Below are 463,900 nucleotides of genomic sequence, written 5' to 3'. Positions count from 1 at the left end.
CCCATATGTTGATGAACGCAGCATAAAAATATTACCTGTTCAAACAGGAGGAAAAAAAAGATAAAAGTTTTCTTTTATTCACTGTTCCATGCAAACCAGAGATGCTGATCCTATTCCTTTCACCATGACAGCGCCCACCATGTTTAACAGTAAATATTGCAAGATTTGCAGAACACCCATCAATCTGGTTTAACTGCACTGTATTATAATGTCCCTTTACAATCTCTTTATACAGTGGCAGTTATTTTAATCACACTGCAGTACTTCAGTCATTGGGAAAGAATCAGCTGTCCTATCTAATGTACACGCTCTCCAGTCACATGGCACCAGTCCGGCAGAGCAGCACGCTGCTAATGCAGTTTGCTCTGTTTGGATAGTTAAAGATACGTCTCCAGGCCAATTTGTACCTGTGTATTGTTGATAGACAGTGTGCCGCAGGCAAAGAGATACTGCAGGAAATGGATTCTCATTTAACCGTGTTTAATTTTGTTCTCTGGATCTCCATCATACATCTTTCCATTTCTCTGCCCACCCAAATTGCTAATATGAAACAAAGCTACTTCCGTCACTACGGCTCCTAAACTGATGTGTGATGATGCAATGATTGATTTGCCACTCCAGGAAAAGTGGGTCATTGTACACGCTGTACCACAGCGTGCTGAACCGAGCTGCCTGTGCCGACATCGGGGTTTTACAGATTTGTTTTTAGGAGTTCAGACCTGAGGGGACTACTGTGAATATCCAGCCTGCACACTTCTGTGTTTTGATGGGAGCACTGCTGTTCTAAAATCTTCCATAGCAGCTTATAGGGGCCTGAAGTAATCTGTGCTCCTCAGGAGACAGCATTCTCCTTATGTATTTTATATCTTGCTTGCATATTTGCTCTGAGGATGGAAAATGTAGAATTCCTCCAATTCCAGGATATGGGGGCAGTTTCAGATATGTCATTTGCCAGGACAGGAAGCTCTGATCTAATGTAAAAATAGATTTTAAATACAAAATGGTGTCATTAACAGCTTTTGCAAAGGATTTTGAATCAGTGAGAAAAATACTGCGCAAACTGCTCTTTGAAAAAACCCATCACTTTTGTTCTTTTTTTGTGATATTGCAATAGTGTTTAATAACTTTTCTCATGTAATGAGACCTGTTGAAACTCACTTTAAGATTGCCTCTTACAATACCAGGGAGCCATCATTTGAAGAGGCAAGTCTCAGTACTGGAGGAGAACCTGCCGACCTATCTGTTGCGTTAGATCAGTAACGTTAGAAATCGACTGCTGAAAGGGGAATATTTTGCAGGTTTGTCTGAAGCAGCCCAATAAGTAACTGAGCACAGATGTCACTGCAGAATGCAAAAGGTCAAGGCAGGTGGGGATTTGTTTTTTGTTTTTCATAGGAACAAAAAATTCAGGGAAATTTAGCTCATAAAATTTTATCTCTGATTTTATGAGAGTTGAAACCAACCTCCAAACCCCACCTGTTTTGGGAAATGATTTAATGAACAATAAGTTGGATAAGAACTTTCTCCAGGGCCTATAAATTTTTTGCTTTGTTTTAGATAAAACCTTATGCAAGCACCTTCTCTTTGCACAGCCCAAAGGGTGGTGCCCTCGAGGGCAGAGAACATCTAATCAGGTCCTTAAATCCTTACACGGGTAAAATCCCTATTGGGATAAACAGTTTTGCCTAGTAAGGACTGCACTTTTAACTTCCAACTGTAATTTTTGGCAGGCGCAACCTGGGATGTGGAGAGAAAGTCAAAGGAAAGCCTATGAAAACGCAATGCCTCCTTAATTAGGGGCCCTTTGGCTGCAGCATAATCCACTGATTTGGCACCCTGTGTGGATGGACACAAAGCCACAGCCTCTTACAGAAAAGTCAAAGAGCAGCAGTGGTAAGTACCCAAGCCCCGGGGGCTCTGCTCTAGTGATTCCCAAGTTGAGGCAGGGGGCAGAGAAAATCACTGCCATTCCACGGAATAAATATGACTTCTGGATTTTCCTACTCTGTTTCTCCTCCTGCCGCCCATCTCCTCTCCCCTGGAAACACCACAGATGTGGAAGGTTTGCAGGTAAGCAGAGAGGAGACGGTCACAGCAAATGACAGAGCCAGCGCTGAGCGCAGCACGCACTGATAAACCCTCGCCAAACCCTTTCCCTTCTGAAACAGAATCTCCGTAATGGAAATAATTACCAGCGAAACAGACAAAAACTACTTCTGAATGAAATTTAAGCTTCAGCAGACCACAGCACCGCCAGGAAATGCCAAGTACAAGCAACCATCCCTTCATCCTGAATTCACACCATTTTCTGTTTCTGTTTCCTGTGCAAAGTTATCAGTTGCTCAGAAACTACTGGAGGGGGGTGGGCTGTGGATGCAGATTTGGATGCGGAGTGCCTTGGGACAGGCTTCACCTGACTCTGTAAAAAAATCAGACAACTACCTCATTTTGAGGGGTCTCTCTGGAAATACGTAGTATAATGCACAATACTGGGGGGAAAACTAGCAGTTTTGGGGGGACTTTGGCAATATCCATATTACTGGGGCGAAAAAAAAATATGTGATGGGGGGGTGAGGGGCAGACGGGGTCTCTGGCAATACCCAATGGAATTGGGGGGTAAAAAAAGCTGTACGATTTTGTGGGGGATCTCTGTCAATCCCCAAAATGATACCTAGTATTGGGGGGGGGCAGAAATAAGCCGCACGACTTTGGTCAGAATTTCTGGCGATACCCAGCACAGCATTAGGCAAAAAAAAAAAAGAAAAAGAAAAAGAAAAAAAAAAAGCGATATGATTTTGTGGGGGGGCTTCGGCACCAGCCAGCGCGACACACGAGGCGCAGGGGGACAGAGAACTACGTGATTTGGGGCGGGGGGGGGGGGGGGGCGACACACGGACGGACGGACACACTGATGCACCCAAGCGTGGGGGACACACGGACACCCAACGCCGAGCCCCGGCCCCCTGCAGCGCGCGCCGGGGGCGGCACAACGCCGCCGAGTAACTTCGAGCAGACACGACGCGGGGAAGGGGGCGAGATCCGGCACCACGAGTCGCCCCGGCTCCGTGACGCGCTGCCCCCCGACCCCGCCGGTGCCGGCACCACCACCGCCCCCCCCCCCAAAAAAAACCAACAACCCCCCACACACCGCAGGCAAAGGGGCGGAGAGAGCGCGGTGGGGGCCCAGGGCAGCGGTGCGGGGGCGCGCTCGTGTGCGCGCCCCCGCCCCGCCGCCGCGGCCGCTTTAAGGGCGGCGGGGGCGCGCCGCCGAGGCGCCCCGGCGGCGCGCCCCCGCCTCGCCTCGCCTCCTCGCCTCGCCGCCGCGCCGCGCTCCCTCTTCCCTCGCCCCGCTTTAAAGTCTCCGCCAGGATCCGGGCTCGCCCGCCACTTCCTGTACGGCAGGATGGAGCGCGCCGGGGCCCCGGCTGACCGCCGCCCGCCCGCCCGTGCGCGGAGGCGGCTCTGAGCGCCCCGTCCGCGGCATGCCGCCCGCCGCGCCGCCGCTGCCCGCCTGAGCCCCGCCGCAGCCCCGCCGCGCCGCGCCGCGCGGGGGTCCCCGCCTGAGCCCCGCCGCCTCCGTCCTCCCCTGCCCCGCGCTCGGGGGATCCCCCGCCCCCCACCCCCCGTTGCGGAGGCGAGCAGGAGCCCCCCGCTTTCTCCCGCAGGAAGAGGGGTGCGGGGAGAAACTTATTTTCAACAAGTTTGGGTTTTTTTCTTTTTTTCCCTCCCCCCACCCCCAGCGCGTTAATCATTTCAGCCCCTCTCCCCTTTCGATGTGCGGCTCTGGACATGCGGAGGCTACTGCAACCGTGTTGGTGGATCTTTTTCTTGAAAATCACCAGCTCCGTGCTCCATGATGTGGTGTGCTTCCCCGGTGAGTGCGTGCGCGCGGCGGGCTGGGGAAGGGGGGGGGGGGGGGGCTTCCCCCGGTGCCTCCGCCACACGTGTCCGCGACCCCCCGGCGGGTCACCCCCGCGAGTGCGGAGGATACGCCAGGGATCGGGGGGTGGGGGGTGTCACTTTGCACGGGTGACCCCAACGGTGGGTTTTCCCCGGCCCCCGCAGCACCCTCCCGGCTGCGGGCAGCGCTGCCCGCGAGTGGGGCCGTGCGTGGGCTCGGCTCCGCGCTCCCGGCGCGGTGTCCCCTCTCCCCGGTGCGGGCGGCGGGGGGGTGGGTGTCCCTCTCTGCTGCCCTTCCGTCGCGGGGCTGCGTGGGGGCCCCCTTTGTGCTGCGGGACCGCCGCCCCGCAGGGAGCGGGACTCCGCGCCCCGATCCCTTGTTGCAACCCCCGACTAAAACTTAGTTGCGCGCGGGTCCCTGCCCTTCCCGCCCCACTCGTGTCCGCGGTGGGTGTCTCGCCCTGTCGGCGCGCTGACCTTGGCAGGGCGGAGGAGGGGGGTGGGGGGCCGCGGGGCTGCGCGCCCGTTCCGCACCCGGCTCTGTGCAACTACCACCCCGCACCCGTGGGAGCGGGGCTGCGCGGGCGAGGGGCGCCCCGCGCCTACCGTGCTTTCCACCCCGCGCACCCTCCCCCCCCGCCCCCCCCCCCCCCGCACCCCACGGCTTGTGTCTTTGCACCGCCCCTCGCCCCCCCACCGAAATGCAGCGGCCGGGTGGTCGCTCGCCCCGCTCCGCGCCCCGCTCCGCGCCCCGCGTGTCCCCCCAACCCCACGCGGGAGCGCCCCCGGCCCGGGGGGAACTTGCAGAGCCCGCGCGGGGCTCCGGCTCCCGCCGCCTCCGCAGTGCCCCCGGCCCGCCGCCAGTGGCGCTGTGGCGCCGCCGGCGCCCCCGCGGGGCCGCGCGCCCCCCCTCCGCCCCCCGCCGCGCGCCCCTCCGCGGGCGCGCAGCGCGGCCCCGCCCCGCCCGCGCGCAGCCCCCCCGGCCAGCCCTGACCGTTCTTTTTGCCCAGTTGCCGCGCCCGCGCCGCAGCTGCGGCCGGGGGATCCTCCCGGAAACGGCTGCGCGGCCCCGCGCGCCCCAGAAGTGCGCCGTTTGTTTGTTTCCCCGCTGGGCTTCCCCCCCCTCCTGGCAGTGATGGGGCGTGCGGGGGGGTGACTCGGGGGTGAGTGTGTGGTGTGAGGGGCCGTGGGCAGGGCGAGACCCCCCACGTACGATCCTCTGCCCTGCGAGTCCTCCGGTCCCTTCTGTGGGCTCCTGATGCGGCCCGGGTCGTCGGCCGCGTCCAGGTGTGCAAGTGAGAAAAGACAGCAGCAAAATCTGGAACTTGTGTTTCGTGGTTTTGGGGTTTTTTTGGGGGGGGGGTTAATTTTTTTTTTCCTAAAATACACTTTTTTTCTAACCCCCAACACAGAGATAAGCGGATAGACCCATCATATCCCAGTCCTTCCAGCAGCTTCTCACATGGTAAAATGATTTGAAGCAAAAAGAAAATAAGTTGGAGAGAGGGTTAATGCCTCTGCAGCTCTTGAAGAAACATTTATCTTCTTTATATTGATTTCTTCTCAATTTCAGCCCTCAGAGTGAAGCCTTTCTCTCTGGTTCTGATATATATTGTGCAGTAATTACATCTAGAAGGCAGGCTCCAGGAATGCTTCAGGAAAACAAGCTGTGATGTAGGTTTAATATGACAGGATTGTACGACTTGCTGATTTAGATCAGTGGTGTTTGAACCAGATAATATTTGCGTTATCGTTTGAATATAAAGATGAATGCGAGCAGAGAGTGGTAGTAGGTCTATGGACATTTGCTGTGCGTAGGTAAACTCTTTAAGGCTAGAAGCGGTAAAACAGCTGTGTAATACTTAGGAATGTTTCAGGGCTGTTCATTGCTAAAGGTTTGCTTGGAAAGCAAACTATTTTCCAGAAGGGCTTTTATGCATTCAGTTTTCATACAGAGCTACCATGTTAGACCTCAGCGACTTGCTTACTCTTTTATGCCTTCTTCTGAAAAGCAGTAATATCTGGCGTGCGTGCGTGCAAGGGGGTGGTAAGCGAAACATCGTGATAAACAGGGACGCTCCAGACTCTGATCCGGTACATCAGAGATGCCCGAGGCAGGAAAGCTGCAGGGAGGATCTCAGTGGACTATAACAGGACATTGGTGCTGAAAACATCCAATGGCAAATCATCGGAATTTGTGTTGGCGGGGAATCCCAGCCAGATATTAACCGTTTAGTATCTACCACAAACGTTTCAGTGTCTTTTTATAGCATTTCCTAGAGAGGGGATTAGAGAATTAAGGTATCTATTTTATGTGTTCATTTACAAGCGTATTTGTTCACCCCGCTTCATATCTAACTCTCTTTAAATGAGAGGTCACTATTTGTTCTCCCCTGCAAATCGCTTTACTTTGTGAGGAAAAATAAAGGCTATTTTTTTTTCTTTGTTCAGCAACGATAAATGAACCATGTAGAAAATAAGTCTTTGCAGTATTCCTTTGTTAGGAGGATTATAATAGGTTTTCACCTATTTTTGTTGCTGTTCCTTTGGTTGCAATAAGAGGAGGGAGTCATTCTTGCACAAAAAATATGTGGGTAAGGTTTTGCTCTTTCTGAAGTGTTAAGTTTAGTGCATTTCTCTGTGGGCTTGTCACTGGTAATTCCATTGCTTAATAAATCAAACTAAGACAAGGTAAGAGAGGTTGTTTCCATGGGGTCTGTTTGCTCATTAATCTAAATTCACAGTACCAAAAATCAGTAAGGCATAAATGTTAACATTACTGTGATATCCTTACTATGTAGTTTCTCAGTGCTTTGCCGAGAGAGGATAAGTGATGGTGGTGGTTTTTTTTTTTGGTAAAGGAAAAAAGTACACATTTGTGTAGTCCTTAGCTGTTGCTGTGACAATCCTGTCATCTAAGGAGTGACAATTGTTAGCATTTTCTTAGGCTAGATGCATAAATGAAAGTAATTTTCTTAAATCTAGATTGGCTCTGGTAATGGATGAAATTGTTGCTGACCTGGTAACTGTCTGTAAATGGGCTTCGGATTTTGAGTCTTCATAGTTCGGAGTTGAGAGTTAATTTTGCATGTAACTGTCTTCTGCTTGGAGGAAAAAATATACTAGGAGCTTTTCCGTATGAACTAATCAAGTGCTACTTCAGATATTTTTAAAGGTACAGCGGAGACTGGCTTTGTTTATTGAAGGTTTTAGAGGAAGGTGCGTTGTGCACATAGAGAAATACGGAATGTACAGGAGAGGGCCCTCCAAGACTTTATTTAGTCCTGTGGCTTTTGTGAAGATGACACTTCCTACATTTTAATTATCCCTTATTTTCAGTGCCTTTTTAAAATATGCTTTACGTTATGGGAAGTTGCTAATGGAGTCCTTGCAGATAAAGAATGTCAAGTGAGCCTTCCCAGGCTGTAAGAGCTGAGCTTGCTGGTGTGCTTCTAGGGGGGAAGCTCGAGGGAGAGCTTTGCTGTCCATTAGCAGGTTTACATGAGCTGATTTGCGGTTAACAGATCCAGGACACAGCTTTCAAAAGTCTTCAAGTGGTCACAGGAGCTGTCGGCACTAGCAGCCAGAGTAAGAGGCTTCCTAAGTTGGGGAGGGAGGAGGAAGCATCACAGAAGGAAGGGTATATCCAAAAAAGAAAGGAACACAGTCTGAGGGTAGCTGGAATTCCCTCAGTCATACTGGGGTGTTTGCAACATCTAAGAAGCCTGTAGTCAGGCTGGGGACATTGATCTGCTTGGAAGAGTGGGGAGGATTTTTGTCTGTGTATGTGAGTTAGGGTTTCTATTACTGCTCTCTCATCCCCCATGTCCTCTCCGTTCTGTCTAGGAAATGGGAATGAAAGGGGTTTTGATCCTGTTCAGAAAATGGATGTCTTGGTCAGAGCAACGAGGAACTTGGAGTCTAGCACAGAGATGTTGTGGTGTTCACCTGTCCCTCCCGCATCCGTGCTGGGAACCTCTAAGGAACAAATAGGTCCTGCTTGGTACCATAAAAATCACTGTAAAACACCTCTTGAGTTCAGGAGGGTGATGGTTTCGCTCCCAGTTTCTGGGTCTTAGCAGGGACAAGTGATGTCTGAAATTAGGTACATGCACCCAGTTAAAGCTCTACTCTTGTCACGTTGTGCAAGTTTAATAGTTGGGGTTTGTTTCCAATGGCAGAAAAGACAGATAACAGTGAGGACTCTATCCATCTTATGATCAGTGCTCAAGGACTTAACATACTCAGAATTTTCTGAAATAAAATATTTTTAACATTGACTCTAATTTCGATGTTCAAGTTTCCTGGTTAAATTAAAGAAACGACTTCAAACTATTAATCTCAACTGTCCTTGGAAAAAATGCTAATCATTTGGTTGCTGCTTTTTAGCAGCCAAATGAACGTGTGGCGTGATGTGCTCTGAAGCCTAAGGATATAGTAATAACACTGTACTTCAGCTAATATATAACTTTAATCTGAGAAATTACAGAAAAAATTAGGCTAATTTCTGTTTTCCTAGGTTACTGCACTCCCATTTTTAAAGATCAGAGTTGCTCCTGTGCGTTGACAAAATTGTAATTACTTGTATTTACATGCCATACTACTTAGAGTTTAATTCTAAAAAAACCCGATTTTTAAGTATTTTGGAAAGTGGAATCTCATCAGTAGAGACAAGTGTTCCTAGAAGATGTGGAGTCATCTAAGGATGCAGATATGCACCAAACGGGTTAATTCATGGTTTTATATATCACTTCTGGGGACTGCTCGCTGTGTTAGGTCCCTAAATATCGTTACAATTTTTTCCCTTCTTCATGAGGTAAACTTCTGACAATGTTTTTTCCAAGTGAAAATTATGGACCTGCATCTTCTTGTACCAGGTTGATGGGAATGTGACTCTCTCAATTGCCAGAGTTCCTCCCAGGAAGAACTGGCCTGTATCAGCTTTGTAGAGACACGCAGGGGTTGGAAGCAAAGCAGAGAAGGAAGATGTAAATTAATGCACACTCCTTATACTAAGCAGAGGAGCCTGGGGCATGGCCAACTGGAGATGCCTGACTAGAGAATAACTTTTGATGAAAGCAGCTAGTTTTTACATTTAAGTGTAAATAATCCTTTAGAGAGAAAAAAAATCACAGAAAAATGATCCTTGGTTGCTGTTTACTTTTCCATTACTCAGTATCCTGTGGTAGTGCTGATGATCATGTTATCCATGCTGCAGGCTACAGATACCCATCCACATTACTTACCCCAGGGCAAGTCAAACTGGTTTCTTTCGTTTAATGCTGCAAACACGTGGTACAGATCTCTGAAGTGATGTTGCCCTGCTTCAGTGAGGACAGGCGTGCTCTTAGATGAATCAGGGCTACTATGATCCTGTCTTCAAATGATTGCCTTTCAGTGTACCGTCATCTTGTCGAGGTACAGCTGCCGGGACGCAGTGGATTCCTGGTTTATGCCTTGAGCTGTCACACATTTGTAGCCTAAGCAGAGGCCCTTCCCGCCTAGGAAGTGAACAGATGAATGAGGGTGCAGATTGCAAGCACAGCAGCGAAGATACTGTGATACTCCATGGGTGTTGCTGTTCTTGTTTCATTTTAACTTTTCTCTGATTGCTAGCAGTATTAATGAGAAGCTGAAGGAGACAGTAGTGGCGATTAAACTCCCCAGCTGACTGGAAGAGGAGGGAGGACACAGGGCAGCAAGGAAACTAAGACATTCGTGATATCACTGTATGATACGCTTTTATTACACTGAACAGGTTCACCTTATGGCAGTTTGAATTAGTCTTCCAGTGAACTATGGTTAAAGTAAAATCAGTTAGTACATGGCCTTGTTTTTTAATGTGGTTTTATTATGCATCTCTAAGTTAGCTTGGGAGTTGAAGTACTAGCATTCTTAATTATCAAGTCATTTGAATAATGATGAACCATTTTCTAGAACTTAAAACTTGACCGCATCGTCCACCTGCCAGCGGTACTGACACATAAAATCTGAATTGACGTGGGTGTTGCAGTTTTCCTATGCATAAATGCTGCAATGATGCCTGAATATGTTTATCCTGTGCCAGTGCCTGCTTTGAGGGACTCTGCATTCATAGCGTGGAGGCCTTTCTAAAGAAAATCTAGGTGTTTTGAGACTTGGATGCTTAGCTTAGGAAAGCTGTTTTGAAAAATCCTTTTCTCTGCTTGCAGATAGGTAATGAATGAGACCTTGAGCCCTGAAGAGCTGCATTGGTATTTAGGAGCAAAATGTGGGATGTTATTTGGTCTTGTGGCAGCTGTTCTGTTCTCTTTTTTTTTTTTTTTTGAAATAAAATGTGCCTGTCTCCCTGACAGAGTGCTGTTAAAGTTCTTCTGTTGGGAGTCTGTTTATTCTGCTGACAGTAAAGGAAAGCTATCTGATAACTCCTTGCAGGCAAAGCGGGCAGTTGCTCAGTTTCCCACACTTCACTCTTTCCATCTTCTGTCCTTACAGGAGGCTTGTAAGAGACACATAAAACGCTATAGTACTTGCTTTAATCAAAGCAGTGCCATGCCCTTTCCTTACTCCTATAAAAGCATCACGGTTTGGATTATTGTTTTTTAGCTGTCTGAAGTCTTAGACCCAGAGTTCAGTCCAGTTTGTCAGACTGGTTGAAAAGCAGTGTTAGTGGTCCCAGGGTGGAAGAGGGCTTTACTGTAACAAGTGGTGAACACTGAATAAGCAGGATATGAAGGTGGAATCGCTTGTGCCAGTGTACTGGATAAGCCATTTTTCTACTGCAGAGGTAAACAGAAACAGGTCTGTCCTGACCCTTGCTGATCAGTAAGTTCTTGTTTCATTTTTCCTTTTCTCTGATTGCTAGCAGTATTAACAGTAAGCAAGTTACTTTCTTTGGGCCTCATTCCATGTCTTTAAAACAAGGATGTCTGAAGTAACCCCTGCATCACTGTGGACCAGTGCCTGCCTTTGTGCCTTTGTGTCAGTTTGGTGTGCTTAGAAATGATGTTAAATATCTTTTTTCTAACTTCTCCCTCCCCTTCTGGATTTTAAAATAACTAATTTTATTTCTTAGGAAGTAGTGAAGTTAGTGATACATATTTCAAAATAATTAAATCTTGGCTAAGAGTTTTTTAGAGCAAGTGTAGTGATTCCCCTCCATGGATGTATGTCTATATAAGCCTCAGTTTGGTGGGCCTCAGTATAAGGCTGTTGTGTCTGTCTGTCCCCCCCTACATCCCCAGAAACTCCAAGTTGAGACAATAAAGATACCTCGTAGCTTTCAAATAATTAAGTACAGATCTACGTTGCTATCACAAGTGAGTTTAGGGATTAAATTTTCAATAGACTTTCATTGGTATTTTGATTCCTAAGGTGCTTTCAGGCTTCTGGAGATTATGGTATAGATTTACTGCAGTCAAAGTAGAAATGAGTGTTTGTGCAGCATGACTGTCTCTAAAATATTGCATCCATTTGGTAGGTAGGCAGAGAGGACCAGTTGGATGTTTCTTCTTGTTGGCCTTCATGCTACTTGTAACTTGTTTACTTATTATTCTGTAGTGCAGTAGCTTGTGTATTTTGTATTTAAATCATACTTAAAATACAACTAAAATTTGCCTGTTGACAGTAGTTGCATCATATTTTAATTGGTGAGAATTGCTAATGGAGTGTTCAGGTTCTAAAATTAGTTGTTTATTTTTCCTTTCTTCTTTGCCCAAGGGTTTTGCATCAGATTATATGGCTTCGGTATAACGGTTTGTGTTCCAAAGTGACACCTTTGTGCAGTTTTAGATATTTAAGTAAGCGTTAAAAGTATGGGCTCAGTCACAACAGTTTCAGAAACTGTGACTTTTAAAATTTCTTACTACATTGTTTATGCATTGCAAAGTGATTCTCTTCTGTTTACTGTGAATTAATTCATTGTTACCTTTGTAAACCTGGGGTGCAAAATGTAAAGTTTACAATGTTTTATCTTGGTATAATGGCAGGCCCTCAGCTGCTAGGAATTGTCATGGCACGACTGATGCTACTGTTTCTGTGGCAGCTTTCATCAGGTGAGGTTTTGAACCATACCCCTCATCATGACATCATTCTGAAAAATGACTGTGCATTTTCTCTTCACTATTTCCATAGGCTGGCTTTGTGTCAAAGGTGCACAGTTTTGATACTGCCTTTATGCTTCTTGGAGGGTTTTTAATTTGCTGTGTGGTGAAATGTAAAACCACCTCATTGTATGACTCTGCTTGCTGTGAAGCAGAGGTGTCCAGTCTTTCTGTTAAAATTCTGGCTTTCTGGAGGGACACTTGTCATGTGTGTTGGTCCTTGGAATTGTTGTGTTGGGTTGTACCTGTTTTTTTGACTAAAGCTGTGGCAAAGAAATTTGTGAGGCTTTCTGTCCACAGCTGCTGTTTTTTTAAAATCAGTTATTTGTTTGATGCCCGTTTTGAAGTGATTCCCAACTTCTTACTTGAGTAAAGTAGTTACCAAAATAAAGCACAAAAAAAGTGCTTGTTTGCAGTTTGAGCTTCACAGCTACAGTGAATAATTCAAATATATAGCCAGTTTATCATCTTGTATCTGTTTCACTTTTCTCTACTAGTTTAGAGCCCTCTGATATTTTGTTACCATGAAAGTAGTTACACATGACAATAAAACCATGTCACAATGTCCTGATTAACTCAGTGACCTGAACTCTGCAAGCCTTTTGCTATCATTTTATCCAGTCCTTGAATATTTTTGTAGTAATCTTTTTTGTCTCTTTTCCAGTTTTTTTTCAACCTGCTTTTAGAAAGGTGCACACCAGATCTGAAAACTGATCTTGTTCGTATCATATATGTGCAATGCTATTGCTCTTTCTATTTGTCCAAGGATTTTCAGTGGCCTATTTTTCTGCCACAGCAAGAAAGCTCGTGTTGATTGTTTGCTTAGTATGACTTCTAGATCATTATTGGAGTCAGTGCTGAACAAAATAGTCGTCTGCTCAGTGGATGTAGCCTGGATCACTAATTCTCAGGGTTTTAAACTTTATTAAAATAAACTCTGAGTGGAGTTTTTTTGATGTGACTTGAATACAGCTATAATGGCAATTTTAGCAACAGGAAGAAAGGCAGGCCTCTTTGACTTAAGTCCTCTGCAATCTTAGTGTTTTTGATGCATCCTTTGTTCTGTTTTTGTTTGTTTACTTTTGTAGCCCAACAGTTTTTAAGGGAGTAGCAGTCAGTACATCCCGTAAGCGACCAGGTGCCTGTTGTAAAGTTACTTAAAATGGGTATCTTAGGGTTTGGCTTCTGTTCAGCATCGTAAACTGAAAGGTTCACACAGCTTCAGGACATGACTGTGACCTTCTGGTCACCCTTGTGTGGTAACACTGATGTGGCTAACAGTTGAGCTTCATCGAAAACTTTTGGAGTGGGGATTACGATTTGGATGTAACCCCAAGGAGGTAACAGATTTTTTAGGAAGGTGTTTTTTTTTCTCCATCCATTCCCTCACCCTGTTGCTGTTACTCATGCTGCTGGTTTTGGTAGGAAGTGTTTCTTGTAGTGCCCTCCGTTTCTTCTGGTGCTGGATGCAGGTGGGGGACTAGATGCTGAGCTAGTTGCAAGAATTTAGATCTGCTCTGTTACTGTGGCCCTGTTGCCATTAAGATGGTCTCCCTTGGATGCTTTTAGCTTTCCACCTTGATTGTGTTTGTTTTGGGCAAACTTGTACCGTGCATCAAATGAGAAAAAACAATCCCTCCTCCCCAGCTAATATTATCCTGTCAGGGAAGAGACTGGTGTCTGTGAAGGTAGATGAGAAGGTGGAGACTAAACTACAGTGTCCAGTCTTCCAAGTGTGAGAGCCTTCACCAAAAGTCACTGAGAAGACCTGATCAGCTAATATTGGCTCAAATTCTGGCATGCTGAAAGGATCACAAACTTAATCGTGCTTGATCGATACTGATACTTTCCATGTGCTTTGGGAGAACAGAGTGCAGTATGAGCCAGGCAGGCCCTGGCAGCGCGTGCTGCCTGGAGAGCTGGCAGGAGTGACTGGGCAGCCTGCCAGGGAGGTTTTAACAAGCCTTTAAAATGATGGACTAGATGGCCACCACCAAAAGTCCCTTCCAGCATTGTTCTTTGCTGCACATACTCTTACCGTGCACCCCAAGCCCCTGGTTGTCCCCGCTCTGTGTCCGTGCTTGCCCTGGAGACTGGATGAGTAAAACATTTATATGCAGCTGCTGCAGCTGTTGAGAGGCTCGTGGTCAAAGAGCCTCTGCTGCGCACAGAAGGGGAGCGTGGTGCCCAATGTTATTACTTGCTAGAATGTGAAGCCTGCAGGTAATGGTAATACAAATGTATTTCAATTTGTAACCTGGCCTTCTGTATCAAGATTGGACTAGTTCTATTCTGTTGCACATGTGCATCACTTGGGGAAACATGCTGATAGTACTTAACATTTAATTGCTTCTCTTGATTTTATTTGTAAATTAGAATCTAGAGGACCTGTAAGGAAAAAAAAAACCACAACAGTAGAGCTTAATTGGACAACATTTAAGAGTAACTAAAAAAAAGGACATGTATCTTTCTAGCTCTTGGAGCTGAGACAAATGCAAACTTACTTATTGATCCATAGATATGATATCATATTTTAACTACTGTCTTAACTGGAGGTCATCTCTACGCTAGATTGCTTAAGAATCTGTCTATCTTATCACATCTTGTACTCATTTATAGTTGTTTCCATTTCTGGCTTTGTTGGAGAGACAGCTAGTGTTTCAACCTAAATTAAAATCAATAAGAAGCAATTTCATTTGTTTTTTAACTACTAGAGCAGGCTTTTTTTTGGTAAACCTCTGTATGTTCAACTAAGTCCCTTGGTTCTTTCCATCAAGATAATTGCCAGGCCTCATTAATTCCTTACTTTTGCATATGTTGAAATGGGTTTGTTTTCCAGTGTACCTAACAAAATGTCAAATATGATTTAAAAATAAACATTTATTTTAAATCATCACTGCAAAATAAATGCAGTAAAGAATACTTGGCAGTTACAAGTATTTTAAAAACATCTTGAGGGGAAGCATATGCTTAGGGGCCTTGGTGAATGCTGTTGACCCTGGAGTCTTGCACTGGCAGGGTAGCACAGGCTTCCCCTGGCACATTTGGGCACTGTTCTGCAGTGATGACTTCCAGTGGAAAAAGCAGAGTCTGGGTCTCTATGCTTTCAGTCCTTGGCTTGGATATATCTGTATCACACCAATTCACGTAAGAAGCTGTTGTCATGTTGTCAGCTGGCTTTTGCCACACAGCCAGCAGATTGCCAGCAATAAAATTTAACCTGGGTCAAATTCAACATGTAATTCAGTCTGAAGCAACATTGGTCCTACCTAGATAAGGCAATGGTGAACCGTAACATAATCTTAGAGTGAATATCAAGGTGATGCTCTGATCAAGTGTTCAAAATAAGATGTGTTGCTGCTCTGGCGAGTTGATCACAGGGTGTAGGAAACCCTCTTTAGTTTGCAGTATGGGCTGCCCAAATGGACAGAGATGGACATATTACTGTGTAATGGTTGTCCTTTATGTTTACAAAGCTTATGAAGGTTCAGTTTTTCCCTGGCAAGGCTTCCTGTCACTGATGTACGTATCCAGTTGGAAGAATTATTTTGTGTCTTAAGAAACAGCACTTCCGTAAAGAGTAGACAGGATGCTGTGGTGGAGAACCTGGCTTTTGTGTGGGGGCTTCTGGTAAAGTGTTTGCTCTACTGCTTCTGGGCAAAGTGAAGGTCGGCATCTAGCAATGTCAGGCCAGTGTGTATATGAGCATTTATATTCTGCATCTTGTTTTAAATTGTGCAAGGTGAAATTTCAGTCCCTGGAAAAGTAAATGCCAGTATTTTTTTTTTGTCAGGTGGTTCTTTGGGTTGCCCAATGCTTCTCATAATGACAGAAATGTTTGAATGCCAGAAGTCTTAATTCTGAATACAAGAACCTCTTGGATGGTCTAAATCTCATTTAGTGTTTAACTTTTCTTTGAAGGTCCTGAGTATTATGAACTTCCTGTTACTTTAATCTCTGCGGTTCAGTTTTCTCTCACCTTTTCTTTTGCTTCTACTTGCTTTGATTCAGGTATGTTAATGAGTCAAGGAAGAGGGCAAACCAAGGGCAAAAAGAGGCAGATCTGGCTACCCTGGTAATCAAAGCAAGAGTCTGTTCCCTTAAGTAAACTGGTAAAACAGTGTTTTGTAGGAACAGAACGTAATTAGTAAATTGATGACACTGATGAAGAATACATTTCCTTCATCCTTGAAGGCAACTTGAGTTGTGCATGAATTGCTTCAATGTGATATCAAAACAGCAAACTGTTTCTTTTTAACTAATCACTTAAAACAACACAGGAACTTATGTTTATGTGCCAAGAAGCCAGCTGTGCTTAAAAATATATGAGCTGACCTGGTACACAGTGTTCCAGGAATGTAAGGTAAAAGTGACTTGTCCACATGCTAGTGACACCTACTGTAAGTGAATCCCAAGCCATGGTTCAATAAAAGGAGCAATACATTACAGCACAAACATATTCCCTGTCAAAAAGGTAATTAATACCTCATGTCAAACGTTCTCTGCGTGTACTGCTTTCTCTATTTCATGTTATTAAGCAGTGTGACCTTTTCTCTTTCAACAATTAGCTTTCAAGGTAAAAGCCAACTTAGGAAGAAAATTAACTTTTTTTCCATTGCATCTGAGGAGTCTTATAGTTTTGCAGTAGTCTTGGTTACACCTTCACAGTTTACAGTTCTGATTGCTATCTTAAGAATAGAATAGAATCCTTTAGATTGGAAAAGACTTCTAAGATCATCGTGTCCAACCATTAACCCAGCACTGCCAAATCCACCATGAATCCATGTCCCTCAGCACTTCATCTACACATTTTAAATACCTCCAGGGATGGTGACTCTACCAGCTCTCTGGGCAGCCTGTTCCAATGCTTGACAAACCTTTTGGTGAGGAAATTTTTCCTAATATCTGATCTAAACCTTCCCTGATGCAGCTTGAAGCCATTTCTTCTTGTCCTATTGCTAGTAACTTGGGAGAAGAGACCAACACCCACCTCACCTCAACATTTCAGGTAGTTGTGGAGAGTGAGAAGGTCTCCCCTCAGCCTCCTCTTCTCCAGACTAAACAACCCCAGCTCCCTCAGCTGCTCCTCATAAGACTTGTTCTCCAGACCCTCCCCCAGCTTTGCTGCCCTTCTCCGGACATGCTCCAGCACCTCAAAGTTGTCCTTGTAGTGAGGGGCCCAAAACTGAACACAATATTCAAGGTAGGTGTGGTCTCACTAGTTCTGAGTATAGGGGCATGATCACCTCCCTGCTCCTGCTGGCCACACTATTCCTGATACAAGCCAGGATGCCATTGGCCTTCTTGGCCACCTGGGCACACTGCTGGATCATGTTCAGCTGGCTGTCGACCAGGACCCCCAGTCCTTCTCTGCCGGGCACTCTTCCCCAAGCCTGTAGGATTGCATGGGGTTGTTGTGACCCAAGTGCAGGACTCGGCACTTGGCCTTGTTAAACCTCATACAGCTGGCCTTGGCCCATCGATCCAGCCTGTCCAGATCCCTCTGCAGAGCCTTCCTGCCCTCGAGCAGATAGATGCTCCTACCCAACTTGGTGTCATATGCAAACTTTTACTGAGGGTGTGCTCAGTCTCGATCGGTGACTCTTCAGTTCTGTAGCCTGAGATTGGATTCCCCTATCTGCTTCTGTATTTGGGAGACATCATCGGGCATTTTGGGTGCAGACTGTGTCTGCAGAGCCAGATGAGGCTTGTAAGATACATGCTGTCAACAGGTAACAACTCTAGCTTGTCTCATTTGCACTCTATTAGTAACAAGTTCACTTGCTAAATAAATCTGTTCTGATCTTCAGTTTTTAATTTACCTGACAGCTGTGCTTTCTGTTGAACTGAGACTATGAGCACCCACTGTAATAATGCAGTGCTGTCTTTCTTTGCAAAACCAAATGTTTCTAAACTACATATGTGAAGTATGAGGAAACAGGCCTTTCTGCTTCTATTTGTGAAATAGAGGCCATCCTGGAGTTTGCTACGTTTAGTTGCATTCCTTGGAAAGAATATTGAAGCACATGGGCCTTACTGAGAGTATTCTTTCTTGAAGAGCTGGAAAGAAGATACACTGTTGTGGTGTACACCATTTTATTCTCACTGACTGTCTGGGCCATACAATACTGAGTGAAATAAAGGATCAAATCCAGTAGCACTATCCTGTGCCCTGGAAAGCTGATGAATTGTTTAGTTCTTCCCTTGGTGGCTTTCAGTGACTTCTGCTGTGATCGATACAAGCAGCATCAACAGAAATTGGACCCTTCTGCTAGCTCTCATGCTTGCAAGTAAAGTGGAAAAAGCTCGATTTGTTTTACCACTTAGGCCCTTGCTGTCCTCGCACGTGTGCTATATGAGAGGCCTGCTCACCTATTTGTTTTATTATGTGACTTTGCTGTCCTACCTTCCAGGATGACGCTTCAGTGGTGCCAAGCTGGTTGTGAAGGAGCTAGTGCTGTGGTTTTGTATATCTTCCCCCCCACCCCTCAAAAAAAAAACCCTAAACCCTCTAGAGATCTTTCAGCTGGACTGTAAGGATAAGGCACTGTTAATGTCTTTAATATTTGCAGCCTCTCTCAGAAACAGCTTAGACTGAAGAATTGCCTATTATTCAGAACTATCAATACCTTTAGAAAGCTGCTTTGCCATTCCTTTGCTCTTTCATCTTGACTGCCTTCCACTGATGAATTGTTCTGATGGCCACTGGCCTCTGCAGTTATTCTCGAAGTCTTTGCTATGTGGGTTCCTGAACCATCCTCCTTGCTGCAAAACCAAAATCCAGCAAGAGGTGCAGCGCTGCCTTCCTGAGCACTGTATTGTCTTTGCTGTGGGTGTTTGCCACTCATCTACATGAAGACTCCCATTTGGACTGGGGACTCCTTTCTTCTCCCCATCCCTCTGGTGTAGCTGGGTCCTTACACGTATGCAGTGTTTGTTATCCAGGCCTTATGTGGGCTTCAGGCAGGAATCACCAGTGCCTGAATGCATAAGCTGAGGCTAGCTCTGTCATTCATCCCTTATTGCTGATGGGCTGGATCAGTCTTTCAGACATCGGGACCTGATTTCTCAGACATTATCTCACCTGCACTGGTAAGGAGGATGTTCTGATGCTCCAGGATCACTCTTCTGAATGCAGTTATTGGCCCTAGCTAGCATGGGTTCACGAGGGGAAAGTCCTGCTTAGCAAACTTAATATCCTTCTATGACAAGGTTACCCACCTAGTTGACTGAGGAAAGCTAGTCGATGGATCTTTTTGAATTTCATTAAAGCTTTTGATACTATCTCACAGTATCCTCCTGGACAAAATGTCCAGCATAAAGCTGGATAAACACATAATGCAGTGGGTGAGCAATTGGCTGATGGGTCAGGCTCAAAGGGTTACAGTAAATGAGGTTACATCAGGCTGGTGGCTGGTCACTAGCAGGGTTCCACAGGGCTGCATCTTGGGGCCAGTACTCTTTAATGTCTTTATAAATAACTTGGATGCAGAACTTGAAGGAACACTAATTAAGTTTGCTGATGGCAGAGGATTGGGAGGAGCTGTTGACACTCTGAAGGGCAGAGAGGCCCTGCAGAGAGACCTGGACAGACTGGAGAGCTGGGCAATCACCAACTGTATGAAGTTTAACAAGGGCAAGTGCTGGATTTGGCACCTGGGGCACAGCAGCCCTGGATGTACAGACAGACTGGGGATCGAGAGGCTGGAGAGCAGCTCTGCAGATGGGACCTGGGGGTGCTGGTCAATGGCAAGCTGAATGTGAGACAACAGTGTGCCCTGGAAGCCACGAGGGCCAACCATGCCCTGGGGTGCATCAAGCCCTGCATTGCAGCCAGTCGAGGGAGGGGATTGTCCCGCTCTTCCTTGTGCTAGTGCGGCCTCACCTCGAGTGCTGGGTGCAGTTTTGGGGGCCACGCTACAGTAAGGATATAAAGCTACTGGAGAGTGTCCAGAGGAGGGCCACAAAGTTGGTGAAGGGTTTAGAGGAGAAACCATATAAGGAGTGGCTAAAGTCACTTGATTTCCTCAGCCTGGAGGAGAGGGGGCTGAGGGTAGCCCTCATCGTGGTCTGCAGCTTCCTCACAAGGGGAGGAGGAAGGTCAGGCACTGATCTCTTCTCTCTGGTGACCGATGACAGGACCCGAGGGAATGGCAGAAGGATGTGCCAGGGGAGGGTTAGGTTTGGTATTAGGAATAGGTCCTTCCCCCAGAGGGTGGTGGAGCACTGGAACAGGCTCCCCAGGGAGGCAGTCGACCACGGCACCAAGACTGACGGTATTCAAGAAGCACGTGGACAATGCCCTCAGACACATGGTGTGAATTTTGGCTTGTCCTGTGCAGGGACAGGAGTTGGACTTGATGATTCTTGTGGGTCTCTTCCAGCTCAGGACATTCTGTGATTCTGCTCTGTCTCATCTGTTGAGCACTTCTGAGGTGCTATTTTGCATTCAAGTTGCTATGTGTTGCTATATATCTATTTATGTATGAATACTGCTGCTTTTAAAACCTCGCATAATAATAATTAAGCTTAGAAATTATATACCTGAATAGGTTTCTTCCGTTAGTAAAGCAGTTAGTAGGTGAATTAGAACAAATATGCAGCAGATGTTGTAGTTGTAGAGTAGAACTGACTTCACACTGGGGATTCATAATGTATGTCTGAATCCATGCTTATAGACAAAATTGCGAAATGAGATTTTTTGGAAGAACAGCCTTGTCCAAAGAACAGATAAGGCTACTTTATATGGTAGGAAACTTCTTTGGTAGGTGATACTGAAGTCAGATAGCCTTGTGATGCCACAACACACTGTTGTTCTGACTTGGCTAAAGTGGGCTTAGCTAATGCTTTTTTGTAAACTTTGAAGCCAGAGGTGTATGTATGCATATAAAAAAACCTGATAGCACCTGTTAATTTTGTGCCAGAGTTGAAGTGATACGGAGGAAGGCTGTATTATATAGTAACAGGTGATTAGTTATACAGGACTGTTGGTCTCGGTCTGGAAAAAAAATCTCCCTGTTCAGTGGAGATTTCCACCTTGAGTGTGATGGTGCAATGTCGGATGAAATCCGATTAGTGAGTGATTTATTGCAATGTTGACAAGAAAAAACTATCTACTACAGGATATGTTGATAGAGGACAATGGTACTTCATTGCAGTTTCTTTCCTGAAAAGTTACAGTGGCATTGATGGTTTATTCTTTACGTGTTGCTTCATCGGTTTGGGCAGTTTGTGTCATGGAGGGGAAATGTGTGGAGATTGCTTGTTTTCAAACAGTAATGACTATAGACACACTTTTTTTTTGATGAGTAAAACCAATGAAGAAACAAGCTATTTGTACAATCATGTTCACAGTCAGATTGCTCCCTTTTCCTGTCTATGCTCCATTTTACCAACTATATATTTTCTTCAGTGTTTCAAGAAAAAGACTGAAAAAGGAGTAGAAACTGTGGCAACAGAGTCTGTGTAAAATACGTATTGGTGTTCTAAAAATCAGTTTAATTTTAGCATGTATTTTAACATAAGCTTCAGCTATATTTTTCTTTGCCACTTCTTCCCCAGTTCAGCTGTTTCCAGTTCCATGCCAGGAGTGTTTGTGAAACCCAGGATTCTCACCATGCAACACGTGAGAATTCTGGAAGTGACAATTATAAGGAAACTTCATGGTATAATATGCTAGAGCATAGGTGATTTGCCCAAGGCATAAAATAATTGAAGGGATCCTGATGAAGATTTTTTTGGGGGTGGGTAATAAACCCCAACTGATTCTGGGGGACTGTGTATTGTGGAATCTTAAACTTGATAGTTTCTAGTGTCCTGGTTTGAACCTTACGTTGAAGAAATGTAAGCTTTTAAGAGCTATAGGGAGTGTTGCCCCTAAAGACCTCTATGTCGCTTGATGTTCCAGTATGCCAGAGAAGGGCACCAATGGACTGGGCTGTAGCTATTTTTGAAATGACGAAGCTGGACAAACATGCTAAAAATACCTTCTTAAGTTGGCTTGTGTTTAACTAGCACTTCTCAGATGACAGTCTGCATTTTCATCACTTCCAGGGTGCTGAACCAGGTTGAATTGCTGTAGCTTTTGTTACTCGAGTTGGATCCAACAGCTACAGAGAAGATGAGTCTGATATGCTGCCTTCCTTGCAATGAAGGCCAGTGTGAACACATCACACCTGGGACTGGCAAACTGAACTCCTTTTTTTCTCCTTAGACCAAAGTCACTCCTGATTGAGAAGCCTTTAAATTTAATTAGACTTGAACAGTTTGGACCATATACCCATACACACAGTCCGTCCAGGCTCCTTAAGTTCTTGTATCTTGTGAGGTGCTTAAAATATTGCAGTGAAATGAGATGCTAAGGAAGGCATCTGGTTGTTTCCTTGCGTTCAGAGACGTGGATTGTTTCAGAGAAACATAGTGAGATTCCTCATTCCAGTGTTCTGGTTTGGTTAATGTGGGATCTTGGATAACTGAAGATTTGTGTTTGGATGAGAACCTCTGAGGAGGTGGCTATGCTTTCTCCCTCCTAGACTCTGGCTCAGCAGGGTGCTGGCAAAGTTATTGATGGTGATTTCGAGACTTGCTGCACAAGGATGAGCAGTTGTATTCCCAGGCATATGCAATCAAGGCTGATTGAACCAGCTTGCTGAAGCCAGGGTGGCTGCTCTCACTGTTGTGGCAAAGCAGAAGGTGCACTTTGCTGGGCTTAGCCAAATTTAGGTATCAAATGGCAAGACTTCCTCCTGCTTTAATCCCTGTGGAGACAAAGAATGAGAGAGCAGCCAGGATACTGTGGAGCTCTAGCTCTTTGCATCTTGGGAGAGGGAAGCACCTTTCTGGTGGGGAATTCAGGATCTTGGTGCATTGCCATGCCATCAGTGAAGTCAGGCTGTTCTTGGCTTGGGAGTTATGCAGGTATCAGCCTAACTGATTTCTCTCCTTGGGAATGAAGGCAAGAAGTATATGTTGCACACCAAAAGACTGATCTGTTTGAGTGGATCCAAGATGCTTGTGAGGACTCTGTGGTATCTGTAGGCACTGTTTATCAGGCTAGGAGACATCCTTAAGGGTCCTAATGTCTGACAGTGCTGAGTATGAGTACCTTGACAATGAGGAAGGGACGGTGATTATTCCCCAGAGAAATTTTTTTCCTTTAATGACTTGAATTCCTTTTGGATGCCCCTGTCTATCAGATGACCCTATACTTCAGGAAAAAGAAGCCTTTCCTCAGTGTTATCTGAGTTTCTCTGACCTAGAGGACATTACAGCTACACCTTCAACCTTTGAGCTTCTGTAAGGCTGACTTCAGGATATATCTGGTTTGCTCTTCAACTTCATAATCATGAAGTCAGCATTGATACTGAGCTGGTAGAATTTTTCAAAGAGGACAAATAGCAATAGTCTTTCCGTTTCTTTTTAATCACATAGCTCTCCTCTGAGAGGCTGGGAGCTGGTAAACTGATGTGCAGTTGGCTGGAGCAGATCAGAAATGATATATCCACTAATTACTGAATGGTTTCTGAAAAAGCAATTCTTTTTGGCATGTAAAATAAATTGTCTCTGGGTGATGGTATTGGTATGCTGTTGACTGTGCAACAACCACCTTTGCAAGCCTGAGTTTTCATTTTAAAAAGGCATCATTGTCAAATATTTGGGCATTCATACTCCCCCTGGGTTGATCAACTATTTGAAATGAATTATCTCACAGTGCTGTCACAATTAAAGAATGGCATGCTCAGGTGAAAGGGTTTGTCTGTTTCATAGATTGGAGAGATATGCTCAGTCAAAATGAACATCCTCCCAAGGTTAAATTATCTATTTAAAGCTCCTCCAATTACAATGTTGGGTAGAAGGATTTTTTTTTTGAGTGTGGAAGAGCAGAGGACAAATGACATAATTGGCGGGGGAGAGAGAGACTTCATACGTGCTTGCTTCTAAAAGAGCGAAAGGGATAAGGAGAAAATAATGCCAGGGAACTGCTTTCAGACATCTTAGTCCTTTTTGGTTGTCTTGATCTCAAGCAGTCTTTGCAGGTTGGGAAAGAAAGAAGAAAGAGTTATTTGTGTAAAAGCTTCCTGTGACTCCTCCCAGGTGTGCTATTTGGGGCTTGATGCCATCTGGCCTTTTTGTAAGAAAAAGTAAAAAAACCAACCCTCATATTGGGATGTATAAATAGTCTACTTGCTGTCATATAGCACAGAAGAATGTATTAGTTGGTGAGTAGAATTGACATATTCCTTTGTGCACAAGTTATAGCAACTTAAATGAAAATTACACTCATAGCAAGAGAATGCACTCTGTTTAAATTAGATAAGGAGATTATGACAGGAAAAGATCATTGAATAAAGGGGTTTTTAAACTAGCCAGTGAAATAAATGTATGACTTCAAACTTTGTCTTGCCAGAATTCATTAAGAAAACACAATGAGCTTTTTGGAATACAATGAAGACCTCTTCCTTTGAAGGTTACAGTGTAATTTGTGTAATTGTATTTGTGTAACTTGACTTCAAGATATGTCCTTGTAATTTGGTAAACTGCAGATCTTGCTCAGATCTATTGTGTGTTTCTTGTGTCTCATATTGACACATCTAATTACCTCATAAGTATATATTCAGTTTAAAGCTGTGCACTGCCCTCTGGACCTTGAGAAATTCACCTTGTGGTCTGTAATGATAATCTCTGTATGGATCTTATCTGTGAAGCAGCTGGCCACCTTTGCTTGCTTCCTTACTAAGTACATACAGCTAATTGCTGTTCTGAATAACCTCATTTTGCTATCATACAGCTGAGGAAAACTTACTGTATGATGCCTTAATTTTTCCCAGCTGCAGGATGCCCTCTTTTGGCAGGGAAGCCAGAACACAGCAGTCATATGTATCCTCTTGTCAGGAGCTGGCTGATCCTCACTGAGAAAATCCCCTAGCATTGTACGTGTACGGCAGTGTTTCAGCTGGTCCTTTACTGAAAGTGTGTTTCCTGCTGGAACGGGATAGAAGAGTAGCTTTGGGCAAGGCAGTGATCAGTGTTGGTAGGATGTGTATGTAATTATGAGTATATTATCCTAATGACACTCTCCTATTCAATGGGTTTAAAAGCGAGAATAGAGGGTTATCTACGGATTATATTCGCTGGGCCATGCATCAGGCACGGAGAGAAAGCAAGGGAAAGGAAAGAGGTGATATGAGCACACGAGAGGGAGAAGTGAGAAGACTCACAAAGAGCAGCACAAGTATACAGCTGGAGAGCGCAGCAGTGCTTCGCTGATCCTGCATGACAGCATGCTCCCTGCCATCGCTCACCGCCCCACAGCTCCCCTTAGCTTCAGAGGGAGCTGTTCTCTCAATGCCAGGCTATTGCAGCACTGTGGATGGGTCACCTGGACACATCAGCACCAGTCCTGCCATGGTGAGGCAAAAGGCTAGCTGAATTCACCATTCAGTAGTCCTCTAATGCTCCTCCATAGTTGTCCAGATCTGTAGTTTTTCTGACCTTTCTGCCCTCTCCTGTTCGCTACCCTCTTATGCACCAACCCACAATTAACCACTTATTCCAGATGACCTGCTCCATGCCTCCCGTGATCAGTGTCACCCAGCCAAAAGCAAGGCTACCTGCAGCCCAGAGCAGTGCAGGAGGGCTGTGCCTACTGCTGGAGAAAGGGGGAGGAGGCTCACCCTGGACTGAGCACCTGGCCTGAGTTTTGTACTGAGTTATTTGGGTACAAAATGGGTGCTGAAACATCTAGGCAGACTTGGAAAGAAGTTTGTTTTTTTTAGTGCTACTTTGTTGCCTACTGCTTTGAAATCTACAGAAAACATGGGCAACTAATTAATGTTGTAAGGCATTAGTACTATGTGTTGAGTTTGTTCACCTCAGAATTCTGAGATGAGACTGCTCTTGGTTGATGAAGCAGAGATAAATTTTAAATCTAGGATGAAAGCTCAAACCACTGCAGAGGGAGGTAAAACCAAGCTGGGTAAGAGATGCCTAGGGGAGGGCTGAGGGCAGAGAGTCATGTTGAGGAGCTGAGTCACTGGAACTTTAGGTGTTAGACAATGCTGGTTTAAAGATGGGGTTTTATTGTGTTGCAGTAATTTCTCCATTGGCTTTACACAGCAGGGCCTGAAGAAATGGCTGTTGTTAAAACCACTGGAAATGTAAAGTGTCTTTAAATCTTAAAATTGCACAGGAAAGACACCTCTTCGTATATGTATTGATTCTTAAATGAATGGTATGAGACTTGAAAAGAAATCGCACCATTTACAACTTATTTCTATGTCCTTGGATTGAAAGAGTATGTATAGAGTTCAGAGCAGAAGGCATTGAGTGAAGTTATACAAGCTTAATAAAAATAAACCTACACATGACTTTGCATAAAGGGGGTGAAAAAAATCAAAGGACTAACAAATTTGCATAGATAACATTTGAATTGTTAATTCATATTGCACTTCATTGCAAGGATGTCATTTTTAATTAAGAATAAAATGTGGTAGATATTTTAAATGGGAAATGATTATAATTGCAGATGGAAATTGAGGTAATGAGAACTGGTTTAATTAATTGTTAAAACTTAACATTTTTTTGGGTTTTTTGTTTATAAGCTTGTAGTCTCTGGACACTGACACTTGCGTTGTAGATGTGTATATTGAAACATACAATGATTAAGGCATGAAATGTTGGCAGCAAACACAGTCTGAGTGGTATCAGTTATTTGAAAGGGTCTGTTTGCATGGGTGGACTTTTGAGCATCTTTGGTAGACAGACTTTGCTGTTTGCAGGATTGGGGTGAAATTGTGGTGTAAAAACTCTATTCCCAAAAATGTCCTTTTTAAACTGTATGTGTCTTTCACTGTGGGTTTCACAGACGGTGGAGGTACATCACTGGAAGAAAATGAGGCCTTTTTTGTACCAAATGACTGTTGCCTTTAAAGTCCTCCATTGATGAATATGACAATACTGTATTGACCTGAATTTAACTCTGCAAGATTTTGTTGATCTGTTGTGTTCTGTGGTTGACTGATGTGGCTTCAGGGAGCTATGGGTGGCTCTTCATACAGCTGAGCAGATCCATGCCTGCAGAGGAGGGAAGGAGAAACCAGGGTGTGCAGCTCCTGTCATCAACCCCACTATGTACATCTGGGGGAGGTTCCTATAGCTCCACGGGGCAGCGTGTCCAGCAAAAGTCTGCCAGGGAACAAGATGGTGATACTGGAGGGAAAGAAACTCCAGGTCTGCAGAAGCAGCCCTGGTGTCTCTCTATGTCCCAAGGGTATTTTGGACACAGCCTGTTCTGAGTGGTGTTGGATGCTGCCACTGTTGGAGAAGGTCCTTTGGCCCTGAGTACAGAACCTATGGGGGCTGTGTACAGGGTTTGGGGGTGGGGAGCTGTAGGGTGGCATGTGTCTTCTCAGTATGCACTTTATTTTCCTTGTTGAAACTTTGTCAAGGTATCTTTAAGATTTACAGCCTTGTGTTTAGGGACATGCAGCATGAAAACCTGCAAAACAACCACTTTCTAGTCAGATAGCTATGATACCTGAGGTACAGGAAAATATTTGTGTAGAATTCTTAGAAATAGAGAGTACTTCTGCCATCTGAAAGCTTGGTAAACTTATTTACCAAGCTTAGAGCTTTGCATCCAGAAAGGATTTTGAAGTGAACAAAATTAATGTTGCCACTTATGTTAAGAACCATGTATGAAGTCTCTGTCATCTCTGGCTGCAGAGGGACTTGGAGAGAGCTACAATTAGCACTAATTGGAGTTGCGTCTGAATCTTCTGTCTGTTGGTGTGAGAATGGACCCTCGAAGTGATTGGCAGGAACTGCCTGCCTGCTCTAATTCCCTAAAGAGCTGCTCTGCTGCGTTGCAGCACATCACAAATGGAATGAGTGTTTACCAGAAGCGACTGGCTAGCATGCCCAAATTATCCAAGCAGCACAGATGCTGAAATCTAGTGCAAGTTATGCAGTGTGTTGCATGCTCGTGGCTGTAATAACGATGCACTACAGTTTTGGTTTTTTTTTTATTTTTCTGAGAGGTCTGGAGTTTTGATTCCTGCAGGTTTCATTGCTCTCTGCTGCACTGCTGAATGGGTGGAAAAGAGAGCTTGGCATACCAAGGAGTTGTGTAACCTTTTCAATACGTGTGATGATTTTTTTTTTTGTTTGCTTGTTCTGTGGTGTGTTTTTTTAATTTTTGTCTTGTCATGTGGAAAGCAGTGCTTCAGTTGAAATCTAGCTTGTGTTACCCATGTTGGTCATGAGAAAAAGCCAAAGAAGATAAAAACTATATATGCAGAAAGATGCATCTGCTTGGTTTTGTTGCTCCTGAGTAAGTAAAATAGAAACCTAAGAAGTAAACCAATATTCAGTAAAATGATAATTCACTTAAATGACAACGCAGTGGTGGTTTGGTTTGGTTTTTTTTTTCCCTCCGAAGTGTGCAACCAGAGATATGAAGTATGGTAATGTCACTAGGGTAGTATACAGCTGATAGCAGTGCATTCATTTGCATTTCTTCCCCTTACCTTGTGTTTCTTTTTCTCCCTGAAGCACATGTGTTGGGAATTGAAAATGCAGTTTGCCTATTATACACTGGCAGTAACATTTCAATTTTTTTAATGTAAAAAATGAGGCCACAAACATGAACAGCCACTGATGTATGGGGCTATTGATGGGAATTGAATTTGCAAAGGGAAAATGGGATTTGGTTGTAGTCTGAAATGATAATGATGTAGCCCAAATGGATTTGTAATGGTCATTCATTCTTTTTTTTTTTCTGCAATTTTGTGGTTTGACAAAACATTTATGCAGGTGACTATGAAAGTAGCGTAGGTTCACTCTGAGTGGGAGTTAATAGCTAATGGCAAATAAAAAGTATGCGAAGTCTGAGCTTGAGCCTGTTCCCGCAGACTTCATTAGGTGAAGGAAGGGATGCTGTGATGTATTTTCCTAAGACAGGAAAAAATGGTTGGGTTAGTGCTTCTTTGAGATTTAAGAAATAATAAAAAGAAAATGTACTTTGACATGAATTCTTAAACATATGGATTTGTGGTATCAACCTGGTGAATGCTTTATGCAGCACAACAACTGTAAGAGACGCTTTGCACAATGTCTAGATAAGCAAAGTCTTGCCCTGAAGAGTTTCCAGTCTACCTATGATCAAACTGAAGTGTGTTACATTGAGGTGCTCTGTTAGATGCTTGCGTTTCTGTAAGCTGTAGCTGTACCTGCGAGACAATCCCCAGCCTGCAGTCTGAATTTGTAATTTGGGCTGTCAGGGCACTACAGAATTTTCTGTATATTCTGGGTGCAGTTTTATGTGCCTTATGGTAACTTTCATGTTGGTCTGATTTCAGTCGAGCTCTGTCTTCTCTTTTGTGAAACTGAGGGGAGAATGACATGTCAGTGTTCATATGGTCAGAACAAACTGGTGGTGACAGGAAGATGATAATTTAATGGTGTGGATGGATTTTTGGCTTTGTTTTCCTCTTGTTTCTATTTTTTTCCTTCTTTTTTTGGACCAGTGAATGTCACACTTGTGAACTGCCTTCCATTTTAACTGGAGTATAGTCCTTGTTAAATGCCATGTAATTTAAAAGTATGAATAGAAGTAATTATGGAGTATAGGAAAAGTACTTCTGGTTTTATAAATATTCCTTATTATAAATTTTTCCATTTAAAATCAATACAGCCAGTGGTTCAGATGCAATGGCTGATACACGTGCCCATGTAAAGGAGGCTGCTCTCAAGCTGTGGAAGACAAAAAGGGAGCACGTCAGGGAAAAAACGGTGCTGATTTACCTGTAGTTAATACTGCCCCTGTTTTCCTCTTGCTGCTGGTTAAAGCCTGAGCTTTCTGAAAAAGAGCTTGGCTTAATGCTTTGAAGCCAAGCTGTGATACAGTCCTTATGGGGCCTTCCAGGGGGAGAGCAGGCACCTACAGGATTGCTGGTGCGCGGCAGGAAACCGCCTATTGTGAGCAGAATCGCTGAAGTATTTCCCTCAATGTAACTTCAGCTATTTTGGCTACAGGCCTTAATGCTGGTTTTTTTGTAAGCATTCCATGAATGGTCCCGATGCAGAAGGGCTGTGAGCGTTGTAAGTCTGCTTATTTTAATCGGCTTTGCTATCCTGATAAGCTAAAGGCAGAAAGAGCCAGGCAGCTCAAAGGGCTGTGGGTGGGGTTTCGTTTGTTTAAATATTGGCATTTGGAAACAGCTGGCTTGTTTTATAACTGAGCAAGACTAATGTGGGCTGGTCCGACATCCCATTTGTGTGAACCGTTCGGGGCAGAGACTGCTTCCCTGTCCGTGCGGTCTTCAACACGCTGCAGGCCCCTTCAGAGCTTTCCAGGGCTGCAGCAGTATAAATAGCATTAAGGGACGGTACTTGTCTGTCTCCTTCCTTTGTGAAGGATGGCAGTTTCCTCTCCTGGTGCATTGTTTTGGTCTGTTTTGCACAATGATAAAGAAAAAGCTGCAAATAGCAAGACATGCCTGTCACTCTTTAATAGTCACATTTGAATCCAGGAAACCTGTGCTGGGTCTGTCCTTACGAGAGCGCTTAAAGGATCAAATAGTTTTGTTTTGACTATGAAATTGTGAAACATTTCCCCTCTGATTTTTCAAATATTGAAGTAAAACTAGATTTGCCAATGGTTACTTTAAAAATACTCTTGTACTTTTTTTACTGTCTTGCATTGGTTCAAATGGAGTATATTGTCTGTGAGATTTAATCTTATTTTTTGTCTATTTAAGACTGGCTGCTAAACAAGCCAACTCCTCCTTATTATACCGTAACTCAACATTTGTGAAGTAGTGGTCTAGAACTATCTGGACTGTGATATAATTTGCATTTTTTATGAACACAATCATGAACACAGGGGAGGTGGATCCCTAAAGTTATTTTGCAGTTTCACCCCGCTGCAGTGTGTGGTGTGAAAGGTCAGATGCCAGCAGCTGTACAGCTTGGCTGACACGGGGTTTGTGGGTGTCTCTTCAGGACTAGCTGAATAGTTGCAGGCATTGATGGAAGCCATGAGAGCTCACAGGTAGTAACAGAAGCCTACAGATAGCCTATGTGACATTTTGACTTTGTGCTCAAGGCACAGCCAGACAAAGGTGGATGGAACCATTATGTTGTTAACTGTTGGAGCAGGACCTCTTAGCTAATGTAGGAGAGACTAATACTTCACAATAATAAGTTTCATACTGTGTGTGTGCCCAGCTAGCTGTGTTATTTTGCAACCATCAGTACCTTTGGTTTAATGCTGTGTTCCTTCTACATGGACTCAACAGGCCATTTTCACCTCTTGGCTTTAACTCAGGACCATACTTAAACATGAATTTAACTCTTGAATTCTTTAAGTGTGTGTTGAATTGGAGCCAAAATGGTAAAAGTGAGAAACTTCTCACTAAACATGTAAATTACTGTTCTTTTAATTCTTTTCTTTTTACAAAAACCATAAGTAAATTCTTTCTGAAGCCGTGCGAATGATTGCACTGGTCAGTGTATCCCTTCTGTTTTGGCAAAATAAGTATTTGTTTCTCTAATAATTTGATGCACATATGCCCCAAACACCCTTTCACACACTGCAAAGGGAAGAAAATTGAGCCATTGCAACTAAATTTGCTCGTAAAGAACTCTTGTGAACTCTGATTTGTTCTGAGGTGGGTTGTCTTCTACCTTCTGTCTCCTGCAATTCAGTAGAGGTTCACACTGCTACAGCTCCATTATTAAGTATTTTGGTGATACTGCATTAATAAGATGGAATTGTCAAGTGTAACCCAGTAACGTTCTGGTTGATCATTGAAAGTATTTTTAGAGTGTATCTATGTATGTGCAGACATTTGTTCTGAATATTTTTATTCAGTGGCTCAGGGTTCAGTTGTTTTACTGGAAGTAGCAAGTATTTTTTGTCTTTTCCTTACTTAGCACCCGCATAAAACATTATGCTCATGAAACATTTATGGTAGCAATCCATTAACAGGAAGACAAAGGTTTTTCTCTAAAGAGAATCGCCAAAATGTCTTGCTGAAATGAAACCTGTTCTCCAGCTGTTTTGTATGCATTATTGCTGCCTCTTACTGAAAGTTTAAAAGGTCCATGTGATGTAATGCAATGATACCTTTGTGTGCAAAGCTGCTTGGAAGCAATCTGAGTCAACAAGAAAGCAATATCTGCTTAAAGCTTGTGACTTGTATTAGTTTTGTGATCTCAGGTATGAAGGAGATAAAAAGGGCAAGGGTTTACTGTAGATTCTCTTGAAGACATGTAGAGTTCTTGAAGCAGTAATAAATGGCAGATTAAAATTGATCTCAGTGAGACTTCCAATGTTAACCAGTGTTATGGAAGTAAATGACTTCAGCTTTTTGGCCGCTCCATCATATGGATCATGTTGTATTGTGCTGTCAAGAAACTGCTTTACCTGAAAATTTCAGCTGTGGAAAGAGCCTTTCTGGAGTATCTCTAGAATAGGAAGCTTAAAACTATAATGAATGATTGGATGACTATTTGCGTGTATATATACACACATCATTTTAATGGAAGAGATAATGTTCTTGAAGACAAGATTAAGGATTCAGAGGAGCATTAAAAGCAGAAATATTATTTCGAAGTGAAGGGAAGATGAGAATTTATTATTAAAATGTTAAAATAATAATTAATACTGCTAGGAAATGGTAGAAGAAAAACAGTGTGGTTCAGCTGGTATAGATGAGCGGTTTTAAAACCACAATATGTCATGAATCACTTCCTCAAAGTGACAGGATCACTTGGTGTGTGCTGTTACCAGTGATCATTCTGTTGGCTTGGGTGCTTTTTCAGTGAAAGAAGGGGAGAAATGTGTCTGTATGTGTTCTTTTACAGTGGAGGGCAACTGACTTAGCAACTGCTAGATGAACATGGTGATAGGCTGTTTGAATACAGAGCCTGTACACAGAGCCTTGATCAAATTTACCATCAGCCAAAATGAGTGCCTTTCTGCTGAAGTCAGTGGAGTTGTGCTGATTTTCACTACTTCAGAAACTGGCAGATGGTTTGCTTTTCATGCTCAGGTATGAACTGTACCAAGAGGCTGGGGCTGTATGGGGGGACATTCTTGGTGTTCTCTGCTGCTGAAATACCACTTAATTACGCCGTGGGTTTCCATGAACCCATATACACCAAAATAGTTACATGGACAGGGGAAGTTTTTAAGAAACAAACATGGAGGATTTTTATAAACAGGGTTTTTTTAGTCTGTTTTTGTTTTAGTTTCTTATGGATGTGTGGAGCATAGGAGATAGTCCAATAGTCATCCCTGGCACTATTATTACCTCAAGATCTGTTTCCAGTGCTTCTGTCCTTCACAGGACCACTCAAAGGTTTAATCTTGTTGTCCTGGCAATTGCTCAGAGAGCCCTGAAGGAAAGTTGTTTTTCTTTTTTTATAAAAAGCATGATGTACTAAGTAGGTTATATGTTTTGCTAGGCTTTATAGTTTCCAGAGGAAAGAATCACAGTTTTGTAAGCTCCCAAGCGCTTAAAATGTCCAAAATCTGATAGAGAAGTGATTGGTTTTCTAGTGAAGGCTAGAACTTAGTATAGCATCTTCCATGGATGAATAAAGCTATTCTGTTTTTGTTCTGCCACACTAGTGTTAAATTAATGAAATGCAAATCTGAAGTGTACGTACTGTGCATATTTGCCTTAACCCTGGAAAGGAACAGAAGTTTATTACTAAGAACAGAGCAATTTTTCAAGGTGTTGGTTTACATTCCTTTTGCCTACTAATGAACTATGGAAATTGCTTACTAATGAGCTATAGAAATGGAGATTCTGCCTTCTCCCAAGTACAAAAGTGTTCTCTACGCGGTAAGTAAAAGGGCTTGTTATGGGCTGTGGAGAATACCACTGTGCAGTGTATTGCTCTTGCGTTCTATGGGGCCAAAGCTTCACCAGGTCCCAACTTTGCTATCACTGCCTGCAATTTTCTTCTAATAGTTATGAAAATAAGTCTGTCATCAACACATGCAAATCTGCAGCACTCCAGTAAGCAGATTCTTGCATATGGAAATAATAAGCCAAGAAATAGTAAATAATCTGAATTTTGGTGATTTAGGTTTGCCTGGAAATGCTGCATTTCTATACTTTGAATGCTGTATATTGATCCTTATGTACTGTACGGCATTCGAGAAACAGCTGAGGTACTCTAATGTCTGGTTTCTTTTTTTAGTGCTTGAGCACAAAAACTAGGGAGACAAGATCTGTGAAATCTGTAGAAGGAGATAGAATGCAGATTTTTCCAGCGATTTGCAAATCTGCTGGAGGTACAGAAGACCTTTCAAAAGAAATTAGGTAAGAGCACCTCCAGTTCTGTATATGAATTGCAAGTCTCGTGAGCTTGAATCCAGTAGGTTTATGTGCAAATAAAATGTTAACCCAAGTTAGAGATGTTGAGTGTGTGTTTGTATACACACATACACAACGGCTTTAAAGTATTGTTATTTCTATACTTAATAAGAACCATGAAGAATTTACTGATTAGGAAGAAAATGTATGTAAAGAGAAGTGGTTGGAAACCACATAAAATGCTTTGTTATACACCCTTCAAAACCAAACATTGTTTTCAGAGAAACAGTTATGTGTTTTCAAAATAAAAGTTGTGGTTAGGACTAGAAAGTATAAATAATAAAGGGAAACTTACAAGGGGGGAAAAATATAAACAAGGCAATAGCAATAAAAGCAGCTGATAAAGGAAGGTAAGCATCAAGGAAGAATTACTGGTCAACTGATACATGTTTAATGAGAAGAAATTTTGAATGAAGTGAGACAAACCAAATGTGAAATGTTGTGAATGAGGATGGTAAATTTGCCAATACCCACTTGCCTATATTGTACTAAATGAATGCCTGTTTTGTAGTAAGAGGGGAACTGGATGCTGTGTTCCCATATTGCAAGAATAATATAACTTTTCTCCAGTAAGTAAAGAGAATGTTGAGCAATCGCTATTAAGGATAAACATTTTTAAATAGCAGTTTACACCCCCAAAATATTAGACTTCTAGCACACCTTAGGATGCTGAGAAGCATGAGGAGATTAGAGAACAACCATTATTTTCAGGTGGCTAAAACATGGGTGAACCAGGGACAGCGTGTTGGCCTGAGATCCATTCCAGGCAAAATAAAGAAAAACAGATGTGGGAAGCAATGATGAGTGTGAATAAAAGATAGTAATGTAATTCATGCTGCCCATCACTGTTTTATGGGAACCAGTCAGGCTTTCTGCAATGGAGCTTCAAGTCTGACTGAAACACAATGATATGATATACTTTTATTTCTGTAAGACGTTTGATTTAGTTCTGTGTGACAGCTTAACTGGAAAAAGAGGATGAGGTAGAAGAGGAGCAATAGCTAAAATTGGGTGAATAAAGCAAAAACGCTTATTCTGTGTATTCCCTCTGAGTTGTAACTGAGTTTGGGTGCCGGGCCAACAGCACTCTGTTGTAGTATTCCTGTGATAGTAGGAGCAAATTCTTTCTCTAGAAGTGACAACTAACAGGTGCTTTTTTCCCCTTACGGGAGTAGAAAGAGCTAGTGCAACAGGAAGCAATGTCCGATGCGAATACCATCGGTTTGTTTGTTTTGCCAGTGTAATACTGTCAAAGCTTTATTGAATGAGCTGACTTCAAGCTGTTGATACAGTTCAGACCTTGGCAGCTCTCTAATCTCCTTGAAGCTTTAGTGTTTGATTGCATTCGTTTGCCCTGCAAATAGTCAACTGTGTAAGTTATCTCAGAGTGAGAATATATCTAAAGCCTGTATTTATAATGGACAAGGTTCACAGGAGTGCAGAGACCTTGTAAAACACATGGGCTCCTTTTTGAATATGCAGTGAAAACTCTTGAGTTCTGCATCCTCAAACTTGTCAAACCCCATGGTTACAAGAATCCTTTGGACACTTAGCTTTAATTATTTAATGGTACGTGAAATCACTTCTGCCTGTTGTTGTCAGCTCACTGCTTAGTTTTATGTTGATATTACATGGTGCTGCCCCACCTGCTGTATATATGTAAACTGATGTTTTTGTCATTATTGGAGGAGGAAGTTGAGATACATGAAGTGATTTTTTTTCTTTCATTTTTTATTAGATGATCAAATTTTGTTGTGCTTTTCATGTTTTGTCATCTATATCTGACAAGCATTGCTTCACAGGTTTTGGTAGGGTAATGAGTTCAGGGAAACAAATGCATGTAGTCTGTTTTTCATTGATTAAACTGTTTGCTTTCGAAGACATGATAGCCCAGGTACAATGTGACTACTGCAGTTGAGGTTCTGTAAGTAGTTTCATTCTAAATGGCCCCTCCTAGGGCATTATATCTTCTTTTGGGTACCAATTTGACAAATCTGTGCTTAGTGCAGAATAACATTGCTGAGAATTTGTGTGAAAATATATTGGCTTCTTTTTGAGACTATGGAAAAAGAGAGTGTATGTTTTAAGAAATGCAAGCTTTTTTGCATTCTTTTTCCATGAATGTGTTAGCTTCTTAGTGTTTTTTTTTTTTAATAAAAGCTGCTTTGGAGAGAAGAGAAAATTATAGGAAGGACTCTTTTCTACTTCATGGGAAGGTATTTAAGCAAGGGTGTTTGTCTTCCCTTTCCTAGCCACAGTTTCTTTTGCGGGTGGTGTTGTTTTTAACTGTTGTCATTCTGGAGGTAGTGGGTGAACACTGCACACTTGAACGGTTTCTGTTCTTGAACCAGTGACAGGCAGCAGCAGTCTATGAGAGGAAAATAATGTGTCCATTAATTCTCTGCTTATGCCTTCTTAGGACTATTAGGAAACAAGAAAACAATCAACCAAACAAAATCTCATGTATGTCCAGGAGTCTTGAAGCTAATTACTCTTTATCTGATCAGCACAGACTCCAGTAGTTGTTACTGTAAACTGACTGTTTAGTGTCTTGAAGGACAGGAGTGGATGGACAGTCTGTCTTGAGTGTCTGTCAGCCTGTAGTTCTGTGCAGTTCTTGCAGAGGCTTTGCCAGTCTGACTAGTGCTGGCTACTCACCCTTAGCTCTCTGGAGTTTTCCACGTTGTGTTGGCACAAGTATTCTGTGACAGGGCAGTGATCAGATTTTGAGAGGAAACAGCAAAACCTCTAGAAATACATGCTTTTCCAGATGGATCTGTTTCTATCTGGTGCATTGCGCAGCTGTTCAAACTGCTGTGCTAAAACAGTGGGGGAACTAAGTACTGGGAAGGCGTGGGAGGATGTCTGCTTCCAAAAGTCTAAATGTAGCGTGCTGTTAAGTTTCTGGGGTTGTTTCTTATTCAGATGTAGTAGGTCATAAAAGCTGCTGATCGATAGTACAAGCAGGTGATTAGCAGTTTTTCTGAACACTTCTTTCAATTTGGTTGATGCAGTATGCTGAAAATTGAAGGATGCAGTAAAAAGCTAGTGATAGAATGCATGAGGGAAGGAAAGCAGAATTTGGGGTAGTTTTGTGAACTGAAGGTAATGCCAAGGGCTTGTAAGCTGTCAAATTGGAACTTGTTGCATGTGTTAAAACCAAAAGAAAATCACTTGGTTCCTCAGGATCACTGGATCTGCCAAGATCACTCACTGTGCCACTGAAGGAAATATTCAGTGTTTGAAGAGAGCAGTTCACTGTATCAAATATTACAAAGGAACTGTTTTTCCATTGATGACACTTTCATCAAACACTGAGGATTTAAGTTACTCCTTCACGCTTCCTGATAGCACCTTTAGAAATTTATTCTTTTCAAGCTATATGTAAGTATGTCAAAATGCAACTGATAAGGCCATAAAACTAATTGAAAAGAAGCAGAAACGTGAGGTCTGTCAAGAATGAGCTTTGTAAAACGCAGCACAACTTGAAACAGCATTGGAATGCTCTGCTACAATATTTTGTTTGTACAGGTATAAAACTTGTCGGTAGTTTGGGGTGTGGTGGTGTATTCTTCAGTGCTCCCATTCCACTTGTGTGGTGATCGTGGGGTGAGTCTTTTCAAAATATACCATTTGATAATTCCTCTAAAGACTGCAGCGTCATGCAAATATAGCAGGCTAAAAAATCCCTTTTGTCCAAAATGCTTTAGTGTTGCCACTTGAACATTTCAATCTGCAGCCTTAAAATAGCTTTCAAATATAGCTTTCTGAATGGAATATATAAATAAATGCACTCTTCCTTTCCCAGAGAGGCAGGAAGGGTGTGTATGAGTTTAACTATTTCATAATTCTTTCTCAGATGAGTTACTAAGACAAAACAACACTCCCCCCCACCCTGTGCCTCGTACCAGGTTTGAAGGAAACACATTTCTTGGTGGAACATGTGGTTGTATCTTGATGTGATTCAAGACTTATTTCAGAAATTCATGTTTTCCACCTAAGCAAGCAGAAGTTCAAATTAACACTTAGTTTGAAATGGCAAGTGTAGAAATGCAGAAAGCCTTCAGGAGAGTTGTTACATATATTAACCTAGTTCAGAATTGCAGTCCCATTCTTGCCTCTAAGAGACACCCTCAGTCAGCACCTTGAGGTGCCTGACTCTTCCCTCATTGCATTTTCAATCCTGAATGTATGGAAGTAAATTGGGTTTAGACCATGTGAATTTCTACCACTTAAAAATAAACTAAGCAAAATGAAACCTTTATTTCAGCTTTGCAGCCCCAGTTTATCTGGTAACTTTCTCCTTCCTTTCTCTTTTCTTTCTGAATGTTTGAGGTTTGTTATTACGGACAATTTAAATTCCTTTGCCTCCTAATAGTCTCTTGCTTGTGCATACAAGATAACAGTCATGTATATGGTTTTGCTGGATTACTAAATTGACAAAGCACCAGAATAAACAGCAATGTGTTGCAAGTAGAATTAGCTGATGTTTAACCTCCTTTTTAATTTATCCAGGTTCTATAACTGCTTGGCTCCAGTAAAAGGAGCCCAATTGCTTGCTTCAGATCATTCTGTGCACACAAACCGATTACACTAACCTATCAAGATGAATGCTGGGTGTAACCAGGAGAGCCTAGAGCCAGAACACTTGCAGGATTTTTTCGGCAGACATCCAGGAAGAACCTGCTCCGTAATCTGTAAACATGTAATCCCTTTAATGCATTAACTTTGTTAGAACACATTAGTGTCAAATGTTAAGTGTAATATATTAGTCTGTGAAGCATATTGTTGAAACAAAATTAAACTGGAAATGTGATGTGGTGATGGTGGGGGGAAAAAAAAACCCTGTGAAATCTTTTGGAGATGAATCTGGATTAGCTTCATTAGGTGTTCTCCATTGGCCTCCAAATGCTGGTGGCATTACATTTGCCTGTGCCTGGGTTGAAGGTGTTTGACCTTGAACCTAATGGTGGCCCCAGGAGAGCTCATCTGGTTTGAACTAACTTAAGATGAGACTGTGTTGCCATCTAAATTACTGTATGGGATTTTCTTGTTAATCTGTTAATCTATATTTGCAGTGTATCCTGATATATTTCTAGTGGAAATTTCACTAGTTTATGGAGGTGCTTTGTTGCTAAAGGCTTCAGTTAAAGGAACGTCCCTTTCCAGTGGGGTTTAAGGAAGCCTGTGGTGTTCAAGCTGTTATGGAACTTCTGAACTGTATACTTTCAGCTTTGTGTGTTTTTTGGAAGGGGTGGGAAATGTTCTTCTTGGTCTGCAGACCTTTCCTTCCTCTGTAATTTTGAACCCATTTCCTCCTCTTTTCTCCATGAACAATCCAATGTACAGACCTCTTTTTTCCTAGTTACGGGGTGGGGGGTGGGGGGAAGGCTGTGATAAGCGTCAGTGCAAGACTGATGCAGCCAGGGTCAGAGCCATCTGTGTAATCATTGCTCTGTACTTCTGTTGTACTTGTTTCTTTCTTCCCCTTTGATTTGATAGTACCCAACCTTTATCTGGGCTGGATTATTATTGACAGGTTTCCCAAGGTTTATGTAGGTTGAGGATAACTGTCCCCACCATGACATCCTCCCAGTTTGTAGTGTTTTCCTGGTGAGTTAGCCAGTTAGTGTACTGACAGGTATTAGATGGGCACAGAACCTTTAAAATCGGAAGAAGTTAATGTCAAACAAAGCTTGTTTGGTTTTAAGCAGCACATTGGATTGAGCATCTTTACCCTTAATGCTACATCACCCAGCTCTGGCCAGACACTGTAAATCTGCAACTTGTTCCAATTGCCCTATGAAATCCTGAAACATTCCAACCTTTTCTCTTAAATTTATCAGTGCCTTGACATTAAATATTTCAAGTGGGTTTTGTTGAACAGAGTGTAGCTTTTTTTTGTGTGTGTGTTCTTAAAGGTTACTTCTTGTTGGAATGAAATCGAAGGTTGGGAGTTCTTAGCAGATGTTATGATTAAATCTGACTGGTTGTAGGCTTCTTCCTCCCCCAGCTCCCAAATGTAACATTTGAGATGATGAATAGCAGAATTTATAAGTGATGTCAGTAGCTCTAATTGTTCAGGTTTTTGTGTATGTGTGTATGCGCATGAATAAACTTTTTTCTGTGAGCAAAAGCTGTGCTGTAAAACTGATGGTTCTTATCTGGCTTTAGCTGTATTTAATATGTCAGCAAGTCCCCTTCATATGGGAGCATCCTGATAATTGTGAGTGAATGGTTTGATGCATGACTTCAGTAGCCTCAGCTGGAGATAAATCACATAAAGGATTTGATGTGTGTGAAGTCTTTTCTATATGTTCGGTGGACAAACTTTATGTGCTTACACATTGCAGATGGGTTTTGTTCTTTTTAAGTGCTGGAACCAGATGTTACTAAATCTTACCTCCAAAACAGTTCTTTTTTATTACTTTTTCTTCTTACAGTGAAATTGCCCACCATCATGCTAGCGTTGACCCAGTCGTCTAATAGGTGCCTTTTTTGCCTCTGGCTCTTCAGTCTTCAATTTGTAAAAGCATTGTTAAATCGAGCTCACGCTGTTCATTCAGTTTCTCTCATGGTGCAGTTTGTCAGTTCTGTGCTCACTGCCCTCATGTAAGGACCTTTCTCAGCTTACCCCGAGGGAGGCTGTATGCTTTCCACAGGTGCCTTTTGGGAATCATGTTGGGATTGTCACGCAGCGAGAGGCCAGGCAGAGGAGTCTCTCACCCGGTGCACCAGAACTGGGAGTGCTGTGGCAGAGCACCTTGAGTACTAAGCCCGTGTTTTTCATGGAGGGTGTGTTATTCAGTAGCTGAATGGCAGCTCTTCTGAGCATCTGAGCTGACAGAGAGGCTGCTTTACTAGAGTTATCCTGCTGCATGAGCAGCGAAGAATAAACCATGCATGGTAAATAAAAAACATTAAGTAATTGGTAGCCAACAGAAATTGTTCTATCTTTAATATTGTTATTCCCCAGTAAAAACACTGTAGTGAATTCAAACGGTTGCTTTATTTCCATAGCAAAGAGACCTACCTGGTAACTGAGCAAAATCCCATCCCACTTGAATTTTAATTTCGCCACTCAATCTGTATCGTGCTAGCACTGGGACAAAGGCAATGGAAGTGGATTATTGTGATAGTGCTGGTATGGAGGAATCTGTGTTTAACACCCTCTGGATGTTAAACCAGGATTTAGCTACTGGGAATGTGAATACTGGAGATGTACTGAGGAGGAGTAATTAAGAACAGCCCAAGGGCCCAACTGTTCCTCAGCTTGCTGCTGACAATAATTCAGGTTTCTGCTAGACAATTAACAGTTAAGAAATGGGTGTTTGAGGAGCTGACTTACTTGTTCTTTGCACCATAATTTGTAGGTGTTTCATGAAAGCCTGAGTAGTCCACCAACTGCTAATAAATTTAATCATCTTCTGTATACATAGGTATGTCTAAAGTCTGCAGGATATTGTGGAAAAATATTTTTTCCCCCTCTGACAGAATATTTAACTTTAGGTTTTAGTGGCAGTGTTCTGTAATGAAAATGAAATGAATGCTCCTGTGTCTAAGCCCTAGAAATAAACATTATTAATATACTTAAAAACAAGACTTCATAAAAGCTTATACGTTCAGATCAGGTGAAAACTGGGCTCTTCTTCCACGGAAAGCTCAGAACTTCCAAATCCAAATTCTCAAAATTAAGTCACTCTGCCATGTGCATCCCTAATATCTAAGACTATGTAGGCTTATTTGTCTCGACTATTTTGTGCTTTTTTAGTTCTTAGACTTTTAAGATTTGTTTTCCATGATAATCACACTTTTTCTCATGTAACATGAGATCCTACTGTATCATCCATGTGAGTGTAGTGTTCTGAGTGATATGAAGCGATTACAGAACATAGTGAACAAAGTGCTTCCTCCTTCGTGAGGTGCCCGACCTCTTCCTGCCATACGCATCAGGGAGGTGAGCAAGGTGACAAGTATAATTATTGCACCTCATCACATTTTTTATTGGTTTTGTTTTATGAAGAACCAGATAAGCTGTTTGCAGCTCCTGCAATGAGTTTCTTGTGCCAGCAGAGGTTTCTTGAGTGATCTCTGTGGAGTAGAAACCCTTAGTTATGCTATATATACAGTACTCTATCCTCACTGTGAAAGGAATGATTTGGGGCAGAAGCCCATTGTTTCTGGAATGGCTTCATTTAAAGTTACTGGTTCACCTTTGAACTGCTGTTCATTGTCTGGTGGCTTTACAAAGGAGCAGCTAAGACTTATTGAAACTTAAAAAAAATCAATTAAAAAAAAAAATCCTCCATCTTTATATATCCACTTGTGACCTGAAAGTGGAAAAGGCACACAGATGCCTGATTGATTCCTTTTTCATCTTGGATAAATATTGATACTGAAGTATGTTTTACAAAGATCTGCTGAAAATCCTGGAAATAATATCTACCTACAAGAGATTGTTAGTGCTCTGACCTAGCTGAAGATAAAGTGTATTAAAATATTATTAACATAGAAGAAAATAAACTGGCTGAGTATAGTGGGTTCCAGTGTCATCTTTTTGTCTGGAGGAGCAATGAGAAGGCTGCTAATGTGACTTAAATACTGCTGCTGGTACAGTTCTGGGTCTGGCAGTCCAAACTAAGCAGGATGTTTTCAGTTGTCAGAATGACAGTAGACTCCACATCTCTTTGACTCTGTTGATACAGCAACAGTCTATATTTAGTAACCTTGAATCCTAGTTAAGAAGCAATACTACTTGAAGAGAAGAAAAAAAGGGGAGAGAAAGCTCTGTGATGGACATAGTCCCCTAGTGCCTTACTGGACTCTACGATGAGGCAGGTACAGCCGGAGCAGGGGCAGACCTGGTAATCAGTGCTCTGTCTCAGGTAGAGATGAAATTGCAAACAAAAGACCCTGAATTATAAAGCAGGATTCCCAGCTAGGATTGATAATGCTGTTACTTTTACTTATTGCTCAAGTATTTGTCTAGCTTCTAATTTTAATGGTTCTAGGAAAGTAATATTACTTTTAATCATAAAGTATTTATTAAATGGAAAATATAATATAAAAAGGAATTTTCGTTATTGCCTTCAGTGAATCCAGAATTTCATTTGTTTCTTGGTGCTGACGAAAGCTACTTACTCTCTGTCTCTACTGACAGACATGAATCTCCCCTGTATTGCTGCACATGCAGCCTCAAAGCAAGCTGCCATTTTGGTGAGAAAAAACCCCATAGGATTCCTGGTAAAAGTATGGACAGAACTTTTCTATGTTAATGTTTCAGTGGGTGTTGTATGAAATGGTTCTGTTCTTTAGGATGCGAAGGACATGTGTTTCTGGGAACATCTGGCTGGCTGTTTAGAAGATGCCAGTGATCTAAGAGTTTGAATGAGATGTCCTTTTGGGTAAATCTGTACTCATTATTTCTTTAATACTAATAGAATGAGACAATGCATAAAATCCTGGCTCCAGCAAACTGGATGGCAGAACTCCCACTGATTGCAATATGCCTGGGCTTTCTCCTTCTGTGTCTTGGTTGCTATGACTTTTTTTCCTCTTATCAATGTTGCAATGAACTGTTCAAGGAAAGGAGAAGAGCAAGCAAACTCCACATAATTTAAACTGTCACTCGGCAATTGTGCTGCACAGCAGCTGAAGGAATATGACACTATGGTGGTCATACTCCTTGACGGTGAACTTGGACCCATAGAGACCTCTCCAAGAGTATGCTTAATCAGTGTTCCTCCAGAGAGTTGTCATTCCTGCTTGCCTCTTGCTTTTGCCACGGCAAATTAGAAGCTATTCTACTGAAGTTGAAGTAACTAAATCAGCATTAAGTGAGAAGAGAATTAGACTTGTGCCTCAATTTTTAAACAAATAAAAATAACAAAACCTTAGGGTTTTTTAATGCAGCTATTTGAAAAATAGCAGATCTGGTAATTTGCAACTGAGAAGAGGCATTTTCCTGTTAAACTGAATGACAGTCTTAAATTCGCCTCCTTCAGACTATGAAGTATTGACTAAACTGAAGGTCAAAGACCAATGACATTTACTGGCATGGGGTTTTGGGTGTTGTTTGGGGTTTTTTATTGTTACTCTGAGCTTCCTGGCGAAACTGTTTGGGGGGGAAAAAAATCGTCTGCATTCAGTCAGGACAGGGTCGTCTTCAGGAAGAGACCTTTTTAGTGAGTATCTTTACTCCACCCGTGACCTTGTTAAACATACTGCAAGCGGATGTTGATCTGCTGTCTCTCTGAGACCTTACCTTCAGGGAACTTAAGTTTTCCAATATGTGTCAATAGAGAGTGATAGAGGCTGTATTAGTGACAAAATATGCTAAATGCTTTTTTTGCAGTGGCCACATGTGAAGTATCTGGCCGCACTTGAGAATTACTGCCGTGGATGCAAAGCTAAATAGTTTGAGGTCTTTGGGTTTCATCTGTTGTGCCATTGAGTTAATGCATTCTTGGCCAGAACTGCTGGGTTTTCTACTGTTTGTGCTCTTTTTGGAATTGCTTATTGCTGCAAATAAATGTAAGCTGGCTGGAAGAAAAAAATACATTAACTTAACACTGTTGAAAATAATGCAAGGTTCAAGGCTAATTTGACCTCTGATTTTCCCTTGGAGTGTAAATTCAGGAACCTGTACTGTCTGCTCCTGCGTTCTTTGTTTGTGTAGGAACTTTGCACATCTAAGCTTCTAATCCTTGCTGTAAACTATATTAAAATACCAGTACAAAAGTTTTAAAAACTCATTAACATAAGAACAGTGATTCAGCAGTCTAAAGTTTCTTTTTGTGTGTATGTGGGGAACATGGTGGCAATCACTCAGTGATGCTAACGCTTACTCTAATGATGCAGATAAATTGTGCTTGCTCTTCTCTCTGTATATACATTTGTGCACAATTTTAGTGCCTGATTTATCAACCTCAATTACAGGGGTAGAGCTTGATCTCTTTTCCTACATCACTTCTATATGCAGCCAGATGGGTGCATTGGCTGCCATGTTTTTTAAAAACCAAAAACACTCAGCAGCCCATCTGGAATCTTGGTTGGCATTGGCTAAAGCCAGCATCAAGCAGAGATTCCAGATAAGTGCCAACAGCAACACATTTCTCACTTTAAAAAAATATATGTCATTTTCTTTCAGTTCTTGAGTTGAAACTTAAGATGGAATAAAAAAAAAGTGTTACTTCCAAAAATACAAAAGCATTGCAATGCTAATACAGATGCTTTCCAAAATATTCAGGGACTGTTCTGCAAATGTGCTGAGAATCCTGAAGCTACTTAAAGAGACTGTGGTTATGCTGCACTTGAACGCTGGATTGCAGTATATGCAGGCATTGGTGGTGTAGCTCTAACGTAGCTAGCACACCTACCACCAAGCATGAACTTTGGTAGTATGGTCTTCCACATGGAATATATCAGCCCAGCAGGGAATCCAATTACAACTTTGGGTAGCTTTCCCAGAGTAAAAATGATATTTTCACTTGAGGTGGAGTGTGTTTGAACAACTACTTGTATAGCTAAATAGGAAGGTCAGATTTTTCGATGTGAAGCTAGAATATCTTTGTGTTCCCCAAGTTACTGATAGCACATGCACAAACTTTTAAGCTGATATAATAAGCGGTGTGTGCATGGGAAGTGATAATCACAGAATCACAGAATGGTGGGGGTTGGAAGGCACGTCTGGAGGTCATCTCATCCAACCCCCCTGCTTGAGCAGGCACACCCAGAGCAGGGGGCACAAAACCGCATCCAGGTGGGGTTTGAATGTCTCCAAGGAAGGGACTCCACAGCCTCCCTGGGCAGCCCGTGCCACTGCTCTAATGTATAGGAAAACCAAAAAATCCTTCCCAGTATCTTGCATTTAGAGTAGATAACACATGTTTATCTTGGACTCTGCCCGTGTGAATGAAAAAAAAACAACCAACCATACCTAGACTTTTGAATTTTTTTTTAAAGGAACACTGTTTGATTTTGCAGCAGTTAACCATAAAGACATGTGGCAAGAGTGGGAAACACTCCACGATCTAGTTTCAAATTTTTTTAATGCAGGTTTTACTCTTAATGTTGAGGAAAATGAGAAGCTTTATTTTGTGACTCAGTGGAGCAAAGCTGACCCATCTGAGAAGGAACTCTGATTAGCAGTAGAACGAATGCAAGGAAATTCTGTCCCATCCAAAGCGTAATTACTGCTGCAATTACTGTTGTTATTGTAATTCAGCTTTTGGACATCAACAGGCTACAGATGATTTTTTGGGGAAAGAGCGTTACAGGTTAGTAAATAGCTCTATTAATATGAATTCAGATTTAGTATAGTTCTACCTTTAAAAAAGTTTTCATTCTTCTGAACTTAAGCTTTGCTTTTAGACACATACTTGGGTTTTTTTTAAAAAAAAAAAACCTCAACCCAAAACCAAACAAAAACCCCAAACAAGAATGAGTTTTCTTTCCTCTGTGAAACTTGATGCTTAATTCTAAGTTGTTCCAGCTTTATATTCAAATTTTCAACAAGGAGTTTAAATCTGTGAATATGTATTCTTTGAGTACATTGCAAAGCCTTATTATGTGCATGGGATTTTTAAGTTGTTTCCATTTTCATCCATGATGAAGTATTCAGAGACTGTATGCTAACACAAGAGCCATAATAAAGTTAGCTTTATTTACATGCAAGTTGTAGGGTATAAAATCCAAGTTAATTCATACTGGCTTACTGCATTAACTTCTCTCCATCCTCTTCAGAATGCAAGAGTATTTTTGTTTCTTTAGACTGGAGATTTAATTCTTTCAGATGGTACAGAATAGATGGAACTAGAGACAAGCGCTTAATCCGCTTCATCTGTGCGTGTGGAAGAATGCTGAAACCAGTGCTATACACCTCTCTGATTACGTTAACAATTTTGAATTTTTTTTAGCAATGACTCCCAATATGTCAACTCTCAATTCTCCCCAGGCTGTCCTTTTACATAATTTTCACTGGAACTGCATGCATCGAGGTGAAATACAACAGCAAATACCGTGTAACTTGGTTCTGTAGACTAGGCTGCTGTATTTAGTGGAGTGGCTGGTGGACATGAACTGAGGAAGCCCTTCTGTTGTAGGACTCACTGGCCTCATATTGGGAAGCAGTGGGTGTCCTTGGTAGGGCAAGGAATAATACCTCCCATGAGCAGCTTTCTCACTTACCTCTTTCCTCTCCCATCCCCCTGTGAAGTGGGCACATTTTCATTGACTGCTTAAGGGAGGCATTGGCGAAGGGTGGAGGGGATTGATTTTTGTATGGAAAGGGGGATTTGATACATGGGAAGCTTAGATGTTGTGGACAGACTTGGGTCTTGTTGTCTTCAGTCCCTGACTGCTTTTGGAAGTGCTGTACTTCGGCAGGCTGATGTGAGATGCGATACTGAAAGGTTCTGGTGTCCTGTGATCTGTGAAATAGGCTGGGCTGCTGGGTCAATTTGTAGTACAAGTGGTTGCTGCCTGGTTATTGCAAACAAAGTAAGCTCGGAGGATTATGGGCTGAGCTTTTGAAACCTGTCTGGCTTGCTGCTGACATTAGGTGGCTCCTTAGCCATAAAATTTTTTATTGTAATTGTCAATATTATAGTTTAAAACAGTACTACAAAATGTGAGAGTCTGATATCTATTTACAGTTTAGGTATTCTTTTTCATTTAATGCTCTTTGTAGTCCATCTATTTAGAGTGGTATTTATGTCTTGTGGATGAAGACATTTGAAATTAGTGACATAACTATGAACCATGAGAACTGGCTGGGGCTGTGGGAGTACAAATAGCGCCCGAATCTTCCAACTCGTATTTTGAATTTTCCAGGTTATGTTTCTTTAAAACTGGAATGACTGAGCAGCCAGAAAATGCTAAAGCTTTAGCATAATGATGTGTGGGTGTGGTGTCAGGAACTGTTATTTCCCTTGAGAATATTTGTCATCCTTTGAATAAGATCAGAAATAGATTTGAGTGCTCACTACTATGAATTTTTCTTTTTGGTATTTATTTTATTATTTTGTTAGATCCTGTTCACCTTATTGTTTCCTCCTCCTCCCAATACCTCTTACCCCTTCTGCATGTTTAGTCTCCAGCTTGTCCTGTCTGCCTTGTGGGTTATGACCTGTCTTGGCCAGGAACCAGTGAATTCCTGGAAGGGAAGTGGTGGTGTTTGTTGTTCCTCCTGCACCTTGCACAGCAGGGCTCTGAGCGTGTGAGTGCACTCTGAGGCATTGCTCTAATGCAATGCTAAATATTCCTGCCTACTCTCCTAGTGTATTTCTCATCTTCTACAAATCGTTCTAGCTTAAAAGAAAAAGAAAATCAAACACCGAAAGTAGGAAATATTCTCCCCCGCCGCCCTGCCCCCGGGTGAACACTGATCGAGCCAGTTCAGTTGAGAAACTTCCTGAAGAGTGATGCTGTAATTAACGCTGGCTTCAGCCTCCAAAGAGATGCGGAGGGTGCAGTCTCAGCTGGGAGTCTGTGTTGTAACCTCTGAAACCTTCTCATCACCTGGGTTTTCATAGGTGCTGTTACCAGAGGGGGGAATTTGGCTCTCAAGTTCTTTTGGCTGGAAGGAAAAAGGAGAGGGGTTGTACTCAAATTTATTTTAATCTGGTCTGGAAAGGTAGTCTTAAACCATGTGTACACTGTTTAATCAGTAGTTTGGGCACAATTCTGCCGCATAAGCATAGATACACATATAATAACTTTTGAAATCCTGTAGGGTATGAGACAACGCCTCAGGGTCAGCAAATCTGACACAGGACCTATGGGATACCCAGGTCCTTCTGAAGCAGCCTCGAGAGCCCTGGTGAATTATCTTAGAGCATCTCGTATGGTGTGTGAATGAGAAACTGTAGTTCCATGTGTTTTCAGCCCACATTAGACATGGAGTTTCTGGATTGTGTGCTGATGGAGACAGGAAGTATCTTCATCTGTATACTAGAACAAACCTGACACTGCTTGGTTACCACATAAGCAAAACTGGATCTCATCATCCATAGCTCATTTTTAACAACTGTGGTACCAATATCAGCATTTCATAAATGAGAACAGCATCTTGTATCAAGCCAGCTTTCTTTTCTGCAGCTCAGTTGATGGGATCTGGGTGGCAACGGGCCACTAACTCAAGGCGTAATTTTGGTTAATATTCCAGCTTTATTTTTCCCTGTTCAGGAAGTGCTGTCAAAATACATATGTTTTTACTGGCCTTTTCTGTTTATATGGGCACTTGTTTCTTGCCCATGGCAGGTTGCTCTGAGAACTTTCTCAAGTGTCTGTACTTTCAGTGTTTCTTTCAACTTTTGTTGTTTGCTTGTTTGTGTTATTATGGGGAAAGAATATTTCTGGCAGGATTGTTAAAATGGGGCTGTGAGCTTAATTCTTTGCTGGTAGGGAGCTTCTTGCTCTCTGCCAAGGTAGATTTCCTTGTTCTTATATATATATACATATACACACACACCTTGTTTTCCAGTGTCTCCAAGGAATTTAGAATATGCAGCAGTTAATCATGTCCTATTTTTCTATGCAGTTGCAACTTTGCAACTTGTCAATTTTTTGTGCATGTAGACTCACAGTACACTTTTGTGTTGGCATTTTGAGAGAGGGAATATGTGTGGTTTTGTATCTGGCAGTAGGAATTTACAAGACCTGTAAGAGGCTATTTTGCATATCTGGAATTGGCCTGATTCTGTGCACTAGTATGATTCTTTGCCTGTAGAAAACCTGGAGCAGTGGTAACAGCTGTTCTCCTGTGTGGACAGGATAATGTGTCTTTGCTTAGAATTGTTCTCTGTCTGCTCAATAATTATTAGATGGAAGAACACTTCTAAACTGTTTATTTAAATGTAAAACTTGCAACAAGAGGTAGACACACTTCAGCACAGAAGTCGATCTGCAGTACACAGCAGATGTAGCCATCTCCCAAGTAGCATGATGATGCCTAATAATTAAGCGCAAATCTCTGACAAAATTATGCTGTGTTTGAGGGAATATGTGTTATCTCCTTTTATCAGCCTCGGAGCAGCTGCTGTTGTGCTCTCTACATGGGATTAGTAATATACTATAACGAGGCAATGGGAAGGGAGACACCACATTATAAAGCTGCGTAGTGCCTCCAGAACGAAGGGCGATTTGCGTGTTTAGGGATCAGCTGTTTATGCTATGTTTGCTGTGGGGATTTTTTTGAGGGCAGAAAGGACAGCTGTAGTCATATGTCCTGTTGCTGTTACTAGGCATCTAACTTTTCTGGGTAAATATGATGTAATAAAAACCATAATAGGCTTACTTTGAATGGCCAAGTATTTGGTCCTTGACACTTTCTCTTCTATGAGATGCTGCTATTTTCAGTTGCTACTTTCCCCAATGATTTTGGGAGGGAAGAAGTTGTTCCTTAAGGCTTTGTTCTTGGCCCCTTTGCTCTTCACCTTGATCGTCAGGTAATTTCTTCAATTCATAGCTGAATCAATGATAGCTGAGGCTAACATATCTCTGTGCAGATGATTTGTAAAAGTGTCTGTCCTCTGCTAAGCTGCTGCTTTTTGATCTTGTGTATTGGCTTCCTTCTGTAAAATGCCTTACAAATGTCTTCTCGGAGCAAATAGTGTTACAGAAGCCTCAATATCTCCTTTGGCCCACGATCACACCAGGCAGGTTATTCTGAATTTCCTCCGTCTCTCCAGGGTATTTTCTTGTTCAGACATTTCTCTGCTAACCTGTTTTGATTAACATATATTAAGTAAATCTGTCTTCTCAGTCATAGTCATTACTTCTGTTGATCCAGCCAAAACACTAACCTGTTTGTCCATGAAATTCCCTTCTTAAAAATCCCTTGTAAACTTCTCATCCAGTTATTGTATCTGATGGATACTTTTTGTCAGTCTTGAAAGCTATACATAACTGTGACCCTCTCCACTTAGCTTCACTTGCTAGGCTTTCCAAGGTCTCTTGTCACTTCTGCTCTGCTACTTGCTTGTCAGATGTTTCATGATCCATCTTTGTGCCGCTTTCTCTGTGGCTCGCTCTTTGTTAATTTGTGACCTCCCTGCATTCAACTGCACAGGTCCCTAGCCTGTCTGCATTATAAGTCCCTCTTGAAGACCTATGTGTACCGTGCTGCTCAGTGAACCGAGCTGACAGATGTACAAATTGCTGACTGTTCCCTGAATCAAGGTTTAGAGAAGTGTTTGGAAAATGCTTCGCATCTATATTTGCTGGCAGCACCCACAAAGCAATAATGCTTGAAGTGGAAATCCGTCTGACTTCTTGGTACAACTTCTCCACTTGTAACTCCTGGCATGGATGGCTGAATCATCTTAGTCTAAATAGACAGTACTGTGAACAGATGGTAAATAATTTACAAAAAGTGAAGCTATGAGCAGGCCTAAGATTGAACTTTGTGTCATATCTTTCTTACTGTCATAGATGGAGACTTGCAGCTCTGAATCACAGCTGACTATACTCCATTTATAAGATGAATTCTAAATCATTTAAGAGTAAATGAGACAAAGCTGAATTTCTTGAATTAGGCTAGTAACAGGCAATGATCCCCCAGAACAAAAGGCTGTGAAGGGACTGAAAAGTATTGCCAGAAATTCATCTTCTGCCTCTACCCAGAAGCCCTGGTCCAAAGTACTGCCAAAGCCACTTGTCATTTTCATTTCAGCTGTTCCACTGACATGTTCCAACCCAGCACTAGATGCTGTGTCAGAAAGTTTCTTGATGTTTGAAGAAACAGTATTAACTGTGAATTCAGGAAGATGCTGCAGGAGGAATAAATTCAATTTTTTAGAAGTAAGGGGCTATACTGGTAACTGTGCTTGAGGAATGTTTGCCAACAGTGATACCTCTGTAAACTTGGGGTGACTTTGATAGTGGTCCCCACTGCCCACGATCACAGCATCTGCTAGCATTCAAGAGAGAAATGGAGGGGTCTGCAGTCCCTGGGTAAATTAGAAACCCATTCCTGGTTGTAATACAGGAGAGTATGAAATTGTTATTCCTCAATTTTTTACAGTTAACTTTGTAGACATGTGTTAGTCTTGGTGTATCCCCCACCCCCACCCCCCGTAGTTTACAGAACTGTAGTTCCCCCTAAAACGTTTTAGGGGAAACGCAGAGTATTAGCACTCATCTGGTGCCACACTCCAGTATACAGAGCACTAACTTGCTTTCAGTCTTCATGCAATGTTCTTTGAAAACAGAACCAATACAAAAATGAAGTGATGCTTTGACAGTCAGCAACGCAGGTTTGCAAATAATCAACTCAGGGCTGCATTGTCTTAGTGCTGTATTTTCAACAGGCAAAACTGGTACTAGCTCTTGCAGGGAAAAGGTGATCTGGGCCAGCATAACAGATCTTGGAGAAAAAGAAAGGAAAATGAAGAGATACAGTATGTCTTCTCCTGTCTTTTTGATCAGTCAAGTCTGTCCAGATGTTTTGCATCTCCCATAGCAGTTAAAGTATTGGCTGGGAATAGCCAGTTGCTCCCTGCAGCAACTGTCTGTCAAAGGCTGTCTTGGCTGAGGACTGCCTGATCTCTCTTCATGTAAAAATGGGTGTATTTTTGCTGAAATAGGCAGGCTGAATATTGACTTTTATAGCTTGAAGTTGTTGCTGTTCTTTTGAATAATTCCATTCTAGAAGAGACTATTATTGACCTTTGGAGGATTCTGCGACTGCTTTTCTCCTGATGTAGGTACTTTCTCCAGCTAAGATCTCATTTTTGGCAATGCCTGTGGATCTGTTGACAACACTTAGTGGAGCCATTGCTTAATTCAGTGGCTTGTAGTGCAGCCTGCCCTCACTAGCCATGATGCTTCTTGATACCTGCAGTTGCTCTGAGTAACTTCAGTATTGCTGGCCTTTGCATATATGTGCAATAGGGACTGTGTAACCCCTTGAACAAGTGCTTTCTTAAAGAGCCACAACACTTCAGTGAAAAAATAGTTGATAATGTTTGCTAGAAGCAAACTTAGTCCAAATGGTATCTGACATATTGTAGTCAGTGTTTAGCTCTAAGATGTAATACAGAAGGGAGTTTCATGGTGATTGATGTGTGAAAAGTCTTAGATTCAGTTGTGGATTATATGCGTTTTCTCTGAAGGATTCTTTTATAAGTATTCTTTGAACTTACACCCTTTAATCAAAAAAGTCACTGTTCTGCGGTAGTAACAACAGTACTCCTCATTAGTCATGAAAGCAGACTTCGGTGTCAGTCAGTGATGAGTAGAAACTTTGTTTAGAATATCAAAGTAGTGATAATGTAGAAAACTTTATCACAATAATGGGTAATTTTTTTTCCTTCCCCTCTTTAGTCAGCCTTGTGGCTAATGGTACAACTTAAATGATGATTCCTGCACAAAGAGAAAAAGGGTGTAATTCTGCCAAATGAAAAGTTACATGATTCATTACAAGGACCCTTAATTTGCCTTATTAATTTTTTAGGAGTAATTTGTGAAATCTATTAAGCATGGTAGTCTTGCTGAAAACCTAGTGTGATCTCAAAATCGCTAAAATTCTCAGAATTATTTTGAGATGAGTGCTATCCTGTGCTAAAAATATGTTGCAATCATTTCGTAGCTGGATTCACTCCATCTCACAAGCTCTTTATCTGAAATTGCTATAAGCCATAACATAAAGCTTTTTACTTGCACACATCTAATTGAGGGAATATTTATTTGGTGCATATTAAATTCAAACTGGCCTACTTCTGAAGGAATATTTATTACTTTAAATCCCAGTCTTTGAAGAGAGAAGTTTTAGAACAACTCTCATTCATATGACAAAGTTAATTAGAAACTTGTATTTTAGTTCCTGTAATATTTGAAAGGGACTGGTATAGTGTTTGACAGATAGATATAGTAAATCATGATTTGTTGACAAAATTAAACTGTAAATGAAATGTTAACTTTTATTGGGCACACTTTGAACTGGTTTACAGGATACACATGGAAATTCACAAACAAATCTGGTGTTCTAGCTTAGAGCTTATAATGCAGTAAGGTCTATTCTGGCTTTTACAGCTTGATCATACATTATGGATCCATTATAAAATGGGTGCCTGTTCCCTGCTGTTGGCTTGGGGAAGCAGTGTGGCTAGCAACCGAATGTCTTTCTGTAAAGTCTTTTTTTTAATGCATACAGAACAATGCCAAGACCAAACTGTCAAGAACCAAATCTATGTCTCAAATATTTATTAAATACAAACCAACCTGTTAGCTCTTACTATGGCCATAAAGCTGTGCTTGTGACTTTTTGAGTAGATCCTGTAGCACAAGACCAGGCTCCTTTCACTGGGGACTTGGCAGCTTACTGCAATCACAACCCCTGTCTCCCTACCACAAACCCCTCTGAAGCAGTACCATGTGTGTATTTTGAGAGGAAGCTGCCTTCCAGTAAACTGTGCTCTCTTGCTGATGATAAAGATTAAACTTATGTGCTAGAAATCAGCAGTAATGAACAGCAATTATTGGGCTGAGGCAGTTGTAGTTATGTGCAGCACATGTTTAAAAATAGGTGAGAGAAGTAATTCATTGATCATTACATAATATGGCAAAAACTTTGATGTTGCACATCTTTTGCATCTGTGTAGTGGTGTTGTAGTGAGCTATTTCTGCATTAGGCAGGGTTATGCTTAAAGAGCTATTTGCTCTATGATTACAGCTCCTCTCCATCCAACATCAGCTTTTACCCTGAAGTGTACCAAATCCCAAACGGTGCACTTGGGACGTTACACACTCATGGCAGGAGGGGCTTGGATGAAGGTGTGGTGCAGCTCATGTGAGGCGCTGTTTCAGATAGTTCACTTGTTAGCATTTTCCCTGATTTACTTATTCTGCTTGTGATGTCCCTAAAATTGGCTAAAGTCTAAAATACATTCTTTGCTTTTCTTGGAGGTGCTAAAGAAAAATTTTTTTCTACTGATCTGGACAGAACTCAGGTGTCAGTGTGAACACCCAATGGATTCTACTTTATCTAGGCACATATAGGCATATATGTGCAACTGTATGTATTGTTTTCAAGAAAACTCTGTACTTTGCATTTCTATAAGGCATGCATAATGTCTGAGGTGTTGTGTAAAGTCCAAGCAGTTACAGGTACACAGTATGAGCTAACAACTTGAAATTGGATGTTATGTCTTTCAGTCTGCCCAGGTGCAGCTGAGAAAATAACAATACTCTCGGCTCCTTTTGTTGAAAATTATATGAAAGCTATTTCTTATTTTTTAAAAGTACAAAATGAAAGGCAAATCTTGATGTACTTATGAATTAACATAGACCAAGGAAAAGGCATTGAGACAGTATCTGCTTAGACCATCCAAAGTCTTGACCTTCTGTCCGAGAATTCTGGAGTATCTGGTAGAGGCGCACCTTATGCTCTGAATGCCTCCTAAATTATTAAGAGATCATTAATATATGTTGGAAATACTTGAGACTGATTTTAAATATAAATGCAACAATTCAAAATGTAATGGGAAATAGGACATGAAACCAAAGTGAAGGTTATAGTATATGAAGGGCAGTTTGAGGAAGAAGGGGTGCAACAAAAACACTAGGAAACTGGGCACGTATGAGAGTCTGTAGCAGTCTTTGTGCCAGTCTGTTTAGACGTTTTGTTCCTGGGATTTCTTGTATATTTTTCTTCTGGCTTGGTGTTCTTAAATCGCACAGCATAGTTGTGCATCTTATAGGCTACCAATGCATAGATTCCAGTCTTGTGACACACCATCAAGAATAGTTTTCTAAAATGGTAAAAACCATATGCTTAGGGAAATAGCCTATCACAAAGTAACTGGAAGGCAAATGCCATACAGTATGTTGTGCATCTTAAACTATGTAATCATAGCAGAAATGGATCTGCTGGTGAAATGGATAATCCAACCACAAATTCAAGGTGCCATTGGCTTTTGGCTACCTGTCATAATGTCATATCTGAATTCCACCTCAGAATATTATGGAAAAGGAGGAGTAATATGGCTCAGTGATCTCTGCAGGTAGAGAGAATAACTGAAGGCAGCCAGAGAAATGCTAGTGAATCAGCCTAACTTACTGAGTAAGTGAATCAAGAATAACTCTCTGAGTGTTGCTAATATCAGATTTTTGGTACAGGTTTTTATATAGTTTGCCAGAGCAGGGGATGGATATCTCTTCTCTGAGTAAACATTGGCCATTAGCTAGATGGGAAGCAAACACAGTAAGAATAGACCTACTGTGAAAGTGTAGAAATGACATCTGATTGCCAGGCTTAAGCAAAAAACCCCACTGATATTCCTGAGAAAGTCAGAGGCTTAAGATGCTGAATGCATGGAGTTCACTGACCTTGTAGTTTAACTACTTATCTTTAGCCCCATCCATAGTTACAACCTACTGCCCTTCAGGTGCTTATTTTTCAAGCAAGAAATTGTCCTCAGCTTTTGTTGCATCGTGCCTGTTAAGGAATCTTGTTTTCACTTTGTTGGAACGCGACCAGCTTTTTGTATGACTGGGTCCTTAGAGTTAACTGTGAAATCAGAAGTTTCATTAAAAGAAATATATAGTGAAAACACTTCTCTTGATTCCAAATAAACATCTGTCACTACTGGAGACAGTGTGGGACATACAAATGTGGATGTGTTCCTGGACTACTGTGAAATGTAATGTGATTGGGAATCTGAAGTTGTTTGTGTGGGAACTGTTGAATGTTCTGCCAACAGTGGCTTGTTGGGGTTTCTTTGATTTTTCTTTGTGGGTGTGGTGGGGTGTTTTTTTTGTTTGTGGTTTTTTTTTTTTAACATAGTGTCAATTACAGAGAAGTTTCTTCTCTACTGAGTTATGGTAGGTATTTGAGGTCATAACACATGATTTTAAGCTGCTTTTCTTCTTCCCCCCCCCCCCCCCCCCCCCCCTTCTCCACTAGCAGACCTGCTCTGGGCATGGTTCAGTCATCCCCTTGAGAAAATTGGGAGATTAAAAAAAAACCCTGAGTACAATGGCTTGCTTCTCATGGAGCAGCTCTGTTTCTCAGAATGACTTCAGGCAGGGACTGAGAATGCATTTGCAGGCAGATGTGAATTCATGGTCTGTTTCAAATAGATGTGGCTACACTCTGAGCTCTAACAGGTAGCTGTGATCATGCGGTTAACACAGTGGATTATTGGCCAAAGTAAGTCCAGTTTGGCCAACGTGCCTGCAGATTCTGGTCCGGGCAAGCTTGTATCTGCCTGCAAAAGACTATGAACAACCTGTGGGGAAGAACAGACCTCCCTGCTGCTTCTTCATCTCCCTTTCTGAGAACTATTGCCTGTACAGAGTGTAGCATGATGAAATCCAGCAACAACACAGCAGGTCTTCCCAGGACTGCACACTTGTTTGCACAAAGAGAAAAAGAGCTCGGAAGGCTGCGTGCTGGTACCACTCAAGATTCAGAGGCAGGCTGCACTAGTGACAGGCACACTGTGAGATCTCGACCCTCCTAGGAGTATATGGTACTGTGTTCAGTGGGATTATTTGGGATGTAAGGTAGTATCTAACACAAGGAAGGGACATCACAATCTGTCTCTCTAAATTAGCAATCTGTTACAAAGATCAAATTAAAATTAAGGTCAGATTTCCATTCTCCCATGCACGTATTTGGCTGACATGCAAGTCAACAAGAGTTCTGTGTGTGACTCAAGATGCAATTTGGCCCTAAATTAATTTCATTAGTAAAACTGAAACTCAAACATGGTGTGAATGAGACATCTGTTAGTCTGCTGATTCATGTCTAAAGAGAAATGTCATAAGGATTTTTAGAATGCGATGCTGCATATGAGGCAGCTGCACTGACGCTGTGGATCAGTCTGTTTCAAACGAAGCCTTAAACAATAAATCCTTCTGTGATTCTTTTTATTGTGCATGTATGTCTTTGAAAATGCAGAAAAATTAATGTGTAACAGTGAAAATGAGATAGGAATGTAATGAAAGAAGCGTGGAAGCTTCCCATTACTGCCGACACATCAAACTTAGGTAAATTGTTACTGTCCTTGTAATTTAACTCCCCTTAAATCCTCCTGGTGCTTTCCTTCTCCCCTCCCCACCCCCATGAAGAGGAGGACTTCAGTTAGGTGTGGCAGCACACAGCCATAAAGAAATCGTGTACCTGGGAAATACTAGCTTGAAATGACAGTCTGTTACCCTCTTGTCTGAGCTGGTATTGCACCTGCCTTTTCCATTTAATTTCATTGGATGTATTTTGGGTTGGTGCTTTTTTCTTGTTGGAAGCGTATTTGCTCCTATTGAATACTCACATAATCACAAACCTTCACTAATGGTGACAAAATGTTATTTATTTATGTTTATTTGTTTTTTATTGGCTTTAACAGCATCTGTTTCCTTTGGCATGTGAGCTTCCCTGCTACTAAAACTGGGATTTGAGGTACATGAGCTGAAACTGCAGTGGGATTGCACTTAAAACTCCCTTTAATTTTTTTTTTTTTGGTGGTGGGATCGTGGGTATGCAGGGATGGTGGGGTAGGTAGCATGCCTCTTCGGGTGAGAAATTAGCACAAGAATGTCAGAGCAATAACAATCCTGTTTTCATGCAAATTTCCCAGGAGTAGGAGAGGCATATTGTAGATGACACATTAACAGGCTTGTCTGTAAATAGAATGTTTTTTCAAAGTCTTCCTTGGGGCACCAATGACTGTTCGATGTAACATTAATGGATGCATTCTTCTGATAGAATAACAAGAATTTGGAGACTTAAAATGATACTAAACTTGCCTCCTGCCAGATTCTGCATATCTTTGTTTTTCCTCTAAATATGTACTTGGGTTGAGGGCTTGCTGTCTCATAGCAAGGGGAAATCCAGCCTCATGTCTGCAGTGCCGGTGACCTCTTTTAGAAGAGTCTTCTACTGTATAAGTTTGAGAGACTGAGTAACCAGAGCAGTAAGTGCAGCTGCTCCCAATGATTTGAATACAGGAGATGTACGCTGCAGCAGCTGGAGTGCTGTGGGGATGCGGATTGTCTTCCGAACACGGCTCTGGTGATGGAAAGATAATAAAGAGCCTGTATATTAATGCGGTTCCTAGTAGCCACAAGTACTGACCATTGGATCAGTTCTGCTTCCTCATGCAGAAGCCTCACAGCTGCTTGCAAGTTCATGGGGCAGTGAACAGATGCACCACAAGCAGTGACAGAAATGAAAAGTGAACGCAAAATACAATTTGGCCTTACTTTGAAAAGTGAAGTATATTTCCTCCCTTCCTTGGGCCCAAAGGAAGTTGCCCTCCTCCCCGATATGATTTGGTAAGTGAAATAACTTCGCTCTGTTTTTCAAAATATTTGACTAGTCATCTTTCTTATTCTCTTTGTCCTTGCTCTCTTTTTATACCTTTTGTCAAAATCTGCAGCTTTGAAGGGTGTCTCTTTTCTTATTCAAGAGAGCACTGCAAATCAGTTTTGGGCACTAAAACTCACCCTTTTGCTCATCTCTTATTCCTTCTCTGTTACTGTTGCATCACCCCATTATACGTACGGTCTCTGATCAGCTTGTGGAAAGGCTGTATAGAATAGCGTTCTAGCTTCAGCAGATTTCACTGGCTGTGATGATTTCGTGTAGTTTCTATCTGCGTTATGCATGATTTCCAGGTCTCTTTATGTCAGAGGGACAAGAAATAGTTTGTATTTTGACAGGTATCTGTTGTTTGTTTTTTAATTTACTTATTGGGATGAAGCAATCAACTTGTCTGGATGAACAAGTGGCATGAGTTAGCGCATCCATAGAAAACCTGGATTGCTACAGTAGAGTTCCAGAGATGTGAAGTATTTCAAGCCTACCAAATGTGTCTTCTGTTCTTCCAGGTTAGGTCTTCTGTTAGTTACTTTCCACCGAAGCTGTTTTACTCTGCTTAATTTAAATACTAATTTTAGCAGAACCTGGAACTTCAGTTCTTTCTTCTTCCTCTTTTTCTGCCCCTGGCAATTCTCTAAGTACCAGGCAATTGAGCCTTTTTCTGATCCAATGAATATTTAAATATTTTATACAAATATTTGCTATATATTAATAGAGGAAAAGTGAGCAAACAAGAATAACTCCATATGCTAATGCTTACTATAGTTCACTGGTAGTAGGGAAACAAGATGATGCTAGAGCTCCAGCACATGCTTCTGCAAGCACTTGTTAGGCAGAGCGAGTAGCTTTGTGACAGTCTGCCTTTAGAATATTCTGCATCTCAGTAGTGTAAGGGCGCTCTGTGAGTAGGACATCCAGATCTGCCAGAAAGGAAGTTTAAACCTGCTAGTCTCCAGGTGAATGTTATAACTGCTTATTCAAATTTGAGTTAAGTTAAGGCACTATTTTTGTTCCTTAAAACTGCGTTTTTGTCTCTCTAATTCTTGGGAGGAGGACGAAGAGTGACTTTCTTACTGAAAAGGACCATTTTGGACCTCATCAGCTTATGTTACAAGAGTCATCTGTACTTGTGAGGCCTTCCTTACTTCTACATGAGACTGGAAGAGCACTTCTTTTTAAGAATATGAAAATAAGAATGCACCATATATGATAATTTTAAATTATATTTCTTAATTCATGACTTGGCATCTCTGATAAGCTGGAAGAACCTGTACAGAGTCAAATGCCATTGTAGCCAATTTCTTTGCCATAGCCCCTTTCTTTCTGAAGTATAAGTAGTAAGAGGGAAATAAAGAAACTAGATTGAAAAGGAGCGGCTAATCTTCTGTTGTTTTATATTCTTAGCTGATGCAAAAAGAATAACTATTGTTATTTCTTTATTTTCTAGTATGTAGGTGTGTTTAAGTGTCTTGTCAAGCAACCGTGTCTGGCTAATACTGAACTATTACAGAGTGAACAAAGAGACTTCTGAGGACAAAGTAATAGAGCAAAGTTCTTGTTTGTATGGGATTTTGTTTTAATTGGTTCTTGGTATGCTTTGGTTTACTTGGTTTATAAAGCCCCAAGATACGTGATGAAAGAGAGTGCATGGCAGAGCACACTGCAATAGGCCACAGGGCTCTTTATCTTGGAAAATATCTTGGTTATATAAGAAAATTGCTTGTCTTTGTTGCCAATCATAATTATTCTTCCTTGGATGATAGGGTAGAGTCTTCTAATAATCTTCACTCTAGTCTTGGACTATCAGGATTGAAACCTGTTATCTTAATGTCAGTTATTCCTGTTAATGGTGGTGAATATAGATGTTTCTCAGCAAATAAACACATACTTCCATGAAGAAGCAACTCCGGCAATCATCTCCCTAGCAGTGCTGCAGGAAACAATAAAACGTACCAGTAAGCATATTATTCTTTGTGCATACCCTTGAATGGAAATCAGTGGCTCAGACTCATCAATCACTTGAAGGTGCTGATACAATGTGTATATTTTCTGTTAGATCAAAAAGACTTGAAGAAAACTTTTTTTTTTGATCATCTATTTATCTTGGCTGAAACTAACAGTAATTCTGAATTGTTTTGCCAAGGTGGGGGTGGGAAACAACGGACACAAAAACTCCTCCCAAAACAGATCTCTAATTCGGTAGGCTTGGTTGAACTGGTAGAGATGTCAGAAGTGGCAAGTTTTGAAGCATTGTATTTTTAAGCTTAACTAAGCATTTTCTTTTAAAGCTAATTATTCCCCAGTCCCAAGTTAAACCTTGCCGTCAGCCAAAACCAGAATTCCAATGACACACTTGTGCAGAGCCAAAGCAGCTGCTGTGATAAAGGAGTGGGGATTTGGTCTCATTTTCTCCTCTGACCATGCTCCAGACAAGTAACCCAGAACAGTAATTTCTTATCACTTTAGCTCGCCTGTTAAGAACCAAGACTATCCAATAAGTCAGTTGTGTGTTGATTGAACCATGATGGGTCTCCAGAGGATAATCAGCAGGGCTCCCCCATGGAAGCGGGAAGCATTGGATTTCTGTCCTCAATTCTTTCTATGGATACCTAGTAGAGTTGCTTGGTGATAATGAGTTTGTTATTGGGAGCTTAGTCAAGAACTTTTGAGCATCTGTAAAGGTGGAGCAAGTTAAATTCATGCAGTAGGGCTTCTTCATTTGAATAAAAAATAATGAAAAACTGCTTCTTCTATTAGATCAACAAAAGTCTGAAGAATTTTTAGGTAAATGCTTGTAGGAAACCTTGTTTGACATGGTACTAGTCAGTGTTAAGAACAGTTCACTGAGACTGCTTTTGAATGCCTTTAGCACTCTTGTACAACCGATGATAGTATTACAGAAACAGTTTTGAGGTATTATGTTAATATTCAGCAGTAAATGATGTAATACCACAAATCAATTGATAAAATGGCTCTGTGAATAAGAAAGTTTAACTTTCTCATATCTGGTAAAGCCTTGAAGCTATTGGCTCAAACTCATGTCAGTGTGGGAATTGGGCTATGAAAGATCTAGTGATACAGAGCAAGAATGAGGTATTTCACACTGCAGTTCAGTTTTGTCCCAGTTCTGTATTAACATTTGATAGTCTGGTACATCAGAAACAGCTTTCTAGAGCCAGCAGTGAGTTCTGATGCTCCCAGGTTTGCTTCATTGCTTTTTTTAATTCATGCCTTACTGTTTTGAGAGATCTCTGTCAGACAGCAGAAAGCATATGGTTTTGTCCATTTAATGCTTTGGAGATTAGTATGCTTAAACTAATGGGAAAGGTAGTTGCCAAGAAGCTCAGGTCATCAGAAGATCTTGCCTGGTCCACAAACTTGGCACTTCAGACTGGAGGCTTTGCATGTCCTGTGGCACAGACAGCTTGAGTACAGGGCTGCTTCCAGTTGCTAATTTCTCCCTGAGCCAGAAGCTCTAGTGGGTGTGTGCCGCTGGTTGCTAGTGCTCCGTGCTGCTGGTTAGAATTAGCCCAGAAAACCATGACACTGAGGGGGCTTTTTGAAGGGAATTTAAACTTAATTTTGAGTTTGACTAAGCCAAGTGTTTGCTGGAGCAATAACATAGCATATACTGGGCAGATAGTCTTTCTACAGCTTATGGCTCATCTTTTCACCAAACCGAGGGAAAGCAGCAGCGTCTGTGTACAGCAGTAGAGCATAGTTTATTACCCAGTAGGTGCAATTTAAAAAGATCTGAAGGAGATGACAGATGGAAAGAGAACTTATGTCCGAGTAGGGTCAGTTATATTTAGATGCCCTGGTATATTTTTGTTTTGAAATGGCTTTTTGAGAAATAGCAGTCTTAAAAGGAAGACCAAAGCCTAGCCAAACAACATGCTGTTTGATTTCACATCAGACCTTTAAGCAAGGATAATATTCACTCCAGGGAGAAAGTATGGCTGAATAAACGTGTAGAAACCTAAAGGTACTGAGGTTTTGAGTAATCAGTGTCCAGTGACGTCTACTGAAATTTTATAAAATAGCTCTGTAAACTTAGAGTGGAATTTAACCTACACTGTAATTATGGAGCTGGGTTTTTTTTCAGAGGTGGTTGCCTCTGACAGGTTTGTAACAAAGTTTGAGCCTTGTTGTTTGGGGTTTTTTTTGTTGGCTGGTTTTTAAAAGTTTAAAATTTTTTTTTGTGACTCATGACTCTGTCCTTTCTAATTTTTTGACTGTTGAATCTTAACCTTCAGCCAATTATTGCCAAATGTTTTCAGCAAGTCCTTCAAGACCTTACCTTCTCACCTGCTTTGGTGACCTAAACAGAGCACTGCATGATGTGTTCCTCTCTTCTTGCTCCCCTCTGGCATCCTCACTGATTACCTTTCCTTTTAAAGTAGAGTAATATCTGAGTAATATCTCCTTGGGAGGGCACCTGAGTGTCTCTGTGGCCGTCCAAAACTGAGCCTGGTGGATTTCTGGTCGGGCCTGCAAGCTTTGATGATGATATTTTTTTTAAAAGAATGTGTTTTATTCACTAATGAAATAACTAGTAGGAAGAAAACTGATGGAACAAAAGCTAGTGGCAAAGTATTAAAAAAAAAATGCTACTGGGAGAGAAAACTGATGATCCTTCTGTGTTTTTCCTTGCCAATTTAATATTTCAATATAGATAGTTATGGTTTTTTCCCCCATAATGAGGAATTCTTGGTAGTTGTATAATGAAATGTTATTTTTTGATGGTATTTGCTCATTTTAATGTAGGGTTAGCCTGCTTTGGGTGGTGTGTGTGTGTGTTTGGTTTTTTTCCTTTTAATTTCATGTGTGACCTAAGTTAGGCTGTGTGGGACTCAGATTTAAAGAACCTTCCCGTCCCCTTTCACTGCTCTGGTGCATCCTTATTTGCTGCCTTAGGTCTCTGCCTTAGTAAAAGCCAAGCCATTACTGTTGGTTTTGTTTCTGTCATTTTCATCCGATCAGTACTCCCACAACTGCCTCTCTGAGAAGAGGCCTGGTGTGGAAGAGGCCAGCTGTGTGCAGCACTAAGCAAAGCTTTCCGCCTTCTCTAGTATAAGCTACCAGTAGGGATTCAACACACTTCTGTTCTCCCTCCACCCCTCTATGTCCAACTAATTTTCTGCTGGTTCTGTGTTCGGTTTTATTCACCACATGTTGCTGCTACAGCTTCTTTATAAGTCATGGAGATAAGTCTGGGCCACCCTTGGTGCTAAAATTTTTGCATGTTCTCCTGGGAGGTCCTTGGTGTGGTGTTTGTGATGCTACACAGCACTTTTCCCCTGTGTTAGTACAGAAGGATTCATTGTAGATGAACAGGACAGAGGGATGTGCAGGAAGCTGTTCCAGGGTTTAATGACCTGCTGTGGTTTGACTCCTTTGTATTGGTTATGCCAATTCTTGTGATATTTAATCAGAAGCCCACAGTACTGCTTCCCTGAAAGCCCTAGTTCCTGGAGAGATGGGATTATAAAAGAATCCTGTATCAGTTTTTTTGTATTTGTCTGCGAGTTGTTTGCCTTTTAGTAGGAATAGATCCCTTGGTCCTTGGAGCTTTAGAGAAAAGCTTAAAAAATGTCACCTAGTTCAAAACCTGAAGGGAAAATTAGAAAAGAATTTATTATTTCTGCATTAAAAACACACAACAAGAAAAAAATCCTCTTGTGACTGTTTTAAGCTGTGTTTGTGAAAGGTCTGGGCTATAGTGTACGCTGGGAAGTAAGCGTGGAGCAGACCCTGCAGATATGTATCTTTCTGTATTGATTTACCACGTTTCCAAACAGAAAAAGGAGGGGGGAGAAATAACAAAGAAACCTTTGAGGTGAAGTGTTGTCGAGGGGGGTACTGTGCACATCTTAAAAACATGGTCTGCAAACACCTGCTACTCCTCCTCTTACTTTTAAGTAGCTGTAACATTATGAGCTAGACAGTGAAGGGGGTGGAATCTTTGCCTGCTTCTAGCTCAGAAATGAATATTTAGTCATGTAGAAAGGGTTTATGAAAGCAGATTCCCTTTTCAAAGATGATTGTCACAGTAGCTTAAATTGTCTGCCAAGCATCATAATAGAGTTTTACTACTGTAGGAAAACAAAAGCAAAAGATAAGCTTAACTCACTGAAACAAAAAGAGAACAAAGGGGAAAAAACATCAGAACAGCAGAGAGTCTCATTGATGACAAGGGAGCACAGTGATCTCCATGCAAGTAACAACTTGAAAGGGGCCCCTAAAATAAGGTTAATACACTGAGCAGATTCAGTGGTGTTTCCCTTCTGCAACAGGGCTCAGATACTGTGGTAATAAGCACGGGGGAACAGGTTTGTGGGTTCTGGAGCAAAGCTACCCACCTTTTTGTTCTCCAAGTAGGGGCTCTGAAGGCAGCATGTGGGGCCATACACCCAGCTGAAAGTCTTGTTGGGCAGAGAAGGAAAGAGATTCCTTAGTGGGAGGAATCACCGAGTGATGCAGAAATGGTCCAAATGACCACTTTATTTCTTGCCATTTTTGTTCCTCTGCTGGAAACTGGATCAAATGGCTAATCCTGCTCTTTCCCTGGTTTTAGTTAGTACTAAAGGCATGGCATAGGCCAAAAGATAACACGAGAGAAGATGTCTAGGTAAAGCAATGGTATTAGAAACTATTTTCCTTTCAAGGAGGAAGGAGACGTTTGCCTTTGAGATAGGCAGTTACGAGGCACTAGCACTGTCAGGAAGCCAGAGCTCACTACTAGCCTTAAAATGTCATATACAGTTTCTGTCTAGCCCTTGCAGTCTCTAAGGATTCCTATTTTTGTTTTCATTTCTTAAACTGTTTATAAATACACCGTACTGGGTATGAAATGAAAGAGTAAATATCAACCAGGTGAATAGTTCCTAGGACTGTAAGATATACTGTCTATTGGGATGTAGCAAGCTATCTCAATTTCCAGAAATTCAGTCCTGATCCTGCATACATGTAGACATTTAGGCTTCCTGTGGTGCATAGTTGTGTGTCTAGACTTGAACATAGGATATGAGCTTTCATTTTACAGTACTACAGTGAAGTATGGAAAGTCTTGCCAGGACCTCGCTGCAGTGCCCCATGAAACACCCTGTGAGTTCCACTTTCCCCATGAAAATGGAAAAGAACATATTGTTCAAAGCTTTGAAAGTAGCTTGACCACACTACTTTTCCTCTTCAAATGTGGTGTGTGTGGTGGGGTTTTTGTTGGTTTATTTTTAAGTTTGCAAGCTAAGCGTAGAATGAAATGACAAGCAGAATGACAAATGTAGGACTGAGGCTCGCACCAAGCTTTTCTGCCTGCACTGCCCCTTGGAGTCAGTGGTGGTGCTGCAGGTAGGGGGACTGGATGGTTGAATTTCATGTTTAGACTTGTATAATTAATTAATCCCTTTCCTTGTAAAGGGATCCTCAACATATACTTCTGAGCAATGATATTAAGCCTGGTGATACTGCCCTTTTCCACTGGCTGCATGAAGGGCAGAGATAAAAGGGTCGACGAGGTGGCACCTCCATACAGCCACGCAGTGGGGTAAGCTGGTGCACCTGGCTGCCCCACGCTGCTTGTTGGGAGTCGTCTGCGACCTGCCTTACTTTGGCCATTTGTCTGCCTTCTAAATTTTCAGCATAACTACATTCATCATGGCTTGCTAATATGGATGACTGTTAAGCCAATCTAACTTTTTTTTTACAGCAGGGTAAAACCCTTTGCAGATAAAGGAGAAGCGGCTGTTATACATCTTGACTTCAGTGTCTTGTTGTGGAACTACTGGGGGGTGTTGGATGCAAACCTGGTTAGATGATGGTGATGGGATTTTACTTATTGGCATTTTATTTTCAGAAATGTATGGGATAATGTACTGAGCATGACTTGGGAAAGGTCCGTACTGGTACCAGTTCTGTTCAGTATTTCTGTTTTCATAATGATTTGGATGATGCAGAAGGGAGTGTACTTACTGAGCTTGCAGATGATGTGAAGCTGGGGTGGGCTATAAATACATCGCATAATAATCTTTAAAAAAACTTAGATGTGTTTCATTGAAGGCAAATGTAGGAACAATCACTTGAGTATGTGCAGAAGGCTTGGAAAAAAAAGAGATTGGGAGCTGTGGTATGTCACAAGCTGAACATGAGTCAGCCATTGCTGCGAGAACACTTTTCACAGAAATCAAAACCCCTTGTTGTGAGAAAAACAGCAGTTGCGTTGGCTGCGCTGTCTGCAGGTCACCTGGCATCATCCTTCCGCTTTCCACTCTTTCTGAGACCCGTGCTAAGTTATTGTGGCTTGTTTGGGGTACTGAGATTCAAGGGAAAAGGTGGGGTGACTGAGCTGACTTGACTTGAGAGTGCTTACCCTGGAGAAGATTGCCAGGAGGTGTGACAATAGGCTTCAAGAGAGAAATCTTGTTCTCTGTATTCCTGGTGCAAGAAGCTTGAATTTAATGAAGTGTCAGGTACAAGGAAAAGCCAAAGTCTGGAAAGATTTGTGCTAGATAGTTTGTGAGGCCATGGGGTCTGTCTGACAGCCTTTAACAACAGGCAGGTGAGGTCTGTTAGGTTTATGGTAAGCTTGGTGCCTTTTGACTGTTTCCTGTGAATTACTGTTGATGTGACAGCCCTACTGAATCACTGCCTGTCTGTGAATGAAAGCTACCCGTTAGCAGTGCTTGCGGTGTCATATGCCTCCTAGACAAGCGCTCACAAAGCCTACTCCCTTGGGAGCTCAAGGAGTGATGTTGTGAACATTGGGCAAATTGAGATGAGGAGGCATATGTTTTATTTACCAATATCCATAGTTTTGTCCAATCCCAATACAAACAGTTGTGTTGAAAGACTGTATAAAATTTGTGTGTCCGCTTGCTCCCGCTGTTGCATGCATCCAGGGATGTCAAGGTGAGTCTGTACCTATGTGCTGAATGACTGAGAAAGGTGTGCTTGTGTCTGTGCGGTTTCTGTGAGGACCAGCTCTTGTGCTGGGAACTCGTCGTGGCTGAGGTTGGTGCTATGAAAGTGTAAGAGGGAACTCTTGTTGGCTGCAAGAAAGTATGCCAAAGGAAAATGCAGGAGTCTATTATCTACCTGCTCAGGGCATGGTTTGCCTCTGAAATGGTGGCAGTGCATCCTCACTTCTACTGCTGCCTCCTCTTCAGTTGTGTTGGCACCACTTTAGGCACTATGTGATGTTTATAGGCCCACATAGTGACCTGAGTCATTGAAGTGAGCTAAACAAGACATAACCCTTAAAGAAAACTGTTATTTTGCTGAAGGCTTTTTTTGGCTTAAGTGTGGCTCCCCAGTTGAACCCACACACAGTTGTACCAGCCCAAGTAGGTTTTTGAGCAGGGAGAGGAATGAATGGAATGGGAGGGCTTGGAGGATGCCTGAACTTTTACTTGTGCCAGAAAAAAAATGCCTCGCTACAGCCCAGAGGCTCCCACACCCAGAGCAAATGTCTAAAATACAACAGCTTTGGAAGCTGTTAACTTCAGGTGTGCCACAGAAGCTGTATGTAGCATGCAGGTATATTGTCTGTCAAGTAGCAAACATGTAATTTGTATTCTGTTGCCTGTGTAAGCATTAAATTACATGCTGTTATAGTTTTGAAGGAAGATATTTAAAGCCACCTAAACTTTAATGGAAACAAGATTTCAATTATTCTTGTAATGATAAGGATGAAAGTTTTCTAGTTTATCTAGAAAAAGCCCTGTTCTTTAATGAACCTCAGTAATTAGAAATGCACTAGTCTATAACTGAATTTCTAATGAATAATCTATAGATTTAGCAGCTTCTGTTTTCCTTCCCCTTGTCCTTTATAAAAAGTTCCCAGTAAGCTACATATTTCCCACTGTGCACTCATAGAGCACACTACTGTCTTGCCATATGGTTGCCTTCCTCTAGCAATTAATAGGATTGTATGCAAAGGCCCCTGAATCTTTGGGGACTATATATTTGCTTGTGGTCTTGTCAGAACATGCAGCGTTTCGATAGGCAATTTCTCATGTTTATGTCCACTGAATAACAAGTTGCCCAAAAGACAGCATAGTAATGTAATTGTGCAGAACTTAAACAGAGCAATTTGTTTTATACAATTTAAAAAAAAATAATTTAGAGTCGATATATCTTTTCAAGCTGCTTGGGTCATTTTCTAGAACTAGTTTTTATGGCTGGATGCATGTTTCATGGATGCATGTAATCAGTTTCTCGGCAAATGTATTTACAAGGACATTATTTACAGTCATTTTTCCTCTGCGTTATTTAAAAGTTAATATGACCCCAAATAAGTAAACTTGAAGGAATCAACTAACATTGACAGAGATGTAATAAGGGAATGAGGAGAAAGATTATGGAAACAGTAGCCAAAGGTCCCTATTTAAAAAAGGGAAAAAATTATTAAATAGCAGTGTAATGATGTTGCGAAGCAGTATACCTTTACCCGATTTACACGAGCACTGAAGCATTTGAAGAGTATTTTAGATAATTTCTACACAGGTTTTTCTTCAGAGATGAGAACTATAGGCACCTTTTTAAAACAAGTTTTGTATGAACTATCTCCTCTTTGTGCTGCTGGAGCCTACTTGCATGACATTTGAAAGTGGCTATGCATGATTTCCCCTTCCCCAATTTCTCATTATGTGCCAGAGCAGAGGCAGGTCTGCACTGAGACCCCACAGCATTCAGGGGTTTGAGCTGCGATGCTCCAACAGAACTTCTGCGGGGTTGGTGCTACTGCGATAGCTGTTTCACTGAGCTTCCACCCTTTGTAGGGCTATCCAGGGAGTGAGTGATAGGTGATTCTGACCTAGGCTCAGAGAGAGTAATGTTGTGTTCTTGTGCCTGTGGAGCATGGGGTGCTCTTGAGGAAGGAGGATTTTCAGGGGTGAAGATATGGCTCAATTGCTTAATGGAAATCACACAATGGTAGGGATTGGAAGGGACCTCTGGAGATCATCCAACCCCCCTGCTTGAGCAGGCACACCCAGAGCAGGGGGCACAGGACCATGTCCAGGCGGGGGGTGAATGTCTCCAGGGAAGGGACTCCACAGCCTCCCTGGGCGGCCCGTGCCCCTGCTCTGGCACCCGCACAGGGAAGGGGTTTTTCCTCTCATTGAGGTAGAACTTCCTGTGTTCTAACTTGTGCCCATTGCCCCTTGTCCTGTCATTGGGCACCACTGAAAAGAGTCTGGCCCTATAAACTGAACTGTCTGGGTCAATTCCTGGGTGTGGAAGGTGGAGCATGTCCCCTTCTGCATATACTATCATGTCTAGTAAAAAAGGAGCTTTTGCTGCATGTCTCCACGATAATATTAAGGGTATCTTCCTGGGTGAGGTTTAGTCCTGCTAAAAGAAATGGGTGCAGGAAAGATGTACTGCATCTTCTGCACAGAAATCTTAACAGCATTGGGGTCATAGTGAGTTAACAATGCTGGAACTGGGGAAGTCAGGAGGTATTTTAGTGCACCAATATTACGGTGACTTGAAGGCTTGCTTCCCTGTCAAGGAATGCAGGAGGGTGTTCAAACCTTATTTTCTTTCAGTATATTTGTGAGGGTGCCAGAGCAATGGCACAGGCTGCCCAGGGAGGCTGTGGAGTCCCTTCCCTGGAGACATTCAAAACCCGCTTGGATGCGTTCCTGTGCCCCCTGCTCTGGGTGTGCCTGCTCAAGCAGGGGGGCTGGATGAGATGATCTCCAGAGGTTCCTTCCAACCCCCACTGTTCTGTGATTCTGTGATCAGGAAGGGGAGGGATTTTACTAGATCTGTTAAGTTTCTGTGGGTGTGCCTGGGAACTGTCTTAGGGCAAGGGATTACAGAGTTTGTGATAACTATCAGATGCACAGTTGCAGTGGACTGCCACTGGGTTCTTGCCTTAGCTTCTTCTGAGGTCGTGTCAGTACACCTCTGCTTTATGTGCATACCTTGATCCCAAGATACCTCCTAAGTATCTTGCAGAAGAGTTCTCCCCACACTTCCAGTTTAACTCTGAAAGGCCAGTGTCTTATTTTTTCTCTTCTCTTCCGTCCCCATTTCACCCCAGAATGGAAGTATGAGTATGTCACGCTCAGCTATGCCCTGTGAGCATCAGATAGTTTTGAGCAGAAACCAAGGACGCTAGGTTCATTTCTGTCTACAAACCTGCTGAATCTACATCACAAAATTTGGCTGGGGGTTTTAGTAGAGAAAATGCAGCTGTCATTCTGTTGGTGCTGTTAAAGATGCTTATGTGATCTGACACTGTTAATGAGTGGGTAACATCAGCTAAGTCTACAAAGCTATCGCACCCAAAGAATTCCTTAAATTTCATGGTCATGGAAACATTTTGCCTTTTTAGCTACCCTTATGTGGAAACTTATTGTCGAGTAACCCAAATAAACTTGGATCAATTGATGAGCTTGGGTCCCTTTCCCCAAGTTCATTTAGGTAAAATGAACAGTGACTGCACCTGGACTGGAAGTAACTGGAATGCTGTAGTGCTCCAAGAAAGGATGATGTGTTTATAAATATGTCTGGTACAGGAATATCAAACAGTAAATGAGTGAATGGGAGCTGTATTAATAAATTTCGGCTTTTCTGTTCGGCATGTGAGTAGGTGGAGAGGTGTCAGCCCCCCTTCTGTAGTGGTTAATTACATTTCCCACATGACATTTCTCTCTCCTTGACATATCCCATCATTCGCATCAGTGATGATTGTCACCAGCTCCCCCGGCATCTCCTGGGCTTGTTTGAAAGATGAAGCCATTTGTTTAGGGGAAAAAACTCCCAGTGTTTTTTTTCCTGCTGTCCTAATTTTCTCGCCAACTTAGCTGAGATACTCTGTGAGGTTTTTATTCTCATAAACAAGCTTATTCTCCAGACAGGCTTTTCCCACATGTCCCAGCCCTATTAGATACCTTGGTTTCCATGTGTTTGTTACCTGCGAGAGGAGTGTGTTTGACACGGTATTTTCCTAACTAGAAAAACATATTTATATTCCATACTTAACAGAATACAGCTGTTCTGTGTATTGGGTTTGAGCTGGTGAAGCTTTTTTTCAAGTAAGCATTCTCTACATGTCTGTGTCCAAACAGAAATATTCTGTCTATTAAAAAAAGACACCAGCTTCTTGTCTTCTGGAGGACAAGAAGGCTTTTGTCATTTTAAAAGGCTCTCAAGAAGTGAAACAATACAATTGTACGGGTTTATTTGTTGCTGTTGTATTGGTATCCCATTTAAATGGTTTTATTCCGGTGTAAGGATCCACATTGAGGTAACAACGGTCCTGGTAACTATTCCAGGAGCTGTTCCAACATAAACAAATGAACTGCAGCTTCCTGGGAAGATGCTGACCTTTCGGTCTGCTACAAGGTAGCCCTTCTGCCTCACCTTCCTCTGTGTGAGGTCCCATAGGAATGGGGTGGACACTGTGACTTACAGGAAAGCGCTGCCTGCTTTCTGTGGCTTCAACATGAGCATTGCTGAAAGCTGTCCAGGTGTAACGTCTCTGACTTTGTTTTTATTAATGAAGATACTTTTCCCCATGATGTTGTCAAACTATGTTGAAAAGTTGTTTCACCTTTACTTAGGCACGGCTGTGCCAGCAGATGTCTGCTTACTGCTTCTCTAATCTCCTTTAAACTCTTCCCCAATAACTAACTCCCGCCTTGTTAAATATTCCAGGAGATTTGAAGCTTCATAGTGTTTTTACCTGGCAGCTCAGGACTGAAACCTAGCTGAGAAACAGAAAATTAGATTTAGATCTGGGAAAAGGTTAATGGTGGGGATCCCTGTGCTCCTTATGACAGCACATTAAATTCATATGCGTGAGCTGAAAAAGGAGACAGGAAATGACGCAGAATTATGTAGGATAGTTGAGTTTGAGGAGCAGTGGAAGGAGTGTCAGGGAGACCTGGGAGGAAGGGCACCAGGATGGTGGGTACAGTATGGGGCACTCAGCGTAGGAGGAATTCGACCTATGGCTGAACCTGGCTGACTTCTGAGGTAGCTAGCAGTAGTCTCATAGGGTCAGAAGACTTGGGCACTAAGGTGAGCTACTCAGTGCAATGTGGTGGTGAATGCTTGATGGCAATTATTGATTCCGGTCTCAAACTGGCATATATATTGGATTTCAGAGGTGATGTGTTGGGCTGTTGGAGAGGAGCAGACAGTTTTGGCTCTTCCCCTGACAAGTGGATTCAGTCATAAGACCAGCAATTGCAAGACACTAAGCTTGAATGGATCTAACTGCCTGGGGGAGTTAGACGGGTGCTCTTCTAGAGGGTCTGTTTCTCTGAGGAGGGAGAAACTTTTCTGAGGTTAAAAGAGCAAAACAAAGAAGAACTTGAATGGTTTTAAGTTTTTGTTCTTTGCCAAAGGCACTGCTGAAAAGTACAGTAAAAGAAGATGAGGGAATGTCATATATATGTCTGTGTCTCTGTATGTATATGTATATATAAAAATATACAAATATATTTGTGGGGCATGGCGGAGGGGATTTTGAACAGGTTGCTACTCTTGGGATCACGTAAGATCTGTTACCAGCTCCCATCTCTTGCATAGGTAAACTGATACCAGGTGAGCTCTCGGCATATTACTGAAGAACATACTCCTGAAAGTCTGTCAACCTTCTCTTGTACTGAAGTGTAAGATACATGAGATGCTGCATATCCATCTTCATTTTTTTTATTCTTAAACAGAAATGTTCCAAGAGTCCTTATAGTCTGTCTGACCTTGGACTCAGGTTCCCAAAGGATCTGTGCATCTAGTCAAAACCATGTTGGACTGACATGGTGGTAAGTGGCTGATACTGTATCGGGGTAGTATACATGAACGTGTTCTAAAAATGAGTCACAGTTAACCTGGAACTTTGCAAGCAGGTACCAGGGTAGCAGGGTTGCCCTTGGCTGTAATATATTGGTGGCCTCAGGGACTCAAGATTTAGTTAATGAAGAACTCTGATGTTGCCCTCCCTCGTTTCCTCAAGCATTGAATGCAAAATCCTCCAAGATTTTTTAAAAGAAAACTGCAAAGCATGGTAGATGCAAAGGCAGAGGGGCCGGAGGTATGAAAGGAGCCCCCAGCTACACTTGCAGTCGATGACATTTTACATAATAAGAAGGCACAGCAGGGAAATATCATTCAACTGTAATGCAATAAACTTTAACTGAGGTATAACAGTGGTTTGGGGAATTCTACTCGTATTGGTATAAATCTGTAGATTTCAGTGGGGTTATTCTGATTCAAAACTGCATTTTAGAAAAGCGATGGTCCTCTATTTCTTTAGAGCTCTGCCTATCAGAGCATTTAGGACAAAATCACATCCATGTTGAAGTCAATGGCAAAGCTCCCACTTACTTCGGTGGTGTCAGATTTCATCCATTGCAAATTGCTGAACATCATAGAATTCAGTCAGATGTAATCAAAATATAAATGCAAATTGGTATCATCTCATAATGTAGCAAATACAGGGGGAGTACCTTGCTAGTAGTGGTGTGAAAGACACATCTGCGCATATTTTTAATGCACCTATGCTGTGATGAACAGATTTAGATACTATGTCATTATGATCACAGGGGAGATACATTTGCACTGTCATTGACTGATTGCTTCTGCTTATTCCTTGTTCTTTCATAGTAAGAAATCTGGGGGTTATGATGGACAAGGCAGAAGAAATAATCTAGCTAGTTTCAGATGCAAGTGACCTTCCCTCCACTGCTTGGATGTCAATGCACTGCTAAACAGTGAGAGGCAGTGGAGCTTCATTCTTAGAGGAAACCAAGGGAGGGGAGAAGTACCTATCCATTGTTGGGGAGTTACAGTGATGGTAAAATTACTGAGTGCTGATTAAGTACTGGCGGCTTCAGAGTCCTGTGTAGATCTTCTCAAATCAGTGCTATATTGGATAGTGTTTTGAGGTAATTTCTTAAAATACAGGAAATGCTTCCCAGAGCTTTTGAAGACTCAATCTGATTTTCGCAATGCTTTCCTGAGAAAAACTTCTCAGGACAGTGAGAGTACTGATGGGATTTAGGTGATTTACTTGGTACAATCAGGCATTTCACTGATTAGACTGTTCTTGAACCTTTAAGATAATCATAAGTTAAAAACCAGAACTGCTATTTTAAAACTCAGCTTTTAAAAACATTGAGGGGGAAGACTACCTCTTCCAAGTTATCTGAGTCAGCCTGGGAACCTTTGTTATCCAACATGATTCATTTTAGGGAATGCAGCTTGTGAATCAGAATGGGGCTAGGGTGTTGAGGAGGGGCAAAAGTATCCAAATTTATCTTCCAAACAACAATTTTAGCTTCAAAGCTAGTTCTTTCCTCTCCTTCCCTGCTAATATAATGGAATATAGCGGTGGATGAAATGTACAAATAAGCTAGTTGGCAGAGTTGAAGACACGTTGGACAGTGATGGGATAGCTTTGGAAACTGTTGCGTGGACTTGCGTAACTGTCAAGTATTGTAAGAAAATGGGATCAGCATGTTTCTTCAGGGTGAACCAGGAGGCCTGTATGGGTTATGAGGAGGAGCACAGGTGGGGTTTGCAGCAGTTCTGGATAAAGGGAGCTAAATATTGTGGTCTGTTATTTAGGAAGCTTTGATTAACAGCTCTCTATGAGGTTTCAGAGTCTATTCAGCATTTCTGTTCACCAGGTATCATGGGAATGAGGAGAATATTCCTGCTGTTAAGGCAGCCATAAAAGCATATGAAAAGTACGTATTTCTTGTAGCATGGTGAATCTCCTCCCCTAGGGTTTTGAATTAAAATTTCTCCATGAATGTGTACTGTGGTCAAAGGAGAAAAGCCTGTAAGACTTTCTCAAAAGAGCTAGTACATCATGCTGATGCCTGTTATAGTGTGACATGAGATTCCTTTTATGCTTTATCACCATGACTAGAGGTGTTCTGTCCTTTGTAGGGGTGGTTGGAAGCTAACCAGGAGATACGAGATTATGTCTCATTTCTGTAATGTAAGTCCTAAGTGCTGCTGTGGGGCTTTTAATAGTTAACTGCTTCGATGTCAACATATTAAGCTGCAGGGTGTCCCCTAGGTATTGTGAATTACCCTAATGATAAATTTAAAAATATTTCATAGGAGTGTACCTACACCAGCAGGATGGAGAGTGGGGAGGAGGAGGGAAAGGCAGGCAGTGGGTTTTTGCCTGGGCTTCTAATAAAACTTGTATAATTGAATATGTACTAAATGAGAGCAGCTTCTAACGAGAGTAGATGAGCAGAATGACAATTGAGGCTATGCACTTCAAGCAGAAAACCAAGAAGGAGGGCAGTAAACATACCTGGTATTAGGTAACCAGATAACAGAAGGTTTAAGGCTTAATAAAAATGAGCAATGTTTGTTCTTTGGGAACACAAAAAAAGAACATTCCTGATTCCTGTAGCATTGTATCATGTCCTTTCTTTGTCCTTAATCAGCTGCAGCAGTGGCTTGGAGTTCAATATGTATTGACTTAGAGCATATGCTGAAGTCTGGACTACTTGGGTTTCAAAACTTCAGTTGTCAGGAGCAGCATACAAATCTGGGTTAAACTATCTGTTCTTTTAAAGTTACTTCTGCAGCGTAGTCACATTTTTAATTTTAGCATATTAAACTTTGAGGTGTTTAAAAATCCATGCATCTGTACAGTTGTGCAGCTTGTTGGAAGAGCAAGTGTATAACTTATTACAGAACTCTGCCTTTAGAATGGCATTGCCTGTGTCCATTAATCTCAGTTACATTATATACACATAATATATTGATAAAATGTTAATGACCTAACTTAATGCCAATAAAAACAGGAAATGAGGGTGTAGGAGTTCAAAGTGTAGTACCCCTTAGTCTTCAGTCTTTCTGGTTTGTTTATTTGTTTGATTACTGATATTTTTTTTTTTTAAACACACCCCACAACTCCTCCCCCCCCCCCCCCCCCCATTTGACCAGACTGTACGCAAAAGCAGACGTTTTGCCCAGATTCTAAACTGGCTATTCACACATCAGAGGATGAGAAATGTCCTTGGACTGGCCAGTGCACAAATGCTTTGATACTCTGATCACTCTTGCCAATTTGTGCTGTTCTTTGGGCACCTTCTGTGCTTGTTGCTTGCTGCACCACTGCTTCAGCCAACAGTCAGTGCCTGCCCTGCCCCTATTGGCAATCAGTGATTGAGTTGTCTCATAGCATGCCAATCACTTATTCCTTTATTTAAAAGGCAGCTGGTAGTTTAACAGGTTTTCCACTGGGAGTAATAGCACTCCAAGTTGAATGGTCTTATTTGGAGCCTCTCAGAATATCTATACTTATGATCAGTAAGACCAACAGCACACACTTTAAAATTGCTGCTGAGCCAAATTTTGTGGCTGCTGCTGGTACCAACACAGCACTGTGAAACCCAATGGATTTCTCTAGCTGGAACTCAGAAGAATGCAGCCTGGTCAGGTGTTTCAATTAAAAGAAATCTGAACTCTGCAACGCATCGAATGGACAGAGGAGAAACAGAGCAGCAAAAATCAATATAAAAAATAGTTCTTGCTAATGACATTTAACAGTCCTGCCCTGCGGTGTGTTCTCATTTGGGAAGGAGGCAAGTGTATTGGCTATTGAAATCTTACATAACATGTGAAATGAGGAATGTGTGCTGGAGGGCATCAATATAAGTCTTGTAATATATTTTAAATTTTTTCCCCACCTAATTAAACCAAACAAAGCTTATGGTGGTCCTCATGGGACTTTTTCTTTAGAAGAGGGGAAAAATGAACTGAATCTAGATTCTGTATGTAGAAGGCTACTTCTAATAAATCAGAAAGCAAAGATTGTGTAGCGGGAAAGTATTTTCTGCACTCACCCAATTAAATGTTAGAAGCTGGATAATGGAATAATTTTAGTTAGTGAATTGCTACAATGTCATAATAGCTGGAGTACAACTAAGACTCCAAGGCAGTAAAATGCCGGTGGTAAAATAATAAAACGATTATTTCAATAATAATCTCAAGTTAATTAGAATAAGGCAATGCAGCATATTTTTAATATCAGACAAAAACAATTAGCATAATACTTAGTAACAACAATGTCCTTATTATCTGAAAGACAAAATAGGATTAATGCAGCACTAAAACATTGAAACCATATGTCAACAAAAGAACACAGAGGAAAAATAACTTTGTCAATAGCCTAGGCCCCAGCCCAAGCGATGGAAACTTCCACCTCCAAGGAAAGGAAAACTGGGTTATAGCAGATGTATGGTTGAGTTTCTTAAAAGAAATGTGGTCTTTTCCCTGTGCCAAATGTTTATTTGTGTGGATTCATTCTTCACAAAATGTCTTGAGTTTGTTCTGATTATTCCACCCTCTATTTTTTTTTTTTTCCCCCTTGGCAAGATTGAGACATGATATATACCCACATGCCTGCTTGGGTACAAAATAACTAAGAATTAAGGCTAGAGAGATTATTTAAATTGTGGTCTGACCTCCTGCAAAGCACAGACCAGAGAATCCTGCCCTGTTACTCCCGTATTATCAGGCTGACATTTGAAGCAGATGTGTTGTAGATGCCTAGAGTTTCAGGACTGCTTTACAGCATGCAGCAGCCAGTATTCTGACCCCATCACTTCTTAATGACAGGGTGAAAAACTGCAGTATATTTTGTTGCAGTTGCTCTGACAGAGATCTGGAAGGTTGCAAATACATTTAGTGTTTGAACCAAGCCTCAACCTACAGCTAAAGCAAGTTTTCTGTGGGGACGTGTAAACATGGTCTTCACCCGCAGAGAACAGTCAAGAGCAAAATACTGATCTTTTTGTTTTGTTTTGTTGTAAAAGTCTTCATAGTTGCTTTCAGGATGATCCTCTGAATATTACGGCATTTTCATTTTGTGCTTTTATCCCCCGTGGGCTCTTGGGTAGTTGTTAATGTTTTCAGGGTTTGAGGGTGGAGTAATCAATCTCCTGCTCACCCCTACCTGCACAGTTACTCATGAGGAAAATGAGATACTCTTCTCTATGAGGGAAAACAGCAACTAGCAGTAGTTTTTGTATTAGTTCAAGTCCTCTAAGCTTCACTGTCTCACTGCCTCTGGCTTGCATATAGTTTCAGGCTAATCTGAGACCAAGAGGCTGGTCAGCTTGTCTCCTTACCTTCCTTCTGAAATTTTTGGAAGGATCCAAAGTGTGTGCTTAATTATGTCTAGGTCCTATCCTTGCAGGATTAGGAAAGTTTGCAATGCACTTCCTTTTCTGCTTTTCTGCTGAAATCTGTTACTTGGTTATTCTGGAATACGAGAGGCTTTTGGCTGGTGCGGCCTGGCCCTGTGCTCAGCAAAGGCAGCAGCTTTTGTCAGCACAAAGGGGTGGAAGGTGAGCTTGGTTTCCCTGCTGAGACACCCAGCCAGTGGTTACCATCACTGTCCATTACCAAATGGTGTAATGCAGCCATCTCATGGTAAAGGCTGTCAGCTGGGTGGACCTGGGCTGAGCTGGAAATGGTGACCTAAATGGGAAAAGCCCTGAAGAGTTGTGGAGTAGAGAGGGGATGGGGAAGGGACAGGGCGAAACAGAACATGTGCATCTTGTAACTTGCAAGCTGCTACTCATCGTAGTATAAAACAGGAGAGCTGGATGTCTGTGAGCTATCTACAATTCTTTTGAAAATCAGTTCTTCCTTTAAAATATTGGTCTTTTTGCTTTCTTTGTGTGTTTTACAGAGGAATACACATGCTCGCCTTCTGGCAGATTTGCTCATTAATATTGGTGAAAGAAAGGCAGTGGTTTTGGAGAAACTTGGCTGTTCAGAGAAATACCAAGCATTCCTGCATAGCTACCGATATCTGGATTATAATATCTGCCACGTTGCAATAATATTGTGCAATTTAAGCTCCAAGACATAAATTCAGGTGCAGCATAGTCGATAAACTAAAAAAATTGCTTGGTGTGGATAATTATGGCACTGATCTTGCATTACATTTTAACCTACATGAGACCCTGCTGACTTGACAATGTTAGTTATTTCCTTTTCTTGTAATGCATGTTACACTGCTTTGGTCTAGCACACTGGCCAAAAAAAAAAAAAAGGCCATGGATCTGTTCCACTATGTCTATTCCCATTTTACAGTACAGCTATTTGATAACCACTGAGTAGTTTGTATTCTGAAAAATCTAGGAAATCGAGGACATGCTTTAAAAGTGTAACTTCAGTTCATTAGAGTGGGATCTTAGCATTTTATTCCTTTTTATTATGACTTCTGCTGTGAGCTGTGCATTCCTCTTGGGGTTTCTCACTGGGAATAATGGCTGACATTTGGTTGGGGAGTGTGGGGTAATGGAGAAGGTTAGGAAACTTCCCCATTCTCTGTCATGACAGTTTTCTATTTAATCTAGATTAAAAAAAAAATCCTAATGAGATGTGTCCTATGATTAATTTGTAGCATTTTGCCTCCTGTTAATTATATCCTACTGCCTGGGGAATTGGTAAGAGAGGGCAAAGCCTTGCACACAATCAAGTATTTGAAAGAATCAAAACATATAAGCTGGTTCCCACAAACCTATCTCGAAGAGCGAGGCATCTCCCAAAGGCCCTTTACACGACAGGGAGGCTCTTATTTTCAGCAACATCCTAATGTCTCTGTGTTGCTTGATTTTCATGATTCTGTCAGCCACTGCAGACATATGGCTCCAATTGATTTGTCCTGACAATAACAGTTACCAGCACTCATTTCTCCACACTCAAAATGAGGCACATCTGTTATGAATTTGTTGACCGTCAAGGACCAGTAAAGACCTATCTGAAAAACATCCTTTTTTGTCTCATACTTCCCCCACCCTTCCTGCCCCCTCTTAAGCATGTTTGTGGCCTGCTGTCCAAGACCATGCCTCTTGAAAGGTCATTTCCATGGTATAGTGTGTATCATGGGCATTGATATACCTCACCCCACACGTGCCCCTTCTACCCCGCCGCCAAATGTATTGCTGTGACTGATTCCTGAGTACACTTGCTCATTTTTGTCTGGGAATTCTCAATTTTCAGAAGGGGTCTTGGGGGGGTGGTTTGGTCCCTACTTGGAGACCTTAATTCTGCCCCGTAGTCTCATTTCAGGCTGTAGGTGATTTTTTCAGTGTCCTTTTGACTTTGAATGGCTAACAAAGGTTTATTTTATTTTGAATCTGGGCTAGAAGATTCCTGGAAGCTATAGTGGGACCTTACAGAAGTAAAAAACTGCATGATCTCTTACAGTATGGCAAATATACAAAGAAACACTTCTCCTGCTTGTAGGCAAGTGTTACACAAGCACACACAGCATAAGGCTATCCCTCTGCCACCCAGCCCCACTTTGTTTCATGTATATCTTCTATCAGTTTCTTCTGTGGCTGGGTAACTGGATGCGCTTTCTGAACTAGTGCAGTCTTTGAACTTCTGTTGGCGCTCTGTGTTTAACTTTTGAAGGACAAGTCAGTGCCATTGCCTGGATGGAGTATTCCACTGGCGTTCAGGTCAGATCCTGCATTTTAATCCTGATTTGGCTGATAGCCACCAGATGATACGGAGTACTGATTTCCCTGCATCTGTTTTTCCAATGCTATGCAAAATGCTATGGTATCTAACAGTGTACAGGACTATACAAGAGCAGTTTTATCTATCTGTGATAGAAAATCTCCATGACGTGGTGGGAGCAACGGAATGAGACTTCCCACTTTGAGAAGTGTGAGCGTGTGGAATACAGTGACACTTAAGTATTTCAGCAGAAGTGTGGGCCAGGTCTTGATGTGCTGCAGGGGACTGCTTTGGGTTCTGCTTTGCTGACCAAGCAGTAGAGTAAAACACACTCTGTGGCCTTCTGCTGCTAGTTACCAGTCTGTGAACTCCAGTGTGTTCCACCAGAGTCAGAAAATGTGAATATCTAAGAGATATGGGAAGTTTACCTCTGGTGCTGCAGGCAAGACCATGTCCACCTTCCAGGTGGAAGAGAAAGTAGGATGGACAGGCACTGCAGGTATTTTCCTTCTCCTTTGGCTTGACTCATTTGAGGATGACTTCTGTTCCCTTGCTCTGCACTTCACCTGGCATAAGGATGGCTATAATAATGCAGAGGAATAGGCTCTGCCTGTCATCCTCTACTTCAGCAGGAGGCATGTCCATCTTGGTTTAGGACATTTGCCCTTAAACTGTGCAAATAGGCAAGTTTGGGCTTTTTGGTATCTATGAGGCTTAATGAAGTTTTAGTTTTGTGTTTTCTTTGAGTTTGCTTAGAAGCAGTAAAGTTTCCTACTTCTCATTCAGTAGCTGAAGATAGGTTTCATAACACTGCAAGGGAAATACTAATTTAAAAGAAAAATCCTTTTTCTCCACTTTAAATTAAATTTAAAATGAAGGAAGACATCTCTGTTCCTCCCATGGTAATCTTTCTTTTGTTTTTAATACAATGTATTATAACATCATAAATAGAAATGTAATCTTATTAAAAGACATGCGGCAAGCGCTACTTTATTAGAAACTTTTTTAAAAGAAAAATTTACCAAGTTGAAATATTAATGCAGCTGACTGGAAATTGCAGATTTTTACTAAGGCATAGTCATTTTTTAAAAAAGCAAATTAAAGTATATATTTTCAAGTAGTCCAATTTCTGATAGCACCAAGCTTTTACTACCATATTATGGCACCACTATATATTTTTAATTTTTTTTGAAAGCTCTCTAAAACTTATTCAAATGTAAATAAAAATTTAAAAATTCTTTTTTTTCCTGTCCCCTTTTCCCCCGTAATTGTAATGTGCATTGTTTATAAGTGTGGAATAGGAATAAAATGATCTTAAAGTCTCAATTTGATTGTCACTTAACTTTATTTGTACCATATAAAATCACACCAACCCAAGGCCCTTGCGTGAGAATGATGTAGTGTAGGTATAACACCCTCTCAATTTATCTAATTCTAAGGAGCATGAATGCAGAGCGTGCCGAGTATCTCCACTGAGTTAGACCTCAGTGGCAAGTAAGAATTTGCAGCACTTTCTAGGATTTCTTTCCTCCTGACTTGACATATTCCTTACTGTGACCTGAGAAGCACCTTTTTCCTTTCCTTACCCATACAGAAAATAACGAATAGTTATTGATTACATATTGCTTAATGGGCTCTAATAAATTTACACTTACAATAAAATTTTCAAATGAAGTGTTTCCAGATTAATCAGGGCTTGGTTCATTTGCAGTTAACACTGCTCTGCTGCAGTGGTGTGGCTAAAAATTGCAAAAGCAGCCTTCTGCTCTGTGTCTTTTTTGTTATTATAATATTTAGACTTACATGAGTGGGTTACTGATAAAGTAATCAGTGCCATCAGAAATTCATGAAGGGTACTCAGCAATAACTTTGGCAGTCCCTGGCCCTAAGTGGAATACCAGTCTATGTGATGTTTCTGTTACTATTTCATTTGTCCTGTGTTTGGGCTCTCTTCCTTCCTCTGTCTCCAATTTGCCATGGCAGTGCTTCTCTGCAGTCTTGGCTTCATGTTGCCTGCCCTTCTGCTCCTGCTACCTGGGGCAAGAGGAGGCTATTGTCTTCCTGTCCCAAAACATTTTATTTTTTAGAATGCTGTGAGCAGTGCTTTTGTCCTGCTGACCTGCCAGACCTGCCACCTGAACGTGTTCTTCAAGCCAGACCTTTCTCAGCATAGCTGTGCTGTGCCTGAGCACTTCAGGCTCTTTCTGCACAGCATCTCTAAGAAACAGTCCTCATTCTCCATCCACCCAGCTGCATACTTTCCCAGGGTTTTGTCCCTGAGCAGTTTGAATGATCTTCAATGGTCTTGTGTCTATTTAGAAAGCTGCTGGGAAGACTGGTTTTCAAGCCTGCCTCTTTGAGTCTGGGACCTTTTTGTCTGATGCACTGACCTCCTTCACATTCCCTATGGCTCAGTCTTGTCCCACATGTCCTGATGCCAGTTCAAGCTGACTCTGGTCCGTTGCTGCTGTTCAGTTTTGAAGCCTCAGCCTCTGTGCCCATTTTCTGCCCATTCTGTAGGTTTTTGGGGTGAAAATGAGGATTATTTGCTGGGTTTTTTGTGGGTGTTGGGTGGTTGTGTTTGGACTTCCAAAATCCTGGCAAGTTCTGGTATCCATCTTAATAGGATAATGGCTAGAGCCAGCTCTCCCAGAAGCTAAGCTTCTTGCAGTTTCTTGGTATTTCAGGAGATCTGCTTAAACTAACTTCTTATCTTATGTTTGTATCTTCTAGTTCCTTTCAGAGCAGCGTGGTAATGAGAGGGGTATACTCCATATGGGCAAAGATGGTCTTTGTATACACTGTGTTAACACAGATAATATTGGTTGCTAAATGTGGTCTACATTAGTCTTTATTTTCCTGCAGCTTTAAATCTAATCATATACAGTAGATGATATTTTGCTAATAATTTTTAACTTTTGTATAGCTATATCAAGTCCTGTGTTCAGATCAGATTTGGTTGTCAGTTGGCAAGTAGTTTGAGTATAGAGATGCCGCTTTGTAATACATCAATTTGTTCATTGGGGAAAACTGCGAAGTCCAGAGTCGTCCTTCCCACCCCCGCCCCAAAATTTTGATGCATGTTTTTTTAAGAAGTCATGAAAGGATTTAAATCCAAAGCTGAAGAGCCTGACTGGAACTGATTGCTTTGAGCTTCTTGTTTACAAAATATGAATTGGGTCTTAAAAAAAGACAGACAACATCATGAGGTTTTCTTATGAATAGTCTTACTTTTCATTTCTCTAGCAAAGACCATGGTGTATATGGAGAATGTAAAAAACAGAATAACAATAAAAGCATATTTAATGATGAACAACGTTTTGAGGAAAAATAATTTTTGATAGCCTGTGCAGTATTGATGGAATTTCTTTATAGTTCTGAGATGCAGCTTTGCAGATCCCTGTCACGGATAGGATGAATGCTGTCACAGAAGACGCACTGATATGCTGTCAATGTTTAATGTGTTTGTTATTTAAAAAGTAATTTCCTTATTATAATGTATTTTAAAATTGTTTAGAGTAAGAGAAGATATCTGTTGTGATATATTAATGTAACTCCTTTTGGTGGACAAACTAGAGCATAGGATATTGCCATGAAGAAATCTTTTAAGCATTACATAAAAGGATGACTCTGTTTTTTAACACTGACACTGGCTACATGGGAGACAAAATATTGCTACAGTTCACAGTGAAAGCATAAAAGAAGAAGCATAAAATATGGAAATAGCAACTGTGGAACACATGCACACACTTTGGAATTAACTCGCCTAGGGGGAGTTATTTTCTTGAGTAATTAAACTTTCTGTGGGTATTGAGGACCATTCTGGGGCTTTCTGAGTCAAGTGGGGACTAAGTGCAAAGCTGTTTTGTAATTAAATAGCCAAGCCAATCTGCTTGGGAAGTGAGAAACCTGCAGCAGTCAACAGCCTTGCTTTCTGCAGGTGGGCTGAAGTCTTTGTGAGGATTCTTACGATCTTTGAGAGCAATTACATTTGTCAGGCTGTGGGCTGTACACTAGATCAGTGTTCCACTGCACAGTGCTTTTGTTGTGTTTTTTAGTAATTTACGTGTTTGTACTAGCTGTACCATTAGTAACACTGGAAACTGGGGAATGTTGGTTGAGACTGGAATAGGAAGGGAGTGAGCTTCTGCGCCCAAGCCTTCCCGAGAAGAGGTGCTCTGAGGGAAGCGAAAGCTTGGACACTGAGTGTGCAGCTCTCCAGCTGCCTTCCACCCCTCCCAGAGCTGACTTCTCTCTTCTTGGCCAGGCATTGTGGAACCTGTTCAAATCGGTCGGGAAAGCTCCTTGCCTCTGCTGATGATCACTTATGCTATGGTCTCTGTTCTCCACCAGAGCTGATCTGCAGCAGCACTTAAGCAAAGCATGTGCTGTTCCCAGCACTTGTGTGCACTGAGCACCTCCTCTCAAACTTGCCCCTTGCTTAAAAGATGGTGTGCATTTGAGCTCCCACCGTGCCTGCTGCAAGGTGAAAGCATCCCTTTGTTCCTTATGGAGCTCTTCATCTCCTCCTCTTTCACTCTTGTGCTGTGAGAGCACTTCTTGTCTGAAGATCAACACTTCTGAGGGCTCTAAAATCTAATTCTTTGAGGCTTGTTATGAAAATTGATGTATGAAACAAGGAGGTAGAGAGTGGAGTGGAGCATTTGAGACTTGAGAGGGTACGAGCATGAGCACCCAAGACAAGACCAGGCTGGGCTGTACAGGCCAGTGCAGAGTAGGGCACACGGTTGGTGTTCAAGATGCTTTGATTCATTCCACATGTTGTGTGTCATCCCCCATTGTCCTTCCCTCCCCTTAGATTTTTGGTTAAAAATAATTTTTTTTTTGAGTAATGGACCTCAAACAGCATGTGGCACTGCAGTGACAGTCTTGCCAAAGACTGTCTAAAACTTGAGTTATTGCTCCCAGTATCTCTGTGCATGTGCCCCAGGATAGCAATTGCCTTTTTCTGCAGTGGTATTGCAGCATGAACTTTCATCTAATTCATTATCCACCCTAATGCTCCAGTCTTTCTGCATTACTGCTTTCTAAACAGCAGTCTCTCACTTCATTCCTGCACTGATTATTATTTCTCCCCAACTGCTTTGCCTTACATCTATCTTCAGTGGAATGTCTCACTTACATCAGCCCATTTCGCTGAGCTTGCCAGACAGCTGAATATTTTTGAGGCATTCTTGCTTGCTTCTCCTCCTCTTGGTTTAGCATCATTTACATTTACTGAGTGTGGTTAAATTGGTTGTATAGGAAGGAACAGTGACCCCGTGCTTTTTCAGACTGTGCTGCATACCATCACTGTATGATTACAAAGTGTGCACCGTTGCTGGCGATTTTTATCTATTTATTTCATCGGAGCTCAATTACTGCTTTTTTGTTCTTGCTGCCAAAGGCCTTAGTGCTTTTGCTCTTAGTAGTATGGGGTTTTGTGTCGAGATCTTTATTGCATTCTCTAGAGACAAATGACTGAGGAACCAAGTATTAGTTTCGGACCCTAAACAGCACCAGACCCTCCTGCTGAGAAATTTCCAGAAAAATTCTTGCCTGGGTGAAAAACTAATGGTGAATTACAAAGCAAAGATGGAAGTTTGAGTCATTTTATACATCAGCTCTGTAGTATTTATAGGTCTTTTCCCTTTGAACAATGCGACTTACTTGGTACAAAAGGAGAGAGTTCTCAAAATGGTAGGTCATGTTTTTGGGGCATATATCCCTGACTAACAACTTTTTCAGTCAACACAGAAAAATCTCTGTTTATCTCAGTTTCCGCTTTAGATTTATATTTTGGGAAATAAATGTGGCTGAAACCCTTTGCTACAAAATCTGTGTGTAATGCAAGCTGTCAGCATAAAAAAAGATTAAAAAACCCTGTTTTGTAGATCATAAGCCAAATTAAATATAGTTTTACACAAATAAAAATGAATGCTTGTTTGCTTGGTTCTACTCAGCTTTTAAGTTGGATCCTAAAATAATTTTTGTGGATCTGGCTGCAATTGCTGTCACATGCTGGAGGCACTAAATCTGGCTACCTGAGTACCACTGGTCTCTTTCCGTGCAGAGTGATACAAATCTCAAGTTATTTCTGCTCAATCCAGGGGACCATGCTGGTTTATGCCCTTCCATCTTTCTTCCAGGAGACTGCAGCTATAGATGGCGAGACCTGACTGCAAACTGAGAGGAAGATATCTCACAGTGGGACTAGAGCATTTCTCCTTTCTCTTCTTAGAGAGTTCTTTACTGAGCTTTCCACCTTCTGCATTAATTTGAAAGCCTGAACCAAATAACAGGAAGAGATTGATGTGGCCTCACTTTTATTTCCCACAGTCAATAAATTGTTAAATGGGCCAAAGGACACGGGTTAAAAAAAATAATTTTGTATAAAGAATGAGAGATTTTTATTAGCTGACAGAGCCCCTGTCTCTGAAGACTTTATAATGGGACAAGTTTGATCTCATGCCATGCAGTGGGAGCAGCTCTGTTGGCTTCATAAAGTGCCTCGCCGTTTTCCATGATATTGAAATCAGCACTGTGCTCTGCATTTTCTGCTGAATGAATGCTGGGCTTGCTGCTCCTTCGGTGTTAGAGGCAGGTGAGTTTGAAGAGATGCTTTAGAGTGAGGACTCCATGCAATGTCAAAACTGAATTCTTCCCCAGGAGAGATCTGGCATGCTCTTATACAAGAAGAGTCTCCCTCAGGGGACTCTGCATAAGCTTAGAAGAAAAGGCCCTGGTTTGTAGATATATGCTTGTCTGTACTGTTGTAATGCAAAGATGGCTTTAATGAGATGATGACATGAGTAAGTGAAATTGTAGGCTACCTACGGGGAAGCATGAATGTGTCTGGCAAGACAGCGACTCAGGTGGACAGAAGTCATGCACAGAGCAGGTGTGCATCACAAGGTCTTTGCTATGTTTATTTGGATGAGTCTAGTAAATACTTCTTTTAACCAAGATACTTCTTATGTGACTTGGGAATCTGTTTTGAAAATGTAATATGGCTGTACTACCATGAATGCTGGCAGTGGATAAAAGCAAATCATTTCCAGAGCAGAGAGGTGAAACTAGTGATTTTGCAGGAGTTTGTGTGTTTTTGTGAGTATTACTGGATTTAGTGAAATGAAAATGGTATGATTCTGCATTAAACAAGGATTTGAAGGTACAAAATACTCCATTAAGGTCACACTTATTTGCTATTCAGAGGCTGCTCTTTTAACTCCATGCATGCTGCAGTGCCTGATTATGTGAGAATGAGACAGGTGGTTTGAACCATGGTGTTTCCTGTTGCAAAACCCTTAAGGTTTAGGTACTTGCAATAAGGCAAGAAGTGAAATAAAGCCCCCTTTTGCCATTGCTAATTAACCATACAAGCAAGCCTCTGTCATACATGTGTGGCTTATACATTTCCTGGATAAACCATGCTGTGACTGAAGAGACCAAGATGGCCCCTTCTCAGAGTGCCTGTGCTGATGGATTCAAGTTCCTTCTGCACAAATACACTGTGCTGCCTCTGGAGTCCAGCTTGTTCTAAGCTTGACTTCAAGCTTGCCCTTGGGGAAATGGTGCAAAGGCATTGGAGCGGGCTATGTGAGTGGTCATTTTGCCCAGTTACCAGAGTTTTCATTGCCTTGATTAACTCTTAACTAGGCTGCCCTACACGTTGGAGAATTGAGATTATCTGTTTTCTCACAAATATCTGCTGTGATTCAGTCAGCACTGGCTGAGAGAGCATCAGCTTTCCTGTGGAGGTCAGCCTTGCTTATGAACTGCTGCTCTGAAGCTTTATTTCTGTGTTTGTATCACACATTGTTATGAATAAAATTCTGAGGTGACATGACTGTTCTGAAGTACAGCATGGAGAGGTGATAAACAAGGATGAGGATTCTTCCTTTTAAAAGATGCCGATAATGATGGTTAACAGAAGTCTGAGGGACTATGAAGGATGCATGGACCAGGGGTTTTCAAGGTTAGAGTTTTCAGGTGCTCCCAATTACTTTTCTGTCTGACTACCCAAATCAGAAGTGTCTAAACTGAGTCTGATTTTTAGGATGTAATACGCATTAGTCTTCATTAAGGCATCTCAACTTAGAAGCCTAGAATACCAGTCTGTTTGAAAACTTTGTCTTAAAGGTAAATGGAGTGTATTTCTGCATGCAGGGAAGTGTAGGGAACAGTTCAGTGGGATAAAGGTTTGACTCTGGCTTTGGATCAAACACAGATGATTTTGATGTGTTTGCAATTCCCAGTGATGGGGGATGAGTGCTTCTAGAGCTGGGGTCCTCAGACTTTGTTTCCACAGCTATTGCCATTGCACGCTGTTTGCAGTGCGACACCAACAGCAGCCCCTCCATGCTGGAGGAGGAGTGAAGTTGTCTGGGCTATTTTTTTTTTTCTGCTCAGGATTTCTGCATTTTCTCAGGGGAAAGGATAACAGACTCAGGTTTTCTATGATACATTTCTCACACATGGGTAGATTTGAGCTCACGTACTGCAGCCTGAGAGCCCTTAGTCTAAGGGTATTCCCCAAGTTCTCTGGCAGAAGCTTTGCTGCAGGGTACCATCCTCCTGGAAGGGGTGATGCTGTAGTTGGTTTAATTTGTGTGTTTTTATCTTGAGATGGAAACAGTTGGCACTGTTGGTTGTCTGGCTGACTTTGCTTATTCCTAGCAGAAGTGCTGCAGGTGATGCCAGTTGACATCAGTGGTCCAAATTAACCAGCTATGTCATATCTTGTACAGCTGATGCCAGCAGAGTGTAAGCCATGAAAATACAAAATCAAGCCCTTTCTCATCATCCGGCAGCATCTGTCTCTTCCTGGCCTCCCAAGCTTCCTTTACTGAGTCCCCGTAATGGGGCATCATTAATGCAACTTGAAGTTGCCTTACTGTCTTGCTAATGAGCTTTGCTTATCTTGCTTATAAAGCCAGGCAGGCTGAGAGAAGGATCCCTGGGAATTCGTGACTGCGGAGTCTGGTTTGCTTTTCTTTGGGAGGGCATGTGCTCTGCTGGAGAGTGGCCGTTAGCACTGGGTGTTGCGGTATGCTTGTGTGTCCTTGTTCTGGTTTGGCATAAGGCTTGCTCTGAAGTAGGAGACTTCTCTGTCACCCTTAAGCCTCATCCCTTGTAAAATAAGGAGAAGACTGCACTGAAAACCTGTTTTCTGCTGCTTGTCTGCACTGCCTCTTATGCTTTGGGACTTGCATTGTGTTCATACATTGGAGTAATACAAAATTGCATTACAGTTAACTCTCTGGCTTTGAACTCAACAGGTTGCCAAGGGTTAATGCACCTAGTGACTGCTGTGTTCATGTTTGGGATAAGGGCTTTTAATTCTGCTAGTTAATTTAATCCTCACAGTTTGACAGCTTGTTCCCTGGACTATTTTTCATCTTCAAATTGCAGTCCACTGGTTAGTTCCCGTAAAGGCCTGCTGTGCTCTGCATTTGTGTTCTTGTTCTTAGGATTTGTGCTGTTACCACATCATCTATCAGACACATGAACAACAGAGAATGAATGGTGTGAAAAGTCCCCATGTCATTTATAGGAACAGCCTGTGGATTGTGCTCATACAGGAATTAAGGGCCTGCCTGGGCAACTGTCATCTGGGAAAGGGATATACATCCCTTGGCAAATGTAGCAGCCGGGTGTCTGTTATTTCACTTCGTCATGAGAAACTTGTGATTTGTAACTCCCATATTTCATTAATGGAAAGCTGTGAAAATAGCGTGTGCATTCATAGGAGAATATATTTTGTCTTTTATCTGATAATCAGAAGAAATCTCTGCAGCATAATCAAAGGAAGAAGTCTTATTCAGAATATAATTTGTGGATGCTGTCTGACCACCATATGTTGTTTTAACTTTCATCCTTCTTTGGCAAGATATAAAATAATGTGCAAAATATGGGAATCCATGGCTGAAGAGTCTGTTTAAAAGTAATATATTATCAAAACGGATTATCTGTGCCTGAAATATTTCTAGATTTACTTGCTGTCAAAGGGTGGCAAAATATTTAAGGCAAATAGCCTAGTTTTGTTTAGGAAGTTGTCTTTGAAAGAGCCTAGAGAGATGAGTTTAACCATTATTTATTATAATTGTACAAAACTATTAATTGTTTAATATTATATTTTTTTTCCTATCAGTTTTTTCTCCTCTTTTTCTTGTGGCCCATTTGACAAGATTTATTCTAAGAAATTGCCTGGAAGCCTAAATTCTTTCTAGCAGAGTATGTGTTACAGTGCATAGCATTCAGTGCCTTCAGCTTACCTGCTTCTTTTTAGCATAGTCCAATTAAAAATACAGTAAATACACCTAGATAAAGATGCTGCTTTTTTTTTTTTTTTTGTGAGGCTTGCTTTAAGCTTTAGGCTTGCAGATGGCTAAGGGTTTTGGCTCACTGATCTCTTAAACTCCATTTAAGAGATGATACAAAAGCCCTTCAGGTAATGTTTCTGTGCCCTCTCCCCCTTTTAAAATGCAGTGTTGTGCAGTCTTCAAGAAAATAGTGGTTTCTTGTTTTTGACATGTTTCCTTTCTGCAGGCATTGGTTTGATACAGGATTAATTACTAGCATTCCTCATGATTTAGTGCTTTTTTTGCTACACACAAACAAGACGTTATTTTTACCCCCCCTGCTTTAAGTGTTTTTTAGTGTGACACTACTCCAGATTCCAATAGCGAAGCCTCTTGTCTCCACAGGCTGGTGTGTTTTCCAGCAGTAGCACCAGGTTGAACTATGTCAGTTAAGAGGTGTGTAGGGAGTAGGACTAAAACTGCTAGTATAGTCCACAGTGGCAAGTCACAGAATGATTATGAAGTGGGCAATGAGTGTACTTTTGACTTCGTACCGTTTTAATCGGAACAGCTGAAAACAGTTCTGTGTGCAACCCTTGTCTTCAAAGGAGGCTTGAAAGAATCTGAGTTTGGCACAGTCTAGTTAATCTACCATCATAACTAATGATTTCACCATTCAGACATAAAGTATCGACCTTAAAGGTTTTTTCTTACGTAGCTGATGCCTTGATACCTTTTAAACACTTAATGTCGAGGGTATAATCTCTCTGAACAGTATAATAGCTTTACATTTAAGGTAGATTGGGGATAAAATTCTGTGTTTTCATGTGAACTATGAATACCAGTAAGGTATTCAGGCAGGAATTACCTTATCGTACCTTTGAGGGCACTTATCAAATAATTTTTATGGGAAAGTTAATACATTGAGACAGAGTGAATGGAAAGCTGATCAGAATGCTAAGGCATATCCCAGCGTTGCATTGCTTTTGCTGTCTGCAGATATGCGGCATGGGTTGATTCATTTAGCACATCATCTAAAATCATGTAGCGTTCAGTACCGATTAAAATTATATGAAATTGTGTGTAAGAGATTTCTCCATGTTAGCTTTGAAGGATCCTCTATTCCTTGCAGAAGTAGTTCGGATAGGCACAGCACAACTGACTGCAGGTGTTACGCTTCATAGACGCCAATGCTGCACCAGCAGCCAGAGGAGTTGCTCAGGATTTAATTTCACGCTTGTGTATCTGAGTGTAAGATTGGTCCCCTTCTCTTTTAATCGTGTATCTGCAAGTCTCAGACCATATATTATGGCATTCATTACTCCTCTGCCACCAGCACTGGCATGATGTATCAAATGAAACCTTGCAGGGCAAAGGCTTCTGCTGTCCCCTCTCTTCCTCTCTGCCTCCTGCCATGTGTGGGTGCCTGTGTTCCACCCCACCCCTTTATCTTGGCTGCTTTGTTTTGAGCCTTCCTGGAGCATGTTCCTGTCCCTCCTATTGTCCTGATTTCCACTTCCCCAACTTTTCCAGGGTTCCCAGAAGGAAGGAGCCTCCCCGTGTTTGCTCTGTGCCAGACCAGCCTGTCTAATTGCTCGCTCTTCTCCAGCATCCAGTTCTGCGGGAGTGGAGCAGCTCTCTGTTCTTGAGCTGTTAACTGTCTCCCAGCTGAAAAAGACATGTGGAAACTGGTAGTGATTGGTGCTAATATAGCTTAACTTTCTCAAATATTTTCTCCAAAACTTGTTTGGATGTTAGAAACACTGGAAGGTGTCACTTGAGTTTGAGCCACTTAGTATGTGCATTAGCTTCTGAACCTGTAGAACTGGAGCATTTCACAAAAATGAATAAATGTACTCTAATGGCTGGAGCTGAACAAAATATTTTAGCTGTATGTATTTTCAGCGAAAGAAGCAGATTCAGCAACACTGAGATGCCTGATGATTTTCACTGGTGGTGTGAAGTTGTTTTGGTCAGAAGGTACATCCCCAGCCTGCCCCACCCCCCCATCTGGAAAAAGTAATGATTCTGCCTGAAACATAACGTGGCTTTGATATATGAAGCACTTTCTTTTTTGAAATAACTTGACTTGAATACTTTAGCTCTTTCAAAATCTTATCTGTAAAGCCACTCTATGCTCTGTTCCGTACCTTGCACCTCTTCAGTATGGGAGGGTCCATTGACCCCACCCAGTTGACACCACAGAACAAAAGCACCATGAGATTGAGTGTGTGGTTTCCTGATGACATTACCAGTGTAAGATATTGCCAACAATAGCGATTTGTTCCCACAGTGTTTTCTTGGAGTGTTTGTGTGGTCCCATGCAGAAATGCGTGGCCGTACTGTGAACAGGCTGCGGAACTGAGCCAGCTTAGGGAGGAAGGTGGTGTCATGATTTTTGATGGAGACAGACCATTACATTTCCAATTCACAGCATGGCCAGAGACCTATCATCCTTTTCCCAGAGTTTCTGCAGCTATCCAGTAAACATATATCTTTTCTAAATTGCTAATGACTACTGAATTATTGCACATTTATAAGAGGATTATTGACATTAATGTTGGGCTGCCTAACAGTGATGCAGGATTTTATTTAGGACAGGATGTTCCAATTTGTTTCTTTTTCAGCCTACAGAAGATATTTAGCAGTATAACCAGCAAGTTCCTTCCCGCAGTTCTCTTGACAAACACTTGAGCTTCCCTCTTGGTTTGTAACATCCTTTTTGGTGGAAATGTATTTGTGTACGGCATGCCTCTTCACCATTTATAAGTATAGATAAATGTACAAATCTATTGAGTGTCTATACAGAAAACTAAAACTGCATATTTTCACAAGAATGTCAGGTTTTTAATTGCATAAATAAGATGCTGACTGAAGCAAATGTTCAATTTCACATTAAAGTTAGGCATTCATAAAGGCTTGGATTTGCATAATTTAATTTTCTGCACAGAGGATACTGAAAATCAATGGTATGATTCATAGCCACACTGTGGTTGCCATGTGGCTTTTTGACGGTTCAAGCTAGGAGTACAAAGGGGTTTACAACTTCAGATCTTTCTCACTGACTCAGAGCCTTTTTTCTTCAAAAATAGTGATTATTTAGACAGTTTCTTTCTTCTGATGGTAAGGCACACAGAAGGGCTCACTGCGCAAATACCCTCAGGAGTACCTTATTCCTTGGAGGACGCAGGGTGAAATCTTCCTTCTGCCTGCAGGAATCAATTTTTCTGGGTGACAAAAACCTGACAGTTATTTGCCTCCTCTTATGTAGAGGGTGCTCGGAAAAAAGCTGCTGTTGTCTTTCATTTTGTAATAAGGAGGGACTTTAGGTATATTTCTTAGCATGTGTGATTAAGTGAATAATTGGGCCATTTTTTTTCTGATAGCCTTTCCAGCCATTCACCTAGGTTATTTCTATGTTCTCTTCCTTGAGATTTTCATGATCTCTGATCTTAGCTCAGTTTTCTTTTTTTTTGCCAACAGGGTTTAGGTTTCCACATCCCTTACCCGTTCTTCCCTTTTGAAATGAGTGCCTGTTGCCCCCCGACCAGATAAACGTATTAGGGTAAATCAGACGAGGAGAATAAGGTATGATATAGTGTTGCCTACAAATTCTGGTAGCATGATGTGTTCCAGCATTTCTAGTTTGCATCCTGGAGTGAATTAGCATTTAGAAAGTTGCCAAGGAATCTGGAAAACTCATTCAAAACAGAAGCTCATAATAAATTGCACAATTAGTACCTTTGCTTACACAAGAGAATTTGGCAGGGGCAAACCTATAATGCCTTTCCTGAGATTGTGTGACTTTGCCTACCACTTCAGGATTCCAAAATCTGCATAAATCAATGATTTGTCTTGCAGAGTGAAGGTTGTCTATAGAGCTGTTTAGCAGACATGGATAGCCCTTAGACACAGCATGGTCTCTGCTACTGTGGTACAAAGGGGGTATCACCCAGAAGCCTTTCCAAAGGGAAGTTACAAGCTTCGTTTCAGCCCAGATCTAGTTGGCCAGGGAATAGACGAGAATACAGTGCCTGGTGACTGCATATGGGTAGCAGTGCTTTACATGGTTTCCTAAAGTTTTCTGAAGTTTTGAGACTTTCAGTAGCCTTCAATAATCAAAGAATAATTTGAATTATTCAGCTAGTTTCCTACTGATCAAATAAGTGGTTTGGGATCAGCTGGGCTTAAGTTTCCATAGAGCCAGTTGGTGCATACTTGTTCTTCACATTCCACGTCTGCAGATCTAAGGGGTTTTTTGTTTGTATGCATTTGTTATAGCACAAAAGTTTTTGGACGTGGTGCTCTGAGAAAGGTAGTTGAATTTATTACAGAGTTTTAACTGACATTTGTGAATTCACACACCTCCAATTTGGTTCAGTCAGATGCATAGAAACAGAAGCAAAATGTGCACATAAAAACCCCAAACAATGTATGGCCTTATGGAAGCTATGCATTCCTTTACAAGAACAAAAACCGTTGATTAACATATAAAAGAAGGATGAGTTCCTTTCTGTTTCCGTTGAGGAATTTAATGCCTTCCAGTTGGTGAAGTTTTACAAAGATTTCTTTATTACTGTCCTCTCCCTTTCATGTCGTATGGTGTCGGTATTGCATGCTGGGTATTTTGCCTGCCATATGCAACCTTCCTCTGGCTAGAAGGCAGTGCTACATGTCTGCCTTGCTTTGAGTGAATCGTATGAGGCGATGCTACCTGAGCCTTGCTCATGTCGAGACTGATACCCAGTGTGCTGTTGGCTCAGGTCTGTGGGCTGTATGTGGAGGAGATTCTTTCAGTCCCCAGTTAAACTGTTCTACGTGGGATTTTCAGACGTGGTTTAAAATAGGTGCAGTTATGATAACCAGGATAACACTGTATTGGCATATTCCACTCTTGCGTCTATATTGTATTAAGGATTTTGATAATTTTTGTGTTGAACTACAGTTAGTAGTTTGGTAGTCACTAGCGAAGTAAGGTCTTTTGGATCTAGACAGAGGAAGTTTGGTTGTATGTCACGACTCCTAGTTGTTTGCTTGGGTATATCAGAATTTCCATATGGAAATTACTAGAGTAATGCAGGCATGTGCCAGATTGGAATAATGGCATCAGTGAGTCGTGGCGTCTGTGAATCATCTTCAGATGGTGGGTTTCCATGGGTGAGGAACATGCTTGTTAATTTTTTTTTTAAGCAATGCCAAGTTTGTAGTCTCTGCTCAGCAAAGATATAAGCTTCACAGTAGAAACTCCAGGGAGTAAATACCACTTTCCTAACAATTCCTGCTTCATCTCTTCCCAGCTCTGACTGAAGGTTATGTTGGCTCTCTGCATGAAAACAGACATGGTAGTTCTGTGCAGATACGAAGGCGAAAGGCTTCGGGGGATCCTTACTGGGCATACTCGGGTGAGTTGACTTCTTCAGAGGACTGAAACATGAAAAAGCTCCAAAATCAAATTGTTTACTTGCTTTTTGTTACTACTAAATAGTTTAAGCTAGGTTTAGAGTGCATTTTCTTTTGCTGACTTCCTTGCAAACTCCCTCTACACACATCCTCTCCTCTCCTGCATTCCTGCCATTTACCTGCAGGATTTGCAATATTACACTGCTCCTTCTCTGTCTTCTAGTTTAACTCGCCCTTAAAAAAGCATACTCCCACAAACTCATCTTTACTCTGTCCAATCAATACATTCCCAAACTCACCATTTGCTTACCCTGTGGAACCTTCTAGGAAGACTGTAAGCATCCATATATACATCCAGGTTTTTTTTTTTTTTTTAAAAAAAACAAACCCAAAACCAGCCAAACAAAAAAAGCCTCATCACCCTGGAAATTTTAGTTATTTCTTTGTGTCCATGTATTTTTGCGGTAGTGTAAAATGACAACAATGAGAACTGTCACGGGGGCACCACACCAATATGCATGATGCTGAGAAGGTAGGATATTTGGAGGGTATTTTATTGTTTGCCCTACTGCTCTTGTAAGTCTTACAGAAAACCTGATGTATCTGCACAATTTTGAAATGCCACAAATCAAAATATATTTCAGGATGATGTCTTTGATGTATGGTTTGATGGTTGGTTCAAGTCTAGAAAATTCCAGGTCTGTATTTGAAGTTTTTAAAAAACCTAAAACTTGGAATCATGGTAATAGCTATGTTGACTCTCAAAAAATGTCTAATATCTAGAAGGTTTTTATGAAGATTTCAAGCATCATAATGAACTTGTGCATGCTTTTTTGGAAGATCTGAGACGCATGTCAAACACTTGGTGCTTGTCCAAGAGGAGTGTTGTGCAGGCCTAGTTTTAGCTTGAAGGAAAAATATTACTTTCTAAGAAGTCTGAATACTGATACCAGATAAACAGGCAAATGTTAATTTTTGACTGCCAACTCCTCTCTTTTATACAGACTGTAAATTTAATTGGAAATGAATGATTACAGGTAAGCTTAGTTTTTTTCCATTAATACACCAAATAGTAGATGTCACAAGTTTTCTGTATTAGATCTCAAAATTCAAGCTATTTCATTTGCAAATGAGGTCACGCAAGTGAAATAAATCTAAACATTTTAGTAATGCAGGACAAATGATCGCTTTTTGTTGAACTTTGAGATTATCAGATGGACAAATATTGCCACAGGATATGCTTCCATATTGCAGCTCAAAATAACTTTTTTTTTAGATTTTAAGCCCCCAAACTCATAAAGAGTAGAAAATAAGCAAACAGAGGAAAAATTTATATGTTGGAATGAATGGCCTGTTCCTATCTTCTGTCTTGTGTAAAATATTACCAGTTAAGTGCTACTTGGCAGGTTTTATTTTGTTTCTGTTACTGAAAAATGTATTTGGATTATTCATTGCAGGTAGTTAAATGAAAATTTTTTTTTAAAAAAGGGGAAACACTAGTGGAGTTATTCTGTTGTCATACGCATCAAAACTCTGCTTGCATTACTGGACTTTATTTTTTTTAATTAGTCCTGGTTTAAAAAAAGAAAAGGGGCGGGGAGGACCCCCCAACAAGAAAAAAAAACCAAACAAAGCAACAAAAAATCACAAACCCACCATACAGCAGTTCATGCATAGTCAGTTTACCTAATTCTATTTTTTGATGGTGGTGTTCTTCCTTTTATGACTTCCTTGTATCACTTGTTCACCCCTCCAAAAAAGCTTTACCTCCCACGAATCCTTTTAGATTTCTGTCAAAATAAAGTGTATAGTCCTCATGTGTAATTATACCTTACCTTTTGGGGTTTTGCATCCTTTTGTCTATTGATAAATCTGCTTCTATGAGGAAAATAGCCAATCTGTTTTTCACATAACAGGTAGTGAGTTCTCAGCTGTCAATCACGTGCCATTTTAGCTGATTAGCACTATCTAATTAGACCTTTTTGTCATTGTTGCTAATAAAAAGAGTAAATTAGGAGATGGAAAAGGTTGAAATGATGTATCTACTGGCACTTGTCAGGAAACCAGAAGAGGATATAATATAGTTTTCTCAGGATGTTTTGTCAGGCTACTGTTTGAACAGAGTGAGTTGAAATGCTATTCCAGGGAAATGTGGTTTGGGACCAAGTATTCCAGCTGCAGAACATGAGTCTTCACCAAAGGTTTTATGACATGAAATAGGGGTGTGAGCAAACAGCCTAGGTACTGCGTGTCCCAGCTGTATGGGACATCCATATGCTGCATCTGAGCAAGCCCATCCTGGAAGTGGATGGAGATCTTGGTGTCCCCCTGAGCCACGCTGTGGGCTCTGCCTGCAGGGAGAAGCAGCTCTGCCCTCCTGAGCCCTGCAGCGAGCACCTGGCAGTCTGCATGAGAGCAGGAGGGGCAGGGCCATGTGCGAAGTGTCAAGGTGAAGAGGCAGGCAAGGATTTGGCTTGTGTCTGAGAGGGAAAAGGCAAACGCAAGTAGAGACTTGGGAAAGACATGGTTAGTTCTAAAGGATTTCTCCGGGGTTGACAGTGTGTCCTGCAGGAGGCTCAGTGTTGCCAACATCTCCCTGAGAAAGGGAGGAAATTAAGGTGAGTGATTAGGTGGGGAAAGGAGCCCGTCCTCTGTTAGAAATTGGCTGTTACTACAGGCTGCTGCTTTATCATGGTTTTTCATATGTGGGAGTTCTCTCTTTCCTCACCTGAATTGGTTCCTTCCAGCTCCATGTGGGATTTTCAGCCAGTTCAGCTTCCTTACCTGATGTCTTTTGTCCATATTTGCTCACTGAGGGGGCCAGAGGTAACAAAAATGCTTAGCTTCTGTGTTTAGGTTGAAGATGGGAATAAATGGCGGGTGGCAGAGCCCAGATGCCAGGCAGATGTTTGTTTCTAGCTGAGCACAGTGAGGAGGATGATGTTACCTGTTTGTTTCTCCTTGCTTTTCCATTCCCCAGAATATTTCCCAGGAACCCTGAGCAGGGCTTGGCTAAGCAGTTTATGTATTAACAATGTTTGTTCTGCGGGAAGGGTTTTGGACACGACTAGGAAGTTTACATCAAATGAGCCTACAGAGAGTGGAGACTTTACTCTGCAGTAAGCAATTAGTCTGTGTCAGTGGTTTCCAAGCTCTTTTTACAGACACTATCTGGTAGGCTTCTTCCCTTCCCTATCCTCAGATGGTTAGGCCAGCTCCCCTCCAGTTAGTTGTACAACATCTGCTGGCCCAGCCCCAGCAATTATGGGCAGGGAAGAAAGTTATGCTAGGCTGTGCGCTGGTGAACTTGAAGTTTCTTCTAAGGGAATTTGCCAACTGGAGTAAATAAGACCAGGTCAGCTTCTGCCAGCTGTCAGTGGACAGCATTCTGTTGAACCTCAATATTGACCAATGTGCCCATGTCTCTGCTGGGCCTACATTAGGCTGGACTGTGGCTTTATATTGATTTCAGTTGAGCTGCACTGATTTATAGCAGCAGAGGCTTCTCTGCATTTATGGCTGTGCCTGCCTGCTTGCAGAGCTTTTGTATTTTGGGCTTAAGTGTTCTGTAATAAGTCTGGCGGTGGGGTGGAGAAGTCTGAAAGTAGTCAGGCAGTTGCAGTTTTCCTGCCTGGGGGTGAAAAAAGGGCACAGCCATACTGCAGAGAACCCTCAAGTCTTTATCTTCCACGGATATACCTGCCCTATACTGGGCTTATAGAGTAATTCCTCTGAAGGAAACACTACTGCTGCTCCATGCTGATGTGGAGGATGAACAGTCCAGGAGCTGGTTTAAACTCTGGAGATAAGGAATTTTCCTGGTTTCATGAGCTATCTGTGGCATCACCATGTACTGCCTGGTAATATTGCTCCTCTCAGGCACAAGAGTTTACAGAGGATAAACTTCAGTTATTGATCAGGAGTCAGACAACCCTTGGGTCTGTAACACTTGTACTCATACCTAAACGCCCCTGCGACAAGGCCCTGTGAACCTCAGTGCCCTGTGCTCACGCTACATGTGCCCTGGACAAAGCCGCAGAGCCTGCACCACAGGACTCTTGCTTCACTGTCTGATTGTAAAGGAAAGGATTTTTAAGCCTTATAAAATGAGCCTGTTGTCTACAGACACAATTCTGGCTGTAACATTTATTCCAGTTCAGAAATAAAACTCGCAAAAATAAAGACTAGATAATTAAATGAAGAAGGCCCATTTTAAATGGATTCTGTCAAAAAGACAGAAGGAAACACAATCAGCCTTTCAGAAGAAACTTCGTTAAGTCTACGCTAGCAGCTCTTTAAACCAAATTCAGAAGTGAGCAAACACTGGAAACAGAAGACTAACTTGTCTTTAAATAGGAGCTGCAGAACTGAACAGAGACTGAGATCTCCTAGATGTTCTTATTAGGATTTTTCGGGAAGCTCAAACTACATTTCTAGGGGGATTTCTCTGTGCCTGTGTATTCGTGTATGTTTTGGCAAAGTATTTATTCCGTGATCGTGTCTTAGGGTTTGCCAAAGGCTTCCTAATTGCGACTGGCCGCATTACTTGCAGTGTAACAGGATTGTGGAATAGGCACAGCACAGTCAAAGCAAGAAGTTAGCGTGGATCCTGAACGTGCTTCAGTGCAGTGTTTTCTTTTCACAATAATCTTTTTTGTTGGACTAACCACTGACATGGGAAAGTTTGAAATTATTTTTAGCACATCCTTATAATTGCCACAGAACTTGGGATGTTTCTAATACCCGTAATAGTGACAGATAGCAGTTCAGGTGCCTTGTCATCAGTGTGGAAGCATTTTTGTAAATATATAAGCTGTTTTTAAAAAAAAAAAAATCCTGTAGAAATAGGGAATTGAAATGTCTACCAGATCCAGGGCTTTCTGACTAGCCCTCCCCTGTGTAATGTATGCTACTTCACAGAGCATAATATTCCAGACATTTAAAGATGTCTGTCAGTGTCAAGTGTTGCATCTGTCAGTGCTGAGAACACTTTGCTGGTGATCTGAGCAGACCCTATTTTGCCTTGCAGTAGCCCAGAAAATGGGTAGTGAGAGGGTCAGGACTTTGGGAGGAGATTATAGTATGAGATGCTGACACAGATGCTTGTATCTTAAGTGATAGTAGCTCTAAAGGGCCTATACCTACCTCTGTATGTTTTTCTGAAAAACTATTACGTAAAATTAATGTGACAATCGTTGCATGGGATTGTGGAAAACCAGAAGTGGCTACGGGGAAATAATGCTCCTTACTCTGTTACTGAAATCGGGGAAACTCCTTTGGAGTCTTCAGATATAAGATGTTATGTCTAATTGTTCCTAGTATTAGTATGTGTGATCGGGGGTGTGGAATGGGAGGCTGCACTGTCCTGGGGCAGGAGGATTGTAGGCAATGGTGCCTTTGTCACTGGAGTTTTTCCCAGATGAGCTGTGGTGCTGGCACTGGCGGGGCTGGTGTACTCTGCTCTATTGATGGCAGTTCTGCTGATCAGCCTCAGTGTTGCAAGCTGACTCATTCAAGGAATACTCTCTTAAGTAATCAAAACCATTTGGGCTGCTCAGAGAACAAAAAAGCAGACACTGGCCAAGGACATACACGAGTTCTTTTTTACTTGTTTATTTAACCATGGCTTTGTAAAGAGAACCCTATGTAGAAAATGCATACAGTTGGTTTTTCCCTTTAATCTTACGGTGCATTCAAGGCATCTCTCTCCTTTTTGTACTCTTGATCTCTCGTTTTCTTTGTGAGATTATTAGCACTACTTATGATGCTTTTGTTCTTTATGTGTGTCCTGTCCTAACTGATGTTTTTTTCTGTATAAAATGTTGGATCCTTTCTTTCCAAAATTCTGTGCAACTACCAGGAACATTAGTAGAAGTTAAAAGAAGAAAAATAGGGTTCCCAAGAGCAGGGATGACCCTGTGAGTAGGGAAAAGTGTCCATTAACAATAGGAACTGTGGCCATGCTGTCATGCTAGTGGACATATCAGAATGCTTTGTCCTACAACATTTGGGCAGTTATTGCTGTCCTTTAAGCTGCTATTATTTAAAATATAACAGGTGGTGTATATAAGAAATGAGTGTTCTTCTCAAAAGCAATTGCTGGCATTAAAACAGGAAAGATCAGTAAAGGTTATTTCCTGAAAGAATAGCAAATGGTGTTAACTGTGATGAAATGTAACTTGGTGATGTCCTTTGTAAATGTGTGAATTTCTCTCCCTTTGCTTAGATTATTCTCATTAAATAAGCTGCTAATGTGAATTGGACAGGAAATAATCAGCACACAGTAAGGAAAGCATCAAGACTTATTGAACTGAGAGGTAACTAATGGCCTATTTGCCGTGGTCAGTATTTCACTCTTTCTGTCCCTCGGAATAATAAATCTTGATATTGACCAAAACTCTGGCATACTGCATGCACTGTTATCGTTCCACTCTAGCAGTACTCATCTCTGTTAAATGCAGGATGGTCAAAATGAGCAGGTTCTGGCACTCTCCCTTCCTCACTCTTTAAAGCTGACTTTCTAAAGAAGAACTAATCTGAGAGAACTACGGAAAATATTCCCATTAATATCTGATCAGTAAACCGAGCTTTGAATATTTTATCTGTGTTCATCAGAGATGAGTGGTATTCTTCACTGAACCCTGCTGAAACCAGCTGTGATGCATTCGTTTCCATGTGCAGTCTTATTAGAGTAACAGTTGTTCCAGAAATCAGTACTACACTCTTTCATGAGAGAAACATGGAAAACCATAGCTTGAGAGTTTGCTGTTGCTGTCTAAGCATGAACCCTGACTTTTAATGTGCACAGCTCAAGCAAGTGGTATACTGCTGTGTATTTTGTCAAATAAACAGGAAATAACATCGGTATATTTTGATTGTTTGTATTCTGACAGTACTGGGCCATGAGGCTTCATGTCCATGAGCTAGGCCATGCGCAAATGTGTCCTAGACACGTACTTGTCCGCAGAATCTGTATCAAAATATGTGCTTACTAGGAGGATGTCAAGGAGAATGCATTTTCTTTCTTTAGCTATTCTGCGTTGTGAAGTAATAAATACAAAATACCGTCTTTTGGTTTTGTTACGTGAATGAAGAAATAAGTTTTCAAGTTCTTATCCCTGAGAACAGGATATATCTTCCGAACCATAAGCTAGCATGAATAAGGAATTCACGATCACATGTTTGTGCTGAGTATTTAACATTAGCAGTCCCCCAAGGAGAGCCAGCCTTGCCAGAAGCAGTCCACGTAGTCTGTATCATTTTTACTAAGCCATATTGCTGGGGAGCACAGCTCTGATTGAGAGTCTTGTCATTTACTTTGTTTGTTTATTGGCAAGTTTCTAAATAATCTGCTAAGAAAACCTCAGATAGTAATTTAGTTTCTACTTAGACACAGACATGATTTCCTTATTGAATACCATTAATACTGTTTTCTCACCCTTCTTGCCACCTTCTCTTGTGTGCCACGCTTACAGTTTATTCCAAGTACTGTCGTAGTCAATCCTGGTATCCAGTCTATAATGAAATGGTTGACTGAATTTTCAAATGTTGGACACGGTTATGGTGAAATTGCCTTTTTTCTTTTTTTGGCAAGGTTCTTCCTGCAAGTTGATTGTTTTTCATGACTTTAAAACATTAAAGCAAATCTCTGATTTTTGAATGTCTGAATTTTTTTCTTTACTGTTTTTGAGTAGATAGGCTACTGGCAGATGAACAGCTTTAAGAAGCCTAAACGTAAGAGGTGCAAATAACCAGATGTTCCCTCCACTTTCATTCTTTCATGAAGTTTTTCCCTACCACAGCACAAAAGTGTAAAATAACTACAACAGATGCTAGATGAAATCTTCAGACCTTCAGATACAGTTGTTTTAATACTACATCAAAGTATTTTTACTTTGCACTGCTGCAATCACAGCTCTGGCTATCTGTGCTGAAATGAGGAAGCACAAAGAGCTGCTTTTGCTGAGGAGGGGGGGACCTCTCACTTCTTTAAACGTACTGTGCTTTTTGTTGCATTTTCTTTCAGTGTGAACACTGGGACATTTGTAGAAAACCTCTGGAATGACAACAACCAGTGCACTGTTTCATAAAACTGGAAGCATGCTGAAGTGCAGTAAAAAGTTGTCAATTTAGTTGATTTCTAGGCATTGAAATAGGAAACAGTGTAAAATATTTTAAGGTTTTTAGGCATAAAAACATGTGAAGTACCTATATTAAAACATAAAAAAGAAAAACGGAGTGTTTGGGTAGCAGCTGTGATACAAGCTCAGCAAATGGACTGGAGAATACACAGAAGGTTGGAGTCAGCTGTTGCCTTGAGGTTCTTGAATGACTGCAGCAATACATTGAACTTCCAATCTTGATTTCATATGTAACTGAACGCATGTAAGAGAATAACAATGGGGAAAAAAAGTATGCGAACAGCAAGGGTACTGCAGTGAGAAACAAAAGCAAGCAGGGAAGCTCTGAATAGCCTCGTAGTGTGTGGATAAAAAAAGAGTAGCTTGGCACAAACATTATTGCAATAGTCCAGGCATGAAATAATCAAGGAATGATTCAGAATTCTAGTTGCAGGATATAAGTGGAGTCTTTGTATGAGATGGCTGAGCAAGGCCAGTACTGCAGTTGATGCTGTAGTTGTAGAATTATTTCTGTAATTTCTGCCATGTCAGGTGGTTGCTTTGTGTCATTCCAGTCACTGTTCAGAAGATAATCTCCTTTCAGTATCTCTGCCCCAGGAATTGCCCCATGTCTCCCCTTTCCCAGAAAGCGTCTCCATCTTGCAGAACGTGGCATTGAAGACTTGCAGTTTTTAATCGTTGTGATACCTGAAAAAGCAGCCCATGCCTGTGAGAGGAGTACATCTGCCTTGCTGGTTCCCTTGCAAAGGGAGGAGTGGAGTGAGCAGCAGCAGTGCTGCGGTGGGCTGCAGGCAGGGCGTTCCCACCCAGAGCCATGCCAGCTGCCAGGTGGGCACTGCCTGCCGTAGGTAGGTAGAGGTGCCATGCATTTCTTCTGTGTTGAATGTCACAAGGCTATTGGAGAAAAGTAAAATTGAGTCTCATCTATGTATGTTTTCAGGTGCCCTTTGGTACTGCAGTATGAGTGCTTAGCAGTTGAGGGAGTTCTAATTCTTGTAAAATCTGAGGTAGATGTGTTTACATGGTGGGAATGAAGGACAGGACAATTTAACTTCTTCAATACACCCCAGCAGATTTACAAATTCAGCCCGAGTCCCAGTGCTGTGCACTGTTTCTTAGGCCGTGCATCCAACCTTATCAAATGCTAATTGAAGAGATCTTGGTTGCCTTGGAGACTGCCTCTTCTTGGGGGAGACCATGGCAATAGCACAGGTGGTGTGAAGCTCCTGAGCTAACAGGAGGCCTTCCTGGAGGTGATCCAGCTATGGAGAGAGCTTAATTCTTCCTTCAGCAGCAAACCAAACTTCTCCCTGTGCTGGCTGCTTTGTTGAAGCTCTTGCCCTGTTTAGTGTTCTCAGTTTTTTCCAGTGGGGTTGGGACAGTGTTGGACTTGAGTAAGAAGACATTCTTTTCCTATTCAATACACTGAACATTTCACTCTAAATTACAAAGTTCTTTAGTAAAGACTGCATGTGCCCAAAGAGTTGGATGGGCACACTTTTAACCATCAAATTAAATAAATATGAAATCCTGCAATGGTGTGCAGAGCTGTGCATATAAATTACATCTTTAAACAGCACTTGAATGATTTTCTGGAAATGTTTTTAACTCTCCTGAACTCTGAAGGGTCATCTCTGTAGCCTTCCTATCTGAGGGAGGCTATTGGCACTGGAATGATTTATTGAAGAGGTATGTTGCTCTGCGGTATAAAAGTAGGCTTGACCCTTACTGAGAACCTGAGCATCAAGCTTCTATTTTTGTAGAGCTGGGAAAGCAAGTGGGTTTAATTCAATTGAACCCCGAATGAACATTTCCTAAGTATGTGTTTTCACCCACTCCCATCTCTTAACACTGCCCAGTTGTGAGGTAAGTGGGACTGTGGGTTGATAATACTTTCAGGACAGTTAGTGAGATGACTGATTTCATTAATGAAGAATTAGGAGCCCTATGTCCCTGTTGCAGAGACAGGAAAATTGCAACTTGAGCTCACATAGTAAGGGCTGGTGGGCATCTCTGACTCAGAGTCCTTATGGGTGAACCCTCAGTAGGGTGAGATAGCTTTGAGACATGTAACTGCTTTAAAATTACTTAAGTGGACTGACTTGACCAGCAAGCAACTCTTCCACCAAAGGAGTCTTTGCTGCCATGAGTATTAGGCCTTCTATTTTTCTCCATCTCAAAGAAAATCCTGCCTGTTGTCTTCCTCCCCTACATTTCTCTCTGAATGCAGTCTTACTTCATGCATGTTTGCTCCACACTGCTATAGGATTACAGCCTGCAGGCATGCAGAGATACACATCTATCCTAGGATAGCTGCTCTAAGGTAAGGTCATGTTGTGATCACAGCTGTGAAGACCAGGAGGGCACAGAGAGGCTGGGTGCCATGTCTCAGATTACCCAAGTGTGGCTTGGCAGAGGGGCTGAACTGAGCTCTCTGAAGCTGGTCCATACTGCTTTTTTTACCTTGCTGTAATTAGAGCATTCAGGCCAACATCTAAGTTGTCCAGCTGCCAGAAAGCTCAGGAGGAGCTGTTTCACATGGAGTTCTTTATTTCTGACTCACATCCGAGACTTTCTTAAATGTCTTGGTGTATAAATTTCCTCAGAAGTGAACAAAAGAGGAAATGTCCCTGCAGTTGAATGCCTGAAGGTGATGAGTATTGGCATGTGGACTGCAGTTTTTGTTGCTTTTCCTATGTGGAATAGTGAAAAAAATGTCTCCTGTCTCCTTCCCAACTCGCCCCTAATATACTGACAGCTAGAGCTGAGGTGACGAAGGTCCCTTAAATGCTGATCATGTGCTTTTGCACTGTGCTGGATCAGGATCTCACAGGACTTCTTTGCTCTGTTTCATATCATCTGGTCCTCGAGCACTGGGGTTGATCTCATGTGCTGAGCTCCTCTATGAACAAACTGGTAAGTGGATGTTCTCAGAATGAAGAATTGAACGTTATGTGATTTGCTTTGCATTTGTGTGAACACAATTCTGAAGTACAGGAATAAGATTGACCCTGAGGTAATGACAGCAGCGAAGTCATGGAGAGTTTAGATCACTTCACATTTGGTTTTACATGCTGTCTTTTGCTCTTGAGGTGTGGTGGTATGTCTTAGGCTGCTGCTGAAGCCTTCTGGCCCCTTGGGGTATGAAAAGCCATTTTACATGCCAGATGCTAGTCTCCTCCTAACCAGAGGTGACGTGAACTTTTCAGATAGATTCCAACTTGGAAGCTTCTGTGGCACTTCAGATCATGTCTTTATATTTCTGTTGCTGGAAACTTGAAATTGAGACACTTATTTGCATGATACAGTATTATCATATGCTGATCTCGGAGAAAAGGATTTGCTGTGTGAAGAAAGTTTGCAGAGAGAATTGGATGTGACTTCTTCATAAAGAAAGGTTTGGTGTGTGTAGTTCAGTTACTGTTTATATTGCACAAGGGCTCCTCAGATGTCTGCGGGACTTAATTGCCTTCAGTGCAAACACAGAAAAGTTACCTCTACCTTAAATTTGTACAAGCCATCTGAGAGATGCCGTGGTGTTAAACGCATGAATAGCTGAAGCAGGGTATAATGAGGTGAAGACTGAGCTGGAGAAGGTAGTAAGAGCCTTCCCTTTCTCTGCGGTTAAAAAAACCAGAACAGTGTAGCTCTATGAGCAGCTCCGCATTCCTGTGAAAAGTCTCCAATGCCTAAGAAGCTTTGAGCTTCTTTTGTGGCTTTCAGTAGTGCTCCCTGCCACTGTTCCCCATGTTGATGCTTGTGCTTCACAAAACTGGTTGCTACGCTGTATCTGTAAGATCACCCAGGTCTCTCAGATTTGGTCAGAGTTAGCCAGCAGGTTCGAAAGTGTTGGGGAAGGAAAGGGAATTGGTAGACCAGATGCAATAGAAGGCTCAAATGCATAAGCCTGTTTGCTTAGGAAATCAGGCTAATCAATTATGGGCCCCTGTTTGAAACGGCAAGCTCTCATGAGTAGCTTTTCAGAGTATGTGCCAGTTAAGTCCCGATTCTGCAAGGAAGTCCCTGTCATTTCAGCAGATGAGTTCTTAAGACTGAAGAACATCTGGTTAGTTCTAGTGGTCGAAATATTAGTCACAATTCTGTGCCGTTGTGCTAAGTGAATTATAACTGTTCAGAGGAAACAGTCCCAAGTCCCTGCAACCTTTCCGTTTGAGGCCATCCATGGTCTTGGTCATATGTGCCAGTGAAGGTTGTCTGCAAAGAAGCCCTTGGAAGAGCACGTAATCGACAACCATCTATCTGTTTGGCATCGACAAAAGACCTTAAATTAGGGAAGGTGGCTGTGGTATGGTGCCTGGACACATGATTCAGCATTGCATTTTAGGATTTCTGTATGAACTGGAATGCAGACTATGGTAAACATTTTCAGCTTTTTTCCCCCAAAGTAATGTTGGACACTGTAATAAAAAGTAACTGCTGGGAAAGTAGTTTTGCTGAGTTATGCTATTTTTGAAAATGTGTAATGCTCAATAGTCTTTTAAGTGATACTGGGCATATTTAACATTCTTTGATGTTAATTTCCTGGCGTATGGACATCTCGACTTATTAAAATAAATAAGTACTTTCAAATTTAATGAAATGACGGAGGAAATGGCCTTTTTTCACATTCACGTCCGCTTCGCTGGATAATTTAATGTTTTAAAATGTAAGTTCATATTAAAGTTTAAAATTCAAGTATTGGTTTTTGAAATTCTGTAATAAAAAGGTTTTGCTGTAGGAGAGATGTATGAATTAGCACACATGATAACACGATTAACAAAGTCTAGCTGGTGATTTCTTCAGTTCAACATTCTAGCTGTAAATCCTCCCACCAGGACCTACAGCAGCAGCCTGGTGGTAGGATTTTCTGGTACTAGTAACTGTTCCTTTTCTGGGGCATTAATTTTTACCCTGTCAGACTTGCCAGTTGCCTGTATTCCAGAGTGCAGGTACATCTGTGGATCCTATGTCGTTCGCCTTTTTCTCTTGTCCGTCCGTCCCCCCCCCCCCCCCCCCAATTTTACTGCCTCCTGGAGCTTACACTGCAAGCTCCTTGGGGCAGAGATAGTCCTTTGTTGATGTTGGCTAGCGACAAGATCTTAATCTTCTTTTATACTAGATGTGTATGTTTGCTTCTGAGGTCTTTGCATTTAGTGGGAAGGATTTATTTATAGCTGTAGGTGTTACTGTGCTTTTAGTAAGTATAGGAAATGCACTTTGGTTCTCTCTTCTGTGCTGAGGGAGGGTGAGAATTCCCTGGAGGATAACTAATGCTCAATTTAATTGACTGGATATAAATATTTGAGTCCTAAATATTTAATGGGAAATCATTGTGTTTGAATGTAGGTATGTGCAGATGATGGAAGTTTGCTCTGTCTTGCATTTCCTGAGAGGGCATACGTGCTGTGTTGAAGCCAAGGATGGCTTTATTTCATTTTAAGGCAGACTAGAAACTGAAGAACTTATTTTCAGGGAGAAAAATGGCAAGGGACCCAAATGAAAAACCTACTCAGCTGAAGCAGAGGTGACAAAGTTCACTGTGATTATATTGATTTTAAATTACTGTGTAGAGCTGGGACTAGCCTATGTCTACTCCTGCTCATGATGAGAAGAAAGGAAGAAGGCATGAATACTCCTCTCTCCTCTGCTTCCAAATGTTTTGTTACCAGTATGATAACAGAGCAGCCTCGTTGTCCTGACGTTCTCAACATGCAAAGGCAAGGGCCTTCTGGCATCCTCAGTGGAGCTGAAAGGCAAAAAAAGGCACCGTGAGACTGAAATGTGTTTTACTTTTTTTTCCTCAGCAGCATACCCCTGCGCACTGGCTGCCTGAACCAGAGAAGCTTGCAGTGCCCTGTTCAATGTGTAACAGATGCCTACAGTCTGTGTGCCCCCAGCTCTGTGAGAGATGACATTAATGGGAAACAGAGCATGTCTAAGTTTGATGCATTTTTGGTGAAAAGTACTACAACTGCCTATACAACAAATTATAACTAAGCTAGAATTAATAGCAATTAACAGCACCAATATTCATTTACTAGAAGTTTTACAGAAAAGCCATTACTGTTTAACTTTATGTACTTTGCATTTGTTTCACTGTCAATGAGAAAATTATTCAGTCAATAAGAGTTAATGTTTTATTTTAGACCGGTCTCATCTATTTTAGTATCTAGTGTGCCTTTTGGGAACAAGAACTAAGAGCAAATAAAGCTAATTGTGATAGAAATTTGGTACGTTATTGTAATGAAACTCTTAGTTGCTGCATGACTGAAAGAGCACAGAAAAATGTCTTGTACCTGCACTAAATCCAGCAAAGTTGTGATGGGAGATGTTGTGTCTCCTTGTTTGGTGTGATGGAGAGAATGCCTGAGGCACTTGGGTAGGGAAGATGACTATTTCTGTTTCTTCCCCATGGTTTTTCAGCAGTCTGACATAGTGTGCATGCTATGCCAAGCAGCGATGCAGCTTCCAAGTGAGACTTCATTGCTACAGTCCTAGATGATTAATTTTGTACCAAATTATATGGGCCTGATTAAGCCAGAACACAGCAATAATGCTGTTTTAAAGATCTTTAGTGCATCCATTACTTCTGTTTCCAGTGTGCTTCCTCACAAGGAAAATATTTGTTTCTTACCATCAAATCTTCAGGTGGAATCTGGGCCATAAAAATGACTCTGAGCTCACAGTGGCTTGTGCGTTTATGTTTAACTTTGACTTCATTGAGGGACTGTCTAAGATACCCTTACTTGTAGGACTTCTGTACGGCCAGAGATTGTTGCCCCCCATCACTGTAAGGGAGAAAAGAAAGCCATTATCTGCCTTGAGCCATCCAGAAGAGTGAGAAAGCTGAGACAACAATTGAAATCAGGGTTTGTAGATGTGCTTCATCCCTTTTGAGATGCAGGCTACTTCTGTATGTGGTAGCATGCTTCTGATCCACCCAGGGTGGCAGGTGCTTTGTGTATTTTCTAATCAGTGAGGCGCTGGCTGGCTGGAGCAGGAGCTGTTATTCTTGCAGCGCAGTACTTACTGAAGCTGCGACACAGGCGGGAGGGTGCTATCTGCCTGTTAGTGTTGGTTCTGCGGAAGTAGGAACAGTTGGGGTGGTTCTGCAGGCAGGGCAGGACTGCTTTTGTAGTCACAACTCTTTTAGCTTTTTTCTAAGGTGCTGCAGTAGCTTTGGGGTGTGTTTGGGTCTTTTGTTTTTAATTTTAAGCTCCAAAATACTTTGTAGCTCCCTTGTAGAAGTGCAGTTTAGAATAATCTATCTGTATTTTGCAAATCACTGAACTTCAATACCTTTATCTAAAAGCATTTTTGGGCACTGCTTGGCTCTTAGAAACCCTCTGTTCGTTAAATCACTCTTGAGGTTTTGCATAGTTCAGGTCTTCAAGAAATAAAAATAAAAACCCCCAGTCGTCTTGTTGTCCCTGGAAAAGCCTGCACCCGTATCATCATCCTCTAGTTTGTCTGGAGAAAGCAAATACACCCCCTCATGCTTGTGGCCACCTATTGGCAGAGTCTCATAGTATTTCTGCAGGTTTGTGACTTCTGTGACGCCTTGCAGTAGTGTTTGCATGAATAAATAATATGATAATGTACTACTGGGGGAACTTAACCACACTGGGAGAGCAGGGGTGGTGTGAAGCAGGGAGCACCCATTCATACACTTGGACTTGTGAAAAGAGGCATTTTTGCCAAGTCTGGAAGAACAAGAAGCAGGTGGGGGAATCTTTTCTCTGTACAACATATGCAGTCCAAGTGTTACCTGCGTAGCGCCATCAGAAGGCCCCTGTCCTAATCAGAGGTTTCATATCTGGTGGGGAGATATGTCAGACTCCATATGGGCCTCCTGGGCCTTACTGATGTCTTTCGAGATGAGGGTGCTTAGCAGGATCAGCTGAGGTGACCTCTGTTTCCCAGCATGTGCCAGTTCTACCTTCTGCTTCTTTACAGCCTAGGTCAGAGTTCATCTAGAGGTGGCAGACTTGGGTCTCATGATCTGTTCTCATCAATGCTCAATTTCTTTGCCTCCCCACATCTTTCCTCCTTGAATATATGTAACAAAGCAGAGATCTCCAGCCAGTTACAATGTTCAGTCTCTCCTGCAAATACTTTTTTGAGTAATTGTGCCCTTTCTTCAAGACTCACTTTCACAACAGGATATATTGCTGACTTTTTAGACATTAGATCCTATTATCTTGATGCAAAGACATTGTCTCCCTAAATGAAGAGAAAATTATTTTTAATCAATGAAACTATAAAGGCCATTCCTGTATGGCTTTAAACCCAAAGTACTGGAAACAATCTGACAGTGTCCTGCCAGCCAGTGCTCTGAGAGGTGTTTCTCAAGCGAGCTACGTTCCTGGAGGCTGACAGGGAAAGCTTTCTTCTTAAACAAAATCAGTTCCAAAAAGTCAGGTTTTGGCTCGCTGGAAGCCTATATTTTTTGCAGCCACCTGTCCTGACTGCATCCTGGTGTGATTTAAACCTGTGCAGTCTGCCAACGTATGCTGATAGAGATTGTTTTTACGGTAGGCTGGGCTGTTGGGACCATGTCAAGATGTGCTCTAGAGGAGTATTTCACTCCCTCTGCTACGTGGAGGTGGGCAAAAACCCAAAACTCTGGGTCGAAACTCTCCATGGTTCATATGAAGCTGTTACACTGTAGACTTAAATGGCACACAGATTGAACTGTCAGAAACTGGGTCCATCTTCACTTACAAAAAGGACAGATAAAGGAAGAAGCATCTCCCACAGGAAACTTCTATAAGCAGAATTTTATTACATACAGACCTCCAGGACGATCAGACAAGGACTTTGATTTATGAGATAAGGTTACCTTTAAAATACTAATGGGAGGATTTAGAAAAAGGTTACTGTTAGATTAATTAGTGATGATAGAATTGACGCAGGTATAATGTAACATTGCTATGGTGGCTGCAAGTCAGTGAAAGCATGTTTGTTTAGCTTTGTGCTCACCTTATCTTGTTTCTTGTTGTACAGGTGACTCGTGTATGAATGTAAAATGAGGTTTTCTGTGTTTAATGCTCTGATAACTAAATATTGAGGTTTTTATATAGGAAGAGCATTATAAATTAATTTAAATGGAGTTCCTCCTTTGATAGTCAGTTTCTCTCCTAATATTCAGTGATCCTTGTTGGTTTTTTGGGTTGGTTTTTTTTACGGAGTGTGGATATTAAAGCAAAGCCAATTGATGGAAAAGAGCAATATGTATTCCCCATCACACCACACACAGTTCCATGCACTAAAATAGATTGAGAGTTTTGTCTTCAATGGCTTAAGAAGGTGCTTTCAAGACCTTATGGTATAAATAAAGTCTGCAGACTTAAAGCTTTTTTCGCTTGTTTAATCCAAAATGATACTGGTATCTCCTACAGAAACAGATAATACAGAGAAGGTGTAGGACTTCATTTTCAGGGAGGTGAATATGGATGAATAAATGCTACTGGAAGGGAGAATTTGGGAGAAATCTTAATAGAAATCTCCAATTAGTTGAATGGCTGGTTATCTGTGACAAGACATAATATTTACCAGACACTGGAAGCTGCAGGAGTTCTTACAGAGAGAAAGGTAAAATAAGATTAAAGTTTGTGTACTGTGTGTTGTAAAACATGGACAATCTTTGCAGGGCTTCATGGCTTAAATAAGTTTTTTGAGAAAATATTGGGAGAAAGATATTAGTGGAGTCTAACATTATGAAAATGACAGTGTTTGGATACCTTGTTAAATCTTTGTCTAACAGCCATTTTATAACACTTGGCTCTAATTTGATAAGCAAGGCTGGCAGAAGTGGGATCTTATATTTTTGTTAGTAAAGGCAGCTCTATGAAAATAAGGAGGAAGAAAGTCTATCCCTTTCAGTGTATAAATAAAAACAAATTGAAACAAACTGAAAACTGTGTGGTAAATGGTATGAAGCGTGTACACTAAACTCCTTTCATCAGATACTTCAAGTTTTTTTAAAAAATCCCACAGGAAGTAATTTTATGAAAACAACAGATTCTATTTAGTCCTAGACATGGCTTGAATCTTGCATTGATTAGTCAGGTGTGAGGATCAGGCGAAGTGGCATTAGCTCATTTGTAATTGCAGAGGGAATTTCATAATGTAAAATGTCTATATATGGCTGAAAATGTAAAAGAAAAACAGGATAGCTCTGGAAACTGAGTGCTACATGTGAAATGTGGTTCTTTATCCATCACCAGCAGTTTTCCAGGTAAACTGCAAAACGTGTCAGTCCTCAAGCAGTGACATTTCCTCCTGTTCATATTGTAGTTCAAGGTTAATTTGGGGTTTCATCACTTCTGAAGCCAGTTAATATCAGATAGAAGTATATACCTGGATGTAGCATGTACCTTTGCTTTTGCATCTTAGGTTTTGTTTTTCAGTAGGAGGTGTGGAGGCCTGTAATGAATGATGTTCTATGATCTTGATAATAAAATTTGCACCTGATGAAAACAGAGGACATCCAGACTTCTGAAGTACCCTGGCATGGCTGGGAACTGAAGCAGCAAAGGAGTGTTTGACACAAGTAAATGAAATGCTATGATGCTAGAGGTATGAGATCAAGGGCCACAGGAGCAAAACCGGGGGATGGAAGTGAACCAGAGCTGCATCTTCTTTTACTGTATTTGGCTTATTTCACTGCTGAATTGTTAATGTTCCTACTTCACGTAGCAGTTGGGAAGTGTCCTGGGAGATGGTCCTGCAAAGTCCTCAAGTACATGTTGTCTATAGCATTGCATCTGCTGTACAGACCCAGAGAGAGAGGGGAAAGGGATGAGTTGTGGGTTTTGGTTGTGGATTTTTTGTTTTGGTGTGGGTTTGGGGTTTGTTTTTTTTTCTCCCCTTGTCTGGAAGAGTCAGAGAAGAAAATAAGAGGCTGTTGACTTGGTGGCCAATGACTAATAATCACCTGTTGCTCCCACAAGAGCTGAACCAGGGATTATCATTCCCTGTGCTCCCCCTGCTACTCCTGCCCTCAATCTGAGTGTTTTTTCAAACCCTGTTTGTGATGAAAATGCAACAGTCTGGCATGAATGAACACCGATATAGATCTGTCTAAGCTCCTTTCTCACTTCAAACTCAGTAATAGTTAAGACAGGATTATAAAGACGCAAGAAAATTCAGCTCGGAAGTAATGAAATCAAAGCAGTTCAGTAAAATTAAGGTATTCTCAAACCTTTGGGCTAATTAACACTGGGCTGTGACAGTGGAGTCTCTTTTTTTACCTCATAAAAATTCTAACTTGTGCTTATTTGGGTGGGTGGATTTAAGTAGGGGGAACCTATAAGACTTCCTTTTGATTAGCTTTCCCCAGGCGTTACGTCAGATCAAGCAATACTTGACAGTTGGATTTTTATCACTTCAAAGAAGAAAATATTTAGCATGGTATAGAGATTAGATGCCCATGCTGATGCTGTTAACTGTGCTGAGGACACCTTTTTTTCAGCCAGCTACATGTCTCAGGGGAGGTGTTTCTTGCTACAGAATAGAAGCATTTAAATTTGGAAAAAATTCTAAAGGTTTTGGTTCATATTCTACTTATATAGAATAAACTCATAAGCCCAGATTTTGCAGTCATTGAGCAATCATGAAATATAATTCATACCAATAATTCTGTAAAGCCATTCAAGTGAATTACACTGCATATATTCTTTTAATGTCAGGGCACCAGCATCTAACTGTGCATGAAATACATAAGAATATTGTTGTAATTCTCTTCAAGCTTGTTTAAAAATTATTGATGCAATCCAAGTAGTATGTGTTTTTACAGTGGACCTTTTCCATTTTAAAATTCAATTAAACACTTCATGGCATAATTAATTTTTTTCATTGTATTACTTCCAGGGAGAGAGATAATTGTCTGCTCTTACGAAATGTAGTTGCTTTAAAGAAAGGAGGAAAAAACCCCCCCCAAAATCAAATGACAATATTTTCCAACTACCTAGGATCCTCTGAGAGTAACGATGCTACAATATACAAAGTTCACTCCATGCCCAGTTGAAATTTGGTCAACCAACTCCACAGGGAAATGAAACAACCATTCAACAACACTTAAGAACAGCACAAAACAGATCAGGACCTGAAGTGAGGAATATTAAACTTCACTAAAAGTTTTAGGTGGACAGAATGTCATTACTAAAATCGAAATTGTCAAGCTCCTGGGATTAATATCCCTGTACTTACAAAAATCGCTGTAACGTCAATGACCACAAGTAGTAATGACCTCAGTTCTATTTGGAGAGCTTTTAAAGGTCTCCTACTGACCTTAAAAACCCTATTTCCAACGTTTTAGATAAGCCCATTATTGCAAAGATAGGAACACAGAAGGATCCATACTGGAGCAACGATTAGGTGTCTTAGTTCAAGGTTACATCTCCAGCTGTGGTCAGTGGTTATTTTTTATTAAATAAAAGTAGCACTACTTGACTACAGGCTTCAAATCGCCTCTGTATGCTGCTACTTTGTGCCATGTTAAGGTTGCCAGTGGAGTCAGAGTTTGCAGAGAGAAGGAGCTGTTGCCATGGGAATTTTGAAAGCTGTCGTTGTTTCACCCTTTGCTAGCAATTGTGGTGAAACGTGACTCACTGGAGCAAATTCTTCCCGGGGTGTAACTCCTCCAGCCACACTGAGATGCCTAGCAGATATGGAGATTGGGGTAGCTGAAGAGGCGGACAAGAAGGGGGAGGCTTGCTTTTCCCCTGCCCAAATGACTAGCAGAGTTTGCAAGTAGCAGGGCTGATTTGGAAATTCATGACTACCAGGGTTATTAGGCCATCTTATTCTTTTCCCAGGGCTTGTGTTTCTCCAGCCGTCTCCAGGAGGAGGGTTTCAAAGGAGTTCTCTATTCCTATAGAATAATGGCTGTGAAAATGAAAAACTCTTTTGTAAAGGTCAGCCTGAGCATGGTGCAGAACTGACATTTATGCCTTTCAGAAGCTCCTCCGAGTTGTTGCTTTGTCATGTATGATGGAGAAACTTACTTATAGGGCACTAAGTAATTTTGGTTTATTGTTTTGCTTACTTGTCTTTTTTACTATAGCACCTGTTTGATACCTCTCTGGGCAATACTGTTATAGCCAGCTGCACAAACCCATATTTTCCTGGCAAAATTCTACTTCAGTCTGACACTTCACAATCTTTTCCCAAGCCAGAGAAGAATGAATACTCTTAGCAGACTTTCCAAGATTCTTTAGCCTGCTGTTTTCTGTACTGTCTAAGAATTTAATCCAATAACCATTTCTAGTGGCTGTGTCAGGCTTTTGGATCAGACCCAAAGCATACAAAAAAAGGGGACGGGGCGACGACAACAGGGTGTGTGTTTAGATGTTTATGAGAAACATCCTTCCTTGGCAGCAGAATATTGCAGATAAGTTCAGGTCTATCCCCCTAATTTCTTGTGTGCCCCTGTGCTCAGAAAGAGGCAGAAAGAGAATATTACTTGTCCTGCCTTGCCCGTTGCCTCTAGTCTCCTAAGAAAGTAATGGTTTGACTTCATATTGTTCCTTCCTCTGTGCTCCTACTTTTGACTTCTTTCTTTCCCCAGTTTGCTCACTGGTATTAATTGTATAATGTAGTGACACATGGAAGTGATTCCCCAGTTATTTTTATTTAAACCCTGAAAACTTCTTACAGATCTTTATGAACCTATGTCATCAGCCTGCAAATGGGCGTCATCATAAGGCCATTTGCTAGATGTCTGATACCTGGCTGTTGTCCCATTTTCTGTGACTGTGGCTGGATGGAAGTTTTGGGCTTGCTGTCAACACATCATACATCTGAATACAGAAATCAAAAGAAATCTGAATCTGTGTTTCCTCATTCTGTTGCTTTTCTTGATCTACAGAGTATTTGTGGGCAATGAAAGGAAAGCAGGTGAAGAGCCTTATCTTACATTCATCCATGAGAAAAGGTAGAGCTCTGCTTGTGAAAACATCTGGGATATCCACCTTCAGACCACATGCACATTGGTGAAGAAATCAGTGCCTGATCTGCTAATTTTATTCATGTACTTCTTACTTGCCCGTTTACTTTCCCCCAAGCGAAGGATCTTCGCTGAGGGCTGTTTTTCCTCAGTTATCAGAGCACAAAATAAAGCAGCTGTTTATACCAATTTCTTTCGTACTGTAAGGATCATTTAGTATGCAGGAGACCAAAAACTTCACATGCACCACAAGAAATCATGTGAGTCTAATGATGCCATTTAACAGACAGTGTTTTTCTTGGCATAAATTAAGACCCCTTAGAAAAAGGTTATAAAAATTGTAAGAAGCTGTGATGTCTGAGGAAGATGCTGAAAAAGAGTGGATCGAGGAAGATGATTTTCTAGCTTTAAGAGCTGATAAATCTTCAGCTGAGCAAGAAAATTATGTTGCCATACACTGAAGTTCAAGAATCACTGTTGTTTCTGAGTCAAGATGAAGTTCCTCTACTTGTAGAAAGGCAATAAGTAGAACAGTTTATTTTTTAGCCGAGATCCCTGTAATTCTAGGGCATTGACTTTTGAGAGAAGACATTGCTGAGGAGTTGGTGTCTCAATTAAAAGAACTTTTCAGAAAGCAGCTAAGAAGAATTCATATTTCTAGTACAGACATGCAAAATATATGCTAATCAGGTTGATTAAAATAGCCACCCACCTAAACCTGATGACTAGAGCTCTGTTGTGCCTAGAGCCTTATTTCTTAAAGGGAAATCCCTGTCTTGAGTTCATGTTATCTATTTTTATAATTAAAATAGGCTGACATTTCCATTGGTTTTGGTTCCCTTTTTCTCACTGGCCTGTCTAGGATTTCATAAGGTTTCCCATTGCTGTCATATGTGGTACCTTCCTTACAAGGCAATCCTGAAAATCTCTTTTCTTCTGCTGTTTTCAGAATAAAGTTAGACTGATATGTTTTTAAGAGGAACATCCCAGAATCCCATTGCCTATCTATCTTAGATCAATTAGCTCTCTTAACCAGGGGGTGCTATTACTTTCAGTATGTCTTCAGAACTTGTGAAAAGATAATTGTTAACCTAGATGCCAATAGGACTTTAGTGAAGACTTGTTTAAAGCTTAAAGGTTTCAGCAGTAATCGATTTGATAAAATAATGGCTTCTGTTCCCATGTGGATATATTTCTGTCTTTTCAGGCACTGTTTGTTGAATGGAGGGAAATAGTCATCAGATCTATGGCCCTTAGTAGAAGGCTGGTGAAAGCAGTTGTTGCCTGTAACTTGCATCTTTGAATCCTTTTGATTCTGGAAGTGAAATAGAAGCAAACACTTTGTGTGATTCTGTCAGTGCACTGTCCTGATGCTTGTCATAGCATTTTATGCCGCACCTTCCTGTCCAATCCCTTGCATTTTGCATACAATTTTTTTTTTACTAGACTTCCACTGGTTTAAACTTTTGATCGATGTAGGTGCTGGCTGTTTTAAACACGTTTAAAAACCTGGCAAAAAAGGCTCTCTAATTGGCATCTAAATGTTTGTGCAAATCTCCTGCATAGCCTCGTAGGGATGTCTGCATACTGCTGTGGTAGCCTGCTGGTATTAAACAATTAGCTTCAGTAGCCTGCACAGGTAGGAGGGCTTGAGAAGCCAAGGGGGTGTGTAGCTGTATTTAAGTGCTATATTGGCAGATCCTTCTGTATTAAGTGGTGAGGCTGCTGCTCCTTTCCTCTTTAAGTCTTATGTTGCTGACAACTGAGTTGAATGCTTCCCTGCTGCTTGTTTGCAAGCAGTTGGTATTGTTCTGAGGGAGATCTTCTATTGGTTTGGCTTTTTCATTTTAAATTCATGCATTGTAGGTCAGAAAGACAAATTAGCCACTTCTAGCTAAATGCCAGAGAGTATATCAGTTTCTGTAAGAAGTAACTTCTCTGCCTTTTAATTTGTCCTGGGGAAAAGTGAGTATGTTGAGACACATTACCAGGTAGGGAACTTGCTAAGAGATCTGAGGGCAGCAAACGGAGGAAGGCGGCTTTTCTCAGCTCCCTGATCCTCCCTCTGTTTGCCAGTAATGGGGAAAAGTCCCCTATAACCTTTTCCTTTTGTCCTCCTCTTAATCTAGTTTGTTCTTTCATTTGGGACTCACTCTTGAGAACAGGGCATATCCACCGCACATTAGAGGTATTCCAGGGAGGAGTAGGGAATAGTAACGGTGCCCAGATTTCTGCCCTTGGCAGAACAGTTGAGCTTTCTGATCCACAGTTAGGTGTGGGGTAGGAAGAACAGGAATCATTCACACACCTGACACTTCTCTCTGCTTGACTACCCAGGGTCAAACTGTGACCATAGGCTACAGAGTCCTTCCAGATTTTTAACAGCACAAACATATTTTTGCAAATTCTACTAATACATCATAGTTTGTTTTGACTTAAACATTGTCAGGAAAACTTACCATCATAGTGCTGATTTCTGTGATGTGATAGAGAAGAGTTTAATAGTTTGAAAATGAATGAATGAATTTAAAATCGGTTGAAGGTCAGAACCCTATAGTGATAACTCAGCTAATGTAATATTCATACATTGGTCTAAAGTAGTGCTGTATATCAATATGTTGTCCCTGTCTGCCATGATTATATAGGATAGAAATGCATTTGTGCACTGACAAATATCTAAGGGAGAAAGAGGCAGGGTATTATACAGACAATGTACAGGAAAATTTGGGAGTGAGGCACCTGAAAGGTTTCATAGGCCACAAACCATTATCCTGTTCTGACTAAAGCAAACTACATTGTTTAAGCATTAACCACTGTCAGTACTTGCCACAGTAGAATTGCCCAGGCCATCCTTCAGCTGATTCTGTGCACCAGAGTAATACCTCATTTTTTTTAAAAAAAGCACTGAGCTAGGAAGGGGGAGGATACCAGATTTGTTTATAGTGGGCTAAGTTGTCAAATCAAAAATGTGTCCTAAGGACTGAAAATTACTGCTGCCTCTACAGTAGGGCTGGACCAAATAAAATGCAATGCCTGAGAGGTATGGCTACACTAACACCAAATACTAGCCTAATGCAGGTCAGCATTCAGTCTATTCCAGGTCTGAGAAGCAAAAATTTGTGCGTGGATGTTTTACAAGTCAGAGGTCTGGTTTGTGCTGGAAAGGATTTCTTGGACACCGGTGCATTGGCCACTGTGTCTCCCTGTCTTTGCTGAGCTATGTTGCCTAGCTAGGGAAATTTTCAAGTTAGTGTTCAAAATCTTGATCATCCTTTGTCATCCTAAAAGAAAAGATGTGTGAAGTTCTGTGAATTGTTATCTATCAGTTAAATAAGGGTGATCTGCCCTCTTGGTTTTAAGAAAGGAGCATGCCTTGCCCTAAAAAGGCATAAGATGAGACTATAGGGCAGGGTCAGTTTGGATCCTGTGATTACCATATAAAGAATGAGAAGGGATTGTAATTTTATTTGCAAACATTTACTTGGGTGAAAAAAAAAAACGTACCAGAATCAGTATTTGTCTTCAAACTCCAGTGAATTGCTTCCCGAGTAGACTTAGCACCTGAATTAAGGAAAAACATTCAACCTGTAGGTGGCTAGATAAACCATCCATATTTACACTGTCCTGCTCAAAAAAGAGCACTTAGTCCTTTACTCTTTACAGTTCAAGCCTTTGCTTGTGATCGAGTTGAAATCTTGAGAGAGAGGAGCTGTAGCAGTGAGGTGAGTTGGATGTGGTGGGATTGGGATTTGGTATCCCCTTCTTGGTATGCTTCTAAATATTCAGGGCAAAAGTTGCACTTCCGTTGAGGGTGCGTTTGCTGGCATTTTGTTTTGGTTTTTTTGTTGTTGTTTTTGAAACCTTTGGGAATTTGGCAGTGGACTTAGGAGGTATTGAGGCTCCTTTAAAATCCCACATCTCTGTGTACCATTCCCGTAGATACATTCAAGCCACATGCATGTGGTCATTGCCAGGCTAAAAACATGACACCTCCCTGCTATCTTGACAAAAAATGCTAGTCTGTAAGAGCTAATCCACTGCCTCAATAGGAGAGGACATTTTTTTTTTTCTGGCTTTCAAAAGAGCACCTTTTACAGGAACATATGGCAGAGGATCTTCTGCAAAGGAGGAGAAGCACTTATATGCAAAACGAGAGCTGAAAAAACAGAAAATCTTCAAACTTGTTAGACAAACCAATTTATAAATACAAGTGTTCTTCCTCTGTTCCTGTTACCAGATTTCTCAAGAGTCAAGAAAATTAATCAAAAGTAAGCTTCCTGAAGAGGATATCTAAATAGATATTGATTTTTTTTTTTTAAATGCACTTTGTATTTTCACAGTTTTGTAGTTTGTAAGCCCTTCTAAGTCATGAAATGGGGGGAAAACTCATTGTGACCTATGACGGGTGGTTGCAATAATGATCAATGCCTGTCACTTGTAATTGTGCAGCTGTAAGGGTGGGGGAAGTTTTTGTGCCTTTATGCCATTACTGAAGCTAGTATGGAATTGCATTATTTGTATGAATATGTTGAAAAAAATTATTTGAATGTCCTATATTTTGTGTACAACTAGAGGAAGATGGCATTTCTTTTCAAACACGGTATAGCCAGCTGCTTTAAAAACAACATTTGAAATTATAATAATCTCTGGGGGTTTATCTCTGGGTTTATATAAACAGACTTCTCTATCTCTTAAAAAGCTATTTTCTTATACAGCAAAGACAGAATTGAAATAAAAACAAGAACAACAGATTTGTTAAAAATAACTGGTCAGACTCTGAAAAGAATAAGAAGGAAGAAATGAGAAGCTTTGGCCCAGGCTCTCTGGTTTGCCAGCTTAGCCTGTCTGTGACATGCATGCTTTTGCTCCAAGCCATGGGAGAGTGGTGTACATGATTTTTGGATGGCTTGATGTTTAGGTTGCCTTGGTGGTGGCTCGGACGTAAGGGGTTGTCGTCCTCCTGTTTGTTTGTTTAGTCTTAAATGGTTAACGGATGCCCATCCTGGGCTTAGGCACATTGTATAAATAACTAAACGTGAGTTTTGTTGTACCCACGGCATAGAGGAAAGATGGGTCTCGGTAGGTGGCAGATGTATGCCCTGTGACAACAGGAGATGCTAATTTCAGCCCAACAGGGAGAAGTTCACAGAAAGTAAGAAACCCTTACAATAAGGAAATTCCTTCTCCTACTTGCTGTGAGGAATGAGAGTTCAAGGTCCAGCCTCCAGTGGGATCTGTCTGATGTGGCCATGTTGGACAGAGGACACTAGTGTCTTCTCTTTGACTTCCTCGTTCTCACTTTGTCTGTGAACAAAACTAATCTGTATTCACGGCACAAGAAAACTGATGTGCAGTCAGGAGCTGGGCCTTTGGTGTGACCAGCCTGGTGGTACTCTCCCGGTGCCTCTCTGCTGGTCCAGTGAGGATCCCCACAGTGGGAGGAGACTTATTCCTCAGTGGTGGAGGATCATGTCCCACCTGTCATCGCAATATTCGTGTCCCAGATGCCATTCTCCCTGTAGTGGAGGCTGAGTGTACCACCTCTGTAAACGGGTTGTCTGTACCGGGGGGGGCCAGCTGTGAACCCCTGTAGACTGATATTGTGTATGGGACATTAAAAACTCCAAGTATGGCTGATGCTTTTTGTCTCAGTTGTCAACACAGGGAAAAAATGAATAAATAAGCAACCCAAAAAACAACCTTGTGATTTCTTGGTGGTGGTTTCAGTAGGGAGAGTGTAGCAAAGTGGTAGATTATACTTTAAGTTCCTAACGGATTTTTTAAAAAGGTGTTTTTTGTTTCGTTGGGGGTGTGTTTTTTTTTTTAACACAGTTAAAAAAGTCACTGCTGTAAACATATTTGAGAGCCATGAGAGATAACAGGTAATTTTCTTTTACATAAAGCTTTAATGTTTTCTTTTTCCTTAAGTAAATAACACCTTGCTGAGCCATATTTAAGTGTGCCAATTTCTCCCTGGTAAGAAGACTGTGAAGGTGTTAATTATAGTGAGCAAACTAGTTATTAATGGTACTTTTACATTCCTCATCTATTGGTGGCTAAAGCAGGATGGGTCGGGGGGAGGGGAGGGATGCTTCATTTGTAATATAGGTTCCTTTCTACCAGCAGAAAAAGGAGGGCAGGAACAGGGAGGATTTTACATTTTTCTGTAAGGGTTAAAGGAACTGGCATTCATGTATGGATGGCTGGTTGATAGAAGTTCTGAAGAGTTGCCTTTACTGCCTTTCACTTAAGTGATCCGTGAACTAAAGTGTCCCCAAGTAGGATATGACACAACAACCTGTGACTTGCTCATTAAAGGCTCATATTAAGGCCTGTCTGGGAACTCTCTAATGCCAGATCACTGAGACCATGGACTGGAACAGCGCCTTTAGAGCTCCTATGATCCTTAATGGTAATGCCTCAATATCTGGCTCATGGGCAGAATATACAGCATTGCTGTCCTATGGGACTGGTAAAGACTGTTCCTGGAGCACCCCTTAAGATGAAGATGATTGATACAATGGGCTTAAAGTGGTTACTGTTCTTTGTGCCAGTAATCTTAATCAGGTGGCAGAAGAGCCATGAGTTGATAGACATCATTGTGGCATAGCAATGCTATATACATAATTATACTCTCCTAACAGTGAAGTATGGCTAGCCTAGGAGGTCTCTGAAAGACTTCTGTACATTCACTTCATACTGCTGCTACTTACTTAGGTTTCCTACATACTGAGGGAAGTGATTGTGCACCTGTACTTGGCACTGGTGAGGCCACACCTTGAATCCTATGTTCGATTTTGGGCCCCTCACTACAAGAAGGACATTGAGTTGCTGGAGCGTGTCCAGAGAAGGGCAATGAAACTGGTGAAGGGTCTGTAGAGCAGGTGTTATGAGGAGAGGCTGAGGGAGCTGGGGTTGTTTAGTCTGGAGGAGGCTGAGGGGAGACCTTAGCTCTCTACAAACACCTGAAAGGAGGTTGCAGTGAGGTGGTGGTGGTGGTGGGGTTGGTCTCTTCTCCCAGGTCACTAGCTATAGAACGAGAGGAAACGGTTTCAAGCTGCATCACGGGAGGTTTAGATTGGATATTAGGAAAAAGTTTTTAACTGAAAGAGTGGTCGGGCATTGGAACAGGCTGCCCAGAGAGGTGGTGGAGTCACCATCTCTGGAGGTGTTCAGAAAATGTGTAGACATGGCACTTCAGGACATGTTTTAGGAGACATGGTATTGTTGGGTTGGCAGTTGGACTCGATGATCTTAGAGGTCTTTTCCAACCTTAATGATTCTATGATTCTAAACATAAAACCTTGGTGTGCCTGTATCTTGAGTGCTCTGTGCAGTTGTGGTTTTTGTACCTCAGGAAGGGTATAGTACTAACTAGAAGAACAGACCTGTGAACAAGAGCTAATGGGAATTGTCAGAGATGTACCTTTTAACATTCCTGATCTAACACACTTTCATGCACTTCCTAAATAGCCTCTTCAGTGGCTACTGCTGAAGAGATAAGAGTGGGCTGGCTGGGCAACGCTCTGACCTGCCAGGACATCTCTGTCTGTACAGCCCATTAAAGAGTGTCATGCTGGAACCCAGTCACAGTAAAATTTGACCAAAGCCAAATGAGAAGAAACAGCAGGGAGTAACTTATGTTTGAACATTAGGCTGCTTTGATCATCTATTTCATCTCTGTATTTTTGAAGATATAGATGTATGGTCAGCAAATGTGTCTGGCAATGTCATTTCATGCTGACGGAGCATAGAAAACAGGCTGATTTTACTGATAGGCCTTTTTCTGTGAAGAGATGTGACAACTTGGGTAGAGTCAGTTATTCAGCTCAGGGCAAAGATATATGGCACTGTCACTGTCTTAATAGAAGATATTTTTGCGTACGGATGTGTTCTAAGGAATGTTACTGTATTATGAAAAGATTAAAAGTGAATAGAGTAGCAGATAGTGGGTTTGGGGGTTTTGAGGGGGGGTTGTTTGGTTTCTTGTGTGGGGTTTTTTTTGTGATGTGGGGTATTTTGTTTTACATCATAACAGTGCAGATTGTAGCATTTATGTGGTAGCAGGAAAAAGGACAATCATTTACATGCAAGTATAGAGCTACATTCCTATCATATCTATGCTGTTGGTGTATGTAAACTGACTTGTGTATGTATAAGGAAAAACCTCTCCAAATTGCTTTGTATTCAACAACTCATCAGGCCACAGTTAGGCACTAATAGTAAAGTAACAGCTAAGCTAAAAGCTGTTTTTGCAAAACGAGTACTGTGGGTCTTGAACCAGGCTTGGACAAGTCCTGAGCACTGGCATGGGCTGGGTGAGCCCCTGAAGGAATAAGCTGTACTTAGATGCAGCGGTAGACACAGGTAGTGAAGCTATTTACATGAAAGCCCTAAAAGGTTATGGACATGTCTGTAAACTGTGAGGGCTGATGCTCATACTGGCAGAAAGTTTGATAGATGGAAAGTAATTTGGGGATTTAAAATATGTATCAAAAGAGATTCTGAGGACTGTGGTGCTTAGTCTTGATTTCCCGGTTTGAATGAGAAACGTAATGAAGATATATGTTGTATTTCAGTATTAGATGAAATTGTGTTGGTTCAGGATCTGTGTTAGTCATTTGCTTTTCTTCACCTTCCCTCCTGGCCCTGCCCCAGTCCCTCAGAGTTTTCTGATGTTTTCTCAGTGTGTTTTATTTCCTTCCCACTTCAATCTTTTTCTGCTTTGCGTCTGTCTGTATGGGTTAGGCATGTGTATTGTTTATTCCTGTGCTGCTGTTATTGCATGGTCATTGGTTTTGGTCCCTCTTATTTTCTTAAAGATAGTTATTGCTTCGATAGTTACTGCTTGGTTTTAGTTAGTTAGAGGTTGTTTAGCTCTAGCTCTTCCTTAGAGACTGTGGGTCAAACCTTTAGCTGGGTAAAATCAATGTAATCAATAGAGCACCGTTGATACACATCAGTGCAGATGAGCCCTTGTGTAACATCAGCTCAGCAGAATGCTACTCGAATCCTTGCTTTATTTCCCAGTTCAGCTTTTGGAAGACATTTATGGTCACAAAACGCTTGTTTTCTTTCTGCAAACCCTGTGGTTTTCAAAGGATAGAACAAACAGAACTCAATTAAGAATGATAGCTTCCCATTAGGTATGTCAGAAATGTACCCTTCTTTTCTATACAAATAAATTGAAGCTTGGAATATTTTAGAGGAAGAATTCTGATTCCCCCCCCCCCCCAATGACTGAATATATTAGTTCACAAGTCCCATATTCCAGGCGTTAGCCATTTGCCGTTTCGTGACACACTTTCAAACAATAGTAGCTGTTTGTGTGGGGTGTAATTAGGAGAATATCTGATGCCTTTTTGCCTTTGCCTTGGCAATAAATCCCTTGTACGTGTGTGGGAACAAGGAGAGCCAGCAGTATTTGGCCAGCTAATTTCTCAGAACATCAACCAGCAAATGTTCCTTCTGCAACTGGTGTTCTACCGACCACAATATAAAACCACTGGTTTAAATACCTGACCAGCTACCACTGAAGAGGCAGCAAGAAAGCTACCAGTGGAACCCAGCAGTGGTGGCTTTCAGTCTCCTTTTCTAACCTTTATATGTGCTGCCTCTGTGTGTCAAGAGACAGTAATACATCTTCCTAAAATAGAAGGCTACCGGATATGCTGGTAAATTGGCTGACTGACAACATGAACAAAATCATCAAGAGAGAGGTGGTAACCGGCGGTGTCGTCCACCCATCCTGGAGTATCTGCATTGGCAGTTTGGTGATTTTCAATGAATTTGAGAGACGTATCTTCTTTTTAAAATGCCCATTGTCTGCAAAGGAAGCTGTTAGGGTAGAAAGGGAGGATCTTTCAAAATATGACAGTAATTATGATTTGTTCTTGATGAAAAGCCTCTTCGTTAACGGGTGGATACCCCACATGGTTCCTACGCGTAGCACACTCACTACCTGTCCCCGTTTCAAATAGGAAAGGCTTAAAACAAAGAAGGGAAGAACACTGATTACCAGGAAATTGCAACACAAAATGAAGGAACAGCAAAAGAGAGTTATTTTACAAACAGGCCTTTCTTTCTGACCTGAGCTGCAATGACTTACGGGTCACAACACAAAATCGAGTCCTTTACCTACAGATGCTACTGGGGCAGACTGGAGGGTGGAGTATAGCAGGTGTCGTCTGTTGGAGGTCATATGCCAGGTGAGGTGGACTTGGCATGAAAGAAGCAAAAAAGCTAAGTTTGAGGGATGTGAAAGATAGAGGCAACATCATATTAAGTATTTGTTTTGCCCCAGTAAACTCTTAAGTTTCCCCTCTTGCAGCATCACTCCGAAGTCCTTGGAAGAAGCTGGGCTGTTACTTTCCAAAAGTATTTCTTTCTTTTTAGGAACCTCTTGACACACTTTTTACATGCAGATGGAAATCTGGGCAGGAAAGTTGCATCTCCATTACATGACCTTTCCTTCTGTCTCAAAGTAGCCTGTGTTCAAGTTTCCACAACATTTTTTTCTAATAAATCCTGCATTTTCTCTTTGTTTTTCATGACCAGTAGTCAAGGCTACTTTGTCACCAGCGAAGGAGCATGGTTACACTGCTTACTTGACAGCTTAAATGAGGATATGTTCATGGGTTAAGATTTAGAAAAAGCAGCCCACTTTAATGCATTGTTATACAAAACTCAATGCAACATTTTCTTGAATATTTATAAAAGTGTATTTGTTGGAGGCTGCTGGTAGCCCTTTCCCAGCTGGTCCCTGAAATCTAAATCCTTTGTGTACTTCAGCAACTAATGTATAAATAAGGATTAGGTGTTTAAGTACCTTCATGGATGTAAGTCTGGTGTTTTTCCCAGTTTGGAACATTTTTCTTTTCCTTGGTTCAGCTCTTAGCTTTGGTTTTAAGTGGTGTCACACATTAAAGAATTTTTTCAGCTTCAGAGAAACCATGTCTTTCAGTCTGAAAACAGTATCCTAGCTTGTATCTCAGACCTATCTTTGGAGATACCCTTGATTTAATTCATCAATACCTTTAAGGAAATAGAAAAGAGTAAATTCCAGAAAAAAAAAATCATTACCAAGTCATATGCACATAGGAAAATTTTTAGAGCATTCAGGGTGATTAATGATGTAATATATAATACTTGGCGATTAGTTTAGATGTAGGGACCTGACTTTAAGGAGTTTTATGTCACAATTTTTAGGTGCAGGGGAAAAAAAATTTTTTTTTAAATCTTATACTTCAAGAGAAATAGATTTGTTTACATGTTTTAACATACTCTTTAGAGCTCTTTCTAGTGCCTGAGTGTGCATTACAGACCTGCCAGGGTTCTTCCTGGAGTTACACATTCACTTGTTAATGACTTTGTCTTAATCAATACTTTCTCAAATGGTGATGCTCAGATATTGCAAGAGTCACCTTAAAAGACCTCTGGCAAATAAATAATGTAATGACCTGCTAGCTGCCTTCCTGCGTGCAAAAAACTTCTGGTAGCAACCTAATTGTTTGATTTCAAAAATCAAAACCTGCCAACCTCTTGAAAAAGGCAGTTTTAGCTGTTTGAAGAATCTCATTGCTTATAACAGGTCATTGTAGTGATGAGCTGTTGAGTAAAAGAAGAGATACTTTTATTCTTTAAATATTGTGGCTTACAGAGGAGAAATGGAATGGAGGGGGAAAATGTTGAAAATGAGTACATAAAATCTCACCTTGTCAGGTTGCTAACTAGGAGATTGATCCTGGAATTGCTCAAGTGTTTGTGCAGCTTCGCTAGTGTGAGTTATGTTGACTGCATTATGCATGTGCATATGTGTTTGAAAGATGAGACACATGAAATCTGAACCTGTTTCCTTTATTGCCCTGATGTTAACTTCAGTGGTAATCAGGGAGTCTGGTCCTTCTGCCCAGTGGATCCTTTGCTCTGACTATTTTAAACTTGCCAGAAATAGCTTGGACGTGGTGATAGGATGTGTGTTAAGCTTCACAAATGCGCATATTCCTTTGGTAATGGAACAAGTGAATATTTGTCATTGTTGCTTATTAGATTGATATATTATCTGTCTAGACAGAAGTCTGCATCTTTTGGAGGCAGTGCTCGAGGATGACAGTTCCCAGCACAGAGAAGGGATGGAAACGAGGGTCTCAAAAATCCTTATCTTCAGGAAAAAGCATTTGCCAGAACTGGTTTATTAGTAGCCTCTCCACAGTTGGTATGTCCTGTAGTTTGTAAATCATTGCAGGCTTCAGCAGATAAGCTTAGTCACCCCAGAGAGTAGATGGGAAATTTAATTATGTTATGTATATCGGATTGAATATTAAGGGTGGACTGTCAGATCATTTGGAAAATGTGGTGGCTGGTTCCTCAAGGAGTCAAGATGTGCAAATCTAGATTATTAGATTTTAGGCAACATCTGACACAACATTTGACTTGAGAATTATGTGAATACAGTTTCCTGCTGCTTTGAGACTGTTCTGAATGCCAAAGGGCTCTGCTGTCACAGTCTGGATTTCAGGTACCGGTGTAAGCTGGTGGGATCTCTTAACTCTATAATTATGTGGGTGATGGTCAGATCTTCAACACCATGCTGGTAACCGCTTTTGCATGAAAGGTGCTTGCAGGGAGTCAGGTAATCAGCCTGCTAGAATGAAAATAAGCCATGTTTAGGATTCACTTGCGAGTGGTGGTGAAGTGTTGTGTTGCTGTAGTGTTTGGTGGGATCAGCACAACTAGGCTTAGCACAGAATCTTGATGAATGGGGGTGCTCAGTGGATATTAGTATGCATTAGAGAGCAGAACGCAGGTTCTTCATCCCCTTTGTGTAGATTGGTTTTCAATTTTGATTACCTGTTTTTAGCGTCTTCGTTCACGTGTGTTTGTAACACGTATAAGGTAATACAAACACTGTCTTTGCTTTACATTGAAGATCAAAATAAAAGTGTCTCAGATTTCTCAATGAATTAAAATAATTTAGCATAATATCTGGAAATAAAAGAATTTGACAATCAAGGAAGAAAAATTAATACATAAGAAAAAATAAAGGATTATATCACAGTGAGTTTTGAGGGTAAACGTAGTTGATGAGCAAATTCTTCTAAAGTTTATCAGGATCCTAAGACTAGGAAGAATTCAACTCTTGTACCTTATGTATTTTTGAATCATGGTTCATGTGTTATAAGACAGCAAGTGGTCCTCCCTCTGACCTATCCCCTTTCCTATTCACCTCAAAAAAGGGGCACGAGGTTGCCTTCTCTGTTCAGCTGCCAAGGACTAAGTTTCTTAGGTAAACTGTAATTTTATTTAACTAATATAGACCTTGATGTGTTTAGTTCCCTGAAGTTATCAGATGAGCGTCTTGGTTATAGCAGTGGAATATGTAACTTGATATTTATAAACTTAAGGAGGTCACAGAAACCTGAAGTCGCCATGCTCAACATAATCTGCAAAGCTCTGTTCAAATATTTCCCCCATTACCAAGCAAGCAGTTGCATCAGACCTTTCCTTCTTCCCTAGCCAAGAAGATTCTTCTTTAGAGTTGGAACTTGAAAAGGGAGAAGTGCTTTCAGTGTCTCCTGTCCACTTGTCTGCAGCAGTTTTATTCTGTGGAAAAGCTCCTAGTTCCTATAGTGATGAGTGATGTAGTAGCATCCTATAGTGATGTAGTAGCAAAGCTCATGACAGGGATAGTTAAATGTTACTTTATTCTGCTGCTTTTAACAAAGAGAAATGGCACTTAATGTTTAAATTACAAAGGTTCACTTACATATAAGCTTGATTTTTAATCCTGCCATCTATGCTATGCAGAAATGTAGTTGCTGTTCAGTGAAAACAGTTTTGTGGGTATAAGTTGCATTTGATGCACCCTCTAAAGCTTCCCAGAGCAGTACTTTGGTTCAAAAGTCAGCAGATAACGCTCAAAAGATCCCCCAGAACATGCCTTAGGGAACTTCATACTTAAAGCTGATGTCAGGTTTGTTTTACACCCTTTGAATCTGACATTTGATCCTCGTGAGCATATTTGTCACTTGGCAACTGCTTTTCATTTCTTGTTAGGAGCAAATGTTCTCTGCCAGGGCATGGCTGAAGCACCAGACTTTGTCCCATTCCCCTCTGTGATGGGCCTGCAGATGAGTATTTTTCCCTAAACTCTGCAATTCTGGCTTCAAAAGATGCTCTCTTTGAGGCTGCAGTGTAGTCCAGTGCAACCAGTGCTTCATCTTCTGGATGACGAGCAGTAGCAGAGGCATAGGTATGAGGCCTCACTGCTTCCTTAGTGACCTTCACTGCTGCTTTAGGACTAGGTTTCTTACGTTGTCCTCTTCTGAGACAGTTTAGGTAGCACAGGATTCTCCTGCCCTGTCCTTAGCTTGTCTATTCCCTTAGGAACTCATGGAAGTAGGGGGATCTTTGCAGACCTGATAATCCCATAATAAAGGTGAAAGATGCCTGAAAACATTCCCTCCTCTTTCTGGTATCTTGCTCATCTCTCCAGTGAGGCTGAAAGTATTCAGATTCTGGCAGTTCTCTCAGCCCTAATCCTTGAAAAGCCCAATCTATCAGGAGACTGGTATTAAAAATCACACTGTTGAGAGGAAGGAAGAAAAAAATAATCCTCTGATTTTTCTTTTGGGTTTTTCTCTAATTCTTTTTGGTGGTATTTCTTCAGCTTTTCTGTGAAACCTGAAAAGATTATCTTTTACCTACCCCACCCAATTTTCTGGCTGGAAGTTGATAAGATCCTCCCATAACCACAGGATCCCAGAAGTTGGCACGTATATGTCAATTTACAAAATGTGGTACGAAATAACTTCTGTTTCATTCAACTGTTGCAAGCTAGAAAAGGAGTTACTAAAGTCCTCATCACTTCTAAGGTGGTCAGCTCACAGCCATGACTGCTGTCTGTCATGCATTTGGGCAAATGGTGGCCCTTGGACCACATCTTATTGGGAAGCTCCACCATGCAATGCTCTCGGTGGACTCCTCCATGGGTGCATCCCCAGGAGGGAGAGGGTCAGTGTTTTGTGAGCTGGCAGTCTGCTCTCCTTTTCCCTCCACGGCTGAGAGGGGCCTGGGTGGACCTGCTGTTGTTGTGTGTGCTCTGCAGGTCAAGATCATTTGCCTGTGTCTGGTGATGTTCTCATTAAAACAGTCAGAGAGGTACAGTTAGTAGTGTGGATGAGAGTTAGGTCTAGCACGCTCCGGTTATGTGGTTCTCTGCTGGTTGTCCCCCTCATGGTATGTTCAGGGCATTTTGCCTCTTCCTAAGCAGATTTTCCTCTCTCTTTGGAAGCTTTCCAGGAAAAAATGCAAATAGAGCAGTGTGATGGAGCACATGGTAATACTGATTTTATTCTGGAAATGACATACAGACAATCTCAGCTAATCATGCTATATAGTTATATTTTTTAAAAAATTATACAGTTTGTCTGTAAGGAGAAGGGGTTCTTCCTCTAGAAAATTAATTTTTAATGCCTTATTCTTACTGAAAAAGATGGTGTACAGTCACAGATTTAATTAAAGGTATAGCAGGCTTTGTCAATCAAGGGAGGCAGAATTATACTTTGGCTGCCTTCCAAAATGGCAGAGGGCTTAAAACCAAAACCAAAAAGCCTTCCCCAAAGTGTGTTAACACACGTTGACCATTATTACAGCTCATGTTTGTTTGTTTTTCTTGTGCCAATAAGATAATATCATTATACTGAACATCAGATCTAACAGTTTCTAGTCATCACTGGCTTGGAGCTTTAGATCTTTCTGCTGCTCTATGTAGCTTTAATTAAGCATTAGGTCAATCTTGGAGGGGAGAAAGCCTTTCATAAAGTAATACGTAGGGAACGGTGTTATATTTCTTTCATTTCAGTAGAGATTTTTTGTTGTCAGGGCAAAAGATGGATAAAAATAATGGCAAGTCTGCAAGGAAGTATGTATCTTGTCATTATGATAACGGAGCTTTGTTTACCTGACCTTCCAATTAGTCAAATGTGGATTCTTGTTTGTATCCTGATTACTTGATCTCAGTGGGTTTGTCTGGTTCAGGTACAGATACAGTTTAAGAAAAGAAAAGCAACCCCCTCAAAGTCAAGTTCCTATACCCACCACCCCCACAACCACCCACCCCCCCACCCCCCGCCTGTAAAAGCAAATAAGATTTCAGTGTGATATTAATGAATAGTAACAGAAAGTCAGAATAATTGGTACCTTCCTGGTTGTGATTAGGATTCAGAGGAGTTACTTAACAACCGCTGTTTCTTAAATATGAATTCTGATTAATAACAGAGACCTTTTTCTTTCATCTACTGTTTGTTACTAACACACTTTGCAGTTGCACTACTTTGAAATTACATCTTTTTATGCACTGTCCTGTCTTGAATTGTAATAATCTTGGTGGGAAATTTTGAGTAGTACATGTCAGTGTGACCACTGAGTTTTATTTTTTTAATTTTCATTTATTTATTTGCTTTTGCCTTTATGATTGTGGATTACACTGGTACTGTTTAAAACTGCTGCCTCTTGTGGTAAGAGATACTGAGATAAAGGTTCTCTCTTACCTCTGGCAATAAACATGCTTTCCAGAGTGACTGTTATGTAAACACATAGATGCTTTAAGTGATTTCATCATACCTGGTGAGTCATTATACATAAACTGTTAATGTCACAAAAGTAACTTAGGAAATAAACTTTTATTGTGGGGTTTTTGTTTGTTTGTTTGTTTTAGTTTTATGGAGGTCATGTAGCTCAGGAAAAGTGTTGGAGCTCTGACAGCAGTCCTGGACACGTGCAATGTGTTTATCGCAAGCTAGCTGCTCTCCTTGCTGTTACAGTTCGGTGCACGTCAGTCTTCGTTAACTGACTATTTTAGGAATCTCCAGCCATTCCCAGGCTGCAGCTAATTAAGAGTATTCTAGTGGTAGGAGTGGAGGAGGTCAGATGCTATTTTATGAAGTGCAGTAATATGTCCAGCAACCCTCCAGCTGCTGCTCAAATGTGTTGTGCTGTTCTGGAATCTGCGTGAAGCGAGGGGTTGAAAGACTCTGTCAGTGCATTTCATCTGCTGTTTTATTCCTGGGACATCATGGTGTGTTGAACAGAGCAAGGAGTGCCGACAGATTTGGCTGTTCGTCAGATTTGTTAGTGGTCTGGAAGGTCAGAACTGTTTCTGCATCTTGGGTTTTTAGAATTAGGTTTGAGGGTGTTTGAGGGTGTTTGAGGAAAAAAGTGCACCATGAAAAATGGATGTTTCTGGGGTTTGCATCGGTATAGTACAATTTGCTGTAAAAAGAGTGAAGCAGTGGATTTTTCATACCTTTTGAACTTGCTAACAGGTTTTCATATAAATTTAAAAATTACCCCACTGATGTCAGCAACAGATATTTCAGAACTTACTAGGTCAGTTACAAGCAAGAAGTACTTACTTAATAATAAAGTATTAATATTTATGAGAATTGTATATTTATTCAGGGATCTCAAATCATATTACGGATTAAATGAATTACTGCATACATCACAGGCTGAGGTACAGAGAAGTTAAATCAAATGCAAGTCATCCAGGCTTTGGAGCCGGTGAGGTTCTTTAGGGAGTGCAGTCATTTTATCCACATCCTGAGCATTTGCAGGCGCTTTGTGGAACAGGGTTTAGTGAGTCATGGGCAAGGCTGGGAACTGAGCATTGCAGGCCTGTCTCCCAGGCCTGTGCTTTAACCAGTAGACCATACTTCTGCACCTTACTTCAGCTTCTTTCAGTGCTAATTTGAACTTTGAGTTACCCCAAGGAGAAAGTCAATTTGCCATTGTCAGACTTCCCTATTCTACATCTCTAGTTGATCAAACAGCGAATTCCACTCCAGATGTAACCACGTTCCGTTAGGGAGTTTTATTTCTAAAAAGGACTGGAAATGAAAGACTCACTCACACAAATCATGTAGAGATGACTCAGATAGCAAACTTTTTACATCCTCAGGCTTTTTTTTTTTTTATGGTTAAATCTGCGAACAAACTCCAAAAGGAGTATCAAGAGACTTGGACTGAAAGAAAAGCGTGTGAGCCATTCAGACTACCATTAAAAGCTGGTGGTATGCCAGCTCATGGTCAGGCACTGTTCTTCACAGTGTAATTTATTTTACTCCTAAAACAAACCACCCCCACTAATTGCAAACAAAAAAGCTTCTTTATTCCAGATTTTGATTGTTGAATGAAAGAGGATTTGCGAATAAGCAAACCTAACCCACTTAAATTGCATGGCATGAACCTTCTTTGGAGAAAATTGTTTTCTGTTTTTGGATGGCCCAGGATTTTTTTGTCTTTCTGTTAATTTCTCCACTATACACTTGTGTTGTAACAGTGTCATTAAGATCAGACTAATAACCCAGAACCCAGTTCCAGTGTATTACCTGTACCTCACCTGGGCATTCTGGCCCTGGCTTTTGAAGTAGGTAAATTGACTCCTCCTCAGCTGTGTGTGTAAGCAAGTATTTGTGGTGATCATAAATCCCATTGAACTAAGGGGATACTCAATACACTTACAGTCAAAGCACATACCTTGAAGGATTTCTCTGAATTGGGGGCCAGAGGAATCGGTCTTCTCAGCTTTGCTCATGTTACGAACTAAAAAATGAGGTAACTGGACAAATTAATTTAATTAGGATTAATGTTTAACAGCTTACTTTAAAGCAGAGCATGGCTGAGATGTTCAAGCTTTTGAAAATACAGATTCATAAAACAAGTGTGAAAGCTCATAAACTTTGCGAGACTTGGAATATGTAGAAATTGGGTGTGAAATTATTATTTTGAAGTCTATAAACATGCCTCTGGCTGTGTTGCCCAGCAATATCCTGAAAGGCGATTGAGCTCAAGTTTTCTAGATTAGTATTGTTTTGATCCAGAGAACCCATCAGAAACTTTGTATGGATGTTTCAGCTCCCCTTTTTTAGCAAAGATTTGAAAACCAAGTGAATACACTCATTAAATACGGGTTTGTGCAGAAGTAAGTCTACAGTTCCTTTGAAAAAGAGGCCTCTTGTAAGGAATTTTAAGGAAGGTACAGATTAAAGTAATTTCAAATTCTGAATGTGTGTCACTTTGTATGGGTAGTTGGCATTGTTTTGATCCTTTGTACACATGTAATTTACTCCCACGCAGAATCCATTTACACTGCTCTTTGCCCTTTGGGAGTGGTTTAAAAGGATCTTAGTGTAAATGAGAGCCCTACCCTAAGGTCCACACTTCACCAGCCTGCTCCCTGCACTTTACTGCTTGAGCCTTGTTGCAGTCGATGTGGTTGCAAAGTGTGTATCAGGGCTGTAGCTCTGACCCCTAAAGCTGTACCTCTAAGTGTTCCAAAAAGAAGCTCTCAGAACAGTATCTCATTCTTCTGTAAATCAGTTTTTTAAGCAAATTAAAGGAGGCTCCTTTCCATGGACCAACTAGATAAGAAATAGAAATCAGGTGTGCCGTTAGAGGTAATGGTCCAGAGATCTGTCACTCTTAAATTACGTGGACGAGTATTTTCCGAACTTTGGAAGTTTTTTTTGGTTGTTTAACTTGCCTGCAGCTTTCAGGTGTCAAAGAGATTTGATGGTGCTTTTTTATCCCCTGTTTTTACAGCTTGGTTTAAGAAAAGGGGTCGGGGGGAGAAGCCTTTCTAGAACAACAAATAATTTGTGCTTTTACTGCAGTAATACATTTGTCCCCCCAAAATACCATGTTTTGGCTTTACTTAGTGGTGGGTCTAAACCAGAGCGAGCAATACTCACCTGGAACTAGTGAGACAGTTGGATCTTGTTGCCTGGAAAAATAAAGCTTCCTGAAATTTAGTTTTTGTTGAAGGAATCAGAGTTTCAGTGAGAGAATTTTCAATGTATCAATTATATTTTTTTCCGTGCCTAGAGGTTGGTGGGGGGTTTTCTTGGGTAGAAGCTAATAAGATTGTCGCAGTGAGCCCTCCCACTGCAAGTCAAATCAGTGAAGCCACTCTTGGCTTCTACTCTTTTGCCAGCATGATTTGACCCTCAAAAAGGGATGGCTGCGTTGGCAACAGCTTCTGTTGTAGCTGGATCCAGCCTTTTCCTTCTGACTTTCAATTTATCTGACTGGATGCTCTAGGGTAAGTGCTACGTGCTTCTTACTGACAAGCAACTAAATGTATTAGGGCTAAGATGTCAGGTAAGAGGTACCAACCCTCTGCTATAACTAGGTTGTTTTTGCCTTTTGACCCTGCTGTAGGATTGTAGGTGATGGGCTGTGAAAGTGCCAAGAGCATCTGAGCTGTTGCCTGGCCTGGGTGGCTACGGCAGAAGCTGTTGCTAATGCAGCCATTGCTTTTTGCAGGACAATTCATGTTGGAAATGGACACTCAGACTCCTGAAGTTCTGGTGCTTTAAAGTTGGGTGTTGTGATAGTGTCCTTCTCAGCAGCAAGGCCGGGCTGTAGGGGCTGAATACAGAGCTGCATGTCTCCGTATTATGGGCAAATGTTCCTGTTCCTTTGCACCTCCTTTTACAGCACCATTTAGAGAGGTGCAGAAGGGAACCCAGGAGAAAAAAATTGGAACGCCTTTCCATCAGTTACCAAAAATGTGTGCTTTGTTTTACAAATGAGAATCAGCCAGTTATGTATCCATGTGTGCATATACGAACACATAGGCAGAGATGCTATATGCATATATCTAATGTATATGCTACATAGAGATAGAAAATGTTACATGTAGCTATCGGAAAGTTTTGTAATGGAACATTGTTATTCAAGTTTTTGTACCATTTCCATAGAGAACTAGGAAAATGTATACCTAACAGAAAGTAAGCAGCTCTCGTTTCCTTTGTGTTAGGATTCTTTTTTTTATAGAGCTTGCTTTGCCTTTAGCTGTAGAGCCTAAAATTTAAATTGCTGCAGGCTCCCTTGATTTCCATGGTTGAAATAAATTCTCTGTATCGTTTTGCTATTCATGTCATTACTCCCAGTAATCACCACACTCATCCTAGCACACTGTGTAGTATGCTCAGCTGAATATCTCTGACTTTCAGGAGGCTTCATTGCTGGCTGTTGTTTGTTTCCGAAGCTGCACAATGACATACTCTATTGGGCTAATTTGATAGTTTGCACTCCAGTTGCTGTGAGTTATGACCTGTGTTTTCTGTTTGCCATGTAAATGAAGAATTGAAACTTACAGGGAATCATCTGCTGCTCTGGTCTCTTCATGTGAATTTACAGAGTGTGAGTAATGGTACAAGTTTGGTGAAAGTTTGTAACTTTTACCCTTTTCTCCTCCCTCCCCACCTCTTGTAAAAGTTAATTGCCGCTGCCGTGTATTCAGCAGAGACCCGGGGTAGAAATGCAGGAGAGTTAATTTCCTGCTGGATATTGGAACACATAGCTGCTTGGACCCTCTTCCTGTGATCAGATTCATGCACTCAAGCGTTCATGTCCTTGCATTCACGCAGTGACCAGTTAATTTCCCTTGCATGCATGTGGCTGGAGGTGCTCCTCATGAGCAGGGCAAATCATCCTCGATGGAAAACAAACAGAAGTACGGGGTAGAAAGCCAGCGGAGATTGCAAAATTATACTTAATGCTGCTTTAAGTTATTGTGAGATTGAACAGATGCAACTAGGTATGTTGGTGAGAGAAAACAATCTGATTCTAAGCACTTCTAAAAATCCTTCCAAATTTTTAATATGGTTTGAAAAAAAGTTAGCTGTCCATCTCCCCTGTAATCCTGCATGGCCACAAAAGGCTCAGATTGTGGCACAGGTAGCAGAAGCCCAGCAAGGCAGGGTGTTCAGGGAGCCACTACAGCTAGCAGATTTGTAAATGAAATTGATATAATTTCTGGGGAGCTTCCCTCTCTGTGCCCCAGCAAGGGAGAACAGGCAGCAGGCACTGTAGACACCTCTGCTTACTTCACACTGAGTAAAGGTTGATAAGTAGAAAATGTATTTTAGTATATTAACTTTCTGTGGCAGTGATTTACTTCACAGAAAGGTCTCACGTAATGCCTTTATTTTACTAGGAGCACTTGGGAAGTACGGTGTTTCTCAGTGTGATGAGACATGTTAAGACTATGGCTTTTGCAGTTGCTCATATTGTGAGAATTAGGACAAACTGTCTGTTCTCCATGTCAGAATGACTCTCTGCACCTGCCGTGCTTACCAGGTTTGAACTAATATTGAAGTCTTTCATATTCTTAGGAAATGATGTTTTACTTAGAGGATTGACCAGCAAGTGAAAACTGTACAGGCATAACCTGCCCTTCTGGTCATGGTGGCAGGGAAAGAAAACCTTGTAGAGGTTGTTTGCTTGCTTGATATGGTTTTTAAAGAAACCAGTGAGAACTGACATCTTTGGAGTCTCCTGACCAGAGGTTGGCTTACTAATTACTGTTTGTATTACAGTTCTGAGATCCGCATCATGACTGATGAGGGAAGTGAAAATAAAGGCAAATATGCCGCTTGTATCCTGTTTATTTTATAGTAGATGAGACAAAAGACTTTGCCTTGCTTACCATAACCAAACGTTTTAAAAGTACGTGTGTGTAGATACATATATATATGTGTGTGTGTATACATATATTCATAGTTAGGTTTATGAGCTTAATCCATAGAGGTATGTGAGTCTTTATTAAGGAAGCTGATTTTAAATAATTATATTTAAAGAGTAATACACGGGAAGTCATGCACAGCTCTGGAGCAGAAAGCCTCAGTGTGTTTTGTAGCTCTGTAATAGCTATTATTTATCACAAATGTGCCGTCTGTTTGTTCACACTGAGTAATGAATGACCTTTCTGTTTCCACAGCTAGACCTGTGCAGACTTTAGCTGATGGGGGTGTAGTGCAGTAGCTATTTATCATGCTTCACTTATACTGATCACTGGTTTAAGCTGCACCACCAGGGAAATATCTTGGACTTATGTTATGGTTCAAAAAAGGAGCTTTTATGGGGTTAACAGCTAAGAAAAGCAGCTATTTTCTATCCCTGCCTGCTATAATTCAAAATTGACTTTGCTCGAATTTGAATCAAATTACTGCCAATATTGTCATAAGCAAATTTATCAGCCAAGGGCTTGTTTACTGTGTCTTAGCAATGCAGGGTCTGTTTTGTTGACTGGTTTTTTTTTTTTTTGGTGATTCCTTTGTAAAGCTTCAATTTCTTACATTGATAAATGGGATAGAATATATGAATGAGAACTAGGTAGCTGAGAAGAGGTAATGCATATACATTTTAGCAGAGAAAATGTATATGTAGAAGGTACAATTTTAGCTCCTCATACTGTTCAGAAATGAATAATATAAAGAACAAAAAAGATAGTGTTTGGGAGGGCAGGGGAGAGGTTAGGATGAGGTGGGAGGGTGAAATAACTGAACTGTTCTTAGGAACAATCAAGGTCTCCTATTTTGTTCTTGTGGGTTGCACCAATTAGTTATGTTTTACTGATGCAATCCCTGGATGTCAGAAGTCGGTCTTTTCCCATATGGCATGTTAAAAAGCAGAATGCATTATTAATGCTTGAGGTGGGACCTCTGGAACTGTGATGTAAAGCGTTAAATGACATTAATTTAGACAATAATACTATCATCACACTATTTTACAAGCCAATAACCCAGTTCTTGTTCCCCCTAGTACTTTATCTCAAAGAGGGAAGTGGATTATTGCCTTATAAAATAGGCACAATGGTGTTGGGGCTGTTATGCTGTTCTTATTACAGATGTTTCAGAAATACTAAACAAGAGGGGTAGCTGAATAAAAGTAGAGAGAGATGGAAGACTGCAACAGAGCAGCATTCATCCTGTGTCATGTAAGTGAACTGAGAACTACAGAAAACATTTTGCATGTGTAAAGACAGGGATGGGACTGTCTTCTCTACTGTAAGAACATGAACTAGGAGGCACCCAAACTTTTTGCAACACAGACCATTGGACTGGGAAGGTTACCAAGAGAACTTTGATCTTGAGGCCATGCTTGCAGTTGCAGCAGCGTGTGTGGTCCAGGCTGAATTTGTGCGGGGTTAGAGTACATACTAAGGAAGCTTTTTACTACCTGCCTGTTGGCAAAGGTGTATCACCCAGCTTGTTCCTGGAAAACTTTTGTTATTCTAAAGAACATTTACAGCCTTGGACCAGCAAATTCCAGGTTCTGCAGGGTGTTTCTGAAGGACACTATGAGGCTGAGACCAGCAAATTCAGCATTTGCAGTTGAGGTGATGTGGGGAGCCTTGGTTTTGGAGGTGAAAAGGAAAGCTGGTAGGCTCTTGCCCTTGGACCTTGCTCTGGGACTCAGCAAGCTGGCTGGGTGCTGCTGGATCTCTTGCTGCTAAAGGGATGAGGTGCATGGTAAATTCTTCAGAGGGAGGAATTTACTTTTCAAGGTACAAACCACTTCTCTGTTGTCTGGCAGATGAGCAGTATGTGGTTTGGCACAAAATACCTTGTAGCAGTGCTTTTTGCATGTGAAATTAATGGTCTCTGTGCTCATTTGATCTTGAACTCCTTTTCAGTAAAAGCTTTTCAATAAAAACCTTTACAGTATTCAGTAAGATAAGTGGTAAGACAGCAGCATTCGATTATCTAACCTTCCCTGTTATTTGGAACACGGTCATGTCCCCTGACATTAGTTAATTACTCTGAAAATTACCTTGGTTATCCAAAACCTCAACTCTCCACACACATCCTGTGTCGCCGTGACATTCAGATACCCAAGGTTGTTCTATATTAGCATAAATATCTGACCAGCTCCCAGGAACTAAACAGACAGATTTTGGCTCTTACTTCATCTATGAGTATTTCTGCCAACCTCAACAAGCCTACTGCTTTATATTCATCGTTTTAAACTGGTGAATTTTGTGTTACACTTAAAGGCTCTCTGTGCTACATGTTGCAGAAAACCATAGCATTATGCTGTCTTCACCTCAATTTGTGTAACGTCTACTACAGAGCTCTTTTTCCTTTATTTGTCAAAATCCCCCAATATTTTTCTTTGGCCACATTTAAAGTTAAATTGTATTGCTGCTACTACTACAAAAATATCTAGCAGAACTAGTTCAAGAAAGAGAAATTATGTTTAATTATTATAGCACAATAATGTGACTAGTCTCTATCTTCAACGTTTTCTATGTTGGTGCATTCAACAACACTGTAAAAAAAGTTAAATGACATTATGAATTGATGTCTAGGAAATGCTTCTCTTACTACACCTTTCCTTCTACTTCTGAGTCAGAATAAATGAGCAATTAAAAGGAAACAGGGATATTTTTCTATTACTAGGTTTTGTCTCAGGAGAGTTGTGCATGTTGCAGTTTACCAAAACATTACTCGGGGTATGTGAGGTAGTTTGCATGAAGCAAAATACTCTGTATGGTTTTTAGGTTTCATCATAAATTACTCAGGAGAAAGTATGTTACTCTCTGCAAGGTTTGTGGGAGAATACAAAGCATTATATTGATATATCTGGGGTTGTGAGGGGATAGCTGATTTGGAGTGATATAGATTAAATATGTATTTTCAAACCTCAGTATGATTTGAGCGAACGCTTTATTCCTTTCCTCATAAGTCATTGTAACAGGAAAAATACTTGTTGGGGGGAGTCGTGCTGCTCGTGGCTTGGTCTGTTGGGATGTTTTGGTTTTATTTATTCGGTTCCCTGCTTGCACCCAAACCACTTGGAGTTAGAGGTGCCTTTTATTGTGAAGGTCACACCCTGTGTGTGCAATTATGCGTTGAATAAATACATCTTGATTGTTAAATGCATCTTGATTGTTATTTTTCTCCTACTGGAATAAATAATGAACTGGTAATATATAAATCTGTTGACTTAACAGCAGTTAATAAGTGTTTTATGTGGATGAACTGGGTTGTCCTACAAGTGATGCTTAAATATATAACTCTGGAAGTGGTTTTGTTTCAAATTAATGAAAGAAAATGGGGTGCCATGTCCCTGCTTGTTCTGATTCTTTGTAATGTCTCAATAAAAGAGCTGAATTCTCTGGAAAGACATATGCCTTGGAAGAGGGGCAAGCATCTAATTAGATTCAGAAATGCGCTTTCACATTCCTGATCACGGTTATTTTAAAAATTGTTTGAAATCAAGGGAGCTTGTAAATAAGGGAATGTACTGATACTTATATTGTAATTTGGGAAACAGGGTAGTGTTACCATCCTTGTCAGAATACAGAGAATATATGTATCACTGGATCTTGTTTCCAGAAAATTGTTCCCTGCCAACATGCTGCTCACTGCCGCATACCTCTGTCTCCTTTCTCACAGCTGGGTTTGCAGAGGGTGGAAACTACATTTCCTGCTGTTCTGGCTTGTGGGCTATTGCACAGGTATTCTCCCTAAATGTGGAGATGGCAGGTGAAGGCATGGTTGTCCCTTTTTCTCTCTCAGTGAACTCTAGTAGGAGAGAGCAGAACTGGTCCTTGGCTGCTCCATGGCACATAGGCTTTGATGGGCAGCAATAATGCACATTTGTATTAACAAGCCAAGTCCTGAACCAGAGTACTGAGGCCTGGGCTCCTCTCCCACCTTGCCATTTCTTTGTACATCTAGCTGAGGGACCTGCAATAACATCTTAAACCTTGGAGAAGGACAACAGTCTGAGCACAGCTCTGTTTTTTTTGCATTGCAGTGGTTAATAGCAAGGATATTCTGGTCCCCTGCCTGCTGCAGAGCAAAGAACCTCCTCCTTGCTCATTCCAGAGCTGAGCTCGCAAGTTCAGTTATTCATTGCTGAACCAGTAGGACAGTGGACATTAAACATGTCATGTTTTCTGCTGTTGCCACTTGTCTGGACACTGAAAGGTGAGAAGGTGGTAGGGACTCGAAGTGCTATCAAAATAGATGAGGAGCGCAGTGAATTCCTGCTGTGGTTCTCTGTGGGAAATATCAGTTATAAGCAGCTTAGTCTTGGTCATAAGCACCATAGAATGGGATCTGTTACCATAGTAGAACCAGAGAGGATTCCCTTACCAAAAGCAATGAAAAAATCAATATCTTTCTTGTATCTGAGAGCAATGCGATGAAGCTGCCATATTATATTCAAATAACAAAATATGATAGATTTTACCACCTAATAAAAACACTATGGAAAAAAGGACTCTCCTAAGGTAAGTGATGTATTTTGTTCTGGTATCCTGTTTTTTCCCCAAAAGCCATTATGTTTTTTGAGGCTCTTGATCTTTCTGGGTAGGTGGTTTCTATTAATATCTTAATTGGGGTAAGTTTTTAACTCTGATCAGCAATGTTGTTGGTAGCTAGAACGCGCATGACTGATTAGGTAAGGTGCAGGAGGACGAGTTATATTCCCTCAGCCTCCATGCTTTTCTTAATATTGACTTCAGGACACCCACACACAAGCTTGCAGATGAGAAGCCATTAGATGGGCTAATGGGGCATTGAACTAACCTGAGGCAGTGTATGTAGGGAACTGCTTCTCTCTTAACATCTTATTAGAACTCTCTCAAGTATAACAGGGGGCTAGAGGTAATTAAGCTAAAAATGCAAATAAACATGGTGTGATCATTTTTATGCCAAGTGACCAGCTAAAAATAAGTAACTGCTTGGCATACGTCGTTTCCATGGAGCAGGGTAAATACAAGCTTGCTGCTTGTGGCAGGGTCATGGTCTCCTGCTGTGGCCCAGATTGAAAGGTGAAGATTCACAATATTTATCCTTTCAGCAAGTGTCTGGGGTCCTGTTACAGGAAAGAGAAAAAGCTGGACTATTTGGTAGGTTGTTCAAGTAGTCTTTCCACATTGGGCCACTAGCTTACCTGTAGCAGAAGGGGGACAGCTGTTAGCAGTGCTGGCTCTGTGGGGACAGTAAAAATGAATTGATGGCTCTACTCCAGTTCCTAATAGAGCAACTTGCTCTAATTGCGCCTTTTTTGTAGACTCTATAGAGAAGAAATGCTTGGCAGAACATAGAAGATTAACTGTTTTTCTGCCACTGGAAGTGACTGACTCTGAGGAGAGCATGAGCGTGCTGGAGGCGAGACTGCCACGCAACAGCTTGTATTCCAAGCTCAGCACCAGTTGAGAGTGAAATCAGTCCGTCACTTTTCACAAGCAATACAGCACTTTCTTTAAAGGCTTTTCTCATGGCCCCTGGTCCTCCGTACACCAGTGGAAGCTTCGCCACTGGCATCCACGGATCTGGAATTTAAGGTCTTCCATTTTAGTGATCAAACAGCTGTTGATGGAGCTGAATGATGCACACCTTGTGAGCTCCTTTAGGCAGTGACTTAATATACTGCATATGTTCATCAGGCCAATGTCTTCTCATTGGGTCTCTAAGGATTACAGTGCAAAGCTAATGGCATGCTGGTTTCTTACTGCATTGGTTTTCAAGAGGAGCAGTCTTCCTGGTAGCTCAGACATTTCCTGAGCAATTGAAAGATCTGTGTGATTTTTTCTGAACACAAGATTTTTCTCAAGCATGCCAACTTGTGATTCGGGCAAGCTGTGTTTACATTCATTTTTATTCTCTCAGAAGGTTTTTTCATTCAGTAACTGGCTAGCACAAGATCACCTTAGACGTTTTCATGATGCCAAGTGCCCTTTCCTCTGGTTGGCTTTAAAACGACTTATGGGTACTAAGCTTCTTGTAGGATCATGCACCATCATTTATTTTACACAACAGTGTGTTTTACATAATAAGATTTACAACATCAAAGACAGCAAGAATGTTCTTTTTAAGAAATAGAGTGTGAACCCTTTACACGCTTAGGAAAAACATTCATATCCTGTATGTATTTTTCACATACTGGAATGCCTGCTATTTAACAGTGTCTAGGGATTTAAATGAAAGCTGACAACAGAAATATCCCAGACATACCTCTTTTGTAAATACCTTTAACTTCTTTTAGCTGCCTGTCTTCTGGCTTTGCTTTGTCATAATAAAAGCCAAAATGTTAGAACAGCTTTGTTTACAGGATTTCCAGAATACTCCAAATCATTTCTGTGCGTGGTGGAAACCCAATAAAGATGTATGAGAGCACTGTCAAAAATGCACTGAGAGGATATCTGGCATTGTGGTTTTTTCCCTTTCAGTGAAGCAGTTGCGTTCCTGTTGACTCAAATTCAGGCAGGACTGGCCCCTTTCCCTTACAGCTTTTGCCTGAGCAAGGAGCTGTGGAGTACAAACCATGTTTCATTAATCTCATGGGTCCTGCCAAAAGGGCAGGGGCACCCCAGAGAAGTATTTGGAGAGCAAGGTGGGGATATCTGCTGTGCATTGCCCTAGTGAACAGAGACCTTGTCCCATCGATTTGTTAGATAATGTTTTCTTGCATAGCAGTGCAGGGGAGGTTGAAACAATGCAAAGATGATGAGTAAGATGCTCACAGGTGAAGTGATTAAATATGCATAGTGTTAGATCCTTGTCTTATTCGCAGAAAGAAGACGTGACATACAAAGGGTGGAAGAGGTGGACTTGTAACTTCTATGGACCAGGAGGACAGGAAGGGCCACTACACAATGCAGGGATTTTAATAGATTGTTTAAAGAGTTGTTTAGCGAGTAGAATACATACTAGGAGTTACGGGTTGAAGTTAGGTGCAGAACTCTGATGTGCTGATTAAAACAAGTTTCAATAGATTGTGCTCTGAAAATTTTAGACTCCCCATTCACTGGAGTCCTTTAAAGTCCTTTGCTGTTTGTGTCCTCTGTCATGCTTCTCATAACCTTGTGAAATGGTCTGGCTCTGCAACCTGAACAGACTTTCTGGCAGCTGCAGTATCCCAGAACTGTGCATTTTGGGATTTCATAGCAAAAAGAGATCCATGGCAAGCAAGATCTTTGCTTCCCCCTTCTGCCCCCCTTCATGTTTAGACCATTTCTGTGCAAGAAAACAACTTACTCTTGCTATGTCACATATAGTTGTAGGGTTAACTAATTTTGTTAAGTTCTAGAATGTGCTTTTAAATATACTCTGGAGAAAAATTTTACCATAGCAGGAAATGAAGAAGATGAACTAATTGATTGTCTTTGTCACTGGTTTTACGATTCATTTTTATGGTGCTGTATGGTGCTGATCTTTATGAAATCATGTGAAATGTATGAAATTGTCCTTGTTTGCAAGACTCTCTTTAAATGTTTTGGAATTCTTATTTGCAAGACATGTTTCAGCTATAAGTACATCAGCCGATTAGAATGTCATTGCTGCAGTTTTTTGTAACTGCTTCAAGCACAATCTTCATGCAAATGGAGTAATCCCTTTGCTTTGCAGTCTCTAGGACAAACCTGGAAGAATGTTTTCAGGGACCTGCCTGCCTTTTTTAGCTGGCTCCTGTAGAAGAACAGACAGACAATCATTGGAACTGCTCATGACATATGTTTGGCAGCAGAAGTACCCCAGATTCCAAGTTCCAGGTTACACTTCTCAGCTATGGCTGGCCCTCTTCCTGGGCATTCATTAGCTTTTCTTTTAGTCATTTTACACCTACAGAGGTAGTCTCCTACTGCTGAGATTTTCCTGGTGTTTGTATTTATTTATTTATTTTATTGCAGAAGACCCCATCTCTCCTATGTAGTGGTATGAATGTGCTAGGGTTTCCTTTGGGTGAAGGGGTGGCTTCATGTATGTTTTTTTCTTAATGAAGAAGGAAGTGTGAACTGGGGAGAACAGTTCATGAGAAATCTGAAGTGCGTCATGACTCTTATCTTGCACTGCACAGCCCTCACTGTATGCATGCTTCTGTGAAAGCAGAACCGTTTCATCCCGTCTGCCTCAGACACCTGTGTACACGGACCGATTCTTTTGGCTTGAGCAGCAGATTTCTTTAGGACCCTATGGGCTGTGGCCACTTTTCAGACTTGGTCATCTTCCATTCCTGGTTGCAGCATGCTGTGTTTCTGGAGAGCAGTATCCGAATGATGAAAACCACCTAGAGCATGTTTAAAACAAAAAAAAAAAACAAACAAAAAAAAACCCAAAAAAACCCCCACAAACACTAACCCCAAACAAACCACAAAAAAAACACCCCACGTGAATTTCAGGAGAAACCTCAGAATTCAGAGAGGCGACTAGCTGTGTAATTTAAAATAAAAAATGGCTCTTGTCTAGCAGCTCCTTTATAACACACAGTTACTGTCCAGAATATCTCAGGAAACCATTTTGTATTCTGCTAGTGTAAACCTAGATAGCAGTTTTATCTCTAAAGATTAGGAGTTATATAGGAAAGTTTCATTTCATTGTCGCATTTTAAATGGAACATTCCTGCTGCTTTGTCACCTAACTATGCTATATATTAAATTAATTACTTTAATGAAGCTGAGTTAAACAAATATTAGTCAGACTGTGTATTTAGGTCTACTTACGGCAGCAAGATAAAAATCCAGTCATCCCATGTTGACGACTTCCCTTCTCTTCCCTTCTCTTCCTTTAACTCCCCCCAAAAAAGGTTTAAGTTGTTTGGTTGGTTATATTCTTTGAAGAATATGAAGGTTTTGCACTTCAGACAAGCCCATTTCCTTTTTTAATGGGAAAAGCTCCAAGCACTTCTTTTCAAACAGAACTAGAAAGATTATTTTTGCAGACTTCTGTTGAGCAGTTTTGGACAACACCCTATAACAGGAAACCATGGCTTCTCCTAAATTTCTTCAAGACGAAAATAGACCATGTTCTGGTTTTAAATTACGAGCTGCAATTAATGATTTCAGATTATGATAGTAATTTATAAGTTTTTTTACCCTTTTAATATGAATGAGTTTAGTCGATTGTCCAACTTGAAGTTTGTTATTGAACATACAGTATTTGAACTTGCAAGTTGTTTTTTTTTGTTACAAAGAATGGCTAAGACAACCAACTCCTTATGTAAAATTGACATGCCTAAGAAGTGGGCCTGGGAGCAGACGTAGTGCTTAGTCAGCGTTGAGAGTAATGGGTTTAAGCATGGGTTAGAAAGAAGGTAATATCTTTAGTTAGAGATGACAGTATGGGCCCTTAAGGAAAGAAATGATGGAATTAAAGTCACAATATTCACAGTTGCATTGCACAAAGACGTTTTGAGCTTTCTCCTGTATCTTTTCATTTTGTATCTGCTGATGAGCGTAGGTCATAAAAATATTTCAGGAATGCAAACTAAGCATAACCACAACTTAACAAACTAAATATAACCATAGCTTTACAAAATATCAAAGCATTTTTGCACATGAAATCATGCAGTGTGGTTTGAGAAAGGATATAAATGCCTATGTAATTTCTAAAAACTTGAGTTTATATCTGAGGAGTAGTAAGTACTAAGTACATGTAATGCGCACTGATACACATGGACATCCAAATGGTATTGCGTGGGCAGAGGACCTTGTATTTCTTCTTGCTGTTCCGGGTGTTGAGGACTGTGGGTGACTAGACAGGGACCAAGACTAAAACTTCCATCTTCGCTGAAGAAGATGACAAATAATTTTGTGATGCCTTTTTTCTTAGCCCGTATAGTAGAATAACATGATTCAGCACTTGAGCCAAATTGCTAGTATCTGCCAAGTTTGGACTAGCAATTTTAGTCAAAGTGGATGTCCTTGATGATCAAGTGTGAGGTCAAGATTGCAGGACATGCAGTGAATGATTTGTAGATAAAAGTGCTATTATAGAAAATCTTTGGGATTGCAGAGTTAAGAGAAATAATACTGTTTTATTAAAAAGAGACTGTTAGCTATATCTGACAGGCCGAAGACAGGCAGAAACTTCTAAGAACCAGTTCTGGAGAAAGTGGAATGTAATCTTTTGAATTTTGCCTCCAGTATGTTCTTGGTTCATTGTATTCCATGGAAGGCTCGTCAAGAAGAGTCCCTGATTTGTTAGTTTCAAAAAAAAAAAGAAAAAAAAGTGTTACATCAAATTTAGATAAGCATGTTTTAAAAAACAGCTTCTTTTTTTTTGTTTTGTTTTGCTGGTTTCTGAAGTTCCAGAACCTCAAGGTAACTACTTCTTCCTTTGCTTTTCTTCTTTTGTTTATTTGAATGATGAGTGCAAAGCAGAAAATAGCTTTCTGGCAGTAAATGCTCTCTGGCATTGGAAAGTATTTGATGGTTAAGTTAAGAATGAAAAATATGGGGTTGGGATATGTGGTGGCTGAGCTCCTTCCCGGATGGCCAGACGTGTGTCTTGCTGCCATAGATTTATACTATGGCATTTCTGCAGAGAGGGGAAGAAAAGACTATCTCTAAATGGGGAAGGGAAAGGCTTTGAAACAGAGAAGCTGTTTTTACTTTGGTTTTCAGATGCTTTTTGAAGTCGTCATTCATTTTTTGCCTTCTAAAAGACAATACCACTGAATAAAGGAGTAATACGTTACAGACTAATTCACACTTGCACTTCGTTCTGCTGAGTTCATTTCTGTACCAGAGTTTTCCTTTTGCGTGTTTGTAGAGAATCTAGCCCACAGAAGCCCAGTGCTAATGGAGGCGTATAGGCCACAGTATATTAATAATATTAATGCCATGCTACCACATCTATGTTATGTTTTCTGTACTGTGGAATTACCCTCTTAGCCAGATAAGTGGTTTAAGTGCCTGCTTTCCTCTTTCTATTCCCTGCAAAAGTGAGACTCGTTTCACTGCTCACTAGCTCAGGAAGAGGGCTTTGAACATGAATTTCTTTTGCAATTGCCACAGTGGGACAGCGCTCGCATACCAGTGTAATTTGCATTGCTGTCTGAGGACACTTCCATGGTTTAAGCACCTCAGGAGCCACCAAAGCAATTTATGCACTGGGCAGCCAAATGCATCCTTTCCTGCACCCTGCTGTGTAGCACATCTCCCCACAAAACAGAAATCCCGTGTATTGCCCCACCTTCCTCCCACAACCTCCTCCCCAGCTACACTTGTTTTATGAAATCAGCTTTCAAGCCAGAGATGTCTGCAAAAGTGACCTTAGTTCCTGAAGGAAACTTGCTCTCCTGCTGCTCCTCTCGGTTGAGGTTACTAGTGCTCTGTGCTGCACCTGCAGCAGCTGGATAGCGTGGTGCCGTGGGGCGCAAGGCGAGCAGGGAGCGTGCGGTTCGGTTGCCTCCCTGTTGTGATTAATTTAGTGTGCACTGGGAGCTATAAAATGGTGATGGTGATGATCTTGCTCTCCCATATAGGCAGCCTGACCCAGAGTATATCTTATGGAAGAAATGCTTCATTACAAGAGTCAACTTAGAAGAACAATTCTGTTTATTCGTTACTAAATACATAGTTAATTGTCATTGTAAACTGGTTATGTGTTCTGGTGGTAAAGTGCAGCTTATTTTTAAACTGAAACCGACTTTCATGAATAATATCTTTCCTATGGCCTGTCTGCAGTGCTGTGGCTGAGCAGCTGGAGGGAAGAAGAATGTGCTATTTCCCATAAATAACTACTGTGCCAACAGGAGTGCTACTGAGAACCCAGATACAGTGGGGCACATGATAGTATGGATGCTTAGACATCGATTTTTTTTGTTTGATAGGAGGAAAGTAATGATGACATTAGAAGATTTAGCAAAAGGAAAATAAATATAAAGGTAACAGTTGGTTTACATGGCAATAGTGTCATCACATGGATACTTGATATTTTATAACAAGAGATGCCAAGGTAATACTTAAAGCATGTATAGCATGATCTATATTCAGGGCCCTAGTGACTGGTACTGTTTTAGGAAGAAAAGGCATATGGTTTTAATATGTTAAAATTTGTCTTCAGCAGCACAACGATTTTTAAATACTATTGCCTTTCCCTCTCTGTACGCTTCTCCCATTTCTCGTTTCCCAAATTCCATGATTCCCAAATTCAGCCATCTGGCTTTCTCGTTATCTGCCCTGTTGTATATTGTTCATCTACCTTTCTTTAAAGAATGGGAGACAAAGAAGTCCATATTTAATTTTGCGTAGTTACTCATTCCCTATTTGGAGTCAGATTTTAGTTGAGTTTGTATTTCTGTATGTGTTTCTTGGTCCTGCCTGGTTGTACTCTCTGTTAGTACCTGCTGATGGCTGCTAGCTCAGTATGGAGTAAACACGGGCGCCGCATGTGGTGTCATTTTTTGCCTACTGGCTAAACTTTGTTGGTTTTTTTTTAACCCTTTGTGCTGCAGGGATACACATGCTTTTTCTGTGGCTTGAGCACAAGTTCAACAGCTGCAGCCTGTAGACTGGCCAGCCTTGGGGGAGGTCTTTGTGCAGAACTGCCTGTTTGTTGAAACCACAGGAGCCTGTTGAAACCACAGGAGCTGTGGTTTCAGAAACTCTCCTGACTTAGAGGTTTCCTTGTGACTCCCCTCTGCAGGAACAAGGCAATAACAGCAACCGCCTGTGCTGAAGGCTGTGTTAACCTCCTTTAGTCCCGTGTAGTGCAGGGAAGGGGAGAATGGCAGCTGCAGTATAAACCTGTTGGAGCAGAGGGTGTTGTGTGAAGGTGGTCAGGAGCAGGTGGGATGGGTCCGGGACTGAGCCCCTCCGGGTGCACTGGGAGGATGGCGCAGCGACAGGATCCAGGTAATGACGGCTTATAAAGAAATCCAGAAGTCTCCTCTGCTTTATTCCACCTGAATGTCTTAAATTCAGGTACTATTTAGAGGTTGCTTGGAAGGACTGAGTGGGTTGGGTTGGACTAGGGAGCATTACAGCATGTAGTAGGGGCAGAGGAGTTTCTTCCTCTGCGTATCCAGGCTCTGTTCCACACGAAGTGGAAGGGCACCTACGGCCTCAAGGAAGTACAGGAGTCAAGGACGGGGAGAAGTTAGCAAAATCCACTTACATTAATCCAAATTAACCTCTCAATACCTCACGTTTTCTGAATGCAGTTTTTTAAATGGCAGCAGACAGGAGTAAACGATCTCGTTTAATATCTCTGGGCTTCAGTGAATATGAAACATTAGTATGAAATCTCCTTATTGTTATAATAAATATCTGGTTTAGCCTGATAAGAGGTAAGATGGTTCATAAAATGCTGGATGAGTAAGTCTAAAGAATCTGTTTAATTGAGTCTTCTTTTTTACAATGTCAGAGTAGTCAAAAATAGAGGTCTTGAATTGTGGTAAAATGCTGCTTTGGCATTTTCTCATTGGCAGGCTGGGCTGGTGATGATCCTGCCTTGGGTCCCCATGAAACCAATTGCGGGCAAGTCACTCTTAGCAGCAAAAGAGGCATTTTCATATAAACCTTGACTATATGAAAATGTATATGTGTAGGTTGGGAGGCACATGGCTTAGTTTCATAGGGTCAAATAAGGAAGCGAGGCTGAATTTAACCATAGTGCTTGAAGTAGCAAGAAATGTGTTTGTTAATGTCACCGTTTTCCCTTTTCTTTTAGAAACTCTATGTATTTTATTGCATAGGGAACACTTAACAGTTGTGTGTCTGAGTCGTTGATGTTTACTGGTGTGACCTTTTTATATAGCTCTCAAATGTGGTGGTTTTTTTTTTCCCCCCTGTGTAAAATGAAGCTTAAATTTGCATTTCCCATACCACTCACATTGGCATGGCTTGGTCTTACACAAGCTGAACAAGAATCCCTGCCTTGAGTGAGTAATCTGCTGGAGCTAGTTATAAGAGAAAAGGCTCTAAGAAAGGTTAGTACATGCTACTTTAAAATGTCCATATTGCATCTATAAGAACTTTGTTTTAGGCAATAAAAAAAAGATAGAAGCACAAAAAAAAAGTGATTTGCATACAAAAAAAATGTAATTTATAAAACCGAAGCACTTAAAAGGAAGTTAACAAGTAGTTAAGGGGATCACAACTCTAATGCCTAGGTAGTAAATACCCACATTATACTTGCCAAATACAAAGAAATGCTTATTTCTTCACACATAGGTCTGAGCTCTGACTGACATAGGTCTGGTTTCTGAGACTTCCTTGAAGTTACTTCTCATTACATGTCATGATCTTACTATTTCCTGCTATGCTGCAGCCTTCTCATCATCTGGGAAGAATCGTGTCAAGTTGTCAAACAGACTAATTACTTTAATATTTTGCAATTCTTTCACTTAAAAACTGATTCTTAGCCAGTAATAAAATCACTTTTGTTTTAAATGTTAGTGTCTTTGGCAGATAGAAGTATTAGATACTTTGATAGGATTTTCAGAATTGCCCATGGGTTTTGGACACTTAATTCCCATTAATTTCTGAGAGGTTCTTTGCTTCCCTCAGGACACTTTCAAAATCTCAGCCTTTGTAAACCTTCTGGTAATGGCTGGTTTTAAAATCTTTTCAGTTTCAACTTAGCCACAAATCTGTTTCTCACCCAGTTTCTACACGTATAAAAGGAATATAGGATTTTCCTTAGAGTACCGGGCAAAGGAGGCAGCCAAAACAAGCACAAACAGGATCACAGTGACAACCATGCTGAGATCCTGATGCCTCTTTGGGAGGGAGCTCTGCTTTTGCAGTGCTGCAGGCAGAGTGCGCATCCTCTCCTTGAAATGAGCTGCTTCCCACCGGGACCGAGCGGAGGGAGAAGGCTTTCAGGCACAGAAGTAATCTGGTGTTCATGAACCAGCAAGGACTGCTGTGGCTCCCACTGGTGTGCTGCACCTTCATGTCTCCCTGTGCAGGGAGCCATGCCGAAATTCTTGGTAGTGTTGCTAAAATATGGTGTTTTAAGAACTTGGGTAGATCTCATCTCCTTCAACTTGTTATGGAGCATGAGCCTTTAATAGAAGGACGCTCAGCTGGAAGGCTGCAGCTCTGAAGAGATTAGAGAAAGACTGGTATTGGCTGCAAAACCTTTCTTGTGGTTTTGTTCCGAAACATACAGCTTGAGGAGCTTAGTGAGTTCTGGGTTAAAACTAGTAAGTGAATTAGAGGCAGACAATATGGCCTGTGAAGTCTGGTCTGATGACTGTGAGAAAGCAGAATGTGTAAGAACAATGGGGCTGGAAGCAGGCTGGGAATGCAGGGAGCCGAGCTGTGCAGCCTTAGGCTAGCCTGGGAGTTGCGATACACGTGATGAAAGCAGCCTGGTCCAGTAGGGAAATTATGCCTGAAAACTTTGCTTCTGCCCTGAAATCATCAGCCTTCATCTCTGTATTGCTGACATTTCTTGGCTCAACGATTTGACTTGTCAGTAGCAAAAGACAACATGAGAAAAAACATTTTGCAATTCATGTTGTTCCTTTGCGTTTACTCAAAATGGCTGCTGGGCAAGGGAGAGAAAGTCTTTTTCCAAAGTTTAAGAAAGGAAAACACAGCAGAGTGGCCCTGGGTCATGCTGTGTAGTCTGGCAGTGTCAAGCGTTAGCAGTAATCCTCCAGGAGTTACCCTGGAATGTCTGAAGCTCCTGAATGGTTTCCTAAACAGGCCTTTTCCTCGTCACAAGGAAGGGTGGGGAGACAAAAGTGACCTTTGAAGTGATCTTGTCAAACCAGAGGTTGTAAAAAATGCGTCACTGTTGATCAGAGACACCATTGTAAAAATAAAGGGCATCCAGTATGCTGTCTTAATTTTTCTGACTTGCATTTGTCTGCTGTTAGTAAAGTCCTGTCCTTTGTCTTCAAAAGCACTGGAGAGATGTGCAACATAAAAGGAATGATCATGGGGCCACCAAAGAGTCCTGTCTTTGTTGTTGTTTATACCAAAGTATTATGTTATGCTATTGGCAAAGTAATTTTCAGCTCCAAGTGAGACAAGATCAGTCACAGTGGTTTTCACAAGATTGATGTGAAGAGCTAGAGTGGTGCTAATTAATCAGAGATGGGGAGAGTGTGTGCCTGCATACTCAATTAGTGTAACATTTCTGAAATTGGAAAGGAGCTCTGCCATACAGTAATACTATAGCAAAGCCTGAAGGGCACAGAGATGCAATCCATGATGAACTACCTTAACTCATTACTTGAACACTTGCTCCCCAAGACACTATTGAATGGTGAGCCGAGAGTGATTTTCTGCTGTAGGTGCTGCAGTGCTGGGAATCACCAAAAATGCTTAAAAGACAGCATTTCCTTTCATTTAGAGGATGTTATATAACCAGGCTCCTTAATTATATTTTTACTTAAACAGAAAGAGGAATGGGTGTTTGTTACTGCAAATCATCTTTGACATAAACGATACTTAGTCACAGCTGCTTTTCACTGTTCTATGAAATCCAGTCTCTCTTAAGAATAACTGCAGGTTCTGATAGCTGCTACAACACTGCAAATAACAATAAAATGGTAGTTCCAGCTTTGTTCCAATACTGCATGTGGCAGCTTAAAAACGAAAACTGATCTCCACCTAAATAAAAGGCGTAGATGGTAGGACAGAATACTTCCTGTACTTGGTATCTAAAATAATTTTACTCAAACTCTAGTATTTGTGCTTGTTTGTTCTTATGTTACAGCAAAGATACTTTTTCTTGCCTATGAGTAGAATAACCTGTAAGCCCTTGTGATCCAAAGTAGCAAGAAGATTTTTGTTAAGTCTTTGAAAATAAAGTGATTTAGTGGTATAGCAGCTTTAATTTTATCCAGATTTGTAGTTTACATCAGGCACAGCTGTTGAGTAAACCTGCAGAATGAATTAGAAATGGATTAATGAAGCTCTAAGACAAATACATTAGAATATTTTAAACAGCTCTCAAAGAAACAGTTTTATTTAATTTTAGTCATGTAATGGCTTTATACTCTGAGCAAAATAAAGTAAAACAATAGACTTAAATTCTAAATTGACAGCCTACATATAATTTTTTCCACAGGCTTTTGAAGTATGCAAACCCATATAATTATTTTCTGACTAGTGAAATTGGTTCATATGGTTTATGAGGGAAGGAAGCTCTCCCTAACAAATATGGTCTGTGGCAGCTGGCCCGATACCTGCTATACCACTCCAATGGCTACAAACGCAGAGATAACGGTCCGATTTCATTTCTAGTTATACCGCTATAAATCTGGAGTAAGTTTATTGGTCTGATTCCAGCCTTAGAAACCTAAGTTACTTTCCTCTCCCAGTCTCTGTCATTTCAGGCCATGTTCTATGCAATTTAGCGCGGATGAAATGCGTCTAGTATCTTTGATATCTTAAGTCAGAAATAGGTCACTGATGTTTGATTCTTCAAAGGAGAAATACTCAGTTCAGCAGCCAGACATGGGGAGAGGAGGGTTGATAGCTTCTCACAGACTTCCTCAACTTCAGAAATCCTCAAGCTGATTATGTGCCTTATGCAAGTTTCTGCCTCGTTTCTGCTGAAACAGTCCTTGAAACCACTAACTTCTGATGCTCCTAGGTTTGCTGGAGGAACCTGGGAACTAGTTGCTATCTTAGTCTTTGGGCTGTTGTCATCATCCTTTGAGCATGTTTTACTCCTGTAGCACGGCTAGCACAAGAGGAGCTGCCTAGCAAATTTAAGAAAGTGCCAGCAGGTTTGCTTGTTTAACCATACTGCTGTAGTTAAACTGCTGCAAATCTCTTATAATTCAGAATATTCTTCTTTTTGCAGTTTAGCTGAAGTGTTACTACCCAAGAACTTAATTTGGCAGAAGGAAGGCTGTACCTGTATGGAAGGGAGTGGTGGACTCCCACTGGCAGACACACTCTTTCTGAGTTGCTCTGTAGCTGTTTGCTTCAAGTATGACTGGTGAAGCTGGCTAGAGATGGATTTATTCTTTGTTCTGCTTATTTGTGGCGTTTGCTTACTTTACAATTGAAACTATTCCTGTAAGAAGTTGAGAAGTGATCAGAAATGCTTAACAAAAGCACGGGTACTTGGGGATCTCAATAGAACAGTGTAAGAAGTAATTATCCTTGCCTCACACTCAAGACATCCAAGTTACGCTCTTCACCTAGGTTAAACTGAGCTTAGCCCACTCTCAAGAGATTTGAAAAGCCTGTGTATGTAGTTAAATTATAGTGCAGTGGAACAAATCCTCTGGTTGACTTCCTAGGGTAGATTGTTATTCTAAAAACGCTACTGAAATTAGAGAGCATCTATGGGAGTTCGTCTCGGCCCACTCTTTCTTGTGTTGTTCAGAATATCGTACCCTTTTTGGCCATTGCGCATGGCTGATCTGCCTCAGTTACCGGCTCTGACACCCTGCAGAATCACCTCGAGCAGCATAGGTATATTTTTTTTCTCACTGCAGTGACTTGTCTGTGTTTAAAGTCTGTGTGAGTAAAAACAAATAAAATTCAAGTCAATACAATATAATAAATAGCATCCCTGTTGCAGGTACAAAATGATACTGCTGTACCTCAGTCATGCAGTTGTACAGCAGGGAATGCTTCTTAGACAAAAACGTGGTTTTTCACAATCCAGAATGTATTCTTCCGACTTCTGTGTGACTTCATAGTCTAGTCAGAAAAAGCTCCAATTTTTTCTCTTAGATCATAATTTGTCTTTCTTCCTACTTTGTTGAGTGCTGTAATCATTCCCCATTATCTCCACATCTCTGCATCTGATTTCAGAGGATGGTATCATGCCATACCCAAAACAATTGGAGTTACCAATTAAATAAAATATTGTGGAGTGGGTTAACATATTAGCCACCTTTATTCAGAATACTTTTGCAAAGATCATCTGAGTTATTAACTAGCTGAACAGGGACACAAGTTTAGTCATTAAATACAGCTGACTGAAATTAAGTCTTCTAATTATATGGGCAAACAGCCCTGGAAGCTATTTCTGTTTAAGCCATTGTTCTCTGATCAAAAGGGGTTTGTGATAGTCATCATTTTTGAGATGTGAACTGTGAGTTGTATGATATGTGCTACCTTAACGTCATCTGTTACGTATTGATGTTTTCTAACTTCTCAGAATGAAATGTGATCCTATAGTAGGCTATGATGATAGTATTTTTTTTGCTTTGTATGGAAATCACGTATTTCTTGTCTTTTTGTCACTGGTTTAATTTTGGCCTTGATGTTAGCTGTGCCATTCTGACGTTCTTGGTGACTTGTGTGAAATGGCGTGATGTTTTAGCTCCCTTTCCAAAGGAGCAGACAATAACTTCCCATGAATGCAGTTCTTCAGGGAGGAAACTGGAGGCCTTTTAATCTGTGAGAGGGGGAATGAAAACCAGGGCTCACAAGGCGAAGTTGCACAAATAAAAAAGATGCACATTTGTGGACTGTTGGTCTGAGCACTTGCTGTGTTCCCAGGTTCTTATGTCATCTCTGGAGGAGCAACTGCGTTGGGGTTCTGGATGGACCCCGTCTGGATGGGGTTCTGGATGCACCTAAGGATGACTCTGTGCCAACAGTAACGTGTACCTGGCATGGAAGAACTAGGGAACAGTTTGCAAAGTTACCTCAGTTAATTCAACGAAGAACAGAGCTAGGTGCCTCTTCCCAGCTCTTTTCAGTCTTAGGGAAGCGAGTTCCTGTGTAGGACCATTTGTTTGTGAAGCCCTGGAGTTAATAAGCCTCCTTATTAACCAGTAGCTCTGGGTTATCTAATCCAGATACGTGAGCTGGCTGCGTGGTGGGACAGCTTAGGTCCTGAACCAGCAGTAGCACCTGGGATTTTCTTTGTCTTTTTGTCAGCTGGTGAGAAGCTTGACTGAATGGCACAAATTAAAATCTAAAGAGAGCCTTAATGGAAGGGCCAAGCAGATGGAGATCAGCGTTGGAGACTGGTAAACGGGATGGTAAGACATAAGACGCAACTTTTACTGTTGCCCTTAGGCTGCATCTGTTACTGGAAATAAAACTTGGGATTGTCATTATTTTAACTTACTAAATATATATGAGCTGTCGAAAAGCAATTCTCATGTCTGTAAGCATTTTCATGATAATGCATCTTATGTTGCTGCATTAGGACAGAACTCTATTGTTGCAGCTTTACCTCAATGCAGACACTGAACACATGAAGGAATTGTGTGTATTCGCACCCATATTCAACATCATGCATTTGCTGTTAATCATTGATAAACTGTATGCCAGGCCAGCTGTACAGTTTAATTTCTGCCCTCTTTCTGTTTGCAAATAACATGACTATGCATATTGAGTCATATTCCAGATACTTTATTGACAGTAACTTTTTATAACCTAATACCCATGGCTATGTTTAAGTGGTTTATCATTGGCTATATATCTACAAAATAAATTAAACAGTTATTTATAACAAAAAGGCTCTAAGTAAAGCTGTGAAGTGATTATGGTATTTTTAATAAGCAAAGGATTTGAAAACCACTGTGGTTTCCATTTTTGCAAGTGAATTAGTATAATTATGTGTTTTAGTGACTAAAATAAAACAAATTGCAAAGCATGTTTTTATTCTATTAATAAACTTGGCTAAAATGCTGATTCTTCAAATGCATTCTGCTAGGTAGGAAAGGTTGAGGTTAGTAAGATAGCAGCCTTTCATCACCTCTGTGGTTTAAAAGTCTTGTTGATATTAAGTTTTTTGATCAATTTTCTGTTTTGCTAGGTTTTCTAGGTTTTATTTTTTTAGTTATTGGAATAGAAAAGTGAAGATTATGTTCAGAAAGTACCACATAGATGTAACCATGCAATTATATATATATTATAACTTTCAACTGTAGGAGCTATAATTTGAAAATATTTTTCCTATCTATCTGTTTAAATGAGTTTGGTTTTTTGTTGTTCTTGCTTTTCCAAATTGAAAAGTATGATAGAGGAGGGTTTAACATGGGTCAAGTGCATCAAGGATGATGTTTGAGTGCCCTATATAAAGTTGTGCTTCAATAGAGGACTATTTGCTAGTAGGTATAATCTCCCTTCCTGCACTGGGACCTGGAGCTCGAGTCTCTTCTCTGCTCCCTGTCCTGGTTCTCATATTGGTAAAATGGATTCTTGCTTATCTCTGTGAAGTGCCCTGAGCTTGTCAGGGGGAAAGTGGTGGATATTTTATGAGTGAAGTATGTAAGGATAAGATACATGGCAAGTGGGATAGTGTCCACTGAAACTGATGGATGTCTTTCCTCTTAAACAGAGGTTGAATCGGAAGCTAAGACACCCAGCAGTCCTTGGGTGGGAGTTCTGCACGGTACAGCGCATGTGTGCATGTATACTGACGATCTAATTGTGAATGTGTTAAAACAAAAAAATGGCTTTTTATATCAGCTGTGGTTTACAAAATGTTTCTAATGATTAGGTTTTTATTACATAAACTCACTTCTGCTTTTGATTAGTGTCTGGTATGAAGTCTTTATTTTATATGACCTTTTATAATTTTATATAAGAACAGTCAAAACCTGAAGGGATTCTGCAGTGTTTGTATATTAAATCAGTCCTGATGGTCTTAATCTCATCAGTAATTAAAAACAAAGTTAACTTGGTACTTGATTGAGATGTAAGGATGTTAGTAATTCAATGTTTCCCTCTCTAGAACAGTAAAGTTTTGGAGGTTTGGTCTACGTCAGCATTTCACGGTCATTCCAAGAACTTGAATCTTATTTCCATGTTTTTTTTTTTAAGGCTTTTTTTTTTTCCTTGTGATAAAATGATTTTGACTTGAGCATACAGGTGGCTACTGTGTGCCATGCAGCAGACTGTGTAACTTCTTTTCTTAAGCTTTTCTGCCGGGGTGGCATCCTGAATTAGGTGGTTGCAAGTGGTTGTCTAGTGAACTCTACAGAACTGAGTTGTTGCATGAGGGACTGGATGGCAGTATCTTCCAGTATCCCTGGAATTTGTAGGAGCAGGAAGTGTTGTGTAGTCTGAGTCCTTGTGTAGGATAGCCATAAAAACCTATCCAGCACTTTCAAAGCCAAGAGGTCCTTGCTAATGTTTTTCCTTTGCATAAACACAGTTTTTATCTACACTCTAACTTTTAAGTTAAAGTTAAGCTGATTTCTGCCCCGGCCACCCTGGGGTATGTTAAAACTGCATGTCTTCCAGGAGCTCTTAGAGCCCACTGGTCAGCTATTGTTCAAGCAGCCTGTATAGCAGGCAAATTACTTTCAGCCCTATTGAAATTAAAAACAAATAAATAATTGCTACAGGGTGATGGTACATCGTAATATAAGTAATAAATTAATGGTAAATTATATTTATACTGAAACAGGGAGGCACCATGTATCTTTGGTGATTTATACACACGATCTGCCAAGTTACTGAGCTAATATTAATTTCTGGGAGACATCAACCTTGCTCTGCAAGATAATTTAGATTATTCCGTGTACTATTCCAATGCATTCACATGAAGCTGTAGGAACAATAAAAATATTAATAAAGGACCTAAAAATGGGAATGATTATGGGAAAGGAGAAGCCCCATATATCCCTGAATAAATCTTGTTCCTTACAAGCTGATTTATTTCTTAATTCTCATTCTATTCTAGTATATTTTCTATAGTTTTCTAGCCTGTATTCATCACCATGGTATTTGAATACTTTCAGGTAGTCCATTAAGTAGCATGTTCATCAGATCATTATACCCTGTCACTGAGCAGAGGATTAAATAGTGATATTGTATCTATTAATCTGGGTAACTGTGCTTCAATTACAGCAGACTGAGGAATGGATGAAGAGATGAGGGTTTTTTTGGTGTTATGGCTTTGATAGAGTATAGGTGTTTTACTTAATTTACTATTTTTTCCAATGTAATTGTCTTTTTTTAAAAAAAATGACATTACTTTAAATTCTACACACTGATATAGGCGAATTACCTTTCTCTTACCAGGTAATTATCAAATGACATCTAATAGTCATATAAAGAAAAGAATGGTAGAACCTGTCTGTCTATCCAAGGAGGAAAAATAAAACATTATTTAAAAACTAGCATGCAAGTAAGCAGTCAATCTCCAAGGAATAGGTGAGGAATAGAAAAGCTACTGAAATATATTTAGATAAGAGTACATCTGCTGTAGAGGAAAACAAACCAGAAAATTCCATCTCCTGGTAGTTAAAAAGGGAAAAAAAAAAAAAAAATCCATCTGCCAACACCTGGGATCAGAGAGGACGCAAAAGAACATCAACCAAAGTTATGATAAAATATTAAATAAATATTTTAAACCATTCCCATGCAGCATTCACACTTCACTGCAAGTATGCACACAGGGACGTAGAAGACTGTAGTTAGATTATATTAGTTTGCTAAAGCTAGATGGAAGAAATCAGAGGTCATGTAAAGATTTTCAAACACAGATAAGGCATCCTGGCAAGAGAAACAACTGTTGGGAATGGTGACATATGAGAGATATATAAATTTTAATTAACCAAATTAATTTATTTTTTTTGAAAGCTTTTGACTACATAATCGAAAGTTTTCCAGAGCGTTGTCCTTCTGCAATCTTTGCCTTTTTTAAATGTAACAAAGACTTTATGAAACTAACCTGTTTAAGATACTTGTGCTCATCAAGTTATGCATTTTTCATTTATCTTTATTTTAAAGGCAATCATTTAAAACCTTGGAGGGGATAAACTAGCAAAACTTGTATATTCAGCTGCGACAGCTTCGTAGCCAGAGTTTTCCAGGTGGTATTAGTAAGATCATGACTATAACAGGAGCCAAAGTGTCTGAAATGTGTATTCTGAGAAGGCTGTTGGCAGAGAGGAGGGGTATTGACAGTGGCTCTGCACCCAGTTGGACATGGCTTTTCCAGAATTAAAAAGGTACATGTTTAAAATAGGAGATTGTCCCATTGTGTAGTAGGCGTAATGCTCTTCTGTAATTACTGATTCCCCTGTAACAGAGCCCCAGACTGAACGGGAAATGGTATCACACTTAGGGTCGTGCTGCCTGGCTTCGGTTGTCCCTGCTCTGTTCCCAGCACCTTGTGTCATCAGAAATACGGGAACTGGGGAGTTAGCAAGAGGTGACATGAGGGAAAGCAAAAGCAAATGTGAAATGTCCTTTGGATTAAAATACCACCATAGGGAAAATGCAGAGATTGCTTTCAGAATGCTTCTGAATGTGAATATTTCTCATAAATGGAATGAGATTTAGTGGGTGCTTTATATGTGCCTGCTTTGCAATAGAAACAAACCTATATCAGGAACAGAGCAAAGTGCAAGCTTAGAAAATGCATTCGTCAGTGTATTGCTGTACTATCTATTTCCTGACACTTGTCATTTTTTATCTTTTGTTTTTACTGAAACAATTAGCTCACCCTCAATATTCTCTTTAAAAGTGCTGGTGATGAGCAGTTAATTATGAAATCACTTTATCACAGTTTCTTAAATGCAGTTTGTTGTGATTGACCAATGACAACATACTAATAATTACCTGTAACTCTCTTTGATTTATCTTGTTTTACAGTAAACTACATTTAATAATAGCAACCTTGCTTTGCGTCCAACCCTCTAGAGACTTGCTTAAGTAATAATTATTTGCAGATGCAGCTCATTTGTGCCCTGATTCACACCCATTCAGCCCCAGTGAGGTCAGGCCTTTCACATTTGCGTTTTCCATCTTTAAGCAAAACAATATGTTGATAGAGAACAGAATATGAAAAAGAAATACTGCAGGATTTGTGTATGAATGCTGCCCATGGGAACAAGGGCTTTGCCTCACAACTTCTGGATAGTCTTCCTCAAGGGATCCCTGCTCACTCGAGGTAATAGTGGCTGCCTTTCTTCTGCTAGGTGATAGGTTTTGGCTGAAAACTTGAAAAACTGCTTTCAACCGATTTCACAATCTGAAGCGCAGATCAGGTGGCTTGATTCCTCAGGCTGATGCTTCTGTCCACCTGTCTGTCCTCCCAAAAATCTTTGCATCTGCTGGCAGGTGATGGGATGGGATAAGCGGGGTTAGGAAAGTTGAATACATTGCAGTTTGAGTTTCATGAAAACGGAAGCCAGAGTAGAGAAACACAGCTCTGTTAATGCCTCTCCCTGAGAGGAATGATGCTGTGGGGACTGTGCTTTCATTAGACATCAGCGAATCCCCTGGGGAAACAGCTGTTGCAAGTGCCTTGACACCAGGATGGAGGAACCTTTAAATCAGATTGCACACACTATTAGACATTGTTGAAGCTAACTGCAAGATGCAAAATCCATTGGAAATCCAAGTTCCATTAGTTTTGCTACCCGGCTTCCCATAGTGTGTGCAAGGGTTTTCCTTTGAGATGTTGAACTCCTTTAGCTAAAGAGGAGTCTGATCATTTGCTGTTCACGTGTTTTCAGCTTCTTCTGGCTCTTACCGGGATTTAAAGGGTTTTATGTTGCATAATCAAACCTCTTCTGAGTAGGCATTAGTGAAGAGGACACAGGAAATCATCCTATGACAGGTTTTAGTCATGAAATTTCAAAAGTGCTTTTGCCTGTGTGTGCCAAGTGAGGAAAGCTCCATATATTTGCATGTATCGTCTTTGGGTGGCAATGAAAAAGATAACTGACCGCTTGGTTTTCTGGGAAAGAAAGGGGCATTATCAGGGAAGATACTGGAAAAGTTAATTAGAATACTAAATGAGCAAATATTTTACTGTCATTACTTAAGCTTTCCTAGGAAAAGAGATAACTTAACATTAATTGCCCATCAGAGAAATGGCGGAGGATTATGACAAATGAATATGTGGGATACAGGATGAACACTCAGATACAGGGGGAATAGGGCAAAACAAATAATAATAATAATTTATGAATGTATACGTGTCGGAAGTAGTTGAAAAATGTTTTTTAAAATTAATTAATCTTGTACGTGTGTGCCTGCACGTGTGATTTTTTTTGTTGGATTAGCAGGGACATCTTTCAGAATTATGAAATACAAGCTGTATTCTCCAATACTGAGAGCTCTTATAATTGCCAGAAGTACAGTAAATGTCCCTATCATTCTCTGGGTTTAATCTCAGCATAATTAGCTCCTTGCACAATAGAGTGTTTAATTTGAATGGCTGCCAAGGCTCATTAAGTTAGAGAAGTAGTTCCTGAGATCTCTGTTGTTAAAACGGGGACTCTTATATGAGAGAATTTTCACTGGAGGTGTCACAGGGTTATTTTTTATATTCCAGTATTAATTTTAGGCAGGAATCTAAATATTTAAAGAGATACTTATGCATCTTTCTACCAGATGCTGGAAGTCGGGCTTTACACCTTGCTCAGAAATGTATCTGCAATCTAGCAGATCTTTCAGAGCAAACTGGGAAAAAAACATGTGCAATTAGTACTGCCTTGAGCAGTGGAAGATAATATTTTCCTTTAGAGAGGGGTGTGTATCCACGTTTGCTGGTGATAGCTGCAAAATAATTACTTTTTGTAATTTGGAGAAAAGGAACCCTTAGTGAATATTATTGTGATTTATTTGTAATAATGAAATCCTTTCATCAAATATTTTCACTCATACTAAATATCAGTTTAATACGAACTCTTGACTCTGATTATCTCTGTTCTGCTGCTCTGAGTCGTTTTCCCGATGCAGAAGACTATTTCCGATGCATATAGCTGGCAGTGGGGCTACACTGCTGACTGAGGGTAATTGTGTTCCTTGTATTACCTGGCAATTACCTGTGACTCATTCATATTGTCACCTAAATTAAAGCAATGCTAGACTGCATCATCTTGATGGATCTCCTATTTCTGCTTTTTCAGATTGGAATACGAACAGTGCTGCTACATGTCACTTCTAGACTGTTTGAAACTGGATGTCAAAGGCTGTACAAAAAATGTTTGAAAAATATCAAAAGCCAACCGGTGTGTTTGCAGAGTTTGAGGCCAATTCTGTGCAGAATCGCACCCTTTACACCACTGGGGCTTTGTCTGTGTTGCCCCTTGCTTAAGGTGTAAGGTGGCTATGTAAATACAAGTTAAGGGGAAAAGCCCCTCAAAAACCAAGTGACATATCTATGGACCCTATTATTTTTCTGAGCTTGGATATTTTGTTCCTTTCTGAAGCCTGATCTTTTTTGATTTATAGGGCAGACGGTGTCTGTTCCTTTATCGTGTGCTTTGTGATGGTCTCACGACAGTAGAAATTGTATGATAAAAAGCCAGTGAAGAATCAGACCCCTCGAGTACAGAAACTTTGTTCATTGCTGACAGTGCTGAAGTCTGAAATTTCAGAAAGCTATAGCAGATGTCTTTACATATACATCTTGTACTTCTTTGTATTGACTTGTGTTTCCTATCTCTTGAGATTTCACAGCACTAGCCCAAGACTAATGGCATGGTTTCCATTTAAATTGCCGGAAACATACAGGAGAGTTACTGTTGGGGTCCGTCATGGTTTATGCATATGTGAAATAAATAAAAATGTTTCTGTAGACTGCATTTCTTCAGATGTGGCACATTATCTGCATGAGATTCTCAAATGCTTCTCCACGGTAGTTAGTACGTCTGTGTGGAAAAATTCCATCTTGTCTCTTTTGAGACAGACTGGGAGGAATATACAGGCATCAACTTAAAAAAAGCTGAATTCTGTTCCTGACACTCTGATTTGGAGGAGGAAGAGCTGCCTCATCTCTTTTTCTGTTCTCCCAATGGTCCTTCTACTATATTTTTTAATATTACTTGCTGCCTTTGTGAGGCAAGAACTGTCTCTTCCTCTGTTTGCAGAGGACACAATGGGACCCTGGGCTCAGCTGGGCCTCTAACTTCTACCAGAGTATCAACATAATTAGTACTAGCTTCAGACTGCAGAAGGATGTGGAGGATGAATTATTTGTTTAAGAAAAGCCTAAAGAGCTTAGATGGCAAAATTTGCATGAACTATACATTGCCTCAAAGTGGCGCTTTACATTTTCTGCTTATTCCAGTGCAGGTGATGGAGCTGTGGATATCAGTGTTTTTAGTGTGTGATCCCATTGCATGACAGTTAAATGTGTCTCAGCTTCATCTTCAGAAAAATACTTAAGATGGCCATAGAGGTCAAACTAGAGGTCTGTTTAGCCCAGTGTTTTGTGTCTTTGATAACTCAGTAAGGCCGGCTACTGATGAGGCAGTTATGGTCTGTGGCTGAGGGCTTTCTTCAGCCAGAGCATGTATTTACCTAATTGTTTTTAATAGCCCTTGACTGGATTTTCTCCCAAACATTTGCCTAATAGACTTTTTGCACCATTTAAATATTTTTGGCCTCTGTGGCGTCTTGTGACAGCACATGCTTTAGGCAAGAGGAGGAAGCACTTGTTTGTTGTATAACTGCTGCCTTGTAATTCCACCTGATGCTCTGGAGCTCTTGCATTGGCACAAAGCACGAACAGTAGCTCTGTGTTAATCTACTCCATGCAATTTCTGATTTATAAAGGCTGCTAGTATATTCCTCTCACTCTACCCTGCGTTGTCTCTTTTCCAGGCCCAGACTTTTTTTTTCTTTTCAAAACAGAAGCCACTGCATACCTGTGCTTGTCCTTCATGCCTTTCCCGGTAACTCTTTTCCATCCTTTTTAAGAGGAGTGAAGAGCAGCTTCCAGTGTTTGGGGTATAGGTGGTGATGGCATTTCGCTCTTCTTTAATACTTCCATAGTAATTCCTTGAGTTCTGTTTGCCTTCAACTGCTGCGGAGCGTAGAGGTGACACAGAGAACTGCTGGCTGAAGTGGTTACTCTGAAGTCTTCCTTGAATATTAACAGCTAATTTCAAGTCCATCATTGTATATATAATTAGGGTTGATTCTGCATTGATTGTCATTGAATTTCGTCTGCTATTTATTGCAGTGTTGCAAGATCTTTGTGCAACTCTTTGCAGTTATTTTTGGTGCAAGACAGGTGGCAAGATCTGCTGATCACCAGACTGGTTTATTTTTAAGTTATCCACAGATAACTTTTAAACTGCTTTTTCCAGTTAAATTAAGATTTGAGCATCTGTCTTGAGTGGGAATCCCTTCAGTGTCAACTTCCTTCCATGGAAAAACCTGTACATTTATTACCACTCTTTGTTCCCTATTTTAAAACAGGGTTGCACCAACTTAACAAGCCATGTGAATATGTATTTATTTTTATATGTTAGTGCTGCCCTACCTGGGATATTCTTATTTTATGTAAAATTAGGTTATATTGTTGCAAATTAAGTGGGAACACATGTAAATTCATTCACACTCATACTTTCCCTATCAGGATTTGTACCAGTTTAATGTAAATGGATTAGAATTTAATTTAAGTTGATATGATACGTGAGAAACCTTTACAGAGATGAGCATATGTGGAGCTGACAGTAACATTTAATTCCAAAATGTGCAAAAAAATCAATAAAATTTATTTTTAAATAAATTGGGGCCTTAAGGCAGCTGTTTAATATATAAAGTTACAGCTCTGAATTTATATTCTCTAGATTTGTCTGAGTCACTGAATTCAGATAAATATTTCAACATTTAATAAAACCCTACCATATATTATTTTGTAAGGATCTCAGAATCTGTCATTTAGAGACCTCTTTTTCTTCATCAAATAATTAAGAGCAATGAACTACAGCAGCCAATTTTAAAGTCAGGATAACACTGGTCATTCTATATTGTTATTTTAAAAAGAAAACCAAATAAGCATCCATGTGTCATTGGTTATTTTTAAAATCTTCGCCTCTGCCTGCTTACAGGCTCTGATTTAGCCAATGAAGCACACTGGATCTAAGAAGGTTGGGGAGGGAAATGAAAGGTCCTCAGAGAAATCACAGAAGAAATTTGCTACGTTAGAAATCTCTGAGTTTGAGAAGCTGTGAAGAAGATACTACTTTCATCCTAAGTGGGTACTTAAAACCAGGTATCGTCTCACAATTTGTAGAAGTGAAAAACCTGAGTTTCCATACCTTGGTCTAGCTCGGTATGCATAGTCCACTTGGCAGTCCTTAGAGAAGTGACGTCCAAGGCCAAGGGTAAAAGAGCATATGAATGCAAGAAGTGGTTGTCCCATGGAACTGTCCACCTCCTGGTAAGGAAATACCGTTTAAAAAGGGAAAGGAAATTGTTTTGTAGTAGCTTGCATTTACACAAATTTATAATGTACCTGAAAGTTGTTGGAAAACATGAAAAGGTAAATGTAGTTCTGGGGAAATCATTGAAGGTGGGTTTGCAGGCCTTTTACTCCACCTGTCAAGCGTGGGAATAGTTGTGGAAACAGCATCTTAAGGGGAAAATGTAGGCCTGGCTGCCTACAGGCAAGTAAAAAATTGCAGGATCATGTGATAAATTGTACTTGTGCCACAAATGTCATTAGATTATATAGCAGTAGGGCTTATTTTGGTTTATAGTATTTATGTTTGAGATTTTTCATGTTTAGATACGAGAAGCTGCCCGCAGCATTGCGGAGGTATGAAAATTCCACGGTGTATGTAGAGCTGTTCTTACCAGCACAATTTTTTTTTTAATGTATTGTGTACCTTTTTTGGATTTTTGTAGAGAGAAGACAGAGTTTAAGGTGACCAAGGGATCGAAGTGGGATGAAGTTTTGCGACTACCCATAGTCTACAAGAAGAATCTTGTCTTTGCCTTTTGCTAGAACTGTTCTTCAAACCAGTGCTGCGGCGGTTCTTCCATTAGCCTAGCGAGACAACTGCAAAATATAATATTGATTAGACATAAAAGAGAGAGCATGGCCCATAGTCCTGCAGTTCTGGGTAGATGAATCCTGCTGTTCCTAGTGCTAATGGCTAAATTATGACCTCAGCCCTGTCAGCCTGATTCTGGCCCTGCTGGAATCAATAATGCAGTTGGAGCTGAGCTATATTTTGCCTTTCATCTCCATTAGGTCTGGGGGTTGACAGTAGAGAGTAGAAGTTGGCGGTTTGCCTTGGACTACAGAGATGGCCAAAAGTATGAAAATACAATCTTGTTGTTCGCTCAAACAAACGCCTGCCACAGGCTACTGAATCTTATCACACTTGTTTTGCTTGTGAAATATTGTTTGAACTGCAGTGATTACTCAGGCGGTCTTTTATTTCCATTCACATTTTATCTATAGCCTTCCCAAAGGAGGAGGGGAGTTACTTTATGCTTAATTAAGTGTAAATAAGTGATTGCCTGTTGTTTTCTTTTTTTTTTAGTGTTCTGGGCTTTTATTTGTTTATTTACATGCTTGCTTTTGGTCTGTGCTAGAAAACTGATCTATGGAGGGACTGGCTCCTTTTAAATAAGTGATAGCTTGATCAAAGCACCAATCGATACGTGCATGCAGTTCCTGGGTGCTAAGTAAATTAATGAAGTGCTATGTGTACCTGCCAATAAAAGGTGAAATATCGTTCCTATTTTCCTAATATTACTCTTGGAGCTTTGCAGCTGGAACTAAACTGCCACTTTTCTTGTAAATTGAGTTGTAAAGTGCTTGTGCCAAAATGACAAGGAGTTGCTTGAGAAGTTGGATGAATGCAAGCCCTCCTTTGGCCAAATTACTGGGAGCCCGAGTTTAAGTGTATTGTGAGGGTGAAGAATGTATCTGTTGTTGTGTTCACCGGGTAATGTGGACTGTGTTGGCCATGAGCCACTGAACTCCGAAAGGGATTACGTAGGGTTGAGATTTATATAGGAACTGGAGTCTGCAGAGCGGTTGACAGAGAAGGTACAGCAGAAATTGGAGACCTCTTCACTGCTCTTTTCTGACACTTCTTAATCATTTTGTTTCCGGCAAAGAGATTGTGAATTCTTAAGGTTGCAGTCTTAGAGAAACATGGAAAGCAGCCACAGACTGCTTAGATACAGATGTGTCCTGTAGAACTAGTACAGTATTAAATACAAAGAGTGTTTAGCTTCTTGCTGATTGGGGGGGGCATAAGAACATTTACTAATTCCTTTAACTTTTTATCCTTTGTCTAGTTATTCCCAGATTCTTCACAGTAAATGTTTTTGTTTGTTTCTTTGTTTTGTTCTGTACCTGGAAGTCCAGCAGATGACCCCCTCTTGCCCCTGCCTAGATTTAGTGGATAAGCACTTCTTTCACTGGAAGTAGTTCACTTACGTGAAGATTTTGATCCTTGATTTTTTTTAACCTCTCACTTCTGTATAGGAGTGTTAGCTTTCATTTTTAATACACAAGAAGTAGTTTTCTGCCCTTCCACTTGGAAATATAACTGCAGTGCACTTTTAAATTATGTCCTTTGATAACCTCACGGTAATATTCCTTCTTATTTTAACTCTGATGAAGAGTCTATGTAGATATACAGGCATTAGACTATTGCTGTAGTTGATGGTGGAAATGTAACAGTAATGCTCCAACATTTAAAAATATTCACTTCTGCCATTGAGAGGTTTTGGAAAAATGAGTGAAGGCTAACAAAAATGGCTTACATATTTTTTTGTGTTATTAATAACAACAAGCATGCATATAGTCAAGAGATTTTATACCTGTAATATTTTGGCTTTTCTTGCTGTACAGCTCATGGCAGATCCTTGGGGTTGTTTGAGCTCTGTGTTCTCTGCAGTGTAGCAATTGTTTCAGCAGCTTTTGTGGAAGATGATTCCTTTGTGCATTCTCTGCCTGGCATGTGGTGATGGTAGAATGTGGCTGGTTTTTCTCGTGAAATAACTGGGGGATTAGGTGCTCGGAGTAAGTTTTAGAAATTGCAGTGTACTGTGGTTTTTGTCAAGCAGCAAGGAGCTATCAATAAATAGAATTGCTGTGCGCAGAGAGGAGGTTAGTAACAATATTATCACCACTTTAAAAAAAAAAACAAACATGATTAACGTTGTTATCCATGACATTTAATTTTTATTTCCATTCTTCATATGCATCTGTGGGCTTAAGATTGATGAAGGTTAAATCTGTCCGGTATAAGGTCTTGGATGTATTAGAGTTTGAAATAGCCAAATACAGAAACTGGAGTTGACTGCATTTTGGTTGAGTGTTACCATATTAGCAGAAAATTACGGAAATGCCTTTTTCCTAAGGTAACGTAGATTTAGATTTCCTATTTCTTTCTGCTGGGTTGGGAAGAAGCCTAGATGACTGATGTAGATGGTTCTCTTAAGTAGCTTAGGTGAAGCTGGACCCCAGTTTGCTATCTGTGAAATGAGGCTGAGGCAATACAATTACATGTGAGTGTGGGGCACCGTCGCTGCTTGGGCTATGGAAAAGCATAGATTTGGCCTCTCTGTGAGCCATTCCCCACTCAGCAGAATGGAGTAACTGCTGCCTAATTACTACAGCACTAATGTGACAGCGAATGGCTGGCACTTCAACATGGAAAATGCTATATTTGTATCAAGTATTTGTTTTGGGTTGTTTTTTTTCCTTGAACATTTTTATCCCTTAAATGTAAACATGAGCATGTGTCTATGGTCCAAACGGGTAGTTTTCTCTCTATATATGTATTTGTTTCAAAAAGACTATTGCATGTGGTGACGTGATGGAAAAATAAGTTGTGCTGTGCCATCTTCTGAGACTAGTTTCTGTGTTCTGGGTAACAGGAAGCCTAAGTCATAAGTCTTTGGTAAAAGTCATGTTGTTTGGGACACATGAGAATTGGCTTGAACAGACTGGTAGAAGAGGGACCCTAGGGAATGGTTCTGTCCTGGCTGGCGTGTGAAGCAAATGGCATAACAAATCTTTTTTTCTCATAGTACTGTAAGGCATCATATTATTGAAATACACATTTGTGCTTTTAAAGGTTTTGTTTGTTTGGTTTTTTTTTAAGGCATTGCATTTTCCTGACTTCTTTGTGAAACATTACTCTGTGCAAGCAGGTGTTGGAAAGGGAGGAAAAGTGTTTTCTGTAGTAATCTATTTGTTACCACCATGATTATAGATGGAGAACTCTGCCTGAGTAAAAAGAAAGGGAATAACATGGGCTGTGATTATAACATACACCATTTCTTAGTTTGTGTACTTAGTTGCTTAGTTTCCTCCTTGCTGAGTATGTTTCTAAAAAGTGTCTTTATTATTAAGAAAAATGATGAAAAGTTACCATGTGCTATTTAAGTTACCGGGATGTGCTGCTACTTAAACTATTTCATTTAAAATTTAGTACAGTATTTTTGTCCAATTATTTGTAACTGTCTTACCTAAAGTAGCACAGTTTACTTTTGTCCAGCATAAAAGCAGAAGTCATACCTTGATTCAAATACTACAAAATAGATAACATTAATTTTATATTAAAATTTCTCTGGTTTGTTCACACCAACAAACCAGTATAGGAGTAAGTTTTATAGTTCTTAATATGTTAAATGTCCTTATGGGTTAATGCTGGTTAATAACCGAAGAGAAGGTATAAGAGGGTAATTAAAAGTCAAATTTTATGTGTTCAAAAACTGTTACCTGTTTCGTAACAAAGGAATGTAACAGATGTTTTTGCATTCAGACTTTTATCTTGATAGGTGACACATCATTATCAACAACTGTTGATTGAGAGCATTTAATACCCCAGGGACGCGATATTGTAGAGGTGAATAAGCCTTCACTGAAACACACATCTGTGTGTGTTCAAAATTTAAAAGCTGTTATCTGAGTTATTAGGAATCTCTTTTTCCTTCCTTTTTTCTTCACTTTTTTTTCTCCCCAGAAAAAGCGTAGGTATTCATTTGCATGAAATCCCAGCACTGGCCATTGTTACATAAAGTCAGCTGATCTTGGCAAGTTTGGTAAAATTACATGTCCCATTTAACTTCCCACACCATCTCCAAGTCTTTTATGTTTGTAAGTTATCAGGAACTTGGAAAATAAGCAAAAGTTTGTGTATTTTGTTCCTTTTTTGTAGAAGTGAAATTTGAATTATTTTCTGTGGCTTTCTCTTGCTTTCCGTTGCATGGATATGAGTCACCACATATTTCCTCAATTTTGATACAGTGAAGATAAGTAATGATCAGTAGCTAATTTTGTAAATTGAACCACAGTGCACGACCCTGCATTTTCTCAATGAAAGCCCTAAGCCTAGAAAATGTAGAAGGTATTTCAAGAGCTGACTTCAGTTTGGTAGAGAGTTAGCATGTTGCCTTGTTGACAAAAAAAAAAAAATCACACACAGTAAATTTGTTACAATTTAAGTTCTGGACTCCATGGCACTTTCAGTTCTTTCTAATGGCAGGTCCATAATGGGTGTTGGGATATACAGCGAGGTAGATGCTGTATATCCAGACGGTGCTTTGTGAAAAACACTGTACCTCAGGGAATTCATTAGGTTGGTTTTGATCATCTTCAGTTATTGAAGAAAAAAAAGTGTATTTCATTTTGAAAGCTTCTTTTAAAAAGGTGCTTTATAAAATTACTGCTTTTTATGAAGCATTGGTTTGCAGTTCCCTGAGACATGAGGAGTTCAGCATATGCGGTTTTGCTTATATTAGGCATTTAAGAAAGCAATATATGACTTGGTTGCTGCCTATAAATTCAAATAAATCCTCAGCTGAACTATTTAGGGGCAATAGACACAGACTCCTGGGGGAAGCGGGACTTCATTACGTTCCTGAATGCATTTAGATACATTCAAACAATGTTAAAAGTTTTGTTTAAACTGACAAATTCTGGAATATCTTTGAGTCAAAGTAGCAATTAGGACAAATAGACTGTGCAGATAGAGATGTGAATCCCCACAGATTCAGATAAAATCCAGTTTTACGACCACATATACTGGTATACAACTTTCTGACCTTGTGCAGATGGAAAATTATGCCGGAAGACGATTCTGCCGCTCTGGCACTGGTTCCTGCACCCCCTGGATACGGGACATGGGAAACTTCAAATATAGCCTGCGAAAACCCAGGCAGGCGCCGAACTCTGCCTGCAGATGTGAGATGCTGTGAGACCCAGTCTTAGCCCTGATGTGCTGCTTGTCTCTGGCTGCAGAGGGGTTTTCTCGGGCAAGGACCGTTCTGAACAGAGTTAGTCCCAGAGGGTGGGAATGGGGTTTTTTATGCAATGGGTGCAAGTTCTTTAGCTGGGTGACTTTGGGATAAGTGATGGAAGATAACTGGTTTCACAGTGATGCGAGAGAGAAATGGAAGGAATTGCCCAAACTGTCAGTGGCTTTTCTCTCCCTTTGATGCTGCAGTGCAGGGTGCCGTACATGCTTATCTACCTAAGAAATCAGAAGGGGGAAAAATCTCAGCAGTAACAGTGTTGAATTATTTGTGGGTGTGATTTGAGAAGCTGGCAGGAAATTCTTTTCTTGAAGGGCAAGAGCAGATGAGCAGTGAGGACAGGAGACATTCCTTTTTCACTTGCCTAACACCTACAATTTTTAACCCCTTATAACCTGAGGTTGCCTTTCACAACCCATGGAGGCATTATGCTGGCAGAAGACACCTCTATTCAGACTGCAGATTTTCAAGTAAAACAGTAAAATCCATGTTTGATTTGTTAAGAGTAAAGTGTACATGCAGATGTGAAGTACATTGCTGCAGAGTTGATGCAGCTGTCTGAGTCTGTACCATGTGAATGCAGGTACTTGTGCCTCTCTCACATGCGAGAGTAATTCAGCATCCGAACTGAAGTGAGCACCCTCAGCCCTGTAGCCCTAGTGCCGTACAGCAGCTGTGACTACAGCAAGGAATGGGTGCTGTGGATAGCTGTTTCTCATTCATAATAGGCCAGGGGTCTATAAAAGCAAATAGGAAATTTGTATTTTTCATCTTCTGATGTCTAGAGATATGAACCCCATCTTCACATCCTGCTAGAATAACTCTTAATTTCCCAATTTAGGGGAGTGAATCCTGCCCAGGCTTTCACACCAGCAGGATTTGTTGTTAATTCCCTGCCTGCAGCCCCTGTGAAATGTAGTGAGGCTTTGCTGAGGGGGCATGCAGGCATTGTCATGGTTGGAGTGGGCTGGCTGCCTCCAGACCCTGGCCAGGCTCCCCCCGTGAAGAGCTGTTGGCCAGCTGTGTCTATGTATTTGTGCCTTAGTTGCCAAGTGTTACCCCATTGAGGCTGACTGGGTGATTGGCATGTCAGATTCACCCAGGAAAAAAAAATAGACCTTTCATCTTGTCCTAAGGGGCTGTGGGAGTCCCTAATCAAAGGAAATTGCTTCTGCCTTAGTGGAGAGGAAAGTAAAAGATTTTGGGTCTAGCATCACCTCACAGCAAGGATTCTTCAGAAATCGTGCCTCAGCATCCCTTAATTATGCCTTTAGACTTTCCTCCTGAAGTGTTCACCTAGAAGAGTTAAATTAATCACCAAGACCTGGTGCCGTAGCTGTTTTCCTGTTGTTTTTCTTGTGCTGTGAGATGATTAGCTGACTGGACAAGCTTGGCATCTGGAAATCTGAAACCATCTCTTGGCATTTGTGTATCGCTTTGAAATGTTGGTTAACAATTAGTATGTAGTATTAAATATTACTATACCCCGGGTGTTCTAAAAATTGATAAACCTGCTAAGAGAAATGCAGGGCAGGTGAGCTTTCAAATGATGGTTTCTCATAAACATTAAGTATATTTTATATTTACTGGAGACTATTTTTCATATGGTAAAACTGGCTGAGAATGATTTGGTTGACATACCTGTTTAACTGCAAGTCTTTGTTAGTAATGCATCTTCATTTAAGTTAAAAATTACTTCATATTTTAATTAAGTGGGTTTTAACTGACCCAAAGGGCAAACCTCCACTCCAAATGTTGGTACAAGAAATACACATCCTCCTCTCTTTTCATATTTATCCAGAGATTATGGAAAGCAGCAGTTGGAAATACAATTGTGAAATTTTCCTTTCATGTATCTATTTGTTCATTTTGTTCCCGTCTGTCACAGTAGAACTCTGTGCAACAAGTAGTAAATCAGTTGGCGCTGTTAAATATTATTTCTTTCTTAAAATGTTGAATAGTCTTCTTTCGTAGCTATTTATGATTGTTGAGAACTTGGCTATGAATTATTTACCCACTACAAAGAGCATTATACTAATATATTTGATTTTTTTTTAAAAAAGTTGTTTTTCATATCAAACTTTAAATCTTTTAAAGACAAACTCAATATCCACTTAACTTCAGTGATGTGAAGTTAATGTCTTGTTTCTTAGTAGTGAAATATTTATGGAAGGTTCTATTTCCAGCAGATTGCATTAATATACTTTCCAATTATCTTATTTACTAATAGTTACATAAGTTCTGAATTCTATACATGGTCTTGAGTAATTGAGGAATCAAAGGGATGTGCCATTGTTGTGTTCTTTCAGGAAAAGCACTTAATTTTTATACATGTTTCCTTACATCTCTTTCTGACAGATCAAAGTCAGACTGTGATCCTAGTAATGCAAATAATATCTTTCAGCCTTGCCTGAACCAGAATAGTTTTTCACATCTACCAGCTCCTACATTGCTCATCCTGTGACACTGCATTGATTTCCCAGAATCTAAACATCAGTCAGAAAAACCCAGATGTGGAAGGAAGGACTTCAGTGACGCAGCCTGCGTGAATCCTGTCCCACAGTGCGTTCATTCACGTGATCCTTCCCGTTGCTTTTCATTGCGGTTCTGTGCACTGAAGGTCCATGTAAGGCAGTGTTTGCTGTGTTCTCAGTAACTGAAAAGCTCTGAATTTAATTTATGAATAAAGGAATAGCAGTCTGTAGCAAGGGGGATGGCACGGTAGGGTGAAACAGGTACCTTCTTCTCCCTTTCCCATCTTGCATTTTGTGCCATATTCTGAAGACCAGAAGGTTACACTTCTTTCAGACCAGTCTTGTCAAGCACTGCGGCAAAGGTGAGCCAAAGAAGGGAGCTCTTTAAACCAAATGTTGTACTAAGATTTCTTCTATGGGAAATCCACTTCAACTGCTCATGCCTTGAAGATGCAAGCTAGTCAATACTAAAGGCTTATAAACGACAGGTTTCTTGGATCTGATTTTTGAGTTAATAAAGCATCAGTATTAATTTCTGCGTTCTCCATAAGTGCATAGACATATATTTATGTAGACAATCAGAGCTACGTGGGATATCAACCATGCTATTTATCCTACAGAGAGATGGCCCTTTTCTGCCTTGTCTTTTTTACTAACACAGTTCAGCAATGAGCCCATAGCATCGATCAGATAGAGCAAATAGGAATCAATTATGTTTTATGAGGTTAAATGGACCATAATGAAAAGTCTGTTGATATAGCACATATTTATTATAATTAATCTACCTAAAAATGAATGATACTGATATAAAAATAATGTTAGCAATATCAGTGTGACCTGAATACTAAACTCCTTTTGAGGTCATACCATTGTATCTGCTCATCTCAGGCAGGGCAGGCAGGGATGGAATAGTTGTATGGTGTATTCACAAGGTCTGATTAGGAATTTTGTATTTATGTGGATATTCATTAGAGAACTCAGTAGGAACTGCTGCAAGGGTTCTGTGAATTCTACATTTCTATCTGCAAGATAATATGCAAAGAAAGCTCATCAGGAAATGTGCTAGATAATTTCATTGCTCTGGTAAGTAAGAGACGCTCGTTCTGTAAGAGTTCCAATGCTTTGAATCTGTTTAAATTTTCATCCAACAGCTCCAAGTAACTTTACAGTTCCAAGTTTATTGGTTAGCAGTAGATTAATTTTAAAATACGTTGAGCTATTCTACATTTCAGTCTTTTCAATCAGATTTATAGGTGATAGGAGCCTCTGGAAATAAGACACATGTTCGCCAAATTCCAGGTTCTTCCTGACCTGTAAGTCACACTAATGGCCACCAGGAACTGTGCACTTAGCAGAAGAGCAAATTAATTTGATTTCATATGCTGTAAAAATGCAAACGAAGCATAGCTATAACGATGATAATGCAAAGTGTAACAGTAATATTGTATTACACTAACCCTTTGACCCAGTGGCATTTAAAACTTAAATATTTATGTATTAATGTTCTTCGAGAGGTTTCCTTCAATACTGGAAAGCAATGTGTTCAGGGGAGGAATTTGGGGATGTTTTCATCTTAAGTGAGGGCAAACATTTACTGCAGAATTTTATGCTGCTTTAACTACCTACCAGCTAGTGATTATATTTAAGTGGTGATGCTGTTGCACTACTGAGAAAATAATGTTTAATTTTGTGTTTGTTTTTTTAAACATTATTTGTCTGTAAAGCAAACTGATACCTTACAGATTTTTTCTTGCTTTTTTAATTAAAATTTAATTAGAGATTCACATTCCAGAGTTTGTAATCTTTTAGCATTCGTTTTTCCTTATTAAACTGTAACTACAAATATCACATAAGGACAAAACAATTGCCCTTTAATTTCAGATAACACTTTTTTGTCATTATGATTGACTTGAATGTATTAAAACCCAGTGAGATTTGACGACACTTTGATGTTTGTATTTCCTCTTAAAATTGTGCATAAAAACAATGAAGACAATTTTCATTCTTTTGTTCATATCCTTAACATTAAATCAAGACTAGAAGCTTAAAGACAAATAAACATTTGTAATCATTCTCTTTTTTTTTTTCCCCGTTTAACAAATCATCATAGATCTGTAAAGTTCTGAGTCATTACAGAAGTTGGCAAAGTATCTGGTCAGAATGACTTCTGCAATGCAGAACATAAGAGTTTCTTAAGCAAAATGCATAAAGATGTGGGAGTCCCACATTGATCTGATTTTTCTGAGAATTATGTTTAGCTAAGCTCTCAGTCACTTCATTATTTATTCAATAAACACTGTTTATTAGCGTTGGTTTTGCAGTTACTCTGCTTCTGTATACTGTTACAGTTTCTCTTGGTTAGATTTTTCTTAATATTTGCACAATCATCTTGACAGAAGATATCCTTAGCCCATTTGGTCCCCACCAGTATGTAACAAAAGGGCTTCCTGGAAACTCAGGGCATGAATGTACGAGGAAACGCCCAGGTAAAGACATCTGCTCTATGGTTTTATTATATTTATAGCCCTTACAGTAACCATGAGGTGTGTTTAGGAAGCAGTGAAGGAGGAGCCCTTTGCTTCACACTTGGCCTCTGAAAAGATTGTAAGCGCTGGCAGCTGAAGTTTTCCAAGGTCACACCCTCAGTCACCTTTTTTTTTTGGTAGTGTTTTGTGTGTCCCTGCTTGAGATTTACTTTGGGTGGATACACGTCTGACCCTTTGCTGCCTGTAGTCTCTCCTCTTTTATATCTTGTTCCCCAAAGCAAGCCTTTGGTTCTGCCATAGCTAATTCAGGCACATATCGCTGAGTAATTGCCCATTTGAAGCACTGTTCCTGCTTTGCTAGATGCTTTAGCTGATGCCTGGTGGACACACTTCCTTTTGGAGACTTAATAAATGAATAAACAAATGAAAAAACCTTGTAGCATACAGGGAAGAGGACTGCGTGGAGGGGCACAGTGCAGCTTTTAACCAACAGCTTTATGTTATTGTTTGCTGCATGTACTGCTGGAGTGGAGCATGTTGCGTGCAAAAAAATGACTCTCCTCTAATAGATGGATAATAAGCAGATTCTTAAGAGGTAGCTTATTCATGTAGTGTAATAAGTTAATCTTGTTAGTGTGCGTTTTATCTAGCTTCACGATTTCCTCTTGGATGCTCCCCTTCCTCCTGTTCTGTGCATGGTCTGCAATAACTTTCCCTGTGCTTAAGCTCGAGCTAGAATATACTGAACAGCTGTAGCCCCCCCTGCACAATTCAGAGCTGCAAAAGTCTGTAGGGGCAGTTCAGGACTCTAGTCTTGAAATGGGCTGTGCCTTGTCACCTTTTAATGACATGCTAATTTTTTAATGTATAGAGGTGTCTAGTCCTTATGGCTGAATTCATGGTGGTGTGTTGTGACCATCCTGGGGTCCTGTGCGCAGAGAGCAGCCGTGGTGCCCCTCCGGAGGAAGCGGCTCAGCCTGATGCATGGCAGGGAGGCTCGGAGCCTTCCCCTCTCCTCGAGCTGCCGCTGCTTTAAAACCCCAATCTTTGACCTTTTTTCTAAGTTTAAGTAAAAAGCAGCAATGAAATTTTATTGAAAGCATTAGCTTTTTTTCTGCATTACTGCAGTGGTAAATAAGTACCAAGAAGAGCAGACTGGGTGGCCAGGCCATGATTCTCAATTGCAATGCATGGCTTTTCATCTTCATTTTAAAAAGCTGGATTGATCCATTAAAATGTATACTTTACTTTTATCAAGCGTGCAAGTTGCAATTAAAGAGCCACTGAAGGTCAGTAGTAAAAGGCTTGGAAAGGTGGGAGCCAACACCTGAGAACATCAAGATTATAGCTTCCTGCAGTAAAACTGTGGACATTTGAAATGAGTGTAAATAAAAACTTATTCTTGGTGGACCTCTTTCAAGCTAGGATGTTCGATTCCTCCCTGGGGAGCTCATTATCTCTTTACATGGTCTTCTTTTTGACATTGGGGATGTATCTTGGGCTGTTTGCAGCTGCCTTGCACCGCTCAGCCAGCCTGTGAAGGGTTGTACGTACGGTGTGCTGTGCGAAATTTTGGCAGAGTCTTTCCATACTCCTGCTAATCTGATAGGAACCTGTGGCTGTGACAGTCTTCAGAAGGTGGTGAAGAGTGAGCTCCCAGCTGGGAGCTATAATAACTGTTGTCGGGACCGTGCCAGCAAAGGGAAGATGGATGGATTTTGTTTGTTTGTATCTTTATTTCTGTGGGGAGGGGCGGGCAGTAAAAGCCATTTTTAATCTCATAATTTCCTCCTTTAATTTCCCCCAGCATTTCAAACAAGCAAACAGAAATGAATAAAAGATGGCTGGCTGCCCTCTGGGGTGTTGTGGTAATGTCCCTCTTTGGGCTACTGCAGCTACAGAGGAGCTTTGTTTGGGAAGATAATTGATATTTTCAATTGTGGTTACATCTAGAGCAGTGAGGACCTGTAATCTCTGCTCAGTCCCTGGGCTGTCCCACACAGCTTGCTCCTTGGAGAAGAGGCTTTGGCGTGATAAACAGCAATAATATTGATCTGCGGATAATGTACACACCCCCTGATCTCCACCAAGCACACCCAAAAAAAAAAAAAAAAAAGCAGTAGCAGTGTGCCATCTGCATTTCTTTTAAGAGAGAAAACAATGATCTTGAACAAACACAACAGAAAAGGAGATGCTGCTTCTGCTCATTTTTCGTTGCCTTCAGCGTTTCCAAAGAGCAAGAGAATTTCTTGATGATTGGTTTGAGAACCTGGAGAATTGTGCTGAAATCCTGATTAACGTGCAAGTTTTTCAAGCCTCTCCAGTGCTTTCAGCGTGAAAAGAATTGGCATTTGCAAGAGAAAGAATCATTGTTTAAATAGCAATGTGAAATATCTTATTTATCTTATCATTTTTACTGCCTTCATGATTAAGGTGAATGCATGAAGCTTGCAGTCTTCATCTCTCAATGAACTCTGAGCTTTATATGAAAAATGAACAGCTGAGGGATTCTTTCCTTTTCAAATTTTGGTGATGGCAGAAGTGATCTTAATTCTGTAATTCTATAATTGTTTTTAGGTAAAAGGAAATTAATTTTCCAGCAAGAAAACCGAACCTACTAGGAACCCATTAGAAAGTGCATAGGATGACACTGTCACTATTTTGATTTAGCATTATATATGCTAACATCTGCATCTAAGGGAACAATAGAGCAAATCTTATGCAATGACATTGAACTGCAGCCAATTCTGTTTGCATTTACTGCCCCTAGCTGAATAGCAAAAAATAATTGCAGCCAATTCCTGAATTAATGTTCCTGTGCCTCTATGGATTAGAAAATATGTGGGAAAATAAAATACAGTAAACTGCTCATCTACTGGAGTTAATTCTAATAAATCCAGAAGCCAAGAAGCAAACTCAAGTTAAGCAAAAAATTTTAATAAATATTTCTGTTCACTAAATCAGATGATGTATTCATATTTGGATGTTGGTGATTAACTACGTACCATCACACTGACAAGCAGGCATGATATTGGACAGAAGGTATTAAAATCCGTCATTTTTATATCAGTGGGGACAGATAACTTTGGATACAAGAGTTCTTGCAGAGCTGAGGAGTTGATTTCCACTAAGGATGAGTGCTGCTAAATTGTTTTGAAGTAGCTGTATACCCAGCTGAGAGGCAAGACTACTGTCTCCTATTCTGAGGCTCTTGTCTCTCCAGCTTTGTGGGATTGGAGGTCCAGTGTTTCAGGTTCAGAGTTTGTTGACCAGAAATTAGGTGTAAAACTCGATATCTTGTAAGTGCAATGTTGCAGGCATTGTTGATTGAGTCAGGACTTTAATTGCAACTGAGCCCAAGTCCTGTAAAACTCTCAAGTCTCGGGGCAATTCTGGATGGCTTCCTGTGGTGGTTGTGCAGGAGAATGATAGTATTGTTTTAAAAGTTGGGAATATGATTCGTGGATCTCCACTCTCTCCTCTCCGTTTTGTGCATCAGTGCTATAACCTGAAATTTTAAACCAGAAGAGAACCCTATAGTTTACTTTCTCTTCCCTGCTAACAGAATAACAGAATTTTAATAAATTTTACCATGAAAACTGTATGTTAAAAGCCACTTTACACATAATTACTGAAATTAATTGTCTTTTGAACTGTGCACTGTGTGCAGTACTAAGCAGTAATACAGGACTCCTTCATTTGCTTTTGTAACTCAGGTTGCTGTAATTGCACCAGAATAAAATCTAAAGCTTTAAATGGCTGCCTCTTCCTGTCCCTTAAATCTTTGTGAATAAATGTGACATTCTTACCCTGATGATAAGGTACAGACTCAGTTGGTTAAATATTTTAAAGCTTGTGGTTAGATCAATATTTCACAGCCTTGTATAGTGTACATAGGATGTCACAGGTACTTAGTCTCTTTGAAAGCCAGCAATTAGGGTGATACGGACTTTAAAGGTGTGTTCAGAAAAATCATCTTCTGATCAGGTGAGCTGCCTGATAGTGGCTGCGTTCTAGGTCAAAGCATTAGTTAATGCTTAGTGGGCACGCTGCAGCTGTTGAAACAATATGAATTTGACTGGTGGAGACATGCCAAGTAAGACTTGCATCTCCTTATTATGCTTCAGGAACTGTAGCTTTCAACAAGCCTCCTGCCCTGCAGTGGCTCAGATCATTGCATTGCTATGTCATGCTGAATAATTCGCAGCATTTAGCACTTAAATTGGCTCATTGCAGACAATCCAATTAGAATAAAGTCTATTATCATTTTGGAACCTTGGGATGAAATAGAGTGTTTAAGTGATGAGCATGCCATACAGCTGCCTGAGCTTCCTGTAGCTTCTCCCTAGTCTTGCAGGTCTTGTGTGCTGTGCTGAAATGGTGCCTGATGCTTACGGAGGGAAGTTCCTGCTCCTTGCAACCTCCTTTGTTGCAAGCTGCATTTTCATCTGGGCTATTTCCCATCCCAGGCTCAGGAAGCCATGCGTTCTGCTGTGAAGTTTGCTGTTGACCTTTTTGCTCAGACTTTGAAAGTCAACAGAGGCCAGGTTTGAGAGAGATGCAGTAAGGTGTGTAGTGGAATTCACAGACCATCTGAATGATTTAGGCATTTCAATCCCATGGACTAGCTGGAAACAGCGCCTGAGCTACAGAGGTGCACTTGAAATCCCAACTTGATGTGTGTCTGTACCGTTGGACGTCTATGCTGGGCCTTTCGCTTCTCTCTGCTTTAGGACATGTTTTTTTGGTTGTATTTATTGGTGAGAAATTGGGTACAAGGGGGTTTTGCGCCTCCTCCCCCAGCTTGTGTTGCATTCCTCTTGTGCCAGTTTTTGAGCTATGCAATGAACTGATTTAGGAACTGTCCCAGGTTAAAAATAACTCTTCATCAAACTTCAGCAGATGATGTAGCTAATGCATTCACATATTTTTGCTTGTATTCAGTAGAAAAACAAGTAAGCACCTATCTTGAAGTGTTGTATGTAAGCTAAAACACTGACGAGAGAATAATACATGAATATTACATTATGATACTAATATTGATTCCTAATGCTTAGATAAGTCTCTTGGCACTCAGGATGCTTTAGCAAGAGAAGATAAGGGCCAAATCCATTAGCTCTGGTGAGATTTGGATCTGCTTACCTTTGGATTTCATGAAGTCAGGCGCTTGCATCCTGAGCAGCCCTTGCGCTGGGTTAAATACTGCTGTGCAGAGCAGCGGGAGCAGGGACGTGAAGAGCTCGCAACAGAGAAGAGAGTTTGGCAGGGAGAGCATTTTTCAAGCGGGGAGATCAGATGTGTGTTCTGTATATCGTTCATCTTGTTGAAAGGTTTTTTCTTTATGTACCTTACATCTGACTGTGTATCTAAACATACACGCATATAATAACATTTTCTCAGCCCTGAAAAATGTAGACGGGATAGATTTTTGTGGTGGTTTGTATTTAAGTATTTGCCTTATTCCTTGGTGACATTAAAGAAATTGTCAACAGAATAACAGTAAGCACATTAATCTTCCTATCCAAAAAGGTATTTAATGCACAGTGCTTGGCATGCAATAGCTGCATATTACCGAAACCACCTTGATAATAAAGTCCTTTCTCTATTAAAAAAAAAAAGCCAAGTGTATTTATTGCATGACACTTACATGCTGCGACATATTGAAAAATAGTATCTTAATATAGTAATTAAAAAGATGCCAAGTCTACATGTAGAGTACCCCCAAATTTTGTAAGCTAAGCAGCTCAAGATTTGTAGATAGAGATAGCTGTTTAATATGGACAAACTAATTTTGCTGAAGAAGTTAGACTAGTTTTCTTGCCCAGTCTCATGGTATATGTGGTACCTGAGATGAAGCACTTCAGCTTTTAAGCTTTCAACACCCAAATGTAGCTGAAACATGCTTCCTATCCTCTGTTGGTCCATCAGTTGCAAAGGGGTGTTTGATTACATGCAAAAGCTTTTTTGTTTAGCAGGAAGATTTTAAAATATAATTACCTTAGAGTCACAGTTTTATGGTCCACCTGAGCCAAGTCAAGCTTGTGCCACCCCTGGAAAGCACAGTTCTGTCCTCTGCCCTGGCCACGTGCTGCTGCCTCTCCCTGGGCTCTGGTGGCTGTGCTCATCTGACCCCCTTGTAGTCTTTTTAGGAAGAATTCATCTTAGGAGAAGAAAAAGAAGGAACCAGTTTCAGACCCCTGTGGGATCAGCTGAGCAGCCAGAGGAATGGAGGGGGTGGCAGGTACATAGAAGAGGAATGTCCAGTCCTTTTAGCAGCAGTCGCTGGTTAGGATGGCTCAGCCACGTGGTCAGGTCTCACCCTTAGGTGCTGCTGCCCGTGCTGCCTCGGTATTTGTCGTGGCCAGTATTCCATCACTGTGCTAAGAACCCTGTGGAGCTGGAAAAAAACGGAGTTTTTGCGGTGTAAATACCTGTTTTGTGTTGAGTCAGAATAATGCTCTGAGAGGAGTGGGTAGGACCAAGGAGTAGCATTCCTGTAGCACGGCCTTTTCACTACTGGCTGTATCGCAGTGCTAGGAGAGGTGGGAAGAAGGCTGTCAGATTGAACAAGCGCTGGTTTGAAAAAGAACTTAGCACCTGCTGCTTTCTTCCTTGCTCATCAGTGTGCCGGCCGAACAGTGTCACTTTAATGCCATACTGGCTGCATCATGTGTATAGTGGGGGTGCATTAGTCTTCTGCTGAAGTAGTATTTTGTGGTTGCTTTAATACACTTATTGGTGAGAATTGGGGGAAACACTACATATCTGCTGAGTATACATTGCTGTAAAATGCAGGAAAGAAGTGTGATAAAAAAGTCTCTTTATTTATTCAACAGTGATTAGCTTCAGAGCAGTGGTTGGGTTTTGTTTTTAATTTGTACATTCAGAATCTCTCATGGAATAGCCAATTAAAGAAAACATACATACAAACACTCACTTCTAACTGTCCTAAAAATAGAGGTTTAGATTGGAAGTGTTATCTCAACTTTTAACTACACAGTAGCATAAGCCATAATAATGTGGTAATAGCTGGAGTTGACACAGCAGGTAATGAATCTTCAGTTGGATATGAACTTTATTATCCAATGTATGGTTTCAGCTTGAGTCTGTCTCTTGTTGTCACAAGAGTAGCATTTGCATAATTAAATAAATGATCCTAAAACTGTCTGCTCCTGTGTGGCTGTGAAATACAATGCTTCTTTCTGTCAGTACTCAAGCTCATACTCATGGATTATTGGAAAATGCATCACAGAAAATTAACATCAAACCTTTGGTCTTTATGAGATATACAGTAAGCAGAGGACTTACTGAACCAACAGCCTGGGTTTTGTTTCTCATCGCCCTTAATTGATCTTATCAGCAATTCTTCATTGAAGGGAAGAGTTGAAAAGGGTATTTTGAGGGCCTTTTCACGCTGGCTAAAATGAAAAAACCATGCAGTAGTAAGGAAGACTAAAGGCATTAGGTATTCTTGAAAGGTGGGGGGAGATAAGCTTGTGTTCCTGGTTTTTATTTACTTTCAGTATTTCATGAAACAGATTACGCTAAGACTCATTGCAGTGTATTAACATCAAAAGGCATTTCAAGGGTGTAGCTTCCACTTTCTTTGTGTGTGTGGTTTTTTCATTATTTATTTTTATTCTGTGTCTGTTGTTGCTAAGAGCTACATTTTCTGTTTTTAATTGAAAAATTCAGCGCAACCCACGTGCTGGTGTGTTCCCATTGCTGTGCCCCTGGAGAACATTGGCCTGCCATAGCTGTGCTCTAGAAGTCTTGGGTCTTTAGCTTGGGATATATGCACTTACAATGATTTTTAGTTCTGGAAGTCACCAGTTCAGTCCCTTGTCTTGGCCAAAGTAGTGTTAGAAGCAAAATAGTGCGATAGCGTCATTTGTTTTTCCAGTTTCTTTTTGTTGTAACGGTGACTATGTTCAGTTGCAACAAGGTGTAATCCCAAGGCCTTCACCTTCAGTGTGTGCTCCTCGCCTGGGAGGTCCTTGGAGCTGTCACCTACAGCTGGTGGAGAGAGCTGTGCTCAGCAGCTTTAATTGCTAATGAAGCTGGCAAAGCACAGGGCATGGTGACTAAGAGCAGGTGTATTACCAAGAAGGGAGAGGGCGTGTGACCCAGCACACCTTTAGAATATAACAGAAAACTTCAGCACTTTGGGATGCTTCTAAGGCTGGGAAAGAAGACCAGGATTACATTTTGTACCTCACTTTGAGATACAAAATTAATAAATAAATTAATGCTGAATTTGACAAATTAGTTTCCTTAATCGCTAGAGACAGCCATTCAGGGCACTGAATGCAGAAAAATAACTGGCCAGTGAAGGAGTGTCAGAGGCATTGATATTCTCCTTCTGCTCTCATCCAGCAGCCACTAAAGCCCATGGGAGAAGTTCAGCAGGACGTGTATCGGGGGCCTGTGTCACTTGTGAATTTTTACACAGGCATTGGCACTTCTCAGGGAGAAAAAAAGAGAAAGAAACACTGCTGAAATGCCATATACATTTTTTCCAAGTTTTGTGTTTCTGTAAAGGTGTCAACTGTACCATGATATTTTCCGGACGTAATAGAATGTCATAGTTCTAACAAAAAAATCTGTGATTGATTGCCACTATAATGAAAGCCAGTATACATTGATGTACACATTTTAAACTATTTTTGCCTTTATGCTTTTCTTGTTTAACCTGACATTTCTGATTACTGTATCTAGGTGCCTAAATATGTCAAATGTTTATAGTGCGTAAAGAGCTTTTTTTTTTTAAATAACACTAATCCTGTTTGAACCTGCAGTTTCTTGAAGGCTTTTCTCCATTGTTGGGCATGATGTTCTGTTAAAAAAGAGAATATAAATTACTGCTATGTGGCTTGTGAAAGGAGGACGGCAGATTTATAACAGTAGTCCAATCCTCTTTTTTAATCCATTGACTGAATTCAGCTCGTTCAGCCTAAATTTATTTTCCAAGACATAGAGCAAACATTTAGTTGAAAAGTGACTAGCTTGTTCCATTTCCATATGTTTTTAATTGTCCAGTTTCTCTGAGAAAAGATCATTAACTGAACCAAATTACAGTTTGGATGTGAATTTTTCAGCATGGATCTCTGCCCAAAAGGTGGTAAATTTGATGCTAAACTGTCTTTGATAGTGACCTGAGAGATTAACACAAAACTATTTTGAAAACAGAAGGAAAGATTTGTTAGCCAGTCAGTGACTGTCAGGTTTGGGCATCATAAATTCCTGCAGTACTTGCCTTATTTGAAGTCAATGACGATAAATAGGAAAATTTCAAGCAAAGTTAACCCTTTGGCATCCCCATAAATCTTGGAATTAAATGTGAGCAGCAGTAATGGTGAAATTGTAAGGAAACAAAAAAACCTTCTCTGGACTACTGTTTGCTGTGTAGATTTTTGGTACCTTTGATTGGTGCATGAGCACGTAGAACGCTGGTGGGAATCTGTGAAGACTACGATAGCTGTAATCCTGGGGGGGCTTCAAGTTACAAATAAAGCAATAACACAATCCAACTGAACAATTAAATCTCAAGTCCTCTGTGGCTTTGGTTCTTGTGTTTTGATTTTATGCAACAACACATGTAATAGAGAGGTATGTTTTTCCTCCACCACTTTTAACAGCCCTCAAGTTAAATGAGAAGCATTTAGATTGTTCTGTGCAGCTGTGTTTGGTACATTAAATGCACACACATGCTGGCTGTATTGACCTGAAAAAGGAGAAGATATGCATTCCTGTAATTTTAGCTGCTTTGTGGTCATTAGGAAAATGTCATCGTTTTTATGCTTACATCTGCTATTTGATGATGACCTTTGGTGAATGCTCCCAGTACCTCTGAGCCCGTTAATGCATGCTGCTGTGTAATGCAGTGCTTTACTGCAGCATGGCCCAGGCGCGGTCCATCTTCTTGTTGTTGGAGAGTCTAGATGTGGTCAGTGGAGGACTCTAATTCCTGCTTCTCTTAACCATGCTTTAGGAGATGCTTGCCTAAAAGGTATCTGTAGCTGGACCTTGCTTCCAGGATGAAACTGGGAAGAAACTAATTTTTGAAGGACACTCGTTCTCCTCTGTTAAACATTTTCCCCTTTAGAGAAATGTCTCCCCCTTCAAGAGATTTGAAGGGAGCCTGGGCACGACATTGGAGTGGATAATCTTTGCAGCTGCCTTTTTCAGCAAACCTCTGGGGAGAGGGGGGTGAAGCAAGCGTCTGGGAAGCCAGAAGACAGGATATTTCTTCAGACAAGTTGAGAAATAATCAGGGGCTAAGGGAGGTTTCTCGGGATGAGAATGAAAAGGAACAGATGGATTCTGGAGATTACCCAGCGGAATTTAGTGACCACGTCAACATGTAGGGTGGGGGGGAGGATATTCAGTTTTAAGAAGTGCTGTGATTGCTTTTATTTTAAGGCATCCCTAAAACAAGTGGCAAGGCTGGTGCTATGTGATACGTGCGTGCTGCCAATAGTTTGCAAGGTTTTGACTAGGTCAGTGTGAAATGTGAAAGTAGTAAAGACTGGTGAGGAAATAGAGCCTCTTACTTTTAAGAAAAACATTGGACTTGAAATTATCATGGGGCAGCTGGTAACTCACATTTGTTGAATTAAAGAATTATCTTTTGTTTCCATTGGGAGATCATTGAGATTCAAGGCTTGCAGCTTTCTTCTGAGTCCCTTTTTTCTGGGCTTATGTTGTTAAAACCCGTGTCTTTGTATTTCGGTGTCTTGGTCAGGTGTGAGAGCAGCAGGTCTGGAGCAGTGCCCCTCTCAACAGACAGGTTAATTCAAGTCCAATGACACCTTATCTGCTAAAATGAAGGAAGGAGATCACAGGTTTCTGATACCTGAACAGGGCAAAATTTGAATACTTTTCTGTGTGAGGCAGTTTTTGTAATGACATGGTTTTATTCTTTGTTTTTTTCCTAAAAGAAATTGTTAAATTTACTTCTGCAACAGAAGGATGATAAAAAGCACCAACTAGCCAGATTATTTCTAGTGTCTGAAAATGCTGAATTGTAAGATAGATTTTTTTTTTTTTTTTTTAAATAAGCTTAAGCTTTAATACAGAGCCATACCTATGAAACATTGGACAGCACTGTTTTGGGGCCGTCAGCAAAGACATGAAAGACATGGGGAGACATGTTTATCCCCTGCTCTCTTCATGATGACCATATTCAATATAGTTGTGGGATTCCTACATTTTTTTCCTACCTATTTTTAGACATGGTTATTCTTTTGTTTCTCGTTGCTTGGCAAAGCCACTTGAATGAAGAAAATCTCTGCAGAAAAATGATTATAATTACATAGAAGCAAGTGCCTACGGGGTGATGCTAAGAAATTACTTGGAAATCTTGCAAAATAGTTTGAATTGATTGGCTAGATGGGTAAGTTACTATAAAAGCATAATGAAGAGCAAATGTAAATAAAATAGGAAACAGTATTCTCAAAAGACAGGTAGCACTGATGTCCATTCTGCTCAGAATGGACTGTAAAAGGCTTGTAGCTCTTTATATAAATCATGCTCCCTTCAGCTTTGTGAAAGCTTTCAGTGGAGCTTTTGAATCTTAAACAGGCAAAGCAGTCATATCAGATGCAGGTTGTTTTCTTTTTCTTTCTCCTCCACAGGGCACATAACAGTAACCAGATGTAGTAGCAGAGGCTGAGCAGACAGCTGTAATCCCCTCTGCCTGTGTCACCCCTGTTGATCCATTTTATTATGTAGCTCGGTCTTGTACTTTTCGCAGTTCTAACAACCCATCTTCCATGTTGTTGAATGTCATTTTTAATCTGCAAGAGCCTCCTTTTGGGTTTTCTGCATATATTTCCACTTTCGGCTTTAAGAATGTCACATAATAGATACAACTCATAAACATCGTGAATTACAGCTCCTTTCAAGTCTACAGCTGGATTTAGTGCTGAATGTGCTTATCTGGTTGACTTTTGTAGTGGTATCAGCCAAAATTTTCATTGTAGAAACAATGAAATGTTTAGATTTGAGACTGAAATCCCATCTTGACACTAGACACTCTTCCCTTGCAAGTGTCTTATTTGTAGCTGGATTTTTTTAAAAATTTCAACAGATAGTATTTTCTGTATAATCATTGCTTTGGGACAAATCTGTTTGTTTGTATGGCTGACAGCTACATATGGAATTGACTTTTGTGGCACTGTTGGCTTTGAATGAGTGAGTGTTCCTCTTCCAAGCTTCCCTGTGTACTTATTAACGGTTCCTAAACCCATTGCAATTACTGATTAAACATGGTTTTTGATCTTTACAAACTGTGGGTGCTACTAAGAAGCTTTCAGGCAATATAATGAAAGCAAAAGGAATCCTTGATCTTAATTTTAGGAAGAACAGATTCTTTGCAGCAAGTACTTAATGACAAACCCGGAGGACACCAGCATTTCATCCTACTCGCTATCCCATATTGTCTTCCTGTTTAAATCAAGATTAATTTTGTCATGATGTCTATTACAGTGTTCTGTTTCCTTCTCCAGACAGCTAGGTTTATATGAACTTCTTATCCTTGTCCTTACTGTTAGGTTCTTATGTTTTAAATTTGACTTGATTTTTATGGTGGATTTGGAAACAACTATGAGTTTCACTGAAGCGTCACCAGAATTCTTATTTTGCAAACATTGAGGAGAAGACATGAGCACCACTCTGCTGCACAGATTGTGGAGACTTTGATTTGGGCTGCAATATTTGAGACAAACTAAAACTTCTGGCTTCCATTTTGCATTATGATTTTCTTATGCTTTTGTAATTGATATATCCTTTTGACCTGAGGTGTTGAAACACTGTGATTTGAAATGTTAAAATAAACTGAGTCTATTTGTGGGGAAGGGAAGAAGCTTTATTCCACTCTGGCCTTCCCTTAACTGCTTCCAGACAAGATATCTGCCAAATAATCTAAAATTGTAAACCCGTAGCCACCAGATGTGATGGCTGGGCAGAAGTGCAGAAGACAGCTGTTTGCAGCTGTACAGAGCCTGTCCTGGCAGTGCTGTGGAGACCAGCCTGGCTTCCCCTTCATCTCTAGGCACGAGTCATAGTATTGGTATTGACCTCTGGTGGTCTTTGTAGTTTGGGGCCTGGCTGGTGAGAATGCTTCTGGGGCCAAGAGCTGTCAGGATGGAAGAGATCAACGGGAGGCCCGCTTGTTGTATGTCAGGAGGGGGGTCCATTCACTCAGGCAGCCTTAGCTTGGAATTACCTTTTGCCAGTGGCTTGTCAGCTGGTATCTGCTGGCATTCAGGAGACTGTGGCAGTCTCATCTATCACCTGTGCTTTTGTTCACTAGGCTGATTGCAGAGATTGTGATAAACTTAATCTAGGGTGGGAAGTCTGTTTTCCCTGACATTAGTCAATAAGCCATATATATTCTTCTACAGAGGCCTACAGACCACATGGGATAATGCATTAACAAATGCCTAAATAGATGGCTTGCTTTAAACCACAGACCTCTTTCAATATAGTCAGCTTCTGCTTTTTTTTTAACCTAAAACCCACATCACTTGATGCATTTCTCACATCTGCTCTGGGATGGTATAGTCAGAAGTATGTAGCCCAAAAATATATTGACTCAAAGCATTCCTTGGTCCTGCTTTACTGCTTTCCCATTTGATTCCCAGTTGTGTGGACTGACTTGCTGACCCCTCCATGGGTGGATGTCAGCTTCATCAGATAGATCTCTAGCAGCAACCTAGGAACCAGCATGCCATCAGCTGGGGTGTAGGAGGGGGCTCACCCGTTGTCACATCTGCTGGCATTGCCCCTCCTGGGATCCAGCCATTCAGCAGGGCTGGAGAGAGGCTGCAGAGATTTCCCACATCTTGTCTTGTTGGAGAAATCTTGGCGGTGCTGACTTCCTGCCTCTGTAGAAACAATGGTTATGCTGGAGGAGGAGGTGACAGTATTTTGTAGGGAGAGACAGAACAGGTGGACTACAGCACACAGGGGCAGAGCATGCCAGGGAGAAGGGACGAGGTACTGTAATATATTTGTATATTGAAGAATTGCCTTAATATATAAGCTGTCTGCCATGTTGCATGACTTTGCTTCAGAAGCCTCTCCTTTTGCTAACTGCTTTCTAAATGCATAAAACAGGAATGTTTGCAAACCAAGTGCTTGCAGTTTGTGCAGATCCATATCACACATTAAGCATTCGCCAGGACCACTGACACATGGCTCTCCAAGCAGCCAGCTGGCCACTGCCATATATAAAAGTGTTGGCAAAATTGTAGAAACAGATTTCACTTGGGAGAGAAGGATGTGCTGGTTTGACTGTGTCTGATGAACAAGGTGGAGTCACAGAAACAAAACACAGTGTTCCTGTCCCCATCTCATCCTTCTCTCCTGCACCTTGGGCAATTTTTGGAAGGAGATACAGTTGTTTTAGTAACTCCTCCAAGGATACAAATACATGTACAAGGTTGGGGTGTACTTTCTTTCCACCGCTAAGGCTATAACGTTTTTTGAAGGTCTGAGCCTTAATACTACATGATGCTCTGTGTGTGCACCCTTTTGGTTTCATAGGACCTTGAAAGTAAGTCAGAAATTATCTTCAGTGAGAAGAACAACTAGCTCTCAAAGGGACTGCTGGTGTGAATTTGTGTGGATGTTTTATGTGAGCCTTTGAACGTCTCTCTTGCTATATTGGACTGTGTGCTTTTCTTCTCCTATGAGCCTGCCTTTGGTGGAGGTAACAGTTGTTCATACCAGTATGTGCTGGTATGTTGGCATGAGCAGTTATTACTTGGAAAATTGTAGGCCAGAAAAAGATATTGCTTGTTTCTGGATGGGGATTTCTTTCCCTTTTCCTACCAGCATGTGTGCATACATAAAGCACACTTACAACACAAGCTGCATTCTTGTCAGGTAATCTTTTTTCTTTGGACCATGGAGAGAATTCATCTCGGAAGCTTCTCAGGAAGAATTCCTCATGGCATTTATGTTGTGAAAAAGGGCCTTATCTCCCATCTGCAAAGCCAAACTTGACAGTATTGTGCTGCCTATGTGAGACTGAAAAATATAAGCCCTAATATGAGTGAGACGATCATCACTGGAGAGTAAGCAGGAAGAGAAGATTGGAAAGCTCAGATGGTAACGCAGTTCCCAAACACTGGATGTGACCTACTTGGCTCCTTATCTGGAGCAGATGTGTTTGGGCGTAAAGCAGGGAGCTAGAAGCAGGACTTGGGTGTGTTGTGTTTCACCCTGTATAACTCAAAGAGCAAAGAAGAATCCCCTTAAGGTCACAGATTCACTCCTCCTGAACTTCAGCGTCTGTCCATCTTGTGTCATGTCGTTCCCCTCTGCCCACAAGGGTGCCTCTTTCCCCATCAAAACAGACATCATCCTGTCAGACCTCTGTTCTGGAATTACCCAGCATCTTCTGGGTGCTAGTGTCACACTTCCAGGTGCTATTTCCCAGTTTTGAAAGCCTCCCTTTCTGCCAGAATCTTCTGGTTCCCTTGCTAGTTGTCTACCAGCTGTGCAGTCTGCCGTTCTTGGTCCTGCACCCCAGACTTTCTAGTCCTTTTTCCTTTAAAGAGGACAGCAGCATCACGGCTGCCCTAAGAGCAGCCTCTCACTGTATGGGGAATCTTAAATAGGAGTCTTCAGCCAGGCTGGGGACCTTGGATGACCACTGGTGGGAAGCTTAGTTGTGTTCTGCTGGGCTGGCAGCGATGGCAAACTGCCACATGAAGTACCTGGGCTTAAAATGTCAAGGAAATTTATTCAGGTTCAATTAATCTGCAAAAATACCTTAGGAGCTTATGTGAGAATCAGAATCTGATCTTGTAAAAGGAATTCATGTGATGAGACTCTTGATGCAATAGAATGTCAGAAATTTTCCCTGTTACTAGGGGATGTAGATGCCTCTGTGAGATTGGAAGGGTAGGAGACTTGTTCAGGGTTTCTGTCATTGCAGGAGCAAATGCCCAGGGACTGGGAGGAAGGAGAAATGGGGCCACCTTTTTTGACAGTACCCAGATGTCAGACGAGCTCTGATGGGTCATTTAACTGCCCCCGATTATATTTCTGAGAATTCAGAGTCCTCATTTGGGTGTACTAGGGTTTAGGATTGTTTAAGGACAGGAAGCTTTACTGGGTGTGGGGTCAGTTTCATCTCGCTTCCCCTGTAGTGTGTTAATATTTTCCTCTAGTTATTATTTAAGTAGCCTGGTGATTATTTCTAAGGAAATGAGATTAAAATATTGGTAATGTTGCTGAGGAACAGAAAGACTTAAAGTGTGCCAGAACAACCTCTTTTAGGTTGTTTTTTATTGGAAACCATGATTTAAGTTTTACCACAAGGCCAACATACAGGGGACTTTGCAGCTAGTGGCAATTTTGCAATTGTTAATTACTGTAGATCTGGTATATCTGTTTGTTGCCTGATACCCTCATCTGCTATTGAGTTGTCATAGTAGAAACCTGTACATTTTTTGTGCTGGAACTCATGTTTTGGGGTGAGGGGAAAAGGCTCTGGCTTGCGTGTAAGCAGTAGGAGAAAGCTGCGGGCTGGTCGATGGGAAGGAGTGCAGCCCACAAGGACGGGACCGTGTCAGCTGTGTCCTCAGTGTGCAACAAACGTGTAGTCTCCTACCCCGCTTTCCCTCTATAATCACTGACTTTAATGGATGTTTTCCCTATGACTTTTTAAATATTTTTTTGAAACACTAAAGGCTGTTTAAAATGAATCTGTTGTAATCCATGTAGCAAAGCTGTGCAAGTTCCTCATAATGCCTCTTGGGCTGTTCTTTGAATGAAGATCCCTAATCTTTTATCTGTCTGTGTCTTTAGACCAAATATTTATAGCTAGGATTATCTCTTCTCTGGGTAGCTGTGTCAGTAGTTCATTTCTTGAGACAATGGCCAAACAGAAAAATAAGGGAGAGGAGGCTGGAGATGGGAAATTATTCAAATCATTAAATAATTTAGGTTTGATCCTAAAAGAAGAATACAGTTTATTCATGCTAAAATGTAAAACAAACAAAAAAAAGTTTTCAGCTGAACAAAATACTCCTTTGAAGAGTGTTCTTAATCCATTTCCAAAATGTAGCTCCACTACAAAAATAAGTATTTCTTCAAAACAAAAAGTCAAACATTTCATTTAAGGCTGGTCAAACTGAACATTCTAGCTTTCCAAATTTTAATTATTTTAATTTTTTTTAGCTGAAAATACTCAGCAGATAAGACTATTTGAATCAGATTTGTTGGAGTCCGATTCAAACAGGCCTTTCTAGGCAAATAAACTCTGTATGCGAACAAACCCCGCAGACTAACTTCTGTGCATCCATGGAAAATCCTGCTACTTTTGTCTTCTGCTGAGAATAAAGTAACATTTAAAAAGAAAAAAGTTCCAAGTGAATGGTACAGTGTGGGATAGAGGGATTCAGCAATCCCATGTTTCTAATTGCAGATCAGGTGGAGGTGGTTTCAGCAGCAGGGTGGAAAACATTATAGTCAAAGGGAACCATCTGTTCCCCTATTAGAAGGAGGGTTGCGAGAAATGCCTGAAATAAGGCATCAGTCACTGTCTGCCAGTGGCTTAACAGAGGCAGTGGACGGTGATGAGAGCCAGCCATGGTGAAGAAGCCCTGCAGAACTTGTTGGCATTTCATCCACCTCTGAATCTGCCTGTTCGCACCGAGGTCAGGGAGTAACAGCACCGTGTTTAGGAAAGGCTTGTGTATGGGAGGAAATTGTTCTATTAATTGCTATGAAGGTTTAAAAAACTTGTATCACCTTGATCCAGGAAACCGAGTGGTATTCAATAATCTTAGACTGTGCCCTGGAGAGATGTCTCCAAGAACAGAAGCCAGGAATAATTAAATTTACAGATGACTTTTTTCTTTCTTTTTGGTTATGCTACAAGTGCAGTAAAAGTTTTATAAGCTTCATAAACCTGACTGGCACATACCTTTCTTCAAACCTGAAGGATCACTATATATTACAGTGCTGGGCAATGATCAATAATACAATAACAGCAGTTATGAAAGGCTTAAGACCCAAAAGATGTACTAATGAGAAAGCACATTTTGCATCTTAAATGTGAATTACGCCCCTGCAGCCTGAGTGCTGGCGAAGGGACACTTTCTTCTATTCAACTGATCTTGCATCATGGCAGACACTAAAACTGAAGACCGAGGCTAAGACCTTAAGTGATAGACTACCGAAAAACTGGTTTTGAGGATGTTTCGAGCATTGTGGGATTGCACAGTGAGTGAGTGGATTGGGGTCAGGCCATGTTCGGTCCCCAGTTTAAGTATTTGGCAAAGCTTTCAGAAGATGAGTTTCCAAGAAAACCCCTCACTATAGATACTTGAAGGTATGAACCTTCACCTCTCATCATTTAACTGAGCTGTCCAGGTGGTTAGATCCAAGCCATATAATACGTGGCTATATATAGTGAAAGCACTTTCGACAGGACTTGCACCTCTCCCGAATATTAAGTATGTGGAATGACATTGGTTGAGTTTCAGGAAATTTCTTCCAGGATGTCAAGTTTTATGTGTTTAGAACAGGATTAAACACCACACTGAAGGGAATAATCCAACCACTGGGAGCGGCATGTTAACTAATTGAATAGTCAAGCTGTCAATACTGTCTTGTGCTGAAATGTTTATTTGCAACTTTAATACAAGATTCTTACCAGAAAAATATCATTTAAGAATTAAAATGCTATGAAAATGTTTTAGTAATTGTCAAGATAAGAATTTGCTTTGTTGCAAGCAAACTATTTTGTAAAACACTTTAAAAAAAGACTTGGAAAACCTTCGCTAGCAGGTTTTTTCAACCTTATCTTATTCCATACCAGGAGGGACAGTTTCACAGACATCTTGTGTGTGTTGTTTTGTTTTGATTTGTTTGTTTTAATTCAAATGCTACATTCTGCCTCTTTTTTTTTCTTGCTGAAAAATATTAAACTGAATGATAAGAATAACACACAAGCTGCTCATTTCACAAAGGTCTGTGGCTGAAAAAGATTCTCAAAAGTGAGCTTATGTCTATTCATGGACAATACCAATGTTCCTTTGGTATTTGAATATAAAATCTGAAGGAAGCTTAGGCTTGCTTTCAGCCTATTGCTGTTTTCTGGGCAGCACGCTGTTATCAGCATAGGCATTTCCTCTTTAGATCTTGTGGTCTTGTGTGTACTGCACAGTCCTTAGAGAGCAAATGAGTAGCTAGCAGAAAGTTATGTGGTGCTTCTGCTGTCTGCCATAAGTTTAATTTTTCCACTTTTTTGCTTGGTGTCCCTGTCATCCCCGTGTCCCTTCCCCCTTCCCTGCCCCCCCCGCCCCCCCCCCCCCCCTTTTTTTTTTCCCTTTAGTATTTGGGTTTTAAAACTTCAATCAAGGAAAAAAAGGGTTTGTAATGGGTAGTTTCAAATATACTGAGGTTTCGCCCTGCTGCTAACTCTGGAGTGTGTATGGGACAGACTTCCATGCATCATCTCTTCCCAGTTTTGTCCCTCATGGATTTCCCTGTTGAACTGCACATCATCTTCACTTTGCTGGTGGACTATTTCTCGTAAAGCTATTCACTTAGATTAACAGTCCAACCCATCCTGATGTTCATGGGAGATATTTTGCAGATTTTATGGCAGTTGAAGATGGGTTGTCTGCTAAAAGGGTAGGTGTAGAGGAACCGGCTTTCTGTGTATCTCTACTTCCCATGTATTTCAAGAAGCGCTGTTAATACAGGTAGCATACAAGAAATATATTTGTGAACACTAGCGGGCCAGATGGATATCTAAGACTTAAACAATTTTCTAAATGTGCTAGGAAAGAAATTAAAAACACCAAATTTGCTTGGATCCTTCATGGAGCTGTTAAGTAAACACTTTGTCTCTGAAACTGAGAATTAAATGGATTTGCTCTCTTCCTAGCCCCATTTGGCTTATATGATATACAGATGAGTATGGATGTAAAATAGGCCTATATAATGCATGCATACATGCACAATAGATACACATGCACATAAACATTTACAGTGTGCATTAAACTTCTGATTGATTTAGGCTTCAGAGAGAAGCCTGGGCTATGGATTTTTCAGTGCTTCTCACAGTAGTATTTGTCCATTTGTGTGGAAGCAGATAGCCACTGTAAAAGCAGACTCCACTGGAATAATTAAAAGTAATTAGGTCAGTATGTTTGTAAGCAGTTTAACAAAGTGTCTACTGAAAAATAATCAGTGAAATCATGCTAGTCCTGCAGGGGAACCTGTAAAGAGAATAGTTACACAGGGGAGCACCAGTCAGCGAGATGTGTAGTCCTCTGGCACTTAACAGATCAGCTGACAAAGGGAGCTTTGAAAAGAAATACGATTTAGGTGAAAAGAATCCATTTATCAGAGTTTGATTAAATGATGCAAATATATCAAAGGGAAAAACAAAGGTTTTCACACAACTCTTTAAAAGTTGTGGTCATCGTAAGGACAGCTGTGTGTGATGGTGTCTGTGTTATGGATGTTCTGCAGTACTGCATAGAGGTATACCTGCTGTAATCTGTTCAGGCTTGGGTTTGTGGACCCTCGAGGATCCGTGGGTTTTTTTACAAGGAGTCCATGATTGGTATCTAAGAAAGAAAACCGATTATCAATGGGCTTAAATCCACAGTTATGGGGATCTGTACTCTCTTGGGAGACATTTTGCAGTGTGCAAATCAAAAAGGTTGAGAACCCTGGGCCTTATAGCATTCGCAGCAGTAGGAAAATTAGTAGTTGCATACAAGAGCTCCTGTGTATATTTACATCCTTTCTTGAAGACTAATGAGGTACTAAAGTGTGGTTTTGGGTTTTTTCTGTTTTGTTTTGTGTGTTGTTTTTTTTTTAAACCTGGTTCTCATGAGTTTTGTGACTCCAAGAGTTTGTTATTGTAGCAAGGAAATTATGCTCTTTTTTGTTTTATGAGAAGTAATTGTTAAATAAATTGAATTTTAATGTTTACTATGGTCCCAAAGGAAGATAAAACCATTAGCTAATGCCCATAATGATGAACAGATTTTATTTGAATTTGGAATAATATTTGATCTGCTGTGCTATTAATGGTGATTCTGTTAAAAAATGTCTATAAAGGAATAAGTGATTTATGCAAGCAATATGAAGTTGAAAGCAGTATAAAGAATCTATTTGGAGTGGAATCTATGTATATGCAAGTTTTGATGCTGAATGCAGTTAGAAAATCTTCCTACTTTGTAAAAACAGAATAGCAAATTACTCTGCAGTTACCTATTCTTTTGGAATATTCTTCCCTTAAGTTTACCTGAGAAATAGAGGGGGAATTAGTAATTATCACAGAATGGTCTTCGAGGAATTCAAATTCAGTCCTACACATCAGAGCTTTGGTGTTTTAGTTTTTCTTGGGGGTGTGTGGGTGTTTTTGTTGGTTGATTGGTTTTGGTTTTTTTTTATTGGAGGGATTGCCACAACTACATTAAAAATATTCAAAATATTCTAATGATGTTTAAGATGTATGATATTTATGCATGTCCATATATCATCACAAAGGACATCTCCAGCATTTCATTTTTCTTGAACATTGTTTTCAATTGACAAAAATATGTGCAAGGTTTTTAAACAAAGGAGACCCAAGTACCTGTGTGGTGTCAGTTACCAAAAGCCGCTCGGAGGTACATTGTTCACATGAGTTCCAGACTTCCAAAACCCGTATTTATTTATTTATTTCTGTGTAGGACAAAGCCTTGGGCAGTGTCTGTGAGGTTATTCTGGTTACACTTGCTGAAGAAAAACAGGGAGCTGTAGATCTGGGCTTGGTGCTCCGGTACTTAGAAGATCCTGCCACAGTCCCTTGGGTTCAGAATGCCAGAACGCTGCTAATCTCATCTGCTCGCGCTGATCGAGGGTTTGCAAAAGACCCTCTGTGCTGCTAAAATCTCATTTAAATCTTTGCTGTGGTGCTTGGGGCTTTATGCAGTCTTCATCACTGTTGTAGGCTTCCCCTGTGCTGTTGAGGGAGCGAGAACAAGGAACCTGGGTTGTAGAGGCCTTTCAGGGTCCTGGTTAACATCTGGAATTGCACATGGAAGGAAATTGCAAGCCCGTAGAGGCTCTGGAGAACAGATGGAGCATGTTTCCCATAGTTAAAGGGGTATCATTATCTTGAAATACAATCAAATTAAATAAAAACTGCCCTAAAAGTCTTTTATTGTTTCTAACCTTGCCTGTCCTGCCAGTATTTGTTTTATAACCATGATTTATGAGAGAAGAAGGTGATACATATATCACAAAATTGGTTGTACTTCATCTTGGTGCTGCTGATCCCAGCTGGATACTGATGATAAATCCGAAGAAATTTTCCTTTTATCTTTTTTAGCATTAGTGAAGTTGGATGCTGTTTGGGACAGAAGTGGAGAGAGACATGCTTTTTAAGCTTTATGTCCTTGTAACATCTGTGAAGGAAGCTCGCAGCTTCTGATGTGCTGCAGGCCTGAAAGAGACTGAGTCTGTAGCGCTTACCCAAATCTTTGTGAGTCTGCAAGGGCAGGCGGACTTATGCCTTCCTTACTAAGTGTGGACAATTGCCTACTCCAAAGCACAAGGTTATTCATCACTTGAAGAAGACACGTTGTGCCAGGTGAATCTGGCATGAAAGCCCTGTTAGCATGGGAACAATGGATGCTTCATCCTGAACTTCGGTGATGCTGCTCATGGGAGCATTGCAGGGTGAAGCCTTTCCTGGCTTAGCACTTACGTGCAGATTTAATTTGCGTATCAGTTAAGAAGCTACCTTCTAAGCGACTCTTTAAATACCTCTGTAAAGAATTACTGACTGCTCGTAGGGGTTGAAAATGTTGCAGTCACTGGTATCCGCTGTAATGTCACCAAAATGTCCTAGAACGTCGCTCTCCTGCGGGAGCTGGTGAACCGCAGCAGAGATCCCTGCGCGATCCTCTGAGCTGTGTCAGGCGGGCAGCGGCGTGAGCAGAGACACCGCTTCTCTGTGCGCGCCTGCACGCGTAACCTGGCAAAGCAAGCTCAGGATGTTCAGCTGTAAGGACTCACCTGTTAAAACAGAATTAAAATATCGTCATATGGATTAGAATGGAAGAGCACACAGCCAGATCTCTAATGTCGTCTTTTTACTGTGCGCATTGAATAATAATTATTTTCTGAAGATAGTGCATGGTAAATATTTATAAACAAAACAGGAAAACAGTGAGACCACAGTAAATAACTAACTATAAATGTATCAAAGTCCTGTTTCATACAGTTGTCGGTGTTCAGTTCTTATGGGATGACACTGGGTATGATCTGGCTAAATTTTGGTTTAAAGTCAAAGTAGTATTCTTGTTCCATGCATACATAAAAACAAATAATCTCTAAATATAGATCTTTTTTTGGTATAGTAATTACTGCTTCTTCACCAACCATAAGAGCAATTAAGCCCCAACTAATGAGCGGTTTTCTACATTATAGTTATTCTGCTCTATCTTAATAACACTTATCTCATTAAATAGCTTTCTTCCTTTGGAAAAGAAATGTCTAAATTCATTATACGTTTTACAGCTGCTGGTCAGAAGAGCTTAATCCCTTTATCTTTTAAGGGAATTTTAGTTTCTTTCTTTTCTCAGGTGCATCTGGTTCTGTTTACATATTTTTTTTTTACCCATTTTAATTTGGCTTCTCCAGTCAGCTTAGAATATAAACTTGCTTTACCTGCAGGCCCGGGCAAGGGCTTTCATCTGAAACCATGGGACTTAACGCTGGGCAAGGGAGGCGTTCTGCCTTGGGAGCAGATGCCTGTAAAGTGTGAGTTTAATTCTTTGCCTTTTTATCTAACGAATTTAGAGAGCTGGTTTTTCAGAAAGTTGTGCTTTTGGCAGCCTTTTTTATGGCATGCTGCCTTCTAATAATTTAAAACACAGTATTTTGAAACATCTGAAGCAGTAGCTAACGAACTAGTAAGGGGCCCTGCATTGTGTGGTTCAGCAGGGAGCTGCTCCGAATGGAAATGGCCCAAAGGGGTAAGACAGCACTGCCAGGTCTGCTAGTTTTATTGTTAGTCTCATGGTATTTGGTGTTTTTTCTTAAAGCCACAGCTGCTGGAGTCTTCTAATGAGAGGAAAATCCATCAGCTTCCACGTAAAAATGCAGTAGTGGTTATGGGAGAGGAACTTGAAAGCCTGCCCCAAGTATTTCCTTCTGACTGAAAACAAAAAAGTTGTATGAAAAGACCGTCAGAACACTCTGGTCATATTTTTGTAATCAAATATTATTTGGAGACTGAAATGCATGGTAGGACTGGGGATACTGTGAATTGAGAGGCAGGTTCTCCGAAGAGGCCCCTTTCTCTTCCTGACGCAGCGCTGGCTGCAGCCCTCATGCAAGAGCATGGCTCTGTGTGACATGTGGGCTATGGGGAAAAGCCTCTGCAGAAGTCGTTTCAACCCAGGATTTTTAAATTAATTATTTATTTATCTATCGCTTTATTGATTTAAGGAGCAAACATATCTCCTAAAATGGGTGGGGGGAAAAAAAATCCTAATGCTTTATTGAACCACGTTGCCACAATTATAGTGGCAACAACTGTAGTGGCAAAACAATTAGTGCTATATCAAGGTACAGATATGAAAGAAATTGCAGTAAATCCTATGGTTGTTTAGCTTTCCTTTTTAAAATGCCGGGCAGTTTAGAACCGAATCTGTAGAAGCGTTACTAAATAAACTCTGACTGTAGCATGTTTGCCGTAGGACCTTGTTTAGCAAAGCACTTAAGTAAATGCGTAATGTGAAGCCTGTGAATAATATTGTATCTCTGCAATGAATAGAGCACATGAGTGAATGCTCGGTGTCCGAGATATGAGGAGCCCTTGAACTGGAACTATTCACACAATTAAAGTTAAACATTTGCTGAAAAGACATTGGATTATTCAGCTATTTAAAGTAAAGCATGTGCTTAAGTACTTTGCTGAATCATAGCCTATAAAAAGAAATGTTCACAAAAACATGTGAATGCTGAAAATGGAAGCTAATCACTAGCTAACTGATATTGTGTCGTGAACGCAAGTGAACTAAAGCTGGGGTACGAGACTGTTGTCGGCTGAGTTAGTGCTGTACGTCTCACAGCAAAGCTCTAGACCGTGAGCTTTGCTCTCGAGTGTTTGTGCTGACTGCCCTGGTTGAGTAAAACTGGAGCCTCTTCTAGGGCGATAAATCCACTGCTTAGTTTGCAAGTCATCATACCAGGAGCATTATGCTACATGATGTGCATACTATAAAATGCAGGGCTTCTCTGAACCACTTAATCAGGGCATAAACTGAGCTGTGAGGTAAACTCTAGAGGCTGAGTGTGAGTAAAGAAGATCAATAAGATCTGTCTCAGTAACTACTAAATTAATAAACTTCTATTACTGATTTACTAGCCTCTCTGTGTTAGTGGAGTTAGAAGTAGTTACATCCAGAATTTACTTCAGAATAAGCCCTGCTTGCTTTTTTGCTTCTGTGGAAACCTGACAAGACCAGAGAGACCAGAATGTGTATTATATGGGTAGAAGTCAGCTAACATCAGTCACTAGAAGTTAGAGAGGGGCACAAAAAAAAACCCCTGGTGCAACCACTCTCTTAAAATCTTATTCATTGCATGAGATTCTGTCCCTCAGAAAATAACCTTCTTCACTCAAAGGTGCGCACCAGGTTGTGTTTCTGAGAGCAGGTGCTTGTACAGGATACATCACAACCAAAGAAACTTCTTGTGCTTCTAAAATATTAACTTGTAAAAGGCCTGGGAAAGATCCAAATAAATGTGATTTTACAAAAAAATCCCCAACCTTTCCCTGCTAGATAGTACAAAGTATATAGGTGTCATCTAGAATAAAGGCATCCTGAAGTAAATAGCAGTCTGTGGTTTTTTGCCCTTTTGCTTCTAAAGATGATGGAAGTGGCTCTGAGCTGAGCGCTGAAGGGTGGTTGGCATTTGGGCACCTGTGTAGGTCGCTTGTATTAGCCCAGCTCTTGGTATTGATGGTTTTGGTTGCTTTCTGTTATTTCCCCTGGCATTAGATTCTGTCTGGTATTTGTCAATAAACTCGGGTGCACTGGAGTAGAGCTGGAATCAGTTGCTCAGAAGTAATGAAACTGACCAAAACAAATCAGGGGAGGTTGAAAAAGATAGTAATTTTAAGGTTCTTGTTTCCCTTCTGGCTCCTGAATCTTTCTTCTCTTGTGTTTTCAAATTTTCCTCTGAAGCTGCAGAGCCTGGAAATTTTCTAGTTTAAAAAGCAGGACATAATTCGTTCTCATGAGACCAAGGCTGCAGCCTCTCAAGTCCACCAACTACGGCTTTAATAAAGTCATTAAATTACCGAAGCCATGCTCTGTAATCAGGAAGGTTGTGTTTAATTACTTATTTCAGTCCACGTTCCCAAACACTGCTTCTGCGATTACCTTATAATACTCAGAATACTCACTCCTATAGGTTTGTACTGGCAAGAAATTCTAGTCATGGACTAAAATCTATTTTATATTTTACTCTGAACAAAACAAGAACAGAAAGTCAGCCTGCTCATCAGAAAACTCTTGGTGTAAGATAAAATGATAATGCAGGAATACAGGCAAGTGCAACAGTGCAGTGGGAGAGCATTACTTAGCGTAGTAGGGAGTGATCTCACCCCCACAGCGAACTTAACTGGCATCCAGACTTTTGTAGGTGAAACTATTAAGGGTTGACCTAAAGGGGAAAAATAACTTTTGTGTGAATATTTGTAAGTGGTTCTTAGTGATTCTTAGTCTGGATCCGTTTATCTCTTTTTTTCTTCCTTATTGCCTTTGGCTGCTGTAAGTCCATTCACAAATTCCATCTGAACCAAAGGAAGAAATCTAGGCTTTTGGAGGATATCTGTGACTCAGGAGGAACAGTATTCCTAACCCGTCTTTGACCCAAGGAGCATCCTCTAACTAAGGCAGTGGAACTCTCTGCTCAGGTGTATTCAGTGTTTTTACTGAACTTCCAGCCTGGCTGATATCCCCACTGGACAGTAGTTCTGAGCAGTGTGAAACCTTCCCCCAGGGGCAAAATTGTCCAGCCCCAACTGCATTTGCTAATCAAGACTCTCTGCAAGTGTATGGGTAAGTCACTCAAGAAGCATGCATCTCCATAAAGAAAAGATGCTGTCTCCTGACAACCTCTTGCAGTCCACCAATGGAAGGCAAATGAAGACTGTGCTGGAAACCTGATGAGCTGGTATTAGAAGTAAGCTGCAAGCTGAAACTTTGAGAGATTGACCACTGAAACAGTCCTTAAAAAAACACCAAAACAAAACCCTGAACAGTGGCTTCTCAAGTCTTAATTTCTTCAACACTGAATACTTAACGAAAGAGGTGAATACTGTTATTAAGGCTCTGTAGAGAGGTAACTTTATGACGTGTAACGACTCATGCTCATCATGTCAGTGTGTGTTATCCAACTGTTTCTTCTGGCATGAAAATCTGTTACTTCTTACTGATACGGTAAGCATGGAAAACCAAACAAAACCTGAGATCCCATCTCCTGGAACATGGCAGGTTTTGACAGCCTTTTGGAGATATAACAAGGTTTTCCTCGATCTAGTGAACTGTTTACAGACCCGAGTAACTGTCGGTGCTATTAAGTGAGGTAGTTCATTTTTGATGAAAACTAGAAATAAAAAAAACTGGTTTCTAATCTGTGCATTAATATGCCTGTCAAGCAAATGGAAATATTGTTTAAGGAAGATGTAGTTTGTAAATGAATAAGGATTTCGGGCCTGGAGGAGAGAATCTATATAAAGTATGCAGCCAAAGCGAAGGCTGCTCTGTTGGAGGTGGAGTGTGTGGTTCTGCATAACAGGTGAACTGAAAATGATTGGTATGACAGGAGCTATATTTAAATGAGCCGAGTTGAAAGCAGAGCAGGAATAGAGGAAAATGATATACACAGATCACGGTGAATTCTGTTCTCCACAGATCTATTTCTTTTGTCACAAGCAAAGACTGCTGCGATGGAACGTGAGGAATTAACTTCTGTGACCGAATGAGTTGCAACAACAGTCTGAGTTTGGCAAAGGCACATGCCTTGTGGCACATGAAGGGGAAAGGAACAAATGGCTTCTGGACAAAACAGAGCAAAAGAAAAGTTTCACTTTCCAGGACTTCAGAAGAATTTTTCCTTGTGTGGAAGGAAACTTAAAGTTCACAATTTCCACCGTTTTAGGACAACACAGTCATAGAACTTCTGAGCAAGAATTTGTCACGAAAGGTCAAAGTTGGGATTAATAATCCTGTGAATGGCTCTTTATCCTAGCCAAGTTCTTGCTTTTTTCAAGTATTTTTATGGACATTTTGGAGTTTCGGCTACTTTTGGTTTAAAGGAAGGACCGGGACAGCGTAGACGTTGTTTTGTACGACACTAGCCAGGCTACACCAGTGTGGCGTGGAGATCACATGTTTCCTGGTCTGTGGTTCCAAGGAAATTCTTAGGGTAACTAAAGTCATAGTTTAGAGCATGTTTCAGATCAGAGGGGTGCTGCACAAAGGCTCTGGTGTCTTTGTATTCCCAAGGGAAAGGCTGTTGGACTTGATGATCTTAGGGGTCTTTTCCAGCCTTTATGATTCTATGAAAGTCCTGGTGTTATCGAAGTCAGTGCCAGTCCTGTCACTTCAGGCAAAGACCATCTCTCACGTTCCATCTTGCCAGTCTGCGCTGGGGTCAGCCCAGTATCCCTGCGCTGCCTCTGCACTGGGTAATTCACCATCTATTTGTACCATAACCTATCATCCTACAGACAGATAAGTACAGGAGTAACTTTACTCCAATTTTACCTCTAGATATTACTGAGATGACTTGTGTATTTCAAGTCATGCTGCTGGATGGAGTCTTTTAGGTGGGATGTGTAATAAATCACATGTTTTTATTTTTGGAGTTTTCACTGTCAGTGAACTTTAGGCCTAAAAGAACTCTATGCTTAAAATAGCAAATTACCTTTTTTTATTTGATATAAAAGTTGAAATGCACTGTTCCTCCATACTTCCGGTAATCTCAGTAATGCTGCATTGAAGTGAATCTCCTCATTGCTTTGGGTTTTTTCCCCCCATTTTTTTTTCTATACCATATGGATCTTGTGTCTGTCCTTGTTACGTCAGACTTTCACAAGGGCCACTCAGGTTGATCTCCATGCTCATCCTTTCAGTGAACATTATGACTACTTGCCAGTTTTACCCCCTAAAGAAACTTCCTACATATTGAGCAAAAGTAATAAGAATGATGTATTTTTTTTTTACCACTCGAGATGCTCCTGTGGGTACGGGCAGTGTGCTGCATGTTAGCGTTGTATCAGAAAGAGCCACATTTTTCCTAAGTAGCGCTTTGTTATGAAGTTCATTTGTCTGAAAATATTTTGCATGCTTAACTACCTGCTGGTGAATTTTTCTATGCCAAGTAACGTGTCAGGAGCTAGCGGAGCATAGTAAGTTAATTACTTGTGTGCATACTGTGAAGGAAAAGCAAACAGCAAGGCACCAGTGATAGGAAGAATGAGACTTCATTTCAGTCGCCAGAGACTGTGTTGTTAATGAATCTGCTCAATCAGCAGGGAATTGGTAGTGTAGATAAGACCAGGTATGGCTGTGTACTGATATGAAGATTAGTCCCTCAACCAAAACATTGTTTTTAGTGAGGGTTTGCTAATATTAAATAGTTTTTTCAAAAGCACCGGTGAGATAGAATAACAGCCTGAATAATTATGGCTGTCTTGAACAGACATGATGATGATGATCTTCTAATATGCTCTGCAGACACCATATAAATCCAATATCTTACAGATTTCACAGTTAAGTGATACACTCCAGTTTCCATTTTATGGTATACATCACTGTGGGCTGCCCAAACACTGCTGTGACTGAACGGCACAGGGAAGCATGTTCAAAGCTGGCTGCTGCCTTCCTCACATGGGGCCAAGAGGGGTGGGGAGCGCTGTGCAAAAGCACCTGCCTTGCTCCTGAGCATCCTTTGGGGTGTGAAGACGTTCCCATCAGAGGGAGCGGGCAGCTGTGTGAGCTGCAGGCAGGGAGGTGGACAGGTGATGTCCTTACCTTGCCCTGGGTAGAATTCATCTCGGTGACAAGCTGTGACTCAAAGCCTGCAAGCTGCATGCCAAGGTGACTGTCCATAAAGTGGCAGTCCCTAAACAAAATATTCATGCAATGCTGGAGGAAAGAACATTTATCCCAGCATTTTTTTTCCTTTTTTTTTTTTTTTTTCTTTAACTTGGTGTTTGAATGTGCACCATTGGTACTGTGGGAGTGAATCTCCTGCAATGCTCACCCCGACTCCATCCATCACAACAGTCGCTTTGCTGCCAGCTCTCTGCAGCAGCTGTTTTTCCCCACAGCAGCTGCTCAGCCGTTTGCGTGCAGGTTACCCGCCTGCCGCAGGGCAGCGCCGGCAGGAGGAAAGAGGCTCTGCCTGTCCTGGCCAGGCCAGGGGACAGCAGGGCAGGAGGAGGGCTGCTGCTGCTGCTCTCCTCCAGCATTAACGGCTTCTACCTAAAACTCATCCAGGCAGGAGGGTTGCGATGGACTAAGGAACATCAGGTCCTTTTCATAACTTTGGTTTGTTGGAGTTTGTGGGTTGGTGGTGTTTTGTTTTGGTTTGGGTTTTTTTGGGGTGGGGTTTGGTGGGGTTTTCTTGGTTTTCTGTTTGTTTGGTTTTTTTTTAAAAACTCTGGACTTTCCTAGTTGGAAAACTTAAAGCTATTTTTGAATAGTTTAAGCCATTTGGAATAACACACTGGAAATGGCAGATATGGAACAAAAATGAGAAAACTAATTGTAAGTGTTCTCCGTCTCAGCTACAGAAGAAGTGCTGCCTGCTATAGCACCTCAGGCTGGACGCTACGGCTGCTTATTGTCTTCCTATTTATTCCTACTCCTGATGCTCTTAAATTAATGGTAGAAACATAAACTGAATGTTAATGGAAGTTGAGGCCAGGGTTCACGATGTGTCGTTAAGTAAAAGCTGGCAATCTCCCAGAAACTCCCCTGGGAGCTATTTTACTGGTGCATATCAGTGAAAGGGACAGCTGGATTGAGAAGGCTGTCGTAACAGGGATGCCATTAAGAACTTAGTTGGACAAAAGTTGATTTTCACCTAAAAAGGAAATATCATAGCAAAGCCAGCGTTTGTCGAGGCTTAATGAGTGATTTTAGGGACTGCAGTGTTGTCTGTGATATAATTAAACAATAAGGTCCTAGAATGGTGGGTGTCTTCTGGTCACATTAGGATCAACAAAGGGTATTGCAAAGCTGAAGGTGACACGTTTCAGCAACAGATAATTTTATCTTCCTGATTTTATATTTTAAGCCACCCTCTGCTTAGGACACTTCTGGTTTTTGAAAATTTTAAACCTGATGAAAGCAACAAGTGAAATAATTTTTGTAGCAGGTTTCTTTTGAAATCATGAGTACTTTCACTCCACCAGTGCCTCTGGATAGGCTTTATTGATATCAGCCCTCCCTCCCTTTATTCCCTTTCTATATTGCTCTGTGCTCTCTGTGGGTGTTTTATTAACCTGTATCCTGCAAAAATTCAATAAAAATATACAATTTTTTCCTTTCTTTCCTCCTTTTCTTTTTTTTTTTCATGCTGGCTTTGAGAGACAGAGCTCTGGGGAAGGCTCCTTTGGTTAGTTACGAGGAACAGATGGGAATCAAGAAAAGGTACTTTCTGTTCCCGTACCCACCTAAATTGGAGGTAATTAAGTTACAGTGAGGCATCATTTACGTTAGCAGTTTCTTTGGTGAGATCAAGGCTATTAAGGGTACATGTGAGAAGTAGTAGGATTCAAGTCTGTGGTGCTTTGAGAAATAATTGGAACTGTGTTTTTCCTAAATGCGTTTACAGGCAGCCTGGCACCGAGGTCCATAGTGGGACAGCTGAGTCTTGCACAGTTACTGCACTTTTTTCTCTGCAGCTCTTCTCAAGTTTTGAGCAATCTTTGCAGATGCTCTGGTGCGACAGGTGAACTTCTCCCTTTATAAAAGAAGGGAGGGAAATGGAGCGTGTAGCTCCTGGTGATAGCAAGGAGACAGAGAAGCAAGATGGGAATTTGCGATTTCCTGACTTAAATGTCATAGTTTATTACTGTCACTGTCGTTCAGCATTCATCTCTGAGCCGCTGGGCAGGTTCAGCAGCACGGGAGCTTTGATGCTTCAGCAGGGTCTCAGTCAAGCCCTCAAACAAGCCAAGATCTTAGAGACAAAATGCCCCCCATAAAAGGGTTCCTTAGCCCACCACGCCTGTTCTGGCAGGTTTTCTTCTCACCTCACTCCTCCTACGGCCTGAGGGGGCTCTACCACAGTTTCAGCTCAGCAGCTGCTCCCAGGCTGCTGCCTGGTTTCAGCTTGGGCTGGGTCTTACGGGGGCGGTCACAGGCACACAGCGGCAAGCTGTCTGCTCGCCCCGATGCTTCTGCCTGCTCTGGGCGTTGGCAAGGGATGCTGTAATTAGCACCAAGCCAAATTCAGATCCTCTTCCTTCCTCTACTTTCAACAAAGTCATCTTGAAGCCCTGCAGGCCTCCATCGGCATCTAGCAGCTTTTGGGTGGGAAAGTTTCCTGCCCAGTTTCTTCCTCTTGTTTCCTCTGTTTTATTTTCTCAGAGCTTTATTCACGCTGCGCTTTCTCCTTGGAGTAGCCGAGGCAGAACCATGGTTTATATCAGCGTTATATGCACTTGTACTCCTTCTTCATCTGTTTAATTCCATGAAACACCACACTAATTTCTTCTTTTAAATTTCCTCTGTGGAAGAGGTGGTGTTTCTTTTCTCTTCTGTCCCCTGGGAAGGTTGATCGTCTTTCTGTTGTGCTAGTGGGTTATGCAGCTCAGGGAGATGGCTCTGGAGAAGAGCGCATGAAGCAAGGTTGTTACGAAATAGGGAAGGTTAGCCCAGGAGGGGCTGCTTGTTTTCACATTTGAGGTGCCTCGTGCCGGGTCGCTTGACCTCTCTTGCATTGCTCGGTTGTAAGCTTTGCAAGTCAGGAGCTGTTTACTGCTCTGTACGTGGAAGAATGGACCCCCTCGTCTTTCTGCAGTATTTGGGCGCTACAGCAATATACGTATTTCTGCAGTCAAGGTCCATCATTATACAGCTATTACCCTGTAGAGGAAAAAGGGATAGTGAGAGAGAGAGACTACAAAGAAAGTTGTCCTGGATATGACCTGTTGAGGCACCGATGCCCTGTCCGAGGCACCCATTACTGAAATGTATGTCTTCCTCCCAGCAATGCAAAGTGCTGCCATTGAGCTACTGCATTGATTCATAATATGTCTTCATTCAGTAATTTCCATTAGGATTTATACTTCTTAAATTATATTTAGGACAAAATCTCTTTTTATGTCTGTCCCTAGCCTTCACAGAGCTTTACTCAACTAGTATAGGAATAGAAGAAAGTTAATTTACAGTGTCTTCATGTAAATTAATCTCCTGTTTTCTCCTTATATTGTAAGATATCACCTCGTTTATTATATGCAGCTCAGGGGTGAGCAGTTTTTAAAAGGCCTCAGACAGTTTGAAATGAATGGTGTGAGATGTCAGATACATTTATTAAAAATGCAGAAAATTATAAAAAACAGAGGATGGAGATGTATATTGTCTCAGTCACTTGCCACCAGCAGGCACCTTCTATACCATAATTTATCCTCCCACTCAGTGAGTTCTGCATAATGATCTCATTGATATTGTTGTGCTCTGTGCTCAATATAAATATTTTTGAAATATTAGAGTTACAAAACTCAACAGCTCGTTAGTTGTGTCTATCAAAAGTTTGCTGTGTGAGACACCCCTTAAAAACCCCCAACTATTTTGCCAGCACAGCTAAACTTAGTACCATTTTCACTTCTCTGTGGTGGTAAATTATTCAGCTCACAAATGCTAACACTTGAAATGTTTATGGAAAAAGCTTGTTTTGGTAATTACACTTACTCCACTTTATTGTGAGCTTCCTGCAACATCTGTCTTAAGGTCCTGGTGTTTCCTGATGTTGGATATTTATCATACATTTGTGCCGCTGGCACAAATGGTTGATAGGTACAGTGGGAGCTTCATGGAAGATTCGTGGCAGCTTCATCCTTTTTTTGAGGAACAAAATCAGGATACAGAAAGTATGTGCATGTATGGGGGATATATATATATATATATATAAAAAAAAAACCCCAATGTGTTTTTGACTGTGTAAAACAATATGTTCACATACATACTAGAGAATGCAAAGGTTTTTAAAGCATACATAAAGAATTTTGCCAAAGATATTTGAAAGTTAGAAGGTTTAATTAAGAACAATTGTAGCATCTGTGGATATGAAAATTTAAGGGGAACACGCACCTCACACTGTCTTCAGGTTTAAAAGCTACAGACATTATAGGGTAGATCATATTTAGGAACATGGCTTAAAGCGTTTCTTTCTCTCTTTGCATCTGCCATGTTTTGGCAGTGAGACAGTATCACTGACAAAATCGGTCCTGAAGATTAGCTTTGCTGTTACAGCCCCATGGCTGGGCATTTCTGTAGGTGTGGTGGCAACAGTGCAGAAAGGAGTGGTTGGTGCTGCTGATGTTGCTGCTAGCTGTTGCTCAAAGGTTATCTAAATCCAAACCCTTTTTGTTCCGTCTTCCTGTATTTGTGTTTGTTCCAACAACTGCCGGTTAAGATATCCCTTATCAGAGATTGTTCTTGGGGAAAATTTCTTTCAGCTTCTTTCAGTTCTCCAAAAAACTGTCCTTGGCTGTTTACAACTCTCACATGTCTTACACACACTTCTCTACTGAGCTTGCAGACTGGATGCTGCTTAGACCTGTTTGGGTCTCGGCAAGCTCTTCAGGATCTTGCTCTTGGCATTTGGTCTCATTTTTCAAGTAATAATTGGAATTTTCTGCAAGCATGAGTGTCTCACGTTAAACAGAGTGATGACAGAGAATAATAAAATGAAAAGCCCTTTTCCCTCAGGGTAGGAAATCCTGAAATCTTTGTTCAAAACAGTCCTGTGAACTCTAACTACGGGCTCTCCTTCTCCATCTTTTTGATTTTGATATGCCATCATTTTAGAGCAAGACAGTGTAATTTCAGCAACTTTCTCCCCTAATATAATGATTCAACAACTTGATTGCTTTCTCTGCAATGGGAAGGCCCCTGAAAGACGCCACTGATTTTTATCAAGGCTTTCAGGGATTTTTGTACTTTCACCCCTGCTGCCACATGGTAAATCACTCAGCAAGTGATACACCATTCAAATCATTCTTTTCTGCCTTGTATCTAAATGCAGTCTTTAGACTTCATCCTATGGGGTTCACTTTGTTTCTTCTTTGTAGGAGGGAACTGGAGGTGAGAGGGGAGGGTTGAAGGGAGGGTGATTTTTCAGCTGATCTGAATCTGCAGCACATGCCTTGCCTCCTGTCATAACTCACATGGCATAAGCACCTTTCTTTGGTGCTTTCCTGGACTTACTGACAGAGTGCTTTTAAATGGCAAAAAGTGATGGTGAAGTCTTAGTTTATGGCATCAAGTAACAGTTTCAATTTCTTTGTCCCAGGTAGTTGAGAAGCCCCAGACTGAGGTTTTTGAAGGATCATAAAATGCATTTAGTTACGTAGTGAATTTCACTGATATTTGATTGGTTTGTGTGATTTTTTTTTTTTCCTGCTTGAAAATTCAGCCTGCTTTTGAATTTCATTGCTTTGTAGCTAAGCAAGGGCAGCACTTCCTTACTCGTTCTTAGTGTGGAAAAAAAAGGAACCTGTTTTGTTTACTGGTGGTGACATTTCTTTTCAGTGTTTCTTGAGATTTGGCTAGTGATGGAGCAGTTGAAGCATGACAGGGATTCAGAGGCAGAAGTTCACATCTTTAGCCTTGCTCAGCTAAATGCTGAGATGGTTGGGCAGATCATAGCTGCCAGTCTGTGCAAAGCATCCCTACTTATCCAGAGCCTGTAAAACTTGCAGAGGTTCTTACCTGCTGTGGTCCTTTAAGTTAAGCTACCCATCCAGAGCTGTGCAAGCAAAGGTTGGGAGGTTTTTGTGTGAAGAGGAAATACTATTTCATTCCATCCATCTGTAATAACTGGTTGGATTTTGCCATAAGAGAAGCATGGAATTTTCCTTTTGTAACCAATTGCACAGACTGGCATGATACTGTTACATATCTGAAACAGCGAGACGCTATTGGAAATTGTGTGTCAGAGGCTGTCCCCGTTGACTTTCAAGAGAGATCTGGCTTTTAAGCACTTGAATCCTTTCTGATTTTGTTTCTTGTGCTTTAAGCAGTAAGGTAGCGTGTGGTACATGCTAGAGGCAACCAGATTGGTTGGCATCACTGGCATACTCTACCAAATACCAGTACCATCCAAGAAGATACGGAGCCACTGCTTAGCAGGTCTTTTGCCCTATTTTGGATGAGTTGGTCCCACATCCTTCCAACACAGCAAGAAAAGAGCCTTTGCTACTTTACATTAATTATGGGCACACTGCCTCTAGTATAGATCGTGTCTTCATATGAGGATAGCTTCTGTTGGCATTACAAAACTGACCATGCAAGTAAGCAGCAAGAGCCTGCTGCACATGGGGCAGTGAGGCTGAAGGGTGAGGGATATAAGCCATTCTGCAGTGCCCTTTTTCTTACAGCTCTGTAAATATTTGCCTTGCACATAATCACGGACAAATGATCTCCTGTATTAAGATGATGGGATAGGATGTCCCCATGAAGTGACCAAGCTAATTTGCTTTAATTGCAGAAGTGAGGGGTTTTGGTTGCTTTGCAATCATTACTACCATTTTCATTGAAAAATGAAAAGTTAAGAGGCATCAAATACAGATAAAGATTTCTGAGATAATTTTGTTTTTAAAAAAAGCCAAAACCCGACATTAAGAACAAATAACAAAAAAACCCTCCAAAATTAAAACACCTAAACTCATTCTTTACATGCCACGCCTGGGATTTAAAGTCAGATTTTTGTGAAAATGTTAAAAACAAGTGAAATTAGAATTAAAATACCCAAGTGTTGATATTTCTACCTCTTTCCCAGATTTTAAATGAATGATCAAAATCACATTACTCAAAATTTGCTAATGTCTGTTAAACTGTGTCTGGATGTAGTATAAAGACATATGTGTGTCAGACCAATCTGTGTCAGAGGAGCTGATCCGTTAATTGGAAAATGATTTAAAATCAAGGAAATGCAAGTGGTTTTAATAAGAGATTTTTTAAAACAAAAGATTGTGGTAGAAAAATAAATATATTTGATTTTTTTAAAAAGTGGAAGTTGTTCTACAAGCTTTAATTAGATTTTGGCGGAATACATTATTTTAATGGTTTTTCATTAATGAAGACTGCTCATTGTTTTGGTTGTACAGTAAAAAGAAGAAAAAAGTAATCTTGGATTCTATTTAAAGAGCAGCCTGTGTATTAAAAAACTATTAAAGATACTGCAGTCATTGACAGAAAGATTTTGCATGAGAAAAGAATGCAGAATCCATCTAGGAAGCATCAAGTAATTTCAGGCGAGGATGAGCGATAACATCTCTGGCGGTACGTGTTTGAAACATCGTGTGTAAGAAGCCGCGGTCTTGCTGAGGTTCCTGACCCCAGCTGTGCTTTCACGCCTTGGATGCCAGCGGCCCTTCTGCCCCTGATTTCAGCGGAGATAAGGTCAAGTCCCCAGAGACCTGGCTGCAATCCAAAATGTGCTTGCTGGGTTGCCAGCCCCGGGAGATCGATGGGCTCTGCAGCTCCCTCGGCTGCAAGTGGATGCGGGGCAGGATTTTGGAGGGGCTGGAGTTACTGGGGCTGCGCTGGAGAATTGCTCTGTCCCATGTGCCAGCCCGAGCCGGGGGACAGAGCACGTGGCCGTGTAGCTCTGTGTGGTGGGGCTGCGTGTGAGAAAACACCCAGTGGCAGCTGGGAGAGGGCAGCCACCTCCTCAATGCTCAGGGGGTCACTGTGGCCAAATTCCCTTTCCTCACTGCTCTTTTAGCCCCCAGCCCCATCCTGTCACTCAGGCGCTCTCCAGTCGCCGTCTTGTCTTGCTGCCATGCATATGGTTGACCTGGGGGGTGAATACAGCCCTCCTTCCCCAGTGTGTGCACCTAGTTGTTGGATCTGATGACATGATTTCCTGGAGGCAGGACTCTGATTTCAATATCTGAGGATGTCAAATTTTAGCAGTCTGTCCTGTTTTCGGTGCTGCTCGTGCATCAAATACTCCAGCTCCAGGTCAAGGCTGTCTGATGTTTACCTTTGCTTGCAGGTCATCCCACCATCTCCATGGAAATGTGTATCATTTGTTAACACAGGTGAGGGCTCTTAACTTGTCTGGGTTTTGAAAACCAAATTATTTGTCAGCCCTTAAAAGGCCAATTCGAATTCATTCCAAATTTTATTTGATTAAAGTCATGATGCTTACGGTTAGAAAAATGAAATACAAATAGCCATAAGTTACTCTGTTTCAGATGGGTAAATGTCACACACAGAATGAAGGGATCTTTTTTACTAGGTTTAAGTGAAACAGAGTCTTTATTTAGTGTCATGTTTTTATTTAAAAGCATTTATTTAAAGTTCTAAAAAACAAAGAATTCAATAAAGGAAGACAGGTGCAACTGCAAATGATTAATGATATAATTCTCAGTACTTTATAAAGTGTCTAACGCTGAAGAGATTTATACAGTGCAGAATGGCAATTGTGCTTTGATGGAAGGAATAGGTAATCAATACCTGCAAGCTTAGAAAAAGTGTTCTATTTCCTCCTCTAATGATATAGGGTTTTTTGCAAGGCAAGGATGTCTGGAGCATGAGACACTTGGAAGAAGAATTAATTTGAAATCTGTAGTGGAAGATCAGTTTCAATTAAAACTGCACTTGAATGTCCATGAAAAAAAGCAGGCAGTTAGGCTTAAACCTTCTGATGGCTACTAGTGAATAAATGAATCCCACTGTGCTGTTCTTGATTATATTTTACAGGTTGTTGAGCTTCTTTTCTCTGGGTAGGGGATATAAGTTATTTAGTTTGGTCTCAAACTCAAAGATACAAATTCCTTTCTCACCCCCCTAGCTCTGCTTTGCCTTTTCACACTAATTGTTAAAGCTGGGATGGCCCCAATCCTGCCCAGCTGGGAATGGAGATGTTGGGGTCACGGCCTCTATTTCTGTCTAGAATTGCTGCCATAATGGTGTAGGTCATATTGCATGTAATAATTTGCATATCAAAAACTTCTGAAAGAAATTAATGGAAAACCTAGCCGTTTATAAAATCCTCTGCTGATTATCACTAGCAGGTCTTGAACTTCTAAATCAGAGTTTAGCCTGATGGCTTTAACTTGGGATGTCAGGACTTGGAGTCACTGCACCAGCACAAAGTTGGGGGTCTATTGCTGAGAGAGTTTAATTGCCTTAAAATTTTCTTTAATAATTCAGCACCAATACAGAAACATTTTATACCATCACATGAAGAGAGCAGATACTGCAAGGCTTTTTTTTTTGTAACTTATATATTTAGAACCAATTGAAGAGATGTATTGCTATTAAATTAATCCAAACAAGTTTAATTTTAAAAAAGCAGACAATGACACAAAGCTATATGACCCTTTAAAGGTCTGTGAAAAACTACATTTCGGTGAGAGTCAGTCCAGGTACCTAAGTCACGTGAGGTTTCAATTCAACATGGTAGTTTGCTTGTTTACCCTTATGGCTTATTTTATTCATTTTGACAAGACAGTTTTCACTGCAAATTGGTTGAGAACTGGCTATACTTTAAAAAAAAACCAGCCTTTGTGACAAGATGCATGGAAGGAACCCTACAGTCCCTGTTAAAATAAATCCATCTACTAAAAAAAAAAAAATCTCCCCATTGACTGAAGGGTCACCAAAATACTTAAAAAAGAAAATTTGAGTGCACAGCTCCTTTTGAATGCACAGCTGAAACCACTGCGATAGCCTCTGTGAGCAGAGTGCTTTTGAAAAGCTCACCCCATGTTTATAACAAAGCCAAAAAATGAGAGCTGGCAGGTTTGATGATTATGTGTAGTACTAAACACTTTAAAGCAAATTCCCAAATTTCATGGAGTAAATGCAAGGTTATATGAAAAGTAAATCTGAATTGCCAATTAGTTCACTGCAAACCAATTACTAAAAACATCCTGAATCAGGAAAAATATCTGTGTGTGAGTGGAACATGTTTGGTTTTCCCCATGTAGCGTTTTTAATAATTCGGTTCTCCTTGGCTGTGGTACATTGGGAAATCAACTGGAAGTGGCTTTTGCTGACAATACAAGTTGAACCATGAGATAAAAGAAACTGATTTTTAACCTGGGCAGATGATGTAGCTGATTTTTAAAGGATGTTGAGATTTTGCCTAATTGTAGTTGAAAGTAAAACACTTCCTTGTTGTTTTGGTTACCGTACAGCATTTGTGTGCGATGAATACAGCACAAAATCTTACTATTGATTAAATGTCCTGCATTAGCCCATGGGAAGATAGGAAGAATGCATTTTGCAACTAGACAGATTAAAACCCAGGGGCCAAATAAACTGGCCTTCACAACGCCTGGGTTTGGATGGCACTAATTGAATTTACATATGCTTATCAGATGCAAGGGTAATAAATGCATATTGGTGCATCATTTACTGCTGTCTGCCTATCGAACAGACATGCTGACTGTGTAGTTCAGAGGTACGATAAAGGTATGATATTGGGGTCTCAGGAGACCAGAGTTCAACTGTGGGTTGTAACTTGTTTTTTTGGTAGATGAGCTTGAGCAAATTGCTTCCCTTCTCAGGCCATCAATTTCCCTGTCTTTACATGAGAATAATGTTGCTGATCCCTGCTGTAAAGCTCTTCACAAACTGTGAGCAAAAAGTGCTTTACAAGAACTCTGTGCTCTTATTTCAGGAGCTTAAACCGCTGTTTGCACTCAAGTAAGATAATCTCTTAGTCTCTGTTAATACAGTTTAAGAGTTGGAGAGGGAGGTGATAAGAAAAATCTGAAATTCACTGGAGATCCTCCTGGACATGTTGCTGAGGGTCCCTGGTGTTATAGTGTATCTAGAGCTGGTGTGTGGCGGGGATGACAAGGTCATTGCCTGAAACCTTTTATTTTTACGTATCATTTTTATTGACTGTTTGTACTGGAGAACCTTGCAGAATGGACAGGGTGCGTTAGGGCTGTGGCAAATGACCTCTGGCAGATTTAGTGGTCGTTTGCGATACTATCTCTTGCAGCTCCACTGCTACACCATGAGACATTGCTGCTTTCCTACTCCCAGCAGCAGTGTTGGTGCAATCCTCTTGTGAAATTTAGTTAAACAATGTAGGGATTGAGTACTCATTAATACACCAAGAAGTAATCTGGAGCCAGCGAGAGCTCTGGAAAATGAGCAGGATGCAGTCTTCCTCCTGTGCCTTGTGAGTTGAGTGGACAGCTGCGATAACAGCTAATATCTTAACACTTTAAAGTATTTTTTAGTAGTTTATGCTGAGCCTGTAAAGACCCTGACGTGCTGGGGACAGAGGCTGCTGGTGTCATTTCTCTTTGCAGCTGTAGCACTCTCTTCTCTTACTGACCTTCCATGGTAGCTAGCGATGGGCTCACAAAATACAGAATCTTATATTACTTTCCAGACCTTAAACTACTTCCTGCAGAGAGACTAGAGAGTGGAGAGGTGTAGGAGGGGAGAAGAGGTGACAATATTTGGCTCTGTGTCTGCTTTTGACTAGCTGTCATGTAATATGGATGGCTCTGATGTGCCCAGGTACAGCCACATATGCAAGACACTGTCAGCCCTTGGAGCTTCTCATTTCCTGCTAATACTTGACTTGACTTGTTTTGAGAGAGTAGTTCGCATCAGGTAAGAACAGACTGTGCTAATAAAGAAAACAGAAAACTCACTTAAGAAGAGCAGCAAAAGAAAGTTATAGTATTTTCCTGACAGGTCATTGTCGTCTTTATGTCCTCTATACAGAGTAATTTTTTTTTCCTTTGTTGTTTTCTTCAAATTTACTGATATACCTTTAGCTTAGTTCTTTCTTTTTATCTTTTCTGGCTTCAAAACCTGCAGAAGAAATGAAAGCATTAATAAAGATCGTATTATCTAGGCAGAGTGTTGCACAAACACAAGTTAATGGGTAGCTGTTACATTATTTGTCTCGTGAAAAGGTAAACTGTGTAGTAATATGCTAAGGCTGAAGCTTTAGGAAAGTTCCTGTAACACCATGCTAATTGATAACATATGAAGGAGGAGAACTTGGGAATTGCAGATGGGTTATAGAATAGTAATTAAAAAAAAAAAAAGGCCATTGTTCGTTACTGCTAGAGGCAAAGCTGGAGTACTGCGAATGGATTTCAATCTCCCATCAGTTTACAAGTCTTAACCTCTTTTAAACGTGAGAAGTGTAACTGTGGTGGAGTTACCTGGGGAGCTTAAGTGCTTCATCCTCTTAAGTAAGAGTTGTCTAGAACTATTGAGCCACTAGAAGCTTAATTGGCATTGGTATTTTTTTAACAGGTACCTATGGTCCCGAGCACTGGGTTACTTCCAGCGAGAAGTGCGGAGGGTCTCACCAGTCTCCCATAGACATCGTAGACCATCAGGCCTATGTTGGAGATGAGTATCAAGAACTGCAGCTTGATGGTTTTGACAATGAATCTTCGAACAAGACTTGGATGAAAAACACAGGAAAAACGGGTATGTTCTCATCTGTTTGTCTTCACAGCCTGCCTGCAGTCAATTAAAAACTCAGGCTGTATTCCACCCTCCTCCTTTTTCATTGTTCTGCTGTTTGGGTTTTACTGCCTTTTTTTGGTGTTTTGTTTTGTGTTGTTTTTTTTTTTTTAATATAATTTTCCAGTAGCAGCCACCTATCTCTGCCTCTACATTCTGTGCAAAGCTAGAAAGCTAGTTCTGTAGATTGATTTTAAGGGTTTGCAGTTTTTTTTAAAGGAAATTTTTTTTTTTAGGTTCTCAGTATAAGGTAATTCTCTTGGTAGGCAGTTGTTCCTCAGAATAAAAGGCTGTATAAGAGTTTCAAGGTGTAACCTTGAATTAGCAGCTTCGGGAGGCTGTAACATCTAATCCAAAAGAATGCTGAGATGCAAGGCTCAGACTTTTGTGGGAAAGGGGATGTCTTAGAAATTGGAAGATTTTAGAGAAGAAAGAGCAGTAACTGCTCAGAGTGGTGGGGGCTTATTAATTTGTTTCTGATATGATTATAACACTGTTCTTCACTGAACTGAATCCTCTTCTGCTCTGTCTGGTCTGGCTTTTAGAGAAAAGAACAGTCAGTGTACTGCTTATTTTTACCAAAACAGTTCACCAAAAGGTCAAGGTTGATTTATATGCAAAGCTGCATGCATTTGATTACTCTTTAATTCTAAAAATATAAAAAGCAGAAATTATAAGGCCACCCTCTTCATTTGACAAGGTCAAATATTTTTAGGGAATTGGATTAAACCACTAATTAATTCAATTTTATTTATTGGAAGTATATTTTTATCTTTATTAACATTTGACATGCATCTCTCCAGTGCTTTATGTAACATGTCCCTAGTCAGAGGTCTGCTAGCAAAAACCAGGGCATGTACCTGCTCTGGGAGTTTGCAACACAGCTGTGCAATCAGCGTGACCTCAGATGCACCCACGGCTTCCAGGGGACTTTGGATCTCAGCGGCTACCTGGAGTCCAGCAAGCGCTTCAGATCCACTTCCAGCACTTCAGGATCTTAGCAGGAATTGAGAGTTGTTGCCCCTCAGATGACATGGAGCGACAGGCTGTGATCCTGTTTTCTTTCACCACAAAGCAAATGCAGTCAACTTAAACCACCACCAAGCAGAGCTTGGGTTTTTGATGCATTACTGACGGGTTTTTCCAGCTTCACTAAAGAAATGCTCCTGTTCGCTTTGAAATCCTGACTTTGTTTCCCTTTGTAGCAACATGAAGTTCAGGCAAGGCTGAATGCTATGGAAATTTGGTGCTTAATTAATCTATTCATGTTATGCACCCTGCCCTTTTGGTCACAGGGTGGTGTTTGTAATAACCAGCAATAAATGTAATTAGAAATACCATGAAAAAGTGGTGGTCTTATTCTTCTAAGAAAGATGCTAATGCTATACTGTATGTGTAATAGGAACATATTGCTGCGCATATAATAGGAAACCATGTTAAACCAAAACGTGCCAGCAAGTTTTCCAGTCTCCATGCAGTTGGCAATGAAAGCTGTATCTTCAGTCTTCTCTGCTGGGTGATTTTAGCACTGCTGCTATATTTGATTTCCTCACCCATTGGGGTATGGATTTTTGCTGACAAGTTATTGCTTCGCAAAGCAACAGTAACTGTCACTTTTCTTGGTAACTTACGGCCTTTTCTGGTAACTTGAAGGCTCTTTTTGCCTTGCTGTCATCCCTGATTTCTTCTGCTGAGCTCTTAACTCCTCCCTTATTTTATCAAGTCCCATTCCTTTTCTTGATTTTCTGACCTTTTGAAGAAACTCGTCTGGGGTTAATTTTTAAGGTGGTAAGTGGTAGAGCCGCAAACCAAGTAGGATGTTTTGGCTTGTGGGTAGAACATAGAGGCAGGTTGTGCCATAAATTGCTATGTATTTTGGCAGCAGTGTCTTGGAGCAGATGGCCACATGAGACCTTCATATTGCAGACTGAGAGAGACAGTAAACTAAATATCTGTTTAAGCAATGGTGACGGATGTAAAGGGCATTTCTCAGCACATAATGACTGGTTAAAAGAGACGGGTCTGAGGGAAAGCCAAAGGCCCTTAACCTTGATGCTCATTAACTGGCAGGAAATACGTTACTTCGGTTATTGTTATTGCTGTTGGACCTAGTAATTTTTTTTTTAGGATAGAACAATTAGTTATTTTTATGCTCCAAAATGTTAAAAGGTAAAAAGGTTATTGCTCTTCAGATTTGTTGTGCTCTTTCTTGTTGTGTCCCACCCCCACACCTACCCCATATCAGGTAGAGGGCAAAGAATGTACAGAAAATAGCATTTCATTCAGAAAATAGAGATGGAGTCATTAAGCCCCTGCCTTGACTGGAAATGCTTTTGTGCATGATTACTCTGGCAAAGGCACTAATGTGGGTTTGATTTCATCACCATAGTAGCTGGTTCCCAAGTGGTAAAGATCACTTGGAGAGTATAAGTACATTTCATAGTCCTCTTTGCATTCGTTGTTTTCATTTGTGCCACCTTATAATTAAGTGTTAGCCTGGTGTCAGCCAGGGCCTGAGGCTGACGAGGCTTCTTGGAGCCTGGCCTTGTCCCATGGGAGGAGCGCCCATGGGAGCAGTACCCTCTCCAGCATTACACAAATGTCACCACTTTACCCCGTTTTAGGTCGCTGAGAACTTTGAAAAACTCCTTCTACTTAGAGAAACCTACTAAAATTTCTGCCAGAGATGTGTTTTTTTTAAGTACTTTTCCTACATGATGTGCATTGCTCTTGGCTGGTCCTGACCATCAGAGCTGCTCTGCTAAGGCAGGGGAAGAGCTGCTTTGTATCCAGGTTTATTTTTGCTCTCACAGGGGTGATGGGCATACAGCTTCAGCCCTGATCCTGCAAATGGCATCACACAACTGTGATCCTGGTGGCTGTGCACCACCTTCTTTGGTTTTGTAATCTCAGTTATATAGTATTTTAAATTAGTGGGCTTTGGGGTTGATTCCTTGCTGTGGACTCCACAGAAATCACTGGATAAAAGCAGTGGCTGCCAAAGCCTGGTAAGGTGATGTTTGTTTATTGCAGTCCTGAATACTGGAGATCACATGGAAGGGAAGGAAGCCCCCAAATCACTGGCAATAAGGGGATGCTGCTAAGATAGGAAGGTGATGGGAACATGTGTCATACAGCTCAGCAGTGTAAGAAATACTGTAAAACGAACAATTAGATGAACATTTCAGATTGTACATCCTCCTAATTATCCTTTTAATTATTCATCTAAAACAAGTAAAATGACCCCTGACAGAGCCATAAATGATTTAGGAACTATCAAATATTTATTAGATGCAACTGAATCCCTACAGAGGTTTTTAACAGATGCACACGAATCTGCTTTCCTGTATTCCTCACCTCCTACAATTTTATCTATGGAATTTATAACCAATTGAGTGAGATTTTCAGCATTTAAAATACTGCTGAGCTTGTTGAGAATTTTTTAAGGGAGGAAGAGAGCAGTGGTGCTTTCAGTCACTTAAGTTTCACAGATGTGGTGTAAGACAGTGACCACGAGCAGTGCCCTGGCTGACACAGGCAGTATGCTACAGCCAGTCCTGCAACACCCGTCTTCCTACACAAACGCTTTGATGCAAAGGGAGTGCCAAAAGAACCAGAAATCATGGAAGAAACCAGTCCCATGATGTCACTACACAATTTAGAAACATCTGCAGTTTAACATTTAGACAGTTTTAACGTAAACAATTTAAAGTTGAGATGTGTCTAAATTGTGCAGTTGCACCTGAGATGAGGCTGCTGTAGCCAGTCTGTACTCATGGGGGGCAGCCCCGATGTGGCAGAAAGCCTAGCCTGCAGCAGAGCCTGCCACTGACACACCAACAGAGGAATAACTTTTATTTCACAACTACCTTTTTTGTTTTTTTCAGCAGTGAATAAAAGCCTCCCTCTTACATAATAAAATTGGGTTTATATTAATGTTCCCGTTGTGATGACACAGTTGGCTTGAGAACACAGAGAAATCCTTGTGGGTTGTGCTATTCCCATTAAAAAAAAAAATAATCCCCCAAACCAACCCAAAAACTTTAATCACAGGATTCTGGGCACAGCAAGCAGTGGTCTGCAATGGCTTTTACAAGAACAAAGTTCTAATTTTAGTTCTGTTTTTAAGCAACAGTTTAGTAATGGATGAGAAGAAAAGATTTTGTAGGGAGTAATTTTTAGGAATAATGCGTATTAAAAATGGGGGATGCTAGAAAGGGAGGTGGTCTTGTAGTCAGAGCAGCAGACAGGAATTTATTGAAAGCTGGATTCAGTTCTTGGTTGGACCATAGACCTCCCTGTAACATGTACTAGCTTCCACCGTAAAATTTTGCCCTCTGTTTGGACCTACAGCTTTTGTTGTTACATAAAATACAAAGGCTTTTGGAAATGAAAAGAAAATACAAAGAAGATCCTTTTGACCCTTATTGAATCACATAATAATAATGTCAGAGTTACTGTAATAAAACCCAGTTCTTACAGAGGATGTGTCATGAGTGGGTCTCAAAACTGTTATTGTCGCTCTCCCCATTTTACAGAAAGGAGGAGCAGGGAGGCTAAGGAAAGTACCCACCATGCCCAGCAGTAGAGGTGGGACAGGGCACAGGGGTTTCCCGCCCCAACAAAATAGAGGAAATCCCACAAACAGAGGATCCATTCTTTTCCTAACTTGCGATCTACAAACCTTTGGTGGTTTGTAAGGCTAAGGAATGCAGTCAGCCATTACTCTCTGGAACCATATTAAACAGGTTTCAATGGAGTTTGCTATTTAAATTTTAAATTCAGAGTCCAATAAGGAGGGCAAAGTCCTTGAGAAATTTGGACTTTGGGATTTTCTGTAGTCTATGGAACTTCATAATCACTTCCATAATTAGCCAGCATTACTTGTAGACTTTTTTTAAACCCATCCCTATAAAGAGGAATATGATGACCTGACATATTACTTGCATTAGAAGTATTCTAATATAATGAGGAAAACCTGTAAATGCTTCGAAAAAACTCTGCTAAGAACATCTTTCTCCTTGTTCTGTGTGTGCAGTTGCTATCCTGCTGAAGGACGATTATTTTGTCAGTGGTGCTGGGTTGCCGGGCAGATTCAAAGCAGAGAAAGTGGAGTTTCACTGGGGTCAAAGCAACGGATCAGCTGGCTCTGAGCACAGCATCAATGGCAAGAGGTTCCCCGTTGAGGTGAGTGGAAAGACAGGCGCTTACATTCTCAAAAAAAATAAAATCAGAATGTATTGCTGTAGTTTGAGACGACTGTGAAATAGGGCAATGTTTCCTTCAATGAACATATCACTTTCAAGGCCCTTCCGGCCCTCACAGCACTCTATCTATCATCTCTTATGTGCTTTTGCAATGTCAGCTCTGAGCTCTGCTTTGCTAGCATTGCCAGCTCTCATGTCCCATGGGTTAAGTTGCAAACAGCCACTTTTCTCATTTCCCCCATAAGCTTTTCATGTGTGGGAGGATCTCCTTGCAAATATCCGCAAAATGACCTCGTTGTCCTCCAAATCTTTTCTTTCCCATGATGCCTACAAACAAATAGCAGCAGTTTGGGAGCCGTCATGCTGAGACCACTGTCTTTCATCAGTATTGCTTCCTTGCACACGTACGGCCTTCCCTCTACCTGTGTTCGGCTGCGGTCCCTTGCCTTGTACTAACAGGACATCTACGTAGATCTGTGCAAACAGCTGTGCGTTTGTTCTGCCGGTGCAGGAGCCAGCCGGACCCGCGCCAGCCCCGCTCCGCCAGTCGCCCAGCTATCATAGCAGAGCGCTGTGCTGCAGCGGGAGCAAGGTACCGCCTCGGGCACAGCACCCTGCGAACGCGGCCCTGTTCGGAGCACGGGGCTGGGCCGCTGTCTGCAACGGACTGCAAGGATGTGCTGTTAGATGGCAGGGAGGGTCCCGGCGCTGCGGGCTGCTGCGGAGCCTGGTGTGGAGGGGTCTTGGCTTGTGACTGATAGTCCTAGGTCACTCTGTTGCCAGTGCAGTATTTTCCATGACGACAGAGATTGTTGATACTTTTCACTTTATATTCAAGATTTTCAATGTTGGGATAAATGAGACGTTGTCTGGGACCTTTGCCCCTCGGTAAGCAGACAAGCACTTTTAGAGTGTGCCATGTGGACATGAGCAGGTTGAGGGGAGCTGTCCTTGCCCAGAAAGCTCATGTGTGGACAGAAATGGTTGTCTTGTTAGCTGGGTCTTGCAAGAACTTGATTGTTCTTGCACGTAATTCCTTACATGTGGCTTTAGCCCAGTCGCTTATCAGGAGGTGGGAAGGAGCTTCCAAAGCACAAAGGGAGGTTGTAGTAGACTCTGGTGCATGACCAGAACCTCCAGTTTTCACCTCCCTGCTCCAACTGCCCCATCACGTGAGAATTAGAAGCTATTTTTTGTCTCACAGTTCTGAACCTGTATGTTCAGATGTTCTGTGAGGCAGAGGTTTCTTATTTTCTTACTTTTTAATGAGCTTTTCCAACACCTTCTGGCTTGATGTAGCTGTGGTTTCTCGCAAAGGGCCACCCGTGAACACATGGAGCAAAGGTCCAAACATTGTCATGCTGCCCTGTCTGTCTCAGTTGGCCATACTGATATTTGTAACCCTGGTTTTGGGTGGCAGAAGGGAGCACTCAGGAAGTCTACAGAGCCAGTAAACTCCTCTTCTGAAATTTCAGCGAGTGGAGATGGTAAAGAAGCCTGGGCCTTCTTGTTCGTGTCAGAAATAGTATTTCCACTTCACAAACCCTTTCTTATGATGCCAAGGCTGTTTGATGCGGGCTTGATGAATGGAAACTATTTGGAAAAAAGCAAATTCCCAAGAAATAATTTTCCTTTGGTTTAAATATTCTTAATTTTCTTTTCAGTGGGTTGGAATACTAATTTTTTTCTACTTTAAAATTGGGGGGGAGGGAGGGAGAGGAAGGGAGACTGCCACTAGGTCACTTGTTTGTGAATTCTGTGCAAAATTAATTGCTCTATCAGAAAGGTTTACTGTTAATCCTAATAAAGGAAATGAAATTTTCAAAGTGATTTGTATTCATTGCAATGACATGAACCTCTGTTCTCTAGCCTTCCGGGGTATGATGGCATCGCAGAATTCTCACAGCCTTTTCTTTACTATTTTTTTAAAGGAAGAGCAGTTTCCAAACCAAACCTTTCCCTGTTGTGATGCTACCTACCTCCTGCCCAAGAATTCCAAATTTCAGTTGTGCTGAAAAGGATTTTCATGGGTGGATTTTGAAGGGTCCAGTAGGTCTAAAGTGATGAAACGGAGTCCTTCTTGCTGATACATGTGAAAGTAGTCCTCATAGTTGGGATTAGACCTCTCAAACAGTAACTGTACATCTATGCATGGTGGAGCTTTTAATTTGTAATGGTAATTGCAGTTCAGCTTGCAACTGTCTGATGCAACCCTGATTGCCTGATGCTGGGAGGTCTGTGCCAGAAAAACTGTACTTCATTTGAGAAGTGGCATTTCTAGGAAGGCTGTAGAAAGGAAAACCAAAACTCTATCCTATGGAAAGCAAAGCCCAAATCATTCTGATTGTTCTGAGCCTGTGGATCTATGTAAAGCTTTTACTGAGCATGCAGGTCTGCAGCAGTTACACTGGCCATGCAGCTGAAAGGAAACGTTTTGAGTCTAACTGTGCAACCAGATGTGGACTGTGCAAAATCCGTTAGTTCCAAAGCACATCCCAAGGGAACGCAGATAGATCAGCTTCATCCATAGACTATGCTCTGTGCACATGAAGTTTAGATGTTTTTTCCTCTGGGAAACAAAGTGCTTGCTTGGTAGTCTTTTTTTCTTGAAGAGGATGCAGAAACTAATTAGAAATGTCAGATATAATACAGAGCATTATTGTTTGACCACGTTGTTTGGTTTTTATTATTACAACTAATGTGTCAGATGGTAAGGCTGTCTACGTTAATTGGTTTCCTTCATTGAAGCCCATCTGGATCATATTTTTTTGTGATTTATATGTTAAATTAGTTGGTAAGATATATGAGAACATCCTTTTGTTTCCTGCTTTAAAGGCATGTTGGATCAAAGACGTATTATCTTGCAGTACTTTTATGCATATGTAGCATATTGTGATTCCTTTTCAAACCATGGCATATGTAATGATATTCTTTCATTACGTGGTCTTGATTGCTTATTTGTTGATTAGGTTTTCTTTGGTGATACTTGAGCCTTAGGAAGGCATCATCATGAACTTGACTGTCTCTCAAGTACCATTCGTGAACGGAGATATCCATGTGCTTCAAACTTTCATCCACAGCCAGATTCCAGTTTGATACCAGACCTGGTCAGCATTGCCCTGAAGATTTCTTCCCTCCTTCTTGCCATTTTAGCACCATCATCCGGGTGAGGCCAGGGACTAGTGCTGTGATGCTGAAGATTAAAGTGATCCCATTAGTGCACTGCTGTGTGAGTGGAGCGCGAATCCTAATGAGGATGTGGGCTCTGTGCCAGTTTAGAAAAAATGTCTCTCCTTTTTTCTTCAAGTTAAGAAAAGTTTTTGACATTGTATTCTCTAAACTTTAATGAATTGCTGACTCCTTTATATTTTGTTATTGTTCTCCGCTATAATTACTCAGGTTTTTCTTCTTTCTGAAGTTGAAGCAGTATAAATGAACGTGCAAACACTAGAAAACCATTTAAATGGTGAAGTGACAGAATTAAAATAAAGATTATGAGCTTCCCTCAGGCCAGGAGAGAACCCAGGTTCCCCTCATTAGAGCCAAGAGGAGTAATTGCAGCACTTTAATCTCCAGTGTCACCGCACTGGTTACCAGCCCTGCCTGCGCAGAGCTTGCGGCAGGCAGGGCACGCCACGCGGGCTGCCTGCTAGGAGGGAAACCTGGCGCTTAATATTTCATAGGCAAGCGAACAGCTGACGTGGCAGTGCTGCACTGTGCTGGCGGAGTTCAGTACCACCGTCCCAGCGTAACTGTGATTTTTTTGAGCTGCTTTGTACTCATTTTTATGCAAAATGCTGATTATTTCTGTGAAGAGCAGAAATCAGAAGAGTGATTTTAATCATGACTGTGTTAATTTGATGTGAGCTTTGGCTGTTTATGAGCTTTCTCTTTAATAGCGCTAATTGTCAGTTATAATGTGAACACCATTATACAGTAATATATAGTAATTTATTTAGTAAATGAGAATCTTATTCCAAGGACCATACTGCAATATGCCATAGAGACCTCATCCCTTTAATCTTACATGAACAAACTTGCACTGTCTAGGCCAAAATGGTAATAGGAACATCAACTTGGCTTCTAAAACAGCAATGTGATTTCACACCCACAGGTGCCAGCATGCGTGTTTTTGGAGGTCTCGAGTTCTTCTCAATTAAAAAAAAAAAAATTAAAAAAAAATCCCTAAAACCCCCCAACAAAACCCCCCAAACCATCCTAGCAGCAAATGAAGAGCTAACACCCTTTCATGGCAATTAACCAGCTTTTACGTTATGTTGATAGATTCATTTTACTAGATTATTATTACAAAAAAAATCATTTGCATTAACAATTCTTACTCTTTTTAAAGCATGTTTCTTAGAAGACTTTCCAGGTTCTAATGGTGTCTTTGTTCTTGCTACTACTTTGATTTTTTTCCCTTTCCCTTTGAATATATGTACTAACTTCAGCATGGTCTAGATCTACAGCTAGTTGCTCTAATTTGCATGCTCAGATCTCCTTGCCAAAGTTTATCACTGTGTGCTATCCTACCTCTCATTATATCATTTAAATTCTGATGTTATATATTATCACAGGCAGAAGGCAAGCAATAGCATTAATGTAAAAGAAACGTGGTATTCAGTGTACAAAAGCTTTACTAGAGGAAATAAACTAAGACAAGCTAATATTGTTTTGTTTTGTTTTATCCTGAATGCTAAGTCCTTCTGTCACACCTGGAGTCATCTCCAGTATATATCCAGCCTTTCGTCCACCTGTGGATGGCAGGGGATATTTACTTTTTAATGTTAGAACTGGGGCCTTTTCTGGCCTTTAGTTTTACTCTTGGTGCATTTGTAAGTCTGTTTAGACTTGTGCATGCTTTTTTGACATTAAAAGATGGACATATCACAGTATGTTTTCTTCATATACAGGAGAGAACTAACACCCTATGTTGCTGTGTTGCATCTGGGTTTATTATTTCTGGCATCCAGCATATCTGGTAATTGTAGTTTTGCAAAGATCTCTGGTGTTGGCTTCAAGCACAAGAAAAGACTAATTTGTGAAACAGGGAGGCAGCATTGGTTTTATTTCCATATATTTTGTTTACTAGTTGCTCTTCAAATTTCCTTGCCTCCATCTGGCAGGATGTATCAAAGTAGAAGTCAGTAAATGATGGAGGGACCTAAAGAGGACCATTGGGAATATATCACAGTGAGAGACACTGACTGTCTGAAGTAATTTTACTGTAATATTCTCTCCAAGGACCAAACATACACTTATAGGGGGGTACTTACAGCTCCCAGTGACTTTGATGGGAGATGTGCTGATGAAACTGAATGAGGATTTGGCTCCATACTCATGCTGTCTGTACTGTAGAGTGCTCAGGGAATTTACCTTGCACTTTGTGTTCCATCTCCATCTCTTAGAGCACCCGACTTAAGCATTCAGAGAAGGAGATGGGTTGGGGATTTGCACATTTAATTTTTTTCTTTTTTCTTCAAACTGACACTTCAAACTGGTTTTTTGGTCTATTTTCTTAGTCTTCTGTCTCCCTTTTCCTCACAGTCCTCTGTGATACTCTAAAATACAAGATGCTAAAAAGCCAAAACTGCTGCTCTGTCTTATCTCCAGTAAAGTAAGATTTTACTCCAGGAGTCCCCAGACTTTACTCCTCTTTGCTCTTCATCACTTTAAAAACTTGTTCAGGTTTCTCATCATTAATAAATCAGTGTATCATAATTTTATAACATGAAATGGATGGATATATTGAGCGCATGGCTGAGTCTCCATCATGTTGCACTGTAAAGACCGTGAGCAGTGCAAGTTAAACATCATCTTATAACTGTCTGGTTTACAGTTTTATTTTCCTTAGAGTAGCTGATACACTGTCTCTTCACAGTTCTCTTTAGTGCCTTGCATATACTGACAGAAGAATCAGTTGAGACTTTAATTAATGACTTTATTGCAATCAGGGTTCCATTTTAGTGCAGAATGCTTCATCTTCTGGTAGTGAAATATTTAGTCTCCATCTGGCTGATCTTTTCTGTGAATGTCCCATGATAATTAAGAAGAAACATGAGAGGATAGACTGGAAGTAAAATATGTGTAGTGGAGGGGTTAGCATATCCTGGGAGTGTTCGTGTAGAGACCCAGACAAAATTTAGGGACGTAACAGCAGTTTGATTTTATGGCAGCAGCTTCCTGCTGCCTGCCAGGCCCCAGTAATTTCTAGAGTGAGTTGCAAATGGTACAGTGCATCCAGAGTTTTATTTTGAAATAACTATCCAGTAACATGAACCAGATATAACTCTTTTCATGTTGGCTGGGAATGTCCTGCTTTCCCTAAAGGATTTCCACTGTCTTGTTGAAAAGGTCAGAGGCAGTAGCACTACACTGCAATTACAGTATGTTAATGATGAGCTAAGAGTTGTACATTCCTCTTAACATAAATCCCTGATTTTCTACATGATTAATTGGAATCCAGAAAGACTGACAAGGAGAAGGAGGATCAGATGGGGTGAAAATAAGAGATAAGAGGCTGACAGCCAGCTCTTGTTGTAAAGGAGAGTTATTTTGAATAGGAGAAAAAAATCAATACAAAGGTTGGAGAATTTGACAGAGTTATAAGAGCTACTTTAATGAAAGGTAGCAGATTCAATAGGATTGTTACTTGAAATGTGGGATTGTCTGAGTTAGAAAAATGGGACTGTCTTTCCCTAGCTGTAAAGGTAAGCTTTACGTGCTGAGCTTACTGGGTACTTAGGCCACTGGATTTACTGGCATTCACTCTGGGCACTCAATGTGGCAAGAAAAGGGGAAAAAAAAAAGTATGTACAGGATCTTGCTAAATTCTGTTCTTCTGGAATAGTTACTTGATTATGGGAGGAGAAGGAAGAGGACAGCAGGTGATAGCTACTTCTGCTGCTTCACCATGTTGGGTAGCTCCATGTTAGAGTATCTTGCAGTCTTCTGCAAGGAAAATGTTTCATTATGAGGAGGTGACTTCATTTGGCCCTGGCTGTAGGGAACAGGCTAGGACATTGATAGACTTGAAAGGACATTTACTGAGAGCTCTTCTCTGATATGTATGTGTCAGCCTCCTTCCCCCAGCAGTGATGGTGAGAGGTTGAGCACAGGTAGAGATGCTGTGCGTGGAGGCTTTCCAACCCAAGACAGGGGTAAAGTGAGGAGTCAGCTGAACCTCAGTATCCGTCTGTGCAAATACACCTTGGACAGAAGTACCACTTCATTTAGTATGGCTAGGTATAGGGGCTTCAATACTGCTGTGGAAAGAATGACTATTAGAGGGCCATTTTATTTCTCTCAATGGAAATGGGCACCTCAGTCTTAAACGGGGAGCCAAGTTTTCCAAAATTGCTCGTAGCCTTTTAAGTTTAGGAACTTAGACACAGGAAGGCAATTTTTTTCAGAATCAAATGCACAGCCATGACGTGCGTGAGGCTTACAGTGGGGTGAGCTGCAGGTCAGTCAAGTGTCCCTGGGCACAGGCTCTGAGCATGTGTCTGGGTGCACCGAGTGTGCAGGTTGGGTGTGTTTGTGTGCCATACTGCGCCAGGTCGGCTGCATGCAAGGGTCGTGGGACGTCGGTTAAAAACCATGAAATTCGGTAAGGGCTCAGCCCTGCCTCTTCCTGTCAGGCAAGTCTAACAGTCCTGGGACTTTGGGACATTTTCCCCTGGAGATGTATGACCCTTCATACTTACTCCAACAGCTTCTCTGGAAATAACATAGATAACATTTGGGGAAAAAATAAAAAAAAAAACAAACACATTGCATAAATGTGTTAAGAAGCGATAATATTTCCTTGGCACACAAAAAATCAAAAGAAAACCTTAATGTGGTTAATGGGCTGCTTGGTAGCTTGTCGGCCACTATTTCCCATGGAAGTCATTTCACTGGGTCTCAAAGAGTGGGAATAGATTTCACCAATGTTAATCATGATTTAAGGCAGCGAGCAGGAAATGATTTAAATTGTCCATTATACTGGTGCTTCACTGATTGCATTTTTGTTTTCTGTTGGTTTTTTTTCCTGAAGAATGCTAAACAGTTGCTATAATTTCATGCCAAGAGAATAAATTACGTCAGACATGTTTATTGCAGTTAGAAAACTCAGTACATTTATTCAGGTTTTACTTTTTTTTTTCTTCCCCCTTGTTTTATCACACGTTAAAGAACTGTTTTCTAAGGGATGATGACCAAAAGCTTGTGTAAACCAGAAAGGAAGATGCATCTTGCTGTCTGGTTATTTATATGTCCAAAAAGGTTTTAATTAAAATTGATTTTATAATGTGGGTCACCGAAAGGCTTTATATTCTAGGGGGAGACGGGCTGTGAAATGCATTCCCTGCAGACTGTGCTGATCAGTGGTATCATATCTATGTTCTTGCCCTCCCACCTGAATTCCTCTGCTGTCTCTTATATTGAGTTTAAAAGCTCTTTGGGACAAAGAGTGTCTCTTCGCTGGGTTTGTGCAGCGCCTGCCCCAGTGGAATTCATGCTCTGGGATACAGCAGTTCTGCTGCTGCTATAACCTCAGGCTTTGCAGGGATGAATTGCTTTGTTTTTTCTATGATAAAGCTTCACATGATGTAAGAGATCAGGCAGCAATATGAGTGTAGTCCCTGTTATTTCCCCAGTTCACAGGCATTGTATTTCCAGACAGGATGGGAAGGTTAACTAAAGTTGAAAAAGGATCTAAAACACAGCGAAGTTTACTGTCTGGTAAGAATGAAATAACAATCAAGTAGCTGAAAATGAGGAAAAAAAAGGTATGTGTTTGCTCATGCTTCAAGACACACTGTACTCGCCTTTCTGTAAATATAAAAAAGACCCAAACAATTTGGGGAAGGTGGTCGTATCCCTGAATATATGTGTTGTCTTCTTCCCTATTTTTTTCTACCCAGTTTAATAAGGAAAATTCTCTATTCTCTAATTAGTTGGGCTTTTCAGCACATACCTTGAAAGGCCCATAATGTCCTTTTCTATCACCATCCCATCTAGGGCTGGCTGTCCTCAGAGGGGGCTTTCCTTTATCCTCTGGCTTCAGAGAGGAGGCAAAGCAGGCTTGTATTTCCAGGAAATCGCAGCCCCTTCTGTTTCCTGCCTGCAGCTGCCTCCAGCACGCTCACTGCCTGGGCAGGAAAGCCTTTGTTATAATATCCCTCAAAGAGGGCTTGGATATCATTGTCCATTGACCATTCAGGAGGTTTTTTTTATAAAACATAGCTCCTGATCTACACATATGTAAGAAATACAAATCTTGGCCTCCCACCAGAATTAAGTAGCATTACCAGGTGGGAAAGAGCTTTCCTCTTCCTGCAGTGGGATAACAGTTTGTTAATAGCTCAGTCAAGCACAGAAAATGGCACCTGGTCTGCCAAAAGAGCCTTAGTTTCTCCAGAGGGGACTGTTAATTGTCCAGGAAAAGAAGATTGAAAGTGTCTCCCTGATAAGTTAAGGATGAATCATTCTTCTCTGGGACAGGGGGGCAAATCTAATTTTTGAACAGACTCTCAGACACCAAAGAAAGGGTGGAGAGGAAACCTTGCTAACCCCAGGTGGTCAGGCTAACTTGAGAATTAAAATCACTCATTAGCACAAGATCTAGCACACATTTGTCGTGGAAAGGAGAGAGATCTTTGGAATTTGAACATGCCAGGGATAGATTAAATTTCTTGAATTTTGTAATTTTTGTCTGTATAGGGCTTTTAACTACATTCTGTGTTTTGAAGTTTATGCCTGTAACACCACTTGTGTTTGCTTTTTACCTTAGCCAGCTTGCTGTAAGGGTGATTTTAGTTGATTTTCATTCCTACATCAAGCCCTTCCATTCCTCCAGGGTGATAATGCCTACAACTAAGATAAAAAATTCAGTGTTCAATGCCTGCATGCAGCGCTCAAGGGTTTTCAAAGAGTAGCAGAATTAACTTTTTAAAATGCAAAACTATCCACAGATGAGTAGCCAAAATTACAAAATTCATTCGAAAAGAAGAGGAAACCTTTTCTTCAGTTTCTCATCACCCTTCGTTGAGCAGGAAATTCTATTCTCCTTTCTCTGAGGTCTAGATCCTCTTAGGGCAGGCTAATGCTCTTGAGGAGAAGGTGGCTTGCTGGGAGTTGAGTGACACATTTAATCTCGTGATGGCACGTACCAGGCAGGACCATAATATCCCTTAAGAAAAAGAAATGTCATTACATCCAGTTCAAAATAGGAGATTGGAGATAACAGGAAGGTTTTAAAAAAGATTCATTTGAAATTCTTTGCTTCAGAGGTCTCATTCTGTTTGGGAGGCAGGAATGTGAGCGCTCACTTAATGAGCTGCATTCAAAAGATGAAATTTCAAGAGAGTAAAAGTAAAACCCATTATTTCCTGAACATAAATGGAGTCACCCATCCTCAAATCCATAGTCGTGTCTTTCTCCTCAACCTCATCTAATATTCCCCTTGCTCCCCGTTTAACTAGGAAAAATTTTAGGGGCCTTTGCCTCGAGGAAATACCCAAAGTAGATACCTTCAATCATACCAGTCACTGATGTTAAACCACATGCTGTTTACTAAGTAATGCTGAAAGCTACATGCTGTTGTTGCTGGCATACCATTTATGAAAGGCCTGTTAGCCCTCCCACTGAACCATATGGTGATTTATCAGGCAGTTTAGTAGTAGCAAGACCAAGACCCGAATTGGTCAAAACTAAAAATGGATATTCCTTCTGTTGCCTCTGATAAAATGTTCCCTTTCCTATTCCCTTTGTAGTGCGTGCTGAGCTGCGTGTCCCCTTACCGGGCGTAGCCTGGAAGGGAGGTGCTGTATTTCCAGCATACAGGATTATGATCTTACAAGTTAATCTTTCAAGAAACTGAAAGCAGCAATTTCTGGATGCTTGCAGCTCAAACAGCTGTGGTGTTGGTCCATTTTAAGACAAGAACTATAAAATGTATATGAAAGATGTGAAAGCTGAAGTGCAGGGCTCAACTCTGAGGAGTTTGAAGGTGAGGCCACATAAGAGGAAATTACTATTTTCTGTAGAAGAAAAGCAAGCTCTCATTTCAAAAAAAGCTTCCTAGCAAACTGTTTTGGCCTGCTTCACACTTGAGGTAGCAAAACATCCGCATGTGATCTCTGACATAATATTGCTGCATTATTAGCAGAGGTAGTTCAGATGTTTTCCCATCATGATCAAGTAAGATAGAAGTGGAAAGTATTTTGGTAACATGGCAAGGAGCAATTTGGCAGCGGTCAGAAGTTGGAACTGGGAAAGGGCAGTAGGAGAGAAATAATTAGCAAGGATAATTTTCAGGCCTTGACAACCTGGCGTGTCTTTCTAGCAGTGAATGGATTCACCTGACATCCAGAGATAGCCATCTGATAATAGCACTCGTAAGATCAATACATCGATACTTTATCCTTGAAACAGTATTTAAAGTCTGTTCTTAGGTTCATTTCTTTACTTCTGTAAAGTTATAGCAATCTGGGATTGGAGATAATGCATTCATTACAGTCTTATCGGCCCTTCTTCATTTATGGTATTTTAATGCATCTACTGTGATTGCTGAAGAAGGATGCTCAGTGTGCTTAATCTGCTTATGCTTTAAAAAGAAAGGATGCTCAAAAGATTAAAATGGGGCCTCATACAGAACAGGTTTGAGAGTTTGCAGTGCTTACAATGGCAGGGTGTTTTGTGCAAGAGGTGTTTTGAATGTAAAGCTTCTGTGGTGCTGGCTCTGCAGACCTCATGGCGAGGAGAGGAGGGGGGAGCTGGGCACAGCTGAGGTTTTGCTTTTGTAGCTTGAGATTCTGCCCAGGCTCTCGCACGGCTAATAATGCCAAAATGTCACTGGGTTAAACCTAATGCTGCTGCTTTCTGTTAATGTATCTTGCTGGTCCACATCTCTTCACATTTTGGGGAATTATTTGTGGGATTGTGATGCATGCTGGAGGACACAGAAATAGCGTGTGCATGCTTGAAATAATGCTTATGCAGATAAGTACCCCGTATATAACTACTGTGAGAGATTTAGATCTGTTTCCTCTGTATAGACTCACCAGACTCCCCCAAATGCATGCATTTTGGAAGAATTTAAATGAGACAGGAAATTTTATTTTTAATAAGTGCTGCTGTGGAGGGCAGGAGACATACAGCAGGGCAGTATTGTTTCCGTGATTGCACCACCTGTATGTTCTGTCTCTAGCAAGGGAGAAGCTCATGTTGAAAAAGAACTGTTTATCTAACAACATCAACAACAAAGGAATCCTTTTTCTGATAAAGCCTGGAAAGATCAGTGGCTGCCCTCTGAGTGCTGGGGAGGAATTATTTGTACCTCTGTTGGTATTGACAGGCGCTTTCCTGCGGCAGCCGGAGGGGCCGGTGCCATCCCTGCCACGCTACCGCCAGCCTCGCCGGTGGGTGGAAGGTTCAGCACTCTCAAACCGGTGGGTTTTGTTCATTTTAAGCAGATTATGGAGTGAAAGATGGAAGGGGAGATCGGAACTGGCAGGAAGCTGTGATTTGAATAGGACCTTCAATTTGACACATGTTATGTCCTTAAGAGAAGAGTCGGCGCCTGGTTTTTGTTGACAGGTGCAGTGACGGCCTTGAGGGATGATGGGCACTTCGGCGAATTGCTAAATTGATTTGATAATCAGTAAGTGAATTTGCCAAGAGCGAGTACTACACCCCTTCTTTGGGGCTTGGTTAACCTAGTGACAGCTTGATTTAAATGTACTAGGAGGCTTTCGTTTATTTTTCCTCTCCTTTCCCAGCAAGAGCTCTACACATTTACTGCCAAATAAAAGAAGCCGTTTCTCCTCTTTGGCTGTAAAACTAACCTGAAGATGACCAAACCTCACTTTTACAAAGGAGCTGCTGTCCCAGGTTAAATTCTGTTTTCTCCAGATATGCCTGGGAAGCGGCAATCGTCATTGTCAAGCCTGTAATGTTTATGTCCCCTCAACGGGGCTGTAGTGTTTCATCGCCGTTGCCTTCTCTAGGTGGAGAGCACCGCCGTTGCAGGCAGCCTTTGACTCACTTGGAGACTTTTATAACTGCCTTACTCCAGTTTCCAGCCGCTCTCTCCCTGCTGGTCCTGTCACCCATGGACTTTCCCAGCACTTGGGGCACAAAGCGGACGTTTTCCCTTTCCGTGGTGGCACAGACGATGGTGCCACGGCGCCAGCTCCGCACAGGCAGATGGCTGTGGCTGGAGGTGGTTTCCCTCAGGTGCATTTCTGGGTAACCTTTAGGCTGTTTGTGTGGCTCCTGGTTGGATTTGCAGCTATGTCCCCAGTAGCCCTGCTACTTATTGTGGAAACTTGGCACAGGAGAAGTCTGTCAAATTGAAAAGCATCGCCTCCCAGCATCAGGCGTCCTTATTACAGTTTATGCTGGAGTTATTCAGAAGGGGGATTTCGCTCCAGGCATTTACAAAAGGAGATACATATTAAACTTTTACAAATTGTATTTATTTTCTAGCTTCCCAGCAATAACTGTATTGTTTGCTTGGGTTCAGATTAAAAACATTTGGGTTCTAGGTAGCTGTTACTTGCCCCAACTATTACGAAGAAGAGTTGGGGTTTTTTTTCTTACATGCATTCATAATTGTCCTCTGTTCTTAAGACATAAATTGAAATTGTGTCCTTCATACCATGATGCTCAAACGATTTCCTTTTCAACAAAGAGTACATAATAAAGGTTAAAAATTATTTTTGCAATCCATGCATTTAAGTATACATTACTATCTGTTTTAAGGATGGATAATCAATGTAAAAAATGATACTTCCGTGTATTCCTAATAGGTCACTGTGTAAATATCCATAATGGAATCGATCCCTTAGGTTATGGCAACCATTAGTACAGAAAGGGGTTTCACAATTAATGTATCAGACGTTTGTCTTTCATACTTACACGCACAATGATTATTTATTGATTATTTTCAATCCAGGTTAATGATGTTGAAGAGGTTTCAGTATCTCAATTTAAAGTACTTAAAGTGCGGTTCAAACAGAAATATCATACCCCTTTCAAGAAGTGGTGGCTAATATCTGTTAAGTGATTTTGATCTACATTCTATCTCATTTATATATGCATACATATATATCTCATATAAATTTAGGATGTTTGTGCATCTGGAAGGTCTTGGTGACATGTTCAGTATCAGCCTGGTGTAGTAAGTTTTACTCTTTCTATAATTTTGTTTGTCTGTACAGCAAGCATGTGTGGCTCTCATTGGGGTTAACGGGAGTCATGCATTTGCCACAACAGGGAGGAGGATTATCTTGCCGAGTGCAAATTTTTTTAACTGCAAATGTTCCCACAAGTTGACTAATGAATTCAGTTATTTCCATTAGAAATATTCACATAAACATGGGCATTATTATCTTAGGCAACCAGCTGAGGGAGCGGGAGCAGAGATCTGGCTTCTGAAAACAAGCTGATTCCCCCAATATCTGCCAAGCACCTTTTATTGCAGAGCTCTGCTGTGCGGGGGGCCAGCAGGCAGGAGAGGAGGGCACCGCTGTGCCCACCGAGACTGGCACCACTGCATATGCCAAATTTTGAAGTTCATAGCCCAGACAGAACACACCCCCCCCCCACCCTGGGAGTCTTCAGGGTCTCCGCTGACAGGAGGGCAAGTAGGACAATTGAGCATGGTTGCTTACTGCTGCAAGGTGAAGATACAACATTTACCTACACTGATGCTGTTTTGGTAGTGATTTACCACCACACTAAGAAACTGCATTGAGCAAATGGGGGTGAAGGGGTGGCCAGGCTTGACAGTTGTGAGTATATATTGGTAGCCAGGATTAGGCCATGGCTGAAAGAGTACTGAGCTATGGAAGTGTAATTGTGAGGAAGGAAAAATACTGCATTTCAGCAGAAAACGGTTCCCAAGCTGTCAGCTGAACTGGTTTTCTTTAGCGATCAGCTTTTCGGGCAGGAAAAATGGTTATATTTTTACTGTTACCTACTGTTTTATCTTTAACAAACTAATTGCTGCCTAGAGCTGTTTAACACTATGAGCATGAAAAGCACGTATAAAACCAAACTGTATGCTAAAAGACTTGCTTGATTATCATAGAACATTTTGCATTTGTAGAGCTTTCAAAGCGGAATATCATAGAGCTCTTTGGCAATATTAATGAGCATTGGGAAGAACATTAAAAAAAAAAAGTGTATAAGTGACTTAGGATCCTGTGTCCCATTTGCAAAGCAACTTGGCATATGGCTCTGAATACTTTCAGGTTGCTACATGGTGGCTTCCTCAGTTCCTGAAAGTCAAGCCCACAAGCATTAACGCAGCTGTTAGTCCAGAAAGAGTTTGATCTCAACTTCTGGTGCTGTATACCCCTTCAGTATGCATTTGTGTCCAAGCCTAGCTCTTGTGTGCAAAGGTAGTACCTAAAAAGAGGAAGATCTCTCCCACGCAGCCTGTCCTACCACAGTCCAAAGGGACAAAGGATGGGTGAGATGATGCAAGGACAGAGTCTGTTTTTTATTGAAAGTGGAGGACATTTTCTTCCTGTGATACACGACTCCAAAGAAACTGAGATTCAGAAAGTAACTCCATTTCAAGTCAAAAGGGCGTTAAGCTGACATGTTTACCTCTGCTTGACGGTATATACAAGCAGGAAGCGGAGTGCTCTGTGACAGCTTGGTGAAGTGGTGACCTTGGCAGTGCAAGAGTGGGCATGGTGCAAATTCACCAATCTTTTCAGAGGCAGTGCTGGCATTTGAAGGCTGCTGGCGTGTGCTGCTATGACTGCTGCATATAAGCTCTCAGCCTGTGAGGCTGACATCTGCTTTTGAATGCAACTCTCTGTACTGGAAGCTAACATCAACCCTCTTTGCTGCTTTAAATTCATATTCTCCTTGGAAAAAAATAATCTCGTATTTCATGTACTTTTTCCTTTGTGAGTCTCCTAAACATTTTCCTGCTGAAGCGTAGGCCCTTTTTCAGTGAGTTTAAGCCTACTGACAGTAGACTGACTTTTCTTAATTATCTTCTCCAGACCCCTTTAAATTAGTCCCCCAGGGGTCTGTGAACCTCATATTGAAAATGACAGCTTTAATATTTCCTTACTAAATAGTTACAGAGAGTTGTCCAGGGATGCTGACTCACATAAGATTGCTAATTCCCACTGAAAAACAAAAGAATCTGATTTTAAGCAGTAATACATCTGAGGGGACGGGGCACAGTATGAAGGAAGAGGAGAATGGCCATCAAATGTGACCATGGCTTTGTACATACTGAAAACAGGAGAGTGTGGGAGGGGAAAATCATTTGAAACCATTGAACTCATGCATAAATGTATAGCTTTCAAATAGCTAATTTTTTTATGTCATAAAAGAAAACTGGCTAGGGCTGGTTCCTTTTTTATAGCCCTGTCATAAAGTCTGAAAAATGAGGTTTATAATTTATGGTCTGAAACCACCTTAACTATTGCAATACAAACAGCATCACTGTACTGCAGTTTATTTCTAAAATGCCTCCGGTGAAAATATTGCAGTGCCATAATTAACTAATACCAAGATACTGTTTGTGGCGCTTTGTGCTGCTTTCTCCAGAAATATGCAGTTAGTACAAATCCTCAAGGCTCAGAAGATGGTGGTGCTTCAGAATAATCTCACATCATTATGTCAGTTAAGACAATCACTAATATTGTTTCTGTGGCTCACAGAATCTGTCCCATCACTGGTTGGATTTATAAGGAGGGGGTTATATAGTTTTTATATATATATGTGTGTGTGTCTGTGTATGTAAAAAAAAGTAGTATAGAGAACAGCATGCATGCTGTCTCCTAATTACTTTGTTTTCTGATATCTCAGCAACATTGATCTTTCAAAATGATCTCTTGCTGGTGGCATCAGTTTTATGTTGGAAAATATTCCTGCAATTCTGGCAATGATAAACTAATTACAGACTATACATTTTTAATGATTTAATCTCTTGTCATATTCCTAGAGAGAAGTGATCCTGATTCCAAACAAATCTCCCATGCATGACCAAACACTCATCATGAAATGTATGGTTTTCATTAAACCCTGTTGTTAATACAGGCTTAGGATTGTTTTGTTAAAATGGGGAGAGGTTGGGGAGTAAAAGCATGCTGAAAGATTACTGTAATAATGCTGCAGTAAGCGTTTTGAATCACACAGAGCTCCCAGCAACATTCCATTGACATGTGCCTCCCATTACGGAGGGCTCTTGACAAGCCATATGTAACTCCAGAGCCACATGTGTCAAAGGGGCTTTCGATGGGTGGCAATTAGAAAGGTGCATTCATGTTCCTTATTGTGGGCTAGAAATCCAGGTGTCACTCACCCCATCTATGTTAGTCTTTAGGTTTAGGAATAACGATTAGGCAAGTGGTAGGTCAAAGAAACAGCTTCAGGTGATGTGCTATTTTTTTATGTGCTGAGATTTCTGCTCTGTGAACTGCTGTTGCACAAGTGCAGTTTATACCCTTGTTGCCACCCCGTCTCATAGCTGTGTGTCTTGGCGCGGGTCTGCTTTTTAATCTTGCATAAAGACTAAAGCAACATGCTTTGGCCTCTGGCTGGAGTCTGAGAGTGGTGCTGCAATGGGGAAACGATCATCTCCTTTGCATTTACAGGGAGGGACTGAATCTGTAATCCTCATCAGTAGCAGCTCCTATAATTGTGCATCAGATCCAGAAATGGAAGAGGGACTTGGTTCTCTTGAGAGCGCACATGTAAGAGGTGTTGGAAAGATGACAGGGAAAAGCAATTGCTAGAAATTTCTTTTACTTAGGGGAGAAATTTCAAGTAATTTCAACGAGCTGTAAACATTCCTGCCATTTTCCTTGCTTTCACGTGCCTTTGCCCCTTTCCTAGAGAGCTGGTTTTTTTGTTTTAAATGCCTCCAATCTTCAGGAAGTCTGAAGATAAGAACAGCATTTAGAAGAGACATTTAAAGCAAATCTTAGTATATCTGGACTGACTGTATGCATGCTGATACACTTGTAAGAATTTGAGTCAGATGCACACGTGCTCACATAGCTAATAAAAATCAGGGCCTATAATTGCATAACCAAGAGAAGTGAGTATGTGGAGGGTGAATTAAGGTTCCTGTGAAGTTCTTGTGGTTTTCCTGGCACAGTGAGGATGAAACTATTATTATGAACTAGAACTCCAATTTTATTAATGTTCTGAAGTATGGAAGGAAGCAACAAATCTGATTTAAGTGAAGACATTTGTCTTGGCAGTGTGATTTACTCCAGGGTTGTAAATTTGACATGATGGAGACTGAAATGTACTGAAACTTAAATTTCTCCCATATCTCACTCAAAGTCAAATGATTTAAATAGCAGGATATGAGAAATGACATGTATCCTTGGATGCAAATATATTTTTGGTACTGAAGATTTTAATTTCACGTCTGAGGAAATTTATCAATTTGAGGACTAAACTTTTAGGAAAACAAGGGTCAAAGTTTCAGAGCATGGTGTGGGGATGCAGCTATAACGAGTCCATCACCGTATGCTGCAGTGAAGGTTTCCTGCCTGGTTGTGTCCTATCCAGGGTCCAGTAATGATAAAACAGGTATTATCAAAAGTGAAATCTGCTTTGCTGACACAGATCCTGATAATGCTTCTGTCCTGCAGTGCTCACCACACTCCTCTCTGGCACTGTGCCTCCTCTGTCTCCTGTGCTGTAAAAATCGTTCAGGACAAAGCATTATAACATGTTAAAGGTACCTAAGTGCTAACAAACCAAAGCGGAGCTGGGGCAGGGGACCGAGTTACCATTGCAGGCAGAAGGCCCCAAGATGATACAGCACTGAGCATCCTGCCTGTTCTCAGTGTGGGGGAGAATTTGTTGCTGGTTTTTGTCCTCTCAGGACCAGCTCAGGTAGGTGGACCCAAGCAAGGTCCCTAACTTTGGACTCTTCACCCTTGTTTTCTTCTTCATTCAGTGACGACTTGGCACCTTCCCAAGGGTCACTGAGCCCTTGGGAGCCTTTGCCCTCTGAAGGGGCCCTCTCCTTCCACTCAGGATTAAGAGAAGTTATGGGAGCTTCACTCCATGCTTTCACACATGTCGAAGGTCCCTGAAGTTAATTTTCAGGCTTTGATTTTTTGGTTATCAACAGGGAGACTGTTCTTTTTTTCTGGTGGACATGAATTTAATCCAACGGCTATATGGTTGACTTGGCATAGCTCTAATTCTCCTGTATGTTTCCTGAGTAATGTCTTTTAAAAAATCCCCATATTCTGGAGGTAAAAATCAGAGCCTGAGTTTAATTTTTTTATTATTTTTAAAGATAAACCAGTAACTTTTACAGCCTTGCTCTGTGATTCCGTGAAATGGGATTAATTTCTTAGCAGCGTTGGTCCTGCTCTGTCAGTTCAATAAAAGCAGTGGGGACAATTTCAGTCTATTACTTTTAAATTAACTCAGCCCATATGACTCTTCCTAATACACTGCCACCTTGTGAAAAACAGGGTTGTGTTTTATTGATTCATGTGATAGATGAGAATATTAAGTGTTCCCTGGCAAACAGCACCCCAAACAACACGAGGCTTTTAGGCATGCCAGGACTGGCGAACTAATTACGCTGAGACAGAAGAGGTTATTTTACTCATATGTTGTAAAATGGAAAAAATATTAAAGTAACTTTGTAGCTTAAAAAAACCACACCACCTCTCCTCCATCCCCCCACAGCCTGGCTGATACATTTCGTCTTGCTGTATTTTAAGTTGGCTTCTGAAAATGCAGAATTTGAGAAGGTAATTGGGGAGTGAATAAGAAAGAAACCAAAGCAGGGAAAACCTCAAGCCAGTGAAAATATAAGGAAATGAAAAGAGGCCCTTGTAACGTAACACACCTGATACTTCAGTGCATGCAGTAGCCCTGTTTCCCACAAAGGGAGAGGGATGAATGGGTATTGCTCCTTCAGAGATCAAAACTTTTCTGAAAAGTTGCTTGTTAAAATTTCACTTGGTGAAAAATGAAGTCTGAAAAAGCTGGTGTGATGATCCTTTGAGGACATTTTAGAATAATTGTAACAATAATGCATTAAAATGTCACTAGGGGAAATGATTAATTGGAATTGCCTTCATTTTTCTCCTCCATTTGCTTGCATTCCTGTCCTTAGTTCCTCATATAAAAAATAAAAATAGTAACATCCAGTCCTAGCACTATATATGAAGTCTTTTATTACTGCAAAGTGGCATATGTGAAACCTTGCTACTGACATTCATGGACTTATATGCCTACTACTGCAATTGCTTTATTAATGTTTTAGCTTTCAGCATAAAAACTAAAACAGTGAAAACCACTGAAAATTCTGTCCGTGGTAGTGACATTTATCATTCTGTAACAGAAATTGTGGTAGGTTGTTTGCTGACTGTTGGTTTGCTCTTTCCAAGGCAGAGAACCTAATTTTCAGTTATTTTTCTCTCAACTCTTCTCCTCATTTAACAAGGACTAATCCAAGCCAGCGCACTGCACAAAACGAAGATCAGCAGTAGAGGTGACTTTTGTTCTTGAGGCTCTAAAACACAAGCAAAGTGGGAGTAAATGACAGACAGATGTAATAGGAGCAAGAGAAATTAGGAGCAGCAAGTTTATTTTTATGAACTCTTGACCATGCTTGCTGGTTAACTCCTCCAGATGATGAGCTTTAAAATAGGCTGCTGGGCCAGCATCCGAAACCTAACTTTGTGTGGATGCATCTTCCTTTTGTGCATTTTCCTTCATAAAATCTATATGGCATTCAGGATTGAAAATTCATCCCAATATTTAAAAAAATATGTGGTTCTGTATTTCATCAGAAGAACTAGAGGAGAGGAAAAAAAAATGCAACATTACAAATAAGTAAAATAAGTAATCTGCTTGTTGCTTTAGGCGTGTTTCTGCTCATTTTAGTTTGTTGTCATTCAGTTTGATTCACTGAACTGATTCAATTTTAATGGTTCACTTATGCATGCAACTACCTGGAAAAAAAAGATTAAAAAATGCCCCTAAAGCAAATCTTACTGAGATTTTGGTCAAAAAAGGTTCATAAATAAGCAGAAGTAAGAGCAAAAGCTAAAACAATATGGCACACATCAAATAAGAAAGTACAATATGTGAACTGAAGAGCAGAAAACAAACATAAGCTACAAAATAGAAGTTAAAGAATAATACCTAAGGTAAGAAATCAAATTTGAAGTGTTTTACAATTACACAGGAGAATGAGTTTTTTCAACCTTTAGATTCTTTCTTTATTCACTTAATTTAAAGACAACAAGGCTGGAAGGGTATCTCTTCCAAGGCACCAGTAGTTTCTTAGAGCCCTTGCTGAACGCCGGAAAATTTAGCAAAAGGGAAAACTGCATATACTAAGAATATAACATGATGAATATGTTGTGTCACATACATACCATCTGTGAGTTATTCTGATAGACAGAACAGCTTGTCTGCCAAATCCTAAAGCATGGCTTTGATTAGCGCATACGTTGTAAAATAATCGTCTTGGGAACTTTGGGTGAATTAAAGTATGACCTTGAACTTGTACTTTAAAGGTCATGCCATCTAGGTCTGGAAGGGTAACTCCCGACTTCTGTAATTAGGTCTGTCTGTAATGAGTGCTGTAGAACAGAAGTTTTCACAAATGAGGCTGCTGGCAGTTACAAGGAGAGGAGAACAACATCAGGACATAACTCCTAGAGAACAGGCATGGGTAGGGTTTTTTCCTGCCGACTTAATGGTGGTTGTAAAACAAGCTGTGTTGTATCCAGTGCTTGGTACTGGGGGAGAGTAATGAGGAGGGGAGTTTTGAACTCGCCAGGGTCGCAGCCACTCAGGGAGAGGTCTCTTGTGCAGGGTAATTTGCTAATCATCTGCACAGCTCTGTAAATGATCTGCTTTTGTGGTGGTCACAATGTTCCCTACTTCTTGGCCCCATTGCGGGCACTTACACGGTGGGAGGATGATCAGCGTCTCACAGATTGGTCCTTGCTCTTCTGTTTTTAGTACTGTTGAAAGTTAATTTCATATGTTATCATTTACTTAAAGTTGTTAAGTGTTAGCCTGAGCTTTAAAAAAACCCTCATTTTTGTGCAATAACATGATTCAGCTGCAATGGCTGCTGCAGTAAATGTCTTATAAAAGAGGTCCCTTCCTGAGCTATAGTGCCCATAAATATTAGCTTTATTTTTATAAGTAGTTGCTTTTTCAGCAGCAGAGTAGCTGTAACCATAAAAATGCTTAATAAGAAATGCTTTCTCAGTTGCTGTTTATATGGTTAAACATTAAAAAAAAAAACATTTTGCATTTCCTGAATAGCCCTTAACATTAAATGTAAGTTCTAAGCAATTGTTTTTCTGTGGTTTGGGGATTTTCTGCAAAATGACTCTTGAGTGGGGAAGGCTTTCTTTTTTTTCTTTTCTCTTTCTTTTTTTAAACTTCTGAGCAGCTCTGAGTGTTGAAGATTTAGATTTTGAGAATGAAGAAACTTAAAAGAGGCTCCATGCACATCTCAGCAAGCTGTTTAACACAGACATGGCCAAGAGGAATCGAGGCAGTTTCAAAATACGAGCTTACTGTTTCTAATTGGTACCTGTTGTGAGTCACCCTGACTCACTGTTGTGGTTTGAAAATCACATCTTCCTGTCTTTCCCCCTTTCCTGAGATGCATGAAAATAATAGAGAAAACAAATTAATTCAGGCTGCCTTTTGCCGATTACATGGAGTGCCATGTGAGAGATTCTGGTGTTTTAGGTGCCTTTCCCCATGGCTTCAGTAGGAGCAAGCAACCAAAAATCCTGACATGTTAAATCCCTGTTGCCTTTCTTAGTCCTTCCATGAGTGCAGAATCTCCGCACTTCTCTGATGCTCTTTGATAGGTATGAAAAGCATCGAGCATTGCTCGTGACTCTCTGGAAGCAGAGCAGAATCCTGTTAAATGATTTGTGACTCATCTAGTAGCACTTCTCTGTGTTCAAGGTTTAAGAGCTACCCAAGCCTGGAGAAACCTTTTAAGCGTAGCAGACTTCAGAGTAGGTAGGGGCAGACTTAGTAAACTCTGCCATTTGAGTCCAGTCCCAGGGTATCTTGTGCTTTGCTGTAGGAAATGGAAACGATCCGAATGAATCCTCCACAAAAATTATATCCTACCCTGTTCTGTGTGTTCATTTGTAAGCTTTTGCAGAGAGGAAAGAAAATCCGTTTTTAAAAGTTTCACTCCATCAGTTGGAGTTGTTTATTTTGGAGTCTGCATTAAAAGAGAAAAAAAAAATGGTCATCAGCTAGGAACTTACCACTTGATAACCAGAAGGCACAGTGAAACTGCAAAACTCATTTCCATTGTCTGTTTGATTTGATCCTATAAAAATCGTGACAATGAACACAAGCAAGCAAAATATATTCTTCAATTATGCTTCCATATTTATTTTATATAATAGGCAGAAAAATAAGGATGTCTGTAGTAGTTTTCCTTTTTAAGACTATTTTTGTTGCTTTAAATATATATGCACCTAAAAAAGCTATGTATAGATAGTATATTTTCACTTTGGGGTGTTTTGTTTCACAGATTCAAGTTTTAAGTCAATACTATTTTCATCAGAGGTTGTGATCTTTCCTGAATAGTATCTCTGAAGAAAAATTGTAGTGGCTTGCATGAATGTCTAAGTTTCCTTCAGGCACACAGGGTAAGTCAGTAGCTGTCCTGAATAAGAGATGTGATCAGAACAAAATCACCTGTGATGTGCTATTAGGTTTCATTTGCAGAACACCCAGATCATCACCACATAGAAGCTATGGTTGCTTATGTTGTCCATGGTGAATTTTATAGTATCAAATCAAATAGTGTAAATGAGTTTTGTGGTTTCACTGCTCCCATGCTCCCCTGTTTTTGGTGCGGGATGCAGTAATTGCCACAAATTCTGCAGAGAATTTGCAGTCAGACGTATTTTCTGTTATAAAAAGGGGGCCCAACTTGAGTGCCTTTGCCAGCAATAGATCTTGGCAGAAACTCCTTAGGGGAAAAGTATTTCCTGAAGCTGTTCCTGGACAAGAGACCGACTCTTAAAATGAATAAGCAGTAGGTGCAGATACAAGAGCATTAGGGTCATATACGATAATCCAGTATGAAAAATGCTGCAGCTCTATCTCCAAATGTCTTCTAAATGCTGCCTTGGCCACAGCACGGTGTAAATAAAAAGGGAAGGGAAGGTTTTACATATTCCAGTCGGGAGACCATGGGAAATGTGAATTTCCACAAATAGATCAAGGTGTTAAAGTTAGATTCAGTTACAGCGGAGACCGGCTCTGTGGAAGACCATGTGTTAGGAGAAGATGTTCTAGTCCAGAATCAAAAAAACTTTCTAAAACTATGTCTTAAAATATGTGCTCAACTCCAGAATAGCAGATGCTCTCCACTCCAGATGCAGTGTATTGGAAGAAGTCTGCATTTTTTTAGTCGCTGCTGAAGTAATGCTGAAGTAATGTGTACTGCGTTTCAGTTTGGAGACACTTTGCAATTCAGGAAGAAGTTCCCCAGATGGAAGGATGTGAATTATTTATACAGTGTTTATCTCAGGGTTTACTTCCCATCACAACCAATTAAGGCTATTTCATTTCATTAAAACTAACATTTTCACATGGGGGAAATCATTTATCTAAGGAAAATGTTATATTATCCACTACTTAAAAGCTTGGAAGCTTCCATCAATTACATAGTCTCACATTCTTCTAAAAACTTAGAAGATGGGAAAGTAAAGACATTTTCCTGTATTAGGGCTTGCCAAATTGAATTATAATTAATTGGAATTTAACAAATTAGGATATTCATTCTTTTCTTCCCACTTAGTAGGAAATGATGGGGCTCAGAAGTGGTGCCCTGTCACCTCAGTCTCGCGGTCCCTGGACAAGCCTCAACTCATTTTTACCCATATACATAGAGCAGAAAAGAGCCTTTGCTCCCACTGAATTGTCTTGAGACTCTTTTACATGACCAAAGACTGAGATCAAGACTCACAGAAACAGAATGTATTGTGAAATAAAATTGACTGCTTGGTATGTAACTCTGCATTTAAAGCGGCTGTGTTTGCATGGCAGTGAGGGATCTACTGTAACTCTTGTCTTTGTTCCTCTCCTGCTGCCAGTGTCTGAGTGTGACTTGTGCAAAGTGCACCATTAGGTATCTGTGATAGCCAAGGCATTAAACTGAAAGGTCATCTTATTATTAATTTTAGAACTATTTTCCAGTTGAGATACTGCCAGGTCTCACTGAGGGTTCAGCAGATTAGATTAGATGGCCTTGTGTATAGACCTGCTCTAAATGAATAGCATCAGTCTTGGGGAAGAGGGGAAGGGAGAAAGAGAGCCCATTACTGTCACTTGACAACTTCATTTCAGTTCTTGCCTCAATAATTATAACTCCCAGAAAAGCCAAATTTTGGAATCTGAGGAGTTAAGGTCTGGTCTAACAAATCACTGCCTGCCACTGCCTTTTTAAAAGCCTAGAGTGGCAAGGATGTCAATCTGTGAACTATGCTAGGAAAACACGCACAAAAATAACCAAAGTCTTGGTCTATGATGGGTTTAAAATTATAGGATATGCTGTAGCTAACTTTCCTGGTGGCTCTTTGTGAGGTCTGGATCAACAGTATCACAGTAAGAATGTTAAAATATCGATTTGTTCTTGTGGCAGGCGGGATTCCTGCGTTATCTTCATCCTCTCTGGGGACAGGCATTAACAAAGGCCTTCGGAAGTCGTTCGAGACTAGTTTGCAAACAGCTAAAATTTCTCAGAGCTTTACAAGTAGACCATAGTGGTCTGACAATCAGTAATTGTAATTTCACGCATTTAAGGGGAAATAAACATTGTTTTTCACAGCATCCTGCTGAAAAAGAATCTATTGTTTCCCTACATTTGTGTGTATATGTGTGTGTTTGTTTATGTGGAGGCTCTGAATCTTTTAAAGCCATGTGCATATAACTACTATTTCTTGGCGAGATACAACAAAATTCGGCATGTGATAAAGAGGATCTAACAGTGGGTGAGATTTCTTTATATCACAGATTTAGTAAAATGCCTAACAGTATTATTGTGGAGGAAAGTTCATCCTTATTTATGCCTTGCTGCTGTTAACATGGAAAGAGCAAGATGATAGTGATTACATACCCAGATTTGTGTGTGACTGCAGTCGGGTTGTGGTGTCGAAGGTGAGATGTGCTCCTCCTTCCTAAGTCAGCTCCAATAGTAATGTTATGCATTATGTCTTTAAACCATCTTCCCCCAGAAAATTTGTGTGTCTAGTTAGGCCAGAGAAAGTCCAAGTAATTCTTGCCTCTTTTTTAAGGTTTTTATATCTGAGCTGAAAATACTGTGCAGAAGTCCTGTGGTCCGTTGGTTTCTGCGGTTGTGGTGTCCTTTGAACCAGGCTCCATGTCTGTCAGTCTGGATCCTGTAAAAACACCAAGCAAGGAGGCTGCCCCAGGTCCGAGTAGTTTACGAATGGGTGGCTTCAGACTGAGCCTCCTGCAGCGAGCCCTCACTCTCACTGACCATTGATTTTATTCTCAGCATCCAACATCTAAGATTTAATCCCTGTCTAGCATAGCACTGTTTTAACTTGTTTTATCTGTGTGTGGGTAAAAAAAGAATATCTAAGTGATACAATTAAGGCAATGTACCCAAACTTATTGACTGTGCTGTGTTACTCTGCTTATAAGTTATTGCATTCATCTGGTACTTGTCAGGTTGCGCTGGTCAAATGCTTTACATTCTGAAAAGGTAATTTAATAGAGGCAGGACTCAGTATATGTGTCTGTGAATACTCTTGCATTTGTCTGGCAGATTAAATTTGATATTACATAGTATAGCTAGCATGATTTTTTTGGTGTAGAGGCTGTTAGTGTTACCAGCTTTGTAACATCTACAGATGGGAGCGTGGCTTTCTGAGGAAGGACCTGTAACTACACAAATCCCAGGTCTGAAACCTGACAGGGTGGGTCCAGACATCAGCATAATAAAGTCACTGTATTCATCGAGGACATAGTCTTCCTTTATCTCCTCTCTTACTAAACCATCATTAACTGAGATCATAAGACAGTGTTCAAAGGAGACTTTATCTGCACAAACTTACATCTGAATACACTGAAGCTTCATTCCAACTCAGCACAAGGGCTCCAGAAGCCTCTTCCATACAAGACTTTGAATATTATACATTTATTAAATCCCAGTTAATTCCAGGATGGGAAGACACAGAGATTTGTGGTTTCTCTTTCTCTTGATGATTTACTGACCCACAGAAACTGAAGCTAGGTGTAATATAGGTGTTTGGAGGGAAACCCTTCACAGGCCGAGGTGAAGGCCATGTTTAAGTCCAGGACGCATGGTAACATCATGCAGTGGGAGTCTGCTCTTGGGTGGCCATATCCCTCCATTTCTATCCCTGTAGTGGCCATAGGAAGTGTTTGTGATTGAACCTCATGCACATACTGTTTTTCCTGTGTTTTTCAGACCTTCCTTCCTTTCCACAACAGGACTCAGTAGAACAGCCACGTGGCTTTATTTAGTATTCAGCCGAGCTTCAATTGTCAGTGAGATACTAATGGAAATTTATCACACGCCGAACCTGAAGTGGCGTATATATATGCTAAAATGCTGTGTTTTATTACACACCTAAAAATACTTCACTGTCCTTACTTTTTGAGCTTTTTTTATGTAAAGTCCTCAATCATTGCTTAAAATCTGGCACTTCTGTATTAATCTTTCTCATTTTTAATGTAACTTTTTCTAACGAGGAAGAAAGTACAATGGAAGTTTTTGATCACCGAGTTATCATATCATTCATCTTATTTTCATTCATCATTCAAAGCAGAATTAAGTACAGGAGCATTTCATGACGCACTGTCAAATTATGATGAAACTACTTGATACTAGGGGTCAGATAGTCAGCTGCTACAAATCGGCTTTATTGCAGAAACTTTAACTTCTGCTTTCTCTGTATAAGGAGTTGGCCTTTTCTGTGTATTACTGATGACTGCTTTTGAAATGAAGCTGGGACATTGAGTGAACTAGCATGAAGGTAAACACAATCTGACATGGTTTGCTTTGGAGAGCTTGTCATCTCTAAAGGCTTCTGAATGCCCCTGAGAAGTAAAATGGTGTCAGGATGAGGAGACAAGTATTTTTATGCCTTTTGCTTCCATCTTTTTACTCTTGACCGTAAAAAAGGCAGCCTTCTCCTCTATGGAGCGACATGCTGAATTGCTTTTATTCACAGACCTCTGGTGACCAGAGAATGGAAATTTCTTTCTCTAGGCTCTTTTATTAGCAGTAAGTAATAAGCAAGCAGGCGGAGTTTTAGGGACAACATCTTTAGGGAGCATGAATAAAGGCCAGCATTTTATATGAACAAGAGGTCTTCATTTTCCTGATAAGCTGGAGCTCTGTTACACAAAAGCAGGTTCATCTGAAAACTCTCTCCCCAGTCATGCCTTGATTCACTGGTGTGAGTTTGGACTGAATACTGTTTCTGTTCCCTGTATTTTTCTGCTCAGCAATTCTTCACCGGAATGACAGAGGGGTGTTCTAGAGGGACAGACCAATTATTCCTCACCAGTTAATCTGTAAGAATTATGGCATTTTCAGGAGTTCCCACTCAGCTATCCCATCCAGTTATTCTTCCTCTGATATGTTTTGCTAAGACAGCTTTCCCTGTGAGCATGAGTACTAATTTTGCTCGTAAGGAACCTTTGTTGATGTCTGGAAGAACAAATTTGCATACCCTGCCTTATTATAGCAAGCAGGAGGGGCTACCCCCTAATTTTCTAAGGAGTTGTCTTTGAAGTCCAGCTAAGAGGTGAGAAAAAAATGGCCTATTCCTCATCCACATGAGGACTAAAATGGAGTGCAAGGTATTTATCACCATCTTTGTTACATTTCTGAGAGATTTAATAGTCCCCAGAATTGTTCATTTCTTAAGAGCTATGTGCTATTAAACTGAGGCATTATTTAGCAATTGGTGCTGTCTCAAGAGGATAATTACTCAGAAGTATCTATTTGAAAATTCATCTGCTGCTAGTTGTATAAATGTCTGCAGTGCCTGAAGTATTTAAGTACCGAGAGGCTTTGTGATTAAAGTTACCATATTCCAATATTTAACAGAATGGTGGATTTCCATTAATATTGTGTGTGCTCAGATCCAAATGCTGGTGTTTCCTCAGTGACTCATGGGATTCTGCACCCACTGATGTCAATCCTACCGAGTAAAAGAAAGTAGGTACACTGTGTGCCCTGGTACATCCCTGGGTGCAGAAATGTAGTACAACTCTCAAGTCAAAAAAGCCCCAGCTTACCTGCGTACAGCACTGCTGAGTTTGGAGGGAACGTGACCACTGCTGAAATGGTGGCTGCCCATGCTAGACATGATGATGAAGTGCTTTGAGAAGGAGGACAGGGAGAGTCTTCAATATTTGATCCATACCAGTGAAACTAATAGGGTCTGTCTTTACCTTTGCCACTTAATTGCAAAGGAACTTGTTTATGTGTAAACTCTTTAAGAAAACAGGTGATCATTCAGGTCTTCATGAAATTGGTCAAAGTGCTCTAAAGTTATTGCAAGGGGCTGACATATCATACGTGGATACACACACAAAGCAGGATCGTATAAATCTCATTTTCTAGTTTAACTAGGTTAAAAAGACGACTCCAAGTATGCACATATAATGATCATTAAATTAGTTATTGCCACTCAAGGAAGTGTTCCCGGGGTCTTTACAGAGAGTTCTCTGAACACGTGAGTTCAGTGCTCAGCAGTAGCGAAAAGGCAAATAGGAAGATTAGAAATTATTAGGAGATTAGTATAATCAACAGGAAAGATCTTTACCCTGCGGTACATATAACTTGGGCCATTCTGGTTGTACAACCTCAAAAATGCTTTGTACGTCCCAAACACATAGAGGACCTTCAGTGATATGAAACACCTTCCATGAGACAATAATCTAAATAGTTGTCGTGACATCTCAGCTTGGAAAAGGTGACTCGGGGCACATGATTGCGAAGGGCCATGAAATCTCAAAGAAGTTAAATAGATGTTACTTGTTACACTTCATAATGTAACTAAGGGTCTGAGCCCAGAAAGACAGAAAGTGCACATTCAAGAGAGAGGAACGCTTTTCATGCAGTGCATCGAAGTGCATGATTTGTGAAACCCTTTGAAATGATCTTCTAGCAGTCAGCAGTAAATACAGGTTGGAAAGAGGATTTAACAGAGTTTTGGACAAACCAGTCTAAGGATGGTCCTTGTTGCAGCTTCCAGCTCAGAAAGGCTTCTGAGGCTTGCTGGAAGCGGCAGGGGTGTAGCTAAGGGGACAGTTGCTGCTTGTCCTTGTAAACATGCACTGTCTTGTTTTTACTTTTCATTGGTACTCAAGACAGGATACAGAGGTAGGTGCATCTGTGATGCAAACAAAGTGTTTTTATGAGGGCTACAGTAATGCAGCCTCCAGTATCAGACAACATCCACCGTAACACTACTGTAGGCAAGATCAGTGTGTGGCATTGTTAAGAAACTATACAGAAAGAGGGCAGATTGAAATAATCTAAAAAACATCAAGATACATTCCAAGGTATGTGTTTAAATGAGAAGGGAATGGAGCTGGAAACTAGCAGATCAAAACTGGTGCTTTGTAAATCATTGGTGGATGTAATTAATGGACACGCTCGTGCCATCTGTAGCCCTTGGCTGGCAGTCTGTGTAAAGGAAGCTCCTGAGAGTGAAAGGGCCAGACGATATATTGATGAAGGGAAGGAGATAAAATACACTGCTTGCAATTTCACAATCTCCTGGGATCTCAGGACCCTGTAATACCAACACACCAACCACCACATGACTGGATGTTCTGGGAAGACAGTCATGATCCTGAGTGTGTTTTGACCTGCTCAGAGCGGCAGTATGGGAAGCTACCAGAGCTGCCACTGACTTCACCTAAATCTTCAGTCTTTGGCGTGAGAGATACAGATGCTGTCTCTTCTTTGTTTCTCCTTTCTTCCTCCATCTCACTTCTTTTCCTTCCTCTTTTTCTTCCTTCTGTTTAATACGAGCCTGGCATGGTGAGCCCAGACACACTCCCTTTCACAGCACTGCTCTGATCCCGTGACCGGCGAGGCAGGGAAAAGCTGTGCCCTGTGCCACCTGACAGGAGTTACCAGGTGTTGGAGTGGCTGATAACAGCCGCTTTCATTGCCTGTTTTCCACGGTAATGAAGTTGCAAATATCAATTGCAGAAGCTGCATTACCTGTCTCTGCACTTCTTTTCTTTTTTGTTGTTACATTTTTTCCTGCAGAAGTTAGAACTGGACTCGAGAACTAGCTCTAGATTATTTCACCTGTTTTTCCAAAGAAGAATATTTGTCACCACATTTAATACCATCCAAAGATTGTCCTTATAAGAAAAACCCATTCACTGATAGAGATGGGGGTAAGGCATATGGTGTGAAGCTCGAAGACTTAACTGTATATATTTGAAATTCTTTATTTTGCTGTACTGCTCTTAACTTTTATCTTATATCTTTAATAAAAGGTTATAAAGATGTTTAAATCATTAGCGTTGCCATGGAGCTGAGCAGCCTGAGTCTGTGCTCTCAACTCAAACCAGGTTTGACTGTTCAGCATTACAGACAAGGTCATGTTAACACCTTAGCCTATGACTCTTCATTCTCTGTTTTATTAACAGGAGTGAGCCAAGATGTTAGATGCTTTTTCCCCTGGAGTCACAGGCTCTGCTGCTGGAGGGCGAATGAGGCTCTGGGTCACTGATGAATACTGTTATGTGAACAGGGTAGTCCCTCAAGATGAAGCAGATGACGTTACAGCTGTTGGATTCAGGTCTCATTCGCCACCTTTTCTGTACAGCTAGGAGAGCGACACGCATGCTTTTATTACATGAATATGGGGATTATTGAGTAAACACAAGACTTTCTTGTCTAGGGCTCTAATTACAAACCTGCAATATTTCTGTCATAAATTGACCTGGAAGACTTCTCTTAGTGAAGCGTTAGCATTAGATGCTGACAGCCTTTGGAGTGTGCGTGTTTGATGGGGATGCTGCAGAAGAACATGAGGCATGCTGGATTAAAGAATGAAGCTAGCCAGGGTGGAAGAGGAGGAAAACTAACAAAAAACTGAAACAGGACATGAGCTGTCCATCAGAGACAACACGTCATCACCCTCTGCAGAAAGCACTGCTGTTCCTGAGGTCTCAGCACAGGAGTGAGGAGGTGGTGCCTGTACCTAGGTTAAGAGAGAAAATGCTGCAGTATGAGTATGACCTTGAGAATGTTCTGGGACATGATTATTTTGTGCATACGGTGAGGAGGACCCTGTTGTTCTTTTTCTGAAATGCCCCCAGTTACAAACAGTGGCATGTTAGTGATGTTCACTAGTTGAGTGACAAAATTGTTATTTTCTTGAAACTGGACATTCTGGAATATCCTCTGGCTGTGTACTCTTAGGTGGTTGGTTATGATCAAGGGTGTATGGTTAGAGCACCATGTCTCTTTATATTCTGTGGTTACAGTAACATGTCTTGTTACTATATAGTAACTTAAATTTAAAGCTCTCTTTGAGATCCATTCGGGGTTTAATCTCCTTTCAGTATTTGAGTGTAGCATATGCTCACCTTTTTTCTAAACCTTTATTATAATAATAGAAAAGTTTAAAATTTAAAACAAGGCTTTAACTTGAATTCTGTTCCTTGAGCCATGGTATGTTTTAAATTGGTGGTGGTATATTTTAACAATCTGTTTGGCAATACCTTGCTGACCAAGACTGAGGTTTGTGTAAGTGGTTTTATCTCAGATTTGTGATTCATAATACATCTTGTTATAAAAAGGTTAAATAAAAGAAGTATAAATTTTATAGAACATAGGCTATAAACAGACTCAAATGAATCAGTGATTTGTAAGTTAATATTTGAATTTTTAACTTCAGTGCCAAACTTTTAATATATTTCAGGCTTCTTGATCCAGAGCTTATTTTATATTCTGAAGGTGTGCAATTGTTTGCTGTAATCTCAAGAGAAGATAAGCATGACATCTGGTTCACACCTGTGGTTTTAGGGATAAGAGCGTAGCTGCTTTATGTATAATTCAGGGCACTCTGTTGAAACGGCAAGGAATTTGACTCTTTGAGGCCCTTTGTCCCGAGGTTTTTATACTTGCTTAAAGTAAACATGAAATATAGGAGTCTTCTCTCAGTGGGTATTGAATAGACTGTTTATTCCAACCTATGCCTGCTGCCAGAAGGGAAATTAGTTATGCAGGTTAATTATCAGATTTATGATAAAGACTTTACTTGTGCAACTCCCATATTTCAAAAGTTCCATTGAGGCATTTCATGGTGCGGCAGACGACACTAGGAGAGGTGAATGTACTGGTATGTACTGGTAAAACGGTGTGGTTTTGTACTGCAGGTGATACTGTCCCTGCCCACCACAGCCCCAGCCCTGGCCCCAGGCAGCGTGGGGCACACACTCCGTGTTATGTGACAGGGAGAGGCTGCCCCATCTTGCAGCATTTCCAGTTCCTATTCATGGTTGCAAGCTCATCCCAAGTGTCTGGGGCTGGTGGAGACAGCAGTGGCACGGGCAAGGATTAATTGGTTTGGGCACTTCTAGAGCCAAAGACACCTACAGTCTGGAGAAAAGCCGGCAGCTGTCATACTGGAAAGCAGAACTTATTTGGTGTCCATTACCCAGGTGAATTGTTCAAATGTGAAATGCTGAGACAGAAGAGGTGCTTTCAGAAATACACAGGTGTGAGCTAGGGTAGAAATGTGACTCTCTGGCTTGAGACTCGTTTCTATTATTAAAATGCAGAGTAGAGGGAAGGGACGAAGCTGGCACAGAGCCTGGCTGAGCAGGGACACAACTGCGCACGCCTCCCATGAGGAGTGTATACTGAAAACTGTGCTGAACCGAAGCCTATAAAATTTGGATTCAAATGCCAATCTGGTGGCACTGTTGTGTTCACCAGGAGTCCAAAGAAGTTCAGCATGGTTTTCTTTCAACATCAATGGGCCCTTATAAAATTGAAAGTGTTAAAGTTGAGAGGTTCTTTTATTTGAATTATATAAGGTGATGCCGTGAACGAGTGGCAGAGTCAGATGCACCACGGGAGTCTCGGCATGGCATCTGCAGGCAGGTACAGCATGTGAGCGTGGGAGGGGGTGAGAGTTAGATTTGTGTTTCTGTTTCATAGGCATGGAAGAATAACTTTGACATTTAGCAAAGGACCATTACAGAATGTGTTTGCAAATGGGTTTGCAAATGTGACAGTGGACATGGTTTTAACTTTAAAATGCTACACAATGTCTAGCACTTTAACCTTTCCATCAGTTTTGCTCCTTACTTGTATATTTTGCCTCTTGCTGTGTTGAAGTCTGGTTCTTTTTGGTTTGCTAGTGTTAATACAGAATCATGTCCTTAACAAGCTGGTGCCATTAAGGTGCTGTATTCAGCTACTCTGTGTCTGTGTTTGTACACAAAGTTGCTAAGGCAAATTTACAAATTTCTTAACACTGCGCTTCAGGTGTGTGCAGACTTCACTTTCTACTCTAGTAAAACAGTCAGAGGGTAAGGGTAAAGAAAGCTAGAAAATTAGAGACAGGGTACAGAGATGCTACATGCAAGGTTTTCCAAGAGACTGGGGAATTTGGGTAGGCACCCCGTGGTGGAGAGGATTTCAGTTTGAGGTATTTTCAAGAGATTCTGCATTTTAAAAAGGATATAGTATACTCCCTCTTTGCATATTAAGCCCTTCTGAGAAACTTGAAATAAAACACCCACATTAAGCAGTTGCGTTGAAAAAAAAGTCCCTCTTGTGTTCAAACGGGAAGTTTGTGGCAGAACTAGTGCTGTCCCCACAGCACGGGTCTGTCCATCTTCCTCCATGAATCTGCAAGAAGCTACCAGGACCTCTGATGCTGAGGACCCTGCTTGCTTTGTCTTTGGGATTACAATGCTGCATTAGACGGTGTGTTCTGCAAAATATGGGAAAGCCCATATTATTTTTACCCTCTGTTGTGAAGCCCTCTAAGCAAGCTCTTCTCATGGGCTGGTTCTGCTGTAATTGCCCATATACTTCACAGTTCATAAATAAAAATAAATCTGCAAGTGTACAGCCTGGAGGATTTCACATCCCCTCAGAGATAGGAATGGCCTTTCGCCCAGCAAAACGCTTCTGAAAACGTGCCCCATCTGCTGCATGGCTTTGAATCCAGAGATGCAACAAAACTATAAATATCTCAAAATTTGTTCTGAGGCATTTTAAAGATCATTAAACCTCATGGAAGGGCTTGCCTTCTCCCATTTTAAAAAAGAAAAAAAAACACAGAAAAACAAACCACACAGGATGTTCTGAATTCCACAGTACAAAAAGAATAATTTGTGCTAAGATGTGAGCTCTCAGTGGAGTGAATGCTTGTGCTAGTGCATCTTTAAAGTGAATGGTATATGAAATTGTATTAATGACACATGCTAGGAAAAGTGTGCTTTTGTAGGGTTTATTTTTAAAGTGCAGCTCCTTTCTTTTCCCTGAAGAGCTCTGGAGTGTTTTTGCTAGGAAATCCCAGCAGTTCTCTCCATTCTAGCAGCACTTCTTGATGTTTAAGAAAGTAAATGGATTCTTGAAAGATGAGCTGAAGTATGGACAGTTTGGGTATTGAAGTTTAAAATTCTTCAGTAGTTTAGTTCTCCTTGTAGAAAGACTATGGGAAACAGATGAAGAAGAGATCTCAAACAGTCACTTTTGGGTTGAGTTCAGAGCTATAATATTCATACAGTCAGTCCATCCAGCTTGTTTTCAGTTTCTGTGGCATTTGGTGCTTAGCCACTTCCTAAATTGCCTGTTTCAGTTTTTCACCCCCGCCAGCAGCTAAGTATTGCTTCTAATTTTTCCATTTGGACAGTTTTAGAAAGCAAAGCTTGCCTCTTGCTGAAATGGGAGTCTCAGTGTTGTGTGTTCCTGCACACATGTGCTTGCTGTCTTGTTTGGAATATGCCATGATTAGACAAAGCCACTGTGGGTGAGACTCAGAACTACTTCATAAATAAATCAAAAAGTCTCTGGCAGAGAGAGAGAGATGGGTAGCAGAGCTAAAGACCAGTGAGAGACCCCAGCTGACCTCCAGGAGCCTGGGAAGATGCCCTCAGGGGTATGTGAGTGCAGTGCCTTGCAATAAGTGTCTGCACTGAGCTCCCACGACATCAGCTCTTTGTCAGATACGAGCTGTTTCGAAGTTGGTACCAGCATTAAGAGGCAGTGTACTGTCTCCATGAGGTACTTGTGTGAGTCTTCCTTATTGCAATATCAAGCAAATGAACAGCAACTCCAAAGGTTTTTTTTTCTCCAACACCACTCCAAATAGTAGTTTATTTCATGTTTTTCAATTGCTTGTAATTTTTCCCATTTATTCCCAATCTTTCCTGTGTTTTTTTTCATAAAACATCCAGTTAAAGGAGGGGTGGGCAATGACCGCAGCTTACATATGAGGAAATGAGGCCCAGAGATGGGCAGCAATTTATGCAAGATACCAGAAACTCTCTAGTAGTCTGGGAAGATGAGCCTTTGCAATGCAAGGACTAAGCAGGTTGCTGCTTCTTCTCAAGTTAGCAGAAGACCTGATTTGTAAGAAATACTCCTACTTCTTCCCAAAAATCAGAATATTGAGCTATTTATCTCTCATTTAGTTTTATAGGCTTCTTAATTTTTTTCCGGAGGGAAAGAGCTTTGCATTTGCAAGGTTTTTCTTACAGGCATGTAAGGACAATAATGCACAGCCACAGTGATTTTTAAATTGCAGTGAAGGTCCTCCTGGAATCACTTCATTCCAGATCCTTGGACTTTAAGTGAAATACCGTATGTCAGGAACCCTCTGATGGAGGGATACGAATGAGCAATACTGTGTGGTGTAATTTTTTACCCTTTTTTCATTTTACCTCCTCCTCTCCTTGGATCTCTTCCATCCCTTGGACATGTGGTTCACATCCTTTTTACGAGCTGACTGAGCACCCTATTGTACGCTTACCACCCACGTTTCCAGAAAAAAAATCCTCCTAAATTTGTGAGTCTAACAAGATGCTGTGATGTATCTTGATTCACAGGTAAAATTACCACAGGATGAAGATCTTGAAACATTTTTAGATGATGAGAAGAAGAGGAAAGGTTTAAAAACGCCTCCTGCTCATTATGCCTCGGTTCTTGTTTACATCTTAGTATTAAAGTGTTAGTATTATAATTTCCTGTGTTTGGAAGTAGGTCAGATATGAAACAACACTTGTAACAAGGAAGAGCATCAGAAATGAGAGGCACTGCATGGGGAGGTAATAACCACAGCTCTATAATTCAGGGGTCTTGTGTGTTGTGAAAGAGAAGACTTACTGCTGATTTTTTGTTGGTTTTGAATGATTTATAACATTTTACTTGTGGCGGAGTGTTGCAATCTATGTTGTCATGGAAATTCTATTGAATTTATAGTTCCATTTATCCAAAACGATTTTCCAGACTTCATTTCATGGTGAATCATATGGCTGTTACTTGGAGTACAAAGCAATTGCAAAAAAGTTTCATCTTATGGAAAGCATAAACACTGAAACCGTTATTTTCATATTATGGAAATACAAATGAATGCAACATACAGCTTTTTAGCATCAAATATGCCTTCATTGTGTAATGACTCAGTGTATATACGTGAGATAGATTTTCTTGTTTGGGACGGGAGCGGGCCTAAGGGGTATTTATTTCTGGCAGTAGAAATCAGGCGAGTTTCTGGCTTGACAAGGTACTTCTCTCTCAACATTCAGGACTTAACACTCGAGATACTGAGTGATATGGCCAGAATCCAGCAGGGCATTGAAGCCCAGGGCAATCCTACAGACATCATGTTGCCTTACTGTTCCTACTGGGCTGTTACTGGATCACTCACAGGTTTAAGCCCTGCTCAGAGTTAAGGCCAGAACATGCAACAACTACCATCTTTCAGGTTGAAAACGATCATGAAATAGCTTAATCTCGACTACCAACATAGATACACCTACTGCGTTGTTTGTAGACAACTAAGCAATAATTAATGCTTACTATTAAAAAAGGTTAAAGGGAAATTTACCACACTTCTAAGGCATGCAAATGTCTAAATTGAGTTAAATTCTGTTACTTCACTTGTGTGATCCTGGCTTTCCTGTTGTTTCAACTCCTTCCATTTTTTCAGCCTAGCATTGTATTCATTATCAAGTTGCAATTACTTTAGGGCAGAGGCCCTGCCTGACTCTTTGTTTTGCAATTTACCCAGCACACTTTTAGGCACTGTAAAACACTAAGTTATGACATTCAAAATACATCTCTGTAACTGCCTAACTATACTTAAAAATTCACTGATGAATAATAGACTAGGCAGGAAAAACATGCCATTATCTGCTCCTGTTCAACTCTATCTTTTGAAGAGAATGCAGTATACTCTATGTTATTACATCAAGCTCTGGTAGGAGAACTGGAAAACATCACGATTCGCTCTTCCCCCCTGCCTTTTCTAAGCAGATTTAGAATATGTTATAAATGATAAGTTTCATGTTGTTTTTTTTTTAAGAGAATATAATGAGAAGTCAAACATCAGACTTTATTGTCCCAGTGTACATCTCACACTCCAGTAAACACACAGACTGCAGGACAGTTATTCTGAATTTTCAGTGCTGCAGTGAAGATTACATTATGTCTGTAGAAAATTTTTATTCCAGCCAAATGGATCATATCATCCAGTTTGCTTAGAAATCTATGCACATAGTTAAAGCAGAAGTAAGTTACATACAGGCTTTCAATTAAGAAAAATCATGTATGATTCATAATCTCAGCATAGAATTTGTTTTTATGTGAGAGGTTTTAAATCCAGCTGTAAAAGTGGCTGAGAATGATTTATTCTTACAATATAAGCAGCAAAGGTACTAATTAAGAATTAGTATATTCAGTGATTAACTCCATCGTTTAAAGCAAACATTTCAAAATTTTTGTTTTGCCACTCTGCAAAGATTTGCAGTCTACCTGTGATGCCTATGTGTTTTGCGCTCTGAAAATAGTCTCTAATGCAGTACATAATAAACCACCTATCTGTGGCCTCTGGATCTTGATGCCTGATTCATCAAAAAATTGACTGGCCTATAAAAAAATTTTTTTTTTTTTTTAGCTTTAAATTGCATGGTAGTCCTTGGATTGCTGGAAGGAAGTGAGCGGAAACCTAATTCTGATGATCCTTTCCCTTCCACCAGAATTCCTGGTACTATTGTACTATTGAATATTCTGTACTCCACATCTGTGACAGCACAATGAGCCTTTGTTCATTTTTTAATCTGAAGAGAAATCTGCTGTAGGAGGTTGCACAGGGTGATAGCAATCCAATTTAAAAGTCTCAATTATTTATTTTTAAAGTACTTGGCATCTGTCTATGGAAACTGTACTTGCTTGGTTTCCAGTCTCTTAGAATTGCTTTGAACTCGCTTACATCTTCTGGGATCTATCAAATGCTCATTGTGGCTTTTCTCTCGTAAGTGCTGAATGAGTTTGGCCATGATAGTCTGTATTGGATGTAAACTTTCTGTCTTTGTAGTGGGGTAATAAGAGCAAAAAGATGTCATGCACAGGAATGGTGATTTCTGTCTGGATGTCTGTCTTGCCAAGCAGAGGAGGAGCATCTGAGCAGAGAGCTAGAGACTTTTATTTGCGGCAGGGAAAAGTCATTAATTTGAATCAGGCTCAGATTTTGCAAGCCAGTGACATTTCATAAAGAGGGTTTAGTCATTCAGAGGCAATTGTACTTAATAAAATCAGAACTGATCTCTGGTGGGCAGTATTTCCCAGTAATACACACGCACATTTTGGACAGCCTGTCCTTACGAGATCAGCGAGGTGACAGCCCACTTTTGAGTCAAAATCTCTTAAGCACAGAGCAGGGCCTGACATTTTGCTAGCTCTGGAGAACACCAGATTTCTGCAGAGTTTGGAAGAACGTGTCTGAAGAAAGGTGTTTCTGCAAAGAGCAGAGCCTGCCCCATGGCGTGTTGGAGGGCTGTTGTAGCTGGTAAGAGCATGGAGGCCAAGATGCTCCAGGCTGGGGAATTACTCAGGTGGTGGATGTATGTGGTGTATTCATTTGTATAAGTGTTGTTGGCTGGAGAAAGGCCTGGTGTGCTTGGAAACTGTAATGGTTGGGCACTGGACCTTCCTGGACAGAAATGGCTAGAAAACATGACATGGTTTTGTAGGGTGACTGGCAATTACCTCCTGGGTTATGGCAGGGCGAGGGTTTTCTCTCTAATCCTCTGTTTTAAGGCACTTGTAACATTCTGAAGATTTTCCCCTTCAGTGAGATTTTTTCAGGCTTAATCTGTGCTGTACAGTGAATCTCTCTCAAGTTAGAGTGAAAACAATTCTACTCTTTTGGAGTGTGAAGACTGTCAAAGAATAAAGTTTTTCCATTAAGATCAAACTCTTGCCGTCCCCCTGCCTTGGTAAAGCTCTGTAGCTGCAGTAGTTGTCGGTAGCATTTTAGGACGAAGGGAGTCTTCCTGCAAGAAAAGCACCTTTATGTCACTAGGGAGGGTTTGTTTCAGCTTAGCCTTATCAAAACTTACCTTCTCAAAGTACTGAAAATTTCAAATTGTTTGGTCCCTGCATAATAGATTTTTCAAGGTGCGTGCAAGCGTACTGCTGTGTTGCACAGCGGAGATTAAGGAAGTCTGTGTAAGCTTTTCCCAGCCTCGTTAATTGTAACAGGGCTAGATGTGAAAGACTTATAAATCCAATATATTGTGCCACAGAGAACAGGACTCTGATGCCCTCTGAGACCTATGCCACCAGGAAGGCTATTTGGAGCACTATCAGCAGGGATGTATGGAACAAAGCATTGTGACTGCAGACAGCGTCACACTAGAGAAACTACAAAAGGTATTTCAGGCTTTCCCATTGCTAAGGGGCCTTTTTTTAAAAAAAAGAAAATTTTTTTTGAAAATAGAAGCCATTGTGAAATCTCATGTAAAAATGTACAAGAAAATGATGGTTTATGGTGCTGAAATCAGGCAGTGCTAGAGGTCAGGTTGGATGTGCAAGCTTGGACCATGCGCCATTCTGCATTTCATAAATAGCATGTTATAATAAGATCCAAATTTTCCTTAGCTTAAATGCCCCTTTGTTACATTCTGTACTACTGCTTTCTATGTACCGGGCAGAGACAGTAGAAGTCATTTATATGCAAAATGCACCATATATTTTATATACTAATTATATAATAAGGAGTAATAATGAAAATTTTCTAGCGTATTTAGGCCACTTAAGTATGTGATGAAATTAATTTTATGGTTAACTGTTTTACTCCTGATTTGTACATAAAGGACATTATGCTATCCATAGAAAATAGTAAATTAAATATCTACTGATAAATGCATTCAAGATTATGTATATTATGTATAAAAGAAGTAAAATACGTTAGATACATTTACATTATATTGTAAATTGGGGAAAACAGATGAGACCGTATTATGGAAGAGAACAATATGTGATCACATAATTAGAAAACTCTCATAATACTAATGCTCAGCGGTGACCAGGTGTGGTTTTACGAGCAGCCTGAACCATGCAGCTTTGAGGATGTAACTTTACCATCTTCTTAACATTGTTTTTGCAGTGTATGCGTGTGTAAATTATATAATAGCAATTCCTGGGAGATTCTACTCCTAAAATGTTCCTTCTAGCTGTATGAACACATAAGGAACCTACTGTATGACAGATGATGATAATTTTTCATACAAGACAGTTCCCCTTGACTTGATGGATGCAGAGAGGGGAACCACGCTCTCTGGAAAAACACCAGGGAGCAGTGGTGAAATGTTTCTATGTGTATGGTAATCAAGGCAGAGTGTGGTTCTTGATTAGTCTGTGAAATTGCACTGCTGAGATGAGGGATCTGAATTTAAGCACTTTTTTACCAAAGCCCTTTGCACCGCTATCCAAAAGTGTATTGTAAAAATTAATTTCCTTAAAATGCCCTGAGCAAAATTGATCCAAAATGATTTTGGCATATGCTGAACTCTCTCAGTGATACTTTTCTTCATAATCTCCTATGAGGACTATATAGTGAAATGTTTTATACAAGGTATACCTAATTTTAGGCATCATTTTAAAGGGGAGTAAAATGTAATCTGTGAGTGTTTTGTGAGCTCTGTCTGTGCTGGCTAAATTGAGGTTTAAGTAATTCTACCTGAAACAAACTGTTTCTAATTTCTACATCAATGAATGGCTGCACCTCAGTCTACATTTGTTCAAAGCACGAGTTGTCAGAACCTGGAGGCACCACCAACTTTGCGAGATATTGCCAGCATCTCTGTGTGTGCTGTGAATACACTGGGAATAGGAAGGCCAAAACAGGGGAAGAAAATTGCTTTCAAATTTTATGAAGCTAGAGCGAGTGCCAGACAATTTTTTCTTTTTTATTTTTTTGTGAGTCATTTGGAGTGTGGTCTTATTTTATCCTCCTGGTGAAAAAAGTACCTCTACCTCTGAAGAGACTGATCTTCATCTTGGCCTTTTCTCTATATGGTGATATTTTATTAGATATATAGGTACTTTGCCAGTATTAAACACTACAGCCAATATATAGTTAGAAGCCTGGGAATTAGTAAATATCAGTAGGAACACATCTGAGCAAGATAAAAGCGTATCATCTCATGTGGCAATACACAAGATTTCAGAATATGGGAAAAATACTTGCATTTGTGAATACGGTAGGATTTGTCATGCAGCACAACCTTGCAAAAACCCAAACAGCCGCAAGCAAGTTATTGGTGCCAGCACAACATTTGCCTGCAGACAGACTTGCAGGAGGGAGCGATGGTCAGGCCAGCAGTGTGTCGGGAGGCATGGACAGTCTCAGCTGGACCTTACGTCTCCATTTAACTATGCGCACGCGTGTCTATTTCTTATCGCCTAGTAATGTTGTGAAAAGCCTGAATGGGTCAGGTGATGGGTGATGGACAGCAGAGAAGCAGGAGTGAATGCACAGGTTCAGGCGAGAGGCCAGTGGCAGCGAAGCCTGATGGGTCTGTTGCTGTTTCACAGCCAGGAATATTTTTTTTTTTTTTTTTTTTTTTTTGGAGTCAATGTGCATCATGAGTGAGCGTACTTGTTGGCTGACTGTCCTGTAGTAATGTTGCCCCGACAGATGTGCTAGCACTGGTTCAGATTGTAAAATCCATCAGGGAGGATCCCTGAATGGCCTGAAGAGCAACCGCTGCAAAGTCCAGTTCTTGTGCTTGGCTGTTACCATCAGGCACGTGTTTTTAATTTGTAATGTGTAGAGCACTCATACAATAAACGTACACACCTGCATGGCGTAATGTTGCGAAGGGAGCGTTGCATCTTTTGGATGTAAACCAGATCCTTCAGAGCAAATCGTGGCAGATACAGATGGACTAACACTAGGGGCTTCTCTGGGAATGGAGAGGTTGAACAACTAACTGCTGGAGAAGCAGCAGTGTTTTAGGATGGCTGGCGGAAGCCGGAGCTCAGCTAACGATGTAAATGGAACAAGAACCATACAGGAAATTAAGAGTAGTATGCCCCCGAGCCACTGAGAGTTGCCCGTTTCTGTGGCATGTGCGTAGTACAGCAGGGTTGTTCAACAGCAGAGTGTACGAAGGAGGGTATTTCTCAGTCCTCCTATACTTGTGTAACTCAGACACTGGCTGTTTTGGGGTAATCATTGTTCTCACCTGGTATCACTTTGGGTTTGCCTAATTATTAATATTTATTATCAATCCGAAAATGACATCAAAATATCTGGTTTTGTCTCACTTATACTTTTTGCCGAGTCCTAATGCTTTGGAAATAAAAGTCATGAAATTTAACTGAAGTCAGGGAGAAGTCTGACCTTAACTGATAGTCCTGAATATCAGAGGCTCATAAAAATGCATTGCTACAGAAACAGACTTTTATCTTACAAATTGCTTTAGGAGTAAAGGAATAACTCCAAGCGTTGAAATCCTTTTCAAAAATTCTCTATGGTTTTTGAGATAAATATGTTTAGCACATTTAACAGAGGAGGAGATGAGCCTGCAATGAGTAAAGAAATGAAGAGATCCTGGCAGAAAGCATGAAGTTTACCATCTAAACAGACTGGCCATACTGTTTATCCTTGGGTTTGTTATTAAAATGCATTGCGTTGACTCTGTTCCCTGGTTACTGTCCCAGTAGGGCAGTCATGCTATTAATCAAGGTGCTAGTTAAACAATATTGTTCAGCAGAATTCCTTTATCTTGGGTTCATAACACTGGGTTTACGTGTGATGTGTATGCATTAGCTCGTTTGAAAGCTGTATGAGTCAACACTAATGTGATTTTGTTGTTGGTTTTAATTTTTACAGATGCAGATTTACTTCTACAATCCTGATGACTTTGACAGTTTTGGAACAGCAGTTATAGAAAACAGGGTAGTAGGAGCCATGGCCGTGTTTTTTCAAGTAAGTTTAAACAAGGGCTATATCCATAAACCAAAGCATTCACCAAGTACTATTTAATTCATTGAATTGTTTCAAGCTTAATGGATGCATCTGTTTTCTTGTTCCCACCTGTCTAAGTGAAAAATATTTCATATTGTCTAAGTGTGATTTAAAATGTAAATAAGTATATTTAGAAACGTAATCAAAAATTTTGCATGAATTGTTCTGATTTTATAGCTGCTTTACAGATGCAGATTGGAGAACACATTTATCATGGAACTTCCTTCGCTGCTGAAGCACGTTGCTTGGGTCCCTGGAATACTAACAAACCGACGTGAACTGGTTCTATTTAGAGAAAACTTAAAATTCAAACATAGCTTGAGAGAAAATTAATCAATAAGTTTCACCAATCTTATCTTTAGCAGCTTCTCCTAAATTGTCATAGTAACAAGTTCTTGAACAGAGCAGGTTTCTGAATGAGTGAATTTATGCATCCCCCTTTTCAAAATGCATCCTCAAGAGCATGACTGCTCAGTTAGCTCATTTGTTGGTTCGACATGCTCGAGAACTGCAGCGTGGGTTAGAGCCCGCGGCTTGCGATGGCTGGCAGGTCAAGCCATGTGGCAGTGGTGTTCAGTAATGTGGGGTTTTTGTCATATTGCATCAGAAATTGAGTTTTTTTCCTTTGACTCGAGGGTGAATTGAATGGAGGGAGTTGGAGCAACCCCATACCACCAGGCTGTCACAAGCAGAGAAGCGGCTAATGAAGATTTTGAAATATCACAAGGTGTCGCTTTTTCAAAAGAGAGGAAAGGAGGGAGGGAAGAGCAAGGGAAAATGCTGGTCCTCTGTGGGGTTTCACACTAGTTTTTACTGTGGAAGAAAAAAAATGATCTTACTGTTATCTTTGTGAAGTCAGATAAAAAAGAATACGCAAGTATCCATATGTAAATAGCTCCCTTTTTCCTATGATGTTAGAGTGACAAGTCTGACTCTCCTGCTCAAATTAAGTAAGGTTGTCTTTTCCATGTCGCTGATTTTGATCAAATGCTTTGATAAGGAGAAAAGGACGGATCCTTGTATTGCATAAATTGTTGTAACTCTCCTGACATCAGGCTAGTGGAAGCAGGCATGTTAAATTCATCACTGTTCAATTCTGAGCACTTCTGTGGCATTTCATGTTAGGCTAAAGTTGGTGGAGCTGTGATAATTTACAGTGGCATAGCAGGATGATTCCCCAGACTACTTAATCTTGATGTGCTGTGGGAAGGATTTGGGCAAATTGAATTTGGCCGTACAAGACAGAAGTTTAGAAACTGAACAACCAAAGGCGCTGTTGCTTGATTTATACCACAGTGAAGAGCTGCACATTACATGCATCTGCTGTGTCAGAAGGAGCATGTGTTATGCCATGGTGTACAGTACATGCTGTGGCATCATGTGTCTGGAATTTAATTGCTAAATTACTGTGATGTGCCTCACATAAGCCACATGAAGCACCACTCCATGTTGCACCATTCCTTAGCCTGTATATTACATGTATTCCTGTTTTTAGACGATCTTAAAATTGTAGTGGCACTGTGTTTTGTATTCCTCACCTGCACAGCCAGGTGCTGCACTTCCTGTGAGTCCCACTTTGCACAATTCCAAGGGAGCCATTAAACTCACTAAAAATAACCTAAGATAGTCTGTAATGCTGTTTAAAAAAAAAACAACTTTGATTGTAAGAGACCTCAGGCTCTTTAAGACCACTACCAAGTATTGTGGTCCCCTCAGGGAAGCAGAAATCTATACTTTTCATCATTTCTAGCCCTGCGGGCCACAGGACATTAGGCTGTAAAGTCTAGATGATGGTGCAGCTGGGCTCCTGTGCTCCAGGAGCCATGAAATCTGAAGCCATTACTGATAAACAGTCTCTGATCTCTTCCAGAGAGTGGGGTTAAGATAATTCTTTAGCAAAGTGACCCAGGGACAACCTGTTTTGTGGCTGCAAGGAAATTATTTTCTTTTTTTTTTTTGGTATTTTTTTCCTTGCCTTTGGGTTTAAATGATGAGTCGGTGGCGTGCCATTAAATTTCTGAGTGTATCAGGTCTTCCTCTTGGGTAGTTCTGCTCCGAGACAGAAAGCTGCCGAGGAAGATTTGTAGAGCCCAAAGTCCCCATTCTGGAAGGGCATCTGCTGAATTGTGGCCGGTGTAAGTAAACTCGAAGGACTTTATTGTGGCAGCTGCTATTTTGGCTGTCACAAGGGTTTTCCAGAGTTTGTCTCATAGAGCTTGAGTTTTTGTACAGAAGGTTATTAACTGATGGCAATAAGTTTTTTGCAGATCCATACTGTGTTTGACCAAGGTGCCATTTTAGTTCCCTTGACTGTGTATTGTGTGCTGGAGCTGGTGAACCATGACTTGGAGAAACCTTTACAAACAGTTTGGGTCAGAAATACTTGGTGTTCCTTTAGCCTTGCTCCCCAGGGCACCATGTGGATGAGCTTACCATGGCTAGTATTTAATGAAAGTAATTAAAAATCTGTATTTTAAAACTGATTCTTAGTAACTTTTGAATGAAATGTCCCTGAGATTTCTTTGGCCACATTTTGATTGGCAGCTTTGACTATTCACATACTGATTTTATAGTTTGCTGTTTTCCAGAGCTGCAGTCCCATCTCTAACTCATTTATCTAGAATGCAGCTTTAAAAAATCGTAGCAATAGAGGTCATACTGCATTTTACAAATACATTAGAAAACTGAGCTGTGCATGCTTTTCTGTGTAAATATTTTAACACAGAAATTATTGGATAGATTTGCCATTAAGTCAAGCCTTGGATTTTTGCTAATGTGTTAATGCTGTGTTGGAATGAATGTGTACTGCACTGACTGAATTTATAGTCTGGCAGGTGTTTTTTGTTTGACTGATGTTCATAAATGTTCCTTTGAAAATCAGGTTCTCCAGTGAATGAACATTATACTGAACTATATAATTATTGGTGAAACATTAAATAATTAAGAACCCTCTTTCCTCCTTTTTAAATAATTTAACTTGGACTTTATAAGAATTTTCCTTATTGAATTCACTATTTTAGGGGCAATTTCCAGGTAAAGTACATTGGTTCTGAACTTGGATAATTGAACCACTTGGAACTTTGTTGCAATCGTTAATTAAATCTATGCTGTTCTCATTGCTTTCATTGTAAATTCTTTTGATAAATTCTATTTTTGTTTGCATGCTGCAGGTCAGTTGACCTGACAAATAAAAAAAAATTACTAGTTAAAATCAGGAAACATTTTTGCATATACAAACTGCTATAATTGCTCAGCTCTGTATCTCACTGTGGGTAGACACTCAGAGGGTCTCGCATAAAATAGCACTGTGGGGACTTTGTAGCAGGTATTTGCAATCTGCAAAGGAGATGAGCTGGCCTGAAATCTCTAGCTGGGCTCTGAAAGCTGATTTTTCCATCAGAGTACTAGTTGTAAAGTGAACACATATGTTGAGGAAAAGGGTCCCATGATACTTGGTCCCTTTTCTCACTGTAGCATTACTTCAAGCGTCGTGCTGGGGACTGTTGTACGCCCAGGGGAGTGCCGCTGAAAATTCCTGCCGACTTTTGTTCTGTAGCTTTGTATTTGGGGCAGAATGAGGTGCCTCACTTTGCAAAAACCAAACAGCAAACAAACAAAACCTTGCACCATGCCATCATATTTCCTTCACGATCCTCTCTTGTCCTCGCCGAGACCACAGTGAGTGTAATAGAGTAGCAAAGTGACTTAGGAACCTCTTTAGCTTTTTAGTCCAAATTATTTTAAAAGCTATTCAGCTGTAACAAGCTGAAAAGGGAAGAAGGGAACTCCAGTCTGCTGGTGTCAGGTATAATGGTTATTAAAGCCCATAAACGTGCTTCACTGAGGGTGGAGGAATCAATGGGAAAAACGGCTTTTTTCTTAAAGGGGGAATGTCTGTGGAAAAAAGTATGTTTCAAGAGGGAGAGGGGATCAGAATATTAAACAGCAATATGAGTCAAAAACCTCTTCATTTTTTGTTGTTAAAGAGAACTCTCTTGTTATTTTAGCAAACATCTAAATCTTCTGGAGACAAATGAGGTAATGTCAATGATTTCTCTTTGCCTCCTGACAAGTTTTTCAGGAGAAAAAAATATGACCATTCCTGTCAGTATTGGGCTTACCTGGTTGTTCTCAAAGTGAAACTAGTGCTCGTGGAAGATGTTTAACTTCACATATCCGTTACTTCCCGCCAACAGTATCCTCTTGGTCTGCAGTAAAGGCTTCTGGAGTTGAAGAATCACTAGCACCACAGTGGTGGAACCCGTCTGCAGGGGCTCCCTGCTTTGTGGACCTCTTAAAAGTTGCCTGTGGCTGCACACTGGGAGCCACTGATCTGCTGAAACACGTAGGAGGTCCCAGTCAAGCAGGGCACTTCAATCTTTATTTAAATGATCCTAACTTGAATAGTTGGTGCACGTGCTTAATTTCAGTCTGCATGAGGTTCAACTTGTACTTAATGATACTCTGGCCCCGGGGCCTTGGTTAGTTGTGAGGCTGAGCTGGTTTTGAAGCAAGCCAGGAGTGGAGGGGAGGGCAGGCCCAAATCTCTCATGGTTCCTGAGTCAACCATTTGTATATGTAACACATATTTACAAGTTGCATTTAAAATGAGTAGTTACTTGGATTAAATGCATTCAGACATATTGCACAGCTCTGTTTTAACCATCTAACAATATAATTCATTGCACACTTCACTACTTGCTTTATTAAAGCCAAACTTAAATGTGTTCAAAACAAACATATTGCTTTTGCATTTAAAATATTCATCTTTTGGGCCTGCGGTAGATTCATTACAGCAGAGAATACTTCATTCCTTGATTACTGCTGTGAAAAGACACAATACTGATTCCCTAAGCACTCATCAAATATTCGATAGCTCAGAAATTCAGGAGAAGGTGATGAAATCCTTGTTCGTACAGGGAGGGAACATAAATCTATTTTATTATTTGCAAAGAAAACCATCAGTGATTAGTTACTGTATCTCAGGTACTCAAACAAATCATCTCTAAAGAAGTTAAAGTAAAAATGAATTTTAAAATAAATTTTAGCAATGCTTTCATCATTAAAATTATCTTCATAATGACGGGTGATGTTGATACCTCGATCACTCAAGAGCTTTAGCAGTGCAGGGCTAGATTTTGAAAGGTAATCAGGTACTTGGCAGCAAATACGTAACTAATGGTATTTTCAAAAGTATGTGAGATAAAAATCAAGGGTTCTACAGCTCTTTTCCTGGGATGCCGTTCTTAATACTCTTTTTCAATACTAACATTTTTTTTTAAGGTTGTTGAAAAAAATGCTGTGTAGCACTTGTAACTTTTAGATCGATGCGTGTGTTATTTGTGTGTAAATGGCATTATATTTGCTACTAATTCATGTATGCAGAGATTTGTTCTTCAGTAGAACAAATAGTAATTGTGGCCTTGCTTTTAGTAAGATTTTTTTTTTGGTAGTAGTTCTTGGTGTGCTTTGTGAAGACAATTACTCACTTTTCACAGGGACCTAAATGAGCTAAATGCAGAATAAATTGGTGGAACACTATCAAAGCCATTGACTATTTGGCACAAATATGCTTTTTTAATGTCTATTTCTCAAATAACAGAATTCAGCTTTTAACTTCCCTAGAAGCCTTTTTCCTCCCTCATCTTCCCTTTCGTTATCTGGTTCATGTGTTTGCCATCATAGCCAAATAAATTCAGTGAATAAGTGTTTTAAATGCAGTAGCTGCTGAGAAAACTGTACCTGGTAGGAGACCAGGTTCCCATGTCCCCATCTCAATTCCTGACAATACCCTAATTCCACCTCTCCCTTACTATAATGCTTTCTGAAACTGAGCAAAAGTAGCTTGATTTTGAAAATGAGAATGGAAAGGGAGGCGTGCACTTTTCCTGAAACATTATATCCACCTACATGAAGTATAATCAGTGCTTCCATGTTTAGGCAATATCTTAGAGCTGATTTGCAGTAGTTCAAATAACATATAGCATCATTAACATGCAGGGCATCATCCAGAGTCATTGAGAGGCTTTTCATTTATTTTAATAGGCTTCAGATACATGTAAAGACCTTAAAATTAAATTACAGTATTAATTCTTTTAATGGTTACATTAGAACCCGTGGTGTTTTATTAATAGTAGCTTATGAATAATAAAACTATTGTTATTGATTAGCAGTATTATTTAGTAATTAATACAGGTATTTTTTTATCTTCATAACATGAAAATGCGTGCAGGCTAAAGCTACTTATTCAATGCCTTTGGTTAGTATAATTTATATTTGTCAAAGTGTGTGCGTATGTACTAGTAACTCTCCACGTAACAGAAGACAAGCAAAACAATTTGAAGCGTGTTCTTACTCACTAAGTCCAGTTTCCTAGCATTCTGAAATTGTCACAGCCATTTAAAACCATTAGTTGTTACTAATAAAAGCAGTTCTAGGGCCTTTAAACGGTTGAAAAATAATACAGAGACACAAAGTAGTTATTCTGACATACAAAGAAGAGCAAGTCACAGTGGGTAGATGTGGTCAGTACAGCACTGAGAGTACATTTCTCCGAGAAACACTTTGTACAATACATGTAATGATGTATAATAATATGACGCATCTCTGGAGCAGAAAACGATTCTCCTAATTTTCCAGTAAATAAATGGAGATAAGATTATCAAAAGACAAAAGTGATTTTGCATTGTGGAGAATTTAAATATAAAATTATGAGAGCTTCTTAAAGTCTGTTAGATTTGAGTTGAGTTCAGTACGTGAATGGCACTGAACAGCCTCCAAAGCTGGTCGCTGTAGCCGAAACATGCAAGTTTGAGTGCCTAACAGCAAGTATTCATACTGATCAAAAAACTTGCACTGAAACCATTTTGATTGGAAGGTAGGATTGGGTGGAAGACAAAAATTCATGGAAAGTGTCTGTTTCTAAAAAAATATATTCTACCTTTCCATTAAAGAAAACAAAAAATACTTTTTTTTAAAACTAAGCCCAAAATTCAGATTTTTATTTCAACTTCTCTTTAAAGTTTCTTTGGGAAATATGAATATTTTTGAATATTTTATGTAAAAAAAAGAAAGAAAGAGGAGAACAGATGGGAAAAAATAGCTCTGTGAGTAAAAAAAAAAATTTATCTAGTTTCAATTTTGGTGCTTATTGAGTTTTAAGTGCTTAACAATGAGACTTTAACTTCATTCTGATCCATACTTTTGCCCAGATTGGTCATGTGTCAGATGTTCTTTAATAGTAAAATTGCTGTTTACAGCAGGATTTTTGTTATAAAAATAAAGGTTTCTTTTAATAAGGTTCTTCATCCTTTTAGTACATAAATGAGTAAGTAGGCTGACTCTCAAGGGTACTAAGCAAACAATTCCTCATGAAGTCTTGACTTTAATAGATTCAGAAATGTTTTAGCAGTGGAGTGAGATGCTGTTGTGAGATGGGCAGAGTTGCATTCCTTTCTTGAAAACGGTTGCTTGAGGCAGGGCAGAGAAGCAGGTGAGGAAGCTGGGGTGAGCCCTGGGACTTCACCGAGCAAAAGCCGCAAGCGCTTTGGGGAGCACAGGGGTCAGGGCTGTGAGCCCGGTGCTGCGAGGTTCAAGGAACGAGGACTTTGTTAGTGAGCTGAATTGCACGGAAGAAACTCTGGCCCTCTCACCTCTGGCTTTTTTTTTTTTTTTCACGTGGATTTTTTTTCCCCAGCATTGAGTAATCTTTAGTACTCCAAATTTTCTGTCCATTGACAACAGCATCGATACACACCTTTGCTACTAGGGTTGCTGTGCAGAGCCTGGGCTCCTGGTAATCCCTCATTTCAGATCCCGTACAAACACAAGCAAAATTTCTCTTGATTTGCAGGATACCGTGGGTTCAGGCTCTCTCATTCGCACAGCAATACATTTGTCATGGCTTATCCATGAGAAGGAGCCCACATGGCTAAATCTAGGACTGCGAAGAACAGAGGTGTTCACACAGCAGCCTGAACATCCCGAGCAAGCGTGCTTGGAGGAATGAGGTACAAATGCGTGAGCGAAAGGGGGGCTGGATTTGGAGGCAGACAGACTGACAGGGCGGCTGAAGCAGATCGTTCTTGGAAGCAAACACATCGTTCTGCTTCTGCTTGCCTGTGTTCTGCCAAGAGGCATTTGCAGTCTCTAGATCATGATGGCTGCAACCTGCTGTGTTGAAACTTTTCTATCCACAGGCTGACTGTGTAGTGTAGAAAGATAATCTACCTTATGTGCACTTATCTTCTTCAGTGCCCAAGCAATCATCTTCCTTTCCCTTCTTCAGCTCTGCGAACTCCTTCATGGTATTTTCCAATATGGCAGAAGAGTAGGAAGCCAGATTTGAAGTCAGATGACCTCCAAAATGCAATACTTCCAATTAAAGCCTTTTTGTTAAGTTGAGTTTTAAATGATATGGGCTGTACAGAAATCGGTGTCATGCAGTTCTTTTTACAGTGCAGAGCGAAATCCCAGAATGTATGGAGAGTCTTTGACTTTTATTTTGTTTTTAATCTCAGATGAGAATCTAGAGAAATGCAATTTCCAAAGGGTCTGAAAAAACTGTAATTGAAGGTAAAAATTAGATGCTCCTCCCCCCCAAATGCACTGTAAATGCTTTCTTTACTGCAAAGTCTGAGATCATAACTGAGAACTTGTGCTGTTGTTTCTCTGGTTTAGATACAGTAGCAAGGAGGGTGGCTAACCATGGTGATGGGTTATCGAGTGACTTCTGCTTTTTTGTGATAAATCCCAGTCTTGCTCTGATTTAGTTAATGGAAACATCACAATTATTGATGCTAGGAAGGACCTTTAAACCTTCTTGCTGTTAAGAGGACTCAGACTCCAAAGTTCTACAATGCTACAAATTTGAAAAACTCTGTATATTTCATGGGGTCTCTCCTTAATATCTTGAGCTCTCTGTCGTAACCATTAATGAGCTGGTTGTGTGCATTGCATGGGGAATAGATCTCTGCACTCTTCTCGCTCAACGTTCATTCGAATGTCAGGATCACTGTCTTTCAGTTTACAGCACTGTAAATGTTTTTGACTTGTAGCTTTTTTGCTTTCCCAATGCTTCTTAATTGATTAATGTATTACGATTAATCCCAAGTGGGATGCCATTATTAACTTGCTTCATTAAATTACATACCAATTTGTTAGCCTTAATTCTCATAATTGTCCCTTTATATTTTAGTGTTTTTATTTTAATAACTTGCCCTAAGAATTTGATCAGCATGCATTTGTGTATTCTTTTGCCTCCCTTTCCTTCCTCTCACCCTTGATGTTCAAAAGTGGAGTCAGTTGAGAAACATTTATAGTGTCTAATAGCATCTTAAACACAATCATTTACTTCTCTGTGATTTAAAAATACCCTGCCTTAAAAAAAAAAAAAAGATAATCACTTTTGTAGCCATGCCGTAGAAATCTTTAAATTGATAGAAAAATATCTTGTGGAGTTTTCATTACCATACTCCTGAAAATGACACTTAGATGTCTAATACGTAAAAATTACAGTCGTCAGTCTATAATCTCACCCCCTCTGTGGTTCAGGAAGATTGATACTCAGGAAGTCTGCTGATTATAACCATTAGACTAAAAAACAAATTAGTTCTCTAAATACAGTAATGCTTTTTGCATTTTACCCTGGCGTGCTTTGTTGATGCATCACTTTGTCACTTTATCAAACATCACAAAGCAGACCTAGAGCTGGATGCCATGAGAGCTGGCTCCAAGCGGAGGGACCCCAGCCTTCACACAGGCTCCTGTCACTTGCCTGTTGTCTGCTTTAGGGGAGTGACAACAGCCCCTTACAGAGTCTCTCTTTGTGTCTTTGAGTATTGAGAAGCCATTGAACATGGCTTGTTTGCTGCAAGTACCTTTTCTCCTCTCTGTGATAGCAACGATTGCTTCATCCCATCCTTCCTACATGTTCCAAATCTGGTGCATTTTGACTTGACCTTTTTTGTTTAAGAAAAAGAGAAGCTGGAAATAAAGCATCTATTTTTTGCTATCCAAGCCTTCAGAGAGTTTTACTAGAATTGGTCTTAGATACAGAATCAAAAGAAACGTAAAGCTGTATGTTCATCTCCTTTCCATTCTCCTCTCTCCCAAACAAAGCAGCTGCCTCTCATAAGTCCCTGTTTTCTCCCTGTTGTTAAACATCCAGCCTGGATTCAAGGAAGATAATTTTTTGTGCCCATCTGCCTACCTCTTTTAAGTTTAATTTGATTTCTTTTTCTGTAAAAGCCATCCTCTGCAGCCATCCAGGACTCGTAGCCCATTTGTATCTCAGAGGACTAATCAAGTACATGGTTTACATTCATGGCGTAGATGGAGAAATCTAACGTTTCAGTCAGGGAACTCCAGCTCCCCAGTCCACGCGTTGCCCAGTTCTGCAGGAATTTGCTCAGGATTTGTGTGCCCCTTAGAAAAATTATGCTTGTCTTCATCCTCTGTATCTTCTGTGAAACTGTAGAGTCTTCATATGTCCCAGTTAGCGTTATGGCACATTTTAAGTGAAGGTGAGCCCAAGATCTATTCATAAATGATTGCATAGTTTCACTTGGTGCCATAAAAGAGAGATTGGTTGTAAAATCTGAATATATAAAATAGATGGGTAAAATTGGTGCTTCCTTTGCCTTTAGAACTTCTGGCTCAGATGAAAAAGTTATTCTTATTAAATTTAAGCTGTTCTGCCTGAAGAATTATTACTGTAGTTCTCGGATATAACAGTGCCAAGTTTCTCCTAGTATTGGCAATAATAAACAATGCAAGCTTCAGACAGAATTTCCTGGGTAGCATACCAAATGTTCTAGAAAACCTTCTCGGACAGCAGCTAATACATTTTTAATACAAATAAAACATAATTCTTTAGTCTCATTTCAGTTTGATCCCTAAGGTAGGAGAAGTATACCGACTATGCATAATTTATGTATTTGTTTGAAGTGTTTACCCAGATACTCCATTCACAAAGTCTCTTTTTGTTAATAGGTTGCTTTGAGATGTAAGAATCACTTAGGGCTTGTGTTGTACAAATAAATGGAACGTGTCATTTTTGTACAATCAGTGAGGTGGTTATGTGGTCATCCTAATGCTGCCTTCATCTGCGCTCCCCACCCTGTCCATCCTTAGCCAAGTCACAGAACAGGTCCGGCTGAAATGTCAGGATGTTCTTCCAGATCATGTGTGGTGTGAAATCATGGAAGCATGCAAGGGAGGGAAGAGGAGCGGTGGGAGCAGAGTGTGCTGCCCAGCCCTTTCGGGGACAGCATGGATTGGTGTCAGGCTGGTGTGTCCGTGTGAGCACCAGTTATTACCAATGTTATATGTGGTTTCCTGTATGATTCCTATACATTACACATGATGCAGAGTGAGCATGCAGGCAAATATCCCTCAATAATTTAATTACAATCTATCCTAAATTACCGTAAATCCAGTGTTACAGGTTACTGCCAGAGGCTTGAGTCATTGCTGGCTTTTGCCATCTGTAGTTTCTGTGCTGCAGGACAACTGTGGGAGATGATTATCGAGGGTTTTCTGAACTGGTGGTTTTTTTCAAGGGATCAAAGAAAGGCAATGGAAGTAAATCAGAGTCTAGTCTGGTCCCTTTCTTTATGTCTCTCTACAGAGGTAGACATTTGTATGTGTGGCTGATGGCTTAACTGATAATGCTGATGGCATATCACCCCCCAAAATAATTCTGCAGCCGAGGTGGCGGTTTGCCCAGAGCAATCCTTGTATCTGATGTTTTACCTCCCGTGAATCTAAATCAGAAACCTCTGAGTTCATAGGGTGGAGATGAGGGTGGGGAAACCTGGGAACCCTGTTACAGTATAATATTAGTATATTTCAGATGTATCTTCTACATCTGAGGTTCACTGAAAAGCATGCTAATCTGGCGGAGCTGATGAGCCTGAAATGAGCTAAATGGTCCCAGTGAGTAATATTAACCCCCGCTTTGTTTTAAGTTCACATGTGCTTGTGTCAGAGTTCCCAGAACAAAACCAGACAAGGAGCTGGGATGTGCTTTTATGCACATTAAGCTCTACTGGAGATAGGCGAGAGTCAAGAATGCCAATCACCATCTTATTTTATGCCGAAAATTGAAATATGTGTTAAATAAAGATTGCTTAAATCTGTTCACAGCACCTCTCAACAGTGATTTTTCAGAGTCTTGCAAGATGGAGCAGGATCTTTCCTATGAACTTACAGTGTTTGCAACTGTTTCACAGCTCTGGGAGCACTGAGAAGCCAAAGAAAAGCTGCCTGGCTGATACCATCAGAAAAGTATTTAGCTGCTGATTGTAACCGTACCATTTCTGCACGTCAAAAATGCATTGTAACATAGTCATTATCAAGAGTAAGGAGACTTTCTGAAAGAAGGTATTTGGTTTTGCAACATCTGTACTGTATCAAATGAAGCCTAACTGGAGATTTGGCAAACTGTTCCTTATGAGTAAAGTAAAATGATGTACCACATTAGAAAGTAGTTTTGTTATTAGAAAGCTCAGTCTTGCTCCTGATAAAATGGATTTTTTCAGCGTAAAATTCATCTCTGCTTGCTGCAAGAATATTGCTAAAACAGATTAACTTTGGATCTCCGTGTATTTTATAGTGTGTCTTGTTATTTTAGGGCTGTAAATATATTAGCTGATCTGTAAGCTTCACTTAAGTTACTGCTTTCTGGGGTTTTGAAGAAATAGGATCATGTTATGCAGGAATCAGGATGATTGAATTAAATCACCCCTTTTGATATTTATTTTCCCTCAGGATCATGCTACCAGATCAATATTTAAAAACAGCTATATGAGTAAGCGTTGATTAGAAAGCAAAGCTCCATAGCCTTAACAGCTAAGCTAGCAATTTTTTTGTGTGTATTTTATCTGTGATTTGTATGGTGCTATGCACATACTTGTGTATTAGAAGCAGTCAACATAAAATTATTTTCTTACTTCTTCCTCCCCCCTGCCTACCTTGCCACCTGGCAAACCTTCTTTATCATATCTAGATCCTATAAAAATATCTAACATAATTTGAAATGTTCTTGTGCAATACATGATTAGACTACATCAATCATTTTTCAAAGATTTTTTTTTTCCTGCATTTTGTATTCTAAACTGCTAAAACCACCTGCTTTTATATCCTGCTGCATTTTGTGGAAGACATGAGCAGACAGATAGTTGCCCATCTTGGATGAGCCAGCCTTGTTAAGTACTCTCCCAAAGTGCATACCAGTCAAATTAAACTTTAGGTTAACATTTTGGAATGTTCTCCTCTTGCCAACTCATTACCAGCGATATGGCTAAGCAAACTGTTGCCTTCTGCTATTCCAGATATCTACAGAGATTTATTATATTTCAGCTAATAAGCTTACCTTCTCTAATAGCACACGGCCCACCCCGCCTTATGGCTAGACTTGTCTCTTCTCATAACTTGGGCAGAGAATTAAAGGCCAGAAGTAAAACTGGCTTTTAAACCTGCCTAGGTAGAGCTGTTTGGTGGTCCCTGTGTTGTGGATGGAAACATCCATCATTTTGGAGATCAAACTCGCTCGTTATCTAGACCAGCTCTGCACTACCCCTCAGGTCAATACCAACACCTCTCTGTGGACAGACGGTGGTGGGAGAGGGGGGTGACACCCGGGCAGGTGGCACCACCTCGGTGTGCTGCAGGGCCATATGGGCACTCAGGTTTTAGAGAAACATGGTCTGTGCACGCGATACAGCTGGCTGCTACCACACCTGTCTAATAGAGTTGCTGAAAGGCTATATAAATTCATGCTGAGCTATGGAGATTATCTCTGTCAGCTGTTCTTGTGTCAGAAGCAATTTTTTTTAATGCTGTATTCATGTCATAAGTGCCCAGCCTATGCCTACCTTTTAGGAAATCCCTATTTCTTCCTTCATTACTGCTTGCATTGCATCTGAGGCATATAACTGGTGGTATACCCCTAAAAATAGCATATTTTCTTATGCCTTCCTTATCATGCCATATATTAAAATGTTTGCTGCCCCCATTAAATCTGAGTGTAGGCAGAGCTGCAAATGCAGGTGTGTCCTACCAGTGTGCTGGGGTTACAGGCCAGTCTGCAGAGAGCATGGGATGCTGTGGCATGAAGCTTTCCAGCACTGGTGCTTGCTGCTGTTAGCTCTGGAAACCCGCTCATCCTCACAGCAGCCATCAGTGCAGTGCTCCTCGAATGCATGTTATAGCTGGGCTGGAATTCAAACTGTGTTGGGTCTCAGGCATTTTGGGGAGAATTGCCTATGCAACCTGGCAGTGAATGTGTCCCTCTGTGCGAGCCTCTGAGGACTGCCCTTACCGAGCATTGGCTTTTTAGCTCGCTCCATACCAGCTCAAGCATTTGGCAGGGGAAAGCCTGACAGAGGTTGTGGTGTTAGTCACAGGTGGTCATGTGAGGGTGGTGCCATCAAAGGACCATGCAGCCTGCCAGATTTTGAGAAGAGAGATAAACTTTTCTAGTGAGGTGGATGCCAAAACTGGGGTCATGGCAAAGCATGTGCCAGGAGCCCGGGCGGTCCAGCTGACTGGCCACAGCATTGGTGATAGGATCATGACGAGGGTACATGATCTGTGGACACCCAGGAGTTAAAGTGCTGGGGTGTGAGCAGAGGAGGTTAAATAGAAGGAAGTAAACACTTCAGATTAATAGGCAGGTTCACTGGCAAACAGATTCAGAGAGTGTGTGAGATGAGAGGAGATGGAAGACTCTTCCTGAGAGCATTCCTGCATGCACCCACCTGCAGGAAGCATCTTCACTGCTCTGGGTCAGACTAGACTTGTTCAAAGAGCATCTTTTGTTCTAACCATGTTTTAAGTTTTGTTTTAAATAGTATTAAGTTGCATTTTATTTCTTCTCTCATGTCTTTCCCTGAGATTTTGAGATCCTGGAAATTTTGCAGTTATATCCTGTGTAGGAGGAGGGCTTCCTGACCAGAGACAGAGTTTGAAAACCCCCTCCATAGATGGGTCACACTCCACAGGGGCACCGGAAAGCTGTAAGAAGCCCGTAGAGCGGAGGCATGAGGGCTAGAGCATCCTGAGGAGTTCTGTGGCTTTAAGACTATCACCTACACGCAGTGATTGAGTAGCATTCACTTTGCCACTGCTGAAATGTAGAACATCTTGAAACAAGCGTACGTGTCATGTTAGTTTTTGTATTTCTTTGTATTTCAAGAGGAAGAGGCTGCTGCCACAAACTGAATGTTTCCCAGGCTTTCAATGCACTTGTGTTCTAAGTGCTTTTTTTCTGCACAATAATTTCCCCATTTCCTCTAAACATAAGCCATGATACTTGTTGAAATGTTTTTGTAAGGAACTGAGTGAGTTGTTGGGTCATTCTAACCAAGCAAAAAATAAACAGCTTGACATATGATCCTCACTGTTGTGTGTAGTGTTACACCAGGTGAAATAGGGGGCTTCTGAGCTGTACTTTTGTTGCTGCAGGAACTTGAGTAGCTTAGAAGCAGCTGAGAAGAAAATTGCAGGCCACATCCTGCCACTCTTAACTCAGTGGCTTGAAGGAGATTGAGATGAGGACTGCCTCATCTTACCTGCTTCTTGGAGCTCTACTGCTGTGACTGCCGCACTGCTGGTACCCACCCTGGCTCACGGTGCACCTGCACTTCATGCCCACTAGCTATGCAGTCCTTGGCAGTCCTGCAGCTGGTGTCCTTGGCATCCTGTCTGCTGGCGTCCAGGTTTCCCCTGGATGAGCCCACTCACCACCCTCGGTAGCCGAGGCTGCTACTTTTCCCTGTCTCCATGGAGGACGTCCGGGTGTGGGTGGAAGGGCACAGGGACTTCCTTGGTGAGGGAGGGGGTGGAGAGGAGGAGGTAGCAGAGTCGTGGAAGGGTGCACAAGGGGGTACGTGGAACGGTTTGGAAAGAGAGGATGCTGTAGCGTTGGAGGAGACAGAAACAGCTGACTGGATGGGAAGAGAGAGCGAGGAGGATGTGGCAGGTGGGCGACGGAAGAGGGAGGCAACTCAGAAATGAGAGCAGAGGCGGAAGTGAGGAAGCTCTGAGGATTAGCTGGTGCTTTCTGCTTAGGTACTGCGAGCACTGAACTGTGCAAGTTCATAGCATCTTACAAAACTGCACTCATCTGCAACAACTTAAATGACACTGAAAATTTACAAAAGATAAGTAAAAATGGAAGAACTTTCTTGGAAGAGAATTACAAATACAAAACCATATCATAATTAACAGACTTGTCCTCTTGTTCCGGAAAGATATTAATGAACACCACTGGTCTAACATTGGGTTCTTGTACTGCAAGGATGCCTGGAAGCCTGAGAGCCCTTCCAGCCCAATGCTGCTACATTAGACATGGGGGATTTGCCCTAGCAAACGCTCCTGCAGCAGTTTCCGTAGATCAGTTCATACCAACCTCCTTAAAAGTGATGTAAAAGGGACAGCAAGCAAACTACATTGGAGTTTGATGTTTCAAAGCAGGAGATAAAAAATCTGCCCTATGACAATTTGTTTTCACTGGATTTCTAATTTAATTGTGAACTGAGGTGTGGTTGTCATTGGGGAAGTGGCTGTGTAACTTAATTGACATTTCTGCATCCTTTGTGTTTGTGACTCATGGATGCCGGCTTGAGTCATCTTGTGCTGGCAGGCTGGAGGGAGCCGCTGCTCTTGTGGGGAAGTGAGCCAAGGGCAATGCTGGGGGAGAAAAAAAAATGAGGACTTTTCATGTAGAATGAATGAAAGATGCTGGGAAGCTGAGACGACTCTTTTCTTCATTTTAAAGGGGTGATTGTTGTGACCTCTCTCACCAAAATCCTTTGTGTAGGCTGGAAGAGAGGAAAAAAAAGCTGGAAGTCTTTGCTGCATCTTAGGCAAGCTTAGCTGGAGCAGTTAAATTACAAACCCCTGCAAAATGCTGAGGTTCCAGGTGCCCATCTGAGCTGTTCCCTTCCACCCTTTGCATTTTACCCAGCACATTTTATTTTCTTGTTTAGCCACCAGATTTCATTATTATATTAAAAAAAAAAAAAAAAAAAAAAAAAGGAAGAAAGCTGAAGATATATTTTTGTCGGTTGTACATGTCTACCAAATTCAAGCCAGGAGCAGAAGAAAATGAAAGCTAACTTCCACTCTTGGTTTCACAGTTTTGAGTTTAGCCTCTCCAAATGTGTGAAGCTGTATATCAAAGAGTGGGTGCTGTGGGATGATCTGGCTGTAGTGCTTGTTATATTTTTTCATTACTCCATTTCATTTTCCTCCCTACTTAGGTCAAAATGGTTATTTTTACGTAAAAATTTCCGTAAATTGGGCAGATTGTGGAAACTCTAAAAGAGACTCAACTCTTTTTTTTTTTTAAACTTAGATGGTGAGAACAGTTTATAACTGATGGCAGTTTTTATAAAATAGCCTCCATCCTGATAAAATGTTACCCCCTGGTGTGTCATTTTTCCAGCTGAACTGCTGGTAGGATTGAGAGATCTTGCACACTGCTGCTTAAATAAGTAGACTACATGCTCTATGAAGAAATCATATTATTTTCTCAAAGGAGAACAAGTAGGCTCAGTGCACCAAAATTGCTTTAAATAAACTTGCAGCTACTCTAGCCTTTTCTCGCGCAGCTGCAGATGGTACAGTCTATCAATCAAGCTTTCCCAGCTTTGAGAATCTGCCACTGAAGCTGTCTTTCCTCTGTGTTGCAATTACATTTTTGTCTTTTACAGAGCTTTGTGTCTTAGATATTCTATTGCTACTAATCAGATTGTGCTTTTGGGCCGCAGATATCTTTTGTTTTTTTCCTCAGATATATGCTTATTAAGATCTTTCAATAATTTGTTTATTGAATGTGCTATTGACTTGCACTAAATTAGCTGCATCATGCTTTTAAAGTGCAAGAATACTTTGGGGAAATTAATGCCTATCTTATCAATGGAGTGAGTCAAAGTCTAGGGAAACGAGTGGCTTAAAAAAGAAAGGAAAATATATTGCTGGCTGTTTCTTACCATCCTGGTGGTTGCAAATCTTATGATAGTGAATGGAGGCAATGCTGCAGGGGGAGCCTGCGAAGTCTTCCTCAGACTGGTGAGCTGATCAGTCAGCTGCCAGCATGTGTACAATACACGATCAATGTTTCTATCTGCTAACAAAGAATCTCAGCATGCACAAACGGAACATGCTCTGAGCTGAGTTCTTAAGCAGTACTTAACTCTACCTTTGAGTTTCACGCTCCTGGGTTTATTTGAGACAGTCTCTTATATTAGTGGTGCAAATTCTGTTGTATGTTCTGAAGAAGCCCTCTGCTCTTTTTATGACACTGATATTTCAGCCAACCTTTGGAGTAAAAGTGACTGTTTATGCTTCTTATATTTTCAAGCCGCCCCACCGGACATAATGAAAGTGGATGTTGCTGATCTATAACCTAGTTTGTCCCATCCTTGTCCCAGGATGTCTGTAACTAACTCAGGTCCAGAGGCAGCAGGTACAAAGTGAAGGAGGGGGTGAGCTAAGGCTGAGAGGAGCTGTGGTTGTGAGCAGCTGCGTTGCACTCTGCCAAAGATGAGGGGCAGCCAAAACACCTGACCTCAAAGTCAGTTCGATAGATTTTAAAACCATTTTGGACTTAGGGGAAAAAAAGAAAAAAGGAAAAAGTGCTGTTTTCTCTTTGGCACTGCTAGTTAATATCTCACTGTAGATACCCTCCAAAGCTGTGATGAAATATGAAGTTCATACATCACTAGCAAGCTTTCAGTCAGAATGATGTATTATTCAAAGTGGAATTAGCTAGAAGGATCAATGCACACCCATTATTCTATTTAAAATAATCATTGGAAGACTCATTAGCGTTTTTTCCCCCCCTCTTTTCAAATAACATAGGGAATGAGACATCTAGGAACATCCCCTCTGTCAGCATATGCACCTCTATGACTTCAGTATATTTTCATTCATAGCAGGATTATTAACACCTGAAGGCCAAAACCCAGATTTAACTCAACAGAATTTGCCTTCAAATCACTGAACCTGAAACCAGTTGCCGTAGGCAAAGGCGAACTCAGCTCTAACACACATTTTCAAAAAATCAAAGGTCATGGCAGTATCTGTGTGAAATAGTGCGTGTGCCAGCATAAGGTTCAGTGTCACATCTTGCCTGGGTACCTGTTATTCGCTCTGATTTTACACATGAGCAGCAACTTGAAGTATTAAGGGGGCTGTTTCGATTTCTTGTTTACCCTTACAAATATATTCTGCAGGATACTTACTTTGGGCAGTCCATTCATTCCATGGCAAATGCTTTCTGTCTCCCAGCTCACTTCTGTGAGGCTGCAGGCTCTTGGTCTCTTGGTCAGATTTGTCCTTTTGCATTGACTCGTACAGGAGGTGTACAATTATAGCATATATGGGGGAGATGGAAGAAAATATCATCTGTGGAGGAGCAGGAATCTATCATTCTTGGATCATTTAGTGCTTGTGAAACTGAAAATCTTAGAGCACCAAATCTAGCTTATCATTGTGTTGGGAGCTCTATAGGCATTTTCTTGCCTTCACAGATAGCTCAGTGTGCTGTGGTGCCAACCTGTATCTCTTCTCACCCATCAGTTCTCCTAAAAAGGTCCAAATAAATATTTCCTACTGTATTTCAAAGCAAAGCACGTGTAAACTTTTTGTATCTGTTCATCCACATTCTACAGCTGGCTGAAATCTTTCACTTCCTTTTATTCAGAAATGTTTAAGAAATGAGATATTTATCCACAACAGGCTTTTACAATCTGGACTTCAAAAGGGAACGAAGAGAGAGGTGAGGTAATGGACTTTGTGCAGAGCAAAAGGGTGCATACTACAAAGTTAGGATGTGTATCCTTTCTCAGTGCTGCAGACCAATGCAGGGTTAAAGCATTATCATTCAGAAGAGTTAGGAGTAGGACCTACCCAAGCTGTAAGCTAGTTCTGAAATAATTTGGCCCCAAAGACATGTATTTGAAGAGTTTCACAAGTAATATGCCAAGTTCTTTCCCTTTGCTGAGAAAAGTATGTTTCTTTTGACTGTGATATCTTGGATTCTTTGAAATACTGTTGCTATGAAGTTAAAATACATGTTGTGTGGCATAATGTTCGCATTAATGGGATTCCTCTCATTTCTCTTGTAAAACAGTGAAAATCAGGTCCTTTCCTGCAGAGATTGAGGACTGGCATCTGTCCAACACTACTGAGCTGATAAGAGAATAAATTGTTTAACATGTTGATTGTCCTGAAACCCTACAGGACAATTTAATCTCTGCAACCTAGTTAATTTATAATAGCTTTCTTTTTCTTCTTAGTTGTTTGTACAGAGCGTTTGGAGACTTGAGTATTTGGCTGGTGAGCTGTAGATCTTAACCGCAAGCTGAATGGGAGCTGAAGGCATGAGGTTGGGGGAATATTACTCCTGACTTTCAGCAGTGTAATTGAAAGTAGAATTTGACACATTGGCATCTCTCTGTGTCAGCCATTGTCACTGGCTTCAGCTGCTACGGTTAAGTACGTAGTCATTCATCCTTGGCAGACACCGTCCTTTGCAGTGCAAGAGGATGGTCTCTGGATGTTAATGCCACAGCACTCTGGGAGCAGCTGGCTATATCGAATTCAAGGCATGCAGATTGTCTTGGCCATTTTACTTAGCAGATGGGTAAGGCTTGATAGATTGAAGATTTAGTTTCCAAGTCAAGGGCCAAATGTTGCAGTGGGAGAGAAAAGTAAATTATATCACTATTCGGAGGGGAAAGGATCAGGTACTGTATCACAAAATTGTTGCCATTCATTTTCCTCTGACTTGCACAAAATGCATGTCATTTCGCCTTTCAATATAGCCGACTGTGGCATTCTCCTTCGTTTTGAGATGCTTTGCAATACTGTCTGTGAGCCCATTTAATGAGCTCGAAAGCAGTTGCTGCAAATTTATGACAGTTTAATAAGTCTAAATGCCAGATTTTTTTAAGGTGGAAATGAGAGAGGAATTTGTATTTCTTATCGCTCTGAATATGTGGGTTTTCTTCTGTTCTTTTTTCCCCACACCCTTTTCTTCGATACAATAGATCTATTTAAACACGTGTTTAAAAGAAAAGTGTATTTCTTACTCCTGAGCTGTTCAAGCTATTAATATTCACCTACTTTTCACAAGGTGACTGGTACCAGGGATCATTAGCAAGCTTTGTGGTGCTTCCCCCAGCTCTTCTCATGTCAGCTGGTGGGAGGATAACCTGGCTTTCGGAGAGGCTGCCCAGAGCAATGGGTAATGGGGGTAGCCTGGCCCTTTGGGCAGGGGTCTTGGAGGTAAGATCTAGTGTTGCTGTGTGGGCTTTCTAAGTGCCTCAATGTTTATTAGGGGGTTCCCCTGTTTTTCTGGTTTTAATTGTTATTTTTCCTAAAAAAGTAATTGTAAGCTCAAAAGTTTTGCCTGACACTTTTTTTTCTGCTTTATAGGTCTGTTTTCAGCAGAAGGACAGGTCATGGTTTACTTATATGACTTTAGCATATGTTTTAAATTATATAGTATGTGGTATAAATTTTAATGCTTCACAACTCTGCTGATTTTTGTAAAATTGGAGACTTCAGGAGGTTCTGGGTTTGTCCTATAAAATAATCAGACAGCAGAGAGATACTTAATATACAATGAATGATAGAGAATGAGAACTGGTTGGGTTTTTTAACTCACTACGACATGCTGAGCTTAGTACTCCGTAACATAGGGGCTTTCTGCAGAGTAGTACCTTGCCCAGTAAAGTCTATTTTTACATGCTGTGGTTTGGTGCCCGTACTAGCATGCTCAGCCTGGCTGCGGTGGTGTCTGTCCTCTCGTTACACTTCTGCTCTGCTCCTTTGCTGGAACCTTCCTCTTTGGAATATTAATAACATTATTGTGAGAAGGTGCTTAGCTCCCTGGCCAGCTTCCTACCCTGCCAACTCTGAGGGTAAGGCTGTAGGAACAGCACTTGCAAGCTGTGCTATTGAAAGGTGTTAACGCTGTTGTCAATAGAGTTCATGACTGATCAACCTTGTTGTTCCCTGAGGAATGAATCATTTCTCAGTCCTCACATCAGATGTGGGAGCTGTAACTAAATGCAGCCTGTCTAGGGTAATGATTTCCACCATGACTTCACTTGAAGAACATCTCTGTTTTATGACTTCAGAATGGGCTCACTTGTGCATTACCTTTTCCTACATTGCAAACGCTTGTTTTATTCATTGCAGTAATGTCAAGCCATTCATTCTACTCGGAATAGCACGAGCACCAGGTATCGAAGTCACCCGAAGGGTATGATAAACAAAGAGATTTTGCTTCCTCGTGTCATGTTCATCCCATATTTACCCTATGGTGAGAACTGCGTTAACACAGGGAGCTGCTTAATGATATCTCTGTGTTTATTTTTCCCTTGTGCTTAGCATGATAGTTACCTATTTATTTCTGCTGAAGAGGATTACAGGCATTTTTCAATTATAAATGATGCACGCGAGCATTATTTATCCTGTGTACTGCAGACCTATAGAATGTTAGTCAGTCTTGTGCAAAAGCATTTTGTTCAGGAAACAATATTTGTGGTAGTGGTACTGTGGGTATTTTAGGGCAATTTCGGGATGGTTTTCCATCTGTCCTATTAGTACTTGCCGTGCAGCACACTCATGACCAGAGCACAGCAGGTTTGTGTTAGTGCATGAAATTCCTGTGCTTGAGAAATTTTCATTCGTCATGTTTCTTCTGTGTTAGCCTCTTGAACGAGGAGGGGGAAACACATTGCTCTTCTCTCACAGGAAAATAAAAGCTTTGCGCAGCTTTGGCAGGCATGTTTTGGGTGAAGCCTAAGTGCAGAGACCCAGTTACAGCTGTATGGTCTTTCTCTAACTCTGCAGCCAAGGCATCATGAGAAATGTTGCATGTAAAGTCAATCTGAAGAATTCATTGCTGTTTTCCTTCAGGATATATTCATAAGCTAATAAAAAATACGCTGCTGTAATAGTGGTTGTATAACAGAGGAAGATAAAAACAGTTTGTAGAAGGATATAAGCTCAAGCTTTGTGACATGGAATCAGAAAGGAGGTCAGAAGGACACTACTTATTCTAGAGATTTTTGCCCTTTTTTGCTTCTGCTTTTTTTGCCCTTCTTTTCTTTTAAGTATCAGCTGTTGTCAGAGACAGGATTCTTGTGTGGGTGAATCTCTGATCTCAGCCAGCATGGTAGCTCCAGGCCAGTTAAACCAGAGATGTACAGTGGGGATAGAACCTGACATTTTGGGTTTCAGAAACCGCCTTTTCTCTATGAACACAAGCAGAAAAAGGATACAGAGAAGTGTAAAAAATAGAGAGGAAATTCAAGGTGGGTTTTTTTTTTTTTGAGAACTTGAAGAAAAAAAAGATGTAAGAAGAGTTTTGCTCTGAAGCCTGAACCATTCCACAAAATGAGGAAACTTTTGGGCACTTCTCTAATGGTCTTGCCAAGATCCCAAAACAGTTTTAGTGAGGTATGAGAGAATAGTGTGTGAGTATAAAGAAAAAAGGGGGGAAAAGCATCTGGAAGGAAAATAAGACTATATCTCATACAGGTCTGAACTGACATCTCTGCAAGTGGTACTTGTTTGCATGTGATTTTTAAAGAAACATGAGATCCCACTCCCCCTACCCTCAGAGAAAACATGATTACAGATGCATGGAGCATTTGTTTTCCAGCCCCCAAAGAAATAACATGACTTGATTTTGTGCTATTGAAGAACACAGCACACTTGCAGAATATGCTATCAAAAAGGTTGCATAGCTGGATCTATACAGGCATACCACCTCAGAAGATTAAAGGGGCACTGCCAAGGCCGAGGTTAAGAATTGATCTACTTTGACAGAAAATCCAAAAGGAAGAGTTTTAACCTTTAGGATTCTTTCCATCTATTTGCTTTCTTCAAACTGATTGCAGCTGTCAACAGAAATAAAAACAAAGCAAACAAAATAAAACTCTCTACAACTTATGGTTAAGCAGCAATAAATAAAACATTGTTCAAGTCCAGTGCAAATTTTTCTTACAGACTTGTACCAAATTGCTGGTAGCTTTTTTAATGATTTTTTTTTAGCAGTAGCCGTGGCTTGGAGAAACCTGAATAAATGGAAAAGATGCAGGAATGTGTCTTGCAACAGCTCTGCATTTTTAGTGTTTACTGTTGATTTGCCAGAAGCCAGACAGAACCTACAAAGTGGGTCATTGGGTTCAGCGTGCTGTGATTATTATTTATACAGAATCCAAAGTGTACGGAGCACCCCTTTGGGCATATAAAAGTTCATGCTTCAAAGAGCTTACAGCCTTCAGGGCTAATAATATTATTGCCAGTAACATCTAAGCTGTATATATTTCAAAGCTGCTGTTGCTACTTTCATAATTTTATTGCATATCTTGCCCTACCTGATTGTTGCAAGTTCTGGAGTACTGTGATGAGAAAAGGATCTTCAATTTCCATTTAAAACACCAAACCATAACAAACCATTTTGTCTCTAGACAAGACCGTGAAAATGTGTCCTGAACACAACAGAGTAGTTCAAAGGCCAAATAAACAGAAAAAAAGGAAGGTGGTTTGTTGTGGCTTTTTTCAGTGCAGTTGGTGAAGAAGATAATGAGGTTTCTAAGACTCCTAATTAGTCATGGGGAGGAAGGATGAGAAGAGACATGCTTGTGCTTGTGCTTGTGAAACTTGGGCCAGTGGATTCCAGTTCTCCCCTCAGGCCATTAGGATTTGTGATTTTTTTTTTCTGTTTTATTTTGTTTTTTACAATAATGCATTTCTTGGATGTGCTGCAGTCAGCGATGTCCTCTTCCTAAGAGTGTGCGCCAAGCCGGTTCCATGCTTCACGCAGCAGCATGTTCACTGCTGGGTGCAAGGTCCTCTCTCAGGGATTTCTCCTTTTGTCTCCACTCCTTTCCTCATGTTAATTCATGACCGTAAAGTGATTAAACTCTGTTTTCCCTGGTGACATTGACATCATGGGCAAGCAGCAAAGTACAGGAGCTCTTTTGCATTCGGTCTGTTTGCCCATTGTGAGCAGTCCATCCAAAAAACAATCAGCGCTGCTCAGGCTTCTGATACTGACTGGTGACAAAAAAAAAAAAAAGAAAAAAAAGAAAAATGTACCACCTGAATGAGGTACACGGCAGTATTTAAGTATTTATTTCCCAAAACTAAATTGGCAAGTATCTTAAGTAATGGAACATGTTTGCAGGAATTGTGAGTTATTCCTTCAATACCTCTGAAGAGGCAAAAGGTTAAAAAAAAATTGCATTATTGGTTGTAAATTCCTTGGCCGTGTTACAAGTAAGTGACTGAAGTGATGGGTTTAATTTGAAAGTTGTAGAGCTCAACAGGGTTAATCCTTCCTGCTGCTGTCCTCTTCTCTCTCTGGTGCTGGGTCTCACTGTTGAGGAGGGCACAGGTCATTGCTGGGTGATAGAAGAAATACTGCAGGATACCAGTTTTTGATCTGGCAGTACAGGCAATTGCATTGTCAAAAATCAGATACTTTTTCTAGATCCTCTCACAAGGCTTTTTTCCCCTCTCCCTTGTCCAAGTGACACTAAATTAAATAAATGTAAAAATATGAATAGCAGAGAGATGCCAAGGTCCAACTCCATTATGGCTGAAAGGGGCCCAGCTTCACTGATTTCACTGGCAGCACCAGATTTATTCTCATATCAGTAAGGGATAGACTGGTCTGAGATAACTTCTTTTTATCACAACAGTTTTCCTCTATGAAACCGCTTTCATAGTAGCTGCAGAAAAATCACCACTCTTTAGGCTTTGCTAGGGTGACAGTATGGCTAATGTTTTAATGAATTCAGAGGATGCCTTCTTTTGATTTAACCTTCCTTACTTTATTTTATTATGCCGTGTATCTTTGGCATTTGGTGAAGAGCCATTGTAAATGTGAGAACTAAGCAGCTTCTTAGATAACATCTTTTTTTTTCTTCTTCTTCTTCTCTTTAGAAGATTAAACTAAGACTGTTCTGCCTGTTGCCAGAATAGATGTAACCAATCCTCTATCCTTTGCTTGTAGGTCAGTCAGAGGGACAATCCAGCACTGGATCCCATTATCCATGGGTTGAAGGGCGTCGTACATCATGGTAAGTAGCTGCTTAAACTTTCTTCTTGTCGGGAAGGGGAGAAGGGCAGGAATATTGTCCTTAAGGGATCAGGTCACCCCTGGAAGGACACAGTGAGCCTGCACATTCTTCATTCGCTGACGTTTAAGGGCATCACAGCCATTATTTGATTGGTAAAGATCGGAGTAATTTGTTACCTGAAAATGGGTTGGGGTTAACAGTAAACAATTTGTTTCCTTTCAGTCAGTGCTCTAGAATGCATAAGTTATCAATCAAAACCCACTACAATATATCATTCATATTAGTACTTCGAAGGCAGCGTTGATGCTTCACTCCTGCTATTTATCTTCTCTTTGCTCTAAAAATACTCCTCTCTGAAGTTTCTATTTGTTTATAAATTATTTGTCTTTCAAATTTAGGGAGCTGATAATGAAACAGAAAATTAACTATCTGTGAAAATTAATTAAACTTTGCAGCAGATGAACATCTTTCTAATGCTGACATAAATACGATCATTCGGCTGTTCTGATGCATATAAACCTATTATCCTTGAACTTATAGCAGGTACTGAAATAAATATTAATATATTTTATACTTTTATAACCGGTTTTTACTTAGGAATTTTCCTGAAACCTTATCATGGGTAATGCATCATTAGCAATGACATCAAGATGCTCCAGTTCCCCAAGTAGTCTTGTCAGGTTTTAATATAATGATTTGTAAAGTTTTAATAATCTCATTGTAATTCAAAAGGCGTCTGCTGGAATGGTGCTAGGTACTATAATAAATCTCCGTCCCATCTATAGTGCTGTGATAAAACATCTTTGCACCTTTTCTGAGGATTGTCTTTAGACATTAGCTAGTGCTGTAGAGCTTAATAAACATTTTTTTTTCTCTTGACTGCAAACCTAAAACCAGTTGACAGTGTTAGATTAAAACAAATAGGATTTTGGATTAATTGCTCTACTTTCAGAGTCATTTAACATTGCAACTGGGAACACGAATAAATCCAATGAAAGTGAAAAATAGGGGTTAAATGATAACATACCATAAAGTCTTTCATTTAGAGAATTTTCCATAGGTTTTGCTGTTTATAAATTGCAGTGTTCTGCTGTGAAATAAAAATAACACACTGAGCTGAAAAACTGCGTTGTTTTCCACAAAAATAGATGTTATTATCTAGCTCCCACTGGGTAACAGAACAGGCTAGCAAAAATAAAGTGAGGACGAGTTGGCCTGCAAGGATTTTTCAGTGGCTGAGTAATTTGACGCTGAAGTCAAGCTGCCGTTAAACTGGACCAGGATCTCGTTTTAGCTTTGTCTTCTATCTGCCTTCTATTTCAAGACTCTCTACCTCCTGTGAGTGCAACAGTGTTTTAGCCAGCTCATCGGTTTTTTTTCTGCTCCCTCTCCTGCTCCTTGCTGCTGCAACTGAAATAGCCACTAGTGGATAATCATACCGGTGTCTCCTAGGAGTATTATTCCATTCCCAAAAATAATTGTTTGGTTAGGATGTGACACGGTCCTGAGGTTGTGATTCCCTGGCCACATAATGATTAGTCCATCTTGGTGCTGCCTACCCGCAGCAAAATCTGGGTGGATGAAAGGCATTTATTTTTGTTTTGCTCACAATGCACAGAAGGCAGCTAGTGTTTCAAGTAAAGGAAATCGCTTGATATATTTCAATAGCTTGTTTCCTTTTCAAAATGTTGAGGAAGAAAAAGAGGAAAATTTTGCTTTCCTTCCTGTTTCAAAGGCCCTGATTAAAGGCCTTTTCTAAGGCTCTTTTGGTGGCTAGAGTAAGGGAATTTCCTCCCACAAAATAGTTGTTCAAAGAATTTGTTCTCTTTAAGTTAAATATTGATGGAACGCTTCAGTGAAGAATTCTCGTATCGTATCTCTCTTTCATGTTATTATACAGAATAATAGTAAAGATGTGAGCTTTTATTCCAGACACTCATTTCTTTTCTTGATGCAATTTACTTACATCTTACGTGAGCACGTCTTTATGAATTTATCTGAAAAGGTCCTTCCTGCCTTCCATTTGGCTTCATCTGACTGGGACCCTAAGGCGATGTAGACTTTTTGGCTGAAATACAGTGGAAAACTCTTGTGGTTTTTGGATAGAATGGTTGGATCAAGCAGAGATCCAACAAAAGGAGCTGGAGAAAGGCAAAATTGAAACCTTAAGTTTCTTTGCATTTTATAATATTTCCATGCCCATGTTGTTTTTAGGTGGTCATCACAATACAGAGGCACATGCCTATAATGTAGAAATCAAGAATACATATGAATGTTGAGATAACTACCTTGCTTTTAAATTAGACCATGCTTGTATATCCTCTGCTGGCTGGAGAGAACACCAGCCCCTCAGCTCCCCCTGTGTGCCTCATCTCAACACGCCTATTTAAGTAAGACACTGTTGGATTTCTGTATCCCTCTCCCTCCAACCAGCAGAGCATCCTTTCTGAGTTGTGCTGGACAGTCACTCCTTCCTCGTCATCATTCAGTTTTCAAAGAGGGAATTACACACCCACACAAACACTCGTCATCCTCATTTCTTCGTTTGCATTGTGGTGGTACTAGAAGTCCAGGTCCTATATGGGGACTCCATTCTGCGCCACCCTGTGTAGGGCACCCGCACTGGCCTGACCCCATGATGGTGACAGATCCAGTGACCCTCAGTTAGATATAGAGATCATACTGATGAGTGGTGAGCTGGTTTTACATTTTTCTTGCATAGCTTTTTGTTTCTTCTCTGAAGTTCTTGTGTTCTTACAGTGCTCTTCCGGGGGTAAGTGAACAATTTAAGCGTCAGAAGGACTTTCTGTGGACGTGAAAGCAATTTTGCTTGTGATTTTGTCCGGGATTTGAATTACTTACTAATTTGATGAAACATAAATAATTGTGCCCTTCACAGTGTCACCAGTTTAGTAACGATGGAGAAACACACACATAAAAATCAATACAGGCTTAGTCGCTACTCAGAGTTCACATTGTTTCCTCATCTCCAGGCATAATTTTGTAGAATCTTAATGCCACATTAAGCTTAATTTTACATGGGCTATCATATAAAGTTTCTTAGCTGGAAGGAAAACCAGTGATGTACCAAAAAGCCTAACAATGTTTGGATCAATGATAACGCTTTTGGGTTTGCCCTGCATCTTCCTGCCGAACAGCACGTTCCCCATCACGCCGATGCTCCCCAACTCCCGCATCCGCCCTCGCAGAGCATCATAAAGGCACACGAATGCCACGGAGGCTCTTTTCAGAGCTGTCAGATGCCTGTTGCTGATCTTAAAATTGCTTTCAGTTTTGTGCTCTGCCAAGGATTTGTCACACCTCCCGCCAGCGAGGTGCCTGCTATTCTCACTCCTGCTTTCCCTGCTGCAAAGCACACGGCAAGTGTGCGTCTGCCACGGAGCCCGCCAGGGACTGACAGCTGGGAGCGTGCAGCCCTCTCTCTGCAGAAGGGATGGAGTACGGGCGGGCGTGATACGAATTTTCTGATGCTGACTTGCTGGTGTCTTTCAGCTCTGACTGCTGGGGGTCTTTTTTTAACTCCTCTTCAAATGCTCTTCTCATCGTGAAAGCTGATGGGAAAGGTCTCCAGCAATGCTGATGCTGGTGGGATGAATGCACTTCCTTAGCTGAAGTTGGTTCGTTAGGTAAAGTAATAAAGTGAGTAGTGCCTGACTGCACTTGCACCACACGAGGCCCAGTCAGGGTGCTGCAAATCAGACTTTTCTGCCTCTGTTTTGCTGCTGATGTGCTTGGCTGGGTGCCCTGCCCTGAGCCCCTCTCTGCTCCTCATCCTTCCTCGTGATGCTGAGGAGTATGGTGCAGGACAGAGCTGTTCTTGTGCAAGGGCTGAAGCAGCTCCTGAGGCCTCAGAGAGAGTGATTGTGCCCTTGCGGGAATAGGGGACCATGAAATACCAGGTTATGTCTTATACAGTTGATTTGCATTAAAATGACTACTAAAGCTTTGTCTGCCACATGCTTCAGCAAGATCTCAGAGGAGCACCTAGCAGGATGGAGCTACTGCACAGAAACAGTGCTTTTTCCCATCTCTGCTGTCTTTGACTTGCCCTTTTTAGTACCGTTTTGTATGTAAGCCTCTTAGAGATGCCTTTTCCTTGTTCTTACCAGCTGCCTGAAAAGCATTAAAATGAGTCTCCTTCCCCGGTGTCAGTCCTGAGGGCAGCGCCCGGTGCTGGAGACAGCACAGCATTTGCTCTCTCCCAGCCTAGGCATGGGTGCTCTGCGCAGTCCTGTTTTACCATGCAGGCTAATGGTTGTGAGAGGGAGCAGCAGCCCACACTACCCCAGGCCTCTGGGAAATCTTTCATGGTGATGGAAACCATGTTTTGTCACTCTGTCCTGTTCTCTGTGTCTGTCACCAAGAATCTACATGGATCAGCAGAAAATTATTAGCAGAGCAGAAATAAATTACCGCAGTAGAAAAGCTTCTATTAATGTCACAAAAATGGTGCTCTTATTCCCTTCCTTGTCAAAAGTGAGCACTGAAAATCAAAGTGCAGCCAGATCAAAAGCTTAGGTACAAAGTGAATTGATGGCATCTGTTGCTTGTTTGTGAACATGGGGTGGAATGAGGGAAGAGAGGAGTCTTTGTTTATTTAAAAGGGAATTTGGAAAAAAATCTTGCTTTTTTTCTTCTACCTTTTTATTATTAAAATGCCATAACTTAAGCTCAGCATGGAGCAGAGTGTGATCTTCGGTCTCCCTCAAGATGGGCGAGAGGTGTTCAGGCAAGATGGTAGTGACCACTGAAGTTTCAGGGGCTGCTGGGGAGACCGTACCAAAATACAGTGGAAAGAGAATTGCTTTAATAATGAAGAAGAATAAGGGAATAAATATGTTGCACATCTCTCCAGTTGTCCTAGGCAAAAAGACAGGGAATAACCTGTTAAAATAAATCAGCACTAAAAAGGAAGCAATCCAGACAGTGTTAGTTACCCTGTGGATCTATCACACCAGAAGGCATCATAACAAGAAAACACCATTAGCAGTGTGACAGGTTTTTTCTTTTGTTTTTAACTTTAACCATAACACCACCTGACAAGCTGTTTGCTTTCTGCACCAAATATCCAGGGGTTGTAGAGAAGAAAGGCGGGTGAGGGTGAGATGTGATACCATGGACATTGTCTTTTAAAGTAAAACTTTGAAGAAAGCAGCGGCCCAATTTGGAACAGGGAAGGCCATCAAAGGGAAAGCAGCGCGATGTGTTAAACTGAGAAGGAAATGTGGAGGAGCATTTCTTTTTCCTCAGGGATGATCTGGATAGATACTCTTTTGTTTTCTGATCTGTTCTTGTGTTCACAGTCGGAGTAGCCCTGTGAAAGGGGCCAGGACATGATTGCTGTGGAGCAAAGGGGGGAGGAGGAGGGAAGTGGGAAATGAAGATGGGAGCAGAGGTGATAAGTTCACACCTTTATATAGGGCAGCTCTGTGTATAGCTGCAGGGGTCTGTATCATTTAACAGAATAACTGATGGAAGTGTTGGAAATCTCTGGTCCTTCACCTGTGCTCTGTGGAAAGCAGTGCTGGTCACGGCCAAGTAAAGACCAGCGAGCTGACATAGAATTAATATACTGCAGAGAAAAACTAATTCAAACTAACAAAAGGAATATTGCAGTTATTAAAAATTAAGGTTGATAGTGAATGTGAAGGGAGAAGGAGCTGGGTACTTTGCTGGTGGCTTTTGAGGATGTTTGCTGAGAAGAGAGGGGTGGTGAAGTCTGAGAACATGTGCTTTTGCTCTGGCTCTGCTGGAGCAGGCATGAACAGCCCACGCTCCTCTGGCCACTTCTGCCTCACTTCGCCCTACCTCTGCCAGGGTCCAGCTTGCTCCAGGGATCCTCTTCTCCTTTAAACTCCTTGTCACAGTTTCTTTTTCCTCCTATCACTGGTGCCCATTCTAAATTTCTCTAGTTTCTGCGTCATTCCAGCCTTGCCTCCACATGTACTTCTGCCTCCAGTTAGTTTTTTGCAAAACCTGGAGAAGTCTCATCCCAGTCCAGAAGGGCAACAGCCTCTCTGCCATCTCGGTATCAGCAGTGCTTAAGTATTAAAGGTTCAGAATTACTTTTTACTTCTTCAGAGACTTAAGACCTCTCCTCCCCATCTAAACCTTTTCCTTTTAAGCTGTTTTAAGAAAGGGAGTGAGAAAAATTAAGCCTGAGACCAACACCTGGAATGGAAATTTTCGATTTCAATTTTTTTTTTTTTCATAGGAGACTATCCCCCCCACCCCCACCCCGCCGATTTCTGTACCACTCACTGGTTGTCTCAGGTTAAGTTAGTCTACAGGACTGTGTTATTATCTCATTCCCTTCCTCGCCAACACGCTGTGCTTTCTGTGTCCTTAGAGTTCCTTACATTGTTCAGCAGAGGCTGTGGTTTTTAAAAAACGAAATAAAAGTGAGAAAAATAATTGTACGATAAATGACAAGAATAACCCTGAGTATAGAGGACTGTCAGAAACTGCTCATCATGCTGGATTTACACAGCAAGTACTCATCTGCTGATCTTTTTGGTTAAAGTAACATATAATATTTGTAATCTCATCTTTAAAATCACCACCGTGAGTCTGGTCCCTGGCTCTGGTGTGCAGCCTGCTTTATCTGGGAAGTTCTGGCTCAGTGGGTGTGCAGCGTGGTGTCCTTTTGATTATTTTTGTGTGTTTGCCTTTTAAATGTTTGAATGCAGAAGCTTTAGAATGACTTGGCTCATTGTGAAAATGAAATTGGCAGCAACATTGTTTAATAAATTTGGGAGACTTTCAAAGCTCTTCATATTGGTATTGCAGATTTCAGTTATTCAAAGTGTAGCTGAGTAACATTCCCACCTATCAGGCATCGCACATACGTTAATTTTGGAAATAAGCTCATTTTAAGATATTGTTTTCAATGCAGCCAAGTTCCTGTTTTCTTACAGAAAAGCATGATGAAAGTCCCAAAGCATTCCACAAGATATAAATGGACTTGGCATATAGCTATTTTCTTGTGATCTCCAATCCAAGTTCCTGTTAGATTTTAAAAGGGTTTTGATCACAGATAGTTGTGTGGTGTTTACCTGCATATCTCAAGAAGCCTCTTACTCTACAGTCATTTGGTTAAAATTCAAGTCTATCTTTATCCAACCTTTTACAGAATGTATATATATTTAGCAAGTCAGCCCTTGAACTCAAAATGGTAAACTGATGGCTCTTGCAATATAATATTTGTTGGCATCAGCTTGTGAAAACTGCAGTAGTTGGTGGATATCCACTACTGGTGTGTGGTTTAAGATCTGATTTTTACCTCTGCTTGAAAGACTATTGTGCACAATTCAGTATTAGTTCACATGTAGTGGTGATGCCTTGACAAATAAAGAGTATAAATAGGTCACCTTTTTAAGGCATGCCTGCAATTGCTTTGCCTTTGGGTTGGGTTGTACAAAAAATGGCTCTTGGTCCCAGGCAAAACAGTGGGGAGATTTACCAGCCCTATCAAAGAATATACTGGGCATTACTTTTCACGCTGCTGTTATGGAAGGTAGACATGAATATCGTATCAGAAGGTCAAACATATTGCCAGCTGGCTCTGTTAATTCTTTTTTTGTGAATGTAAGAGTTAAAATACAATATTATCCTTTTATGCTGTGGAACACTAAGTCATTTAGATGTCACATTCATTGTCTTAATTGCCAAAAATGAATCTGTGGTACTTGCTAATTTTTCCTTTGGAAATATTAGAGTGAACATTTCTTATGAGCCTTGGTGCTGTAAACAAAGTATCGCTGTTTGTGAAGCATTGATAAAATTGGCTGTACTGCATTAGTGGAGCATCTCAGTGATGTTTTGGGTGCTGCTCTTTTCTGCATTGCCTGTGAGCGGTGGCCACAGCAGCGTGTTTATTGTTGCTTTCCCAGAGGAATGCTCTCTAGTTCCAGGGCATGTCATTAAGTTCACGATCTCTGGGGCTCTGATTTCCTGGTTTATCTTTCTGCTTGGGCACCTGTCTGCATTCGGGTGCTGAGATGGGAGTAGGACAAGGAGCTCCAGCAGAGACTGCTTCAGTGTGGGGCTCTGGTTTATGCGTAAGAATGAGCAGCTGGCTCGTGGATCTGTTTTGCAGCATTGATTGCAGTGGTTAACAAGTAAACACGTTTTCACTGGTGCATTTTATTGCTTTTGTCTGCCACTTGTTTCCTAGGACCTGTCAGCAAATCCTGCCTTGTAGATCATGCAGTTCCCAGCCTTATCCACTTTCTCCCTCCTAGAGAGTCCTCACCCTGCTCAGCTGGTTCCCAGCCTTCTGGGCACAGCTTATGCCTGTCCCAAGCAGTGAAAATGGGAAACAGGAACTGGTCATAAAAGACAGTGAAGAAAGGATTGATATTATTTCCAACCTTGTTCTTTCCCATTTAGTAGGAATTACATATACACGCATTTGAGTGTATGTACATGTATATAAAATATATCAACCTTATTCAGTGAATGCTGTTGCTTAGCTTGCAAATTCTTCTCCTTACAGTTTTACAAATAACAAAAACCGATTTAAGGTTGAAATTTTAAAAGTGCCATGACTTCAAAATCCCATTTTCAAAAATGTCTCAAGCTCATAGGAGCTCATGGCATTTGCTGTTCCTATATGCTCTTGAAGGATATGGGAGGTAGACTCCTGAGTTTCTAAGTCCCTTTTTCTTCAAGCATCATGTGAACATCTGCTTGTGACTCTTGTTTCTGAAACTGCACTGTGCATCTAGATGGAAGTGATACAAAGGAATGATCTGTTTTCAGAAGTGTTAGGTTATTAAAGCATAATTAATTGATTATCATCTATTTTAGTGGTCATTTTAATCCAATTATATGTTGGGTTTTTTTTTTATTTTAATCTTTGGAATTCATTAATGAAAACTTACAGCGTTGCTTGTAGCCATGAAAAATTAGATCAAGTACACCCTGCCCTACTTAAACTGTGTATTAGCAAAGCTACTTTTTCCTCAAGAAATATTCTTTTTCACAGCTGACTATGACTTTCCAAATGCTTAGGAAAAAACCCTCCCTAATTGATAACCAAAATGTAATCATAGTCGGATATTTCCAGTTTGCATTCAAATAAGGTATTTCTCTGTCTAAATAAGCTTCCCTTGGTTGATTATTCATATTGTAGTTCAAAATGTTTAAAAATGAAAGACAGAGTTGGATGAAATGTAGACTACTTAATACAGTGTGTATTTAATATAAAAGTCATGCATTATTCATTTTTGCAATTTGAATAACTTTGAATTTAGCATCCCTGTTCTTCATCTTTTCCTTTGATGAACAATTAATTATTAAAATATAATATTGTCAGCATATGGCACAAAAATCCTTGAAAGTGTAAAACGAGCTTCATTCTCCTGCCATCCTTCGATAAAGGGATACTCCATATTCTCGGTTTCTCACAGAATGTTTATCCAGCATCTTAAGTGATTCCATCATTCTAAATAAAAGGTTATAAAAGTTAAAAATTGTTAAATTGTTAATTTTAATGGAAACATTTTTTCTTAAATGCAAGAGGAAAGCTCTCTTCAAAATGTGCCTCTACCTCCCATTTACTTTATATATGGTCATTGGCTGCGAGGCACTGCAAAGAGGATGTTTGCATGTTCAAATACTCTTTCAGATTCGTAGCAGTCCACTGTGTGCTCAGCTTCCATAGGCAGAGAGGCAGTTTCTGAAATAGAAAACCCATGTCATTTTGCTGTGAAGATGTATGTGTGCTGCATTTGGAAATCAAATCCTGTGACTGAGTTTGCAATTTTTCTAACCAATTTCTCCTGCATAAAAATAAGCCAATCAAATTAAATACGACCTTTTGCTGTGATTATGACTTCTTGATTAGAATCTCTTTGAACTTTGGCCAATCATATATATTTTACTATTTATTATCTAAACACACTTTTTTTCCCCGGAGGTATGTTATGAAGAGGAGAAAATGTGTTTTACTCGTTTGTTTCCTTTCTGGGACTGTAGAAGTGGTTGATATCTGCTTGGATTAGAAGGAAAGAAATTGTTAATGAAGAGATTGCAGTATTCTGTTACAATGTATACTTTGACTTTAATGGAATTACTCCTATTTTGGAATGCTACATGCTGTGAAAACATTGCACACCTGTTGATATTGTGCCGAAGAATAGATGTCTGAAGTGCATCATCTCTTTGCACCTTGCAGCAGCAGTGGAGGAAAAAAATTCCCCTGAGTATCAGACTGCTGCTCAGAGGCATAGGCAACTCTTGATTTGATCAAGACTTCTGGAAAACTGTGGGATGCTGTGGAAGAGAATTCTGCAGACTTCATCCTTTTTCTTTTTCTTCTGACTTTGGAAGATATGCGTGTCAATCACCAGCCTACCTGCTTCTCTGCTTTGCTACGGGGGGAGCGGGCTTACCTAGCAGCTTTGATGAGATGGGGAGAGAAGAGTTCCTGCTGCCCAAATGTGGACTCTTGTTTGAGGCACAAAGAATATAGAAAGTGAGGAATAGAGATGTATGGGAGAGCCTCCCCTGTCAGTATGCCCTGAGGCAGTGAACACCTTTGCACAGACTGAGAGGGCGCTTTAGCCTGTGAGTCAACATAAATTGCAGAGGATAAATGCTCAGGGATGGCAGGGAAATTGTCTTGCCTGCAGCTGTTCCCTCCTTTCATTTATTTATTTTTCTCCGCAGTGCTAAATATTACCAGCTTGTCACTGTTACTTGAAGCTAAATTCTTTCAGTGCTTAGTCTTGCATTTCAGGCTGTCCAAGGAGCTTCTCAGAGGAAAGCGTTTGTCCCCAGACTATTGGACCCTGGGAAAGTGTTTCCTGGACTAGGGAGAAGAGGCAGCGGTTTTACCTCCGTAACATGGTTGTGGTGCTGTGCTCACTGCACCCAGCAGCACCAGCCGCAATACCTGCATGGCTGGAGCTCAGCTTCAGAGGTGCCCTGCTGCCCTGCAGTCTTGCTCTTCAGCTTATAGCCCCAGGAGCTCCCAAAGAGGTTTGGCTGGGCAGCGTGGCTCTGCCTCCTCCATCTCAGCAACCCACGGAGTGATTGACCCGACTCCCGCATCCCTTTCCCCCACTGGTGAGGATGGGACGGATATGCTACCCAATGCTTTTTGGCTGGGCAGCAGCAAGTGGAACCAGTGGGGCCCGGCCGTGTCCTTGCTGGGTCTTGGCAAACCCTCACTGCCATCAAGCTGAAAAGCCATTTACTGAGCGCTGAAACCACCGAATACGGTGTTCTTTCTGTGCTAACATAAACCAGGGGGTAACAAGGGCATTTCACACCTGCATGCCTTCAAAATAGGAACGTGTGTGTTCGATATAGGTTTGACTAGCATTTTGGCTGCTCTTTTGATAATCAACACATCGACTCTTACAGAGCCTTCCTGATAGGGTGTTTTCATATTTCATTTTTTATATATATATATGATAAAATATGTTGTTGCCATTACACCTTGTTAGGCTGCCTATCAATGTGATGTCTGTTTCAAAGACACGTAAAAAAAAGTGTAATTCTGCTTGTCAATCTTCCCCACAGAGAAGGAGACCTTTCTGGATCCCTTTGTGCTGAGGGACCTTCTGCCGACATCGCTGGGGAGTTACTACCGCTACGCAGGTTCTCTGACTACTCCTCCGTGTAGCGAGATTGTGGAATGGATCGTTTTTCGGAAGCCCGTTCCCATTTCTTACCATCAGGTGTGTTTATTTTGTTAGTCAAGTCCACCTCTCCATTTGCTCTCTTTAAGACTGTGTTTTCAAAATCCTCTGTTTTAATTTTGAGAACAAAAATGCTTCTGTTGACAAAAAAGGAAGTGTCGGTGATTTTTTTTTTCTCTTAAGTAATATTGTTTCTGAACATGAGCCATCAGTCTTAAGAAGACAGTACAACATGAAACCCAGTTTCCTTTCAATGATTTATTTGGTATTGTTTTTGTTAAGATTAAATTAAGCTATGGTATAAATATTTACATGGAGTTCCTTTTTATTCTTTTTAATTGAAACTTTCTTTTCAAAGTAAAGTGAGTGATTTCACTTCTGCTCAGATTTAGTAATTTGAACTAATTACATTAGACAAGACGTCCTTCCATTAATTCTCCATGCTTAACTGTTTTTATAACTCAGTAAAGCTACCATTATGTGCTTAGAGAGCTGGTGCACAAATCTTTAAGATCAGCACATAGCAGCTTTTAATGCAAACAGACACAATGTCTGAGATGTGTCTGGAGAAGAATGCTCGCAGTAAAGTAATGGCTAGATGGAGTCAGATGTTTACCAGCTAAGTGTCCTTTGGCATTGTTTGTTGTCTTTAGAAAGCCATCCTGCTGAAGTTAGTCTTTCCTTTTATTCATCTGGCTTAAGCCACTGAAAACAAACTCTTTAAATACGCTAATTCTGTAAAGCATAAGTGCAGAGTTCACTGGGTGATCATGACTGACAGATGCTGGTTCTCAAAGATTTCAAAACAGTGGCAGGCAATCACCATGCCCTTGTTCCAGGCTTTCTTTCATGTTTTCTAGATCCCGCTGCTTCTCCTGTAGACTCTTTCATCTTTTTTTGAAGTGCTGCGTTCAAAACCGGCAGCAGCGGTTCAGCTGGGGCCCTCCCCAGGCTGAGGGACATGGCAGGATTCATGTGTCTGGCCACCCGTGCTGGTGCTACTTTGCCTTTTTCACAAAAGCATGACGTTATTGCCCAAGTTCAGCTCCTGGTCAGCAGGAACCCCTTCGCTAGAGGCTTTCCCCAGAGCGCTCTCTAGCAGTGCTGAGCACATCACGCGTTCATGCAGCCCACGGTTCTAGCTGAAGCGTGGGACTCTTCGCACATGGTCCCTGTTGAATCGGACCCTTTGTTTTTTTCAGGCTATTTCTCTGATTGTCGAGATCATTTTGAATTCTGTCCTTGCCTGCAGGATACTTGCAATCCCTTGTAGCTTTTCACTACATCAATAAGTTTACTGTTTATTATTTGGTGGCTGCGAGGCCTGGCCCACGCTCAGTTTTATACCCTGTATACACATCAGGTGGGTCATGACTTCATTTTTTCTTCTCTTTTAACAAATGCAAATAAACTGGTAAATACCAATTATGGCCATCATTATAATGGTATAAAGGTACTTTATCCTGGCATAGCTTCTTTCCTGTGCTGTACAATAGTAACTGTGCCAAGTCAAGCCTTTAAAATTTGGCGTTGTGCTGCTTTGTGCATGCGTGTGTGGTTGAAGGGCTGGGAATTCTGTGTGTAGACAGACTTTCATTGATACTACAACACATGTGGAATAAATAATAGTATTCTTCCCCCTGGCAGCTCTAGATGGGTGTATTTTAAGAGCCTGCCATTGCTATGATTATTATTTGTTCCTCTAACAGAAATAGTGCAACATAATCCATTGCCATAGTTTAACCTTCTTTATCACAAACCCCGCGAAGCAGTCTGTAATCCCAGAGGAGGAAAGTGATATTGTTTGAGCTTTGTTGCTGTTCCAATTAAATCCTTGCTTTTGTGTAAAATACCTTGCTGTAAAAAGGACAGTACTGAAGTGGTCCATTTGTGGAGGCTTCTCTATTTTATTCTCAGCGCTCCATCATCATCATCTTTCCCGATAATTAGACAACAAAACAGGACGAGCCGTGTCACCCTGCAGATGCATTGTAAAGCTAAGTGCATTCAATGACCCAAAGCATGGCATTATCTCTCATAATACATACCTCAGAGTATCTCATTGTGCTTATAATGGTTTCAGTATTTTTAATTGCCATTTGTATATTCAGCCCTTAGAAAACTGTGAACACCAGGCTTTAATGGTTTGTAATTACATGACTAGGAGTTTTAGATCAGGTTTCCCTGTATCTGCAATAGTTTTATAGCAGCTTTTAATTTCTCCTTCTGAACGGGAGCTCTTGTACTCCTTGAAGAGCATGAATGTAGCTCCTTGACTGCAGCTCTTATGTATATTTTTTTTTCTGGCAGGTATAGATAAATTAATTTCTCATTTGTGGTAGATAATATTTTTATAGTAAAAATGAAGTTGAAATTACTTATATATACTTCAACACATAAAAAGGGGAAGGTTAAAAATTGTATTTGACTTGGCAGTTGTTAAAATGCAATTATACCTCCCCAAGGTAGCATGGCAGAAGAAAATACTTTAAAAGTTCTCTCTGAAAGTTTAAAAAAATCAATTAATGTCATGGAAGTATAAGCCTAGAGACTTGACTTCAGAGGAGCAGTTGCTACCCAAGTTCTTGAGCTTTTATAAAGTAACCTTAAGCTCTGTTAGCTGGCTTCATCAAAACTGCTTCCAGTGTACAAAGTGTAAAAGATACGTAAATATTCACAAGAGTTTTCGTCTGTGCTTTCATAGAAGGTGTAGTAGGATCATCTGCTGGGTATTTTTCTTAAGACAAAAATGTAAGATAGCCCCTTTACCCCTTTTTTTAATCCATCTGTCAATGCTTCTGAAGGCCTACTGCAAATAATTGGGAGACATTTTGCAAGGTTTTTCTAGACATTTCTCTGAAGACTCAGAGAGAATTGCATGAGAACCAGGGAATAGGGCATTCACCTAAGATGCAAAAAAAATTACAAACCAAATCCCACCATCAGTACCTGCAAAACTGAAGCTCCCCGCCTGCAATGGGTGCTGGTCACTGGCTGTCAGCCCTCCCTGCTGGTCACCTGCTGTCCCTCTGCCTCAGTTTCCCTGCTTGTACAGTAAAATTAGTTGTGATTAGGGGGAAGCTACTGCTAAAAATGTACAAGCCTGAGTTGTGCTGTTATCTTGGAAGTGGTTGCCTGTAGCAGGATGCAGCTCTCTCCGTTTTATGTTATAGTGCAGAGCTGCCAAACTCAGGATTAGAGCTGTGTGGTCCAGCCTTTCTCCCTCCCACTATCCATGTGCTGCTCCCAGTGATAACATTCCTATACATATCTCCATTAGCCAGCTCAACGCACCACCCACTCCAAAGGAATTTACTTTTGAAATGAAATTCAAATGTAAAAATTAGCTCTCTCCTGCCCTGGGGGTCAGAGAATTTTTACAGATTTAAGCCTAATAACTAGGATTGTCAGGCCCAGCAGACTGGGTGAGCTGGACAGCAAAAGCAAAAGGGGTTTCAGATTACTGGTTTGAAAGGAAATTAAATAGTGGTAGTGAGCGCCTCTTGTTTTAGTGGAGGATGCTTAACTGCTCTGTTACACTTTCCTTTGATTATTTTTATCAGTTCTATCAACTGAGGCTACAATGATCATTTTTCCCAGTTGCAAGTTTGAGGACTCTCACTTCTCCGGAGCTTTTAGAGCAGATACAATTAACGAAAAGGGTGTAGCTTTCAAAATGACCTGTCATTAAGCCTTGAGTGTAATTCAAGTCCCTTTTTAGTGTCTTGGGTCAGATTCTGCACTTCCAAAATCCATACTATCAATATATGTAATTGATGTTGATGTAAACGATACCAGGACTGAATCCTTTTCTGCTCTGTCTTGCTCAGTCTTTCCAGCAGCAACATAACTAATTCTAGTTCTTGACCTGAATGATAACAAGCTATTGGTAAATGCTATACTGACCTTGATAGATGTGAGAAAAACATTAGCTTAATATTTTCACCTTAGTTTGCTAGAAATTTCTTTCTAAAAAATACTAAGATACAAAGTAACGGAGAAGTTTTCCAATTACAGTTCTTTCTTACAAGTTAATACATTTTATTAAAAATAGCTCAGATCTGAATCCAACAGAGGAAACTTATTCCCTGAGGAGTATATGCTAACTGTGCCTAAATACATTTATTCTGTGTTATTTTTTTCCCACCCAGTAGTTAGGTATCAGAGGGAACAGTGGTTGATAGGGAGGTCAGGGCGCTTGAGGCTGGTAATCCTGAGATTGCTTCACTCTGTTACTGACCTGCCTCTGGGCAAGCCAGCTCATGGGTTTGGGTGTCCATCCCGTAAAATGTGACAATTGCAGTGACCTTCCTGCGGAAGTGCTGCAAGAGCTGTCTGTGAAGCTTAGCCTGGCAGCTAAACTTCATAAGGTATTTGGAGATAAGGTAGGGTTGCCCTGTCCTGGAGAATGCTTTTGGGGTGGAATGACCTGGAAGTACTTTTTGACGCGATACCGCAAAGCAAACCAGTGCCAGCGTTGAGGAGGGTTTGGTGTGGCTGTCACACATGAAATCCTTCCAGACGAGGGATCTAAGGGCAAATGTTTCCTCGCCCATTTCAGACTTCCACGGGTTGCTAGAAGGCCTTCTCCCTTGTAGGGCAGGATAAGCACTGTGCCGAGATAAGATGGTTGGCAGTGATTTCACTGGGCAGCCTGACTTCCCATGTGATTTATCAGTCTTGGCATCAACATTTTACTTCCTGCCATTTTACTTTCTTATCAGCCACCCGGATTTCACCACATTGTTTTTCTAATTAATGCCCTTTCTCTGCCCTGCCATGATGGCTGCGATCAGCTGGAGGCGTTCTACTCCATATTCACCACTGAACAGCAAGACCACGTCAAGTCCGTTGAGTACCTGAGGAATAACTTCCGACCGCAGCAAAGCCTGAACAACAGGAAGGTGTCGAAGTCTGCCGTGAAGGATGCTTGGAGCCAAGATATGACAGACATCTTGGAAAATCCACTCGGTACAGAAGCTTCCAAAGGTAGGTTACACTTACAACTTTCGTGCTTGACTAATGGGACAGGTTTTTTTAAATCTACTTTGTTACCGAATTGTGTCAAGGATAGCTGTGAGCTGCTGAAGAAATAATACAGTGTACACAGGCATTCCTTGTTGGTATGTGTCAATAAATTAACTAATCCTGCGTAAGCCTGCAATTACCTCTGAAACTCGCTGTCACAAGGTGCCATGGCAGTAAAGCCCCAGAATATGGGTCTCAAACTGGCGATGTCCCTGTTTCTGCTGACTGGCTGTAGTGCCTTAGAGATGCTTGACAAGGAAATATGAAGGGATGGGGTCAGAGGAAAAAAATTCAGCCCCATTAGCACTGACTGGGTGTTTGAATGGGAATAGTGTATCCAGATGTGGTTATGGGTTTCATTTTTGCAGTAACAAGACTTTTGAAGAACCGTCGACCTTTTAATTCAACGTTTGTATCCATCTGTTGGTACTGGTGACAGGGGAAAAAAACCTTTTCCTTATAGGCAGGTGATTTTCTAATGTCTTGCTGAAGTGTTTCATGTGCCTTTTTGTAGAGCAGCTGGTGCTTGCTGCTGTCAGACACTGGATAATGAGCTGGATGGAGGGGGGTGGGAGGGAGGTTGCATTCGTGGTGTTGGCACAGACATCCCTGGCTAGAGGAGCACATCAAAAATTCTGAGAGAAATGTGTACTGGATAAAATAAGACTAGAAATAAATATCATTTACTACCTTTATTTGCCTTTATTTTATTGAATAGTGTTATTTATAGGTAGGAGGAATGACATGTACTTCCCAGACTTCAGTCTCGAGAAGTGCTTGGTGCTTAACTAGTTCTGAGTAGGGGTAAAGAAGAGGGGGGCAGTTTGCCAGAAGGAAACAGCTAAGCAGATTTACAAGCTTCCCTTTCGTACCTGGCATTTTCACCTGGCCAGGCACAGAAAGCGTAGTTTTTAGAGGACGTGAATCATGAAAACAGCTGTGTTCAGCAACCTCACCCTCCCAAGAGAGTGCTGAAAGAGTGTATTTCTCAGGGCTCATTATTCTGTGAGCGTGCTTATTTATATATATATATTATACACGTACACAAACCTCATGTACATTAAAGGCAGCCTTGGGACGGAGAATTTACATCAGAAGTGAGAAGGAGATTTTGGGAACGAAGAAACCCTGCTATGCTCTGATGCTCTGGCCTGCAGTTTTCAATCAGTGTTTTAACAGCAACATGTGTCAATATTTATTTCTTCAGTTATATCCTGTGCACATATTACTTACCCAGAACAGTGATGAAAGTTAATAGGTTACATTATGTTAAAAGTGACAAACTGACTAGTTTTCATTTTGAGTGCAGCCAAGGTACTTCTGGTACATGTGGTATAATATTCAAGAAGATTTTACTGCTTTGGCCACAGGCCTGTATATTCCTTGACTCACTGGATGGTTTTTAAGATTATAAAAATGCTTTAGGTGATTTTCACCCCCATAGTAAATAGCTGAAACCCACAATTTTGACAGAGCATTACCAATGCTAAGGTCTGTAGTTAATGGGCTGATCTTGAATTTGGAAGTGTTGGTACCGAAGGAGCACTTGAGTAACTGGAAAGATTCACATTGACTTTGATCTTTAAGAACTCCAAGGCCCAGATTTAACCAAGTGCACATGGCATAGTTAACATGATGTCCAGTCTACAGGAGCAAGGGAGGTGCACAAACGTTAGTCCACATTTAGATGGCTTGGTGCCTGGGTGCTTGACACCTTACATGCTTGGGGACTGGTTTCCTGAGCTGGTTCTCTCTGGGTCCTCTCCCATCATGTCCAGGTGCTGTAATGCTCTGTACTCAAGCCTGCCTGGGAATTTGAGCTTACGACATAGTCAGGAGAGACCCTCAGGTGTGGGGCATGTATTCCCCCATTTCCCATGATCTGACAACATTCAGCATGCCATCTAATGGCAGGGATGATGTTAGAGGCGGTGATTTTTTTTCCCCCTGGAGCTTTTGCTATAGGAGGCTAATGGCTGGGCAGCCAATCTTTTTGTATCGGCTCTGTCAACTTGTCACTTTTTGGGTTGTATGCACACCAGGGGACAGTGAAAATAGGTGCATTTTTTTCATGAACATAAAAATAAATAGGTTGCTGCAGTGTTGCTAACACAAAATGGATTGTAGTGTATCCTCCAAAGGTTACAGGGATGAGTTATAGCTGTTCCAGAGATATAACAACGTGGATGTTTCTGGCCCCTTCTTTGACAAAGGTGAACAGTGATGATGTGCCTGGTCCACTGCACAATCTGAACTACTGACATATAAATAAAATGAGTTGAAGTCATAATACTTGAGTGAAAGCAAAACCTATTGTTTATTCAGCTAGTAAATACAGTACCTCTTTATATAGTGTCATTCATGCAAAAGTACTGAGAAGTCGAGTGCACAGAGTGCTTCTCAGCCAGACAGTCTAGCATACAAATATAACAGTGTAGGGGTAGCATAACAAATTTATTTTATGCAGATCCTTCTGCACACCTCATGGTTACATCTCGATGCTTTCCACGTTGTGTTAAGCAATGTGACCAATGGCTGTCAGATGTCGGCTCCTGTCTACCCTCCCCGTGCTTAGATTTGTGTGCTGTAGAAAAAGGCAAGGTCACGAAAACATGTCTCTTACTTCCTGCAAGGTGATATGGTTTGTGATGGTCTTCAGCTCTGGAGGGGAAGTTTGGATCTGTTTGTCGGTGTGAATTTTTGCAATTTGTTTCCTCTGTCACACTCTATTAAGTCTGTGGGCAGTATTGCTAATCTAGAAAACAGTGTAGTGTTCGTTATGTAAGCCTTCTTTATTTTGGAGGAAAATGTGCCCAGAACAATTTGCATAATGTTCAGAATAATTTTCAGAATTCCCCGTTGAATAGGGAATTTCAGATCAGCACAAAGCAATGCAGCTCTGCAGTTGTCCATTGACGAACGTGCTATCTTAAACCGTTTGGCACCGAACGGGAATGTCTTTTCTCCCAGCTATCAAAGCTATCTCAGGTCACAGAACCATGACCAGTAGCATAACCTGCAGATACACTGGAGGAAAGCTATTTCTCACTTTATGCCAGTCCTTTGAGTATTTCCTTAGCGAAGCCCTGTAAGTGGTGGTACCATTTATTTGGTAAATTAAATGTCTTCTGGAAAAGGCTATTTTGGGTCAACCAAAATTGTCAGTGCATTTGGATCCAGTTTGTTAGCCAACATGAATGTTACCGGCCTTTTGTTTTGCAGTTACTTCCCTCTCCCTCTTTTTTAATTTTAAAGAGGCAATGTAGGGAGGGGCAGTGTTTTTAATCATCCCAATACAAGATGGTGAAAATATTTTAGCTCATTTGAAAGAGTGTAGAGGGCTAATTTTTCACTTGGGAGTGAAAATTCCAGTTTTCCTTTTGTGTTAGTACTTAGCAAGAAGAGGGTTTTTCGTTCCATTATCTCATTCCTTCCTCCTGTTGGCAAAAGCTGATTTAAAACAGTTCTCCTGAGGACTGCTCATATGCCTGGAAATAAAAGCATACGTGTAAGACCTTTGCTGAATCAGAACCCATGAGCTGAGCTTAATTCTTAAGTTGACCCTGGAGCTGTTTCACGAAACCATACAGATCATCTTTAAATATCTTACTTCTGAAATACACCATTCAGGATAAATACTGTTCAGCTATGTAATTGTAGCAACTGGTGGATGGATAATAAACCGTCATGCAACAATATTTTTAAAGAAGATTAAACTTTCAGAGATTCAAGATATACAGTGGATCATGCTGTTAAATCATGCAGATCATCAGGCCTGTAAAATTTAACAAGAGGGCTCACCAGCGTTCCAGTACTGATTTATATGAAGTTTTGCAAAGTTAGAGGTTCTCTGTACAGACATATTAAACTGGAAATGTGTTTGTAAAATATTCACCAGATACTGTAAGTATCAGTGGCAGTGTTTGTTTGTTTGCACGTGACCATCTCTGTTAAAATTGCTTCCTTTCTTCCCTGGCCTGCCCTCTGTGGGTCAGGGCTGTGTTGCGGTCTCACATCACGTACTGTGCTCCTGCCTTTTCGTGGGCTGCTTTCAAGCAGCTATGCTAGAGGGATTCCTAATTATTTATCCGTTTAATAGAGTACATTGTTCTTCAGGGACAAATAGACAGAATTCTTACATAAAAGTCCATCCAGTTCAAGGACCTAAGCCTGCATGTTCCTTACTACTTCCACATGTTGCCCCATCAAGCAGAGATGTATTTACAAAACATTACCTGCTTCAGTAAAGGTGTAGGCACTGACGCTCAGGAGGAAAAGGTGTTTCATTTCCTTCTTTTAAGTTGTACCCGATGTGCAACAATATTTGCCCATTTTATTTTGCTGCTGATTAGGATCTTCAAATGTTGTTTCTTTCTCTTTATGTTTTTTAACGTTGGGAAAAAAAAAACCTTTAACCTTTCTTTCTCATTAAACGTGCTGCAAGCCTCACAACACTTAAACAAGCATCCCATGTGAGGGGCTCTTGACATCAGAGTTTTCTTTCACAGATGCCTGATTACTTCCCCAAAGGTGTCTGATTACTCTTTGCTGGAGTCTCAAATGATGCTGTTTCCCATCAGTGGGAATTTGCCTTAGAGTACCATCTTTAATTATGATCCTAGACTAAGTTAAATAATGAGCAGTCATAAATTCACTCTAGTAAAACTTACTTAGCTTTGGACTCTAAATTAACAGCTGGGACATTTCTCTAGTAGTGTATAGGCAATAATTTTCGTTACTGTTCTTTGTTAAGCAGTAGTGGTGCACAGTTTGGAAGTCCTTGTAACTTAATGCCACTAGAATGTGGATAGATGATGTTTGGGTTTTCCCTCCACATGCTTTGCGCTGGAGGCATGGCTCCAGCTATCGACCTGCAATCAAAGGTACAGCACTGCTCAAGCAAAGCGGTTTAGTTCGTATTCACTACTTCACAGCTTGTGGCATCAGAAATGGAACTAAGGCCTCCTACGAAGGTATTGCCTTTTCTGCGTGGCGTGGCATTCTTGTGTTGGAGTGCACCTCCACTGCAGCATCACCCAAAATCTGAGTTCTTCTGGAGATTCAGTGCAGTGACATCATCATTCTGAGGCAGCTTGTTTAGAGCATTGGCAGCAGTGTTTCTGAATGAGAACAAGTTATTTGTCTCATTTATAGCCTCAGTTATTACTCCCAGTAATTTGTTTTTGCTTTCTAAATGCCCATGTTTTATAAGAACTCTCTCAAAACAACTTTGCAGTCTCTTCATGCCCTCGGGTTCTCTCTGGGAGGCCAAAAAGGGTGTTAGGCAGAAAAGTTTTACTCTCACAGAATGCTGTTTATATATTTTAGTCAAACCTAAACGACCACAAAATACTGCATAGCAGTAAGTGTAACCTATCCAAAACAACGCTGTAAATGTAAATTTTAAAAGATACATTATTGACAGCTTAACTTGGAATTGCTAAAGCAAAATTATAATTATTTATTTTCTTTAAATGTCTCTGGGAAAATTAAAATAGGCAAGAACCTTTTCTGGATATTTTACAATATGTTTACCATTACAGTTGATTGTTCTTGTCCTTTGGAAGAATCTGTTTTACAGGTTGATTTCTTCATAGATTAACCACTCCTTCCCGCTTTCCCTGGGTAACTGGATTTTTCCTACTTCCCTTTTTTATTTCATTTTGTTACAAAGATTGTCCGTTCCCGATTCCATTCTCCTTTAATCAGGTCAGTGCCCTACTACTGTGTGCTGGTGCAGATGAATCTATGTATCACTATTAGGATTTCTGCTGGCACAGCAGACTGGCTTGGTGCAAAAGGTTGCACTTGAGGGTGGTAACACCGTGCTGCTAATAGCTTGCCCTGCATCTTCTTTGCGCTGTAGACCTGCCCAGCTGCCACTATGCCTCAGTGCTCCAAGTAAATGTACTCACCTATTGCTGCAAGAGTCTCTTTTGACAGGTACCTCAAGTACTTGCTGTAATCACATTTTAGGCAGAAATTAGTGTGCTCCTGCATATCTCATCTGTTCCACCTCATCGGTGTCTTGCTCTGCAGTGCTGGGTCCTTGTCTATGCAGTTGTCTTGGAGCATGAAATGCAAAAGCAGGAAAGGACAGGCTGCTCCCTTCCAAAGAGTTTCAGATCAGTCAGGTGGAAGACAAAGTGTTTCAGGAAAAAAACTGACCAATTTTGAAGTGGTACCTTCTTTTTGTACCTGACATAGGTCTCGTGCTTCTGTTCTCAGTGACTCTGTTCTGCAGGCTTCTTTCACCTGTAGTGACTTCCGTGTGGTTGTAATGTGAGCAACACAGGTGTCTGTGCCTGAATGTAGTGGACAGCTTACCAGCAGAGTTATTAGTAAGCAATAAGTAACTGCTTGCACTTGTTTAGAGATTAAAAAGGGCCCAAACCAAAAGAGCAAGAGGAATTCAGTGTGAAAGTTTAAGTACGGTTTGGGTTCTCAGCTGCCACTAAAGCTGGAAGAGCTTAGTACTTGTAAGGGAACTTGAGGATTTATTCCATTTATTCCACCTGCAGGGAATTCCTTTCTGCACTGCCTGCCTGCCGATCCAGATGTTTGGCCCCCAGTACTGATTTTAAATTCAGTCCTGACTGTATTTTGGACCATGAGTGTCTGCGGCTTATCCCTTGTGTTAGAAAAAGCCTCCAGAAGCTATGAATGGGAAGCTGCTTTCCCAGCCTGATTTTGGTCATCCCTCAGGCAGGAATCGGGATGCTCTAACCTGTCGGCTTGTTCTTCCTATGCTCCCTGGTCCAAGCAACCTTCACCAGGACATTGGAAAGGGCAGCTCGGCTAACATGGCAAACGCATGTCTTCTGGCAGGAAATCCTCCTTTCTCCCCCTGTTGACACAACACGTGCCACTGAACGTGATCACATGTGTTGCACTGTGTAAATAAGGGCACAGGTGTACATTTTAAACACATATCACCCTCTATGTGTGCAATATAAACACAAAATCTTGTGGGGCAAATCCTTGTTGGACATCAGTTTAGCCCAGCATGGCATGTGACAGAGCAAGGTTGATCTGCACCCACTGAGAATTCAGGCCACAGCTGTAGAAATGGTAGTTGTGAAATATATTAAATATTTGGGTTCAAACACAACACAGTAAAACACACAATCCATGCCTTTCAGTAAAACAGGGTCTGTTGCTGTGATGCCATGGAAACTCAAATGCTACAAAGCAAGCCATACAGGAATGAGTCCAAATGCCGGCTGTGCGTTCACCTCGGGAAATGGGCAGGCAGCAGAGGGGCAGAAGCCAGCCTGCCCAGACCCCCCCCCTCGGAAGTGCCCCACGTGCCAGTTTCCTCATGAGGTTATTTCACAAGGCTTATAAAACAAGTGTGGGTTCTGTCGATGTCCCTCACACCTTAAGAAACAGCCCTATCTGTTTGAAGCATAGTGAAAGGTAAGAGCAGGGAAGATAAATAGTCTGTCTCCTAGCTACATTCTGCCTGTGGATTGAAGTAGATCAACACAAATATTTGTGTTTTTGGCATGCTCTGGAGCCTGCAAATGCCTGCTGGCAAAGTGCAGGCAAAGGTAAAGGAAAAATGTGTGCTTCTCTTTTAAAGCAATTATCCTTATATATTAGTAATGTCATTTATAAGCACTCTAAGAAGTTAACAATGTACACTAAAGCAAAGCAAAAAAATTTCAAACATTTAGTAAAAATTGTGGGGAGAAATGTTGTAAGTATGCCTTTTAGGACTTCTCCATGTATTAAAGCCTGCGTTGTCTCTGCATATGATCCTCATAGCCTGTTTGTTACCCTTTGGGAGCACAGCCCTTGCTGAACGCCAAGATTGAATCTGACACCCCAAAGAATATAGCTGTTTGCTATGGGTCGGAGTCTCTCCCCAGGCATCTCCGTTGAGTCAGGCAAGGTAGCTGAATCTGGCATTGTATCACTTCCCTGATGGCATGGCACTGAAAGCAAGCGTGAGTTTTCTTATTGCAGTATAACCCGTATTTCTGCATTTCAGGGTTTATTTGAAGTTTTGAGGGTCTGATAATGAGATGGAATATACATGTGTGTGTTTTTAGAGAGAGAGAGATATGTAATTGAAAGTATTTTTCTTCCCTTCTCTGTTGGTGGCATCACTTTTGTCTTGTCTGCAGTAGGGTTCCTGGGGGCTGCAGTGCTGAGTGAACTCCGTGCAGTGTTTTGTCGATAGCACAGGCATCGATGACAGTTTTCAGGCTTCTCTGAAATCATCTGGGAAACTTGTGGCTGAGTTGTTACAGCAATGGCAGCAAGTGGTCATCTGTCCTGGAGGACTGACCCTTCCAACTCCTTCCCAGGCTGGGGCAGAGAGGAAAGAAACACTCTCTCTCCCCCAGGGGCTTGGCCACCAACTTGTTTGCCCTTATGGGAAGAAAGGCATGAAACCCCCATATTGACCTCTCAGTTTCTCTCCTACTGAGCATGTGGGAAGGACGGCCCACCTACCATCCTCTGTGCTCCTCCTTTGTAAGGGAGAAGCACTGTTCCCTGCCACCCATCCCAACACCCGGAGCAGGGGTTGAAAGGAGAAGTGAAACCCCTCTTACCTTACGGCCAGGAGCTGCTGCCCAGAGCAAGACAAGATCATTGTCCATCTTTTAGCTACCTCTGAGCAGTCCTGATCCAGTAATGATCTGTGAGCACACCCTGATGCCGATGTTTCCTCCCTCCATGTATGAATTGCCTTGGAAGATCCCTGCGCATCTCACTATGAGGGATTCAGGACTTCACTGGCACATTGCTTTTCTGTGCTCAAAATTGTCAGGGTTTCAACACACAACATGTATCCCGTGGTACCGAGGAGAGGAACGGCAGTTTTGGATTGCTGAGACATGCAGCAGGAGGGAGAGAGTGGGATTTTCCAAAAGAGGGCATAACGCAGCTAGAAATAACTGCCTTTAAAGTGGTGACATTTTTATGCATGGAAGAGCTAATTTGGAACATTTTTTAGAGGATTTTATAAATCCCTCTGAGCCCAGTGCCAATGGATTCATCATATGAGGTACCTGTTTTACAAGGAGAAGGTATACAAGAAATAACCAACTCTATGGTTCTTATGCTCTCTCTAACTTTCCCTAAATGGCTCTTCTTATAACCTCAGGTAGCATATGCAAAAACCGTGATGAAACCCAGAAAGTTTGGCTGGTTTTGCATTTCTGTCTTTGAAAGAGAAATGTAGGCTGCTCTTAAAACAAGAGAGAAAAAAAAAAAGCTGTAACAGTCTCTTACATGGCCTTTCTGCGTTCATGGGTGTATCTTAACATCAGTGGTTAATTTTTGCAAAACAATAAGCCCCCTTTTTGTCCTTCAGCTCTCTGAAATGGAGCTGCCAGGAGCTTTTGGATTAAGCTTTATCAGGCTTCAGTTAGGAAAGCCTCGTGGAGGTTACATAGCCAAATACAACATACAAATCAAATTATGGGAGAGATGAATGCGGAGTTGTTAAATTAATTTTGTTTGTTCCAGCCCATTGGAATGTTTTTAACATGAAGAAAATAATTCTCTGCTGTATGGCTGGACTGGCCAGCGCTTAGGACTGTATTAGCATGCTAAATTTGTCTGAGTGGCAAACAAGTTTTCTCCAGGCTTGAGTGAACCCTGGAAGACAAGGCTAGCCAGATGCTGACTTGCTCCCTGCCTTTCCCAGCGGGCTCATCTGCTGCAAAAGACTGTGTCAAGCTCCCAGGTGGCCCCACACATGGCCAACATCTGGAAGTGCTGGCTGAGGCTGCCCTGTGCCAGGTCAGAGGACGTCTTCCAGATGCACCCACACAACCCTCCCTTTTCTGCAGGAGTTTTCCATAAGGCAGGAGCCAGCTTGTTTGCCAAGTTCCTAGTTCAGGTCAACCCCGACAGGAGGGTGAGGGTTGGGGGTTTTTTTTTCACTCTGAGAGGTCCAGGGCGTGCCACGCCTGGGGCATCGCTGCCTGCTGCGGATGCACTTGCGCATTGAGTGCCGCTGAGATGTAGCCCTGTGGCCCTGGTGAGGCTTTTCTGCCTCCGGGAGTCCTGGCGTGGGCGGTCTGCTAGCCAGGACATAGTGGCTTAGCTGTCCTGCTAGACCTACATAGGGCCAGTTCAGCTGTCTGCTCGGTATTGCAGTACACCACAGAATGACATCCTGAAAGGCCCCTCAATGTTTTTATTATCCCTTAGGATGTGAATTTTAAAGAGAGCTTTAGTAATATTTTTTCTAAAAATAGCTGAGATGCTATTTCAATGTGAAATGACGCTGGTTGTTGGTTTGTGTTCTTTTTTTTTCTCAAGCAATCATGAATTCACAGGCACTTTTTTTTTGCTTATTTAGCCTGATTTAAAAAAAAAAAAGCTTGTGTTTCTTTTTAGTGTGTCCTGATTCAATTCAGAGGAAGATGCAAACTTCTGCCTCCCTGTCCCAACTTCTTTCTGCATTTCTATTTGTCCTTCAGCTGCACATTTTGCAAAATCAGTAGAGGTTCTTTAGCATGAAAAAAAAAAAAGAAAGAGAGGAGTCTGCGGTTCTTTTAATCTTCTTTCAAAAATCCAAGGCACAGAGAGTATTGAAAGGAAAATTAGATCTCTGGAAAATGCCAGTTGTTTTATAGATGGTCAAATCTTTACACTTTTTTTCTTGCCTTTCAGACATTTGCTACATTACTATGTATCACTTTAATTAAATCATCAAATTGAATTATTAGATCAAATGTTTTTTTATTCCATTGTGTCCTGAGCAGGTTCGGTTAAATTAATAAAACCATATGTTTCATTTTATAAAAAAGATTTCTCTTTTGCCCATTCATAAGCTGTTAAAAAAAAAAAGTGGCTGATCAGAAAAGGTTGGTTATTACTTAATTACATCAGGTACTGCTGTGTGCTGTGGAATAATTGGAACAAATTCATACTAAATCATGAAAATTTTGTAATATTTACTATGAAATAGCAGTATTGTAAATTCTGTCTCCTTTTAGCTGTCTGTGAATGAGGTTTGTCCTCATCAAAACTTGTCTCAGTGAAGTCATTGGAGTCACTCAGCTGCTTAAAAGTGCTCATGACCTTCTTGGTTCAGGCTTCAGGGTCAGGGAGGGTCTCCTGACTTTGATCCCGTGAGTCTCCTAATTACCCTTGGGAAATAGCCACTTCTTTCCTCTGATTGGCATGAGCTATGCTGGATGGCATCAAAGCTGGCTGCAAAGAGTGGCATGGAATAGGGGACGTGACAGTCTCCTCTCTCTAGGGTGGCTTGGGGTCCTTGTCTCAAAAACACTTGGCTAACCATGGTTCAGAGGGATATTGCAATTAAGGTAGATCTCTCCATCTCTCGTGAAGGTTACCTGGTTGAATTATGTCTAAAACAATTTGATCCATGATTACTTTAAATATATAAATCTCTGGATGTCCTCCTGGAGGAGGAGGACTGGATAAGAATTCTAGGTCTGGGTAGTCGTTCACCCTGGGCTCCTATCTCTGATAGGATTTCATTAGGGGGGGCAATAATGGCTGGCCTGGCATTTTGAAGTGTAATTCTGTGATGATAAAGGGCTTCAAAGGGCACAGTTACGATTTATTGGTGCAGTTATCAATAAACAGTGATGTCAGCAAGAATTGATCTGATCATCTCAGCAGAAAGAGATGAGCATGGAGAGGCATACCAAGGATCATGAAGCTCTGTAAATAGTGACAACAGTGACTACTTCGAGCAGTGTCCTCTCGGCCGGGTCCTGGCCACCTTCAGGCCGTGCTCTGTGACACTCTGGCTCTTGCTGGCTCCCTGCAGAGACCAGGAGTGAGCAGGAGGGAAGGGGTCTGCAGGCAGCAGACCAACATGTTGGTTCTGGCTTTGTGGCATTGACAGCAGAATGCCATTTTGGTCTCTTCAACTCAGTTTAAATAGAAACTCATATTCGTTTTTTCAGTGATTCGAGGTACTGCAGGGTTTGTTTGCTTTGCTGGATCGTCCTTCTGGGTTGAGCAGAAGGATATACTGCAAAACTGCAAGGTTGTCACCACTCATGGCAGGAGCAAACATCAAAGATCTTTCCTGCCCAACTGTATTTCTGCAATATATGTTCTCTTGTTCAGGCTAGCTACAAAATGTGTGAGTTATAACTGCACAAATGCATTTGACAGGTATTTTTTTATTGTACTGGTAATATTGGTGTTTACAGCATTTAATCATTTTTATTTAGGAACTGTAGCTATTTCAGTAATGTAACAGCAGAGCTACATGACCAACCTGCAAGTCCAGGCATAGGAATAGACATTTCTCCCCTTCAGTGCTGCCAGGACTCTTTAGAAGTGAAATAATGGCCGAATACACACGCAGTCACATACCTGCAGGGTGCAAACAAGCTGAATGTGTTGGCTTTAAATGGAAAAGTTGCACTGGGAAAAATAATTCTGCAAACAGTGTCAACGTGATGGGCTGGGTGACACTTTGACTTTCCCTGGCAGAAGAGACCAGCTCCTTTGCCAGGGCACATGTGTTTAGGTATCATTGCAAGTGATTTTTCTTAGTTCAGAGTTTATATTGGGAAAGAGAATGTGAGAATCTGTCCTGAATTGTGTATTTTAAACATGATTTTTAAAGCTTGGAAAAAATCTAAACTCTTTATAGTTGAGAAGTGCACATGATGTACTGTTTCGATAGCATATGAGTGCCATCTAGTGTTCCTCATTAGTCCCTGACGTTAACGTTTCAATGGCTTGAAAAGCATCGTCTTCAGCGTTTGCGAGCGGGCTGTGCACACCCGGCTCCTCCTGAAATGTACAGGCTGGGTTTGCGCCTGGGCTCGGTCTTCCCTGGGGGAGTTTGGGGTTTGGTGTCTGCAGTAAGCAGAAGCCGTGTTTTTGCCTGCTGGTTAAGCTGTTTCTATGCTGACATCCCCAGCGACTTAAGCTTGAGTGATAAGTAACTTTTGCCTCCCTGCTGCAATCAGGTTCAGGAAGGCACAGCTTTTGGAGGCTGGCTGGAGGGTTCCCCTGCCTGTTATGAGAAGGAGATGGCCAAAGGCCATCAAGTGCCACTCTTCCCTGTGCTGTGATACGTTACTGACAAACAGTTGAGAATCTGTGAATGAAAGTATATAGAAAGAGGAGCATAAAGTAACTTCTGCTCATGTGCAAAAATATACTAGGTTGAGGAAAACACTTACTGACCCAATAGTGTCACATTTTCAGAGGTTCCAACTATTTCCAGGGCCTGCAGAGCACACTGGAGTATTTACCCCCTTCATACAGCAGGAGACCGTGGGCCAGGAAAGCTGAGTCTCAGGTTGATTGGACTTCTAATGTTCCAGTGCAGAGCTCTGAAGTGACCAAGTTAAAGCGTACATGCAAATGTCAGGACTGAAAGTAAGTCGAGAACTAAGCATCCTGCCTGCAGAGAATGGATTCTCTCGCTCACTTTACTCTGGAGAGCAGAAAGCAGCTGCAGGTGGTATTAAATCCCATTGGTCTCAGTGGATTGCAGTCTAAGCTATTACCGTAGGCAAGGGCATTAAAGAAAAAACGTGGCTCTTAAAGTGAGGCAGAGTTCTTCCTGTTTGTCTTCTTTTGGTTATTTAGGAGAGCTTCATATTTTTTCCTTCTGTTTTTTAGCTTGCAGCACTCCCCCGGTCAACATGAAAGTGCAGCCTGTGAACAGGACAGCGTTACTTGTAACCTGGAACCAACCAGAAACCATCTACCACCCTCCGATCATGAACTACATGATCTCATATAGCTGGACTAAAAATGAAGACGAAAAGGAGAAGACCTTCACCAAGGACAGTGACAAGGACCTGGTAAAACCACAGCATCGACCCCAGACATATGTATCGAGCTATCCTTATATTGTTATTTTCTCAGCAGAAGGAAGTAGAGGAGGAAAGCAGTTGTTAACCTTATAGACAGGCTAGTGTTTGACTCTCAATGAATTGCTATTAAAATGTTCAGCATTAGTTGAACATTGCCTAACAGACTACCCAAAATACTGGAGTGTGAATTTATAGTTTATGTGAGTGCATAAAGGACTAAATCTGCAGACACTTTTTCATATACTGTCGCTGAGAAGCAGCTGGCTCGGGAAATAGTTAGGCTCTGAATACCTTTTGGCTTGTGTTCAGCTCACAGATTTTCACATTAAAAGTCTGCTCCCCCAAAATCTGTTCCTGGGCTCAGGCTTTTTGCTGTGCATAGCCCCTTGCAGTCTTTGGAGCAGTTTCTGGCAGTAAGTGCTGCCAGCAGTAGGAGTTGCATGGTCAGGGCATGGCTAGGGCACGTTATTGTGGAGAGGCCCCGTACAAGCACTGCCTACGTCTGGCAGTGGAAGAAAAAGAGCGAAGAGCAAGACAGTTCCAGCACAGATGGAAACACCAATCCATCTCCTCCTTTTAGGATTTGATCTGCTTGTCATTCTTGTCTAAGTGGAAGCAAGTATTGCACCGGTCTTTAACATTCTCTGCATATAAAATCAAAGAGACATATTCAGGTTTGAAAGGCCTCCGTTTATTGTTAATCAAAGAAAGCCTCTAGAATAATGAAATCAGTAATTGTATATGCACATGAAAAATGCAGCAGCACAGAGTGTTATTCCTAATGACTGTTATCATATTTTTTTTTCCAAATACACAGTCCTCTGGGCCCATTCAATCAGTTACACAATAATACTTCTCTTATTCCCTTAGATTAAGATTCTTTTACTTCATTTCCATTTATATTTTCAATTTCCCCACTAGACATTGTTATCTGGGTCACATTAGGGAACGATGTGCCTCACAAAATCAGAAAGGAATCTATTGAAAGGCACCCAAGGTTATGATGTATTGTAACCTCTCTCATGTCATAACTTCACGCTTATAAGGGAGATACTTTTTTTAATCAGGTATAAGGAGGAGAGCCTTAATCAGCAAAAATGAGGTGAGCACAGTGACAGCATCCTGTTTTATGTAAAAGAAATAATTAAAAGTGCAGAGAATGTGATGGAGTGATAGCTTGGAAATACATTGCAGTGAGACCCTGTGCTGTGCAGCAGAGCTTGGAGGTTAAGAAAGCATTGACAGCTTAGTCTATTTTAGGGGCAAAAGAAGAAGGAAGCTCTCTTTCAGAGGAAAGTGTAATTTGCTTGCAGTCCTCTGGCAGAGGCAGCTGGGCTGTCCCATCTTGAAACAAAGCTAGACAGTGTTTTCCTAAAGAGGTCACTGGTGTTGCAAGTGACCCACACAGCTACTGCTGCTGTCTGCTGCAAAACACGAACTGATGTGATCATGGACTAAGGCAACACAAATGAGTAGCTGGGAGGCAGCAAGGCAACGTCTCAGGTGTAGAAGTATGCAAGGACATCCCAGCCCAGGGTGCCGAGCCATCATATTACACAGGTCACTGGCGTCGAAGTGCCACAGCCAGTTTGTTGCAAAATAAATAGACAGTTTGAACATACAGTGGCTTTTCTGGGCTTTTCCCAGGTTTGGGACTTGGATCTCCACCTATAAAAATCTCATTTTAATTCCTGTAAGGCCAAATGATTTGGGGTTTAGGTTATTCTGAGGAGAGCAGAGACTTTCAGGCATGAAGACTGTCATGAAAGTATAGATGTAGGATGTGTTTGTTTCTTTCTCGTGAGCAGAGTCTGAGTGCATCACTTTTATCCCAGGGAGGTCCTTTGACCTTGGCCTTACCCTCTTCCAGGGGACCAGCAAATATTTCTGTTTAGAAATACGTTTGTCTATATGGCAGAAATGTCCTGTGTTAGCGCAATGCTTTATATATTTCAGACTGATCGTGGACAGTACTGTGGGGGTAAAAAACTGAATAATATCTATTTTTTTTAAACAGAAAGCCATCATTAGCCATGTCTCACCTGACATCCTTTATCTGTTCAGAGTTCAAGCAGTTTGCCGAAATGAAATGCGTAGTGACTTTAGCCAGACTATGCTCTTTCAAGGTAAAAAAAGCCACATACGTATTTTTACATTATGACTCTTTGTGTGTTTAACATTTGCTTTGCAGAGTGCAGTATGGTGTGGAATGATTTCAGGAGATGTTTGAATGTGTGGAGACAATGCTAATTTCAGATTGTGGCCAGTAGCTTTATCACCATTCTATCTCTAGTGATGGGGGTTTGCCTGCACCTCTCTGCTGGCAGCATTTGTCAGGTTTTAGGAGAATTCAGAGCTTTTCTTGGTACAGGTGTCTAAAGCAAATTCATCAGAGACTGCTTATGCATCAGAGACACAGCTATAGGAAAATGCAAGTCTGAGCGGTGTCTGTTTTATGTAAAGAGGAAAGAAGATCAGTCCTACCTTGACAACCACATGTGGAGACGTTCAGGTTTTACCATGCACACAGTCTCAATGATTTCCAAAACATACATATTTAAATGAAAGCTAAGGAACTGGATGCTAAGCTCTCCTTTGTTATGGATTTCCTTTTAAGTTTATTGGAGAAATCTGGTAAAGCTGAGATTTGGTAGAAGAACGTGATGTGCTTTGAGTTTTTTAAGTGCTGAAGTTTTGCTCCTTCCTAGGAAATTATTACTACTTTTTTTTTTTATTAAGTAGGCCAAAATTCAGCTCTGCTGAGAGCACTCCCTCCCACTCCAGTTTATAGATATATAAACCTCGGAATGGATAATGGAAAAAAAAAAAAATCAGAGTTAAAAATTTAAGCCCTTAAGGTGCAGCAAAGAGTTACGTTACTTGGGTCGGATGCTGTGTATGGAACAAAGTAAGACAAGCATTTCCAAGTGTGATTTTTGGAAAACATGGAGGGTTTAGTCCTACTCTGTTAGCACTTAACATCTGAAGGATATCGAGCTGTGGACACAATTTAGTTATGTTCCAGTGTCATGCCACAGTGTTAGTGGCATTGCAAGAAGAGCAGGGATGGGACAAGAAATGTCCTGTCCAAGCAATATCTCCTACGTAGCTCTCAGTTTCTTAGTGTCTCAGCATAGTGATTTGGACTTCACTTCAAGTGCCAGGCAGAAGTCAGAAGCTTGTACATTACTGATTGCGGCCTCTTTCAGCAGATAACAGAATGGAAGAATTCTTTGAAATTTGACCATGATACCTATTTAATTACAGTTAAGATTAAATCATTATTGACAGTTTTGCTGGATACTCCTTGGGTACTCTAGCCCAGTGTTCAAAGACTTGGAAGTCTCCCCAAAAAGGAGCTGTCCTTCTAATCTTTGGCTGTACCCAAGACCTAACATAGAAAAAGAATCCACTTGAGCTTTCAAAACATTCTTCAGAGGCTGATTATAGTTGTAGCTGAGTTAAATAGCAAGAAATAATTATAATATTATCACAAGGGCAGAAAAAACTATTATCACCAGCTGCGCTTCCTGTCTGTGTAAGTCAGGACATTTCATCCAACTTGGGTTTGAAGGAGAGCATGTGTTTTCTGACAGTGCACTTAAACAGGCATTGCCAAGCCTGAGTAACTGACAACAAACATATCTGTCTTTAGACACAATTACAAAGTAAGGTAAGTAATACCAAACGAGCTGAGTAGCTTTTTCTCCAAACTGAGACCTGCATATATATTTTGTAGTATAATTGTTCAGCAATTGCTTAGCAATTTTAGCAGTGCCTCCCTTCCCAGTCCGCTGATATGCTGATGTTCTTTGTTTCTCAGCTAACACTACTCGAATTTTCGAGGGGACCAGAATTGTGAAAACAGGAGTGGTAAGTCGTGGCCATAAATCACTGCGGTGCGTGGATGGGCAGCGCTAATTTGGGGCGGCATTCCCACCAGGTGGCAGCACGATGTTGTAAATCTGCGACAGGACCCAGCTTTCCTGGGGAGGTGGTTGTTCAAACCCACCTCAAAAGGTTTTAGAACATACCTAAAATATTGGACGGGGTTTGATTTTTTAGCTTCATGCTTTGAGAGGCTTTGGCAGCTGGAGAATCAGGTGTTAAAAAAATCTTCCCAAATATGTATTCAACACTTTTAGAGGGGATTTATAATCTGAATCATGACTGTGGAAATAAATGTAATTTCTTTTAGTAAGTGTATGACCAGAAGTATATGCAACAGGAATAAGGCTTCACGCACAGTATCTTTGCTCTTCCTGTGTTTTAAGAATACCTGCTATTGTGTGAATAAAGCCTTAACAAGTTCTTTGTTTTAATCTTAATTCAGGTGAGACTGTAATGAGTCACTGAAGCTGACTTCTGTATTCCAGAATCAGAAATGTTGATACATTTACACTAAAACTGGAGCATACTGTTTTAATTTTGAAAGCATCTTATTAGGTTATTTAACATAAACTATCCATAACCTAAATTTCTTGGCATTTAGTATACTGAATTGTTCAGTCAAATTTATGGACTGCATTCATACTACTGAATTTACTCTTAAGTACATTGCTTCTGGTTTTATTCTGTTCCAGTTTGATGTACTCCCTAGCAAGCAAATAACACATACAAAGCTTGAATTTGAATGATTAATGTTTGTTTAATGATGTATAGAGGTATTCTAGACATATAAAATCTGCTGTCAAATTTTAATACTCAGTCCAGCTTTGAGACTGTATGCCACTGAAAAGCAAATCTCACAGCGCCTTAGGGATTCACGCTGATAAGTATCTGAACATTTAGATGCTTATTTAAAGTTTTGGCTTGAAATGTCTAAAGCGCAGGTCATCTTCTGAGATCTCAGGTTCTCTGTGATTGCAGCTGGTCAAAAATAATATGAGAAAGCAGCCTTCTTGGTTTGCTGCAGCATTTCAACTACACGGTCTGACTGAAGCCAAGAATTGCAGAGAGGTGCAGAAATACTGTTAAGTTATCAATTTAAGTTCCAGAAATAAGCATTTCACAGTTTTGTTCAACGTTCAGTAGCACCTATTTAACCCTTGTTTGTCGTCGTCTGATGCGTACCTTTCCAGCTAATGCTCCTCTTGCTGATTAATTCATGAGACATTTTTCAGTAAGTCAGAGAGGGAGGGTGGTCAGGTTGTCGGGCAGAACTGCTGATCCCAGCTCTTCCACAGAATTATTCCTTGTCCTTAGCCAACACACTTCAGTGTCTTTTCATGTAATTCAGGAAGGGGAACAACTTGTCTAGTTCTTTGAGTATATACCAAGGGTTTTTGTTTCTGGTAGAGCATCCACATGTGTGCACAGGGACCCACATGTGAGCATGCATGCACTGGGTTGGCATTAGAATAACAGTGGCAGCGTGCAGAGGATGCAAAGTCCATGGTTCATTCCCTACTTCCTCTCAACTCCCCGAGGGAAGTGGGTAGTGTCATCCCTGGCTCTGGGTCACTGGTCATGGCCAGGGAGAGCCCTGTAGTTGGGGAAAGCTGAATCTATGCATGGGCGCCACATCCCGGTGGTCCTGGGCAAGGCTGTGGTGGCTTGCCGAAGGGCTTCTGATGCTAAGTCCTTCATGAGCACCCAGCTGGCTGTGCTGCAGGTCTTTTCTAATGAGGGCGATGCCTCACTGCATCACCAGTCCTTAGGAGAGTAATGCTGATGGGTAAATTAAGGAAATAAAAATAATACCATTCCAAGCCCTCACAGTGTGTGTGGGAAGAGCCAGAGTTCCCTTGTCAGAGCAGAACCACCAGCCACGGATGCTCACGTTGGCTTTACAGCCCTTATTTTGGGACAGCCTTTATGTAATGCTGTATTTTTAAACTTCTGTATTCTGAGGATTAAAGCACTGTGAGTAATGCAGCTAAACTCATTAAACTCCTTACATCCTCCTTACCCGAGAGGAAACGTTACTCACAAGTCACCAGTGACATGGGTGGAGAAGGGCCTACTGTAAAATAGATAATATAAAGAGGTTTTTGATGATAATGGTTGTTTGGAAGTGGTGAATGCAAGGAGGTTTCCTGCCTTCATGGTTTGCTGTGTAGCTCTGTGGCATGTCTTGTTCCTGGCTGGGCCCTCATCCAGCTGGTATAAGTCTCTCATTTTAAGAAAATGGCAACCATAATGGCATGTGTGTGGAAAGGGAGGGAAAAGCAAAATAAAAATGACTGCAGGTGGCATGCTGGGGCCCCTGCTGATGCTCTCTGCTGTGTTTTTTTCCCCTCTGCTGCCGGTGACCTCCTCAAGCCCACAGCATCTCCTGCCTCCTCAGCTGACATGGCTCCCATCAGCTCTGGCTCCTCCACCTGGACCTCCTCGGGGCTCCCCTTCTCCTTCGTGTCCATGGCCACAGGGATGGGGCCTTCCTCCAGCGGCAGCCAGGCCACTGTGGCCTCAGTAGTGACCAGCACCTTGCTGGCAGGGCTGGGCTTCAGCGGTGGTGGCATCTCCTCCTTCCCTAGCAGCGTGTGGCCCACCCGGCTGCCCGCAGCGGCTGCCCCCAGCAAGCAGGCGGGACGGCCAGTGGTGGCTGCCACTGAGGCCGCTGCTGCCGCCTCCCCGGGGCCAGAGCGGGACTCGGCACTGACGAAGGACGGTGAGGGAGCTGAGGAGGGGGAGAAGGACGAAAAGAGTGAAAGTGAGGATGGGGAGCGGGAGCATGAGGAAGAGGAAGAAAAGGATGCTGAGAAGAAGGAGAAAAACAGGGCAACGGCAGCCACGGAGGCACGCAATAGCACAGAGCCCAACGTGGCCACGGCCTCCCCCAGCCGGACTGCCGAGGAGGAAGGAAATAAAACCATATCGGGTGAAGAGCCAAACCAAAACGCTGCCCCCACAGCTGGAGGTCCTGTGGAGGAGAGCTTTGCCGAAGCAGACACTCAGCCCCAGCCACTCCCTTCCACCCAAGTGCCGCCAGCATTCACCAACGAACTTTACCTGGGGAAGGTCCCAAGGAGACCAGAGACAACAAGAAAACCTCCTCCAAAGGAGGACAGGTTTCCAGAAGAATACCCTTCAGATAACAAATTCATCACCATTAACCCAGGTGAGTGACCTCTGGGGAAACTGCTTTTACCAGCATAAGAGTGCTGGAAAATGACACAATCCAAATTCCTTACTGATCTCCAGCAGACACAACGTTTTTGTGGTGCCTGGCTTCATCTGATGAGCAGGTCGTCACAGGACCCAACCCACAAATTGTTACTGGGGGGAAGAGGGAAGGATCATCCTTTTATTTTACTGGGACAGATTCATGGTCCTTGTAGCTTACAACAAGAGAAAATTTGGAAAAATGTTAACCCCCAACATGCTGCATTAAGAATTTAGTTAAAAAAAAAAGGGGGGGGGGGGGCAGAATACAATGAACTACAGCTGTGAAATTAATTTGGAAGAGCGGTTGATGTGCTGAGCTGGTGTTTCATGGGAAGGTTGGTGTATATGCTGTATGCTAATTCAGTTTATCCACAGGATTCTCCGTGACTGGGCTTTGAGATATTCTCTCAAATATGGGATCATCGCTGGTTTATTTCTTGCCACAAAACCTCATGCTCTGATCTTCCAGGACAAGGCGTCTTTTGCACTAGGGTTCCCTTCTTTTTTTTTTTGCTGTAGAAAAAAATCTTAGCCAGTTGCGGTGGGTTGACCCTGGTTGGGTGCCAGGTGCCCTCCAAAGCTGCTCTGTCACCCCCCTCCTCAGCTGGGCGTGGGAGAGAAAATATAAAGAAAGGTTCATGGGCCAAGGTAAGGGCAGGGAGAGATCACTTGCCAATTAGTGTCATAGGCAAAACAGACTCAACTTGGGGAAATTAGTTTAATTCATTACCAATCAAATTGGAGTAAGGTAATGAGAAAATAAAAACCAAATCTTAAAGCACCTTCTACCCACCCCTCCCTTCTTCCTGGGCTCAACTTCACTCCCAATTTCTCTACCTCCTCCTCCCCCAGCAGCGCAGGGGGACAGGGAATGGGGGTTGCGGTCAGTCCATCACACCTTGTCTCTGCCACTCTTTCCTCCTCAGGGGAAGGATTCCTCACACCTCCCCTGCTCCAGCGTGGGGTTCCTCCCATGGGAGACAGTCCTCCATGAACTTCTCCAATCTGGGTCCTTCCCACAGGCTGCAGTTCTTCACAAACTGCTCCAGTGTGGGTCCCTTCCATGGGGTGCAGTCCTTCAGGAACAGACTGCTCCAGCGTGGGTCCCCCGTGGGGTCACAAGCCCTGCCAGCAAACCTGCTCCAGCATGGGCTCCTCTCTCCATGGGGCCACAGGTCCTGCCAGGAGCCTGCTCCAGCATGGGCTTCCCACGGGGTCACAGTCTCCTTTGGGCCCATCCACCTGCTCTGGTGTGGGGTCCTCCACAGGCTGCAGGTGGATATCTGCTCCACCACTAACCTCCATGGGCTGCAGGGGGACAGCCTGCCTCACCATGGTCTTCACCACAGGCTGCAGGGGAGTCTCTGCTCTGGTTCCTGGAGCACCTCCTCCCCCTCCTCCTTCACTGTCATTGGTGTCTTCATTTCTCTCACACATTCTCGCTCCTTTCTCTGGCTGCAGTTGTGCAGTTTTGGGTTTTTTTCCCTTTCTTAAATATATTACTCCAGAGGCGCTGCCACTGTCACTGATGGGCTCAGCCTTGGCCAGCGGCGGATGCGTCTTGGAGCCGGCTGGCATTGGCTCTGTTGCACATGGGGAACCCTTCTAGCAGCTTCTCACAGAAGCCACCCCTGTAAGCTCCCCACTACCAAAACCTTGCCACGCAAACCCTATACACCAGCCGGAGTTTACATATTGGATGAGTATACATGTATATGTATATACGTATATACATACATAGAGAACATCAGGACATATTTGTCCTGATGAGAATTACCGATGCTCCTGTGCACACCAACTCTGGATGTATGTACCAACTCCACAGTATGTACACAGCAAATACTACCTTTTGGAAGCATGCCCAGGTGATCTCCGTGTGCACCAAGCCCTGTGTGGTCAGGATTTGCTGCGCAGGCCTATGCAAACAGGTATCTCACAGTGCTCCCAGCTCACTGTGCAGAAGGTCCAGTGCATATGCACGTGTTTCTGCCTGGGGAGCTCCAGGCACTGGTGAGGAAAACAGATCTTACAACTGCAAGGAGCAAATGGAGTACATGCATATGGATTTGATTTATCTGCAGAGTAAGGACTGAGATTTAGAGACAGCGCTGAGCTTATCTGAGTGATTATGTGTATTACCACAGCCTTTATAAGATAGTGCACATTTTTTGTTTGGTGTTTTTTTTTTACTGTTATTGTTTATTTTGCTAATCTGTAGACTGTTTTGTAATTTTGTTTTTCCATCCAAGCTTCTCTAGAGTTAGAGTACTGTGAAAAAACCTTACATATTTATTTTTCCCTACATTTATAAACACAAAAATGCAGACATTGTGCACTCAGTTATAGCTCAGAACCAATTTAATAAACAAAGCTAAATCCAATCTTTAATAACATTTGTTACAGAAATGCTGACCTGACTGTAATGCTGTGAATCATAACTGTTCTCTAAGAGAACAGATTAACAATGTGGAAGCCAAGAAACCTGCACCAGGTTGTGCTGATTTTTTTACTGCTGCTGTTTTTCTTACTCCTCAACCGGAAATATTCTTCAAAGTCCAGTACTCCCACTGAATATGGTCTGAGATGCCTGTCAGGCAGCTTTCAACATGCCACTTGCCCTAATCACCTTTTTATCAGGAAGGAAGGAGCTTGTCCTAGCCGTGCTTTGCAATGTTGGGTGTAGGCATTCAGCACCAGTTAGGTTCAGACCCCAGCAATTCAATCTGCCTGGGTAAACCTGCCTCCCTCTGAAATAGCTGTCTTTGGTTCTTCTTGCCTTCTGCTTCCCTGTTTCTCATGTGCCAGTTTCTTGGATAGCCTAAGTACAATGTCCCTTATCTAAGACCTAGAAAGGGCCTCGTAGCTTATTCTCAGCCTAATAAATTGGAGGAAAGATGTGTGGGTGTTCTTGTTTCTTAGCTCATGACAAAGGGATTGTTATTAGATTGTTTTTTATTCCATGGTGAAGTTAAGATGAAAAAGGTGAAAATCAATGAGACGGGGAAATATCGTTAATATTGCTAAGAAGTACTTACTGGTTATTGTGAATTTTATCACCTTAGTCTGTAGGGATTTCTGCCTGTTCTTAGCATGCAGAGAGCTATCACTGAAAGTGGTTCCATGCAGCTTTGCCTCCTGCTAGACAGCCTCTTTTAAGAGCTCTGCTTACTTGCAGGCTTGAAGTGACCCTGCCTGAAGACTACATGCAAAGATGATCAGCCTTTAAAGGACTCTGCAAATTATGTTTTCCATGCTTATATATGGGGGGGGAAGATAACTTACTAAGATCTCTGTGTCTTACAAAAATGGCTTGCATGTGTAGGAAATTACATCCAAAATGATGAGCACATGATGTCTGGGGTAAAAGATAAGCAAGAGTGTTACCTGTTTCACCCAAATTAACTTTAGTTAAATCTTAGTTAAACCTCTGGCGGCATACCTGGGATGAGAAGAAGGAATTGTACCATATTTTCAGCTTCCCAGACAAGCCTCTCCCAGGCCCCTCGGTGTACTGAAGAGGACACTCAGCAGCAAAAGGGCCGGGAAAGGATATTAAGAAATGAAGAAGGGCCTATTTGTGCCATTTTCCTTGGGGTTGAGGTTCATTTACTGTCCTTGACCTCCAGGTGGAAGAAGTTAGGTTGGTCAGAAACCTGGTGACTCCCTTCCAGACATTGGGAAGGGCTAGTGTTTTTCAACTCTGAGAATGTTTTGAGATGTTTCTTATTGGCTTCAGGACAGAGGTTTTCAGTCTGAATCCCTTTGTACCAGGTGTGAAGACCTTGTCCTTCAAAGTCTCTTCAGGCAAATCCTTCTTTTCTTTGCATCTTGTGTCACCAGGCATCTGCAATGGATAGCTGAGGTCTACCTAACCCAGAATTTGCCCAAATATTTTACTAGATGAGTCTGAGTAAATCCTGGCTGGCTTGTTGGGAGTGTTACCCCTGTGAGAAGACTCTTGGGAATGCAGGAGAAGGAGCTTTCCTCCAGACTGGATCTAGGTTATCAAAGACACATGCCAGCAAAACCCACGGCGAATTGGCCCATCTATCAAACACTAAGCACAAAGCCTAAGACTAGTTGCTTCAGCTGAACTTTTTCCACAGTAATATGGAAATTTGCAGTTCATACCTACAGATCAGACCTAGCTTACACGAGGAGTTGAGTTCAGTGAAACTCCAGGCATAAGCAAGACCTCTTCCTATGAAAAGGGGCCTTAAAGGTTTCCCATGACAAGGTAAACTAGAACTCAAGACCAGCAAAGCCAAGAGGACATTGCCAGAAGTGTCTGAAAGTATTCCTGAGCATCAGAATAGTTAAAAGAGGGTGAAGGCCCCTTCCAAAGAGAGCAGAAAGAATCCCTGCAGTTTACCCTGTAGATGGCAGAAACTTTTTTGGATACATCTTTTCTCCGGGAAAGCTGTCACGGTTTCAAAACTATTTTTGTGAGTAGAAAGTTTAATCATTTTAAAGAGTAGAAAATTGTTTCATAACAATGTACACTTGTAAAATTAATTATATAGCATCAAATTAGCAGTTGTAAGGAGATAACTGAATGGGGAAGTACTCATGAGTGTGGATGATTAGAGGAGAACAGGGAACACATGAGAAATTACAGGGAAAGTGCGAGGCCAATTAGTACAGCAAGGCTCATTTTCTTTTAGTGCTTATTTCACACGCACATACACACACACCTCTCCTGAGGCCATGTCATTATTTTCCAAATGGCATTGGCCTCTTCTTGTCTGGTGGTATCGGCCAATGCTAATGATTTTCTTCTGTCACTGAACGCTTGCTTGCATTCTGCTCTTTCATTTTCCTGATCATCCTTTTCTCTGTTTTGGTGCCCACATTAGACTAATTGTACCTTTGATCTGCAACTGTTACACACGCAGCTGCTGAGCATTGTCCGCGACTCTGAAACCTGACAATTAGGAAAACAGTGATTAGAAAGATGCTTTACCAAAAAAAAAAAAACCAACACCACAGGAAACACCACCCCCCCATGATTCAGTTTAATCAGGCTAGAGTAGATATCATCCCACAGAATTTTGGTTTGTTTTGCCGGACAGTTAAACAGATGCTTTGTATCTGACAAGAGATAACGAATGGGCTGTTGTGAGCAAAATAATAGATGTCAGGTAGGGGCTCTTGCCTCAGTCATGAGGTGGGACTGAGAAGGGAGACGTGGGTTTGGCCCTTGATCCAAACTTCAGCCAGGAGCTTAGCATTCACCCACTTCTGTCCAGTACTTCCCCCGAGGGGCTATGAGATCGTGATGTGCAGGGCTTAATTTTTCAGGCCTGGTGTATGCTTTTAGCAGAGGCTGAATTTTGGTTTTAGACCAGTCTTTGCCAGGTCTGAGGTTACAAAAGCCTTTTGGGGATAACCTCATTAAGATAATTAAACATCTGTGTAATTCTTTCTTTCTCCATACATGGCAAGCATTATTAAGCTGTATTTCATGTGGCACCTGAGCCATTTTGCATGGCAACTTAGAGGAGGAAACAGCAGAATGGCTTGAAAGTAAAAGCATTGAATTATTTGATGTTTGCAAAGAGTATGAATTTCAGATATCTGACATCAGGATTGAATATGATTGGCATCTGTTTACAAAACAGTGAAAAGCCATGGTTGGTTGTACACAGCCTGTAAGTATGACTGCTGTAGGAATACCTTTAAAGAAATAGGGAGAAAATAGCTGCACAGTGGCATGAGCTTGTATCAAAGGTAATACTTTTTAAAAAACATGGTTTTGCCTTTTCATCATATAACAATATGGCCGACACTATTTTCCAGAACTGACATAGCTTTTTAAGCCCATGATTTCATTTACTCAAAGGAAAGATGGGCAGGTCACTTTTTTTTAAGTGACCAGATGAAGTGAGGCAGTTTGGCAGCGCGGGGTTTCTTTTGGCCTGCAGAACGCGCATATTGTCATAGTTAACGGTATCTGTAATGGTACAACAAACAGAACTTTGCCCTGGCGTTTTGTGCAATGGATGGTAAAGGTAAATAGGTTATATATTACAACTATGGTTGCTTACTATAGCAAGCAGTGTTGCTTAAGGGAAATAAACATGTCAATATTCTCGGGAACCAGTTACCAAGAATACACAGAAGAACAGTACATTTCACAAATTGTAGAATGCCTCCTTCTTGCCTTGACCTTTGTGCAAGAGTTGCATTGCCAAAGCCTCCCTCACTGCCTAATGCCCTCTAATACTCTCTGTGCCAGGGCCTCATTCATCCAAGGCCTAGATGGAACTGCTGAATGGGTGGTGCACAGGAGTTAGGGATTTTTCCAGATGCAGGAGCAGATTTAGTAATGGTGGGCCTTGTATTTTGTGGGACCTCCTGAAACAGATATGCTGTAATAATTTTTATTCCTTCCTACTGGGATGAATTCCAAGCCAGTAAAAGGCAAACTGAATTAATTCAATGAAGGCATATGCCACTGGAAACTGTTTACATTTCTTAGCAAAAATGGAGTTTCCTGGTCCATTTTTTAAGCTTCCCCTTGCCCCCCCCCCCCGCCGTAGTACAGCGTATGGTGGGCACTGTTACAAGGATATGCTGTTGACACTACCAAGCCTCAACATTTTTGCTTTGGAAAAGAGTGGAATGCTGACTATTTTTTATTTTATAATATTTTGTTATGTAGGAGAACAGGAAGCTATAAAGTCCCAGATCTGTCTTTTTTTGTGTGTATTTTCTTCAACTCTTCTTCCAAGTTACCCAGCATGCTGCCTTTTCTAAGGCTCTTCTGCCATGACGCTCAAGAGACAGGCACCAGCACTCCAGCTGTACTGCTCTACTTCTGGCCCCAGCTGTCATTCTAGTACAATTTTTATTGGCATCGGTTTGTTTAAGCTTTCTCAATGCTTTACTTAAGCAGTAGAAAACACCTAAGACTTTTTCTTCAAACCCGGCACAGGAACAGTCTCTTTTTCTGAAGCATATCACTGCTTGGGCATTCCCAACTGGAATTTCAGGGCCAGCCATCAGCATGCGAAAATGGCATTTGCTATTCTGGCACTCAGCACACTGAACGCTTTCTTATCCTCACATCTGCGGTATAGGGAGTTGGCAGGGTCAGATAAGTGTGTTCTCCACAGTAGACTGAGTAAGAGGAGCATCATGAGCACTGCAGAATTTAATAGTTTGCATTGGGACTCCAGCCCATGCTGTGCTTATAATGGAATTTAATTTTCTTCCCATGCAAACAGAAACATATGTTTTTGTGTTGAAATATGTGGAGGTGAAACTAAACAGAATATTGTCATTGGAGAGAAATGAAGCAACACCCTACTGGATGTAAGGTAGTGGGACTGTTTGGCTCGCCTACTAAGTTTTATTACATTGCGTGATTTTTTGCTTTGTCCCTTTTACCAATCTGATTAGTAACACTTGCCTCACAGGCTTAATTTTTTCATGCTGTTAAATGATTTGAAATGCACTGATAAAAAAACAGTGCCTCAGGCCTTATGATTTTTGCAAGTTTGGCAAATACAAAGAATAAGCCTTTGCTCTAGTTTTAGGGTTGTTCTTTTTCTTATTCTTTGCTAGTCAAGGAAATCAAAGACCTGTCTTAAAAACAGTATATTGTATGCTGTTAATATGCTGTGAAGACGAAAGCTCACCACGTGCTCAAGGTACAAGGTTGTGTGCCTGTTCTGCGAAGTGGCACTGTTGGTACCCGCCGTAGCCTTTCTTACTGAAGTTGGAGACAGCTGGCTACTCATCTCTCTTTTGATTGGTTCTATACTCAGTGCACATTCATTTCCCCCAAACATCCCTCTGATTAGCACCTCATTTAGACTGCTTGCTAAAGGGCATTACCTCCATCAGCCTAGTTCTTAAAACTAGAAAGATTTCTTGCTGGGCTTGCAGCAGCCTGCAGCCTTGCTCTGTTTTCAGCAGTCAGGCGAAAGCATTTACAATTAACCTTTACTTCCATGTTAGCTGAATTTTACTCCTGCCTATGGAGGAGTATAATCTAAATGCTATTAAAATAGAGTATGACTTCATATTATGTGACATCTGGTGACTTCCAATTATCTGTGTTTTGCCTGCCTACAGTGAAAAGGCAATTATGTTCTTCTGGTAGGATTTGCAGCAGTTTCAGAAGATATGATAATACAATACTGAACGAGGGCAAGGAAGCACATTGGTAAGGAAAGACTCACATAGGCTAAAAAGTAGAAGTCAAGTGTGTACATTTGAATCCTCGTTCAAATCTGAAGCTGTTTGCACTAATCCTTTCCCCTTATGTCCTGTTGACAGGTATTGATCAACTACTGCCTGTTAGGAAACATGAATAAGATAAAGAATCAGCTTCTGTATTTTTCTTTTATCATTTTGTCAAAAACAATTTATTCGTCAAGTCTACATGAATTTGCACCAATTAGATGTCTTTTGAAATACCTTGATACAGTGCCTATGCGTATTGGCTCCGACACTTGCAGAACCTCTAGATATTCATCTTGTGTATGATACAGTTATTTTAACAAGATGTCATGCGAAAAGTGAAACGGAGTTACTTGGCCAGCTCTCAGGATATTGACCAACTTTAATTTTGTTCAAAAGCTGTGGCATAATGATTTCTTCTGTCAGTTACAACACATCCTATCCATTCATTCATCCATCCATCTTGACAATCCATATGCTAAAAAGTGCTTTCGTATGCAGTAACTCACCAGATTGTGACAATTCTGCAAATGATGTGACATGACACCCAACATGTTGAGGATTTTTTATTTTAAGATAGTTACCAAGAAATTTATTTCTGAAGCAAAGTATTACACTGAGCTTTGCAAACAGGGCTGTCCTCTAGAGTTGAGAAACAGAGTGCATTTCTCTGCTAATGCTGATGACCGAGCAAAGAGTTTACTTTGTTACTGTGGTGAAACGACTCAGTGGGGTACTCCACATCTGATAATAGCTGCTTGTGCGATAGAGTCCTGAAATTGTTGATGAGACTGTAATTACAGGCATTAGTAAAATCCAAGCCATATGTGTCAATAAACACCATACTTTTGTGCTCTCATGTCTCAGGCTAAAGACAAATGGCGTCCCACCCTGCAGTTAGAAGATCTTTGCTCTGTTTACTCATACCATGTAAAACGGACAAGCTATTTGTTTTGCTTATGCATTGTTCCACACAGTAATTCTCTTTCCATTTAGTGATTGTTTTTGTTATGTGTTTAACACACAGCTGACAAGAACAGCTCCAGCATGGCCACAAGACCTTCTCCTGGTAAAATGGAATGGATCATCCCGCTTATTGTGGTCTCAGCACTGACCTTCGTGTGCCTCATTCTTCTCATTGCTGTGCTTGTCTACTGGAGGTGAGCCTGTTTCCTTTTGATTGGAAACTGATTATGGTTTAAAACAAAATTCAGGTCGTGTTTTTTCATGTGGTCCTGTGGTGGGGTTTTTTTTATTTTATTAGCTGTTACAGTGATCGATGCATTAGATAACTCTCTGGATGCTAGAACAGCTCTGTTGGTTAACTGTTCAGCTGTCTTAAATATTGATTTTTGTGTCATGAAAATGAGCTTGGTAGAGCTCTAGCAATGGTAGAGCCAGCTGTAATGCCAACAAATATTTTTACAATTAGTCCCTCTAATATAGCTATAAAAACACATCTTTGTCTTGGCCTTCAGGAAGAGTGGTCGTGGGAGAAAAGCCCAGTGAGACTGGACTTGGTTCCATGGGTGGCTTTGCCACAAACCTGTTCTTTTCTTCCTTCGACTGTACTTCAAGAAAGGGGGATAAGCTTGTTTCACGTTACATAGCAGCGCTCTGAGTAGGAGTCCTTTAGCATTGGTGAAGTGTTTGGAAGTGTAACCTTCAAGGTCTTGAAAGTAAAGACTGCCTCTTACAAAGAGATACTGTCCTTTACACCAATGGGCATTGGTTCAGTGGTGGAGGCTAGGGTTAGCATCAACATATCCATCTCCATTTGTTTTACAGTAAATTAAAACCTGCAGCACCTTCTTGTGCCAGGACCAGAGCCCAAAGACACCTCATTTGTCTGGCAGTGAAAATTACCCAGGGATTAGCCTCATAGAATGTACTTCAGAATTATTTCAAAGTCTGATTAGATGGGACACAGAAAAGTAGCTTTGATGAGAAATAGCAGTCCATTGATCATTATATTTGCAGAATCAATTAAAAAACTACCAAGCTGTTTTTCAGTACACCCATTTTGCTGACAATTAATTGGCCAAATTGTTGAGGCTGGGGACATTTGAAAGAATGTTAATAAATAGATGACAGTGGTCTTGTGAAAATAATTTCTATTAACATTTGCAAGTAATTAACGTCATTGCAGTAAGACAGTGAATAAAATTGCAGTGATGTGTGCACAAAAGCTGAAATTGGAAAGGTTCTGAAGATCCCATTGTAGTGTCCTGTCCTTCAATATATATTTTCTTCATTTGAAGGACTAAACTTTGTCACATTCATATCAGGCAGGACCTTGAAGGATATGGTATATCCTGAAGCACTGTAAGGAGGGGTTAGTAATATTAATCTTGCGTTGATACAAAATGCTGTTCTAAGGAGGAAAGGTTTTGAAATCAAATGCTAACAGCTATTATCAAGAAGAATGTTGGTACCTCTCATTGTCTGGAAAACATTTCCATTTCCTGCAATTTCACTAATGGATCAAGAGAAATAATTGCAAATTTACTGTTTAATTGGCTCAAAGAGTAACAATACTGTCCCTGGGAAGATACTAAAGTTGGAAAGTACTGGCTTCGTGACCAGTAGTTAGGGACTAATTTTTGATAAATATTGGCTTGTATTATAGATGGTAATATTACTCAAGTCTAAAATTAAGAGATGTTAATTAAAGTTAAATACTTTAATCTTCAAAATTCCTAACCATCCACCTCATAAAATTTTTATTTGCTTCGTAATAACAAACAAGCACATAAATCAAGGGAGATACATGAACAAAGAGTTTAACTGAAACCAAATTACTTTTCCAGTAATGTTTGTTATTTTGCATACGGACAGCAATTGTTTCTTATCTGCTCTCCAAAATATGCATGAGTAGTTAAAATTCATCAATAGCTTTGGTAAAATTAGGAACAGTGACGTTAATACCCCTGACAGCAGTGGATCAATTTTTTGTGTATAATTGATACTAAAAAAAAGGTGGAGATTAAAAATTAATAGAGACATGCAAAGTATGTCATGTAGCAGTCAAAGTTTTTACATAAATATGAAGCAACAAATTGAGGAACAATAAACAACCTTGAGAGCACACGTGTACGAGCTTCAAAATAATCTCCTCTGTCTATCTTCATAGTTCTGCAGATTTTTTAACAAATACAGAGTGCATAAAAAAAGTCAACATATATTTTAGGATAAATCAACAAGCAATGAGAACACAAATCGTCCACGGTAACACTTCATGTTGTGCAGACCATGTCACTGAAGTGGCAACACAGCATTTTGTGTGCCCTTTTCAGTGTGATTACCTCTCCTTAGGAAAAATAAAATGTTTATCTCTGTGAGTCTTTTAAAGTAACGAAAAAACAGATCCTCAAACACTGCAGAGTCTAATTCACAAGTTTGAAAGGAACAGTGATCTGGGCTTTCAGGAAGAAATACTTAGCTTAAAATGTAATGGGCAACATATGGAATAATTTGCTAAATAACACTATCAAAGCAAATGGCATGAAAATGAGTTTGAGACAGATTTTTCAGTATGGGAAACGTGGTTTTGAAGTGCACAGCAGAGAAACACTTGTTATGAAAGGATAACCCTCAAGGGGACAGGCATGCTGGACCAAGGGGTCTTTTCTTGCACAGCAGTTCTTTGTTTTGGTGTGAGAAAAAGCATTACAAAACAAAACCCAGAGAACTAGAAAAATGCAGAAGAGACACAGTTACCCTTTGGCAATATATTTTGAGGGTAAAACAAATTATATTTTCACTTTTGCGTTTTTGAGCATTTGTGGGATTAGATGATTTGAGACCAGAGGTGACATAAGTAGAACAATGAAGCAGAGCGAACCCTTCTGCTTGTTTGCACTGCATTGATGCCCTGTTATCCAGGGACCAAAATAAGGAGTTAGGGAGGTTGCTTGTGAAGGTTTGGCACAGCGTTCATCTCTGGAGCCTTTGTAACTCATTCCATGATACAGCAATGAAGTAAGTTTTGCGATGATATCTGGTTGCAAGGAAGCATAATTTTCTGTTCCCTTTATTTGAAAAGGAGAGTGATAGGAAGCAGTCACTGTTTGATGAAGCTTTTCCTTTATCTGTTGAGCTTCCATGCTGTGTTCATTAGAGACTTCCTGTAATTGAATATATTTGGAAATTATCTGTGCCATTTCTGAACGAGACTCCCTTATTTGCAGAGGTAATTTGCTGTTCAGTTCCTTTTCCGTGTGGATCCTGGACAAATGGCAAAAGAATATGATTGATGTTGATGAGAAAGGGTCAATTCCACCTTTTTAGCATGACGGCCATCTCAGTAATGAAAAGGGATGGGAACTTGCAGGCAAGCAGCAGCTCAAAATTACCTTTTTACTAGAGTGTCCTGAATTCAGTACTTTTAATGGCACTGCTGTGCAAAAAGAGCTATGTGATTTTAAGTTGGTAGAGTGGAAAATAAACTAGGTCAGCATAATGAAGCTGCCAAAATTGCCCTGCCTCTTATCCCAGAACAATGAGGAGAGCACCATCATGGGACAACCAGGAGCCATGAAGTTCACTGGGGCTGGTTGGCAGTTGGGTTTCCTGGGCAGGAGGGACAATGATGGTTGTAATTTAAGTTTGCTTCTGTGCATCTTTGATTCCTCTTGAGGAAAAGCTGGCCTGGCAGACCCTTGAGCTGTTGTGGGCACCATGAAGGGGACTGTTGCTCCCAGCACCTCTATTGCTTGCAGTTGAATTCTTCTAGCATTGAGTCAAGAATTTGAGTCTTAGCAGAAGGAAAAGGTGAGGAGACCAGATCCTCGTTTTACTCAATGTGTAGATTCGCCATTCACTTCTGCAGTGGCACAGTGATATTTCTTTTTCTGCTTTCGTTCCTTTCATACCGGTTCCTGAAATTGTGCGCTGTAAGGACACCCACTGAGCATTTCTGAGAACCATTCACTGGGATTTTAGGATCTTTTGCTGGAGCACTACTAGCTCATCTAAAGCCTGTTAACACAGGTGCATTGTAAAGTGCCATTTTCCAAACACATTATTTTTGCATTTCTGGGCATTTGTTTTGCATCTGTGATTTCATACCCAGACTCAGTATCATGAGATCCTTCTGCAGTTCTTCAAGGTCAGTTTAAAATTTGACTTGGATTGTCTTCAATCTTTGCACTGTTATTCTCACAACCTTTTCTACAAGCTCCGAGAATTGCAGAGTGTGTTTGGTAGTGACCTCAAAACTATTTAAGGATTGAGTGTGACTTCAGTATTTTTGCAACAAGACAAGCTCCTATAGCATGCTGAGCCATAATATGGCTTGAAACATGTCTTTTCTAGCACTTCCACTATATTCTGTTGCAAATTGAACAAGTGCTGTGTATTGTCGCTTTAAGGGAAAGCCAGGGTCAGTGCCACTTTCTTTTTCACAGAGGTGCAGGAGGGTGACTAGAGTTGGGAAATCAACTAAAATACTTTGATGCACATTAACTTCTCTCATTGTAGAAAAAAAAACATATTTTAGGAGTGACTGGTGACCTTCCACTGTTTGTTTTCCATTCTGATTTCTAATCTAAACACTACGATGCTATAGACTGTGGTTTCAAAGGGAAAAATAAGCAGAGAATATTAAGAAGCAATTAAGATTTTAGAGTTTAGCCAACAGCAACTTTTAAATGGGAACTAAATTATAGCCATTTCTCATTTTCAGCTAAGAGGAAGAAATTAATTCGCAACTATAGCTGCAGAGTTTTCTTTTTCTTTCTTTTCAGCAGATACCATAATTCACCTCTGAATTATTGCTGCCATCAACATCGTGATCCCAAAGACAAAGCAGGAATATTGTATTGCATTTCTTATTAAATCAAGCTGTTTATACAGTGCTAATATGTTTACATTCAGGAGGGATTTTTGGAACAACACAGCTGCTGCCTTTCAAAGAGCGAGCAAGCTTGCCTTGCTTGTTTATAGTCGTGTGTGTATACGAGACAGCTTGGGAAAAAGATGCCTTTAATTTTCCTTAGGCAAAACCCTATAGAATTTAGTAAACAGTAAGAGTTTTCTTAGGTTTTTGTTAAATTCTGTTGAATTGGACAGAATCCTTGGGACGGGTCCTGTGGCAGAGTCTCATACTTCTCTGGCAGTGCCTTTCTGTGTAGAAAAAATGACAGTGAGCACCAGGAGATGTGGGTTCTTTTTCTGACTCGCTCATTGATTTTTCTGCGTGAGCCGGGGCCAAGTCACTTACGGTTTGACTGTATTGTTGAACTCGGTGGTGAAGACCTCACTGGGAACAAGCTCAGGTGCTCAGTGTTTCAACATCTGAGTTCTGCTGCTGATAAAATAGCACTGAAGAAGGTTGGTGAGCGGTATTTGTAAATCAGTTTGTAATATAGAAATGAAAACTGCAACACAAGATCGAGAACTGCTGTAGTTACCACATCTAATAACCATGCCTTGGAAAACTGCCTTTTGTCATTAAATTCTGGGGAACTTGCACAGCTCCATAGCTAAGACAGTGTTAAAACTTCATCAGGGAATAAAAAGAACTTCTGCCTGTAGCAGGTTGTAAAAAGTGTTGAAATTGTTATTTGAACCTATCCCTAGGTTTTATTTTATGAGTATACAATGTGTTGTTCATCTACTGTACTGATTGAAAAAGGAACATTGCAAATTTACAGACCATTGTAAAATTGCTTGCTTACAATGATAAAAGCTGCTTTCAGCTTACTCTGAAATATTCGTGATTCTGCTCATTTTCTCACCGATGAAGGATGCTAGGTGGTAACACTTTCTGAGAGCCTGTATGTTGATTTTAAGAATGCCTCGGGTGCAGCTGCATGAGTATTTATTTCAGCAGCAGCAGTTCAAGTAGCATCATCCGTTCCTGCCCTTGTTTTGCCCTCTGTGATACCAATGCAAATGTTTGTATAACCATATGAGGAGCTGGATTGAGAAATAATCCACGTTTTAAAAAAAAGAGGTGCTTTCATGCCCTGTTTTAAACCAGATTAGCTCCCAGTCTGGTTCACACAGTTGTACCAGCACAACTAAGGGACCAGCACGAGGCCAGAATGAGCAGGAGGGCTGGGGATGCTCATGCTGACACTGCCCTCAGTCATGACTGAGAACCAGATCCAGGCACTTGTGCTCATCTTGGGGCGTGCCCCAGAGCACAACCCATGTCATCACAGGCAGTGAGGAGAATTAGCCAACAAGGTTGAGAGATTCCCTGAGCTGGGAGACAGGCAACGCCACAGGAAAACGAGGGGAAACGTGGAGGTGAGTGGTGTGCCTGAACCCCCTCGCAGCTTCCATCTCCTTTTTAGCGACCAGATATGCCGTGCTCATGCCAAACAGGACATGCCTTCGTTTTCTTCTGGGAATGGCCACATCTAGTATTGTATGATGGCAAATAGCCTCAGAGGGATGGAGATGGGGCAGATCGCTGCCTGGCAAGTGGGATGCAGCCCAGGCTGATTCGGAGCCCTCTGATGTCCCTGCCTCAACCCAGGCAACGCAGGAAAAGCGCTTTAGCTTTTATTGCAGAAGATCGAGGTTTTATTTGATTTTGCCAGTGCCGGAGGTAAAGGTACTGAAATATTCGGCCCTTTTGTGTGCTGTATCTCAAAGCACTGCTCGTTCTCATTAAAGGGGAGCAGGCCTGTGATCAGCTCCCTCTTATCTTGCACGGGGAACCAAGCTTATCCTTTACGCCGATGGCAGGCAGCTTGCTTTCAAGACTGAAGCTTAGGGCAGCTGCTGGTTGCTTGTTCTAGCTGTTGGTATCGTTCTTTGAGCGCTTGTCATTCTTCCATTAAGAGGAAAATCAATATGAAAACTTCTCTGACAGCATCTCTGCTCTTTCATCTGGCAACGTGCAGCCTGGGGCGAGGGGGGAAAAGCCCACAAAGAGCTCTGTTAACGCCATATCGTAGCGTGCCGTTGCTGTTCCTCCCATTGTTGGCTCGTGGGCTTTCATCTGCTCCTCTTGCAGGGAGCTGAAAAGGATCCGGCCCGGCTGTTTGCAAGGGTTGTGGGGCGCCGGGGTTTCCCCTGTGCGTGAAGGACTGAGGTAGGCGAGCGCAGCTGTGCGCAGGGGAGGCCGGGAGGCTGCACGCCCCACAGCATTCCTTCGCAACTTCTTGCTCAATAACCATTTCCCAAACGGCTACTTTAGGGCCTTTCAGAAATCACAGGAGTTGTCAGTTGTTATAGTAACAGACCCCCTGCTGCTGAATTGGCCCCGAAATGCCCATTTGGGCTTTTGAACAGACTAACTCATGCTCATTAGACAAAAAAGAGAGAGAGACAGATTTGCAGATGGAAAGTTGCTTTTTAAGCATGCTGGATGATCTGTTAAGAGCTAGGCTGTGGAAAGGGGCATGTTCCCTCATTATATGCCTGTTACTTTTACTCTTCTTTAATTAACACTAGTTTTACTTTTTCTTGTAAACCAGAATTCTGCAAGATTTCCGTTTCCTCACTGGTGAGGCCAGTAGTGAGCTGCCTCTTTACAAAGCAACAATTTTTGTCTTGAGAAAGGAAAGAAGTGGGAGAGGGATTTGCCAAGCTTAAATGCAGATCAGTGGTGATTTCCAGAACTATTAGATAGCTACAAAACTCAGGAAATAGTACTTTTAGTCCTAATTATACAGCATTAGGAGCAACATCAAAAATCAGTACGCACGCCCTGACCCAGGAACGTCCCACTTCAGGGAAATGACACAGTCTAGGTTTTGCTTCAGGTGTAAACCTGAGCTGTCCCATTGATGTAGACAGAGTGACTCCTGAATAACTGGTATTAGCTAAATGAGACCCTGCCCTTGTAAATTTGAGCCCGCATGACTGAAGAACCTGCATCACCTTATGTGGGTTCTGCAGTTGCAGTGACAAGTGACTTCCTGCCATGTGTTTGAAGCCAGCTTCTTCCTATGTCACACACGTCCAGCCTTCACTTGAATTTCGTGAAGCAATGTTCTCCTCTCAGCTGTCCTGTAAATGAAAAGCAAATCTAGATTTGTAGCAGGCTGGTGAATCTCCAGGTGTAAATGAGAGAGGTCTGTGGTTGTCCTTGTGCAATATACCTTTTCTGTGAGGAAGCTAGTTAGACCACATGGGCAGGCAGGGTTGTTAGTGGAGAGGGAAGGCAAGTGCTCCAGTACATGAAAGGGGTTTGCAAGGAATACGTGATCTTCTGCACCCGTTGTGCTGGGGGGTGAGGAGTCTTTGGCTTAAATTGCAGCAAGAGAGAAATTTAGGTTTGGCGTTAGAAAAAGCTTCATGATAGGAAAGATAATAAAGCAGTGGTCCACAGAAGTTCCATCATTTCTAGGTTCCAAAACACGGTTAAGCAGCCATTCGTCAGGAGCACCACAGGTGTCACTGATCCTGCGCGGGAGCTTTGGGGCCCATTCTCCACAGCTCCGCTATGCAAGCTTTAAAGCACACATGCAAGCGTGAGAAAAGAGGAGGAATGGTGTAGTGTGATTAATTGTCCTGTAAATCACAGGCTAGAAGCCTGAAAAAGTGTTTGGAAGACACAGTTTAAATGCATCACATTTAAAGTGAATCACATGAAGCTGGTAAAAGAGCACATCTAAGAACTTGGGGGAGGGGAGAGGGCGGGCTCTAGCTTTAGAGGGAGAGTGAAAGGAAGATACAAGTGGGCAGGAAAGAAACTGCAAAGGCAGCTTGCAGAGGACAACTGTCAGGAGACCCACAGGTTGGTGGAAAAAAAAAATCCATTTGGAGTTCTGTTCCATCTGTTCTCCTGCAGCGAGGAGCCTAAAAGTAGGGGAGAGTTAAGAGTACCACAATGACTTGAAGTTTAAAACCAAAACAGAGGAGAAGGGATTGGTGTAGCTGCAGTTTGTTGCCCCTGTTGTGTGTTATCTAAGGCATCATCTGTACTGCGGTGTCAGTACTGCCCCGTTATCAGCAGTGAGTGCCAACATGAGGCCACCCCTGGTGCCAAGGGCAGAGACCCTGTGAGCAAGCACCCACCGTGACTGAATCTAGACATCCCTGGAGAGGCTGTTAGGCTGTTATATGAAAGTATTTTCTTGCAAAGGAGATGGGGAATGGTGATTGCTTGAAGAACCAAATTTCACACCTGTGAAACCACCCATCACAGCGCCAGAAATCCTGGTGCCTGCTGGATTGTGATCATTTTTAACAGCACCTTTAAATGAGAATTCTCACTCTGAAACGTGCATAGCCCTCAGCTCCTGGGATGTTTGTACCATGTGGGTCAGTTGTGTGAACTCTTTTCTGCAGGCACTTTTATGGATGTGGCCATTGAAGTCAGTGGGAGCCCAGATCTGCATCACCTTTATTTTAAAAGATAATGTCAAGCATGCAATCGTGAGTCAAACAACAGGAAAATACATGCTTCAGTTGTGGAAGACTAGAATTCTAATACCATGTTGGTGACCTTGAAAACTCCCAGACAAAAAGAGTATGCTTTTTTATTTTTAACTTTATTTTTAATGTGTCCCGTAAGAGGTGAGACATTTAGCCTATGCTTTGCACATGGGCCCACACAGGCCATCCCATTCATTAAAGGGGGTGAAGTTTATGTAAAAATCCTGGCAGCAAGTTGGAAACTGCTGTTGACACACTCCTCACTTCTTTTGTTTAGAGGTGTAACATTTCCCCAACATTTCCATAAATACATTCTTCTGCAGAGAGAGCAAAGAGGAGCAGGCAAGGGCAGCTGAGGTCAGGCAAGGAGGGATCTGTGGTGCAGCTACAATTGATCTTTCTGTTTTGTTTCTGTGGAACTAATTAAATGGATTAATTGCAGACTTTTGTTTTTCTGGAAATGCCTTCCCCAGTGCTGCTGTAATGGTGAGGTTTTAAAAGGAGAGCAATATTTTTATCTGTGCAGTAACTGGATTAAAGGTAGTAAATTTGAATGAATATTTTTTAAATATTCAAATCTTCTAGTTAAGCTCCATTAAGAACTGGTTTGTAGGTGCCGAGCAATAGTATGCCATGAGGAGTATGTGTTTTCTCGTAAGCACAGCAGTAGAAGATGCCAGGTACCCCTGGCTTCTCCACCTCATCTGTTAGGTCTTTTGGAAGCTATTCTACAGGAAACTTCTGTACAACTCTAATATTTTTGAACTCTGGCTTTTAAAGCTATGATCAGTATTTTAGAAGAGAAACAAATTTCATAAATGCTTTTTGTGAAATTAAATCACTTTTTAAAAAAAGATTATGATTTCTTCAGAAGGTGGATGCATTCTTTTTCAGTTCCTCTTCTCAGCTCAAAGAAACAAATAAGACATTTGATCTCTTGCAAGTTTGTCTTCTATCGATCTGTTGCTGGTTTATATCTTTTCTATAATATTCTTAGTATGTAAGAGTATGTGTAAAAGTGTATACAGGTATCTCTGCAGCAGATTCCCTCTTGTAAATTGGTAGGTTCAGGGCTAGAGGAATGTCTTGGACAAACTGTGAATGAAATATCCTATAATACAAGTAGATGTACCCAGAGGGAACAGTATACCTCTGCTGTGAAACTGTGAATTAACCACAGCAACCAGATAAATTATATTTTTTTTCTCTCTCCTTGTAGCCATAAAATATAGCTATTGAAGGGCCCTGTGCTGTCCGAAGTCCCACAGCAGCATTTGGACTAACATTAGCACTAGCTATTTCCCAGCAGGATGTGGTCTTGAGTGTAAAATTATAGGGTAAAAATATTAAATCAATTCAGCAATCTTAACTGGTTGGATAAATACTAGGAATCAGCAGCTTAGTAAAACAATAACAAGCTGGGGTGGACCTAATTCTACCTTTCTTAAAACCTGTGCAATTTGGGAAAAACCGATGCCTCAGAATGCACAGCGCAGGTGGTGCTGCTATTACAAATGTTGCAAGTATGTGAATTCATTCTGTTTATTATAGACCACTGAGTAGTTTGTTTAAAAGAAAACATTTTTTCTGTTGCTATGAACAGCATGTGTTCCACTCTTCCAACTTACAGGTTAAAATCCATTTGAGCTCTAACTTTTAAGCTGAAACAGGCATAGGTGGCATGCCTGGTTCTCAATCGATGGGTTGTTTCATGTTTTGGAAATCCTGTCTTTTCCAAAAGAGTACAAAAATGTTCTGAAATATCCTACAAAGTGACATTTGTAAAATAATAGAAATAAGCCCAATTTGAATTTTTAAAATATTATTAATGATTAAAAAAAAGAAAAGAAATCAAAACATTTCCCAGTAATGACATATTCTATTCCCTGAAGGATCAAATATGTTGTTCATTTTCCTTCTGATCAAATTATCCATTAAATGGATATACTGCTGTACAGTGAATCACTCTCTAAAACCATTTTTTAACCACTATCAGAAAGTTTCCTGTGAGTGCTGATAAAATTCCTCACGTTTTGTAGCAGCACGAGCTTATCTCATTCACTCCCATGTCAAATATGTTTTAAGCTGTTATGGATTGAGGCATGTTTTGTCATGCCACAGGTTGGATTTAGGGCTACGATGCTGAATCCCCGTGGATGGAGGCTTCTCCAAGTCATGTATAAAGGGACAGCTTTCCTTTCGCACAGGCATCAGGCTGGGGACACAGGTGCTCCTCAGCTGGAGCAAACCCTGCACTACCAGTGGATGGAGACAGGAAACGGAGCTCACACCTGCTGATGGATATTTGGCATAAATGTGGGGTTTGAATGGGAGTGAGAGAATAGCCCTCTGCCAGGCAGGCAGAAGGAGTGCATCTCCTAAACCCGTTGCAGGAGATTACATCTGCCAACCTCACAGTTTATTAAGACCCGAGTGGCTTATCAGCGAGGAGGATTTTATGCTGGTAGAGATGTGACCAAAGTGAACTGGCCTGCAAGTTTTCCAGCTGCTTTCCACATTTTCTTAAGGTATTTGTTTCCCCAAGCCAGTTCCACTAATGCTGAGAGGAGGAGTGTGGAGGGATGGGCACCACAATGGTAGAGGGTGCTGAGGCAGTACCAGGGAGAGCCTCTTCTCACACGGTGCCAGGCTGTGCTCCCCCAGCTCTAGTGTTACTGATGAAGATTGCAGCAGATGTGCCTGAGGAGGACTTCCAGTCACATCATAACTCAAATGCTGATAATTTACTTTTCGGAGTCTTATAAGTTTCCTGAATTTCAGTGTTCGTTGGTTATAGCAACTGGTATTACAGACGTGAAGTGAAAGCTGTGAAGATGCAGTCCTCATACCTGTCATTTTTTGGAGGTTTTGTTGCTGGTTTTTTTTTTTTTTAATGAAAGCCTAGGACATAAACGTGCCAGAATGGTTAGTCTCTTCCCATTCATACAGCTCCTTATTTTTGAAGCATTCAGGGTACTGTTTCAATCAAGGAGTAAATGGGTTTGCTTTGCAGTTTGCTTTTCAGAGTCTGCAAACTCTGGTTTTGTGAGTTAAGGCTGAATCTAGACTTCTTTATCCACATAACCAACATTTACACAACAGCAAAAGAGATTCTCCTGGCCCTGCTATCATTACAGGCTTCATATTCATTTGAATTAACTGTTTTTCACCGCTTTCTTCACTGTTATATGAACAAACAAGCCTTTTAACCTGGAAGGGCTTTTCCTGCAATCTGGTTGTTCTTCAGGAAGCTTTTCTGTAGCTTTGCATGACAGAAATTGTAGTCATGTTTTCTGCTAATACCTTGTCTCCCTACAACTATACACTTGTCCTGTGCCCTTGTTCTGTCTAATTTTGGGGAGTAGGAGGAGGAAGGACAGAGGCATTAACAGCCTGTCAGACATCAAGGACATTTACTTGGTTTACATCTGCCAGAGTTACTCTGAACATGCTTTGTGATATTGAGGGGTGTATACACCTTATATTTATCAACAATAATTCCTTATTAGACAAAATTCTAATAATAATTAATAATTAAGTAACACCATTTGCATGCACAAATCACTATAGTTTGGCTTGGGTGACAATACTGAATCTATCTGTACAAAGCAATAGTATCTCTGTGGAGATCAATCCTAGCAAATGAAAAAGTTGCAAAGATTTTTTTTTTAAAAAAATGAGCAAAGAAAATAGTCTCTTTTTTCCTGAGACTGTGGAAATAAAGTTTCTGCTTTCCAAAGGAAAATACAATAATTAGGAAATTTGCAAATGGAAATTAGCCTGTGTTGGTCTTTGTCTTTATTTATGTAATTAAATTGAGTCTTTAATTAGCATATATATTATTCATGTTTCAATATAATCCATTTTATAAGTCCGAGTTCAAATATAAAAATCAAAATGGGCTTGATACACCCTATTGTTCACATGCAAAGGAGCTGACATAGATGTAAAGATATGAGGTGAATTGGAACATTCATATTTCATAAGGATGCAGTCTACATTTTCTGAAATTATGGCTTGAACTCTTATTTTTAACTTTCTCTCATTTGCATACATATTAGTCCCTGTTTAAATGATGTGTTAATTCTTTTCATTAGACTTCAGTGAATGCTTCTATCCCTCCTGAGAATGAAGCATAGGTCCCTGGGAAGCAAATTATGGACTTTCATGTTGCAAAACCCATTGTAAACGTGACATTTATCACTGTAAAGCCAACTCATGTGGAGCACTTGGCTGCAGTCAGGAGGGCAGAACCCTTTTTCTAATGCTTATGGTGATGATTGTCATCTGTGAATAAGGAGCTGGCACCAGGTCCCCGATGTCTCTTCAGAAATGATTGGGCACTTCACAACCACACCACCCTCTTGATGGTAAAAATGCCAACTCAGCTCTTCGGGGAAGAAAGAGTAACTTGACTCAGGTCCTCACACAGGCAGCTCAGGAAAATGGGCAGTCAAGAATCTTCTGTTCCACATAACATGGTGGTAGAGATGAGAATTTGGGGACCTACAAGGGCTCTGCAGCTCTCTGGAGTGTATTTGGCCGTCAAAGCAGGAGCCTGCAGGCTTGGCTTTGCTGCTGTCCAGAACGCATTTGTGCTTCAAAATCTCGAAAACAGAGGTCCTGAAAGGAAAAGCACAAAGGTGACAATTAGAGCAATTAGAGTCCTTTCTCTGGGTCTCTGAGCCAGATCCTGTAGCAAACGTGGGAACAATCTGTGGGAAGAAAAGGGGCAATGAAATAGTATTGGAGTTAGGTGTCTGCCGGTGCGTATTGATTTGCCAGGTTGTGACAATTCATCTTTTTAATTCTAGGTATAAAAGCATTGTTATCCCAGTGGTAAACCCGAGGTGATAATTTCACAGGGTTTTATGTTGATGGGGTGAGCCCTGAGTGGTGCCACACAGGGAGTTGCCATGTGTGCTCTGATTAATGAAAAAATTGATGGGAAGAAGAAAGATTCTTATGCCATCACTGCAAGGAAATGCTTGACATCTTTAAAGGCCCATAAGTTCAGTTTCCATCTGTTTTTTGCAGAGTCTGGGCCTTATCAAAAGCAGTGCTGATGTGCTGTAGGGAATTAATTTAGCTCTTTGTGGTAGCAGAAGGTTAGAGTTCAACATCACTGGTTTTGTTATCCACAGAGCTACATGGAACAAGTTCCCTGTTGTATAGTTTAAAGGAATAGGTGGAGGCTACTAGAAAGAGACCTGTTGTCCCTGCAGCTTAGTTTTATTCGAGATGCATGGAATAAGAGAGCAGAAGAGAAGGAATCACAGTATTTGATACACATTCTCAGCAGCTGCTTCATCTTGCCATGTTTGAATATGTAATCTCACTCTCAGGAGCATTCTGCATGAGAAGCAGCTGGGCGCTTCTGAACATACAATAAATGCTCCCATTTCACCCGTGTTTGTGATAATCAAAACTGCAGCTAGGCCTATGGGGAAATGAAAAGTCTGTGTTTTATTGCAACTCTCAGATTTCGGTGGGTTGCAGTGTTGACTATAGGATTTGAGCTTGCACTTGGATGTCCCCTCTTTCCTTAGCAATGCGGCCTTGTACTGAAAGTGTGCAAGAGGCTCCCTGAGCTTTATTTATACCAGCTTTTTTGAAACATTTAAACTGCCTACAGCCCTCTTCTCCTTCACTCCTTGGATAAGTATGGGGTCTCATTGTCTTCTGCACTGTCAAGCTGGGACAGGCTGTGCTAATTCCCTGTGTGCTAATCACAGAAAAGGATGCTGAAGAAAAGGGGCTTTAAGCCAACCCTAGCCCACGGTTTAAGGTTATCCCCAGTTCTCCCCAGTTTTTTTCTGAAGCCTGGAAAGTAGGCAGCTCAGCTCACGAGGGAATGAGGCAGCTGATGAGCGTTCCCCTTCCATGTTGCCTTTCAGCATCCTTGGTGTGCCAGACGACAACTCCCAACCCCAGAGAGAGATGCGTTGGCAACCGCAGTCCTCATTTTTTTCTGGTGACTGGATGAACTTTAACATTGTCATTGCTCTCCACCAACCTTATTGTATTTACTTAGCTTTCTGTGAAGGAGTTAAACTCATATGGGTTGGACGTTTTCTGTTCCGGCTCATGACCTTCTTATCTTCATATATTTTCCCCTTTTAAAGTTACTAGCTGTATCTGAGATCTTAACATCAGTGGGCTACTTTGTGGAAATAAATATTAATGAGATGGCTGCTGATAGCATCGTATGGGTAGAAATAAATGCTTTTATAATAAATGGAATTTAATATTAATTGAGTAGTTTGGAGTTAAAACTGGATATAAAGTGACAAGCTTGTGGCACAGCAAACTGCCCTTTGCAGGAATCCAATTAGAAGAGTGAGGAGCAAATTGTAAGCAAAGTTGGTATAATCACACCAGGGCAATACAAGAGTGGAGCATAATTTGGAGCCTGGGACCTGTCCCCTAGAATGTCTCATAATCTCTATGGATCAACATTTAGTTACTATGTGGTGCCAAGTTTACATTCTTCAGCTCCTTCCTGGCAATGCTGCATCCCATTGCTCTAGTCAAACCGGAGGGAGACAGTACGTTTTGCAATAAAAGTGCACATCAATTAACTGCACTGTGTTCTGCTACACGACTGTCGGAGAAAAGTGACTTGCTTGTTAGCCTGCTGAAATTACTTTGCATGGAAAATCTTGTGCTGATGTTACAGGGGTTTTCCTGATCACTTGAAGCTGTTACCTTTGCCGTTTCTCCACAGTTGTTCCCTGTCTAAATTGCAGTGTTTGATCATGACTTGGAAAAACAGATGATTTGCTGAGATGTGTCATAGATAAATAGGTAAATGCTGCCTGGAGTAACCAAGTGCAATTGTCACAGATATATCTCATGTCCTAAAGAGTGATGCAAAGCGTTCGTTGGGTTTGAATTGTTCCAAAATAGCTTCTCTAAATATTATGTATCATTTTCATCTGGCAGATGGAGTTGCAGAAGCTGCTATAGCAAGAGTTTGTTTGTGGCATTTCAGACAACCTGGGTATTGTGTGAAATTGTCTTAGCAAGCCTCTTAAAGGAGGGTGCAGGATGTAAAAGGGAGGGCGTAGGAGCGATAAAGACCTAAGCACAGCATCTGGGAAGTTGGGGCAGTGCTTCCAGGCTGATGGAGAAGCATGTGGAAAAAAAAAAAAAAAACAACAAGGAGCAAGTCAATTTATCCATTCTGTCAAAATGGCTATGATCAGCCAGGAGGCAAATGAATAAACGGATCAACAAGTATTTCACACTTGTGTGTTCTCGACAGGAAATCACAGATCTGAAACCAAATGTCTGGGACAAAACTACCAGAAATAGTGGCAAAAAACTGTGCTGTTTAGTCTGCATTTTAAACATTTTTAGCTCACAAAACTCCTTGAATTAAAATACTGGAATAAAACAGGAACTTGTTACTACAGTTCCCAGTTACAAGCAGAGATGACAATAGTTGGAGTGAGTCTAACAGCAGGACCCCAGTCCCCACTGGAACCTCGCTTTGCCTGCATACCCGAACATGTCTTGTTGGCCATGGTGATTGCTGCCGTCTTTTCTGCTCCCAAGCTTACTGTCTAATTGCTGCACTAATGGCAGCAAAAGCTCCACCAAAGATCACATCAGAACATGGAAATGAAATGCATAAATACAGTAGGAGGAAAATGAATCTGAATTGCTAGAGGTGTCAGGACTGAACAATGCGCCTAGGAGCAGACATCTCCTATGTTCCTTGAGGACGGTGTGTCTGCCTGTGAAGCCATGTCACTTCATGAGCTTCAAGAAAAGGAAATGCTGAGCCAAGAGCTTGTATTTAATTTACATGTCTGCTTCTGAGCAAGTGCCTGTTGGATCCAGGCTCATTTCTTCATACATTAAGAAGCGTTCATATGTTTTTGCTAAGATGCAAATTGCAATTCTTGCGGGCTTTTTTCTCCTTTTTCCCAGTCCCGCATTTATCAACACTTAAAGGTTGTAAAGAGCCTAATAAAAGGTAGATTAAAGCTTTGGAAATAGTGCAAATAAAGAGAACAGTCTATAAATAGAAAATATATTAAACTGTATCTGGTGTTAAGGGATCTAACAATTAACATAGGTTGACTAAATTTCTCCTGTTTTGCTTATCTGCAATGAACTTTTATCTTGAATCAAAATGTTCTCCTCCTGTGATTAGTTTTGTTATTAGATGTTTCTACACACTGATTAAGACAACGGGAAAGCAATAGATTATTTGCCCGAGTGTATACTTACTGAAAAAGAGTTTGTCATGAGGATGAAAGCAGTTTCTAATTTTCAGAACAATTTTGACTGATTTCTTAAAGGCAAAGTCTCTTCTACATCTGTTACTTTATGATTTTTCACTTCTTGACTATTCTATATAATTGGGTACCTGCTAATAGACTTCATGGTAACTTTTCTGATATGCCTCATACTTTGAGTCCTTTTGGTATAATAAACATGTATTTCCTTGACACCAAAATTCAAGGAGCTTTGAATGGGTTATAGGCCTGAAACTTCAAATATGTCCTTTTCTTAATATTTTGAAAAGGGAAACTCTTCCTCCCTTCATTTCAGGTACTTTCAGGATCATCCTTCTGGTCCCCTCTGCCTCATGGTGTAGTGGATTCTACTTCCATCACTAGCTTATAACATTTCTAGAATTTTTCTTGGTGATTGTTTGGTCTGTAGAGATGGTAATTTAAAACATATATTATTTTTATTTTCTGTGCTTTTTTGTTATGCCTAAGTATGCTTAATACTGCTTACTGCTTTTTGGTATTTAGATTTTTCTTATAGTATTAATTATTTTTTATTTCTTTGCTATTGTTGATGCTATTTATTTTTTAGAAACATTCTCACAGAAAATACTGCACTGTTTAATGCGAATGCTACTGGAGGGATCCTACTGATGCGGGGACATTTTATTCTGATATATTAATCGATGTGGGTCTGTCGCATTTAGTGAAGGGAGCCCAGTGGATATGTTCACACCACACTGGTTGTCCGATTTAACGAGAACACCATTTCAGCAAATACAACTTGCTTCACTGTGGTATGGCTCTATTAATGCAGAGCTATGCCCAAGGTACTTAGCCCAGCAGATAAGGAGTATTGGAGCAGGCAGAGATCACACTAACATGCCTGCGTGTCTCCCGGCATCTGAGATAGGTCATTGGGGTCTGACTCGGGTATTTTTACAGAGCTAGTTAGAGATATATTCAGCATACCACAGCAGAACACACGGCATGGTATTTCTCAGCGGTTTGGTTCAGTGGATGGTAGTTTATTGTCTCTGATATTTGTGTTTCCTTGTCACATTTGTTAACCTTTGAATGCAAGAAACTCATTAAAGCAATTCCTCAGACACACATACTCTAGGCTTCCCCAGAGCTCTCAAGTCACTACCAGATTAGTATCAGCAACAGCAAGAAGCGAATCTCAAATGGGTTGATTGATAGCGAGATTAATGATCCTCAAGACTTCTGTCCAGGTTTATTATTTGGCGGCTTACAAATCTTTGCTTTCAGGGAGATGGGTGGGGAAGGAGGACCAGCTGGCTGCCACCCGGTCTGTCTGTGTTAGCGTGATGAGGTGACGTATGTAGCCCTGTCAGAGCACCAGCATTAAGTAGTGTATTTTCAGTGTTCTCATTATCTGCCAGGTACTAAATAATTTGCTTCTCTGCTCTTGGTGCCAGCTGCTCTTTTCTTTTCCTTTATGCTGTGCTTCCAAAGGTGCCATTTGTTCCATTTCTGTGTTCTAAAAAGAGTTAACAGAGGGACCATAAAAATTTGCAAGTAGCTATTTCTTTTTGAAATGGCCAGTGAAAAAAGCTCACCCTCCAAAGACACAGTGAGAAAGGAAATAATCACACTTCTAGCATCTTATCCTGGCCCCAGATAGCTAAAAAAGGAGTGTGGCCAGCAGATCGAGAGAGGTTATCCTCTGCCTCTACTCTGCCCTACTGAGGCCACATTTAGAGTACTGTGTCCAGTTCTGGGCTCCTCAGTTTAAGAAGGACAGGGAACTGCTTGAGCAATTCCAGCGGAGAGCTGCAAAGGTGATCAGGGGAGTGGAGCATCTCCCTTATGAGGAAAGGCTGAGACGTGTGGGTTTGTTCAGCCTGGAGGAGAGAAGACTGGGGCGGGGGGGATCTTATCAATACTTACAAACATCTAAAGGGTGGGTGTCAAGAGGATGGGACTGGACTCTTGTCAGTGGTGCCCAACGACAGGACAAGGGTCAATGCGCACAAACTGGAACACAGGAAGTTCCACCTGAACATAAGGAAAATCTCCTTTCCTGTGCGGGTGCCAGAGCAGTGGCACGGGCTGCCCAGGGAGGCTGTGGAGTCCATTCCCTGGAGACATTCAAACCCCGCCTGGATGCGGTCCTGTGCCCCCTGCTCTGGGTGTGCCTGCTCAAGCAGGGGGGTTGGATGAGATGATCTCCAGAGGTCCCTGCCAGCCCCTACCATTCTGTGATTCTGTAAACATGAAATATGTCCAGCAGCGTTGGGAAATCTTTCCTAGTTCTTCGATGCAGTCTTAGTCCAGATGCACATGGACATGTCTTTTGAGAAAGAGGGAGATTCCCATTAAATATTTCATTATATTCAACAAACTGATATTTCTGCCTGAAGATGGGCTGGGCCATCAAAACAGAGGAAAACGCTGTGCCTTCATTTTTAGCACATTTTTGTGTATCCCAGGCCGTGGCTTGGGATATCTAAAATAATTGTCAGTTGACTGTCCTGATGTCCCATTTGGAGGAAGGAAAGAATATTTTTGCAAAGGAAAGAGCAGTGCTCCTCCATTTTGAGAATAATTATGAGGGAGTAACTAGGGACGGTTAGGTGAATGTTCCAAAGAGAGACCCAGTTCCTGCTGTCCTCTCTCAGGTGGATCATCTCTGTATTGTTTTTCACAATTTCAATCCAGATGAATTACATTTTGTGTTAAAAATACCTGTATTTTAACTTCCCAGTGTGCCACCCTGTTTTTATTCTTTCCTTTCCTGAGATTCATCCCAAAGGGAATTCATGTCCTGAAATGATAATATCAAGTATGCCCAATTTTGAGTTCTTAGAGGTGCTACTAAAAGCTCCTCTCTAGTAAGAGGCAATCTTCAGTGATTGCTGCAGTTCTTGTGATTACAGAACAACTCTTCACTTGGTTAAATTTAGCTTCCTTCTGTGAGAAACTTTTAGGCTCCTTTTTAATATTACATGATATTTAGGGCATTGGATATATACATTTTATAGGAACCACCTAAGATATTATTTGTTTGGAAAAGACATGTCTCTGTTTTCCTCTGTGATTTTTTAGTCTTTGTTATGAATGTTGTATTAAATAAATAGTTGGTTCAGGGAGAGGAAAATTAATACATCAGGCTTCCCTTTGGTTTTTAAAACTGTACCTAATTTTTAAACCATCATAAGATACACCTATATGTTTCTCTACCCCATTTTTGCCTGAAGACATTAAAGTTTTGAGTGGTAATGCATATAACCAGGGAGCTTGTTCTCTTGCAGTAGAAAATACTGATGAGTAAACTCATTCAGTCATCTGTAAAATTGCTGAGTGTATCCAACACAGCTGTTGTGAGTATTGATTAAAGCAGGAGGGGAAGGTCTGATGCTGCTAGCCCTGTCAGAGGTCACCAGGAGAGTAATTAGCTACCAAGTGTTACAGGGCCAAGTGTCATCACAAATAAGGTTCCACCATTGCCTTCACTGATCTCCAGGGGCACCAGGAAGATGGGACAAGGAAGCGTGGAAAATGTTTGTGCTGAGTTAAACTAAGATTTATCCACTTACAATTTGCAGTTAAAGAGCTTGCTAAGTGCATTTACACATTGGCCACCTGGGCACTTTCTGGTTGCACAGCTGATGAAGAGGGGAGGACTTGGAAGCAGCTCACCTTGGTGTGTGTTGCCATTTCTTAACTGTTCAAAAATTATTATTTTTTGTATAATGCCTGAGTTAATACTGTACGTGATGTAAATGGGTGTCTAGTCTCTGGTGCCGGACAGGATCTCAGAGGATCAGGAGAAGAGGATTTTTAATTTTGTGGAGAGCTGTGTAGTCAGCTGGCAAATTTAGGCCATAAATATTAAATTAGCTGTCTTTCTGTGTCAGAAATCCCTAGTTTGTTTGCAGATTAGTTTCTCAGATGGACAATTTAACTACTGGTGTGTTTTTCATCACAAATACTGTCTCAAAATTTCATCCGCCTTCTTTTTTTCTATCTGCCTTTTCCCAGCCTTTTTCCTGTCTTTATTTCTCTATGATACTGGAGAATATGTGGTTCTAAGTATGTGAGGTTGGACTGGTGATTAGCTTTTGGATCCTTTTAGCTTTTTCAGGACCATGTGGGTGCACAACAACTCACTAATGTGAAAAAAACATTTTCCTTGCCCAGAGGAAGTCCCTTGAAAGGGACAGTCGACTCTTCACCATTCTGTCTAGGAAAGGATGCCAAGGACTTGGCATGCTGTGAACTTCTGAAACCTATCCATGTACCATCTACACCTCTCCAGTTATTATATCTGTGCAATGCTTAACACTGCTCGAGAAGATTACAGACAGAAATTGCTTTGTGGGGAGAAGGCGACTCATCTTCAGCAAAGATATGCAGGAGAATCACCATTATTGAAGGGAAATTTTCCTCTTTTTTTCAGCTTTCATTATTCTCTTGGTTTTCATGCATTCCTGCTTTGTATATCCTCCCATAGCTCAAGTTCGGTCAGCCCTCACTGCCTTACTGCTCCAGTGTAGCATACGTTCTTTTATAACTTGGCTTTTGAATTCTGATCATTAAGCGTTAAGACCTGGGAAGGAAAATAATTGTGGCAAATTGAGGCAATATAAGCCATTTTCTGGCCAAAAAAGAGTAAATGCGGATGCCCGTCTGATACGTTGAACGTAATATCGCTGCTCCATGCTGGTCACTTACTCATATTCATAAGATCAGCTTTTTTCATGTGGTTTTCTTTTCTCTTTTTCTTCTTAACGCTTGAGTCAGTTTTATTGCTCATAAAAATCAGTGACTGATGACCCCAGCTAGAGCAGTGCAGACTGCAGACAGCTGTTGTCCAGGCTCCCATCCACTGCTCTGCTGGTGACATGCTTGTGATTTGCAGCACTTCTGTTGTTCCGTAGTCTGCGGCTCTTTTCTGAGGAGTCATTGCCAATTCTGACAGTGACAAATGCTTGCCAAGGAATAGTGAAGCTAGTTTAAAGTGCACAGCCATGTGTTACTAGTACACTTGACTGCATACATACTCTGTTTTTGGTGCCAGCAGAAACCAATCTTAATTGTGTCTCCTGGAAAACATGCAAAAACAGTTCAACAAGAATCTGAAGCATCTTTTCTTCTATTGAAAGTGAGAATGAATGTGCAGAGGTAGTGAAAGGGATTGTTTCCTGTCTTTGGATCCTTGTTTGGGAGTTATTTGCAGACACCCCCCATGATGGAGGAGCATGGTGAATGAATGCCTGTATCCAGGTTGCATCTGATAAAGACTAAGCCATGTCCTGTGCAGCCTGGTTTAGAGGTCCGTTACAGATCCTGGTTTGATGCCTGTCTGATCTTGCCCATTCTGCCCACCAACTAAGGACTGTGTGTGAAAGTAGGGTGGCTGCAAGGACTATTGGTCTCTTTGTTAATAAATGTACATTCTGCAGAGCTCCTGTCTGTGGGAGGCTGTTTCTGGAGGAAGGGTACCCAGAGGACAAGGTTTGCCCTGCTCTGACAGTAGTGAATAGGCCTCCAGGACCCTTTCAAGCCATCTGCCCCCGAATTGGTCATGCTTCAGGAGGTAATGACCCAAGAAGAGATAGTTGCAAGAAACCAGGAGCCTAGAGCTACATTCTATTACAGAAATAAAGTAGTATAAATCTGGCTTGCCTTGGAGAGTGAACACATGCTGCTCCAGCCAACAGAAATGCCTGGAAGAAGGCGTAGATCCCTAGAGAACAAGGGAGCAATGGATGTGCCGGTCACTTCAGTGTGTGAGGCAGGACACAGCTCTTGGGTGTCCCCAGAAAGTGAAGCATTCCCCTTTCATTTTTCCTGTGTTCAGCCACTGTCCTGGTGGTTTCAGCCAGCCTCTGTGGAGGCAATCACTTGTCCCTCTGCAATAATCCCTTGCTCCTTCTCTCCCTGCCTCAGCTGCGCTGGAGCAGCGCAGATCCCTCACCTGTCAGCACATATCAGGGGATGCTGCCTGCACTAGGCAGTACAGAGGAGTAAAGGCCAAGCGCTGCCCTCTGAGCTATTCCCAGCACTCCCATCGACTTCAGTGCGCGCTGTGTGTTTGTATTGGAGGCAGTATTAACTAAACACTAAGGCACTATCTTTTACGTGGAAATAAAATGTGTCCATGCTTTCAGGCCATTATGTGATCTGGTTCTCCTTCTTGCTTTTAGATGAGTATAAAGGAGAAGCTGCTTGAGGTTTATTAGCTAATAACCAAGGAAACCTGTTTTGAGTGTCAAACTCTCACGAGGCATCCCTTCTTCTACAGAAGCTAATCTGGTATTTTGCTCAGTGGAGATGGAACAAGCATTTAACCCAGCTAATCAGGACCACCTCTTGGCATATTTTTATGCTTGCAGCTTGATAATAAGGTGCTGCTCCTCTGGACTTTGTATCCTGTTAGTTTGCTTTAATAACCCTGTCATGGCACTTAGTTGCCGGCTGAGGTTAAATCACAACAAACCCACTGCCAGTATCTTTGCAAAAAGATTCTGGGCAGGGGGATGCTCTCTGTCGCATCAGCTTTGCGTTCCAGACCCTGCCTCTGCTCCTTCTCGGGGGAGATGCTAATCTCGCAGTGTTTTACTTTCTGCATTTTGGTCCATATGTGACAACTGTGTGTCTGATCACCACCATCTCACACAGTTATTGTACCCCAGGGAAAGGGAGCCAAAAAAACATATGGGGCTAGAGAAAACGGTGTGCTTCACTGCACACAGGCGTATTTCAGAGACAACAGACTCTTTGGTATTTTGCAGAAAAGATGTGGGCTCTCTGAAATCTTCTGGAAAGGAAATCAAGGCTGTGATTTGCTTTACCTCAACCAGTGCTGCAGAAATGCAAGAATTTTTCTAAAATCAGTGTTTCAGTTTTTAAGATTTTAATAATCTTTTGTGCCATTGACAAGTCCCAATTGCTTATTCACTAAGGACTCTTCTGTCAGAAAAATATGTTATTTTTTTCTGTTGATGGAGTTGGTTTCCTGAGCAAATGGGCACACAGGTGCAAAAACATACACATATGTACACACTGGGGTTAAAAGTTACAGGCTGAAGTGCTCATGTGAAAACAGTTGTAGACTTGCACCTTGTCTAGCCTTGCATTCAATCCCACCTCTCTCCATGGCTGCTTCTCCAGTGACTTGAAACAAGCAATTTTCTGCTCTTACCCTTTTCCTTTATCCAGCCCTCCCCATATACGCACACAGATTTACTGCAGCCTCTTGTAGCCTTAGCAACTGCTGCCACTTAAGGTTTGTGTACTGAGGGAAAGGTAATGGGTAGGGGAAATGCCAGGGGATGGAGAGGAACATCCTAAACTGGGGGAGAAGGCATATACTAAATTGTCCAAAATCCCAGCTATCAGTATTTATGACTACAAACTAGACATGAGTTTGCAAAAGGCTCATCTTGGGCCCAGGTGTTTCCTCTCCCAGTCAGTCCCAGGCTGAAACATGGACATTGTCCAAACTGGGGGCATGGAGGCATCTGCCTGGAGCCCTGAGATGCATGCTTCTCCTGGAGCTGCACAGAGGAGATGTGCAAGAGTAGGAAGCAGACCCAGTAAGCAGGACTCGCTGGAAAATTCTTCCAGCGAGTTTACGAAACATATCGTAAAAGGTCTTTTAAAGATCAGTCCACTTTATTCTGCTCTCAATTTCGAGCCTGCGTAGTCCCTAGTCCATAGTGTTGCCTTCTGCTGTCACCGGGAGCCCCTAGAGATGGAGGGAGTCACTGGGACAGGGATGTCATGGCCTGTGCAGAACAAGTTCATGTGTAGAGGCTAAACTTCAGATAGTTTACAGAAATTGTGAACAAGTGAAAAAAAAAGAGTTTGAGAGGCATGTTTTCACCTAATGTGCCGGTGTCCAGCATTGTAATGAGCATGCTGGTTTAAATATGTACATAAATAAGACAAGAGTGTATTTTATCATTATGTTTGTGACTTGAGAAAACCTTTAGTCAAATTCCATGGTGGCTGCCTTTTTTAAAACAGCTACAGAAAGTCTTCCAGGAATAAAATACAGAATTGTTAATGGCATTAATGATTGCACAAAACTTTACTATGTGAAATATTCATTTAATACATTGTTATTCCAACATTGTGCTCAGCAGAGATATGCCGGACTGGGTATTCAGCTATCGCCATCACGGGCCTTACAATACCACACAATGTGATTATCCAACACAATTACATATTTTGAGGCTATTAAGAAAAAGCTGTCTTATGGCTGCATAAAAAGCCATAGTCCCAGCCTATCAGAGCCTCTCACAGTTTAAAATAACAAATCACAAAAAATAATTGCTTTTCTTAAGTATCATCAGCTTAAAAAAATCCTGTAAATCCCTACGAAAAGGTCTGTCTTTTTATCAAACACCTTCTTAAGGCCTTCATTACCGGGAGAAGCCGTTCAAGGGTTTTTGTAGTATTGACTCAGGGGAAAGAGCCCCAAATACATCAAAATCAGGAACATTTTGCCTGTTTCATATTCATAGTTTCTTCTTTATGTGTGACTGATTTATTCTGCTGCGTGCCCCCAGGGTGTGCATTGTCCAAAATAAAGGCTGCCAAAAAAAAATGAGAAGAGGGAGCAAGTACGGGGGGGGGGGGGGGGGGGAGTTGAACCGATGTTTTTAAATGCCTTGAGACTATTGCACATCTTGCATCCTCGTGTGTGAATTCACCTTATGGCGTTTCTTAAGAAAAGCATACTGACTAAATAAATAACTTCAGCACAATGCAAGACATCATGCCTGAAAATAGAAAGCTGCTCCGAGACAATTACTCCATGCTGTGAAATCCGCTCTCTCCTGCGTCTGTATTGTCTTAAGTTGTACTTGTGCTGCTGTAGCATGTGCTTGCATTATAAAGCACTGTGACTGTGCAGTAGAAAGTACAAATGCATAAAAAGCAAGGACCTATGGTTATTTTAGGTTCTGGTTTTGCCTAAGAGAGTGGTTTGATTTTCAGTGACTTTTTTGCTCTCTGGCATGTATGGATGTTGAAAACAAAGGGAGCACAAATTACTTTGACAAAGTCAGCAAAGCCGGCTCCGCGGAGTGGGCTCTCTATGGAGAGCACAATGCCCGAATTACAGAGAAGCAGACCGCAAGGCAGAAACTTATAAGCCACTACGTGAAATATGTTTCAGCAAGGGAACCAGTGACTTGACAAAAGGCACAGCTCACAAGGCCGCCTGCAAACTTTGCCCAGGTGTTGAGGAGCAGTTCATTAAGGGCTGCAATGAGGGGGATCTTTCTGCAGTCCGAAGCTATTGTTAAGCACCCTGACAGATGAGAGCAGACCCTTCTCCTGCCACAATAGCTGCTCACACCAAGCAAGTCTCATTAAATATTCAGTTCCAGCCTCAAGCAGCTCATTAAGTCAGCAATGAGCAGTGACGCTGGTGTTGGAAAACCCTGCCTCAGTTAACATCACCACGCAGAATCTCCTTGGATCTCTTGATGTTATTCTGCTCAGTACCTTTTCTGTGATGACCAGCCTGTGCTCTCTGCTTTGCATTAAATACAGGTAAAAAAAAGTCAGGCGGATTTAAGTTCTCCTATTCTTTATAGGCCTTTTCAGAGATGAGTCCTGGGGCCCAGCCTAAGTGTCTACTGCATTTTTCTGTAGCAGCATACGTAATACAAGTTTGCAGGAGGAGGATGGGATGAGGGTTATATAGCTTTAGTGTTAAAAAACAGAACAAACAAAAAACTGTAATGTTTGAGGGATAACTTTCATAGCAGAACATCATGACATGCAGCAGTTACAGATGCTGTATTACTGTTGGTTGGCTGTTATGCAGCAGAAACTTTTACAGTAAGTATGTTTTCCCTGGAATTGCTAGTCTCTTAGGTGGATGTTGGCTTGAACTGTGTGCTGAATATGTTTCTTGTGTGCAGCGTTTCTTTCTGAATGATGTATTTGAAACCTGTTTTGCAGGCACTAACTTTTGTGAGTATAATTTCATATTCAATAGTACTTAGCAGTAATATACAGAGGCATTATGATGGGTGGATGTCAGATGTCGATGAATTAGAGCACACCAGAATCTGGAATTAGGATTGTAATTGTAGAAAACACACGTGTTTTCATGCATCGATGTTTTAAAACTGTAATGTCTGAAAGCATGGAGCAAAAATGGAGAAGCAGAACATGTGCAAAAGTTTTTGGCTGTTTTTTCAGAGGGCAGTTTTTCACACCCTGAATCTACTTTTTTTTTTCTTTTTCCTTTAACAGAAAGTGTTTTCAGACTGCCCATTTCTATGTGGAGGACAGCAGCTCCCCCCGTGTGGTCCCCAATGAAAGTATTCCCATTATACCTATTCCAGGTAAGACGGGCTTAATCTCCTGTGTTTGTGCTACTTTGAGTCTGTTTTAATTACATAAGGAAGAGAAGGTTATGTTTGTGATAAATCATGGAGTTTTGGTATAAATTTATTGTATCACTGCTGCTTCATTTAATTTGTTTTGCAATGGGGCTCTGAGTGCCAATGCTGTATTTTTCCATAGGCACCTCTCCCACAGTGTTTTAGTAGAAATCTCAGAATAACCTTTGTAAAATATCAAAAACATGAGCAACACTTCTTAAAAACACTAAGGCATTGCATTCAGGGTGAAACCAGCTGCTCCATCAGGGCAGGTTGTGGACAAGGGATATGCAGCTCCACTGGTCTCTTGAGACCAGGGGACTTGCCCCCCACTTTCAGTGTGTGCAGAGGTGCTGTCTGCTGGGTCTCAGGGAAGAAAGCAAGACACAGGGATAAGCAAACAATCCCAAGTAAAGTCCAAAGCCATCTGTTAATTTGGTATTAATCAAGTTAACCAAAGGTCAAATTCTCCTCTCGGCTATACTGAGAGTGAGGCTGGAAGCAGAGTTTAGTGCTATTCTCTCTTCATGAGGCATTTCCCCTGGGAATTACTAAGCGCAAGATCCAGCTCCTTTCAAGCAGCAATGACAGAGAGCAGCTTAGTGTTACAGTGGCCTTTGCAGCCACTGCCTGTTTGATGTTGCTCCATTTCACAGGCAGAATTAAGATACCTAAAACGTTGTATTGACCTCTGTCTGTCAAATGCTTGTGCTTGTTGCTTCAAGGTGTTTTAAGTTTCCTTGTCATATTCTGTACTGTGTGTCATTGGTCTAGGATTCAATCTGCAGCTAATTAGATTCATTTTACCAAAAAGCATTCAAAGCCATCTCTGAGACACTGAAGAAACATGTGTCCTAGAAAAATGAAAGAATCCAGTTACATTTTCCTTGATTTTGTTCAATAGATGTGTGACTATCCTTTCTAGGAAGAGTCTTTCAAAATACCCATGGGAACTAATATGAAAGGTTAGCTATTACATTCCTACAGAAGATGTTAGGCCTTGTGGTCTGATGCTGTGCCACTGAAAATAAAAGAAAACATGCTGTCATCTCCTCTCATGTCTATGGGAGACTAAGATGAACGTCCTGGCCACTTCACTTCCTTAACAAGGAGCCACCCTTCTTCTCCTTCTCCTTTAGGGTCACATGAGACAGGAGGCTTTAGTCTTAGACTGCCTGCGATGAGTTTTCACAAAAGAATGTAGTTGGAGAACTCTGTTCTTCCTGCTCTAAACCCAGGAGGAACAGTTCCCTGGTGGGGCTCCTTTTGGCAGTCGACTTGATGGCCCCACCATGCCTGGTCATGTGTGATACCTCCTTAGAGCTTGTAAGGAAGGGGAGGATGGGCTAACCTGGACTGTGTGAAACAGCATCAAAACCTGGGCAACCACGAGCACAAGGCAGTGGGAGGAGAGAAATTCTCCCCTCAGAGCAAAGTCTCTTTGGCCAATGTATAGGGTTTTTTTACTCTAATTGAGACAAATTTTACTTAGATAAAGAAACCAACAGAAAGCTCCATCTTTTCATGCTGTGATCTCTGTTGTTGAGGTTCTTCCCTGTTTCACAGGGACGTTTTGATGGTTAGTCCATCAAAGACTGGATGGCATTCATATAAATTGTAATATAGGCTGAAGAAGCTCCATTAAAACTCTTCAGGTGGCAGGTACCGTAAGGCCAGCACATACACTAATGCTTCCCCAGCAGCCATTCTAGTGTGTAACAACAAATGGCTGAGAACAACACTGCCTTTTGGGGACACCTTCCCATGACTAGAGCAAGCCAAGCTGTTGGACAACAGCAGCTTTGGGATTGACATGATGCAGCCATCACTACAGTGCACACTGTGGTCTGCTCAGGTTCAGTAACACTGAGAAAAAGCTGTTCACCCCTGATAACAGGCACTGCAGATTAAGGCACCTGCTAAGCAAGTCCTGCAAGACACCTTGAGAAGCTTTGAGGTTAAAAATCTGCAAAGACTGCTGAAGAGCTCTAAGGCACGTGAAGAACTAGGCCTTAGAGAAAGATTTCACCTAGTTGGATGCAAAGGTGAATCCAGCCCTCAAATTCCCAATCTAATGATAAGATTTTTGTTGATATAATGAACTTGTAGACACCTGCATGCAGACATCCAAATGGGGGTGCCTTAATCTGAAGCTGAATCATGCCCAGACAGTCTTAAGAGAGAATGAACTGATGAACTCGAAGATCTTGGCTCTGACAATAAAGCTATTCAGACCATCAAAAGCCAAATTACCCTCTGGAAGTACCAGTCTCAATGTGTATTAACTATTACCTGTACAGGGATTCTAATGAGGTTCAAATTTAGTAGAGATAAATTCCAGCTACGTTGGCTTTTTTCCAAAGATGGGAGTTACTGCCTGAAAAGATTTTGAAGCTCTCCTAAACATTTTCCTTGTTTGGAGATGTAGAAGAGGCCTGTTTTCCCCCATATACCTGTTGCTAAATGACACTATTCTCTGACGTCAGCTGCTGCTCCCACATAGGCAGCCCACTGAAATGCCATAAAAATATTAAATGAAAAATTCTCCTTTTAACTGATTGCAACTGATGAAATGATAAGCCTCTGAACTTTTCCTCTGGAAGCTGCCAGAGAGTGTGAGAAAGTCTTACTTGCCATGTTGATCCTGGAAGCAAAATGTAAGTGGTGTTTTCACAAAAGCAAGTTTTTCAAAGTAACCTTGTTAACTTGTGAAACCCTATCCTTACAAAAAGTATTTGAATAGATCCCTGTGGAACCACACACCTACCTCCTACATTCAACAGACCAACTTCTCTCAATTTTGTGCAAACAGCCACACTGATGGCAATTTAGAGCAGGGTGTCTGAAGGCATTTAGTAGACTTGCCAGGGCCCATCTGCAGCATGCAGTGAGCCTGCTGGTCGGGGGAGGCTGAGCACATTTGGGTTGGCTGGTCCTGGCCCAGGTGTGGGGTGGCTCTGCCAGGTGTCTGGGAGCCAGGCGCAGTGATGTCCTGAGACAGCTCAGGAGGTTTCAGAAGTGGGCTCTGGTGTCTCTGCATGCCACCACTCTGCTCCATGATGCGTCGACGTGCTCAGAGGTAGCTTTTGTGTTTATTTCTGCCACATTCTGCTCTGGTTTAGGCAAACCCTCTGTTTTCTCAGGTCAATGAATTTTAAAATCAATCTGCCAGCTAACTGCAATAGGCACCCAGTTTTAACTTTTCAGTCCAAAATCTAAAAAGATCTTCTCGCAAAGGAATGATTTTACCCATTTTCTATTTCACTTCCCATGGCATACATGCTTAATTATTGTGCATGAAGCCACATCACCCATAGGCGTGTGCTTATCTGTGCAAATTTGCTCTGAGACCCAAATCATTATCATTATTCATAATTATCTGCACTGCTTGATCTAGAGAAACACAGGACAAAGGAGATATCATTAACTGAGTCACCCACTGGATATTACAACAGAGGTATAAATCTAAACTCATATAAGCCTTGTGCCTGGCAGTAATGCATCCGTAATCAATCGCAGATTTCTGAAACTCCCCTGCCATTCAGCCCAACAAAATTATTTCTCCATATCTTCTGTCTTTGCCTCCACACTCAGTTAATTTTGGCCATGTCTGTATTGGCTCTGCCTGGATCTTTTGGTCTTGGCAATGTCTCTTTCTCAGCAAACCAGCTTCTGTTCCTGTTTGGGTTTTTTTTTTTCCATACCTGGGTCAGTATCTGGTTCAGATTTTTGTGGACTTGATTCTTTTTGGTAGAGTTGAATAAGTAAGAATAACAGCAGTGTCATAGCTGCAGACCTGTTTGATTTCAGCACTGCAAAACAAAATGCATCCCCATCAGTTTTCCTTTGTTCTCTTCGGAAGACCTGCTCCACAACAGCAGTGAAGAAGTGCACCTCTGTGCAACTTTTAGGTATCATCAAATAGTGGACCTAGCACAAATTCCACTTCTACCTTCCTCCTCCTATCCTTTGTTTCAGAGCTTTCCCACTCTTGGGTGGTGCATTATTTCGGAGCTTGCTGTGGCTTTTACTGGTTCCATGCCCAGCCCATGGGCACAACTTGGCATAGTCTTGACCACAGTCCAAAGAAACATGGCTCATAGAGAACACAACAGCTGACCAATGGAGGTGATCCATTGAGCACATTATTCCAGATATCTTTCCCCAGGGCTCAGTTTTGGGGCGTCTTGTTTAATATCTTTACCAATGATCTGGATGAGGGGATCGAGTGCACCCTCAGTAAGTTTGCAGACAACACCAAGTCGGGCGGGAGTGTCGACCTGCTCGAGGGCAGGAAGGCTCTGCAGAGGGATCGGGACAGGCTGGATCGATGGGCCAAGGCCAATTGTATGAGGTTTAACAAGGCCAAGTGCCGGGTCCTGCACTTTGGTCACAACAACCCCATGCAATGCTACAGGCTTGGGGAGGAGTGGCTGGAGAGCTGCCTGGCAGAGAAGCACCTGGGGGCGTTGGTTGACAGCCAGCTGAACATGAGCCAGCAGTGTGCCCAGGTGGCCAAAAAGGCCAACAGCATCCTGGCTTGTATCAGGAACAGTGTGGCCAGCAGGAGCAGGGAGGTGATCATGCCCCTCTACTCGGCACTGGTGAGGCTACATCTTGAATACTGTGTCCAGTTTTGGGCCCCTCACTGCAAGAAGGACATTGAGTTGCTGGAGCGTGTCCAGAGAAGGGCAACAAGCTGGTGAAGGGTCTAGGGAACAAGTCTTATGAGGAGCAGCTGAGGGAGCTGGGGTTGTTTAGTCTGGAGAAGAGGAGGCTGAGGGGAGACCTTATCACTCTCTACAACTGCCTGAAAGGAGGTTGTAGTGAGGTGGGGTTTGGTCTCTTCTCCCAGTTTACTAGCAATAGAACGAGAGGAAACAGCTTCAAGCTGCTTCAGGGGAGGTTTAGATTGGATATTAGGAAAAATTTCTGCACTGAGAGAGCGGTGAGGCATTGGAACAGGCTGCCCAGAGAGCTGGTGGAGTCACCATCCCTGGAGGTATTTAAAAGAAATGTAGACGTGGCACTTCAGGGCACGGTTTAGGAGACATGATAGTGTTGGGTTGATGGTTGGACTTGATGATCCTAGACATCTTTTCCAACCTTAATAATGATTCTATATTTAGTATTAAGTAAAATGTCTCAGATGTGATGCCAATCATTTCAGCTCTGTCGAGACTACAGGACTAAGGAGCACTTCCCAGTTCTTGGATCAAGGTGCATGCAGTTTTAGGTTTAAATGGCAGTAAATTAATTTTTTTTTACTAGTACTGGAGTTTATGAATAGTGTATTTAGAATAACTAGTGGCAGAATCTGATGGAGAAACATTCTCATGCTTCTTCCATGACAGCATGGGTGCATGAGCCCGGAAAATAGTGGGGTAGCCAAGTACACTGCAGTGAAAATGTGTCTTGACCACCTCACACAGTCATGTGAGGGTGTGAAGGCCAGCGCAGCCATGACCCTCCTTCATCTCTCTCTGTCTTCTCATGGTTACAAGGAGCCCCATCAAGAGTCCATCCTATTAGCTCTTAGCTTCTGTTAAATCTCTGCAGAATTTTGAAACCTTCTTCCTTATTCCTTCAATAACCATGGTTGCCTTGAACCTTTCCTTATGAACATCAGTGGTTAGTGTTGATGCAGCTTTTACAAGTTCAGTTCTTGCACTTCTGATACCTTCTGGTGGCATCCACCTCATGACAAATTGCTTCTATTAAGAGACTGTAACTTGAGGTATCTCATTTGACAAGGTAACCACAGGTTCCCAAAAGAGGCTCTTAAGCAAGAGGTATCATACTGTTTTCTGCTAAGATGTAGCTGGCTCAAGCTGCATCCCAAGAGCTAAAGAGCAAAGCACCAGGACACATCTGTGGTCACTACAGTGACAGTGTACTGAGCACAGTGATCCTCTGTGCTACAGACTGGCGAGGTACAGGGAAAAGTGTTAACTGCAGCTGAGGACTTATTTCTCAAGGGCATGAAGCTCTTCACTGAGCACAGAGGTAGTGCTCCTCAGCTGTTTAAGGCTTTATTTCTGTTTTCTGCTCCCTGTGGATTTATGTTCCAGCACCATATTGTGAATTGTACCTATCTTCAGCTTCAATTAAATTCATGAATGCAATATTGCAAACACAGCCGTCCTCTGAAGCCAGGAAAAATAGCAAGGTATTTTAGGGAAAATCCACCTTCCTTTTTCTCTGCTTCCAACTCTGCTCCTGCAGTACACTGAAGAATTTATGGTATGATACCTGATCATGGCACTTGTAATGGAGGCTTGGGAAGTTGGCTAAATCACCCAAAAACATGTTTTCACGGTTGCCATGTGAAATGCAGATAGGTTCTTTTCTGAGAGCTGTCACACTGAGATGCAGAGCCCTGGAGTTGAACCTGCATGTGCTTAAATGTAAGACATGTATGTAATTGATGGCACAACTGGGACCTGGGGATGGAAATGTGTGAGATTAAAATTGTGTTCCTTAGCAGGCAATTCCAAATAAGTTCATGTTTAATGTCTGTGCTATAGGGAAAATTCACATTATTTCATTCTCTTAGACTGAAATTGGGTTTTTGCTTAAAGGGAAGAAGTGTATTGCTATTACATTTATAATTAATGATAACCTAATCTAAGATTTGTACAAGCAGATTTAAACTGAGCTCTTATTTTGACACATATAAAATTTTATCATTAATGTCTTTATGTTCCTGACTGACACATGGCTAATAGCATTGTAGTAGATTAAATCTTGAAGCAAGAGAGATTAATGTAGCTACAATATTACACAGGTGATTTTTCATATTCTGCTTTTTCATGTGTCTCCCCTTTATCAGAACCCTCATGTTCACTTGACTTGATTGTAACAAATAGATAGTAATTACCTTGCTGAAAGGACTTCTCTGTTTTTCCTTCAACATTCCCACCTATCCAGGACTTTCAAATGTATTCAAGGTGTTTTCTGTGCCTTTTCACATTGAAAGGCAGTTTTTGTTAAAAGCAGTACTTCACAGATGCATGGTTACAGAAATGTGAGCATTGATGAGTAGTGTCCCCAATAATCAACTCTCAGTAATTCATTATTCGTCTTAATTTATTTTAATTTATAATGTCTTAACTACTGAGGTCAGTGACTTCAGGAGGATGCCAGCCTTAAAGGGCTTCAGCAGGTAGTTTGATCTTGTAGTTTGGTTGGTGGCAGTTGGACTTGATGATCCTAGAGGTCTTTTCTAACCTTAATGATTCTATGATTCTATGATCTCCTAGAATGAAACCTACTGTAATGCCTTTTTAGTATTTATGCAGATATGATCTCCACAGAAAGCAGACAACTCAATATTACGGGGTTTTTAATGAATTTGTTTTATCATAAATTAATTGATACGTTATACAGATAAAACTGTTCGTAGATTTCTGGCCATTTTTATACAGCAAGTACTGTGATCAGTCAGAAAAATTAATTATTCCAAATGAAATACAATGGCCTCAGTTGCATTCTTATTTCAAATAGTTAAGCAAGCAAAGCCAGTACACTGCAGAATTAAAGGCTCTATGTCAATGTGTATAATTCAAAAGCATTAAGTCTAAAATGGTTTGCAGAAAGTTGGGCACTGCCCTTTTTTACGTGTGGAATTACTCGTGGACTCCAGTATTTACATGAGTTAGGGCAGGATCTGGCTGCAGAGTTGCCTGCTCAAACATTTCAGATTCAATCAGTGCCAAAATTTGAGCTGCCTGTGAAGTTTCTGGTCCCTGTAAGTGTGTGCACTTTGGAGTATATGCTCAGTCTGTAGGTTTGGAGGGTTTTGTCCAAGCTTCTCTGTAGAGGTGGACACCTGACCTTAGAGGAATTGATAGGAGTTTTTCAATAACCTCTACTGGGACAGAATTTTACCCGAGGGTGTATTATTAATCCTTGCAACATTTTTTATGATCAGCCATTCTTCTAGAGACAGACCAAATACAGACATATTTGGGCTTTACATTTCCATTTAATACTGCGTGTTGTGTGCACTGTCATATTGCATAGTACAGCTGCAGAGATCCTATTTAAGTCTGTGCTACAAGTGCCCCATTGCTCATTGTGGAAATGGGTTTGTTGGAATGGCACTCCACACGGTTACTTCTGCTGCAGCACTGCATGTGAAGGCAAGTTTTTGCTATAGCTCCACAGCCTTCACTCTGACACATTGTACTTCAAGTAGTTTTGCAGTTTTAAGGGTAATGTGCATCCTAAATAGTGATGCTAGGTATTCCAGGTGCTTGCAGAATTTTTCCATCCCCCTCTGTAAAAAAATAAAAACCCATGAACCCCACTGAATGTGGTTAACAATAAAATAAATATTGTGGGGGGGAACAAACCACCAAACCAACCTGGGATTGCATTCAGCATTCTCTCCAGCAGTGGAGAATAAGAGGGTGGAACATGACTAGGCATCCCAGGGTCGAGTGCTGCTGGGAGCAGAAAGGTGCTTGTTTGCTATGGATGTGGGAAAACATTTGTCAGATTATGTTGTTCTTCAGTGAGTTAAGAGGTCAAATCCAGTCCTGCTGTAATGCTATTGGTAGATATTTCTTTCCAATTGGGAAGACTTTTTTGCAGAAGATGAGAACCGTGAGGATACACTGTTAAAGGTGGATTCTCCAGGATTAATGTCACTAACAGTATCACTGGTTTCATGATTGTCATAAGCCAAGTTAGGTTTGTGCTGCCTTCAGAAAGGGCAGTTTCCCTGTCACTTCACTATTCTTTATGCTAATGAGTAGGATCAACCCATCTACCCCACTGACAACTAATCTTTCTTCCCCTTCCCCACAAATCAATTAATCCTTTCTTATAGTCATCAGCCAGATCAGCAGGCTGATTCAGTTCACTGCTCAGCCCCGCAGGCAGGGAGAAGGGAGTGGGAGAATCCCCTCGTCCTTTGGCTGAAGCCAGCTGTGAAGAGCACACTGAGAATTGATGGAGGTGCATCTGAGACGCAAGGGATGGCACAGGGTTGCTGAGCAGTGCAGTAAGTAGCTGCTGTTGGAGCAGATGGGCCAAGCCACGTGACAGCTATGGCACATGAATCCAGGTGGCTTTGCAAATGAGAGACTGAAGTGCAGTGACTAGCAGACAAATGGAATAAGCTTTCACATTAAAAGTAAGGCATAAAATACAAGGAGTGTATTGGATTTAGTAGACTGGGTAAGATAACAGCTGAAAACGAGAAAACATTTACAAACAGAATTAAAGACAGGGCAGAATTTTCTTACCAAGACTTCTTTATGTGTGTCAAACATCTGGTCTTCAGAAACACCAAAACTCCAAACTAGGCAAAGGTAATACGAGGAAGCGCTTTGGTTCAACCTTCTGGATTAATTCCTGACCCAAAACTATCTATTCCAGTCCAATGCCACTAAACTATCCAATGAGCTCTCGAGCTGTAAATGAATCAAAATTAATCTGAGATCTTATTATGTGGAAATGCCATCTCTAATACGATATCCCATTTTTCTTGTGAAATTGGCCCCTATTGCTGTAACGTTACAAAGGTACCTTATTAAGTGGGAGATAGGGGAAAATCCTTCCTGGTAGGATTACTAATTATCTAAACTTTAAGTGTCACCCTGGTCTAACTTCATTGCTTCTGTACACTTTGGGCTTCTTTTGAAGGTGGCTGACTTCTAAAAGAATGTATTAAGTATTCTTCATTGTCAAGTGCCATTTCTTAGAAAATGAGGTGTAAGTGAAGGTTTTCCTTTTCTATCATTTTTTTAAGCAAACTTGACTTTCTTCTTGGCTTTCTTCCTTTGTGGCAGGAAATGAGCTCCGTTGTGGTCCCCTTCAGTTTTGTGGTTTTGATACTCCTCTCAGCAAGCCAAGGTGGGAACTCCACCAAAGTGTTAAATATCTAGCATAGTAATTAAACATACACCCACCTGTCAGTTTCAGTAGTCTTTGATTATAAAGAATATTATTATAAGTTATACTATTTATAATAATAAATATATGTACAATTATTTTAGAGTTCTGGAGACCTTTACTCCTGTCCATCTAAGATTACTTCTTTCTCTGCATAACACAAAGGGTTAGTACGTTAGTATGGTGCCAGATTCAGCTCATATTTTGTAGTGACGTAAATCCAGAATCACTTTATTGACACTGATAAAACAGATGGCTAAACCCAAGCTAGACAAAACTGTAATTATATCTGTGGTGTTGGAGGTGAAGGTATGTTATTAAAACATTTCCCTCTTCTCTTTGAATAATGTGTAGGTCTTGCAAAATGTCAGCATCATACTGACAATATAAAATGTCACTCTAGCTTCTGGATGGGAAAAAGTATATGTAAAAGGGAATATGCGCAGAACGACTATGAGAGCTCCTAATTAGCCCTTGCAGGATTCCATTAATCTCTTCAATTGACTAAAAGAATTATAGTCATTGAAGTCTATTTGTCTTAAGATGGAAAGAAGGCTCAACCAAAGCCTTTGAGCTGTCGATAGTGCAAGGAAAAGCATATTCTGTGCATCTAGCTACATCTGTTGGTGCTCTTAGAGAAGGTCACAGCCATCTTCAGACAACGTCAAAGCAGATATCACTCAAGAGTGCTGAGCATATTAGTACATATTTTACCACAGGTCTGGCAAGCTGCCTATGGCTAAGCATGCGTATTCCCCGGCGAAAGTAATTTGTGTTCCTGGGTGGCAGTTTGGAGTTGGAGGTCACAAATAGAAGAATACAGGCCCAAATTACTTTAACACTTTTCTGTTCCATTAGTTAGTGTAATAGACTATGTCTTACGTACAGGTCCGTTCTTGGGGCTATCTGCAGGGGGCAAGACGGCTGTGCAGCCGGGGAGCAGCCACGTCCTGCCCAGCTGCAGGCTGCCTGTCCTCTCTGGGCTGCGTGTGTCCCTCAGGGGGTGGCCTCTGCCTGGCTTCGGCGCAGTAGCTGCCAGATCTTGCACGGTCGGTAGGACCACATCATCCCAGCAGTCTGAAAGCTGGAAATCATAAGTGTTTTTCTGAGTTTCTAACGCTTGTGGTTCTGATTTTAATCTTCCTAATATGAAACAATTACATTTGCTCCAGCGTGGTTTTCCTGAGTTTATGGGCAGCTTCAGCAGCATAAGCTCCCTCTCACCCAGTGACCTCATATGTCAACAGTATTTCCTATTTAATTTATTTAATGTTTAATTGTTGCCCATGTTATCAAAGAGGGTAAGAAACTGCATTGGGTTAAGGCTTCTGGAGGGAACTGGAAGTGAAAATGCAGAAGAGAAAAAAAGGGAGGAGAAACAATAAAGGGTAGTGAACAACAGAGGAGTTAATTAGCAGTGGCTATAAAGGTGGAGACATACTGCCACCATGCAGTGATGATGATAAAAAGAAAGCTAACCATATTTTGCCATGGATCTCTGGTGCAGACCCATCCTTGAAATTGGTGGGAACTCAATGGACCAGAGAGCACGTTATCTCTAATGTATTTTTTGGCTCACAGATCACAATTAAAATTAAATTCTGCCTTCTGCAAAATTAAATTGGACACACTGGTCTGCTGCAGTGAATCCTTGATCTCGGTTGGTCTCAGCTGAGTTAGACTACTCAAAAAAAAACCCAAATGATAACTACGGAACTTTTCTTGTAAGAGTATGTGAAATTGCTATCAGAGCACAAGTTATTTTCAAGGAAATCTAGGGTGTATGGGTTACTTTTCAGGAGAGGAAAGATTGTTTTACAGGCTCTCACTATTGACTGCTGTTCCTATAGACCATTCCATTCAAGTGACTTGGCTGCAAAAATATTAATGCAAATGTTGTTATGAGATGATGATGATCTCAATATTACATAGAATAAATGTTATCACTTAAATATTGTAAAGTGCCAGTATTTCTGCATGCTGCAGCTTCTTGCTAAGATGAGATACACTTGTCAAATGTTTTGAATTCTGTATTATTCAGTAAATGAGCATGTGGTTAATTAAAGTAGCATTACTATACTGAGAGGTGATCAGATTGCAAACATATCTTTAACAATTGGCTCTTGTAAATAAACTAGAAGGGAGCTGATTGAGATCTGAAAATGTCAATAGATGCAAAAAGCCACCTTAGAGCATTATCTGATAAAATAAGAGCAGAGAAGTAATGACATGGTCAATATTAACTGCCATCAGACAGAAAGAAATCAGATTGTCAGGGATCTATAAAATTCTTGCCAAAGTAGAACCTCATTTACACATACAGATCTTCATACCCTTTGCTAAGAAAAGCATATGTGACAGCTTAGGGGTTTTAGCTGCCAAAGATCCTTCACTCTGAATACAGTAAATGTCACATCTATTTATTTATCGTTAAATTTTGCTAAGTATCTGTAGAAATATTTGGATTTTTTCTATCATAATGTAGATGTTTAAAAGGAAAAGAATCTAGATTATAATGCAGCTGTAGTACCAAACCATATGGCTGCTAAATGGGAGCAAAAATACACCACAGAATTACTGGGAGTAAACATAAACTGGATGCGATCTTCAGAAGAATATTAAATGGAATATATAAATACCAGAGTATTGCCATAAAATCATGCAGTCAGACAATAGTAGCCATCAGGCAATAGATTATTTCACATGCTGAAAGTAATCACAGTTGTATAGCAATTTATGTTTTCCAAATGCCAGTCTGAAAATATTAACTGCAAGCACAGTGTTTCTGCCAATGGCAGTGGTCGTTATAACAACATCTAGGCCTCTTTTGAGAGAAAGGGAGAGTGAGAAATAAGGTGTCCATCCTACACCTCAGCTTTATTAGAATCCATCCGGACTCCCAAGTGCTCAAAACAGTCTTGTCTTTAATTCAGTTCAGGCCTTTGACGTCTCTCTTTTAAGACAATGTCTGTGGGTGATTTATTAGTATATTGGGTGGAATTTTCACTGTGCCGAGCAAGAACAAATGGTCCAGTGGAATACATATTCGATGTTATGAATAGGGTCTGGCATGAGAGAGAACTCAAATTAGTGTGGGTGTTGTGCGGCCTGCTCTTTTGCTGAGAGAGTTTCATGATAAGTCCGTTTGGATTCTACATCGTTGTGTAAAAAGGAAAAATGTTAATAACTTTCAGGAGAAAAGCCTGTGTATCTGCTCAGTCTGGTAGAAACTTACTGGGGGCAATTGTCAACTGTACTTTTATATTTTGGGTCTCTTCTGTTCTTTTTATACAGTGTGGAAGGAGAGGATGCGTCTTCATCCCATCCACAGCCATCTTCAAACTGTGAACAAGAACTAAACAATCCTTGAACTTCAATTGGACTTTGTAATTTATCTTCATGGGGCATAGACTCTCAGTATTCATAACTGCGGTGCTTAGAATTAGAAATAGAATATGAACAGTTTACCTCAAAATTGGCCAGATTCATCAAGATTTCTTTATCACATATTGAACTAGCTGTGCCCTGGGAACTCAGGTCTAAGTGATATTGAGTGAAGACTTTCTCTCCTGTAGTTGAAGTTTTATGTATGAGACAAATAGCAAATCTGAATATCTCTTTCTTTCTACAGATGATATGGAAGCAATTCCAGTCAAGCAGTTTGTTAAACACATCAGTGAGCTGTATTCTAATAACCAGCATGGGTTCTCAGAAGACTTTGAGGTACGATTTAATAATCCACTAATAAAATCTTGTTTTCCTAAAGTTAATTATGTATTAATACTTAGGGACCATGCGACATCTGCGTGATGCTGTCATGTCAGGTAAATGCAATGCTCAAATGTATCAGAAGAAATAGGGACATACCAATTTGCCACCAGGTATGAGCAATGTGGGACTGGACATTTTCAGATTATTCTAACCAGCACAGATTTGGTGCCTTTAAGGGGGACCCTCCTAGGTTTTTATAAAATAGGAAAAGCTGCCTGCAGTCCCCCAGAAATGACATGAAGATACATGCAGTTGTTTTTAACTTCAAGCTTTTCTTATAGTCTGCAGCTTATTTTACTCTTGTTGGCCCAGAATTTGCTCCTCTCAGTCACACTGAGAAGTCACATACCCCTTGAGTAGCCCAAAAGGAGTAAAATAGTGCTCACGATGAGTAAGAGTAGTAGAGCTTGGTCTTTTATGAAAACCCAAACTATGGGTCAGTTCCTGGAGTCCTCGTTCATCCTCTCTTCAGCCCGGAAAGATTGCTATTGGAGTCGCCGGTTATTTTGTTCCAGTAAAACAAAGGAGAAAGGCTTCAGGATTTAGTTGATAGTATTTACCTAATGTGACTATTTTAAAGTTTGCATCTTGTTACCTGTTTAGGATAGATTCTGACCTATAAGTCTGCTATAAATTGGCAGTAATTTCAATGAAATAGAAGTAGTTTTCCACCTCTGGGTTACCAAACCCATGTTGTGCAAACATGGTGAACATCACATAGTATGAGGATGGGCTGCAGAGTCAGGCCCTAATAGGCTCGAGTCAGTGTTCTCTGGCTAGTTTTTAGGCATTTATTTCATTCAGTCTAATCACAGTCACTGCTGAACTTTAGGAGGTATTGAGAAGCAGGAGGAGCCCCAGGAAATTGCATGGAGCTGTGCTACTGGCGTCCCCACCAGCAAAAGGAGGTGTGTTTGTGTGCTGCATGTGAATCAGAAAGGCAGCTCTGCTTACAAACAAGGCAATGAACCAAAATAGGTGGCCTAATATCTACGGCTTCTTCATGTACTGCAGTAAAGACAAGACTATATGCAGGAATTGTTTTTAATGGGATCATTTAAAACATTTATTGTTGCTGTTTGGTTACTGTCTATAAAGAGTGGCTGCTTTGTGTGATGCCCAAAAACCATTGTGTAAGTTAGAAACATTTTGTATTCATGAGGAAGGCAAATGTGTAAGGTGTTAAAGTGATTTAGTTCAATTGACTGCTGGCTGGATGGCTGAGCAGGAATATTGAGGCATTTAACAATGTTGATGGTATTCAGGACAAACATTTATTCTCCAGAGAGTAGAATTTGATCAGGATGATCAAATGCGACTCACTCTTCTCAATTATTTATGAATTGTGACCCCAGTGCTATTCATCACAGCTGGGTTTTACACCATTTAATTATTCAAAATAATCAGCAACACATCTGTAAACTTGGTCGGGCTTTAAGCAGGCTTTGCTTCAGCTGTCGCAAAATCACTGCGATTAACAAATGTTGGACACCTTCCGCCTGTGTTTTAGCAAAGAAAAACACTGCGCTAATAGCCCTATTTTTTCCCTTTCTCCTGGAGCTCCCTGCTGTGAGTGCCACACCGTGACAGCCAGTCGGAGAGATGGCTTTGGCCAATTAGTCCTGTTCTGGGGGGCGCGGGGTCCCCTCTGAAGGGAAGTTAAACTCCTCCAACTGCACTGCACACACCAAATTTTGTTCTCCGTGCTGGCTTAAAATTTGGATCATGTCCTTTGAAGTCACTATAACTACTCCAGATGTATTTCTCTGTAGCTGAGGTCTCGGCTTCCTAAAGAGTAAATGAAATCTCCTCCTAGAGTAAGGAGAAGGAATAGGAACAAGACACTCTCTATCCGGGATAAACCACCCGGCTCCCTTTCATTGCCTATGTTGTGCCTTGCTGATGCCTCGTGGGCCTGCTTTGCTTCCTTATGGTTCACAGCGATGGGACAGAAGAGTGAAACCCATTATTTTTCACAGACGTTGTGGGTAAAATGTTTCTTCAGTGCCTAAACTGACCTAGGGGTCAGAATCCCAGTTTTTAAAATGGCTGAGGGATAGAGGAGCCTGAGGTTACATTTGTAAGCAGCTATTGGAAGTAGCAAGTGGTATAACTTCTCATGTCCACCCATGGTGTGTGTGCTGGAATTTTATCTGCCAGCTAGACTGAAGACTTAGCTAATGTTTTATGGAGAAACAGTAGGATTCCAGCTGAAACAGGAGATCTTGTGTTAAAGGGCTGCTAGCCTTGGGTGCCCAGCCACATCATACTAAGTGCAGGGTGGGTGCAAATTCATAATGCACACTTAAATTTGTTTCAAATGGGTTAGAAGATTGCCACTGTGCCAGCAGACTTCATCCAGGGCCAGATATTGTCTGCCCACACCTCTCTAACTTTCTGCCATGGGCAACTGTTACTGTTCTTGCACATAACATAAAAGCAGCATGAACTTCTCCCCAAGAGGTCTTGCTGCTTTAGCAAAAATAGGATGGCGTGCTGATAACTGATCTAGATCACATGCTGGGGGATCGGGCAGTATGTGTCAATAATACACCTCCAACCCCTTCATGCCTGGGGGACTTCTGAAAAGAGGTATTAGGTTCTGCAGTCATATGGGCTTTTTACAAAAAAAAAATCTGCTTTTTACATCAAAAAGGAAGAGCGACGAGGGTGGCAAGGAAATGCTGAAAAAATGTGATCAATACTACAGAATAGATAGATATTCCCAAAGATAGCCAGCACATGGGATTTTTTTAAAGAAAAAAAGGATCAAAAATCTCTTCAGAAATTTCTGTGGCAGGTCATTTTATGGTGGAACCTGTAAAAGGAAGGGCTAAGCTAGGCACACACATACTCTGCCAGATGCAGAAGTTAAACATTCTCCATTAGTTTGTTGCTAGGTTTTGGTGTAAGTCTCTTCTTGTGTTTTTGGCAGAATGTTGGGGGTTCTACTGAGTTGGTTTTTACATGAAGAAAATTCCTTTGAAAGGAAATTGTATGACTACTCCCTCCTTCTCCTAAAATGAGCTGTAATTACAGCTAAATATTTTGTGAATGTGCTTAGGAAGCATTTTATGCACAGAGGAAAGAATGACTTTGAACTCACAAATCTTTCCTTGGAAAGCACATCCAAAATGAATCCCTTTTCCCTTTGGGTAATCATAGTGCAAGTAGCCAGCTTTATTGTCTGGCGATAGCTGGGCTTTCTTGTATATACAGAATTATTAAGATTTCCTTTGAGTCCTATGAATTTTCAATTTTGGTATAAACTAGGAATATAAGGCCCAATTTAATAGTAAACAACAAATAGCTTTTTAAAATAAAGCCTACGATTCTGCATCACCACTGCTGGTCTCTGATATAACTCTCTGAATTTCACCTTGGAATTTGTTCAACCTAATACTGAAAAAAGTTCAAGGAGGTTTTTTGGCTTGCTGTAGGGTAGCTCCAGCACCCTCTTGCTATGGCATACAGGTTGAGGTACCACATTTTTACAGGGCAGCACTGGGGCAGGGTTTGGTGGCAAGACGGAGCAGAGCTTGAGAGGCTTTCTGAGCCAGAGATTATATCTACTCCTTGTCTAGCCAGAGATTTTCATGGCATCATTATGTTTAATAGGCTTTGATAGATCTTTCTTCCACAAATTTCTAATTGACTCTTGAATCCTTTTAGACTTCTGCTGTCCAAAGGATCTCATGGCAATGAATTCTACAATTTGTTCCACAACAATGGACTTCCTTTTGCTTTTAACTCATGCCTAATAACTTATCTTGGTGCCTCCTAGTTTTTGCATTACAAAGTACATCCCTGTTCTGAACTGAAATGTTCTGTACTGAAATGCCTCACATGATTCTGTCTGCCTCCCTCATATTCCCCCTTAATCATCTGTTTTCAAATCTGAAGAAGTCTAAACTATTTAATTTGTTTGTTCGAGGAAGCCATTCTAGACTTATTATGACTCGTTCTCTCTGTACCTTTTTTCCTTCCTTTACCATATCCTTTTCGAGGTGGGAAGGCCAAAGCTGTGCACAGTATTTAATGAGTGGGTTTACTGCAGAGCTCTGCAGGAGCACAGTGACGTTTTCTGTTTGGTTTTCTATTACTTTCCTCCGTCCTAACATACTATTTGTTTTTTAACAACTACTGAACACTCAGCTGACACCTCCAGAAAACTATCAGCTGTGACCCCAAGGTCTCGTCACTGAATGGCAGTAGCAAATTGGGAACCTGTCAGTATGTATGTATAGTTAGGGTTGTTTTTCCCAAGTACATCACTTTGCATTTATCAACATGGAATTTCATTTGCCATTTTATTACACAGTCACTCAGTATTGCAAGATTGTTCTGCTTCCCTTCACAAACAGCTTTTGCTCTAATTATCCTGAATAATTTTGTGTCATAGACACACTTTGTCTCTTCTGCAGTCCATTTATGAATAGATTAGGTCCCTATAAGGTCCCACTGGTGAAATCCGAACACTGACAATTCCTGGGTGGTGAGTCCCACTTTTAAGTTGTATACAAGGCGAGGTTTTCTTTTGCTCAAAGACAGATCAGTATTTAAAGTAATGTTTTGAGATCCATTTCACAAACATTTTGGAAATCCAAATATGCTATTCTCTTCCAGACTGTTCTTACCTATAGACTTCTTCAGGGACCCCTCCACAGTGTGTTAGAGGCATTCACTAGCTCTACTATTTATTACAGCGTCTAGCAGTTTGCCCCACAGAGAAGTTAGATTTAGTGGGCTGTAATGCCTGAAATCCCTTCTGGATCTCATTTTAAAAACTGATGTCACATTTGTCATCTTCTATTCCCCTGATAGCCTGACTATATAGGGCATGTGCCCTCCAAATTCTTGTATCAAAAGGAGTGTGATGTGCCACCTCCCACGACAAAGCTTTTCACTCCCTCCCCCTAGCCGGTTAGTGGAATAACACAGTGAGTTTTTTGAGTAGTCATGTCCTTTTGCTCTAAGAAAGGAACACTAAGCCAAGAAATCACCCTCCATCCCCAAAGCTGACACTGAATTTTTGTAGTATAATGCAGTATTTGGATTTCTGAGGTCAGACAATTTTATTTCCCTCCTCCCTAATTCTGGAGTGGGTTGGTCAGTGCTACTGCGGGAGCGATTAGAGAGGGTGAATGCAATCTCCACAGACCTCTCCTGCCTGTGGCCGTGTGAGTGTAATGATTCATTGCCAATTTGGAGTCTGAACAGGCTCGCTGAACTTGGAGGCAGCCTGTCTAGCTCCCTCACCACATAAATTGAAAATATCTTTATACTCCAGTGGCACCTTCTTCTAAATGTCCTGAAATGTAAGAAAATAACATAAATCTATATCTTTGGCAATGTGGCAGGGATTTGCTAATGTTATTCTCATGGTTGCTGCTACTTGGGTCTGGGGTCACTAGCTCTTTTTAACCAGTGACCTCAGAATGTTATTCTCTAACGAAGGGCTGCATTGAAGACAGATAACACTGCGCTTTGCGCATTTCTTGAGAACTAAAACCACTGTGTAGTTATACTGGCATCCCTTACAGATTAGACACATCTTACACCAGACACATGCTTATAACTGCATCTACACCAAGAAATTTGGCAGTAGAAAGATGCCATTTCAAAAGCACACTACTAGCAGACATTACTGCACTGGGAAATGTTTTATATCCCTGGCCCAAAACTGCCATAATTAAAGGTATTCTCAGCCTGGGCATTGCTGTACTGAAACCAAAGGGAAGCAGCACTGTGAAGCTGGGGGAGGAAGGATTGCTGCTGAAGAGGGTCTTCCTGGAGTTCTGAGTTCTTATCTCACCACTTGACCTACCCATAGAAATTGGCATTGTGAATTATGAGATAAAGTTGAAGAGAAGCAATAAAAGAAGTTCAGGTCTGTGATGGTGTAGCTGGCTGGGTCGATGAAGGTAGAGCAGTGGATGTTGTTTATCTCAACTTCAGTAAGGCATTTGACACTGTCTCATATAACATCCTCACAGACAAGCTAAAGAAATGTAGGTTAGATGAGAGAACAGTGAGGTGGATTGAGAACTGGCTGAACAACAGAGCTCAGAGGGTCTTGATCAACGGGGCACAGTCTGGATGGAGGCCTGTAACTAGCAGTGTCCCCCAGGGGTCTGCGCTGGGTCCAGTCCTGTTCAATATATTCATCAATGACCTGGGCAAAGGGATAGAGAGCACCCTCAGCAAGTTCACTGATGATACCAAGCTGGGAGGAGTGGCTGATACACCAGAAGGCTGTGCTGCCATCCAGCGAGACCTGGACAGGCTGGAGAGCTGGGCTGAGGGGAACCTCATGAAATTCAACAAGACCAAGAGTAAGGTTCTGCCCCTGGGGAGGAACAACCCCATGCACCAGTACAGGCTGGGAGCTGACCTGCTGGAAAGTGGCTCTGCTGAGAAGGACCTGGGAGTGCTGGTGGACAGCAAGGTGACCCTGAGCCAGCACCGTGCCCTTGTGGCCAAGAAGGCCAACGGTATCCTGGGGTGCATTAAAAGGAGTGTGGCCAGCAGGTGGAAGGAGGTTATCCTCTGCCTCTACTCTGCCCTACTGAGGCCACATTTAGAGTACTGTGTCCAGTTCTGGGCTCCTCAGTTTAAGAAGGACAGGGAACTGCTTGAGCAATTCCAGCGGAGAGCTGCAAAGGTGATCAGGGGAGTGGAGCATCTCCCTTATGAGGAAAGGCTGAGACGTGTGGGTTTGTTCAGCCTGGAGGAGAGAAGACTGGGGCAGGGGGGGATCTTATCAATACTTACAAACATCTAAAGGGTGGGTGTCAAGAGGATGGGACTGGACTCTTTTCACTGGTGCCCAATGACAGGACAAGGGGCAATGGGCACAAACTGGAACACAGGAAGCTCCACCTGAACATAAGGAAAATCTCCTTCCCTGTGCGGGTGCCAGAGCAGTGGCACGGGCTGCCCAGGGAGGCTGTGGAGTCCCTTCCCTGGAGACATTCAAACCCCGCCTGGACGCGTTCCTGTGCCCCCTGCTCTGGGTGTGCCTGCTGAAGCAGGGGGTTGGATGAGATGATCTCCAGAGGTCCCTTCCAACCCCTACCATTCTGTGATTCTGTATCTGGGCTTTCTGTTCTTAACTACAGTACTGCAGCGATACCCAAAGTTTCTGCCTGGAAGCCCCCGTCGGAGGAGCCATAGCCCCACACAGGCAATGCAAGGTTTCAGTCAGGCTGTGAGACCTCCCTGCCTAATGAAGGGCAGGATATCACAAGCAAATGGTCCTCCACCATTCTCTCCTCTCTATTTACGTTAATTTTTAGCGATCTATTCATGATTCCTCCACTGCTCACCTCTCCCTTGAGTGCTGTCAGAGAGTTTCTACTAGTGCTAAATTATAGCAAAAATCTACACTGTTCCTGTGGGATATCTTCAAATACTATCTGCTGTCTCTGTTGGTATGCCGTCTTCATGTTTGCTGTGGTAAAACAAACAGCAAGAGCACTACCACAGAATTCTCTAATTTGGGATTAAAATAATAGGTCAAAAATTATTTTAGGGGTGGATGAGCTAGCTGCTTTCATGCTGAAAAATATCACAATAATATCAAAACAGAGCTATGGATGTTGCCTAATTTAGTCCTTAGGATTAGGATCTTTTCTTTGTTCATGATTCCTCCTCATTGTTATTCATAGGCTTTCACAGTTCAGCCCCTGTTAGGACATCAGACTGAAGTAATGGGAAACAACAGCAGCACTGCATAAGGCCAAATCAAGAGACCGAGTTCCTGCTCAGTCACTGTAGCAAAAATTCTTGCTCAGAACCTTATATTGCCAGCAAGACACTGGAGCGGTTTGATTTTACACTTAAATGGAAATTCTTTGAAGTTTAGAAGAAACTAATCTGTAACTTGTTTCAGAAAGGCAATGAAAACGGGTCGTTAAACCTGGGTGTATCAAATTCCAATTAGCATTAGCATGGACAATATAATTAAAAGGTAAATTAGCCATAATAGCATAGACTAGAACACTTTTTACAGTAACTAACAGTCAATTGAAACCATGTACTTTGGTTTCTTGGGTTGTCAATGATAAGTTGAAAGGACAGAATAAGAGCCTGTATCTATTCATCTTTGGACAGTAATGTGTTCTGCAAAGTTAAACATGAAAAGCAGCAGTGTGCTAGCCAGCCGGCAGTGGAGGAGACTAAGCAGGATTAAGGAAAGCCAAAGAAAAGACTCTAGAGCTGAAAAGTTTGTGGATGAATTATGGATGTGGTGATATGGACACTCTCTGTCCTACTCCAAGGTGCCAGTAGTGGTTTTGTGCTAATTGGAGAGGAGTTTGTTTAGGCTGCAATGAGCAGCCTGGTATCAGACCTGCCTGGTGGCCTGCCTGCAAACTGAAGTTGTAATAATAACATAATAATGGTGATGTTTTAAATGCAAATGAAGGACTTCGTAGCCAGTAAGATTTAGAAATCCCAGGGTGTTCACTGCATAAGCAATAGAAAATGCTGGGGAAGTAAATATGTAATATACATAAATATGGTAAAATGGCGTAATTAGGCTGGTGACCTTTTGGAACTTTTACCAGGGTGATATTTATTAACTCCGGGCTGTCCTCTTCTGCCAAAGGGTAAATAACACTCTGAACAGAGGCATAGGTAACAGGCTGCAACTGGTCTTGTCTTCTGGCAGCATTTTGAGCATTGATGAAAGGCAACTACCTCGACTTCAATAGCGAAGGAATGTTACTGTCTGATGGGGTGAGCTTGTGGTTTAGTAATTTGCTACTATGATTTGGAGAGATGAAGGTAGGAGGGTAAGAGAGCACGGATAACCACCCTCTGCTCTCAACCTGATCCGTCCATGTGGCACAGCCAGACATTGTCAGTAGCCCACACAGTGCTGGAGTTCAGGCCCCTTCTTGCTGGATAACTTCAATGGTCCAAAGTGTCCTGGACTGGGAGGCAGGGGGAACAGAGCTGAAGGTGAAATGGCCTTTTATTGTTCTACGTTGATTTTTAATAAGACAAAAACAGTGGAGGTGCATTAGCAAGGGGGAAGGTTTTCTTGAACAGTCTCCTTTTGCTATGCTTTTGCAGTGTGCAGACATAGGAATCCACTATTACAGCAGCTTTCCAGAGTATTAAAAATCATTTAGAATGCTATGTGTTAAGAAAAGCCATTTTCAGATGATCAGCTCTCACAGCGTCAGACCTTCTTTTCCCTTGCTGTGTTTTTCACCATCTTAGCTTAATCTTCCTCTTCTATTAACTTTATATTGGCCAGCTGGGAACATGTACAGTTGAGAAAACAGTCAGCATCAACATAAAAAGGTTAATTAAAATGATTAACCTCACCAACAATTCCCTGATGGAAAAATCCTATAGAATTTAATAGAAAGTGATACATTTACTATGTAGTATTTAAACTGTCAGAGAAAATTCCTTAGCAGGGAGGTAATTCTCTATTAAATTCTATAACTTTTTAGACTATTCTCCACAGAACCTTATTGGATTCATCTGTATTAAATTCTACAGCATTTGGCATAAATGTTTCAATGCTAATAACTTCTAAAAAGAATTTTGTAGTGATGCAGAGATGTAGAGTTTGATGTGAGGCTTTTCAGAAGGGGGCTATTTTTTAGGAGTGACCTACAGTGGTACAGCAGTAATATCATATGGTTTCTAAATGCAAAAAAAAAAAAGTAAAACGAAATTACATTAAGTCAACCTAACATGTAAGTAATGCTGCTTTTCCAGTTATGACTTAGGCTGAACTGATCCTGCCCATTGTGTAATCAGAAGTCCCTTGCTTACTGGAGCTGACAGGCAGAATTAGGGGAAGCGCACACTTTAATGTGGCTTTTTTTATTTCTGTGATAGAAATGGAACTATGAAAATTCTATTAGGGCCAGCTGAGAGTTTTGCGTGATTCCTCTTTGTCTTTGCTCAGCTCATCTCCTTGAATGTGGTATGTTTTTCCCGATGGAGAGGGGGTGCAGAGAGAGAGAAGTAATTGTTATTTGGGAGTGTCATGTGGATATAAAAGCTTTAAAATGTTCAAGGTTTTAGTATACTTTGCACTTTTAAAATGTAAATGCTGGGAAAGATATCAAAATTGCTATGCAAGTCCTCTGTGCAATGTCTGCATAATGCTGAACTCTGTTTCATCTGCTGTTTGTATAGCATTTCTCTTGATAATTTTTCTCTGTCACTTAGCTCGTGATCTTTGTAGCAGCTGTGAGCTCCTAATGACTTTCCCTCTTAGGCAGGTTCTATACTGTTATTTTTAAAGCCTGAAGTACAAAGTAATTTGGCACTTCCCCATATATTCTTGGGGGAAATTGGTTCTGTTTGGTGCATTTTCTGGGACTCACAAAAGATGTGAATAAATATAGTTTCTTCTACAACTTTGTAAACTCAAAACATTGATGTATTTTTCAAAAATGTGTTTTTAAACTAAGAATATTTATGCTAGTGATAAAAGGGGGCTTAGCTTTTTCAGGAAGATTGTGGTTAAATAGATACAAAAAATATATACCTTGGAGGTGGTATCACATATGAGTTTTAGTGATTCCGTTTGCAAGAGAGTCTCTGCGGTGTGTAACTCTCTAGGACAGTCTGGCAAGGGGAATAGGTGTTTTTCCCTAGGGTCAGAGAAAAGACCCTGCATTGCCCCATATCAGTACCGTGTATTCTGTTGTTGGGCAGTGTAAGTAAGGGGTGGGTTAAGAATGAAAAAAATCAATGGGAATTAGGTATCTAACCTACAGCCTCAACTAGACAGAAATCTGCATCTCTAGCTTCGTGAACGCCTTGCCAAGCCTGGCCTCTTCCTCCTTTGTAAATGTACATATATGTGGATACAACCTTTTCTCTTTTCCACTGTACTGCGGGCTGTTAATCAGTGTCCAAGCAGTGGTATTTAAAGCACTCGCTGTTATCTTCAGAGATCTATTTTATTTATATTTTATAAAAGGCATCTCTCTGTAGAGAACTAACAAAAGGTCAGTGCCAAACTTAAATGTCAGAAACCCTGTTTTGAGAGGTTATAAGCAGAGAAGTTGTCCAGCGGTCAAAGGCTTCTGTTGAAGTGGGTTTTGTGCTTAGTTTCTTACATTGCACTGGCCACTCTTGCCTTTGAGGGACTGTCTTCCCTTCCCAAGAGGGGACAGAGTGGGACATCACAGGAGATGCAGTCCAGAAGACAGATGGACTGCTGGTCAGAGGGGACAGTCAGCCCTCAGGGTGCCCAAAGTGCATCAGTCACCAAGTCTGTGGAGAGGAGCATAACCGCGCACCAGGGAGCAGCTAACACAGCTCCGTTTAAGCAGACTGTGTCATACAGGACAATACTGAATGACTTGGTGTTCAATCCAGCAATTAAGATATCAGTATTTAAAACATGGTTTCTGTAAGCTGTTGCAAAAGGAGATAAAGCTTACATTTTTTGGACTGACGTTTTCCATTTGAATAATTTTTATGCCTAGGAAGTGCAGCGCTGTACAGCCGACATGAACATCACTGCAGAGCATTCCAACCACCCCGACAACAAGCACAAGAACAGATACATCAACATCCTAGCCTGTAAGTAACCACAGTGAATCAACCCAAAAAGGCACTCTCCTCTTGCGGTGTGCCTGTGTGTGACTGGTAAAGGCAGGTGGCTTCAAGTTACATTATTGCACAGTAATTAACAAACAAGCGAAAGTGTGGCTGGGAGATCATTTCCCTACTAAAGGCAGTGGACGTTTTGACTTCTCTGGGACTAGGATTTCACTCCAGCTTTTGTTTAAAAATATTTTGCAGTTTGATGGCCCAAGTGTAGTTTCAGAAGTATCCGTTTGGTATGAAATTTTGTGGGGGAATAACTGGGATAAATTGATGATCAGAGCTCTCCTTCTGCCTGCTAATGTCTGAAAACTGGCCTAAGGGAAGTGCATGGTGGAGCAAAGAGTTTTATTGATGATCCCTGAGATTCCCTTATAATCCCTAAGGTGCTAAATCTTACAGAGTGTATCTGCTGTATTTCAAACTGCTTCAGCTGTGCGTATGAATTGGACAAACAGTGATCTTTTTTGCACAGTGCAGGCTTTGCCTGTATTCCTCTGACAACTGCAAGTCCGGACTGTGCTCTAGAATGCAGATTATTGCAGGTCTGGGATGGAAAAGCTGTAACTTTTTGCATATTGTTCTCTCATGTGGAACGATTGGCAGATGCAGCAGTCACTGTGGTTTAGGAACAAAGATAGAGAGCCACTGATAAAAAGTTCACAATGTTCGTAAACATTGTAATAAATCTTGAATGGTTTTGATGGCACAGGAAGGAAATGTGTGTCTCTAACAGATTCTCAGAAGTAATCAATGTTCTAGCTGAGGACCAATTCCCAGACCTGTAAAAGACTTGCTGTGTGGCCTTGGGCAAGGAGATTCATTGTGGTTGTCCCAGCTCTGGTTTTAGACATAGGGAGAGAAGTACCATTGGAGGAGAATTGGAGCAGGCACTCCAGTCCTCCAGTCTGCCCCTGGAGGAACATCTCTGTCTTCACTGGTGCTCAAGGAAGGCAACTGAAGCCAGATTCCTCACTCTTAAAGTCAGCCCACATGTCTCATCTCTGCACACGTTGGAAACAGCACCCAGCCCAATGCTGCTGCCTAGGAGTAGGAGAAGGACTGCAATTTTTTTTCTAATTTAAACTGAAGTCGAGCATCTGGGTGGAACAAAAAGAGGAGCTAAGGAGTGTGACCTAAAGTCTATCCTCTTGTTGTGATGAGGTTGGTGAAGGAATGAGGTCATTCACTCAGCTCCCAGAGCCAGTAGAGCTGTCTGAGCCCAGCACCGAGTGGAGAGTAATGAGCTCAGACACTGAGCAAAGCAAAGCCAGCTTCACTGCCTGCAAGAGCTGAGCCGGTGTCTCCGCATGGTGTTACACAGCCCTGTGGGGTGCCCTGGCTCTTTGAATCACACTACACTGTGTGATGTGGATGATCCTAGAGACTGTGCTCCTGAGGCTCCAGTGCCCTTTAAAGAGAAGCTGTCCCAGCACGAACCATGTACTTTAAGGGATGTGAAGCCTGCAGACCTGCTACCATGAGCAGATGACCAAGAACAGGTACCCCTACCTCTGCCTTGACTCCAAACCAAGGCCAATTTCTTCTGTGTATTAATAAGGGCTACTCTGATACCTAGGCAATGGGATGTTTACCTGCAGGGCTGCACTGTGTTTTCTTAATGCTTCTCTGCTCTGTTTTTCATCCTGCAGATGATCACAGCAGGGTGAAGCTAAGGCCTTTACCAGGAAAAGATTCTAAGCACAGTGACTACATTAATGCTAATTATGTCGATGTAAGTTGTTTGAATTGTTTTTTTCTTCTCTAACTCTGAATCCTTCCACAAGGAGCAAGTGTTGCAACTTGTGAAGTGGTCGTGTTTTCCAACCTCACCTGATAATTCTGCTACAAATTTCTTACTATTCTGAATGAGAAAGGCACATTTCTTTGTTACCTTTAAAATATTAATATGTCTGCCATGATACTGCTTTCATCTCACTTGGCATTATGGTTTTCTTTGAAGGGTTACAACAAAGCAAAAGCCTACATTGCTACCCAGGGACCTTTAAAGTCCACCTTTGAAGATTTCTGGAGGATGATTTGGGAACAAAATACTGGAATCATTGTCATGATCACAAACCTTGTTGAAAAAGGAAGAGTAAGAGATTTTCTAGTTTGTTAGCGGTTGCTCCTTACCACTTCCCTGAATCACACGGGCAGAATTTGTTTTTAAACATTTTGGGGTGATATATATTGATGTATAATATATAACAAACATAACAGAGGGATACATAGCTAGCCATGACACAAATGTAAAGAAGCAGCTGAAACCCTTAACCAACACACCCAACTATGTCTTTGTTCAGAGAAAATGCGATCAGTACTGGCCGTCAGAGAACAGCGAGGAGTACGGCAACATAATCGTCACGCTGAAGAGCACAAACATACATGCCTGCTACACTGTGCGCCGCTTCACAGTCAGGAACACAAAGATGAAAAAGGTGAGTAAAGCCTTCACTGTTCTCATCCAGACGCCTTCTGGCTTCTGTAGGATGCAAGGCATCCAGGAGCAAAACTCAGCATTTGCATACGCAACTTGAAGTAGCAGGTGGGTGGGAAATAAATTAGCAAAGTCAGGATTACAAGGAACCTGATGAAAGGTTTAGTCTGTATTTCTTTTTCTCAAGTTCACTGCTGCTTGGGTGTCACAGTTATTGCTGTTATTACCTGTATCCACATGTATTTTTCCTTGAACTCTGTCTCCACCTAGCAGAAGGCAGAGCTGCAGAAGATTTCTTCTGTTAGATCCCAGCGCTTTTTTAGCCGAGCAAGCCAGTAGGATCGAATATCTTTCTATGCTTCTCTTCCCTAATTTTTCTCTTCTTTCTGCACACACTTTGCACGCAGGGTCAGAAGGGAAACCCCAAAGGGCGGCAGAACGAGAGAACGGTTATTCAGTATCACTACACTCAGTGGCCTGACATGGGTGTGCCGGAGTACGCTCTGCCCGTGCTAACCTTCGTTAGGAGATCCTCCGCAGCCAGAACCCCGGACATGGGACCAGTGGTGGTGCACTGCAGGTACGATGGGTGTGATTAACTACTTCAGGGCAAGCATACTTAGTGCATCGCGTGTGCTCTTACATGCCAGCTAAGACAAACGCCACAAGTTATTAACACAGAAGGAGAGTACCAGCCCCATGGAGTGCAGGTAGACATGAGCTTGCTTTGCGTATGTCTTAAGACAGCTCCAGTGCAAAAGCTTCCCAGTTGCATTAGCAAAACCCTGTGTCACGATACTGAGTTGCTGCACATTGCACTGATGTGGTTGTGCAGTTCCTTGTTCGAAACTTGTTTGTAGCTTGCCCATTCAGTGCGTAAGCAAGGCAGGATTACCTCTGCTGGCAACCAACCATGTGAATAGACGGACACCCAGGCACACAACTGCTGCCAAACCACACTTATATTCACCAGCACTTGCAGCTGACAGAGGATTTCCCTTAAATGAGTTAAGGGATGTGGTCTTCATCACTGTGTGTGAGGGGGCTGTACAGCACCATAGCAAAGAGGAGAGGATGATGGGGGTTAGAGCTCCTTCCTGAGCAGAAATTGAGAGGCTCTGAAGAGTTCCCCTCTCCACCTTCTCTGCTGGGCTCAGGACCATCCTCCTCCCCTTCAAGGAGTCCTGCCTCCACAGGATTAGCCCCCCTCTTATGCCTTTCCATAGTGCTGGTACCACTTGCATTTCCAGAACAGGATTACAGATCCACTGTGAAGCTTAAACCATACCTCAAGACTGAAGCCAACCAGGGCAGCCCCACAGCGTGGAGCAACCTTGGTGGTCCAGGATAGCAGCAGTTTGGCATAGGGTGGATCTCTGTACAGCTTTTTCTAGCCAACACCAGTAACAAAAGCGGTGCAGACAGGACAGCCAAGTGTCAGATTGGGACGCTTCTGGTAAAATTCCCAGAAACTCAAAATATTTTGTTTAGAAACTTTCATGGTTGGGGCTAGCAGGGAAATGAAAGTCTGTGAACAGGACTATTTGCTTAATTCTGTTCTGCGGTTGTGAACATTTACTTTGGTCCGGCTGTATTTCATGGGTTTCTCTTATGTCTTCTATAGTGCTGGTGTTGGGAGAACTGGTACCTACATTGTGATAGACAGTATGCTGCAACAGATAAAAGACAAAAGCACAGTTAATGTCCTGGGTTTCCTGAAACATATCAGGACACAGCGCAACTACCTCGTCCAGACAGAGGTAAAGATTACAGTGGGGTTGAATTTAAAGCCATATTCATTTTTATGTTGTAATCAAAAAGAAAATGGATTTTTCAGTTATATCCCTGTGAAAACTGAATATACCACCAGGCATTTTTTGCCCTGGAATGTCTCTCTTTTTCTAGACAAGAAACTTCAGATGTTGTGTTTGACTTACTCAGTTGTATGTGCTACACTTGTAAATGTTTATTCTGGATTTGGCAGTATTTGCCTGGGTGGCTTGTTTTGCACACCCTTTCCTTTCGTGTGCTCTACCCCTCAGTTAAAATCAGCTGTTTAGTTTATTCCAAGCGCCTACGTGACATGCTGTTGTTTTTCTAGGAGCAGTACATTTTTATTCATGATGCCTTGTTGGAAGCCATCCTTGGGAAGGAGACTGAAGTATCTGCAAACCAGCTGCATAGTTATGTTAACAGCATCCTCATACCTGGCATAGGAGGGAAGACGCGACTAGAAAAACAGTTCAAGGTAAGGCTTATCACTGACATCCAGAGGGACTTCATTTCCCTACTCTCTTTTGTATGGCCTGTCTTCACTGTCAGTTGTCATAGATAAGGTACCAAACAAGAACACTTGATTAGCACAGCATCTTGAGAAGTTTGGTCCTCAACAGTCTTAGCTACACTGCTGGAAATCAGCACTAACACTCTTAAAGTCAGAGGTGAGAAGGGGGACATGGACCCTGGTTTGGAGTGTGCTGCTGGTCTCCCTGTTTCCCAAGGGGACTTGGATTTTCCTGAGTCTGTGGTTAGCTTGGCTGGAAGTCTTCCTCCAAATTGTGGCTTCCATGCATATGTATGGAGAAAGACACAAAATTAGGTTCTTAGCACCACCTACTATTTCAGCTCTGGAGAAAGAAATACAAATGTTTTAAGACCAGGAAACACAATATGCCTTCCTCGTTGCTAATAACTAAGCTTGCTGCTTTTCCCTGCTGTGCCATAGCTGCTTTCATCCTGGCCAAAGTAATTTATTTTTTTTTTGCCCAGATCTCCTATTTGAAACCTAAGATTTTCTGATTGCATTTTATTTGAATGCATTTAGAAGTATTTTGTGAGACTATGTATCATAAGAAGATTATACGTGACATCTGTTTTCACAGCTAAACTCACTCAGTTAATAACTACCTAAGGAACTGAAACTGTTAAATCATACCAGGTGCCAAGCTATTCAAAAAAAGAACAGGCTCTTCTCTGAATTTGCTTGTAGAAATCTCAGTACTTCTCCATCAGTCAAGACATTCCAGATGCTTAATTACTAAGTTAAAGAAACAAGCGCAAGTGCACACACACTCACACAAAATGCAGCAGGAGAAAATATTTCTTATTAATAAAAAGTGTTGTACTTTTAGAAACAGTACTAAATTATAGATATAAAGATGTTTTCTGATGACTCGTGGCAAAGTTTCAAAAACTTAAGTGCCATTTTCAGAAATTACTTTCTCTGCCAACCTTTCACAGGTATTTAGAAACCCCATAGCTTCTAATGGGGCTTCTGCCAGTACATAGATGAGTTGAGTGCTATCTCGTTTAGAGTGCATTTGAAACTGGGACGTGACAAGCAGCAATTATTAAATCTTTTTCTTGTTTCTGCCGCTACCACAGAACAGGCAGAAAATAACTTGTGCTCATGCCCCGGTACAGTACCTTACATTCAACCATCTCAGAGTAAGATTGCGCTGAGTAATGAGTTGCTAGTGCCAGAGATGAAAAAGCCACTTTTACCCTCTTTGCTCTGGTAGAGTTTCCCCACACGCTTGGGGAACATTCAAATACAAATATCCCTCCCTGAGTTTTCTTTGTGCCTCGTAAGCAGCCCAGAGTGAACTTGGCAGACCAGAGAATGTAACCCGTGGCCTCAGTTCTCAGATGCCAGCGTGGTGGGTTCCCCAAAGGCCAGAAAAAGACCTGCTACAGGAATGATCTGGCTTTTGTTTTAGAAGAAAACATAAAGTTTTGTTGTTGTTTTACTTTGCTAGCTTTTCTTCCTTGTGACTGCTTCTGACTGAATATATCTGCAAGTCTTTGAAATATATTCTCAAAGATAAACGTAGTGTTCTGTGAAAATACATTTTGATGGAACTTCATCTTCAGGATGTTTCGGAGCTGAGAGTTGCAGAGATCTTTTTATCCATTAAACATGTTGTATGAAAAGGATGGTTTCCATTGGCATCTTGAGTACTTTAAACAAGTTTAACAATGCAGTTTATTCTTCTACTGATGCATCTTTGCAGGAGTTGGCAAAGAAACCTCCTCTCTTCATTCAGAGCGCTGTGAGGACTGACTTACCACTTTATTCTCTTTCAGCTGGTTACACAGTGTAATGCAAAATACGTGGAATGCTTCAGTGCTCAGAAAGACTGCAACAAAGAGAAGAACAGGAACTCATCAGTTGTGCCGTGTAAGATCACATCTTTGGTTTGATTACTGCCTAGCATAACTTTTTGTACTGAATTCTCCCGGTGTTATGCATGAAAAGGCATAGCCACTAGGAAGGAGAAATGTAATCTTTTGTTCAGACCAAGTTGTCTTGTCTTTCAGAATTACCCTGTGAAACTGAACAAAAGAAAATAGTTACAGTGTCAGCCAGATATACCGTCCAAGTGAAATGTTAATTTGAAGTGCTTAAGAATTTGAATAATTAGGTAGAGGATAAATCTATGAATACTGAGAGAATTACTTCGATACCATTCGCAGCTCAGCTGAGATCTCCCAGTGTGATTGGCACAAGTTGTAATTCAGCTGCTACACTCAATTTCTGCGTATGAGTCTTCCCCAGATTTGAGGGCATTTAGTGCACGAGGACAGAGATCCACAGTCAGTAATATGAATGGTGGCTAAGCAGTATGAATTTGCACCAGACCAAGAATGGGCACAATGTCATTCCCATCACATTTCCCAGAGTATGGGACATACAGGACAGGTGACGGCCAAGCTAGCGCAAAGTAATAATGGTGCAGATACGGTCCATCAGGAAGTTTGTTCATAAAAAGGGAAGTCATCAGGATATATCTTAGAAACAAATGCGGACAGGGCAGAAACGGTCTGTATGACTCGCACTTTGTGTCACGTAGCTGCAGTGATTTCAGTTTGGCGCTTGGGGCCTGTCCGTTCGTTTGAGGGTGTTGTTGAACCCAGCCCTCAAACACGGAGAAGTGTAGATCTGCTGAAGAGCACACACGCGCTTCTGGGTGGTTACCTGTTAGGGAAGGTTTTGTCTCTGGAGGTTCTCTCACCCTCCAGCTGGGAGGAGGGAGTGATGGCAGTGCTATGGAGTGGTAGGGAAAACAAAATAAATCAGCTGGGTTTGTGTGCTGCTGGAGACAAATGGAGCACTACAGTCAAGAATTACCTGAAATCCCCTGTTATCACTGCATATACTGTTATTTGGTAATTCAGCCTGCTGTGAAAATCTTTGCTATAGTAAAATTTGATTCCTGAAATTACTTTGTCCTTGTGGGAATATTGTGCAACATTCTCTTTTATATCCTGTGTTAGCAGGCAATGCTTTAACGCAGTTAAAGTGCTGGCCTGCTCCTGTGGGAGATGGGAGCTGCACAGTGTTTGGTTTGTTAACGTTGGAGAAATTCTTACTTTTTGCATTGGGCCATGACCAAACTTTGATCTTTTTTTTTCTCTCTGTGTTTTTTTTTCAATCTTATAGCTGAGCGTGCTAGAGTGGGCTTGGCACCACTGCCTGGAATGAAGGGAACAGATTACATTAATGCCTCTTATATCATGGTGAGGAAGCCAACACCTAATTACAAAGTAAAATCAATTCTAAGGTGCTAAATACCAGATGCCTATAATTGTCTTAATTCTGTATGTAATGGCTGTGTATTAACAGATGAGATTTTAACACCTTCCCCATAATGTAAAGCTATTAACTGTGTTTTATTAAAGATTGTTGCCTAAAAAAATTAAATACAAGATGCATTTAGATGGAATGTGTATTTTCATGAGATACAGTCAAATAAATACTGGGATTTAGAGTAAATGAAAACAACAGGGACTCTGCAGAATGGAAATGGAGTTATAAAATTATAGTCTGTGTGAAAATATTGTGGAATAAAATTAAATAGGGTCATTATGTGTCCCTGAAGATGAAATTAATGCTTTAAAAGTATTGAAGGCAGTAAGTAACTGTGTGGTTTGTTTTTCTGCAAAAGGGCTACTACAGGAGTAACGAGTTCATCATAACCCAACATCCGCTGCCACATACAACTAAAGATTTCTGGCGAATGATCTGGGATCACAATGCACAGATCATCGTCATGCTGCCAGACAACCAGAGCCTGGTGAGTCGAGCGTGTCCGTCCCTGCATGGTACTGCAGTCACTTAGCCCGGCTGGGCACCAGCGTAGGGTCACTTAGTTGTATGCTGTGGCTATTTTCTGGTTGAAAACAAAGCCAATTTTTGAGCCACCTTCTCAAACTTTGCCGTAAGCTTGTTATAAAAAGACAAGTTCCACAATGTGGGGCTTGGTTTTTTGCTCTCCCCTTCTGCCTTCGCCCCTGGGAAAGACATGCTGAGCTGGATGGACCACAGTGCTCACAGACAGTGCGCTGGTGATGGCGACCTCTGCGAAGCTCCTGAGGGCTGCCTGGCTGGTGTGATGCAAGGCGCTGAGGTTACTGAGTGGCCAGGGCCACCCAGTTGAGGCCTTTGAGAGGAGCAGAAATATGAAGCAGGGAAAGTAGGGTAGTTGCTTGTTTGCCCAGGCAGCTTAAGGCTCGGGTCATGCAAGACAACAGCTGTGGATATTTTTGATGAAATTTAAAAGCAAACATTTATGTTAATAGAAGTGGAAATAATGAGAGAGAGGAGACACAGGTGAAGTGCTAATCACTACTTCCAGATTTATTAGCACGTCTCAAGAGGGCACGTTGAAAAGGATTAAGAACTAAATGGTTCGTTTTTCATGCACGCATCACTGAGGTGAATAGACGATTGTAGCTGAGAGTGGGAGAGAAACCACCTTCATTACAGCAGGAAAAGAGCAGTCATGAGGGGCTACTAAAGAGGCAGCAGTCGATATGCTTCCTGTGTGCGGCACAATGAAAGGGATTGCAGGCACTGCAAGGCGAAGAGCGTTCAGAGAAATCCAATCGAATCAGAAAGCACTAATGAAATGAAAGTGTGTCAGGTGGAAATGAAGAGGCTGATCTTGTCTTTACAAGTACATGAAATAGCTCTGCAGAACAATAGTGATTAAAGGGTAAAGGAGGAACGCTGGACTTGGCCCCATCCTTTGCAAGGATGCCTGGTCCCTGCTTTCACCTTCACTGTTCCCAGGGTGGAGGCTGGCCAGCAGGGCAGTAGCATCTGTGCATTGACTCTGTGTTTGGTGTGGGTTGTTGGCTGGCAAGGAGGGGTGGCATGGGACCGAGACTGGCACGATGCTGCAAGTGTAATGCCAAAGGACGAGATGATAATGCACGCTACTGCTGCACAAGGACCAGTCAGTTGGCAGGACAGGTCACTTCCCCAGCGTTCAGCAATGTTGCACTGCTTGCTGGCCTCTGCACGCTGAGGGCAGAATTTTCAAGGCACTCAGAGGACTTAGCACCCTAAGTCCCATTTTCAGAATAAACATTTAAGGCCCAAATCTTACCAGTATCTTGCATATAGCATACATCAAGGCTTCAGGCCCATAGAAATAACCGTGGTTTTAAAGACGTGCTCATGGCCACAGCGGGATGAAGTGGTCTCGTACCTCATGTTTTCTCATGAGTAAAACACGGGTTGTTCAGAGAGACAGGCATGCAGTGCCATTCAGGCTGACAGGGTAGCTTCTGTGCTTAAGCTGCAGGGACAGCAGATCCCTGAAGCCAGGAGGAGAAACAAGCTTTGCATATATGTGATGACAGAGCCTAATTTCTTTTCTCTGCAGTGAATTAGGAAAGCACAGTTATTTTTTAAAGTATAGCTTTGATGGTGTTTTATCTACACCCTGTCAGTTAGGCTGCTTCGGCACTGAGCTTCTTCCACCGTTCACAGCCTCACTGAGATTTGAGAGTGCCCCTTCAGTAGAGGAATTTTGATGGAGAATTTGCATTAGGTTAAGCCAGTGTTTTTTTTCAAGGCTAAGAATATTTGGGTTTCTTCCTTTCTCCTCACTCCTCCTAAAAATTCAACCCCTACATAAGTATCCATCAGTCTTCTACCTAGACCTGATCCACAGGCCTTCTGCTGATACCCTTGAGTTTTGGATTAGATCACAATAAATATAAATTAAAAATAATAAGCAATTAATTGCTAAAGGTCAATGAGGTGTCTTTTCTAAACAGATATCTGACTCTCATGCAAAACTGTGTAGGCAGGAGATAATAAAGCCTGGGATGCAACACAAAGGGTAAGTATGAGTGAGCTAAGATAACCATTTCCCTGTGAAGCCAATTAAAAAAGCAGACATTACCTGTTTGGACACACAAAGGAATGATGTGGCAGGCTTGCTGCCTACTGTAATAGTAAATCTGTTTCAGACAGAAATGGTTTTTAAAGGTCAGCTCCTGATCATTTCTATTTATCAAACCAGTTTTTGATCCACTGGATTTTTCAGTCACACACAAGATATCTGAAAGGCTGCAGTAGTGTGTTGTTTCATTCCTTCAGGCAGAAGATGAGTTTGTGTACTGGCCAAGTCGCGAGGAATCCATGAACTGTGAGGCCTTTACTGTGACCCTTATCAGCAAAGACAGACTGTGCCTCTCTAACGAAGAGCAAATTATCATCCATGACTTTATCCTTGAAGCTACCCAGGTAAAATAAAACTCCAAATGTGGGTCTTGTTCTTGCCCTAGAATGTTATTATGTCATTTAAATATGGAAGAAGAATGTTCAGAATCAGTTTTGAAAAGGATTTATTTGTAAATGCATGTGCATGCGTGTTGCTTACAGGGGAAGGGTATTCTCATTGGCTCCTTCTCCCTCTCACATCTACTTTCAGGCAGATTCCTCTAGCTAATGAGACTGTAGTATTAATTTTGTGGCTTATTTGAAAGTGAAGACATTGGGTTTTCATTTTTAAATCATACAAGTAGATTGAATTATACTTTGTAAACTACACCAAGATTTATTGTCCTATTTCTGCTTATAAGAATCAGCATTTATATTTTAATTGTTTGAGGGTCTTAATTAAGGGGTTAATTAAGCATATTTCTATTGAGCTATAAACCTGCCTCTAGTTTGCTGTCGGGATTGCAGCTGGATTTTGCTGCAACACAGTAGTTTGCAAGCCCTTCTAAATTTGAATGCTGTGGTTGCTCTTCTCTTGTTTGACTTTTGAGCTGTAAGGGATCTGAGAGGAGGTTTATGTGGATAGAAGCCCTCAACTCACATACAAAATCTATCATTTGAACATTTTGTTAAAGTTGCATTATTCTAGCGCATTCATTACAGAGGTGCTAGAGCTGTGCATCTGTCTTCTTCATTCTATACAAACTCTTTGAAAGAAGAAAGTATCTCTTCAGTTTGTAGCGAGGCTCTTCCCTCTTTCTACCTGGAGTGGATAAATGTGAAACTAAAGCAGCTAATGCCCAGGCTGGTTTTTCATTGCAGGATGACTACGTTCTGGAAGTCCGCCACTTTCAGTGTCCTAAATGGCCAAACCCAGATGCTCCTATAAGCAGTACCTTTGAACTTATCAATGTAATCAAGGAAGAGGCCTTAACAAGGGATGGCCCCACCATAGTTCATGATGAGTATGTCATCTCTTTTCTCCCATTTATGTGCAGGTTGTACAAGGAGTTACTCAGCTACAGGACACCTGTTAGGATTGATGTCCATTCTTGCATGGAGTGGATGGGCTTCAGTGGTCTAGGGAACCAGATCGGAATATTTAAACTTCCAGGGATGAAGTTTCACTTGGCATCTGAGGCCAAATACATTTTGCTCAGTGTCATTTTTACATTGGTCATAGTCTTAGGTGGACTCAGAAAGTGAAACTGTGTTTGCTTTGTAATCATTTTGGGTTCTTCTGTACCTGGAATTATCCCAAACAAACCCTACAACCTGTTTCAGAACCCAGCAGAGCCCTGCTTTAGATAAGGCTCTGAGCAGCCCAATGTGGGCTTATGGAAACCAGTTTCAAAACAGCCCCAAGCTCCTGTCTAACAGCTCAGGCTTAATGTGCCGTGTAAGACAGAACAAGCTCAGCTCAGCTGTGTCTCAGGATGAGCAGAAGTATCGTGTGACAAAGGGCCCGGGTATTCTGAGAGCAGATTTCTTTTGCCTCCTTCTGCCTCCCCAAAAACACTGTAAGGGGCCTACGTGGTGCCAAGTAGGAGGGAGGGAGCCCGCTAACACTGGGCCAGCATGCCCCAACACTTCTCTTGTAGCGCAGTGGTGAGTGTTGTCTTGCCATCTATGCTTGAATACCCAATTATAAAGGGTGCTAAATATCACATTGTTTATTATTACTTTGCACACATTATGGAGCTGCAAAATAGCATTATAGTGAAGCTGGAGCCTGGGTCTAACTGGATCTTTTTGGGGGGACTGTTTCCTGGCGAGCAGAGCTCTTCCCAGAGTTGTTCTGCCATTAAAATCCCAAGGAAGGCCTATTTCTGACACTGTTTGAGTTACCCTTGAAGCAGAGACCTAGCCAGCACAAACACTATGCTGGCACCCTCCCCCCCACCCTCCCCGAGTCCTTTAGACCTTTTGTCATTGCTACAAAACAGAGTCAGTGGGAAAGTCTTGGAAATCTTCGCCTTTTGTGCAAAAAATTTATTACCATACTCTGGTGTTTCAGTGGTCAAATCAGCCGTTGTACTGGTGTGCGATTGCACACTGGTATCCGCCGTTGCTGAAGGAGCCTTCACTTCACAGCGGTGTCTTGCTGCTGCAACAGGTTTTTCCTAACAGACTCCTGCAAATGGTGCCTTGGGCTGCAGCAAGTAGTTTTTCTCCCACCATCTCCTGCCTTGCTAATGCACAGTGTAAGCTCGGTTGCCTTTTGCCAGCACTGATTAATTCCCAGCTAGTTTTAATATTCATGCTTTGGGTAGTCTGAAGTGAGGTTTTGCTACTCTTGCAGTATTTAAGATTATGTTTTACAAAATTAGAACCATTATTGATTTGGGCATTTCATGCTAGACCACAAAAAGAAAAAAATCAAAATCGCATTCCTAACAGTGCTGAGTCATTCTTTCTGTAAATTGCTTTTTTTGGTTTATTTGTCATATTCAATGATTTTATTTTTGTGCCTAATACATAATGTGGATTCTGCTTTTCACTGGAGCCTAAGCAAATGTAGCTGAAAATGAAAATTTCCCTTCACTACATGCAACAACTATATCACATAATCCACTACTAATTACAACTGCGGATTAATTCCAAATATATGAATTTGCAATACTAAGTGCATGTGGTATTTAGGGAGTACGTGGTGGGATGAACTTGATAACAACATTTCAAAGAAGTTCAGAAATTCCAACTCGAGACAGTTGTCAAGATTTTTAAATATAACTGCCCATATGTAGACAACTAGATAAAGATTTTCTGCATAATTTTCCAAGAGAAAAGCCTTCAGGTTGTTGGGAGCTGGAGGTTATCAGCTCAAGTGAAAATGGGGCCGTTAGACCCTTAGAGGCATCTAGTTGTGTCCCATCAGGCACAAGCATTGGGCACTTCATCCACTATCCCTGCAGATGATCAGACGCAGCCATCTCTCTATTCTGCAGAAGCTCTGCTGCTTCTTCTACAGACTTTTCATCAAATATAGCAGATCTATTGTGATCTGATTTCTGTTTCCCATTTCTAGGCAAATTGAGTTTGCAAAAATCATACAAAATTAAGTCAGCATATGTCTTGATTTCCACAGAAATGTTGTAAAAAAATCCTAGTGGTAATCTTATGATACCAGATGGCGTTGCAGCACTTGCCGATTATTTAAGTTTCAATGTACAGCTCTCCAAACTACAGAGCAAGTCAGCACCAATGTCCCCTTTTACAGGTGGGGACATTTAGACACAGACTTTCTCAAAGTCACAGAGCAAAGCCAGGACAGACGTGCGGTCTCCTGTGTACCGGGAGAGCGGAGGACAGCTGAGGCTCCTCAGGAGCAGTTACGAGCCCCTGTTGCTTAGGATCCTCTATCCCATGCCCTGCAACTGCACGCATGATTCAAGTACACCCACAGATTTAGCAGCAGTAAGATTTCTACCTGACCAGTATCTCAAGGACACATTGATTTGTGCTCCTGATGAATAACTGTTGCTCAGGTTCTTATTAAATGACAGCACAGCTCGGCTCTTCAGAATCCGTAATGTCTCTGGGGTGCCCAACTCGGGGACGCGTTGCCTTTTGCCGATGAATCAGACCTAAGGACTTTGAGTTGTGCCCCATTTACTTGTGAGCACCTCATATCCGTGTTAGTTTTCTATAATTGTCAGACGTGGAGGAAGAGGCAAAGTCTCATTTCTTTCTAATCGTTTATGTTTTGCTTGAGTTCCCACTAATGAATTTAAAATACGCTCAGCTATAATGCAGATGCTTTCAGTACACGTGGCATGCGAGAACGGATTTCGGTGTTATACTCTCCAGGCTGGGTACTTTTAAATGGCTCACGTTCTTCTGCTGATATAGTTCTTTGTATTGAGTACTGCAGACATCCTGAGATGACTGGTGTACCATCCAATTTCTTCTATAAATTAAAATGACTAAAAATCGGCCAGTATAAAACAAGCGTTTAAAAGATACAAAGACGAACTACAGTAATCAAATAAGATGATATCAACATTTTCATGGGTCTGTGTCACTGTCCAGGTATGTTTCTGAGTATCTTATCATTTTGGTGTGGTTTTTCAGGTATGGAGCTGTGTCAGCGGGAACGCTATGTGCCCTTACCACTCTGTCCCAGCAGCTGGAGAATGAAAATGCTGTCGATGTTTTCCAGGTGGCAAAGATGATAAATCTTATGCGGCCTGGAGTATTTACAGACATTGTAAGTCTTTAAATGGAATATAAATGGATAGTTTACAAGGTTTTCATCTGAGACCAAAAGCATGAACTAAACCACTCATTCTGTATGTTGTCAAGCCCTACTGCATCTGCTACCAAGCAGCATTTGCGTTTGGGCTTTTTTTGTATATCTGTCGGTTTTTTATAAACCTCAAACCCACACTGTAAATCTCTGATTCGTTATTAAGAAATATAATTTTTTTAAAAACTTAAAATAAGTCAAGCTTCTTCCTTATGCAGTTAGGGGGGCACTGTACAGGCAGCCCTAGCAGAGAAGGACCTTTCAGCTTGTCATCATCCCCCTGTAAGCCAGCCCTGTACGTTAAGCTGTGCTATTTAAACATGGCACGTTGTGATCTGAAGGGATGCAGCAGGGCGGGTAGGCCTGCGAGGAGATAAAGCTTCAACAGAGGGGCTCATGGCTCAGCGTGCAGCAAGGGCAGCGCCCTTGTTTCAGTGTGCGTGGCTCTGGCGGTACCAGGGACCAACCTGGGGCTGGGCCAGGGGCTCTGGAGTTGTCCCACCCTCCTGTAGTGTTTAATAATGTGTTAGGAATAATATAATCTACCCAAAACTGGAATTTGGGTCGCCAAGGTTAAACTAGATTAACAGAGGTAATTGCTCTCGAAGTCTTTTTCTTTGCTGTATATATGCCTCTAGTAGTGAGTATCCATGACCTTCCCTGGAAATGCCACATTTAAGTGCCACTCACTTATGTACACTGAAAGCATTGAAATAACGTATCTTTTCTTTCCCAGGAACAGTACCAGTTTCTTTATAAGGCAATGCTAAGCTTGGTCAGCACTAAGGAGAATGGAAATGGTCCCATGACACTGGACAAAAATGGTGCTGTGATGGCCAGTGACGAATCTGATCCCGCAGAAAGCATGGAGTCTCTTGTCTGATTGGAAACCTTAAAAGGCACTTAATTTGTAGAACTTCTGAAGACTGAGTGAACTTTTTTGAGGCCTTTTTTGCCAGACTCTAGGTTATACAATAACCCAATTACTTTTTTACACTGATAAAAGTTTTGATATTTATTTTTTGCCATTTTATGTCTTAATGGTATCCTACTGAGCATTTGCACCTCTGTTTATTTCACACAGTGAAACGCAATTTTATCTAGTTTGCACTATATGATCAGTGTTACTGCCTATAATATTCTAATACAAGACAAGCCCTGATGTGACATTCCATGACAACAAACATACGCTTTTTTTCTGTTTTGTTTAAATGCAGTGAAGTTTTGCTAACTACAGTGACCCTCAAATCTTAAATCTTGAATGCTAGGCCAGATGGATTCTTTCTACGACAGATACTGTACCCCTTCGTACCATATTTATTATGTTAGTGATCAAGTCACAGTTTTGGTAACGGTATTCTGCATTCCAGTGAAGCGGATGAGCAGTGTTCACCCTTTCTTGACAAAATGTGGCAGGTGATTATTAGCTGCGGTGAAGGTGTAATAGCCTTGTGGAGCTGAAACAATTATTTCTGTATTGTTTCAAATTGCTGTTCTGTACACTTACAGGCCTGAGACTTGCTTCACATGGAATACATAAATTACATACAAGATAATTATAAATTAGATGCAAGTCATACACGGGACGCAGTGATAGGTTTTGAGTTTACAATTTCAAAGTTTCCCCAGGTATCCAGAAAAACGTTGATTTTAGATTTTAACCAGCCCTTTGATGGGAAAGTATTTTTGTTTTTATTCTCCTCGGAGCCGATACCGTGAGAAATCTACTACAACCCCAAATGAGACCTGTTTTCAGATATATTGAAGGTAGCAATATTTTACATTACTAAGCTATTCAATATTTTAAACACATTAATTTCCTTACTATTTCTTGACTATGACCTCACACCTAATGGTATGTTACATGATGACAGGCGTTTCTTAATTTCATAACTGTTAGATGCCATTTTTACAGGTGTGTAATTTTCATACTTTAGTGCTAAAACATAAAGTACTGATCCATATTTACTGGTGAAGCAAACTAATAAAAAAACTACCTATAAAGTTACATTCTCCCTCTTTTTTTTGCCAGACTAATTCTTTAGCACAAACCTAGCTTATTGTGTTTTCCCTCCCACACCAATGAAATGGTTTCCCCCAGATTATACAAATAATTTAATTATTGTTTGGAGCATTTAAGTATTCATCCTCACTGGCTCCCTTTTCCTTTGTATTTGGTAGCGGTTCAACAAGGTCCATCCCTGTTTAACGGAAGAAGTAAGCACATACTTAATTCTCCTGAAAATTAAAGCTAATCGTGTCCTTCATAGCTCGGCTGAGTAGGGAGGAGTTGTTGGATGTGCCTTGAAAAGGAAATAGGTCATTTCAACCATCCTGACATTTGGTATACAGTTAAAGGCACTGTCCCTTGTATACGGCATTAGTTTCTTTACCTTTAAATTTCAACTCTACATGCGTTGTAATTTTTCAGGACTTGTCAAAATGTTACAGCATATTTTTCATTTAAATGTAAACCTACTAACTTCTGCCAGTCCAGTCTTGCTGAAATACAGACATTTGGCAAGGTAAACCCCACTTCTTTTGTTGGAGGGGAGGGCAGGGAGGAAGCTCTGCTAAGAATCATAGAATCGTGAAGAGGAAGCTGAAAGTGAACTGCTTAAATTGTATTGAGAGTAGGTATTTTGGTTCAGAACCTCACGAGGTACAAGCTGAAACGGTCTCACTGAGTGGAGGAGCTATGCAAACTGGTGTGTGCTAACATCTGGCCTTTTACTTTTAGTAAGGGAAAGATTTCCTAGTATGGATACACTTGATTAATTCGACACCAAAGTATTTAAGAATTCATCAGCAACCTTTTACATAGTTACCTTTTGCTTCTCAGTTTGTTGAACCCTTCCATACATGTGATCCAAATAACTGCCAGTGCTGAGCACTATAGTATATCCAGGTTTCAGTAAGGAAATCCCCTGTCCAGCACCAGCTAGTCCAAATGAAAAATGTGCAAAGTATTTCAAAAGATTGCTTTGTAGTTTGCGTCCCCCTGGCACTGGGAGGACCCAGCACCGAGGAGGGAGTCAGTTAATGTGTGGTAGGAGTTAAGACTGGCTCTACAGTCACTATAGCGCAGTAACAAGAATTAAGTAAATTCTCAAGTACTGCTGCCTGCAAGGGCTGGAGGGTTTTGCTGAGTGCTCTGCTGGCCAGTGTGCATCCACGTTAGAGGCTGGGGAGCCCCCCCTTGCACCCCGAGTAGTGATCCTGGCCTCAGGCAATTCCGGCTGGTAGCACAAAGGGACTCTGATAAGTTGGATCAGTTCTGTCTGAAGTGTTTAAGTTCCTGGGGAAGTGTAGGGAGAAGTTAAGAATTCAAACTCTGACAAGAGCTAAGTGACAGAAAGATTACTGCAGGCATCAAGAGGGTTGGATTTGTTCAGTACTTTCAGCTGATTACTTTTCATTTCACTGGCATGATGGAAGATAACGGTGGTTCGTGACACACTGCCTGAGTGTCCTTGGTTTAATCCCTTACCTCCTCACAAGTCTTAAAAATCAGTGAAAGAAGGCTGTGGCGGTTGAACTTTGGTAGGTGCTTTGGAAATCCATGCATTTGCATTGGCATTTTCCCACACCTGAAATACTTGCTGGGGTTTAATCCATGGGGAAATAAGTTACACTGATGTTCTGTGAGTTCTCCATGGACTTTTTCTTAAGGGGGCTCGAGCTGTGTGTTAAGTGCTGTGCTGACAGCCAGATAGCCAATAGATGGTAAAGATGCATTAGGCTTGGGGTGGATGAAGCTAGGAATTGCTTGTGAAAGTCGGGACTAAGAGTGTGTAAGAGCCAAACCTATCCTGCTGTAAGCACCTGCAGTTCTGCCCTCTTATAAGGATTCGCACCCCTTTCCCTGGGACTGAGCGAGGCTGGCAGGAGCGAGCGCGTGGTCAGAGATCTGCACTCAGGGCTCCGCTGAGATGCTCTCGTGAGTCCCTCTGGCCAGAGCCCCGCTCTGCGCATCACGGCCTTGCTTTTGCCATGCCAACCCCCACCTCGCTGTAACCACTGCTTGGCATTCGGTCGGGATGTCTTTCAAGCATCAGAAGTTCCCAGACAATGTGCAGGCCTGCAGATTAAGAGAACCTGAGTATATCCTGTTGCTATAAAATGTGGTCCTCAGCACCAGCCCTGAGAAATAAGGAAATAAAGGACTGAAGTGCACATGCATGAGTGTGTCTACATTTAGAAAATATTATTTCTCCATGTCTTGCATGTGTACTGCGCCCACAGGCCATGTGAAAGACATAAAAGGCTTCTTCCCATTGAGCCCGTAAGAGCAGCCAAGCTTTCCAAGAGGGAATGCTCAGAAAGCTGCTGTGTCACCTTAACATCTAAAATGGGTGTCAGTGTCAGCCGAATGCCCCATCCCGCAAACACCGCTGCACGTGAACTTGGCTTCGGTCTGGGAGAGCCGGTAGGGCTGCTCAGGCGTGCAGGCTAAGCACACGCTCCTCTGCAGGACCAAGGTCTAAAGATTGTTCATTTTAAGCAGCGTTTGTCCTTAGTATTTCACGGTGTCTGTTTCCAAATACTAATTTAGGAACAGGAAAAAGAAAAATCCCAAACCCTTAAACTGCTCCGTGTGTGTGACTGTTTCTGTACTGTGGGTCTGTTCTAGGTTAGTGGAATCATTTACAGGATCTGCAAAATTTCACTTGTTTTTCCAGTTTCTGACTGCTTGAGCCCAGAGTGAGACATTGGAATGTTAGGAGAAGAATTTTTATGACACAGCACAACTGCCTTCTTATCAATCTTTTTTTAAGCTGATATATTTTATTTAAAAGCTAAAAAATATAGATATTGATTCTACCAAAGATGCATACTACTAATTCTCAGCAAAACAAAACCAACTTAATTTAAAAAAAAAAAAATTAAAACTTAGTTGTCTTAAAGATTTAGCAGTCTTTCTCAAATTCTTGTCTTCTGACATCAGATCTTGTGTTCTGAAGTTTATGTTCAAATGGTGCCAGTGAATTTTTATATGAAGGGAAAACGCCTATTTGTTAATCCACTGCATTGCTTTTCTTCTTTTTCTTTTGCTTTTGTTATTTTTTTACAGATATAATTCAACTCTTACTGTTACCCCTTTGCTCCTCTTCTCTTTGTTGCCATTCTAACAATGTGAACTACATTGGCTTCACTTATCAAAGGGGAAGGAATGCAAAAATAAAGAAAGAGAAGGAACTGTAATGAAGAGATTTGGCCTCTACTTTGTCTTAGCTGTTAAACTGTTTTTAGTGTTTTTGTTAACTATTTGCAAAGGGAAGCATTTTCTACAGAGGATAATTAATTTCAAGAAAAATGTCTTGAGTTTTAAGAATAAACGTCTCCAAAAGAGGAGATAGTCAATTTTATACAATGTCACAACTCTCCAACATTTGGGGTAGTGACTTTTTTGTTTTGTTAGAACATTCGAAGCTAGCAAGCAGCCATTGTTTCTAAAGACCGAAGCATTCATGTGTACTCCTGGTTTCTTTTCCTTCATTTTTAAAATAGCAAAAGTCATTAAAACTGTAAATATTTTGTTGCTTGGATAAGCATCTTCTGGGAACTTTGTATCTATGGTATATAATCATAGAATTTTATATTTTCATATAAAGCTAATTTTTTTCTAGTTTCACCTCCTTCCTAGTTCTGTGGTGGCTATGTGAATACATACCTTCTGTGTATCAAGGTAGTGAGACACCATCATCACACTCCAAAAAAGATTTCCACACATGTCATTTCTTTGGGGCAGTGATTGTGAAAGTTGGATTTTTATTTTTTTTTATTCCATTGTCAGTGTGTGCAATAGGAATTAGACTTAGCCAGTCACTGGATACGTTTGTCTCATTGATCCATTCAGAAAGAAAAAAAAAAAAATGTGGTGTTTGGTTTGGGGAGAGGGTGGGAGGGAGTATTTTGAGGGAGATTTTTTGTTCGTTTTGGTTTGGTTTTTGTTTGGGGTTTTTTTGTAACTTGAAGAACCTTCTTTTTGTTATGTTAAACTATATCAAATCATTCTATTATAGTGTTATTTAATATGTAAATTGTATTGCTATACATAAAATAAAGTATGGTTTTTGATGTATTTACAGACTTCTTCCTTATTTGCATCAAATACACACACAGAACAGATGCACGAGTCAGTATTTCATTGTCCCAGGCGTGCAGGAAGAGTGATGAGATCCAAGGCCTGCTTTAATTAGATCTCAAATTTCCAAGCAGTACTCAGCTGGGAGCTGTCTCTGAGTCACTTGACAGTGGAGATCACCGTTCCTTTCTTAATTGTCTCCGACTATCGGAGAGCTGGCAGTAACCCCCGTCCCTCTCCACCACTGGTCCTCCCCAGGCTGCTGTGACCCAGAAAAATCCCTTTTGGAAGGGGGATTGTTTCCATTCAGGATGGGACCTCAGAGCCTGAGCTTTATTGCCAGCTCCTTTGGGTGCGCCCATCCTTTGATCTCACCCTGGTTTATCAGCAGAGGTCTGCCTGGATGAACAGGGGCTTCCACCAAGCCACTGTCACCCGATTTGTGGTGGTAACCTGCACCTACTCAGTGCTCAGCTAGCCCTAGAAAAAAAGCAGAAGTACTCCTCCCCATCTCAGGCAGGCTGCGAGGGAGAGACAGATGTTCCAAATCCTAGAGATAAAGCAGCAAATATTCCCCCTGGAGCGCATTAGTAGTCACATCTCCCCGCTGCATCCGAGGCAAGGGCTGTCACTGCGATGGGCGCACGTTACACCACCGATGGTCGGTGTTTCACAACAAAACCTCGACAGCTCCCCATCCCGCCCCCTGTGCTGATTCTGCGCTGAGTGCATGCGTTACCTTATTTTTGTTGTTCTTGTGGGAAAACCGCTTGGGTTTGTGGACACGTTCTCGTTCAGATCTGCTGCCAGCAGCGAGCTGCGGAGGCACGCCTGCCTGCAGCGGGGGCACAGCAGCTGCCTGGGCTGACGGAGCCTTCAGAAACCAGGCAGCACGCAGCCTCCAGAGCAGTACCTGCACATGGACAAACAACAGCGGTAGCTGAAATTGCTCGTTGATGTAAAATTGCTGGTTAAAATCAATACACTATACATCTGCCTTCTTTTGTGTTGCTCCATTCTCACCTGTAAGATCCTCATTCTGGTTGAGTGGGAGAAAGAGGGAGCCTGAGACACTAGTCACACTGGGACTGTGATTAGTGTGGCACCGCAGTGCTCACAGCACAGCCCGCTGACTCCTGTGAAGCTTTGTAGTATGCGTCCTCCAGCCCTTGTGTTGCATCCCAGCAACAGCCCAACGCTAGCCCACGGGCAGGCTCCACCTGCCTTGCTGCTCTGGGATGGCACACGGGAGGGCAGGGAGCTGCTTCCCTGCCTGCCAGGCCTGCCCTGGGGGATGCTACAGCAGCAGGAAGAGCCCGGTGCTCTCTGCACAGCTTTCAGGCCAGGGCAGGCAGCTGGCGCTGGGCACCGGGGAAGGCTCCTCTGCCCAGCTTGGCTGCCGTATCCCCACGGAGGAGACGGCAGCCCCTGCACGCACAGGTAGGTGGCACAGAAGCATGAAGCACTTCGTAACAACAGTATGAGAAAGCTGCTTAAATGCCACTTGTCTGGGAAGTGTCTGAAAGATGGAGCTGAAGGCAAGCTGAAGAGCAGTCAACACCACTTGCTGCAAAAGAATGATGAACGCAGGCCTGGCAGGTCTAGCCTGGCACCAGGTAAGGAAACCCTCCCATCCTACTCACAGCAGGTTTAAAACTGTATCTGGGTGGGAGGGAGAACCACACAGGAAAAAAGTGAAACCCCACTGAAGACAGGCCAAAGGAAAGCAACAGGAATGGTCAGTGATCTGGAAATGCGCTGAGCAAAGACAGGATGAACTGGGATGTTGCCTAGTGAAATGCTGGAGAGGGAGGCCTGGGAGGGTGTCTCCTGGTATTTAACACACCACTCCTGAAGGAAGGGTGTAACGTCCCTACACCCTTTGGTAGATATAACAAGAAACAGAGCTTGAACAGCCACAAGGATGGTAGGGGTTGGGCACTGGGAACATCATCTAGGATGCAACAAGGATTTGTCTGTAGCAGCTACAGAAATCAGGACAACCCAAGGCAGCCCCTTAAATGAAAAACTGCATGTTCATTAGGCGGCAGCAGCTCTGAAGCGGAGCCCCGCGCTGCTGCGAGCCAGATCGCCATGTGCACGTACAACACACGGGGCAGAGCTCTCTGCGGGGTACAGGGCGGCTGTTCGTCCCTGACCCAGCCTCGCCTCGGGTCGAGCTCAGCAGCAGCCCCCTGCCCTGCAAACCTTGTCGCTGTTCTGGCAGTGCAGCGTTTCAGCCCCTGGACCTCCCAGGCTGTCTTGGGGAGCAACAAAGGCGTGAGTGGAGGACAGGAGAAATGGCAAAGCCTTGGACAAAGTGCTCGGGTTCTGTGCTTGTGCTGGGGAAGAGGCCGCGCTGAGACCCATATCCAGTGGAAACATGTAGCAAGTAGTTAATGACTCCTTTGGCAACAAAGATATGATTTACCAGCACTTCCCACTACAAACAATATGCCTGAATTAATTGGTGGTATCAGGAGATCCCAGGTTCTTCTGTAATAAATAGCTAATGAGTTTAGCCTTTAAGGCTTCCAGAGGCTGCTAGCAGCCGTGCTAAGCAGGCACAAATAATAGCAGCATTTTTATTAAATGGATTCAAATGCCAGAAGGTGTACTTTCAAGACCTTTTGCAACATAAAAATAATTTTGATCAATGGTTCGGTCCCAGGCCTATTACTTAGCCACTTCAAGCGCCACAAAGTGCTTCATGCACTGATGTGTCACCCCTACCTGCTGGCAGCTGCCTTATTGATCACTTGTGGTTTCTGTTTCCCCTTCGCTGCCAATCAATGTTTCTGATGTCTTTCTGGCTTTGTAATGCTTTAAGAAGCAACACTTCACAAAGCAATCTCTGCTGACACTGTGTTCAATTAATCTGACAGTCACTGGGCTCGCTTTTCTTTTCTAAAGTTGTTATCTTCCTTATGTCTTGAAATCCTTGTTTAGGAGTTGACGCCTGCTTTGCTGGTGTTTTATGTTATGTTTTTGAATTTTGAAAAGATCCTGCATTTCAGTTCCATGTCTCTTATGGGAACAGATTCCAATAGTTCATACTTCAGTCTCTCTGTGTCCATGAGCCATGCTTTTTGTATGCCTCATGATTTCTGTCACTCTCAAATTCAAACCCTGTTGGTTGCATGTCCCGTATCACAGGATATTCTTGCAAAATACCTAATAGTAAATACTTTGTTCCTACATCTAAGGAGCTGATGAAAGAGAGTTTCTGAGTCAACACCAGAAGAAAGCCAGAAGGTATGTGTGTTTTGTCTTGGAAGGATAGCATTATTGGCTGGAAGCCCAAGGCTTGATAGAAGGGAAGGTGGCACAGCCCTCCACCAGCTGTTCTGCTGTTTTTTTATGATCTAGAATGATGCCCCATCTGAAAGACGAGGGCCAGCAGGCTCTGAATGCACAGGCTCCTCTATGATGTAGATATTTTTCTGCACCTTTTAGGGTCTGTGGGCCCCAGCTCTCCCTGGGTCCATGGGGGGATGATGCCAGCAGCCAGGAGTGAACAGTGCACTAAAGCTTTTCCTACACATGAATCTAGCCTAGTAGGGGGTTGAGACAGCTGATGGCTGCTTTTGGTACTTCTCCATAAAATGTGTGGCTGCCCTGGTCATAGGTACCATATGTGTACAGAAGGTAACGTGCAGTCTTGTTAGCTGGTGTCACACGAGCCCTCACAAGTCAGACCTGGGGGAAGGAGACACTAAGGGAACAGAGGGAACATTCAGATAAAACCCAGGCACTGTAAGAAATCTAGAACAGACTCTTGAAAAATATTTTCACATGCTAATAAACTGTGGCTCCTCAGCCATGCATCACACAGACCCACAGTCCCTCCCTGCACCACCACCTGCCACATCTCCATGGGCTGTCACAGAGCGTGTGTCAGCTCCAGCAACCACTTGGGTGGAAATAGCAGTAACATCTGACCCGCCCATTTTCTACTGAGTTACACTAACGTCACTCTGGGTAATCAGCAGGCTGTGTGTGGGACATAGATGAAGACTTGATAGTCTGCTAGAGTCAGAACTCAGCGTGCCCCCCAGTCACTTCTGGTGGTCATCATGTTCTCATCCATTGGCCGAGGTGCTTCCTTGACACAGACCTTTAGTGAGGCAGGAAATACTGGTGACAATGACAATCGCCATGGATTTTGTAAAATGAGACTTAAGGGAGAGAGACCTCTATTTCATATAACATCCATTTGGCAGGCGGCTCAGCGAGTGCTGTAGTTCAGCACCGGAGCTCCGAGATGCTGCATGCGCCTTCTTTCTGCGGGAGGGCAAGACTGCAATCCTCTTCAGTTCCTTGCCGAGAAGGGAAAGTGAGGGGAGAGATGACGAGCTTGATTGCAGGCTAAAATGAGATCTTTAGCGTTCTCTCAGCCAATGCATGGGAGGAAAATTATGATCTCTTAAAGAAAGCCTGGCTGTTTTCTCTCTGCAAAGAGGTTCCTATGCGGTGCACAAGAGGGATGGACTGGGGATGTCCTGCATGTACGAGATAAATGAGCAATTTTCTGTAACAAGGTGCTTATCAGGTTTCATCAGCAGACGATCAAGAAGAATAGAAAACCATAGAAAAACAGTGAATTGAGGTCTTCATTACATGCAGCCTGATGGGACCATCAGCACCACACAGCTTTGCCCTCCAGGAATTTTTCCTAACAGGCTCAAATCATTATCTTTAACAGTCTCAGCCTCAGAACTGTTGGACGAATTCTGAGTCCCATCACCCAGATGAACGTTTTGATTCTAAGCGGTAGTTTTAATTTAAAATATCATATAATGACATTTAAATTAAATACAATTTCATTCATGATATTACGAATTGACATTTGTAGAGAACATCCAGCATGTTCTAATCCCATGGGTGTGACTGTGACCAAAACAAGGTGTTGGCTACTGTAGCTGTATAAAAATAGGTGACACAGAATAAAAGGGTTAAGCTATTTAACACTTTATTTAGCTAGGTATGGAAAGGTTATCACACTTTGCAACTAGCAAAGGATGTCCTTAGTTCTGCATAATACTAGCCTTCAAGCTGAAAAAAAAAAAATAGTGGGGGGAGAAAATCATAACAACCCTTAAAAGTTCAGTGACTTAGGTTATGAAAGGGTCTGCCTTCTGAATTTTAGTGCTTTAAATAAGCTTCCTTATTACTTAAATCCAATTTTCTAGATAGCCTCTTACTTTGAGCCTGTTAGACATATGTTATGCCTTTGCCTGAAAGTCTCCCAGTGACCTGTAAATTGATTGCAGTCTGTGAAATTGGCCATAAGTAAATCTTTGCTCTTTTTTTTTTTCCTATTTTCTTTTCTTTTTCTGAAATAAAAAGGATGCAGGTGGCTTGTCTATCAGGTTATAGCTCCTGTATGCACTTCAGAAATGCTGTTGACCTCCTAGCAATGATGCAGCCCCTGAAATCTGTAGCAGAAGGCTCTTACGTTCTGAAGCTAAGACGACTGCGTGTGTTGGTAATTCCACCATGTAACAAGGAAATTCTTCTCAGGCTTTGTTCTTTGTCGTCACAAGTACATTTGCAATAGCAGGGTTTTAGTCATCTGATAGGTCTACATATCTCATGTAATGTGATGTATCTACATAACACATATTATGTGTACAGACATTACACAGTACTACATCTCACATAATACTGTGTAATGGATTTGGAAAGCAGGAGGCACACCACAAACATACCTAATGGGTTTCATGCAGGGCATCAGTTGAAAGAGTTTTACAACATTTGTTTATCTCGTTATTTGTGTTTACAATTCACATGTGTTAAAAAATGGCCTGTATCTTTCTCGCACCCTAACAACCCCACAACAGCAGAGTGCCACAACCAGCTCTCACGTCATTCTGTCTTCATGGCATTCACCCAGCGAACCGGGAGAACATTTTATGACTGTGTGGGAAGAATAACTGATTCAATCTAACCTGGTCAGATGAGCAGAGCCCTGTCACAACACAGTTTTCTCTACCTGCCAAAATTTTCCTCCTAATTCCCCAGCTTGAGTCATGGGCGCCTGATCAGCCAGGGCTCAGCACCTTCCAGTCCCCAGCGAAGATCAATGACTGGTCTCTGATTCATCAGCTTTAATAGTTTCTGAAACACATTGTTGTGCTGGTATCCACAGGAATCGGGAAGATGAAGTATGTAACTGCCAAAAAAATATATTAAGCTGGAGTTCGTCACGTAAAAGGTATGACAAAAGGAAAAGGAATAAGCTCCAAAATGACAAGCGAAAAAACCATAGTGATTTAATATAAATGGCATAAAGTTGTTCAAATTATACCAAAGTTTGCAAATAAAGGATATCAGTAGCACCCCTCCCGACACCACTTTTTATGCCCTTTTTTCTTTCAGATGATCCCTGCTTTTATGCTCCTGCCACTGCATGTTCCACAATATGATAAAGCTAATTTTGCAAATGATCACAAAGTCACACACACGTGGCACACAATGTTGACCCAGCCCAAAGCTCTCCTGGTGGTTTCCAGTTCGTTCAAAAATTTGTTTTGGGGCAGCTGAATCCCCGCCGACTTTACACCAGATGAGGAAACTCCATTCTCTCACAGCTGGCGTAAAACCCACCGCTTTGGGTGCTTTGACCAAATATCTGTTATTAACAGGCACTTAATCACTTAATCGCATCACAAATGATGAACTGCCCTGAGCAGGGCTGATGTCTTCCTGAGCACGCAGCCACCCCTGCCCAAAGCTACTGCCTGAATCATCTCTCACCCTCATTTCTTCCTCAGACTATACAGTGGTCCCTTTCCAAAATAGAGAGCAAAGTCCCATTATGTCATTTCCTTCTCAGTAAGTCCAAAAAACATGTCTCAGAAAGGTAATACTAACTTTGGCAATTGGATTCCTTGCCTTTGGAGCTCTTACTCCACATTCTGTCTGCACTTATAGAGACTTCAATCTTTATTGATTTTCCTGTGCCACCTCTCAGCATCCTTCCTAGGCATCATGATGCATTAACTTTCCATATAAAGAATATTCCTCTTAGGTTCTGTACTCTGAAATACACCCATCGCTGAATGAGATTTTAACACCCTGCATTGCTGATTTTCAGCTGCGTGCCATGGCCCTTGTTTTTCATAGGCTGGGAACATGAAAAGAGCCCTCTAGGTCCAGAGGTCTTGCTTTTAACACAATCACTGTTGTATTGGGGGAGGCAGGGGTGGGTGGGGGGGGTGGGTCCTTTATATTTCTTAGACTAGTTCCAACAACAAAGTTATTTAAGCTATTTTCCACCTTGCAAGAAAGCTACCTGATGATGATATTGTTCCTGCCTTTTAAACTAATTTTATTTCAATATGGTACATTTGCAGTCATCATAATCCTATTGTTGCATGTTATTCCCAGCATAATCACCAAAAATGCTATTGCTTGAGGGAAGGGTTTATTCTGGTTTTTGTGGGTTCAGGTTTTTTCTGTTTAATTTTATCTACTGCTATAATATCAGAAGATAAGCCAATTTATTCACTAAAATCCTTCCTATCCATTCCTTTGTTGACTTCAGTTTCCAGTGGAGGATACAATGTACTCTTGCAAAGCAATACGAAGAAAGACCTACGGTTATTCTGCTAAAGGTAGGCTGCATCCGCACTGCGAAGTGTTTGTCCCTGCCACAGTGCAGGGCAGGGAGCATCCTTGCAGTTCAGCTTCTCACAGGAGATGAGACTATATCTACAGCTGTAAAGCTATACAGCCAGCTGCTCCACGCTGCGTTTGGCACACAGCGGCACTAAATCCATAGCCTCGCTGGAGTGGCACCTCCACAGCACTGGGGACATCCGTCGCCTTCCTGAGCTCCAGACCTCCAGATAAAAGAATTCCAGATATTTTATTTTTACTCTTAGCTTCTTGCTGGATTTTAAAAATTAATTTTCAGCTTGTGTAAGGTGGATGATGATTGGTTTCACACCATGTCATTACAACTACTCTAGCTTACCTCCTGCTTTCCCAAAACCATTATTTTGAGTCCCAGACCTGAGGGACTTTAGAAAGTAATGAGCTTCAGGAAAGCGGAATTTTAGCCTTCCTGCAATTCCGGTTTTTGCGTCAAGCACACAAACCCCACAGTCTTTCTCAGATGCCCACATGAACCTGAGATCTGAGGTGGGTATGAGGCACTTACTGCCCAGCTTGGCACAGAGGCCATTGCCGCGTTAGATAGCCAGCTCTCCACCTACAGTTAGGGGATATGATTGGATTGATACGGAAGAGTTGTTGCAGGGGGTGACTTCCACAGGATGGCATTTCTGCATAACCCAATGTACCTGCACAGTTGTTCTATGCACTGCTGTAACAAACCAGTTTCTTTTCATTAAACCATTATTGCCGCTGCCAGGCTCAAAACCTGAGCTTCCTAACAATGCAACTGTAGAAGAGAAATAAATTTCTCTTCCTCCTCGCACCTGAGTTCTATCTGACACTTTTCTTATTTACAGAGGATCTTGTCAAGCATAAGCAAGCACTGAAAGACAAAATAGTTTTAGAAAAGCAAGCTAATATCGTATGCCCATTACTGCCATGTTTTGGATTAAACTTCCGTTCATAATAGTTAGTAAGAATTAATAGATCTTTTCACAAATAGGGCTCAGTTGTTATAGGTGATTACAGAGTTCAGCAGGTTGGTTATTGCTGCAATAGAGCATTATCTGCTGATGAGCTTGTAACCCATGTTATTCCTATCTGTAGGTGCGCATATTATCTATTAATAATTTATAAACTAACCTCATTATAAGGTTGTAGTATGGACTGTGACAGATTACAGCACCAACGGGCCGTACTCAAGCACTAAGAAGTTTCTCTGTGCAGGTAATCCCAGCTTCATTATGTGTTCCCCATTTAGATTTTAACACACGCTGTTGATATTCTGGAGGGCTCCACTTCTTCCTAGGACGTGGGTATCAATAATCCATGTACTGCACTTCCCCACATGGCAACTGATGCCTATAGCAGAAGCTTAGGTCATGCCGTCGTACCGGTACAGACAGGTTTGGGAACAAGACCAAGAGTTTGCTGACAGTCTTCAGAGTCAGCAGAGCTCTGCGCAGGTTTGTGGGTCTGAGTGCAGCCATGAGGCCACGGTGATGGCCAGCTCTGCTCTCATCTCCATCTCTGAGCTGGTACCTTCAAGCCTCCTTTTACAGGAGTTCTGTCTAGTGCCTAAAGACACAGCTTCACCAGCACACTAAGCTGTGCTTCCCATCCATGTCAGCCATATTCTTAATAGATTTATCTCACTAAAATTGCTACAACATAAAGTACTAAACCTGCAAGAGGAAACACTTGCTGTAAAATGGCCGGAGAAATTGCCAAAGTAGGACTGGGAGTGTTTCTTTTCCTGATTTGTACATACAGAAGATGGAAAGCTTGGGGAAAAAAAGGTGGTGTATGCTCAAGTTTTTCATTTTTCAGAACAGTCACTTTCCATTGCTATCTAAATAGCAAGCCAACGGGTTTATTTACTAAATCCTCTTTACTTGAATGTTTTTTGCCAGTTGTCCGTCACAAGGTGGAATGCAAACACTGACAACCGTGAGCGCTCAGCTGCAGTACCTGACTTTGTGAAAATTAATAGCAAAGCTGGAAAGAGTAGGCTGTTCACAAAAAGAGTAGCATAGCCTTCACGGTGTACACATGCTTGTTAAAATCCATTTTTCTGAATTCATGACAGCACACCTTTCCTTGGAGCCCCTTCGGGCAGGAGACACTCTCAGGACATCCAGGAAGAGCAGCTGGTCTGGGCAGATTCTCAAGGCAAAAAATCTGGGCTTTACTGAAGCCACTGGCAAAGTTCATTTTGACTTTAGCAGAGCCAAGATTTTGCTGTCACCTTATCACTAAATCTCTTGGCTTTCAACATTACTGCATATTTTCCTGAGCAATTTTAGACATATCTATTTCAGTCCTCTGACAAAGATATTTATGATGAATAGTAATTATTCTGTTGTAGGAGTATCCTGGGACCTCAGCTGTGGACCCATGTGCATCATCAGTAGCAGTGTGCGGATGCATAATAAAGAGACAGGTTTTGCTCTTTATTTATATATGCTGCTCTTTACCTTATTTACACAAAGGAGTTTAAACTGAGGAGGAAACATGAAGCTGTGGATACGACCTCTGGTTCAGGATGTGCCCCGTCTACTGTCCATCAGAGCCTGGTAAGAATTGTCTGTTGCTCTTCATCACTTTCCCTGGATATCCTCTATTGTCCCTTCTTAGAAACAGGATACAGTATGAATATTCCTACACTCTCAGTAATACAGATCTTTCTGTCTGTCTTATATTGGGAGGAGCTGTCTGGAACATTGATGGTGTTGCAGCAAACAGATCTCAGTCTTGCACCCTGATTGCAAATGGCTGGTTCTTTCTAAAGCACTTCTCTGACGTGTGCCTTATTTTTCCATAACTACAAATAGGGCTTTGTAGAACATTTTGACAGTTTAAAAAGAATGATGCCATCTCTAACTGAGTGTTTCCGCTGAGATTAATCTGATTTTCAGACATGTATTTCGGCCTAGGAAGTAGATAGTAATCTAACTGCCTTTTAAAAAGTTGACTCAAAGTAAACAATTTTCCCAATTTATTTTACATCGCAATATTGCGCCTGTGAAATCTTTCACTGTGTCTCTTTCTCCTCACCCCATATCATACCAAGTCATTTTCTAAAACTAATCCAATTGCTTCTCTATAAGCAAGTGAATGAAATCTAAATGCAGCCTACACCAGGAAGATGATGAGAAGGAAGGCATAGGTTATCATAACTTCTGCGCCTTCCAAGGGTTTGTATTTCCTCATAGTCTTGCAATCATATGCAATGAGACCAAACAAAAAACAAAGCTTCTCAATAAACTACGGGGGGAAGAAAACCTCCTTTTATTTCTCAGAACTTGTGTGGGCTTTGCAAACACACGGTTTTTTAGAAGATAACTCCTTATACAGGGTTACTTATCAGGATGAGACAGGAGCCCTTGGGTTCTGTGGTAAAAGCACCTCGGGTTGGAAGAACAGGGCAGGGTGTCTAAACAAGGTGGACAGCATGTCCCTAGATGGCTGTTTCCTTTCTGCTCTGCTCTAAACACTCAGCTCTCTTAGCTGAGAGGAGCAAAATCTGCAGTAGCTCCTTGTTCAAGCACATGGTGAAAGCTGCTCCTGACACTGCCACACAGCCTCAGGTCACACACGCAGCTCTGCAGACTCCCACAGAGGAATAGGGATTGCTTGGCCAGAGGCTGCTCAAGTTGTGGTCCCAAGTACATCCTCCTCTGCATTGCACTGGTGGCTGTCAGCCTTTAAGGTTTCCCTTGGTATTATGCAGAGCACAAAAAAGGATGAAGATCAAGAGCAATACGCTGCACCTCCCATGCACAGAGGCACTAGTGTGAGATGGTGTGAAATGACAAAGTGGATCACCAGCTGCAGCGGCTGCTCTGCATGGGTAGTGGGGATCGGCATGGGTATCTGGTTTGGTGTGCATGCTCTTCTCCAGTCCTGCCACCCCACTGGCTGCGACTGAACGCACATGGTAAAGAGCAGTTAGCTGAAGAGCCAAAAGCAATGGAATAGAGCTGAAGTCCTTTAAAAATGTCTCTTTACTGATTCACTTTGGTTCTCTCCCACAGTGCATCTCTAAAGAGACTCAGTGACTGAATAGTTCCTGACTTGTTTAATTCCAACTCCACTGTCCCAAATTAACTGGCTCTTTATTTTTTTAAAAAATACTTAGTTGCCTTTCAGAATGAATTCCTATAGTTTCTTTTCTTCATCTGGTTGCTGATTTTAAATGAATGTTACTCCCAATTCTATGCTATATCTACAGTGGGAGATGTGCTCCAGAAATTACTCCTCTAGTGTCCAAAAGTGCTTGATAAATAATACTTGGGTTACTTTGAAAATTATCCTTTACTGCCAGAGATTGCTTTTTTGGGAGGTACCTTCAGCACCTTATGGTGATGTACCTTGCTACCTTCAGCATGCTGTGTGCGATTAAGGCCATAGATCCTGACAGTGCTTTCATGACCCTTCCTACAGGTAACACCCACAGTCTCTCATACATGAGCAGAGACTAATAACCAGTTCCTCACCTGGCTCTGCATCTTCTAGTGCAGAAGCAACAGTCCCTTCTCAGAGCCTGTAACAGTCTAAGCAAGTCAAAGTATATAAAAGTTATGAACAACATTTTTAAAATAGAACAGGGGAAGCATAATTTTAATCAGCCCTGTTTGTTATTCCAGTTGGCACAATGTGTAAAAAGGTATCACAAATTATTTTGAGAGATTAGCCAATTACAGAGAGCCATTTCCAGAGAGGAAATTTAGGGCATCGCACTAACGGCTTGATTTATACAGCAGTCCATATTTTAGCAACAGATCGTTTGATTCCTTATATAAACTGGTTTCATTTCACTTGCTTTAAATACAGAAGAACTGTAAGTAGATAAGCAGCTCTATGAATAACAGAACCAAGGAGCCCAGTTTCCTACGGATTTGAGTTGGTAGGAAAAAAATCCTACAGGGACCCTCTGACATCTAGCAAGTGGTAAGCTCTCCTTGTAGCCTTTCTTCTTCTCTGAATAGCCATCTGTTTTCAAAAAACTTTTAGAACTGCAGTGTCTTTGGGACTAGTAACCTTGGTGTTGAATTTGACTGCAATTGGTCAACTTCGAAAATTACTGAAAAAAAGATATGTAATAGATGTGTGCACGCATGCGTGCACAGCTATGTGTACGTGCACACACAGAGCATGACTGCATAAGCCTCATTTAATTAGAAAAATATGCTTTTTAAAAAAACTGATATAAACTGCTGTAACTCTACAGCTTTTGCCAGAGTCATGACCATTTTCAGAAAATGAAGAGCTGACCAGCAACTGATATCCTTCTGTGATATGGTTTAATGAAGAAAATAAATGATACTCCCTAAGGAAAGTCATTTTCTCATTCCTTGGAATGTACTTATTTTCTCTTATTTTTTACTGAACTCACTGTTTCATCTTTCCAAATAAAATGTCCTTTACTACCTTATTACTAAGACAAAACATAAATGACAGAAAAACAAGTGTTGACCCTTTTCACGTCAATGGCAGCACTGACATTTTTACCCAGTTATTTTAAAGCCTGGACTCTATAGTGCTCTCTGTAACTCTGATCACAAATAGAGCCCAGTTCAGTGAAGTCAAAGATAGTCAATTGGGCAAGAAAATCTGAGAATGTTGTTAGAACTTGCTGTTATTTTGATAGTTTAAACTGACAGCATTTGAAAACCAACTCGAAAGGTAAAATTTAAATTCACCTGCCTTTCTGTGCCTTAGGCTATGAAAAAGGTTTAGACAAACAGCCAACTACAAATAACGTCATGTAGGACTTTGTAATCTAAAGCTCATAGTGAGATCACAGCAAATAGCAGTTTACATTAGGAAGCCTACGCAGACAGAAAGATCTTCACAACACAGAGATATTCTGTTAAAAACATTCTCCTTCCAATGCCTGAATGGTGTGGCAACACTCTACACACCTACATAGCATTGGTGTCAACTGCAAGCAGGCTGCCTTGGCAGGCGCAGCCAAGCAGACTGCAGAAGTTCTGCATTACATGGTTTATTGTCTATTTTCCCTCTGCAATACTATTCATAGCCAGAGGCACAGAGCAGCAGGTGACTTAGAGCTCTAATTTCCGAGTTTTCTCTCAAAGACGACTAGCAGCTGATTACAGGGTTGACGCTGGTGATGTGACTCTGCAGTTCCACCAGCACGGCTCAGCAGAATATGGCTGCTACGAAAGACTTGCCATTGGGAAGGCTCTGCGAGCCAGGCTTCCCTCTGAAGGTTGCGCAGAAAGCCATGTCTCAGACTCGCAGTCACAAACTGATGAAGGTCTGTGTTAACATGAATCCATTTTCTTGCTCTCCCTCCCCCTCCACCCTTTCTAGGAGGCTGTACTAGAAGTTCACTTGTCTGATGCTTAAGCACTTTCCTCAGACTTCTCTGTTCCAGAAAAGATTTACTCATTACATCCATTTGTCCTTCTGCTAGCTCTATCCTTTTGCTTAACAAGCTTTTTTTCCTCTGATGTTAACACTCCTCATGTATTAATAGAAAACAATTGGATACTCTTCCTGCTTTTGTTTTGATAAATAAGCCAAGCATTTTAATCTCTTCTCATAAAACTATCCCCCTCCACTATCTTGGTCATCCTAAAAGCTTTTTCTATACCTCTTTGTTTTCCTTAAACTCAGGTGACCAGAAACACACCATAACCACCACAGCTGGTCAAATAAGCAGAATGAGCCATAACGGGCTTGTAAGGAGCTCAGCTCAACAGTTCTCTCAAAAGGGAAGAGGGGTGAGGTAGTCCATCTTTTCCTCCGTTTGCTGATTGTCGGTAAACCTGAGAAGGGGGGTTAAATTGAAGGACAGAGTATGTGCTGTAATTTGGGATTAGTGCAGATTATTTGTGTCCCTTGGAAGTGTTCATTAATTACACTTTTGTATTACTTAGATAACCCTTGCCTCTCTCTGCTTCCCATTCATCCATACAAAGCAAATATGATGCATTGCTATTTATTCTTTACATAGTGTTATGATGTGAAGTTGATTTGTTCTATGACACAGGGCTTGAGATATTTCAATTCTGTTTGCTTGTCTGAGCTTTATGTGATCATGTTGCTTGCCTCTCTGCTTTTAGTACAGTTATTAATGTTCTAAAGGTTTTGTTACATCTTGTTTACATTCACTCATACAAACTTTAAAACATAAAATTTCCATCTCTGACAAGAATTTTTTATCAAAACAGTATTTTGTATTTCTAAAAAAATATTCACGTCTCTCCTGAAAAAAAAAAAACCAAAACCAAAAACCCAACCAAAACCAAGAACCAGATTTCATCGAAGCAATACAGAGCAAAGAGATTAGGCAAAAGAAAGATATTTGCATGTCTTTAAAATCTGCTATAAAAACTGCTTCTGAGGGTCTTAATTTCTGGTTACCTAACAAGATGCCATTAGACACTTTTTTTTTTTAGCAGTGCTAAAGGCACCACTCAAAATGATTTAAATTGCAGTTCTGAGCACTCGGCTACTCTGGAAATCAGGCCCTATATGGGTCAAGTTGGTCATTTCCTCTGAATGAACACTTAAGAAAACATTGGCTTTAAGCGAGTTGGTTCAGACTGTGAATCCACCCTGGCAGAGATGGGAACAGACCTCAGGTTTTCTGACTGACTGATCAAATGACTCGACTGTGCTATCACCAAGAAAGAGAGTTTAAAGAATGACTCTGAAAGGTTATTTTCACTGAATTGCTGAGTACATAAAATGTGTTGAAAGAAAGGGTAAAACTTCTTGAAAGGGTTTAGAAATGGTTATATTTATAATCTATTGTGGGTAGGATTTTCAAGTCCAGTGTTCAGTGAAGCTAGACTGACAAATTTATTATAGTTATAAGGCTGAGAAACCTATTAGAAGAAATATAATAGAAGGTACATTTTTGTGAAGCTTTAATAGGAAGTGAAACAATTCAACAAAAGACTAAATTTGGTAAGGGGGGAGAAGTCATTTATTAAATCTTTCTAAAAAGATTGACTGACCTTTCTTTAAAGAGTTGGTGTTTTGTAAAAAATGAAAAGCTCAACCTTTCGTAACAACAACCGAGTAAAAGGGTTTATTAGAAGTTGGCTTCTTGTGCAAGTTCAGTTATTTTTATTGTCAATAAATGTTGGTGTTATGCAATAAGAGAAGCACTGCTGCCTCTCTAATTTCTCTCAGGGATTGAAGAAACTCATAATAAAAGCATTCAAAATCTAAACTGAAATAAAAAATAGAACACTCCCGCTCAGGTTTGTATGGCAAAAAACAGAGACAGAAACTATGGGCTGAGAATTCATCTCATAAGGAAACTGTGCCAGAACTGTGAAGGTGGTGTTATTTCTTCTACCTCTGCTTACAGTAAAAGTCAAGCTATTAATATCAGGCGTCTTGACAGTCACATAAATGCATATATTAAAATTCAGAGTACTTTTTGCTTCTGCAGATGTATCATCCTTGCAGAATAAGACAATTTTAATGGAAGACCAGATGGCAATAGCATTACTTACTTACAGGGGATAAAAGTTACAGCCTGACTTGCACACCCAGCGCAAATGGACTAACGTTGAAGATGGAGTTTATCATTGCCCCAGAGCAAGGGCGGACACAAAGTTAAATAGTCCGGTCCGCTCAAAGCAGAGTGGGAAAGAGGTTGGAGGACTGTTTAAATAACCAGCAGTGCCTGCATGTGGTTGGATCCACACAAACATTAGCAGGCACTGCCTTGCTCCTCAGTAAACTTGCTATGGTTTTGAACAGGAACCTCAAATCAGGCCAGAGCTGACAGGCCTTCTGTCTGCACAGCAGGCAAGATCAATCTCGGGTAGACCAGTGAACCCCCACTAGGGCATGATAGACATAAGCTGTGGTTGGCTTTGAAGCAGATGATCAGACACTGACCAGGTACAGAATGAGTGGCACCGATCTGAGGAAGCCAGCTTCTCAAAGCTCCCTACACAGCTCAGAGGAAAGGCACCTCTGGTCCTTCAGAGCAACTCCAAATGCTCAGCCTCGTACTCCGCATCACTGTCAAGGAGAGCTTATCCCTCTGCACTGATTAGGGAGGGAGCCTAGGAAAATCAGCCTTCTCGTGTACAAATCATAGGGTGTGACTCTCTCGTTAAGAGCTAAAAGGTGTATTTCTGTCCCTCTCGTTCATGTGCATCCTCTCATTGCTCTTAGGAGGAGAATGTTCTCTGCGCGTATGGGAAGAAAGCTGAAGTCTGCATGGGTAAGTGAAGTGCCGCTTGCAAGATCAAAGCTGAGCATCCCCGTTCGACACACTTCAAACAGGAACTGCGAATGGTGGTTCTCCAAGTGTTTGTTTTTGTTGGGTTTCCTGTGCTCAGCTTAGGGAAAACAGACAACAGGAGTTGTTTGAAATAAAGCCGTAATTTACTATCCTAACATGCTGAGAAGTAATTAGATTCAAGCTAATTACTGTAAATAGTTTTTATAATTACTTGTGAAACATTCTACTACCTGTACTTCTGCTAAAGTCAATCGAGGCCTGTAGGGCTTGTTTTTTTTTAAGAGAAGGGTTAATGTTATTACTCAAGGGCCAAATTATTTTCTTGAAATCTTCAAAAAGAAGTAGCTGTGCCACAGAAACTACTGACAGAAAGCACCTGTTAGGGCACGTATGCCCTTGACGATACTGAATGGGCGCATCAGTAAACTGTCTCAGGTATTGTCTAGGCTAGTTTATGTTTCACAGCTATATCTACTACTACCTGGAAAGATTGTTTCAGAACCTAAAATATTCTTTCTCAAAAGAAAAAAAAAATCAAAGAATTCATGGCTGAATACTAATTTTCTTAGCTTTGTCCTATTATCAGGTTTTTACCTCTACTTGAAGCATAAAGAAAATATTCTCTTCCTCATGCCTTTCTACCGCAACCATTATTTTTTTCTTTGCCATTGGAGAGTTTGGCCAGCCTGATCTGCAATGTTACACCGCACATCCACGGGCAGATAAACTGGTCAGAGTTCCACCACCTCCCTGCCCTCGCGCTCACAGCTGTCGGTTCTTCCTCTTCCCACAGGTCTTCCAACTCTTGCTCTGAACTTGACCCAACTGTCTTTAGCTTGGACAACTATTTTTGCACCGGCTGACAGGTGCTGAGCCCATCTGGGTCTGTTGTTTGGCTTCTGGTTCACCTGATGTCCGGGGGCAATTCCAACCAGCACGCACAGGTTGTTCACATTAGTTTGTCTAAGCACACAGTGGCAATTTTCCTTCAACAAAGTGTGACTTCCACACGTGGTCCAGTCTTTCCCACACCAAATACACATCTTTAGCTGCCAAATAACAACATGCAAATACAGGAACGTGTTGTTGTGTCATCCTACTCTTTATGAGCTTTGTCTCAGCTCTAATCTTACTATTTGTAACCCTGAGCGGAGGATGGTACAGGACCAGCCAACGATAAGGCTGAGCAACTCCCTGAATGCTGGAACATGAGGGGAAAGAGGAATGAGAAGTTCATTTTTGAACTTTCTACGTCTGATGCTTTATTAGCTTGCCTCTGCGCCAAGAGGACATTTCCTTGCACGCCTGTGCCTGTTCAGCTTGTTGTCACTGAAAGCAGCTGCGCCCAGGGCTTGTGCAGCTGACTGAAATACCACCAACCACTTCGGCACTTGATAGGAAAGACTGCCAGAAGCCAGGGTGGTGGCCACAAGCTGCTCTGATGGGATCTCATGGCTCTTAGACCATCCTGTAGGCCTGGTATATTTTACCAATGGTATCACTTAAGAAATGTTTATGAACAGATAGACTTTGGGCCTCCAAGTGGATATTAAGCTACCATAGCAATAGAGGTGTACCTTCAAAAGGCAAGTAAAGAAGGAAGAGGAAAACAAAGCAATTAGAAAAAACCTGAAACATATGCATTTTTTTAAAAAAGTTTTGATGCAGTTTCATATTTTAAAAAAAATCTTACTGTTTTCCCTTTGAAATACTCCTGTTTTAAAATCCCAATAGATAAAAACATTCCATTTTTTAAAAACTGACATATGGCAAAAATTGGTACCAGTAAATAAAAGCACATAAAGCTAAATCGCGCCATTCTAAATGCTAGTAAAAATGACAAAATAAAATAGTAGCTATATAAACTATGCACAGGTGTGTGGCATATTACAAGAAAAAAATATATCTTGCAATTATAAGCCTACAGTATTTATTTCACTTGCCTGTAATTACATTTTATACATGTTTGTTTAGTAATATCAATCCAAGACATCATTTTGAGGATATAATTAACTGCATGTTAGAACAGAATGTGTTTGACTGTTTTTGTGTGTTGCAAGACTGAAGTCTTCGTTAGCTGTGTTTAAGTGCCACCTAGTGTTAAAATTCACCAATTTCGCTCGGAAGACGCTTCTCTAAATTTTCAGACTAAAAACAAGTTGCAGGGTTGAGGAAAAACCTAGGGTCACAATGCCAACATTTTGGTGCTAACAGTAAGTCCTAAATCCATATTTAGGCACTGATGGAGTACACGATCTGCAGCTTCTGCAGGCTGCAACCAAGCAACAGAGAGACCACACTGGTCTTAAAGTTTGCACATGGTCACACTAGCACAACTGGGCAGTAAATATACTGTTTCAAATTATTATACCAGCGATCCAACAGTAAATTCACACAAAGAGAGAAGCATTACATGAAGACACACACATATAAAAAAAATTAAATACTTTTTTCTGCAACATGCACAGCATAACTAGAAACTGGTGGGCGGGGCAGGTGGGTGACATGATGCTCTGTAGAACACATTAGATGCCAGTACATTAATATATGAAACAGAATGTCTTTCCCCATGTAAGTGGCTCCAACCTATAAAGCCCGGGTTCTGCAACGACCCTTACCGACGTCACTGTGGGCGCTTTGCAGATACAGTGAACCACCTATACACAACAGCCTGCTGTTGGGCATTTCTGGCTATTACTAGCACTGTTCTTTTTTGTTTTAAATAAGTTTAAAGCTTATATTTCTGACAAGTTGGGAACTGATCTAGGTTAGGTTGCTCTTCTAATGAAAAAAGAACATTAAAACTGAAAAACTAAATGTAGAGTTTATAGCTCATTAGCTATGAACTTACAGAGTGTTTCATCCACTGTCGCATAAAGCAGTCATTAAGAAATTATGGTTTCCATCCTGTCTCTGTTTCTGCAACACTGAACAATTGACAGTATCTGTAGCTTAACTAAAATGCTCTTTGCATTCTTTCCACAAATGGCATATATAATAGTTTATGTAAACCAAACTTCCATTTGTCTCTATTCTTTCTGAAATGTATTAAATGCTACAAGAAAGAAAGATCACCACCATTACAGAGAACTGGTGTAGCTCAAAGTAGAATATGCAAAACACTTAGGCTTTCCATTAAGTTTAGTGAGACCGTAACCGTTAGCTTTTCACACCATTAGAACTGGGGACAGGCTCCTATTTCTCCGTATCATTTATTGGAAAATCTTGTCTTTAAATCACAACGGTGGGGGGAAAAAAATATATAAAGTACTATTTATCCTGACTGCTGCAATAAGCAGGGGTAAGTTGACAAGTACATTAAAGATTTTCTACTTAATTATATGTCATAAAGTGAATTAATGTTTGTTGCAGAAATGTAAAATCAGAGAATGGAAGAAAATGGAAAGGATAAAGAGCTGAAGAACCACAAGACAAAACTTCTGATCAGCAGTAAGAAAGCCTCATGATGAGACATCTTGAAACACTAGGATCAGAGAATGTTTAGAAAGGAAACAGGGAAAACAAGCTCTTTCGGTGCAGCATTTAGAATTCAGCTGTAAATGTACGTAAATCTATCAGACAACAATGAAGAAAATGAAGAAGAATGAACTTTTGGCTGTATTTGCCTTAGAATTTTTTGGTTTATGTTTTCTGCAAAGAACAAAACATTCACAAAAAAAAAGTAGATTAACTGTGCCTTTTTAAAAAGTACGTTTTGATAAACATTTCCGTATAAAGGACTTGTGTCAGCCTCAGTCACTCTTCAGCTTTGAGGGCTGGAAGAAATTCTGAGCTCTCATATACAGAGGGCAAGATCACACCACAGGGTTCGGAAACGCGTGTGGAGCACCTGGCTGGCATTCACAGCGCGCTTCCCGCACCAAAATATGTGATGTGCTGTGCCTTGGGCAGGAAAGCAACAACTGGCTTCAAAGTCTACCTCACCAGAGAACTAGAGAACAACGCCTAGTCCCAGCCGGCGCCGGGACGAGGGGACTCTGGGCAGAGTGAAGACGGGCACACAACCTAGCCTCGCGCCGGGCGGGTTCGCGCTTCCTCGCTCTTTTAGGGCCGCAAAGCCCAAAAAGTTTGTCCGAACTAGTGCCAAATCTCGGGTGCGTGTGCGCTGGAGAGACGGATGGTTCCAGCGACGGATCTCGCCGCGAACAGTGCCTGACGCACCGGCGCCGTCCCGGCGCCGTCCCGACGCCCGCTCCCCGCCTTCCCGCCCTCCCGACGCCGGTGCGGCCGCCCCTCAGCGCAACGGTCACCGCACGAGACCGCCCTGCCCCCCCATCCCGCCCACCGGCAACGATTAGGGCCGCCTCCTTCCGCTCCTCCAATCCCAGTGGCGAATATGGATCCCGACCTCGCCTGATTCCGCCTGCCGGGGCGTGGCGAGGCCAATCAGCGCTAGGCTCCACCTTTCCGGCCGTCTCCATAGCAGCGGGGGGGGGGGAGGTTAAGGCGTCGTGGAGACCATGGTGGGTGGTTACTTTCCTTTACGAGGCCGGCGAGGCTGAAGGTAAACTAGGTCTTCTTATTTATTTTTTTTTCTTTGCTGCATTCTCCTCCCTCAATCCTACAGAATGGTACATTCCGACGGGCTCGTAGATTCCCCCCCCCCGCCCTTTTCCAATGGTAGGGCTAAGGGCGGCTCCCACTTGCCCCGCGGCGCGCTCCCCCTGTGGCAACTCCTCTCTCGCCCGCCCCGGGTCCGCCGGCCTGGGGCGGCACTGCCCGGCTCGGCCCGCTCTTTCCCTCGCCGCGGCGCCCTGGCCTGAGGCGGCACCGCCCGATCCGGCCTTTCTGCGCCCAGGGGCCGCCTTACACGGGCGTGTGGCGCGGCCGGGGGACGAGCGGCGGGGCTGTGCCCGGCCTCCCGCCTCGGCAGCGCCCAGGGAACAGCCCGCGACGCGGTTGCCCCGTGGTGCGGCGGGTGCCCTCGCCGGGCGCTCGTTTGTCGCTGCTGTCCGTAAGCTAGGCTGCCCCAAAGAAACGAGGTGCGTGCGGCTGCGCTCCCCGTGCTTCGGTGTCTCCCGTTGCCAGCAAAAGCGCTGCCTGATGAGCCGAGGGCTCGCCCGCTCTCGCAAACGGCCTGCAGTGCCGCGGCTGAGGGCCGGAGCCCGGCGGGGATGCGCTCCTTGCTAAACGAAGGGGAAGCACGAGCCACAGGCCAGTTGCATATAAGTGTTTTTCAGAGTGGGGTGAATCGTGCATCCCTAGGAAATGACCCCTGCTGAAGCGAGAGTGTGCGTGTAAATAACTTGCGTCGAAGTTATGTGCGAATCTCTCGACTCGGGGCCTTTCCTAATGCTCTTCTATCTTGGTGAGATCTTTCAGTCCTCCACCCTTCAGCATTGCAAACGCGATAGGTTCTTTTCTTTAATTTTGCTGTTTAATAAAATAGTTTAATAAAGTGGCAATAATGCAGTCATCTCTGAGGTGAAAAAAATACTAGATTGTGAACCACTTGCAGCCTTCTGAACAGTGCTGCAGGATCTCGATTTGCATGCAGTGGGCAGCTGATCGTCTTCACCTCGGAAGAAATCAGTACGATGTAAACAACTTCAGCTGTGTATTCGATGTACTGTGTTACAGTACTGAAGAGCTGAGCTCAACAAGTTTTCACTTAATTTTTCAAGCACTCAAAAGTTAAATTGGTTAAGCAGCTTAAATTATCTAGCTTAATCATGCCTGTACTTAAACGGGGGGCTCTATCTGTGAGAGGTAGTTACAAATGTTATTTACAAGTATAACTTTGTGTTCAGAGTAACATTACAAAAGCCAGTAATCACTAATGTAAGCAGTAATACACAAATTATGCCAGCACATAGTTTGCATGTGCAGTTGTAAGCATCTGAAACTTGAGAAAACCTAATGCTAAATCTGAAACTGGAAAGTCAAATTTTAGTTCTTTCATAAATTATTAGAAAACAGCAAGACCTACATAAACTGTATTATGAACATTAGTCCGCATGTATTCAAAGCATAATGTAACAATATCTTGTGGCAAATATTAAAATTTATAAGCAGGTTTTGTGTAGATAGCTGATATAAATATCATGCGTGCAACTTTAAACACAAAATTGTTTAATACTGAAAAGTGTATGTTCATGTATGTCTTCGGAAGATTTTAATTTCACTTGGTTTTCCTTTAATAGAGTGACAAAACTGGGGCAAACAACTGAAAATGTCATCCTATTTGGCTCAGGAGGTTCACCTTGCTAGAAGACATGAAGAGATGTAAGTAATTGTTTCAGAGCTGTGGCCTGCCTTGCAGCAGTTTGTGTTGTGGTCTTGCGAGACCTCCCTCGCTGCACATGGCCATCCTGCGAACAGTGAATCTGAGCTCTGTGCAGGGCACAGCAGTATTTCAGCAAGGGGCTGGTGTTCCAGGAGGTGGCACTCTTCCTTCATGAACTATTGGAATTAGCTGTTAAGGGTGTTTAGGATGATGAGGTTTTTTTACTTCCAATGGTGGTAGTGCTTTAAGATGTCCATTGTTAACCTCCTGTCACCGTTAAATTCCTATTTGAGGAAGGTAATTGGATTCTCTCACTCTACGCCTCAATTACAGAATTGCTTCTTTGTTGCCCTGTAAACTCAGATTGTGAAGCAAATACAGTAATGATTCAGAAAAATCTGTTTTTCTTATAACAACTAGTACTTGCCAACGAGCAAGAGTAGTACTGATAAAGTCACCCCAACCCACCCTGTCTTTTCTGTTCTGGGAGATTGGGTGCTTCTAAGCACCTTAGCATATGAGGACTGCTGGTTGCAACATTATAGCTTCATACAAGCACAGCAGGTGGTGTCTGCCTGTACCTTTTCCCTCCCCCAGCACACCCACCCTACAGCCGGCTTAATTAGCCCCATAGTTTTGAGAAAACTGGGTAAGGTAAAAAGGTTATTTTCTAGCTCCTGAGCAAAATGTTCTACCCACTTAGCAAAATGTTTTCCTTTGTAGACTGTCTCAGAGATCAGAGCTGCTACAGCAGATGGAGACTTATCTAGGAGACAAAAAGACTAAAAAGACATGGCAAACTCAAGCAGCTGATGCAGCTCATAAAAGGAATGCAGCACTTTTAAATGTAAGTTTCTGCAGCTACCAGGAACTGCATTGAAATGTCATGGTTATGTAGCTTGGGGAATTAAAAAAAAAAAAAAAAAGTGTTTGCTTTATAGTTATCACTTGAATTCTCCTATATAGAGTTCCCTCTTCTGGAACTTGACCAAAAGTATTAAATGACAAGTCTTTATTATCTGATGGCATCACTACCTATTTCCCATGCCCTTCTTATATGAGCCTCATGGTGGCAGCTGCTACTATTTTTTTTTAAGTACATGTAGAGATGCAACACATGCTATTACATGTCTGCCTAAGAGAACTCAGTCTGACAAGACTCACAGCACCTTTATACTTTGATTCAAGGTATGGGGCTATGTTTGGAAATAGGGGCTGACCAGCCTATAATGCTTTTAGTCGAGGGTAAGAACTATTCTCCCACTGGGGTTGTGTGAAGTTGTGGAAGATGTTCTCAGTTTAATATTTTTCTTCAGTGGAATGACTTCAGGAATCATCCTTGCAAAGCTGTAAAAGTGGCATTTGGTATTTCTGGCTTTTCCTAGTGGTGATACTGTTGTTAAAGTTAATAGCTGTTCCACATACCTATTGTCATATTTAGGTAAGATTTGCATTTCCTAGGTAAATTCAGCAGATGTTTGAGAATGGGCAATTAAAAAGATCTATGTTTGATGGCAGGGACCAGAATGGTAAAACCTCTTCTGGAACCCCTAGCTTAGGCATCCAGGTTTGAAGAGATTGCACTTGACCATGCAGCACTGACATGAGCATGCATTTGAAAAATATTTGTCTGTTGTTCAAGAAACAGCAGAAAACAATACCTCTCATGCATTCTCTTTAAATTCTTACTTATTAAGGGTCCAAATTGCATGTATTGTGTTTAGTGAAACAATAAGTTTTACTCTAGAAAATTACAAAATTAATTCATGTCACCAAAATTTTTTTTGTTTCTTCGTGCAGAGCCTCGTCAAGATTTAAAATGTTGACATTTTGGGTGGGTATAATTCTGTTGCAGGCACTCTTTGTATTTAAATGGAAGCTGTATTTAGGCAGTGGCAGACAAGGCAGAACAGTTAATCAGGGATGCCTTCTGAACTGCTCTGTGAGAAGGAAGATTACAGCTTGGACTCTGGTAAACTGGTGCATTCTGGGCTGGGGCAATCAGACGCCTCTGTAGTGGGTATAGACAAGTGTAGGTGCTTCAGGGGGAGACTGGGGAGAGGTGGATGGTTTGTTTTCCTCAGTTCATGCTCCATTAAATTAGTAATTTCAGCCATTGTGACTCCCATTTTCCATAGGCATTTTATAGTAGGTTTTTATTTCACACATATAATTTTTTAATCATTATTTGTATTTTACAAATGCATTCTCAGTTAACATATACAGGCAAACATAATAAATGCCAGGGTATACTTCTGCATGCTGAAAGCTTGTTGTATTGGAAATGTTAACAATAGCTCAGACATATACAGAGTGTAAATATTTTTGCAGTTAAACAGATATTTGCCATCTTCTGTCACATCCTCAAAATTGTTCCTTTCAAGTGTCAAAAATGTTGGTGTTTGTACGGGGGAAAAAAGCAAAAACATATGTATCAAAACAAATTCTGTTGCAGGATAAGTAGCATAAATCAGTTTAAATCTATTAATTTTATACTAGTTTTAACAGGCATGCACTCCTGCAGATGCTTTCTGATAACAGAAGAAAACAGGAAAAAAAAAATCTATGCAGAATAATATATGAGAAGCTTGAAAACAAGACTGATTAATGTGCCAGCTTCAGAATATTGTTCCTGATACCAGGCACTGTACATTTCACAGTTACCATGTGGAGAGTTGTTGATTTGGCCTACTCAAAAATACATGGACATGATGAAGTGTTATTTTTTTATTTGCATTTCTGTTTTTCTGCATGTAAGCAAAATCAGTTGTTTTCACTATGTGATCATAGCAAAAGACGTTTTTCTTTCTCTGTGGTAGTTGATATTTATGCACAGGAAAGCATTTCAAAATTAATTTGTTTATAATCAGTAGGAAGCAAGGAACTAAACATTTTTTTAATTGGAATTTTAACATTATAAGCACTTGTTCAGCATTTTAATATAATCATCATAGTATTTTCCTTGATGTCTTTAGTGGGAGACCGCAGATTAGGGAAATCTGTATCATTTGGTACTTATATAATGTTGTCGTAATAAAAGCAGAAATTAGATTAGTATTTATAACCTGATTTATGACATTTGTTTTTCAGTAACATTTCTTGTGTTTAGAAATGTATATTACTGTGCAACAGCTTATAATAGGAAATAGAAAATAAAGAATATGCTATATAGTGGATAGTATTGGAAGGGTAATTTAGACCAAATTTGCTTTCCTTCACAGGCATGTAATTCTAGAATTATTTAAGTGGGATTCTGCCAGACTGATATCAATATAAGTGACAGCTGAATTTGGTCCCCTAAAAGTGATGCATGTGTCATGCATTCCGTTTTACCTCTGGGGAAGGGTCTTGAATTGTTTTTGTTCCAGTCCTTGTGGTTTTAGGGGAAGTGTTGTAAGATGCTCTCTTTTTTTCTCTACCATTTTGCTGTTTTTTTCCAAAGTTTACACTGCCGACGTATTTATTTTTATATCGATGATGGGGATTTCTTTTTCCTACAAAGCTTACCAGTTGTATAGACACACAAGAAGTGCCATCTAATCTTTGAGAAGTTCCAGTTATTTTCTAAAGCATACTACACCTTCGAGCAAAAATTTCTTTCACTGTCTGTCATTAAATCAGTATTCTGAATGACAATAGACTGCACAACATACAAACTAGAATGAGCAACAAAAAGACACATCCAATATCTAGGCTATGCCAAAGTGACCTTCTCTACTAAACATGTATGCACAACTGCTGTCTCCTTTCTTGCCTGAAAGACACTAATTTTCTATCACCGTAAACATCCAATGTCTTAGCTAAGTCTATAAAGGAATAATGATCTTGACTGATATTCTTCCTTCCTGTGAAAGTTGCTACAGGAATTAGGAAGAAGGAATCAGAATGGAGGAAAATTCTCTGCAAGAATACGAAGTGAATGTTACTGATTGATCCTTCTTTTCAGTACAGTGATAACTTCTCCAGACTCAGTCTGAGCTGTACTGATATGAGCTTCAGTTGGTGAGATTTGTGGTGTATCTTTTCTAAGTACACGCAACAGAGAAAATCCTTCCTTAGGTCAGTTAAGTCTGTATTGTCCTCTGATATTTTGAGCTTGTGACTTCAAACAGCTTCCATCTTTGCCCTTATTCCTCCTGTATATGTTTACCCCATTAGTCTTTTCTCACCTGAAAAGGGGCGGCCACTTGCTACTTCTGAGGATTTGGATAAATCTCGGTCATCCTTCAGCTTCCTACAAGGGTATGCACTTTGCTGTAGAAAAGGGTGCACAGTTCTGCTTGGATTTGGTTTGTACTTATTAATTCCTTTTACATCATGACTGTATTCTCTTGCACATAAGATGAGCACTGTAAATTGAATGAATAGAGTGTATCTTTATCACTAAGTTGAACTTCAGCTAACAGTAAGGCTGTTTTTTGCTTTTATTAATCATACTCTACTGAATTTGAGTCATATTTTCCAAACTAAACTTGAGTCGAGCACTGTTTACTTATTGATGTATTCAGATTGGCTATTATTCAATACGAGTAATCATGTTTGGTCTCTCTTGTGGTTATGCTCCTCCAGAATCTCACTCTTCTTTTCAGCGGCAGTGGTGGTGAATATTTGGGAAGTCCCTTTGGGGAATTTCCTCTCTCATTTAGTTTTTCTGTTGTACTCTTCACACCCGCTCTCTGCTCCCAACTCTGCCATCTGCTATACTTTCTTTCCCCCTCCACTCTGTTCAGCTTTGGCTTCTTCACACCCCACTCCCACGTCCCTTTCTGTCTCTCTTCATCTGCCCACCACTCAATCTCTTCAATGTTTGGGTATGGAACTAAGCCCACAAGAATGGGTCAGAACTTCAAAGGGGGAGGGCGGTTAGTTTGGGGGGATGTTTTGATTTGTTTGTTGCTGTTGTTTTTTGGTTGTTTCTCCTTTTAAAAATTTATTTAGGCCTTTGTGAATCCAGCATGCATCCACTGGACAAGCAGAAACCCAAATACTGATGATTTTATTTTTTTTTTAAGAAAGCTATGTGAGGTGCATTGTCATCCAAGTTTGTCTGGTGAACAGCTTGCTGCAGCTCTACATTTTTGTGCACATGTTATGCATGCATATTAGCAAGTCATCTTTGTCTTGAGGAGTAAAGATCTTGCACATAAATTGCCTAGTTACTTTACAGTTACAGTAGCTAGAATACATACTTCAGTCTTCGTGCAGCACAGAGAAAACCATTCTGTTCCCTCTGTTTTCTGAAGTTTTATAGAACAGAATTTAACTGTAATTTACCCAAGTGTCCAGAAAGAATAATGGTGTTTTACAGCAACTGTCTTATGTGGTAATGAAATTTATTCTTGTATCCAAAAGGTACGGCAAACGTATTTAGAAACCGTAGGATGCAAGTACAAGTTGGATTTCAGAATGACTAAACAGAAAGATTTGACCTTCAGTGTTGTTATTTGAATGCTCCTTAGCTGTAATGAGTTCATTTAGTTAAGTGTCTTTATGTGAGTGTGTATTTTCCTTTTAATAATCCATTGTTTGCTTTTAAAATGTATTTTGCCTATGTTTTAGGATATAGAAGCAGCAGAAAAAAAGCTGCAAGAAAGAGTGTATTTACTTCCACATCCTGATACTGTTAAGTTAGAAGTAAGTCCTAGAACTCTGTCTTTTCATTTGCTGTTTACCAAATATTTTGCTTTTTTTCCCCCCGAAGCATGTTCTTAAAGTGAAAATAATTGATTTTAAAATCCAGTGACTGGTATAGCCAAAGGCCTGTGTACTGTGTAGCACGCTGAACCTAAATTCTGGGGCAAGGTCCCTCGATTCTGGAGCATTCCGTTGGAAATATGTATTAGCTTTCAGATCTATGCAAACTTCTATTTAAAAATGAAGTCAAATATAATAATTAATATTGTGAATATCAGAAGATTACTGTGTTCATTATGTCAGAGCTGTTTAATTTGGTTTATGTGGTCACCCTGTTTTCAGTTTGCCACAGATTGTCATTTTTACACTTGAGGGTTAACAGTTTATCAGCATGAATGGAGAAATTTTCACTTCTCAGAGTTATTTTATGGTTGTATGGGAGCTTATGAAAAATACTGCTACAGCAGGAACACTCGATTTTTATCTCTTAACCTGCAGTCCCTCAAACATTATTTAACAATAAAGATTTTGAACAGCACGTTACTCTGAGAACTAAGTATTATCCTGATACAACATAACAATTTTGTTCCCTAGTCCCAGCACTGCTTTATCAGTATGAAGCAGTGATGAATGAATGAAGAGGACAGAAACAGTCCTGGGAATGGGAACTGGAGCACAGCTCTTCCTGATGCAAACTAAACATCTTAATCACGAGGCCACTGAGCCAGATTCCCACTCTTGTTTCTTGCACCAGTGGTTTGTGGGCTCTTTGTTGTACGGTGGCTTATTTTCCGCAGGCATGGTAGCATGGAGTGTCCCGTGCTAGTTTGTGTGCTAGGGTGTTGTCAAGGGAGGGGAAGGGTATAGATCTGAGTGCTGTCAGCCTGTGGAGAGAAGTGTATTGTACATTAGTTTCACACTGTGAATGGGCAAGCGTTGTAATGCTTAGGCTGTTACGTAAATGAGAGGCATCACTTCTTGTTCTGGTTACTGTTAAAAGTTTTTGTCTGTCCTTGCATTTTGCAAATAGCCTACTCCTACCACTGTGACAGGATGCACACTGAGTATGCCTACACAGTGATTTATATATATATATATATATATATTTTAGGGATTTTAGACAAAAGGGTACATTTTTTTCCTGGATACCTGTACATCTTGAATGATGCTAAGAAAAATGCCAAGCTACTAATATTGAACCTATTTTGTCTGTGTTCAGAAGTAGACTCCTAGAGGACTTTCAAGGTACCTCTAGAGTTGTTTGGATCTGTTTTGGACCGCTTCTCCCTCTGTCGCGTGTTAAGTTGCTTGTGGGATGTAGACCAAAGTCCGCATGTATTGGAGAATGCAGAGCAGTTGCTTATGGCTGCAGAGATGTCTACACTCTGCAGCAGCGGTTGAATTTTAGAGAGAACAGAATTACTATTTGAAGGAGAAGATCCTATTTCAGCCTGTTTTATACTTCTGAAGAAGAGTGCTATAAATAGTGGAGAAAGAAAACTTTCTTTCATGGTACAAAATTCTTGTGCATGCTTTGTTCCAAAACACTTCTGAGCATATTTCACTCAGCCATATATGTGTCTGTATTAATATACTTTGAAAGTTATGGCTATAATGGATCCCCAGCTTGCTAAGTCGGAGTAGTTTTGTGTGACAGCACATATGCTTGTCAAAAAAGATTCTTTGAGTAAATCTGTTGAAGAAAATATTTTTGTAAATCTGCAAGAGCCACAGTTATATCTGAGCTACATGTAAGGATCAGAATGATTAGCCAGGAATCTAATACTCTGCAGGGAGATGTTCAGTTTTGTGGTATGCTGCTTCTACATTATATACTTAAACAAGTAAAGAAAAAAAGGCTTAATACATATATACCATAAATGTTTTCTACTACAAAAGTACTTTTTTCGGAATGGATATCAATGTCTAAAAATACTTACATTGGTGGATGGATTAAAGCGTTGGCCTAATACAGCTCTTTGATCACAGTATTATGTGGGAAGAAAAAATATAATATAGGGCACTTAAAATTGTCTTCAAAATCCTACAAACAACAAAGTTATTCTTAGGATACCAGCACAAAACCGATGCATGGTATGTCCATTCCACAGATAAAACAGAAGTTAAATTTATTACTCAGCGGCACAGGGTAATGCAGAGAAGAGGGTTAGGTAATCCATAGTGGTTTTCCTAGACCACAGGGTAAGTATACAGCTTTTGTTTTCTTTTTTTCATTTGTGATCCAAATACTGGAGCCGATTACTTCGTCAGTGACTTACTACAGCTAAAATTTTACTCAAATATTTTGAACTACATTACTGCAAACTTTTCTAGGATAACCAATTTACACAGCACTTTTTGTTTAAAACACTAAACAATTTTTTTCCACTTCAAAATCACATTCCGCTAACATGTACTTAAATATAAAAGCTGCTTTTGGAAAAGTTTATTATGACGGAAAATATTTTATTAAAGGTGAGGGTCTCAACTAATCTGTTGCTTACCACAAGAGGGCACATTCAGTCACTTCACGTTCATGCTGCAGAATGAAATCTTTCCTGGCTGGTATTTTGTATCATAAAAGAGATTAGAAATTTCTTGTGCAAGTATGTTGTTCTTTTGCGAATTGCTTCACTTATAAGGCAAGATTTAATAATGCATTGCATATCTATATTGTTTTTAAACAGGCTGACACAGATTTTGAAATTAAGTTTATTTTTTTCTTGTGTCTTTCTCAGACTCTCTATTGGGCATCAATAAAAGAATCTCTTCCCAAGTGGGAACAGTTTCTTTTAGGAAGAGCAGAAGTTCCTATTGGTTTTAAGAAAATGAAAACTGCAAAAGAGAACATAAGCTCCACAGAAGAAGATTCACAAAAATAAATACTCTAGTTTCATTTTGTTTTGTAATTTGTGGCTTAAGCAGACAAGATCATCCAGATCAGGCAACAGAATATTGTGCCATTAAATTGTAATGTAAATCATTTAAATGAAAATTGACTATATTGGATAATTTGCTTGCATCGTCGCCTTGCGTACAATTCTTTATTTTCATGCTGTAGTAGAGAAGCAATCCTCAAAGGGGCTTCTGGGATCAAAAGTGAGAAACACTGGTATACAGAAACCTACCAAGGCAATTGCTTTTTCAGTATGAGAAGAGTTTTAGGTTATTTTTAATCCTCTGCTTCTACATATAAGTGCGATAAGTAAAGACAGATTCATGCATTATCTTTCTTTGCAGCAGTCATCTGTGCAGTATGTCTCTGTGGATGAGGGAGAAAGGAGGCATTTACCGTTAGCAGGGAAGGCAGGCTGTTTGCATCAGACAGAGCAGCCCTGGTGTAACACCAGGAATCTGTGTAAAAACCTTTGTGAGAGTAGTTGTAGAAGGAACACCTTGAATTTCTGCATCTTGCTTTCCCTGATTTTTGTCTTTGCAACCTTCATTGCTTCACACTGCGCTCCAGTAACCACTGCCGCTTTTGGCAGCCTCCTGCTGCCTACTTTGTATTTCCTGTCTAACGGGTGGCTAAAGACAAGGAAAAGTAAACAAATCTCTAGGGTTTTTTGCTACTTCTAGGCTGCTCATAGTGCTATTTTCTTTATCTTGATATAATCTGCAAATGAGACCTTTTGCTTAGGCGTGAAAAGTTTGAAAGAAGCAAACAGAAAGGTAGCCAGCAGTGGCTGTCTAAGAACCAAGCATATATAGAAATTGAGGAGATAATATTTTCATTTTCAGCCACTGAACAGCTCCTCAGCTTCCTCCTACAGAGGTGCAATACCAGTGAGTTTTGATTGTACAGTGGGCTAACTCAGTGTGGAAATTTCACTGCTCCTGTGCAGTGCTTTTGAAATATCTGTTCAGTGGAAGATCCTTCCAGGTGTGTGACTTGGCCTGCAGAAATTTAATCCTTCCTAAGCAAAGGAAGCCTAGAAAAAAAAATCTTTTTTCAAAAATAAGAACCTGGACTTGAGTCAATACTGTTAAAATTTAATCTCATATGCAACAACATACTTCTACCCTGACCTGAAGGTAGGAGAAAAAAGGTTACCTCGGCTAGTGTTTGAGGATATGAAAATGTAATGATTACAAATCTTGCTAAGCAACTAGTGCTATTCGTACTCTAGGCATCTCCATGCTACACAGATATATATTTTTTAATGGTAGAGATGTTTTAATGACTTTTATTGAAACTGAGGTACATTTAGCAACATTTCTCATAGGTGTCCTGACTGCTTAGGTTCTGTGCACTAAAAAACCTGTGTTTGTTTAGTTAATTAAACATAGTTAAGTTACTCACTGATCAGCTGTTTGTGGGGAGTTTATGGCTAGTCAGAACTAGAGAACTAACTTGTAGCTGAAAACTGTACAAGTCTGGGTAGCCTTTAAGGACCAACATCTGCAGACACTGTTCGTGAAATTAGGCACTTGGTTTTGTCTGAATTTAAATTAGCTGAAGAATCACTGACACAATAGAATCAAAACTTCAGCTGCAATATAAAATTGTATGTTTTCAACGGGAATATTAAGAGTTCACGTAAAACTTTTTCTATTGAAGTGTCCATTAAACTGATAAGTTTTTACAGAAACTGCCATCTTAGAAATATCCTGTTGAGTGGGTGTTGGTGTTTGTAACAATAACGTTGTTTTCATAATATGTGATGGCAGATTAGCACGCTTCTCTGCAGTGTTGTTAACAGTTGTAATTAAGGAATAAACAGTAAAGGGTGTCAGTCCGATGACAATTTCATCTATAGTGTCACAATACAAAATGTCACAAAATATTAGAACTGTTATATAACTACAAAAATATCAAATTAAGCTTTCATCTTACAAGCAGAGAGCTTAAAAATACCCTGGCATAGAGACCATTGCAATTTTATACCTACTCAGTGTTCTGTCACAAAGACAACTTGGTAATATTTTCTTCTGTAAGATCACAATGTGGTTCTCGGGCTGATTTAGTGGGAATGTGCATGGATCTTAGCGTTGTAGAGCTCACATTTAAAAAGCAAATAATTGGAACCAGTAGAGCAGACAGGGAGGGAAAAGCTATTACACACGATGCCCAGAATGAAGGGATGGGTGAGCAGTTAGTTGCGAACAAAGACTGGGATTCATCCTGGTCTTTGCATCCAAAGGGAAATCACTTAAAGTAAAATCTGGGCCCCTAAGTACTTTATACCTGTGAATAATCTGGGTCTTTACCTCTTTGGACTCCACCTAAACACTGGGACACAATGCAGATGCTCGCTATCTCCTTGCCCCTTTTGATTTCCCGTGGAAGGAAAGCGAAGCCTGTGGACTGTGAGGGCATGGCAGCTGGGTGGGTGAGGGTTTTGCAGCGTGCTGTGAAAGGCACCTGTGAGCCATGTTAGTGTCAGGTTTGTGTTGCAGATAACTGCTCAGGTACTGTGTTTCTGATTATTTTGTTGTTACTGGGCAAAGAGATTAAGATTAAAATTAAATTATCTTCTTTTCAAAGGTGGAAATAACTTTTTTCCCCCGCAGCATAGCTTTAGAAGCAATAGGACAACTAGCGCATGGAAAACTATGTAGGAACATGTCCAGAAAAGGAAAAAAATTAAGAGAAACATTTAAAGCAGGAATGTGTGTAGGTGACTGCTCTGAGAGACAAGAGCCCTCATGTTGGCCTGTGGTCTGATATAAATAAATGCAATTGCGTCTGACTGTGAAACAGCACAGCGGCAGGGGCAGGGAGGCGCACAGCGGGGCCGTGGAGGTACGGGAGCCAGCATTTCCTGATTTGGCACAGACCTCGGGGCAAGCGGTGGCAGGGAACATAATTATATGGTATCTCCTGTTATACTTAGATTTGTTGAGTGCACAGTTTAATTTGCTACGGCTGAGCTAGCTTGCCACTTGCCTTTCTATAGGTACAAATTTGAGAAAGTAAATGTTAAACTTAAGCATGTTTTTTTTTAAAAAAAAAACAAAACCCGAAACTGATTGCTGCTGATATGGTTTAATATCACCTTGAAATGAGATTTTGAATGAGGATTCTTCACCAAGTCAAGGCTGTAACTTCCAACATATTGATTCTGTGTAGTTACACCCCACCTTATCCCAAGCTTTTATATATATATGAAGTTATAAAATATATATTTGATACATATATTACATTATATCTTATGTAATTTCCTACCCATCTCGGGTAATTGTTTTTTTTTTTCCTTCTGAACATAACCTCTTACTCTGCATTCCTGACTTGCTGCTTGCCCTTTTGTGCTAAAATACGTGTATACCTAAATGCAGTGGTCCTAAGAGCCTGTTGCTTCATGTGCTTTTCTGGCAGGTGGGGAAAGCAATTGAGAGAAGAGCAGGAACAAAAACCAAAGGTTTTGCCATTTGTAAGTTAATCTTTGAGTATCTTACAAGAAGAAATAATTAATCATCGTTTTTTAGGTTTATGGACAGATGAGTAACCACAGTACTAACCCAGGAGCACAGCCTGTTCCCCCATCTTGTCACCTCTCCCATCACATCCCCGAGCTTTTTCCTTTCGCAGTTACTCTGGCTGTGGGGGCAGTAGCAGAAGGCACGTTAGTTTTTCCCCAGGATAAGAAATTTCTTACTCGGCAGATTTTTTCTCAAGCCTATTAATTTCATTTGAGAGTATGTATGAAATAAGAGGGTTTAGATGAGTGATATTTGACACTATGGTATCTTCTTGACTGTATTTTTTCAGGGTCATGCTTTCATAGAATCAGGGAGCTAGATTTTAGGCTTATAGTTCTTCATTCCTGTCCTCATTCACATAGAGCAGGGCAGGGAGTATAGATGCTCAGTTTGAGCTTGTTGGTACTGAAAAATAGGAAAACCAAATTTGAAATGGAATGTACTTTTAGAGGTTACATCTGAAAGAAAACATTATCTACTCCATAATGGTAGTTTTCATAATATTTTAATAGTTGTGTTCAGATACAGCATGACCTTAAGTATCACCCCAAATGCAAGCTGTTTTAACATATTTGTAATGCTAAGGTCTTCATTACTCTAATATTCTGTTTGCTCAAGGATTATAATCCATGGCTATACTGTGTTACAGTCAAAATAAAGTTTTGATCCTGTAGTCGCTGCCTTTTGGATTTCAGTGTTATATTGCACATATGAGCGGGATGTAACTCGGCGCCTGCTGGAGCTAAGTGTGCGGACAGTGAGTATGCCGGCGCTAAGTGCTTTGCTTAGGTATGGGCGTTATTTTCCTCGGTTTTCCTCTAACGCTGATCTGAAATAGTAATCTGCTGAGTGAGGATTAGAGTCTCAAAAACTTATTGCTGAAAAATACAACTGTAATCAATCCCAGATCGGTCATTTCCACTCTTCCTATTGTTTCACAATAACCGTGTGCTAAATTAGTTCAGGTATGTGATTACTGGCAAGACACGGGTAGAGATAATGAAAACCTCGCAAAGGAGACAGGTGGGAAAAAAAACCAACCCCAAACACGGTTCTTCAGTGCATCCTCCTGCAGTGTGAAGCTCTTTGTCTTTGCTGTAAATAGGTTGATTTAATTTGGGAGCTGGATATTCCTTTTAAACACAGCTGAAACAGCTCTTGAAAATGCCCTAAATTGTACCCGCCGTGTGTGTCGTCTTCCAGTGGTACCTTTTGCACCCGAGGTACTTTGCATACGATCGTTTTTAACGCATACGGGTAGGAAGTACGCTCGCTTCTCCCCCTAAGTTTTATCGCTAGTGATGATGATCTTAAAAATAAACGTGTGGTGTTCTTCCTCCTTACTCTCAGTCGTATCACCTACCAGAGAGCCCTAATAGGCAACAAAATAGTGTGAGACGGTATTTACATCACACTTTTGAAACAGATTCAAGCAGAGCCAGCTGCCGTAAGATCACTTTACAAATATATTGCAAATTAATAAAAGGGAAATTTTGCCGTCCTTTAAGTAAATTACAGCCTCCTTGATTAATTACATAGCTCGAAGCCGCAGTAAATTAGTACCTGCCTCACAGCGGCGTTGGGCAGCGTAATTTTGGTTTCCAGCCTTGCGTTTCTTTACCCATTGAGTTTGCATGTGTTCCCAATAGCTTCATTCATGGTGCTCTAACTGTTACTCAATACCAGCTTCCGGAGGATAATTTGCTTAAGTGAACCACATGCCCGCAGCTTTGTTAAGCGCGATCTAACTAACCTGCGCGCTGTCGCGCTCGCCTCGGTGCCGGGGCTTTGCGGAGCTGCCCGAGGGGAAGGAGCGGGAGGGGGGAGCACTTTTGGGTCGTTTCCCAGTGTGAGATGAGATGGCCGAGGACCTCGGGACGCGAGGGGTGTGTGTCCGGGCGGGAGGACGGACGGACCGCGGTCGGTCGTTTCGGGGGCGCTGGGGCTGCGCATCCTCAGGGACCGTGCGTAGGGAAAGGGAGCGAGAGGCGGGGGTGGTGGTGGTGGGTGGTGATGTCCGTGTCCCCTCTCGCTTCGCGGCGCCGAGATTCCCAAGGACTGATTCCGTGGAAACGTTCGTGATAATCACCGTAACGGTGCAAACCGTACCCGTAAATCCATAGGGGAAAGGTTCATATATAAGAAGGGAACCGTCGCATTCCCCCGTCATGTGTGAGCCGTGTTTAAGAGTGAGCTTTAACAGTGGCAGCCGCTTTACGCTACTTCTCGGACGTTTCTTTTTATCAAGTTTCCTGGTACACTTGGCTTTTTCCTCTATAATCAGCTTTCTTTTGCTGGATTCATTCAGTGATGCGATAATCCAATGTTGGTAATATCTCAATTCATTACCATAATGAATCAGAAGGAAGAGGCTGATTATAAATCAGAAAGCTTCTATTTATGTGAAATATCTTGGCAACTGGTAGCGGTGGGGAAGGCAAAGGAAGGGATATCGGACCCTGAACGGGACGGGGGGACCGCGGGCGGTCCCGGGTGCTCTCGCTGACCCTCCAAAAGCCCGTGCCCTTCCCAGGACAGCTGTGCCCGTGGCACCGAGGCACCCGTGCCGACCCGGGGGAATACTTGGCTCCTGCGGCCTCGGTTTTACCAAGTTTTCCGCTGAGTTTGGGCGAGAGTTTTGCTCCCGGCCGCCCTTGGCGGGGCAGCGCGGCGGGCCGGGACCGGGGCCGCCCCCCATGCACTGCTGCGGCCCCGCTTGTTTGCGCCGCCCGGGGGGCTCCGGGAGAGGCGAAGCCGCGGTGCTGCCCTGCGGCGGGCCCACCGAGGTGCCCGTCCCTGTCTCCCGGACCAGGGCACTTTTAAACCTACTCATCAGCCTGCACCTTCTGCAAACGCAAAAGACGGCAAAGATGCGAAGATTTGTAGAAGAAAAGTCAAGTTTGGGGTTGTTGCGGGTTTGTTAACTCCGGGACCAGACACGGCGTTTTGTCTCCATCCCTGCTGGGAACAAGGCTTTTCCACGAAAAAACACGCGCTTACGGGAGCCACTTTAAAGCAGAATTTACAGATTTTTAAGGGCCCCCGTGACTTCCAGCACCCAGGCTAAGAGGCCAAGGGGCGAGAGGGAGCAGGGGGGCCGCGGAGGCTCCCTGCGATCCGAGCCCCCACACCTGCGAGGAGAGGCAACCTGCCCCAAAACAGAGGACAAGGGAGCCTAAAGGCACCTCTTTTTCATTTCTTTATTTTTTTAATGGAGGGCACGTGTTGCCCATGATGCAATCAGTTAAGTAATTGCAAGCGATAAATACGAATTAGGCGAGCCTAGGGCTTGGGCAGGGTTAGCGGTGAGAGTGGGGTTAAAAGGTGGGAGAGAGTTAGTAAGACCTTTCCCCCCCCCTCCCCCTTTTTTTAATGTGTCTTTACCAAAGCCCCCGCGGCGGCGGTGGGTCAGCTCAGCTGACAGGACCCACCGCAGCCCCGGGGCAAGGTGGCGAGCGGGGCAAAGCTGGCCGGCCTGTGAGACACCCCCGCAGGAGCCCTCGGGAGAGGAAGGGCGTGGGGTGACCGCTCCGTCGGGGGCTGGGTGGAGAGAAGAGCCTGAAGGATGGCGGGGCAGGCGAAGCCCCTTGGGGGGACACTCTCGTGGGTGACACGCGGGGGCGGGCTGGCTTAGAAATACTACAAATACTTCCCTGAAACGGCTTAAAGCGGGAGACGGACAAGTCCTGCGGGCACCTGGACGTCCGCGGGGACCCGGCGGGATGGGAAAGGCATGTGTCAATTTAGCCCTAGTGTTGACTTAAGCGAAAGTGCTAAGCCATTCCTAAACCTAAGTCAATACAGACTTAAGCCAAAATTGTTATTAACGAGCTCTAATCTGATTTAAGAGCCTCCGAGCGAGCCGTGTCTACACGAGGGGAGAGGAGGCGCGTTGCCTTGCGCTGGGCTCCGCCGGGGCCGGGATGGGGGGCAGGGGGGCGGATGCAGCCCCTGGGAAGAGGAAGGCGGGTTTCAGGGCGCCGCTGTCCCCCGGGGAGAGCCGGCCCGCTGTGATTTGGGCTGCCCGGTGCTCTACCTCTGCCGGATAACCTCTTAGAACTGTACCCGGCGGGGCTGGCCCGGGGTCCCCTTTCCCGGGCGGTGTGGGGTGAGGCCAGGATGTGTAAACGCCTCTGGGGCTGCCGGGCCCCCTCGGCTGTGCCCGGCCCGGGGTGGTGCCGAGGTGCTCCAGCTCTGCTCGCTGGGGAGAGGGACATGCTAGTGCATTTATTTTATATTTTCCCCCCCGTCCCAATCGGGCAGTTGAGCCGTCCACTCCACCCCCCAGTGGGGGCCTTTCTTTTCTTCCCCACCAGCTTTGAGCAGCCCTGTTTCAGATTGGCCTTTTTATGTTTGATATAAAGAATAGTTGTTGGCCAATTCCATCTTTTCATCGCTGCTCTCCAGGCCCGGGTCCAAGCGGCTTGTCAGATGCTCATTAACTCCCCCTTTGGCTCTTTCCAGTGTGTCTCCTAAGCTCATTGTGCCAAGAACTAGCGCTTCTTTCTCTTTACACGGCTCCCTTTCTCTGCTCCATCAGGGAGACAAATTACTTTCCAAAAGGGATCGCCAGGGATGGTTTAATGAGAATTTCTCTAGGGCTGGCCGTGGAAATCAATGTAGTTAACATTCGGTGCACTTAATTGGACTTTTCTCTTCTGCCTCCTTCAAAAAAACTCTGAAGCTATCCTGTTAATCTCTCATTTGTAATCAATTGTGTTGACTAAACAAAAGTCTAGGTCGTCCTTTCTTCCTGTCCCAGACAATCCTTTGTTGCCTCTAAATGCCTCATTCTTGAGTGCTCCTGGTCGTGTAGATGGGTCCGATTGTTGACAGTTCATTATTGCGCTTTTGTCCATTTAATCTCCCTCGCTGTGTTTTGCATGTGCATGCCTTAATGAGCTCCGTTGGCAATTAACATGTTTCTAGCAGCAAACTGGTTGCTCAGACGTTTGGAGAGCGGAGTGCAGGGAAAAGGGCAACGCAGCTGCCTTTGGGTTGTTGCCTTCCCGGTGCCCGGCGGGACGCACCTGGGTGCCGCCCGCTCCCGGGAAGCGGCGGGACGGGACGGGCCGAGGGGGGAAGCCCGGCGGTGCTGGCACGTCGCTCCCTGCACGGAGGCACCTCTAACCCCCCCACCCCCTCACCCCCCCCGAGGCACCGGCACCGCTCAATCTGTTGTGTGCGCGGCTGCGGCGCCGGGAGAGGGTTGGTGGGGTTTTTTGTTGTTGGGTGGTTTGTTTTTTGGTTTGGGTTTTGTTTTTTTTTTTGTGCGGTTTGGTGTTATTATTGAGGCTTGCTGGCAAGAGTGCCGAAGTGTGAGCAGTCGTGGACAGCAGAAACATCTTGTGAGGGAGAAGATAATTGGAGTCTCTGGCGTGTGTGTGTCTG

General features: G+C 41.4%; 2 protein-coding genes across 5 annotated transcripts; both read left to right on the top strand.

The window, feature by feature from the left end:
- Window positions 1-3,283: 3,283 nt before the first annotated feature.
- PTPRG (protein tyrosine phosphatase receptor type G) lies at window positions 3,284-423,332 on the top strand. The gene is made up of 29 exons (XM_064453587.1): window positions 3,284-3,874; window positions 97,768-97,872; window positions 225,927-226,106; window positions 231,181-231,329; window positions 275,767-275,862; window positions 301,952-302,018; window positions 313,572-313,729; window positions 318,487-318,679; window positions 332,312-332,496; window positions 334,526-334,634; window positions 336,332-336,381; window positions 338,773-339,571; window positions 348,836-348,968; window positions 376,644-376,735; window positions 390,309-390,400; window positions 401,920-402,016; window positions 403,693-403,775; window positions 404,004-404,138; window positions 404,347-404,481; window positions 404,888-405,060; window positions 406,105-406,240; window positions 406,582-406,728; window positions 408,567-408,660; window positions 409,924-410,000; window positions 410,429-410,557; window positions 412,876-413,022; window positions 413,821-413,963; window positions 417,073-417,208; window positions 417,984-423,332. The coding sequence occupies exons 1-29, from the start codon at window positions 3,790-3,792 to the stop codon at window positions 418,128-418,130; spliced, it is 4,272 nt and encodes a 1,423-aa protein (XP_064309657.1). The 5' UTR covers window positions 3,284-3,789; the 3' UTR covers window positions 418,131-423,332.
- A 21,310-nt stretch (window positions 423,333-444,642) lies between these two features.
- CEP15 (centrosomal protein 15) lies at window positions 444,643-455,108 on the top strand. Of its 4 annotated transcripts, none has more exons than XM_064453583.1 (5): window positions 444,643-444,730; window positions 446,370-446,451; window positions 447,176-447,299; window positions 452,012-452,086; window positions 454,825-455,108. In XM_064453583.1, exons 2-5 carry the CDS (start codon window positions 446,399-446,401, stop codon window positions 454,966-454,968), a joined length of 396 nt encoding a protein of 131 aa, XP_064309653.1. In that variant the 5' UTR covers window positions 444,643-444,730; window positions 446,370-446,398; the 3' UTR covers window positions 454,969-455,108. The 4 variants fall into 4 exon arrangements, with proteins under 4 accessions (XP_064309653.1, XP_064309652.1, XP_064309656.1 ...); XM_064453582.1 differs by lacking the exon at window positions 444,643-444,730 and adding an exon at window positions 444,886-445,208; XM_064453586.1 differs by lacking the exon at window positions 444,643-444,730 and adding an exon at window positions 445,232-445,380.
- Window positions 455,109-463,900: the final 8,792 nt, after the last annotated feature.

Source organism: Phalacrocorax carbo, chromosome 6 (genome assembly GCF_963921805.1).
Source record: "Phalacrocorax carbo chromosome 6, bPhaCar2.1, whole genome shotgun sequence".
Taxonomy (NCBI): Eukaryota; Metazoa; Chordata; class Aves; order Suliformes; family Phalacrocoracidae; genus Phalacrocorax; species Phalacrocorax carbo.
The sequence above is the reverse complement of the archived record's forward strand: the minus strand, read 5'-3'. Positions and strand labels throughout refer to the sequence as shown.

Excerpts from the sequence above, each read along its gene's own strand:
- PTPRG (XM_064453587.1), top strand. The coding sequence starts at position 3,790 with ATGCGGAGGCTACTGCAACCGTGTTGGTGGATCTTTTTCTTGAAAATC. Across the intron at positions 313,730-318,486 it reads TTCCCATTTCTTACCATCAG|CTGGAGGCGTTCTACTCCAT; the intron begins GTGTGTTTATTT and ends GGCTGCGATCAG. Across the intron at positions 339,572-348,835 it reads ATTCATCACCATTAACCCAG|CTGACAAGAACAGCTCCAGC; the intron begins GTGAGTGACCTC and ends TTTAACACACAG.
- CEP15 (XM_064453583.1), top strand. The coding sequence starts at position 446,399 with ATGTCATCCTATTTGGCTCAGGAGGTTCACCTTGCTAGAAGACATGAA. Across the intron at positions 446,452-447,175 it reads GCTAGAAGACATGAAGAGAT|ACTGTCTCAGAGATCAGAGC; the intron begins GTAAGTAATTGT and ends TTTCCTTTGTAG. Across the intron at positions 452,087-454,824 it reads CTGATACTGTTAAGTTAGAA|ACTCTCTATTGGGCATCAAT; the intron begins GTAAGTCCTAGA and ends TGTCTTTCTCAG.